General features: G+C 43.0%; 1 protein-coding gene and 1 long non-coding RNA gene across 6 annotated transcripts; one reads left to right on the top strand and one right to left on the bottom strand.

Moving 5' to 3' along the window:
• Nucleotides 1-84,175: 84,175 nt before the first annotated feature.
• Nucleotides 84,176-499,231, bottom strand: kank1a (KN motif and ankyrin repeat domains 1a). 5 transcript variants are annotated; one of them, XM_068030198.1, is made up of 14 exons: nt 499,108-499,231; nt 358,729-358,869; nt 295,287-295,362; nt 191,333-191,446; nt 152,323-154,998; nt 130,699-130,866; nt 116,515-116,629; nt 111,262-111,495; nt 108,511-108,598; nt 107,217-107,436; nt 104,053-104,195; nt 92,144-92,344; nt 88,830-88,928; nt 84,176-85,153 (listed from the first exon to the last, which is right to left on the bottom strand). In XM_068030198.1, exons 4-14 carry the CDS (start codon nt 191,364-191,366, stop codon nt 85,091-85,093), a joined length of 4,041 nt encoding a protein of 1,346 aa, XP_067886299.1. In that variant the 5' UTR covers nt 191,367-191,446; nt 295,287-295,362; nt 358,729-358,869; nt 499,108-499,231; the 3' UTR covers nt 84,176-85,090. The 5 variants fall into 5 exon arrangements, with proteins under 5 accessions (XP_067886299.1, XP_067886298.1, XP_067886301.1 ...); XM_068030197.1 differs by lacking the exon at nt 295,287-295,362; XM_068030200.1 differs by lacking the exons at nt 295,287-295,362; nt 358,729-358,869.
• LOC137369259 (uncharacterized) lies at nt 330,046-356,505 on the top strand. Its single transcript, XR_010974908.1, has 3 exons — nt 330,046-330,259; nt 335,194-335,355; nt 356,318-356,505. It is a non-coding gene; the product is annotated as an uncharacterized lncRNA (long non-coding RNA).
• Nucleotides 499,232-538,783: the final 39,552 nt, after the last annotated feature.

Genomic DNA, 538,783 nt, shown 5'->3' with positions numbered 1-538,783 from the left:
GCTCAGTGGTAGCACCCTTACCTTTGAGTTGGAACTTTTTGGGTTCCAATTTCACACCAGGGAATGTGACACTATCAGAAGTACTGTCTTTTGGATAAAATATTAAACTTGAGGCCCTGTCTGTGCTGTCAGGTGGACATGAAAAATCCACTGCCAGATTTGAAGAAGATCAGGGGACTTCTCCCAGTGTCCTGGCCAACATTTGTCCTTCAACAACACCACTAAAGAAACAGATTCTAACCATCATTACATTGCTGTTTGAGGGAGCTTGCTGTGCACAAACTGACTGCCATGTTTCCTACATTACAACAGTAACTACACTTCAAAAGTACTTCATTGGCTGTAAAGCACTTTGAGACATCCTGAAGTCATGTAAAGTGTTATATAAATGCAAGTCTTTCTGAATATCATGTTAATTTCCCTGCAGGTGACATGAGCCGTGTTGCATAGAATATGCAAGAGCTTTATTTCAAATTCAAAAAATGCAAATCAGTTGTTATGGATGGGGGAGGCAGTGAAATTCCTGTGTTCTTGCACTCAGCAGGCTGGATTTTATGGGACCCCCGAGGCAGGATCGGGGGCGGGGACGCACGGAATAATGTGACAGACGGCGGGTTGGAGGGCCCTTTGCCTCCCGATCACCCAGCAATCTACCCGGGAGCGGGATAGGCTGATGACAGCCTTCCTGCCCAGAGGCCAATTGACACCTTTAAGTGGCCTATTAATGGCCATTTAAGGGCCTCTTCCTGCCACCCGCTGGGGTAGTACCAGTGGTGAGGTGCCTCCACCGCACGGAGAGGACGCCTTGTAAAATGAGGTGCTGTCCCTGTGGGCTTGTGGAGGGGGGGCGGGTCCCTCGTCCATGGACAATTTGTGACCCATGGAGGACCCCTACCGGGAATCAATTCACTCCCATGACCCCCCTCCCACTGGGCTGAATGGCCATCCCCCAGCCCCCCTCGCCAGGGCCTTCTGGACTGGTTCCAGCGACCCTGCCCCACCTACCTCTTCTCCGGGATTCTAGCGCTGGGCCTGGGTCCGAGGCCTCTGCAGTACCGGCAGTGGCCACCATTTGCTGCCAATACTGCTGAGCTGCAGGCCCTCTGATTGGCTGGCAGCTCTTGGAGGCGGGATCCCTGTCCCTTTAAAGAATTTATAGAGACGAGATCCCACCTCCTAAAATTTTGAATTAAAAAGACTGGAGGATTGCTCCTGGATGGCATGAAAAGGCAGAGGTGGGGTTCCCCCAGCCTTTTCAGCCCAGTGCCGGGAGTACCGCCTCCAGCACAAAATCCAGCCCAGCTTGTCTCTTTAAAATGAGCAGGTTCTTGCCTGTCAGGAATGGATCCCATTTAGCTGCAGTGCATTCATTTTTGTTTGCCGTCAATTAATTGTGAGCTTTAAAAACTGCTTTGAATGATTTACTTTCACTGGACTTAATGCAAGAAGTCAAAGAAGAACAAAGAAAGGATGCCAGGGATATCAGATGGCATTACAGGTAGGCAGCTGAACCTGCCATTTTGCCAACAATTATATCTGCAGGTCCATGCGCGTCTATTTGGTAATGAAAGAGGAGAACTACTTTTCTAAGTTCTAGTTCATCAGGAAAGGACATACAGAGCTTTGTCATCGGCTACAAGGAAACCTGCAGGTTAACCTTACCAAAGGGACAGGATTGCACTGGCAGATGCAGTCAATGTGACCACAGCTCTCAAAATATATCTCTGTGGAAGGAGCTGGATGCATAAACATCATCTACTGTGTCCCACATCACTAATCTGCATTGGAGAAAAGCTAAAGGCAGCATGCACATTCACAAGAGATACAGACTGGGATTTTAATCAGTCCCACCAAGGTCACCACTCCAGTTGCCCCTGGAGTTGTCAAGAGCTCCATGGTAGACTGCAGTGCAAAGAAGATTTCCTGAACAAATACAGGTTATGGCGGGTGGACTCATCCACACTTCAAGCTAGATTTTGCAGGGTATTTTTGTTCAGGCCCAAGTAAATCTTGTCAGTGAAACAACTCAAATAGCAATCTCCTTTTATAAGCAAGTCCTTGAGTTCTGAATCTATAGGGGCTGTAGCTAAGAAAGAAACTGAGCTAGACCATTGGCCAATGTGTTTTCTGCTCCTCCACTGCCACTGCCACTTGATCCCCTTCATGAGTGCATCATGACACATCTGGTGCTAGGCTGTCAAGCTCACTATGTAGCTCCTCCAGGATTTATGTAACTGTGTTGACGTTTGCAACAGTAGGTGTAAATAACACAAGGTGCCGTGAGGTGATGCCCACCAGTGTACCGGAAGGCTATTCTTTCAAGCGTACAAAGAACAGAAAAAAGAACATATAATGCTGGATGATGGAAAGTGGTAATAATCCAATTTATACGGATTATATCCCATTAGACAGCAGCCTGCTGACAATTAACTAAGTCAAAAAGTTATGCGTTGAAGCAAATATTCTAGGCTGCTACATCAGTGCAATACCAAGGGAGTGCTGCACTCAAAGAACCACCTTTTGGATATGGTTAAACTGAGGTCCTGACTACTGGTTCAGATGGGCATAAAAGATACATAGCACTATTCAAAGAAGAGCAGGAGAATTCTCCTAGTGTCCTGGTCAGCATTTACCACTCAACAAACACAACCAAAATCATGTTAACTGGTCACTATCTCATTGATGTTTTTGGAGCTTTTCTGTGAGCAAAATGGCTGGCACACTTGCCTACAATACAACAGTGTAATAATTGATTGGCTTTGAAATACTTTGAACCATCGAACCATAGAAAAATTACAGCACAGAAGGAAGCCATTCAGGCCATTGTGTCTGCGCCGGCCAAAAATATTAGCCGCCTAATCTAATCCCATCTTCCAGCACCTGGTTCATAGCCTTGCAGGTTACAACACTTCAGGTGCAGGTCCAGGTAACTATTAAGTGAGTTGAGGGTTTCTGCCTCCACCACCATTCCTGGCTGTGAATTCCAGACACCCACCACCCTTTGGGTGAAAATGTTTTTCCTCATGTCCCCTCTAGTCCTTCTACCAATCACATTAAATCTGTGCCCCCTGTAATTGACCTCTCCGCTAGGGGAAACATGTCCTTCCTGTCTACTCTATCTCGGTCCCTCATAATTTTGTACACCTCAATTAAGTCACCCCTCAGCCTCCTCTGTTCTAAGGAAAACAACCCTAGTCGATCCAATCTTTCCTCATAGCTGCAACTTTCAAGCCCTGGCAACATTCTTGTAAATCACCTCTGTACTCTCTCCAGAGCAATTAACCAGCATTTTATATAGTTCCAGCATCACAGCCATGCTTTTGTATTCTATATCTCGGCCAATAAAGGAAAGCATTCCATATTCCTTCTTCACCACTCTATCTACCTGTCTTCCCACCTTCAGGGACCTGTGGACACGCACTCTAAGGTCTCTCACTTCTTCTACCCCTCTCAATATCCTCCCGTTCATTGTGTATTCCTTCGCTTTGTATGCCTCCTCAAATGCATTACCTCACACTTAGAGTCGTACAGCATAGAAACAGGCCCTTTAGCCCACCGCGTCCATGCCAAAAATAATGCCTATCTATACTAATCCCACCTGCCTGCATTAATTCCATATCCCTCTATGCCTTGCTCATTCAAGTACCTGTCCAGATGCCTCTTAAATGTCGCTACTGTTCCTGCCTCCACCACCTCCTCAGGCAGCTCATTCCAGATACCCACTATTCTTTTTGTGAAAAATTTACCCCTTTGATCCCCTTTAAACCTCCTCCCTCTCACCTTAAATCTATGCCCTCTAGTATTAGTCACCCCTACCGTGAGGAAACAGACTCTGGCTATCTACCCTATCTATGCCTCTCATAATTTTATATACCTCTATCATGTCCCCTCTCAGCCTCCTTTGCTCCAGGGAAAACAGACCCAGCCTATCCAATCTCTCTTTATAACTCAAGCCCTCCAAACCAGGCAACATCCATGTGAATCTTTTCTGCACCCTCTCTAGCTTAATCACATCTTTCCTGTAGTGCGGCAACCAGAACTGCACACAGTACTCCAAATGCGGCCTAACCAACATTATGTACAACTGTAACATGACGTCCCAACTCTTGTACTCAATGCCTCGGCCACTGAAGGCTAGCATGCCATATGCCTTCTTCACCACCCTGTCTACCTGTGTTGCCACTTTCAGGGAACACTTCTCTGGATTAAATTCCGTTTGCCACTTTTCCACCCACTCAACCAAACCATTGATATCATTCTGGAGTCTACAGCTATCCTCTTTACTATCAACTACATGGCCAATTTTGTGTCATCAGCAAATTTCCCAATCATGCCGCCCACATTTAAGTCCAAATCATTAATATATACCATAAACAGCAAGGGACCCAACACTGAGCCCTCTGGTACACCACTGGAAACTGCTTTCCATTCACAAAAACATCCATCAGTTACTAGCCTTTGTTTCCTGTCACTGAGCCAATTTTGGATCCAACCTGTCACATTCTCCTTTATCCTATGGGCTTTCATTTTACTGACCAGTCTTCCATGTGGGATCTTGTCAAATGCCTTACTAAAATCCATGCAGACCACATCCACTGCACTATCCTCATCAATCCTCCTTGTTACTTCCTCAAAAAACTCAATCAAGTTAGTAAGACATGACCTTCCCTTAACAAATCCATGCTGACTATCCCTGCTTAATCCATGCCTTTCTAAGTGGCAGTTTATCCTGTCTCTCAGAATTGATTCTCATAATTTACCCACCACTGAGGTCAGATTGACTGGCCTATAATTATTTGGCCTATCCATCACACCCTGTTTAAATAATGGTATAATGTTCACAGATCTACAGTTCTCCTTAAGGACTTCTCAAAAATGTGAAAGGCAATATATAAATATAAGTTCTTTATTTTTATTGAGCAGAAAAATGTTTATTGCTATAATTAAAATAAACAGATCGCTAATGATGATATCATAAGCTGCTAGTTACACTTAATTATAAAAGAGCCCTAAAGGAAGTAATGACACCAAAATTATATATCAATATATCTAAATACTTTTGAAACATCCATAAAAATCACAAGATTGTGGATTCAAGCCCCATTCTAGGACTTAAGCACAAAAATCAAACTGTCACTCCAGTGAAGTATTGAGGGAGTGCTGCACTGTCAGAAGTGCTGTCTTTCATATGAGATGTTAGATTGAGTTCCCATCTGCCCTCTCAGGTGGATGTAAATGATCCCATGGCACTATTTTGAAGAAGAGTAGGGAAGTTATCCCGGATATCCTGGCCAATATTTATCTCTAAATCAACATAACAAAAACAGATAATCTGGTTATTATCTCATTACTGTTTGTGAGAGCTTGTCTTGCACAAATTGGCTACCGTGTTTCCTACATTACAGCAGTTCCTACGCTTCAAATGTATGTCATTGGCTGTAAAGCATTTTGGGATGTCCTGTGGTCATGAAAGTCACTATATAAATGCAAGTCTTCCCTTTTCTTTTATTACTTCAAAGAAAAGGCATATGATAGCGAAAAAAACTCATACAGTTCCTAAAATAATTGAATACCACTGAAATTACAAAAAGAATGAATGTTTCAAAGATGGTTGAGAACAGAGAAGAATTTCACTGTTCAAAGATTTAAAGAACATCATAAAGGTGCATTGTTGCAAAAAAAAAAAAGACTTGGCGTAAAGGCAAGGTCGAAAGGATCTTGAAAATAACTCTAGAGGCAAAACACTTACCCAATATCCCTGCTGTTATCAAACAGATGGCCGGGTGTTGTGCCCCCTCCATTACTTGCTCAAACATTCTGCGCATGCCTCCACAATGGCTTTGCCTCATTTTATTACCTATTAATTCTCATCTTGGAAAAACCTCAAGACCATTTTAAGCCTGTGCAAATAATTTTTGTCTCTATTTGTGGCCACTTATCTTTGAATCTTGACATTGCAATATTCACAGGGAGGCTATCCTATCTAGTACTAGCTGTGAAAGCACAATTATTTCCTACAGATAAATGTATGTTTGAAAGATATTCATTCTCTGGATGTGGGCATCACTGACAAAGCTGGTATTTATTGCCCATCACTAGTTGTCGTGACAAGGTAGTGGTGGACTGTCTTCTTGAACCAAAGCAGTTTTATTCAACTGAGTGGCTTGCTAGGCCATCTCAGAGGGCAGTTAAGAGTCAACTACGTTAGTGAACCAATTGGATTTTTATAACAATCTGACAGGTTCTTGACAACACCATTGCTTTTACTGATACCAGTTTTTTATTTCCATTTTTTTATTTGTTCATTGGATGTGACGTCACTGGCAAGGACAGGATATGTTGCCCATCCTTAATTACCCTTGAAAAGTTGGTGGTAAGCCGCTGATTTGAATCACTGCAGTCCGTGTAGTGTTAGTACATCCACAGAGCTGTTAGGGAGGGAGTTCCGGGATTTTGACCCAGCGACAGTGAAGGAACGGAGGTAGAGTTCCAAGTCAGGATGGTGTGTGGCATGATGTGTAGTATGGTGTTGTCATGCATCTGCTGCACTTATTCTTCTAGGTGGTAGAGGTTGCGGGTTTGGAAGGTGCTGTTGAAAGAGCCTTGGTGAGTTGTTGCAGTGCATCTTGTAGATGGTACACACAGCTGCCACTGTGTGCTAGTGACGGGGACAGTAAATATTTAAGGTGGTGAATTGGGTGGTGATCAAGCAGGCTGCTTTGTCCTGAATTGTGTCAAGCTGCTTGAGTGTTTCTGGAGCTGCACTCATCCAGGCAAGTGGAGAGTATTCCATCACATTCCTGACTTATGCCATGTAGATAATGGACAGGCTTTGGGTAATCAGGAGGTGAGTTACTCACCACAGAATTCCAAGCATGTGACCTGTTCTTGTAGCCACAGTATTTATATGGCTGGTCCAGTTAAGATTATGGTCAATGGTAGCCCCTGCCCCCAGGATATTGATGGTGGAGAATTCAATGATGGTAATGCCATTGAATGTCAAGGGGAGACAGTTAGATTCTCTCTTCCTGGAGATTTGCATTGCCTGCATGAATGCTACTTGCCACTTATCAGCCCAAACCTCAATGTTGCTGCACGTGGGCATGGACTGCTTCAGTATCTGAGGAGTTCTGAATGGTGCTGAACACTGCGCAATCATCAGCGAACAACTTCACTTCTGACCTTATGTTGGAGGGAAGGTCATTAATGATGCAGTTGAAAATGATTGGACCTAGGGCACTACTCTGAAGAAGACCTGCAGTGATGTCCTGGGGATGAGATGATTGGCCTCCAACAACCACAACCATCTTCCTTTGTGCTAGGTATAATTCCAACCAGCAGAGAGTTTTGTCTCTGATTCCCATTGACATCAGTTTTGTTAGGGTTCCTTGTTCCAACAGTCTGTCAAATGCTGCCTTAATGTCAAGGGCAGTCACTCTTACCTCACCTCTTGAATTCAGCTCTTTTGTCCATATTTGGACCAAGGCTGAGGTCTGAAGCTGAGTGGCCTTAGTGGAACCCAAACTGAGCAACGGTGAGCAGGTTATTGCTGAGTAAATGCTGCTTGTTACGAAAGTGCTTCCATTTTTTAATATTTTATTTTTTGGAGAACTTGAGTCAAACTGAAAAGATTCCATGGATGTGTTTTTTTTTACCAAGTTTACTGAAATGACACTTGAGATGTTGCTTGTAAACAACCTGTGCTGGAAATCAGGTGTTTTAAGCTTAATAAACAACAGAAACCTTGGTGACCTGGGGAAGATGTTTACAGAGAAGCCACAAGTCAAGGTTTATGGCGGTCAGGAGGTTGACTTTCTGTTTTGAAGACAGTTGGAGATCAGCTTGCCTAGGCAAAACCATCCAGCTCACCTCTTTCTCTACCTATTTGAAGTTACCCTGCAACGATCCAGTGTGGGAGAGCTAAAATCTCTGGTGCCGCATCTCTCCTGAGAAGCTGGAAAAAACTGCCAGATTAATTCTGAACAGTACCTGAAAGGAACTGCTTTAGAGTAGAGTATATGATTGACCGAATCAGTAACTGGGTATTAAAATAGGCATTGTTACCTGCAGAGAAGTGGGATTAGAAAAGGCAGTGCACTCCTCCCACCTCAGTCATAACATATAATTGGGGACTTTGTGCGGGACGTGCAATTGTAACTGGGGGAATAATAATCAAAAAGAGGAAAAGTAAACAAACAGGTTTCTTGTGCTTTGGAGTAAAGTTTACACTACCGGAAGGTCTTTGACAGTTGTTACGACCTTTCTGGGGAAGGCGGATGTATCCCTGGTGATTTGAGAAATTTAACCAAGGTGAGACTAAAGGATTTGGCAGAAAACTTGGTGTTACAGTTAAAACCAGGAGCTAAGTAAGCAGATATAATTGAGGCAATAGCACACCATTTGAAATTGGAAGAAGAGAAAGGCAAAGCAGATGGTAGTGCAGTTGAATTAGCTTGGACTCAGTTGGAATTGGAAATAGAAAAACTTAAGCTTGAAAAAGAAAAAGAAATGGAATCAACTTAAGCTTGAACAGGAAAGAGAATTGCCAATGAAAAAACTTGAACATGACTGCGAGGAAAGGGCAAAAGAGAGAGCATTTCAAAGAGAAAGAAAAGAAATGTAATTCAATGTTAAAAAGCTGGAACTAAGTCAAAAGAGTAGCCTTGGCTCAAAGGAAAATTCTGGTGAGGAAAGATCTGACTCCAGCCAAGGACACAATGGAGAGCTACTTAAATTTGTACAAGCCCTCCCGAAGTTTAAGAAAAAGGACATAGAAGCAGTTTTAATTTCTTTTGAAAGGATAACCAGACAGATGAAGTGGCCTAAATAAAGCCTGACACTGCTTAGGCAAAGCAGGTTGATGGGCAGAGCTCATGACATTTATGCCATGCTTTCAGAGGAGACTTCTGCAGATTATGAGATGGCAAAAAAGGCTATTCTTGTTCCTTATGAGTTGGTCCCTGAGGTGTACAGGCAGAAATTTTAGAACCTCCAGAGACAGCCTGAGCAGACATATATAGAATTTGAGAGGGTAAAGCAAATTAATTTTGATTGTTGGATGTGGGCACTAAAGGTAGAGGCCACGTATGAGAACTTTAGGGAAATAATTCTCCTGAAAGAATTAAAAAATTTCTTCCCTCCATTAGTAAGAACCCATGTAGAGAACCAGAAGGTTTCAACAGCTAGACAGGCAACGGAAATAGCTGGTGATTACGAGCTTGTTTGCAAGCCCAAACCCTTTGTCCATCACACCCACAAACCCGAGAAAGATAGAATGTGGGATGGTCAAAGGAAGGCAAGTAGCCGGGGGCAAAAAAGGCCAGCTGGGAATGCCCTGGAATCTCCTCCACTGGCCAGAAAGGAAGATGCTGAGGGTGGAAGTGAGCTCCGCAAGGCTAAGTGTTACCTTTGTCACAAGGCGGGACACCTTCGTGCAGAATGCTGGAAGTTGCAGGGGAAAACCATGGGACTTATTGGGGTACACAAGACCAATGCAGAAAAGGGGCCCTGACCAAGAGTATGACAGATCAGGCTATAGCTCGGACTGCAGCTGTAAGGCCAAGTACAAAAACCGCTGTGAGTGCAGTGGACATGAATAAGATACCTGAGAGTGATAGGGACTTCTTGTCAAAAAAAAAGTAACTCTTTATCCCTCAAGTGAGGCAGGTAATCCTATACTTAGGGATACAGGAGGCACACAAACTCTTATGCTGGGGAAAGGCATGACATTTCCACCAGAGAGCAGACTGAATGCCAAGGTTTTAATGAATAGTTTTGGCAGGGAGTATATACCCATATCTTTGTATTGGGTGCACGTAGAGTGTGACCTAATGTTTGGAAAGTAACTGTAGGAGTTGTTCACAGGTTCCCTGTAGATGGAGTTGACCTACTCTTGGGGAATGATTTGGCCGGAGCGAAGGTAGTAGATAGTAGGAAAAGGTTCTATGAATTTTTCCTTCATGGCTACTGACCTGAGAAATGGCTAAACAAGTTCTATTGTCGAAGGTCAGATTGGCGCCACAGACAGATAGCAGAATATCTGACACTTTCTTTGGGGATTTGGATAATCTGAAGAAAATGTTCAGTAAGTCTTCTCTGATCAAGGCTCAGCAAGCTGATCCAGAGGTAAATAAAGTGGCACAATCAGCTCTAAAGGAAGCTGAGGCAAAGGGAGTTCCAGAAGGCTACTATATTAAAAATGGGATTCTGATGAGAAAGTGGAGACCTCCTCACAGACCTGCAGATGAAGAATGGACGGTTGTTCACCAGATAGTGGTACCATCGCCAGGAAATATTAAGCATAGCGCATGAAATTCCTTTGTGGGGATTTGGAGGACCCAATCACGTATAGGTCGACATTTTTACTGGCCAGGTACGTGGTGCAGTTTTGTAAAACATGCCATACATGCCAGATTATGGGGAAACTGCAACCTGCCATAAAACATGCACCTCTAATTCCCATACCATATTTTGGGGAACCATTAGTAGGGTGTTGGTAGACTGTGTAGGACCTTTACCGAAAACAAAAGCAGAACACCAATATATACTCACTATCATGGATATGGCTACTCAGTTCCCAGAGGCCATTCCCTTGAGAACAATTTCTGCTAAGGTAATGGTAGTGAAGTTAACCCAGTTCTTCACTAGATATGGATTACCGATTGAAATTCAGTCGGATCAAGGTTCCAATTTTATGTCTAAAGTTTTCCAGGAAGTTATGACTAATTTGGGTATAACACAGTTAAAATCTTCAGCATCCCACCCACAGACACAAGGGGCTTTAGAAAGGTACCATCAGACCCTCAAAACAATGATCAGGGCATACTGTCATGAATATCCCCATGATTGGGATAAAGGGCTGGAATTTCTCTTGTTTGCCGCTAGGGATTCACCTAATGAGTCTACCAGTTTTAGTCCTTTTGAATTAGTTTATGGACATGAGATAAAAGCACCTCTAAAACTAATCAAAGAAAAGTTTTTAGAACAGAGGGATGAATCTTCTGTGCTAGATTATGCATCCGTGTTCCGGGAATGGCTCACTAGAGCCTGCAAAGTGACTCAGGAACACCTAAAAGCTTCCCAAACATCCATGAAGAAATGAGTAAACAAGCATGCCTAGACCTGACAATTTCAACCAGGGGATAAGTTGTTAGTATTACTGCCTGTATAGGGTGAACCAGGTAGTAGGGATAGCGAAGGATGAAAGGGATAGTGAGGATGAGACAGAAGGAGGCCTAGACAATTCTCAAATTGAACCTTCTACTATCCAGTTAGCTAATACCGAATTGCTCGGGAGATTGGACATTATGCTTTCATATTTAGATGCAGAACAACAAGAAGATCTAACAAGGCTATTCATGGCATTTAAAAGAGTCTGTAGGGACAAGCCAGGATGTACAACCTTAGCCGCACATGATGTGGATGTAGGAGAATCTTTTCCTATAAAATAGCATTTTTATCGCTTAAGTCCAGAGAAACCGGCCCAGGTAAAAGCAGAAATCCAATATGTGCTGGAAAATCACCTAATTGAACTCAGTCAAAGCAGCTGGAGTTCCCCAGTTGTGTTAGTGCCTAAACCTAACTGTTCAACTAGATTCTGCATAGACTACAGAAAGGTTAATACAGTAACAAAGGCAGACTCCTACCCAATTCCTCGCTTAGAAGACTGTATTGACAGAGTGGGCAGTGTCAAATTTCTTACAAAAATAGATTTGTGAAAGGGATACTGGCAGGTTCCTTTAACATACCAGCTAAAGAAATATTGGCATTTGTCACACCAGACGGTCTTTTCCAATGCTGGGTATTGCCATTTGGGTGAAAAAATACCCTAGCTGCTTTTCAGAGACCAATGAACCAAGTGGTAGCCAGTGTTCCTAACTGTGTGATTTATCTTGATGATGTGCTGGTAAACAGTGACGCTTGGAATGACCACTTGGAACAACTAGAAACTCTGTTTAGAAAGTTACAATTGGCTGATTTAGTGATAAACCTTGCCAAAAGTGAATTTGCAAAAGCGAGATTAACCTACCTCAGGCAAGGACAAGTGTTGCCAAGAACAGCAAAAGTACAAACATTGGTAGAGTTCCCTACCCCAAGACTAAGTGAGAAATCATGAGGTTTTTGGGGATGTGTGGTTTCTAATGCAAGTTTGTATCAAATTTTAGTACAATAGCTGCTCCTCTGACAGATTTGCTACAAAGGAAGAAAACCAAGGTGGTGTGGTCAGGGGAGTGCCAAGCATCTTTTGAGAGGCTGAAAGCCATTTTGATTAATGAACCAGTGTTGGCTGCTCCAAATTTCACTAAGCCCTTCAGGGTAGCAATTGATGCTAGTGATCTTGGGGTTGGTACAGTCCTGTTACAAGACAATGAATCAGGCAGAGAAAGGCCAGTAGGATACTTTTCCAAAAAGCTAAATCAACACCAAAAAAAGCTATTCAACAGTGGAAAAAGAAACCCTGGGCCTATTACTAGCTCTTAAGCATTTTGAAGTCGATGTCCGCCACGACTACAGAGAGAGTCTGGTATATACTGATCATAACCCCCTAGCCTTTGTGGAAAAATTCAAAAACCAGAATGCCAGACTATTCCGATAGAGTTTACTATTGCAGCCTTATCACTTAAAGATTATCAACATTGTGGGAAAAAAAATGTAATTGTGGATGCTTTGTCTAGAATCTAACTTTGCTTTGAGTTATCTGCATGCAAAGGTGGTACAAAGCAGAACTGTATTAGCTACAGATATAGAGTGAATGAGAATGAGTGTGTAAATGTGTTTTAATATTTTTAATCTTCTGTTTTTTTCACTCTTTGTAATAAATGCATTTTAAAATGGTGTTTCATTCCTCCAAGGATGGAGGTGCTATGAAAGTGCTTCCATTTTTTAATATTTTATTTTTTGGAGAACTTGTGTTAAAACTGAAAAGATTCCATGGATGTGTTTTTTTACCATGTTCACTGAAAGGACATTTGAGATGTTGTTTGAAAACAACCTGTGCTGAAAATCAGGTGCTTTAAGCTCAATAAACAACAGAATCCTTGCCTACCTGGGAAAGATGTTTACAGAGAAGCCACATGTCAAGGTTGATGGAGGTCAAGAGGTTGACTTTCTGTTGGGGTATGAGCTGTTTTGAAGACAGGTGGAGATCAACTTGACAAGGAAAAAACACCCAGCTCAACTCTTTACTTCTTTCAAGAAACCCTGCAAAGAGTCAGTGTGGGAGAGCTAAAATCCCTGGTGCTGCATCTCTCCTGCCAGATTAACTCTCAACGCCACCTGAAAGGAACTGCGTTAGAAACAATCCCAGTGACCCATCTCCGTATACCTGGACGCCAGACCGAAAGGGACAACTGGTGAACCAAACAGGAAGATCTCAGTCAAAGATCACTCCTAAGTGACCAACAGTCATTCTAGATTGACCACCTTGAGGGGTAACTGTAGGATTTAATTGTAGCTGTTTTGTTTAACAATTTCGATAAAGGTGTTGGATTTAGTGTCAGGTTGTGTCAATTGTAATTCTCGGTCTCCGAATTTAAGAGGTAAAATCATCTACAGTTTTCGTGAACCAGGTAGGAGACTGAGTAATTGACACAATGGCTAAATTCAATAAGCATATGGAAGAGTTATTAACTAAATATATCACTGAAAAAATAAAGGTGTGAGAATCTTGGGTTACGGAGATAACTGGGGGTGAGAACCCAGTGGAAAAGGCTGGCAAATAGATGCAGAGTTCTCTTGACAAGGCACAATTAATGAAAGTCGTATGGCTTCTGGTATATAAGGTGCAAGTCCAAAAACAAGAGGAGACAATCAGGCAACTGGAGTTAGAGAAGACGGAACTCCAGAGGAAAGCAAGTGACAAAGAATTGGTGGTGAATAGGTTAATGAATAATCTCACGGAGGACGCGAGAAATCAAAATGCGAAAGGGAAAATCGGGAGTGGTGGGATCATTGTATCAATGTCAGTTGACAGAATGTAAGCGGGGTTGTAATGAATGGGAGGAGGAGAATAGGTTTAACGTAGAGAGGGTGGAGAAAGCAGAAAAGGAAGTGGAAGATCTAAAAGCTGCTTTTAGGGTGCTGTGAAATGAGTCACACAGTAAAGTAAAACATCAGCAGTGTGAAGCCCAAATTCGGGAATTGAGGCAGCAGTTGAGAACAGCACAGGGGACCTTGTGTTTAATGAGTCCAGGGGATAGGGAGCCCGATGATGGACCCCAACATGGTGGCTGCAGGCCCCTTCTGCACACCCCTGGCGTCCCCCCAGATCAAAATGGGCCGAGACCATGGCCCCAGTGAAACAACAAAAGTTTACTGTAGATGAACAAGGGACCCGAACATGACATAGTGATTACGAGGTCCCTTAAACTAATGCAGAATTGACAGAATTAGTAAGGGACTTGCCTCTGTTGAGGACAGGAGATGGTCCCACCATCATTTTCGTGGCCGTAGAGCAGGTAGTTGGCCTCAATGAATGCAGTGATGCAGAACATATTAAGTTACTGCTGTTGTCTTTGAAGCCGGAGGTTTATAATGGTCTACACAGGGCAGCAACAAAGGGTGAGAGTACCCCGGCAGCTACAAAAGATCAAATCCTTGAGGCTCTGGGATACGGGGCCGGGGATCCTTATGAGCAGGTAATGAATACCAAACAGAAGCTAGGTATGCCCCCGGAGGCGTTCGCTGATTGCCTCTGGCCGGTTTATGCCAAGGCCAACAGTGGAGACCTGGTCAGAAATAACCTTGATGGGGAACTCCATTGTCATTGGTTAAGGGTCCTGATAAAAAGAAGTCTCCCATTCATTAAAGCCCAAGCTAGTGCGTGGTTTGACCCACAAGGAGATCAGACAAAGGAGGTAGTTTGAGGAAAATGACCCTCGCCTTCAACACTCACAGAGCAGAGGAAAAGGAAAGAGAACCAGTGGTTCAGAAAAAGAGAAGGGAGATGGGGGGGGGTCAGGAAAAGCAAAAGGCAAATTGCATGAGGCCAAAGCACCCTCAAAGGGTGACCCTGGCAGTAGGCGGTGGAAACAGAAGGGAAAGGAGGCTAAGTTCTCCCAAGATAGCAGATGCTATAATTGTGCCGGAGAGGGATGCTTCACTCGAGAATGTTAAAGGCCCTAGAAGGGAACACAGGGAAAATTGGGGAAGAGTCAGGAGGAAAGGCTAACCCTGAACAGTCCCACAGAACAGGAAATTTTGGGGGTGCTGGTAAAGGCACTCCAGCAGGTGGGCAAAGGATCAATAAATGTAGCCACTGAAGGAGGAGAAATAGCAGGGCAACAGAGACCCAGCCTGAGTATTTGTGCCCACTTGAATATGATGATTGGGGGATACCGTCTATAGAGATTTGGGTAGAGGGAAAGAAGGGGAGGTATCCGGTGGATACTGGAGCCTCTAGTACGGTAGTGGACACCCTGGATCCCACATGGTCACCCTGGTCAATTGGGACTCTCTTTGTTTTAAAAGTATTTACAGAGCATGAACAGGCTGGGGCGGTATCAAAGCCCCTAAAATTTTGGGTAGGAGGCCTAGAAACTAAATGAAAATGCATACTTCTAAGCTGGGATCAGCCCAGCATGGGCGTATTGGGATCAGATTGGATGTTGGCCTATAATGTGATATTAGGCATGGGAAATAACTGCCTGTAGGGCGCAGTGGAGAAAACAAGTATGGGGGAAGTCTGGATAGTTTCAGCAAAACAGGAGGGAATCATGTGTTCCGTCCAAGCAACAGGTCCGTACAATCTGACCACACTATGGGATAAGGCTTCGCCAGAATTTCGGGAAATACTTTGGCAGAACAAGGGAGCGTTCACCACCTATAAGCATGACTGTGGGAGAATAACCACAACAGAGGAGGAGTTCAAGGGTGAGCCCATGACCGGACCTCAGAAACAATATACTTACCCCCGAGAAACCAAGAAAGATCTAGAAAAGGAGGTTGACATCCTTAGTAGAACGGGGACTCTTGTGTTCCATAGCAACTCATCAAATTCCCCAATATGGCTGGTAAAGAAACCAGATGGATACTGGAGAATGACCATTGATTACTGGTTTTTAAATCGGAATATACAGTGGCAGCAGTGGCTGATCTGATTGCTGCAATCCCTAGTGGTGCCCAGGTTTTCACTGTATTAGATATCTATAATGGATTTTGGTCCATACCAGTCTAAAGGAGGACCAGTACAAATTTGTGTTCACCTTCAAAGAACGACGGTATATGTGGACCTGCCTACCACAAGGCTTCCACAATATTCCCTCAGTCTTCCACCAGCCAAATGCCTGAAGGAGTTTAGTCAGCCTGACTGTCTCATTCAGTACTGCGACAACCATACTGAGGATGGGGGAAAAACATAAAATCCTTCTTTATGAAGTGCTATAACTTTTGGAGGCAGCCGGGTTAAAAGTGAACCCAAGAAAAGCTCAAGTAGGACAGAGGGAAGTATAGTTTTTGGGCTTAGTGATCTGGTCCGGAAAGCTTCCCATCAATGGAGCAAGATGGAAAGCAGTTCAGGAATTACCACGACCCAACTCCATAACCTCTCTGCGCTTGTTCTTAGGTCTAACGGACTATTGTAGGGAGTTGTAGAGGACTATGTCACCATGGCAAATCCTCTATTCTGGTCATTGAAAAGGGATGGACTGGGACTGGAGTGAAGACTGTAAGGGAACTTTCATTAAGTTAAAGCAAGACCTCCAAACAGCGCCCGCATTGGGGCCGTGGACTTGAATAAGGAGTTCTATTTAGAGACAGCAGCCACAGACGCGAGGTTTAGCGCAATACTGTTACAAGTGCATGGGAAATTGTGAATGGTTATGTACGTGCTTAAGGTACTCAGCGAAGTTGAGAAAGGGTATTCGGCATGCGATAGACACCTTTTGGCAACCTTCTGGGCAGTGAAGCATTTTAGGATATTCACTGGAACCCAACCGATGACCTTTTTAACTCACCATACCCCCATCAGACTATTAGTAGATGGGCAGTTGAAGGATGCCAAGGTATCAAATTAGAGAATCTCTATCTGGACCCTCCTCCTGAAGGAGGAACATATTAAAGTGCAATGGTTAAAGGAACCTTAGTTGGCGGCAAGTATGGCCTCTGAAGGAGATGAGCACGTGTACTCAGTTGATGGGGCTTGGGAGACTGATGTGGGACTGAAGTCTGGAATTCATTGCGAAGGGAAGAATGTCTATGTGGATGGGTCCAGCTCAGTAACAGAGGGGAAAAGGCAAACTGGGTACGGTATCTATGAGCCCAGGAGGGGAGTGGAATTTGTCTTGAAATTGCCGACCCATCTGAGTGCCCAACAGACCGAGTTGACAGCCATAAACTATGTAGTGACCCACTGAATTCCCAGCACCTTACACCATTTGTTTGGATTCCATGTTGACCTGTAATTCTTGTACACAGTACCGAGCCATTTGGGAACGCCAAGGGCTTAAATCAGCAAATGGGAAACCCTTGGTTACAGCTCTGTTGTTAGCATCAATTCTTGAGGTAGTCCAGAAAAAGCCAGATCAATATTACATCCACAAGGTTAAGGCCCACACAAAAACAAAAACTCAGATGGAAGTTTATAAGAGGGCTGATGAGTTGGCCAAGCAAGGGGCAGCTGGGTGCACCCTCTGGGACCCTTTTGTTATGTTTATGTCAGGTTGCTGGATATATTATATATATCTGATTTATCTCAAAGCAATGCGGATATCACACTTGTATTAAATCATCAACTGGTTTATTTACAGCATTTTGAAGTATCTCAGCTCTTATGAGATCTCAGTACAATGTCATCTTCAGAACAGTCTGTGTTTAGTAAAATCTTCTAGCTATGTCTCTTCTGGTTTCAGTTACAAACTCTTGAGCTCCACCCGTAGGCTTAAGCAATCAAACACAGTGAACACAGATAAGTGGACACACTAATACAATCAAACCCAGGTCAATCAAACACTACACCTTTCAGACAGGACTGGTGATGGCAGTCACCCATAGGATGCTGCCAGCAAAAACAATCCCCTTACCCCAGACCTAAAGGACATTCAGAACCAGAGTACAATGTTACAATCAGTCTTGAAGGCCAAACAGAAAGGGACACCCATTAAGGGACCCTTTGGAGCAAGTGATGTGACAGTAAAGGAAGAGATGTTGTTCAAAGGAGAGAAGTGGGTGTTACCCGAGAGATATCAGGAAGAGTTCTTCTAATTGGCACATGGAGGGCTGGGGACAGGGCACCCGGGGCCCACAGTAACTCAGAGCAGAGTTGAGGAAGTGGACTGGTGGCCCCATGTGGGAGAAGATGTGATAGATCACTGTGAAAACTGTCTCGTGTGCGCTGCCAATAACCCAGACCTGCACAAGTGAAAATCTCCATTAGGCCACCAGAAAGCAGAAGGCCCATGGCAGTGTGTACAAATTAATTTTATTGGACCGCTGCCCACCACATGCTGGGGTAATAAGTACTGTTTGGTATTGTATTCTCTAAATGTGTAGAGGTATTTCCGCTTAAATCCAACACTGCCCCAGCGAAGATGTTGGTGAAATAAGTGCTCTCCAGGTGGGGGCTAGATCAAGAGAGGACCAGGATCAGGGAACCCACTTCACTGGACTGGTCATGCAGGCTACCTTGACGCTGTTGGGAGTTAAGGGGAAAATTACCTATTTCCCACAATCATCAGTCCTCGGGAATTGTAGAAAGGATGAACAGAACTATGAAGTAAAAACTGAGGAAAGAGTTGGGGGACAATCCTAAGAACTGGGATGTGGTACTGCCACTGATTCTGATGAACATTTGAGCCACTCCTTCAAAGAGGACAGGCTATTCACCCATGAACTGATGACAGGGCAACAAATAAGAGCCCCATGCATCTGCGGGTCCCCACTCTTACTGAGACTCTGTTGAGTCACGTGACCAAGGACCAGTATGTAGAAGACCTAAGGGAAATCTTGAAGGGGATGTATTTGGCTGCTGCTAGGAAAATTGGGAAACAACAGGGAACAAGATGCTTTGTATTGCCTTCACTTCCCCCTTTCCCTGGTACAATTTACATTGTTTGATTTGATCCAATTCACTCGTTTGGGCAATTGGACTGCATACACCATGGGACCCCAGAAACCCCAGGAGTGGGACATTAGGGATCAGTCATGGTAAGGAACTATGCCCAAGTAGGGGCTTTTGAACCCTTGTACAAGGGACCATATCCTATTGTAGATAAAACCAGCCCCATGGTGTATGCAGTCCAATTGCCCAAACGAGTATGCAGTACAAAGCCAGAGAACAGTCCTCCCTGTGGCCTACCATCAGTATCCCATGTTCTGGGGGACGGGGATCCAGGAGACCAGCCTGACAGAGAGCCATAGGCCAATCTGATCAAAGGCCATAGCCCAAGCTAAAATGCGAGTCATCACCATCGCAAGGGCCGACAATGGTCATGATTAGTGACTGGATCAAGAGGCCAACAGACAGATACACTCCCCCGCACACTCCACTACCCAGATACCAGAAGAAAGGGAAGCTGTGGTATTGGAATTCCTTCCTCCACAAAACTGAACTTTAAAACTGGACTTTATGAAATATGGGGGGAAACCCCAACCCCCACATGCACTAGTATTGTGAATAAAAGCCAAACCTCGTGACAAAATACACAGAGGCAGGCTGCATTCCAAGGGGTCAATTTCAAACATTCCAACATCACAACAGAACTGATACTGTCAAAGGACTGGAATTTGGGACATTATCATAACAGTGACACAGGATAACTGCATCATGTAACCCAATTAAGTAATTGGGGAGACCCTTGTTACAACTAACCTGCCCCAGACCATAGCATTCACTCCCGTCAATACAGAAGAGAAACCTTTTCATGTGTATCAGCTCTGGAGCCTGGAATACCTCATCCTGGTGGAGTTCATTGTTCTCAATCATGGAAATAACATCAGCACTGAGTGAATCTGTCTGGTCCAGGCAGGTAACAGACGAAAAGGATTAAAAGGTGCTAAGCGCTGACCATCCGGCAGGATGGCTTCAGGAGATGTGTTTATGATATTTCAATAAGAATCATCATAAAAAGATCGAAGGGTTTGGCACTGCAGTCAAGAAGGAGGGTCAGGAATGGCCAACCTGGCTCGTGACCTACAAATTCTCATCGGAAGGACCAACCACATGGAGGATTTTAAGTTATCAGCCAAATCCAAGGGGTATTTGGGGCTAAGCGTTTAAAGCAATTTTAAGTGTAACAACCAAATCCTGGGAAGGTTTGGGTTTTGAATTGAGTGAGTTTGGGACAGAAATGTGGGGTTTTGCCTGTGGTTTTTCAAAAAAGGTTTCTCTTATAAGTCGTGGTGACTTGTGTGTTTGGGTGGGAGCTGAGGTTAAATCGTGGAGGAATTTAAATAGGACTAACCAATCAAGGTGTCATGCAGTGTCCTTTAAATTAGTTTAGAGATCTTTGTATCAGGGTGTTAGGAGGGTTTTAATAAAAACATTTGTGGTTCAGCCCAACCCTGTGTCTGTGCAATTTGTCCTTTATAAAAATCCTAAAGTCAAGAACCATCAGTTAGGGGGAACCTCTTACAAAGCGATGGAAACTCAATAATTAATCAGGTCTGTGTTACCCTGCCACTGAACTATTATTGCTTTTGTCTCCAACTAGTGCTGAGATGCAGAGGCGGCTGTGGTGGATGGCCTTTATCTTGATGGTAGTGGAGGCTACAGGAGGCCCTGAGGTGGAAGGGGGGCCAACTGACTAAGAATATTCAGTATAGAATTATGCAAGGGGGCTGAGGAGGGTATGGAAACTTTGAAGTATTTTGGGAAAGAGGGCATAAATCAGTGAAGATAATCACTGCGTTATGACTGGGTGAGGAAGGGGTCTCAGGCTCCCTTCTGACCCCTTTCTTGGTTTGGCGTAACAGGGTTTAACTTTTAAAAACATAGTTTTTTAGCTTCACCTCAATGAGTCCTTACTCAATGCTCTTTAATTGTAATTGTAAATGAACCAATCAGACAGGCTTTCTTAGGTTTAAACAAGAAAGGTGTAAGTTTATTAACCTTATCACTCTAACTCAGTAAAAATTACTAAAAATACACAACACAACCATGCTAGCATGCATACAAGATAAATATACACAGAAATAGATACGGAGGAGGACAAAGAATTAAAGCGGGAGTAGTAGATGGAATTCAGTAACTGTCTTTAGTTTTGCTGTAAAGTCTTTGATTACAATTAGAGAGCAGTGAGTAAGGACTTTGGTTGGAATTGTGGTCTTGCAGTTCTCGCTGGGGCCCAATGCACACTTTCAAATTTGCTTCTCTGGTACCAGAAGGCAGAGGAGGTCCTCGGTCTTGAGGCTTAAGCTGCTTATGTGGGTCCCTGGAACTTTGCTTGAAAGAGAGACAGGGAGAGAGAGTGAGGTAACTTCCTTCTTTTTGGTCTTCAAGTTGCAGTCTGCCCCAAACCTTTCTGTGAGGCACAATTCAATCAATTCAATCAATTCCCAGTCTGGCGAGCAGGTAAAAACAGCATCATCTGCGAGGATTGTCGATTTCTAAAGTTCTTCAGTCACACTCAGTGGAGGGGGAGGTTTGTCTCTTACAAAGTCAGTGGCTTTCAATGTCTTTTGATCACCACTATTGACAAAACCCATCTCGTTAATTGAATCAGTGAGCACTCCCATTGTCTCTCTATGCAACTGTCTCTCAGAATGCAAATGTGCAACCATGTTTTAGCTGTTCAGCTCTGTGGTCCTTTTAAACATAGTTATGTTCAATGTCCAGTAAGAAGGGTTAATATGTTTCCATTTGGCCAGTGTGGTTTCCGTCACAACTGCATCGCTAATGGGCAACGTGATACTGAACGCTAGCATATATCAGGTGAAGGAAGGACGTAGAGAGTGTGTGTGGTATGTGCCCCAGGCAAGGAGAGACCCAAGTTAGCCACCTTTATCCACAGAGCCGGAGATGAGGTCCAGTTATGGTGAAGGAAATAAAACATGTGGGTATAAGTTATGCCTGAGGAATTTTCGGAAATGAAATGAGGGTCTTTACCAATGCACAGATGATTTAGATCAGCCTAAGGGCAAGGTGCAGGGGGTACAAGTTGAAATTCAGGACAAAAGACCAAGAAAATCTTAGAATCACATAGTCACCTCTCAGATAAACCCTGATTGTCCAACACATTGACCCGGACCAAGGAATGGGCTGATTCTAATCCCAATAGGGAAGGCTTTGTACCATGGGGTGCACTATGAAGTCGTCCCAGTCATTCTGAACTTGACTGATGTAAAACTGCCAGATTAGTGCCTGGTAAAAACTAAACAGTTGTGTGTGGAGATAATGCATACCTTAGTAAAATAACAGGGATGAATAAATCAAGAGCACCCTCAGTTGCAGGAGATCTATGGGAACTGGATGAGAAATCAATCAACTCAATCAATTAACGGGGTAAGATGAAGGAAACAAAGCTTTGTTACTGATGGATTGTCAATTTTTAATACTGGCACGTCAGCGAGCAATCACCTCGACCTGATTGAACTGTCCATCAAGATAGAGCAGATCCAGTGACAAATCTCCAAGAGATTCTGCAACGAACAAAAGGAGTGGAGTCAAAATTGGCTGAAGAGGGTGGGGCCATGACCATACATGTGCAAGCTATAAATATGGCAATAGAACCCCATGCAAGTATCGTTAATAAGTTAATTAAGGAAGATTGTAACGTCTCGGATGAGGCAACCCAAAATGATGTATGTGTGAAGTGTGGGTCATGGATAATTGAACAAGCCAAGGGTAACTTGGAAAAGATTTCTAGGGGAGAGGCTCCCTCATGGTTAACAGATGAACATTTGGAAGCCTTAGTCTCATATGAGAATAACCTGACTACTTGCCAGTTGTGAGGGCTGATTGAAGTTCACCCTGTTGGACCTGATAGTACCCTCTCCAACCTGATCCTCTTGGTTTTGGATTGTAAGAGTCCCTGTGTTATTAGGGCAAGAAAATCCACCTCCAATTTCCCAAGTGGAAAATATTGGGGTAATTAAGAACAGAATGTACGTGCAGTATCATCAGGCTCCACTTTACATGGTGCCTATAGAAAGGAAGTTATGGAAGCATGTTGGTGTGTCCCTACCAAGTGAAATCTAATCTGGCACTTACCTGTGGATTTGAGTCAAAGGATGATGAGGGAGAAGTTAAATGTCCCAATGGAAGACAACTTGGGAATACACTAACCAACTAACAGCTGATCACATACTCCACTAACTGCTCCGCATCCAGAAGAGGATCGTGCATGAGCTTTTTCAAAAACTGTATTCTGTATATAAACCCCTGAAAAAGCCTCCACGGCAGCGCTCAAGAAAGAAGACAGAAGATATGTATCAATGGGAAGAGTCCCGGTGAACCAAATAGGAAGATCTCAGTCAAAGATCACTCCTAAATGACCTACAGCCATCTCAGATTGACCACCTGAGGGGTAACTGTAGGATGTAATTGTAACTGTTTTGTTTAAAAATCTCAATACAGGTGCTGGATTTAATGTCAGATTGTGTCAATTGTAATTCTCAGTCTCCAAATTTAAGAAAGAGGTCAAATCACCGACAGGCATCTGTGATGCTGGGGACTTCAGGAGGAGGCCAAGATGGATCATCTACTCGGCACTTCTGGCTGAAGATGGTTGCAAATTCTTCAGCCTTGTCTTTCGCACTGATGGGTTGGGCTCCCTCATCATTGAGGATGGGGACGTTCATGGAGCCTCCTCCTCCAGTTAGTTGTTTAATTGTCCACTACCATTCATGACTGAATGTGACAGGACTGCAGAGCTTTGATCTGATCCGTTGGTTGTGGGATCACTTTGCTCTGTCTATCATATGCTGCTTCCACTGTTTACCATGCATGTAGTCCTGTGCTGTAGCTTCACCAGATTGGCACCTCATCTTTAGGTGCCTGGTGTTGCACCTGACATGCTTTCCTGCACTCCTCATTGAACCAGGGTTGATCCCCTGGCTTGATGGTAATGGTAGAATGGGGGATATGCCAGGTCTTGACGTTACAGATTGTGGTGGAATGCAATTCTGTTGCTCTTGATGGCTCACAGCGCTTCATAGATGCCCAGTTTTGAGCTGGTTGATCTGTTCTGAATCTATCCTATTTGGCACTTTGGTAGTGCCACACAACAAGATGGAGGGTATCCTCGGTGTGAAGACGGGACTTCGTTGTCGCCACAAGAACTGTGTAGTTTTCACTCCTGCCAATACAGTCATGGACAGATGCATCTGCGGCAGGTAGATTGGTGAGGATGAGGTCAAGTAGATTTTTCCCTCTTGTTGGTTCCCTCACCACCTGCTACAGACCCAGTGTCGCAGCTATGTCCTTTAGGACTCAGCCACCCAGAGTACATTCTGTGCCCTTGCTACCCTCAGTGCTTCTTCCAAGTGGTGTTCAACGTGGAGGAGCACTGATTCATTAGTTGAGGGGGTGGGGGTGGGTGTGGGGTGCAGTGGGTGCTAATCAGCAGGAGATTTCCTTGCCTATATTTGATCTGATGCCATGAAACGTCAAGGGGTCTGGATTCAATGTTGAGGCTCCCGACTCCCTTGCCACTACCTCCTGACTGCATACCACTGTGCCACCACCTCTGATGGTACAGGACATACCCAGGGATGATGATGGAGGAGTCTGGGATATTATCTGTAAGATATGATTATGTTACTTGACTAGTCTGTGGAACAGCTCTCCTAATTTTGGCACAAGTCCCCAGATGGTCATGAGGAGGACTTTGTCGGGTCGACCAGCCAGAGCGTGCTTTTATTGTTTCCAGTGCCTAGGTCAATAGAAGATGATCCATCCGGTTTTATTCTTATTTGAGTTTTCTGTAGCGATTTGATACAACTGAGTGGCTCTCTTGGCCATTTCAGAGGGCACTTGAGAGTCAACCACATTGCTGTGGGTCTGGAGTCATATGTAGGTCAAACCTGGTAAGGACTGCAATTTCCTTCCCTCAAGGACCAGATAGGTTTCATGGTCAACATTACTGAGACTAGTTTTCTTATTCCCAATTTATGAATAAATTAAATTTAATTCCATCAGCTGCTGTGGTAGGATTTGAACGTGTGTCTCCAAATCATTAGTATTGGGCCTCTGGATTACTAGTCAAGTAATATTACCACTATACTACTGTTCTGTTTTTAAACTAAATTCAAATTCTCACATTGTCATGGTGGGATTTGAACTTTTATTATCTGGATTATTAACCAAGGCCTCATAGCCTACTAGTAACATAACTACTACACTACTGTCCCCATATTTATCAATTTAGTAAATACATTTTAAGTATTATGCATCAATGCATGATATCCATGATGCAATTCAAAGCACTTTGAGCAAATGTTTGACAATATGTTCACCATTGTGTATTGCTGCATGATTACCACTTTTACGGACAGCATAGTTACTCACTTTCACTGATACATTTTGGATCAGAATAAAATTCTACCTTCTCATACTGACAATTTAATGGCAGCGTAAAATTAAGCCCCACTATAAGCATAACTTATAAGGGTAAAATTCTCCACCCTCCAAATGCAGACTCTCACTGCTGGGATTGCATGTTGGAAAATTGCATGATGCAGTCCACAATTTTCAACAGGAGGAAAAGCATTGGACCGCACATGCATAATTTCCTGACGTGGTATTCCAAATGGGCAAGGCTCCATATCAGGAGTGCACGAGCAGAAAATATATCCATAATTCCAGACGATTGTTCCATTTTAGAGTTTGGGAATTGAAATCTGACTAAAATTAATTGCATCTGTCCACTCATAATTGAGTATTTTTTTAAAATCCAGCATAATTTAAATATTGCCACAAGTTGGAGTGGCCTTTGGCTTAGTAGTAGGAATTCTTACCTCTGAGCCAGAAGATGCAGGATTCAAAACCTATTGCATACAGTGTTAGTGAGTGGAGAGTGGAGCTCTGGCTCTGAATTCAGTGTTGACTCGTCTCCGGTGGGTGTGGGTTATGCAAACATATAAATCCCTCCTGAAATATAGGACTACCAACCATATTGGCTTGTATAAAAATGATTGGCCATGGAAAGAGTGTTTACATTGTGGTCTGTCAAACTGTTAATCAGTCTGTGACTACTTTACACTATTATCCAAGGGAAGAGTGTGAAGATACAAAATGGCAAACAGATCACATGGCTAGCTTTACTACTGTTATGCTCACAGAACAGTGATGAAATATAAAATGAACTGGAGGAATTATGAAATAAAAGTCAACTGTTGAACTGATATACAAAAAACTGGACACATTTGTGCTAAAGGCAAGAGGAAGTAGAGGTCAGGTGACCCCTCCTGTACTGTCAATAAACATGTTTATCCGCTGTAGACAAAACCCATTATCCATGTCTGAATTAGCTTTGGGGAAAACATATTGAAATGGTAAACAGCCCATTCCATACTAACAACTCCTATCTGCAGGAATCGAGCTAACAAAGACTTTTACAGACAGACTGTTTCTGCAGCCAACCCGAAGAGAATAGGTGTGACATAGCACCACTTTAGCAGAATGGACCATATTCAGACGCCATCATGCATCAGTGGTTCTCATATCTTGGGACATTGTATGAATCAACCCTGGGGAGAGAGCCCTTAGACACCTGACCAGGACCATAACCAGACATATTTCTACCTTAAAAGGAAACTGTTCGGCAATGTAATTTTTACAGATTTTTATGAATAAAGTATATTTTGGAAATAAAAAAAATAAAAAAAATATTTCTACCTTGAAAGGTATTTCTCTGGATAAAGAGAGGCAGAAGAGCCAGAGAAGGTCTTTTCTAGCGATAACAGCTATGAGACAGTTCTAGCTAAGCAGGAACCCTACTGATAACATCTTTTAACAACTGCAGCAGAGAAATTGCAAGGTGACTTTGGAACTCCCCATCTGTCCTGTACACAAAAAACAGGACAAATTCAACCCAGTCAATTACCACCCCATCAGTCTACTCTCGACCATCAGCAAAGTGATGGAAGGGGTAGTCGACAGTGCTATCAAGCGGCACTTGATCAGCAATAACCTGCTCACTGATGCTCAGTTTGGGTTCCGTCAGGGCCACTCAGCTCCGATCTTATTATAGCCTTCGTCCAAACATCGACAAAAGAGCTGAACTCCAGAGGTGAGGTGAGAGTGACTACTCTTGACATCAAGGCAGCAATTGACCGAGTATGACGTTGAGGAGCCCTAGCAAAATTGGAGTCAATGGGAATCGGAGGGGGGGAAACTCTCCGCTGGTTGGAGTCATACCTAGCACAAAGGAAGATGGTTGTGGTTGTTGGAGGTCAATCATCTCAATCCCAGGACATCACTGCAGGAGTTCCTCAGGGCAATGTACTACACCTGACCATCTCCAGCTGCTTCATCAAAGACTTTCCCTCTATCATAAGGTCAGAAGTGGGGTTGTTCACTGATGATTGCATGATGTTCAGCACCATTCGTGACTCCTCAGATACTGAAGCAGCCCACGTCCATATGCAGCAAGACCTGGACAACATCCAGGCTTGGGCTGATAAGTGGCAAGTAACATTCGCGCCACACAAGTGCCAGGCAATGAACATCTCAAACAAGAGAGAATCTAACCATCGCCCCTTAATGTTCAATGGAATTACCATCATTGAATCCCCCCCACTATCAACATACTAGGGGTTACCATTGACCAGAAATTAAACTGGACCAACAACATAAATACTGTGGCTACAAAAGCAGCTCAGAGGCGGGGAATTCTATGGTGAGTAACTCACTTCCGACTCCCCCATGCCTGTCCACCATCTACAAGGCACAAGTCATCAGTGTGATGGAATACTCTCCACTTGCCGGGATGGGTGCAGCTCCAACAACATTCAAGAAGCTCGATACCATCCAGTACCAAGCAACCTGTTTGATGGAACCCCATCCATCACTTTTAACCCCATTCCCAAACATTCACTCCGTCCACCACCAACGCATAGTGGCTGCAGTGTGTACCATATCCAAGATACACTGCAGCAATTCACCAAGGCTCCTTCGACAGCATCTTCTAAACCCACAACCTCTACCACCTAGAAGGATAAGGGCAGCAGATGCATGGGAACACCATCACCTGCAAGTTCCCCTCCAAGCCACACACCATCCTGACTTGGAACTATATCGCCGTTCCTTCACTGCCACTGGGTCAAAATCCTGGAACTCCCTTCCTAACAGCACTGTGAGTGTACCTACACCCCAAAGGCTGTAGCAGTTCAAGAAGGCAGTTCACCCACCACCTTCTCAAGGGCAATTAGGGATGGGCAATAAATGCTGTCCGAGCCAGCAATGCCCACTTCCCATGAACGAATTTAAAAAAAACTGCATCAGAGGCCACAGCAGAACTGATAGTCGGTCCTGGAATCTCTGCAGAAAGTGCTTCATATCACTTGAGGCAGCCACCACCTTCTCAAAGGCAATTGGGTTTGGGCAACAAATGCTAGCCTTATCAGCAATGCTCACATCCCACCAAAGAATTAAAAAAGCAACATTCTGCAGTTGGTTTCCTCCTAATTTGCTGAGCATATTCATAGGATTGCCAACATGCTTCACCAGCTGCACCCAGCCAATTACTTAATACTACACAGGCAACCATATTTTTGCATCTGGAGGTGACCAGACTGACGCCAGCATTGGGATTGCCAATGACCAAAGGAAGCAGGCATATCCCTGCTTCAAAAGATTTCGGGATGCTGGTGAACTGCTAAAATGCCAGAATCTACCTTGTGTGAATCACACTGTTGTCACACTCACAAGAAGTGCAGCAATGAAAATACAGAACCAAACTGTAGGGTTATAAAAAATTGACTTTTCCTTAAAAAGTGGACAATGTGCTGTAAAATGGCCAACAAACATTGGGCTAATTTGGCCTGTATATTCAAACTGTCTCTGTCTGTTAAGAAAAAAAGGATACATTCCAGGCTAGGAGGTGTTAAATACAAGTATCCTGAATTGAATGGGTCTTCTGAAACGGGGAAGCTGTGAAGTAGTCACATCCTGGGCTATTATGTGACCACAATAGGGAGGGGGCCATGCGTCTCCTAACAGGAGCTAATATGAGAGGTTTTTTTTACGTTAAAAGGTATCTCTTTGGAGAGAGAGAGATCATAAAAACATCAAAGAAAGGATGTCTAGTCAGTGCTGTGGAAAAGCCAGGCAAAACAAGAAAGGAGCCCTGCTGTGAATTTTACACTTCAACTTGATGCAGCAGAGAACTGAATGTGACCACTTAACCACCAGAAAACCACAAACACCCAGGCCAGCAACTTTAAAAAGAAACTGTCCATCAAGATTAAACAGATATACCATGATCCCGGAAAAGCTACCTCACTTCAAACCACTTACCCTTTCCCTCTCTATCTATCTATTTTTCAGTGTGTGTGTGTGTGTGAGAGACAGAGAGAGAGTGAATGCATGCATGGGTGTTGTTGTGAGCATTTCGGGAATGAATATTATTCAGTAAATAGTTAATCTTTTGTTTAAAACCTACAAGAAACCTGACACTGTCTGCTTATTTGACAAATAAAACACAAGGGTTAAAACCCTAATAACCAAAACACTTGCTGTGGTCAGTTGGGAGGTGAACTGTGGGAACAAGCCACACCATCACCCACCTAGCCATAACATTATCCTGAATATGATTTTATATAATCTGTGGCTTGCCTGGTTTATCTTAGAGAAGGTCCCAATGGAGATCTAGTGAGTGGGAAAAACTTTCAGCAGCCTAGTTACATTTTTGTTCATACAATCCAGGCACCATATTCCATATTGTTGGTTCCCATTTGCCAGGGATTTTAATATCCTCCTCTGCATTGTACTGACCTCTAAGATGTTGATTGGCTTCAGCAGTCCTGTAAGAAGATGACTTATCTATGGGGAGAAGGATATTGTTGCAGTAATTCCTTTGGACTTCTTACAGTGAACACAAGAACATAAGAAATATGAGCAAGAGCGGACCATTCGGCACCTTGAGCCTGGTGCACCATTCAATAAGATCATGGTTGAAGTTTCTTAATCCCCACATCATGATTAAAATATTTGTAATTAAATCAAATAAGTAAGCAATTAAACAAAAAGAGAACATGCTGAAAATACTCAGCAGGTCAGGCAGCACTGTGGAAAGAAAAACAGAGTTAACGCTTCAGGTCTGTGACCTATCCGGGAGATAGAAAGCAATGAAGGCGAACAAGGTAGAAGAGACAAACAGAAATCCCATCAGACAGAACAGCAGAACTTCTTCAAGGTAGGCATTCCTGTTAGAGAAGTGGCAGTGAATTAAACAATAAAAAACGCAAAATACTGCAAATGCTGGAAATCTGAAACAGAAACAGAAAATGCTGAAAATACTCAGCAGGTCAGGCAGCAGCTGTGGAGTGAGAAACAGAGTTAATGGGCTGAATTTTACCTTAGGCAGACGTAAAAGTTGTTGGTGAACCCACTTCCGCCCAGCCCGGGGATCCAACCCACATTTCACGGGTCCCCGGGCTTTAATTGTCCCGAGGCAGGACTTCCACCTGCTTGAGGGAGGAAGTCCTGCCTCAGAGAGCTGCCGGCCAATCATCACTGGGAGCGGTGGCCACTGCTGGGACTGCAGCCCAGCCGACCAAGGAGGATGCCATGGAGCTGGGACTGCAGGTAAGTTGGGATTGCCTCACTGGGGGGGGTGATGGGTCATGCCAGCAAGGCAAGGGTGGTCATTTGGGGGTGGGGGGGGGGGCATCTTGGGTCCCGGGGAGTGGGTTGAGAGGTGGGGGTGGCCCTCAATTGGGCACCCTGTGCCTGACTGCCATGACACCCCCACCGGGGCGTGGCAAGGCCGGCAGCTATCACTGGGCAGCCTTTCACATCCCCAGCGTGGCAGCTCGCCATGGGTAAAACAGCCATGGAGGCGAGCGAAGTTCCTTAAGTGGCTGTTAAGTGGCCACCTAAGGGCCTTGATTGGCCTGGGGGGGCGGGTGAGCCGTTTTCCCTCCCCACCCCACCCTACCCCGACCGCTGTAAAGTTGGCCGGAGGTGGGAGCAAGACAGGAAGGCCTTCTGGAGCCTCCCACTCAATTTTACACTGCCTCCACGCTACCATCCGGCCCGCCGGGACGGCATAAAATTCAGCCCAATGTTTCAGGTATGTGACCAAGTAAGAAATTAAATTTGCCAGTTCTGGTGGAACATATTCCTGGAGGTGTCATCACAATGTTACATGTCTCCAATTGCCCCACCCCCACTCCTGCCATTGGTCACCCAATATGTCTATACTTGTAGCATCTCACTTCCTATGGCCAATCACAAGCGAATACACTCTTCAATACCAATTTTGATAATTTTTTTGACTGTCAGTCGAACAGCCTTTTTCCCATCTCAGATATTTTATTACTAATAACCAAAGTATTCATAGATTTAAAGAAAAGCATAATATTTTATCACCCTCTCATTTTTCTCCTTAGTTGCTCGAAGCAGTGTCCTGGTGATTAGTCATTCAGTCCTGGAGACACCAGGGCAATCCAGGAGAAATGGATGCATTAGAATTTACCTCACACCTTCCACTCTCCATTTATTTCAGCTCATCCAAAACTCAGCTGCCTATATCCTAACTTGCACCAATGCCCATTCACTCATCGCCCCTGTGCTTGCTGACCTACATAAGGTTCTTGGTCCGTCAACACCTTGAATTTAAAACTCTCATCCTTGTGTCCCTTCATTGTCTCACTCTTCCTTATCTCTAATCTCAGCCAGCCCTACAACCCACTGAGATCTCTGCACTCATCCAATCCTGACATCTTCAACATCCCCTATTTTCATTGCTTCACCATTGGTGGCTGTGCCTTTAGCTGTCTAGGCTCAAAGCTCTGAAATACCCTCCCTGCCTCTCTCTCTTCCTTTAAGGTAAACCTTATAATCTAACTCTTTGGCCAAGCTTTTGGTCACCTGTCCTAATATCTCTCTCTATATGTGGCTTGGTGTCAAATTTTGTATGATAACGCTCCTGTGAAGTGCCTTGGGATGTTTACTGTGTTAAAGACACTAAAAAATCCAAGTTGTTGTTGGAATATTGTCTAATTATCAAATTGTCACATATTATAGCAAGAAAGTTGATGAGGATCCTATTCAATACAACATATTAAAAGAATCAGCTCTCAAGGTTACATCGCAACAAAGTCAACTACCATTACATCATCTGCTGTTCTTTTATATTTTATGTCTCAGTGTGTGATTACTGATGCGCTCAACCTTTCTGTTCTCTCCAATTACCACACGATCTTCAACCTCCCTCTCCTCTCCAAGGTCCTTGAATGTGTCATGGATTCTCAGCTCTGTGCCCATCTCTCCTGTAACTCGCTGTTTGAATTACTCCAGTCCAGCTTCTGCTCTTCTCGGGGCGGTGAAACAGCTCCAAGCAAAGCATGAATGACATTGTCTGTTACTTTGATGCTTTATCCTTCTTCATCCTCCTCAATCTTTCTGTAGCATTCAACCATGGCATTCTCTTCCAATGCATTGCCTCTATAACGCAGCCTCATGGAACTGCTCTCACATAGTTCTATTTCTAAATATCTAAATGTAGCGAGTGCATCTCCAGTAATAGCCTCCCTTGCCTCTCCCGCATCATCAACTCCAGAGTCACCCAAGAATCTATCCTTGGCTCCTTTTTCTCATTCACATGTTTCCCCTTAGTGGAATCATCTACAGGCATTGGGACAATTCCCACATCAGCTCTATCGCTACCACTACCTTTGACCAGTTAACCACCCCTGTACTGTCAGAGTGCTTGTCTGACATCTAGTCTTGCATGAATTACAAGCTCCTCCAGCTCAACATTGGAAAGCCCAAGCTATCATCTTTAGCACCCACCATAAATTCTGCTCCCTTGCCACTGATTTCCTCCCCTCCCTGCACATTGAACCTGAGACAATGAGACAACTGTTATAATCAAGTGAGGAGGGGTTGTAGGGATCCCCTCTTGATCCTTTCCTTGTTTGACCACAACAGATTTATTTATTTTTTTAAAGTGGCTATACTTGCCAATTCAATGAGTATTTACGTGCTATGATTCTAAAAAGAACCAATCAGACAGGTTTTCTTGAGTTTAACAAAGAAAGAGGTTGGCTTTATTGTACTTTGTAAAATAATAATATACTCCAACTTTCACACACACACACACCCATACACACACACTCGAGGTTCTCACACACACACACGCGCACACACGCGCACACACACACAAATAGGTTACAGAGTGGGGAATGATAGATTGGTCAGATTAGAGTCTGGAACAATAAAAAAGGTACACAGTCTATGGAGTTTGGTGGACTCGGCTGGCTTCAGGCTGAGCTCAGTGGTCCTGAGGCTTCCAGTTTGCAGATGTAGACAGCTGATTCAGTGGCTCTTCTGAAGCCAGCGAGGCAGATGATCTCCTTCACAGGGTCTCTGTCTGCAGCAGTGATAGGCCTAGGTGATTATGGCCAGCAGGCAGGGTTCGAAGCTTGCAAGGTGGACTGGAGAGAGAGAGGGAGGAGGGATCCCACATGTGCTTTCTCTTATCCGTGTCTAGCTGCTTGTCTCGGTGGCTGCAGAGGGAACACCAGCTTAAGCACACAGATGGTAGGCCTGTCACATGATTGTCACCCAGTGATTCAACATGATGGCTATCAGTGTCTATTCCCTCTTGCAACTTAATCAGTTCATGTCTAGGAATTCCCTTCTCTCAACCAGGGTCCCATTGTTCAAGTGATTAGGTTTGAGTGGTTCATCTCCACCAGTTTAATGTCCCAAGTGATTGCCTTAATGTCTCGTTAATGGGAGTGGGACAGGTCGTTCACTCAAATTCCCCAGATTATTGTTCTTGAGGGGATTGGGCAGATAACTCGTCTCCACCTCGATGCATTGGAGTGTAGGGTATAGTGATGCAAATTGCGGTGGCCATTTTGGCTGCTCGCAAAGTCATCTTTTATCTGTTTCTTTTTCTTTTTTAAAAATTTAATTCATGTTTCCAGCTGGTGGATTAAAAAATAAGCATTCGGCATAGCATGTTTTCATGACACCATTCTCCAACTTGATATCCTGTTTGGCTCTGAGTTTAGTTTTAGATCCTATTTCCTCCTAACCACAAAGACTGCTCATTTCCAGCCCTGCAACTCGACACAGCTCTGCTCTTGTTTCTGCTACTTCTCTGCTGAAGCCTCATACTTGGCTCCAGATTGAACTATTCCAATGCTCTTCTTGCTAGTCACCCATCCTGCTCCCTCCAAAATCTCCAATTTCTTCCACATGCACCTGTCTGGCACTAATTCCAGCTTGTCTATCATCCCTGTCCTCATTGACTTATATTGGTTCTCCATCTACCAAATATTAATTTTAAAATCTGGTTCTCATTTTAAGCCCTTCTTTGTTTCACCTCTTTGCAATCTCCTTCAACATGTATCGTTACTCACTGGCCTGTTGTGCATCTGCCCTTTTATCATTGGTGTCAATGCCTTGAGCCTGGGTTCTATTCTGCAATTCACCAGCTAATACACTTTGCTCTTCAGCTCCCTTTACTCCTTTAAAAACCTTTTCAAAACCCATCTCTTCGATCAAGGTTTTGGTCTCTCTCCTAACCGTTCCTTTCCTCGCTGGACACCCATTTCTTTACACCTTTTTCTGAAGTCCCTTGGGACATTATTTAGTTTTAGTTTTTAGTTTTAGAGATACAGCACTGCAACAGGCCCTTCGGCCCACCGAGTCTGTGCCGACCATCAACCACCCGTTTATACTAATCCTATACTAATTCCATATTCCAACCACATCCCCACCTGTCCCTATATTATCCCTACCACCTACCTATACTAGGGGCAATTTCTAATGTCCAATTTACCTATCAACCTGCAAGTCTTTGGCATGTGGGAGGAAACCGGAGCACCCGGAGGAAACCCACGCAGACACAGGGAGAACTTGCAAACTCCACACAGGCAGTACGCGGAATTTACCTTAAAGATGCTACTTAAATGTTGTTACTGCTGTCACCATAATAATAGAGTTAGTATTAGAAAATTGCTGAAAACTAAATTATTCAAGATACCATTCGATTATAAACAAAATGTCTCCATCTTCCCCTGATGGAATAGTGGACAAAAGTAACACCAAGAGAACCATACAAATGAGGGTGTTTCCCCAGATTTAATTCACAGTCTGTCTTGAGTTAACTAATCTTAGCTGGGGCAGCTGCTGCAGAGTTTAATTGACCTCAGCCACCTTCGGGTTAGAGAGGGGAGAAATAGTATCCAAGATTTCTATCCAGGGTCATGACCCAGTGACCCTGCTAAAAGGTGTCTTTGACAAAAGTCAATGATAAAGAATATTGGGCATATTGTAAAACAGGTTGTCAATTCACTATCACTTGCTTTGCACTATCTCTGAACACCATTATTATCCCCCTTGTGTGTGAAGCTTGGGTGAAAACAGGACCAGGTTTGGAAATGATGCCCAACATGGTTAAATAACCTATTAATAGTCACTCTGTACGCTGACACTTGTGCTTGGAATTTCCTTAGAGTTGCTCCAGCTCCATCACCATAATTTCACTGAAGTGCATGGAAACTCTGTGGTAGTGCCCTTGCAAACATTCCCGAGCAAGACTCAGAGCCTTGTCGAGCATAGGGAAGAAAAGTGGGAGAAAAATACCGTCATAAAAAAAAATAAACCGGGGTAGCCATCAAACTCCCACCAACGCTACAGTGGTTGAGTGGGAGCGAAGAAAATTCACCCCATAGTATCATATCATTAAGGTGCGATAACCCTTTCACATTTTAATCTGTACTGACTTTTTCTCATAATATTGTTTAAAAATGTATAACGTAAAATAATATTCCATCAAGTACTGCAGGAACCAAATAAGCATGGAAACCCATCACATTTTTATACAGTCCAGCAGAGCAAAGGAACCTGTGGGAGTTATCACTGGTGTTCCCGAGAACATTTCAAAACTGATGACTCTGGCATTCCTAGATAACTTATGTCAAAAAATGACATCACTGATAATAAGCTCAGTAGATGCTTGCCTTTTTATTCTGTTTATTATTCCCTCTGATTTATTTTTAAAATCTATCATTTCAAATTTTTCAGTCGAGTACAGAATTTCAAAACTTTACCTCCCAATGTACCATTTAGAAACTTGTTTTTGCTTGTATAAATATGAACGAAGATACTTTTGTTAAGAATAAAAATTCTAACAGGGCATATTTAATAACAACAGTTCTAAAGGATTCTTTTTTTATTTACCTGATCATGCAACAGTATATACCAAAGGATACCTACTATTTAAGTCGGTCTGGTGGTGCAAGTTACCACAGATTATACTATGTCGTTAAGGGCCAATTTTATCCCAGACCACTCAGCAGAAGCTGGGAGGGTAGGCAGTTAAAATCCCTGGCGTGAGTTAACTGTATCGATCTTGCTAGCTTCAAATGGGTTGCAATCTTGACCTACTCTTCTGACCAGGTAAGAGGGACACCAGTGGTAAGGCAGTGGGATTCTTCTTTTAATATGTATATTGGGTTCCAATGATGTCAGTTAGCTGTTATTTTAACCAGAATCTGTTGTGGAGAAGCATTGTGGTCGGGGGAGGTGGTGGGAATCCTGCAAGCAGAAGAGGCCCAGGAAGGTAAGTGTTTTTTCTCCAAGTTCCTTGTGCAGCAGGAGTCCTCTGGGCCTTCCCACTCTGGGATTCGCTCCCCCTGCCCTGATATCCCTTGCAATCACTTACCTGAGTACCAGGAAGCATTTCTTCAAGTTCCTGGCAGTGAGCTTCTGCTGCCTGAAATTTTGCTTCCACCCACAGTCCAGTTACTGCTTCCTGCCAGCTTCAGGCAGTAGACGGATGAGGCCTAAGCAGATAAGGCCCAGGAATTAAAATCTCCCTGGCCTCATGCCATGGAGGGCTGGATGGTTTATCATTACCTCAGTCCTGTGGCTGGGAGTTAAAGTTGGGTCTGCGCAATTCCAAAGCGCATATTCACTCCTAATTTTCCATGTAAGAAGATAGTAATCGCAGCCTGGTCATTAGACTGGTGCCCGGTCACTTCCCACGGGTAGGGAGAAAATTGATGGATTTTGGGCACATCTTAGTGATTGCTAAACAGTACCATATGAAGAAATCTGGGAAATGGGATCCAGCTTTAAGAAATGTCAGTAAATTCATTTTTTAATAACGCAGTTGACCAGATTAACATATTAACAGATAAACACCAAAGAAGCACAGAAATAGCAGAAAATAAATACAGCAACTACTGTCAGCAAGTCACTCCCATTAAGGCTAAATAACCCTTGATATGGGAAGGGGCATTTCATGCAGTTCATATTCCATGAGCCTGCTGATTATGTAGGAAACTGTTCAGAAACTCTATTGCATTATGGGATGATTTCCCCCAATTACATAAAGTTCATGCCAAATGAGTCCAGAACATAGTTGGTACACAGGCAGTTAGTACCTCAAATGCTTCGGGACTGCATTTAGCATTTATTAGGCCTCAAGACTCGCTGCCCTATAATACTTGAAGTGGATATAAATTTTGAAGGCACAAAATTTACTATCTAAAGGGGCTGAGGTGCCTACTCTCAGAAAAGGTAGATTTTTATCTCTTTGATTCAATGATCCCTCTTGCAGTAGGAAGTCCCTCTTGATGAGACCATGGGCCAGAAAATCAGCCCTACCTCTGAATCCTGCTTCCTTCGAGAGTAGCTTCTTGCTGGGAGTAGAGGATCACGGAATAAGCTCTTTCATTTGATAAATTTGCCAGTACATTGGAATCTACAAAAAGATTGGACCTTTTTTTTCATCTAAAAAGGGCCATTTGCACAATTTAATTCAACACTACTCTATTTTCCATTTGAAAATTAATATTTTTCCTTTGTATTTCTGTCAGTATCAGTAAATCATTTATTACAGGGAGATTTTTAAAAAACTTTTAATTTTCTTTTGTCTTATAAAATAGGGCATTCAAGTTCAATCTTATTGACCATAGGATCATTCCAGTAAAGACTGAAGGCAGCAAATTTAGAATTGTACACATTCCACCCACAGGCACTCTCCTTTCCCCCTCTGCACCTCCATGAGTGCTAACGCTGTTTTTTCCCACACGCCAAGTAGATGCTGGTATCAACTTTTTCTTCCCTTTACCCAAGTAAGTACTGGCTCTCTCCTCTCTCCCTTCAGTTAACTTCACGCTGTCTCCCTCAATCCCCTCCTTAATCAATGCTCCTTTCCCCTCCCTCAGTTAATGCTGGTAGCCTTCTTCCCCACATCCCTTCATTGATGCTAGCGCTTTCCTTCCTCTTCCCCTTCCCTCCTGCCATTCAGAGAATCATACCATTTTTTGCTGATGTAAGTGATTGAATGTAACTGCACAAGATTTACACTCTAAAGGGGCTGAGGTGCTCCCTTAGAAAATATAGATTTTTGACTCTTTTAGCAGGATTCTGGAAAAATCCCTCACATCAGTGAGCAGTATTGGTAGAAGGATTCCTGCTTCTTGCAAGGATCTCCACCCACTGCAGAGTTCAGTAGCTTATAGCAGTAAGGGAGGTGGAACTCTAATATTGTCACACTGAGAGGAGCCCGGCTCATTCTGATTTTTGACATTAAGTGGATATGCAAGCAGTGACCTGAAGTCAGTGAGTTGTGTTTCTATGTTCACAAGCCAAGAGGTGAGCCGATGGCAAACAATTCCTGCTGAGTACCTGGGCTCAAAGACTTCCCAACAAAATGGATGTGAGGGTTTTGGCAAAAACTGGAATAGGCTAATAAATTGGGCATTGTTTAGAGTCTTTGGGGAAAATCTATCTCATTATAATTTTAGTTACCTTTCATCCAATGCTTTTTTGAAAAGAAATTTGTGTGAATACACTTGGCTTTAATTCTTTTTCTCCAAATTCTTTCAGTGCAAAAGTGGTGAACAAAACCTAAAACACAACAGTAATGTTGAAAGTGTTTTTCTAGCACTCTAATCAAGATTCTATTTTACAAATATCTGATCTCATGAACTCTGATAATGTTATACTTCTACTTAACTATATTTATTGTATTTATCCCTTCAACCTATTGGTGACTCCATAGGCTATTCTCACTGCTGAACTCACTTCAAGTCTTCAATTTGCCTGCTCCTTTAAAAAAATTAACTCCAAGGTTTTTAAGGTTAGAATCAGGAGAGAGTTAGTTTTTACTAATCAACTAATCTGAAAGAAAATCTCTGCTTGTGTGTGCTGACAGAGTTTATTCTTCCCAATGCAGAGAGCAAAATGAAGCCGACAGCAGGATCAGGCCTGCCAGCTCCAGACTGTTCATAAACTGATAATAAAACTGCTGTAAAACTGCATTGAAAAGGAGGGGAGAATTAAGTATTGCCATTAAAAATAAAATGTGTTAGTAAACAAGCATTTGTTTTGATAGATTTGAACTTGAAACTTGAACAGGAAAATATCAGGCAGGAAGATATTCTCATATCTATGGAGGATGTCCTTCAGGAAATGTTCCAAAATGATTCAGATAGTGACCTATCCAGTGATTCTGATGAGGATAGGGTATCCTGTAAGATCGAGGAGGAGTCAAACATTGGCAATTGTATGCAGGGCTTGGCACGGGGTTCGGAGATTAAATTAATTTGGATAGGGGAGCCCTTGCTCATATGTAAAATGGTCTACAAATGGGTGATTGCAAGGTAGTGACCTATAGAATACTTTCCACAACTAGTGTGGAGCAACTGGGATTAAACATGACTTGGGAAACAAAAACTTTTTGATATTTTTTACATTGTTTTTTGGTTCTGCTGGAGATTAACATAGCACCAGATAATGTATTGCAGAGAGGTTGAACAAAAATATAATATTGGTTGTTCTGATTCAGACCATCTCCCAACTTTCTACTCATGCTGACCAAAAAAGGCAGCTCCTGCAAGCAGGCCTGCATGTCAGATGAACTGAAAATTGACTTTATGCCCTGAACCAATTGCATATAGCGTGCCTCAAGACAAATCTACATGCCCGTTTCCTACCACTTTATACAGGAAACCAGTCAGGGTTTCTGCAAATAATGGAAAAAGACCATGGTGACAGACCCTATAGCTCAGGCTAAAACTACCAATTTAAATCTATTGCAAGACAAAAATATTTGCAGATGTAGAACAAAAAACAACTTAGTGGGGAGCTGCCATAATTCCTCCCTCCACCCTCAATATCCATAACTAACACCAGACAAAATCGCTATACTGCTTTTGCTTTGCTACCCATTACTTAAAGACAAAGCAATTCTTTCCAAAACATTGTTAAATACAATGGATTAAATTTGCCATTCATATGCATTTCTCTAAACAGAGGTGTATATTTACTAATATCCATTATAAGCCCACCGACTCCCACAGCTACCTCGACGACACTTCTTCACACCCTACCTCCTGTAAGGACTCCATTCCATTCTCCCAGTTTCTCCGTCTCCGACGCATCTGCTCTGATGATGCTACCTTCCATGACGGTGCTTCTGATATGACCTCCTTTTTCCTCAACTGAGGATTTCCCTCCACTGTGGTTGACAGGGCCCTCAACCGTGTCCGACCCATTCCCCGCACCTCTACCCTCACCCCTTCCCCTCCCTCCCAGAACCGTGACAGGGTTCCCCTTGTCCTCACTTTTCACCCCACCAGCCTCCATATCCAAAGGATCATCCTCCGCCATTTCCGCCACCTCCAGCGTGATGCCACTACCAGTCGCATCTTCCCCTCCCTTCCCCTGTCAGCATTCCGAAGGGATCGTTCCCTCCACGACACCCTGGTCCACTCCTCCATTACCCTCACCACATCGTCCCCTTCCCATGGCATCTTCCCCTGCAATCGCAGGAGGTGTAATACCTGCCCATTTACCTCCTCTCTCCTCACTATCCCAGGCCCCAAACACTCCTTTCAGGTGAAGCAGCGATTTACTTGTACTTCTTTCAATGTAGTATACTGTATTCGCTGCTCACAGTGTGGTCTCCTCTACATTGGGGAGACCAAGCGCAGACTGGGTGACCGCTTTGCGGAGCATCTCTGCTCAGTTCGCAAGCAGGACCCTGAGCTTCCGGTTGCTTGCCATTTCAACACTCCCCCCTGCTCTCATGCTCACATCTCTGTCCTGGGATTGCTGCAGTGTTCCAGTGAACATCAATGCAAGCTCGAGGAACAGCATCTCATCTACCGATTAGGCACACTACAGCCTGCCGGACTGAACATTGAGTTCAATAATTTCAGAGCATGACAGCCCCCCATTTTACTTTTATTTTTAGTGATTTTTTTTTTCTTTCTTTTTACATTCTTTTTTACATTTTTTACAATCTTTTTGTTTGCATTTATTTCATTTCATCTTAGTTTGTTCAGTTTGCTTACTCACTGTTTTTTTCAGGATGGCACTTGCTGCTGTTCAATATTCAGTGTATTAACACCTAATTTGTACTAATGCTTTGTCTTTCAACACACCATTAACATATTGTTTGCCTTTGCTCCGTGACCTTTTGGTCAGCTGTCCAATCTAGACCTCCTTTGTTACCTCTTGCCCCACCCCCACCTCACTTGCTTATAACCTGTGACTTTTCTAATATTTGTCAGTTCCGATGAAGGGTCACTGACCTGAAACGTTAACTCTGCTTCTCTTTCCACAGATGCTGCCAGACCTGCTGAGTGGTTCCAGCATTTCTTGTTTTTATTTTATTATATATTGTATATTTACTTTCCTTACCAGTTTTCAGCCCAAATGGACAAAATGAAATTTAACAGAAATGCGACCATGTCTTCCAGTTTAAAAAATCCCCAAACCCTGACCTCACTACAATTTAAAGGATAGAACAGAAACATTATCACTTGAAACAAGATGGATTCTTATTAATTATGCAAGGTAAATTGGTATCATTGAATAAACCCAGACTGTTTATTTAACAATAGTTTTTCAAAAAGGGTAATCAAATCATTATAAATGGTGACTAATCTCTGCACTCAGGTTTGCATTCCATCCTTTTAACAAATTTGAAGCACTGGAATTGTTTGAATTACAGTTTGATGATGCTACATAATAACGGTCAGGGGTGGACTGGCCATATGGGAAATCGGGAGATTTCCTGAATGCCCCTGTGAATGGCCCTGTGAATGGCCCTGTGAATGGCTCTATTATTGGTGCCCCCCGCCCCCGCACCACATTCCATGAAATTCCTGAACAATCCCATATCCTATGGGGACCCAGTCTGCCCTGACAGCGATCACAGCAAATAGGACAAATTCTAAATAATTTCCTCTATTTAAAATACATTTTCTTTTTGATCACTTGCTTCAACATTTTAAAATAGTGCATTCCAGTGTGGAATAAGCACTGAGTCAGACATGTGAGCCTAGGAAAAATAATTCACTTTAGGGTGATTCAAATAAGCTCCAGAACTGAGAGGCAGTGAAATCAGTAAGGTATCTGAATCATCTAGTGCCTGGATCTGGAATATGCAACACAAAATGAACAGTATTCCAACCAGTCAGTCTCTCCAGTCAGTGGAATCAGGACTTGACCAAGAGTCTATGTGAACAATAAAAATGTTTTGAAAGTTTCAGGAACTTTGCTGTATGGATACCATGGCCATGAGGACATTATTTAGTACCATTATTTAGTAAAATTGTGGAGAAGGTGTTGGTGGTTTGTTGTAGGGAACGCTGATGTCTTGTGTAAAAAGACATGCAGGAGATACACATTCTCCTCTCAATTAATAGACCAGATGTCCAAAAGGTTCTACTTTAGATGTGAGGAAAAGGAAATCCAAACAACTGTGAGTGACTGAAATAAAAAATGAGTCAGGTAGTGATTAAAATAATCAGCTTTTGTTCATATTGCACTGGAACAACAAACCATGAAAAGATCTGTGGTAAGAGACAAGGGGATTTGGATGTCCACCTATACAAATCACGAGTGCTCAGGTACAAAAAGCAATCAAAAAGCTGAATAAAATTTTGACCTTTCTCTCAAGGGGATTTGGATTCAAAATTTTGAAGTAATCCTTCAGTTGCATAAATGTTAGGTGCCGACAGGAGTATTGTGTTCAGTTTTGTGCACCAAACTTCGGGAAAGATAACATGAACAGGGAATGCTGGAAACACAAGCAGATCAAGCTGCATTTGTGAAAGAGAAAAAAAGGTATCTTGACCTTGGAGTAGAGATAACACAGTTTCACCAGAATGATACCAAGGCTTAACGGGCTAAATTATAAGGACAGGCTACATAAAATTGATTTGTATTCCCTTGTGTCTCCTATATGTGACTCCAGTCTCACATCAACATATGCATATTTATTCTTTCAGCAGTGAATGTGGAAAGTCCCTTACGACAAAAGATTCTTTCTGGTGCAAACTTTTGAAACATAAAGCCAGTCCAAATGCCAATAATCAAAGGACATCTCTGGTTGTCAAACAAACTGATGCCAATCAACAACCTTAAAGCTGAACTTAAATTTTACTAATTTATACAAAGAATAATATGAGCCATATTTTCAAAGACTCAATGCAGCTGGCAGGGCCTTGCATACTGCTATCAACCAATGGAAAATTGAGCCTTGGATTCAGTGTATGCTACTATCGTGCACTAATGTGTGTATTTCTCTTGTGGTGTTGCACACAGTGCGGTCAATATTAACCTTCATCATCTCGTTATCTGGGTGGTAATGGGCTTAAAATGGGCTTGGTAGCTTTTCTGCCCTGTTAACATTGGCAAACAGGCTGACAACATTTTGAAAGGATCCTACTGCTGGGTGCGCGACCATCCACCTGTCTCAGGTACGAAACCCAGATTAATATACATGTTGTGCCCATGTTTCTTAAAACAGGAAAATCCTGATCTCAAATAAATGTTTCTTTATTTGTTCATGGGCTGTGGGCATTGCTGGCAAAGTCAGCATTTATTGCCCATCCCTAATTGCCCTTGAGAAAGGGGTGGTGAGCCACGTTCTTAACTGTGGCAGTTCTTGTGATGTAGATAATTTCATTGTGCTGTTAGGAAGGGAGTTCCAGGATTTTGACCCATTGATAATGAAGGAATGGTGATATATTTCCAAGTCAGGATGGTGCATGACTTGGAGGGGAACTTGCAGGTGGTGGTGTTCCCATATGCTTGCTGCGGATTGGGAAGTTGCTGCAGTGCATCTTGTAGATGGTACACATTGAAGCCACAGTGCGCTGGTGGTGGAAGGAGTGAATGCTTGAGGTGGTGGATGGTGTGCCAATCAAACGGGCTGCGTTGTCCTGAATGCTGTCAAGTTTCCTGAGTATTGTTGGAGTTGCACTCATCCAGGCAAGCACAGGGTATTCCTTCACACTCCTGACCTGTGCCTTGTAGATGGTGGAAAATCTTTAGTGAGTCAGGAGGTGAGTCACTCATTGCAGAATACCCAGGTTCTGACTTGCTCTTGTATTCACAGTATTTATATGGCTTGTCCAGTTAAGTTTCTGGTCAGTGGTGACTCCCAGGATGTTGGTGGAGGATTCAATCCCATTGAAAGTCAAGTTCTCTCTTATTGGAGAAAACCATTACCTGGCACTTATGTGGTACAAATATCACCTACCACTTATTAGCCCAAGTCTGAATGTCATCCACGTTTTAGCTGCATGTAGGCACAGACTGCTTCATTATCTGAGGAGTTGTGAATGAACACTGAACATTGTGCAATCATAGTGAACATACCCACTTCTGACCTTCTGATTAAAGAAAGGTCATTGATGAAGCAGCTGATGATGGTTGGGCCTAGGACACTACCTGAGAAACTCCTGCACTGATGAACTGGAGCTGAAATGATTGGCCTTCAACAACAACAATCACCTTCCTATATGTGAGGTATGACTAGATATGATGTTCAAAACATGGCAAACTCTCACACAGATGGGGACAGAAATGAGACTTTCTCACTCTGAGCAACTTTCATTAAGCTACTGGAAGTTGAGTACGGAATTACACCATCAGAAGTCTGCAAACAGATGCACGTCTTCTTCATCATCCAACAGTGCGTAACAGACTGGAACATCTTTTTTGACAGCAATGCATGGAAACCTAATTTAAAAAATTAGAAGTGCTAAAAATATGAGTGGGAGGAAATGTAAAAACAAAAATTAGTTATAAAGTGAGGTCGGGCTGGTGCAATGGCACAGAGCATTTCTTCCCAGTTATGAATGGTAACAAGAAATTTCTTTCTATAATTCTGGGTATAAGCCCAGTTCGAATAATTCCCTATTTCAGATTACTTCAGATTGTAACCTGTTGAAGGGAGCTATGCAAAGGCACTACTGCTTTAGCTCATTGCTAAGTTGATTAACAGAATTCCATGATTGTTGAACAGACACTGCATTCCTCAATTCAGTGTATACCCAGTGTCCAGACAGGGCATAATGTCTTTAGATCCTAACTGAAGTGTCATGGACGAAAGGCTATAGACACAACATTAAATATGATATCTTTTTTATTATTAATTCATGGGATGTGGGCATCGCTGGCTAGGCCAGCATTTATTGCCCATCCCTACTTGCCATTGAGAAGGTGGTGGTGAGCTGCCTTCTTGAACCGCTGTTGTCCATGTGAGTTAGGCACACCTACAGTGCTGTTAGGAAGGGAGTTCCAGGATTTTGACCCAGCGACAGTGAAGGAACAATGATATAGTTCCAAGTCAGGATGGTGTGTGGTTTGGAGGGGAACTTGCAGGTGGTGGTGATCCCATGCATCTGTTGCCCTTGTCCTTCTAGGTGGTATAGGTCATGAGTTTAGAAGGTGCTGTCTAAGGAGCCTTGGTGCGTTGCTGCAGTGCATCTTGTAGACGGTACACACTGCTGCCACTGTGCATCGGTGGTGGAGGGAGTGAATGTTTGTGAATGGGGTGCCAAACAAGCAGGCTGCTTTGTTCTGGATGGTGTCGAGCTTCTTGAGTGTTGTTAGAGCTGCACCCATCACACTGCTGACTTGTGCCTTGTAGATGGTGGACAGGCTTCGTGGAGTCAGAAGGCGAGTTACTTGCGGCAGGATTCCTAGCCTCTGACCTGCTCTTGTAGCCACGGTATTTATATGACTACTCCAGTACACTTTCTGGTCAATGGTAACCCCCACGATGTTGATAGTGGGGGATTCAGCGATTGTAATGCCGTTGAATGTCAAGAGGAGCTGGTTCTCTCCTGATGGATATGTTCATTGCCTGGCACTTGTGTGGCGCAAATGTTACTTGCCACTTATCAGCCCAAGCCTGCATATTGTCCAGGTCTTGCTGCATTTCTACACGGACTGCTTCAGTATCTGAGGAGTCACGAATGATGCTGAACATTGTGCAATCATCAGCGAACAATCCCACTTCTGACCTTATGATTGAAGGAAGGTCATTGATGAAGCAGCTGAAGATGGTTGGGCCTAGGACACTACCCGGAGGAACTCCTGCAGTGATGTCCTGGAGCTCAGATGATTGACCTCCAACAACCACAACCATCTTCCTTTGTGCTAGGTATGACTCCAACCAGTGGAGAGTTTTCCCCCTGATTCCCATTGACTCCAGTTTTGCTCGGGCTCCTTGATGCCATACTTAGTTAAATTCTGCCTTGATGTCAAGGGCAGTCACTTTCACCTCACCTCTGGAGTTCAGCACTTTTGTCCATGTTTGAACCAAGGCTGTAATGAGGTCGGAGCTGAGTGGCCCTAGCAGAACCCAAACTGAGCATCAGTGAGCAGGTTATTGCTAAGCAAGTTTCTCTTGATAGCACTGTCATTGACACCTTCCATCACTTCACTGATGATTGAGAGTAGGCTGATGGGGCGGTAATTGGCCGGATTGGACTTGTCCTGCTTTTTGTGTACAGGACCGACCTCGACAATTTTCCACATTGCCAGGTAGATGTCAGTGTTGTAGCTGTACTAAAACAACTTGGCTAGGGGCGCACAGGTTCTGGAGCACAGGTCTTCAGTACTATTGCCGGAATATTGTCAGGGCCCATAACATTTGAGGTATGCCAGGTGCTGCTCCTGACATGCCCTCCTGCACTCTTCATTGAACCAGGTTTGGTCCCCCAGCTTGATGGTAATGGTAGAGTGGGAGATATGCCGGGCCATGAAGTCACAGGTTGTGCTTGAATACAATTCTGCTGCTGCTGATGGTCCACAGCGCCTCATGGATGCCCAGTTTTGCATTGCTAGAACCGAGGGCAGGAAAAACTTCATCACACAGAGTTGTGAGGCTGTGGAATTCACTTCGATGGTTGTAGATTGAAGCAGGAACTACGTCAACATTCAAGATTAGATTGGATAGATAGATAAATATACAGGGGTTGAAGAGGTGTGGGAACAAGGTAGGTAAATAGGTAAGAACTCTTCGCGCACATGGACTTTACACACTGACTTGGACTGATTGAGCCAAGCTTCGTGTATTTCTGAAAAAAGATAACTTACCACTTAAGTCAGCATCTCAGGGTCTGGAGTAAAGAACGTCTGGACTCAGTTCATGTATCTGCTTTCTTAGATTAACTTTGCCAAACTGGATTGTACATTTGATTTTGGCTGAGCAGAAAGATTTCTAAATCCATACCACTGACCCTGTCAGACTGATGTGTGATTCTAGGCATGTGACCAGTCATTTTCATGAAACTTTCTTTCTTTCCTTGTGTTACAGAGTGCAGCCTTAATGCAGAAGTATCCAGCAGCCGATCGTACAGCATTACATAACAATGCACTTCATGCCATCTACTGGGAGAGAAGTATACTTAGTGTTTAGAGTATTAGTGAACAAAGGAAATTAAACGAATGAAGGTAAATTAATAAAGGCAAAAAAAAACTAGTTAAGGAAATGAAAAATGAAAAATGTCAGGCATAATGAACATAAATTAAAAAGAAAGACTGTGATTAAGAAAAAGCTTGAGCAAATTAAATCAATGTACTAATACAGAAGCACATGAGGTGAGGTGATGGAGTCCATTGAGTTTGGTGGAGCGTGGATTTAAGACCATGATTTAAGACCAGGATTGATTCCCATTCTCAGATATTGGGAAGATAGAGTAGCAACCCTGCACTTCCTTACAGGGAAAGAAAGGAAAATCATAAACCAATCATTCTCCTGAACCTTCAAATAGCAGCTCAAACATGGTATTTTCATGACTCCACTGCTGACTCAGCAAACATATCCAGTGAGTGGTTCAAGTCATACATCAGTCTTCAGGAATAGGTGGGTAGCTCTGATAATTAACAATGAGATAAAAGCGGTAGGGAGACAGGATCTTAGCCCAGAAAATCAGAATGTGGAATCATTATGGAGGAAGCTAAGAAATAACAAAGAGGAGAAAATGGCCTTCATTGCAAGGGGATTTGAGTACAGAAGTAAAGATCGTATTGTTTCAATTGGATAAAGCATTGGTGAGGCTACACCTGGAGTATTGTGTACAGTTTTGGTGTCCTTATCTAAGGAAGGATACACTTGCCATAGCGGGAGTGCAATGGAAGTTCACCAGACTAATCCCCAAGATGGCGGGATTGTCTTATGAGGAGAGATTGCAGAAACTGGGCCTGTATTCTCTCGGGTTTCGAACAATGAGAGATGATCTCATTGAAACTTACAGAATTCTTACTGGACATAACAGGGTGGATGTGGATAGTGTTATGAAAGTGATCTTGTTTTTTATTTAAAATATTTTTAAAGGAATTTAAAGTTAAGCTAAATAAATGTTGGATCAATTTTTAAAGCAAGAGGACAGTGAGGGAGCTGGATTAGTAAAATGTTGCTGGTTGTCACATAGTTCAGGTTAGGCTTTGAGCAGAAACCCGGGCAACAGGGGCAGAAAAGTGACAAGAACTCCTTTGATTGGACAAGCCCAGTAGTAACAGAGCACACCTGGGATGGGCAGAAAAAAACTCACCAAGCTTCTTGTTTGTTCGTCAGTGTGTGTGTGAGTTACCTTCTGGAAGGAGATAAAAGTCAAGTGCTGAGGAAATGTCAAAAAAAGGACAGAAGAAGAGAGAATTCCAAGGAAGAACAGAAGACTACAACCCAGCTCGCTTTCTCGCAATTCCCTGAAAAATTCTGTGAAGTTCACTGTGTCGATGTGTCTTGTTTCCTGTATTTCCTGCTAAAAATAATTCTCAACACCGCCTGAAGAGAATTGTTCTAAAGATCCTGCCTGCGTGAGCTCAGAGGTTGGATTGTGTGCCGGTTTGGTGCAGTGTGTCTCATCTGCTATTTTTTCAGGGATGGGCAAGTGATCTGCCCAGGTGTGTTTTATTTGTCTGTAATAGAGCTGTGATCTAAAAATCCTTTTTAACTTTTCCGGTTAACCAGTGTATATGTGTGCGTGAATGTAAAGGGATTAAGGTAAAAAAAGACTTTAAAATTTGGTTACGGTAGAAAGGGGACTTTTTAAAATTTGGTGTTGGATTTTTTTTAATTGATCTATGTGAAATTGTTTTACTTCATTACTAGTTAAGACTTGTTTTATAATAAACTGTTAATTTTGTTGTTCAGTAAAGAAACCTGATTAGTGTGTTTTATTCTGGGAAAAATGGTGTAACTGACTAACCATATTGATAAGTGGGAAAACAAATAGTTGTTTGAAAATACAGAACTTGAGTATTGCTGAAAATAGAGGCATGTTGTCAAAGCTTTTCGTCTTGCACTCATCAGGACAATCTACAAGAATAACTAATGTAAGGGAAAACAACAACTTATATGATATAAGAAGAGAGTGCTGATTGGTTAGCAAGTGGACTCTGATTGGTAGAGGCATTGCCATGGAGAATGCACCAGTTTATGGTGACTGACAGTTAATTGCCAAGCTTTGTTTGAAATTTAAACCAGGCAGCTCGACTCTGATTGGTCAAGGCATTGTCCTGAGGAATAAACCAGCGAATGGCTATCACTTATTTTATTTAGCTGAAACATGCGCAATATTTGTACATATTCTTTCTCTTTGCAAAGAACAGGGCCCTGTGTATTAATATATGTAGCTTCCAGTATGCGCAAATGCACCATACTGTGAGCCCTACTGACATCTTAAATTGGTTGTCAGCGTAATCCTTAGCACACTGAGGATTATTTAGTAAATGCTGTCCAATCGCGGAATCACATCTAATGTTGGACACTGTGTTTTGAGTTTTGCAAGCACGGGCTGGTTGGATACAGCCTGTACTTTACCTGTTGTGAACAGCAGAAGGGGCATGTTGTTTGATACGATCCTCCAGTCTTTGGGACATACGGCCTATATACCTAGCATCACACTGGCATTGAAATTTACATATCACATTATTCATTTGTGCGATAGGCAGGACATCTTTTTGGCTTGACAGCAGCATCCTGTTAGTGGTGAACACCACACCAATTTAAGATTGTCAGTAGGGCTTGCAATGTGGCGCATTTGCATGAACTGGAAGCTACATATATTAATACACACGGCCCTGTTTTTTGAAGACAGAAAAAATATGTACAAATATTGTGCCTATTTCAGCTGAACAAAATAAGTGACAGCTATGCGCTGGTTCATTGCTCAGGGCAATGCCTTGCCCGATCAGAGTCATGCTACCTGATTTAAATTTCAAATAAAGCTTGGCAATTAACTGTCAGTAACCATAAACTGGTGCATTCTCCAGGCAACACCTCTAACAATCAGAGTCCGCTTGCCAACCAATCGGCACTCTCTTCTCATACAGTACAAGTTGTTTTCCTTTACATTGTTTATTCTTGTGGATTGTCCTGATGAGTGCAAGATGAAAAGCTTCGACAACATGTCTCTATTTTTAGCATTACTCAAGTGAGAAAACTTTAATAAATACGTTGTGACCTGTCGAGAAGTGGGACTGAATTAACAGTACACGCCTCCTGCCTCGGTCGTAACATATTTAATTGGGGGCTCATCTGGGGTAAGCCCAATGCCGATGACATACAATTTTAAGTGGAGTAGTAATAATTGAAAAAGGAAAAATAAAAAAAGAACTAGGTTTCTTATGCAATCGAGTAAAGTTTACACCACCAGAATGTCTTTAACAGTTGCTGTGACTTTTCTGGAGAAGGAGAATGTACCCCTGAGTGACTAGAGATACTTAACCAAGGTTAAACTAAAGGATTTGGCAGGCCTGTTGGCATTAGAGTTACAATCAGGCACTAATAAAGCAGGCATAATTGAAGTAATAGCACACCACTTGAAATTGGAAGAAGAAGAAAGCAAACCGGGGGTAGCGTAGTTGAATTAGCTAAAATTCGGTTACAGATGAGGCAGCTTGAACTTGACAAGGAAAAAGAAAAAGAAGTAGCAATAAGAAAACTTGAACAGGAAAAAGAAATAGATAAACTTAAATTTGAGTTTGAAAAAGAAGTGACAATGAAAAAACTTGAGTTTGAGAAAAAGAAAAGGGACAAAAAAAGAGAAAGGGAATACCAGATTAGAAAGCTGGAACTAAGTCAAAGGAGTGATCTTGATTCCAGAGAAAGTTCTAGTGGGGAAAGATCTGTCTCCAGCTTAGGATCCAGTGGAGAGCTGTTTAAATTTGTTCAAGCACTCCTGAAATTTCAGAAAAGGGTCTTAGAGGCATTTTTCATTGCTTTTAAAAAGATAGCCAAACAGATGAAGTGGCCAAAGGAAAGCTGGACACTGCTTATGAAAAGCAGGTTGATGGGCAGAGTTCATGAATGTTATGCCATGCTTTCTGAGGAGGCTTCTGCAGACTGAGATGGCAAAAAAGGCTATTCTCTCTGCGTATGAGTTAGTTCCTGAAGCTTACCGACAAAAATTTTGGGATCTCCAGAGATTATCTGGGCAGACTTAGACAGAATTTGCGAGAGTAAAACAAATTAATTTTGATCATTGGATATGGGCACTAAGGATAGAGGCCATATATGAAAACCTAAGGGAACTAATTCTCCTGGAAGAATTTAAAAATTCACTCCCTCCGTTAGTAAGAACCCATGTAGAGAACAAGAAGGTTTCAAAGGCCAGACAGGCAGGAGAAATTGCTGATGATTATGAGCTTGTGTATAAGCCCAAACACGTTGTCTGTCACCTCCACAAAGCCAAGAAGTATAGAAGGTGGGAGAGTGAAAGGAAGGCACGTAGCTGGAGAGAAGAAGGGATAGCTAGGAACACCCCAGGATCTCCTCCTCAGGCCAGAAAGGAAGGTGCTGAGGGTGGAAGTGAAGTCCGCAAGCCTAAATGTTACTATTGTCACAAGGTGGGACATGTGGAGGCGGTGGAGTAGTGGTATTGTCACTGGACTAGTAACCCAGAGACCCAGGGTATTGCGCTGAGGACATGGGTTCGAATCCCACCACAGCAGAAGGTGGAATTTGAATTCAATCAATAAATTTGGAATTAAAAGCTAATCTAATGATGGCCATGAAACCATTGTCGATTGTTGTAAAAATCCATCTGGTTCACTAATGTCCTTTAGAGAAGGAAATCTGCTGTCCTTACCTGGTCTGGCCTAGGTGTGACTCCAGACCCACAGCAATGTGGTTGACTCTGATATGCCCTCTGAAATGGCCTAACAAGCCAGTCAGTTGTATCTAACTGCTATGCAGTCAATAAAAAGGAAAGAAACCGGACGGAGCACCTGGCATCGACCTAGGCACCAACAATGGCAAACCCAGCCTTGTCGACCCTGCAAAGTCCTCCTTACTAACATCTGGGGGCTTGTGCCAAAGTTGGGAGTGCTGTCCCACAGACTAGACAAGCAACAGTCTGACATAGTCATATTCACGGAATCATACCTTACAGACAATGTCCCAGAAACTGCCATCACTATCCCCGGGTATGTCCTGTCCCACCAGCAGGACAGACCCAGCAGAGGTGGTGGCACAGTGGTATACAGTAGGGAGGGAGTTGCCCTGGGAGTCCTCAACATCGACTCTGGACCCCATGAAGTCTCATGGCATCAGATCAAACAGGGGCAAGGAAACCTCCTGATTACCACCGACCGCCCTCCCTCAGCAGATGTCAGTACTCCTCCATGTGGAACACCACTTGGAGGAAGCACTGAAGGTGGCAAGGGCGCAGAATGTACTCTGGGTGGGGGACTTCAATGTCCATCACTAAGAGTGGCTCAGTAGCACCACTACTGACCGAGCTGGCAGAGTCCTAAAGGACATAGCTGCTTGACGGGCCTGCGGCGGATGGTGAGGGAACCAACAAGAGGGAAAAACATACTTGAGCTCATCCTCACCAATCTGCCTGCCGCAGATACATCTGTCCATGATAGTATTGGTCGGAGTGACCACCGCACAGTCCTTGTGGAGACTAAGTCCCGCCTTCACATTGAGGATACCGTCCATCGTGTTGTGTGGCACTACCACTGTGCTAAATGGGATAGATTTCAAACAGATCTAGCAATGCAAAACTGGACATCCATGAGGCGCTGTAGGCCATCAGCAGCAGTAGAATTGTACTCAACCACAATCTGTAACCTCATGTCCTGGCATATTCTCCACTCTACCATTACCATCAAGCCAGGAGACCAACCCTGGTTCAATGAAGAGTGCAGGAGGGCATGTCAGGAGCAGCACCTGGCATACCTCCAAATGAGATGCTAACCTGGTGAAGCTACAACAGAGCACTACTTGTGTGCCAAACAGCATAAGCAGCATGCGATAGACAGAGCTAAGTGATCCCATAACCAACGGATCTGATCTAAGCTCTGCAGTACTGCCACATCCAGCCGTGAATGGTGGTGGACAATTAAACAACTAACTGGAGGACGTGGCTCCACAAATATCCCTATCCTCAATGATGGGGGAGCCCAGCACATCAGTGCGAAAGAAAAGGCTGAAGCATTTGCAACAATCTTCAGCCAGAAGTGCCGGTTTGATGATCCATCTCGGCCTCCTCCTGAAGTCCCCAACATCACAAATGCCAAACTTCAGCCAATTGGATTCACTCCGCATGATATCACAAAACGACTGAAGGCACTGGATACTGCAAAGGCTATGGGCCCTGACAATATTCCGGCAATAGGAGTGAAGACCTGTGCTCCAGAACTTGCCACACTCCTAGCCAAGCTGTTCCAGTACAGCTACAACACTGGCATCTACCCTGCAATGTGGAAAATTGCCCAGGTAAAAGCAGGACAAGTCCAACCCAGCCAATTACCGCCCCATCAGTCTACTCTCAATCATCAGTAAAGTGATGGAAGGTGTCATCGACAGTGCTATCAAGCGAAACTTGCTTAGTAATAACCTGCTCAGTGACGCTCAGTTTGGGTTCCGCCAGGGCCACTCAGCTACTGACCTCATTACAGCCTTGGTTCAAACATGGACAAAAGTGCTGAACCCAAGAGGTGAGGTGAGAGTGACTGCCCTTGACATCAAGGCAGCATTTGACCAAGTATGGCATCAAGGAGCCCTAGCAAAACCAAGGTCAATAGGAATCAGGGGGAAAACCCTCCACTGGCTGGAGTCATACCTAGCGCAAAGGAAGATGTTTGTGGTTGTTGGAGGTCAATCATCTGAGCTCCAGGACATCACTGCAGGAGTTCCTCAGGGTAGTGTCCTAGGCCCAACCATCTTCAGCTGCTTCATCAATGACCTTCCTTCAATCATAAGGTCAGAAGTGGGGATGTTCACTGATGATTGCATGATGTTCAGCATCATTCGTGACTCCTCAGATACTGAAGCAGTCCGTGTAGAAATGCAGCAAGACCTGGACAATATCCAGGCTTGGACTGATAAGTGGCAAGTAACATTCATGCCACACAAGTGTCAGGCAATGACCATCTCCAAGACAAGAGAACCTAACCATCTCCCCATGACATTCAATGGCATTACCATTGATGAACCCCCACTATCAACAACCTAGGTGCTATCATTGACCAGAAACTGAACTGGAGTAGCCATATAATTACTGTGGCTACAAGAGCAGGTCAGCGGCTAAGAATCCTGTGGCGAGTAACTCACCTCCTGACTCCCCAAAGCCTGTCCATCATCTACAAGGCACATGTCAGGAGTATAATGGAATACTCTCCACTTGCCTGGATGGGTGCAGCTCCAACAACACTCAAGAAGCTCAACACCATCCAGAACAAAGCAGCTCACTTGATTGGCACCCCATCCACAAACATTCACTCCCTCCACCACCAACGCACAGTGGCAGCAGTGTGTACCATCTGCAAGATGCACTGCTGCGATGCACCAAGGCTCCTTAGACAGCACCTTCCAAACCCATGACCTCTACCAACTAGAAGGACAAGGGCAGCAAATGCATGGGAACACCACCACCTGCAAGTTCCCCTGCAAGTCACACACCATCCTGACTTGGAACTATATCGCCGTTCCTTCACTGTCGCTGGGTCAAAATCCTGGAACTCCCTTCCTAACATCACTGTGGGTGTACCTACCTCACATGGACAACAGCGGTTCAAGAAGGCAGCTCACCACCCTCTCAACGGCAATTAAGGATGGGCAATAAATGCTGGCCTAGCCAGCGACTCCCACATCCCATGAATGAAAAAAAAAATGTTCAAGCAGAATGCTGGAAGTTGCGGGGAAAACCCATGGGACTTATTGGGTGCACAAGCCAATGCAGTGAAAGGGGCCCTGAGTGAGAGTACAGCAGATCAGGCTGTAGCTTTGACTGCACCTGTAAGGCCAAGTCAAAACTCACTATGTGTGAAGGGATTGTGAATAAGATACCTGAGCGTTATAGGGAATTCTTGTCGAAAGGAAATGTAACTGCTTATCCCTCAGGTGAGGAAGGCAAACCTATAGTTCTACTTAAGGATACAGGACCCACCCAAACTCTTTTGCTGGGGAAAGGAATAACATTTCCACCAGAGAGCACACTGAACGCTAAAGGTTTAGTGAATGGTATTGGCGGGGAGCATATGCCCATACCTTCGTATCGGGTGCACCTAGAGTATGACCTCATGTCTGGAATGGTAACTGTATGAGTTGTCCGTAGCTTGCCAGTAGACGGAGTTGACCTACTCCCAGGGAATGATTTGGCCAGATCAAAAGTAATAGCTTTGCCAGTCGCCATGGAAAAACCAAGTGAAGTTAAAGAGACAGAACAGTTACAGAAAAAGGTTTCAGGAATTTTTCCTTCATATGTCGTAACCCGAGCAATGGCTAAACAAGTTCCATTGTTGGAGATAAAATTGGCACCACAGTCAGATAGCCGAATATCTGAAACTTTCTTTGGGGATTTGGAGAATCCAAAGGAAATATTTAGTGAATCTTCTCTGAACACGGCTCAGCAAGCTGATCCAGAGTTGAAGGAGGTGACACAATCAGCTCTCACAGAAGCTGAGGAAAAAAAGAGTTCCAGAAGGCTATTATATTGAAAATAGGGTTCTGATGTAGAAGTGGAGACCTCCTTATAGACCTGTGGACGAAGACTGGATGGCTGTTCATCAGATAGTGGTATCGCCAAAGTATCACCGGGCACTATTAAGGTTAGCACATGGGATTCCTCTAGCAGGACATATGGGGATCCGGAAGACCAAACCACATATAAGTCAACATTATTACTGGCCAGGTGTTTCCAAGGATGTGGTGCAATTTTGTAAAACATGCCATACATGCTAGATTGTGGGAAAACAGCAATCTTCCATAAAACCGGCACCTCTAATACCAGTTATTGGGGAACCATTTGGTAGGGTGTTGGTAGACTATGTAGGAACTTTACCAAAAACAAAAGCGGGGCACCAATATATACTTACTATCATGGATATGGCTACTTGTTTCCCTGAGGCCATTCGCTTGAGAACAATTTCTGTTTGGGTAGTGGTAGAGAAGTTAACCCAGTTCTTCACTAGATATGGATTACCGATGGAGGTTCAGTCGGATCAAGGTTCTAATTTCATGTCTAAAAATTTTCAGGAAGTTATGGGTAACACAGTTAAAGTCCTCAGCATACTACCCACAGCCACAGGGAGTTTTAGAATGGTACCATCAGACCCTCAAAACAATGATTAGGGCATACCGTCATGAATATCCCCATGATTGTGATAAAGGGCTAGAATTTCTTTTGTTTGCCACTAGGGATTCACCTAATGAATCGACAGGTTTTAGTCCTTTTGAGTTAGTTTATGGACATGACATAAGATGTCCTCTAAAACTAATTAAAGAAAGATTTTTGGGACAGAGGGAAGAATCTTCTGTTCTAGGTTATGTATCCGTATTCCGGGAACGGCTCACAAGAGCCTGAAAAGTGACGCAGGAACACCTTAAAGCTTGCCAAACAACTATGAGAAATTGGGCAGACAAGCATGCTAAGAGCCAAACGTTTTGGCCAGAGAATGAAGTGTTGGTATTGATGCCTTTACAGGATGAACCGTTGAAGGCGCGGTTCAGTGGTCCATATGAAGTGGTCAAAAGAATTGGTGATGTAAATTATTTGTTTGACACCACAAATTGCCGGAAAAGGAATTGTCTGTGTCATATCAATATGTTGAAACAATATTATAGCCGGAAGGAGGATAAGCAAGCACAGGTATGTCAGGTAGTAAGGACAGTGAAGGATGAAAGGGATAGTGAGGATGAGGCAGAAGGAGGCCTAGACAATTCTCAAATTGAACCTCCTACTATCAGGTGAATTAATACTTAATTGCTAGGGAAATTAGACACTATGCTTTCATGTTTAGATGCAAACCAACGAGAAGACCTAACAGGGCTACTCATAGCATTTAAAAGAGTCTGTAGGGATAAGCCAGGATATACAACTTTAGCCACACATGATGTGGATGTAGGGGAATCTGTTCCTATTAAACACAGGGCGACACAGTGGCGCAGTGGTTAGCACCGCAGCCTCACAGCTCCAGGGACCCGGGTTCGATTCCGGGTACTGCCTGTGTGGAGTTTGCAAGTTCTCCCTGTGTCTGCGTGGGTTTTCTCCGGGTGCTCCGGTTTCCTCCCACAAGCCAAAAGACTTGCAGGTTGATAGGTAAATTGGCCATTATAAAATTGTCACTAGTATAGGTAGGTGGTAGGGAAATATAGGGACAGGTGGGGATGTTTGGTAGGAATATGGGATTAGTGTAGGATTAGTATAAATGGGTGGTTGATGTTCGGCACAGACTCGGTGGGCCGAAGGGACTGTTTCAGTGCTGTATCTCTCTCTCTCTCTAAACAACATCCTTACAGCTTAAGTCCAGAGAAACCGGCCCAGGTAAAAGCAGAAATCCAATACATGCTGGAGAACCACCTTATAGAACCCAATCAAAGCAGCTGGAGTTCACCAGCAGTATTAGTGCCGAAACCTGACTGTTCAACTAAACTCTGTGTAGATTATAGAAAAGTTAATGCAATAACAAGGCAGACTCCTGCCCAATTCTTTGCTTGGAACAACTGGGGGCTTCTGTTTGGAAGGTTGCAATTGGCTGATTTGGTGATAATCTTTGTGAAAGAATTTAAGATTGGAGTGTCAGACTATCCTGATGGAGTTTACTGTTACAACCTTATCACTTAAAGATTATCCACATTGCAGGTAAAAATAATGTTATTGCAGATGCTTTATCGAGAATCCAATTTTATTAAGATATTTGAATGAAAAGAGTGAATAAGTATGAGTGTGAAAATGTGTTTTCTATTTTTCCCACCTTCATAATGCAACACATTTTAAAAATGGTGTTTCGTTCCTCTGAGGGTAGAGGTGTTATGAAAGTGGTTGTTTTTTGTTAAAATATTTTTGAAAGGAATTTATAATTAAGCTGAATAAATGTTGGATCATTTTTTAAATCAAGAGGACAATGAAGGAGCCAGATTGGCCACTGTGTTGTTGGTTTTCATATGGCTCGGGTTAGGCTTCAGAAATCAGCAAATGGTGTCCAAGAAATTGATAAAGAGGAAGAGAACAAAATACGAGAATAAACTAGCAAAAATTATAAAAACACATAAGATCTTCTACAAGTATGAGAAAAGGAAGAGATTAGTAGAATTAAATGGGATATAATGTGGAAAAATGTGAAATTATCCACTCTTGTAGGAAGAATAGAAAAGCAGAATGTTTTTGTCAAGGGTAAGAGACGAGTAAGTATTGGTATTCAGAGAGATTTGAAGTCCTTGTACATGAAACACAGGAATTAACACACAAGTATATCAATCAATTAGGAAAGCAAATGAAGTGTTATCCTTTAGTATAAGAGGGTTGGAGTATCTTTTTATTCAGTCACGAGATGTGGGCATCGCTGGCAAGGTCAGCATTTATTGCCCATCCCTAATTGCCTTTAAGAAGGTGGAAGTGAACTGAGGCCTTGAACTGCTGCAGTCCATATCGTGTAGGTACACCCACAGTGCTGTTAAGTAGGGAGTTCAAGGATTTCCATCCAGTGATACTAAAGGAATGGTGACATACTTTCATGTCAGGATGGTGTGTGTTTAGGAGGGGAATTTGGAGGTCCAGGTCTTGCTGCATGTAAGCATGGACTGCTTCAGTACCTGAGGTGTTGTGAATGGATCAGAGCATTATGCAATCATCAGGAAACATCCCCACTTCCAAACTTATGATGGCGGGCAAGTCATTAATGAAGCAGCTGAATATGGCTGGAGATCAGACACTGCCTGTGATACTCCTGCAGTGATGTCCTGGGGCTGAGATGATTGGCTTCCAACCAACAAAACCATCTTTCTTTGTTTTAGGTACCTTGCCAACAAGTGGAGAGGTTCCCCCGATCTCCATTGATTTCATTTTCACTCGGACTCCTTAATACCACACTCAGTCAAATGCTGCCTTGATGTCAAGGGCAGTCACTCTCACCTCACCTTTGGAATTCAGCTGTTTTTTCCATGTTTCAACCAAGGCTGCAATGAGGTCTGGCGTCAAGTTGTCTTGGCGGATCCCAGACTGAGCATCGGTGAGCAGATTATTGGTGAGTAAATGTCACTTAATAGCACCATCGACAACACCTTCACTTTACTGATGGGGCGGTTATTGGCTGGATTAGATTTGTTCTGCTTTTTGTGGACAGGACACACTTGGGCAATTTTTGCCTTTGTCAGGTAGATGCTAGGGTTGTAGCTGTACTGGAACACTTTGGCAGGAGGACTGACTAGTTCTGGAGCACAAGACTTCAACACTACAACCAGGATGTCTTTAGGGCTTTTACTATATCCAGTGTGCTCAGTTGTTTCTTGATATCACATGGAGTGAATCGAATTAGCTGAAAAATGGCTTCTGGGATGCTGGGGACCACAGGAGGAGGCTGAGATGGGTCATCCACTCGGCATTTCTGGCTGAAAATGGTTACAAATGCTTCAGCCTTGTCTTGTGCCCTCACGTGTTGGTGTCTGCCGTCGTTGAGAATGGGAATGCACATGGAGCCACCTCCTTCCAATAGTTGTTTAATTGTCCACCACCATTCACAACTGGATGTGACAGGACTGCAGAGCTTTCATCTGATCGACTGGTTGTGCGATTTCTTAGCTCTGTCTATAGCATGCTGCTTCCACTGTTTAGCATGCATGTAGTCTTGTGTTGTCGTTTCACCGGTTAGGGAAGGCTGTTCCTGGCATGCTCTTCTACACTCCTCACTGAACCAGAGTTGATCACCTGGGTTGATGGTAATGATAGAGTGAGGGATATGCTGGGCCATGAGTTTGCAGATTGTGATGGAATACAATTCTGCTGCTGCTGATGGTCCATAGCGCTGCATGGATGCCCAATTTTGATTATGTCTGATTATATTAGACCACCCCTGGAGTACTGTATGCAAGGATATATTTGCCTTAAAGGGAGTGCAACAAAGGTTCACTAGATTGATTCTTGGGATGAGAGGGTTGCCCTATGAGGAGAGATTGAGTAGAATGCAGCTATATTCTCTGGAGTTTAGAAGAATGAGAGGTAAACTGATTGCAAAGTATAAAATTCTTAGAGGGCTTGACAGGGTAAATGTTAACAGCCTGTTTCCCCTGGCTTTAGAGTCTATAACTAGGAGTCACTATCTCAGGATAAGGTGTTGGCCATTTAGGATTGAGATGAGGAGAAATTTCTTCACTCAGAGAGTTGTGGACATTTGGAATTCTCTACCGCAGAGGTCTATGCGTTGTTACGACTGAGGTGGGAGGAGTGTACTGTCTTTTCTAGTCCCACTTCTCCGCAGGTCACAACATATATTTAAAAATGTTTACCCAGTTACTGATTTGGTCAATCATATATTCTACTCTTTATCCCAGAATAAATACACCAACCAGGTTTCTTTAATAAACAACAAAATTCTCAGTTTATTATCAAACAAGGCTTATCCAGTAATGAAGCAAAACATTAGCACACAGATTGAAATATGGAAGTTCCCTTTTTAAACTCCCCACACACACTCACACACACACGGAAAAAAATACAGAAATTCTCTCTGCAGAGCTCTGTTACAAAAAAAGACAAAAAAAACTTGCTAATTCTTGAAGAAAAAAAGAGAAGATATGGAAGTGAGTTAGTTGTCCCTTTTGGTCTGGCATCTGGGTATATGGAGACGGGTCACTGAGATCTTTTCTAAAGCAGTTCTTTTCAGCAGGTTTTTCCACCTTCTCAGGAGAGATGCAGCACCAGGGATTTTAGCTGTTCTACACTGGATCTTTGCAGGGTCTCTTCAAAGAGGTAGTATTTTCTTTGGAAAAAACATCAACTGTCTTCAAAACAGCTCACACCCCAACTGAACCAAAACAATATCTCAGAAGCAAAACCACAAACAGGATGTCAACCTCTTGACCGCCATAAACCTTGACATGTGACTTCTCTGTAAACATCTTCCCCAGGTCACCAAGGTTTCTGTTGTTTATTGAGCTTAAAGCACATGATTTCCAGCAAAGGTTGTTTTCAAACAACATCTCAGAGAACTGTCAACAACAAAACAAAGTCCAGCATTTATAAAATCTTCAGCCTTCCAATGAATCCATCTCCACAATTTAAATATGCATCCTAAAATAAAATTTAACAAAAAATATAGAAGCATCTTCATAACAGAGTGCTCAGTTTTTGATTATATACTAGACAGAAACCATAGACTTTTTGACACTAAGGGAATCAAGGGATATGAGGATCGGGTGGGAAAGTGGAGTGGAGGTAGATCAGCCATGATCTCATTGAACAGTAGAGCAGATTGGAGATGCCACATGTCCTATTCCTGCTGCTTTTTCCTATGTTCTTGGGAGTAGGTTATCTGCCTTTCCACTTGCTAAATACATACTGTAACTTTCATTTACAGTTTTTGAGCTGGTTGTTTGAAGGTTCAGAACATTGGTTGGTGCTCTATTTTCCTTTCCCTCCCTGTGATGAAGTGCTGGGTCTCTACTGACTATCTTTTCTCAATATCTGGGAATGGGAACAGACCCTGTGGGAAATCATGGACTTAAATCCATGCTCCACCACACTTTATATTTCAATATCAATAGTCTCCGTCTCCTCACCACAACTCCTTATGCAGTAACATTAGACAGAAAAGATAATATTTTTAACCTCCATCCCAGTTGTTCTACTTCCAAAAAATGAGGTTACCCAGCACATCTGTCTGGGCTTGCCTGATGTTAATACTGCATACAGCATCAATAATTAGGAAAACTCATATTGGGTGGTTGACCCTTATTAACAACACCAGCTTTCTCAGTGTCTTTATCATCACCATTACCTCTTAATTTAGTAAAACACAAGAAGGACGTATGGTTAAATAAGTCCTTAACTCAAAATGAAAATGATTAATTATAGTTTCTGAAAAGAATAAGCATCACAAGGCAGTTTGACAATCAGTCCTGATTGCCATAGGCAAGTGAACTTGGCCATATGACTGGTCTAATGAGTGATGGGGCAGCAAGAATGATGTCAGTTTTTAAAATTCATGCTTAAAACTTGAAATCAGCAGCTTCAGCTGTAAATGAAATCTGGTGTCGGTGGGGGGGGGGGGGGGGGCGGCTGGTTGGGTGGGGGGAGTGCGGTATGGAGAGGGTTCTATTTAAATATCACAGAGCTAGGGGAGCAAAGCTGGTGCTTTGCTGCATTCCTCCAGTGCTGTAATATTTAACTAGTAACTCTTGGTCCTGAAGGCCTAACTCTGGTTGCTGATTTTGAACTGTTATACTGTACTTAAATGACAATCTCTCTCTGACTTAAAATGAAAATGGCTGCTCATACAATTCCTTCATTTTCTTTTGGTTAAATTCTGAGCAATTCATTTCCAGTCCAAACAAGTCGCTATTCCGAGCTATGTTTGGTGCTGCCTAGTTGGGATTAGCAGTGTACACCACTCTTAGAGAATGATTCACCCACAGAATTTTACAATTATTATTGATTTTATAAAACATTTTTGTTATTATGTTGTCCACGATGTTTCTCTGATAATTAATTTTCATCAGCATAAGCAGCGCTCAGGCCTAAATTAGAGGGAAGAGCAATCAGATTAATGAGGAACATAGAAACAGAGGGATAGGAGTAGGCCACTCAGCCCCTCAAGCCTATTCCGCCGTTCAGTTAGATAATGGCTGATCTGTATCTTAATTCAACTTGGATTCAGATGTCCTGATCTGAATTCAAAATGAAAAGAAAAGATGAGCTGCAAAAAAGTAAATGTTAGGACGAGTCTTACAGACCAATGTAGAGCTGGTGGTATAGCCTGGTGCTGCTGGTTCAAACTACTCTCAAAGAGAGAACTGAACCACATTAACTGCAGTTTAACAGCTGAATTGGAAACCTTCCCATTTGTTTCAAATGTAACAAACAAAAATGTAATTGTTTGTTCAGTGCAGTTTAAATTGATTCCTGAAAATTCAAGAATTGTCCCAATGAAAGAATCTGTTATAACCATTCCAGTGACTGGACTTTCTGTCGATGAAAGTATCTGTTTGGCTCAGGCTTGGAAGAGTTAATATCTTCATTGGTTTGATCCAGTTAGTACTGGGAAGAATGAGCTTTCTCACTTGTATGGTTAACATGACTACTAATAATCAACATTGTCAATGTAAGAGGGTTAGCTTTATTCAAGCATCTACTGTGCACAATATAAAGTGTCAGCAGTTGGCAACATTTTGTGATGCTCATAAAAATGCTTGAAAATATCACTAGGTGTCACTCTACACCTATTCGTGTTGCATTCCGCTATTCAGAGCATTGCATCACTTCATGCGCAGTGTTTAAGAATGTGTTTCAAAGTTTTTTTTAACTGATCAAATTTATATTCTGTGGTGAAACATTCACAAGTAAATAATGGTACTGGTTCATTTTCTTAGCATCTGTTAAAGGCTAATGCTAGCCAGTGAAGTATAAAATACTCATTTCAAATGTCTTTCTGGGCTGATTCATCTGGTGACCTACTTTTGAAAATCTCATTCACTTTTAGTTTATCAGATTTTGTTACAGCCCTCAACTATATTGTTCCTATGTCCTGGCCTCTTTTATAGCCAAGGGTACAGATGAGCAACTAAAACAATCCAAAACCAGAAGACAATAACTAAATGTTTAAAACTGCACAAAGAAATATCAAGGAATTCAACACTCAACAAAAATATAATGGCTTGGATTTTGCATTAGCAATATTGATGAGGCAATCAGTTCTCACAGTTAATAAAGTGTAAATCAGACAGCAGCTTCTGAAAAGTACACATACACAATTATACACAGAAATCAGAAAGAAAACCCCAAAGTAAAGGCAGTCAACCGTGGCTAACAAAGGAAGCTAAGGATTGGAGAAGAGTAAAAGAAAAGGCCGATAAAAGTTGCCAGAAATAGTAGTAAACCTGAAGATTGGGAGGATTTTTAGAATACAGCAAAGGAGGGCCAAGAAACTGATAAAGAAAGGAAGAATAGAATATGAATGTAAGCTAACAAAAAACATAAAAACAGACTGTAAAAGCTTCTATAGGTACATAGAAAGGAAATGTTTGGCGAAGACAAATGTGAGTCCATTACAGATAGAATCAGAAGAATTTATAATGGGGAATAGAGAAATGGCAGAGAAGATAAATGATTACTTTGTGTCTGTCTTCACTGAGGAAGATACAAGAAATCTCCCATAATTAGAGATCCAAGGGACTAGGGAGAATGAGGAATTGAAAGAAATTAGTATTAGTAAGAAGGTTCTATTAGATAAATTAATGGGGCTGAAGGTTGATAATTCCCCAGGACCTGATATTCTACATCCCAGAGTGTTGAAAGAGGTAGCTATGGAGATGGTGGATGCGTGATCATCTACCAAAATGCTTTAAATTCTGGAACATTTCCTGAAGATTGGAAGGTAGCAAATGTCACTTCACTATTTAAGAAGGGAGGGAGAGAGAAAACAGGAAACTACAGACCTGTTGGCCTTACATTAATAGGGAAAATGTTAGAATCTATTCTAAAGGATGTGATAAATGGACACTTGGGTCATAATGATCTGATTGGGCATAGTCAACATGGATTTATGAATGGGAAATCATGTTTGATGAACCTGTTGGAGTTTTTTGAGGATGTTACTCACAGAATTGATAAAGGGGAGTTGGTGGACCTAGTATACTTGTATTTTCAGAAGACTTTTGATAAAGTCCCCCACAGGAGTTTGGTTAGCAAAATTTAAGCACATGGGATAGGAGGTAATATACTGGCATGGATTAAGGATTGGTTAACAGGCAGAAAGCAGAGAGTAGGAATAAATGGGTCATTCTCGTGTTGGCAGGCTGTGACTAGTGGGGTACTGCAAGGATCAGTACTTAGGCCCCAGCTGTTCACAATATACATCAATGATTTGGATGTGGGGACCAAATGTAATATTTCCAATTTTGCAGAAGACAAAAACTAGGTGGGAATGTGTGTTGTGACGAAGATGCAAAGCTGCTTCAAGGGGATTTGGACAGATTTAGTGAGTGGGCAAGAACGTGGCAGGTGGCATATAATGTGGAAAAATGTGAGGTTATCCATTTTTGTAGGAGGAATAGATGTGCAGAGTATTTCGTAAATGGTAAGAGATTAGAAAGTGTTGGTGTACAAAGGGACCTGGATGTCCTCGTCAATAGGTCACTGAAAGCTAACATGCAGGTGCAGCAAGCAATTAGGAAGGCTAATGGTATGTTAGCCTTTATCATAAAAGGATTTGAGTACAGGAGTAGTGAAGTCTTGCTTCAATTGTATAGAACCTTGGTTAGACCGCACCTGGAGTACTGTGTGCAATTTTGGTCCCTTTACCTTAGGAAGGATATTACTGCCATAGAGGGAGTGCAATGAAGGTTCACTAGACTTGTTCCCGGGATGGCGGGATTGTCCTTTGAAGAGAGATTGGGGACACTGGGCCTGTATTCTCTGCAGTTTCGAAGAATGAGAGGTGATCTCATTGAAACCTACAAAATACTTAAAGGGATAGTCAGGGTAGATGTTTCCCCTGGTTGGGGAGTCTAGAACAGGGGACACAATTTCAAAATAAGGGGGAAGCCACTTAGAACAGAGATGAGGAAAAATTTCTTTATTCAGAGGGTTGTGAATCTTTGGAATTCTCTACCTCAGAGGGCTGTGGAAACTCAGTCATTAAATATGTTTAAAGTAGAGATTGACAGATTTCTAAATACCAATGACAAAGGGATATGGGGATAGTGTGGGAAAAAGGCATCGACGTGGATGATCAGCCATGATCGTATTGAATGGTGGAGCAGGCTCGATGGGCTGAATGGCCTACTCCTGCTCCTATGCTCCTACGTTCATAGAATGATTACAACACAGAGGAGGCAATTTGGCCAGTCATGTCCATGCCAGCTCTCTGTAAGAGCAACCCAGCCCTATCCCTGTAGCCATGCAATTTTTTTCCCTTCAGGTGCTTTCCAATTCCTTTTTGAAAGCCATAATTGACTCTGTCTCCACCAGGCATTGCATTGTAGATCCTAACCACTCATGGCATAAAAAGGTTTTTTCTCTCTATCTACTCTACCTAGACACCTCCTGATTTTGAGCACCTCTATCAAATCTCCTCTCAACATTCTCTTCTCTGAGAAGAATAATCCCAGCTTCTCCACATAACTGAAGTCCCTCTTCCCTGAAACTATTCTTGTTAATCTTTTCTGCACCCTCTCTAAAGCCTTCACATCTTTCCTAAAGTGCAGTGCCCAGAATTGTACACAATACTCCGGGTGAGATCGAGCCAGTGTTTTATAAAGGCTTATCATAATCTCCCTGTTTTTGTACTCTATGCCTCTGTTTATCAAGTCATGGATCCCATATGAATTTTTAACCAATTTTTCAACTTGCCCTTCAACAATTTGTCCACAAATACCTCCTGGTCCCTCTGCTCCTGCACCCAGTTTAGAATTCTACCTTTTATTTTATATTGCCTCTCCTCATTCTTCCTACCAAAATGTATCACTTCTCTGCAATAAATTTCATCTGCCAAATGTCCATCCATTCCACCAGCTTATTTATGTCCTCTTGAAGTCTATCACTATCCTCCTCACAGTTCACAATACTTCCAAGTTTTGTGTCATTTGCAAAGTTTGGAATTGTGCCCTGTATGTCCAAGTTTAGATCATTAAGATATATCAAGAAAAGTAGTGGTCATAATACCAACCCTTGAGGAACACCACTGTATACCTTACTTCATTCCTAAAAACAACAGTTTACCACTACTCTCTGTTTCCTGTCTTTCAGCCAACTTCGTATCCATGCTGCCACTGCCACTTTTATTCCATGGGCTTCAACATTGTTGGCAAGCCGATTATGTGACACTTTATCAAATGCCTTTTGGAAGTCCACATACACCACAACAACTGCATTACCCTTATCAACCCTCTCTGTTACGTCTTCAAAAAACTCAATCAAGTTAGTTAAACAAGATTTGCCTTTAACATGCTGACTTTCCTTAATTAATCCAATCTTGTCCAAGTGACTGTTAATTTTGTCTCAGATTATGGTTTCTAAAAGTTTTCTCACCACCTTCTTTTGGGCCTCCTTATCTCGAGAGACAATGGATACGCGCCTGGAGGTGGTCAGTGGTTTGTGAAGCAGCGCCTGGAGTGGCTATAAAGGCCAATTCTGGAGTGACAGGCTCTTCCACAGGTGCTGCAGAGAAATTTGTTTGTTGGGGCTGTTGCACAGTTGGCTCTCCCCTTGCGCCTCTGTCTTTTTTCCTGCCAACTACTAAGTCTCTTCGACTCGCCACAATTTAGCCCTGTCTTTATGGCTGCCCGCCAGCTCTGGCGAATGCTGGCAACTGACTCCCACGACTTGTGATCAATGTCACACGATTTCATGTCGCGTTTGCATACGTCTTTATAACGGAGACATGGACGGCCGGTGGGTCTGATACCAGTGGCGAGCTCGCTGTACAATGTGTCTTTGGGGATCCTGCCATCTTCCATGCGGCTCACATGGCCAAGCCATCTCAAGCGCCGCTGACTCAGTAGTGTGTATAAGCTGGGGATGTTGGCCGCTTCAAGGACTTCTGTGTTGGAGATATAGTCCTGCCACCTGATGCCAAGTATTCTCCGAAGGCAGCGAAGATGGAATGAATTGAGACGTCGCTCTTGGCTGGCATACGTTGTCCAGGCCTCGCTGCCGTAGAGCAAGGTACTGAGGACACAGGCCTGATACACTCGGACTTTTGTGTTCCGTGTCAGTGCGCCATTTTCCCACACTCTCTTGGCCAGTCTGAACATAGCAGTGGAAGCCTTACCCATGCGCTTGTTGATTTCTGCATCTAGAGACAGGTTACTGGTGATAGTTGAGCCTAGGTAGGTGAACTCTTGAACCACTTCCAGAGCGTGGTCGCCAATATTGATGGATGGAGCATTTCTGACATCCTGCCCCATGATGTTCGTTTTCTTGAGGCTGATGGTTAGGCCAAATTCATTGCAGGCAGACGCAAACCTGTCGATGAGACTCTGCAGGCATTCTTCAGTGTGAGATGTTAAAGCAGCATCGTCAGCAAAGAGGAGTTCTCTGATGAGGACTTTCCGTACTTTGGACTTCGCTCTTAGACGGGCAAGGTTGAACAACCTGCCCCCTGATCTTGTGTGGAGGAAAATTCCTTCTTCAGAGGATTTGAACGCATGTGAAAGCAGCAGGGAGAAGAAAATCCCAAAAAGTGTGGGTGCGAGAACACAGCCCTGTTTCACACCACTCAGGATAGGAAAGGGCTCTGATGAGGAGCCACCATGTTGAATTGTGCCTTTCATATTGTCATGGAATGAGGTGATGATACTTAGTAGCTTTGGTGGACATCCGATCTTTTCCAGTAGTCTGAAGAGACCACGTCTGCTGACGAGGTCAAAGGCTTTGGTGAGATCAATGAAAGCAATGTAGAGGGGCATCTGTTGTTCACGGCATTTCTCCTGTATCTGACGAAGGGAGAACAGCATGTCAATAGTCGATCTCTCTGCACGAAAGCCACACTGTGCCTCAGGGTAGACGCGCTCGGCCAGCTTCTGGAGCCTGTTCAGAGCGACTCGAGCAAAGACTTTCCCCACTATGCTGAGCAGGGAGATTCCACGGTAGTTGTTGCAGTCACCGCGGTCACCTTTGTTTTTATAGAGGGTGATGATGTTGGCATCGCGCATGTCCTGGGGTACTGCTCCCTCGTCCCAGCACAGGCATAGCAGTTCATGTAGTGCTGAGAGTATAGCAGGCTTGGCACTCTTGATTATTTCAGGGGTAATGCTGTCCTTCCCAGGGGCTTTTCCGCTGGCTAGGGAATCAATGGCATCACTGAGTTCCGATTTGGTTGGCTGTATGTCCAGCTCATCCATGACTGGTAGAGGCTGGGCTGCATTGAGGGCAGTCTCAGTGACAGCATTCTCCCTGGAGTACAGTTCTAGGTAGTGCTCAACCCAGCGGTCCATCTGTTTGCGTTGGTCAGTGATTATGTCCCCCGATTTAGATTTGAGGGGGGCGATCTTCTTGATGGTTGGCCCAAGAGCTCTCTTCATGCCATCATACATTCCTCTGATGTTTCCGGTGTCTGAGGCCAGCTGAATATGACTGCATAGGTGTTGCCAGTAGTCGTTTGCGCAACGCCTAGCTGTTCTTTGTGCAGTACTTCTGGCTGCTTTAAGTGCTGCGGATGTTAAATCGCTGGGGGCTTTCTTGTAGTTCAAAAGTGCAATGCGCTTAGCGGCTATGACAGGTTCCAGCTCTTCATTATGAGATTGAAACCAGTCTGCATTTCTCTTCGCACTTTTGCCGTAGGTGGTCAAAGCTGACTCATAGATGGCGTCTCTGATGTGGGCCCACTTGGTCTCAGCATCCCCTGTGGGAGTGTTTTGAAGGGCTGTTACAAGTGAATTTAGAAATTTTTGTAACAGCTGTGGGTGAGAAATTCTGCTTAGGTTAAACTAACTGGCCTGTAGTTGCTAGGTTTATCATTACACCCCTTTTTGAACAAGGGTGTAACATTTGCAATTCTCCAGTTATCTGGCATCACACCTGTGCCTACGGAAAATTGGAAGATTGTGGCCAATGCCTCTGCAATTTCCACCCTTCCTTCCCTCAGTATCATCAGAGGCATCAGATCTGGTCCTGGTTACTTATCAACTTTAAGTACAGTCAGCCTTTCTAATACCTCTTCTTTATCAATTTTTAGCCTGTCCAGTGTTTCAACTACCTCCTCTTTCAATATGACCTCTATCTCTTTACTGGGTACAATTGATTGTGTAGCAGGAGCTTCACTAACAATGCCACAACATAAGCATTGCAACTTTGCTAGTTGCAGTTTTATATGTAGGTGGGCCAAGGATGCTGTGTCAGCACAATCCAGCTCATGTTTCCCAGATGCCTGCCATATAGGTCACTCCAGAACAACCAGACAAGATAGTGGGCAAGTTGTATGAGTAGACATAGCAGATCATCAATTAGGAAAGTTTTTATTTAGCAATTTTCACTTCTCCTCACACCTTCCACCCTTTACTTGTGGTATTCCATGGGAATCAGGTGACTTTCGTTCTTCACATATGACACCAGGTAGTGTCAGCAATCTGTTCAAGAATGGGGAAAACACAACCAAATCTGATCTTGTCCTCACCTGTATCCAAATGCTTACCTTAGCAGAGGTTGTTGCATAATAAATAGCGGGAATCCTGACTGACTTCTTCGCCTTAAACTGGAGTTCTCAGGATAATCAGAACACCCCAGCTCAGCTAACTATGGAGACCAAGAATTAAAGCAGTAAATGTGTGTGAAGTTATGGAAGATGAACAAGGGCACAGCCATTTAATTTGGTTTTGAGGAGACTTTTGAAGGTGGGAGACAGGTGACAAGGCTGATCAGTTTAAGAAGAGAATTTCAGAAAGTAGAGTTGGGGTGGCTGAAGGTTCTGCTATCAATGGTGGAGTAAAGGCGGTGGGGGGAGTAGGATGTGTTGGAGTGAAGAGAAGATACTGTAGATCAGGGTGGAAAAACAAAGGCGAACTGCTGGGATTTAGGGCTGGAAAAGATTGTAGAGGTAGGATGGTGTCAGGCTATGGAGGGATTTCAAAATGAGAGAAGGATTTTAAAATCAATTCACTGAAGAATTGGAAAGCAGGCAAAAGCAGAGGTGATGGGAATGACTTGGGATAGAACGGGAGGAGCAGGGTTCTGGATGAGTTTATGTAGGGGAACGGTGGCGTAGTGGTATTGTCATTGGACTAGTAACCCAGAGACCCAGGGTATTACTCTGGGACATGGGTTTGAATCCCACCACGGTAGAAGGTAGAATTTGAACTCAGTGAATAAAATCTGGAATTAGATTAGTCTAATGATGGCCATGAAACCATTGTCATAAAAACCCATCTGGTTCACTAGTTTCCTTCACTTTAGGGAAGGAAATCTGCTGTGCTTACCTGGTCTGGCCTACATGTGACTCCAGACCCAAAGCAACGTGGTTGACTCTTTAAATGCCCTCTGAATTGGCCTAGCAAACCACTCAGTTGTATCAAACTGCAACAAAGTTGATAAGGAATGAAACTGGACAGATCACTTGGCATCGACCCAGGCACCGGAAATAACAACGGCAAACCCAGCCCTGTCAACCCTGCAAAGTTCTCCTTACTAACATCTGGGGACTTGTGCCAAAATTGGGAGAGCTGTCCCAGAGACTAGTCAAGCAGTAGCCTGACATAGTCATACTTAACGAATCATACCTTGCAAACAATGTCTCAGACACCACCATCACCATCCCCATCACCAGGTATGTCCTGTCCCACCGGCAGGACAGACCCACCAGAGGTGGCGGCGGCACAGTGGTATACAGTCAGGAGGGAGTTGCCCTGGGAGTCCTCAACATCGACTCAGACCTGCATGAAGTCTCGTGAGGTCAAACATGGGCAAGGAAATCTCCTGCTGATTACGACCTACCGCTGTCCCCGGCACCCACCACCCCGCCCCCCGGCCCCCCCCCCCACCCAGCTCCTGCTCAGCTAATGAATCAGTACTCCATGTTGAACACCACTTGGAGGAAGCACTGAGGGTGGCAAGGGTGCAAAATGTACTCTGGGTGGGAGACTTCAATTTCCATCGCCAAGAGTGGCTCGGTAGCACCACTACTGACCGAGTTGGCCGAGTCTTAAAGGACATAGCTGCTAGACTGGGTCTACAGCTGGTGGTGAGGGAACCAACAAGAGGGAAAAACATACTTGACCTCATCCTCACCAATCTGCCTGCTGCAGAAGCATCTGTCCATGACAGTACTGGTAGGAGTGACCACCGCACAGTCCTTGTGGAGTCAAAGTCCCACCTTCACACTGAGGATATCCTCTATCGTGTTGTGTGGCACTACCACGGTGCTAAATGGGATAGATTTCGAACAGATCTAGCAACTCAAAACTGGGCATCCATGAGGCACTGTGGGCCATCAGCAGCAGCAGAATTGTATTCAAACACAATCTTTAACCTCAAGGCCCGGCATATCCCCCACTCTACCATTACCATTAAGCCAGGGGATCAAACCAGGTTCAATGAAGAGTGGAGGAGGGCGTGCCAGAAGCAGCACCAGGCATACCTCAAAATGAGGTGTCAACCTGGTGAAGCTACAATTCAGGACTATCTGCATGCCAAGCAGCATGCAATAGACAGAGTTCGATCCTACCACCAACGGATCTGATCTAAGCTCTGCAGTCCTGTCACATCCAGTCATAAATGGTGGTGGACAATTAAACAACTAACTGGAGTAGGGGGCTCCACAAATATCCCCATCCTCAATGATAGGGGAGCCCAGCACATCAGTGCAAAAGACAATGCTGAAGCATTTGCAACAATCTTCAGCCAGAAGTGCTGATGTCTGATCCATTTCGACCTCCTCCTGAAGTCCCCAACATCACAGATGCCAGTCTTCAGCCAATTCGACTCACTCCGCATGATATCAAGAAACGAAAGAAGGTACTGGATACTGCAAAGGCTATAAGCCCTGACAACATTCCGGCAATTGTACTGAAGACCTGTGCTCCAGAAGTTGTCACGCCCCTAGCCAAGCTGTTCCAGTACAGCTACAACACTGGCATCTACCCAGCAATGTGGAAAATTGCCCAGGTAGGTCATGTACACATAAAGCAGGACAAATCCAACCCAGCCACTTACCACCCCATCAGTCTACTCTCAATCATCAGTAAAGTGATGGAAGGTGTCGTCGACGTTGCTATCAAGCGAAACTTGCTTAGCAATAAACTGCTCAGTGATGCTTGAGTTCTGCTAGGGCCACTCAGCTCCTGACCTCATTACAGCCTTGGTTCAAACATGGACAAAAGAGCTGAACTCCAGAGGTGAGATGAGAGTGACCACCCTTGACATCAAGGCAGCATTTAACCAAGTATGGCATCAAGGAGCCCTAGCAAAACTGGATTCAATGGGAATCAGGGGGAAAACCCTCCGCTGGCTGAAGTCGTACAAGCACAAAGGAAGATGGTTGTGGTTGTTGGAGGTCAATCATCTCAGCTCCAGGACATCACTTCAGGAGTTCCTCAGGGTAGTGTCCTAGGCCCAACCATCTTCAGCTGCTTCATCAATGATCTTCCTTCAGTCATAAAGTCAGAAGTGGGGATGTTTGCTGATGATTGCACAATGTTCCGTACCATTCGCGACTCCTCAGATACTGAAACAGTCCGCGTAGAAATGCAACAAGACCTGGACAATATCCAAGCTTGGGCTGATAAGTGGCAAGTAACATTCGCACCATACAAGTGCCAGGCAATGATCATCTCCAACAAGAGAGAATCTAACCATCTCCCCTTGACATTGAATGGCGTTATGATCGCTGAATCCCCCACTATCAACATCCTGGGGGTTTCCATTGACCAGAAACTGAAAGGGATTAGCCATATAGATACTGTGGCTATGAGAGCAGGTCAGAGCCTAGGAATCCTGTGGTGAGTAACTCACCTCCTGACTTCCCAAATCCTGTCCACCATCTACAAGGCACAAGTCAGGAGTGTGATGGAATACTCTCCACTTGCCTGGATGGGTGCAGCTCCAACAACACTCAAGAAGCTCAACACCATCCAGGACAAAGCAGCCACTTGATTGGTTCCCCATCCACAAACATTCACTCCCTCCACCACTGACGCACAGTGGCAGTAGTGTACCGTCTACAGGATGCACTGCAGCTACGCACCAAGGCTCCTTAGACAGTACCTTCCAAACCCACGACCTCTACCAAATAGAAGGAAAAGGGCAGCAGATGCACGGGAACACCACCACCTGCAAGTTCCCCTCCAAACCACACACCATCCTGAATTGGAACTATACCGCCATTCCTTCACTGTCGCTGGATCAAAATCCTGGAACTCCCTTCCTAACAGCACTGTGGGTGTACCTACCTCACATGGACTGTGGCAGTTCAAGAAGGCAGCTCACCACCACGTTCGCAAGGGCTACTAGGGATGGGCAATAAACACTAGCCGAGCCAGTGACGTCTACATCCCATAAACGAATAAATAAAAAAGAGTAGGAGCAGAGTGTTTGAGAAATCAAGAATGGGAACTTCAGTAATGGTGAGAGTAAATTAGGAAAAAAGGTCATATTACAAAGGTGGACTTGGCTAAGTGACAGACCAGAGGTGGGTTTTGAAGTTCAGCTCCTGATCAAATAAGACATAGACTGCCACCATCACATCCAGCCTACATAGAAAATAATGTCTTAAAGACATCTGTGTCCCAAAATTTCTGCAATAAAACTTTAAAAATTAATCTTATTGAATTAGTCCAATACTGTTCGTTAAGCAATGGACTAAAGTTATGTACATGAGATTCCGTGCAAGTTTAAATTCAGTGCTGTGAGTTAATTACAAAAGGGACGAAGGAAGAAAAGTCAATTCGTCACCCTGAGCTGTTCTCCAACAGAATACTATGGGCGGCATAATTATAAATGTGCTTTAAATTCAATTCTCAGCGGCACACTGTTGACAAATTCAGTGACCTTATTAAAAATATCACTGCAATAAGGTGAAAGATAAGCCCAGCAACTACAGGCCAGTTAGTTTAACCTTGGTATGTAAGCTTCTTGAGACAATAATTTGGGACAAAATTAATAGTCACTTGGAGGAAGGCGGGTTAATTAAGGAAAGCCAGCATGGACTGGTTAAGGGCAAATTATGTTGAACTAATTTGCTGGAGTTTTTTGAAGAGGTAACAGAGAGGGTTGATGAAGGTAATGATGTTGATGTGGTGTACATGGACTTCCAAAAGGCATTTGATAAGGTGCTGCACAACAGACTTGTGGAATAAAAAGGACAGTAGCAACATGGATACAAAATTGGCTGAGTGACAGGAAACAGTGAGTAGTGGTTAATGGTTGTTTTTCGAATGGAGGAAGATTGTAGTGGAGTTCCCCAGGAGTCAGTGTTTGGACCTTTACTCTTCCTAATATATATTAATGACCTAGACTTTGGTGTACAGGGCACAATTTCAAAATTTATGGATGATACGAAACTTGGAAACATTGTGAACTGTGAGGAGGATAGCGTAGAGCTTCAAAAGGACATAGGTTGGTGGAATGGGCAGACAAGTGGGTAAAATAAAGGGTACAATTCTAAAGGGGTGCAGGAGCAGAGGGACCTGGGTGTTAATGTGCATAAGTCATTGAAGGTGGCAACGCAGATTGAGACAGCAGTTAATAAGAGCATACAACATTCAAAGCTTTATTAATAGGGACATAGAGTACAAAAGGAAGGAATTTATGTTAAACTTGTATAGAACACTGGTTCAGCCTCAACTGGAGTATTGTGTCCAGTTCTGAGTGCCACACTTTAGAAAAGATGTGAAAGCATTAGAGAAAATGCAGAAAAGGTTCACGAGAATGTGTCCAGGGATGAGGAATTTCAGTTATGTGGATGGATTGGAGAAGTTGGGACTGTTTTCCTTGGAGAAGTTTGAGAGGAGATTTGATTGAGGAATACAAAGTCATGAGGGGTCTGGACAGAGTAGATAGGGAAAAACTCTTCCCATTTGTGGAAGGATCGAGAACAAGAGGGCACAGATTTAAGGTAATTGGCAAATGAAGTAATGGAGATATGAGGAGAAACTTTTTCATGCAGCAAGTGGTTATGTTGTGGAATGCACTACCTGAGAGTGTGGTGGAGGCAGGTTCAATCGAGGCATTCAATGGGGAATTGGGTTGTTATCTGAATAGGAAGAATGTGCAGGGCTATGGGGAGGTGGGGGAATGGCACTAGGTAAATTGCTCCTTCGGAGAGCCAGCGCAGATACGACAAGCCAAATGGCCTTTTTCTGAGCTGTAACAATTCTGTGATTCAGCTGATAGATTAATCAGAGCATAAACCAACTCAAAGATTTGTGACAGCAATGGAAATTAAGAATTCAAAGTTATGTGCCTTCTTTCCCTTAAATATACCAGATACCTTACCTTAATGCAACAATTGGTAAACTGCAAGTGTGGACAAGGCATATTTTTGGCTTTCTATAGAACCACATGTAACATTGCTCCACAATAAACCAACCCCCTCGTAACATGGTGCATGATGAATTGAACAGTGACAGTATTTTAAATTCCAAGACAAAATGGCTTGAGAACCAACTGCAGAAGCTTGAAGAGTGGAACAAGATTTAATTTGAATATAAATATCCCAATACACCTGCAACTGAAACCGTGGCCAGCTGGTTGAGAAGCCAGCACTATAACATTATGGCACTGGACTGCTTTGACTTTTCTTTTCACATGATCTAACCATCTCAGAGATGAGGAGGAGGGATTTCCTGCACTATTTATTGCAGTGCCTGCCAATTTGACCAAGAGGTGGTGCCACAGGCAGCATTTGCCACATGTGCCTATACCAGACTGAGCAAGGGCAGTAAAAGGAAAGGGAAGTTGTAACTTAGTAAAAAAGAAAACATTTATGTTTTATGTTTGGTTAGTCTGGCTTGCAGGGATTTCTGAGTCTTTGGTAAGGTTGAACCATAACTGTTTATTACATTTAAGAAACTATATACACTTTACTTAAAGATGTCTAACTCCTCTGATGGTCATGATACTTCTTCTTCTCTTCAAGTCTCTTTGACATGTGACATCTTACATCATCACAGTGGCAGGTGTTACTCACATTGTCCCAGACATTAACCCTTTCAAATGCTTATACTACAGTTTAGGTCAAAAATTATAAGATACTAGTGAAACAAATAGTTAATGTGCTTGTCTGAAATTTTTCTCCCTGCTATTTTGGAAGAAGCAATGACCCTAGCAGAGATTGGAATTTAGGATTAATGCATTAAGTGTTCAGCCACTAGTATCCCACAGTAATTTTAGCACAGTGTTTCCAAGTTATGTATATTTTGCACCGTATGCTTTCTGCAAGTTGTTCATAATTAGTGCACAGATCCAAAAGTTAAAGTATACCAAGGTTTCCACAGAAACAATTAAATTATGATATTTTAGTCCTTTTCATGTGTCCCAAACATAAACCTAACCTACAATTTTGTTTAAGAGGTAAACACAACTCACTACATTATATCACATTCTTAAAACTGAAGGCAAAATAAAGCAAGAGCCCAAATTAAATTGGTATTTTTGTCATTTTGGCAAGTGTGTCCAACTCATTTTTTATCCCGTAAATTTTAGGAATCCTAACATATGGGAAAACTGAAGCAAGGAGGGCTAGAGAGAAGGGAGAGACGCAAGGTTCTATATTTTCCTTCATGGCAGTTTTACTGCCAAAAGTTTGCCGGGACGACAGTTTTATGTACTGGTGTGAGCCTCTCCTTTTTCCTGAGTCAAATTCATTTTAATATTATTGTTCAGTGCTATTTATACCCTCTATTCAGAGGAGGAAAACAGGTGCTGTCTGCAGCCGCTTAAAAGGACATGACAGCTATTTTGTGTGCGAAATAATTTGGATCACATTAACATACTGAGATTCATGGTTCTTCAGGAAACTGAACCCAAGATTTGCAAATTCTTCAGTTGAGCGGTTAGTGGGGCAAAAGAGGACCCAGCATTTCGGCTCCAGGAAAAGGAAGCCCAGTAGAGCATAATGCAGCCCCAGTGAAAGGAAGTGGCCATGGCAGACAACACCACCAGCACCCCTGCAGCTCTACTTAATGCTAGGGGAAGTTTGGCAGATTAGGCAAGGTAAGAGACGACAGGCACAACTTGAAAGAATGCAGTTTTGGAAACATGTTTCATATTTCCACATACTTTACCTTCATCGTCTTGAATACCATGTGCTACTTCCCTAAAATGTGCCGAAGATACCACGAGACACTACACATCTCCTTCATTCTCCAAATATTCTTTTGCTCACAACCTAACATGAAGGGAAGTAGGAAAAGTCCATATAGTAGCACATATCCTTTACCTGGTATCTGTTAATTGTATATTAATTGAGTTTTATTATATTCAGGGGGTGGGGAGTCACTTGTGCTCTTACATATATGACCATACTGAAACTGTGATTGTTGGCTTAGGAGGTGCATGTTTGTAATGTGTGTCTTTGTAAATAAGAGCTTATAAGTGTGTAAAGATTAGGCTCCACTTCTATACTTCACCACTTGGCTATCTGGAATAGAACAGTATCACTCTGTTAAGGCAGGATTACTGAAGCTCAAGTTTATATTTATCATTATCTGTTTGGCAAAGTGGGGAATGTTTTGGAGATTGCTTTGCATAAAGGTCCAAGCATGATGCATACGTTGTGGAGAGGCTAACGAATTGTTTCTTTAAATGGGGCAACAAGGAAAATGGTCACAGGTGAAACCTAGAAAAGGTCTGCAGGATGATCCCCTGCTGTAAATGGAGATATGGGAACAGTTTTTCCTCCTGCAGCAGGTCCTCAACTGCCTGTTAACTCAGCTGAGCTTTTGCTGATTCCTCTTCCTTCTCCGGAGTCTTTGAAATGTTATATCCTTCATAATTTAGCATATCATTACAATAAGAGACAGATTGGCAGCACTGTAGTGAAGAGCTCCTGTGAACTTAATGAGGCACCTGTAGCATTATAGCATCATATAATAGTACAACGCAGAAGAAAGCTATTTGACCTATTGAGTCTGCAGCAAGTTCTTTTTAAGAACAACTCAGTTAGTCTCACTGTCCCTCTCTTCCCCATATCCCTGCAGTGATTTTTTCCCCCCTTCAAGTATTTATCCAATTCCCTTTTGCAGTCTACTACTAAATCTATATCCACCACCTATTCAGACAATGCATTCCCGATCCTAACCACCTTTATCTCATCTCTGGTTCTTTTGCCAATCACCCTAAATCTGTGCCCTCTCACTAATGATCCTTTAGCCATTAGAAATAGTTTCTCTTTATCTACTCTTATATAAATCCTTCATGATTTTGAACACCTCAATCAAATCTCCTCTTGGCCTTCTCTGCTCTAAGGAGTACACCCCCAGCTTCTCCAGTCTATCCATGTAACTGTAGTCCCTCATTCCTGGAACCATTCTAGTAAATCTCTTCTGTACCAGCTCCAAAGCCTTCATGTCTTTCCTAAAGTGTGGTGCCCAAATTGGACACAATACTCCAGCTGGGGCTGAACTAGTGCTTTATTCAGGTTAGGCATAACTTCCTGGCTTTTGTACTCTATGCCTCTATTTATAAAGCCCAGGATTCCATATGCTTTATTAACTGCTTTGTTAACCTGCCTTGCCACCTTCAAAGGTTTGTGCACAACTTCCTCCCACCCCAGGTCTCCCTCTGTTCTTGTACCCCCCACCCCACTTAAAATTGTCACATTTAGCTTGTATTGTGTCTCCTCATTCTTCCTACCAAAATGTATCATCTCACACTTTTCTGCATCCCACCAGCCTGACCTTCTCCTCTTGAAGTCTACTACTACCTTCCTCACTGTTGACTACATTTCCAAGTTTTGCTCCAGCTGCAAATTTTGAAATTGTGCTCTGCACTGAAAAACAAATTCTTTCACAGTGCTAATTATCTGTTCTGACAATTCTGATGACAACCACAACAACTTGCATTTATTTAATGCCTTTAACATAACAAAATATCCCAAGGCACTTCAAAGTTTGACACCAAACCACGTAAGGAGATATTAGGACAGGTGACCAAAACTTTGGTCAAAGAAGTTGATTTTAAAGGAGAATATTAAAGGAGGAAAAGTAGAGAGTTTTGGGGGGGAAATTCCAGAGCTTAGGGCTAAGGCAGCTTAAGGCACTGCCAGCAGTGGTGGGGTGATGGAAATTGGGGCTAGCAGAGATCCCGGAGGGAGATTATAGAGATAGGGAGCGACGACGACATGGAAGGATTTGGAAACAAGAAAGAAAATTTTAAAATCGAGGCGCTGCTGGACCAGGAACCAATGTAGGCCAGTGAGCAAAGGAGCGATGGGTGAAGGGGCTTAATACCAGTTAGGATATGGGTATCATGGGCCTTGTTATTTTAGTGCCCATCTGGGATAAGATGGATCGGGTCTGGGGACATCAGATACTGCTGCAGAGGGTAGCCTCAGTTTCCATGAGCTATTCAGTCATTTGCCTTTCAGCAGTAAAAGGTAGCAACATGATGCACTGCTTCATGATGAAGGGATCATGACAGCCACCTGAGTACCAGGTATTAATAGGCAACATGATGTGTTTACGATCACTTACCGATTGAACATTGAACAAGAGAAACTCATGTTCAGAAAGTTTTAGTATTCTGGAAATGGGAGACCTAAACTGACATTTGTAATCGCTGAAAATAGAGACATGTTGTCGAAGCTTTTCATTTGGCACTCATCAGGACAATCACAAGAATAACCAATGTAAGGGAAAACAACTTATACTGCATGAGAAGAGAGTGCCGATTGGTTGGCAAGTGAACGCTGATTGGTAGAGGCGTTGCCATGGTGAATGCATCAGTTTACAGTGATTGACAGTTAACTGCCAAGCTTTGTTTAAAATTTAAACCAGGCAACTTGACTCTGATTGGTCAATGCATTGCCCTGAGGAATGAACCAGCAAATGGCTGTCACTTATTTTGTTCAGCTGAAACAGGCGCAATGTTTGTACATATTCTTTCTCTCTGCAAAAAACAGGGTCCTGTGTATTAATATATGTAGCTTCCAGTACGTGCAAATGCGCCACACCGCAAGCACTACTGACAATCTTAAATTGGTTGTCAATGTAATTCTTAGCACACCGAGGATTATTTAGCAAATGTGTCCAATCACGGAAACAACAAATACAAAAAATGTTGTCCAATTGTGCAGTGCATCCATCAGTGGCTTTTTAACCCAGTCACTTCATTAACAGCTGATGTCTGGGTTTCTCATCCAATTAGCATCAGCAAGGAGCATAATAACATAATTAAAGGGACACTCCAAACATGCAAGTTGTAACAGTTGGAGTTGTCATGCAGAGACAAAGCAATATTTCAATGGCGCCAAGGCAGATAAAGGCTGCACCTTGCTTCATTGACGCCTCCCTGGGTGAGATACTGGGGCCTATAACACCAGAGGGAGACAATGTTCCCAGTAACAGGAGGAAGAAGCCTACTGCTGACACAAAAGACATGGTTGGACATTGCTCAGGAGGGTCAGCAACACAAGCGTGGTACAATGCTTCTGGTTCCAATGCAGGAAGTGCTTCAATGACCTGAGCAGTGCAGGAAAGGTGAGAGCAATGGCACATTGCCCTACATTCTGATGTGCATATTACCCTAACCTCCTGTCTTCTCAAGTCTACTCTAGCACATTACTCCTAACACCAAATTACCTCTCAGGTACACTCATCCCTCTCTATGCATTTACTCACATCCCCCTTTGTCCATCCACCACGGTCACCCTCAACCTTATGCAATGTCATGCCCATTGCTCATAGTCACCCTCATAAAATGCTCTCCATTCATTGGTGAACATGTTATTACACTCATTCATAGGTCCTTCCTTTCACTCCTTGCAGGAGAGAGCACAGAACATCAGGTAGTGGAAACAACTGTGGGTGGCTCTCCAGTCATCTCGCTACTAACACCTGCAGAGGAGGAGGAGGAGGGGGGGGGCACTGAAGTTCAGTGTAGTCTTGGCATTCTTGGCCATCAGAGATGAGGGCCTTCCCCCTACCTAATGACAGAATATCAGACAACCACATGGCATACAACACTCGCTCATGTTGATGATGTCAACAGAAATACGATTGCGACAATGATGATCACAAGACATGCTTGACAGTTCTCATTCATATCTTTCATCTCACCTAGGGCCTTCAAGCGTCCATCAGGAAGTGTTGAGGTTGCCCATGATAACACGGACTCCTCAAAGAAAGTCACTGCCTCTGAGGGTGCACTGTGACAGGACTCATGCAGACCATACACCAGCTCAGATGTGCACACGTCAATGGTAGAGAGTTAGGTTTTCACATGATGAATTGCACTTCACAAGTAAGCATGATAAGATGGTGCAGACAGCAGTGGAGACCCTGTGTTGGAGGGTGCAGAATATTCCAAGCTCTGTTTAGCTGAACACAGATGCTGTACACTGGGGGCCATCGATGAACTCGATACTTCTTGAGCAGCGGCAGCAGAGAGCATGAGATGTACTGGCAAGCGTTCCAACCACACGATGCATAGTGTGCAGTCGATGGTGCCTTGCACCTGTGGGAAGCCAGCCAGAGCCACAAACATAAGTGTCCATTCATTCTGACTGGCATCACAGGCAAACAAGTCTTGGTGGGCTGCCGACAAATCTTGCTAGTGTCTCCAACAGATCTGTGGAAGGATCCACAGGCAAAAAGTCAAGGGCAGTCGTAACCTTGACAGGCACTGGTAAAGCGTGGCCACCAGGTCCAGTTGGTAGGAGGTCTTGTTCTAGCAGGCTGTAAATGTCTGCCAACACCTTATGCAACACGCTGAACCTCCTGAGACACTGGTCAGACATGTTGAGGAAGCTTATCTTCTGCCTTTAGAACCTGTATGCCAGATATGGCCTCCTGCAAGCTGCTCCTCTCTCTTCTGAACAGTTACAGATCTGTGAGCAGCTTCCTGTTGCTCATTGTGTTCTCAGCTGAGGTCCTATATAAGGCAGCATAACTGGCACCTATACTGAACAGATAGATCACCCCTCCAAATCTTCAAAGTGCAGATGACACCTCCAAAGTCTGTAAAGTCACCTCCCAGCACAAGTTCTGAGAACAAACTCTTTCCCACAAGCAGGAAAGAAAACAGCTGTCAGTACTGAGCACTTATTGGCATATTTCCCGAACACAGCTTCAGCCCCCTTAATTGCCGATGTGTTTTTGCCTTGCTTTCACTGGAGAATTCCAGGAAGTCCAGGAAACCCATGGACCCAAAGTTAATTTAGAAATACCATGTCAATATAACTCTAATTGAGCAATTGACATTAATTAGCAATCCATCTCTCCCAAGTGTGCTTTTTTTCTTTAAGCATAGCCTTGTGTGCTGCAGTGAAATACAAAGTTGACAGGTTGCAGCCAGCTTCCAGACCTGTTGTTAAATGCACTGATTTTCACCCTCACCAGCTCTGAAACCCATGCACTCCTGTAGACTAAAATTCAGCCCGATGGTACTAAACTCAAATGTTGGTTTTTACTTCTGCCCAGAGGATATTAATGGAGATAGACCACAGGTACTGGTGGTAGGAAATCCAATATTGTGCACTGCTGCCTGAGTCACGCCAGATTTACATGTGACACGTGCTCCAGACTGTCTGCATTGCAGGTGAAGGAAAATCTGAATGGGGTTTTTGACTAACAGAATTACTATTAGGCTTCCTCTCCATTTCAATCCAAACAGGCAAAAAATCCAGGCCAATATCTAAACAGATTTGTAGTATGAATTTTAAGATGGCATTAATAGTAGAAGCAAACAGTGAATTAGCATCATGTAGCTTTTATTCTGAAAATATGGCAAGGATCTAAGGCACTTCAAACATTTAAATACACACGTGACAAAATTTAAATGTGACAAGATTGCAGTTTTTATAAATATGCACAGAAAACCATGTACAGGGCTTTAATTGAAGAACAGGTTGATATACAAATAATATCTCAAGTATCACTAAAACCAAATTAGATACAATGATGTAAACAATTTCTAAAAGAATTAAAAAGCTATATTCAATAGTAAATTATGCTATTCTTCATGTAAATTCATTTTTATTAGGGTATGTATAAAATAGTTTGAAAATACTGTATGACTCAATTTTTAACAGATACAATGATTTTGTTTGATATATAAAAGTTACAACAGTCTGGAGATAGCTTTCTGCAACTAAGGGAAACCCAAACAAGGGCCATCCCTCACGTCACCTAAATTTTAATGTAACCAACTCAATTGTATATTTTTGCCAAATATTATAAATACAATGTGATTTAAAATAATGCCATTAATATCATGACACTTGTTTTGATGCAAGTTTATACAGACAACTAGATTATAACTAACAATGAATGCAATAAAATGAGAAAGCTGAACTGCCACATGTGTTCACTGTGGACTAAAACAAAGACACAAGACAGCTTTTTAAAAGAAACACTAATAAATTATGCTCTTGAAGCAAGCTTTGAGGCAATAACGATGCTGAGAGTAAAATGAAGACTTTATAATGCCAGTCCCCATAACGTTTTCCAGTTTAGTTGCTGGTCAGTAGATTGGCAAAGCTACCTTTTTGTATTATTGCTAAAGAAAAAAACTTTTTGCTGGTGAGCTCAGGCACGCATTTACATTCAGTATCTGTCAATATTAACAGGAATACATAGCAGCTTGATAAAAGGACTGGGTCAATGGCAGGTAGGAATCAATCAAATTTGCTTCGCCGGGTTGGGCTTGGAGAGGTTTTTCTTCCTAGCCTGGGTGTACCCTAAAAAGAAAAACACAAACTGAGGAGATTGAAAACTACACTGTTTCAATTTTAAAAAAGATGCATTGAACAATTGTGTAACTTATTCAGTGATCAGTCTATTTTTGTTATTCCAGGGTTCAAACATTAATGTTCCATGAAATTAACTATATAGTTTTGTAACAATATCAACCATTTAAATACACGTATAAATTTCATTTAATCCTCAGTTAATAAAGTGCTCTGAAATTTTAACCCCATTTAAAAATATTTAGCATAAAGTTCTTCTTTGGCCTCCTTATCTCGAGAGACAATCGGTAAGCGCCTGGAGGCGGTCAGTGGTTTGTGGAGCAGCGCCTGGAGTGGCTATAAAGGCCAATTCTAGAGTGACAGACTCTTCCACAGCTGCTGCATAAAAATTTGTTTGTCGGGACTGTTACACAGTTGGCTCTCCCCTTGCGCTTCTGTCTTTTTTCCTGCCAACTGCTAAGTCTCTTCGACTCGCCACACTTTAGCCCCGCCTTTATGGCTGCCCGCCAGCTCTGGCGAACGCTGGCAACCGACTCCCACGACTTGTGATCAATGTCACAGGACTTCATGTCACGTTTGCAGACGTCTTTAAAGCGGAGACATGGACGGCCGGTGGGTCTGATACCAGTGGCGAGCTCGCTGTACAATGTGTCTTTGGGGATCCTGCCATCTTCCATGCGGCTCACATGGCCAAGCCATCTCAAGCGCCGCTGACTCAGTAGCGTGTATAAGCTGGGGATGTTGGCCGTCTCAAGGGCTTCTGTGTTGGAGATATGGTCCTGCCATCTGATGCCAAGTATTCTCCGGAGGCAGCGAAGACGGAATGAATTGAGACATCGCTCTTGGCGGACATACGTTGTCCAGGCCTCGCTGCCATAGAGCAAGGTAGTGAAGACACAGGCTTGATACACTCAGACTTTTGTGTTCCGTGTCAGTGCGCCATTTTCCCACACTCTCTTGGCCAGTCTGGACATAGCAGCGGAAGCCTTTCCCATGCACTTGTTGATTTCTGCATCTAGAGACAGGTTACTGGTGATAGTTGAGCCTAGGTAGGTGAACTCTTGAACCACTTCCAGAGCGTGGTCGCCAATATTGATGGATGGAGCATTTCTGACATCCTGTCCCATGATGTTTGTTTTTTTGAGGTTGATGGTTAGGCCAAATTCGTTGCAGGCAGCCGCAAACCTATTGATGAGACTCTGCAGACACTCTTCAGTGTGGGATGTTAAAGCAGCATCGTCAGCAAAGAGGAGTTCCCTGATGAGGACTTTCCGTACTTTGGACTTCGCTCTTAGACGGGCAAGGTTGAGCAACCTGCCCCCTGATCTTGTGTGGAGGAAAATTCATTCTTCTGAGGACTTGAACGCATGTGAGAGCAGCAGGGAGAAAAAAATCCCAAAAAGTGTGGGTGCGAAAACACAGCCCTGTTTCACGCCACTCAGGATAGGAAAGGGGTCTGATGAGGTGCCGCTATGTTGAATTGTGCCTTTCATATTGTCATGGAATGAGGTGATGATACTTAGTAGCTTCGGTGGACATCCAATCTTTTCTAGTAGTCTGAAGAGACCACGTCTGCTGACGAGGTCAAAGGCTTTGGTGAGATCAATGAAAGCAATGTAGAGGGGCATCTGTTGTTCGCGGCATTTCTCCTGTATCTGACGAAGGGAGAACAGCATGTCAATGGTCGATCTCTCTGCTCGAAAGCCACACTGTGCCTCAGGGTAGACGCGCTCAGCCAGCTTCTGGAGCCTGTTTAAAGTGACTCGAGCAAAGACTTTCCCCACTATGCTGAGCAGGGAGATTCCACGGTAGTTGTTGCAGTCACCGCGGTCACCTTTGTTTTTATACAGGGTGATGATATTGGCATCGCGCATGTCCTGAGGTACTGCTCCCTCGTATAGCTGAGTATAGCAGGCTTGGCACTCTTGATTATTTCAGGGGTAATGCTGTCCTTCCCAGGGGTTGTTCCGCTGGCTAGAGAATCAATGGCATCACTGAGTTCCGATTTTGTTGGCTGTATGTCCAGCTCATCCATGACTGGTAGAGGCTGGGCTGCATTGAGGGCAGTCTCAGTGACAACATTCTCCCTGGAGTACAGTTCTAGGTAGTGCTCAACTCAGCGGTCCATTTGCTTGCTTTGGTCAGTGATTATGTCCCCTGATTTAGATTTGAGGGGGGCGATCTTCTTGATGGTTGGCCCAAAAGCTCTCTTAATGCCATCATACATTCCTCTGATGTTTCCGGTGTCTGAGGCCAGCTGAATATGACTGCATAGGTGTTGCCAGTAGTCATTTGCGCAGCGCCTGGCTGTTCTTTGTGCAGTGCTTCTGGCTGCTTTAAGTGCTACGGATGTTAACTCGCTGGGGGCTTTCTTGTAGTTCAACAGTGCAATGCGCTTAGCGGCTATGACAGGTTCCAGCTCTTCAATATGAGATTGAAACCAGTCTGCATTCCTCTTTGCACGTTTGCCGTAGGTGGTCAAAGCTGACTCATAGATGGCGTCTCTGATGTGGGCCCACTTGGTCTCAGCATCCCCTGTGGGAGTGTTTTGAAGGGCTGTTACAAGTGAGTTTAGAAATCTTTGTAACAGCTGTGGATGAGAAATTCTGCTCGTGTTGATGCGCGGGTGGCCCTTCTGCTTGGAATGATGCAACTTCTTTGGTCTGAGTCTAACCTTGCTGCACACCAGGGAGTGGTCGGTGTCGCAGTCCGCGCTGTGGAAGCTGCGTGTGATTTGAACACTGTTTAAGGAGGCTCGCCTTGTGACGATGAGGTCTAGCTGGTGCCAACGACGCGATCTTGGGTGCCTCCATGAAACCTAGTGACAGGGTTTAGTGTGAAAGAACGAGTTGGTGATGCAGAGGTTATGATAGGTACACAACTCAAGCAGTCTCTGCCCATTCTCATTCATCCTTCCAACGCCATGGCGCCCAAGGCAGGAGGGCCATGAGTCATGGTCGGCCCCAACCCTGGCATTAAAGTCCCCCAGCAGGAACAGGTGGTCGGTGTTGGGGATGCTACTAATGATATTATGGAGTTCCTCATAGAACTGGTCTTTAGCTTCAGGTGGGGAGCAGAGTGTTGGAGCATAGATGCTGAGTAGGTGTACGGGACCAGAGAATAGAGAACTACTACTTTAGCATAAAGTAGTTCTCTATTAAGTACAGTATTAGATGCAGAATATACTCTGAAATGCATCAGACTGGCTAGAGTTATCTGCAATGAAATAACTAATAAAGCTGTGCATTTGTACAAGATGTTGCAACGACAACTAACTGACAAGGGGCATGCCCAGAATTCCACAGATGCTGGGTGAAAAGTCTCACCTATCTAGTTATAGAAAACACAGAGTTCAGGGTTGCCATTTTCATCACAGGGCAGATGGAATAAAAGGTCGTTAGTCAGGCTGAGCTGCTCACAGACTGAGTAGCATTGCCCTCGAACATGGCTGGGGTGTGTTGTAGAGATCAAAGGAAGGAAGGAAAAGTCTAAAAACTCGGCTGCAGTTAAAACCAAGGGACATACATATTCAAGCTTTTCATTGTGACGTAACAGTGAATCCAGGCATCATCTTTAACCGAAGGATATTTATTCACAGATCATTTAAGCTCTAGATGAAATAAATCACCATTAATTTACAAGGAAAATGATCTAAACATGTACTTACTGGTGATGGAGCTTTGGAGAAGTTTACATGAGCATAAAGCAAGACTCCTATATCTTTATGACCAGCCTCTAGAGCAATAGACAATGCTGTGCTTCCATCCTGAATATAAAAGACAGAATTTAGTTAATGAATCCAGAATGGTCATACTGTTCCATAATTAAAAAACAAGAAGAAAATTGTTTTGAAAGTAGCTCTTGACAATTGCCAGCAGTTCTTTTAAAAAAAAAACCTTTGTTTTACCAGAATGCTGTTATGACCAGTAAAACCAAAGTGCATGGAAATTTGGGTAAATTATCTGAGAGAACTGACCAGAAGTAAAACACACATATTTTTTTTTTTTTTTTTTAACATCCCCAGATTGTCCTAAGTTTCCTTTATAAATATAAAACTGAAGTGTTCAGAGGTTTTTTGACCAGTACAAGTATTTGTTACTCATTTTTGAGCAGCCATTGGCTGTTAAGGTTATGTTATTGTTAATAGGGTGCAAATTGCCCAAATGTCTGATAAACAGCGAGTTTGAAATCTCCAAAAACACTGGCCAAGAACAGCAATTTATATAGCTAAATCCTCTTCCATTTATATCATGAAAACAGGTCTCCCATAACTGATAATATGAAATAAGTGAGGGTTACTTGAAACTCTGCTACATCAACTAGAAATGAGGTGTGTTACGGGACCTTGCCTTTGTCAGGAATTGCACCACCTCCATGGGTGAATATCTACATTAAATGAACCAGTGTTGTGTGCACTCAGCCATAAACTCCTCTATCAATTACACTAACCACACACAACATACTTATTAAAATTCCACAAGTACAAAGTAGCCACCTCAGAACAGTGCAAAAATCACACACTAGTTCTAAATATTTCTTAAAGAATTTAATGGTGTCTGAATGTGGCAGAGGAAAAGCTTGATGATGTTATCCCTCACCAGGAAATTAAGTTTATGTTTGGAAGGGCTGTGGAAAGCTTAATAATGAGAGGCAGAAACTTACACGTCTTCACAGAACTAGCCTCACTCAGGTAGCAGGTTTGAAAGAACTTGGGTCTTCACACAGATAATTGGTGTGCTTACAGCATGAATCCTTTATGTTATACTGAGTTCACATAGAAGCATTTAATATGATTTGTTTTTTTTTATAATTACTGTGGTACTTTTAATCTTTCAACCAGGAAAGGAAGCCTTTGAGGAATCATATACAAGCTCGTAAACAGCATGGAAAAAAGTTAACCCAGCGTACCACTATAAAATAAACAATGGGAATAGGGCTAATGGACACAGTTTCAAATACACTAATTATCAGGAGGTGGTTCTTCATACACAGAGCCATTAGTATTTGGAATGGACTTCTAGGAAGAGGCAAAAACCCTGAAATCATTTAAGAAACAGATGCAGCAATTGCCCGGGGTGCCGGGGGGGGGGTGGGTGGTGCAGAAACGTTAGGTCGTGCTGGATGGATCAATTAAAATGCACTGAATGATCTTCCTTCCTCATTCATGTGTATCTTGTGACTAATTTAACATTTTTATGTTATTAATTTTAGTAAACAATGTTTCCCAATATTTTGTTGGCAAGATATTTTATTCACTCCTTTCTTTCCCTCTTCCCAACTCGTACCCCACTCTCCACCAGAACTTTTCACACCATGGAAATTTCTATGCTTTTTTAACTGGCTTCTCGGCTTAGAAATTGGTTTGCAGGTTGGCTCTCGAGCCTCTGTTCAAGCCACTCTCCGGAGATGTTCACTCACTCCTTCTGGGGAAGAATCTGGCCTCGCATAACGTCATGAATGAGATAGTCAATTTACCAGATGATGATTAATAATGATGGCCCTGTTTTAGTTATTATTACCTGTTATTATTGACTTCATACCATTCTTCTAGTGAGAGTGGTGAGAAGACCAATTGACTTTCAATGTCTGCCTATGCTTCCCAAGTGATCTGGTGCAATTGATTTCACTTCCTCTAATCTCAGACAGCACAAAGTCTTCATTCATGTGGCAAGCTCAAGAACAAATACTAAATACAGGGTACATAAAGCTAGGGAGCGGTAAAAAGACAGTTTTTAAATTAAGAGCTTTCAGACCATTTTTATTTAGCATTGTAAATTTGGCAGTATCCAAGTTTTTCAAGTCAGTCATGAGGATTATTTTTGTAGATTTTGGTAAAAATGATGTTGCTATTTTCTGTTAATTTTCAGAATATATCCAACTCACATCGTCTTACTTACCTTCACCCTCAAATTTCTCCCCTCAACCCAAAAGCAATGACTTGCATATAGTTGCAGTTTCATGGTGGTGAACGCTTTATAGTATCTCTCACCCAAGTGACTATTCTTTGAGAGCTTATCCAGTGACTGCCAAACTATTCCCCTATGGAGGGTATCACAGCTGATCCTATTCTCGCCCAAAGTCCATAAGCACACTTTCCAGTCACAGGATAGTAAGTAGCTGCAGGAATCCTAGCAGATTTCCCCCAACCTCCCCAGGTCCAGTGGTGCAGATGCCAACAGCACCACCTCAACTACAGTCTCAGCCGTGTTCTGCTAATCTAACACATTAATTTCTGATGAAAGGTCATCAAACTGAAATGTATCTGTTTCTTTCTCCACAGATGCTGCCTGACCTGAGTATTTTCAGCATTTTCTGTTTTTATTTCAGATTTCCAGCATCCATAATACTTTTCTTTTACATTATTTTATCTCTTGGCTTGCGAATTCAAGATTACTCCTTAAATCTTCTAATTCAATGTAAATACATCACAAACACCAATTCCTCAGACATGAATCTTTTGCGGAAAGTACGAGCAAGGAGATGTGTTCTGTAACTGTGATGGATTTGTTCATTTTATTTGGTGCGCAGATGGACTGATTCACCAAGTAACTGAAACCCTCTAGCTACTGCAGGTCTGAGTGGACTCAATGATGGAGGAGAGATTAATGTGGTTATTTTTCCAGAGACAGGATTAAAATACATTGAAAATGCTGATAATTACTCAGTGCTTTTCCTATGCAAATAGCACGGTTGATAGCAACAACAATAATCTGATGTTCCAAAATTCAAACACTCATGGCCTTTTCAAATGTTAATCATCAGTGACTGGCTGTGAAATGCTGCATCAGATTCACCAGCTATTGTCTACATCTCAGCTGGCACATGTTAAACTATTCTGTGCAATCTTATTTAGTATTAATGAAAAAAATGTTTCCACACAGAAAGGAAGACGGCACATGTAACAGACAGACAGTTCAATATAAACAACCGGAACAAGACAAACATTTAGACCCTGCAGTAAAATGTTGTAAAGCAACTTACACTGTCAGCTAAAGTGGAATCACATCCAGGTTGGGCCAGGAGAAGCTTAACTATCTCCACATGCCCGTGCTCACTTGCACACATCAGCGCTGTAGAGCCCTCGTCATCCTGGATATTGACATCAGCACCACATAGAAGAAGAGCTTTTACCATGTCCATCCGACCATGGCTCACAGCAAGCATCAGCGCCGTCTGACCAGCCTATACCATAAGATACACAACCAATTTAATATAAAGCTTATATAATAGAATGAATTATACATTGCAAGAACTATTTTCATGCCAGAAAATATATACAAAAAAATGCAAGAAAATGAAACTAACAGCAAACTTGAGTTCCAACACACTTCAGCATTGCATGGCAGAACAATAATTCAAGTGATTTTCATCTTGCTCACACCTCCCTGGGGAATTATGTTGGGCTAAATGCTTCACAATAGTGAGGCACAGAAAACCAGAGAGTCAGTTAATATGGTGCATGTCACACTGAGAATATGAAGAACATAATTCAAAAGATACCTAAATAAGAAATGACAATACCACGCAATCACTCAAGGCTGTTCTTTCCAACAGACCATGTACCATGTGAATAGGAGTAGGCCATTCTCTCACGTCTATTTTGCCATTCCATTGGATCATGGCTGATCTGTACCTCAACTCTATTTGCTCATCTTTGATGCATATCCCTTAAAACCCCTACCTAATAAATATGTCAATCTAAGTCATGAAAATTTCAATTAACTCAAGTTACGCAGTCTTTTGGGGGAGAGAATTATAGATTTTTACTGCCCTTTATGTGAAAAAGTGCTTCCTGATTTCACTCCTGAATAGTAAACCTATAATTTTAAGACGAAGCCCCCTTGCTCATGGTTCTCCCACCAGAGGAAATAGTTTTTTCGCATCTACTTGAGTGAATCATTTTATCTTTTAAACACCTCAATTAAATCACTCCTCAATCTACTAAAGAAATAAAGCAACTAATCTTAGGGTTCCAAAACAGGTGGTTGCAGAGATAGTTGATGCATTGGCTGTGATCTTGAAAAGTTCCCTAGTGGATTTGAAGGTAGCCAATGCAACATCACTATTCAAGAAGAGGGAAGAGAGAAAATGGGGAACCACAGGCCAGTAGTCATTGCAATCAATAATCACATGGACAAATGCGAGTTACTTAAGGAAAGCCAGCATGGATTTCTTAAGGGAAAGTTATGTTTAACTAACTTGGAGTTTTTTTTGAGGAGGTAATAGAGAGGGTTGATGAGGGCAATGCTGTTGATGTGGTGTACATGGACTTTCAAAAGGCATTTGATACAGTGCCACATAACAGACTTGTGAGCAAACTTGTAGCTCATGGAATAAAAGGGACAGTAGCAACATGGATACGAAATTGGCTGAGTGACAGGAAACAAAGGGTTGAATTTTATCAGCGCACCGTGCTCTGTGGCGGTGCGCCATGAAGCCAGCGGCCTTCTGACACGGAAGTGCCACCACAGAGCCCCCGCAATATTATGCGTGGGGCCTCATTTAAATGGAGAAGCGGAGCAGCTGCCCCAATGATAAAGGGGGCAACCGCCGCCTCCCTGGCAACGGCGTCCGGGACCACTGCACAGGCGCCGGCATCATTTTTAAAGGACTTCAAACCCTTCAGAACATATTAACATATTTAAAGGTGCCGGTGTGAGTAACAAATTTAATAAACTTTTAATTTAATAATGAATCCCATCTCCCAACCCCCCAACTGAGTCCTAAACACATAAATTGACCTATCCCGCCAAAAATACACCATGGAATTCTGAACTTCCCCCCCGAACTTCAGTATCTTTGACCCTCAACCCCTTCCCACCATCCCCACAACCAAGAGGAATAGTTTTCCCCGCTCCCCCACTAATAATTTTATTCCTTCCCCCCTCCCCACTAGGGTCTTGCCTCAGAACTCCAATGGAGTTCCGAAGGCGTGCAAGCTGCGGCCAGTTGGCTTTAAAATCAGCGTAGGACAGCCGGCAGTGGCAGATAGGTTAATTTTCATTTTAATTTAACTCATTTCAATGTTTTAAGGAACGCCCTACCGCACGGCAGCAGGGGGTGGGGGGGGGGGGGGGGGGTGCGCACCATGCCTTGCCACCACCGCTATCCGGTGGGGCCTTCTCGGCGTTGTGGGTCGAGGCTGGCCACTCACGCTAACATTTTACGGGCCTCCCTGCCGCGACCCACGGTGTCGTGGGGCTGGTAAAATTCAGCCCAATGAGTAGTGGTTAATGGATGTTTTTCAGGCTGCAGGAAGGTTTGCAGTGGAGTTCCCCAGGGATCAGTGTTGGGACCCTTGCTTTTCCTGATATATATTAATGACCTAGACCTTGGTGTACAGGGCACAATTTCAAAGTTTGCAGATGATACGAAACCTGGAAGCATTGTGAACTGTGAGGAGGATAGTGTAGAACTTCAAAAGGGCATAGAGAAGTTAGTGGAATGGGCAGACAGGTGGCAGATATAGTTCAATGCAGAGAAATGTGAAGTGACTCAATTTGGTATGAAGAACATGGAGAGACAATATGGAATGAAGGGTACAATTCGAAAGGGGGTGCAGGAGCAGAAGGACCTGGGTGTATATGTGCATAAGTCATTGAAGGTGACAGGACAGGTTGACAGAGCGGTTAATAAAGCAGACAGTATCCTTAGCTTTATTAACAGGGGCACAGAGTACAAGAGCAAGGAAGTTATGTTGAACTTGTATAAGACATTAGTTCGGCTTCAGCTGGAGTATTGCATTCAATTCTGGGCACCGCACTATTGGAAAGACTTGAAGGCATTGGAGAGTACAGAAAAGATTCACGAGAATGGTTCCAGGGATGAGGAATTTCAGTTATGAAGATAGATTGGAGAAGTTGGGACTGGTTTCCTTGGAGAAGAGAAGGCTGAGAGGTGATTTGATAGAGATACTCAAAATCATGAGGGGTTCGGACAGAGTAGAGAGAGAGAAACTGTTCCCACTCATGAAAGGATCGTGAATGAGAGGGCACAGATTTAAAGTATTTGGTAAGAGAAGCAAAAGTGAATGAGGAAAAACTTTTTCACGTAGCGAGTGGTTAAGGTCTGGAATGTGCTGTCTGAGAACATGGTGGAGGCAGGTTCAATTGAAGTATTCAAAAGGGAATTAGACAGTTATATGAAAAGGAAGAATGTGCAAGGTTGTGGGGAAAAGGCGGAGGAATGGAACTGAGAACTGCTCTTTGGAGAGCATATGCAGACACGATGGGCTGAATGGCCTCTTTCTGCACTGTAACGATTCTGTATTAGCCTGACAGTCATCAGGAAAATGCTGCAACCCATTATTATGGAAGTGGTAAGAGGGCACATAGAAAATCATAATATGATTTGGCAGAGTCAACATGGTTTTATGAAAGAAAAGGCGCATTTGACAAATCTTTGAGTTCTTTAAGGGTGCAACTAGCGGGGTAGATAAAGGAAAATCAGTGGAGGCAGTACTTGTATTTTCAAAAGGCATTTGATAAGGTGCCACGTGAAATGTTGTTGCACAAGATAAGGGCTCATGGGGTTGGGGTAATACATTAGCATGGATATAGGATTGGTTAAAGGACAGAAAACAGAGTAGGAATAAATAGGCCATTTGTAGGTTGGCAGGCTGTTACTAGTGGCGTGTCGCAATGATTAGTGCTGGGGCTTCGGCAATAAACAATCTATAGTAATGACCCAGATGAAGGGACTGAATGCAATATGAAAATGGGTTGAAATTTATACCCAATGAATCTCAACATTCGGAGAACACTAGACTAATTAAAGGGACTAACTAAGTAATCTAAAGGTAAGTCATGGCAGGAAAGCTTGCACCTGTGATATGCTCCTCCTGCACTATGTGGGAAATCAGGGACGCTTCCAGTGTCCCTGACGACCATGTGTGCAGCAAGTGTATCCATCTGCAGCTATTAGCTACCCGCATTATGGTGCTGGAGCTGTGGGTGGATTCACTGTGGAACGTCCGCAATGCTGAGACAGTAGTGGATAGCACGTTTAGCGAGGTGGTCCCACCACAGGCAAATGCTGCAAAGGCAGGAAGGGAATGGGTGACCACCAGGCAGAGAAGGCGGTGGCAGGTACTGCAGGAGTCCCCTGTGGCCATCCCCCTCTCAAACAGATATACTGCTTTGGATACTGTTGGGGGAAATGGCTCAGGGGAAAGCAGCAAGAGCCAAGTTCATGGCACCATGGGTGGCTCAGCTGCAAAGAAGGGGAGGAAGAAGAGTGGCAGGGCTATAGTGATAGGGGATTCAATCATAAGGGGAACAAACAAGCGTTTCTGCGGCCACAAACGTGACTCCAGGATGGTATGTTGCCTCCCTGGTGCTAGGGTCAAGGATGTCACGGAGTGGCTGCAAGACATTCTGAAGGGGGAGGTTGAACAGTCAGAGGTCGTAGTACACATTGGTACCAACGACATAGGTAGAAAGAGGGATGAGGTCCTGCAACAAGAATTTAGGAAGCTAGGTAGGTCTGGAAGGCAGAGCAAATATAGACCTGTTAAGGCACAAGTAAATAATGCAAGGCCCGACTGCATCTATTTTAATGCAAGGAGTCTTACTAGTAAGGCAGATGAATTGAGGGCATTGATTACCACATGGGAATGTGATATTATTGCTATCACAGAGACATGGTTGAGGGAAGGGCAGGACTGGCAGCTCAATATTCCAGGGTATAGAATCTCAGGGGAGGGTGTAAAAGAGGGGGTGGCATTGCACTGTTGATCAAGGAGGCAATTACTGCAGTAAGGAGGGATGATATCATAGAAGATTCCTCAAATGAGGCCGTATGGGTAGAACTTAAAAACAACAAGGGGGCAATCACTTTGCTAGGAGTGTACTACAGGCCTCCAAACAGTCAGGGAGAGATAGAGGAGCAGATATGTAGACAAATCTCAGAGAGGTATAAAAATAATAGGGTAATAATAGTAGGGATTTCAACTTCCCTAATATCAACTGGGATAGTCTTGGTGCAAAAGGTTTAAAGGGGGCGGAATTTTTAAAATGCATACAGGAGAGCTTTTTGAGCCAGTACATAGAAAGTCCTACAAGAGAAGGGGCGGTACTGGACCTAATCCTGGGGAATGAAGCCAGACAAGTGGTAGAAGTGTCAGTGGGGGAGCATTTCGGTAATAGTCTGTAAGATTTAAGGTAATTATGGGAAAGGACAAAGCGGGACTGGGAATAAAAGTCCTGAATTGGGGGAAGGCCGATTTCAAGATGATAAAACAGGATCTGGCCAAAGTGGACTGGGAGCAGCTACTTGTAGCAAAGTGTACATCAGACCAGTGAGAGTCATTCAAAAAGGAAATAGTGAGAGTTCAGGGCCAACATGTTCCCGTAAATGTGAAGGGTAGGACCAACAAGTCCAGGGAACCCTGGATGTCAAGGGATAAGGAAAAAAGTAGGCTTATGGCAGATTGCTGAAAACAGAGGAGGCCCTAGCGGAATATAGAAAGTGTAGGGGGGGGGGGGGTTACTTAAAAAAGTAATTAGGAGAGCGAAGAGGAGATGTGAAAAAACACTGGCGGGCAAGATAAAGAAAAATCCCAAGGCATTTTTAAGTATATTAAGGGCAAGAGGATAACCAGGGCAAGAGGATAACCAGGGAAAGAGTAGGGTCCACTAGGGACCAGAGTGGCAGTGTGTGTGGTACCGGAGGATGCAGGTGAGATTTTAAATGATTACTTTTCATCTGTGTTCACTATGGAGAAGGATGACATAGGTGTAGAGATCAGGGAGGGGTATTGTGATATACTTGAACAAATTAGCATTGAAAGGGAGGACGTATTAGCTGTTTTAGTGGGCTTAAAAGTGGATAAATCCCCAGGCCTGGATGAGATGTATCCCAGGCTGTTATGTGAGGCAAGGGAGGAGATAGCAGGGGCGCTGACACAAATTTTCAAATCCTCTCTGGCCAGAGGACTGGAGGTCAGCGAATGTGGTACCATTATTCAAGAAAGGTAGCAGGGATAAACCAAGTAATTATAGGCCAGTGAGTCTAACATCAGTGGTAGGGAAACTATTGGAAAAAATTCTGAGTGACAGGATTAATCTCCACTTGGAGATGCAGGAATTAATCAGGGATAGTCAGCATGGCTTTGTCAGGGGTGATCGTGAACTTGACTGAACTTTTCGAGGAGGTGACTAGATGTGTAGATGAGGGTAAAGCAGTTGATGTAGTCTACATGGACTTCCGTAAGGCTTTTGATAAGGTCCCGCATGGGAGATTGGTTAAGATGGTAAGAGCCCATGGGATCCAGGGCAATTTGACAAATTGGATCCAAAATTGGCTTAGTAGCAGGAGGCAGAGGGTGATGGTCGAGGGTTGTTTTTGCGAGTGGAAGCCTGCGACCAGTAGTGTAACGCAGGGATCGGTGCTGGGACCCTTGCTGTTTGTAGTGTACATTAATGATTTAGACGTGAATCTAGGAGGTATGATCAGTAAGTGCGCAGATGGCACGAACATTGGTGATGTCGTAAATAGTGAGGAGGAAAGCCTTAGATTACAGCAAGATATAGATGGGCTGGTAAGATGGGCGGAGCAGTGGCAAATGGAATTTAATCCTGAGAAGCGTGAGGTGATGCATTTTGGGAGGACTAACAAGGAAAGGGAATATACAATAGATGGTAGGACCCTAGGAAGTACAGAGAGTCAGAGGGACCTTGGTGTACTTGTACCTAGATCACTGAAGGCAGCAGCACAAGTAGTTATAAAAACAAGAAATGCTGGAATCACTCAGCAGGTCTGGCAGCATCTGTGAAAAGAGAAGCAGAGTTAACGTTTCGGGTCAGTGACCCTTCTTCGGAACTGACAAATATTAGAAAAGTCACAGGTTATAAGCAATCGTAGGGCGTCAGAAGAGTCACGGATGTAGGTGGGAAGAGACTGGACCAGCGGAGAAAAGATAGAGTCTAGATAGGAAGAAATAAGTTCAGTGGGGCAGGAGCAGGCTGACACAATGGGTCTGCCGGGACAGTCCCTTTTGTGGATTTTGGGAAGGAGGTACAAGCGGGCTGTCCGGGGTTGTGGGACTATGAGGTTGGAAGCTGTAGAGGGAAGATCTCCAGAGGATATGAGGTCAGTGACAGTCCTTTGGACGGTGGCTTGATGTTCGGTGGTGGGGTCATGGTCCAGAGGGAGGTAGGAAGAAGTGTCCGTGAGTTGGCGTTGAGCTTCTGCAAGGTAGAGGTCGGTACGCTATACAACAACAGCACCACCCTTGTCTGCAGGTTTGATGACCATATCGGGGTTAGACCTGAGAGAACGGAGTGCCTCAATTTCAGAGGGGGACAGGTTAGAGTGAGTGAGGGGGGCAGAGAAATTGAGATGACCAATGTCTCGCCGACAGTTTTCAATGAAGAGATCAAGAGCGGGTAAGAGGCCAGGGGGAGGGGTCCAGGTAGAGGGAGAATGCTGGAGGCGGGTGAATGGGTCTGCTGGTCGGGGGGAGGACTCCTGGTCAAAGAAGTGAGCCCGGAGGCGGAGGCGACGGAAGAAGAGCTCAACGTCATGCCGAGCGCGAAATTCATTGAGGTGGGAGCGTAAGGGGAGTGATTCCAGCATTTCTTGTTTTTATTTCAGATTTCCAGCATCCGCAGTATTTTGCTTTTATTGCACAAATAGTTATGGTGGTTAGGAAGGCCTCTGGGATACTTGCCTTTATTAGCCGAGGCATAGAATATAAGAGAAGGGAGGTTATGATGGAGCTGTATAAAAACGCTAGTTAGGCCACAGCTGGAGTACTGTGTACAGTTCTGGGCACCACACTATGGGAAGAATGTGATTGCACTGCAGAGGGGGCAGAGGAGATTCACCAGGATGTTGCCTGGGCTGGAGCATTTCAGCTATGAAGAGAGACTGGATAGGCTAAGGTTGTTTTCCTTTGACCAGAGAAGGCTGAGGGGGGACCTGATTGAGCTATACAAAATTATGAGGGGCATTAATAGGTTAGATAGGAAGAAACTTTTTCCCTTAGTGGAGGTGTCAATAACTAGGGGGCATAGATTTAAGGTAAGGGGCAGGATGTTTAGAGGGGATTTGAGGAAAACTTTGTTCACACGGAGGATGGTTGAAACCTGGAATACACCATCTGTAGGGGTGGTAGAGGCAGGAACCCTCACAACATTTAAGAAGTATTTAGATGTGCACTTGAAACACTATAGCATACAAGGCTATGGGCCAAGTGTTGGAAAATGGGATTAGAATAGATAGGTACTTGATGGCCGGCACAAACACGATGGGCCGAAGGGCCTGTTTCTGTGCTGTATAACTCTATGACTCTATATCCAAGTTTGGAGATGATACAAAGCTCAGTGGAAAAGTACCTGTGAGGACACAAAGGGTGGAATCTTACCAGACCTGCAGAGGCAGCTTTGGAGGCGAGGGAGCTAGCGTAAATTTGGAAAGGCGCACATCAAGATTCCCACCTCTGTACGCTTTTGCCAGAGGCGGACTGAAAGTGACAGCTAGACAATTCGGGTAAATTAAACGTCAATTAGAAAGGTTGAACTGAGTGGCATAAAATCTTGTGAACAGTGCACAGGCCCCCCAATGCATCAGCCCCCTGGCAAGTGAGAGGAGGTGTCCTCACAGTGGGAGGTCAGACTCTCGTAACTTTTCAGGCTGTGGAGGAGCTCAGTGGCAGCAAATGGAAAGGATGCTGTCTGCCCACGTTGCAGCCTTGCCAATGAATTGTAAAATAGCGGATATGGATGTCTCTGATGGCCATATGCATTAAATGTTTCAGCCATTCCATGGACACTAATGGGGGCTGCAGTGCATCCCTGCCACTCCATTAATCTGCCCCTCAACAACATTCCCACTGGTCTCATAATGAGGCTGCCAGCCTCCAGTAGAATGGATCACGATGTCCAGCATTCCCACTTTGCGAACATGCCCACCCTCCTTAATTGGATGGCGAATGTGGAGGCAGCCTTTTAATTGGCTGTCTCCCGTAAGATTGCCCCTGTCGCCCCACCTCTGGCCTGTGCAGGGCCAGGACCTGGAATAGTACCGACGTCGGAAAATTTTTAGAGCTGGTAAGATTCTGCCCAAGAGTCTGCAAAGGGATCTAAATTGGTTAAGGAGTGGGCAAGATGGAGTATAATATGGGGAAATACTTTGGAATGAAGAATAGAGAAAACAATTTTTTTTAAGTGGCGAGAAACTATTAAATGTTGGAGGTCAGCGGGATTTAACATGCAAGTACAGCAAACAATTAGGAAGGCAAATTGTATGTAAGGTTGGAATACAAGAGTGTCTTGCTGCAATTGTACAAAGCTTTGCCAAAACCTGATGGGATCTGATCAAGGTTCTGTACAACTGTCTTTTGTACAGTGTACAATTTTGGTCTCTGTACTTAAGAAATGATATACTTGTTTTAAAGGGGGTCAACAAAGGTTCACTAGATTGATTCCTGGAATGAGAGAGGGTTGTCCTATGAGAAGAGATCAAGTAGAATGACTATTTTCTCCAATGTTTAGAAGAATGAGAGATGATCGCATTGAAACATTTAAGATTCTGAAGGGACTTGACAGGGCAGATGCTTAGAGCCCATTTCCCCTTGGCTGCAGTGTCTAGAACTAGAGGGCACGGTCTCAGGATAAACGGTCGGCCATTTAGGACCGAGATGAGGAGAAATTTCTTCACTCAGAGGGTTGTGAACCTTTGGAATTCTCTATCCCAGTGAGCTGTGGGTGCTCAGTCATTGAGTATATTCAAGGCTGAGATCGATAGCTTTTTAAACTCTAAGGGAATCAAGTGATATGGGGATTGGGCAAGAAAGCAGAGTTGAGGTCTAAGATCGGCCTCTTACTGAATGGTGGAGCAGGTTCGAGGGGCCGTATGGCCTACTGTTGCTCCTCTTTCATATGTTCTTACTAAACTGAAAGGAATGCAAACCAAGTTTATGCAAGCTGTCCCCATAATTTGGCCCTTTAAGCTCTGGTATTATTCTGGTGATTCTGAACTGTACTCCCTCCAAGGCCACTATTTCCTTCCTGAGGTGCACTGCCCAAAACTGAATTCAGCACTCCTGATGGGATCTGACCAAGGCTCTGTATAACTGTCCTTTGTATTCCAGCTCCATTCAGGTAAGGGCCAGCATTTCATTATTCTTTTTGATTACTTTTTGTATTGGTATACTAGCTTTTAGTGATTTGTGTACATGGACACCCAAATCCCTTTGCTCCTCCACACCTCCCAGTCTCTCACCATTAACAAATGTTCCAATTTGTCTTTTTGGGATTCATACTGGCTGATCTCGCATTTCCTCACATTAAACTGCCACAATTTGTAACTCAAAATCTACTCAGCTTACTGTCCCCTCCTACCTTAGTGCCATCTGCAAACTCAAATCTACAACCCTCTATTCCCTCATCCAAATCATTGGTATATACGGTGAAAAGCTGAAGCTCAGGTGGAGATCTCTGGTGAACAATACTAGTCACAATCCAGCCAGTCTAAGAACTTTCCCTTTATCCCTAATCTCCAATCTCAATACCTCCCAATTATTTTTGCTAATAACCTTTTGTATGGAACCTTGTCAAATGCCCTCTAGAAATTCGTGTAGACAACATTCATAGAGACTTCCCTGTCCAAGGTAGTGAGTGACCTCTTCAAAATCTTGGACTGCTGTAAACTTTTGATTGTGGGGTTTTCTGATATAATTATCCTGATAATTTATTCATCTTTCTAATTGATAACTCAAAATAAATGTACCCTGAGGATTGAATTTGCAATAAATAAAACATAACATTTACAAGAAAGTTCAGGGAAATTGTAACAATGCAGGATTAGGAAGTCAGTAGTGACAGACCTAAAATCAGGTATTCGCAAGGAGCGAGGTGTGGAGTAAATTAGAGAGAAGTACAAGGAAAAGAAATCTACGGCAGAAGATGAACATAAAAAGAGTTGAAAAGTGAAGATAGGTGTCAAAGAAGGTCTGAATGTCTTAGTTGGACAGTGTTTTAAAATTCATTTCATGGGATGTGGGCATCACCGGCAAGGATAGCATTTGTTGCCCTTACCAAGTAAATTCAGAGGGCAGTTAAGAGTCAACCACATTGCTGTGAGTCTGGAGTCACGTGTAGTCCAGACCAGGTAAGGATGGCAGATTTCCTTCCCTAAAGGACATTAGTGAACCAGATGGGTTTTTACGACAATCAATGGTAGCTTCACGGTCACCATTACTGAGATTAGCTTTCAATTCCAGATTTTTTTTTTAGAATTAATTAATTGAATTTAAATTCCACCAGCTGCCATGGTGGGATTTCAACCCGTGTCCCCAGAGTATTATCTTTGGTTTCTGGATTATTAGTCCAGTGACATTACCACTATGCCACCATCTTCGACTTTTTTTTGTTTTGAGGAAGGAAGGGAAAGAAGCAGCTAAGAAATAAAGATAAGATTGCACAAGAAAATTAGCTGCTGTAAAATGGTCAGCTGTGTCTGGCTATGATTTTATTACGACTTTACTGCGAACAAATACAACTCCTTTTTGAAAAATATAAAACCATTTTCCCCAACTTTAGAAGCTGATATACGGAGCTGAATTCATAGATACCTTCACTATTACTAAACAGAAAAGAGTTTTTTTTTTAAAGGAGGGGACTAAATTCAAACCTAAATATATTAATTAGAGTGCTCAAAGACAAGATGCACACTACCAAAGTGAAAGAACAAATTACAGGAAAAACAAGAATAAAAGAGCACAAAACCGAGTGACTGTTGCAATCTAAACGTCTGATATAAAACTTAGAGTGCAGCATTAAATAGAGGCAAGATATTAAGAATGGTTTCATGTTGAAATGAAAGGTTAAAATTAAGACTTGCAGAGTGATTTTTCAAAACAACTGTTACAATATAATTTTATGAACCTGACTGGCTTTGGCATTCACATCTCCTTGACTAAATAGTTCATCCACAATTTTCATGTCTTTCTCATTTTCCACTGCAGCAAGAGCAGCAAGCATGATGGGAGTATAGCCAGCTTTGTTCTGCTGATTAACGTTGCAAACATCTGCAATAAAAAAATTGTAATTCCTCAAACATCATTATCAAAATAATCCAGAAAAAGCTTTGTTAAACCAAATAATTTTTTTCCAATACCAGCTATCTAATGGCATTGGAATAAAATGGAACATACATTTCGATTAATCTTCCAAAAAAAGAATAAAAGACTCTTGTACTATTACATCCTCCAATTGAGCAAACAGTGGACCAGAATTTACTGTCAAAATAATGGTGAGGCTAACAGCACTCACTGTTATTTATTTGCAAATCAGACAGCAACTTCAGGGGAGGACAGATGTGGAGTTAAATACAAAAATCCAGATTCGCTGCCTCATGAAAATGGTAATTTATCATCTAGCTCTTCATCCAAATAAATTAAACGGCATGAAATTCCTGTATTTGGATGGTAGATACAAACTAAACTCACCACAGAGAGTTAGGGATTGTCCCTTTCAGTCTAAATGCCTTTTAAACAGCATGATAAGTCTAAATTGCTGCCAAACAACCTATCTGACGCTGAAAATTAACTTCTGTAAGCGTAGATTTTTAAAAAATTATTCTTTCATGGGATGTGGGCGTCGCTGGCAAGACCAGCATTTGTTGCCCATCCCCAATTGCCCTTGACAACAGAGTAGCTTGCTAGGCCATTTTAGAGGGCAGTTAAGTGTCAACCACATTGCTGTGGGTCTGAAGTCACATGTAGGCCAAACCAGGTAACGACAGGAGATTTCTTTCTCCAAAGGACATTAGTGAACCAGATGGGTTTTTTATGACAATTGACGATAATTTTATGGCACCATTACTGAGACTAGTTTTCAATTCCAGATTTTTAAAAATTAATTTATGAATTGAATTTAAATTCCACCTGCTGCCATGGTGGGATTTGAACCCGTGTCCCCGTGGCATTAGCCTGGGGCTCTGGATTACTAGTCCAGTGACATTACCACTTTCTTATCATCTCCCCATACTTCTACACCCTATTCTAAGTCTAACTCCCACAACTTTTAATTGTTGCTGGATATTGAAAAAAAAAGAGTTAATTTTTTACAAACCATTTTTGCCTTTTTTCCTCTCAATCCGATCTTTCCATCTCTCTTTATTTTGCTTTCTATATCCGATCTCATTTCGAATTCATTATTCTAACTTGTAGCTTCTGCTTCAAACTGTACTATTCATTAATGGTTTTTCAATTTGAATGGTTAAGGAAATCCACAGTTGTAGCTGTAGAGGGCGCAAAGCTGTTAACTTACAGCAACTTGGGGTGCAAAAGCTCATGGAAAACAAGGGCAAGTCGAATGAACAGTGGCGTCATTCGTTTGCAGCTTATGGTAAATTCCGGCCCAATATCTTTGGCACTTAGAAAAACAAGACATTTCATCCAGGTACATTCTAAATGTTAAACACCAAAAGCAAAGCTAGCATTTCAATAGTATAAGAATACTTAATAATGATCTTTAAGATATATTTGTCAATGATCCAATAATTTGCACCAAAAGTACTTTTACAATGCATCAGAGATGCATATAATAGCTCTAGCTTCTCTGTATTCAGGTCAGGTAGAAATACGCCAACAACATTCTCTCTGTTCCATCAACATTGATTTCCCTTCCTTTTTTCTTTCTCTCCCCCCATGTCTGACCCAACAGCAACAACAACTTATATTTATATACCACCTTTAACACAATAAAGCACTTCACAGCAGCATTATAAAACAAAGTATGACACCGAGCCACAAATGATGATATTAGGTCAGATGGCCAAAAGCTTGGTCAAAGAGTTGGATTTAAGGAGTGTCTTAAAAGGAGGAAAGAGAGTTGGAGAGGTATAGGAAGGGTATTCCAGAGGTTGGGGCCATGGCAACTGAAGACGCAGCCACCAATGGTGGGGTGATTAAAATCAGGGATGCACAAGAAGCCAGAATTAGAGGAGTGTGGATTTCTTAAAGGGCTGTGGGGCTGAAGGAGATTACAGAGATAGGGAGGGGCGAGGTCATGGAGGGATTTGAAAACAAGGATAAGAATTTTAAAATCAAGATGTTGCTTGACTGGGAGCCAACGTAGGTCAACAAGCACAGAGGTAATAGGGGAACAGGACTTGGTGCGAGTTAAGACATGGGCAACAGAGTTTTGGATGTCCTGAAGTTTACGGAGAGTAGAATGAGACCGACCAGCCAGGAGTGCATTGGAACGGTCAAGTCTAGAGGTAACGAAGGCATGAATGAGAGTTTCACAGCAGCAGATGAGCTGAGACAGGGCAAAGTTGGGTGATGTTATGGAGGTGGAAATAGTGATGGCATAGATATGAGGCTGGAAGCACATCTCAGAGGCAAATGTGACACCAAGGTTGTGAACAGACTGGCTTAATCTCAGCCTGTTGTCAGGGACAGGGATGGAGTCAGTAGCAGGGACCGAAAACAATGGTTTCAGTCTTCCCAATATTTAACTCACTCAGTGAAATAGGCATATAGACTTATGCCTATTCTTTAATCTGTTTAAAAACCTTTTATCAATGCACGTATTATTTGCTCAAATAAAACAACTCGCTTCATGGTATTTAAATAGTTTCTTTTCTCAACACCGGATGCCATTTGTGCAAGTATACTCTGGTAGGTAGGCATGAAGAAACATTCAATCCAGTAAGGTCACTTCTGTTGCAAGGTATCATGACAATCAACTAAACAATGCACTTGAGACAAATAAAATAAATCGTGACTTTTAAAATACCAAACATTTGATAAATTTTGTCTCACAAATATTTGAAACTTTAGCTCCCTTTTGTAATTTAAAATATTCAGTCGAAGTAAAACAGCATTTCTTTAAACTGCATCTTTCAAATTTGCTGCTAAATATTTTTTAAAAATGCACAGCTTACAGGTTTGAAAGAGATCCTCCTAATTATTTACATTCCAGGATCGATTGCATAAAGAATGCTCAACACAAAGGAAATCAAGCAAACTTCAACAGGATCATCTAACTTAATAAAGGTAGTGTTCACAGAAATATGCAAATAATTAAAACATACAACATACTTGCATCCAGAAGCAACTTCACAATTTCAAAATTTGAGTGAGACACACTGTAGTGAAGGGCTGTGTTTCCATTTCCATCAGCCATGTTGACTACATGTTTCAAGACTTCTGGTGAAATCTCCCTGAATCCAGTCAAGTAATCATCTACCATGGTGGGAACTGCTGACTTCTGACTAGATACACGGAACCATTCATGCTGGATATTGTTCAGACAAAGTCTCTGTGAAATTCATATAAAATTCTATATTAGGAAACATAGCACTCTAATTGGGATAAAAAGCTGCTGAGCCAAACATAGTGGAAGTTTCTTAAAGAACGCTCCCTAACAGCACTGTAGGTGTACCTACACCACAAGGACAGCAGCAGCTCACAAAGGCAGCACACTACCAACTTCTCAAGAGCAATTAGGATGGGCAATAAATGCCAGTGATGCCCACATCCTGTGAATGACTATAAAAAAAGAGCTTGAAGATAGTGAGTGAAATATTTAGTCATTTTGGTCACCATACAATTGGAATGGAGCACAAGCCCTGTTACAATTCAATGAATACCTAACTATAATTAAAATCCAAGCATCAATAACTAAACTGTTTAGCTCATTATGTGCAATAAAATATACTTCACAAATGAATGAAAATGGATGTCTCCAAAGCTTTAATGAGTTTTCACATGGATGGATTCTCTCAATTACTCATTAAAAAAAACACATCAATTCAAATTAAACTAAGGGAATCTGTTCCAAAGTGTACATGTTTTGTAGGCTTACTGATTTACTCACAATTTGTTGCAACAGATAAGCCACTATGTTTGAAATGAACTACAATTCATTCACTCGTTCGAAACACTATCCATCAATCTACCCCAACAATTTAATCTCTGAAAGTTCTGGATAAATAGTTCCTGATCTCCAAATGTAACCTAATAAAATGTTGGATAATTCACCAACTCTTACTAATCACCCTTGGCCTGCTGGTCTCTATAGAAAAGACCATCTTAAAAGGGCTCTAATGTGTAATCAAATCTGATTTCTTTTAAGGCACCATATTATTTTGTTAATATATTCTAAATAAATACAGTATTCAATGAAAACATCTTCTGGAATCATTTATTTTGTTACATTGTTATTTTATTGTAGAGACATCACCAATAAAAGATTCAGAAGTGTATTTGCTCTTAAATACATCGACTTCTGTCCTCAATGTCTCTTCATTCTCTTGAAATACATTTATACTTGGCACCTCTGTGCAATTTCTGAACCATCCTGAAAATATATTGATGCTTAATTCAACCTTACCACTTCTTTGCTTGCCATTGCTTTTGGATCATTGAGCTGGTTTTTCAGTACATTGCATGCCGACAACACCTTCTCACTTAATTCATACCTAATGTTTAAAAAAAAATACGTTAATCCAAACATATTATAGAGGGTAAAAAATTTGTATCCCCATTTCTGTTTAGAACTGAATTTTCAAACTTGACTCATCTACCATTCGCTAGTTAAACAGCATTCAGGCAATTTGGTTGCAAGTTTCCGGCAATAATAGGCTACCATGGTAAGAATGGCCATTGACAACTTGCCAATGGATTTCTTCCCCTTCTGTGGAGGAAAATACCTAATTTCCACTTAGCATCTCCCCATTAAAGCCAGGCTCAGATTAAGAACTCACTGGAAATGCACTGACTACTAATGCAACAGATGTCTTAGCAAAGGATCAAAAAGAACTGAGTGTAAGAGTTTTAGTTTTATATATAATATAAAAACAGAAAGTGCTGGAAATACTCAGCAGGTATGCAGCATGTGAAGAGAGAAGCAGAGTTAATGTTTCAGGTCGGTGACCTTCCATCAGAACTTGACATCAAAGCAGCATTTGACCGAGTATGGCATTAAGCAGCCCTAGCAAAACTGGAGTCAATGGGAATCAGGGGGAAAACGCTCCGCTGGTTGGAGTCATGCCTAGTGCAAAGGAAGATGGCTGTGGTTGTTGGAGGTCAATCTTCTCAGCTCCAGGAGATCACTGCAGGAATTCCTCAGGGTTGTGTCCTAGGCCCAACCATCTTCAGCTGCTTCATCAATGAACTTCCTTCATTCATAAGGTCAGAAGTGGGGATGTTCGCACAATGTTCAGCACCATTCACGACTCCTCAGATACTGAAGCAATCAGTGTACAAATACAGCAAGACCAGGACAATATCCAGGCTTGGGCTGATAAGTGGCAAGTAACATTCGCACCACACAAGTGCCGGGCAATGACCATCTCCAACAAGAGAGAATCTAACCCTCTCCCCTTGGCATTCAATGGCATTACGATTGCTGAATCCCCCACTATCAACATCCTACAAGCTACTATTGACCAGAAAATGAACTGGAGTAGCCATATAAATACCATGGCTACAAGAGGTCAGAGGCTAGGAATCCTGCAGCGAGTAACTTACCTCCTGACTCCCCAAAGCCTGTCCACCATCTACAAGGCACAAGGCAGGAGATGGAATACTTTTCACTTGCTTGGATGGGTGCAGCTCCAACAACACTCAAGAAGCTCAACACCATCCAGGCAAGTGAAAAGTATCCCATGACAAATGACAAGCAACAGGAAGCTCAGGATCATGTTTTCGGACTGAGCGAAGGTGTTCCACAAAGCGGTAACCTAATCTGTGTTTGGCTTCCCCAATGTAGAGGAGACTGCATTCTGAGCAGCGAATACAGTATACTAAATTGAAAGTAGTACAAGTAAATCGCTGTTTCACCTGAAAGGAGTGTTTGGGGCCTTGGATAGTGAGGAGAGGTGGTAAAGGAGCAGGTATTACACCTCCTGCGACTGCATGGGAAGATGCCATGGGAAGGGGACGAGTTGTCGGGGATAATGGAGGAGTGAACCAGGGTGCTGTGGAGAAAATGTTTGATAGTGGCATCATGCTGGAGGTGGCAGAAATGGCAGAGGATGATCCTTTGGATGTGGAGGCTGGTGGGGTAGAAAGTGAGGACAAGGGGAACTCTGTCACGGATCTGGGAGGGAGGGGAAGGGGTGTGGGAAAATGGGCTGGACATGGTTGAGGGCCCTGTCAACCACAGTGGGGGGGAATCCTCAGTTGAGGAAAAAGGAAGACGTATCAGAAGCACAACTTGTACTTCTTTCAATGTAGCATACTGTATTCGCTGCTCACAATGCGGTCTCCTCTACATTGGGGAGACTAACTGTAGATTGTGTGACCGCTTTGCGGAACCCCTCCGCTCAGTTCAAAAACATGACCCCAAGCTTCCTGTCGCTTGCCATTTCAACACACCTCCCTGCTCTCATCTCTGTCCTGGGCTTGCTGCAGTGTTTCAGTGAACATCAACGCAAGCTCGAGGAACAGCATCTCATGTACCGATTAGGCACACTACAGGCTACCAGACTGAACATGGAGTTCAATAATTTCAGAGCATGACTGGCCCCCCCTTTTTTATTTATTTTAAAAAATTTTTATTTTAGTTTGTTTCATCATTCATTTTTTTAACCATGTGCCTGCCGGCTTTTTTTTCATGTTTGCGCTTTTGGCCAGGGCTGTTCATTATTCCATCATTTAACACCCTCTCTGCACTAACGCTTTGTCTTTCACCACGCCATTAACACACCCTTTGCCTTTGCTCCATGACCTTCTGGTCAGTTATTGTCTGTGTCCCTCTGTCCTGTCAACACCTTCCCTTGTGTTATCTTTTGCCCCACCCCCACTTTATTTGCTTAAAACCTATTAAACTTCTAACCTTTGCCAGTTCTGATGAAAGGTCACTGACCTAAAATGTTAACTTTGCTTCTCTCTCTTCACAGATGCTGCCTGACCTGCTGAGTATTTCCAGCATTTTGTTTTTATTTCAGATTTCCAGCATCTGCAGTATTTTGCTTTTAATTTAGCTTTAGTTTTATGTTATCTACAATTAAAAGTGGTTGGAATTACAACCTGATGTACACCTGCATTACTTTGGGTTTTGGATCATCTTGCCAAAGGATTATTACGACCCCTTATATGTTGTATACAAATTATATATTTCTCATAAAAATGGTTATACTTCTCCCTTATTTCCGCTTTGCCAGCTTCTTTTTCACTTCCTTCGAACTCTGCAACCTCTTTCTCATTTGATACGTTTGCAATCTCAGTCCTGCACACATCAGGTCCCGCTGGCAGCACTTCATGATTAATCTCAACTTGATCCTTAGAATACTCTTGATCATCAATTTCATCATCGGATTCAGAAGATGAGCTTTCATCTGAACTGGAATCATCGCTGGATGTGGTTTCGTATCTAAGAGAAGAAAATCACTTGATAAATTTTGGATAATTACAGCAGACTTTAACCATAACAGCACATTTGGCAGGCAGCCAAATAGCATGCTATAATAAAGTGCCTGGTACAGAGGCAGCACAAATTATTTTCGAACATTGTGCTGACTACACAAGCAGCCAACTGTTTTCAAATGAAAGTTCTATCAGATGAGCATAACACATCAGAACTTTAAAAAACTACAATATTTTCACACATCTGTGATATGCTATGCATCAAACACTGGAATATTATCTGCAATTATGGTAGAGGTGTTAATTTCACATGCCCAGCAAGCAAATTGAAATACATAAACTAGTGCATTTGCACATCAGTCACTCTTGAGGAACCCCTTTTAAGAAATATGCTGTCCGTTTGTGCAACATCCCCATCCACTGCAAACAGACTTTCCTGTCCTCAATGTTCCTTACCTCTCTTCATTCTTCTATTCCCTGTTGCCACCTCATTGCTTCCATCCACCCCACACTTTTCCCTGCAGTATACCAGCTCCCAAGCAAACCCCCATCGTGGCATCTTTGCCTGCAACACCACACATCCGCTCGCACTACTCCCATCCCCAGATCACCCTCCCTTGCCCCTACCACCATCCCAGTGCTGATACATCCCTAGTTCACTTCCCCACCACTGCCACACCCAGTAATCCTCTCCTACACCAGGATCCCTCTCCCATTCCTCACATCTCACAATTCCCTCCCCCCCTTTTCAGTCTTACCCCAGCGTCCTTAACACTCCTATGAGCCCTGGTACCCCCTTGCCCAACACTAGAACTAAGATTTTCCAATGCTCCCACATCTTGCAGTTGCCACAGAATGGCAAAGCTGTCCCACATCACCCCACATTTTGATGATAAAATGTATATATTTTTTGCCTCCTGGACATCACCAGCTCTGCCATCTCTGCTTCACAGATTATGCTGCTCTGTGCTTCCCAGTAGCGGTGCTTCTCTGGGCTCTTGGCTATATTTTCGTTCCAATGCAGGGAAGATGGGAAAAGAGTGAAAGGCAGGGAGGAGAACACGAGCACGAGAATAGAGGAGATAGATATCATGGAAGACAGATTCAGGGAAAAAAGTGCTCGAGAAAAGGCAGCCAAGGTCACGGTGAAAAAATGAGGAATACACAAGGATTAGGCAAACTACATTGCCAATAATGCATCCTCCCTTCAGGAGCACATTTGAGGTGATGTTTACAGTAGCTTTGGCTTATTTATATAGACCACACATGATTAATAATTGATTATCCCATTACTTTTATACAAGCAAGAAATGCTGGAACCACTCAGCAGGTCTGGCAGCATCTGTGGAAAGAGAAGTCTCTGCTTCTCTTTCCACAGATGCTGCCAGACCTGCTGAGTGGTTCCAGCATTTCTTGTTTTTATTTCAGATTTCCAGCATCCGCAGTATTTTGCTTTTACTTTTATATAAGCATTATCTTCATAAAGTCAAATAATAATGCAATTCAGAATACTTTCACACTAGCCTCATATTGTCTACCTTGAGATCTTACATTGTCTTCTGTGGCATGTCATCTTCATTCCACTCAATGAGACTGATACGTAATAAGAATTTCTATTACCATATTTTCTATATAAGCAAAGATATCAATTACTGTATTTAGTAGGCAGACAGTGCAGGAATCTCCTGTGGCTATTCCCCTGCAAAACAGGTATACTGCTTTGGATACTGTTGGGGGGGAATGGCCTCTTAGGGAAAAGCAGCAACAGCCCAATTCGTTGCACCATGGTTGACTCTGCTGCACAGCGGAGAAGTAAAAAGTGTGGGAATGCAATAGTTATAGGGGATTCAATTGTAAGAGGAATAGATAGGTGTTTCTGTGGCCGCAAAAGACACTCCAGGATGGTATGTTGCCTCCCTGGTGCTAGGGTCAAGGATGTCTGAGTGGTTACAGGACATTCTGAAAGTGAACAGCCAATGGTCGTGGTACACATTGGTACAAACGACATAGGTAAAAAAAAAAGGATGCGGACCTAAAAGCAGAATATAGGGAGTTAGGAAGTAAGTTGAAAAGTAGGACCTCAAAGGTAGTGATCTCAGGATTACTACCAGTGCCATGTGCTAGTCAGAGTAGAAATAGCAGGATATATCAGATGAATACGTGGCTGAAGAGATGGTGTGAGGGGGAAGGTTTTAGATTCCTGGGACATTGGGACCAGTTCTGGGGGAGGTGGGACCAGTACAAACTGGACAGGTTACACCTGGGGGAGTATTTTCTAGAGTGGTTGGGGAAGGTTTAAACTAAAATGGCAAGGGGATGGGAACCTTTGCAAGGAGTCAGAGGAGGGGGGAATCAAAGACAAGAACAAAAGACAGTAAGGGGAATAAGAAAAAAGTAATAGGCAAAGAAATCAAGGGCCAGAATCAAACAGGGCCACAGTGAAAAATAGTGGGAAGGGGCCAAGTAATGTTAAAAAGACAAGCCTCAAGGCTTTGTGCCTTAACGCGCGGAGCATTCACAATAAAGTGGATGAATTAATCACGCAAATAGATATAAACGGGTATGATATAGTCGGGATTACGGAGACATGGCTGCAAGGTGACCAGGGATGCGAAATGAACATCCGGGGTATTCAGTATTTAGGAAGGACAGACAAAAAGCAAAAGGCGGTGGAGTTGCATTGCTGGTTAAAGAGGAAACTAACGCAATAGTGAGGAAAGATATTAGCTCTGACGATGTGGAATCTGTATGGGTAGAGCTGAGAAACACTAAAGGGCAAAAATTGTTAGTGGGGGTTGTATATAGACACCCAAACTGTAGTGATGTTGGGAATGGCATTAACCAGGAAATTAGTGATGCATGCAATAAAAGAACATCTGTAATTAAGGGTGACTTTCATCTGCATATAGATTGGGCAAATCTAATTAGTCACAATACCGTAGAGGAGGAATTCTTGGAGTGTATACGGTATGGTTTTCTGGACCAATACGTTGAGAAACCAACTAGAGAGCAGGCCATCCTAGACTGGGTATTGTATAATGAGAGAGGAATAATTGACAATCTATTTGTGCGAGACCCCTTGGGGATGAGTGACCATAATATGGTAGAATTCTTCATCAAGATGGAGAGTGACATAGTTGATTCTGAGACTAGGGTCCTGAATCTTAGTAAAGGAAACTATGGAGGTACGAGGCGAGAGTTGGTTATGATGGATTGGGAAACATTACTTAAAGGGCCGACGGAAAGGCAATGGCAAACATTCAAAAAGCGCATGGATGAACTGCAACAATTGTTGATTCCTGTCTGGCGCAAAAGTAAAACAGGAAATGTAGCTTACAAGGGAAATTAGAGATAGCATTAGATCCAAGGAAGAGGTATATAAATTCGCCAGAAAAAAACAACAGACCTGAGGACTGGGAGCAGTTTAGAATTCAGCAAAGGAGGACCAAGGGATTGATTAAGAAGGGGAAAATAGAGTACAAGAGCAAGCTTGCGGGGAACATAAAAACTGACTGTAAACGTTTCTATAGGTATGTGAAGAGAAAAAGATTGGTGAAGACAAATGTAGGTCCCTTACAATCAGAAACAGGGGAATTTATTATAGGGAACAAAGAAATGGCTGACCAACTAAATGCATACTTTGGTTCTGTCTTCACAAAGGAGGACACAAATATCATACCAGAAATGTTGGGGAACACAGGGTTTAGTGAGAGAGAAGAACTGAAGGAAATCAGTATTAGTAGAGAAATGGTGTTGGGGAAATTGATGGGATTGAAGGCCGATAAATCCCCAGGGCCTGATGGTCAGCATCCTGGAATACTTAAGGAAGTGGCCCTAGAAATAGTGGATGCATTGGTGGTCATCTTCCAAGATTCTATAGACTCTGGAACAGTTCCTACAGATTGGAGGGTAGCTAATGTAACCCCACTATTTAAAAAGGGAGGTAGAGAGAAAGCAAGAAATTATAGACCAGTCAGCCTGACGTCGGTAGTGGAGAAAATTCTAGAGTCCATTATCAAAGATTTTATAGCAGAGCACTTGGAGAACAGTGGTAGAATCGGACAGAGTCAGCATGGATTTATGAAAGGAAAATCATGCTGGACAAATCTACTAGATTTACTTGGTAGCAAAAACAGGAAGGCAGATTATTATCGGAGAGGGGGGAATATGCAACGAGACCTGGGTGTTCTCGTACACCAGTCACTGAAGGTAAGCATACAAGTCCAACAGGTGGTAAAAAAGGCAAATGGTATGTTGGCCTTCATAGCAAAAGGATTCGAGTACAGGAGCAGGGACATTTGCCACAATTATACAGGGCCTTAGTGAGGCCACACTTGGAATATCATGTGCAGTTTTGGTCTCCTTATCTGAGGAAGGATGTTCTTGCTACAGAGGGAGTGAGGGGGGATCTCAGAGAAACCTATAAAATTCTAACAGGACTTGACAGGGTAGATGCAGGAAGGATGTTCCAGATGGTGGGGGAGTCCGGAACCAGGGGTCATAGCCTAAGGATATGGGGTAAACCTTTCAGGTCTGAGAGGAGGAGAAATGTCTTCTCCCAGAGAGTGGTGAGCCTGTGGAATTTGCTACCACAGAAAGCAGTTGAGGCCAAAACATTGTATGTTTTCAAGAAGGAGTTAGATATAGCTCTTGGGCTTAAAGGGATCAAAGGATATGGGGTGAAAGCAGGAACAGGTTACTGAGTTGGATGATCAGCCATGATCATAATGAATGGTGGAGCAGGCTCGAAGGGCCGAATGGCCTACTCCTGCTCCTATTTTCTATGTTTCCATGAGATTACACAATTTTCTTCTAGTAAAATTCAGCCATCTGAATTTCCTCAAACTTTTCAAGCTTCCAAAATTCTGAAGTAAAATTGCCTTTTCTATTTCTTATGAACAAACCATATACTGTTTATTAGAGAGATCTGCTGTGGAGAATAAAAAGCTCCACTGCTCTTTTGTTGTCAATTGAGATGAATCAGAACCACTTCATTGAATTAGAACAGTGAAGATTTCACACTCACCCTCCATTGACACCAACAAACTGAAGGTTCTTCTTTGTGCCATTTGCTTCATGCTTTCTGGGGCTATCTTTCTTTTTCATTATTGATCTCAGTGTGCCTGTACTGCTAGAAGGTACTGCAAAAAAAAAAGTTTAATGCTGCATTTGTGAAAGATGCGTAACCACATAAATAGCCAATAGCAGAGTACACTGGCACACTCACTCATCTGCTGCACAACAACATGAAGTATTTGGATTCCCCTCAGCCATTTCCACACAGTAGTGGCTGAGAGAAAGGAGAGAGGATGTGATGTATGGAGGGAGGCAGGGAGATGAGAAGGAAAGGTAAAGTAATGGGTTAGGAGACTCCACAAGAAAAGGAGATGAAAATAAAAAAGGGGGACAATTCAACCCAAATACTCTTGAAAAGCAAATGACATAAAAATAACTCTAAGTTATGACAACAAAAAAGGGAGAATGCTTTTTATTGTATTGAGTGAAGCATTCAGAATGTTGTCAACAGATTTCTATGTTATTCCATTTACTAACAACAGGATGTGAAGATGATAAAAAAAAGACCATATTCTTCTCCAGCATAAGACTCTAGGTTTTATGGTGCTGTCCTGGACAAAAATAAGCCAGAGGTTCATGCTTGCAGTTTTACATGGAGGTGGATTCACAGTATCAGCTGTGTAATGGGACAGTATTGCGAACAGAAACAAGACAATTCCCTATAATGAAAAAACCTTGGACTATTCTTGTGCAATTTTTAATCACTGGTTAGAAGAATGGAAGTTGCAGGAGTCTGGGAGTTGGTTGCCTGTCACCTTCTCAGGCAGGATGATGCAAGATACAGAAGACCAAGACAGAGGGCAAAAGTAAAATTATAATATACTAATACAAAAAGTTTTCAAAATGCACAGTGGTTTCCCATAAGTATACATGGAGTCATTAGATTTATGGCATAGGAGACCACCATTCGGCCCATCGGGTCTATGCCAGCTCTCTGTGGAGCAATCCAGTCAGTCACGCTCCCTCACTCAATCCCCATTGTCCGACAAGTTTATTTCCTTCAAGTGCTCATCCAATTTCTGTTTGAAATCATTGATTGTCTCTGCTTTCACCACCCTCATGGTCAGAGAGTTCCAGGTCATTACCACTCACTGGGTAAAAAAGTTCTTCCTCACATTCCCCATGCATTTCATGCCCAAAACATTCAATCTGTGCCCCCTTATCCTTTCCTTGTACCATCAGTTAATGCGAACAGTTTTTCCTTGTCTAACATATCTATGCCTGTCACAATCTTGTACATCTCTATCAAATCACCTCCAATCTCTTTTGCTCCAGGGAGAATAACCTCAGCTTTTCAAACCTATCCTTGTAAGTAAAATCCCCCATCCTTGGAACCATTCTAGTTAATCTCCTCTGCACCCTCTCAAGGACCCTCACATCCTTCCTGAAGTGTAGTGACCAGAACTGGATGCAATACGCAAATTGGGGTCAAACCAGAGCTTTATAAAAGGGGAGGCAAGGTCGTGAGCAAAAACCTACTTTTTTGGGGGGGTGCTAGGACAAATACTGAACAGTTTATTCATGGGTGGGGGGGGGGGGGGGGAGAAAGAGGGGATTGGTAGTGTGAGTATAATTTTATTTTATTCTTTTTCCAAACCTGTCCCTTTAAAAATTACAATCAACTGCCAGGGCTTGAAGACCATTAAAAATGGCGCTGGACGCCGTTGCCGGGGACAAAGTGCCCTCCCCCTCTATGTCATCAGGGACAGGCAGTCAGCCCCCTGCATGTTAATGAGTTGCTGTGTGAAATATTCTTGGCGGAGAGCTGATGTCGCTTGTCTACCCATTCTCTTAGCCTATCTATGTCCTATTGCAGGCGGTTTGTATCATCCTCACCCTTTGTAACTCCAAGTTTGGTATCATTGGCAAATTTTGAATTTCTCCTTGGTATTCCAAGATCCAAGTTACTGATATGTAGCAAAAAAGCAATGGTCCTAGCACTGACCCTTGGGGAACACCATTGTCTACCATATTCCAGTCCGAAAAACCATGATTTGCCGTTTTCTGTCTTTAAGCGAACTTTTTAAAAATCCAATTGGACACTAACCACCCCCTATTCCATGAGCGTCAATATTGTTAACCAGCCTTTCATGTGGTATTTTATGAAATGCTTTCTTAAAATCCAAATGGACAACATCCACCACATTCCCTTTATCAACCTTCTATTTTACTTCATCAAAACCTTCAATTAGGTTAGTAGTCAAGCATGATCTGCCTTTTAAAAATCCAGGCTGGCTATCCTTAATTAACTCAAACCTCTCCAAGTGCCTGTCGATTTTTTTTCCCCTGATTATTGTTTCTAAAACCTTGGCCACCACTGATGTTAAACTAACATGAAGAGAGGTTGAGTAGATTAGGATTATTTTCATTCGAAAGATGGAGGTTGAGGGGGGACCTGATTGAGGTGTACAAAATCATGAGGGGTATAGACAGGGTGGATAGCAAGAAGCTTTTTCCCAGAGTGGAGGATTCATTTACTAGGGGTCACGAGTTCAAAGTGAGAGGGGAAAAGTTGAGGGGGGATATGCGTGGAAAGTTCTTTACGCAGAGGGTGGTGGGTGCCTGGAACACGTTACCAGCGGAGGTGGTAGACGCGGGCATGATAGCATCTTTTAAGATGTATCTAGACAGGTACATGAATGGGCAGGAAGCAAAGAGATACAGACCCTTAGAAAATAGGTGACATGTTTAGATAGAGGATCTGGATCGGCGCAGGCTTGGAGGGCCGAAGGGCCTGTTCCTGTGCTGTAATTTTCTTTGTTCTTTGTTCTTTAACTGGCATCTAGTTGCCAGGACTGTCTTTACACCCTTTCTTGAATATGGCTGTCACATTTGCCACTCTCCAATCCTCTGGCACCTCCTCCAGATCTAGGGAAGATTGGAAGATTATGGCAAGCCTTTCCACTATCTTTATCCCTGCTTCCTTTAGCAACCTGAAATGCAACCATCCGGACCAGGTGAGTTATCTACCCTATGCATACCCAGTCTTTCCAGCACCTCCTCCCTCTCAATTTTTACCCTATTCATTGCCTCTACTCTCTCATATTTTACCGATAATTTGTCAGATTCCTCTTCCTTAGTAAACACCGATACAAAGTTACCAAGTACTCATTAAGTATTTGAGCCTTGCCCCGTGCCTCTAAGATAATATTACCCTCTTAATCCCCACTCCACCTCTTACTACCTGCTTACTATTTACATGCTGGTAGAAGGTTTTGGTGTTCCCTTTTATGTTGACTGCCATTCTATTCTCATATTTGCCAGTCTTATTTTCCTCTTCGTCTCTCAACTTAATGTATTTAGCCTGTTTCTCAATTGAAGATTTCACCTGACATGCACCATATACCCTCTCTTTAGTTTCATCATAATCTCTATCTCCCTCCTCATCCACAGAGCCCTGTTTTTGATTCCCTTACTTTTCACTCTTGTTGGAATGTACCTAGCCTGCACCTGAAGCAAAGAACAAATAATAGAATCTACACAAAAAAATCAAGTGACCTTTTGCTAACTCTATACCACATCTGCTCAAACAAGGTGGTTTCCAGGAAACAGCTTTCCAGGTTAGAGTGAAATAAAATTTTAGATCCTTCAAAGATATTGCGAATCATACACAGTGGCTTTTTGATCCTTGATTCTGTTCATTAGATCAGTTACTGAAGTAGTTAGCATTCAAAAGGGTAAACAACACAAATGAATGTCAACTATACAAAGCCATGTAACACTGTTGCATCAAGCTACTTTTGTCAATAATTTATTAAAATTAAAATAGATTGCAAAGAGGAAGTGCAAGTGATTAACTGATCAATGAAGAGGCTGAACTTTTAAGTTAAGGTGGCATCACCCATGTTCACATGCCTCATCAGTTTAATTTAATTTTCAACGGAAACTTAAAAAGTATTCTTAGGTAAAGTGGAGTCAAAGACTGGCAAGTAGAAATGTAATGGAACAGCAGGTGGCTTTTAAAGAGGAGATAGTCTGGGTAAAATCCAGGTACATTCCCACAAGGGGGACAAGGGAGGGCAACCTAAGCCAGAGCACCCTAAGTTGAAGGAGGAGTTAAGAAATCGTCATGACCAAGACTGCCTATTTCCACCTCTGTATTATTGAATGCGTCCTTGCCTCAGCTCATCTCCTGCAGGAACCCTTTCCTTTGTTACCTCCCACGTTCTACCCTCCATAAACATGAGGTCATCCAAAACTCTGCTGCCTTTGTCCAAACTCGCACTAAGTCCCATTCACCCATCACCCGTGTTTTGTTTTATTCTATTTTATTTAGAGATACAGCACTGAAACAGGCCCTTCGGCCCACCAAGTCTGTGCCGACCAACAACCACCCATTTATACTAATCCTACATTAATCCCATATTCCCTCCCACATCCCTACCATTCTCCTACCACTTACCTACACTAGGGGCAATTTACAATGGCCAATTTACCTATCAACCTGCAAGTCTTTGGCTCTGGGAGGAAACCGGAGCACCAGGCGGAAACCCACACGGTCACAGGGAGAACTTGCAAGCTCCGCACAGGCAGTACCCAGAACTGAACCTGATTGAGGTATACAAATTATGAAGGGCATAGATAGGAGAGGTGGCAATAACCAGGGGGGCATAGATTTAAGGTAAGGGGCAGGAGGTTTAGAGGGGATTTGAGGAAAAAAATTTCACCCAGAGCCTGAAGGGGTTGTAGAGGCAGGAACCCTCACAACACTTAAGAAGTATTTAGATGAGCACTTGAAACACCATAGCATACAAGGCTACGGGCTAAGTGCTGCAAAATGGGATTAGAATAGATAGGTGCTTGATGGCTGGGACGGACACAATGGGCTGAAGGGCCTGTTTCTGTGCTGACTCTATATATGTGCTCCTCGAATTCCGGCCTCTGTCTTGAGCATCCCTGTTTTTAATCACTCCATTATTGGCAGCCATGCTATCAGCTGCCAAAGCCCTAACCTCTAGAATTCCCTCTAAACCTTTTCACCTCTCTTCCTCTCCTTAAAGCCTATCTCTGACCAAGTGTTCGGTCATCTCCCCTAATATTACCTTATGTGGCTTGGTATCAAACTTTGTTTGAGAACACTTCGGTGAAGTGGTTTGGGACAGTTTACTATGTTACAGGCACTACATAAAGACAAGTTGTTGTTGGTAATAGAGTGTAGAATGAAGCAGAAAAAGGGGGCTTATGAAAGATGTCAGCTTGATAATACAAGGGAGAATTAGGTTGAATATAAAAAGTGCTGAAAAGTGAAGGAGAAAATAAGAGGAGCAAAGACAGTATGAGAATAGATTGGTAAATAATATAAAAGGGAATCCAAAGCTCTTCTACAGGCATTTTAACAATAAAAGGGTTGCCAGAGGATCGGTGGGCTGATCAGGAAACAAAATGGAGATTGATTGGTGGAGGCAGAAGACATGGCTGAGGTAATAAATCAGTAAGCTGTATTGGTGTTTACTGAGGAAGAAGAATTTGCCAAAGCTGTGGCAAACAAAGTTACCAGGATACTGGATGAGATAAAAATGGAGGAGTTACTAGAAAGCTGGCTATACTTCAAAGTGGTTAAGTCACCAGATCCAGTTGGTATGCAACCTAGGTTGCTGAGGGAAGTAAGGGTAGAAATTGCAGAGGTGCTGGTCACAATCTTCCAATCCTCCTTAGATAAAGGGGTGGTATTAAAGGACTAGAGGATTACATATATTACACCCTTATTCAAGAAGAGAGATGATAAACCTGGTAATTACAGACAGTTTAATGTTGGTGGTAGGGAAGTTTTTAAAGAGAAATCAAGAGCCACTCGGACTAGTGAAAGATAACCAAACATACAAATCTTGTTTAGTTAACTTGAATCAGCTTTTTGATGAGGTAATAGGGACAGTGGATGAGGACAGTGCAGTTGATTTTACGTACATAGATTTTCAAAGGGTATTTGATCTGTTAGGCCCATTAGCAAAACTGAATCCAATGGGATAAAAAGGGGCAGGAGCAGCATAAATGCAAAATTGGCTAAGGGATAGAAAAGAATTGTACTGAATGGTTGTTTTCTAGAAGGAAGGGGGCATACAGTGGAGTTCCCCAAGATTCAGTATTATGACCACTGCTATTTTTGATATATATTTCAACAAAGTGATTGATGACAACGCTATGTCATCAGGATGCGCCGCGGTGCGCACATGGTCTCAGGCCCTCTGCGCATGCGCTGCGGTCCGGATTGCCAGGACCAGTTTGCGCATGCGCAGATGACGTCATCGCGTAACGTCATCTTCCTCGGGGAACACACCAGGTTGGCCTCTGCGCATGCGCAAACTGGTCCTGGCAATCCGGACCGCAGCGCATGCGCAGAGGGCCTGAGACCGTGTGCGCATGTGCATCAATCTTCCGAAAGCTTCGGCGCGAGTTTTTGAAAATGGAAGGAGGAGAGGTTTCGTCGGGCATTTTATCTCAATTATTTAGTCATTTTGGACATTTGCTTCATTTTTATTAGACAGAGGAGATTGTTCCAAGGTAAGTTGCTCTGAAAATATTTACATTGTCTGGGGCACCGCATGTGCTCCAGTCCCTGTTGTTAAGTTGGTCTGAAAACATTTCAAGGGAGGGAAGGGAGGGAAAGGAGGGAAGGGAGGGAGAGAAGGGAGGGAGGGAAGGGAGGGAAAGGAGGGAAAGGAGGGAAAGGAGGGAAGGGAGGGAAAGGAGGGACGGGGGGGGGAAGGGAGGGGGGGAAGGGGGAAGGGAGGTCGGGGGGGAGGGGGGAAGGGAGGTCGGGGGGGAGGGGGGAAGGGAGGTCGGGGGGGAGGGGGGAAGGGAGGTCGGGGGGGAGGGGGGAAGGGAGGTCGGGGGGGAGGGGGGAAGGGAGGTCGGGGGGGAGGGGGGAAGGGAGGTCGGGGGGGAGGGGGGAAGGGAGGTCGGGGGGGAGGGGGGAAGGGAGGTCGGGGGGGAGGGGGGAAGGGAGGTCGGGGGGGGAGGGGGGAAGGGAGGTCGGGGGGGGAGGGGGGAAGGGAGGTCGGGGGGGGAGGGGGGAAGGGAGGTCGGGGGGGGAGGGGGGAAGGGAGGTCGGGGGGGAGGGGGGAAGGGAGGTCAGGGGGGAAGGGAGGTCGGGGGTGAGGGGGGAGCAGCGGAGCGGAAGGGGAGTGCCTTTTTCTGTGCATGCGCCATAAACACAAGCTGATGAGATGGAGCCAATTAATTTGCCCAACAATTGCCCGGAAGCACCTTCGGATGGAGGTGGCCACGTGCTGGACATCAGTCGCGTGCCACAATCCATGGATCCTGAGCGTTTCACCCCCTGGCCTAATGATCTGATGGACCATACATACGCCTGCCTGTTCAAAGCTCCACTGCCCCCACCTGCAGTACCCTCTCCTTGCTGTTCAGTTACACAGTCACCTGTTCCTGCACCCATCCAAGCAGTGCACATGGACACACAGCCACATGTTTCCCCATCCGCCCTTGAAACAACCATGCAGAGCCTTGTGAGACTCCGCAATTGCCAGCTGCTGCCTGTCAAGCAGAGAAGGCGTCCAAAGGGATCAAGCACTTGGGGAACATTCAGCAAGAAGAGACTGAGCACTAAAAGAAACAAGCATGCCGTGTCCAGTGGTAGCACAAATGTGAATGCTCTTGCTGCGTACACAACTGGTGAGGTGGGAGTGCAGCCACACCATTCTCCATCCTCAGTGTTGCTTTAAGGCAAAGGTAGATAAGAGTGAAAGAAATGGAAGATGATGCTGATAGTAGTAGGCAGGATTGGATGGGAAGACGCACGAGTAGCATAACCACTAGCAGGGAACAGCTGGGCTAAATGGCCTGCTTTATGTTCATAGTCCAAAAGAAATGTGCTTCTTTTTCCAGCACCCTCACATCATTCATGTTTTCCCTGAGAGCAGCATTGAACCATCACGAGATAGGGGCAGTTACATCATCCTGACTCCTACAGCTGAGGTGGGTACTAAGTGATTCATTGGCCTATACTGCAGAGCATAAAGCATGCGCAACAGTAATTTCATTGGAGGGAGGGAAGCTCTGACACTGATGTTCTTTCATTATTTCCTTTCATGTAAAATGTGCCCTTGAGAAAACAATCCTTGACACTTAAGGACGGCATTCCAGCAAAGGAGGCAGTGCAGGAGATGACGCAAGGATGTGATGATTCCTGCATCTGAGGTGGGTAATAAGTGCTTCATTGGCGACGTTATCAATTGGTGCCTTCACTGCAGAACTTAAAAAGGTGTGCGCAACAGTAATTTCAGTGGATAGAGGGAGGCAAGCTCTGACTCTGATTTGATTTTCTTCTTTTCATGTAAAACATGCCGTCGAGAAAACAATCCTCGAGACTTACGGTCAGCATTCAAGCAACGAAGGCAACTGGATCATGCTGCGGAGCTCATCATGATGTGGAAAGGAACATTGCATTTGTGGATGAATTGGGAATGCACATTGGGATGCGCTTGGGGAACATTCACCAAGAATAGACTGAGCTCAGACTCTTGTGACTTTGCCTTCTTCACATGGACAATACAGTAGTGGAATAGAGAGCCACGCGTTCATTCACCACAAGGCTCTCCAGGAACAATCTCTTTAGCTGTGCATAGCAGAGACTCGGCCGGTCTGTCTGGACACAACACTCATGTATCCATGCACAGCAGTTCCTTGGATACTTAATGAACTTAATAAAACTTTTCAATAATTAAACCAGAATTGTTGAGGTTTTGTTTTGCATGCTATTTCCCCGACTTTGCAACTGCACTTCAGATATTCAACTATGGTGGAGGGGTGGAGGTAGGGGGGTAAAGGGGGGGTGGGTGAAGAGGGGGAGGGGTGGGGAGAGCGGGGGAGGGGTGGGGAGAGCGGGGGAGGGGTGGGGAGAGCGGGGGAGGGGTGGGGAGAGCGGGGGAGGGGTGGGGAGAGCGGGGGAGGGGTGGGGAGAGCGGGGGAGGGGTGGGGAGAGCGGGGGAGGGGTGGGGAGAGCGGGGGAGGGGTGGGGAGAGCGGGGGAGGGGTGGGGAGAGCGGGGGAGGGGTGGGGAGAGCGGGGGAGGGGTGGGGAGAGCGGGGGAGGGGTGGGGAGAGCGGGGGAGAGCGGGGAGGGGTGGAGAGAGGGAGCATGCAAAATGCAGGGACCAGACAGTTGCAATGCCTGAAGTACTGTGGAGAAGTAGAGAAAGCAACTGGATTGGGCATCCGCAGCTGGAGGGAACGGCTGAATGGAGAGGGCCGGAAGCGAGAGGCCGTAGAGCGCCGCGGGGAGCGAGCGTGCGAAGACCTTGGTGTCACCGGGTCCAGGGAATGGCCAGTAAGTCTTTTGCTGTTGTGTTTATGGCGCATGCACAGAAAAAGGCACTCCTCTTCCGCTCCGCTGCTCCCCCCCCCCACTCTCTCCCCTTCCTCCCTCTCCCCCTCCCCCCCCACTTCCCCCAGCTCTCCCCCTCCCCCCTTCTTTACCCCTCCCTCTCCCTCCCCCCCTCCCTCTCTTTCCCCCTCCCCCTCCCTCTTTCCCCCTCCCTCTCCCTCCCCCTCCCCCCCTCTCCCTCCCTCCCCCCTCCCTCTCCCCTCCCCCCTCTCCCTCCCTCCCTCCCCCCTCCCCCCTCCCCACGGCACTGCTACCGCTGGTCTCCCCGCGCTGCTCTCCCCGGCCCGCTCCACTCTCTCACTCCGACCATTGTATTCTGCCACGTGTTTGTTAGGTTTCATCTCTGTGATTCTTAGAGCAGCGCCATCTTTAGTCCTGGCAGCTGCTACAGTCGCAAACTATGACTTTTTCGTGGCACCTGCTGTATTTGCGCATGTGCCAAAACAGCGCCACCTACCGATCGCGTTGTCAACAATTGCGGTCATACTTCAATTACTTGGACTTGGGGGTAGAGGGCACAATTTCAAAATTTGCAGGTGACACAGAACTTGGAAGTGGAATAAACAGCGAGGAAGATAGTAAAAAAAAAAACTTCAAGAGGACAGAGACAGTCTGGTGGAATGGGTGAACACATGCAGATGAAATTCAAACCAAAAAAGCATGAGGTGATAGATTTGGGTAGGACGATTGAGGAAACACAATACAAACTAAATGGTACCGTTTTAAAGGGGGTGAAAGAACAGTGGGCTGGATTTTACCAAGCCCTCGACTACATGATATGTGGCGGGGGCCTGAAGATGGTTCCAATGAGGCCTGCCATGGACCAAGATGCTGGCGGGCCTGGCCCGATCCTTCCGGCAGTGGCGAGGATCCATGGCAGCCCCCCCACCACTAGGCGACGGGACCACAATTTAAGTATGCGAATCAATAAAATTAATAAATTTAAGCACACTTGCTTCAGTCTCGAGGGCCCGCCGTGATCTTCGGTGTGCCTTCAGATCCCCGTCCGGGGAAACGCGGCACCACACTGGTGGGGAGGGGCGAGGGGGTAGGGTTGTCAGTGCAAGTCGGGGGGGGGAAATAGGGTCACAGAATTATATAGCACAGAAACAGGCCCTTCGGCCCATCGTATTTGTGCCGGAATACATGTAATGGGTGTAGGGGATGGTGGGAAGGGTTGAACCTTAGACTTTGTGCAGTGTTTTTTTTTTGGGGGGGGGGGGGGCGGTGGAAGAGAAGGGCAAATTGTTATTGTAATTGCTATTGTGGGGTGAAGAAGGGGAGTTTATAAATTTATTTATTTAATTTTGGGGATCTTTCTGTAAAAATTTAAATATGCTGGCAAGGCTAGCTGCCCTTTAAAATGGCACCAGTGCCTGCACACAGGCAGCTGACGCCATTGCTGTGGACAGACAGCCCGCACCCTCCCCATGATTTTTTTTTGGGGGGGGGAATGGCGGGTCGTCCTGATTATTTAAATGAGCCGCCACGCTTAAGATCGCAGCGACTCTTTGGCGCGTGCAGGCTGCCTTTTTTTGAGCTCGCCGCAAAGTCTGCAGGCGGGCTCTTAAAATCCAGCCCAGTGTGTTTGGGGGTGTTTGTGCACAAATCTTTGAAGGTGGCAGGACAGTTAATAAAGCAGTTAATAAAAGCATATGGGATCCTGGGTTTTATAATTAGAGGCATAGAGTACAAAAGCCAGCAAGTTAGGCTAAACCAATATAAAAGACTAGGTCAGCCCGGCTGAAGTATTGTGTCCAACTCTGGCAATTTGGAATGATTTGAAGAGGGTGCAGAAAAAATTTACTGGAATGGTTGTAGGGATCAGAGATTACAGTTACGCAGACAGACTGGAGGAACTGGGGTTGTCGTTCTTGGAGCAGATAAGGCCAAGAGGTGATTTGATCAAGGTATTTAAAATAATGAAGGTTTAGAGAAGAGTAAAGGAAGAGCAATTGTGTACATATGGCTGAAAAGGCGATAAGGGGACACAGATTTAAGGGTGTTTGTGAAAGAACAAGAGGTGACATGAGGAAAAACATTTTTATGCAACAAGTGGTTAGGATTTGGAATGCATTAACTGCTAGGGTGATGGATACAGATTCAGTGGGCAGGAAAGTGGAGTTGAGGCAGAGGATCAGCCATGATTGTACTGAATGGTGGAGCAGGCTCAAGGGGCCATATGGCCTACTCTTGCTCCTATTTCTTTTGTTCATATGTAGTAGTAGCCTTCAATATGGAACTGGATAAATACTTGAAGGAGAAAAAATTCCACAGAAATGGGGAAAGAGCAATACTAACTGGATTCCTCTTAGAATGAGCCGGTGCTGTCTCAACTGGCTAAGTTGTCTCCTTTGTGCTGTAACGATTCTATGAAGAGATTCTACAGTAACAAAGTGCTGAAATAGTTTCTTGAATAATACTGTTCCCTATTCCAATTATTGAAACTTAAACAAAATGCCCTTATATGCAAAATATTAATTTTCAGCATTTCAATGATCAGGATTATATCCTATCTCAATAATCTTTTGTCAATGAGAACCTCAAACTTTCAGCATTTCCTTACAATTAGCAGAGTCCTACACCATCCTCAACCCTCCGTGAATTTTTTCCAATACAAAAGAGAAAGACTACAAAATTGTTTTCAATAATACAAATGTAGCTATGTCAATTTGTCATAAATGGTCAAATACCATGGTTGACAACAGCTTTGAACTTAACATGACTTTGATTGAATACGTGACAATTGCTGCCAAGTCCTTTTCCGATTCCTCTTTCACCAATGGACACTCACTCATTTGTGTAGAGGTTTCAGTATTCCTGTAATAATGGGCATTATTTACATTTACTGAACTCAAATTTCATTTGACATTACTTAGCAGATCTATTCAATTTAATTGTAAACCCTTGAATGCTGTCAAACTCTTTTCCAATAATCAGATTATCAATATCTATAAGGAATATCTTTTAAAAGTTCAGTAGATATGCAAGGCATGACTTGGCATTTTTAACACTGGATGCTTTGAAGGCCCATGTACAGCATTGGATAATAGGATTGTTTGTTTTGGAAAAATTTCACACATGGTATATATGGAACAGCATGTGCTCAATAATAAATGACAACTGTGGTACAAATCAGCATCATATAGTCTTTGACACCTTTATCTCAGAACTTTCCATGATTCCTGTATGACTAAACACACTTCTTCCATTGCCCAGAGGAGGGAGGTGGAAGCAGCCAGAACTCCACTTTCCCACAGCCAAGCTCCTCAGAACTGTTATAATATTCATTGCCACTTTCTACCAATGGCAAATGCTTGTGCTCGGCATGCGGGAAAATCTGGTAAGGCCACTTATATTGTCCATTCCTAGATGTCGAGGTGGTCGTGGGCCTAGTCCTTGAAATATTGCAACCCTTGTAGTGACAGTCGCCAGTGTTGACTTAAGGTAGGGAATTCCAAGATTTTGGCCCAGTGACTATGAAGAAACTGCCGTGAGCGGTGGCGGCCGTAAACAATGGCAGCCCGCACGTACAGGCCAAGCTTCGCGGAGCCACTTCATCATTGGGGGGGCGGACAGCTGCGGTCTGCCCTGGCCATTTATATGAGCCACCACGTGGAGGGGGCAGGCGGTCCATCCCCAGCAACAGTGTCAGGCACTAACGGAATTTAAAGGGTTTCAAGCCTTACAGTACAATTTACATTTTTTTTTAAGGACTACTTTTTTTTTTAAAGTGATCCGACCTCTCCCACTCACCCCAATAAGCATACAAATAATGATCTGCCCTCAAACCCCCCAAAAATACTTACTTTTGCTGCCGATCTTTCCCCCTCAAAGTTAATCAACTTTAAACTTTACCCCTTCCCACCACCCCTTAGATCTGCTCCTGCCACTCCCGCACTGGAAAACTTACCTGCTCCCCACTCCCCACCAGTGTTCCGCCTTGGATACCCAGACGGGCATCCAAAGCTGCGGGAGTGACGGCATCAATCTGGCACCGGAGCAGACGGCAGGACTCGCTAAGTACTTAATTCCTGTATTTAAATAAATTTGTCTATGTAAATTTGTCTCCCCTCGCCGAGCAGCAATATCGGGCCATGCCTTCCCAGCGTCGAGGCCCATGGCGGGCCTCTGCCGGAGGCATTTTCCGGCCTCCACAACCACCGATGTTGGAGGGACGTAAAATCCAGACCATAGTAAACACGAAGCAGAATTTTAGACAAGTTCCAGGTTATGAATGGTGCAAGGTGGGAAGCCAGCAAAGAGAGCACTGAAACAGTTGAATGTGCAAGTGACAGACACATATATAAGGAATTAGTGGCAGAGGGACTGAGGTTGGTGTGGAGGAAGATGATGTCACAAAGGTGGAAAAAAGTGGTCTTTGTGGTGCAGAAAAGGCAGCCCCAAGGTGTGGTAAAAAGGAGAGTTCTTGTGTTCCTAATCCGTGCAATATTCAGCTTTGGGATTTTTCCCCACTAGTGAATTAAATTACCGAATTAAGTCACCACAGGCTGCTCTCACTTCTAAAGCTAGTTAGACCAGTGCTGCAAGAGGTCAAAGCGAGGAATGGAAATCTGCAAAGAAAAAAATGTTATAATTTGAAATTTTTAATTTCAATTGTGGAATAAAGGATTATAAAAATAAAAAAAAAAAGAGGCCCAAGAACAGGTCTCCTGCCTATTCTCTCCTGAAGGAGACGCATGTTGCAGTTATTTTTTTTGGGGGGGTTGGTGTGGTGGTAGAGGGGTAGGGCCGTATGGTTAGGTTTTTAAAATGTAATTTATCACCATACATACCATGAGGTGCAGAGGCTGGTTGTAGGTTGGCTAAAACATTCTGAACAGTTGTGTTTTCCTGTTGTGGTAAAGTCCCACAGGAGTCGATGATCTTTAAAGCTGATAAATCTGTAGATGCCACAAGACTGCTGGCAGTTTGGATACACGAGCCATGCTCAGTACTTGCACCTGTTGAATGGAACAAGGCAAATTCTCAACATTAAACAACACTACTGCAGCAGAATGCTTAACATTTCTAAATCTGCAGTTGCTTACCTGGAAATTCTACGCCTGGGCGGATAGCTATGAGTACATTGAAAGGATGTAAACACGGAGGAGTCTAGCAGTATTACAGACGAGGTGCATTATTGTATTCAAACACTACTACATCTTATATATCCTCAAAACTAACTGTAGATCATGATGGAATATCCTCAAAAAGGTTTATCACAATACTACTGAAGGCCATTAAGAGATACAGATAGGTTAAGTGGACAACAATTTGGCAGATGGAGTATAATGGGAGAAAATGTGAGGTTGTCTACTTTGGCAGGAAGAATAGAAAAGCAGATTGTTATTTAAATGGAGAGAGACTGCAGAATGCTGTGGTACAGAGGGATGTAGATTTCATAGGAACACAAGAGCAGGAGTAGGCCATTCAGCCCATCGAGCCTGCTCCGTAATTCAATATGATAATGGCTGATCATCCACTTCAATGCCTTTTCCCCACACTATCCCCATATCCCTTTATGTCATTGGTATTTAGAAATCAGTCAATCTTTACTTTAAACATATTCAATGATTGAGCTTCCACAGCCCTCTGGGGTAGAGAATTCCAAAAATTCACAACCTTCTGAGTAAAGAAATTTCTCCTCATCTCTGTCCTAAGTGGCTTCCCCCTTATTTTGAAACTGTGTCCCCTGATTTGAGACTCCCCAACCAGGGGAAACATCTAACCTGCATCTACCCTGTCTATCCCTTTAGTATTTTGTAGGTTTCAATGAGATCACTTCTCATTCTTCGAAGGAAGCCTGGCTTGGGCATAAAATTAAAACCTGACCCAACAGCAAACAGAACCCGGCCCCGGCCCGGGCCCGAGTCCTTTAATTTTTTTTTAAATGTCTGACCCGACCCGACAATAACAAACATATTTTTGAAACAGAAGATCATAGACTAAAACAAAACAATACAAAACAAAACAGTACAGTCTAGCCCGACCTGAGCCCGAATGCCGAATACAGACCTGACCCAAACCCAACACATGGGCCGGAATTTTAAACCACCCCAGCGAGCAGGATGGTGACGGGGTTGTGGCATAAAATTGAGTGGGAGGTGCTGGGTGGCCTTCCCAACCTGCTCCCACCTCCACCCCATTTTACATGGGCCTGCAGGGGGGTGGGGGGTGCGAGAAATGGGTCGCCCGCCCTCGGCCAATCAAGGCCCTTAAGTGACCACTTAACAGCCACTTAAGGGCCTTCGCCTGCCTCCACGGGGATTTTACCCATGGCAAGCTAGGGTCTGACAGACGTGAAAGGCCGCCCAGTGAAAGCTGGCAGTCTCGCAGCGCCCCGGGACTAAGCCTGTCCAAATCCCCTTGAAGTCGTTTTGTATTTTCCTCATAACACACATTTCCACCTAGTTTTGTGTCATCTGCAATCTTAGAAATATTACATTTGGTCCCCACATCCAAATCATTGATATATATTGTGAACAGCTGGGACCCAAGTACTGATCCTTGCGGTACCCCACTAGTCACAGCCTGCCAATGCCAGAATGACCCATTTATTCCTACTCTCTGTTTGCTGCCTATTAACCAATCCTTAATCTATGCCAGTATATTACCTCCTATCCCATGTGCTTAAATTTTGCTAACCAAACTCCTGTGGGGGACTTTATCAGAAGCCTTCTGAAATTCCAAGTATACTACATCCACCAACTCCCCTTTACCCGTTAGTAACATCCTTAAAAAACTCCAATAAGTTCGTCAAACATGATTTCCCACTCATAAATTCATGATGACTATGCCCAATCAGATCATTATTATCCAACTGCCCATTTATCCCATCCTTTAGAATAGATTCTAACATTTTCCCTACAATTGATGTAAGGCCAACAGGTTCTGTAGTTCCCGGTTTTCTCTCTCCCTCCCTTCTTAAATAGTGGGGTGACATTTGCTACCTTCCAATCTGCAGGAACCGTTCCAGAATGCATAGAATTTTGGATGATTATCACCAATGCATCCACTATCTCCATAGCTACCTCTTTCAACACTCTGGGATGTAGAGTATCAGGTCCTGGGGACTTATCAACTTTCAGCCCCACTAATTTTTCCAATACAACCTTCTTACTAATACTAATTTCCTTCAATTCCTCATTCTCCCTAGTCCCTAGGATCTCTAATTTTGGGATTTTTCTTGTATCTTCCTCAGTGAAGATAAACACAAAGTAATCATTTAGCTTCTCTGCCATTTCTCTACTCCCCATTATAAATTCTCCTGATTCTGCCTGTAATGGACCCACATTTGTCTTAGTCAAACGTTTCTTTTTTAACGTACCTATAGAAACTTCTACAGTCCGTTTTTATGGGTTTTTTTTGCTAGTTTACATTCATATTCTATTCTCCCTTTCTTTACCAGTTTCTTGGTCCTCCTTTGCTGTATTCTAAAATCCTCCCAATCCTCAGGTTTACTACTATTTCTGGTAACTTTATAGGCCTTTTCTTTTAATCTTATACAATCCTTAACTTCCTTTGTTAGCCACAGTTGACTGCCTTTACATTTGGGGTTTTTGTGTCTTGAAGGAAGTATAGTTGCTGTAAACTATGTAATAATTCTTTGAAGACTATCCATTGTCTATGCACTGTCATACGTTTTAATGTTTTTTCCCAATCCACCTCAGCCAATTTGCTCCTCATATCTTCATAATTTCCTTTGTTTAAATTTAACACCCTGGCTTCAGATTGAACTACCTCACTTTCAAATTTATTGTAAAATTCTATCATATTATGGTCACTCATCCCTAATGGTTCTTTTACAAGACGATTATTAATTAGCCCTTTCTTCATTACATAATACTAGAGTGCTGCTGGAGGGCACAGAGTGTGAAGAAGGGAGTTTAGTAAGTGGTAAGTGAGTGGATTTTAATGGTTAATCTCTCAAGTCTAGTTTTTGTTTACGTATAGCAATTAAGTGAAATTACTGTTTAAGTTAAGAGGAAAGTTAGCTTTCTTACAGTTGCTCTGCCTGCAGGCTCCTAACCTGCAGTGTGACCACCTCCACAAACATGCTATCCACGTACATGAATCACAAAGTTAGCATGCAGGTACAGCTAGTAAGTAGGAAGGGAAATGGAATGTTGATATTTATTGCAAGGGGATGGAGAATAAAAGCAGGGAAGTCTTGGTGAGACCACACCTAGAGTACTGCGTGCAGTTTTGGTCCCCTTACATTTAAGGAGGGATATGCTTGCATTGGAAGCAGTTCACTAGGCGGATTCCTGGGATGAAGGGGCTTTCTTATGAGGAAAGGTTGAGCAGATTGGGCCTATACTCTGGAGTTTGGAAGAATGAGAGGTGAACTTATTGAAACATAAGATTCCGAGGGGCTTGACCGGATTGATGCTGAGAGGATGCTTCCCCTTATGGGGGAATCTAGACCTAGGGGACACAGTTTCAAAATAAAGAGTCTCCCATTTAAGATGGAGATGAGGAGGAATTTCTTCTCTCACAGGATTGTTAATCTTTGGAATTCTCTTCCCCAGAGAGCAGTGGAGGCCGGGTCATTGAACATATTCAAGGCTCAGTGAGACAGATTTTTGTTGTACAAGGGAGTCAAGGGCTATGGGGTGGGGTGGGGTGGGTGTGCAGGCAGGAAAGTGGAGTTAAAGCCACAATCAGATCAGCTGTGATCTTATTGAATGGCAGTGCAGGCTCGAGGGGCCGAATGGCCTACTCCTGCTGCTATTTTTTTTTTTTTTTAAAAGGATCTCATGAATTTTCAAGTGGATGAAATGGAGGACCAGGAATTAAGACAGGAGTGATGGGCAAGCAGCATATGGTGTGGGATGGGATATGGGCAGTAGAGTTTTAGATGAGCTAAAGGTTAGAGTATGGAGGATGGGAGGATAAACAGCATTGGAGTAGTCCAGTCTCTAGCAAGTTCTCCCTGTGACCACGTGGGTTTTTGCCGGGTGCTCCGGTTTCCTCCCACAGCCAAAGACTTGCAGGTGATAGGTAAATTGGCCATTGTAAATTACCCCTAGTGTAGGTAGGTGGTAGGGAATATGGGATTACTGTAGGGTTAGTATAAATGGCTGGTTGTTAGTCGGCACAGTCACGGTGGGCCGAAGGGCCTGTTTCAGTGCTGTATCTCTAAATAAATAAATAAACTAGGGAGGACACAGTTTCAGAGCTTGGGTAAGCCTGGTAGGTAAGTAGAAGCAATGAACAGATGGTCTCAGACTTAGTCACAAAGAAGTCCATGAGCTCCCTTTTTCTTGAAACATAGGAACAGAAGTAGCCCCTCAAGCCTGTTCCATCATGCAATGAGATCATGGTTGATCTGTGATCTAATTCCATATACTTTAATACCTCAGGTTAACATAAATCTATCAATCTCAGATTTATAATTAACAATTGACCTAGCACCAATTGCCATTTGCAGAAGAGCTCTGAACTTCGACCATCCTTTGTATGTAGAAGTGTATCCTAACGTCACTCTTGAAAGGCCTGGCTCAAACTTGTAGACTATGCCTCCTAGTCAGAGACTTCCAAACCAGCAGAAATAGTTTTTCTGTATCGATCCTATTAATTGTTCTTAATATCTTGAAAACTTTGATGAGATCACCCCTTAACCTTCTAAATTCCAGGGAATACAACCCAAGTTTGTGTAATCTCGCCTTGTAATTTAACCTCTGGAGTCCAGGCTTCATTCTCAAAGCTATGCTGCAATCCCTCCAAGGCCAATATCCATCCTAAGGTGTTGTGCCCACAGCTGTTCACAGTGATCCAGGTGTGGTCTAATCAGGGCTTTGGACAGCAGTAGTATAACTTCTAACCCCTCATCTTAAGAACAAAGAAGAACAAAGAACAGTACAGCACAGGAACAGGCTATTTGGCCCTCCAAGCCTGCGCCGATCTTGATGCCTGCCTAAACTAAAACCTTCTGCACTTCCGGGGACCATATCCCTCTATTCCCATCCTATTCATGTATTTGTCAAGATGCCTCTTAAACGTCGCTATCGTACCTGCTTCCACCATCTCCCCCGGCAGCAAGTTCCAGGCACTCACCACCCTCCGTGTAAAGAACTTGCCTCGCACATCCCCTCTAAACTTTGCCCCTTGCACCTTAAACCTATGCCCCCTAGTAACTGACTCTTCCACCCTGGGAAAAAGCTTCTGACTATCCACTCTGTCCATGCCGCTCATAACTTTGTAAACCTCTATCATGTCACCCCTCCACCTCCGTCGTTCCAGTGAAAACAATCCGAGTTTATCCAACCTCTCCTCATAGCTAATGCCCTCCAGACCAGGCAACATCCTGGTAAACCTCTTCTGTACCCTCTCCAAAGCCTTCACGCCCTTCTGGTAGTGTGGCGACCAGAATTGCACGAAATATTCTAAGTGTGGCCTAACTAAAGTTCTGTACAGCTGCAGCATGACTTGCCAATTTTTATACTCTATGCCCTGACTGATGAAGGCAAGCATGCCGTATGCCTTCTTGACTACCTTATCCACCAGCGTTGCCACTTTCAGTGACCTGTGGACCTGTACGCCCAGATCTCTCTGCCCGTCAATACTCCGAAGCGTTCTGCCATTTACTGTATACTTCCCACCTGCATTAGACCTTCCGAAATGCATTACCTCACATTTGTCCGGATTAAACTCCATCTGCCATGTCTCCGCCCAAGTCTCCAACCGATCTATATCCTGCTGTATCCTCTGACAATCCTCATCACTATCCGCAACTCCACCAACCTTTGTGTCGTCCGCAAACTTACTAATCAGACCAGCTACATTTTCCTCCAAATCATTTATATATACTACAAAGAGCAAAGGTCCCAGCACTGATCCCTACGGAACACCACTAGTCACAGCCCTCCATTCAGAAAAGCACCCTTCCACTGCTACCCTCTGTTTTCTATGACTGAGCCAGTTCTGTATCCATCTTGCCAGCTCACCTCTGATCCCGTGTGATCAGATATAAATTGTATTGTATACATTCTTCAAGATATAAAGCCCAGCATTCCATTACCCTACTCGATTATTTTCTGACATTGACATTTTAATAATCTACGGACCCCCAAGTCTCTTGGACCTCCACTTTTTCTAGTTTCATCAATCAGAAATAACTTGGTTCTATCCCTTTCAGGTTCAAAGTGGATGACCTCAATTTCCCTACACTGAACTCCATTTGCCACAGTTTTGCCCATTTGCTTAATTTGGAAATATCTCTTTGTAATTATATGTTTCCTACTATACTGATATCTATCTTTTTATCATCAGCAAACTTGGATATGTGGTGAATAGTTGAGGCCTCAACACATGTCCTTGCGGGACACTGCTAAACACATCCTGCAGTGCCTGCCCATTATCCCAACTCCCCAATTCTTGCAACTCAACTAATTTCCTAACCAGGTCAATAATTTGCCGTCAATTCCATGAACTTCAACTTTAGCTATCAGTCTCTTATGAGACACTTCTGGAAATCCATAAACACAGCATCCATAAGACAGTCCCCTGTCTACTATTTTGGTCACATCTTCAAAAAGCTTAATCAGGTTCGTCAGGCATGAACTGCCTTTAACAAGTCTATGCTAGCTCTCTCTGATCAGTCAGATGGCAGATATGTTGAATAATTACTTTGTGTCAGTATTTACAGTCGAGGAAGAGGATAGCATACCAGGAATTCCAAGGAAGACTTTCAAGTCGGGGGCGGTGGAGAACAAGGTCAAACACACGTAATGGTTGTAGGGGATGGTGGGAAGGGTTGAACTGGAAACTTTGTGCATGTTGTGAGGGGGGGGGGGGGTAAAAGGTCAGATGTTAAAGGCAAGTGTTTTTTGGGGGGTGGGGGGTGTAAGGGCTAATAGTTAATGTAACTGTTATTGGGGGGTGCTGGGAAAAAGGCATTAGAAACGGATTTATTTTTGCGGGGGGTGGGGGGGGGGGTGAAGAAGGGGGAACGGACGGGCCACCCCAGCTATTTAAATGAGCTGCCACACTTAAGATCACGGCAGCTCTTTGTGGGCCATCATGTTTTGAGCTCGCCGCCGAAATCGGCAGTGGGCTCTTAAAATTTAGTCCACTATATCCTCTCATCACTGAAGTGACTTCATCCTTAAACACCTTATCTTTCCTGAAGACTTAAAACTTGGTATATTTGCTGCAAAGTCCTGACCGTCTTGTAGTATGTCTCAGTTAGGCCTACCATGCCATACCCCAGTCCCCAACCACCTCAAAGTTAAATATGTGCTTACAATTTATTCATTTTGTTCATTATACTCTATGTATTTGTATAAGCAATTCTTATTTGGGCCACACACCTTAACCTGTCCTACTATAATGTTTTACTCACATTTCTGTTTCTCTCTCCTGGTTTAAATTACTTTACATCTTTTAGTTTTACCTTTAACTGTAGTGCCCAATGCACAATTTCTGACTACTGCTCTACTTTCTTCCCTTTTTGTTTGCAAACTATCATTGATACTAATCTTTTCCACCGGAGTCCTCCAATACCCTCCCCCACCATTTACTAGTTTGAAGTCCTCATGACCATCCCATTTATCCTTTCTGCTTGGACCCATTTCCGGGCCAGATTCAGGTGGAACCCGTCCTAATAGTACAATTCCTTCCTGTCCCAGTACTGGTGCCAGTTTCCTATGAAATGGAACTCTGCTTTCCCACACCACTCCTTCAGCCACATATTCATCTCCCCAATTTGATTATCCCTATGCCAATTTGCACATGGCTCATGTAATAATCCAGGGATTATAACCATTGAGGTCCTGTTCTTAAATTTAGCTCCTAGCTCCTGGTATTCAGCCAGAACCTCTTGCCTATGCTTTCCTATGGTAGTGGTCCCCACCTGGATCCTCACCCACCCTCTCCAATATCCTTTCAAGCTAGTTCGATAAGTCCCTCATCCTGGCACCTGGTAGGCAACATAACACATGGGGCACCCAATCCTTCCTACAAAGGATGTTATCTGTCCCTCTTATTATTGAATCCCCTACAACATTATGCTTCCACTCCTCCTCCTCGCCATTCTGACAGACTTTATCCTTAACCTTATGGATAGCAATAACCTTGTGCCTGTTGAATGGGATCAGTTTCCACTGATTGCCATTTTCTCTCACCTGGGTTCCTCTTACTCTGCATGCTATTGATCATATCAATCTCATTCCGATCCTGCACCCCTCTGAGGTGTAACGAACATCCCCTTTAAATGGATTCCGTTGTGCGTGGCCTGTTCATTTCAGCGTGTGGTACCTTCAGTTTGTGAACAGCCTGCACAATACCTTCCGAGTTGCTGTGCTGCAGCGCATGTGCACAGCTTGTAGGGAACACCGGGTGTGACCGAGGTCTGGAGCAAACTATCCAGATACTCCTCCCCCTTCAGTGTCAGTGTCTCCACTCACACTCCACCTCAAATGACTGAACTGGAGAGATTAGAGAAGGCAATATCTACTTATAGATGTAATTGTCTCGCTGTCAACTGACTTCCACATACTGTAGTCCAGACACAACCTGCTCTGCCATTTCTTGTCCAGATTATTTATATCTACTCTTTAGTCTGTAGCAAGTTTTTTTTTAAAACAGTAATTTGCACTTTGCGCTAAAACACTGGACAAAATCTCAAATACTGCCTCAAGCTTACATGATCTATTGGAGGCAAATAGCAACACCGCTTTTCCCCTCTGCACCGAATTCCCAGAGGGGGAAAATGGAAGTGGTGTTTAGTGAGGAAAAATGTTGAGAGTACCTATTGTTCTACAGGATGATCGTGGAGTAGCAGACATAGTTTTGGCATAGAACAGTAAGGCCCGATTATGTGTTCCAGGCAGATCTGGTGAAGTATAGCAGTTGAGAGTAATTTCCTCTGCAGGATCAAAGCTATTATTTTCAACCCTCACCACTCCCTTTACCATTCCCAGTCACTGTCTTGACCTGAAGTAGACTGTTGGAATGCTAACCAAGCGGAGTTTCCAACCTCAGGTGTGAGCCCTTTTATATAGGCTCTTGGAGACTATTGGAGACTCTTGTCTTCAAGTCAGAAGGCCTTGGGTCAATTCCCACTCCAGAGGTTTGAGCTGAGTATAATGCTATCTGGGTTTGTATTGATATACTTTTTAGATGCTTAAGTTGGGAAATCAATTTAAATAGATTCACAATTTTGCTATTAGTTGGCACCACAATTTAGCCAATATAAATTAGAGGCATTAGCTGAGCTCAACCACTATCATTTGGTAGGGGTGATACAATTGTTCAAAGTTCCCTTGCTTTAGGGAGGGTGAAAATTAGTCAGGGTTTTTGCTTCTGTTTGCTGTACAGTTACCCAAGCAGTGCACTTTTGTGGACATAAAGACAACAGGAGTGGGTTCAGTTGTGACAATTAAATAGTTTTACACTGTCTCAAAGCTCGCACTAGGGTGTGGTATTAGGTGTCCAATGCTGGCGGAACTAAACCCTAGCAACGATTCAGTTCAAGAAGAACAAAACAGAGCATACAATCATAAAACTTGGAAACTACTTTAAATGTCAATCTGTGCAGAATTAAAATCAGGTAAATGTTGGAAATACAGATCAGTGAGTATCTGTAAAGTGAAACAACAATACTACACCATCACTAGAACTGATGAGTTCTGAAGAAGGGTATACACACAAAAAAAAACTTACTTTTCTCTTTAGAAATCCTCACTGTGTACTTCCAGCATATATTTTTATTTCAGACTTCCAGCCTTTGCAGTCTTTTTTCTTATAATATTGAGAACTAAGTTCAGTTTTCCACTTTAAAAATAGATGTTTCCAAAATTAAAAAGCCACCTAAAACTCAGCACTGTTTAGGTTAACTGGTCAGTCTTGCTGCCCTCCAAGTCAAAAATATTTGTACTTTGTAGCAGGAGGTTTACTTAGATGACAAGAGGATTAGCAATCTAGTATTGATGAGTTCAAGCTACCCAAATTCATTTAACCATCATGGTCTGCTTATTGCACAACAAATTAAAGGGGATGCAAAATATAGGAGGCAAAAGTAATGTCATTGCTCAGATTAACTGAAATGTATTGGCTGCATTTCGTGCAGAGAACAGAAATTAACAAGGCAGAGAAGCATTTGAGTACCCAGAAAGAAAAATTTCCTGTTTACACCAGTTTGCCACGTTAATCATTGCCAGTATCCGCAGTTTCCTCCCATCAAAACAACCTCATACTTTAACCATCTCTGATTATATTTTCCTCAAGCAATGTGAGGTTGAATCTAACAAAATAATTTTCTGAAAATATTTCATGTACAATACATGGATTATTTTATCTAAAGCTACCTAAATGTGGCAGGAGCTGCACATGACTTTTAGTTTTCCTTTACTCCAAGTGTGTAACTGCAGTGAGGTGCTAAAGTCCATTTGAGGAGTCAGACGAAAGACCTTTCACTGCAATAAAACTAAGCGCCATCGGCTGAATGACAGAGGAAGTATTTTTCAAAAGGCAAAATATATTTTGATAGCACTCCCCCCACCCCCATGACTTTAGTCAGTACGTACACTGTCCAATGTGGATTTCATCCCACAGACTGGGAAAGTCCCAGGTTCAAAATCTAGCTTGTGTTAAGTTAGTTGAACCTTGCAAGAAGTGGGAGCAAGGTTGCTATCATTAGCCTCAGCAGCCACGGGGTAGGACAAGAAAAAGATATTGTTCACTTCTTAAATGCTCGCCAGTGGCTTCCAGTAAAAAAAAATGCTTGACATGTTGAGCAAGGCCGGGACTGAGCTATGATGCCAGCCTACAACTGAATGGCTTGCCAAAACTTACTGTCCAGGCTTGCATATGAACAACCACGTGACTAAAGTACTGAAAGCAGGCTATTGGAACACAGATCAAGTCAGCGTCTTCAGCAGAGAAAGGGAGGAAATTGGAGAGAAAGGGAGGAAATTGGAGAGAAGGGGAGGAATTTGGAGAACAAACATTTTTGCCATTTATGCATTATATAGATAGAAGCTGAAAGGTGCAACTGGCTTGCAAATTGATTGTCTGCGTTATGGATTACTAACTCTCACAGAATAACTTCATCTGCATGTCTGCTGGGTGGTGGTGAGAAACCATCGAATAAAGCCAACATTTCCCTATACTGTGGGAGGGAAAATGCCTGGGTCACTCATTTCAGATCAATACAGTCAACAAACTGGATTCCAGGCCAATTCTTTGACAACCCCATAAGGGAATGGGATACAGCATGGGGGAGGAGGAAAAAAGGGAAGAAATATGAACATTAAATACATGATGTCAGCCTGTCCCCTTGCCAGAAACAGAGACTTCCAGCTCGTAAGTGTTATGTTTGTTCAGAACATGGAAAATGGCAAGTTTCCAAATTAAAAACTATCAAATCAAGTCTTTTGAAATGTTGCTCCCGATTGCTCAGAAAATAGATATGTAATGATCTGCAAATTTAATCGAAATACACTGGTGAAAGTGATCAAAACTATAAAAATACACCCTTTATCAAGTCCCAAACTTCAAAACTATCTTCAGGAAGCAACCAATAAGGTTAAACTATCCCATTTGCTATTGATATCAGTCTCACACACATGCAGATTATATGCATCTATAGTTCATAAAATAATTAAAATGTGTATTGACGGCATGCATTTCTGCATACTACATGACTAATCACAAAAATGTGAAGTATTTCCACAAACACAAGCCTATAATTATTCAACTGAACAGACTGGCTCTACATTCCTACTTCGCCCTTAGTCTCCACTACTAATGTTATTCTCAAGTTTCACTTACCACTTCTAACCCCAGACTCTCATGGTAGCAATCAGACATGGACTTGTGTGCACCCCTCAGCAGTTATTCAGCATTTAGTCACTACGCTAGTAGGAGCTATTGTTAAAACATTTTTAAGCTTAAAATTTACTTTCACCCACCCCCCTGCCCCCGACATGTCTCAGTCCACTATGTGGAAGGGAATAAAATAGTAAATGGAGATCTCATTTCAACAAGGTGACCATTGAATACTGTTATGAAGGTGCATCCATTTTTCAATATTTTTTTGAAGAATTGTGTTTTAGAATTGTGGAGATGGATTCATTGGATTTTGATTCATTTTTTTTTTAAAGGGTTACTGGAAGAACTCTGTTTAAAAACAAAATTTACACAATGTCACACGTCTTCAGGTAAGTAAACAGGTGCCTTCTGATTATGGGAAGTGACATGTTGAAAACAAAGTTGGGCACCAATATGCACTCCCTATCATGGATATGGCTACTCGGTTCCCAGAGGTCATTCTCTTGAGAACTATTTCTGCTAAGGTAGTGGTAGAAAAGTTAACTCGGTTCTTCACTAGATATGGATTACCGATTGAGATCCAATCGGATCAAGGTTCCAAATTCATATCCAAAACTTTTCAGGAGGTTATGACTAATCTGGGTATAACATAGTTAAAGACTTCAGCATACCACCCACAGACACAAGGGGCTTTAGAAAGGTCCCATCAGACCCTCAAAACGATGATCAGGGCATACGGTCATGAATATCCCTATGATTGGGATAAAGGGTCAGAATTTCTTTTGTTTGCCACCCAGGATTCATCTAAGGAGTCTACTGGTTTTAGTCCTTTTGAATTAGTTTATGGACATGAGGTAAGAGGTCCTCTAAAATTAATCAAAGAATAGATTATGTATCCATGTTCTGGGAACAGCTCACAAGAGCCTGCAAAGTGGCTCAGGAACACCTCAAAGCTTCCCAAACAACCATGAAGAAATGGGTAGACAAGCATGCCAAGACTTGAACATTTCAACCAGGGGATGAGGTGTTAATATTGCTGCCTTTACAGGGTAAACTGCTGAAAGTGCGGTTCAGTGGACCATATAGAGCAGTCAAAAGGATTGGTAAACTATTTGACTGACATCCCAGATCACCAGAAAATGAACTGGCTGTGTCACATCAATACACTGAAGCAATATCACAGCCAGGAGGAGGATAAGCAAGCACAGGTATGTCAGGTAGTAAGGAAAGTGAAGGATGAAAGGAATAATGAGGAGGAGGCAGAAGGAGGCTTAGACATTTCTGAAATTGAATCTCCTACTATCCAGTTAGCTAATACTGAATTGTTAGCGAGATTAGACACTATGCTTTCATATTGAGATGCAGAACAATGAGAAGACCTAACAAGGCTACTCACAGCATTTAAAGGAGTCTGTAGGGACAAACCAGGAAGTACAGCCTTAGCCATACATGATGTGGATGTAGGAGAATCCTCTCCAATAAAACAGCATCCTCATCACTTAAGTCCAGAGAAACTGGCCCAGGCGAAAGCAGAAATCCAACACACGTTGGAAAACCACCGAACTGAACCCAGTCAAAGCAGCTGGAGTTCCCCAGTCATATTTTTGCCTAAATCTGATGGTTCAACTAGATTTTGTATAGATTACAGAAAGGTTAATGCAGTAACAAATGCAGACTCTGACCCAATTCCTCGCTTGGAAGTCTGTATTGGCAGAGTTGGCAGTGCCACGTTTCTTACCAAAATAGATGTATTAAAAGGATACTGGCAGATTTCTTTAGCTCGGGGTGTTAAAGAAACATCAGCTTTTGTCACACCAGATGGTCTTTTCCAATGCCGGGTGATGCCATTTGTGCGAAAAAAAAATGCCGCAGCCACTTTTCAGAGACTAATGAACCAAGTGGTAGCCAGTGTGCCTAATTGTGTGGTTTACCTTGGTGATGTGCTGATATAATGACACTTGGAAGGACTATTTGGAGCAACTAAAAGCTCCATTTAGAAAATTACAGTTGGCTGATTTGGTGATAAACCTTGCCAAAAGTGAATTTGCAAAAGCATGGGGTGGCACAGTGGCGCAGTGGTTAGCACCGCAGCCTCACAGCTCCAGGGACCCGGGTTCGATTCCGGGTACTGCCTGTGTGGAGTTTGCAAGTTCTCCCTGTGTCTGCGTGGGTTTTCTCCGGGTGCTCCGGTTTCCTCCCACAAGCCAAAAGACTTGCAGGTTGATAGGTAAATTGGCCATTATAAATTGTCACTAGTATAGGTAGGTGGTAGGGAAATATAGGGACAGGTGGGGATGTTTGGTAGGAATATGGGATTAGTGTAGGATTAGTATAAATGGGTGGCTGATGTTCGGCACAGACTCGGTGGGCCGAAGGGCCTGTTTCAGTGTTGTATCTCTAATCTAATCTAATCTACCTCGGGCATATATTAGGATAAGGACAAATGTAGCCAAGAACAGCAAAAGTACAAGCATTGATGGAGTTCCCTAAGACTAAATGAGAAATCAAGAAGTATTTGGGGTTGTGTGGCTTCTACTGCAAGTTTGTACCAAATTTTAGAACCATAGCCGCTCCACTGACGGATTTGCTACAATAAAAGAAAGCCAAGATAGTCTGGCCAGGACAGTGCCAAGCATCTTTTGAAAGGCTGAAAGCCATTTTAATCAATGAACCAGTGTTGGCTGCCCCAAATTTCACTAAGCTCTTCAAGGTAGAAATTGATGCTAGTGACCTGGGGGTCAGTACAATCCTATTACAAGATGATGAGTCGGACATAGAAAGAACAGTGGGATACTTTTCCAAAAAGCTAAATTGACACCAAGAGATACCCAGTAGTGGAAAAAGAAACCCTGGGCTTACTACAAGCTCTGAAGCATTTTGAAATCTATGTACGCCATGACTACAGAGAGACAGTGGCATATATTGATCATAATCCCAAAGCCTTTGTGGAAAAATTTAAAAACCAGAACGCCAGACTATTTTCAAGGGGTTTACTATTACAGCCCATCACTTAAAGATTATCCACATTGCGGGGAAAAACAATGTAATTGCTGATGCGCTGGCTAGAATTTCACTTTGCTTTGAGTTATCCGAGCACAAAGATGGTACAAAGCAGAAGTGTGTTAGTTACAGGTAAACAATGAATGAGAAGGAGTGTGCAAATGTGTTTTAATATTTTTCTTTCCACACTTTGTAATGAGACGCAGTTAAAAATGATGCTTCATTCCTCCAAGGATGGAGGTGTATGAAGGTGCTGCCATTTTTCAATATTTTTGAGGACTTCTTTTAGAATTGTGGAGATGGATTCATTTGAGACTGAAGGGATTCCATGGATGTATTTTTTTTTTATATAAAAATATTTGTCAGCTCTGAAGAAGGGTCACTGAGCTGAAAGATTAACTCTGCTTCTCTCTCCACAGATGCTGCCAGACCTGCTGAGTATCTCCAGCATTTCTTGTTTTTATTTCAGATTTCCAGCATCTGCATTTGGCTTTTATCTGAAATGCACTGCCTGAAAATGATAATGGAAGCAGATTCAATAACAACTTTCAAGAGGGACTTACGCACACACACATGAAAGGGGAAATTTGCAGGGCTATGGGACTAATTTCAAGGAGGCAGCAAAGACACAATGGATGAATGACCTTCTACTATGCTGTATCATTCTACGTTTCTATTAAATAATATATTGGGAAGTATTACAGCTGTCAGGCAAACCCCACTTGCCAAGACTGAGGCACACATTATTTCGCCACGTGAACATTAAAACTTTAAAAATTGCAATCTCTGACTGGAAGGATATTTGCGTAGTACCAGATAATGTGGAAACAAAGGGAGCCAGTCCCTGTTCCTCCAATACAAATCAGACCAGTTTTAGTCACATGACTGATTGGCTATTGCAGAGTTTTTTGAACTCCCGACAAAGGAATTGCCAGAGAATGCAGTGTGCTCATGGACTGAGAAATCTCCTCTGCCTGCCTATGGAACTGAGTCTTGCGAAGACACGTGAAACTAAACGAGAGAAAGATTTCCTAGGTGTACAAGGTTTAAGACTAATACTAGGCCCCCAATGAACCACAAGACCATATCGTCAATCAAGGACTACAGCAAGTTCGAGAAACAGTAACAAGATATTCCCTCAAACTGTTCTACTTATCTTTTCTTCTGTTCTTTTCTATTCTTATCTGCATGTTTATATCGCATGTGCATGCTAGTGTGAGTGCATCGTATATCGGTAGGCGTGAACCATATTAGAGTTTAAGTTGTAAGGTCTATAAATTTCCTTTTTCTGCTTTAAACCAAAGAAAGCCAGTTTCTGCTCAGCTATTTGCCCGATAATTGGAAACTGCGAACAAGGATTCACAAAGGAGGAGCTCAAAACACTGTTTGTTTAAAATTAAACCCTGTTACAATAAGATCAGGTGAAGACAGCAAGAGACCCCTTGACACATTGCTCATCTGGTCGTGACACAGCATTGTCCAAAATCGTAAAAAAAAAATCTTGAAAATTTGTACGTCCACACACAGAATTTAAACTTACAACAAAATGACACTGAAAATTCATTTTATGTTTAAACTAGTAGAGTTCCATTGCTCACCCCTTGCTAGAGGTGACTGCAAGTTACAGAATCAGGCCTGTAGTGTTATAAGGCTATGTCCAACTTCTGCTTGCATGCATGCTGAGAGTTGGACCATGAAAAATTAGCCCTTATAAAGTGGTGGAACAATATTAAGCAAGACAATAAGCTATTGTAACTCTGAACGAGATTTTTAAAACTGGCAAATATGAAACAGATCTAACCACAAAGATTATATTCTATAACTTTTAATTCATGCTGCTTTGTTGATGACCAATCACCAGCCTCCTGGCAGTCGCACAATGATGTAATCGACGAAGAATTTGCCAAGTACTGGTGCATTCTTTCAGGTCACAGAATAAAATTACCCATCAAATGCTATCATACATCTTGTCGCAGAGTGCAATGTCAGCATAAAGCAATCATTTAGTTTCAAATTAACAACCAATGTACTGAGAAAATCAAAATGTTTTGTAAAATGCATCAACTGAGTTGTACCAGTATCCACTTGAGATAGTGTAGTTCCATGTTAATAAAAGTTGGAAGGCTATGGCTTTCTACGTTGAAAGATATGGAGAGAAGATAGAAGTTGAAGTTAAAGAATCATCATGTTTAGTAGCAAAAAGAATGTTACAGGCATCACTGAAATAGTGTGCAATAGTGTGCAATAGTGTGGAAAATAATAGCACTCAGTTCCTGCTTTTGCAGTTCAAACTCCTGAGTGGGAAAAGAATCAAATCTATTGGCAATGTGTGGAATCAAGTTGGCTTATTCAGGTTTCATGGAAAGGCTTCTGACACCCTGATGTCTGTTGGCAAACCCCCAAAAATAATCAGCTCCAAAAGCAAAATGAACAATTTCTTGATAATTCTTGTAAAAGTTGCAAATGCAGCTGACAATAAATGTAAAGTGAGAGGGGGCCATTTACATCAGCTTTTATAGAAAAACAAACTCACATTCACACAGCACCTTCCACATCCTTAGGACATCCAAAAGTTCTTCAGAAACCAAGTGTAATTACTATGGCAGCTAATTTGCACACAATGTCTCAGACAGCAGAGAGAAAAATGGACAATTAATCTGTTTTGTTAAATGATGATTGAGGAATAAAGAACTTGCTGTATTTGTTTCCTGAAGACGGGGGAAGTTTTATCCATTCTCAATAATCATGCCGTTGAATTTTACAGTGGGTGTGGGGTTGGGGGTGTCATGAAAATGATTAGTCCACTCACCATAAATAAAAACAGAAAGTGCTGGAAATACTCAGCAGGTCTGGCAGCATCTGTAGAGAGAGAAGTAAAGTTAACGAGAGACTGACGAAAGGTCGCAGATCCGAAACGTTAACTCTGCTTCGCTCTCCACAGATGCTGCCAGACCTGCTGAGTATTTCTAGCACTTTCTGTTTTTATTTCAGATTTCCAGTACCTGCAGTATTTTGCTTTTATTTTAGTCCACTCACCATATTCAAATCAAGGCTTGCACTGACTGTTCACTGAGTGGAACCAAACATAGCTTTGGGAAAGTTTAATAAATAGTCTCACTCATCAGTCAGGTGCATAATGTTATGTGGCACTATTTTGGAAAATGAAAAGAAAGTCATTAAAGCCAACAATTTAAATTTAAAATCTACATCAGTCAGGCAAGAGAGTGGCATGGATGCTAGCACATTATTGTTTAGTGCCACAGAACAGACTCAAACTCATGTCTGGCTCTTCTCAGTCCAGATTTGATCCATGTCAAAAGGTGTCTAGCTGAGGAGGCAATAGTACTGAGTCTCTAGTTTCTTAGCTGCAGAGGTAGAAGCAGGACAAAGCTACAGGGATACAATTTAAATGAGAGAGAATATCCCCAAAAATGCTCCTGAATCAAAAATAAAAAACATAACATTCCCTTTTAATATGCCAGTTTTCAGCTCGACTCAATTAGTAGCACTCTCACTCATGTCAGAAAGTTGTGGGCTCAAGCCCCAGTCCAGGATCTCAGCATATTCATATTTCAGCACTGCAGTTGAGTATTCAAGGAGTGCTGCATTGTCAGTGGAGCTGTCTTTTGGATAAAATGCTAAACAGAGATCTCACTAACCTGCTCAAGTGGATCATAAACTATCACGTGGCATTTTTTCAGGGAGTTCTAATGTTCTGACCAGTATTCCTCCCTCAATAAACTGTTCAAAATATCAGAATAAAATGGCAGTTAACATAAAAAGGAACCCAAAAATCTTCTATGGGCATGTAAATAGTAAGTGGATAGTAAGAGGAGGAGTGGAGCCTATTAGGGACAAAGAAGGTAATATATGCTTAGAGGTACAGGGCAAGGCTAATGAGTACTTTGTATTGGTGTTTACTGAGGAAGAGGAATCTAACAAAATATCAGTAGAAGCAGAGACAATAGAGGTAATGGATGCAGTGAAAATTGATAGGCAGGATGTACCGAATCGGCTGGCTGTGCCTAGAGAGGATATGTCACCTGGTCCGGATGGCTTGCATCCCAGGTTCTGAAGTGAAGTGGGGTGGCGATAGCAGAAGAGCTTACCATAATCTTCCAATCTTCTCTAGATACAGGGGAGGTGTCAGAGGATTAGAGAGTGTCAAATGTGACACCCTTATTCAAGAAAAGGTATAAAGGACATTCCTCGGAACTACAGGCCAGTCAGTTTATCAATGGCGGATAAGGTTTTAAAAACAATAATCAGAGGGAAATAAAAGGATATCAACAGGCACTTGGAAAGGTTTGAGTTAATTAAGGTGAGCCAGCACAAATTTGTAAAAGGCAGGTCGTGCTTGAGTAATCTAATTGAATTTTTGATGAAGTAACAGAGAAGGTTGATGAATGGAATGCAATAGATGTGGTCTATACATCAAATGTTTTCTTAAAAACCAAAGTGCCACATAAAAGGCTGGCTAACAAAATTGAGGCTCATGGAATAGGAGGGTCAGTGTCAGCTTGGATAGAAAATTGACTCAAGGACAGAAAACAACAAGTCGTGGTAAATGATTGTTTTTCAGGCTGGTGGATGGTTGATAGTGGTGTTCCCCCAGTCCCCTACAGTTGGGACTACTGCTTTTTGTGTGTGTATGTGTGTATATATTATATGGCTTGGATATTGGAATAGAGTAAAATCTCAAAATCTGCCAACAATACCAAACTTGAAGGAGTGGCAAACAGTGAGCATGATACCAATCGACTGCAACAGGACATAGACAGGTGAGCGAAATGGGCAGAAAAGTGGCAGATGGAACTTAATACAGTATGAGGTGATGCATTTTGGTAGAAGGGATAGCGAGCTGCAATATAAACTTAATGGCACAGTTCTAAAGAGTGTGCAGGGACAGAGGAACCGGGGGATTGGTGGCAGAGTGACGGTGGTGGAATTCATGTGCATGGATCTTCGAAGGTGGCAAGACATGTTGAGACAGTAATCAGCAAAGCACCTGGGGTTTGGGTGTCATAAATGGAGGTATTGAGTACAAAAGCAGGGAAGTTATGCTGAACCTTTATAAAAGCTCCTGATAGGCCACAACTAGAGTATTGCACCCAGTTCTGGTCACTGCACAGGAAGGATGCCAGTGCCCTTGAGAGGGTGCAGAGGAGATTTACCAGAATGGTTCCAGGGATGGGGGAATTTAGCTACAATGTTAGGTTGGAGAAGTTGGAGTATTTCTCCTTGGATAGGTTTAGATAACGTAGACAAAGAAAAGTTATTCCAATTAGCTGGTGGTACAAGGACTAAAGGATGCAGATTGAAGGTTTTGGGCAAAAGATGCAGAAGGGATGTGAGGAAGAACTTTATTTCTTTTTTACCCAGGTAGTAAAGATCTGGAATTCGCTGCCAACAAAGGGTGATGGAAGTGGAGACGATCAATGATTTCAAAAGGAAAGTGGATGGGCACTTAAGGGAAATAAACTTGCAGGGCTATGGTGATACAGCAGGGGAAATGGGGCTCACTGGATTACTCTAGAAAAACCTGGCATGTTCATAATGGGTTGAATGACCTCCTTCTGTGCCATAATGACGCTATGATTTTTTTTATAATTTAATTGCTGCTTTCAGCACCTCCTGTGTGGAAATTGACTGCTGTGTTTGCCTGCATTACAGTGGCTGGCCATCAAAATTAACTCTCTGGTTGTAAAGTACTCTGGGATGTCCGAAGGGTGTAAAGAGTGAGTTATATAAATCCAAGTCAAATTGAGCACAATTAATCTGCAAAATTGTATGCAGTGAAGTGGATAACATCCTGCATATTGACCAAAGCACAACAATCATAACTTAAATTATTGTGGCAACTCCTTGCAATTATCAGTTCACTGTTCGTCTCTGTAATGAGTTTATAGAAGCATGGTAATTGGAAAGGCATTTAAAGAAATAAGCTTATTCTTTGCTACTTTTGCTCTAAATGGAATATTTTACTGCAATGATGAAAATGCCACATAGACTTTGAGATCTTATCAATTTCGACAAACACAGCACAATGAACTCTTGTAAGTTAACTATAAGACTCCAATCACAACCAGATCCACAAAAAACAGAGCTGAGTTCCAACTTTTCACCTGAATCCAGAGACTGTATTACTGACAAATTTTCATCTATACTTTAAAATGTATAGCAGTCAAACTGAATTTATTTTCTTACTGCTGTGGCAATCTCTTTCTCTGATTCAGATGTTTTCCAATGTTACATGAATTTGATAGAATTGTAACTCAAATCAGAACAAAGATTACCATTTTTTGACATAGGATTTTAAGGCACACTGGATCACACAATTATTATAAAATTTATTATCTAGCACGTGTGATTGGGTAGTCTCACTTGACATTTCGAATTTTGTCATCACTGAACAAAAAGAAGGAAGATCGAACTATGATGAAAATTCCATTTAGTCAAGGGCATAAACAAAATTGTTTAATTGAACCGAATGTTACTTTCAAAATGCGATGGCAAAGCTTTTAAACTAAAGGTAGTCCAATTTAAAAGTTTCATAATTAGTCGGAGTGAGGAAACCCATCAAAACACTGTTCTCAGTTACAAAGGAGTATATCCATGATTATCTTAGACTTGCAACTAACCTGTAATCACAGAGTCTCCACAAGATTCGACAACGTCACTGTTCTTTATTTCCTCAGTGCTCCCATATTTCATAACAGAATTTATAGAAGTCAGTGTATTGATAAGCTGGGAGTTGAGGGATCCAATCTGTGACTGAGGCTGTCCAAAGGCATCAGCTAGTTCAGTATAATTTTCAGCTAGTAGCATCTGCTGCTCCTGTAACAACTTCTGCACACGCTCAACATAGTGGTTCAGTGTAGATTCTGCCTCTGGATTCGACACTGGATCAGATTCTTGGTTTATTGCTGCAAACACAGACGCATCACCGACACCGATGCTTTTTGTGCTCGCAGTCACAAGTTGATGATTAATTGTGCCACATCCAATATTTCTCGTTTTCAAACCAACAAGATAGTTCTCATTTATGCTTAACTGCCCAACTCCAAAATCTTTCATTTTAACAGATGACTTCTCCAAATCAATATAAGTGGCTGGCGTACCTACACCAGTGGAGCGGGTTTTAACAGTTGCATTGACATCTTTCACTCTACCATCTCCCACGGCTACAGTTCGCGTTTCAATGACTGCAGTGTTGGTCTCTTTATTGTAATTGCTCACAAGGGTATTGGTAGTGGAGTCTGTAAGTGTTACTAGCTCAGTATTTGTGAATTGATTCAATCTATCTATGTCTGTATGTGTTTGTTGGTTTGCTGTTTGGGGTACTGCCATTACAGCTGAATCAATTGTATTAACCTTTATAGTGTTAGTACTAGAGGACATCAGTTCTTTTGGTTGACAAACAATAACATCCACTGAACAATCACCACACCCTACTGATTTAAATTCCTTGGTTTGAAGAACTTTTTCTCTCATCTTGATAAGATCTTGATCCTGTATCGACCCTTCTGTGTTTATGGCCACATCTGAGAAATTTATCTCCATCCCACAATTCATAGCTTTATCACACATTACAACATGATGACCTACACCCATATCCTGCAATTCCACCTTCTCATGTACAACCCAGCAGTTCAAAGGTATATCTGGACCCACAGCAATATCTTGAAGATCAGGCCTACATGTGACTCCAATGCTGTGTGTTTGCTGTTGAGTGCCTACACAAGCATCACAATAGCTCACATGGTCACCAACCATTTGATTTTTCATTTGTACTATTGCTTGCGTTGATGCACTGGAGACCAGTGGTTGTGCCATTACATATTTATCTGTCTTCTTCCTAGATCCAGCAACCTGCAGCTCTAATTTTAATTTGCTCATCTCCACTTCATGTGTGGTTTCCTTTAACTGCACCTCAAGCCTGTAAATTTTCTCTTTTAGTGCATCTATGGTCTGCTGCTGCAGCTCAATTTCCATTTCTGCCTCAGTGGTTACACCTAACAGAGTCTCAGTGACCCCAACACTGGCATCTGTCTGTTCAACAACTGCCTTAACTGCTACATCTTTGAATAATCTTGCAGATCTATGGTAAACCACAATTTCATTCATGTTCACATCTGATCCTACACCTATGGACCTGTACTCTTTTGTTTTCACCAATGGTTGTGTGCAGATCCTACTGCTGCTCTGCTTCTCATCACTACTGTCCTGTATCTTTTTTTCAAGAGCCTGCATTTCTGCTGTCAGTTGCCTGAACTCTTGCATTCTCAATGAACTCTGCTCTAAACTTTCCATTTCATCCTCTGAGTCAATGTGCAGTTCTCCTCCCTGCTTAGTCTGTAGTAATTGTTCAAAATGATCTGCATTTCCTGCACTGTAAGATCGCTTTCGAAACCCACATGTGGCATTCTGATTTGAAATCTTTTGGCTTTTCAGCTGTGCCGTTAATTGCCTTCTTTCTTCCTGTAACACTGAAATTTTTACCTGTAGAATTGGAATTGTTTTCACTTGCTCTTCAAGCTCTTTGAGTCGTCGAAGTGCAACTACCATTTGCTCCCTGATGTGCTGAAGATGCATTGGGGTGACATTTGTGACAGGCGTTGTGATACCTGAACTTAAAGGACTATGACGAATGGAACTTCCCATTGATGAAGTGAAATAAGGATTGTAATCTCCATTTGCTTGGAAACCATTATGAATTTGCTGAGAATTTGGGGACGCTTGATTCAGTCCAGTGGATCCTGTAAATGAAGCCAAAGAGTTGGTAGAGCCCATGCCTCCAAAACTTGCAAACCTTGGTCGCCGTGCATCGCCAACAGTTGACTGCATGATCAATCGCTCTTGCTCCAACCTTCTACGAGTTTCCATCAGAGTTTTTTCAACATGGAAATTGTGTGCAGCTGGTCTTGGTGATGGTGGTGGCAACAGTTTATTTTCTTGAACAGTTAGAAATGCTGGTGATGCCTCAATACCACCACCTCTTATTTGAGGAGTATGTTGACTTCTTGCACCAATAAATAAGGATGGTGACGATTTGTTGTCTTCACTGTTGGAGGAGGACAGTGATTCCGTTGAGGTCCATCCACTGACCTGATCTCCAGTGTTCCTAAGGTTTGCACGAGTCTTAGCCACTTTCGCCTTTCTTTGAATATTCAGTTTCTTTATAGTGTTTCCTCTTTGTATATCATCTACATATTTAAGAAAATCCAGGTCTATTTGAAAACCATAAGGAGTTTCCACAGAATATGGAGACTGTGGATCCTTTTCATCTTCTCCATTTAAAGAATCCTCTCCTTTTTCTGTTGGGGAAAATAAAAATAAAATCAATTTTCTTATTAACTGTCTGTCTATAGACATAGCTTCAGAACGTTGGTGAAAATTTAAGAGTTTCCTTTTAAACATCACTTAAACTTTTTCAATTAGGATTGCTTAGTTAAACACAATGCACAGACAAGAAAGCCAGCAGCATGCAGTTTTGTTTTTAAGAGTTTGTGACTGTTTTGTAAGCACAATAATAATTTACTGTGAAATGCCACATTAAGTGGATAAAGATCCACATCCACAGATGCCTTCATTAGCAGCAAGCTATGGCATTCTGTTAAAACTGAACTTGATATAACTTCAGAAGCACAAATCTTTTGGAGCCTAATGGTTGTGCATTCATCAGGTGACCACATGCACTGTAGCGAACCAAATGGCGAAAGATTCCTCTGGGGGACAGAAAGGGTAAATACACAAACTGTTCCTACCAAAACCAGAACACTGCTGCCTTCAGTCTTTTCTTTCCCTCTCTGTCTGTTGTAAAGGAGAGTTAAAATTTTACTAACTTAAGGGAGTTTAAAAGAAATTATCTACCTCCTTGTGTTTAAGCAACAGCTATTTTTGTTGGTCACAGTACAGTCCCAATCAGATTTTGCTCTGCTGAGCACACTCACTAAAAATATGCAGTCAGACCGGTTTCCGACATGGTCTGAAATTCCACAGCTAGAAGAGGAACTGCCTAATCAAACATCAGGGTACAACCATTGTAATAAACTCTGGCATAAAGCTATCCACCCAAACTAATTGTTGCACATTATTGAGCAGTTTTGAAACAGCTATACATCATAAAAGAACGGCTGCCGCTTCAGACTCATTAACTGTGCTAGTTTTGGCCTAAGCACAGCATATAAACAGGAAAGGAGAATTCCATTACTTACAACTGCAGACATGCAACTGTGAAGGAACAAGATCCAACTTCTGAAATGGTGGTCAAGTCTATATAGCATATACATTCAAGCTTTTCTCTCTTCCCTCCCCCAACCCAGAAGAAACAAATTTCCCTTGTAGACTGTGAGACAGCGCTTCAGACACTTCCAGCAAACTTCAGCTCAGCTGAAAGAGCTGTCAACTGAAGCCCTGCCTTCTCTAACTCCTGCTGTGCCCTATAAGGGAAAATTCCAGTATTAGTGTAAACTTAGCCAAGTACAGCACACCGTAGCATAGGCTGGACTAACACCAATGAAATCTCTGCTTTGCAGAATATGCCCCTGTTCTCCCACCTGCTGTTGAACACTGTCTTTTTGAATTGAAACAGAGCTTCTTCTGTTCAGTCAAATCAAAATGTAAAAAGCCAGCACACATTCTGCTACAATATAACACTGCTTGAATGGGGAAAAAACATACAATTAAACTTAGATTTAAAAAGAAAATGCAGGAACTGTTGCAGTAGTATTAAACTATAAACATCAGTTACAATTTTAGGTCCCAAAACTCAATATCTCAAAATGCTTCACTGAAGAAAATAAAGACACGTAAAATTTGAAGTGCTTTAAACAGATGTAAAGGTTTCTTTTGAAAGTATAGCCCTGATTTTAACTCGGGATAGGAATTGACAGAATGGGGCCGAAGATGGTTGGCATTGCTGCTGCAGCCACTGGATGTCGTGGTTGTGTATGCCAGTCCACAGGATGTGTTGCTATTTCCCTCTTTCACCAGCTCGTGACATCTAGGTGTGATCGCCGAAGTTTAGCGCTTCATGTCACGCTTGCAAGCATCCTTGAAGTGGAGCTTTGGATGCCCCACTGGTCGCCTGGCCTCGGCTACCTCACCATACAGAAGGTCCTTGGGCATGCGACCATCTTCCATCTTGCGGACGTATCCGATCCACCGAAGCTGCCTCTGTTTGATTAGTACCAGCACACTTGGGAGCTCTGCCTTTGAGAGGACTGCAGCATTTGTGATTTGGTTCTGTCAGGAATATACCCATAATGCGCCACAGACAGCGAAGATGGAAATTATTGAAGTTCTTTTCCTGGTAGCTGTAAATTGCCCATGTTTCACAGCCATACAGCAAGGTACTGAGAACACTGGCCTTATAAACTGCAGCGGTTCAAGAAGGTGGCTCACCACTACCTTCTCACGGGCAATTAGGGATGGTCAATAAATGCTGGTCTAGCCAGCGACCCCCACATCTCATGAGTGAATAACAAAAGTTTGATGAGGTGGGTGACATGTTGGGCAGAGCAGGAGATCCCAGCATAGTCTTAATCTGCCTTTAATTCCAACTGGGCAGGGAGTGAAAATCAAGGCTTATATACAAAAAACAAACAGTAGCAACGAACAAACTATTCATTTTTATAAATGTAGTTGGAATGGTAACAAATGCAATTGCCATCACAGTAACAAAATGTTAGTCATCAATGGTGAGAATAGGTTATGGTGGGCTGTAAATCTGAAGAATTGAGGGGAGGAATCTCTCTAATTACAAAATATTATTTTGTACTTTTGCCAATTCACAATGATTGCAGATCCACAAATACTTAATATAAAAATACTAATCTAAAGAAACCACCTTCTATATGGGCCATTTATTTAACATGCAATTTGGATCATCTACATCACTGACACAAACCTTCTAATCAATTTTTAATAAAACTAAAGAAAACATTTTAAAAGTGCATCTATATATATATTTCTTGGGACATCCCAAAGCACACTTCAACCAATAAATTACATTTGAAGAATAGCACAGTAGAGCAACAAATGTGCACACAAGGTCCAAAAAAGAGCAATGAGATGATTGACAGTTAATCTGTTGGAATTAATTGGTGGATAAATGTCAGCCAGGAACTGGGAGAGCTCAAAACAATGAATAGGTCTCAGTAACTGATTAAACAGAGTTTTAAATGATTAAAAATAATTCATGTCACAGGATGATATCATTTATATTAATGCAGAAACCTTGGTATTACATGTTAATATGATACAAGGATTCCATGCTAAAACTAGAACAATGGTGTTCTAAAAATACATGTATGCTGCCTTGTACTGGCCAGCACTACTGTGTGGGACAACGTTCCAATGGCACATTGTGTCCAGATGTGTGCACAATAACTGGTTTTCATGCTAACATTGGTTTGAAATGCAATCGTACTCATGTGCCTGCAACCCATTTACTGCTCAAACAGAGGCATTGAACAGTGCTTTCCCTCTCTAATCCACGTCAATGGACGCAAATGCTTTCTACTTGACATACTTAGTGGGACACTACACTCCCAGGCTGGAGAAGCTGGACTCACTGGTATAGGTCAGGTACAAATGGCAAGGTCACCTTGTTAGATTTTATCAAACATTACTTTGAGTTTCCTTTATGAACAAAATTTCCTGTAATTTCCAACTTCATCTAAACTACTGGATACAATTATAGTAAATCAACTGCAAAATTAAACATCCATTTGGGAGTGGAACTGCCGCAAGATACTAACATTCTTGTAAGACGGTCAGGCTTCAAGAAAAAAAACAATGCAGATCATATTAAAGTAACATTCATTATTTATCAATATTTTCATAGGATAATCTAGGTGTAGGAATCACCTCCTCTTCCCAGTTTGAGGCGAGAGCTCGTTTTACTAATTGTCACCTATAGTGCTTTTAAAATGTTCCCATGATAGCGAGTTAGCGAGTGAGATCTGTGTGCCGCTCTCCTTTTACTTTCAGCGAAATGTTACTTGCATGGTGCTCCCCTACATAATGTAGAAATCTGTTATATACAATGCTAACATGGGAAACCAGTTCCCCTTAGCCGGACGACTCATGCAGAGCCTCACATTTTCACAGGTCTACAAAGCTCCAAATATCAGACCATCTGTACTATGGAACTCAACTGACACTATCTGCTATTAGCTGTATTCCTGTAATGTAAATAGCATCTTGAATGGAGCAGCTTCTATGAAAAATAGACATAATAAACCCACATAAAATTTGTAAACGAAATAAATGAAGAAATTAGGTTTTCAAATGCCTTGAATTTCACTCTTACTCTTGAGAACATGATATACCATGATCAGATTACAATTTAGCCATACAGACCAAAGTTGATTTCTGGGTCTGGAATGAGTTAACTGATCTCTGTGCAGTAGCACAGTGCGTCACAATTGCCTCAGTGTCAACAAAGTGTTGAGGGTGCCGAGTGACCCACCCCACCCCCCCAAACTTCTGATTGCTATCTAGTTATGTCTGCAATTATGTGCGCTGCTTGGGAAGTCAGGTGCAGACAAAACAGGGTTCAATCAGAATCCTTTTCGTGGGTGAATAGCCCGTCAGCACTCTCAGATGAGCAATGCTACTTGCTTAATCTTTTGAGTACAATAATTTGATGTGTGAAAACTCAAGTGGGATGTCAGGCAAGTTTTCACATATGTTGAAGTAAACATCAATATCCAGCCTTGGTTTAGTGGAACAGAAGCTTGCTTCAGACACGTTTACCCCAAATAAATGTGTTGGAAATCCACGTAACACGAAGTACAAACTGATCCACAAATCATCTTTGGGCTCCACAGCGTGATTTTGCAATTTCTTTAGTCACCAAATCTTAAGATTCATTAATGAGGGAATGGCAATGCCAAGATCCTGCAAGATCCCACAGGCTAGACAAGAGCACAGCGGCTGCACTTTTCTAGTTTTTCATAAATGCCACGCTTGGTTCCGTGCCACGAGGTTACAATAAGTCAAATTCTGCTTTTATTGCATGAGATTCTGAGATCGCACTTTGCAATTCTATCCATTTTCCTGTGAACATTTCACATAATAGCCATGACTCTGTTCAGTAATAACGGGCTGGATATTATGAGCCCGCTGTTGCCCCTGGCGGCAAGCTTAAAAAAAATGGCGGCCTGCACGCCATGTAGCCACCGTGCTCTCCTGCAGTGGTTCATTTAAATGGCCGGTGCGGCCCGTCCCCCCAATCACGAGAAGGGGGTGGGCTGTCCAATACTAGCAATGGCGTCAGCTGCCTGTGCGCAGGCACTGGCGCCATTTTAAAGGGCAGACAGCCCTGCCAGCACATTTAAACTTTTAAAGATACACCACCCCCCAAAATTTACCACATTAAATTCTAATGCCCCTTTCCCACCCCCAATAACAATTACATTAACTATTTTCTCCACCCCCCCGCCATAAAACCCTTACCTTTTAAATCTGACCTACCCCCCAACCCCAAGACTGCATAAAGTTTAAGGTTCACCCCTTCCCACCATCCCCTACACTCATTACGTTAATTTGACCTCTTCTTCCCCCAACCCCCGCACTGGAAATCTGAACTCCTCCCCCATCCCCACCAGCGTCATGCCGGCTTTCTCCAGATGGGGAATTGAAGGCCGGCCGCTGCACTGAGGATCGCGGTGGGCCCGGAAGATTCAAGATAAGTTCATTTAAATTTATTCATCTTATTAATTTAATTATTGAAATTGAGGTCTCGTTGCCCAGCGGAGGGGGGGGGGGGGGGGGGCGCGGCGCCGGGGAGAGGATCGAGCTGGGCCCTCCCAGCGTTGAGCTCTGTGGAGGCCTCTGCCACAACCACCCTCCAGCACACCCCGCTGCCCCCGCCCCCTGACGTCATGGACTTGGCAAAATCCAGCCCAACATCTCAGAAATGGTTTAAAAAAAAAATGACCTTGAATGAATATTTAAAATGGATTATATGTCACCTTGCAACACATGCATACAACTGAGGTCACTAATTTTGCAAGATCATGAGGCTTTAGTAATTCTGGTAGAAGCTCTTTGGGTAAAGAACATACTGAAGAGGGTTATGAAATATTGCCCCAGATGCAATTATGACTTTTCCAGTGAACACTGCTCTAGACTATTTCAGGAAAAGTGTTCACTGATGAAATTAACTCAATACCAGTTCCTTTAAATACAATGAAGGTCTGTTTAGTTAGTGATGTGCAAACAGATTTAGACAGGATGCTACGTCCTTCCAAATATTTGTTTTGAAATGCTGTTTGGTAGGTTTTAAAATTTGTAGCCATATACACATACATATGCAATCAATGTGTATGCAAGTAAATGCACTATTTTGATTGCTTAACAACATTTTACTGCAGTACTACAAAATCATAAAATACCTGAAGCTCTAACATCGCAGAGAACCTCATGAGTTTTTTACTGCTGGTCATCATATTCAAAAATAGGAACAGAGGGTTAGATTTTCCAAGGTAAGTAACACACACTATGTAATGCATTGAAAATCTTGAGACTGCACACACTTCATTTCTGATATAATGCATGCGTTACAACTGCTTATATTACTTTAATTGTGAATGCCTGTTTATCCATATCCTAGAACTGTACTCCAGGGAGAATGCTGTCACTGAGACTGCCCTCAATGCAGCCCAGCCTCTACCAGTCATGGATGAGCTGGACATACAGCCAACCAAATCGGAACTCAGTGATGCCATTGATTCCCTAGCCAGCGGAAAAGCCCCTGGGAAGGACAGCATTACCCCTGAAATAATCAAGAGTGCCAAGCCTGCTATACTCTCAGCACTACATGAACTGCTATGCCTGTGCTGGGACGAGGGAGCAGTACCCCAGGACATGCGCGATGCCAACATCATCACCCTCTATAAAAACAAAGGTGACCGCGGTGACTGCAACAACTACCGTGGAATCTCCCTGCTCAGCATAGTGGGGAAAGTCTTTGCTCGAGTCGCTCTGAACAGGCTCCAGAAGCTGGCCGAGCGCGTCTACCCTGAGGCACAGTGTGGCTTTCGTGCAGAGAGATCGACTATTGACATGCTGTTCTCCCTTCGTCAGATACAGGAGAAATGCCGTGAACAGCAGATGCCCCTCTACATTGCTTTCATTGATCTCACCAAAGCCTTTGACCTCGTCAGCAGACGTGGTCTCTTCAGACTACTAGAAAAGATCGGATGTCCACCAAAGCTACTAAGTATCATCACCTCATTCCATGACAATATGAAAGGCACAATTCAACATGGTGGCTCCTCATCAGAGCCCTTTCCTATCCTGAGTGGTGTGAAACAGGGCTGTGTTCTCGCACCCACACTTTTTGGGATTTTCTTCTCCCTGCTGCTTTCACATGCGTTCAAATCCTCTGAAGAAGGAATTTTCCTCCACACAAGATCAGGGGGCAGGTTGTTCAACCTTGCCCGTCTAAGAGCGAAGTCCAAAGTACGGAAAGTCCTCATCAGAGAACTCCTCTTTGCTGACGATGCTGCTTTAACATCTCACACTGAAGAATGCCTGCAGAGTCTCATCGACAGGTTTGCGTCTGCCTGCAATGAATTTGGCCTAACCATCAGCCTCAAGAAAACGAACATCATGGGGCAGGATGTCAGAAATGCTCCATCCATCAATATTGGCGACCACGCTCTGGAAGTGGTTCAAGAGTTCACCTACCTAGGCTCAACTATCACCAGTAACCTGTCTCTAGATGCAGAAATCAACAAGCGCATGGGTAAGGCTTCCACTGCTATGTTCAGACTGGCCAAGAGAGTGTGGGAAAATGGCGCACTGACACGGAACACAAAAGTCCGAGTGTATCAGGCCTGTGTCCTCAGTACCTTGCTCTACGGCAGCGAGGCCTGGACAACGTATGCCAGCCAAGAGCGACGTCTCAATTCATTCCATCTTCGCTGCCTTCGGAGAATACTTGGCATCAGGTGGCAGGACTATATCTCCAACACAGAAGTCCTTGAAGCGGCCAACATCCCCAGCTTATACACACTACTGAGTCAGCGGCGCTTGAGATGGCTTGGCCATGTGAGCCGCATGGAAGATGGCAGGATCCCCAAAGACACATTGTACAGCGAGCTCGCCACTGGTATCAGACCCACCGGCCGTCCATGTCTCCGTTATAAAGACGTCTGCAAACGCGACATGAAATCGTGTGACATTGATCACAAGTCGTGGGAGTCAGTTGCCAGCATTCGCCAGAGCTGGCGGGCAGCCATAAAGACAGGGCTAAATTGTGGCGAGTCGAAGAGACTTAGTAGTTGGCAGGAAAAAAGACAGAGGCGCAAGGGGAGAGCCAACTGTGCAACAGCCCCAACAAACAAATTTCTCTGCAGCACCTGTGGAAGAGCCTGTTACTCCAGAATTGGCCTTTATAGCCACTCCAGGCGCTGCTTCACAAACCACTGACCACCTCCAGGCGCGTATCCATTGTCTCTCGAGATAAGGAGGCCCAAAAGAGGACAACTGCTTATATTACTTTAATTGTGAATGCCTGTTTATCCATACCTAACCATAATGCTCACCTTTCAGCCTTCTAAGAGTAAGGTAGCTGGCCAGTTCCTCCTGCCATTTTTGTTAGCCCTTTCCCTGCTTCCGGAGTACTGCCAGTCATGAAGATTTTGCAGGATTTGCTGCCCTGGTTCCAGTGACATTTTAATTTTTTTTTAAACTTCCTGCTGCCAATTTAATACCTTTCCCCCTCTTCTGTTATCTTTGCAGCACGACTCCTACTGGTACCAGCATGCATGTCCTCACTACCACCATGGGACCCTCCCACTGCTTTTGCTTCATCTTTGTCACAGGTCTCTTATGCATTGGGCCCAGCCTGTGACTCTTCACTGCTGCCATGCTATCTCCCCACTCCTGCTTCTCTTCCTGAATCTGCCCCATTCTCCCATCTGCTGTTGAACACTGTCTTTATGAATTTGAAGTGTTTCTTTTGTTTATTCAAACTGAAAAGTAAAACACTTGGACACATTCTGCTATAAGTTTTTTTAAAAATAGATAATGATTTTTATAAAAAAATATTACAGAACTATTGCATTTATAATGTCACTAAGTGCTAACTTAAAACTAAACGGCAGACTTAGCAGAACTGTAGGGCTAAGGGGATTGAGTGGGGGAGTGGATCTGACTGGATTGCTCCGCGGAGAGCTGGCATGGACTTGATAGACCGAATGGTCTTCTTCTATGCTGTAAATGACTATGACTCTAAGGTATCACAAACAGTAATGGGAACAGTGGAGTAGGGAGGAAGGAGAGAGCCTGGCAGTGGCTAAGGGCAGACTGGGGCCAATGCATAAGATGCTCATGACGAAGGTGAGGCACCAGATGCAGGAGGCATGTCTTTGTCATTCTTCCTTTGCAATAAGGCTGCATGGAGCGGGGTCGGAAGAGGAGCTATTAATTTAGGCACAGTGAGTTGGGAGGGGAATAAAGGAACAGTGATGACAATAAGCAAAATGGCAAGGAGAGAAAAAAAAGCACTGGAGGAAGCATGAGGCTGGATCAGGGAAGGCCGAAGAGGTCAGCGGGTGAGGGCAAATAAGGGAAAGGGGCAGTGAAGAGGACACAAGTGATGCAGTAAGCACAAGGCACTGATGGCAATTGGAAGAAAGATAGATAAGTGGGGGGGGGGGGGGGGGTGGGGAGGGTAAAGTGATTTAGCAGAAGAGTAGGAAGGGATGAAGAAGGGTTCAATCTGCAAGCATGAACCCACACTTCCAGTGGCCTGCTATTTTAATTCTCCGCCTTGCTCTCACGCTGACATCTCTGTCCTCGACTTACTGTAGTGTTTCAATGAAGCTCAATGCAAGCTCGAGGAACAGCCTTCGGCCGAGCGATGAACAGTGTTTGAGGATCAGAATCTCAAACCTGAGACTAAGATCGTGGTTTACTGGGCAGCTGTGATTGCTGCGCTCCAATATGATTCGGAGACTTGGACAACCTACAGAAGGCACCTCAAAGCACTAGAGAAGTACCACCTGAGGTGCCTCCGCAAGATCCTCCAAATCAGGTGGCAAGAGGGCAGTCCAACAGAAGCGTCCTCTCCCAAGCCAACCTGCCCAGCATCGGGGCACTAATCATAAAATCAGCTCTGCCAGCAGGACATGTCATTTGCATGCCGGACACCAGATTCCCGAAGCAGCTGTTTGACTCGGAACTTGGTTGTGGCAGGAGACTCCCAACAGGACAGTGGAAATGCTTTAGAGATGTCCTCAAAGCCTCCCTGAAGAGAGCAGAAGGGATAAAGAAGGGTTCAGTCCACAAGCATGACCCCACGCTTCCAGTGGCCTGCCATTTTAATTCTCCACCTTGCTCTCATGCTGACATCTCAGTCCTCACCTACTGCAGTGTTCCAATGAAGCTCAATGCAAGCTTGAGGAATAGCACCTCATCTCTTGATTCAGCACTTTACAGCCTTCTGGATTCAACACAGAGTTCAACAATTTCAGACTGTAATCTCTGCCCCGCACCCCCCTCCACCCCCCCACTTTGTTTTGTTTTCTTTTCTTTTGACGTTTTGGTCTTTATCCTGTTTTGCTTTCAGATGGCAGCTGTTCATTATTCTGCCATTCACACCTCCTCAGACACATCTTTTGTCGCTTTATTTGTCCCATTATTACCCCCTTTGGCTCTGCCCCACCAACTCTTTGGTCATTTAATGTCTTATGATTTCTGCCCCCTCATAGATGTTCCCTTTTGTTCTTTTTCCACCCTCCCCTGTTTGACCTACTTAAAACCTATTACAGTTCTAACTTTTCCCAGTTCTGATGAAGGGTCATCAACATGAAATGCTAACTCTCTTTTGCTCTCCAGTGATGCTGCCAGACCTGCTGAGTATTTCTAGCATTTTCTGTTTTTATTTATGAAGGGCAAGTTGGTAAAAGAGGAGCATGTAGGTAAGATGTCACAAAAGTGAGACAAAGAACAGGAAAAACAGTAAGACAAGAAAAACAAGAACATTAGACATGTCAATCAGGAATGAGAGGCAGAATGCTGGCAGAACACAGACTTCAGAAGTAGTAAACTGGACATGATAAGTGATAGTAAAAGAACAAGTATGAAAATCCCTACCACGATAATGAAAAAGTTAGAGAACAATATCACAGACAAGGTGACCACAAAACAAAGAGAAAAAATGAGGACATTGCAACACCACCTACAACCACCAAGACAACAGAGAGACGTATAACAGAATACATTCTATCATTTGTCATGAGCAAAGTCATGAAAATGCACTAGTATTGCAAATTACTGGTACAATCTCACACCTACTTCCAACCTCATACTATTTGGTGGTATTATCTTACTCTTACTTCCAACCTCATATTATTGGTGGCATAATTTCGCGCCCACTTCCAACCTCATATTGTTTGTGGCATGATTTCTCGCCCACTTCCAACCTCATATTATTGGTGATATAATCTCACACTTACTTCCAACCTCACATTGTTGGTGGTATAACCTCACCATCACCAAAAAGTGTGTTTAACAACTACTTTCACCTCTGTAAACATTGCCCACCTCCATCTATCTGCCTCCTTCATGCCCTTGTCCTTCCAGATTCAATGATTTGCATGGCCTGCTTTCCACCCTACCTTCAGAAAATTTTAGCTGATCCAAAACTCTGTTGCCTATATCCTTTCCTGCATTCCCATCATCTCTGCCCTCACTGGCCTCAACTGTCTCAGGGTCCCTCATTTATAATTTGCATTATGATGTTTAAATCCATTCATGACCTTGCCCCTCTAATCCACACGCCAGCCTCCCCTCCATCCTTCCCACTCCCTCTCCACCAACTCTTGGCCTGACTCTCCTCTCTTCACCTTGGCAGACATACCTCCCAGAGTCCTCAACCTCATAATCTAGAATTCCCTCGTTAAAAGGAGGAAAGAAACGTGCAGGATCTTAAGACCCTTCTTCGAACCCAGCTCTTTAACCAAGCTTTCCTAATATCATATTCTTCTGGCTTCACATTCAGTTTATTTTCATTATTCTTCTGTGAAAGACATTGGAATTATTTTCCTATATTAGAGTCATAGAGAGATACAGCACTGAAACAGGCCCTATGGCCCACCGAGTCTGTGCCGACCATCAACCACCCATTTATACGAATCCTACATTAATCCCATATTCTCTACCACATCCCCACCTTCCCTCATTCTCCTACCACCTACCTACACTAGGGGCAATTTATAATGGCCAATTTACCTATCAACCTGCAAGTCTTTGGCTATGGGAGGAAACCGGAGCACCCAGCGGAAACCCACGCGGTCACAGGGAGAACTTGCAAACTACGCACAGGCAGTACCCAGAACTGAACCCCGGGTCGCTGGAGCTGTGAGGCTGCGGTGCTAACCACTGTGCCACCCTATACTGCGCTATATTAAATGCGAGTTGTTTTACTGTCATAGTAATGCTGCAATAGCAAAGAAGGGGTGCGAGCGGGAGCAGAAATTGTGGTTCAAGTCGTGATTCTTTCTTTGCTCATGAAAATACATTTGAAACAACTGTCTTTACCAGTTAGTGTAAAAAAAGCTTTTAAAAATAAAACCAATTAGGAGGCAAAGTTAGTCTGAATAGCAAATTGTCTATTTTCTCAGAAATAACCAGCTAGGGAGCTACTGCTGGACTGTGAAGGTAGTGGGTGGACCCACACTGGTCAGGATGGTGGCGACAGCCTACCACTAGAGAAGGAAACTGATCTGATTTCTTTCCAGTTCTTTGCCTTCCCTTACCTCCTCAAGGCATTAATCATTTACTGGTGTTGAATTAACACTTAACATCTTTTATAGACTGGAAGCCATTTTAAACATACACTGTTCAGTACAGCTGTTTTGCTATCTTCTACCATTATGGTACCAGTAGGTTAACTGCATTAAGAAAAACATTACTACTCAAGCACATGTTTGGCAGACTTCATAAAATGACAAGAGACAAAAAACAATCTTTGAGAAGTAAATAAGAGGGACGACAACAAGCCAACAAAATCAGCTGTGATTGAATGTAAGCAAGGGATAGAGCAAGTGATGGAGGGGTAGGCACTCATATACAGATTGGTACATTAAGAATTATATGGGTTGCAAGGACTCGAGTAACACAACTAATCATATCCCACTGAGAACAATGAAAATTGAAGGGGTGAAATTAGTCTTGGGTGGTTGTGCAAAATGGGCATTAGCAATTTAGCTGCCCATTTTATACCCAGCCCATTTCTGTTTTTCCTCATTGGCTTCAATAGGAAAGAAAATCAGGTGAGTGTAAATTGGGCTGCCAATTGGCTATTTTGTGCTACTACCGTACCACCACAAGGTGCCACATGAAATAAAAAGCATCCAAATGAAATTTAAATTTAAAAGAAGAAACAGGGACACTTTCCCAAGAATAAAACACATCCATGGTTTGCACCCAAGACAGGAGACCTCAAAACAACTTGAAAGGGCACAAAAAACAAAAATGTATTTTTAGCATCACAAGTGCTTTACAGCCTATTAAGTACTTTTTGAAGTACACTGGGGAGAATTCCCCTCCTCCTCTTCAAAATACTGTCATGGAGTTTTTTTACATCCACCTACGAAGGCAGATGGGGCCTCAGTTTAATACCTCATCTGAAAGACAGCACCACTGACAGTACGCCACTTCCTTTGTATTGGACTGCAGTGTTAGCTTGCATTTTGAGCGTAAGCCTCTTGGGTGGTCCTTGAACCCACAGCCTTATGACTTTGGAGGTGAGGAGGTGAAAGTACTGCCAACTGAGCCACAGTTTAGTCTTGAGAACCTGTACAACAGCTTCCTCAGCGCCAAATCTAGAACCAGTAACGCTTCAGTTCTTTTATAAAAAATCAAATCAGATTATTTGAAAGCACCGTTTTTGAAGTAAACAATTTACCACTGAGTAATTCTAGTGCAAAGTAGGAGACCAGATATGTGAGCCCAAAAGTTTCAACAAAGCCCACAAGTGCTGAGACATACTCAAATGCTGCATGGCGTGATAATTCTAAGGCACTTAATGCAATTTTACATTTGGTGTGTCTACAGATGGATTGCAGGAGGGTAACATCCATGCACTGGCCATCTCTCATGCTGATGACATATACATAGCCCCTTTGATTCTATGTGTCTATGATTCTGTCACCAAGTTAAAGAAGCCAAACTGTAAGACGTTAAGGAAGTGAGTTAATAAGCAGAGAAAACCATTGCTAACATTTAAGCTTAACTTACATAGTTGGTCGACTGCATGTGTGATTTCAAATATTTTACCTAGGCAAGATACTTCCAGATCAATAATGTGCTGAAATAATCACATTTTTGCAAACAAAGATTATCTTGAAAGTCAGAGAATACTCAATTATATAGGCAGTTGTGTTTTCAAATGTTGTGTACAAACAACACTTTTATGCTTCGGTCAAGATTTTAAAAAAAGATTAGTTTTAAGACAAATTTATTCAGTTATATACGATGGGGCACTGAAACAATTCTATAAACACTTTATACAAAATTGAGTAGATTTCAAAAATAGGAACATAGGAGCAGGAGTAGGCCATTCAGCCCATCAAGCCTGCTCCACCATTCAATATGATCATGGCTGACCATGACTTCAATGCCTTTTTCCCACACTATCCTCCTATCCCTTTATGCCATTGGTATTTAGAAATCTGTCAGTCTCTGCTTCAAACATATTCAATGACTGAGCTTCCACAGCCCTCTGGGGTAGAGAATTCCAAAGATTCCCATTCCTCTGAGTAAAGAAATTTCGCCTCATCTCAGTCCTAAGAGGCTTCCCCCTTATTTTGAAATTGTGTCCCCTGGTTCTAGACTCCCCAACCAGGGGAAATATCTTAGCTACATCTACCCTGTCTATCCCTTTCAATGTAGGTTTCAATTAGATCACCGCTCTTTCTTCGAAACTCTGGAGAATACAGGCCCTGTTTCCCCAATCTTGCTTCATAGGACAGTCCCACCATCCTGGGAACAAATCTGGTGAACCTTTGTTGCACTCCCTTTAAGGTAAGGGTACCAAAACTTCACACATTACTCCAGGTACAGCTAACCAAGGTTCTATACAATTGAAGTAAGACTTCACTACTCCTGTACTCAAATCCTCTTGCGATAAAGGCCAGCATACCACTAGCCTTCCTAATTGCTTGCTGCACCTGCATGTTAGCTTTCAGTGACTTATTGACAAGGACACCCAAGTCCCTTTGTACATCTACACATTCTAATCTCTTACCATTTAAGAAATACTCTGCACATCTATTCCTCCAACAAAAATGGATAACCTCACATTTTTTCCACATTATATTCCACCTGTCACGTTCTTGCCCACTCACTAAGTCTGTCACTAAATCCCCTTGAAGCCACTTTGCATCTTCCTCACAACACAAATTTCCATCTAGTTTTGTGTCATATGCTAAATTGGAATTACAACATTTGGTCCCCACATCCAAATCATTGATATATATTGTGAACAGCTGGGGCCCAAGTACTGATCCTTGCGGTACTCCACTAGTCACAGCCTGCCAACGCGAGAATGATCCATTTATTCCTACTCTCTCTTCTGTCTGTTAACCAATCCTTAATCCATGTAAGTATATACACCCCCTATCCCATGTGCTTTAATTTTGCTAACCAACCTCCTGAAGACTTTAGCAAAAGTCTTCTTAAAATCCAAGTATACTACATCCCTTTATCAATTCTGTCAGTAACATGCTCAAAAAACTCCAACAGGTTCGTCAAACATGATTTCCCATTCAAAAGTCCATGACGAATATGCCCAATCAGATCATTATTATCCAACTGCCCATTTATCACATCCTTTAGAATAGATTCTAACATTTTCCCAACGATTGATGCAAGGCGAACAGGTGTGCAGTACCACGGTTTTCCCTCTCCCTCGCTTCTTAAATAGTGGGTGACATTTGCTACCTTCCAATCTGCAGGAACTGTTCCAGAATCTATAGAATTTTGGAAGATGATCACCAATCCATCCACTATCTCCATAGCTACCTCTTTCAACACTCTGGGATGTAGAATATCAGGTCCTGGGGACTTATCAACCTTCAGCCTCATTAATTTCAATTCAACCTTCTTACTAATACTAATTTCCTTCAATTCCCCTTTCTCTCTAGTCCCTTGGATCTCTAATTCTGGGAGATTTTTTGTATCTTTCTCAGTGAAGACAGACACAAAGTAACCATTTAGCTTCTCTGCCATTTCTCTATTCCCCATTATAAATTCTGCTGACTCTGCATGTAATGAACCCACATTTGTCTTAGCCAAACATTTCCTTTTCACGGACCTATTGAAGCTTTTACAGTCCGTTTTTATGTTTACATTCATATTCTATTCTCCCTTTATCAGTTTATTGGTCCTCCTTTGCTGTATTCTAAAATCCTCAGGTTTACTACTATTTCTGGTAACTTTATAGGCCTTTTCTTTTAATCTTATACAATCCTTAACTTCTTTTGTTAGCCACAGCCTTCTCTTTTGGGGTTTTTGTGCCTTGAATGAATGTATAGTTGCTGTAAACTATGTAATATTTCTTTAAAGACTATCCATTGTCTATGCACTGTCATACCTTTTAATGTATTTTCCCAATCCACCTCAGCCAATTAGCCCCTCATACCTTCATAATTTCCTTTGTTCAAATTTAATACTTTGGCTTCAGATTGAACTACCTCACTTTCAAACCTAATGTAAAATTCTATCATTTTATGGTCACTCATCCCTAAAGGTTCTTTTACAAGAAGATTATTAATTAGCCCTTTCTCATTTTATAATACTAGATCTAAATAGTCTGTTCTCTAGTCAGTTCCTCAACATACAGCTCTAGAAAACCATTCCTAACACACTCCAGAAACTTGTCCTCCACAGCATTAGTGCTCATTAGGTTTACCCAGTCTATGTGCAGATTGAAGTCAGCCATAATTACTGTATTACCCATGCCACATGCTTCTCTAATCTCCTGGTTACTACCATGCTCCACACTATCACTACAGTTTGGTGGCCTATAAACAACTCCCACCAATGTTTGCTGCCCCTTGCTGTTTCTTAGCTCCACCCAAACAGATTCCACATTTTGTTCTTCCGATCTGAGATCCTCCCTTATTCATGTACGGATCTTATCTCTTATCAGTGCAACACCACCTCCTTTTCCTTTTTGCCCGTCCTTCATGAATGTCGAATATCCTTGAATATTCAGTTCCCAGTCTTGGCCACCCTGTAGTCACGTTTCCGCAATGGCAATTAGATCATACCCATTTACCTCTATCTGTGCCTTTAAATCATCTACCTTGTTGCGAATGTTGCGTGCATTCAGGTAGAGTGCCCTTAACCTTGTCTTCTTGACATTATGCATTCTAAACCTTGTTGATGCTCGCCTTTGTTTCGCCTGCCTTCTAATGTCGCTTGCTACTTTTTGACCTCCTATTACCAGCTTTACTTACTTCCAATTTGAGCTAGCCCTCAGGTTCCCGTCCCCCTGACAAGCTAGTTTAAACCTTCCTTAACAGCACTAGCAAATCTCCCTGTGAGGATATTAGTTCTGGTCCTGATAGGTGTAGCCTGTCCATCTTGTACAGGTCCCAACTGCCCCAGAACCGGTCCCAATGCATCAGAAATCAGATGCCCTCCCACCTACACCAGTTCTCCAGCCACATGTTTAATTGATCAATCCTCCTATTCCTATGCTCACTAGCACGTGGTACTGGGAGTAATCCTGAGATTACTGCTCTTGAGGTCCTGCTCTTTAATTTCCTTCCTAATCCCTAAAATCTGCTTTCAGGACTTCATCCCTCTTCCTACTCATGTCATTGATATCAATGTGGACCATGGCCTCTGGCTGTTCACCCTCCGCAAGAAGAAAGACGCCCTGCAGCCGCTCAGTGACATCCTTGACCCTGGCACCAGGGCGGCAACATACCATCCTGGAAGCACGTTTACTGCCGCAGAAACGCCCGTCTGATCCCCTGACTATCGAATCCCCTATCACTATTGCGCTTCCACTCTTCTTCCTCCCCTCCTGTGCAGCTCAGCCACCAGTAGTGCCATGGACTTTGCTCTGGCTACACTCCCCTGAGGAACCATCACCCTCACCAGTATCCAAAATGAAAAACCGATCAACAAGTAAGATAGATTCAGGGGACTGCTGCACGGCCTGCCTGGTTCTCCATGACTGTCTTTGCTTGCATTTGGCAATGGGCTTGACCATACAAAAAAATCAAACTTGAGTTAAAAGAAATTGGTAACTGGAACATTGCCTGTAGATAATCTGAATTTTCTTTCAACGTGCATTATGCATGCCAAACAACAGGAACAAACTGAAGCATTGCATCAGGTACAGGTTTGTGATTATTTTATTAGCATCTTTAATGTATTTTGTGTACACCGGTGAAAACTAATTCTGTGGGGTAGACAAATTATAGGAAGTGGGCAAATATTCACTGTCAAAATAACTTCAGGCAAGGGCATATGCGCTGTTAAAGGCAGAAATTTAAAAGCTGTTGTCTGAGATGCGCTACACCACCATTAGCTTCCCAAAAGCGGCATCTTGCTGCCTGGCTTACCATTGAAATGCATTGAACAGTGAAGTTACTCATTTGCTTGGTAGATATGAAGTAGCCGCACTACAGAAAGTTAAGTTTTGTCCACACCAACCCAAGTATCCACCACCCCATTAACAATATAAATGTAAATCACTGCCAAACAACCTCTTTGCCATTGAAAATTAACTATTGCAAGTGTGGAGTCACATTCCTTCAGGTATTAATTGATGGAATGTTGAAAAACAATTTATTTTAAAATTTTCCTTTGTCTCTGCTTTCTCTCTATTAATCCAATTTTATTTTTCCTCTATTTCTCTTCTTTGGCCAACTCTAATTTACACTTCCTTCTCAGTCCATGCACTGTTAATTTCACAATCTAATTGCTCAAAAGGAGTTACACAGTTGCTTGTCCTACACGCACAGGTCCCAGATGCCCAGTTTCCCTCGTTGCGACGTGATCAGTTTGCATTTTCAGCAACTTGCCATGTAAAAAAATTTAAACTAAACATGGCAGGGCAAGTCTAAATAACGACAGAGGCGGTTAGATGCCCTGTCACATCAAATTATTGCCCACTGTCAAAGAGGAAGCTTTGAGGTGGCTTTTGAAAATGGAGAGAAAAGTGCCAAATTCACGGAGTTCTCCAGAGTGTGGGTCAAAACAGCCAAAGGCTCCGTCACCAAAAGGGTGAATGGGAGGCAGAGGAATGGAAAGGACTCAGTCAGAAGGGTGAAGGACGCACGCGGACACTGGTCTGGAGATGGTGGCAACAAAAAGGAGGGAGCAAGGCCATGGTCAGGTGGGGGAGAGGGCAGGGAAAGGGAGAGGGTGGTGGGGGGGGTGCATGTGGGGGTGAGGGGGTGCCTAAGGTTGGGGATGCTCTTTTAAGCAAGGATTTTGAATTCGAAGTGTTAGGAAACAAAATGCCACTGGAAGATGGGGCTGAGAGAAACAAGAGCGACTTAGCGAACAGGCGAATGCAAATACTGGCATCTTGGAACCTAATCATGATCAGTACAAATCCAAAATTATTTTTTTTTTAGCAATTTGTCTTATTGTATAAGCCTATTCATTCTAATTTACCACAATGGAGGATTTCATTGTAAATAACAAGGTAACATTGTTAGCATTACAGAAAATTTGGTTCGTTAAATTTTGTTTAAAAACATAAAGGAACATGTCTGAAATAAAGACGTAGCTAGTCTACTTACCTCACAGTAATAATCCTCTTTCGCCCACACAGAGCAAAATGCAAGTCTGTAACACACTTCAGTTAGCCTGGCCCATTTATTCCAGACACATCAGCAGGCAAATAACTAGTATTGCTAGGACCCGCTTGCTCAGTTCTTTTGGAATTTCCTTGTAAATGTTGTAGTAGCTGCCAAACCAAAGGTCTCAATTCTACCATTATGCTTAATACCAGTTAGCAATGTGTCTATCACCCAGAGTTTCAGAGGGCTGTCCTTCAGGTTCTATTGCAAGCAAAAATAAAGTAAAACCGTACTGTCAACAATGTTTAATTATTATATGGCCTGTACTGGAAACTGACTCATGCTTTGAGTTACAGTAGTTAAAGATTAAACAAAGGCTACAGGTTGAAAGGAACCCACAGGAAACGTTTTTTTTTGTTTTCAACCAGAGCATTGACATCATAGCTCACTTTCTCTCAGAATAAAATGGCTAAGTCTGTGGGGCTACATCACATTTATATGGTTTACTTTCTGATATTTATAATGGTTTATATGGTTTACTTTCTTAAAGGCACCATGGAATTAAAGAATTGAAAATAAGCAAGCTTTAATTAAAATGCTTTCAATGCATTACTCAAGAAATGGATTTGGGAGGTATATGTGTTGCGCTTTTTTTATTCCCTGAAACATGAAACCTGCATTCATATAGTTCTTTTAACATAATAAAATTGGAATATTGCTGAAAATAGAGATGTTGTTGAAGCTTTTCGTCTTGCACTCATCAGGGCAATCCACAAGAATACCAATGTAAGGCAAAACGACAACTTTATACTGTATGAGAAGAGAGTGCTGATTGATTGGCAAGTGAACTCTGATTGGTAGAGGCATTGCCATGGAGAATGCACCAGTTTATTGTGACTGACAGTTAACGACCAAGCTTTGTTTGAAATTTAAAATCGGTAGCTTGACTGGTCAAGGCATTGTCCTGAGGAATGAACCAGTGAATGGCTGTCACTTATTTTGTTTAGCTGAAACAGGTACAATGTATGTGCATGTTCTTTCTGTCTGCAAAGAATAGGGCCCTGTGTATTAATATATGCAGCTTCCAGAAGGCGCAAATGTGCCACACTGTGAGCCCGATTGACAATATTAAATTGGTTGTCAGCATAATTCTTAGCACACCGAGGACTATTTAACAAATGTTGTCCAATCGCAGAATCACATCTATTGTTGGACACTCCGTTTTGAGTTTTGTGAGCATGGGCTGGTTGGGTACAGCCTGTACCTTGCCTGTTGTGAACAGCGGAAGAGACATGTTGTTTGATACGATCCGCCAGTCTTTGGGACGTATGGACTATATACCCAGCATCACACTGGCATTGAAATTCATATATCACATGACTCATTTGTGTGATAGACAGGACGTCTTTTTGGCTTGACGGCAGCATCCTGTTAGTGGCGAATACCTGTTTAAGCAACAGGTGAAGATAGCCGTTTCACACTGTGATTATGCAGCAGCAACACTGATACCCTTTGCCCCAGAAGGTTCAAGGGCCTTAAAGAGGAGAGAGAGTTTGGAGATGGGGCGATAGTTTGCAAAGATGAAGGGGTCGAGCGAGGCATGGGGGACCCTTGGTAGGAAATTGTTGGCTGAGGGGAAGGGATGGATGCAGTACAGGAGCAAGGATGTCTTGCTGCAATTATGCAAGGCCTTGGTGAGACCACACCTTGAGTATTGTGTGCAGTATTGGTCTTAATATCTGAGGAAGAATGCTCTTGCTATGGAGGGAGTGCAGCAAAGATTCACCAGACTGATTCCTGGGATGGCAGGACTGACGTATGAAAAGAGATTGGGTCGATTAGGCTTGTATTCGCTAGAGTTTAGAAGAATGAGAGGGGATCTCATAGAAACCTACAAAATTCTAACAGGACTGAACAGACTAGATGCAGGAAGGATGTTCCCGATGGCGGGGGAGTCCAGGACCAGGGGTCACAGTCTAAGGATAAGGGGTAAGCCATTTAGGACTGAGATGAGGAGGGATTTCTTCACCCAGAGAGTGGTGAACCTGTGGAATTCTCTACCACCAAAAGCAGTTGAGGCCAAATCATTACATATATTCAAGAAAGAGTTAGATATAGTTCTTAGGGCTAATGGGATCAAGGGATACGGGGAGAAAGCGGGAACAGGTTACTGAGTTCAGATGATCAGCCATGATCATATTGAATGGTGGAGTAGGTTCGAAGGGCTGAATGGCCTACTCCTGCTCCTATTTGTCTATGTTTTAAGAGGGAGCTGAATGAATCATTTTAATATTATTGACAAAGAAGCCCATGAACTTTTCGCACTTGCTGTTGAAGGTCAGGGTGGAAGGAGCAGGGGAGAGGGTTAAGAAGAAAAGACGCCAGGGGTTAGCTATCTTTGCAGTCCTGGTTGATACTGTAATAGTCAACACCTTTGGCAGAGGTGAGCAGGGACAGATCGTGCATGATGTGACCGAACAGTTCTGGCGATGAATGCCTAAATCATTTATGTGTCATAAATGATAGAAATCTGCAAGGCTTATTTTGCGCATAATTAGTCTACTGACTTTTTTAATAAAAAGGCCATTTTTAAACTTCTCATTCAACTCAATTAGCTCCTTTAGATTAGTATTCTAAAGAAGCACAGATGCAAGAAATATGCAATACTGAATGTCAAGCCCCAGTGTAGTTTACCCTGCTTCAGATATCTCGAGTGGAAGGGTTCCACGTCTCTAATTCCATGCCACAGCTCCCTCAAATTTATTAATCCTGCACGAGCCCCAGCATTTTTTGGTTGGCAGTTCACCTGATCTGGGTTAAAAAGAATACTGTATTAAATAAATTGGTATGGATTGGGATAAATAGATAAAACATGAAGGCCCATGAAATAATATATGTCTCATGAATGGCTGGCATGGTAACTCATGAGTGACAAAGACATGGGCCAGTAGTTACAGCCAGTACTATGAGCCTGATATAAATCAATATGCAAGGCTCCTTATACATTTTGCTACTACTATTACCTTAATAATTAATCTGGTATGGATTTTTATAAAACCTCGCCTAGTCGATAATGGCAGTAAGAAATCAAAACCAAAAATGTTCCAGGTTTGGTTCAGAGTTAGTTACAGCGCAACTTTTAGTGAGGGAAAGAGAAAGATCAAAGTTCCTACTCCTGATTGTAATCCAATAAACCTACTGAAAGTGTGTGGATATTAGGTGATAACTGGATAAGGTTCAGGTATGGTGCGATCAAATATAACACTGCTAATCAAGAAAGGAGGGAGAGAAAATAGGGAAATACAGGCCAGTTAGCCTGGCATCAGTTGTCGGGAAAGTGTTAGATTCTGTTATTAAGGAAGTCTTAACATTGCACTTACAAAATAGTAATAGTAAAAACAAGAGACAAAGTCAACATGGTTTTACGAAAGGGAAATAGTGCTTGACAAGAGCTTTTTGAGGATGTAGGTAGTAGAGTAGATATTGGGGAGCAAGCAGATGTTGTATACTTGGATTTTCAAAAGGCATTTGATAAGTTGCCACACAAAAGGTTAAAACACAAGATAAGGAAGGGCTCATGGAGTTTGGGTAATATATTAGCATGGATAGAGGATTGGTTAATGGACAGGAAGCAAAGAGTAGGGATAATAGAGCATTTTCAAGTTGGCAGGCTGTGATTGGTGCAGTGCTGCAAGCATCAGTGCTGGGGTCTCAGCTATTTACAATCTATATTGACAGATGAGATAGAGAGTAATGTATCTTAAGTTATGATACAAAGCTAGGTGGTAATGCAAGCTGCGAGGACAAAAAGAGGCTGCAAAAAGTTATAGACAGGTTAAGTGAGTGGGTAACAAGGTGGCAGATGGAGCATAATGTGGGGAAGCGTGAAGTTATTCACTATGGTAGGAAGAGGAGCAAAGCAGAACATTTTTAAAAGGCAAGACACTATTAAATGTTGATGTTCAGAGAGACTCAGGTGCACGAATACAAGGAACACAAAGTTAGCATGCAGGTACAGCAAGCAATTAGAAAGGCAAATGCCGTGTTGGCCTTTATTGCAAGGGTATTGGAATACAAGAATAAAGTAGTCCTACTACAAAGGGCGGTGCAGTGGTTAGCACCGCAGCCTCACAGCTCCAGCGACCCGGGTTCAATTCTGGGTACTGCCTGTGTGGAGTTTGCAAGTTCTCCCTGTGTCTGCGTGGGTTTTCTCCGGGTGCTCCGGTTTCCTCCCACAAGCCAAAAGACTTGCAGGTTGGTAGGTAAATTGGCCATTCTAAATTGCCCCTAGTATAGGTAGGTGGTAGGGAAATAGAGGGACAGGTGGGGATGTGGTAGGAATATGGGATTAGTGTAGAGTTTGTATATATGGGTGGTTAATGGTCGGCACAGACTCAGTGGGCCGAAGGGCCTGTTTCAGTGCTGTATCTCTAAACTAAACTAAACAGGGCTTTGGTGAGACCACACCTGGAGTAGTGTGTGCAGTTTTAGTCTCCATCTCTAAGGAATGACATACTTATATTGGAGGCAATACAGTGAAGGTTCACTGGATTGGTCCCTGGGATGAGAGAATTGTCCTATGATGAGAGGTTGAGTAAATTAGGTCTATATTCTCTGGAGTTTAGAAGAATAAGAGATGATCTCATTGAAACATACATGATTCTGAAGGGGCTTGTCAGGGTAGACACTAAGAGGCTGTTTCTCCTGGCTGGGGAATCTAGGACATTGGGGCACAGTCTCAGGATAAGGGGACGATCATTTAGGACTGAGATGAGGAGAAATTTCTTTACTCAGAGTTGCGAATCTTTGGAATTCTCTACCCCAGAGGGTTGTGGATGCTCCGTAAATTGAACATATTTAAGGCAAAGATAGACAGAATTTTGGTCTCTCAGGGATTCAAGGGATATGGGGAGCAGGCGGCTAAGTGGAGTTGAAGCCCAAGATCAGCCATGATTGTATTGAATGGTGGAGCAGGCTCGATGGGCCATATGGTCTACTCCTGCTCCTATTTCTAATATCCTTATGTGGTCCAAAAGCCTGCAAATAAATACTTATCTGGACTCACAATGAAGAATCGCAACTGGGCAAGGTACCAGAATGCTGCTGGAACTGTACCTTGGCAAAGCTCAACATCCTTAAGATGGAAGAGGAGAAATTTAGAATTGAGTTTTTTTAATTAAGATTCAAGCGAAGAGTTAGGTTTAATGGTGCACCACATTCCTTTGTGGTTTGGTTCCAGTGTAACCAGAGATGGTGAAAATACAAATTACCACTGCACGATGCCAGTTTGCAATGTTTATATTTTGACCATTCTCACCAAGTGAATGTTCAAATGGTCCGGAATCCTAGGCATATACCGGAAGGACCTCCATTGGCCAATAAATTTAGCAATTTTCATTAAAATAAAAAAATGGGCAAATGGATGGAATATGATCCCAAAACAATAAATCCCAGAAAATCCCATAATCCTAGATAATAAAAACTAAACTCGACTTATTCAGGTATCAGTTGGTTTCGATTATAAACTGAAAAATTGTGAACTACAATCATCAAACCTCCAACGGGAATCACAAAATCCCACATAATGAAAGCATCTTTTCTTATTAGAGTCATAGAGTCATAGCTATACAGCACAGAAACAGGCCCTTTGGCCCATTGTGTCCATGCCGGCCATCAAGCAACTCTCTATTCTGATCCCATTTTCAGCACTTGGCCCATGACCGGAGTTTCAAGTGCTCATCTAGATACTTCTCAAATGTTGTGGGGGTTCCTGCCTCTACCACCCCTTCAGGCAGTGTGTTCCAGATTCCAACCACCCTCTGGGTGAAAATTTCTTTCCTCAAATCCCCTCGAAACATCCTGCCCCTTACCTTAAATCTATGCCCCTGGATATTGACACCTCCGCGAAGGGAATACGTTTCTTCCTATCTACCCTATCTATACTATCAATGCCCCACATAATTTTGTATACTGCAATCAGGTCCCCCTCTCAGCCTTCTCTGCTCGAAGGAAAACAATCCGAGCCTATCCAGTCTCTCTTCACAGCTGAGATGCTCCAGCCTGGGCAACATCCTCGTGAATCTCCTCTGCACCCTCTCCAGTGCAATCACATCCTTCCTATAGTGTGGCGACCAAAACTGTACACAGTACTCCAGCTGTGGCCTAACTAGCATTTTATACAGCTCCATCATAACCTCCCTTCTCTTATATTCTATGCCTCGGCAAATAAAGGCAAGTATTCCATATACCTTCCTAACCACCTGGTGCCTTCAGTAATCTATGAACAAGTACACCAAGGTCCCTCTGACCATCTGTACTTCCTAGGGTCCTACCATCCATTGTATATTCCCTTGCCTCGTTAGTCTTCCCAAAATGCATCACCTCACACTTCTCAGGATTAAATTCCATTAGCCACTGCTCTGTCCAACTTGCCAGCCCATCTATATCGTCCTGTAATCTAAGGCTTTCTTCCTCACTATTTACACCACCACCAATTTTCGTGCCATCTGCGAACTTACTGATCATACCACCTACATTCACGTCTACAGCAAGTCACACTACAAACAGCAAGGGTCTCAGCACCGATCCCTGTAGTACATCACTGGTCACAGGCTTCCAATAGCAAAAACAACTCTCAACCATCACCCTCTGCCTCCTGCCACTAAGCCAAATTTGGATCCAATTTGCCAAATTGCCCTGGGTCCCATGGGCTCTTACCTTCTTAACCAATCTCCCATGCAGGACCTTATCAAAAACGTTACTGAAGTCCATGTAGACTACATCAACTGCTTTACCCTCATCGACATATCTAGTCACCTCCTCGAAAAATTCAATCAAGTTTGTTAGACATGATCTCCCCCTGACAAAGCCATGTTGACTATCCTTGATTAATCCCTGCCTCTCCAAGTGGAGATTAATCCTGTCCCTCAAAATTTTTTTCCAATAGTTTCCCTACCACTGCTGTTAGACTCGGCCTGTAATTACCTGGTTTATCCCTGCGACTCTTCTTGAATAATGGTACAACGTTCACTGTCCTCCAATCCTCTGGTACCTCTCCTGTGGCCAGAGAGGATTTGAAAATTTGTGTCAGAGCCCCTGCTATCTCCTCCCTTGCCTCACCTAACAGCCTGGGATACATCTCACCTTGGCCTGGGGATTTATCCACTTTTAAGCCCGCTAAATCCACTAATACCTCCTCCCTTTCAATGCTATATGTTCAAGTATATCACAATCCCCCTCCCTGATCTCTACACCTACATCGTCCTTCTCCATAGTGAACACAGATGAAAAGCAATCATTTAAAACCTCACCTATAGCCTCTGGCTCCACACAGATTGCCATTTTGGTCCCTAATGGGCCCAACTCTTTCCCTGCTTATCCTCTTGCCCTTAATATAATTATAAAACGCCATGGGATTGTACTTTATCTTGCCTGTCAGTGTTTTTTCATGCCCCCTCTTTGCTCTCCTAATTACTTTTTTTTTTAAGTACCCCCCTACACTTTCTATACTCCTCTAGGGCCTCTGCTATTTCCAGCCCCCTGAATCTGCCATAAGCTTCCTTTTTTTCCCTCATCAAATCCTCTATCTCTCTTGACATCCCCAGGGGTCCCAGGACTTGTTGGTCCTACCCTTCACCTTAATGGGAACATGTTGGCCCTGAACTCTCACTATTTCCTTTTTGAATGTCTCCCACTGGTCTGGTGTAGACTTTCCTACAAGTAGCTGCTCCCAGTCCACTTTGGCCAGATCCTGTTTTATCATATTGAAATCGGCCTTCCCCCAATTAAGTATCTTTATTTCTGGTCCATCTTTGTCCTTTTCCACAACTACCTTAAATATTACAGAGTTATGGTCACTATCCCCGAAATGCTCCCCCACTGACACTTCGACCACTTGTCTGGCTTCATTCCCTAGGATTAGGTCCAGAACTGCCCCTTCTCTTGTATGACTTTCTATGTGCTGGCTCAAAAAGCTCTCCTGTGTGCACTTCAAGAATTCCACCCCCATTAAGCCTTTTGCACTAAGACTATCCTGGTTAATATTGGGGAAGTTGAAATCCCCTACTATTACCCGATTATTTTTACACCTCTCAGATTTGCCGACATATCTGCTCCTCCATCTCTCCCTGACTGTTTGGAGGTCTGTAGTACACTCTCAGCCAAGTGATTGCCCCTTTTTGTTTTTAAGTTCTACCCATATGGCCTCATTTGAGGAACCATCTAAGATATCATCCCTCCTTACTGCAATAATTTGCATTAGCATTTGGATTAGATTTTAAATTCTTTGTTCTAATCCACAATTGTTGGGTCAGTTTTAAACCAATTCAACTAGTTTAACTAACATGCTCTTATCAGGTCTCCATAAGTTCATCCTTCATTTTATTGAACATACTTTTCTTGAGGTTCCTTTAGTTTGACGTGTGCAAGCACTCACTTGCAGCCGAAGACCAACCCTTGCTACCATACAGTCATGCAGTTAAAGAGATCTCCTAGGTGGTATAAATAAGTACTTCAGGTCTCCCAGAAAAAAATACAGATTGTTAAGCAATTATTTATTATTTGAAAATGCATTATATATATTTTAAAGTCTCTATTTCTTGTTTAAAAAAAGCACCAGATATTCAGATCCTGACTGAACAAACTTTTTTTTCCAAAACATATATACATACTACTTTGAAAACATTGATCTGATTTTGTGAATACCTTTCAGCTTTGCCAGGATCACCAGTTTTGAACAAGCACTCAAAAGTATTTCAAATATTAGTTTCAGCATCATTTTAAGAAAGTATACATGATTACTGAAGCTGCAACCTACTGCTAAGAAAGGAGTGCATGTATTCTCTAGCCTCTTGATTTGTACTGTGAAGGCAAATCCAATGGTTGCAATTTTCCAGCTACAGTTACTCAGTATGACAACCAAGATGAAGTAACTTCCTTGGCATCCTTAAGCTGACCGCTCCCTCTCGGAAGGTGGGTGATTCAACGAAAATCAAATTCCATTTTGGATTTGGATTCTGATTTGGACATAGTGTTCTACAATTGCAGCCATTCACATTTGGAGACATTGGTTTATAATTACTGAATATGTGAAATTGTTTTAATTACACAGGCTTCCTTGATTTTTACTGGTATTTTGGAGATTGAATTCCACAGTTATAAATATTTTTCCATCAGAACGATACATCATTAGCCCAGCCTATCATTCTACTTATGATTTATCAGTTCCACTTCTGCTTGCTTATTTGCTGTCTTATTTCTAAGTCAGTTTCTCCAATTGGCCCCGATTGTCCAAATTTATTTTTGTGATGTCACAGATTTGCACTCTGGTCGATTACACGTGCAGCATTAGAAAGATTGCATCACTATTACGCTCCTAACTGTACTATAACCTACTTTTCCTCAGAGACCAGAGAAACTGGAGCTCATATCATTACAGAAAAATTAAAAGGAGACCTGATAGAGACATTTGAAATTATGAGTAGCTTTAAAAAGTTAAATTGGTAAAAATTATTTTCACTGGTGAGTGAAACAATAAATAGAGGACAAAAATTTAAGATAGTCACCAAAAGAACAAAGAGAGAAGCTGGGAGATTTTGGAAAACAGAGGGTTGTTGCAACTTGGCACGACCTACCAGAAAACAGAATCCATAATAGCTTACAAATAAGCGAAAAAGATTTGAAAAAGAAAAATTTAAAAAGGGTGAAGGTGCTAAATTGGGGGAAGGCTAATTATAACAATATTAGGCAGGAACTGAAGAATTTAGATTGGGGGCGGCTGTTTGAGGGTAAATCAACATCTGACATGTGGGAGTCTTTCAAATGTCATTTGATTAGAATCCAGGACCGGCATGTTCCTGTGAGGAAGAAGGATAAGTTTGGCAAGTTTCGGGAACCTTGGATAATGAGGGATATTGTGAGCCGAGTCAAAGAGAAAAAGGAAGCATTCGTAAGGGCTAGAAGGCTGGGAACAGACGAAGCCCTTGAGGAATATAAAGAAAGTAGGAAGGAACTTAAGCAAGGAGTCAGGAGGGCTAAAAGGGTTCATGAAAAGTCATTGGCAAACAGGATTAAGGAGAATCCCAAGGCTTTTTATACGTATATAAAGAGCAAGAGGGTAACTCGGGAAAGGGTTGGCCTGCTCAAGGACAGAGAAGGGAATCTATGCGTGGAGCCAGAGGAAATGGGCGAGGTACTAAATGAGTACTTTGCATCAGTATTCACCAAAGAGAAGGACTTGGTGGATGATGAGTCTAGGGAAGGGAGTGTAGATAGTCTGGGACAAGTCCTTATCAAAAAGGAGGTGGTGTTGGGCGTCTTGCAAAGCGTTAAGGTAGATAAGTCCCCAGGGCCTGATGGGATCTACCCCAAAATACTGAGGGAGGCAAAGGAAGAAATTGCTGGGGCCTTGACAGAAATATTTGTATCCTCATTGACTACAGGCAAGGTCTCAGAGGACTGGAGAATAGCCATCGCTGTTCCTTTGTTTAAGAAGGGTAGCAAGGATAATCCAGGAAATTATAGGCCGGTGAGCCTTACGTCAGTGGTAAGAAAGTTATTTGAGAGGATTCTTCGGGACAGGATTTACTCCCATTTAGAAACAAATGAACTTATTAGCGAGAGGCAGCATGGTTTTGTGAAGGGGAGGTCGTGTCTCACTAACTTGATTGAGTTTTTTGAGGAAGTGACGAAAATGATTGATGAAGGAAGGGCAGTGAATGTTGTCTATATGGACTTCAGTAAAGCCTTTGACAAGGTCCCTCATGGCAGACTGGTACAAAAGGTGAAGTCACACGGGATCAGAGGTGAGCTGGCAAGATGGATACAGAACTGGCGCGGTCATAGAAGACAGAGGGTAGCAGTGGAAGGGTGCTTTTCTGAATGGAGGGCAGTGACTAGTGGTGTTCCGCAGGGATCAGTTCTAGGACCTTTGCTGCTGGTCGTATATGTAAATGATGTGGAGGAAAATGTAGCTGGTCTGATTGGGGGGGGGGGGGGGGGGGGGGTGTTTGGAGGAGGAGGTGGTGAGGGCCCGGGGGAGGGGGAAGAGGAGGATGAGGATGTGAGGGCCCGGGGGAGGGGGAAGAGGAGGATGAGGAGGTGAGGGCCCGGGGGAGGGGGAAGAGGAGGATGAGGATGAGGAGGTGGTGAGGGCCCGGGGGAGGGGGAAGAGGAGGATGAGGAGGTGAGGGCCCGGGGGAGGGGGATGAGGAGGAGATGAGGGCCCGGGGGAGGGGGAAGAGGAGGCGGTGGTGAGGGCCCAGGGGAGGGGGAAGAGGAGGATGAGGAGGTGGTGAGGGCCAGGGGGAGGGGGAAGAGGAGGAGGAGGTGGTGAGGGCCGGGGGAGGGGGAAGAGGAGGAGGAGGTGAGGGTCCGGGGCAGGGGGAAGAGGAGGAGGAGGAGGAGGAGGTGGTGAGGGCCCGGGGGAGGGGGAAGAGGAGGAGGAGGAGGAGAGGGGAGGAGGAGGTGTTGAGGGCCCCGGGGGGAGGAGGAGGAGGTGGTGAGGGCCCCGGGAGGAGGAGGAGATGAGGGCCCCGGGAGGAGGAGGAGATGAGGGCCCCGGGAGGAGGAGGAGTAGGAGGAGGTGAGGGCCCCGGGAGGAGGGGGAAGAGGAGGAGGAGGAGGAGGTGGTGAGGGCCCGGGGAAGGGGGAAGAGGAGGTGAGGGTCCGGGGGAGGGGGAAGAGGGGGAAGAGGAGGAGGAGGAGGAGGAGGAGGAGGAGGTGGTGAGGGCCCGGGGGAGGGGGAAGAGGAGGAGGAGGAGGAGGAGAGGGGAGGAGGAGGAGGTGTTGAGGGCCCCGGGGGGAGGAGGAGATGAGGGCCCCGGGAGGAGGAGGAGATGAGGGCCCCGGGAGGAGGAGGAGGAGTAGGAGGAGGTGAGGGCCCCGGGAGGAGGAGGAGATGAGGGCCCCGGGAGGAGGAGGAGATGAGGGCCCCGGGAGGAGGAGGAGGTGGTGAGGGCCTCGGGAGGAGGAGGTGGTGAGGGCCCAAGGGGGAGGAGGAGGAGGTGGTGAGAGCCCAGGGGGGAGGAGGAGGAGGTGGTGAGAGCCCAGGGAGGAACAGGAGGAGGTGAGGGCCCAGGGGGGAGGAGGAGGTGGTGAGTGCCCAGGGAGGAGGAGGAGGTGGTGAGGACCCAGGGGGGAGGAGGTGGTGAGGGCCCAGGGGGGGGAGGAGGAGGTGAGGGCCCAGGGGGGTACGTTTGCGGACGACACAAAGGTTGGTGGAGTTGCGGATAGTGATGAGGATTGTCAGAGGATACAGCAGGATATAGATCGGTTGGAGACTTGGGCGGAGAAATGGCAGATGGAGTTCAATCCGGACAAATGTGAGATAATGCATTTTGGAAGATCTAATACAAGTGGGAAATATACAGTAAATGGCAGAACCCTTAGGAGTATTGACAGGCAGAGAGATCTGGGCGTACAGGTCCACAGGTCACTGAAAGTGGCAACGCAGGTGGATAAGGCAGTCAAGAAGGCATACGGCATGCTTGCCTTCATCAGTTGGGGCATAGAGTATAAAAATTGGCAAGTCATGCTGCAGCTGTACAGAACCTTAGTTAGGCCACACTTGGAATATTGCGTGCAATTCTGGTCACCACATGACCAGAAGGACGTGGAGGCTTTGGAGAGGGTACAGAAGAGGTTTACCAGGATGTTGCCTGGTCTGGAGGGCATTAGCTATGAGGAGAGGTTGGATAAACTCGGATTGTTTTCACTCGAACGACGGAGGTGGAGGGGTGACATGATAGAGGTTTACAAAGTTATGAGCGGCATGGACAGAGTGGATAGTCAGAAGCTTTTTCCCAGGGTGGAAGAGTCAGTTACTAGGGGACATAGGTTTAAGGTGAGAGGGGCAAAATTTAGAGGGGATGTGTGAGGCAAGTTCTTTACACAGAAGTTGGTGAGTGCCTGGTACTTGCTGCCGGGGGAGGTGGTGGAAGCAGGTATGATAGCGACGTTTAAGAGGCATCTTGACAAATACATGAATAGGATGGGAATAGAGGGATAAGAACCTCGGAAGTGCAGAAGGTTTTAGTTTAGACAAGCATCATGATCGGCGCAGGCTTGGAGGGTCGAATGGACTGTTCCTGTGCTGTACTGTTCTTTGCTCTTGTTCTTTGTATGTGGAAATGGCCGGGAATGTTACTGAATGAAAGCTCTTTCTGAGAGTTGGCACAGGTGAAATAGGCCACGTGACTGCCTTGTGCGCTGGAAGCTTGCAGAGTGGGCAGATTGTCTCACTGACTTGGCACCCAATCTGTCATTTTGGACCATACAAGTCCTGCTAATGCCCTATTAAAACACTCTCAGGTGAAGGGTCGCAGACCTGAAACATTAACTCTGTTGCTCTCGCCACAGATGCTAACAGACCTGCTGAGTACTTCCAGCACTTTCTGTTCTCATCTCAGGTGAACATTTGTTCAGCTGCACAACAGACTCCTCCCTCATTAAAAGGACCAGCTTTGGACTTTCAAGTGAGGTGCTTTTCACTTTCTTTTGGTGCTACAGAGTTAGAAGTACTGTGTACTACGATGTTGCAGAAGCTCTGAAAAGTTGCTGGAGTCAGAAGGGAACGGTGCTGGACATTTCCAAGGAGCTCAGTGGAGTTTAAAGGCCTGTGAGGAGAAAAGCCTATCACTCATGGAGGCTATAATTGCGGTCTCTCTAGGGCTGCAGCATAATAGGGAGAGGGAGAACAGGCAGCAGAGAAGGGAAGCTTTGCGCAGAGGAAAGAGGAAGGGGAAGTCTCAACAGAAGGCCATACACACCTAGAGTCTTCAGGGAGCACTTTCCCACCTCCACAACAGCCAGGAGCAGTGTCTGAGGTGGCTATGATTCACCAAGGAGGTTCTCACTGAACTGTGCCACCTCCTCAAACCAGAACTGCAGCCCCAGAGAAGGGTGAGGAAAGCGCTGCCAATGGCCATGAACATAACCACAGTTCTCAACTCCTATTCCTCAAGATCATTCAGGACTTGAATCAGTGGCATCACCAACATTTCGCAATTGGCTGTACATTAGGGCACTGTACACAAGGAGAGAGGATTTCATATTCTCCTCCAGGAGAAGCAGGAAGGGCTATTACATTGCTTTACTAGGGTAGTGGGATTTCCAAAATGCAGGGAGACACTGACTGCACACATGTGGCTCTGTAGGCGCCACATCACAATGGAGATGTGTATCGGAACTGCAAGAGATAGGACTCCCTTAATGTTCAGTTGATGTGTGACAGAGCATCATGTTGGTGGACGCCCACTATCCTGGCAGCAGCAGCCATAATGCTTTTATCCTGTGCCAGCCATTCCAACTATATTTGAGCCACCATGGAAAATCAGAAGGTGACTGCTTGACTCCCCTCTGCCACGCGACCGCACGAGGACAACAGGCCTGTAACAGCTATGCTGCCACCAGTGATGTTGTGGAACAAGCCATCAGCATTCCAAAGCAATGGATCCGCTGCCTCGACTGTTCAGGTTGGGTGCTTGTAGGGATCCCGAAAATACTCGCTGTACTGTGTCTCCAAATTTGTGGTGGCTCTCACAAGGGCCTTTGGCAAGCACCTTGGGATGGGCGGGGGAAGTAGACAAGAAAGAGGAAGAGGAGGAGATATCTGGGACACCATCGCTCCAGACGGATGTTCGTGAGTGGCTAATCAGACTCCAATTCCCTGAAAAACATCCCCACAGTTCTACAATTGCCCGCCTTTCCATTCCTCTGCTATAGACTATCACAGCGTCCTCTTGGCCAAAAGCCTGATTATTTCTCAATATTAAAACTAGCTTTTTTCTTCCATGCTTTGCTTCATTCATCACTACTTACCCTGCAGCTAAATTTCTTATATCGAGTATTTTACATAGAATAGAGCAAGGAAATCCACATGGAAATTGAAGTGTCTTTCATTAAGAAAAAGATGCATTCAGTTAAATTTGAGAACTCAAGTGAATAACTCGTCACAAAACCAATAAATTATCTGCTTTTAAGTATGAACAGTTAACTTTTTCCCACTTCATCAATCACATTTTTATAACATTTAAAATATGACAAATATTAGCAGAAACACTGATATGGAGTATGCTTATGCACATGGGCATGTGTGTAGGGAAGAGAGAGCAATTGCATTAAATCTAAATGTTTAAAATGGCACAGGAGACTCTCAATTTATCAATCTCTCTACACCAAATGAGACATTTAAAGTCACTATTATGTAGCTCAAGATCCAGAGACAGTTTGAAAAGATTTATTTAAAAAAATTAATGGTACTTCTGAATATTTCAACAATTTATGTGGTCACAGAATGAGAATATCACATTCAAAATTACACTTAACTAAAATCCTACAGATAGCATAACATTGAAGGACTGTTAAAATGCATCTGCCAAGACTACTTTTCAGGGTCTTGATGGTGGTAGCAAAGCAACAACTCCAATCCATATAGTAGAGCGGTGATGGCAACAGCTTGGTACCTAGTGACTTTTGTTGGCAGATTATGATGGGCGGCACAGTGGCGCAGTGGTTAGCACCGCAGCCTCACAGCTCCAGGGACCCGGGTTCGATTCCGGGTACTGTCTGTGTGGAGTTTGCAAGTTCTCCCTGTGTCTGCGTGGGTTTTCTCCGGGTGCTCCGGTTTCCTCCCACAAGCCAAAAGACTTGCAGGTTGATAGGTAAATTGGCCATTATAAATTGTCACTAGTATAGGTAGGTGGTAGGGAAATATAGGGACAGGTGGGGATGTTTGGTAGGAATATGGGATTAGTGTAGGATTAGTACAAATGGGTGGTTGATGTTCGGCACAGACTCGGTGGGCTGAAGGGCCTGTTTCAGTGCTGTATCTCTAATCTAATCTATTAGCCTCTCAACCTCCGCTTGAGTTTGTCAATGCCAGAGCAGGCCCAGCCAATACAATGTATGGCATCAATTATAGCGTCCTGAGAGAACGCTACTGAGGTAACAGAAAATACCCTGTGACCGTGATCATGGCCACTAAGGTTGTGACTGGATAACCAGTCTTTTTTAAAGTTGACTTTAAGACCAGAAAGCTGAGTGACTTGAGTAAAGCAGTTGGACAGTGAGCTACAGTCAGATATCGAAACAGGTGGGCAGCTAAAACAGACACACGAAAGACCACCTTGAAATTTTGCAACATTAACCCCAATATCTGGGAAGAATGAATCAGCAAGCCATATGATGTACTATATAGTGAAAACTGATTCTTCTATTGAATAAATCAGACATTTAGAAACACTAAATACATTCATTGTTACACATATCTTGAAGAACACAAGTGTAAGACTATGCATTTCAGGGGGACTGAGACTATCATTTAGCTCAGCAGTGCTGAGGAAATGGTAGAGGCCAGGGGACTGCTACACCTGCTACCAAATAAGGAACTTTAAAAAATAAATGTACAAGTTTGTGACACTTAAATATGTTTGTGCAATGATTTTTGTGAAGTGATGCTCCTTTATGACTTGATGCTTTCAAACCTTTGAGCAAACTCTTAATGGCACTTTCCAAAGACAATTTTCATTAAACAATGCATTAATTTTTATATATTAGTTGCATGCTCATACAAATAAAGTACCCAATAAATATAATGTACATTCATTCTGTAGCATTAATTTTGTTGAGTTATTACCTTGATGAAATCACTTGCATTTTCTATTGTTTCATTATTCTATTTGTAGAACAGTAAATATAGTAATTTCAGTAGATGGAATAGGATGTCAATGCAAGCCTTTTAGTATCACGTGGAAGTGAAACCTTGTTGGACCTAGAAGTAATCTAGTTATGCTATAGCTTTAATTTCATCCAAGGGCAAATTTCTACAGTACGGTATTGCAATAATATAATTGGTTACCTGGAACATTCCCATTAATCACAGTGTGAGCCATATCTGCATCTGTTTATTGATAAATCCACAAAGACATTAGTCATGCAACCACCATGCATCAAGTCCAGCCAGTCATGCAATCTGGAAAGGAAAAAGAAAACATTTGTGTCAAGTACATGATCACCAATACTGAGTTGGTCCAAGTTAACTCCAATTGTGTAATTTAGAAATGAGCACAGCTTGCGCTTTATGTGCGCACATACACATTTTCGTGGTACACAGCAACAGTCTTTGAAACAAAAATGAATCACTGAACAATTTTGTAGAGTATCAGAGATTTTCAAAAGATCAAAGGTATCAGGATTCAACTGGAAACTCAACAACAATTTTGAACAAGTCTTCCCAATTGCTCGGAGGATAAAGGCATCACCCAGTAAGACATACAAATAGAACAGATGCTATGTTTGATCCCTGGTCTGTGCGCTATTAGCTGATTTCGGCCAGGGTGCCAACTGAGTGCAACTGGCTGTAGTGCGCCTGAACAGGGTCCTGATCGCTACTGAGTGACCATACTGTAAAACATTTGTGGATTGGAGCAGGCTCATCAGAGATGCCTATGGCCCAGCCCAAACCAATCGGACAGTCTGCCTAGGATCACAAGGGTGTCAATGCCAGGGCTCAGGGAAACATATCCCAATCTGAGTAGACATAGTTGAGAAGGAAATTTAAAAAGGGGGAAAAATATCTTGAAAAAAAATTAAATACTCGGTAGTTTTTCTGAAGATGCTTTATTCCCCAATGATGCTTCATATCATGTATTTTTGTATCGAATTAGGTGATGAGACAGAGTGCAAAAGATGTACCAACAAAATTTTATCTATTGAAAGATGTATGAAAAATCATCAAATCCAGGCTAAGAAGCCAGCTTTCCTGCCTTTTCAAAAGATCAAATGTAGAATCTGCCAAAAGAAAATGATTGATCAAATGGATATGCAACTTCAGAAAAATATTTTCAAATCTATTTGATATTAAAAAATTAACAAAAACACATCTAAAACAACCTTTAAAACTTTAAAATGAAGAATTGTTTAAATCCTGAATATTTTCAAAGTATAAGATTTATGCATTTATTACAACACAAACAGATATTAATATACTTATACTTCACAATAGCAAACTCCAACACCATGCAGTGACATTAGACTGTGGTGGAGGCAGATTCAATGGAAGTATTCAAAATCAAATTAGACTGTTACATGAAAAGGAAGAATGTGCAGGGTTACGAGGAGAAGGCGGGGAAATGGAACTGAGTGAATTGCTCTTTTGGTGCAGACAAGATGGGCTGAATGGCCTCCTTCTGCACTGTAACAATTCTGTGATTCTGTGAGTACAAGCTTTACAGGCTACCCTATTGAACGACATATCACAAGCTATACAAACAGAATTTCTTGATAGTTACACTTCTCAAATATTTCAGTGCCATATTTGCAGAAATAAAAAAACTCTACACGCACACAAAATACTGGAGATGGAATGTCTGTGATGTCATCATGTTTACGCAGAATCACAGAATTGTTACGGTGCAGAAGGAGGCCATTCAGCCCATCGTGTCCGCACTGGCTCTCCAAAAGATCAATTCAAGATCAGTTTCATTTCCCCCGTCTTCTCCCTGTGACACTGCATATTCTTCCTTTTCATGTAACTGTCAGATTCCCTTTTGAATTCTTCAATTGAACTTGCCTCCACCACACTCTCAGGCAGTGCATTCCAGATCTGACACACTGCGTGAAAAAGTTTTTCCTCATGTCACTTTTGCTTCTCTTACCAAATACTCTAAATCTGTGCCCTCCCATTCTTGATCCTTTCCGGGAACAGTTTCTCTCCATCTACTTTGTCCAAACCCCTCATGATTTTGAATACTTCTATCAAATCACCTCTCAGCCTTTTCTTCTCCAAAGAAAACAGTCCTAACTTCTCCAATCTATCTTCATAACTGAAGTTCCTCATCCCTGGAACCTTTCTCGTAAATCTTTTCTGTACTCTCCCCAATGCAATCACGTCTTTCCTAAAGTGCGGTGCCCAGAACTGGACGCAATACTCCAGCTGAGGCCAAAGTAGTGTCTTATACAAGTTCAACATAACTTTCTTGCTCTTACACTCTATGCCCCTAAAAACAAAGCCCAGGATACTGTCTGCTTTATTAACTGCTCTTTCAACCTGTCCTGCCACCTTCAATGACTTATGCACATATACACCCAGATCCCTCTGCTCCTGCACCCCCGTTAGAATTGTGCCCTTTAGTTTATATTCTTCATACCAAAATGAATCACTTCACATTTCTTTGCATTGAACTTCATCTGTCACCTGTCTGCCCATTCCATCAACTTGTCTATGTCCTTTTGAAGTTCTACACTATCCTCCTCACAGTTCACAATACTTCCAGGTTTCGTATCATCTGCAAACTTTGAAATTGTGCCCTCTATACCAAGGTCTAGATCATTAATATATATCAGGAAAAGCAAGGGTCCCAAGACTGACCTTTGGGGAACTCCACTACAAACCTTTTTCCAACCCAAAAAACATCCATCAACAACTACTCTTTGTTTCAGCCAATTCCGTATCCACGTTGCTACTGTATCTTTTATTCCATGAGCTATAACCTTGCTCACAAGTCTGTTGTGTGGCACTGTATCAAACGCCTTTTGAAAGTCCATGTACACCACATCAACAGCATTGCCCTCATCAACGCTGTTACCTCCTCAAAAAGCCCCAGCAAGTTAGTTAAACATGATTTCCCCTTAAGAAATCTATGCTGGCTTTCCCTAATTAACCCGCATTTGTCTATGTGACTATTAATTTTGTTGCAAATTGTTTTTTCTAGAAGTGACCCCACCATCAAAGTTAAACTGACTAGCCGGTAGTTGCTGGGCTTATCTTTACACCCTTTTTGAACAAGGGTGTAACGTTTGTAATTCTCCAATCCTCTGGCACCACCAGAGTCTAAGGAAGACTGAAAAATTATAGCTAGTGTCTCTGCAATTTCCACCGTCACTTCCCTCAGTATCCTTGGATGCATCTTATCCAGTCTTGGTGCCTTAACCACTTGAAATACAGACAGACAGCCTATCTAATACATAATAAAAACAAGAAATGCTGGAAATACTCAGCAGGTCTGGCAGCATCTGTGGAGAGAGAAGCAGAGTTAACGTTTCAGGTCAGTGACCCTTCTTCAGAACTCACTGACCTGAAACGTTAACTCTGCTTCTCTCTCCACAGATGCTGCCAGACCTGCTGAGTATTTCCAGCATTTCTTGTTTTTATTTCAGATTTCCAGCATCCGCAGTATTTTGCTTTTATTTTAGCCTATCTAATACATCCTCTATCAATTTTAAACCCCTCTAGTGTCTGAATTACCTCCTCTTTCACCATTGCCTGGGTTGCATCTGCTTCCTTGGTAAAGACAGATGCAAATATTCATTTAATACCTCAGCTATGCCTTCTTCCTCCATGTGTAAATCCCTTTTCTGGTCCTTAGTCAGCCCCACTCCTCCTTTTCCCACCGTTTACTATTTCTATGTCTATAGAAAATTTTGGGATTCCCTTTAATGTTAGCTGCCACTCACTTTTCATGGTCTCTCTTTGCTTCTCTTATTTACTTTTTCACTTTCCCTCTGGACCTTCTATAGTCAGCCTGAATCTCAACAGTATTTTCTACCTGGCTTCGGTCATAAGCACACTTTTTCTTCTTTATCTTAATCTCTCCCTCTTTTGTCATCCAGGGAGCTCTGGATTTGTTTTCCCTGCCTTTCCTCTTCGAGGGAACATACCTTGACTGTGCCTGAACACTCTCTCCTTTGAAGGTAGCCCATTGTTACTGTTGTTCCTGCTAACCTTCAATTCCAATTTATTCGTCCCAGCTCCATTCTTACCCCACTGAAGTTGGCTTTCCCCCAGTTAATTATTCTTACCCTGGACTGTTCTTTGTATTAGAAGGTTTAGGCTGACTATGAAAAATGACAATGATCACTGTCCCCTAAATGCTCTACTACTGATACTTGATCCACTTGGCCCACCTCATCCCCAAGAACCAGGTCTAGAAGTGCCTCCTTTCTCATTGGACTAGCAACATACTGCTGCAGAAAATTTTTCCTGAACACGCTCTAGGAACTCTTGCCCTTTACACTATGATTATCCCAGTCTATGTTTGGATAATTAAAGTCCCCCATTATAACTACCCTTATAATCTTTGCACCTCTCTAATTTCCTCGCAAATTTGTTCCTCCACGTCCTTCTCACTAGCTGGTGGTCTATAGACAACACCGAACAATGTAACTGCACCTTTTTGTTCCTTAGCTCTAGCCAAATGGATTCTGTCCTCGACCCCACTGGGGGATCCTTTTTCTCCAGCACTGCAATGTTCTCCTTAATCAATACCACTGCCACTCCCCCTTTTTTTCCCTTTCCTGAACACCTTGCATCCAGGAATATTTAACACTCACTCCTGCCCTTCTTTGAACCAGGTCTCTGTTATAGCCACAACATCATATTACCACAGGGCAATCTATGCCTGTACCTCACCAATCTTATTAACCACACCCCATGCATTCACTTACATGCACATGAACCCCGATTTAGACTTTATTATTTTCTCCCTTACTCTGACCCCACCTAATAACTTACTATTCCCTACTGTAGTGCCATCTATCTCTCTCAGTATTCTGCGTACCTTGGTAATCCTCTCTGATATTTCCTCCTGGTTCCCACACCCCTGACAAGTTACCAGTTTTGATTCCCTCCAATCTGACCTCTCTCAGGTTCCCATCCCCCTACCAATCTAGTTTAAACCCTCCCCAACAGCACGAGCAAATCTCCCTGTGAGGATATTAGTCCCAGTCCTGCTAAGATGCAACCTGTCCATCTTGTACAGGTCCGACCTGCCCCAGACTGGTCCCAATGCAGTACAAATCTGATGCCCTCCCTCCAACACCAGTTCTCCAGCCACGTATTCAATCGCTCAATTCTCCATGCACTCGCATGTGGGACTGGGAGTAATCCCGAGATTACTGCTTTTGAGGTCCTGCTTTTTAATCTCCTTCCTAGATCCCTAAAATCTGCTTTCAGGATCTCATCCCTCTTCCTACCAAAGTCATTTGTGCCAACGTGGACCACGACTTCTGCTGTGCACCCTCCCCCAGAAGTACGTCCTGTAGCCGCTCAATGACATCCTTGGCCCTGGCACCAAGGAGGCAACACACCATCCTGGAGTCATGTCTACGGCTGCAGAAACGCCTGTCTGTTCCCCTAACAAATCCTCCATCACTACTGCTCTTCCACTCTTCTTCTTCCCCCACTGCGCAGTTCAGCCACCTATCGTGCCACAAACTTGGCTCTGGCTGCACTCGTCTGAAGAACAATCACCCTCACCTGTATCCAAAATGGAAAACCAATTAGCGAGCGAGATCATCTCAGGGGAGTCCTGCACTACCTGCCTGGTTCTCTTAGACTGCTTGGTGGTCACCCATTCCCTATCTGCCTGCGTGCTCCTAACCTGTGGTGTGACCACCTCCCTAAATGTGCTATCCACATAGTTCTCTGCCTCACAGATGCACCAGTGACTCCAGCCGCCGTTCGAGCTCTGAAACCCGAAGCTCAAGCTTGTGCAGGCGGTGACACTTGCTGCAGATGTGTTTGTCTAGGAGACATGTTGAGTCCATGACTTCCCATGTGCCACAGGCTGTACATTCCACTCAGCCGGCCTGCCCTGCCATACCTTAACTTTATGGACTATATATCATAAGTGAAATAGCTTACCAGTTACAAACCAACCAACTCCTTCCACTGCACCAAAGAAAGACCCATAAGAGGGTTGAAGAGGTAGAAAAAAGGAGCACCTCCTCCCCCTTCACCAAACTCTGCTTACAATCTGCATGCATAGAGGAAGAAATTATGAACTATACAAATGAACTTAACAAACCCAAAAACAGACACTTTTCCTGAAAAGCAAAATGGAATCGAGAGATCAGGTGACCTCATCCTGTACAGCCAATACACATGGAAACTACAACAATCCTGAGTCAATCTTCATGACTGGACCAGCCTTGCAGAATGCATTAAGATGTAAATGGCCCATTCTGTGTTCATGGATACCTCTCCAACGAATTGGGTTAACAAAGGCATGGCAGACATGGTGTCTCCAAATTCAAACTCAAATGGAAGGGTGTGAATAAACTCCACTTTACCAAAATGGAATGATAATGGGTGACACCCAAGACCCCCCATTGTCTAACAATGGCCCCACCATCAGACACCATTTATGAGGACAATGGTAAAGAGAAACCATGATCACATGACAGAAAACAGGGGTCTGATCAGGGGCTTAACTGAAGTATATGCGGGACATATAAAGGCACAGCACGAGAGGTTCCATCTACTTCAGCAAAAGGACTCTGCCTAATTACACCTTTTTAAAAAAACTACCAAGTAGACAGTGACTAGAAGTGGATTTGAACTCCATACCTGAGAAACTGTACCAGCATTTTCAACACTTGTTACTACCAAGGCAGGAGGAATGCATTGTTAATTCAGTCCCACTACTCCACAGGGCATAGTATATCAAATTAAGTTTCCCACCTACCGAAGAATAACCAAATTAAACACTATTTGTCCCCCAGAATAACGCACAACAAACCACGTTTCTTTAAACAACGATATTAACTATTTATTTGAAAATAAATTGTAAGTCTTAACTACTAATGAGATAGATCTATATGAAAAACTCCCTATTTCCTTAACCCTCATGCACATACATTCAAAAAAACTGGTTAACTGGAGAAAAAGGATTTTGCTTTACAGCTATTTCTTAGGAATAGGACGAATAATAAAAATGACTGAGTTTATCACGTTCTGGTAGGATGCTTTCAGTACTGTGAGGTGTCCCGGAGGCGAATAGTTGGATGCCACTCGAAGTCTCTCCAAGCGAGGTTTTTGCACAGTCATTGATGGGTAGGCATTCAAGGCAATCTGCCTGCAGCAGGCGTCACACAGGCCTTTCAGCAAAGGTGTAACAACAGGTCTGCTTGGGTTTTGAAGCAGCAGTCTAGCAGTTGAAGCTTTCTTGAGAGTTCAGGATCTCCCAAAACACAGGAGGCAACAGGAACCACTCGAGGCAGGGATTCTTCAAAGACTGGAGGCAATAGGAATCTGCTACCTCTGCCATACAGGGGTTTCTTCTCTGAAAAGCAGTCTTCCTCTACAGAGAGAAGTAATTCTCTTTTCTCCTGGGTCTTTTTTCTCTCTCCAGGCAGATCACAGCCCCAGTTCAAATGCAAGATTTCATTTCAAAGGATGCAAGCCTTCCTTTACAGTCTCCAGGCAGGTCACAGCCAGATTTCAACTGCCTGCTCCTTGTCCAGCTCACTGGTCTTTTCATAATCCAAAAGTGAAACTAACTGCAACATTCAAGTCACATGACAATCATAAATCTTGACCATTATTTCACTGCTGAGTTGTCTGGAAACTAGTGCCTTGCAGTCTCAGTTCAAACCCACCAAATTTCAGGAATCAACGTCCACAAAGATAAATCCTTTCCTCAGTTTTTAAAAACACACAGAATTCTAAGCTTTCTTGTCACTGAACTGTGACTGAGATACAAATGCATTCGCCCTCCTGAAATTTTTCAAGTTTTGTATTCAGTGAATCTGGAAGAAACAAAGAACAGGCTTGCACGTTTTTTTAAATCCTATCTCTATCTTCTCGTGTGTATCTCTTGAGTGCGTGACAGTGGGTGAAGTTGCAAATATTTTGAGGTGTTTAATAAACATTTATCTTTCTTTAAACCTATGAGAAAACCGGTTATTTGTATGTCTGTTTACCACTAAACCGCTGAGGGGATAAAATACACTTCCAATGGAAACACATTCTGCATTTAGTTGGAAGGTGAAAAAGGGTAAACCGTCCCTATTGTTTCCCACCTGACTGTAACAGTGGGCTCTAGGTGACCCCTGTATGATGTCCTGCAGGCCCCCACCTGCCAAGAATGAAGCACATTAATTTTGCCATATGGACATTAAATTTCAAATTGTTGCTTGGAAGAAGAGAAGGCCTGTTACAAGGGGTTGCCAGGCCCCTGGCTGGAAAGTCAATTTTTGCATATTAACAGACAGTGCTTGTAGACAAAGGAACTATTCCCTGCTCCAATTTAATCCACAAACAGACGTGGTCAGACCAGTTAGTCACATGACTAACTGGCTACTGTACAGTTTTGAACTGAGTTTGGGAAAAGAAAGCAGAATGTTCCTGGACTGAAGCAGACCTCCTCTCCCGTCCGCTCCCATCACTTTCTCACGGAACTCCAAAAACCCACTGAAGACACATGAACCCCAAGAGAGAAATGTCTCCTACAGTGAACAAGGTTTAAGAAGAATACTGGGCCCCAACGAAAAGCAAGGTCTACCTACAATCAAGGATTCGACAGTGGGCTCGAAGACCCGTAACAATAACTCTTCAGATATTGCCTCAAACATTTCCACTCTATTTCTTCTGCGCTTTTCTGTCTCTATTTGCATGTGTGCATCGCGCATGCATGCTAGCGTGGGCAGGTCGTATATCCGTAGACGTCTAACGAGTTTAAGTTTAAAATTTAATGAAATTTCACCTTTCTTCTCTAAACCTAAGAAAGCCTGTTTGTGCTGTTTTCTTTGCCTTATAATTGGAAAGTGGTGAACAAGGATTTTTTTTTTTAAATTCATTCATGGGATGTGGGCGTCGCTGGCCAGGCCAGCATTTATTGCCCATCCCTAATTGCCCTCGAGAAGGTGGTAGTGAGCTGCCTTCTTGAACCGCTGCAGTCCATTTGGGGTAGGTATACCCACAGTGCTGTTAGGAAGGGAGTTCCAGGATTTTGACCCAGCAACAGTGAAGGAAATGCAATATTAGTTCCAAGTCAGGATGGTGTGTGACTTGGAGGGGAACTTGCAGGTGGTGGCGCTCCCATGTATTTGTTGCCCTTGTCCTTCTAGTTGGTAGAGGTCGCGGGTTTGGAAGGTGCTGTCTAAGGAGCCTTAGTGCATCTTGTAGATGGTACACACTGCTGCCACTGTGCGTCGGTGGTGGAGGGAGTGAATGTTTGTAGATGGGGTGCCAATCAAGCGGGCTGCTTAGTCTTGGATGGTGTCGAGCTTCTCGAGTGTTGTTGGAGCTGCACCCATCCAGGCAAGTGGAGAGTATTCCATCACACTCCTGAATTGTGCCTTGTAGATGGTGGACAGGCTTTGGGGGAGTCAGGAGGTGAGTTACTCGCTGCAGGATTCCTAGCCTCTGACCTGCTTTTGTAGCCACGGTATTTATAAGGCTACTCCAGTCCAGTTTCTGGTCAATGGTTGCCCCTAGGATGTTGATAATGGGGGATTCAGCGATGGCAATGCCATTGAATGTCAAGGGGAGATTCTCTCTTGTTGGAGATGGTCATTGCCTGGCACTTGTGTGGTACGAATGTTACTTGCCACTTATCAGCCCAAGCCTGGATATTGTCCAGGTCTTGCTGCATTTCTACACGGACTGCTTCAGTATCTGAGGAGTCACGAATGGTGCTGAACATTGTGCAATCATCAGCGAACATCGCCACTTCTGACCTTATGATTGAAGGAAGGTCATTGATGAAGCAGCTGAAGATGGTTGGGCCTGGGATGCTACCCTGAGGAACTCCTGCAGTGATGTCCTGGAGCTCAGATGATTGACCTCCAACAACCACAACCAAGGGAGATTTCACCAAGGGGGGAGCTAAAAACACTGTTTAAAAATAAAACCCTGTTAAAGTAAGGCCAGATGAAGGCTGAAAGGGAACCCCTAGACCTCTTTCTCACCGGGTCGTAACAATGATCTCAGTGCTTTCTCAATGCCGTAGCCTTAAGTCAAAGTTGAAAACCTGCATGCTGGTGGGAGTGCACAAGGGCCACAAATTGGGCTGGGACTTATTGTGGGTGGAGCTCCCACTCACCTCAAACGAGGCAATCAACCTATGATGGGACTGTGCTGTGGACTCCCAATACCAGGAGTTCCTGTGCACCTAGACTGGCAGAGCACTTGTGACTGGTACACCAGATGAGATTCGACTGGCTAGTGACAGTTACAAGCCTCACCTGCGTAAATTTGCCCAGGATGCAGCCTGGAACCTAAAGATCTCAAAAGTTTGATTTTTTTTGTGCCACCCCTCCCCCCATCTCTGGCGGGCAACTTGGGGTGAAGCCGCCCCGTCGCTGGTGGATTTTTCAACCCCAATGTTTTAAATCCCAATGATCACAGTGAGCAGGGAATGGAAAATTTGTGTACTAAAAATATGAAAACTACTTACTTGAAATTCAGAGTAGGTACTGACAAAGTCTTTAATTCTAAAACTAGGGGCGGCACAGTGGCGCAGTGGTTAGCACCGCAGCCTCACAGCTCCAGGGACCCGGGTTTGATTCCGGGTACTGCCTGTGTGGAGTTTGCAAGTTCTCCCTGTGTCTGCGTGGGTTTTCTCCGGGTGCTCCGGTTTCCTCCCACAAGCCAAAAAGACTTGCAGGTTGATAGGTAAATTGGCCATTATAAATTGTCACTAGTATAGGTAGGTGGTAGGGAAATATAGGGACTGGTGGGGATGTTTGGTAGGAATATGGGATTAGTGTAGGATTAGTATAAATGGGTGGTTGATGTTCGGCACAGACTCGGTGGGCCGAAGGGCCTGTTTCAGTGCTGTATCTCTAATCTAAAATCTAAATCTAAAATTCAGCAGGTCAGCAAGCCAGGCTGACTGGATACATATGTGCCAGATAATTCTGCAAGATGCTGAATGTTTGTATCAGCTTAATTTTGGTTTCCAAATATGTATTTTCCTATTGTCCATTCTTTTTTAAAAAAACAATTACCAAGTGATTTAGAAGAGTTGTGCTTTAGAGATTACTTTTTTTTTGCAACATTTTAAAAAATTCAGCATGTTCACAAAGCAGTTTGAAAAAAAATGGACTTCAAATTTTCACTCCAGTCGAATTTGTTTACTGCAGTTATTTTGCCTAATGAAAATGATGTCCAGCAATAACTGCTCTTCTAAAATGAGTACCAGCATGAATTCTCAATTATCTGCCAGTAAAGGTATTTTACAGAAGGCAAAGCCTGTGGTATGAACATTCAATGAATGTACTGCATGCTAACTGCATTTTTGGAATTACCAACAGAAATATTTTACTGCTTTCACAAAATTAGAATCAAGAGATAATCTCTGCATTTTTTATGTTTACTGTTCAGGCTAGTAATTTACAGATTGCATACGTAGTTACCAAAATTCACATTTTTTGTTCAGACTCTGCCACTGCTTTCACAGTCTTAATCCTGCTGGAAGTACTCAAACCTCAACATAACATTTCAAAGCAAGGGTCAGCAAGGTTATATAATGAAATGTTCTAATACTGACACTTCAATGTAACTGCTGCTATCAATAAAAGAAAGTATTTACAGGGTGTACATAATAGACACTAAAAAGACACAACCATTATACTTTTAACAAAACAACTTTTGTGTAAATTACATTTAGATGATAACCTCAGGATTAGATGATTTGGAGTCCAAGCACCACCTTTATAGGTAAAACCAACAAAGCACAAAATTCTGCACTTAGCCAGGACGAAAATTACTTGCGTGGAAGTTAAGAATCACATGACCTTTCAATTCTGCATTCCAATGGGTAACATCACAGACTCCTCAAGATAGGGCAAATTCCACTTAACTGATAATCGAATGGAATTCGTTCTATTGTGATTTTTCACAGGCTTCTGGGTCTGCAAGAGATTGAAGTCATCCTTAACTAATGTACTATTTTCTAAAGCGATTAAAAAAAAAAATCAAAAGTCTTCGCTCCATTCAGCTTTCTCTTCTGTTTCATAAATTCAGACGAATCTACATCAAGTTTCAACAGTGACGACACAAACTCAATATATTTTGGTCTGTGGACGACATCATCTTCAGTTCAAGTTTAAACAGACAAAGCTAGAGCAGCCACGCACTTTCTAACTTTCATTCCTTCTTTGGGCAAACACTTGACCTCTGCTTTATACTTCCCTATGGTGACACAACAGAAAAAAAACTCAAAGCAGTTCAGATCGCAGTTTTGTAAAACTAAACTTGTTCTCGCACTTGCACCTCATCAGATTTTTTTTTTATAAATCATATTAGACACAGTGAGATGGAAGGAAGAAAAGTTCACAGGCGTAGCTGGTTACATATAGAGGAGTAACTGAAGGACAGCTTGGAGCGAGAAATAAAAACTAAATCAATGCACAAAAACAAAGCTGAGTTGGTTTATAATCATAATCTGACTGATCAGATTACAACCTTGAAAGCATTTCATTTCGTGTATGCTTTTTAAAAAATATACATGAGAGTTAATGAATGGGGCCGGGGAAGAGAAAGAGTTCGATTTTACATCAGTCTCCATCGACAGTATCATGGACAGTGGTGGTCAGAACACTACTTGTAGTGATCCATGCTAACTAACTGTAGGATAATTTGGAAGCTGACATAATTGTGACATTTTATAATAGCTGCAAAAGTGCAACACCAAGTGCTGGTATGACCTCTGCTGTTGTGACTAGTAAAACCTCCTCCAGGACATAATAAAAGCAAAATACTGCAGATGCTGGAAATCTGAAATAAAAACAAGAAATGCTGGAAATACTCAGCAGGTCTGGCAGCGAGAGAGAAGCAGAGTTAAGCAGAGTTTCAGTTCTGAGTTAATGTTCTGAAACATTAACTCTGCTTCTCTCTCCACAGATGCTGCCAGACCTGCTGAGTATTTCCAGCATTTCTTGTTTTTACTCCTCCAGGACATGATTGGTTTAACTTTGTGCTGGATATTTTGTTCATTTTAGAGAGAGGGTATGTTGCCTCCCGCTCAATGTTGCACCGATTGAACAGACAGCTCTTTTTAAAAATCAGCAGAAAACACAGTGGTACAGGAAGCTGGGTTATACTGTGTTTGAGCCTACACTCAAACCATTTAACATCCCTTCTGCCCTACGCACTTGTGTTTTTGAACACCAGCACATTTTACTTGTGCTTACTACAAAAGACACATTTCAAAGGCATTGCCATACTACTTAAGCAGAACTTGTGTACCTCAGGCCCAATACCATTTTACCACTGTACTATATCAGAAACAGCCGCCACAAACTCCTGATCTAAGTGGCAGAAAATACACACTGAAATTATACATCACCAGCTAAAGCTACTAATTCATTTCTACTGAAAGCTATATATGACACAGGTGTAAAAATAAATCAACTTCTAAAAATATTACCAGATTGAATTCCTATAATGAACTTAACACTATAATGCCTTAGAGTTTTTTTCTGAGACTAACGCAACCACTTTTTGGTAATCCTGTAGAATCCATTTTTAGCATCCCAGTAATCATATCTTTGAAATCAATAACATATGTGCTTCTATTTCTATGGATTCAGATCTTGACTTCATAACTTTGACATTTTATTCAAACAAGTGTACTGCCTAACTAGTTATCACAGCCTAAGAGGCCTTTATGCACAATTGTCAATTAAGCCTATTTCAAAAAACACATGCACTGACTGCACCTTGAAAATAACATCTTCTGAAGTATGGTTCGCACCTTTTCCAGCATAGCTCTCTCAGAAACTTCTAAAAATGCACTGTAACTAAAAGGTAAAACATTAAATGGTCAAATAGTGTGGGATGCCTTTGTGGAGATACCCTGATACTATTCTCATTTGGGGTCTCAAGGAAACACTTCCTCCTGTCAGTTTAAAAGAAATCACATTTCGCCAGATATCAGGTTTAAAAAAAAAGTTTAACTAAAAGAAAATTAATAAGTTGAAGCAGGATCTTTCTTACTACAAGCACCAATACAGGCACAGTACTGTATAGCCAATGTAACAAATGCAAAAATCTCAAGTGAAATGCTATTTTCTACCTTGCAGCTCAGCCAATGGCCATAGACATTCAACTTCTGTTGTGTTATCGGTTCTTAACACAAACATACCAAACATCATGAGAATGATTGTTAAGTTAAATGAAGGGTTACTTATTACAGAATAACAGAGTTACAGGAGAACCCAGATACACATGCTACCTGTTAACACTGCTCCAATTATTGTATCACGTTAGCTTGCATCACTTCCTGTGATGCATACTAAACTATTGACACATTCAATAGTATGTTAATTAGAATTAAAGCAGTTAAAGCAATATCAACCTCCCCTTTCCTTAAATAGAAATGACATAAATCATAAGCTATGCAGATATTGAAATAGGATAATTGTGAACAGTATTTACACATGTATGGACTCTCACATTCATTATTCAAGTGTTTCTGAAATGTACAGGTGGTCTACTGACTGAACCTGATCTGATAACAGTGAAATAAAAGCAAAATATTGCAGATGCCGGAAATCTGAAATAAAAACTAAAAATGCTAGAAATACTCAGTAGGTCTGGCAGCATCTGTGGAGAGAGAAGCAGAGTTCACATTTCAGGTCAGTGACCCTTCATCAGAGTTTTGTCGCTGATAACAGTGAAACTCTACTGAGATTTGGAAGTGTCAATTCTTTTGTCTTGACCAGGGATAGGCACCGACATGGTGCACCATGGAAATTTGACAAAATTATTGACTTAGCCCTGGACATGGGGGCAATTAAGCTTCATATAAAGTCTATAGCCAACCTAATGCCATCAAAACACAGTCCGATTTAAAACACATTTCTCCCTATAAAGTAGCTAAGCATCAATGGAGAGCAGCATAACTGTATTAGCTAGCTAGCAAGCAAAAATGTATGCAATGCCATTGTGAATTACTTTTGTTGTCAGAAGAAAGCTAGCTACATCTCATGTCATGGGTGGTAGATGGAACATATCGGATGACCTCTGTGGATTCACATTGTGTCAGGAGTGCAAATTCATCCAATAAACCAAGAAACTCAAGGAAAGGATTGTTATTTTGGTCATTGTGGTGAGGCAGTAGAAAAATCAGCAACAGGAATACAGACTATTTCTCACACTGCTGTTGTAACAAGACAATTTAACCCATGATCGTCTCTGGGCAGCGATCTCCAAATCAGGAGAATTTTATAGGGTGAAGCAGATAGTACTTCAGAAGAGTCATGTAAAACAGAAAAGCAGAGTGCGACAGGAAGAGACAGAGAGATCAACAGTAGGTAGCCAAGACATCTTGAGAGACTGTTAAACCAGATCCTGGATTCTAAAACACATTAACAGAATCTCTCATGGACAAAATACCATTTGCTCACCAAAGCTAGTAACAAAATTAGATAAACACAATTCCAAATAACGAGCACCCTCACGTTCCTCCAAAAGAGCAATTCTCTTAAATTCACTTATGTCTATATCTCAGTCTATTATGGTCGATTCCGATTCAGCTCTGACGAGATAAATATTAACAAAAAGCTTTTCTGCAAAAAGTTAAGCAGTTATTACTGCATGCATTGTTCAGTTACAAAATGTTTAATCACTATCTGTAAGATTATACTCCAGACCAACCAATTTATGTCCAAGCCAAATCTATTACCTGTTAGCAAAGGTGCACTTTTAACGTAATGTAATTATGTGATACACATAACTTTCAAATGACATTGGCCACTCAGGTTATCTGCGCTCAAACTGGATAGTGAATCATGTACATTGCAGTTACTGATCTTGGACATACTTGTAAAACTTGTCCTTTAATCCAGTTCACAGCAAAAAAAAAAAGTTAATAAAAGCAAAATACTGCAGATGCTAGAAATCTGAAATAAAAATAAGAAATGCTGGAAATACTTAGCAGGTCTGGCAGCATCTGTGGAGAGAGAAGCAGAGTTAACGTTTCAGGTCAGTGACCCTTCATCAGAACTGACAAATTGTATTTCCAGCATTTCTTGTTTTTATATTATACAAAAAAAAGTTAATGACTGTTTCGAACATGGTCATTGAAACATAACAAAATTTTACTATGTCTTCCCTGATAGTTTTTAAAACTGCAAATGCAGCATGGATTTTGTTAAGAAATCATAGACAGTGCATCATTGATTAAGGTTTATTAAAGCTATCTGTTACATTGTATTTACTATTATAAATGGTTCAGCAGCATCCTGTTTTTGCCAATATCACTCAGCTGCATTACATCATACTGTTGCATTCATGAGAAACTTAAGCGTACTGACCTCTGGAGATTCCTTGGATGTTCTTGCCCGTTTCCCCCTCAATACAAGTTCTGGAACAATGCAGCAGAATTGCGACATTTATACAGAAGTAAAAGTCCAATAACTTTCAACATGTCACTGAGCCTGTGTTCCAGGTGAAAGTAATATGTGCCAAAGTGCAGGATATCGAGACATTCCCCAAGTGACGTTTGCCATTTTAAGATGAGTTTATATAAGACAAACCTTTGAACTTGCGTTTTAAAATAATCCAGCTGCTTGGTTGTTTGAAAACACAATGTTAAAGGCGTGAAGCAGGGGTGTCCAACCTTTTCACTTTGTTGGAGGGAGGGGGGGCCACATTACAATTTTTGTCTTATAGGGGACCGGTGAGTTAATTTTGGAAAGATAAAGGTATTTAAAATTTATCTTACCATTAATTAAAACAACAAATGTGCATTTTTATGAAGAAGCTTTAAATGAGAAGACCAATTTATTGACTTACTTTCTCATTCCTATGTTGGAAACTGATTTAGTGAAATAGCTGGCATTTTTTTGATTGTACAAGTAGTCAGTATTTCCCCCGCACACTTGTAGCGATGCGCAGTATTCCGGATAGATGTCCATCTGTCAGGAGTGATCGTGATAGCTCTCACTCCCGTGTGTGTGTGTGTGCGTGTGCGTGTGTGTTCCTCCGTGTCACCATCTGTGTCCCCCCTCTCTGCCTCCTCTCTCTCTCTGTCCCCCCCTCCATGCCCTCCCCTTCTCCACCCTCTGCCTCCTTCTCCCCCGTGTTACTCTCTCTCTCTCTCTCCCTGTCCCCCTCTCTCTCTCGGTCTCTCCCTGTCCCCCCTTGCTCTCTGCCTCTCTCTCTCTGTCTCTCCCCCTCCCCCCACCCTCTCTCTCTCTGACAGTTGCAAAGAGTGGGAACTCACAGAACAGCAGCATCGTGGTTGGTTCGTTTACTTTCAAAAAATCACAGCCGTCAGTTTCACAGCTAACAGATGCTTAGAATGGGAACAGCACTTCCAAACTCTGGACAAGTTTGGGGTTTTCCGGCAGGATCCGATTTTTTTTTTTTTTTTTTTTAAAAGCCTGTGGTAAACCCTGAACTTGCCCGGAGTTCAGAAGCGCTGTAAGTACCAGTCAGCTGTGAAACTGAAGGCTGCATGTTTTTTAAAGCCAGCCCGGGTAAAGAAGAAGTCAATACGAAATTTCTCATCCCTGAAATTACCAGTCACAATTGGTCTACCTTCCTGTAACAGACATGTTCAGAGACCCTTTTGTCAAGCATCTATTTCGAATGTAGTTTCTTTCCTTGGGTCGTAATATTGCAAACATGCCTCTACAGAAAGTGACTGTTCTAACAAATCGAATGAGTGTTGATGATCTTTTTGCCACAGGAATGGTGTATCTTTCTTGAGAAGTTCATGCAGTGATGATGCTTTCTCAAAGATATTCAAGACATATGGTGCTAAAAAGTTAAACAGGCCCAAGCATAGTTGTAAATCTTCGTCTTGAGCAATGGATATTGATTGTACATTCTCAACTGTACCAGGATCTGGCATATTCCAGTGTCAGAATAGATTGAACCAGAAAAACTAATATGGTTCACATTGATAGCACATATTTTTGCGATTAAACAGGAGATCTTTTCTTCTAACCGTCCATTAGAATGTGAAAATTCTTGCCATGCTCTTCCTTGGTACTTCCCATGTTTGCTATGTCATCTGCAATGCAAACACGGTCAGGAACACTCTCAGTAATGTGATCCATATGCTGTTGGAACAGGTCTTGACTCACTGACAGGCGGCACAATGGCGCAGTGGTTAGCACCGCAGCCACACAGCTCCAGCGACCAGGGTTCAGTTCTGGGTACTGCCTCTGCGGAGTTTGCAAGTTCTCCCTGTGACCACGTGGTTTTCCGCCGGGTGCTCCGGTTTCCTCCCACACCCAAAGACTTGCAGGTTGATAGGTAAATTGGCCATTATAAATTGCCCCTAGTGTAGGTAGGTGGTAGGAGAATGTTGGGGATGTGATAGGGAATATGGGCTTAATGTAGGATTAGTATAAATGGGTGGTTGTTGGTCGGCACACTTGGTGGGCCGAAGGGCCTGTTTCAGTGCTGTATCTCTAAATAAAAATAAAAAAAAAATAAAATGATAACAGTAGAAAGCAATACCTCCCAAATGGTGTTCTGAAAGTTGTTAGCTCCTGGGTATCTTCAGGAAAGTGGACTGACCAGTAACCATGTTTTGAATCCAAGTGAGAAAAACTTGGCTCTAGCAAAGCTTGGGTTGAGCTCTTCTATGGTAAGAATCTTGTGAGGACATCTTTTGAGTACTTGATTTAACCTCTGGAATCTAAGCATACTCCAATGGTACAATCTTTCTTAATTACATTGGTTATAGAGCTACACCAGTCAGTATGTTACTGAATACAGCGAATAATCCCTTGCTGTTCCATCATGCCAAGTTCAGTCTTTAGTTTGTCCTTTATGTGGAAACTGCACTTCCGCGGTGGATCTATGGAGGGAACTGGGTTGTCTTTCAGATGAAGTATAGCATCTCCTATAATATTGCCCCTGGTGTTAAATCTATCCGGGTATTTCTGTTGCAGATCTTGAATAGACTCAATGGGGTCACACTTGCCTTGATTGTCTAGCATTGGCACTGTACTGATCCCGTGAATTGACATGATCTGGAGTTCACAACATGTTGGGCATCCTGCTATCGCTGAACCACAGGCATCAACAATGTAGAAGACTTGTGGTGACCATGCAGAACTTCCATTTCTGCACTTCAACATCAATGCTCCCATGCAGCAGATTAGTGAACCATTATATGCAGTGTGTCTAAATCTTGTTGGCTGTAACATAGACTCCCACTTCACTAGGTGGATGTCTTTGAGTATCCGTGGTGGTAAAACTTTGGTATTGCCCCAGTATCTATCTTCAGTCGTAGCTTGTGCTAGGACATATCATTTCAACAGTGGTGAAGGCTTCCAGTTGTGTGAATGCATCCATGTGCTGTGTGACCATCACCGTGTGGCAAGCTTGTTCAACCTCAGTGTCTTCTTTGCTGTCCAGGTCTTTGCCTACCTTGTGGACATGCTTCTGCTGAGATTGGTACTTGAACTCTTTGTTCTTGCCATTGGCGGTGTCTTTTTTTTTTTAAATTGAGCTGTGACTTGCTTCTTCGCTGCCAGAATTTCTACACACAGTCTTTCCCAGTGTCCCTTTAGACCACACACCTTGCAGGTATCTCAATGCAGGACAATTACGTGGCTGTTGCATTAGACAGCACTTGCTGCACATCTTGCTTGCCCTGTTGAGATGCCTTGGTTACTTCGCCTATGGTTGTTGCTGCTCCAAGCACTTGTATATATTGCCCACTTGCAGCTATAGCTTCATATTTTCCTGCTTTGAGGAGATGGTCAATGTCATATCCTTTTTTCTTAACAAGTGGAGCCTTTAGGAAAGAGTGACCATAATATGATAGAATTTTACATTAAGTTTGAAAGTGATGTAGTTCAATCAGAAACTAGGGTCTTAAATCTGCGCAAAGGAAACCATGAAGGTATGAGGGGCAAATTGGCTATGGTGGATTGGGAAACTATGTTAAAAGGTATGATGGTAGACAGGCAATGGCTAACATCTCAAGAACTAATACATAGTTTACAACAAAAATACAGTCCTTTAATGCACAAAAAAACAGTAAGGAAAGTGTTCCAACCATGGCTATCAAAAAAAATCAAGGATTGTATTAGAGCAAAGGACAAGGCATATAAAGTTGCCAAAAAAAGGTAAGCCTGAGGATTGGGAACATTTCAGAATTCTGTAAAGGAGGACCAAGAAAAAGATTAAGAGAGGGAAAACAGAATATGAGAGTAAACTAGTGAGAAACATAAAAACGGACTGTAAAAACTTCCATAGGGATGTAAAAAGGAAAAGATTAGCAAAGACAAATGTGGGTTCATTACAAGTGGAGTCAAGAGAATTTATAGTGGAGAATAAAGAAATGGCAGAGTAACTAAACCAATACTTTGTATCTGTCTTCACGGAGGAAAATACTAAAAACCTTCCACAAATAATGGAGAACCAAGGACTAGTGTAAACAAGGAACTGCAAGATATTAGTAAAAAAAAAGTACAAGAGAAATTAATGGGACTTAAAGGAAATAAATCCTCGGGACCTCATGATCTACATCCTAGAGTATTGAAAGAGGTGGCATTAGAGATAGTAGATGCATTAGTGGTCAGCTTTCAAAATTCAATAGACTCTGGAATGATTCCTGCAGATTGGAAGGTGGCAAATGGAACCCAACTATTTAAGAAAGGAGAGTGAGAGAAAACATGGAACTACAGACCTGTTAGCCGAACATCAGTCGTAGGGAAAATGCTAGAATCTATAATAAAGGATGTGATAACAGGACACTTAAATAACTGTAGGATTGGGCAGAGTTAACATGAATTTATGAATGGGAAATCATGTTTAACAAACGTGTTGGAGTTTTTTGAGAATGCAACTAGCGGAATAGATAAAGGAGAACTGGTGGATGTGGTATATTTAGATTTTCAGAAAGCTTTTTATAAGGTTCCAGTAAACAAAATTAGAGCACATGGGATTGGGGGGAATATATTGACATGGATTGACAACTGGTTAACAGGCATAAAACAGAGGAGGAATAAGTGGATCATTTTCAGATTAGCAGGCTGTGACTGGTGAGGTACCACAAGGATCAGTGCTTGGGCTCCAGCTATTCACAATCAATGATTTGAATGTGGGGATTAAATGTAATATTTCCAAGTTTGCTGATGACACAAAACTGGAAGGAAGTGTGAATTGTGAGGAGGATGCAAAGACGCTTCAAGGTGATTTCGAGAGGCTATGCAAGTGGCAAAAATTTGGCAGATGGAATATAATGTGGAGAAATGTGAGGTTATCCTCTTTGGTAGGAAAAACAGAGTATTTCTTAAATGGTGAGAGGCTGGGAAGTGTTGAATTTCAAAGGGACTTGGGTGCCCTTGTTCATGAGTCACTGAAAGCCAAATAGAGCAAGTAATTAAGGCAGCAAATGGTACGTTGGCCTTTATTACAACAGGATAAGAGTATAGGAGTAGAAATGTCTTACTGCAATTATATAGAGCCTTGGTGAGACCGCACCTGGAGTTTTATGTGCAATTTTGGTCTCCTTACCTAAGGAAAGATATACTTGCCATAGAAGGAGTGCAACAAAAGGTTCACCAAACTAATTCCTGGGATGGAGGGATTGCCCCATGAGGAAAAGATTAAATAGACTGCACTTTTATTGTCTGGAGTTTAGAAGAATGAGAGTGATCTCATTCAAAAATACAACATTCTTACAGGGTTCGACGGGGTTGATGCAGGAAGGATGTTTCCCCCGGTAGGGGAGTCCAGAACCAGGGGACAGTCTCAGAATAAAGGGCCCCATTTAGGACTGAGATGAGGAGAAATTTCTTCACTCAGAGGGTGTGAATCTTTGGAATTCTCTGCCCCAGAGTGCTGTAGAGGCTCAGGTCATTGAGTATGTTGATTGAGTCATTCAAGACGGAGATAGTTTAGTTTAGTTTAGAGATACAGCACTGAAACAGGCCCTTCGGCCCACCGAGTCTGTGCCGACCATCAACCACCCATTTATACTAATGCTACACTAATCCCATATTCCTACCACATCCCCACCTGTCCCTATATTTCCCTACCACCTACCTACACTAGGGGCAATTGCTAATGGCCAATTTACCTATCAACCTGCAAGTCTTTGGCATGTGGGAGGAAACCGGAGCACCCGGAGGAAACCCACGCAAACACAGGGAGAACTTGCAAACTCCACATAGGCTGTACCCAGAATTGAACCCGGGTCACTGGAGCTGTGAGGCTGCGGTGCTAACCACTGCACCACTGTGCCGCCCTTGATTTCTATATAATAAAATCAAGGGTTATGGGGATAGTGCAGGAAAATGGTGCTGAAGTAGATGATCAGCCATGATCTCAATGAATGGTGGAGCGGGCTTGAAGGGCTGAATGGCCTACTCTTACTTCTTATGTTATGAAATACCTCTATTGGAGTTGATGCGATTACCAGCTCCATTATTCTCCAAGTTCTGTATCTGAGAAATCATAATCTTTGCCTTTTTCCCCCGACATCTACTGACAAAGTGGTCAATAGTTTCTTTGAGCTCTTCTCTGTAGGCCATCAGTTCGAGTCAATGGATCCTGAAGTTGACCTTGACTTTCAATTAGTCTAGCAGCGTTTTAGAGTTTTTTTGGGTCTTTCTGGTCTGCTTCCAACAGCCCAGAAGTGTTGGTGTGCTGGAGACCTTCATTGCCAATCGCTATCTTTATTTTATTTGCTTGCTTGTTGAGTTCTGCAACTGCAAGATCTAAAAAGTATAACTCCAAACACTTTCAAACAGTTGAAATTTATGAAGGACATATGGAACCTTCCAATTCATCACTGGGTATTTTCTGATTATGGCGTCAAAACTGCTTGCTCACAGGAATTATTTTGCCAGAGCTTTCCCCTTATTTTCTTTTTAATTGCTTTCCTCCAAGGAAAAAAAAATGCTGATCTCCTATGCCTGCAGCACTGAACCTCTGCCACGCCCCAAGCTCTGTGGCTGCGGTGCAGCCTTTCAGCCTCTGCACAGGAGACACCGCCCACGAAGCTCTCTTTGGCAGGAATATCACGTCGCTTAACGGCAGTGCAGTCGCACAGCCCCGATCCAGATTGACTCTTTTTTCCTCTTTTGAGCCCAATCTCACCAGAACACTGCCTTTCTCGCCGACTACTGCTCGACAAAACTCCCCCTTTTGATTACTCACACTCTCGGAGTACTGATTGTCAAGGGTGGTCCTATGTTGTGCTGCTGCTACTTCTTCCAGCTACTCTCAGTGTTGTCCTAGGCTTTTATGGCTTTATATGGGAGAGGCTGTTGTCCACGATGTTGTGCTTAAGATCACCAACAGCGTGTCAAACACCACTTCTAACAACACCTGTTGTTCCACTGCCACCATATTGTGTTGTTGGTTCTTAACACAAACATACCAAAACACTGAGAATGATTTGCAAATGAAGGGTTCTTTATTAGAGTAACAGAATTACAGGAGAGCTTTGAAATGCACGTGCTACCTGTTGACTAACACTGCTCTAACTACTATCATATGTTAACTTGCATCACTTCCTGTGATGTACACTAAACTATTTACATATTCAATAGTATCTTAACCAGTATTAAAGCAGTTAAAGCAATATCCAAAAACTTCCACCCAATAACTTCAGAAGTTCAACCTGCAGTTAGCCTCAAATCTGTGGCAAAAGCAATATAAATTAAGTACTATGACTGCGATGTTACCAGGTTCTGCTAATCAGTTTTACCGCCGTCGTAGGGCTGAGGTGAGAAAATTAAATCTTAATTTTGCAATGTGCCAAAAGAAATTCAGTTTTTGATTTTTCAGTAGTAATCATATCAAATTTCAGTATGTTGTATGTTGATATGAATACACAGATAACTTGACTTTGATCATATTCCAGCTCCTGGAAAGACATATGAAATTAAATATGCTTCATGATTTAATAGGGGAAAACGTTCTGTATATGCCAGAAATTGGCCGTGCTGAGTTACTTCCTGAAATTGGGGAAAGTTACTATGTACTTTAAAGCCAATTAACAGATGGAAAACAAAATCCGTTTTGTGGAAACCTTTTAAAATTTATTCTGTGTGTATGGTAATGCTATCAGAATGTAACATACCTAGATTAGCTTAAATAAAGCAACAGTGCTAAGTTGTTTACGTTTACTTGACAGTTACCAACATCATTAAAAACAGTTCATTTGCTCATTTATTTACTTGTTATTTTTGGGGCCTTCCTGTGTGCAAATTGGCTGCACAGTGACTGCAATTCATTGGCTGTGAAGTAATGAAAAAGTGCCATATAAATGCAAGTTCTTCCTTCCATCTTACTACACAAACATTAATGCCTGGCAAAACTCAAATACAGTATCACAATTGTCAATGGTCATGTGCTGCACATAGCAACAAAAAGAAACATAATACTCCATGAACTGTGGGGAAAAAATGAGGGTGAATCCGAAAGAAATCTAGAAGGCTCAGAAGATTCTCAACATGCCTAGCCAATGTGGGACAACAATTAATATATCAAAAAGAACAATTTCATGACTATCAATGATTTTATCGTCTGTAGATTGACTATATCTGTCAATTCTGACTCAGAATAAATAAAGTTACATATTTGTAAACATGGTCACAATTTTTCCTATCAAAGTAGTTTGGATCTGTGTCTGGTGTACAGTAACAACTTAAATTACTTGTCAAATAGTGCCGAGATTTTATAAGACAATTCCTCCCATTAATTTAGTCAAAATGTAATTTAGAAACATTTGCACAGACCTACTTAGTATTCAAAACAAACTGCTTTTTTATCTTGCCAATTTCTGACCTGGCTTGGACTCCTTGCTGGGAAAAGAAAAAAAATCAAACTATCGTGTCTCCGGCACCTTATTGTGATTTAGTTGGGAAGCCTGACAGTGAATACCAGCAGTCAATTTAACAATAGTGAGCACCTCACCTGATGTTTACACATATGCACTGGATAGCGAGCAGGAATCCTGCCAGTTCTCTTTCTAACTCAGTGGCATTGAGACCGATTGTTAATCTAAATTACAAAAGTGAATATGCTTCAAAAGTACTCGATTGGATGTGATTGCACTTTAGGATGTCAGGATTCTGACAGGTGCTATATAAATGCAAGCTCTCTCCTTTTAGCAACTCTAGTGTTATTCCAACTGATATTAACAGACAGAACATAAGTTAAGCATTCTACCTTGGAGCTTGCTGGGTAACTCTCAGCCATTTTCAAAACATCGGTGATTGTTTTTTTTTAAATATCTCTCCAATCCTTGCAGAAATATTAATTTGAAATCATTATGTGAATGCCGTTGGTGCATATCATTTGTTAAGTATGACGGCTAGCTGACAAGCATAAAGGAGGCTCAAAGGGTATATAGATTAAATTCAGTGGAGAAAAGACAGTAGTTTCTGTACTTGAAAAAAAAGTGTCCTTCTGCATTCATCAGCAATGTGGTGGATTAAGAAGTGATCACCAAGCAGGAGGCTCCCCAATCTTTATCATGTGATACATTTTTGGCAACAGACAAGAAGCTCCTTGCTGGTGCATATCCAACAGGAGCCAGAAATAATGCACAATTGCAAGGACGGTTTATGGGAACTAGAAAACAACCCTACAACCGCCCTGGGACATCAAAGATTAGCATGGCTTCTTACTCTGCCCCTAGCGTTCTTCTTGGCCACTCCTAAACATAACAAATGACTGAAGTTTAAAACAAAGCTCCATTTATGTGATACATTTGCTTATGTAATTTAGTAGCAATATATTAATACTTGGCCATGTGAGCCGCATGGAAGATGGCAGGATCCCCAAAGACACATTGTACAGCGAGCTCGCCACTGGTATCAGACCCACCGGCCGTCCATGTCTCCGCTATAAAGACGTCTGCAAACGCAACATGAAATCGTGTGACATTGATCACAAGTCGTGGCAGTCAGTTGCCAGCATTCGCCAGAGCTGGCGGGCAGCCATAAAGACAGGGCTAAATTGTGGCGAGTCGAAGAGACTTAGTAGTTGGCAGGAAAAAAGACAGAGGCGCAAGGGGAGAGCCAACTGTGCAACAGCCCCGACAAACAAATTTCTCTGCAGCACCTGTGGAAGAGCCTGTCACTCTAGAATTGGCCTTTATAGCCACTCCAGGCGCTGCTTCACAAACCACTGACCACTTCCAGGCGCGTATCCATTGCCTCTCGAGATAAGGAGGCCCAAAAGAAAGAAAGAATATTAATACTCACAAGCTACCACTACAACATGGAGAAAGTATTTTTATTTGATAAATACAGGTCTTCAAATTAATTGGGAGTCTAGGCTCAACTATGGAGGGAAAGGAATTCAAACTGCTTTCAGTGGATTTCTTTTTATAAAGAATTTTAAGGTCAACTTCAAGTCCACGATTAGGAATGCACAAATTAATGATCTGGTGTTTGGAATATATAACTGCACTAATATTTTGTAGATGATTACTATACAATGACAATGAAAAATAAGGTGCGTGTATATTCAGGGTGGTGATGGGGGTAAGGTAGAAACTGAAGGCCAGATAATGCTATAACTTGAATAACCAGTTTACAATTCAGGATTTACTGGAGAGACAGAATTCATGACACTGGTCTACAAAACATGTACAACTGGCATATTTGTAAGTGATCTGGTGCAATTAAGATAGAGATCAGCCATGATTCTAATTGAATAGCAAAACAGGCTTGAGGGGTTGAATGCCTTACTCCTGTTCCTCTGTTACTCAGTGGTTATGTATCCATAAATCTACTGCTCATAATTATTCATCCCCTTGCAGAATTTATGGTTTGGCATTTAAATTGAAGGGCAAGATTCGACGTACACAGTGGCATACTTTATTTTGAGGGTGGATGTCACTTCAAGTTGGATCTATCAACCTTTTACAATTATTGGGTGGAAACATTGCTATTGGCAGGATGGGAGGTTCCATGGCTCAGTTCCAGGCTTCCAGCACAAAAGTAAACACACCCCTGAAAACCTCAGAGAAGCTTTTCATTTAACAAGACACACCCTACGATCAACATGACTCAAAGTACACAGTGAAGAAATACAGGAATGTGTTTTGCTGCCTATGCATCTCCATTCTTTTCGGCGACACAAATATTATTTTAGCATTGGCTCTTAACAGTACATGCTGGATAGGCCAATTCCATGCCCCTCCAAAGAACCAATGCATTTTAAATCATGTACTATTAACACAAAATACATTTTACAATAAACAGTTGCAACTTAAGTGTTAAACATTATTGAAAGCTTGCTCTTACTTTTAGTCTTGACTGCATTTCAATATAAGGCAATCGGATTCTCATTGCTTTGGAAAGAAAGAACATGCATTTATTTAGCCCCTTTCACAACTTCACAATGTCGAGAAGTGCTTCACAGCCAGTGAAGTACTTTAAGTAGAGTCACTGTTGTTATAGAGGGAAACAGAGTGGCCAATTTGCACACAGCAAGGTCACAGAAATAGCAATTGAGGGACAACTATCGGCCTCAACACCAGGAGAATTTCCCTGCTCTTCTTTGAACATGGCTTTGGGTCTTGACTGTCCGAAAGGGCAGAAAGCGGCTCAGCTTAACATCTCATCCAAAAGATGGTGCCTTCTCATGGTGCAGCACTCACTCAGTACTGCATTTAGTTTAAGAACCAGCCTACACCATGCGATAATGTCTCGAGAGTAGGACTTGAACTCTGGACTGCCTGACTCAAAGCCATCATTGCAGCAAGACTGATGCCTAATCTATATGGATTTTTGACCTTAATTTTCTGTTGTTTTCTGAGCAGCAGTCCCTAGGGCTATTAAATATACTTGCATCTCTTTAACCAATGCTACTTTTGTGGATAAGCATTGGGAAATACAATGCCAGAAACACCAGCATTCTTTTGATCCCAGCAGTACCAAGCACCTCAACTTTGTGTTGGTAATGTAGGAGACAGCTCAACAGAGATCATTAACTATTTTTGAAGAAATTCAGTCATTTCTCTTCCAGGTATGCCTACCTTGGAAGACATTCTGTTCCTCTCTTGGATGTGATTTCCATTTGTCTCTTGTTCCCTATTCACCTTCTTGCTACCTCCTTTTCATTTTCTTTCCTGTATTTGCCAAAACCACTTTCACAGCTCTCTCTCTTACTTCAGCACCCATCTCCAGTTCCAATTCATTCGATGTGGTTCACAGCTCAAATTTCACTTTTCCTCTTAGATTTGCCTATGATTACCAATATTGCCATTTCTCTAACTACTAAGCAGCTATTGCCTATTTACAAAATCTACCCCTTCACCATGCGCCACTGCAAACATACTTCCAACCACACCAGCACTGACTCACATTATTCCATTGTTGTCTTGGTGCTCTGTTCCAATTCATCCTTCGTTTCATCCTTGATGTAACAAAAAATGATGCCTCCTTTCAGGTGGCAAGAACTGTAAGCTTCAACTTTTGGATGTCAACCCTTCTCCTGTTTTTCTTTAGTTGCTTCAGAACCTAATGCTCCTTAAAATCTCAGCTCGTGTGTTTTCACAATCTCACGCAACCCCAACCCCACAACCTCGACTTTGACCGATCCGTCCTCAGCAGGATCTCAGCTTCATTTCCCTCTGTCCCATCTTTAAACTAAACACAATATTGAACTCTAAATCAGCCAGCTTCTGTGTACCTACCTTTTAAACCCTGTCAATCCATTTGATCCCTCACTCTTACCTCCAATCCTCTTGATCTTTTTACTGAGGACTACCAGTATGATATCAGCTGTGTCCGGTTCTCCACTCCCCTCACTCATTCCAATCTCACTCTGAACTTGCAACCCTTTGTCACTGCTCCCAATCCCAACATTATTGAACCTGCTGACAAATGCTATTGGTTGTAGAGCAAAAGGACCTCTATCTCGCTGTGGCTAAATACTGAATATTCCGACAACTCCTCTGGGGTTGGGGTTTATATTGACATCTATCAGAAACCCACGATGACGCCACAATTACCTGGATTATACTTCTATCAACTCACTTCCTGCAAGAGCTCCATTCCCTTCTCTTAGTTTCTCAGATTTCCATAGCATCTTTTCATATCTAAGTATTCCTCTCCACCGTGATAGACTAGAACAGTGAACACCCTGATGCATCTTCAATGCTTGCATGAGAAAGTAAAACCTGCCCATTCAACACCTCCCACATCACATCATTCCTTTTGGATGAGACAGCAATTTAGGTATACTTCCTCCAATCTATTATATTGTATGAGCTGTTCACGCTGCAGTGTGCCATACAATGGGAAACCAAACACCGATTAATTGACAATTTTGCTGAGCATCCATTTTGTCTGCAAGTGCAACCCCATGCTCCCTGCATCAATTCAATTGACTGTCCAATTTGCAGTCTGAGCTCTCAGTCTTTGGTCTTGTATACTGTTACACTGAAGCGCAACACAAGCTTGAAGAACAACACAGTATATTAGATATTCTGCAGCCCTCAGGCCTTAATGGAAACTTTAACAATCTTAGAATTTAACTATAGCTCCCATTATTTCTTCAGCAGGATAACCTGGGATGGCTGTGGCATCATTGCTAAGGATGGGGAGGAAGAAGCGGCTTAGGGTTAGGGCCATCAGGACATTTGGCTGGTTAGGTGGTCTGCACTGTTTTTTTTCTTCTACCAAGTTCTTTGGCACATCAACCTGCTCCACTTTGCTAGTTTTCTTGTTTCCTTTCTACTTCCTTATTCCTCACTTCTTTGATTGCATTCATTATGTATCCAATTGTCTCATGCTAATATCACTTCTGCCATTTCTCATTTCAGAGTTCCAGCATCTGCAGTATTTTGCTCTTTATAATCATGTTCTGTATTCCACTCATGAACTTTACAAGTCATTTCAATTCTTTTCCTGTGTTTTCCCCACTTCTGCTCTGTTCCTTCTTCAATGCTGTTCATCTGTAATACCTTTCAGTTTTGACAAAGAGTCCAAAACAAAAATATTAACTGGTCTGTTCTCTCCATAAATGCAGCTTGACTTGAGTGTTTCCAGCTTTTTCTATTTTTATTTAAGGAAATTCAGCCTGAACCTGGGAAACTTCTTATTTCCTCTCCTTTCCTGGATGTGCTCTATATTGTGTTGTGGTAGCGTTACGTGACATCAGTAATGCCCTGCTACCTCATCTGAATGACCATTTTTCACGTGTGACTCTTGAAGGTTTTTAAAACAAAACAAAAAAGCAAAAAACACAAAGTGTTTACCTGTAATCTATTAAGGATTACAATCAAAGTGGTGATATGGATACAAAATTGGCTAAGTGACAGGAAGCAAAAGGGGTGGATGTTTTTAAGACTGGGAGGTGGGTTGAAGTTCTGTTCCCCAAGGGTTAGTTTTGGGTCCATTACAGTGCAGTGATTGTCTCACAATTTAATCTCTCTCAAAACTGGAGCAGGGGCAGGGGGAGGGGTCAAGAATACCCTTTCCAATGCCTCTACATCTTTCCTAAAGTGTAGTGCCAAGAATTGTCCACAATATTTCAGCTGAGGCCTAACCAGTGATTTATAAAGTACTACCATGATCTCTCTGCTTTTATACAAGTAACCAGTCTGCTTTTTTAAACCACCTCACAAACTTGTCCTGCCACCTTCAAGGATGTATGTATACAGAGAGTAATGGACGCAGAACTGACCCTACATCCACATGTTCTGCTGAAAGATCACTGACCTGAAACGTTAACTTTGCCTCTCTCTCCACAGATGCTGCCAGACCTGCTGAGTATTTTCCAGCACTTTCTGTTTTTTTGTGATGTTGATTGAGGGATAATTATTAGTCAAGACATTGGGGATAACTCCCAGCTCTTTTTTGAAATAGTGCCATAGGACCTTTTATATCCACCCGAGGAAGCAAATAGAGCCTTGGTTTCACATCTCATCCGAGAAAACGGCAGCTCCGACAATGCATCTCTCCCTCGATACTGCACTGGAGTGTCAGCCTTGGTTTTCGTGCTCAAGCCCTGGAGTGGGACTTTAACCTGGAACCTGGTGACTCAGAGGTGAGAGTCCTACTAATTGAGATGCAGCCGACACTCTATTAGTATTTTGCACCAACAGCCAGCACTTCTGAAGTGTTGGCTGTGCATTTACATTTCAACATGTATGCTGACACCTCCCAAATTTAGCTCTTTGCCAGCTCTTTTGTCCCATCCATTGCCTCTTCGCACTAGGTGAGCGAAGAGGGGGCATGAAAAAACACTGGCAGGCAAGATAAAGGGAAATCCACCAAGGACTTTTATAAGTATAGTAAGGGCAAGAGAATAACCAGGGAAAGAGTAGGGCCCATTAAGGACCAAAGTGGCAATGTGTGTGTGGAGCCGGAGGATATAGGTGAGGTTTTAAATGATTACTTTTCACCTATGTTCACAATGGAGAAGGACGATGTAGGTGTAGAGATCAGGGAGGGGGATTGTGATATACTTGAACAAATTAGCATTGAAAGGGAGGAGGTATTAGGGGTTTTAGGGGGCTTAAAAGTGGATAAATCCCCAGGCCCAGATGAGATGTATCCCGGGCTGCTATGTGAGGTAAGGGAGGAGATTGCAGGGGCTCTGACACAAATTTGCAAATCATCTCCAGCCACAGGAGAAATGCCAGAGGACTGGAGGACAGCAAATGTGGTATCATTATTCAAGAAGGGTAGTAGGGATAAATCAGGTAATTACAGGTCAGTGAGTCTAACATCAGTGGTAGGGAAACTATTGGAAAAAACTCTGAAGGACAGGATTAATCTCCACTTGGAGAGGCAGGGATTAATCAGGGATAGTCAGCATGGCTTTGTCAGGGGGAGATCATGTCTAACAAACCTTGATTATATTTTTCGAGGAGGTGATTAGGTGTGTAGATGTGGGTAAAGCAGTTAATGTAGTCTACATGAACTTCAGTAAGGCTTTTGATAAGGTCCCACTTGGGAGATTGGTCAAGAAGGTAAGAGCTCATGCGATCCAGGGAAATTTGGCAAACTGGATCCAAAATTAACTTAGTGGCAGAAGACAGACAGTGATGGTCGAGGGTTGTTTTTGTGATTGGGAGCCTGTGATCAGTCGTGTACTGCAGATATCGGTGCTGGGACCCTTGCTGTTTGTTGCACCCATTAATGATTTAGATGTGAACATAGGAGGTAGGATCAGCAAGTTCGCAGATGGCATGAAAATTGGTGGTGTTGTAAACAGTGAAGAGGAAAGCCTTAGATTGCAGGACGATATAGATGGGTTGGTAAGATGGGCAGAGCAGTGGCGAATGGAATTTAATCCTGAGAAGTGTGAGGTGATGCATTTTGGGAGGACTAACAAGGCATGAGAATATATAATGGATGGTAGGACCCTAGGAAGTACAGAGGGTCAGAGGGATCTTGGTGTACTTGTCCATAGATCACTGAAGGCAAGCAGCACAGGTAGATAAGGAGGTTAGGAAGGCATTTGGGATACTTGCCTTTATTAGCCGAGGCATAGAATAAGAGTAGGGAGGTTATGATGGAACTGTATAAAAAGCTAGTTAGGAGTACTGTGTACAGTTCTGGTCGCCATATTATAGGAAGGAAGTGATTCCACCGGGGAGGATGCAGAGGAGATTCACCAGGGTGTTGCCTGGGCTGGAGCATTTCAGCTATGAAGAGAGACTGGATAGGCTGGGGTTGTTTTCCTTAGAGCAGAGAAGGATGAGGGGGGAACCGGATTGAGGTATACAAAATTATGAGGGCAAAGATAGGGTAGATAGGAAGAAACCTTTTCCCTTAGCGGAAGTGTCCATAACCAGGGGACATAGATTTAAGGCAAGGGGCAGGAGGTTTAGAGGGGATTTGAAGAGAAATTTTTCCGCCCGTAGGGTGGTTGGAATCTGGAACACACTGCCTGAAGGGGTGGTGGAGGCAGGAACCCTCACAACATTTAAGAAGTATTTAGATGAGCACTTTAAATGCCATAGCATACAAAACTACAGGCCAAGTGCTGGAAAATGGGATTAGAATAGATAGGCTTGATGGCCGGCGCAGACATGGTGGGCCGAAGGGCCTGTTTCTGTGCTGTATAACTCTATGACTCTAAGACTGCCTCTCTATATCCAGCCTTGGATGAGCTTTACTTTACTCAGGCTAAACTTTCAAATTCCCTCCCAAAACGTCTCCCTCTTTCTACCTCCCTCTACTCCAAGATCCTCTTTAAATCCCAGTTCTGTAACTAAGCCCAACATCCCATCCTTTGGATCAACATCCAATTTTTTTCCCTTACACTTCTCTGAACCATCTTGCAATGCTTTTAATATGTTAAGGTGGTTTACAGATGCAGTTACATAGGAAGATAGGAACAGGAGTAGGCCATTCAGCCCCTCGAGTCTGTCCCGCAATTCAATGAGATCATGGCTGATCCACGGCTTAACTCCATATACCTGCCTTTGGCCCAAATCCCTTAATATCTTTGCTTAACAAAAATCTATCCATCTCAGGTTTAAAATTAACAACTGTTCGAGCTTCAACTGCTGTTTGTGGGAGTGAGTTCCAAATCTCTACCCGCCTCCTTGCCTGAAGAAGTGCTTCCAAACATCTCTCCTGAACGGTCTGGCCCTAATTTTTAGACTATGCCCCGAGTTTTAGAATCCCCAATCAGTGGAAATAGTTTATCTTTATCTAGCCTGTCTTTTCCTTAGATCAGATCACCCCTTAATCTTCTAAATTCTAGTGAAAACAGGCCTAATTTGTGTAATCTCTCCTCGTAACCCTGTAGTCCAGGTATCATTCTTGTAAACCTACATTGCACTCCCTCCAAGGCCAATATATCCTTCGTAAGGTGTGGTGCCCAGAACTGCTCACAGTACTCCAAGTGGGGTCTAACCAGGGTTTTGTACATCTGCAGCATAACCTCTGTGTCTTTATACTCCAATCCTCTAGATATTAAGGCAAGCATTCCATTAGCCTTTTTGATTATTTTCTGCACTTGCTCGTGGCATTTTAAAGATCTATGCACCTGAACCCCCAAGTCTCTTTGGACATCCACTGTACTTAACCTCTTCCCATTTAGAAAGTACCCTGCTCTATCCTTTTTTTAGTCCAAAATGGACTAAAATTGAAATAGTGAAGTAGCACAGTGACTAGATAGAGAATAGCTGATTGATTACATGATAACATCACACAAGACCGCTTGAGAGTAGACGACTGGAGAGCCACATAAAAGCAGCTTTAGTCAGCTCAATGTGGAAATCGACATTTTGGTTAAATTATGCGGACCCAATCTGTTTGGAATTGCCATTTTACTGCCAAGAGGGTGGGGAGTAAAAGCGATGACTCAGCTGGAGAGTGACACTAATAAATAAACGAAGCTGTAGAAGAACACTGAAGCAGGTTCCGTGCACACAGAAAGAAAGAGTGATGAATTTAATTAGCCCTAAGCTAAGTTATAGTGGTCTGCTTGAAAAGGCAAAAGAGAGTTAATTTCTTGTCCAAACACACTGTAAAACAAACTCCTGCATGTTAGTTGCTGGAAGAATGTAATTCACAAAGACACACATCTCTTACTAAAAACAATCTGAATTCACTACAATAAAGGTTGATCTCAGCACCAACAGGAATTTCCACCACCAGACAGAGCCCCAGCCAGGTGTTATTTTCAGCAGGAAGTTTAATCCAATTAGCATGCAGCCAAGCTCTGTGCGAGTCTAAACGTGTGCATATTGCAAAGTTGCATCGTCTAACTGCACATGGTAAATGTTCCACAGCCCAGTCAAAACCACCTTTCAGTAGTTTGCTTTCTTCATGCTTAGTGAGCACCTATCCTAAAAGTTGTGCTATTAAAATGGAAAAGCTAATTAACACCATGCCATGTTCACTTTTAGCTTATGAAATAAACTTAAATTTAAGATCAAAACTCTTCACAAAATTCTTCTAGACCAGAATAATCATGAAATCAGCACCAGAATGAAAATTTCCCTGTACGACAATTAGACATTTTTTGAAGGGATGGAGGAGGAGGAAGAAACAAATTAAATTGTTGAAGGAAAAAAAGTCATTAAATTACTGCAGCTGTGAAAAAATTTCAACTTGATACCTTCTGGATTACTCCAAATTCATATCTTCCTGTTATCTCAGATCTGAAATCGTAGGTATGTTGAATCCCATAGAAGCACAGGACTGTGAAATAAAAACAAAGTGCTGGAAAGGTCACAGACCTGAAACGTTAACTGTTTCTCTCTCCACAGATGCTACCAGATCTGCTGAATATTTCCAGCATGCTCTTTTTATTTCACATATCCAGCATCCGCAGTATTTTGCTTTTATTTTAATGCTCAAGTGTGAATTTGATTTGCTCAAATGCAGCTTTACACATTATAAACTAGTGTGGATAACATTTACATTACAACTATGAACGTTTTAACTACCACATCACCCAACTCTTCTCCTCCCTCAAGATGATGGGTGACATGCTGGTAACTCAGTCTGGTGGAAAGTCACAATCAAGTTCGATCTCAACCTCACCCAACAGCTAGACACATATAGCTTGCATCAGGGATCGCTGGATAGTGACCAGGAGCGCTAATTCTTGGCCATTTTTTCTTCTCTCTAGCTAGGGAACGTGATACAACCCTACTTCTATTCTAGTGGTGTGCAGTGAATTCAGCAGAAATCAGGAACCATGCCCTGACCTTCACAGTCTGAATGGCTTAGTTCCACAACATATGTGATGCATTTGTCCTTGATGGTCAACAACCAATCTATTTTCTTATGCCACGTTCTCCATATATATTTCTGCAATAGGTCCACAAGTTAACAAAAGTTGTTCCAAAGTAATTCATATTTGTTTCAATTTTAAATTGAGCACTATACTAGACTGCATCAGAAGTGCTGTCTTACGGATGGGACATTGAGCCAAGCCCCCATTTGTCCTCTTGTGTGGATAAACACATCTGATGGCCCATTTCATAGAGGGAGCAGGAGCTCTCCCCAGCACAGTGAAAAATATTCATCCATTAATTATCACTAAAATAGATTAACTGGTCTCATTGCTGTTTGTGGGATCTTTCTGTGCACAAATTGGCTGCTATGTTTGCCACATTACAACAGTGACTGAACTTCAAAAGCACTATTCCAATGCTATCCAGGTCAACCTCATATCTTTCATAAACCTAAACTCATCTAACTACCTAACTCGTTCCAAGACCCATTCATTCATCACTCTTGCTTGCTGACCGACACAACGTAATTTTAACATTTCCATCCTTGTGTGCATATCGCTCCATGTCTTGGTCCCTTTCCCATCTGTAACCTCCTCCAGCCCTAAAACCCTCCTAAAATTCTGTTCTCTCAACTCTGGCCTTTCGTTCATCTCAGACTTCCTTTGCCACACCACTGATGACTGTACGACCATTTGCAGTCATGCAAATGCCTGTGCCCCAAGATTTGGAATTCCCTCCTTAAACCTCTTCATTTCTCCACCGCTCTCTTCTCCTTTAAGACCCTCCTTAAAACCTACCTCTTCGAGCAAGCTTTTGGTTTCCTGCCCTAATGTCACCTTCTTTGGGTCAGTGTCAATTTTTGTCTGTTAGCATTCCTGTGATGCACATTAGAATTAGAACATTACAGCACAGTACAGGCCCTTCGGCCCTCGATGTTGCGCCGACCTGTGAAACCATCTGACCTACACTATTCCATTTTCATCCATATGTCTATCCAATGACCACTTAAATGCCCTTAAAGTTGGCGAGTCTACTACTGTTGCAGGCAGGGCGTTCCACATTGGGACTTTGACAGTTGTTTTATTGGCTGTGAAGTGCTTTGAGACATTCTGAAGTCATGAAAGACATTATATAAATACAAGTTCTTTTTTTCTTTCTTTGCTTTGTTTCTCAGTAGGTAAAACAAACAGAACATGGGTATGGTAAAAGTCATTTTGTGCAATCAGTTCAACTTCTATATGTGAACCGCTATAAAAATAAAATACAAGTCTGTGAGCCGGTTAGTGGAACCCTGAACACAGAAATATAGAAAACTGAGAATGTTGGGAAACGGCTGGTCCCAATGTCAGCAGCTGCCAGCATTGAAACGGAGAGCACGATTTTTAAAAAAAAACTGACCAACCATCTGCTGAGTGGTCCACTGTCTGGGAGAGAAAGAGAGAGAGAGAGGGGGGGGAAAAGAGAGAGAGAGAGGGAGGGAGAGAGAGAGAGAGAGAGAGGGAGGGAGAGAGAGAGAGAGAGAGAGGGAGGGAGAGAGAGAGAGAGAGAGAGGGAGGGAGAGAGAGAGAGAGAGGGAGAGAGAGAGAGAGAGGGAGGGAGAGAGAGAGAGGGAGGGAGGGAGGGAGGGAGGGAGGGAGAGAGGGAGGGAGGGAGGGAGAGAGGGAGGGAGGGAGAGAGGGAGGGAGGGAGGGAGGGAGGGAGGGAGGGAGGGAGGGAGGGAGGGAGGGAGAGAGGGAGGGAGAGAGGGGGAGAGGGAGAGGGAGGGAGCGAGAGAGGGAGGGAGCGAGAGAGAGAGGGAGCGAGAGAGAGAGGGAGCGAGAGAGAGAGGGAGCGAGAGAGAGAGGGAGCGAGAGAGAGAGGGAGCGAGAGAGAGAGGGAGCGAGAGAGAGAGGGAGCGAGAGAGAGAGGGAGCGAGAGAGAGAGGGAGCGAGAGCGAGAGAGAGAGAGAGAGAGAGGGAGCGAGAGCGAGAGAGAGAGGGAGCGAGAGAGAGAGGGAGCGAGAGAGAGGTGCAAGCGGAGTTTGGGAGGAAAGAGTGAGTCAAAATGTCAGAGAGCATGACAGGCCCCCCTTTTAATTTTTTAGTTATTTTCTTTTTTTTTAAAGTTTGTTTCATCATTCTTTTTTTTTTAAAACCATGTGCCTGCCCACCGTTTTTTTTGCTCGTTTGTGCTTTGAGCCAGGACTGTTCATTTTTCTGTCAATTAACCCCATCTCTGCACTAACACTTTGTCTTTCAGCAGACCATAAACATACTGTTTGCCTTTGCTCCATGACCTTCTTGTCAATTATTCTCTGTGACCTTGTCCTATCAACACCTTCCCTTTTGTAACCTACTGCTCCACCCCCACTTTATTTGCTTAAAACCTATTATATTTCTAACCTTTGCTGCCAGACCTGCTGAGTATTTCCAGCATTTCTCGTTTTTATTTCAAAAATTCATTTACATACGGCACAGAAGGAGGCCATTTTGTCCATTGAGCCCATGGGAGGTCTCCACGGCGCTAGTCAGTAAGTTGCACTCCCTGGCTCGATCTCTGTAGTCCTGCAAGTCCATTGCTGTCAGGTAGCCATCCGACTTCCTCTTGGCATCGTTGATCATTTCCACTTCTACCATCCTTGTGAGTAGCAAGCTCCAGCTGATTACCAGCCAGTGCGTAAAAAAAATGCTTCCTCATATTCCCCCTGCATGTTTTGCACAAAACTTTCAATCTGTGTCCCCTAGTCCTAGTTGGGAGGGGGGCGAGAAGAGAGAATGACACACATGCACGCACAGGTCTTTCCTGAAAGATGGACATCTATCCAGAATACTCTGCATTGTTGCATCAAGTGTGCAGGCAGAGATTGATTACTTATGCAAGCAGAAACAATGCCAGGTTTGTCACTGAATCATTTTTCAATGTAGTGACGAGAAAGTAAGTCTATAAATTAGACTTCTCGTTTAAAGCTTCTTCACAAGAATGCTAATAAAAACAACAAATGTGCAAAATAAATTTTTAATGCCTTTATCTTTCGAAATTTGCTCACCGGCCCACCCTGGGCCAAGGAAAAATCATAATATGGCCCTCTGCCCGAAAAGGTTGGACAACCTGCTTTATACCTTTTGCAACCTTTTTTCTTGGCCGACTTTTAGTGTTAGTATTGATTCATAAAAAGCCTCCCTTCAAAGACTGAAATCACTAGGGTTGAGAACACTAAGAAAATAGGCAACTTCCTGAATGGCTACAGAATGCTAATGAACGGGCCATCATTTATAAACTGTGCAAAACAACTGTCCATTGATCCTTTAAATTACCTCTCATCTACCTACAGGTGTCTAACTCAGCATGTGGCTGTCTGAGTGAACTATTCCTTTCCAAGTAAGCTCCTGTCCAAAACACAAAAAAATTGCTTATGCCCAAGTCATATGAGGAAAACACTTCAGAATCTGAAACAATGACACCAGGAGGGTGTGGGGGGGTGGAATAATCAGAGGAGATAAAACATAATAAAGTGTACTATTCGATCAGCGTAATTATTTTGCAGCCTCCCCCTCAATGCTCCTTCACAAACAAAAACAAAGTGATGTTATTCATCAAATGGTCGGCATCCTTCCATCTACGAAAGATGATGGACATGCAGCAAACAATCTATTTAAGTGGGGTGTTTTCTCTTGGTGCACCTCTGTTGATGGTTGTGAAGGCCAATCCTTGAGAGGCAGGGTCTGCCACAAGTGCTGTACGCCAAGCTGCCAAGTGACGATGAGATGTTGTTTTTGGCATTGGCGCCTGTTGCCAAGCTGCTGTAGCAACTTGTCGTGGTGGTAATGCACACCAGTCCACAGGATGTGTCGCCATTTCCCTCCTTCACTAGTTAGTGACTTCCAGGCGCAATGGTCGACATTTAGGGTCTGCATGGCACACTTGCAAGCATCCTTGAAGCGGAGCTTTTGACGACCCACTGGTCGTCTGGCCTCGGCTACCTCACCATACAGAACGTCCATGGGTATGCAACCGCCTTCCATCCTGCAGATGTGTCCAATCCATCGAAGCTGCCTCTGTTTGATTAGTGCCAACACACCTGGGAGCTCTGCCTTTGAGAGGACTGCTGCATTTGTGATTTTGTCCTGCTAAGATATACCCATAATGATATTAAAATTATTGAGCTTCTTTTCCTGGTAATTGTAAATCACTCATGTTTCACAGCCATACAGCAAGGTGCTGAGAACACAGGACCAAGCTTATGGTTTATAAGGACCAAGGGTCAGCTTGCGTTATCCCATGTGCGTTTCACAAATTAGCCAAATTAGGTGGTAGCTGCTTTCCCTATGCATGTATCAAGTTCTGCATCAAGGGACAGATTGTCTATCACCGTGGACCCAAGGTAGCAGAATTTGCTAACTACTTCTAGTGAGGGGTTATTTAGCGTGATCGGGGCAGAGATGCAAAACATTGTCCCATGACCACAACTTTCTTGGCCCTTATAGTCAAGGAGAACACGTTACAGACACGGGAAAGACAGTCCAGGAGTCTTTGTAGCGGAGTTTCATATGAGCGACTAGCAAAGCATTAGTCTACAGGAATTCTCTGATCAGGATGTGATGTGTTTTTGTCTTCGCTTTCAGCCTTAGATTGTAGAGCTTGCCGTCTGACCTAGTGTGCACGTAGACTCCTTCCATATCTGCAGGGAAGGCGAAGGTCTAAAGTATGGAGAAGAAGATGCCAAACAGAGTGGGGGCTAGGATACAACCCTGTTTCACTCCATTCTTTACTCTGAAACTGTCGGAAGTGGAGCCATCAAACTGTGCAGTGCAATGCATGTTGTCCTGGAAAGAGTGGATGAGACTGAGAAGCTTCAGTGGACAGCCAATTTTTCCCAAAATCTTATACAGCCCTGCTCTGTTGACAGTGTTGAATGCCTTAGTGAGATCTACAAAATTAAGGTAAAGGAGTATGATCAGTTCCCTGCACTTGACCAGATCATATCCACAGTGGATCTGCTGACACAGAAACCGCACTGCGCTTCTGGGTACACTCGGTCTGCAAGTAAATGGAAACTTTTTTTCGGCCTCTAGCAAAGGCCTTCCCTGTGACGCTAAGGAATGAGATGCCCCTGTAGTTGTTGCAGTCTCCTCTGTCGCCTTTGTTTTTGAATAGGGTGATGATTTTAGCATCACCCATCTCCTGTGGAACAGAGCCTACTTTCCAGCAGAGAAGGAGATGGTCATAAAGGTGTGGCAATAGATGGGACTTTCCGCGTTTGAGCGGCTCAGCTGGGATTCTGTTCTTGCTCAGTGCCCTCACCATCTGCCAACTTCAGGGGAGCAACTTTGGTGATGGCAGGGTCAAGCGTCCTCTTGATCCCTTCGTACATAGCTTGTAGATTTACTTTGTCACATGCAGCTTGGATTTCTTGACATAAGCTGATCCAGTGTTTGTTTGCGCAGTGTTTCCCTCCCCTTTGCACGGCTGTCTTGGCTACTTTCAGGTCATGCAGTGTCTTAGCTGTAGAGTTTATGTTGTGCATCATGTAGGCCTTGTTTTTTGCAATGAGATATTTCATCTCACCTGAGGAGGTCTCAAACCAGTCCTTGGAGTGGGTTCCGCCTTTACAAAATGATGCTTCTGCTGCTTCATAGATGATTGAGCTTAGTGACTTCCAAGTTTCATCAATGCTGGCATTGATGCTTCTCACTAAGGCTTTCGTGGGTAGCAAGTGTTCTAGCAACAGTATAAAGTGCTGGTTTTTGGCATCATTGCTTAGGCAAGGGATGTTGATCCGTGGTGGACCGGCATGTTTGGAGCTGTGGAACTTTCGGGGCTACACCTTCACTCTGCAGCTGATAAGAGAGTAATCAGTGTCGCAATCTGCACTATGGTAGGTGCGGGTGTGAAGAACACTGGGCAGATCGCGTCTCCCCATGACCAGACCTTGGGTGGTGTCATGATACCTTGGGTGATGTCTGCCCTGGAAGGAGGTGTTGGTGATGCAGAGTTCATTCAGGGCACAAAGCTCAAGAAGGCGTTATCCGTCATCATTGATCTTATCCACCCCTTGACAACCGAGGCATGTTCGCCATGAATCACTATCTGCCCCAACACATGTGTTGAAGGCATCCAGGATGAATCACCTCTCACTATTTGGGATGCTCCTCAGAATATCGCCTAAGGAGTTATTGAAATGCTCGTCATCTGAGATGCTGGTGCTCAGAGTTGGTGCGTAGATGCATACGATGTTGACTGCACCTCCATTGCATGATAACAGCAGGGAAATGAGGCAGAAGTTGCTACTGGTGGCTCAACTAACTGTGTACAGCCGTTGCTCACTGCAAAGCCTACACCATGCTCACAGTGGTCTTCAGTGCTCTTTCCATGCCAGTAGAGCCTGTGTCAGATAATCTGGTTTCTTGTTGAACTGCAATGTCAATACCAAGCTTGTGTAGCTCACAGTCAATCAGGGCTGTCTTGCCTACACTTGCTGTGGAATGTGGGTCACTGTTCATTCCAGGACATAATCCTCACATTCCAGTTTACAAGCCAAAAGGTTACCTGTCGTTGTTTGCTGCATCACCGAGGCATGATTTTAGGAGGTGCAGACTTGCCTAGCATCTGCTCCCCCCTCTCGACCTCATAGGCTGGTGTCCAGAAGAAAGTCGAAAGCCAATACGTATGGGACGTATTCGGTTGCAGGAGTTGCCAGAAAGTGCTAACCTGAGGGTCACACCAACCGCCTAATGGGACTCCAGTCCAGATTTTGTCAGGTTTACTCCCTGAACCATTAGCTCTTGATGTTGCTGATGTTGAAGGCCCCATGCGACAGGGCCCCAGATTGGCACAAAAGTAGGTGTGATCTTGTCCTCCAGGTGTGCGAAGGGAGCAGCTACAGGTCACTACTTCCTGCCTCCGAACCCTCTGGCTACAAAGCCCTCATGCAGTTAATCTGAGAAGACTGTAGGTCACTTAGGTGTAAACTGCAGGCAAGTGATTTTCTGGCCAGGAATAGGCTGAAGAGGAAAAACGAGTATAACCAGTGGCCAGTCACAGGCTCAGCAGGAGAATGACATATCTCAATCACGACAGTGGTGGAGGAAGGGCAGTAAACATCGAAGTTATGATAAATATCACAAAAGAGCAGCAATTCAGAGACAAAGATGGGTCTTCAGTTATAACCAGCGTAGTCCAGAGCAAAGGTGTCTTCTTGATGTTGAGATCAATCCCAAAATTGAAGCCAAGTTTCAAAGAAAATCTAGCTCTGGATTTTTGCAGATCTTTTCCACAGCTCAGAAAAACAAAGAAATGGCAGATTATAGATAGAAGCAGAATCTTACATTTTTTCCAATCTAGTCCAGTGCAGAAATATGATCTTGATGTCCAGTGAAGTCAGGAATGTGAAGTCAGATTAGAGAGAAAAACCACATCCCAGGCCTTATCCAGATCTTAACCAGAGCGCACAAGGTAAGATCAGGGGTTGTGTTTGTACCATCAGACAAGAGGCTGTTTCAACTAACAATTAACTTGAAGTTTGGGCTAAAAATTCACCCACTGTTAGAATCAGAGGAACTTATACAGCAGAAGAAAGGATTTAGTGAAGGGAAAGAGCAACGGATGGCAGCAGATGGTCACGGATAGGCGTGAACAGTGAGGACTGCCCAGGAGCCATCTTCAGGACTTAATCAAATAATCCAGCATTATTACACCGGCCAGTTGTGACTCAGTTGGTAGCACTTTCACCTGAGTTAGAAGGTTGTGGGTTCAAGTCCCACTCCAGAGACTTGAGCACAACAATCTAAGCTGACATTCCAGTATCATTTTGATGAGCCTTTAAACAAAGGCTTTATCTGCCCTCTCAGCTGGACGTAAAAAAGTCTGCAGCTCTATTTCAAGCTACAGGGGAATGATCCTCAGTATCCTGGCCAATATTGATCCCTCAATCAACATCACCAAAAGCAGATTACTTGGTCATTATCACATTGCTGTTTGTGGGAACTTGCCATGATACGCACATTATAACAGTGACTACACATCAAAAATACTTAATTAGCTGTCAAGCACTTTGGAACATCCAGTGGACGTGAAAGGTACTATATAAATACAAGTCTTTCTATCTTTTCTACATTAAAAAAAAACTACAGTTGTTGAAAGTTTTAAAGTCCACAAATTTGATAACTGGAAATTATTTGATCAATAATAGCAAATCGTCAGAGCACTGCAAAAGGAAACCAAGAAGAAAAAAATCAGAGCGATGTCAAAGGAAAAGGCATAAGTGACTGGTTGGTGAGTATTTCTCTTTCCCTCTCTAAACTAGGGAATTCTTTCAAATTAGGGAGCGGGAAAATTAACAACTTCAATCAGGGTGACAATAACAATGAGCGAATAGTAGTAGTAGCATTGTCAAGAAAACCCAAATGCTAAATGGGAAATATTAATTTCATCGGTTTTAAACTTACATTAGACTTTTAATGGGGAAAAAATCCTACAGTAACTTTTAAAAATAACTAACAGCCAAGATGGCCACTGCAATTTACATCTGAAATACCAAGAGATTGAACTGGAGACAAAAAAGTCTAACAAGAAGCCCAGCCAGGTCAAAGGCTCACTCTAAGTGATTGAATTACCTAAAATGGCTTCAATAGCATGACAGTCAAGGCCATCCTCACACACTGACTTTGAAACAGCCAACCCCCTCCAAGTGTGAATGGGCATCCTGGGGCATGCAGAACCTTGAATTTCATTAGAAAGTTCCAGAAAGCAGTCTTTGAAACAAAGGGGACTGAGATGTGACCCTCTGTTCATTTCTGCGACTTGTTACACAGATAGGATGAGCAGCATAGTGTGCAGCAGCAGAAAGCTGCGTGCTTCCCTTTCTCTCTCTCCAGAAAACATCAAGTGAAAACCGTCTGCGACTGGGGGACCCGGTCTACATACTGCTACAGCCAACGACAAGGGGAAGAGAGCAAACTGCAATTCTGCCTTCAAACAACCCTAAGCAAAGTAGGCCAACAAGAGTGCACTTTGACCAGTGAGGACTTCAAGAATACAGCTTCAGCCGAGAACTACTGGATCATCCACTTTACAGACTGTATTTAAGTAAGTTGGGCGGCACAGTGGCGCAGTGGTTAGCACTGCAGCCTCACAGCTCCAGCGACCCGGGTTCAATTCTGGGTACTGCCTGTGTGGAGTTTGCAAGTTCTCCGTGTCTGCGTGGGTTTCCTCCGGGTGCTCCGGTTTCCTCCCACATGCCAAAGACTTGCAGGTTGATAGGTAAATTGGCCATTATAAATTGCCCCTAGTGTAGGTAGGTGGTAGGGAAATATAGGGACAGGTGGGGATGTGGTAGGAATATGGAATTATGTCGGATTAGGATAAATGGGTGGTTGATGGTAGGCACAGACTCGGTGGGCCGAAGAGCCTGTTTCAGTGCTGTATCTCTAAATAAATAAATAAGTTCCATTTATTCTGGACTTTAATCCAACCACCAAATCTATTTTCTCTCCTGTAATCTATATTTTTGTGTGTGTGCGTGTGCGTGTGCGAGAGAGATTCCCATGGTGCGTGTGAACGTGTAGCTTTTAAAAAATAATTTTAAGCTAGTTTAGAGTGTAAAGTACAATAAACTTACCTCTTTCTTTTGTTTAAATTCAAGATAACCTGTTCGATTGTTTTTTTCACAATCACAGTAAAGGAAAAAGGCAAAACACGCACAGAGGTGGCAAGCACAACCACTATTTATAAGGAATAAACCCTGTTGTAGTCAAATAAGAGGAAAGGCAACAGGGAGCTTGAGACCCCCTCCTCATCTAGCCGTAACAGCATTAATTAAAATTAATAGTTTGAACAAGGTACCAACTAGATTCGAAAAGAGGGAAGAGAGTTTTGTTTTAAGATTGTGAATGGGCAGCTGTGATCTGTTGCTTGCAATTCCTGTGCCATGTGGAAACTCCTGGACACTTGACATGTCCCGGGTGATCACGTGTGTAGGGAGTGTGAAAAAAAATCACATCTGTGGAGAGAAGAACCGAATTAATGTTTCAGGTTCTAAATGTTCTAATGTTCTAAAGGTCCGTGACCTTTCACCAAACGTCAGACCTGAAATGTGAATTCTGTCTCTTTCTCAACAGATGCTGCCAGACCTGCTGAGTACTTCCAGCACTTTGTTTTTATTTCAGATTTCCAGCATCTGCAGTATTTTGCTTTTCTTTTCCTGTGTAAGAAGTGTCTCCAGCTGCTTCAGCTCAAGGTCGGTATTTTTGAGCATGAGGGGCAGCTGGAATCACTGCGGCGTATCTGGAAGCAGGAGGGTTTCCTGGATTGCACGTTCCAGGAGGTGGTCACCCCACAGGCATCAAGCATTCAGGATAGTAGGTGGGTGGCTATCCGGAAGTTGCAGGAAGAGGCAGGAGGTGCAGGAGCCTTTGGGGTATGTGCCACTTTCAAACCGGTACTCAGCATTGGAGACTGCTGGGAGTGACAATACCCTGAAGGAGTGCAGTTCAGACCATGGCACCAATAGGCAAGGGACTGTACAGGAGGAAGCAGCGAAGTGTAGAAATGCATTTCTTATGGGAGATTCCACAAACAGGGGGACAGGCAGTTCTGAAACCGTCATTGCAAGAACCAAGTCGTACATTGCCCCCCTGGTGCCATGGTAAAGGTCATGGAGAGGGTGCAAGGTATACTACAGGGGGAAGGGAGTGAGCCAGAAGTTGTGATACACATTGGTACCGACATAGCAAGGGCAGGTATTGGAGGTCCTGTGGTCAGATTTTCAGTAAGTTAAAGAGTGGCACCTTGAAGGTACTAATCTTTGGGTTACTCCCAGTGCCATGTGCTAGCGAGAGTAGAAATAGGAAGATGGGAGGATCAATGTGTGGCTTGAAGCGTGCTGCAGGAGGGCGGGCTTCAGATTCTTGGGCCAGTTCTGGGGCAGAAGGCACCTATTCAAAAGGGACAGGTTGCAGCTCAACAGGACTGGGACCAATGTCCCCACGGGGAAATTTACTAGTGTTGTTTGGGAGGGTTTAAACTAAATTGGCAAGGGGATGGTCACCAGCATATAGAAGCAGAAAAGAGGAATAAGGTGCATAATGTGAGAGTGTTGGACGGTATGACAGAAGGGAGTAGCCCCATATTAGATAGCAGCAGACTGAGAAGGGCTATGAGGAATGCCAGGACAGGATTATAATGCATGTCTGTAAACATACAAAGTGTGATGAATAAGGTTGATGAGCTACAAACACAAATAGCAGTGTGGGATTATGATGTTGTGGCAACAGAAACATGGCTTAAAAACGGGGAGAGAGAGAGAGAGAGAGAGAACGAGAGAACAAGCAAGAGTGAGCGCGAGACAGCAAAGCAAACCTTTAAGGAAATCACAAAGATGTGCAAAAGCTATGGAGTGGTGAGACTGGAGGGGCTTTAATTACCCAAATATCGATTGGGATAATTTTAGAGTAAAGGGAAAGGAGGGGGTGGAATTTCTGGATTGTGTTGAGACGAACTTTCTCGATCAGTATGTTCTCAGCCCCACTCAAAATGAGGCATTGTTGGATCTGGTGCGAGGAAATGAGGTGGGCCAAGTGGACTAAGTGCGGGGAAGCACTTGGGTAAGAGTGATCATTGTATCATAAGGTTTGGACTCAATGCAGAAAGCAAGGAATGATACAAGGTAGAACAGCTAGATTGAAAGAAGGCTAACTTCAATGGAATGAGAAAGGACCTAATCAGGATAAAATGGAACCAAAGGCAGATAGCAAAAACATTAACAGAACAATGGGTTATCTTTAAGGAAGAGATGTTTCAAGTGCAGGCAAGGTTCATTTTAACAAGGGCGAAAGGTAGGGGCAGATTTGGCTTAAGGGCAGAAAACAAGTCATGGTAAATGGCTATTTTTCAGATTGGAGGATGGTAGACAGTGGTGTTCCCCAAGGGTCAGTGCTGGGAACAATTTTTTTTCTGCTGCATATAAATGATTTGGCTCTTGTAATAGAGTAGAATCTCAAAATTTTCCAATTATACAAACTTGAAGGAATGGCAAACAGTGGGGATGATACAAACTGCCTGCAACAGGACATAGACAGGCTAGCAGAATGGGCAGACAACTGGCAGATGGAATTTAATACAGACAAATGTGAGCTAATGCATTTTGGCAGAAAAGGATAGTGTGAGGCAATACAGACTTAATGGCACATTTCTAAAAGGTGTGCAGGAACAAAGGGACCTTTGAAGGTGGCAGGACTTAGAGGCTGTGGTTAGCAAAGCAGATGGGATCTTGGGCTTCATAAATAGAGGAATTGAGTACAAAAGCAGGGAAGTTACGTTGAACCTTTATAAAGCTCTGGTTGGGCCCCAACTCGAGTATTGTGTCCAGTTCTGGAAGGATGTGAGGCTCCTTGAGAGGGTGCAGAGGAGATTTAACGTAATGGTTCCAGGGATGGGAGGTTTTAGTTAAAGGTTAGGTTGGAAAAGCTGGTGTTGTTCTCCCTGGAGCAAAGGAGATTGAGGGGAAATTTGATAGAGGTGTACAAGATTATGACAGGCTTGGATAAGGTAGGCAAGGAAAAACAGTTCCCATTAACTGATGGTACAAGGGCTAGGGGACACAGATTTGAAAGCTTTGGGCAAGAGATGCATTGGGAATGTTAGGAAGAACTTTTTTTTTTTGCGCAAGTGGTAATGACCTGGAACACTCCGCCCACGAGGGTGGTGGAAGTGGAGACAAGCAATGATTTCAAAAGGAAATTGGATGAGCACTTGAAGGAAATAAACTTGCAGGGCTACAGGGATCCAGCGGGTGAGTAAGACTGACTGGATTGCTCTGTGGAGAGCCAGCATGGACTCGATAGGCTGAATGCCCTCCTTCAACGCCGTAAATGACTAATTTCCAATATGTATGGAAATATACATCTTCATTAGATTTTATGTTTCAGAACCAGATGGAACTAAACTGCAGGAGGCAAGTTATGAAGCTGCAGCATGTTACACAATGAAATTAGCTCTGGCATTTATTTTTTCTCTCGCTGGGTAGATTTTATAACATTGCTTTATGTTATATGACTTAATAATTGGCTAAAATAAGGCTGTATAGTCCAATGATTATATGTACAATTATACTGCAACTTGTATTTATATAGTGCCTTTAACATAATAAAACATTCCAAGGCGCTTCACTGAGGCATTATAAAACAAAATATGACCTAGCCAAATTAGGAAATAAATGGACAGATGACCAAAAGCTAAGTACTGACATTTAAGCAAGCTTTAAAACTAAATTTGCTATTCATAGAATGTGTAGCTTGGAAGAACACAAGGCTGAAACTGAAGTTCTGGTATTTAGAAGTAGAATCTGATCTTCCCCCTTCTCTTTCTGCCACCTTCAAGAAGTGGCAAGAGAAATGGAAGATGACACAGACACGTCATGGTTACTGACTGTGCAGTTGTTTTCTAACAGTGGATAAATCATAAAAGCGCAACTGCTTTTCAAAGTTGATTACAAAATGCCAGTGAATTAAACAAATAGTTGCGCACTGAACAGTGGAGCCACAGACCAGGGTAGTTCACACATAAATATCAATCAACTGGAATTTGAATCCAGGTCTTCCCAGTCCAGAACATAGTGACAAGTTTCTCAAGTGCCAAATAAGGATAGGTCACAGTTTACAAAATAAGATCGATCTGTGCCTCGCAAGAATGAGTCTTTTACAAACACAATGCCCAGAACCAGACAGCAAAAAGCAGCTGGCTCAATAGGTACTTACTGTTAACCACAAAAGACAAATATAAGTCGAAGGAAACTAGTAGAGAATTAGACTGTCTATATGGTCAAAAAAAAAGCTTTAGGTTGATAATAAGTATGAGCCTCAAAGATAGAAAAATTGCAAAGAAATGGAGAATGGAGAACTATTGTAATATGGGTCTATATCTGACATATCAAAATAACTGCTAAACATAGGATACTATGTACATACATTTTAAAATTACAATTGAACATGCATATAGAAGATCACAGAATCGTTACAGCACAGAAGGAGGCCATTCGGCCCATTGTGTCTGCACTGGCTGTCCAAAAGAGCAGTTCACTCAGTTCCATTCCCCCGCCTTCTCCCCGTAACCCTGCACATTCTTCCTTTTCATAAAACTCCTTTTTGAATGCTTCAATTGAACCTGCCTCCACTACACTCTCAGGCAGTGCATTCCAGACCTTAACCACTCTCTGCGTGAAAATGTTTTTCCTCATGTCACTTTTGCTTCTTTTACCAAATACTTTGAATCTGTGCCTTCTCGTTCTCGATCCTTTCACGAGTGGGAACAGTTTCTCTCTATCTACTCTGTCCAGAAAAGGCGGTGGAAGCAGAGTCTTTTAATTTCTTTTAAGGCAGAGGTAAATAGATTCTTGATAAGCAAGGGAGTGAAAGGTTTTTGGGGAAGGCAGGAATGTGGATTCGAGGTTACAATCATTGAATGGTGGAGCAGGCTGAAGAGGCCGAGTGGCCTATTCCTGCTCCTAGTTGGTATGTTCGTATGTATGTTTGTATGGACTGGAGTCACAGGTAAGCCAGAGCAGGTAAGGACAGCAGATTTCCTTCCCTAAAGGACACTTGTGAACCAGATGGGTTTTTATGACAATCGATGATAGCTTCATGGCACGATTTCTGAGACTAGCTTTCAATTCCAGATTTTATTAATTAATTGAACTTGTTAATTAATTGAATTTAAATTCCACCAGCTGCCATGGTGGGAATTGAACCAGTTTCCCTAAGGCATTGGCCTGGGCCTCTGGATTACTAGTTTAGTGACATTACCACTACACCACCGTCTCCCCTTAGGCATGGTGGGTACTTGAGGCCAAGAAGAAAATAGTGATAAAGCATCAGACTCAAAGTGAAGTTGGAGTTCACCTGTAGAATCATATACAGATCAACCCTTCCTCAAACACTTGACACAGCATGGCATAGTATGCAAATGGTACTACAGTGCCAGGTAATTTTTTTTTTAAAATAAGACAGAACCTGAAGTCACTCCTCAAGGTTACTTTGACCTCAGCATTGTTTAATTTACACAAGATAATTAATTTTTCTAAATTAACTAAGTATAAAACATGAAAATTAAGCTGTTAAAGTTTCAAGTTCAAAAGCTACAGCTGAACCATATCAACAGCCCAGTATTATATGCAACCAAATACGTCTGTCAGCAGTTTCATGATGCTTTTTTTGTACAGCTCGCTCCTTAAGACTTCTAATATTAAAAATCTAGTTCAAGCCAAAGGTCACGTGTTGCACTGTTAGAAAAGCTGAAATCTATTCAAACCGATGCAGCTGGGTTTATCAAAACGCATCAGCCAATATTTTATTCTAACAGAATATATACTTATTGGGAGTGGGGACAGAAGAAGCTTTCATTTCAGATGTTGTACAAAGGTAAGGAACTCAAAATACAATGGTCAATGGACACAATTCACTCGACTGCAATGAATAATTTGAATTTATATAGTGTCTTTAACGTAAAAATGCTCCCAAGGGACCTCATAAATGCAAACAGATGGATGAATGAATGCTGAACCTTTCAGGTGAGATGAGAAGCAGTGACCAAAAGCTTGAAGAGAAGTGAAGGAATTTAAGGAGGGTGCTCCAGCAAAGCCAAATGAAGTGACTGAAGCATACCACCAATGGTGGGATGGAGAAAAGAGAAGAGGGGAGATTGGTTGGGGTTGGGGGGGGGGGGGCAGGGGGGAAGGTGAGAGGAGGATGGTAAATGAGGATAAACACAAGGCCAGAGTCAAAGAGGTACAGCGGAATTTTGATTCTGAATATCTAATTAATGACAATTTCCATAAAGCCGTTTGTTGGTTGTGAGACAGAATGTTCATAATTTGAATATAACTTTCACTCCTCCTCTCCCAGTTTTCAGGAATAGCAGATGCACCAAAATTATTTTAATCTGAGACAAATATGCTCTTGTGCTGTCCTTGTATTTCAAAAACTCTTCAATGAAAGCGAAATAAAAACAGTAAATGCTAAAAATACTCAGGTCACGCAGCACTTGTGGAGAGAAACACCTGAAACGTTAACTTTCTCTCTCCACAGATGCTGCCTGACCCACTGAGTATTTCCAGCATTTTCTGTTCTTATTTCAGATTTCCAGCAACTGCAGTATTTTGCTTTTGTGCAATGCAAGTGGTTCCATAATGTGTGCCATTTATTTTTTGAGCAAGTGTATATACGTCATCCTGCACTATTTATATTGACCAATAATGTAACCATACATTTGCAAGATTTGCATATATTTTGTTGCTCAAAAGTCTAAACACAACTTTATAGCACCTATGCAATCTTGGCCAAAAGCAGTTACCAGAAAGTCAAGTACATGATTTTCCCAGTTTAGCTGTGGAACTTAGCAGATAGAGGGGTGGTCTGTACAGGCCAATACGATAAAGCATTGCTGAATTGTACAGTTAACAATTCAACCTGTATGTGGCCAGAATCAGAATGACAGAACCAAAACAAATGCTACAGCTGGCAGCCATTTAACTTTGTTACCTGTGAAATTTTACCATTGGCAGGACCAGATAAATTAGCACCAGAGGATAATTTTACTGGCTGCAATTGCACAGGCAACAAATTGTTTTTGCGTTTGCAAGTATTGCAACAGCATGTTTGCTGTTGGAAACAAATCTGTAGGGTAAGGAGTTTGGAATAAAGAACCTAAGATCTGGAATATTTGAGGAGGTGTGCAATATTGAGGCATCTAGTTAGATTTATGGCAAATCAGTCATCAAATGTCTGGCTGTTTTCAGTAGAGTGTGAGCTTGGAGGCACAAGAGCAGATTGCCACATACAGTATCTTGTTTTTCAGCAAAACCACGTTAGCTTTCAATGGCTTTAAGAAAGAGCATCGAATTTATATAGCCCCTATCATGAGTTCAGGGCGTTATAAATTGCTTTACAGCCAATGAAGTATTTCTAAAGTGTAGTCACAGTTGTAATGTAGGAAACATAGCAGCCATTTTGTGCACAGCAAGCTTCCACAACCAACAATGTGATAATGACCAGACAATCTATTTTAGTGATGCTGGTTGAGGGATACATATTGGCTTGGACACTGCGGAGAACTCCCTGCTCTTCAAAATAGTGCCATGGGATCTTTTACGTCCACTTGAGGGAACAGACAGGACCTCTGTTTAGTATCTCATCTGCAAGGTGTTACTCAGAGTAACTCCCAGCACATGATTCCAATCAATTTCATACAATCAGATTGACTAAACAGAGTTCAGGTGCTTTTCTACAGGAAAAGTAAACAAAATTAGGAGGTTTTCTCTCGTGCAAACAAATAGCCAGTTTAAGAACAGCCCTGTTTAACAGAATAAGCCACCTGCCTCCTTTATCACAGAATTGTGGGTATTACAGTTACACAGAAAATTAAAAAAAAATTATTAATTTTGCAATGCCCATGTGCAACTTGAACTCTGGAAAGTTACACTTGCCAGAGTAAGCTCATTCAAACTAAAACACCTTGATACTTTTTATAAAGAGTAAAAAGACAGATACTCAGTGTATGATGTTAACATAAACAAAGAAATGCATAATATTACCACCCCATATACTTTCAATATGCATTTTACATTTACACACTGGTGGTAACAAGCCGTATGTCAAAAGAGAAAAAGTGAAAAGCCTTCTCCTGCAGTATTTTGTTCGTAATGCAGACACTGTATAAAACAAGTGCAGACTAGTCAGTTTGGTAGCAACAGGCTTCTGAAATGAGAACAGTAGGAATTTATTAAAGCTTACGCCTGGCAATGTACACCTGAAGGAGATATGTGTATTTAAGTATCTTAACATTCTTTTTAAAAGGGTCATGAGAGCTTCCTTGAGTAAATCTTCTCATTTCTTAATTTAACACACAGGACTGGACACTGCAGATGAAGAATTCTGCATCAAATATTTGCCATTCACATTCCACAATCTATTGATTGGAATTGATTTGAAAGTAATATTTCTTACCTGTTGGTGTCATGTTCAAGTCCCTGAACAGTGGAAAACAGGTAGCGGACAAGACAGGATTACTGACCGATCAAAAGTCAGTGAAAACTGAGATCAGGGTATCACCTCCTATCCAAATTAACTGCTGTGATCATATGACTGTAAAGTGACACCTCAACCACAAGCTGGTGGGTACACATCCACATAAAAGCACAAGTGGTAACTTCAGACGTTCAAAATGTCAGCATCACAGGAAAATATTTAGCTATTATATTCCAAGGAATTACAAGCATAATGCATCAGACCTGACCCCATATGCAAGTCTTTTTTTTAAACCGAGATTGATCCTTCTAAAGATAGAACAAACTTCCAGCAAGTCACTGATATTTGGGCCTGCGGACATAGCTACGCAGGTTAGGTCACGTGCGCCTTACACACACTAAAGCTTGCAGACTCACATGTCTCAGATTGAAAATTAACTGGCTCAAACAGAATATCTGTTAAATCAATGTGAAGTATCTGCAAGCCTGTGAGAAAGGGCACGCCTCCTTTGATTCAAAGTCACACATTGTTGTATGCTTAACATACACCTCAGGTGGGAACAAAGATTTTTTCAACGGACAAAAGTAAGGCACTGCAAAATAATTGGAGTTGTGTTTCATGAAAAGAACAGCTTTGAAGTACCTCAATGACCCACTAATTCACATTTAGCTTTGTGCCATTTGAATTTACACTTAATTGGTGCACCGCACTCAAGTTCAGTACTTTCCAAGCAAGTCAAATTTGTTAAATAGTAAATCACATTTGAGAGGATTGTGCATCATTACAGAAACAGGATACATGTCAGAAATAAATAGCAGATTAGCGCTCAGACTTGAATAATTGGCCTGAAGAAGCTATTTCCTTAAAACTCTGAAAATGATTCCCTGTAAGACACTTGTTAAGATCTCCAAACCCAATGTACACTACCAAACGGAGGGAAAAAACCTCAGTAGCCTAGTGAGGCATTGGTGGTGGTCTGCGAGTTTGCCCACTGCTTGTTTGGCTAAAGATATAGGTGCCCTACAAAACCGAAGGGGATTACATATGAGATGAATACAAGATAAAAATAGATATTTTAAAAAGTTCTAAACTAAGAACTTTAAATACAAAAACTAGTTAATATCTTACTATTGGCATATCCCAGATAATGTGCTTCTGGTGTACATTTGCAATACTAAGAAAAATTGTTTTCTGGTAATGTCTAGTTCCACCTAAATATGAATTCTGCTTAAATTAGCATATAATCTTCTATCCTGCCAAACCTTGTTTGACTGCTTTTTAACTTCCTTCCTAGTATTAGTTTAATCCTTAAATACATTTTGTTTACCTTTCAACTTTCAAAGCCTCACTTACCAGAAACACTGGCGTGAAACTGGTCTTGGACAGTAGCACAAAGCAGGCGATAGTGAATTGGCAGCCTTTCTTGCACCTTGTCCAACTTCAATGGGAAAGAAAATCGAGTGGGGTGTAAACAGACTGCCACTTCATTCTTGCCTGTTTTGCTCTCTCAACAGAATCATTCTTTCCTCTGGTACTTTACAAAATGGTGTATCCAATCTCTTAAGTCTGGAGCATTTTCCATCAATGTGCTAACTGATTGAGTTCTTGGAAACAGGGCATGTTTGGTTCATATAAACGGCTAGTGTGTAGGGGGGGTTAAAGAAGGACAAAAGTGAATTGGCTCTGAGATGCAGAATTAGAGAAATTAAAATATTCTAGCTAGATCACAGACAAGCATAGATGGAAGGTGAGTGCCAACAACAAAATATTGAGAGTGCTCTTCTCAATTCAGTTAATCTTTAGGCATAGGAAGTAGGAAGAGAAAAATAATTCTGATCAACATAAAATCAAAGAATTATACATTTAACGTCAAAATATGTTAAGTTTCTTACTCATGAAAAATAGGATGCTGGGAAATGCAAGAGCTAATCATCAATATCACTTCGAGATCAATCATAGGAAATAAGAGGGCTAAACTAAGCCATTAGGTTTTGTTAAATTGTTTAGTTCGACTCACGAAAAATCTAGTGCTTCGTTAGGTCTATTTTAATTTTGATTTGTTTTCTGTTGAATAAATTCAATACATATATTTTATTATATATACAAATTATGCATTCTACCAGAGACACTTAGCAATATGCCAAATATTTGGTTTGAAAACGCTGAAATTACATCTTGCGGCTCTCAATAGTATTTTTATTTTTGGAATTTTTTTTAAACAAAGGCTGTTCAGGTAAAAAAAAGTTTGCCGACCACGACACTCCAGCGTACTACTGAGGGAGTGCTGCACTTCCAGAGACGTCGCCTTTTGGGTGAGGCGTTAAACCAAGGTCCCGTTTACTTTGTAAGGTGGACTAAAAGAGCCATGGTTCTATTTTGAAGAGGAGCAGGGTGTTATCCCCGGTGTCCTGGCCAATATTTGGCCCTCAATCAATATCACAAGAACAGATTATCTGGTCATTATCACATTGGAACAGTGATCACACATCAAAAGCACTTCACTGGCTGTAAAGCAGTTTGGGATGTGCTGAGTTTCTGAAAGGTGCAATATATAAGTGCAAGCCTTTCTTTTTTCATTTAAGACATAGCAAGAATGGGGGGAAAATAGCCAGGGTGCTTACTTGATTGACAGTAAATGATCCTGCAGAGAAAATATTTTAATGGATAGGACTGAGCTTGCTTTTTAAAAATTTGTCCTTGGATGTGGGCAACAGAAGCAAGGCTGCATGTATTATCCATCCCTAGTTGCCCTGAGAACAGGGACTAGATTTGAACTAGTCCTTATGGCAAAGGTACTCTCATGATGACATTGCGTACGGAATGTCCACCAGTACCAATGAAGGAATGGCAATGTCCAAAAAGGATAATGCAAGATTTGGAGATAATTTTCCAATGATATTCTTGCCCATTTTTCTTGGGGTAGCTCAAAGAGAGGAATGAATGTGGGGAGCACAGTTTGCTATATTGGATATTTAGTTCAATCAAATAAACTGCTCAGTCATGGACAGCTTAAATGTTATTGCAGCTGCAGTCCTTCAGGCTCGTGGTGAGTATTCCATCATGCTCCTGACTTAAGCAGAAAAGCTTTGAGGGGTCAGACCACTCATTGCAGAATGCCCAGCCTCTATTCTGCTCTTGTAACCACAGTGGTGAAGAGGCTAGTGCAGTTAGTCTTTGGTCAATGCTGACTCCTAGCATGGTGATCGTGGCAGACTTGACAAAGATAGCATCACAGAAGGTCAAGCAGATTGCTGGGCTTTCACTCTTTGAAACAGTCTTTACCCAGCATTAATGTTACCTGCCATTTGTCAACCCAAACTCAAATATTATCTATGACCTGCCATGGGCTATTTAATTATCTGAATGGAGTTAAAACACTGGAATCAGCAGGGAACAGACCCAAGCCTGACCTTATTGTCTCTGATAACCTCAAAACACTTCTTTGTGGCAGATCTGCCTCCAACTATAAGCAGGCTTTCTTTCCCCTCGACTCCTACTGACTTCAGTTTTGCTCGGGCTCACTATTGCCATACTTTGTTAAATGCTGGCTTAACGTCAAAATGAACTACTCTCACCCTTTCCTGACATTTAGCTAATGGCCACGCCTAGATTGAGGTTGTCCTGAGGTCTGGAGAAAAGTTGTTCTGGTCGTATCCAAACTGATTGTCAGTGGGCAGATTATTGGTGAGCAGGTGTCAATTGATTTCTTCTATCACTTCACTGAAAATAGGAAGGAGCCAGATAAAGCATTAGTTGGCCAGGTTAGATTTATCTTGTCTTTGTAGATGAAGTATACCTGCGCAATATGCCACAATATCAGGTAGATGGCAGTGTTAAATCTGTACTGGAGGTGCTAACAAGAGGAACAACAGGTCTTCAGCACTACAGCCTGGACGTAGTCAGGTCCTGAGGCTTCGCTGAGTTCAGCCCTTTAATATCATGGAGTGAACTGAATTGCAGGACACTGGCATCTATCACAGGGACCTTGGGAGGAGGGCAAATGGGATTATCCAGCCAGCTTTTTTGACTGAAGACACTCACAAATCATCAACCCGATTTCCTACACATTTTAGAATGCAGATGTTCATCAAGTCTCCTCCCCTTATTAACCTCCATGACCATTCTCGACATCTACAGTAAGTCTAGAGCTTTACTCAGATCTGCTGGCAGAGAGACCGTTCAGCTGTGTTTACAGCCTGTTTTCTTTTGGTGTTTAACATGCAGGTAGTTGCGTGCAGTAGCTTCAATACATTGGCACTTTAGGCACATCCTTCTATACTCCCCAAAGTAGGAACAGTGACCTGTAAAATTGAAGGGTTTCCTTTAAGATTCTTATGGGAAATACCCTATAAACTGACTGTGACATTCAACTGTTGAACTGATTGCTGGGAAGTAAGTAGTTAATACAGGCTTTTAAGCAATTAAGTTGTACAGTCATTGTTCCTGGTTCAGGTCCGGGTAAGAAGCATTTAGTGAGTCATAAACAGGTCATGACTCCTCACATTATTTGTGTGGATCCTTTTGTTAAAAAGTGGTGGGGTGGGGTGAAAGAGTTCGAAAAGTGGAGCCTACCTGTCTGTAATTCCATGCTTCAGTTTGAGCTTGTTGAGGACGACTGACAACAAGGGACAATCTCTTCTTACACATGAGTCACTCAGAAGCAGAGCTTTTCTTTTCCTTGGTAAAAGTAGCAGTCTTTCTCAGTATCTCGATTAATCAGAGGATGACTTCTATTTCCCATTTTCTGTTCTTGCAAGTGCTTTTTCCCAGCAAAAATTCCCATCTTTAAAAGGAGCTTACCAGAAGTTAGAAGTTCAAGTGTGGCTATGCTAGCCCATTACAGGCAGAGTTCAGAGCAGTACTTAATTGAGTCTGGTCTTGATATTGCGAAAGGCTAGTAGGGAAGCCAGGTCAGATATTATCACTCGTAACATGGTTCTGTCAGAACTAAAGATCAAAGTGAGACAAATAATCCTGTTGTAAAGGAGTTAAATCGACTCAACACTCCAAAAGCCAACAGTGGTGTCCCATGGAATGAAGGGCTTGTGAGGACAAGGTTGTGTAAACTCTGAACGTTAATCACACAAACTTGAGCCATTTAATAGATTGGCTATTCAAAGCTGTTAACTTGTCTAAGAAATCACACTTGAAGTAATCTCAACAATTTACAACCTGACTCTGGTCACCGCTATAGTTAAAGTCAGCATCTATTAGTGCTAACTCACAATAATACACTGAATTGCCTGTGTAACCTTTGCTATTCATTTTAATTAGGAACTCTGCCCTTTAATGATTTACTACAGATGCCCCTCTACATTGCTTTCATTGATCTCACCAAAGCCTTTGACCTCGTCAGCAGACGTGGTCTCTTCAGACTACTAGAAAAGATCGGATGTCCACCAAAGCTACTAAGTATCATCACCTCATTCCATGACAATATGAAAGGCACAATTCAACATGGTGGCTCCTCATCAGAGCCCTTTCCTATCCTGAGTGGTGTGAAACAGGGCTGTGTTCTCGCACCCACACTTTTTGGGATTTTCTTCTCCCTGCTGCTTTCACATGCGTTCAAATCCTCTGAAGAAGGAATTTTCCTCCACACAAGATCAGGGGGCAGGTTGTTCAACCTTGCCCGCCTAAGAGCGAAGTCCAAAGTACGGAAAGTCCTCATCAGAGAACTCCTCTTTGCTGACGATGCTGCTTTAACATCTCACACTGAAGAATGCCTGCAGAGTCTCATCGACAGGTTTGCGTCTGCCTGCAATGAATTTGGCCTAACCATCAGCCTCAAGAAAACGAACATCATGGGGCAGGATGTCAGAAATGCTCCATCCATCAATATTGGCGACCACGCTCTGGAAGTGGTTCAAGAGTTCACCTACCTAGGCTCAACTATCACCAGTAACCTGTCTCTAGATGCAGAAATCAACAAGCGCATGGGTAAGGCTTCCACTGCTATGTTCAGACTGGCCAAGAGAGTGTGGGAAAATGGCGCACTGACACGGAACACAAAAGTCCGAGTGTATCAGGCCTGTGTCCTCAATACCTTGCTCTACGGCAGCGAGGCCTGGACAACGTATGCCAGCCAAGAGCGACGTCTCAATTCATTCCATCTTCGCTGCCTTCGGAGAATACTTGGCATCAGGTGGCAGGACTATATCTCCAACACAGAAGTCCTTGAAGCGGCCAACATCCCCAGCTTATACACACTACTGAGTCAGCGGCGCTTGAGATGGCTTGGCCATGTGAGCCGCATGGAAGATGGCAGGATCCCCAAAGACACATTGTACAGCGAGCTCGCCACTGGTATCAGACCCACCGGCCGTCCATGTCTCCGTTATAAAGACGTCTGCAAACGCGACATGAAATCGTGTGACATTGATCACAAGTCGTGGGAGTCAGTTGCCAGCATTCGCCAGAGCTGGCGGGCAGCCATAAAGACAGGGCTAAATTGTGGCGAGTCGAAGAGACTTAGTAGTTGGCAGGAAAAAAGACAGAGGCGCAAGGGGAGAGCCAACTGTGCAACAGCCCCAACAAACAAATTTCTCTGCAGCACCTGTGGAAGAGCCTGTCACTCCAGAATTGGCCTTTATAGCCACTCCAGGCGCTGCTTCACAAACCACTGACCACCTCCAGGCGCGTATCCATTGTCTCTCGAGATAAGGAGGCCCAAAAGAACTCAACTGCTAGATAATTCTGATTACATTTATGCATTGCTATTAAGCATTCATGTATTCAACTTTTAAATTTAAGATATGATGAATAAATTGCATGACTTAAGAGTTTGATTCCTTCCTTCATGATTCGGCAAGAAAGAGTTAATTCACTCACTCATTGACTTGAGGGTAACTTAATCAAGTAAGTTAGCTTCATTTTGATCTGAACCAGGCACTACTCACCCCTGGACTTACAATAAAAATAAAACCCCAGATGGTCCCTTTAATAAGGAGTTTTTTTTTTAAAAAGGGAATTGACAATTTGTCTAGTTCCTCAGAAAATATTTGTCAGAATACATACACCATTGAACCAGGGTTGGTCTCCTAATTTGATGGTGATTACAGAGTGAGAGATGTACCAGGTAGTCAGATTACAGATTGTGGTGGTATACAACTCCTTTGCTGCTGATGGTCCAAAATACTCATGGATGCCCAGTTTCTGGTTGCTAGATCTCCTACCTAGCACAATGGTAGTGCCATTACACAACATAATGGAGGACGTGCTCACTGTGGAGACAAATTTGTTTTCACATGGACTGTGGAGAAGTCATTCCTATCAATGCGATTGTGGACAGAAGCAACTACTACGGACAGGTAAATAAGGATGAAGTCAAGGAGCTTACTTTCTCAAATCCTTCTGCAGTATTAACTGTTACCCCAAATATGTCACTGCGTAACATCTCGAGCGGTAAAAGCCGGTGTCAATAAAGGAAACTTGAGGCAAAAAACAAACAAGCCGAAGTGCCAGATGGGGAAAAAAGGGCATTAATAAATTGCAAGTTGGAGCAGGCCCTAAAATCAATGGGAATCAGACGGAAGTGAATGCTGACAGATTTTCCAGCCTCATCACACAGCAAGTGCTCCAAATTGCAGTGCTAGGATGACAATCATCTCTGGTAAAATGTTAACACATGACATCTTCACGACTGAGTGCATCAGGGAGGCCAACCGAGACAGTCCTCATCTTGACCAGGTATTTCTAAATAACCCAAACAACATAAAGAAAATAGAACTAGTTAGTGGCACCCATTGGTCACAGCAAACTCAGAACAAATTGAGGTCAACATGTTCTGAGATTCAGAAAAACGAAAAACCTGGAATCAGGTATATAATTTTAAAGAGCTTAACCTTTAAGGAAATGAAGGAACAATTTGAACTAGTTGACTGCGGGAGGTTGTTCAACACTTCAGACAGGAACAAGTAGAAGACCTGTAAAGACGTGTACACACACTCAGTAGCTCAGACTAAACAAGCACAATGCTAAATCGAGCAAACAAACCAAAAATCAAACAACCGAAACACATCTTGTAGGGTCAAAGGGAATAGAGTACACTGGGGTGAATGAAAGAACGTGCAGAAATGAGTTAAAAGTGTGTTCAGAGGGGCCCAGAGAGCTATACAGGGTGGTCAGAAGTTTAGTGGGAATAGGGTCAAGAGAGCAGGAGATGGGTCTCATGGACAAGATGTGCTCAGAGAGGACATTAGGGGAGATAGGGGAGCAACTAGAGAAAGATTACAGTTCAGGGCGAGAGCAGAGGATAAACTTTAGAGGAAGTATGTCCCGATGGATAGGAGAATGGAGGAGAGCGGCAGGGGCAGCTGAACAGATGGTGTCGATCTTAGTGACAAAATAGTGAATGAGCTTCATGCAACTGTTGTTGGAGATGAGGATGGAGGAGAAGCTTGCAGAGAAAAAAAAACTCCAAGAGTCATCTTTGCATTGTGGGATAACCCTAAAATAGCAAGCAGATTTGGCAGGAGAGCAGGATCCAATTGTGTGTTATGTGGTCCAACCAGATCTGGCAGTGAGTTGCTAAACCAGTTGTTCATTATAAACATTCAAGTCTGTGTCCCTTGGACTTAAGGGAGTGGAGAGGAGGGCTGTACCAGGGGAAAGGATCAAGGTGTGAGTGAGTAATGGCTTTAATGGAGACGTGCAAAGATGGAGGTGAGGGTGTGGTTGAGCAGAAATGTCATGGTGAATGGAGGGTCAAAGGCTAGACAGTTGGAATTTTGAAAGTGTGGTTCTAAGTGAATTTTTGCAGCGGCGACAGGGAGAGCGAGGTGGCAGCTGGGTAAGTAAGTCCTATATATTTGGGCAGCGGCTGAACCCGAGACACTACACCTGTAGTGTCTCCCACCCGCCCTCCTCCTCTAACCAAAAAAAAAGGACTCGGTGGTGTGCAGATAAGGTAAGGCTTTTTCTATTTTTTTTTTGTGTGATTGGTAAAAATTTTTTGTTCCTTTTTCATTTATCTAAGTTAAGACCAAGTTAAGCTTAAGATTAAAAATGGCAGGAGATCTCAGATCCGTGTTATGCTCCTCTTGCTCAATGTGGGAGCTCAGGGACACGGCTCATGTCCCTGACTCCTTCACGTGCTGGAAGTGTGTCCAGCTGCAGCTCTTGTTAGACCGCATGACGGCTCTGGAGCTGCGGATGGACTCACTTTGGAGCATCCGCGATGCTGAAGAGGTCGTGGATAGCACGTTTAGCGAATTGGTCACACCGCAGATTAGGATTGCTGAGGGAGAAAGGGAATGGGTGACCAAAAGGCAGAGAAAGAGCAGAAAGGCAGCGCAGGTGTCCCCTGCGGTCATCTCCATCCAAAACAGGTATACCGTTTTGGATACTGTTGAGGGAGATGGCTCACCAGGGGAAGGCAGCAGTAGCCAGGTTCATGGCACCGTGGCTGGCTCTGCTGTTCAGAAGGGCGGGAAAAAGAGTGGAAGGGCTATAGTCATAGGGGATTCGATTGTAAGGGGAGTAGATAGGCGGTTCTGTGGTTGAAAACGAGACACCCGAATGGTATGTTGCCTACCAGGTGCACGGGTCAGGGATGTCTCAGATCGACTGCAGAACATTCTGAAAGGGGAGGGTGAACAGCCAGTTGTCGTTGTGCACATAGGCACCAATGATATAGGTAAAAAACGGGATGAGGTCCTACAAGCAGAATTTAGGGAGTTAGGAGCCAAGTTAAAAAGTAGGACCTCAGAGGTAGTAATCTCAGGATTGCTACCAGTGCCACGTGATAGTCAGAGTAGAAATGAAAGAATAGTCAGGATGAATGCGTGGCTTGAGAGATGGTGCAGGAGGGAGGGGTTCAGATTTTTGGGACATTGGGACCGGTTCTGGGGGAGGTGGGACTATTACAAATTGGACGGTCTACACCTGGGCCGGACTGGAACCAATGTCCTTGGGGGTGCTTTTGCTAACGCTGTTGGGGAGGGTTTAAACTAATGTGGCAGGGGGATGGGAACCAAATGAGGAGGTCAGTGGACAGTAAGGAGGTAGTAACTAAAGCCTGTAAGGAACTAGATAATGAAGTCAGTGTGACTAAGGGAAAGAGTAGACAGGGAACAGATGATGAACGCAAAGGGACTGGTGGTCTGAGGTGCATTTGTTTTAATGCAAGAAGTGTAGTAGGTAAGGCAGATGAACTTAGGGTTTGGATTAGTACCTGGGAGTATGATGTTATTGCTATTACTGAGACTTGGTTGAGGGAAGGGCATGATTGGCAACTAAATATCCCAGGATATCGATGCTTCAGGCGGGATAGAGAGGGAGGTAAAAGGGGTGGAGGAGTTGCATTACTGGTCAAAGAGAATATCACAGCTGTGCTGAAGGAGGGCACTATGGAGGACTCGAGCAGTGAGGCAATATGGGCAGAACTCAGAAATAGGAAGGGTGCGGTAACAATGTTGGGGCTGTACTACAGGCCTCCCAACAGCGAGCGTGAGATAGAGGTACAAATATGTAAACAGATTATGGAAAGATGTAGGAGCAACAGGATGGTGGTGATAGGAGATTTTAATTTTCCCAACATTGACTGGGATTCACTTAGTGTTAGAGGTCTAGATGGAGCAGAATTTGTAAGGAGCATCCAGGAGGGTTTTCTAGAGCAGTACGTAAATAGTCCAACTCGGGAAGGGGCCATACTGGACCTGGTGTTAGGGATTGAGCCCGGCCAGGTGGTTGAAGTTTCAGTAGGGGACTACTTTGGGAATAGTGATCACAATTCCGTAAGTTTTAGAATACTCATGGACAAAGACGAGAGTGGTCCTAAAGGAAGAGTGCTAAATTGGGGGAAGGCCAACTATACCAAAATTCGGCAGGAGCTGGGGAATGTAGATTGCGAGCAGCTGTTTGAAGGTAAATCCACATTTGATATGTGGGAGGCTTTTAAAGAGAGGTTGATTAGCGTGCAGGAGAGACATGTTCCTGTGAAAATGAGGGATAGAAATGGCAAGATTAGGGAACCATGGATGACAGGTGAAATTGTGAGACTAGCTAAAAGGAAAAAGGAAGCATACATAAGGTCTAGGAGGCTGAAGAAAGACGAAGCTTTGAAACAATATCGGGAATGTAGGACCAATCTGAAACGAGGAATTAAGAGGGCTAAAAGGGGTCATGAAATATCTTTAGCAAACAGGGTTAAGGAAAATCCCAAAGCCTTTTATTCATATATAAGCAGCAAGAGGGTAACTAGTGAAAGGATTAGCCCACTCAAGGACAAAGGAGGAAAGTTATGCGTGGAGTCAGAGAAAATGGGTGAGATTCTAAACGAGTACTTTGCATCGGTATTCACCGAGGAGAGGGACATGACGGATGTTGAGGTTAGGGACAGATGTTTGATTACTCTAGGTCAAATCGGCATAAGGAGGGAGGAAGTGTTGGGTATTCTAAAAGGCATTAAGGTGGACAAGTCCCCAGGTCCGGATGGGATCTATCCCAGGTTACTGTGGGAAGCGAGAGAGGAAATAGCTGGGGCCTTAACAGATATCTTTGCAGCATCCTTAAACACGGGTGAGGTCCCGGAGGACTGGAGAATTGCTAATGTTGTCCCCTTGTTTAAGAAGGGTAGCAGGGATAATCCAGGTAATTATAGACCGGTGAGCCTGACATCAGTGGTAGGGAAGCTGCTGGAGAAGATACTGAGGGATAGGATCTATTCCCATTTGGAAGAAAATGGGCTTATCAGTGATAGGCAACATGGTTTTGTGCAGGGAAGGTCATGTCTTACCAAATTAATAGAATTCTTTGAGGAAGTGACAAAGTTGATTGATGAGGGAAGGGCTGTAGATGTCATATACATGGACTTCAGTAAGGCGTTTGATAAGGTTCCCCATGGTAGGCTGATGGAGAAAGTGAAGTCGCATGGGGTCCAGGGTGTACTAGCTAGATGGATAAAGAACTGGCTGGGCAACAGGAGACAGAGAGTAGCAGTGGAAGGGAGTTTCTCAAAATGGAGACGTGTGACCAGTGGTGTTCCACAGGGATCCGTGCTGGGACCACTGCTGTTTGTGATATACATAAATGATTTGGAGGAAAGTATAGGTGGTCTGATTAGCAAGTTTGCAGACGACACTAAGATTGGTGGAGTAGCAGATAGTGAAGGGGACTGTCAGAGAATACAGCAGAATATAGATAGATTGGAGAGTTGGGCAGAGAAATGGCAGATGGAGTTCAATTCAGGGCAAATGCAAGGTGATGCATTTTGGAAGATCCAATTCAAGAGTGAACTATACAGTAAATGGAAAAGTCCTGGGGAAAATTGATGTACAGAGAGATTTGGGTGTTCAGGTCCATTGTTCCCTGAAGGTGGCAACGCAGGTCAATAGAGTGGTCAAGAAGGCATACGGCATGCTTTCCTTCATCGGACAGGGTATTGAGTACAAGGGTTGGCAGGTCATGTTACAGTTGTATAGGACTTTGGTTCGGCCACATTTGGAATACTGCGTGCAGTTCTGGTCGCCATATTACCAAAAGGATGTAGATGCTTTGGAGAGGGTGCAGAGGAGGTCCACCAGGATGTTGCCTGGTATGGAGGGCGCTAGCTATGAAGAGAGGTTGAGTAGATTAGGATTATTTTCATTAGAAAGACGGAGGTTGAGGGGGGACCTGATTGAGGTGTGCAAAATCATGAGAGGTACAGACAGAGTGGATAGCAAGAAGCTTTTTCCCCAGAGTGGGGGATTCAATTACTAGGGGTCACGAGTTCAAAGTGAGAGGGGAAAAGTTTAGGGGGGATATGCGTGGAAAGTTCTTTACGCAGAAGGTAGTGGGTGCCTGGAACGCGTTACCAGCGGAGGTGGTAGACGCGGGCATGATAGCGTCTTTTAAGATGTATCTAGACAGATACATGAATGGGCAGGAAGCAAAGAGATACAGACCCTTAGAAAATAGGCGACATGTTTAGATAGAGGATCTGGATCGGCGCAGGCTTGGAGGGCTGAAGGGCCTGTTACTGTGCTGTAATTTTCTTTGTTCTTTGTTTGTGGGAGAGTTTACCCCCCTGCCACCACCTCCTTCCCCCCTCCCCCACCCCCAGAAGTCACAGAAGGCAGTAAAATTGGGATTGTGGATGGAGAACAGTCCAAGTGAATGATTAGAGATGATCTCTTTGCAGGGCTATGAACCAAATGCTGGAAGGTAGGATTAGAATAGGTAGATCGTTTTTCGGCTGGCACAGAAACGGTGGGCCAAGTGGCCTCTTCTGTGCTTTAAACTTTCTATGATTCTGTGGCATTATCTGTGCTTGACACAATGGGAGTAACGAGGCCATGTGACATGGCAAGGTCAAGCGGGTGGCCATGAATATATGGGTCAATATGGAGGGAGAAATTAACAAAGGGTAGGAGGGCAGTGAACTCAGAGGAGAGCACGTGTGATGACAAAGGTTGAAATCACAGGAGGATGAGAAGTCACGCAGTGCAGTGGGAGGAAAGCAATGAAGATAACAGAGAAAATTGTTATGGCACTGGGCGAGTAGTAGAGAACAAGAATTTTAAATTAAAGATGAGAAAAGAAAGACATGAGCACCAGGTTCCTCCCAAGGAGTGATAACCTGCACAAAATTTAACTGCTGCACTTCCATCAGAGGAACTTAGTGACATTTTAGTGACAATTCTCCACAGCAGCCATTTATGCCTGTCCACTTTTACCAAAATTGGTGTTAGTCGCAGCTTTGTGCCGTGGCCCTATACCCACTATGCACGGATGGAAATTTCTCAAAACTAATTTAAGGAAGTACCCATATTCTTAATGGAAAGAAATTGATTACTTCCACAATGGAGACCTTAGCACTTCTCAGAAAAGGAGCGTGACACAGGAAATCAGGAACATGGCCCAAGAGCTGTTAGCATGGAACTGCCACTTCTGTGGAAAAACCACATTTCAGAAGGCAGGTTTCATTAGACATTACAAAATTATGTAAATTATCACAAATTCATCCCACTCAGAACCAGTGTCTTTTGATAATGCAGTCCCATATTTGCTCGCATCTGTATAAAACAATGAAAACCCTGTAAGTTTTGTTCATGAATTCCACTAAGTGGAACACATTCTGACTGCGGCGTTGAACTTAACTACTGAAACTTGGTGCATCACAGCCTTTGTTTCTTCTAACCTACTGCCATTGTTATTTCCAACACAATGGCAATCTGCCGCTACCAGATTGTCACTGCAAGTGGTACTGGCCAGGCACAGCTATCTGGATATATTGGATAGCCTTTGCTATCTCGACTTTGGGAGTGAGGGAGTCAATTACCACCTTGTGCAGTGTAATGGAGCCAGACAGCATCCAGCACTGTGGCAACCCTACCTGTTGCAGCCAAAGTCACACTGAATTGAACTGCAATGCTGCCACTTTAATTCAAGGCAATGACTAGTAACATTTGCCAGATCAATCAGTCGTACATACACCGATGCATCAATTAGGTGACTCTATGGCCAATGGATAGCATAACATGAGGGTGCATCACTTCTACCAGGTAGCTGGAGACCTAACAGTGCAGATTCTCACTGACAGACATACTGATTGCAAATGAGAGCTAAGCATTACCCTGTGACATATTAAGAAGATTTCATTCGATCAACATCCATCCATCAGACCACCAAATCCTTTAATGCATTTGGCAAGAGCGATGAGACAGCTACGAGACAAATTTTTGTTTCTAGCTTAAGGGCGTGGAGACAAAGGGAATGGATGACTGCCAGACTCAAGCAGGTAGTGCAGAACTCCCCTAAATGCATCTCCTTCGCCAAATGATATTCAGTTCTGAACACTGGTTAGAGTGATGGTTCCTCGGATTGGGGGGGTGGGGGTGGGGGCAGGTGTTGGAGGAGTGGTTGCAGCCAGAACCAACTTCATGGCATCACAGGTGGCTCAGCTGTATCGGGGGGCAGTAGGAAGATTGGTAAAGCAATAGTGACAGGCCATTCTCTCGCTAGGGCAACAGACTGATGTTTCTGCAGCTACAGATGTGATTCCAGGATGGTAAGTTGTCTCCCTGGTGCCAGGGTCTAGGATGTCACTGAGCAGCTGCAGAGCACTCTGGGGGAGGAGAGTGAACAGCTGGAGGTCATGGTCCATATTGGTATCAACGACATAGGCAGAAAGAGGGATAAGGTCCTGCAGGCAGATTTTGGGGGAGCGTGTAAATTGCCAGGACTTGAAAAGGTTGTAACCTCCGGATTGCCGCCAGTGCAACATGTGTCATGAAAACCCTAAATGTTAAATGGGAAATATTAATTTTATCGGTTGGAACCTTACGTTAGACATTTAATGGAAAAATCCTACAAGTTAACTATTTAAAAACTGGGGGCAAAGATGGTCACTGTAATTTACATTTAAAATACCAGGAGATTAAACTAGAGACAAAAAGTCCAACAAAACCCAGCCAAAGCAATGGCTTGCTCTCAGTGATTGAATTACCTACAATGGCTTTATCAACACGATTGTCAAGGCCATCTACACCCAATGACTTTGAAAGAGCCAACCCCTTCCAAGTGTGACTGGACCTCCCGAGACATGTAGCACCTTGAATCTCAGAAGATTCCAGAAAAACCCTCATTAAAACAAAGGGGTTTGATAGAGCCATGTGACTGCCTGCACAGCTCTGAAGAAACTGTAAGCTTTGTCAAACAGACAGCAAGGGCAGTAACGGAAATCCATCAACAAAGCAGTGTCTCTCTCTCTCACCCCCGCCCCCCAGAAAATATCAGAAGATCTGGCTGTGACTGGGAACCCCCCAAGCCTACAGACCACTACAGCCAGCTACCAGGGGACGGGAATCAACCACCACCCTTCTGCCTCAAGGAGCCCTGAGCAAAACAAGCCAACCACCGTTCAAGTAGCCCAGCAAAGACATCAAGACTAAAACTTCAGCTGAGGACTATTGGACTCACATATTGTATTTAAATTCCATTTATTCCAGACTTGAATCCAACCACTAAATCGGTTTCCCTCTGTAATCCATTTGTGTGTGCTATTACTATTTTTAGTATTTTAAATTGGGTTAAAGTGTAATAAAATTACCCCTTTCTTGTTTAAACTCAAGAAAACCTGTCTGATTGTTTCTTTTGCAATCACGTTAGAGGAACAGAAGAAAATGCTCACTGAGGTGGTAAGCTCAACCATTGTTTAAAAAAAAAGGATAAACCCTGTAGCGATCAAACAAGAGAAGGGGTGAAAGGGGAGCCTGAGACCCCCTCCTCACCTGGCCATAACACATTACAGCCTTGGTTCAAACATGGACAAAAGAGCTGAACTCAAGAGGTGAGGTGAGAGTGACTGCCCTTGACATCAAGGCAGCATTTGACAGAGTATGGCATCAAGGAGCCCTAGCAAAACTGAGGTCAATGGGAATCAGGGAGAAAACCCTCCGCTGGTTGGAGTCATACCTAACGCAAAGGAAGATGGTTGTGGTTGTTGGAGGTCAATCATTTGAGCTCCAGAACATCACTGCAGGAGTTCCTCAGGGTAGTGTCTTAGGCCCAACCATCTTCAGCTGCTTCATCAATGACCTTCCTTTAATCATAAGGTCGGAAGTGGGGATGTTCGCTGATGATTGCACAATGTTCAGCACCATTCGTGACTCCTCAGATACTGAAGCAGTCTGTGTAGAAATGCAGCAAGACTTGGACAATATCCAGGCTTGGGCTGATAAGTGGCAAGTAACATTTGTGCCACACAGGTGCCAGGCAATGACCATCTCCAACAAGAGAGAATCTAACCATCTCCCCTTGACATTCAATGTCATTACCATCGCTCAGTCCCCCACTGTCAACATCCTAGGGGCTACCATTGACCAGAAACTGAACTGGAGTAGCCATATAAATACCGTGGCTACAAGAGCAGGTCAGAGGCTAGGAATCCTGAGGCGAGTAACTCACCTCCTGACTCCCCAAAGCCTGTCCACCATCTACAAGGCACAAGTCAGGAGTGTGATGGAATACTCTCCACTTGCCTGGATGGGTGCAGCTCCAACAACACTCAAGCAGCTCGACACCATCCAGAACAAAGCAGCCTGCTTGATTGGCACCCCATCTACAAACATTCACTCCCTCCACCACCGACACACAGTAGCAGCAGTGTGTACCATCTACAAGATGCACTGCTGCAATGCAAGATGGCTCCTTAGACAGCACCTTCCAAACCCCCGACCACTACCAACTAGAAGGACAAGCGCAGCAAATGCATGGGAACACCACCACCTGCAATTTTCCCTCCAAGCCACATAGCATTTTGACTTGGAACTATATCGCCGTTCCTTCACTGTTGCTGGGTCAAAATCCTGGAACTCCCTTCCTAACAGCACTGTGGGTGTACCGACCCCACATGGATTGCAGCAGTTCAAGAAGGGAGCTCACCACCACCTTCTCAAGGGCAATTAGGGATGGGCAATAAATGCTGGCCTGGTCAGCAATGCCCACATCCCAGGAATGAATAAAAAAAAATGCTAGTGAGTATAGAAATAGGAGGTTATAGCAGATGAATGTGTGGCTGGAGAGATGGTGCAGGAGGAATGGCTTTAGGTTCCTGGGACATTGGGACCAGTTCTGGGGGAGGTAGCTCCTCACTCAAACCCTTTCACCACTCTCAGTAGGTGCCTGCTTATATGTGCTCAATAAGACCCCAATTAATACCCTCCACTTGCATATAATTAAACAATTGACACACCATGAACAGATTAACAGGTGAAACCAATATAGACCAGAAGAGTTGCACTTCAAAAGAGCTTGGACCAACATCCTCACGAATGGTTTGTCAGCGCTGTTGGCGAGGGTTTAAACTAACTTGACAGGTAGATGGGAACCAGGATATAGCATTAAAAAGAAGAAACAAGGTACACAAAGGGTTGGGAATGACAGATAGCACTATAGTACTGAATGGTGGTGGACATTTAAACAACTGATAGGAGGAGGAGGTTCCACAGATATCCCCACCCTCAACGATGGGGAAGCCCAGCACATCAGTGCAAAAGACAAGGCATCCATCTTCAGCTGGAACTCCTGAGTGGATGATCCATCTAGGTCTCCTCCTGAAGTCCCCAGCATCACAGATGCCAGTCGTCAGCCAATCCAATTCACTCCACATGATCAAGAAACGGCTGAAGATGCTGGATACTGCAGACTATGGGCCCTGAAAACATTCCTGAAATAGTACTGCAGACTTGTGCTCAAGAAATAGCCACAACCCAAGCCAAGCTAAAACATGGCATCTACCCAGCAATGTGGAAAATTGCCCAGATATGTTCTGTGCACAAAAAGCAGGACAAATCCAACTGGCCAATTACCACACCCCCCTCAGTCTACTCCCGATCATCAGCAAAGTGATGGAAGGGGTCGTCGATACTGCTATCAAGTGGCACTTGCTCAGCAATAACTTGCTCACTGATGCTCAGTTTGGCTTCCGCCATGGTCATTCAGCTCCTAAACTCATTACAGCCTTGGTTCAAACATGGACAAAAGAGCTAAACTCCAGAGGTGAGGCGAGTGACTACCCTTGACATCAATGCAGCATCAATGCGGCACAGTGGTTAGCACCGCAGCCTCACAGCTCTAGCGACCCGGGTTCAATTCTGGGTACTGCCTGTGTGGAGTTTGCAAGTTCTCCCTGTGTCTGCGTGGGTTTTCTCTGGGTGCTCCGGTTTCCTCCCACAAGCCAAAAGACTTGCAGGTTGGGAGGTAAATTGGCCATTATAAATTGCCGCTAGTATAGGTAGGTGGTAGAGAAATATAGGGACAGGTGGGGATGTGGTAGGAATATGGGATTAGTGTAGGATTAGTATAGATGGGTGGTTGATGGTCGGCACAGACTCGGTGGGCCGAAGGGCCTGTTTCAGTGCTGTATCTCTTTAAAAAAAAAATTTGAACGAGTATGGCATCAAGGAGCCTATGCTAAACTGGAATCAATGGGAATCAGGGGGCAAACATTCCTTTGGTTGGAGTCATACCCAGCTCAAAGGAAGATGGATGCGGTTGCTGGAGGTCCATCATCTCAGTCCCAGGACATCACTGCAGGAGTTCCTCAGGGTAGTGTTCTCGGCCCAACTATCTTCAGCTGTTTCATCAATGACCTTCCTTCAATCATAAGGTCAGAAGTGGGGATGTTCGCTGATGATTGCACAATGTTCAGCACCATCCGTGACTCCTCAGGTACCGGAGCAGCCTGTGTCCAGTTGCAGCAAGACCTGGACAGGCTTGAGCTGATAAGTGGCATCAACGTTTATGCCACACAAGTGCCGGGCAACGACTATCTCAAACAAGAGAGTATCTAAGCATCTCCCCTTGACGTTCAATGGCATTGCCCTCGCTGAGTCCCCCACTATCAACATCCTGGTGGACTGACCAGAAACTGAACCGATGCGGAGATCGTCGTGGGTAGCACATTTAGCGAGGTGGTCACACCGCAGGCAAATGCTGCAAAGGAAGGAAGGGAATGGGTGACCACCAGGCAGAGTAGAGGAAGGCAGGATTTCCCTCTGACCATCTCCCTCTCAAACAGATATACCGCTTTGGATATTGTTGGGGGAGATGGCTCAGGGTAAAGCAGCAAGAGCCAAGTTCATGGCACCATGGGTGGCTCAGCTGCACAGCAGGGAAGAGGGTGGCAGGGCTACAGTGATAGGAGATTCTATCGTAAGGGGTACAGATAGGGGTTTCTGTGGCCACAAACGAGACTCCAGGATGGTATGTTGCCTCCCTGGGGCGAGGGTCAAGGATGTCATGGAGCGGCTGCAGAACATTCTGAAGGGGAAGGGCGAACAGTCAGAGGTCCTGGTACACATTGGTACCAACGACATAGATAGAAAGAGGGATGAGGTCCTGCAACAAAAATTTAGGGAGCTGTATAGCAGATTAAAAAGCAAGACCTCAAAGGTTGTAATCTCTGGTTTGCTCCCGGTGCCACGTGCTCGTGAGTATAGGAATAGGAGGATAGAGCAGATGAATCTGTGGCTGAAGAGATGGTGCAGGAGGGAGGACTTTAGTTTCCTGGATCACTGGGTTTGTTTCTGGCGAAGTTGGGACCTGTACAAGTTGGACGGGTTGCACCTGAACCGGAATGGGACCAACATCCTTGCTGGGAGGTTTGCTCGTGCTGTTTGGGGTGGGGTGGGGTGGGGTGGGGGTTAAACTAATTTGGCAGGGGGATGGGATACAGAATGGAGGTACAGTAAGGGCTGATGCACAGTCAAATATAGAAGAGAAACCGAGTCTGTCTGGAAGGCAGAGCAAATATAGACAAGGCACAAGTGAACAATGCAAGGCTAGATTGCATCTATTTTAATGCAAGGAGTCTTACTCGTAAGGCAGATGAATTGAGGGCTTTGATTAACACATGGGAGTTACTATCACAAAGACATGGTTGAGGGAAGGGCAGGACTGGCAGCTCAATATTCCAGGATATAGAATATTCAGGCAAGACAGGGGAGGGGGTAAAAGAGGAGGTGGCATTACACTGTTGATCAAGGAGTCAATTACAGCAGTAAGGAGGGATGACATCTTAGAAGGTTCCGCAAATTAGGCCAAATGGGTAGAACTTAAAAACAAAAAGGGGGCAATCACTTGGCTTGGAGTATACTACAGGTGTCCAAACAGTCGGGGAGAGATAGAGGAGCAGATATGTAGGCAAATCTCAGAGAGGTGTAAAAAGAACAGGGTAATAATAGTAGGGGATTTCAACTTCCCCAATATCAACTGGGATAGTCTTAGTGCAAAAGGCTTTAAGGGGGCGGAATTCTTCAAGTGCATACAGGAGAGCTTTTTGAGCCAGCGCGTAGAAAGTCCTACAAGAGAAGGGGCAGTACTGGACCTAATCCTAGGGAATGAAGCCGGTCAAGTGGTAGAAGTGTCAGTGGGGGAGCATTTCGGGGATAGTCACCATAACTCTGTAAGGTTTAAGGTAGTTATGAAAAAGGACAAAGATGGACCAGAAATAAAGGTACTAAATTGGGGGTGGGCCGATTTCAATATGGCACAGTGGTTAGCACCGCAGCCTCACAGCTCCAGCGACCCGGGTTCAATTCTGGGTACTGCCCGTGTGGAGTTTGCAAGTTCTCCCTGTGTCTGCGTGGGTTTCCTCCGGGTGCTCCGGTTTCCTCCCACATGCCAAAAGACTTGCAGGTTGATAGGTAAATTGGCCATTATAAATTGCCCCTAGTATAGGTAGGTGGTAGGGAAATATAGGGACAGGTGGGGATGTGGTAGGAATATGGGATTAGTGTAGGATTAGTATAAATGGGTGGTTGATGGTCGGCACAGATTCGGTGGGCCGAAGGGCCTGTTTCAGTGCTGTATCTCTAACTAACTGACTAACTAACAAAACAGGATCTGGCCAAAGTGGACTGGAAGCAGCTAGTTTGTAGGAAAATCTACATCAGACCAGTGGGAGTCATTCAAAAAGGAAAGAGAGAGAGTTCAGGGCCAACATATTCCCGTATAGGTGAAGGGAACCCTGGATGTCAAGGGATATAGGGTATTGGATAAGGGAAGAAAAAAGGAGGCTTATGGCAGATTCAAAGCACTGAAAACAGCAGAGACCCTAGAGGAGTAGCGAAAGTGTAGCAGGGGTACTTAAAAAAGTAATTAGGAAAGTGAAGAGGGGATAGGAAAAAACACTGGCAGGCAAGATAAAGGAAAATCCCAAGGCGTTTTATAAGTACATTAACGGCAAGAGGATAACCAGGGAAAGAGTAGGGCCCATTAGGGACCAAAGTGGCAATGTGCGTGTGGAGCTGGAGGACGTAGGTGAAGTTTTAAATTATTACTTTTCATCGGTTTTCACTGTGGAGAACAACGATGCAGGTGTAGAGATCAGGGAGTGGGATTGTGATATACTCGAACAAATTAGCATTGAAAGGGAGGAAGTATTCGCTGTTTTAGCAGGCTTAAAAGTGGATAAATCCCCAGAACCAGATGAGATTTATCCCAGTCTGTTATGTGAGGCAAAGGAGGAGATAACAGGGGCTCTGACACAAATTTTCAAATCCTCTCTGGCCACAGCAGATATGCCAGAGGACTGGAGGTCAGCGAATGTGGTGCCAGTATTCAAGAAAGGTAGCAGGGATAAACCAGGTAATTACAGGCCAGTGAGTCTAACATCAGTGGTTGGGAAACTATTGGAAAAATTCTGAGGGACAGGATTAATCTCCACTCAGAGGCAGGGATTAATCAGGGATAGTCAGCATTGCTTTATCAGGGGGAGATCATGTCTAACAAACTTGATTGAATTTTTCGAAGAGGTGACTAGATGTGTAGGTGAGGGCAAGGCAGTTGACGTAGTCTATATGGACTTCTGTAAGGCTTTTGATAAGGTCCCACATGGAAGATTGGTTAAGGTGGTAAGAGCCCATGGGATCCAGGGCAAATTGGATCCAAAATTGGCTTAGTGGCAGGAGGCAGAGGGTGATGGTCGAGGGTTGTTTTTGCAAGTGGAAGCCTGTGACCAGTGGTGTACTGCAGGTATCGGTGCTGGGACCCTTGCTGTTTGTAGTGTACATTAATGATTTAGATGTGAATATAGGAGGTATGATCAGCAAGTTCGCAGATGACATGAAAACTGGTGGTGTCGTAAATAGTGAGGAGGGAAGCCTTAGATTACAGGATGATATAGATGGGCTGGTAAGATGGGTAGAGCAGTGGCAAATGGAATCTAATCCTGAGAAGTGTGAGGTGATGCATTTTGGGAGGACTTAACAAGGCAAGGGAACATACAATGGATGGTAGGACCCTAGGAAGTACAGAAGGTCAGAGGGACCTTGGTGTACTTGTCCATAGATCACTGAAGGCAGCAGCACAGGTAGATAAGGTGTTAGGAAGACATATGGGATACTTGCCTTTATTAGCCGAGGCATAGAATATAAAAGCAGGGAGGTTTTGACGGAACTGTATAAAACGCTAGTTAGGCCACAGCTGGAGTACTGTGTACCATTCTGGTCACTGCGCTATAGGAAGGTATGTCTGTACTGGAGAGGATGCAGAGGAGATTCACCCGGATGTTGCCTGGGCTGGAGCATTTCAGCTAAGAGGAGAGACTGGATAGGCTAGGGCTATTTCCCTTAGAGCAAAGAAGGCTGAGGGGGATCTTGATTGAGGTATACAAAATTATGAGGGGCATTGATAGATAGATAGGAAGAAACGTTTTCCTTAGCGAAGGGATCAATAACCAGGGAGCATAGATTTAAGGTAAGGGGCAGGGGATTTAGAGGGAATTTGAGGAAACATTTTTCCAAACCAGAGTGTGATTGGAATCTGCAACACACTGCCTGAAGGGGTGGTAGAGGCAGGAACCCTCACAACATTTAAGAAGTATTTAGATGAGCACTTGAAACGCCGTAACATACAAGGCCAAGTGCTGGAAAAACTGGATTAGGATAGTTGCTTGATGGCCAGCACAGACACAATGGGCCAAATGGCCTGTTTCTACGCTGTACAACTCTATGACTCTATGAACTGGACCAGCCACATAAATGCTGTAGCTACAACAGCAGGTCAGAGGCTGGGAATTCTGCAGCGAGAAACTCACCTCCTGTCCACCATCTACAAGGCACAAGTCAGGAATGTGATGGAATATTCTCCACTTGGCTGGATGGGTGCAGCTCCAACAACTCTCAAGAAGCTCGACAACATCCAGGACAAAGCAGCCCCTTTGTTTGGCACCTCATCCACCACCTTCAACATCTACTCAGTGGCAGCAGTGTGTACTGTACACAAGATACACTACATCAACTCACCAAGGCTCCTTCAACAGCACCTTCCAAACCCACAACCTCTACCACCTAGAAGGACAAGGGCAGCAGATGCATGGGAACACCACCTGCAAGTTCCCCTCCAGGTCACACACCATCCTGACTCGGAACTATATCGCCACTTCTTCACTGTCGCTGGGTTAAAATCCTGGAACTCCCTTCCTAACAGCACTGTTGGTGTACCTGCACCCGAAGGACTGTAGCTGTTCAAGGCAGCTCACCACCACCTTCTCAAGAGTAATTAGGGGTGGACAATAAATGCTGGCCTGCCTGTGACGCCCACATCCCCCGAACGAATAAAAAAAGCAAGCTATTAAGTGGTGTCAGATTAAGAAGAAATTCAATAAGATCTAAATTAGGTTTATCGGTGGATGCATATAAATGCACGAAGCATGGTAAATGAGGTTAGTGAGTTACAGGCGCAAATAGCCACATGAGAAGTATGGCATTGTGATGATAACGGAGACCTAGCTTGAAAAAGGGAAGTTCTAGGTACTAAAAATTCCTAGATACATGATGTTTAAAGATAGGGAAGGGAAGAAAGGAGAGGTGGGGGGCAACATTGATTGAAAATATTACAGTGCTGGAGACAAATGATGTCCTGGAGGGGTCAAAGACAAAATCTATTTGGTTAGAGTTTAGAAACAATAGAAGGTACCATTACACTACTGGCTGTTTTCTATAGGCCATCAATGAGTGAGAAAGATATAGTTGAGCAAATCTGCAGGGAAATTACAGAGAGGTGGAAAAACTGAGTAGTGACAATGGGGGACTTCAATTATTCTAATATAGAGTGGGATAGTAATAGTGTAAAGTGCAGAGAGGGGGGAAAGTTTCTGAAGTGTGTTTGAGAGAATTTTCTAGATCAGTATGTTTCCAGCCCAATGAAGGAGGAGGCATTGCTGGATCTGGTTCTGGGGAATGAGGTGAATCAAGCATCAGTAGGGAGCAATAATCATATTATCAGAAGGTTTAGGTTACCTATGGGAAAGGACAAGGAGCAGAACACGGCCAATTTGTTTGGGGTGAAAATGGATCTAACCCAGGTAAATTTAAATCAAAGTTTGGCAGGCAAAACTGTCATGGATCAATGGACTGCCTTTAAAGAGGATATAGTTTGGGTACAGTTGAGGTGCATTCCCACAAGGGGGAAAGGTAGGGCAAACAAAGCCAGAGCTCCCTGGGTGATGAAAAAGAGACAGTAAGATGAAGCAGAAAAAGGGTGCATATGACAGATGTTAGTTTGTTAATACAAGTGAGAATCAGGCTGAAGATTGCAAGTTCAGAGGGGAAGTGAAAAAGGAAATGAGAGGCAAACAAAGAGTATGAGGTATGAGAAGAGACTGGCAGCAAACATAAAAGGGAATCCAAAGGTCTTCTATATGCATATAAATAGCAAAAAGGCAGCAAGAGGAGGGGTGGGGCTAACTGGGGCCAAAAGGGGACCATACAGCCTGGGGACATGGCTCAGGTACTATATGAGTCCTTAGCATCTGTCCTTACCAAGGAAGATGATGCTGCCAAAGTTATAGTGAAAAAAGAAGTAGCTGAGACACTGGACGGGCTAAAAACTGATATAAAGAGGAGGTATGGAAAGGTTGCCTTTGTTTAAGGATTATAAGTCACCAGGACCGGATGGATGCATTCGAGGTTGCTGAGGGAAGTAAGGTTGGAAATTACGGAGGTACTGACCATAAAGCGCCACATAATAGGCTTGCCAGAAAAGCTGAAGCCCATGGAATAAAATGGAAAGTGGTAGCATGGATACAAAGTTGACTGAGTGATAGGAAAAAATAGTGATGAACGTTTTTTCTCAGATGAAGGTATACATTGGGGTTCCCCAGGGTTCGGTACTAGGACCGCTGCTTTACTTGGTATATATTTGTGACTTAGACTTGGGTGTACAGGGCACAAGTTCAAAATTTGGAGATGACACAAAACTTGGAAGTATTGTGAACTGTGAGGAGGATAGTGATAGACTTCAAGAGGACACAGACAGGCTGGTGGAATGGGCAGACACGTGGCAGATGAAATTTAATACAGAGAAGTGTGAAGTGATATATTTTGGTAGGAAGAACAAGAAGACACAAATAAAGGGTAGAATGCTAAAGGGGGTGCAAGACCAGAGAGAGTTGGGGATATATGTGCACAAATCATTGAAGATGACAGGCAGGTTGAGAAAGTGGTTAAAAAGACATACAGTATCCTGGGCTTTATAAACAGAGGCATAGAGTATAAAAGCAAATAGATTATGATGAACCTAACTTTATAAAACACTGGTTCAGCCTCAACTGGAGTATAGTGTCCAATTCTGGGCACTGAACTTTAGGAAGGATATGGAAGCTTTAGAGACGGTGCAGAAAAAAGATTTGAGAATGGTTCCCAAGGATGAGGGACTTCAGTTACATGGATAGACTGGAGAAGCTGGGGTTGTGCTCCTTGAAGAAAAGAAGATTAAGAGGAGATTTGATAGGTGTTCAAAATCATGAAGGATTGAGATTGAGTAGATAAAGAGAAACTGTTCCCACTGGCAGAAGGCTCAAGAACCAGAGGAGACTGATTGAAGATGATTGGCAAAAGAACCAACGGCGACATGAAGAAAATGTTTTTTACATAGCGAGTGGTTAAGATCTACAATGCAATGCCTGAGTGTGTGGTGGAGGGAGATTCAACTGGCTTTCAAGGGGAAATTGGATAAGCATCTGAAGAGAAAAAAATTGCAGGGCTATGGGTAAATGGTGGGGGAGTGGGGCCAGCTAAGCTGCTCACAGAGAGCCAGTCCAGGCATAAAGGGGCTGATAGGCCTCCTTCTGTGCTGTAACCATTCTGCGATTCTATAGTTTGGAACAGTCGAATGTGCCACAACTCTGAAAAAGCAAGGAGAATGAAGTGATGGCTTCTGGGTGATTAGGGATAAACCCTTTCTGGTTTGGCTCCTGATTGCAGATTGGAATCCTTACACTGACACAAATTGAAAATACAAAGGCTCATGCCTCCCCCAGAACAGAAAAGCAGCTTCCAATGTATAAATATAAGCAGTTCTCAGAATTTTTCTGGACTGCACTCACTCCTTTTCAAACATGGGAGGTGAAAGCTCCTTACATTTGATCACCCTGGTGGAAAAAACCCTCAAATTATCCAAGGAGGTTGCAATCAGTTTATTTCTTTACGCCATATGTGCTTTGCGTCAAAGGTTATTTTGCCACAGCCTGTCCTTCGTCGGAGCGTTCTATATGTATTGCCTATTTTCTAATCTTGTGCTTCTAAGTGCCACTTCAATGAGAGGACTGAGTACCGTGGCATGCTGTCACTTCTCAATGGGGAGACTGGTATTAGCAAATGTCCATGTTTGCAAGATCATGAGATGTCTTTGCCAGCACCTCACTCTCTGCACTACTATCTCGTATCTGAGGGGAACAACTGGTAAGGATGGAAAGATCCGCACCTTGAGCATTGAAGTCCTCATCCATCTCTCTTCCTGCCACACCACAGGTGTTGACTATCCCTTACAAATCACCAGGGAACAGGCCATTAGTTAGTACAGAGTGCATGAATTCTGATATTGAGATGGCCTTAAGCCAATGCCTGAGCCTCTGCATTACATGAGTATGCACCTCCTGTAAATTAGATCCCAAGGTCTGACAGTAGTCGGCACAGAATTGTTAAGTAAAAGATCATCAGCATTTGGGCCGCCTCCTGCCCTTGATGCCTCCTTGCAAGATTCCCTGGTGTTGCCACGAATTCTATATTGTTCTGCAGGTTCCAGAATAAAAACACCTCCACAGATATTGGACCAACACTACTTTACTTTCTTTGCCTTTCCACTCAGGAAGCTTTGAACATTCTTAGAACAGTATGAAGAGGTTTTGCTGATTAAGGAATGCAGCTCAGTGTGCACCTTCTGTAATGCATGAATCCAGGGGTCCTTTAGCAGCTGTATATATAACAATGACTCACCCTTCCATCTATTGCTATTTGTTTGTTGCCACCTCCACTTGCTCTTCCTCACAGGCGCACAGTGGCATCTCCTAACTCTCCCTACCTAATTCCCTTTAAGTAAAATGTATCTGGGCTGGTGCCTGTGGGGTCGGAAGTGCTGACAGGTACCAATGTGGAGGTGGTGATACCTTCACCTCCTTTCTGTTGCCAACTTCTTCTTGGGAGACACCTAGACAAAGAGAACTGGGACCATAAAAGCAAAATACTGCGGATGCTATAAATCTGAAAGAACAGAAAATGCTGGAAATACTTAACAGGTCTGCCAGCATCTGTGGAGAGAGAACAGAGTGAACATTTCAGGTTGATGACCTTTTATCAGAACTAAGGTCATCGACCTGGAGAGAGAAATAAATAGATGATGTATCGGCACATGGTATGCCACAAATGGCATACATTAGCACAGCCAATACAGCGTTTTGCAGCAGAGGCTAATGTGACTACCCATTAATCACTGAGTATTTGTGGCAGTCAGACAACGAAGTTGATAGCGAGCCCTTACCTGGTTTGAATGGCATAAAGCTATTGAGCTATCACTGCCAACTCCCCTCCATGACCTTTACATGTAATGGCTGAGGCATTGCAAGTTGGTTGGTCTGCTATTGGCTCTCTGCTGAAGGTTATCATAAAATCATTGAATGGTTACAGCACAGGAGGCGGTCATTCGGCCACTCGTGTCTGTGCCGGCTCTCTGCAAGAGCAACTCAGCTAATCGCATTCCCCTGCCTTTTCCCTGTAGCCCTGCAATTTTTTTTCTTTCAAATAATCCAATTCCCTTTTGAAAGCCACGATTGAATTTGCCGCCACCACCACTCTCAGGTAGTGCATTCGAGATTCTAACCACTCGCTGCGTAAAAAAGTTTTTTCTCATATCACCTTTGGTTCTTTTGCCAATCACCTTAAATCTCTGTCCTTTGGTTCTTGACCCCTCCGCCAATGGGAACAGTTTATCTCTATCTACTCTGTCCAGACACCTCATGATTTTCAACACCTCTATCAAATCTCTCAACCTTCTCTTCTCGAAGGAGAACAGTCCCAGCTTCACCAATCTATCCACGTAACTGAAGTCCCTCATCACCGGAACCATTCTTTCAAATGTTTTCTGCACCCTCTCCAATGCCTGAACATCCTTCCTAAAGAGTGGTGCCCAGAACTGGACATTATATTCCAGTTGAGGCCGGACTAGTGTTTTATAAAGGTTCATTATAATCTACTTGCTTTGGTACTCTGTACCATTACTCAAAGTCCAGGACCCCTGCTTATTAACCGCTTTCTCAACATGCTCTGCTATCTCCAATATTTGTGCACATATGCCCCCAGATCCCTCTACTCCTGCACCCATTTTAGAATTGTATCCTTTATTTTATATTGCCTCTCCTCGTTCTTCCAACCAAAATGGATCACTTCACATTTTGCTGCATTAAATTTCAACTGCCACATGTCTGCCCATTCCACCTGCCTGTCTAAGTCTTCTCGAAGTCTACCACCATCCTCCTCACAGTTCACAGTACTTCTGAGTTTTGTGTCGTCTGCAAATTTTGAAATTGCGCCCTGCACACGCAAGTCTAGGTTATTAATATATATCAAGTAAAACAGTGGTCCTCGTACCAACCCTGGGGTAACCCCATTATTTACCTTCTTCCAATCCAAAAAATAACTGTCCACCACTAGTCTCTATTGTTATGAAAACCCCATGCCAATTGGGAACTATTTATTTCATCGATTGGAACTTTGCCTGAGACTTTTACTGGAAATTGTTACAAATAACTTATTTTAAAAAGAGTAACCTGGCAGCGAAAATGGCCACTATTAATGATTCATGTACAAATTGCAGAGTGGACTGGAAACAAACATGATTGACTCAACCTAACCACAACAATGGGGTGCTCTCTGATTCAATTACCTGAGATAGCCTCATCAATGTGGTCGTCAAGAGCCATTGACACCCATTGACTTTGAAAGAGCCAACCCCCCCGCACCCCCACCAAGTATGTCTGGACAGCCTGAGGAAAGAGCCTTGAATCTCCACGAAAATTCCAGAAGAACCTCATCAAAACACAAAGAGGTGGTCATGTCATGTGACTGCCTGTACCACTCTGGGAGATTGAGAGTTGTGACTCAGAAAGCAGACAGTAACTGAAAGCCATCAAGGGAACAGCTCTCTCTCCCTCCAGTAAAGATCTAGAGAAACCTCAACGGCAGCTGGTAAAGCCAAACCTACAGATCAACACAACCAACAACTAGGATACAAGGGTCAAAACCCCCTCTTCTGCCTTCCAGAGAGCAAGAAGCAAGCCCAAACTGTGCACATGGCCCAGCGAGGACTTCAGGACTACAATTTCAACTGAAGACTCTGGGACTGAGATTCAGTATTTAAATTCCATTTATTTCAGACTCTACTCCAACCACCCAACTTTGTTTTCCCTCTGTAATCTATGTGTGTGTGTTTCTCATGTGAATGCAAGCGTGGTGCGTAGTGTGTTTTAGTAATTTTAACCGGATTAGAGTGATGAGGATAATAAATTTACATCTTTCTTGTTTAAACTCAAGAAAACCTGTCTGATTGGTTCTTTGGTAATTATATTAGAGGAACAGGAGCAAGCGCTCACAGATGTACTAAGTTCAATCACGGTGTTTATAAAAAAACGGATAAACCCAGTTGCAGTCAAACCAGAAAAGGAGTGAAAGGTGAACCTGAGACCCTCCTCCTCACCTGGTCATAACTCTATGTTTAGCCTTCTTTGAAAAGAGAGCCAAGGGATCCTTTGAGCGTTCGAAGGGTTTAAGTAGACCACATTGTACCGAGTGTGGAAGGATGAACAAAGAGCATGCAAGTAGATTTTGTAAGCCATATAGTCAGTGGGAAAACTTGCCCAAGTTTTTAAAAAAGTGCTTAACCCTTTTACAGCCACAAAGTTGGAGAGTTTGCTGATAGTTATTTTTCAGTATGGAATAGAACAGATAAATAAGTTGCTTCTATATTTGTGTAACAAGACTGTATCTAGTACTAAGTGAGGAGCATATAGTAAAAATAGTAGTAATAGGCATTTGCTTAAATCAGATCTGCATGTGGATATGATTAGTTGTCCTATTTATCCAAAGCAGAATGTAATGTGCACAAGTCTTTTTTTAGCCAATATTTTCCTAGTGGTCTGCAGATAGTCATAGATTCATAGGCTATTTACGGCTTTGGATGAGGCTATTCAGCCCATCGAGTCCATGCTGGCTCTCCGCACAGCAATCCAGTCAGTCCCACTCCCTTGCTCAATCCCCGCAGCCCTGCAAGTTTATTTCCTTCAAGTGCTCATCCAATTTCCTTTTGAAATCATTGATTGCCTCCGGTTCTACCACCCTGGTGGGCAACACGTTCCAGGTCTTAACACTTGCTCCATAAAAAAGTCGTTCCCAACATTCCCACTGCATCTCTTGCCCAAAACCTTCAATCTGTGTTCCCTAGTCCTTGTGCCATCAGTTAACGAGAACAGTTTTTCCTTATCTAACTTATCTAAGACTTGTCATAATTTTGTACACCTTTATCAAATCTCCCCCACCACCATCACCACCCCCCGCCACCCCCCCCCCCCCAATCTCCTTTGCTCCAGGGAGACCGCCAGCTTTTCCAACCTAATCTTGTAACAAAAACAACCCCCCCATCCCTGGAGCCATTCTGGTAAGCCCCCTCTGCACCCTCTCAAGGACCCTCACATTCTTCCATAAGTGTGACCAGAATTGGATGCAATACTCGAGTTGGGGCCTAACCAGAGCTTGATACAAGTTCAGCAGAACTTCAATGCTTTTGTACTCTATGCCTCTATTTATGAAGCACAAGATCCCATTTGCTTTGCTAATCACTCTCTCAATACGTCCTGCCACCTTCAAAGATCGATGTGCGCGCACTCCCAGATCCCTCTGTTCCTGCACACTCTTTAGAACTGTGCCATTAAGTCTATATTGTCTCACCTATTCCTTCTGCCAAAATGCAACATCTCACACTTGTCTGTATTAAATTCCATCTGCCAATGTCTGCCCATTCTGCTAGCCTGACTATGTCCTGTTGCCAGCGGTTTCGATCATCCTCACTGTTTGTCATTCATCCAAGTTTGGTATCATTGGCAATTTTGAACTTCTACTCTGTATTCCAAGATCCAAATCATTTATATATAGCATAAAAAAAGCAGCACTGATCCTTGGGGAACACCACTGTCTACCATCCTCCAGTCTGAAATAAAACCAATTACCATGACTCGCTGTTTTCTGCCCTTAAGCCATTTTTTTTTATCCAATTGAACACTGACCTTCCTATTCAATAAGCCTCATATTTGTTAACCAGTCTTTTAGGTGTTACCTTATCAAACATTTCCTTAAAATCCATATGGACAACATCACCGTATTCCCTTCAACCTTATTTATTGCTTCATCGCAAAATTCAATCAGGTTGGTCAAGCATGTTCTGCCTTTTAGAAATCTTTGCTGGCTATCCTTAATTAACTCAAACCTCTCCAAGTGCCTGTTGACTTTTTTTCCCTGATTATTGTTTCTAAAATCCTACCCAGCAATGATGTTAAACTAACTGGCCTGTGGTTGGTAGGACTGTCCTTATACCCTTTCTTAATAAGGGTGTCGACATTTGCCTCACTCCGGTCCTATGGCACCTCCCCCATATCTAGGGAAGATTGAAAGATTATGGCAAGCCCTTCCATTTTCTCCAGCCCCACCTCCTTTTGCAACCTGGGATGCAAGCCATCTGGACCAGGTGACTTATCTACTCTAAGCATAGCCAACCTTTCCAGTGCCTCCTCCTTCTCAATTTTTACCTCCCGGGGAGTATGATCCAGGAAACCTTCCTACTCCCTGAAGCTCCATAGTGACTCCAGCTGCCCCTCAAGTTCGGAAATCCTGACCTCAAGCTGAAGCAGCTGGAAACACTTCCTACAAATGTGGTCGCACAAGACACGTGGTGTCCTGGAGTTTCCACATGGTGCAGGAATTGCAAGCAACGCGTGCCCATCTGTGAACTAACAAAAATTTCTATCCCCTCTTTTAGAATGTAGTTGGTACCTTGTTTAAATTATTACAGTTAATTAATGCCTCTCGACCTGCTATGTGCTACTACTTTTATTAATTCACTCATTGTTATACTCATCCTGATTGAGGTTATTAATTTCTTGGCTCCTAATTTGAAAGAATGCCCTAGTTTAGAGAGAGAAAAAGAAAAATACTCACCAACCCATCACTTACCTGCTTTCCTGTGATGTTACACTTCGATTTGTTTTTCTTTGTTTCCTCTCGCAGTGCTCTCTCTCTCCACCACTGGTTTATTCTTGCTGTGCTCTCAGACCTTCTGCTGTTCGCGCAGTGCTTTCTCTCTCTTTCTGCTGCTGTTTTCTCCCTGCTATGTTCTGGGACCTTCCACTTTTTTCATAGTGCTAATTACCTGCACTTGCAGAGGAACATACACATGCAGATTTTCTTAATTCAAATTTTGAGATATAGACAGTGGAGTCAGAAACTGACAAATTAAATTTTCAATACTCTGAATCTCCAACAATAATAAAGTCTTATACTGAACAACTTGTCACTAAATGCCAAAATTAAAATGTGTTAATCCAGAAATAATGCTGCATGCTTTGTACAGAATTTTGTACTAGTTATACACTTCAGTGCCATCTTCCCTTTGCTGTAATCAGAAATTCAACTACCTACAATATTTTAGGAGTCTTGCATTTCCTGTATACATTAACCTTGCTTCCCATGTCATGATTTTTGAGTTTTCCTGTGCCATGACTTGTGAGTAACATTTTCTACAACATTTGTAAGTGGAAAATCGTATGTCTATGTTTTCAAAGACAAAATCCTGTGAAGGCATTTGTTTGCAGTCTCGCACTGCAGTAGAATGCCTGTAACATTTCAAAACTGTTACTTATTGTACATAAGTGCTTCAAGTAACATACTTTCTGTCACAATTTGTCAATAATACCCCTATTGTTACAAAATAGTGCATCTTCGAACTCATTGTGAGCAATGCCATGGAAAATCTGCACGTAATATATTAAGAATCTTGTTAATGGTCTGTACTTCCTGTACAGCTCAACTTCCCATGTCACATTTCATATGTTCCTATGCCTCTGCACTACCATTGGCCGGCACTCTTTTGACCACTATGATTTTAATACTTGTGAAATCCCTCCACTTTGCCAACTCAATCCTCACTGGAAAAAAATCCTCAAAATCCCATCACGCTTCCACCAACTGCACCCCCTCACCCATGCATGTTTTACTCTTCAAGTTCTTTATACAAAAGTTGACATCAAGATATTGTTCTTTACATAAAAGACAGAAATGCAATGCTTCTTGAAATATAACAAAAGTTTCATTTAGCAAGCAAATAGCCAATAACAGAAATAAATTTGTCCTTTTGGGTAGATGGTCATTTTGTGTCCTTTTATTTATTAAGATTTTCATCTGAATTTTTCCACCAGCACAATGGAAGATCATTGGTTACCAAAACCATCCCCAATTTATGATGCATCAGCAGGCCTTCAAATGCGCTGTCTCACCAGAAGTTGAAGCAGCATGTGTGATGCTCCCAAATAAATCATGATATCATGCCTACTAATACAACTCATGTGTCACACAACAGAACTGATTTAGCTCTAATTAAAATTTCAACCCGAAGTGAATGTATTTAAAATTTAACAGGTCACACACTTATAGATTTTACACACAGATCCTGTCGCTACATATTATTAAAGTTTGAATGTCTTTCCTGAAGGGAGTGCAAATTCATAAGTGAGCAACATTATGCACATTTTCTGCACATCTACACTCAGTTTTGAGCTTAGCTGCAGTGCATTTCTGTTAACCAAATTACAGCAAGTTAATTATCACATAAACAAGCAATTGAAGTAAGATGGTTATGGTTAAGTAAGAGAACATACAACCATATTCTTGTCATTAAGACAATCCATGATGCCAAATTACTCTCCAATGCTTCTTAGCTTCTGACATTGTTTAAATCTATAAAATGTTACAACCATTAAGAAAGGGGGCCAGTAAATGGTAATAGAAGACTGTACATATATAATGTATTGCATAATGGAGTAGGAAATGGGAAGAACATGCACATGCTGCAGTGCTATTAAGTTACAGAGATTCGAGTGAAATTGTTGACGGACTGTTCATTTAACAATTTCCAATGCACCAGTGCCAAACTAGTCAAATAACCAAAACTAACCAAATACTAAATACATTTCAACAGTGCTTGACACAGATCACTGGTAAGGTCACAGTTTTAACATGCAGTTGCAAAATTTTGGCCATCCCACTTTGAAGAAATACTGATATATTAGAGAGTTCAAAAAAAGACAAAGCAGAATCATCTGGTGATTTCAGTTAATTCTCATACACTTATTTTTAACTAGAGAAAGGGCTGAAGTGGAGAATGATCCAAGTCTTCAAAATGCTGAGAGGCAATGAAGATGTAAATATAAATATAAATAATCTATTTGGTCCTGCACTCAGTTCAAATTAGAGGAAACAAGTTCAAAATTAACATATCTGAAATGAGAATTGATATTTGTTCCTCCAGAGTAGGAAGGAACCCAGCAGTTACGGCCCAGAACAGGCTGCAAGGAAGACAACCAGAGAACACCCGATACAGCAAAAGGCTGCAAAGACTTGAACCTGTGTTTGGAAAGTTGAAGCTTGCGAAGAAGTAGAATCAGCAAGAAATGCCTTCTGCACAATGTTCAGGTTGGCAGTGCTCAGAGAAGTGAGCGAAGAGGACATTGATTTTTGAAAAAGTCTGGGAGATTTTAACCGCATAGGATTTTACCATCAAAAAGGACTGTATAAAGTATAAACGTGGTGTGAGGTTTTCAAGTATTGTAATAAGTAAAGAAAACACCTTCCTTTGTAATCTGGGGTATCAGCTGCTTACAAAGTAGTATTTAGTTAATGGGAGTTTCTTTTAGTTTAGTTGCAATAAAAGTCTTAAAACATAAAATCCTGTCATGTAATTCTTTAAATTGGTCTGGGGGTTCATATCTCATATTTTTCACTTTAACGATGTCACTGAGGTCGTCACTGATATGAACCCACAACATTCTGACTCAAGCAGTGAGAGTGCTACCAACTGAGCCACTGCTGACACCTGAAAGTTACAAGTATAGCCTGAATCGAGTCATTTTAGGCCAAGCTCCTGCAGCTTGGTATAATTTGTGGAAGGTAACCAACCTAAGTTAAACAGAGGGCAGATCTTGAAGTATTTATTGATTGGGCATATTGAACACTGAAATCGAATAAAAACCTTAAATTCCCTCCAACTTTACATTTAGCTATTTCGACAAGTCCATGAATGCTTTTCAACCATTTCTTTTTAAATTCCAAAGTTTCCAAATGAATTCAAACCTTACATTTATTCATAATTTTTATCTTCCCTTGTTCCATACACTTAAATATTTTGTCTAACAGCCGTCTCCTCAAATTCAGCTGTCCGTACGTGGCATCTATTTTTTAAGTGGTGGTTTTTCACCCCTTTTGCAAAAGATAGCAGCAGCACGGCTGGTAGAAGATAAACTCAGTTGCAACCCAGCATGGCCAAGGGGATAAATCGTGACGGTGCAGTGCGAAATAGCAGACAAAGCAGTTTAAGGATGAAATAGCTGAAGACTTTGCCATTAGTGGTGCAGCAGAGGGAAGGGAGATTGCGCGAGAGGCTGGAGTCAGAAAACCAAAGGACATAGGCTGGGATATGTAGCTGGAAGTAGGGAGGGGCATGGAGAGGTTTGTAAACTAGGATAAGGATTTTAAATTAGTCTAAAATCAGGTTTGCTATGGTCATGAATAACTGTAGGTGCCAATCTATAGATATTGCTTTGAAACCAGCATCTACACTACAAGATATGCAGTTACACAACCAGTAATTCCTGTGAGCCATTGTGAGCACAGCACATGCTTGAACAAAGAACCCTGTTCTTGATGGCTGTTTAAAAAAAATGTTGAGAACATAATTAAGTACGTCACCTCTCTCAGTGTTAAACAGAGATACACTAATTTTCCTGAAGTGCCCAGGCTGCCCAATGAATTCAGACTTCCTGTTGTCAGGAGTCACTACTGTACTTCTCATGTTGATGCCCATCGCAAACCACTTATACAGCTCCTTTTGCATTGCTGCAAACAGCAGCTGACAATTATAACCTGTTCATAAATTAAAATAGGTGGGTGTAGCATAGCCTATAAATATGGTATAGATATCCAGCAGACGAAGGGTAACATGAACAGGACATCAAAGTAAATGTCAAGCTATTTCAAGATCAAAAAGTTGAAAAAGTATATGAAAACAAGTGTACATTATCAGAAGGATAACGTAAACCACATACAGCTTCTGGATCCTAGACTTTATCTCACTGTTGCCAGCAGGTAAATCTTACACTCTGGAAATCAACCACTATTTTTCCACATTAGAAACTCAGATAAAAGTGAGGAATTCCTCAGGGAAGGCCACACCATAAAACTGAATTCTTCCTCCAATCCCGACCCACTCAGAATTTATTTTGTTCTTTCTCCCCCAGGAAGGATAAGCCATCCTGATTAAAGGTTTTTCCTCATTTTCTTTCAACTTTAACTTACCAGCAGCAGTAACTGGAAGAGGCCTAATGTTAGAATGCATACGACTGTTTTACCCATCAAGCCAAGACCACAGTTCCACCAAAATCAAAATGTCCCCCATGCATTTCTTCCTCAAATTAGGAGATATCGGACAAGCATCATTTTGTCCAGCATAGCATGAACTGTGCAGTTGAAAAGTTTTGCACTCGACCAAATCTGATCCTCTTTTTTACTAACTTAAAAATAAACCATCTGATACTCTGTTACTCTTAGTTATTTTTAACATGTGTTTCAGCTGCAGGATGCAATGCCACAAATACTGGTCGCAAGAAAAACTTCAATAAATCTAATGCACACAACAGTTAAATCCACACTATGCTCCTTCATTCTTTCAAAGTTACTTGTTCACTACCGACCAAGTGAGATTACATCACCTTAGATCTTCAGGTTAATTTTTTCTACAGGTAATCGACTAATAGACTGTCAAACCAAATGAACACAAAGAAGATTAAATGTAGCAGTTTGAAAAACATTCTGTTCTTTACCTCATTAAAATCCCACAAGGCTTGCAAAATTGGGCACAATGTTCAGAACTCAGGGGAGAAGCGGTAAACACTATGTAGCCTTTACTCTTCCCTAATTTTCCCTTTCACTGATTCTCAGGAATGTTCATGTTCTAAAAGAAAACATGCAAAACATTCTCAGTAGGCTATACCCATTTTGACTTTCCATTATTACAATGGATGTACAGTTTTGTCCATGCAAAGTACATGTAAATGCCCCAGTAGTCTCTAATCTAACCCTGAAATAAACACTCTTGTATAACTGCTAAAGCAGTTATTCACTACTATACCTAAAGGCGCCACTTTTAAAAAGAAAATTGTTATCGCTTACAAGAAATTCCTGAATTAAAACAATTCCACAGAAAGCCTGAACTGAAAAGAGGCAAAAATATGCTTACCTAGCAGTGCTTGATAAGAGTTTCATTTTCTGTATATTAATTTACAGAACTATAATTTTTGATTCTAGATTTGTGAACAACAATTACCTTTCACATACCTCTCATCTGGTCTAATGAGAGTCAGTAACTGAAAGAGGATCACTATGACAACAGACACAGATCTAGTTACAATTAGAGCAGTTCAAAATTGTATTTTTATTTTACAAGCAATAGCCATGATCATAAGCATGGAAAATTACATGCATACCAAAAGTACTCCTCAAAATTTCTTTGGAAAAAAACAAGTTGCTTCCTCAAGTCTAAGATAGGTATGACAACAATGCATAGGGTAATGAGAGTACTTGCACAAAAAGAACCCACTCTGCATGCTTGACTAGATTACAACAGCTATCAAGAAAGTCAGGGGAAAACACATGGTCAAGAGCTCTAATGAGATGGCAGGTTGCATTTTTAAGCTGCAACATACTGATGGCTAAAGTCAGGTTAATAAAAACACTTACACTCTGCAATTAGATTTGCTGTATATGCAGAAGCCCAACAGTCAATTCAATCAGGGAAAACAGGTACTGTAAAAATATTTTAAATAACTTGTCATGGAATTGAACAGGCAAGTTACTGCAGTAGCTGCCTTTTTTGAACTGCTCTTCTTTAAAAGGTGGGTAAATAGGAGGGACAATTTTTCCTTTTTAGTATAACAGCCACAGCTTGCAGAGATGAGGAAGGGTGAGGCCATAAAAGGATTTGAAAACAAGGATGAGAATTTTTTTAAATCAAGGCATTGTCCAATCAGCAGCCAATGTAGGTAAGTGATCCAAAAGGTGGTGGGTGAAAGGGCCTTGATGCAATTTACACAGGAAGCAGAATGGTGAATGAGCTCAAGTTTCCAAAAGGTGCAACATGTCTGGCCAGCCAGAAAGATTTTGGAATAGTCATGTTTAGGTACGAATGAGTGTTTCAGCAGCAGATGAGCTCAGACAGGGGTGGAGACAGGCCATATAACTGAGGTAGAAATAGGCAGTTTGGTGAGGCAGCATATGAGGTCAGAAGCTCATCGCAAGGTTAATAGGATGCCAGTGTTATGAATGGTCTAGCTCAACCTCAGACAGTTGCCAAGAAGAGGGATGGAGTCAGTGGCTAGGGAATAGAGTTTGTGGCTGGAACTGAAGACAAAAGCTTCCGTCTTCCTAATATTTAGTTGAAGAAAATGTCTCCTCATCTAATACTGGATGTCTGACAAAGCAGAAGCAGTGGAATGGTTGAGAGAGGTGGTAGTGAGGTAGAGTTAGATGTCATCAGCATAGAGCATGGCTACCCGACCCGAACCCAACCGGGCCTGACGACATGCGTCGGGTCGCTCTTTTGGGTCCGGCATTCGGGCTCGGGCCAGGTCGGACACAGTGACAGCCAGGATGTCAAGGTGGGAAACGTGAGCAATGAGCGATTCCATCCAAGGTAAAGCACAACCTCTTTAATATAATCAACTTTATTCTGGTGGTCGGGTCAGGTGGGGCAAAAAAAAAAATCAAAGGACTCAGGTCGGATGAGGTCCTGTCGGGCTCGGGTCAGGTTTCATTTGCAGACCCGAGCAGGCCTTTATGTCAGCATACATGTGGAAATTGACATTGTGTTTTTGAATGATGTTGCTAAGGCCCAACATGTTGTTGAGAAATAAGAGGAAGACAAGGATAGATAGTTGGTGGACTCCAGAAGTAACTCTGCAGGAGCGAAGACAAGCCATCGGAGGTGATTCTCCGGCTATGACCGGATAGAAAGGAATGCAGCCAGGTGAGGGTAGCCCCAGCATTATTCCAATAATCCATCATAAACTTTCCCATTTCTTACATATTGTTTACATAGTAATGCTGGAGCTACCAGCAAAAATATTTTTTCCATAACCTCTGCACCCACATTTTGTTTCCTTTTTCTTTGCATGTTTCAGTCTTAATCTTGTTTTGCTTTCAGACAGCAGCTGTTCATTATTTTACCATTCACACATCCTCTGGACACAGCTTTTGTCTTTTTCATTTGTCCCATTATTACTCCCTTTGGCTCTTCCCCACCAACTGGAGATGGTGGTGTAGTGGTCATGTCACTGGATTAGTAATCCAGAAGCCTGGGGACACAGGTTCAAATCCCACCATAGCAGCTGGTGGAATTTAAATTCAATTAATTAATAAAAAAATCTGGAATTAAAAGCTAGTCTCAGTATTGGTGCCATGAAACTATCAATTGTCATAAAAACCCATCTGGTTCACAAATGTCCTTTAGGGAAGGAAATCTGCCTGTCCTCACCTGGTCTGGCCTACAGATGACTCCTGACCCACAGCAATGTGGTTGACTCTTCACTGCCCTCTGAAATGGCCTAGCAAATCACTCAAGTTTCAAGGGCAATTAGGGATGGACAAAAAATGCTGGCCTTACCAGTGACGCCCTCATCCCATGAAAGAATAAAAAATACTCTTGTCATGTAACATCTTCCGCCCTTCCTTTTGTTCTTTTCCAACCCTCCCACATTTGATTAACTTAAAACCTATTGCATTTCTAAATTTTCCCAGGTCTGTTGAAAGGTCACTTACCTGAAACATTAACTCTGCTTCTCTCTCCACAGATGCAGCCTGACCTGCTGAGTATTTCCAGAATTTTCTGTCTTTATCTCAGATGTCCAGCATCTGCAGTATTTTACTTTTATTCCCCTTCAATTGCAACATAACTAATACCCCACGGTTAATCTGACTGCAACCAAAGTACGTCTACTTTCCAGGATATGTGCTTAAATTTATATGGCCTTGAAAATTAAGCTCCATGCTGCATTTAGAGGTTTATGAATGTTCCCCATCACCCCAACGCAATTTTTAAAAAAAAGTATGTTAGAGTCAATTAATACCTCCATCTTCTGCCTAGTCTTGCTGTTAAAGTTATCCTTCAACTGTAGCATTGGAAAGAAGTTGTTTTGTTTTGCATTAACACTGCAGCTAGAGTAAATGGAGCTTCAATTTGGAGTCATGGCAAACCCAATACTAGTAAAGAGCACAAAGCTGCTTGGAGCCAAGGTACAGCTGCAGAAGAGGAGCAGCTCTGGGGAAATTCCCAATCCAGGTTTTGATTTATTTCCTAAAATAGATCTTGGATGCTTCGCCTCTATTACTCAGCAGCCAGTTTCAGCTAGATACAATTTCTGTTGCTTTATCCACACGTGTATCTGACTCTCTCGAGAAGTTAGCAGCTAATAAAAAATATATAGTGTAGTCCTTAAGGAACAATTGAGATTATCTTGGTTCACAGTCTACAGTATCAGAGAATAAATATAAATGCTGAGAGTTTGAATCTGTTGATCGGCCACTTGTTTGTCTTGAGCAATCAAATTACTTGCTCCTATAAGCTCAAAAGGTTATTCACTCTGCACAACCATCACAAGTGACAAAGGTGACTGCCAAGGTTGTAACCAGACAAGATCCTTGTCTTTTCACTAGTTTAAGGGGTGAGCAGTTGCTAAGTCAATTCAAACATTTGATGCAAAGAAGTGTGAAGTGATTCATTTTGGTAGGAAGAACTGTGAGAGGCAACGGAAAATAAAGGGTACAATCCTAAGTGGGGGGGGGGGGGGGGGGTGCAGGAGCAGAGGGACCGGGGTACAAATTATTAAAAGGTGGCAGGGCAGGTTGAAAAAGCAGTTAATAAAGCATATGGTATCCTGGACTGTATAAATTGGGTACACAAACAAGTTATGATAAACCCGTATATTACCCTGGTTTGGCTACAACTGGGGTACTGTGTCCCATTCTGGCATCACACTTTAGGAAGGATGTCAAGACATTAGAGAGGGTGTAGAAAGATTCACAAGAATGGTTCCAGGGATGAGGAACTTCAGTTACATGGTGAAGCTGGGGCTGTTCCCCTTGGAGAAGGGAAGATTAAGAAGTGATTTGATTGAGGTGTTTAAAATCATGAGGGGTCTGGACAGAGTGGATAAGGAGAAACTGTTCCTGTTGAAAGAAGGGTCGAGAACCAGAGGACACAGATTTAAGGTGATTAACAAAAGCAGCAATGGTGACCTGAGGAAAAACTATTCAACGTAACATGTGCTTAGTATCTGGAATGCACTGCCTGAGAGTGTGGTTGAGGCTGATTCATTCATGCCTTTCAAAAGAGAATTGGATAATTATCTGAAGTGAAAAAAATTTGGAGGGCTACAGGGAAAAGGCGGGGGGCGGGTTTGCTCTTCCACAGAATCAGCATGGACACAACGGTCCAAATGGCCTCATTCCGTGCGGTAACCATTCTATGATGTGCCTATCAAAGACTTTTAGGATATGTTAGCTGCCAGTCTCTATACTCTCTCTACTTGTCATTTGTCTTTTCACTTTCCCTCTGAAGCTCCTATATTCATTCTGGTTGTCAATTGCATCCTTTTTCTGCTTCATCTTACTCTCTATTTTTTCGTCATCCATGGAGCTTTTCTGTTAGTTGCGCTTGATGATCTTTGATCCCAATTTATCAGAGCCAGAACCGTTCTCACGCCATTTAAGTTGGCCCTTCCCCAATTAATTACTTTTACTCTGGTTTGCTCCTTGTCCTTTTCCATAGCCAACCTAAACCTTATGAAAGCACGATCACTGTCCCCTAAATGTTCCCCTACTGGTATTTGATCCACTTATCTGACCTCATTCCTCTGAAGCAGAACCAGCAATGCCTTCTTTCTTGTTGAATTGGAAACATACTGATGTAGAAAAATCTCCTGAACACTCTTTCCCTCTCTGCCCTATACACTAATATGATCCCAGTCTATATTAGGATAAAGTCCCCCATTATAACTACTCGATAATTCTTGCACCTCTAATTTCCTTGCAAATTTGTTCCTCTATATCTTTCCCAGTTGGCAGCCTATAGAATACACCCAGCAATGTAATGGTACCTCTAACGTTTCTTAGTTCTAACCAGATTCTGTTCTTGACCCTGTAGGACATCCTCTCTCTCCAGCACTGCAATGTTCTCCTTAATCAATACTGCTACCCCTCTTCCTTTCTTTCCTTCACTATATTTTCTGAACATCTTGTATCCAGGAATATTTAGTGGCTAGTCCAGCCTTTTCTTTGAGCTATCACAGAAACGTGGCTGAGGGAGGGGCAGGACTGGCAACTCAATATTACAGGGTACAGAATCTTCAGGCGTGATAGGGGAGGGGACAAAAGAGGAGGTGGTATTGCACTGTTGATCAAGAAGTCAATTACTGCAGTAAGGAGGGATGATAGCTTAGAAGGTTCCTCAAATGAGGCCATATGGGTAGAACTTAAAAACAAAAGGGGGGCAATCACTTGGCAGGGCGTGTACTACAGGCCTCCAAACAGTCAGGGAGAGATGGAGGAAGAGATATGTAGGCAAATCTAAGAGAGGTGTAAAAATAATAGGGTAATAATAGTAGGGGATTTCAACTTCCCCAATATCAACTGGGATAGTCTTAGTGCAAAAGGCTTAAAGGGGGAGGAATTCTTAAAATGCATACAGGAGAGGTTTTTGAGTAAGTACGTAGAAAGTCCTACAAGAGAAGGGGCAGTACTGGACCTAATCCTAGGGAATGAAGCTGGACAAGTGGTAGAAGTATCAGTGGGGGAGTATTTCGGGGATAGTGACCATAACTCTAAGGTTTAAGGTAGATGTGGAAAAGGAAAAAGACGGGCCAGAAAAAAAGCTACTGAATTGGGGGAAGGCAGATTTCAATTTGATAAAACATGATCTGGCCAAAGTGGACTGGGAGCAGCTACTTGTAGGAAAGTCTACATAAGACCAGTGGGAGTCAAAGAGGAAACAGTGAGGGTTCAAAGCCAATATGTACCCGTTAAGGTGAAGGGTAGGACCATCAAGTCCAGGGAACCCTGGATATCAAGGGATTATATATATATATAGGCGTTTTATAAGTATATTAAGGACAAGAGGATAACCAGGGAAAGAGTCGGGCCCATTAGGGAACAAAGTGGCAATGTGTGTGTGGAGCCGGCGGACATAGATGAAGTTTTAAATGATTACTTTTTAATCGGTTTTCACTGTAGAGAACAACGATGTAGAGATCAGGGAGAGGGATTGTGATATACTAGAAAATATTAACATTGAAAGGGAGGAAGTATTAGATGTTTTAGCGGACTTAAAAGTGGATAAATCCCCAGGACCAGATGAGATGTATCCCAGGCTGTTATGCGAGGCAAGGGAGGTTATCACCTAACACAAATTTTCAGATCCTCTCTGGCCACGGGAGACGTGCCAGAGGACTGGAGGACAGCGAATGTTGTACCATTATTCAAGAAGGGTTGCAGGGACAGACCAGGTAATCACAGGCCGGTGAGTCTAACATCAGTGGTTGGGAAACTACTGGAAAAAATTCTGAGGGACAAAATTAATCTCCACTTGGAGAGGCAGGGAATAATCAGGGGTAGTCAGCACGGCTTTGTCGGGGGAGATAGTGTCTAACTAACTTGATTGAATTTTGAGGCGGTGACTAGATGTGTAGATGAGGGTAAAGCAATTGATGTAGTCTACATGGACTTCAGTAAGGCTTCTGATAAGGTCCCGCATGGGAGATTGGTTAAGAAGGTAAGAGCCCATGGGATCCAGGGCAATTTGGCAAATTGGATCAAAATTGGCTTAGTGGCAGGTAACAGAGGATTGTTTTTGCAAGTGGAAGCCTGTGACCAGTGGTGTACCACAGGGATCAGTGCTGGGACCCTTGCTGTTTGTAGTGTACATTAATGATTTAGACGTGAATAAAGGAGGTATGATCAGTAAGTTCGCAGATGACATGAAAATTGGTGGTGTCGTAAATAGTGAGGAAGAAAGCCTTAGATTACAGGACGATATAGATGGGTTGGTAAGATGGGCGGAGCTGTGGCAAATGGAATTTAATCCTGAGAAGTGTGAGGTGATGCATCTTGGGAGGACTAACAAGGCAAGGGAATATACAATGGATGGTAGGACCCTAGCAAGTACAGAAGGTCAGAGGGACCTTGGTGTACTTGTCCATAGATTACTGAAGACAGCAGCACAGGTAGATAAGGTGGTTAGGAAGGCATATGAGATACTTACCTTTATTCGCCGAGGCATAGAATATAAGAGCAGGGAGGTTATGATGGAGCTGTATAAGATGCTAGTTAGGCCACAGCTGGAGTACTGTGTACAGTTCTGGGCACCATACCATAGCAAGGATGTGATTGCACAGGAGAGGGTGCAGAGTAGATTCACCAGGATGTTACCTGGGCTGGAACATTTCAGCTATGGAGAGACTGAAAAGACTAGGGTTGTTTTCCTTAGAACAGAGAAGGATGAGGAGGGGGGGGGGGGGGGGGCGGGGACATGATTGAGGTATACAAAATTATGAGGGGTATTGATAGGCTGGAAAGGAAGAGACCATTTCCCTTAGCGGAGGGGCCAATAGCCAGGGGGCATAGATTTAAGGTAAGGGGCAGGAGGTTTAGAGGGGATTTGAGGAAAAAAAATTTCACCCAGAGGGTGGTTGGAATCTGGAACACACTGCCTGAAGTGGTGGTAGAGGCAGGAACCTTCACAACATTTAATATTTAGATGAGCACTTGAAACGCCATAGCATACAAGGCTACAGGCCAAGTGCTTGAAAATGGGACTAGAATAGTTAGGTGCTTGATGGCCAGCACAGACACGATGGGCCAAAGAGCCTGTTTCTGTGCTGTATAACTATGACTTTACCTTACCTTCCCTCCATCAGCTTGACAACACAAAAACAGATGTCACCACAAAACTAAACATTCCAATCCAAATTTATAAATCATACCTGCCAAATTGCATACAAATGTCAATTATTCATCCTTGTGCATTCCCTTAATGTCTGCCTTCCTTGAACTTTAGTCTGTTCTAACACTCCTACGCAGTGCTCACCCAGTGGCTGCAGCATGGCTGGTGGAACACTGCTGACATTCAGCACAGGAGACTGCAGATGGCCTTGGATGCCTTAGAGCAGCTCTGGGACAAGCAGGCCTGGCTTCGGTCTGCACCGTCGCGGTAAGGGCAGCAGCAGTCTGGGCTGCTGGTTAGCTGGCAGCAGCAAGGGCAGTGAAGAGTTGCAGGGGTGGAAAAAGGAATGAGAGAGGACAGTAGGTTCGTGCTCCAAGGAGCCACTGTCACTCCTCCGGGCCAGCACCTCAGCAATTCTAGCTATCTGTTGAAGAATAGAGTGCTGTGACATCCTGCAAGCACCTAAGAGCACCATTATTCACAGCCATGATGGCAGCAAGCTGGGACTCCACTTCAGCACTCAGACATTGGCTTCTGTTTGTGCTGTAAGGGAAGCCGAAACACCAGCCATCAAACACTGCAGCATGGTTGTGTCCACAAGTTTCCATCATTTCTGTGCTGGAAAGGATGGACTTAAAGTTCTGCACAAAGTCCTGAGTAAAGTGGATGCCAGGCTCCTCCATAGTGCTGCACATTGACCAAAGGCTTCTGGCAGGCTTTGCACAAAGCATTTGATTGTGAATACTCATCAGCCTTTTTCTGCACACTGCCCCATCAAAGTCCTCATCTGAGTCCTCTGCAGCAGAACTTGTGTGTGACCTTGCCCTCTGGGGAGCTGGCACCTGCATTACCCTTGCCAACTGCCCTGGTTTCTGACCACTTGTGCCTGGTGACTTCCTGTATATATGCCACCTCTAAGCTATCCTCTAAAGTACTCAGTGTCAGTATCTGAGCTAAAAACAAGAAATGCTGGAAATACTCAGCAGGTCTGGCAGCATCTGTGGAGAGAGAAGCTGAGCCAATGTTTCAGGTCAGTGACCCTTCTTCAGAGCTAATGGCCGAGAGAGTGAGATCAAGTGACAGTATTTCTTCATCACTACTGTCATCTTGCTCTTCCACCACTGATTGGCCAAGTTGTAGCACTTGGGTATCTGAAAGCAGAAAGACGCCAGGGTAGGTTGTGGTGAGGGGAGGGGGGAGTAAGAGGTGCATGCTTACACATCGGCAGCTTCTAAAATAGAACAGATGGGATGAGGGGCAAGTGGAATGTGCAAAGGAAAAGTAGGTAGGAAGATACAGTTAACTTCCATGGTTTCAGCCCCGCTGCTGGCCATGGCCTCTTCAATGAGGACCAGTACCATCGCTTCCATAGGGATTAGGACAGGCAACTGTGCCCGTTTCCCTCTGGTTAGTTCCTGATGCCATCGTTATACATTATTTTGTCCTGCAAAAGAGAAAGTGAATTGTGTTAGTCAGTGAGATGAAATCTATTTGGCTAATGTGACTCTCATGGTTAATTAGCCAGCTGGCAGTGCGTGCAACCTGTAAGATATAAGTACAGGCTTGCAGCAGCACTGTGTGTGTTGGTGTGGTGGAGCATATGAATGTTAGGTATCAGCCCTGATTAAGAGAGATTACTGGTAGATGCAAGATGAACCTGTAGTGCATTGAGCTGCATCTGAGGCTAGTGGTGTAGATGATGGAATGGATATGGCATTTGAAGGTGCATTCACTCGCCTTGACCACTCAGGAGATCATTGAACTTCTTACGGTACTGCATCTAGGTCCTCTGAGCTCGACTCCTGGCCACTGACTGTCACAGCTATCTGTTCCTGCTGCCTTCTCAGATTTGTCTGGAGGGCCTCATGGTCACCTGGGATACAGCACTTCTCTCCTCCTCTGCACCACCTCGGCCAAAGGCCTCCAGTGCACTGTCAGAAATCTTGCAGCTCGCTCTCTCATGTTGTGCCAATCTTCGGTCTTTCCCAGGTTAGAATCAGTTGTGGAATGACTTCTCGCACCTGCTCCAGTCACAATACACCTCCACTTTAAGTAGTGCAGGCTGGGTTTCAGTTCAAGCTAGCTTTAACTGGTGCTAACCTCTCAACTTTGGGGCCCCTGCTGAGGAGTGCAGCCAACCAACAGCATGGTAGCATTGTCTGCCCACTACAATCATGGTAACGAGCAGACAGCACGAAGTTGGCTACTGCTGGCATCAGAGGCAATGGGTGTGACTTAAACACACATCTTTCCAGTGCCTGTTTTCAAGGGTTACTGAATGTTGTGGCCCGACTCCTCTTTATTCAGATTTCTTGGATCCCATGAAACAAAGTGATTGGGATTAATTATTTTATCCCTCCCAAATATCCTGAATTCACATGATTATCCTCATTTCATTTAAACTACCATCCACTTGCCTGACAGGATGGAAACGTGAACTTCCAGTGAATTGTCAGGGAACCGGCAGTACTGTCAAGATAAAGCTTATTTAGACAAGCTTGTTTGAAAAGAAACAAATCCACCACTTCAACCAGAAGTGAAGGGTTTGTTTGCTTAAAAAAAAAAGTACCAGATTTAGCTTCATGGTATTTCCACACAAATCATCCCCTTTAGGAAGCTTCCAAGCCTCAGTGCCCTTGTCGCAGATTCAAACTCCAAACACAAAAGGTGAGTTTCTTGCAATTTTGCAATACATGCACAGAAAAGATAAAAACAGGAATAAAGCAACTATCTATGACTCTCTATGACTTATTTTCTCATGGAAGAAAGAAATGACATATGCAATCAAAGATTCTACTCACTGAAGTCAGAGCTGGAGAAAAATAGAAATTCTCCAGTGCTATTTCGCCCCCCCCCCCCCTCCACCCACTCTTCTAATACCATGTTTATAAGGCTTGAAACAAAATGTAGTCTCACTGCAAGACACACTCAATTTGTTTCTGGAAGTCCCCATTTTTGGTTAATAAAACTAGATTAAGTTAATTAAGGCACCATCTTCTGGACAGACATGCAACTGCATCACCTTTTGTCAACTAACTGAGGCCCACTCGCACACAAAATAAAAAATGCAGATTAGTTACCATTTTGTGCCAAGCACCTCTTCATTTCAACTCTACACAGATCAAGGGGTAGATTTTAAATTATATGCAACCATTTCAAGTACCAGGTCTCTGACATATACGTGGCGGGATAGGCATCCCAATGCAGCTCCCCAGCCCTTGGCTGGAACAACATCGGAGGCTCAGAGATCAACCTAATGCAGGAAAAGCTGAGTCCAGGCAGAGTCTCATCAAAGACAGGGGGTAGTCTGGGGCAATGTTCCCTCTAATTTCCTTTCGCTGTGCGAAGCTCATTTTATGCATTGCATGGTCCCTTTAATATGCTTTCACACAGCCTAATCGCGATTGTTGCATGGCTAGCAGCCACGCAGCTTAAAAGGAACATTGGTCTGGGGTGACAGCAGCCTATATTATTTCTGTGCAGCCCAAAAGTGCAGTCGTGCTCCTCCTGGGGCATAGAGGAAATTTTAAAACTTAGCTTTTCAAGCCTCTTCTGCTATACCACCAGTTTTTAGTGAGAAAAGTGTCCACAGTGCTGCTCCGCAGACTATAGTATTAAGTTGGCATTGACATCCTACAGAACCCTGATTTGTATAGGTTAAGGAGGCTTCCACTTGGTGCGGTGGGCACATCTGATACCCAGAAAGGCCTGGGATATAAGCAGCCAAATATGAATGGGACTATTAAGTCTAGCACCGTAACAAATTTATAACGGCTACCATCCCATTTCCACCAGATCCTTAAAATCTAACCCCAATCCAGTCCAAGACTTGAAAACGGTTCTCATGTATGAGAGGCTCTGCAAGTACAGGTTGTACTCTTGGAGAGAAATAAAGAAAAGACTTATTCTGTGGAAGTCAAGCCATCTTTTCACTTCTAGCCTCCAACTATGCACACTTTCTATCACAACCACTCATCTTTCCTTATGTTAACCATAGCCAATGCTCTCTCGAGTTTTCTGTTCATTCTTGTTCTGCAGCTCAAAAACACTCTTCCATCGTCCTATATCCTAAGTTGAAATCATGACTCATTCTCCTGCACATACTTTCCCAAGGCCTCAAAACTGTGGACATACATCCTAAACTTCTTCAGCCTTCCTTCTACATCTTCAGGATTTTAAATAGACATGATGAAAGGCCATCGACCTGAAACTTGAACTTTGGTTCTCTCTCCACTGATGCTGCCTGACCTGTTGACTGTTTTCCAGGAATTTGCTGTTTTTATTTCAGATTTCCAGCATCCACACAATTTTTGTTTTTGTCTTAAAATATATACATGGCATCACCGAATCACTACTTCCTGATTTACCTCACCATTTCATTTACTCATTTCAACCTTGGTGATGTCGTTCCGCATTGTGTCTTGATCCTTAACCTTTATTTTTCAATTCTAAACAAAGGAAAGGGGACAGCAAGAATCAGTAACACAACCTACACTCGAGAACTTAACCCTGCAAAAGGGACAGAAAATGGCAAGAAGTGTGTAAATTATGCTTTGAAAACGTTGGAATTCCAAATTTAATCCAGGCTGACATCAACCCTTGCTTTCAGACTGAACTAAATTGAGGATTCCGAGCAGAAAAATGTGATGCAAAATAGCCCTTCATTTGAGAAATTAATTTGCACATTATTCATCATGGCACCCGTGGTAAAGAAAGACTTACACTTACTTATATCAAACATTTCACAACATTATAATGCTCTAAAAGCACTTCACAGCCAGTGAGGTTCATTTTAAGAACATTTTTATTAATGGTGCTTTTGATATAGATCCATTGGCACCCCAGCGTGCATACATTTCAAAGTGCCCCAGTTTTGTGTACACATTCTTTATATGATGCTGACGAAATGCACATGCAGCCTTCTGTGATAAATTGTTATTTTCGCACTAAAAAAATGAATGATCCAGAAATTTGAATTAAACTGAAATCTAGGAAAATAGCAATTTATAGTGGAAACTAATTTGAGCCATTAATTCAATGAAATGACCTTGAATTGAGAAGACTGTAGTCATGAAAAATCTTTTGACTATTAAACTGCTTGTAAAGTGCGTGAAGAGACAAAACTCTCAACCCAAATCCTTGTCACTCTGATAATAGTTGGAAAAGGTTTGATTACATCAGTGAGTGACAAATCACATTGGTGACTTATACAGGCAGCTTGAGAAAATTTGATTACCATTCCATTCACTGACAGTGTTTCATTGCTACTGGGTAAGTGCTGCCTGTGGGAGGTTATGGGAAAATTCATTTCTGGAAATGGCAGTGGTGCCTAATTTACTTTGCTGCCCAAGTCAGCACTTTAAAGTAAATGGGCAGCACACCATGTTGCTGGCTATCAATAAGTATTGCCACTAGAAAGGTAACCATATAAGCACAAGAAAGGGGCATGTACCAGTCTGGAGATATAGATTAAGTGCTATCAACTGCTTGATTATATGTGCATCACTGAAAAGGTTATAAGCCAGCAACCATTTGGCAGGCATAATTTGGGACAAATCTCAAGTGGATCAGGCACTTGGATATATTTTCAGGCCTGCTCGTACAGCAGAAAAATGAAACTGTTCAACTATCTTACCATGGCATTTCAGCATGCATATATTTTGAACTGCCCCAGCTTTTAGCTTTCATGACATTATATTTATAGGCCCTGGTTTTGGACTTCCCCAGATGTGGGAGCATCTTCTCTACATCTACCCTACCAAACCCTTTCATAATTTTGAAGACTTCTATCAGGTCACTCCTCAGTCTTCTCCTTTCTAGAAAAAAAAGAGCCCCAGTTTGGTCAGTCTTTCCAGATAGTTCTCCACTCAGTTCTGCATTATTCTTGTAAATCATCTTTGCACCTTCTTCAGTGTCTCTATATCCTTTTTAATATGGAGACCTGAATTGTACACAGTACTGTGTTGTCTAACCAAGGTTCTGCATAAGTTTAGTAACTGCAGGAGTTCCTCAGGGCAATTTCCTAGGCCCAACCATCTTCAGCTGCTTCATTAATGACCTCCCCTTCATATGGTCAGATGTGGAGATGTTCACTAATGATTTCACAATGTTCAATTACATTCATAATTCCTCAGGTACAGAAGTAGCCCATGCCCATAAGCAGCAAGACATGGACATCATCCAGAATTAGGCTGATAAGTGGCAAGTAACATTCACACTACACAAGTGCCAAACAATGTTCAAATGTTCATCTCCAAAAAGACAGTGTCTAACCACCTCCCCTTGGCATTCAAAGGCAATACCATCACTTAACCCCCCACTATCAACATCCTGAGGATCACCACTGACCAGAAAGTTAACTGGACCAGCCATATCAATTCAGTGATTACAAGGGTAGGTAAGAAGTTGAGAATTCTACAGCGAGTGACTCACCTCCTACCTCTCCAAAGCCTTTCCACAACCTACAAAGGCACAAGTCAGGAGTGTGATGGTAATACTCCACTTGACTGGATGAGTGCAGATCCAAGACCACTCAAGAAACTCAACATCATCCAGGACAAAGCAGCCCGCTTGATCAGTATGCCATCCACCCAACACTAGTGACTTTTTTTATTCTTTCATGATGTGGGTGTTGCTTGCAAGGCCAGCATATGTCGCCCATCCCTAATTGCCCTCGAGAAGGTGATGGTGAGCTGCCTTCTTGAACCGTTGCAGTCCATCTGGTGCGGGTATACCCTCAGTGCTGTTATGAAGGGAGTTCCAGGATTTTGATCCAATGAAAGTGAAGGAACGGCAATATAATTCCAAGTCAGGATGGCGTGCGACTTGGAGGGGAACTTGCAGGTGGTGGTGTTCCCATGCGTCTGTTATCCTTGTTCTTCGAGGTAGAAGAGGTCGTGGGTTTGAAAGGTGCTGTCGAAGGAGGCATGGTGAGTCGCTGCAGTGCATCTTGTAGATGGTACTCACTGTTGCCACTGTGCATCAGTGGTGGAGGGAGTGAATGTTGATGGTGGTGGACGGGGTGCCGATCAAACAGGATGCTTTGTCCTGAATGGTGCCGAGTTTCCTGAGTGTTGATGGAGCTGCACCCATCCAGGCAAGTGAAAAGTATTCCATCACACTCCTGACTTGTGCCTTGTGGATAGTGGACAGGCTTTGGGGGAAGTCAGGAGGTGGGCTACTCGCCACAGAATTCCCAGCCTCTGACCTGCTCTTGTAGCCACGGTATTTATATGGTTGGTCCAATTCATTTTCTAGTCCATGGTAACACCCAGGATGTTGATAGTGGGAGATTCAGCGATAGCATTGTCATTGAATGTCAAGGGGACATGGTTAGATTCTCTTTTCAGGGATCATCATGGCTTGGCACTTGTGTGGCACGATTTTAATTTAACAGCCCAAGGCTGAATGTTGTCCAGCTCTTGCTGTATATGGGCACAAACTGTTTCAGTATCTGGAGGAGTCATGAATGATACTGAACATTGTACAATCAGTAAACATCCCCAATTCTGACCTTATAACAGAGTGTTTATTTTTTGACAGGGTGCCCCATATCATAACCTTCATCTCCCCTGAAGGACAAGAACAGCATGTGTAACAGAACACCATCACCTCCAAATTCTCGTCTCAGTCACACATAATCCTAACTTGGAAATATATTGCTGTTCCTTCATCATTGCTGGGTCAAAATCCTGGAACATCCTGTTTAACAGCACAGAACTGTGGGAGAGGCATTACTGAGAGAGACTGCAGTAGATTTAGCACATAGATTTTCTAATACTTTTGACAAAGTAACAGACAAGCTGGTTGTTAGAAAACTTCAGGCCGATAGTCGAAGAGGAAATATAACAACATGGATAGAAAGTTGATGGAGCATCAGGAACATCACTTAAGATAAATGGACTGGCAAAAGGTTGGAAGTGGCATATGCCAAGGATCAGTGCTTTTGTTTTATTTTCTGAGTATACAGATTATTTGACTTGGGCATAGGTAGCATAATCATGAAATTTTCTCATGTCACAAAACAAGGGCATGTTCTCACTGGAAAGGAGAAGGTTGAGAGCAATGCTCCTTCTAAGCTGTACGCAACACATAGTCCTCATGCAGGTGGTGCACAAGGCAGCCCCCTTAAGTTACCATGCAGCTGTGCAAAATAATTTTAAAAGGCCATGCACTTACATAAATCATCTGCGTACTTCAAAAAAAAAATTAGAGGAAACATTGGTTGAGAGGTGATATGATTGTCGTGTATAGGATTTTAAAAGGGACTAGATAATGTAGACCATGACAAGCTATTTCACTTTATTTTAAATCATAGAACCAGCGGTCATGGCCTGTGCTCTAAGGGAGCCAAATTCAGAACTAATCTGCGGAATCGATGTTTCAGTGAGCAAGTTGCCAATCTGTGGAATAGACCCCATTGGGAGATGATAGAAAAATTTTGTATGGATTAGTTTAAATGCAAAGACTGCTTTCCGAAAATATCATGGGTACAGCATACAAATCATTTGACACATGTGGTAAGCATAGCATGCTTGGAGGAAGAAGTGACTTTGAGCTTATGATTCCCTCACTGGGGTTTTCCTCACTACATGAGAGAGTTTGCTGCAGACTAATTGATAGAAATTGATTGCGATGATTTGTCAACTCCTCCATTATCATTGTATCTTGGTAGAAGGTGAACTAGGGGCGGCACAGTGGCGCAGTGGTTAGCACTGCAGCCTCACAGCTCCAGGGACCCGGGTTCGATTCTGGGTACTGCCTGTGTGGAGTTTGCAAGTTCTCCCTGTGTCTGCGTGGGTTTTCTCCGGGTGCTCCGGTTTCCTCCCACAAGCCAAAAGACTTGCAGGTTGGTAGGTAAATTGGCCGTTATAAATTGTCACTAGTGTAGGTAGGTGGTAGGGAAATATAGGGACAGGTGGGGATGTTTGGTAGGAATATGGGATTAGTGTAGGATTAGTATAAATGGGTGGTTGATGGTCGGCACAGACTCGGTGGGCCGAAGGGCCTGTTTCAGTGCTGTATCTCTAATCTAATCTAGATGAACCTTAGTCTTTTCTCATCGAGCAATTCTTAACTTATGTTTCAAGGGTAAGGGACTTGACAAACAGCAAGATAGGCTACAAAGGACGTGGTAAAACGGAGACATTTTATAAAACATAAGTCAGCTGCCGTACATTCCATTATAGAAAAGGACATTAAAACTGTAGAGAGCATACGGTGTATAGCGAGCTTACGCTGTAGATTCACCGGGATGATGCCAGGGATGGGAAACTAATTAAGAGCAATGTTCCCTCGAGGCTGCACGGGTGCGTAGCCGTGCAGCAATCCAGGGAACAAACAGGCCACACACGCACAAGCAACACTCCCTTTAAGATGTGCACATGCGCAGCAATCTTAAAGGGATCTCACAGTGCAACAAGCAGACTGCGTACTTTAAACAGAAATTAGAGGGACCATGACTCCACAGAAGGCTCAGAGATTTAACAGAGATTTTTAAAATTTGAAGAATTTTGGTAGTCAACAGGGAAAAACTGTTCCCTCCAGTTGGGAAGCCAGTAGTTCATCAAATTAAAATGGTCACCGAAAATGCGAGGACAGGGGATCGGAGAAATGTCCTTATGCTAAGGATTTTTCAGAGCAATGAGTGAGTGAGACAGTGATCACAGCAGGTTTGACAGAAAAAGCATATTTAAAGAAGAGAAAAGGCACAGTGTTATCTCAGAGAGCTCAATGTGCTGAGATTCATTTCGGATTACACTAAAGAACTAGAAGAAAATGGTAGGCAGAGTGGTCTCTTCCCGTACTGTAAACTTTTATGTTTCTAGATTGTGGGGAATAAGGAAATGAGGAATTGTAAACTCACTGAAGATACAGAATTTCTTTTGAGCTTCGGAATACACAACTGAAAATAAATAGAAATGGTAAAAGTCAATGAATCAATGTTAATAACTATTTAAGCTTTGGACAGCTCCCCCAGTTACTTAATGGATAAATGCACTGCCCACTCTGGTACAGTGAAGGCAGTTTAAGGGTGAACAACTTTTAAGGAATTAGCCCAGTTGTAAGATTCAATGAAAAGCCGAAATCATGCCTTTAGCCTATACAGTTCTGTAACCTCATGGCCCGGCATATCTCCCACTCTACCATTACCATCAAGCCAGGAGATCAACCCTGGTTCAATGAAGAGTGCAGGAGGGCATGCCAGGAGTAGCACCAGGCATACCTCAAAATTAGGTGTCAACCTGGTGAAGCTACAACACAGGACTATCTGCGTGCCGAACTGCGTAAGCAGCATACGATAGACAGAGCTAAGCGATCCCATAACCAACGGATCAGATCTAAGCTCTGCAGTCCTGCCACATCCAGCCGTGAATGGTGGTGGACAATTAAACAACTAACTGGAGGAGGTGGCTCCACAAATATTCCCATTCTCAATGATGTGGGAGCCCAGCACATCAGTGCGCAAGAAACGCTGAAGCATTTGCAACAATCTTCAGCCAGAAGTGCTGAGTTGATGATCCATCTCGGCCTCCTCCTGAAGTCCCCAGCATTACAGATGCCAGACTTCAGCCAATTCGATTCACTCCACGTGATATCAAGAAACGATTGAAGGCACTGGATACTGCAAAAGCTATGGGCCCTGACAATATTCCGGCAATAGTACTGAGGGCCTGTGCTCCAGAACATGCCGCGCCCCTAGCCAAGCTGTTCCAGTACAGCTACAACACTAGCATCTACCCTGCAATGTGGAAAATTGCCCAGGTCCTGTACACAAAAAGCAGGACAAATCCAACCAGGCCAATTACCGCCCCATCAGCCGACTCTCTAACATCAGTAAAGTGATGGAAAGTGTCATCAACAGTGCCATCAAGCAGCACTTGCTTAGCAATAACCTGCTCAGTGATGCTCAGGTTGGGTTCCGCCAGGGCCACTCAGCTCCTGACCTCATTACAGCCTTGGTTCAAACATGGACAAAAGGGCTGAACTCAAGAGGTGAGGTGAGAGTGACTGCCCTTGACGTCAAGGCAGCATTTGACCGAGTATGGCATCAAGGAGCCCTAGCAAATCTAAGGTCAATGGGAATCAGGGGGAAAACCCTCCGCTGGCTGGAGTCATACCTAGCGCAAAGGAAGATGGTTGTGGTTGTTGGAGGTCAATCATCTGAGCTCCAGCACATCACTGCAGGAGTTCCTCAGGGTAGTGTCCTAGGCCCAACCATCCTCAGCTGCTTCATCAATGACATTCCTTCAATCATAAGGTCAGAAGTGGGGATGTTCGCGGATGATTGTACAATGTTCACCATTCGTGACTCCTCAGATACTGAAGCAGTCAGTGTAGAAATGCAGCAAGACCTGGACAATATCCAGGCTTGGGCTGATAAGTGGCAAGTAACATTCATGCCACACAAGTGCCAGGCAATGACCATCTCCAACAAGAGAGAATCTAACCATCTCCCCTTGACATTCAACAGCATTACCACCGCTGAATCTCCCACTATCAACATCCTAGGGGTTACCATTGACTAGAAACTGAACTGGAGTAGCCATATAAATAAAGTGGCTACAAGAGCAGGTCAGAGGCTAGGAATCCTGAGGCGAATAACTCACCTCCTGACTCCCCAAAGCCTGTCCACCATCTACAAGGCACAAGTCAGGAGTGAGATGGAATACTCTCCACTTGCCTGGATGGGTGCAGCTCCATAACACTCAAGAAGCTCGACACCATGCAGGACAAAGCAGCCTGCTTGATTGGCACCCCATCTACAAACATTCACTCCCTCCACCACTGACGCACAGTGGCAGCAGTGTGTACCATCTACAAGATGCACTGCAGCAATGCACCAAGGCTCCTTAGACAGCACCTTCCAAACCCGTGACCTCTACCAACTAGAAGGACAAGGGCAGCAAATACATGGGAACACCACCACCTGCAAGTTCCCCTCCAAGTCACACACCATCCTGACTTGGAACTATATCGCCGTTCCTTCACTGTCGCTGGGTCAAAATCCTGGAACTCCCTTCCTAACAGCACTGTGGGTATACCTACCCCAAACGGACTGCAGCGGTTCAAGAAGGCAGCTCACCACCACCTTCTCAAGGGCAATTAGGGATGGGCAATAAATGCTGGACTGGCCAGCGTCGCCCACATCCCATGCATGAATTTTTTAAAAAAGTTATGAGTGAAATGCATTAATACCAACAGATAAACACAGAACTTTGTTTCATCTTTTAAAGTCTGAAATATAATTTCTCTGCTTTATTCTCCCCCAACGGGAGCAGGAATGGTGCCTAAGAGGCTAAGCTTAGATGTCCTCTAACATCTGTATACAAGAAGGGACTTGAAGATATATGATGCTCTGGCCTCAAGGTAAAATCAGGACTCAAGTCAGCACCCCTCTGCCTCACTGCTATGATACGAAGCAGGTACCTCAGTTAAGACCATGGACTTTCAAAGCAAATTCTAAAGAGGCACCTGTTCTAATTAGAGACAAGTACTCACCCTGGATTATGGTTGGAAATGTGTGTTCAACAAATGAATTTGCTTTCAGCCAACTCTTCACTTCCTGCTGCTTGCTGAAACCTGGCAGAAAAGTCTGCTGCTGTTGTGGCAGGCCTGGAAAGTGTTGTTGCAATAATATTTGGCTGCTAAGCACTTTGGTTTGTTTTTATCAGCACTGACTGCTCCTGACAGTGTAGATCCTTCAGAATGTTGATATAGCTTCAGAACCAGATTGCATTGCAATTTTTTCTTTAGTAAATACATCAATCAACTTAATAGAATAATTTAGATAAGGAATCAAAACATCCTGAATAAAAGTGATTCAGTTGAGCATACTGCACCATACTGAGTATGAAAGTCCCAAGTTCAATTTACATTACCCGATCTCACTCTCAGCCACAGTTGGGGCAGTGCAATTAACTGAAAGCGCATTTGACCAGTAAAAAGAAATTGATCAATTTCCTGATCTCGTCATAACACTGAGTTCCCAACAAAGTGAAAAACAAAAAAGGTAGCCAAAAATGAGTAGATACAAAATCAAAAATTTGTTAAAATTAACCTCCCATTTGGACCATAATACAACTAATAAAGATTAAAAATACTCTGCACATATCAACATAAAATAGCTCTGCAAACTTCTTATAACCATCCCAGTATCAAGACGGAAGATGGGGGGCAAGAGGGTGAGAAAGAGAAAATAGGTACTAAGAATACTGTTTGACTTCAGCGTGTAATGCAAAAATAACCTCTGGCTTCTTTTCTCCACTACCTTAAACCCCTCTCCTCTCATTTCCAGCAACAAATGTGAGAAGCTCAGACTTGGCCACTAAAATGGAGTCCATTCACTCTGCTACCTTTGTCATATCCCTCCCTCCCCCAGACCACCAAGTCAACTTCCCCAATCTTCCCCATGTCCTAGCCCTGAACCACATCTTTCTTGCATTTTCCTCCTATTGCCCCTCATGCCCTTTTTGATGAGACGCACCTCCTGCTCTCTGCTTATTTCTACTAAACTGTTAAATATTTCTATTAAATATTTCTATTAAACTAAACGCCTGTCCTAGCTGCAATGCTAACTGATATTGTATCAATTCTCTTTCCTCATGTACTGTCCCCATCTCTCAAATGTGTAGTCAGCAACCCCTCCCCAAAAATGCCACCATTAAACCCTTCTGTCCTTGCAAACTACCACCACATCTTCAAACTCACTTTCCGCTCAATAGGCCCTCAACGTATTGTAACCAACCAAATCAGTGACCGTATTTCCACAACTCAATGCTTGAAGCTCTCCAATCAGGTTTCCATCCGTGTTCCAGCAAAAGGCCCTCATCCCAGTCACAAATGGCATCCTGTTTGTGACCGTGGTGTGTTATCTATCCTCATCCTTTGTCATGGTTGAGCACAGCATCCTCCTCCAATGCCTCTCCTACACTGCCCGCTTGAATGGAACTGTCCTCACCAGGTTTCACACTTGTCTATCCAGTTGTAGCTAAAGAATCTCCTACAATGGCATCTCTTCCTGGCCTGGCACCATTGGGATCCCCCAAAGATCTATCCTTGCCCCCTATTTCTCATCTATCCCTCATCATCCAAAAATACAGCCTCATTTTTGACACGTATGCTGGAGACAGCCAGTTCAACCTTACACCACCTCTCTCAACCGCTCCACTGCCTCAGTGTTGTCAGACTTTTTGTACAACATGCAATACTGGTGGAGCAGATATTTCTGCCAATTAAACATTGGAAAGACTGCAGCACGACACATACTCTGTTCCCTAGCCGTGATTCCCTCCACCTCCCTGGCCACTTTCTTAGTATGAACCAAACTTCTCGCAACCTCAGCATCCTACTTGATTGCAGCCTGAGCTTCCAACTTCACATCCTCCCAATCACCAAGACTTTGTACTGCAACACCTGTAAAAACATCTCTCCCTGCAACTGCCTCAGCCTATCTCTGTAACCTCCTCCAGCCCTAAACCCATGAAACTCTGTTCCTCCAGCACTTATCCATTCCCCCACTTCTGGCAGCAGTCCCTTCAGCTACCTAGGTCCTAAGTTCTGGAATAACAGAAAATGCTGCAAATACTCAGCAGTTCTGGCAGCATCTGCGAAGAGAGAAACAGAGTTAATATTTCAGGTCTGTGACTTTTCTATGAGAACTGGGAAAAGTTAGAAGTGTAAGAGGTTTTGAACACATGAAAGGGGGAGGGTGGGAAGATCAAAAGGGAAGGTCTGTGATAGGGTGGAGGGCAGGAGAGATTAAATGTCAAAAGGTTTCCTGGTGCAATGTCGAAATGAGTGTTAATTGGGCAAGTAAAGAAACAAAAGATGTGTCCAGAGGAGTTGTGAATGGCAGGATGCTGAATAGCTGCCATCTGAAAGCAATAGGAAACGAGAGAGCGAGAGAGAAACCAGAGAGAAAAAGGAACCAGCCAGCAAAGAAAGTGCTGGAATTGCCTCCTTAAACTTCTCTGCTTCTTCAAAGAATCGATACAGTGCGGAAGGAGGCCATTCGGCCCATTGTGTCCGCACTGGCTGTCCAAAAGAACAATTCACTCAGTTCCATTCCCCCGCCTTCTCCTCGTAACCCTACACATTCTTCCTTTTCATATAACTGTCTAATTCCCTATTGAATGCTCCAATTGAACCTGCCTCCACCACATTCTCAGGGAGTGCATTCCAGACCTTAAACACTCACTGTGTGAAAAAGTTTTTCCTCATGTCACTTTTGCTTTTCTTACCAAAGACTTTAAATCTGTGCCCTCTCGTTCTTCATCCTTTCACGGATGAGAACAGTTTCTCTCTATCTACTCTGTCCAGAACCCTCATGATTTTGAATACTTCTATCAAATCACCTCTCAGCCTTCTCTTCAAGGAAAACAGTCCTAACTTCCCCATCTATCTTCATAACTGAAATTCCTCATCCCTGGAACCATTCTCGTGAATCTTTACTGCACTCTCTCCAATGCCCTCACTTCTTTCCTAAAGTGCAGCATCCAGAACTGGACCCCTCGCTTCCTTTAAGACCCCCCTTAAAACCTACCTCTGACTCAGCTATCCAAATGTTAAACTGAAGGAAAAGAATTTTGGCTGTTTAATTATTATCTCTCAAAATTCTAAAAAAAAAGTCAAGCCAAAACAGAGATCTGTGGTAATTTAAGCTGAAGGAAGAGAAGTTAGACTGTGACAATCTTTTATCCCTCAAAAACTCTAAAGTCAGATTGATTCTATTGAAAGTGTTTGCAAGTTGTTAATTATTGAAATCCATTGCTGAAGGAAGGAAAGCATCACTTACTGCTTCAATTAGACTACGGACTATTCCACTATGGAAGAACCTTTTTTCCCCATCAGACGGCTGTGAGGACTTCAAGCAACATTGGACTGTAAATTTGCAAGGGCTCTATTTTTTTCTATTTTAAATGTTGTTTATATCTTCATCGTGTTTAAGAATTTAGTTTTTCTAATTAAACAGTTAATTTGTTGATTTAAAGACACCTAGTTTGGTTAGTCTCATTCAGGGGTTAATAGATGGTACAATTTGGCTGGATCTTTCTTTAATTTGGAAATTTTAAAATGATAGGTTAGGTGATCTGCGGAGGGATGGGATTGAACAAACAATGCGTTTCTCCCACCACAATCAGAATCGTATATTTTGATTGGGGGGCTTTGACTGGAGCAGTCGGTCGTAACATAAGGTACCTCAGAATAGAATCTTGGAGAATTGGTGGGAAGTTATTACAATGGATTAAGAATTGACCACATTCCCACGAGCAGAAGGCGGTCATTAATGGTTGGGGATCTGCTTGGAAAACAGTGCTGTCCCTCAGGGATTGGTGTTAAGGCCATTGCTTTTTACGATCTTAATTAATGACCTGGATATGGGTATGCAGACAATAGTCTGCAGGTTTGCATAATAGATCTGTAACAAGCGCTGGTAGTGTGGACAAACAAAAACTACTCAAGCGGAAACATTAATTATACCCTCCTGGGTATAGAAAGAAAATTATCTTGGTGTTATAGTACATGATTCACGTAAGGTTCATGATGAGTGCCATAAAGCAAAGAAAACAGAAAGTATTCGGTTGCATTGCCAGGATAACTCAACATAAAACAAAACACACTTTTTAGTCCTTGTACAAGACTTCAGTTAGGTCACTTCGAATACTTCTTATAATAGTTCTAGTCCTCTTAGGTGCTGGGTGATAAAGTAGCTTTGGAAAAGGGTCAAGAAAGGGTCACAAGAATGATACCCAGTTTAAAACACCTCAGTTACCCAAATAGACTTTAAAAAGCTGGGTCTATTTACTTTAGACATGTGCAGACTTAAGGGCAATCTGATAGAGGTGTTTAAGATAATGAAAGATGAGGTCATGCATTTGGGGATGGCAAACAAGGCAAGGGAACACACATAAATCGTAAGATTCTGAAAGGTGCAGAGGAACAGAGACCCCCTGTCTATGGATCCCTGAAGGTAGCAGGATGGGTAGATAAGGTGGTCAAGGCAGCATACAGGGTACCTTTTTGGGCAAGGCCTTGAATAGAAGAGCAGGGAGGCTGTGCTAGAACTGTATAAAACACTAGTTAGGTCACAGCTAGAGTACTATGTACAATTCTGGTCACTGCATTGCAGGAGGGATGGCATCACACTAAAGAAGTGTGAAGAAATTTATAAGTTGTGTGGAGCTCGATTGACCATCATTTTCTTTTATGTTCAGGCTTCCAGGAATGGAGAATTTTAGCTATGAGCAAAGATTAGATAGGCTGGGGTCGTTTTCTTTGGAATAGAGGGGAATCTGAGGGGAGATTTAATTGTGCTGCATAAAATTATGAGGGGGCCTAAATTGAGTGAAGAAGAACCTATCTCCATTAACAGTAATTGGTAGAAGGATTAAAGGGGAGTTGAGTAGTAGTTTTTCACCCAGAGGCTGGTGGGGTTCTCTGCCTGAAAGGGTGATACAGGCAGAAACCCTCATCACATTTAAAAAAAAACTTGGATATGCAATTGAGGTGCCATGACCTAGAGGGCTACGGACCAAGAGCTGGAAGCTGGGATTAGCTGGCATGGATGCGACAGACTGAATGGCCTCCTTCTGCGCCGTAAGTCTTTCCATGCTTCTATTGGACTGTGATCATACAGATGGATTGTTTCAATTAGACAAGTTAGAGAGGACCAGGGGTCATGCAAGGGTAGAACTGGGTTAGATGTCAGTTGGTGATTCTTTTTACAGAGGCCTGTACATCTCATCGAACAAATTACTGCCTTGTACAATGTGAGGGCCGATTTGCTGCATGCCTTTAAAAGAGAGCTGGGCCAGCTTCTGGCTGGGACAAAGATGACGACAAACAAAATATAATACAAATAATACATAATCATTGTCACTGTGGATTAGGCTTGATCGCCTGAGAGGAGAATTTTCTAGACGTTTTTCCTCCCTAAATTGGCCTTTCTTAAAAAAAAATCTGTTTTTTGTCTCTCCCAGAAAAATACATGGCTGCTGTTGAGTGGGGCTGTTCTGAATCGTAATGTTAAAAGTTGTGTGGAGCTCGAATGACCAGTTGGTCTCTTCTTGTCCATCATTTTCTTTTATGTTCAGGCGTTATTTCTCAGTGCCTTCAGCACTCAGCCTATACCATTTAGTTATACTGGTCCCGAAATTCCACAGGCGTTCATCCTGGTCAACCATCATAACGTCAGGAGGGAGACGAGCAGAATGCTCGTAGAAACAGCATGATTTAAGTGGGAAATTAGGAAGTCCAGCCCCACCCCAAGAATCTCAGGTCCATAATTTCTCATTTTTAAACCAAAAGGTGAAAGAAATTATGCAACAGAAAGAATGCATTTAGTGATCAAGTTTCACTGTCAAATTAAGTCTCAAATTAATCCTGTGTTGATGTATTAGGGAGACAACTGACATCATATAATAGTCATCGTGATGAGCAAGAACCTAATCTTTTCATCTATTGTGCCTGCCTTGGCTGGAAATAAAAATATGGCTTCTGGAGGAAGCCACTGAATTCAGCAAACTTGCCGATGGGACTTTGATGCACAAATGGCTAAATTGCTAAATTGCTGGGCCCGGCCGAACAATGACTAATTGCGTGTTACTGGATCAGGCAGCGATCAATAGTGTTACCGGGTTCTCTGACAATTGATTGTGTTACTGTGGTCTTGAGAAGCCCCTACCTATGTGTAGGCACTTGAAAAAACAATAAACTGCTGGGATGACAAAAAGCAAGATCAAAAAACAATGATGTGACGATGCAACAAAGACCCTATATAAGCTGGCCTCCTCACAAGCAAAAACGCTTGGAGAAGAAACCAATGAGAAGATGACATCAAGACGATGTCAGGTCTGCGCACAAGCAGGAAGCAACAGCAGGCTGCTCACCTACTGTCACGATTCTACTCCATCGCCAGAAGACCGACTGAGTGGGTCGTAGTAAGTATACAAGATGACATTGGATCGGCAGACAAGCAGGAAGCGACAACAGACTGGTTATCTATTCTCACGGACCTTCTTAGGCAGTCCCTCAGGAACGAGGATAACTTTCTTCCACTCCAGGGTTGTGGGTCCTTAGGTGACTAAATAGTCCAATTCTGGAACCGCACACTCTGCCACAGGTGGGGCAACTGGTGTTTGGTGAGGTGAGTGAATAGGATGCTGCAGTTTTTGAACGCTCCTTCTGCTGTTTGCACTTGGTCGCTGCCTGGGCATGTCGATGTTGTTCGAACTAGCTGGCACCTTCGGGGACGCTGCTTCTCCATTTTGGGCAGTCTCGGGCAAGAGATTCCCACGAATCTGTGGAGATGTCACATTTTTTCACGGAGGCTTTAAGGACATCCTTGTAGTGTTTCCTCTGCCCTCCTGGCAGCCTCTTGCCATGACTGAGCTCAGAGTAGAAAGCTTGTTTTGGAAGTCTTGTGTCAGGCATGTGGACGATGTGGCCCACCAAGCATAACTGACTAGCCAGCAGTGGTGTCTCGATACTGGGGCTGTTGGCCTGAGAGGGGACACGGATATTGGAGCGCCTGTCCTGCCACTGAATTTACAGGACTGCACAGAGACACCACTGGTGATCTCTCTCCAGGGCTTTGAAATGTCTGCTGTACAGTGTCCATGTTTCCGACGCATACAGGAGGGCAAGTAACACTATGGCCCTGTAGACCATGAGCTTGGTGCCAGGTTTGAGGTCTTTGTCATCAAACACTCTTTTCCTCAAACGACCGAAGGCTGCGCTGGCACACTGGAGGAGATGCTGAGTTTCATCGACAATGTCTGCCCTTGCTGAGAGGAGACTGGGCAGTACAGTGGTTAGCACCGCAGCCTCACAGCTCCAGGGACCAGGGTTCAATTCTGGGTACTGACTGTGCGGAGTTTGCAAGTTCTCCCTGTGACCGCGTGGGTTTTCGCCGGGTGCTCCGGTTTCCTCCCACAGCCAAAGACTTGCAGGTGATAGGTAAATTGGCCATTATAAATTGCCCCTAGTGTAGGGAGGTGGTAGGGAATATGGGATTACTGTAGGGTTAGTATAAATGGGTGGTTGTTGGCCGGCGCAGACTCGGTGGGCCGAAGGGCCTGTTTCAGTGCTGTATCTCTAAATAAAATAAAGTATGGGTAATAATCCATATTGCCCAGTGGTTTGCCATGGATCTTGATAGTCAGGGGAGCAGAGTTGTGCCACGGGAGCAGGCTGGTAGAGGACCTTTGTCTTCTAGATGCTTAGCTTAAGGCCCATTCTTTCATATGCCTCCGTGAATGCATCGACGGGGGTTTGAAGCTCAGTCTCAGTGTGCGCATACGCAAGTGTCTTCAGCGTACTGGAGCTCAATGACAGAGGTTGGAGTGGTCTTGGTTCTGGACTGAAGGAGACATAAGTTAAATAGTTTGCCGCTCGTCCTGTACAGAATATCTACTCTGGCAGGGAGCTTCGAGGAGGAGAGGAGGTGGAGCGTTGGGGTGAGGAAGATGGAAAAGAGCCTTGGTGCAATGACAGCCTTGCTTGACCCCAGTTTGCACTCGGATTGGGTCAGTGGCAGATCCATTGGCAAGGATTACAGCTTGCATGTTGCCGTGCAGCAAGCAGAGGACAGTGACGAATTTCTCTGGGCAGCCAAATTTGAGGATGATCCCTCCCGGTTGATAGTCGAAGGCCTTTGTGAGATCAAAGGTGGCCATGTATAAAGCTGGTGCTCCCTACATTTTTCTTGGAGCTGTCTTGCTATGAACATCATATTCACTGTGCCTCTTGATGGACGGAATCCACATTGTGATTCCTGTAGGAGCTCTTCAACCAAGAGGAGGAGGCGGTTGAGAAGGACTCTTGCAATGACCTTCCTTGTAGCAGACAGCAGGGATACCCTCTGTAGTTACCACAATCGGTCTTGTCGCCTTTTTTGAAGATGGTCACAATTACGGCATCTCGAAGATTTCCTGGCATGCTCTCCACTTTCCAGATGAAGGCGATGAGAACATGTATTTGTGTCAAGAGTGCCCCTCTGCCATATTTTAGAATTTCGGCGGGAATCCCATCTACGTCGGAGGCCTTATTTTGTTTTTAAACTGTCAGATGGCCTTTCTGATCTCATGTCGGGCTGGGGTTGTGCTGAGGTCGTGGCGGGTAGCATGCTGTGGAATGTGGTCGAGGGTGCACGCATCAAGGACTGAGTCGTGATTGAGAAGATTTTTGAAGTGCTCCTTCCAACGAGCGTGGACTGCCTCTCTATCCTTGATCAGGGTCACTCCATTCTTTGCTCTCAGTGGGGTATGTCCTTGGGTACTTGGGCCATAAATGGTCTTGACTGCACTGAAGAATCCACGCAGATCATGGCTGTCAGTGAGCTGCTGTACTTCCTGCGCTCTTTCAGCCCACCAGCTTTTTTAAGGTCACAAGCTTTTTGTTGAACCTCAGCCTTCAATTGTCCGTACACCTGATTTTTTTCCCTTGAATTTTTGGTGAAGCTTCCAGTTCAGGAACACTTTGCGCTTGTGATTTAGTAGCTCCTGGATCTCCTGGTTGTTCTCGTCAAACCAGTCTTGAAGTTTCCTGGTCGAGAAACCAAGAATATCTTCACAAGTGCTCATTATGGTAGCTTTGAGGGCAGACCAGGCATTTTGGATATTCTGTGGTTCCTGCTCGTTGAGCATCGCCAAGTTGCTTGCAAGATGCTGCCTGAGTAGGTCTTTCTTTGCAGAGTCCGTGATATCATTGACATTGATTTTCCTGTGGCAGTGCTTCTGCTGCCACTGCTGTTTTTGCACTGGGTATGGAGATAGTAGCTCGGATTAGGCGATGGTCAATCCCACAGTCATCGGCTCCTATCATGGCACAGGTGATGCGAACATCCTTGTGGTCCTTCACTCGGACGATGATACAGTCGAGCAAATGCCAATGCCTGGAGCGAGGATGTTGCCATGAGGTCTTGTATTTGTTGCTCTGCTAAAATAGGGTGTTCGTTATGTTCAGGCCATGTCCAAGGCATTTCGTCAGAAGAATGACTCCATTGGTGTTAGCCCTGCCAACACCTTCCTTGCCAATCACACCTTTCCAAAGGTTTGTGTCCCTCCCAACTCTGTCATTGAAGTCTCCAAGGAGGAACAGCTTGCCTTCCTTGGGAACACGGAACAGCAAGCGATCAAGGCTGGAGCAGAATTCCGCTTTGGCTTCATCTGTTGATTCTAGGGTTGGGCGTATGGGCTGACGACTGTGGCATGCTGTTTCTGGGTTAGGTTGAGCCAGTGGGTCATGAAACGATCGTTTAATCCACAAGGGGGCTCGCTGAGGCGGTTGGCTAGTTCATTTTTTATGAGGACGCCAACTCTGTGATGTCGGGGCTCTTCTTCTGGTTTACCTTTCCAGAAGGATGTGTATCCACCACCTTGTTCCTGGAGCTGGCCTTCTCCTGCCCGTGTCTCACTCAGGGCAGTGATATCAATGTTGCAGTGGCTGAATTCTCGGGCTATGATACTGGTGCAACGTTCAGGTCTGTCACTGCTGGGGTTGTCCATGAGAGTCCTGACATTCCAGGTCCCGAAGTTCATTTTGAGAGAGATGCCTGTGTGTGGGTTCTTTTAATGTGGCATGGCCGTTGCACACCGACTACTACCACATGGTCTGAGTGAAGCAAGGTCTTTATCCAATGACAGGGATAGCCAAGACGATTGGAGACCAGGCTCCGCTACACGATTTTGGTAGTAATTCTCGTGTCCAAGAACACATGAGGCATGTTAGCCTACACGTCACCTTGTCCATGTGAACTTGAGTGTAATAATTCACTAGTACGTTTACATAATTCCTAAATTACTTCATTCGTTGGTGTCATCTTCTTCCCACAAGGTTGACTGCCATGGATCTCCACCTCTGTCAGTCCTGTGCTGTCCTTACACATTCTGCATAGGTCAACTGCATCCAGTCCATTAGATCTGTCATCCATTTTTTTCTCTGCATCCCTCTCCTACATTTTCCATTGATTTTTCCTTCCAATAATTGTCTCCGTCTACCTTCTGCTCTACTGACGTGACCAAAGTATTGTATCTTTCTTTATTATGCATTATTTTCCTCTTTTCTCCAGCACTTCATCAGTCTTTCTGCCTGTGTAAGATATGTGGAACATCCTCATATGTCCACATCTTGAATGCATCCAACTTATCAATAGTCTCTTTATTTGTTGTCCATGTCTCTGAGGCATATAACATAGATGACAAAACGTAGCACCTCAGCATTCTTTCCCTAAGATTCAGGTTAAGTTTCTTGGATGCTAACAAGTCCTTCGTTCTGACAAAGCTGGTCTTGGTATTCCTGAAAATTTGTATCTAATGATACAAGAATCCTACCTGCATTTACATGCTGTTCAAATTAGTCACAGAAGTTAAATGCTATTCATTTTCTGCATGCGGGAATAGATTTCCATGACAGATTATTCCTGTCAAAGCAAAACTTCACCATCATCCTGGGGGTTACCATGGACCAGAAACTGAACTGGAGCAGCCACATAAATACTGTGGCTACAAGGTCAGAGGCTGGGAATTCTGTGGCAAGTAGTTCACCTCCTGACTCCCCAAAGCCTGTCCTCCATCTACAAGGCTCCAGTCAGGAGCATGATGGAATACTTTTCACTTACCTGGATGAGCACAGCTCCAACACCACTCAGGAAACTCGACAACATCCCAAACAAAGCAGCTCACTTGATTGGCACCCCATCCACCATCTTCAAATTCACTCCCTCCACCACTGACGCACAGTGGCAGCAGTGTGTACCATATACAAGATGCAGTACAGCAACTCACCATGCCTCCTTTGATAGCATTTTCCAAACCCATGACCTCTTTCACCTAGAAGGACAAGAGCAACTGGAACATCACCACCTCAAGTTTCCCTCCAAGCCACACACCATCCTGACTTGAAAATTTATCACTGTTCCTTCACTGTCGCTGGGTCAAAAGCCTGGAACTCCCTTCCTAACAGCACTGTGGGTGAACCCGCACCAGATGGACTGCAGCTCACCACCAGCTTCGAGAGCAATTAGGGATGGGCAGCAAATGCTGGCCTAGCCAGTGACATCCACGTTCCATGAAACAAATTGCAGCTTGCAAATTGGATGTTCTCATTAATTAGGCACAATTTTCAAGCTTTGTTATTTGTTCACAGACTGGTACTGAATTTAAAGGCTCCCCACTTTATTTTTTTGCTCAGATTTAGATTTTTTTTAAAAATGTCAACTGCAGTTACTCAAACCTTCAAACAACTAATAGTTACTAAACCATTTGTCCATTATAAATTTAATGCCATTTCAGATCACTGGAATTTTCACATTGCCACAGCTTATATTTAAGTCCTCAGGAAAGGAATACAAACCGAGAATAAGTTTCAGCAATACATCAACAAGGCAGCATCTCCATTTGCATCCTGGAACCCAAAGTGTTTCATTAAAAAGGTTCATAGGGCTGGATTTGTGGGATGGAGGAGAGGGGATTAACTTTGTATTTAGCATGGCAAAGGTTAAAAAAACTGGTTATGCATCATCCACTTGTGAAGCAGGGCACAACACTCAACAATGTGCCACACCACAATTTCAGACCTCCACTCATTTCTTCCCATTTTCTATATTGATCATGTTCAATCAAAATGACAAATGCATGCCATGACTATGTTCCACATTCACATCAAGAACTAGAATGAAACATTTCTAAACCCACTTAAGATCTCTACAGCTGGCAGAGAGAGGAGACTTTTTAATCCCATTTGTCTGAGCTGGACTGGAATCAACTTTCAAAAGCGCAGAAACAACAATTTGCATTTAAACAATGTCAATAAAAAGTCACAAGGCACTTCACAGGGGCGTCATCCACAGTGTGACACTCAGCCACATAAGGCTATATTGGGACGTGACCAAAAGCTTGGCAAAAAAGGTAGGTTTTAAAAGTGTCTTAAAGGAGGAGAGAAGGATATGGAGAAATGGAGAAGTTTGGGGAGGGAATTTCAGAGCTTAGGGCTGAGGCAGCTTAAAGCACAGCCAACGACAGTGCAATGATGGAGACCTAGGATGTGTAAAAAGACAGAATAGGATGAGCAGAGAAATCTTGAAAGATTGTAGGGCTGGCAGAGATTAAAGAGATCACAAGTGGCAAGGCCATGGGAGGATTTTGAAAAAAAGGATGAGAACTTTAAAAAAAAAGATGTTGCCAGACAGAGAACCAATATAGATGAGCAAGCACAGGAGTGATGAGTAAATAGGACTTGCTGGGAGCTGGGATGCAAGCAAGAGGTTTAGATGAGCTAAGGTTTGTAGAGGGCAGAAGATGGAAGTCAGCCAGGAGAGTGTTAATTGTGATCAGTTGTTTAATTATATGCAGGTGGGGGATGTTAATTGGGGTCTTACTTGAGCACTCATAAGCAGACACTTACCGAATCTGGTGGAGGGTTTGAGTGAGGAGCTACATGTTTGTAATCCTTTTACTCTGCACAATACATGTGAAACTGAGTAAAGATGAGCTTTATCATCCTGCCACAAGAAGCTTTCTGGAGTTTAACAGAGAGCACTGGAATAGTCAAGTGTAGCTGTAAAGGCACGGATGAGGATTTCAGCAGCAAATGAGCTGAGGCAAGGATGGATACAGGCGATGTTAGGGAGGTGGAAGAAGGCTGTCTTGGTGATGCAGAGGGGATGGCATGGAGGCTCAGCTCAGCGCCAAACGGTATTCTAAGCAACCACAGCGCTAAATCTTTTTCACAAAAGGAAAATGCTGCAGATGCTGGAAATACTCAGGTTATGCAGCATTTGTGGGGGGAAACATTAAAGTAAACTGACCCAAAACATTAACTCGGTTTCTCTCTCCACAGAAGCTTCTTGACCAGTCACATCTTTTTTGTTGACTTTACGATTTATCCTGACATTCTATATGGAAGGCACTGCTTTCCTTTTCTAATTTTACTTTTGAGGAGACTCACCAGATATGCTCCATTTTGCTCTTTGACCAACCTAACCATCTTTGGATGTTGGAAATGAGAGAACAATGATAGCTATAAAGACCAATGCTGTTAGTGTTGAGTTAGCTGATCTGACTCAGGATAGTTGAGGTGCTACAATTCACCTCTGCAGCGTGGACGGAAAGAAAAAGATACAAAAATCAACAAGGTTTCCTACTTCTCATTGCTTTTCAGAGACTCCTGCTAGAACATTAATGTTTGTGGATGTTGAGTGAGGGCAAGATCTAATCGTCTTCTGAAAGTCAGCACACAAGTATGGTCACTAGATTGAAATGCCAGAGGGTATATTTGCACAGAAGAACTGTATGCTGGGAAATGGAGAAATGAATTGGAAATCAATAATTGTGGTGAGTTCTCAAGCTGCCACATCATCTTGTGTATATTCTGAAATAGTTTTATCTGGTGATGGAACTTGAGCTGGGGGAGAAAGAGGAAATTAGGTTCCTATTATTACTTTTAAAGGCTTCGATTCAAATCCAGTCTTGACGCAGTTCCAAGTGAGTGAGCCCGCAAAATTAAAAACGCCCATCTTACTCAGAGCCCACAGGAATAATTCATGAAAGAAATGGTTACATTCATGTTGAGACATTAGGAATAATTTTCTGAAGTCAGGGTTAACCCAAGTTCTTGGACATAGTAATAGGAGCTTTGGTATTGGATAGAATATCAATGCTTACTGGGGTGATAAAGTTGGAGAAATATTTGAAGGTACTGTAGCATAGTGGGTAGGTAACTGGACTAGTAATCTAGAGGCCTGGACTAAATCTGGAGGCCGGTGTTCAAATCCCACCATGGCAACTGGGGAATTTAAATTCAATTAAATAAAATCTGAAATAGAAAGTCAATATAATGGTGACCATGAAATTACTGATGGTCATAAAAACCCACCTGGTTCACTGATGTCCTTTTCGGGAACAAAATTTGCTATTCCTACCCAGTCTGGTGATGTGACTCCAGACTCACAGCAATGTGGTTGACTCTTAACTGCCCTCTGAAATGACCTGGCAAGCCACTTAGTTGCATTAACATGGTTGCTCACCATCTCCTTTTCAAGGACAATTAGGGATGGGCAATAAAGGCTGGCCTTGCCAGCAATGACCCCATACCATGAATGAATTTAGAAAAAATAAAATCTGCCAACACTGACATCCCACACATCGATGAGCACAAAATTCATCCCTATTTTTGGGGGGCAGGAATAAACCTCCTGGGTGCATTCAAATTGTTCACCGCACTTTTTTTAGTTCGTTCTATTGGATTTGCCGTTCCGTTTTTCCCCAGACTTTAATCATTGTTTTCCCTGCTTCTCCCCTCAAAACATCATTTCACAGCGAGCAGGCACTCTCTCATACCTCTCAAAAATGGTCACATGTAAACAAGCTACATAACTACAAACATTATTACAGCAAAACCCAATGCTGTCCTCAATCAATGTCCATTCTTTTGCACCTCCAGCAGTGCCTTATTGTCTGGCAATCAGGAATAGGAACCCTGAGCAATTATCCCTTCACTGGCCTAGGGTTATTTATGCTAATTTGTAGTATACATCCCAGTTGCACAAACTAACTCCACAACAAACTGGGAACCAAACCTGAGACTATCCTACTCTATACTGCTCAAATAATCACTACCTTAACCAGCTGAACCACAGGGAACATTGCTTACGTTTTCGCACAATTATTCCCAGGTTACATTGTCAGAGAGTGGTTAAGGAAAGAATACATCAATCTCCAACAGCAGGGTTGCTGGAGGGGGAGCACAGCCGACCCTGATCTTGCCACGATGCCACACAAACATCGAACAAGCAATTTCTCTAGCTAATCTATTCCAGTGCAGCTATGACACTGGTGCTTACCCAATAACATGAAAAATTGCTCTGGTATATCCTGTGCACAAAACAACAGGTTAAATCTAACCCAGCTGATGAGCACCCTATCAGCCTCCATCCAATCATCAACAAAGGGATGGAAGGAGTCAAGAATAATGCCATTGAGTGTTACCTACACATCAATAACCAGTTTACTGATTAGGTTCTGCTGGAATTAAACTGAACAATCAGCATCAAACCTCATCATAGCAATGATCCAGGCATGAGCATGACCTGAATGCAGAATAGAAGTGAGTAACTGCCTTTAGCATCAAGGCAGCAGATGCCCGAGTGCAGCATAAAAGAAACCTTAGGAGAATTAAGGTCAATGGGGGTCAAAGGAAAATATGTCCAATGACTGGAGTCATACCTGACACAAAGGAAGATGGTTAAGGTTGCTGGAGGCCATGTCATTGCAGCCCCAGTATATCACTTGTTGCGACGAATGTGGAAATAATGCACTGTTAATTCAGTTCCACTACTCCACAGGTCATAGCGTATTAGTAAAGTTTCCCACCTACTGGAAAATAGCCAAATTAAACACTATTTGTCCCCCAGAATAAAACACACCAAACCAGGTTTCTTTAAACAATAACAAAATTAACTATTTATTAATAAACTAAGTCTTAAACAATAATGAGATAACTCTATATGAGAAAGGATTCTTTTCAAACTTCTTATTCTTCCTAGCCCTCATGCACACACATACATTTTTTTTTAAACTGTTTTAAAAGGATGTTTTGGATTACAACTGTTTCTCAGGAATAAATAGATTGTCACGTTCTGGTTAGATATTTCCAGGTCGGTGAGGTGTCCCAGAGTCGAATAGTCGGATGCCACTCGAAAACTCTCCAGGCGAGGTTGATGAACAATCTGTGATGGGTAGGCATTCACGGCACTTCATCTGTAGCAGGCATCACACACATCTTTCAACAAAGCATGTAGCAACAGGTCTACTTGGGCTTTGAAATAGCAGTCTAGCAATAGAAGCTTTCTTGAGCTTTCAGGATCTCCTAAAACATAAGGGACAACAGGAATCACTCCTGAGGCAGAGATTTTTCAGAGACTGGAGGCAATGGAATCTGCTACTTTTAAAATGCAGGGCTTCCTTTCAGCAAAGAGAAAGCAGCAACTCCTCTTTCCCTAGGTCTTTTCCTCTCCAAGGGTCTTTTTCTCCAGACAAACCACAGCCACCACCTCAAATGTATAAATTTCTTTTTATGAGAGAGACAAGCCTTCTAATTCGAGGGAAGAGGTCTTTTTCTCTGGTCTGCAAAAAACAGGTGCCAACCAGTTTGTTCTGCCTCCTGCCTGGCCAGTTCACTGGTCTTTTACAATGCATAAGTGAAACTGAAACTCTATCAAGTTATGTGACCTGCCATTTCCCTTGCTGTTGTTTGGAACAGATATCTTGCAGTCTCTGTCCCACTCAGTTCAAACACCAAGTTTCAGCATTCAATGTTCACAGAAAATCCTCTTCCTCAGTCTTTTTGAAAACACAGAATTCTAAGCTTTCAAATAAAAAAAAAAGCTCTTGTGAAACGCTACAGAAGTTCCTCGGGGCAGTGTCTGGAACCAAACCACCTACAGGTACTTCATCAATCACCTTCCCTCCATTATAACATTAGGAATTGGGCTGTTTGCTGACCATTCCAGTGCTCACTTCCACATCTCACACAAGAAAAAAAAATTGGAAATGGTCCTTATCTTGCATCATGGAATTCCACAATCAATATCCTGGGGATCACTGCGAATCAGAAGCTCAATGGGACCAGCCATACCAACAAAGTGGTGCATCAGAGCCAGAGAGAGGATGGGTTCTAAAGAATAGTTCACCTTCTGATCCCTTCAGCATCATCTACAAGGCTCAAGTCAGGAGCATAATGGAATACTTAACACCTGGATAGGGAAAGTTGCAGCAACTCCAAAGAATTTCCGCAGCCTTAAAGACATTCACACCATCTAGGCAAGCGCAGTCTGCTTGATTAGTGCACTAAGACTCAATATCCATCCTCTCCACCCTGGCTGCAGTACTGACCATATAGAGAAAAAACAGCAGCAGGTATCAAGGTTACTTTGGCAGTATCTCCCAGCTCTACCGCTGCTTCCATCAAGAGCAGCAAAAGAATCATAAATACACCAACACCACCAAGTTCCACTTCAAGTTACACACCATCCTTACTTGGGACATGTATTGCAGTTCCTTCATCACTGGGTCAAGATAGTGGCAATCCATACTTAACACATTGTGGAAGCTCCATCGGCACATGGTTTGCAGCAGTTTAACGAGGTCCATCACACTTTCTTAGGCAGATGAGAGGCGGACAAAAATGCAGCATTGTTACTGTTGCCCACATTACACAAACTTTAAAAAATTAGAGCAGCCATATTTTTTGAAATAAATGCTTGTGAATTGATGGTAAATGATGTATTTGGCTGGGAATCAAACACAGGTTTCCATCATGGCAGGTGAGAATTCTTCAGTGGTTGGTGATGAGTCCAGGTACTGTGGCCAATTATAGTGCTCTTACCAATACCCCACAAAAGATAGCCACTTGGGCAAATACTGGGATCGCAATAGAGTATAGTTTCCTTGTGTTATGAATGCTGGACCTTGTAACATGATTATGTATTAAAAATTGAGAGTTTTAAAAGTTCAAGATGGAGTCAGGAAGGTCCAGTGACCTCACATTCACTGTGAAAGGACAAGACAGAAGTCTTGGTTACCAGGACAACAGAGAACACAGATCAAATAATTTCTTTCGAAAAGCAGACTGCAGACCTGAACAACAATGGGTTTCACACTCCCAGACTTTTGGGTGGTAAAATAAGGAGTCAGTAATTGCGAAGATGCAAATGTTCAAGGCAACTGTTAACACTTGTGAACCATAGAAGGCCCAAGTGGCTCTGTGAAACCAGACTTCTGGACTATGAATAATGGATCAGTACAATAAGCTACTGACTTGAGTCCATATAAATATAACAGACTTTCTGAAGGCAAACAGGCAGCAAGGGAAGAAACCAGCAGTTGTCGCCTCAGAGCAGGCTGCAAGAAAAGACGACAACCAGTGGGAGCAACTTGAAAGAGAGACAGGGAACACTTGCTCTCGGAAGTCGGATACAGCATAGACAGATCAGACTTGAACCGGTTTGGAAAGTTGAAGCTTGCGGAGAAGTAGAAGACCAGCAATATCAGCTGGAAATGTCTTATTCACAGACATCCGGGTTGAAAGTGCTGGGAGAAGTGAGCGAAGAGGACATTGACTATGAGGAAGGCCTGGGAGATCCAAACCACTAATTGGGAGGAGTTTGTGACTTTTAACCGCAAAGGATTTTGCCATCAAAAAGGACTGTTTCATATAAGTGTGATGTGAGGTTTTCAAGTATTGTAATAAGTAAAGAAACCTTTCTTTGTAATTTGGGATATTAGCTACTTACAAAGTGCTATTCAGTTAACTGGGGATTGCTTTTAGTTTAGTTATTATAATGAAAGTCTTAAAACATGACATCTTGTTGAGTAGTTCTTGAAATTGATCTGGGAATTCATATCTCGCAATCTACATGTTAATGATCTCACTGAGGTCATAACACCTTGGTAGCTTGAAAGTAAACCTGTTGAGATTTATTATATATTAAACATGTGTCAGATGCACAGAATTTAAGTATAGAAGCTGTCAATTTTAAATTGGCTGCAGTGATACCATCTCCATTACTACTCACTCAAGGTGTTTCACTGGTGCCAATACATCACTGTTTGGCCAGATTTACAGCAGTGAACACAATGTTCACAGATCTAAACTGTATCAATGCATATTGAAGCTTTCATTTATGAAAGCCAGCAAATCACAATCCTCCAGTCAGTGAACAGTATTGAAAGGTAAGTACGATGTGTACGAGGCAGGCTACTCTGGCCAAGTGCACTGCTCATTTCAGCTTCTTCTAAATTTCAACCATATATACATAGCAGGACAGAGGCACGCAACATAGTATTCATCAGTTTCCATATATACACTGTTCCATGTGGCAGGCAACAGGATTTCCCTATTTTATAAAGTCACTATAACCTGTTCGGTACCTCATTTGCACTGGTGTGTTTAATGCCTTAGTACCAAACCTATGTACACTGGAGTCAATTTGCGTAGGGGAGGGGCATGGAAAATTAGAGACATTTTGTGGTCTGTTTATATTGTAGAATTGCTACTGTCTAATTTTCCCGGTTTGTCATGTGGGAAAGATTCCATATTAGTAAAACAGAAAGAACTGTCGACTTTGCTTTCTGCCAGATCACCCAAGGAAAATAAAACAAACATTCTCGGCCTGTACATGATGGGTCACCTATTCAGCCTCACTGGGGACAGAAATCTTGGCATCTCTAATAGAAATGTTTATACTTGCCACCAGTTACAGTAACGAAAAAAAAAAGCAAATTGATCTTTAGATAGCCTGAATACAGATTGATGACCTTCACTGCTTAGTGAAAGGGCTCCACATTCCTCTTAACTGATTTCAAAAGGGGTAAGAAAAAAGTGAAAGACAAGGCATCGGAGAAAAATTAATGGAAATATATACACCTTATATCAAATTATTTTTGGAAGAAATGTAAAACATTGCCCTATGTGAATTTCTGAATAAGCTTGGAAAGTGCGCAATTTACCTAAAGTTCTCATTTATTTTTGGGCTAGTGGCATCATCCCAGAACTAGATGCCATATGTCTTGCACCTTACTACAGCAAACTTACTGGCTGCATTGTAAACCTGTTACAATTGTGGAACAGTTTCCACATCAGCAAGTTCCACTTTAAAACCACAGTGGTTATTCAAGACTAATTGTCCAACCCACCCACCTCCCCATTGATGAATAGAGGCCACTGATCAAAACACACTTCTGTTCATTCACTGGATGTGGGCATCGCCAGCATTTATATATTTTTTTATTCATTCATGGGATGTGGGTGTCGCTGGTCAGGCCAGCATTTATTGCCCATCCTTAATTGCCCTTGAGAAGGGGGTGATGAGCTGCCTTCTTGAACTGCTGTTGTCCATTTGGGGTAGGTACACCCACAGTGCTGTTCGGAAGGGAGTTCCAGGATTTTGACCCAGCGACAGTGAAGGAACGGCAATATAGTTCCAAGTCCGGATGGTGTGTGACTTGGAGGGGAACTTGCAGGTGCTGTGTTCCCATGCATTTGCTGCCCTTGTCCTTCCAGTTGGTAGAGCTCGCGGGTTTGGAAGGTGCTGTCTAAGGAGCCTTGGTGCGTTGCTGCAGTGCATCTTGTAGATGGTACACACTGCTGCCACTGTGCGTCGGTGGTGGAGGGAATGAACGTTTACAGATGAGGTACCAATCAAGCGGCTACTTTGTCCTGGATGCTGTCGAGCTTCTTGAGTGTTGTTGGAGCTGCACCCATACAGGCAAGTGGAGAGTATTCCATCACACTCCTGCCTTGTGCCTTGTAGATGGTGGACAGGCTTTGGGAAGTCAGGAGGTGAGTTACTCACCTCAGGATTCCTAGCCTCTGACCTGCTCTTGTAGCCACTTTATCTATATGGCTACTCCAGTTCAGTTTCTGGTAAATGGTTGCCCCTAGGATGTTGATAGTGGGGGATTCAGCGATGGTAATGCCGTTGAATGTCAAGGGGAGATGGTTAGATTCTCTCTTGTTGGAGATGGTCATTGCCCGGCACTTGTGTGGCACAAATGTTACTTGCCATTTATCAGCCCAAACCTGGATATGGTCCAAGTCTTGCTGCATTTCTACACGGACTGCTTCAGTATCTGACAAGTCACGAATGATGCTGAACATTGTGCAATCAGCGAACATCCCCACTTCTGACCTTATGATTGAAGGAAGGTCATTGATGAAGCATCTGAAGATGGTTGGGCCTGGGACACTACCCTGAGGAACTCCTGCAGTGATATCCTGGAGCTCAGAAGGTTGACCAACAACCACAACCATCTTCCTTTGCGCCAGGTATGACTCCAGCCAGCAGAGGGTTTTCCCCGATTCCCATTGACTCCAGTTTTGCTAGGGCTCCTTGATGCCATACTCGGTCAAATGCTGCCTTGAAGTCAAGGGCAGTCACTCTCACCTCACCTTTTGAGTTCAGCTCTTTTGTCCATGTTTGAACCAAGGCTGTAATGAGGGCAGGAGCTGAGTGGCCCTGGCGGAACCCAAACTGAGCACCACTGAGCAGGTTATTGCTAAGCAAGTGCTGCTTGATGGCACTGTTGATGACACTTTCCATCACTTTACTGATTGAGAGTAGGCTGATGGGGCGGTAGTTGGCCGTGTTGGACCTGTCCTGCTTTTTGTGTACAGGACATACCTGAGCAATTTTCCACATTGCAGGGTAGATGCCAGTATTGTAGTTGTACTGGAACAGCTTGGCTAGGGGCGCGGCATGTTCTGGAGCACAGGTCTTCAGTACTATTGCCGGAATATTATCAGGGCCCATAGCCTTTGCAGTATCCAGTGCCTTCAGTCGTTTCTTGATATCACGTGGAGTGAATCGAATTGGCTGAAGTCTGGCATCTGTGATGCTGGGGACTTCAGGAGGAGGCCGAGATGGATCGTCAACTCGGCACTTCTGGCTGAAGATTGTTGCAAATGCTTCAGCCTTATCTTTCGCACTGACGTGCTGGGCTCCCCCAACATTGAGGATGGGGATATTTGTGGAGCCACCTCCTCCAGTTAGTTATTTAATTGTCCACCACCATTCACGGCTGGATGTGGCAGGACTGTAGAGCTTAGATCTGATCCGTTGGTTATGGGATCGCTTAGCTCTGTCTATCGCATGCTGCTTACGCAGTTTGGCATGCAAGTAGTCCTGTGTTGTAGCTTCACCAGGTTGACACCTCATTTTGAGGTATGCCTGGTGCTGCTCCTGACATGCCCACCTGCACTCTTCATTGAACCAGGGTTGGTCTCCTGGCTTGATGGTAATGGTAGAGTGGGGGATATGCCGGGCCATGAGGTTACAGATTGTGGTTGAGTACAATTCTGCTGCTGCTGATGGCGCACAGCGCCTCATGGATGCCCAGTTTTGCATTGCTAGATCTAAGAACATAGAACAGTACAGCACAGTACAGGCCCTTTGGCCCACGATGTTGTGCCGAACCTTTAACCTACTCTAAGATCAAAGTAACTACCTACCCTTCATTCTACTATCATCCATGTACCTATCCAAGAGTTGCTTAAATTTCCCTAATGTATCTGCTTCTACTACCACCGCTGGCAGCGCATTCCACGCACCCACCACTCTCTGTGTAAAGAACCTACCTCTGACATTTCCCCGAAACCTTCTTCCAATCACCTTAAAATTATGCCCCTTGGTGATAGCCCTTTCCACCCTGGGAAAAAGTCTCTGGCTATCCACTCTATCTGTGCCTCTCATCATCTTGTACCCTTCTATCAAGTCACCTCTCATCCTTCTTCGCTCCAATGAGAAAAGCCCTAGCTCCCTCAATCTTTCTTCGTAAGACATGCCCTCTAGTCCAGGCAGCATCATGGTAAATCTCCTCTGCACCCTCTCTAAAGCTTCCACATCCTTCCTATAATGAGGCGACCAGAACTGAACACAACATTCCAAGCGTGGTCGAACCAGGGCCTTACAGAGCTGCAGCATAACCTCGCGGCTCTTAAACTCAATCCCCGTTAATGAAAGCCAACACACCATACACCTTCTTAACAACCCTATCAACTTGGGTGGCAACTTTGAGCGATCTATGGACATGGACCCCAAGATCCCTCTGTTCCTCCACACTACCAAGAATCCTGTCTTTAAGCCTGTATTCTGCATTCAAATTCGACCTTCCAAAATGAATCACTTTACACTTTTCCAGGTTGAACTCCATCTGCCACTTCTCAGCCCAGCTCTGCATCTTGTCACTGTCCCGTTGCAACCTACAACAGCCTTCCACACTATCCACAACTCCAGCAACCTTCGTGTCATTGGCAAACTTGCTAACTCAGCCTTCCACTTCCTCATCCAAGTCATTTATAAAAATCACAAAGAGCAGAGGTCCCAGAACAGATCCCTGCGGAACACCACTGGTCACCGAGCTCCATGCTGAATACTTTCCATCTACTACCACCCTCTGTCTTCTATGGGCCAGCCAATTTTGTATCCAGACAGTCATCTTCCCCTCTATCCCATGCCTCCTCACTTTCTGAATGAGCCTACCATGGGGAACCTTATCAAACGCCTTGCTAAAATCCATATACACCACATCCACTGCTCTTCCTTCATCAATGTGTTTTGTCACATCTTCAAAGAATTCAATAAGGCTTGTGAGGCATGACCTGTCCCTCACAAAGCCATGCTGACTGTCTCTAATCAAACCATGCTTTTCCAAATAATCATAAATCCTGTCTCTCAGAATCCTCTCCAATAATTTGCCCACTACCGACGCAAGACTGACTGGTCTATAATTCCCAGGGTTATCCCTATTCCCTTTCTTGAACAAGGGAACAACATTTGCCACCCTCCAATCATCCAGCACTACTCCAGTGGACAGTGAGGACGCAAAGATCATCGCCAAAGGGGCAGCAATCTCTTCCCTCACTTTCCGTAATATGCTTGGGTATATCCCGTCTGGCCCCGGGGACTTATCTGTCCTCATATCATTCAATATTTCCAGCACATCCTCCCTCTTAACCTCAACCTGTTCGAGCATATCAGCCTGTTCCACGCTGTCCTCACAAATGACCAGGTCCCTCTCACTCGTGAATACTGAAGCAAAGTATTCATTTAGGACCTCCCCTACCTCCTCCGACTCCAGGCACAAGTTCCCTCCACTATCGCTGATCGGCCCTACCCTCACTCTGGCCATCCTCCTGTTCCTCACATAAGTGTAGAACGCCTTGGGATTTTCCTTAATCCTACCCGCCAAGACCATTTCATGTCCCCTTGTAGCTCTCCTAAGTCCATTCTTCAGTTCCTTCCTGGCTACCTTGTAACCCTCTAGAGCCCTGTCTGATCCTTGCTTCCTCAACCTTAAGTAAGCTTCCTTGTTCCTATGTTCAAAATCTATCCCATTTAGCACGGTGGTAGTGCCACACAACACGAAGGAGGGTATCAATGTGAAAGCGGGACTTCGTCTCCACAAAGACTGTGCGGTGGTCACTCCTACCAATACAGTCATGGACAGATGCATCTACAGCAGGCAGATTGGTGAGGATGAGGTCAAATATGTTTTCCCCTCTTGTTGGTTCCCTCACTACCTGCCGCATTCCCATTTTATTGCCCATCACTAATTTCCCTCGAGAAGGTGGTGGTGAGCCACCTTCTTGAACTGCTGAGTGTATATGGTGTAGGTATACCAACAGTGCGACTAGGAGGTAGTTCCAGGATTTTGCCTCAGTAACAGTGAAGGAAAGGCAACATAGTTCCAAGTCAGGATAATGTGTGACTATGGACAGGTACTTGCAGGTGGTGGTGTTACCCTGCATCGGCTGCCCTTGTTCTTCTAGGTGGTAAATGTCACAGGTTAAGTAGGTATTGTCCAAAGAACCCTTGGTGAGTTGCTGCAGTGCATCTTGTAGATGGTACACAATGCTGTCGCTATGCAACAACAGTGGAGGGAATAAATGTTGAAGGTGGATAGGGTGCCAATCAAGCGGGCTGCTTTGTTTTGGATGGTGTGGAACCTCGATTGTTGCTGGAGCTGCACCCATCCAGGCAAGTGGAGAGTATTCCATCACACTCCTGACCTGTGCCTTGGAGATGGTGGACAGGCTTTGGGAAGTGAAGTGGTGAGTTACTCACCACAGAATTCCCAGCCTCTGACTTGTTCTTATAGCCACTGTATTTGTTTGGCTGGTCCAGTTAAGTTTCTAGTCAATGGTTGATAATGTTGAAAATGCTGGTCCCTTTAATTAACCAGGACTTACTTCAGAGTTGAGAGAGAGGTGATGCTCATTGCAGCTTGCATTTAAAGGCTGGGTTTTTTCCCAGTCAGAGTATTACCTCTGGACAGGGAGTTAGTTCAGAAGGGAAGAGTGGCAATTGGTATTTGTACTGAACTGTGGATTGAGAATAAAACAGTTGTGGATCAGAGACCGTCTCCTGCTTCCTGATTTTGGTGAATGAATATCTGCCGTTTGATCAATGGTAACCCCCATTTAGCTGCTTCAGGTAGGCAGGAGTGTTTCAGTTGTTCCCTCGAACTGGAGAAAGAAAAATATTGCTCTGTCTAATAGCAAACCCCCCCCCCGCTGTGTTCATGTCGCCAAAGGCAATAGTCACAAATACCTTAGCTGGCAGTGAGCATCCCACTCCATTACCACCTTATTTACATGACAAATTTGCTAATGTTACAACTGACACTTTTTGACTCGTCGCCTCAGCCACGTGTCAATTTTTCATACGTGCACTTAACGAGCAAATATGGAGAGCATCACAAACAAGCCAATTCTGCCCCTGCCCATCATCCAAATATACACACTGTTAGTAGGGCAAGTGGCTCATACTAGGTTTACAGAACCCAATTATATTGCTGTACCTCAAACACCATTTTCAGTTAATTCAACAGAGGCCAGTATCAAAAGTGGGACCTCCCATCCCTCCCTATCTAACAGCACTATTGGTGCACCTGCACCACACAGACTTGTAACGGTTCAATAAGGCAGCTCACCACCACCTACTCAAGGACAATTAGGGATGAGCAATAAATTCTGGCCTTGCCAGTGACACCTCCATCCCATGAGCAAATAAAAAAAGGTTTAAGAGCACCTCATATATGAACGTTCTTTTTTGTTCTAGGTGTATAAATGTTTTCTACACTACTTCCCATTGTGCATTTTCCACAGTACTTTTTTGGGAATGAAGTGAGAGGGAAAAAAAAAAGAGGTCCTCAGCTTTGCAGATAGGATGGAAATGTACAAAATCCAGATATTAGATGTGTCATTGGGCGTGCATGTATGGTCACGGAACTGTATTTTTTTCTCCTCTGTTTGAGCAGTGTGTCACAGCTGCACGTTACCTAGGCAACAGGAGAATGAAGAGGTCACATGGTATAATGTTTCAATTTAACTGTAAAATAACAGCTGAAACCAGTTTTTGAGACACACCAGCGAAGCGTGCTTACTGGATTAAGGAGCTGTCTATTTCTCAGCAGAATTTCTACCATGAGCTACAGGCCATGTTAACTGCCCAAGGAGGAAAAAACCCTTTGAAGAGACCATTTGTATTGCTGGAGGTAGCAAAATTCCTTTTCTTTTCTTTCAATCCAAGAAGTCTTTGCTTTAAGATTGAATCTTTCTTGACTGATTGTGTTTTCTGGAATTTGCAGCAAAGTTTCGACTGACAGATTGTCTGTTTTAAAAATCAGAGTGGACCTGTTGATATACTCCCTGTTTGAAGAACTGTTGACGTCTGCTGCAGCCAAAGTGCTTTGAATGCCTATCCATTGAAGGACTGTTTCATCAAATCCGCGTGGAAACTTGGAGTGGCATTTGATTATTTTTACACTTGGATACCTTACCCATTGAGTACGTAACCCACAAAGACTTTATAACCCAGTTATTTATTTACCCTTAAGAAACAGCTAATTTTTTAAAACATCATTCTTTTAAAAAAAAACACAACCTTTGATTTTTGAGAGAGAGAGAATGGGGGAGTTAGGTTAAAAGAAGTTATCAGGTCTTTAGACATGGGTTTATCTCAATAGTGTTTAAGATATAGGTTTAATAAATAATTTGTTGTTGTCTAAAGATACCTGGTTTGGTCGGTTTTATTCTGGGGCTTACTGGAGTGTTTAATTTGGCTGTTTTCCGGTTGGGTGGGAAAATTTTAATAATATGCTGTGACCTGTGGAGTAATGAGACTGAATGTCAATTCAGTGCTTTGCTCCCACCTCGGACATAACAGTCCATAACATATCAGAAAATTTGAATCATGCAATAAAGTGAATTAGGAAATATAAAATGAAAATTTTATGCTCAGAACATTTCAAATTATCATCGGTTAATTCGAATGAAGCTACTTTAAATTATTGGCTGCAGTCAATTCCTTTTAGTGTAATTTAGTTTAGTTTAGAGATACAGCACTGAAACAGGCCCTTCGGCCCACCGAGTCTGTGCCGACCATCAACCACCAATTTATACTAATCCTACACGAATCCCATATTCCAATAACATCCCCACCGGTCCCTATATATTTCTTTACCACCTACCTATACTAGGGGCAATTTATAATGGCCAATTAACCTATCAACCTGCAAGTCTTTGGCATGTGGGAGGAAACCGGAGCACCCGGAGGAAACCCACGCAGACACAGGGAGAACTTGCAAACTCCGCACAGGCAGTACCCAGAATCGAACCCGGGTCCCTGGAGCTGTGAGACTGCAGTGCTAACCACTGCGCCACTGTGCCGTAATCTTTAACAGGAGCTCACAACAGGATATGTCACCAGAGAAAATTATGCACTCAGTAGATACATTTGATCATTTATCAGGACTTTAATCACTGCAAAGTCAAAATTTTTGTTTAAACATTCTGGCATAGCATGGACAATGTAAGGATATCACACGGTTACCGATTTGCACTCCCTTTTTGCCAAACTATCAATAATGGAGAATACAATCCGTTCTCTTTTATAAAAAAAAACAGACATACGAACAGACCAACTAGGAGCAGGAGTAGGCTATTCGTCCCCTCGAGCCTGCTCCGCCATTCTATAAGATCATGGCTGATCTGTTTGTGGTTCAACTCCACTTTCCTGCCTACCTCAGATACCCTTTGACTCCCTTGTTTCTCAAGAATCTGTCTACCTCTGCCTTAAAAACAAACCATGACCCTGCCTCCACCGCTGTTCGAGGAAGACAGCGCCACAGATTCACGACCCTCAAAACATTTCTCCTCATCTGCATCTTAAATGAGACATCCCTTATTTTTAAAACTGTGTCCCCTAGTTTTAGTCTCTCCCACAAAGGGAAACATCCACACAGTCAAGTACCCTCAGGATCTTAGATATTTCAGTAAGATCACCTCTCACCCTACTAAACTCCAATGAATACAGACCCAACCTCTCCAACCTTTCCTCATAGTATAACCCTCTCATCCCAGGAATCAGTGAAGTTAACCTTCACTGAACTGCTTTCAATGTAATTATATCCTTTTAAGTAAAGAGACCAAAACTGTTCACAATTCTCCAGATGTGGTCTCACCAATGCCCTGTACAATTGTAGCGAAACATCTCTACTTTTATATTCCATTCCCCTTGCAATAAACATTGTATTTATCTTCTTAATCACTTGCTGTACCTGCATACTAACTGATTGTGTTTTGTGTACTAGGATACCCAGATCCCGCTGCATCTCGGAGTTCTGTAATATCTCTCCATTTAAATAATATGTTGCTTTTCTACTTTTCCAGCCAAAGTAGATAAGTTCACACTTTCCCACATTATACTTCATCTGCCAAATCTTTGCCCACTCACTTAACCTATCTATAACACTTTGCAGACTCATGTCCTCTTCACAACTTAATTTCCTAGCTATTCAATCTCTTCATCCAAGTCATTGATGTAGATGATACGAACTCTCACCAAAACAAGCATGTAGCCAAGAAGGCACTCTTCTCCCAGAATTCTACAAAACCCATTTTTTTTTAACCTTGACTTTCAACATTTAAAGTAATTTCATCAATGCTCCATAATCCCGCAATCATTAGTTCAAAAAAAAAATCACCAATGAAGTCCTAAAAATATATCCAACAAAAAAAAGAAGTAGGTTTCATCAGATTTTCCCGAGCCAAAAAAGTCTACTTGCATTGGTAACTTCACATAGATGATCAATGGGAAAAAAAGCATTGTGAAATACTTCACCTGCATAATCAACAATTCTTTTTTCTTTGTTTGACCACAACCATCATGTTTAATCCATAAACAATACAGAATTGCATTGTTTATAAATCTTTTGCAAAATTTTGAAGGAAATGTAGTTTTTTTTCTATTTAAATTTAAAAAAAATTTAATTGGTGAGAAGTTCATGGACACAAAAAAAGGCACATTCATAAAAATCCACCATATTCCATAGCACTAAAAGTGTTTTGTTACTTCGACTTTGAACAAGGTGAATACTACATTTTTGTTAAGTGCATTAGTCACAACCAAGGTCACACGTGACTAATGGTAGGAAGCCAGAAAAAAAAACACTTCTCTGTGAAGGTGATATTTAAATGCCAGATTTTAGTTTTCATGACCTCCACTGCAGGATCTGAGAGTGTACTATTTCCAACACCGTCATATTAAGGATCACAGAGCTCTATGAAATTTATGCACAAGAGTAGATTGACCTTCACATACTTAAGCTGCATTTATAGCGTTGTCTGGCCATCAGCTCCTATATCCCTCGGGCTCCAGCAATTACCAGCTACATCAACATAAACCTGTTAAATTATTTAATTAGCTGGCAAGGAAAACCTGCTTCTCACCGTCTCTGTAGCTGCTGCCCTCTTACTGGGGTGAATAAAAATATTGCTGTCAATGCAGCAACACATTTCCGTGGTGTTGTCGTGACTATGGGTCATGACATCATCATGCACAAACAACTCCATTATCTCTGTAGTGACATCAAACATCATGACATCACAGCTCCATGCATGCTTGCTGGCCAAAATATTTTGTAGAACAAAAAGTTATGAGGAGCAGCATCACCCCACTGTCTCAAGTTCACTATCTGGAATATTATTCCATAAGGCAGTTTTCAATCCTTTCTGCATCATAATGTCAGCCTCTTCCCAACTTGCATCCTTGCCCGGATATTTTCTACTCTATTCCATATTTCGCATAATTACCATTCTATATAATATGAAGCTGGAATAACTTTACAACTTGTAGGATGTTATTGAGTCACTGCTTGACAAAAATTCTATCCAGGTCACTGTTCAAGCTAATTTTTACTCCCGTGAAAAGTGGAAGCCAGACATTACATCTCAATACTCAAAAGAGCAGCTTCATACACAACTAAATGCAACAGATTGAACAATTAAATGCTGCCTCAGACCCAAGTTTTTACAAACTAAATCAGAATTTTGGTTTCTAGAAGCTTACAGATTCCATGAATGCTCATTTGACTATGATCATATATTGAAAGTTACTCTGGTCTTAAAAGAAACCCACATGATTCAAAAAAATATTTTTGACTGTTCAGAACATGACCTTTGCACCTCATCACTCACTGGAAGAGATTTATTCACTAGCAACACTATGTGCACTGTCCATTACTTTTGATCCATGAGGCTTTAAGCTCTGAACAATGTTCTTTCAATTCAACGTTACATAAACTAGCTTAGTACTAAATATGCATGCAACAAATGGAGCCCTCATCAGTTCAGCACACAGTTCATGTCATATGTTGCTGCTAACCTCAGTTTCAGTTCATACCATGAGAAGTAAATGTTATTTTCCAAATTATGATAGAAGCCAGCAAAACACTCGATTGAAGAAAACAGACTGAAAATGCAAGACAAGGATGAAATAGTTATCACTGGAGTGAAGAGCAGCACGAAACAATTCAAGCTGTTTATTGGCCTTACTATCATTCAAATTCCAGGAAATCCTCCAAAATTTTGGCTCCAAGTTTGCTTCTGGAATAAGCAGGTTGGAGTTAGCAATGTAAGTGTCAGGAGTACACCACTGGAAGCCACTCCCCCAGAATCGGAAGGCAGCAATTCATAACTCAAGAAGTGGATCACACGCTTCAGTGCCAAAGCCTAATGGCAACACAAAGTTAGTTATGATCTGTTTAAAAAGAGTCAATTTTAAAAAAAACTACCCCCCCCCCCATGAAATTCTCAGACCACTCAGTTCCATTTGCAGATTTTATTTTACATTTACTTATTGATGAGGAAATTTTACCAATATCACAACTTTTCTCTCCCTCTCCAAAATAACTAGTAGCAATCTCGAAAACCCCTGAAAAATTAAACATAACCCACAAAACTTAAATATTGACAGCTTCAAAAAGGCCAAGAACTCAATTAACAAATGTACAACTGAAAAAGAACCCTGAATAAATATCACTTTTAAAAAAACTGAACCAAGCCTCCATACTCTAAATAAAAAAAAACCTTGAAATAACAGTGAACTGTGAAAAGTAAATGTAAAGCAGTTATTTGATTGAGATAGCTCACTGAATAAATCAGAATATGGCCACGGCTGCTTTAAAAAGTGACTCAGCAATTTTCATTAAATCGCAGGTCAGAATTATTTTTAGTGTTTTGTAACAATTTTACACAATTTTTATTTTGTGAAAACAAAATCAACGGCCTCTCATTTGTCAACTGTCACTTTTAGAACAAACACTCTACCTTTGCAGCCCTCGTTCTTGCACGAGTACAGAAACCAAGAGGATTCAGGGATTGCTTCAATCTTTGATGGATTACTCACTTTTGCTTTGTTGCTACTTTGTTTTTGATTCTAGCCGGGCTGTCACCCACGTTGAGAGAGAACACAGGACGGGCTCGCATTTCTTTCCCTTGCATTATGCCCCGCTGAGGCTTTGTGTCAGAAAACAAGCACAGTGCTGCCCTGGTACTGTGAAGTTGTGGAAAATACCCTGAGATGATGTTAGAAGAAAATACAGGTACTAAGCTTTCTGAACAGCATTTGGCAACTATGATCAAATTCACAGGATATCTTCGATCCGAACAGTTTATTTTAATCAGTCAAATTTTTTTTAAACTGCTTTGATGTTTTAGTAGGAATACACCTTAATTTTGAATTGTCTATTGTATGAACAAGTGAGGGGGGGAGGGGGGAAGGTTGAAGGAAAAGGAATGAAAAAAAAGGTGCCATTGTAATCCTACATTGTAGGGCGTTAGCATAATACAATATAGTCAAGTGCCAGAATACACGCACAAAAGCAGTGGTGTGGATTATTGGTTAGCTAACTGATTATACGGTGGGAAAATGCCAGTAATTTGTGGCTGCAACTCCCAAAAATTTTATTTTCAGTGCACACATCATATCAGAGTCACAGACAGAGGAAGTGGGCAGTTAAAGGAAATTGCCCATCAACCAAAATAAGCAGCATACCTCACACAACATTGTACAGGCCAGTGAGCTATTTCAGTCAAATAACAACTGCTTTACTTTTCACAGTTTACGGTTATTCCAAGGGTTTAAAAAAATTTATTTTGAGTATTGAGGCTTAGTCCAGTTTCTTTTTCAACTGGCTTTTTGCATCAACCTGTGAACAGGGTGGCAATTGATACATTAAGTTTTGCAATACTGGCATTGTATTTATTATAGGTTGCCACTGGAAACACCAAGTTCTTGTTAACATGATCTAGCTTTCACAAATGCATTTAAAAATACAATTCTTCACCATTTCCATCATGTTGCCCTGTAGAAGTGACTTGACTTAGAATGCATTTTACACAGGCTCCAGTATTTCACCACAATGGCCAGACACCAGTGCAAAAGGGGACAATGGGAGATATTGCTGCTGATCCAGCTCAGTCTGCATCACACATTGTACATATGAATTCCAGCAGCAGTTACATCCTATTAATCAGAAATGGGAATTTCACATACTTTCCCATCACCAAACCAGAGCTATCAAGACCAACTGCACTGTTCCACTGCTTCCCCAACCAAAATCACCCAACTGAGCATGGGCCTGGGACTGAATAGACCTTCACCTGTATGATTCAGTGCCATCACAGTTACAAACAGAGGACACTTTATAGAAGTAAAAATGTAATAAAATAATTCTTCAGAATGAAAATGCTTACTGATTTTCTGTGTTGTTTCAACTGTTTTAACTAATTTACCAGAAAGCAATGCATAACTCTTCTGATAGCTAACTTAGCATTACCTGGTGCACAACCAAACTGTACAGATTAGAAAAGATCACAGATTCCAATCCCAGTCTCAGCTAAATTAGCTGATTTCAACCAGGCAATGCAATTGGCTGCAGCATATCTGGGCTAGAAAGCAGCCAGGATTCCCATCCTTGGCTACGGTCAGTTATTTCAATTGGAAAATGCTTATATGTGGACACCAGTTAAGAGGATCAGGTTGGCCAAGATGTCCTATAAAGTTATGAGGGCAGTAAAATTTGGAAACACAATTATTTATATAATCCCATGAGGGCTCAACAGCTGGAAGGTAGCACCCCCTCTCCCCCTTTATTTTGGGAACTCACATAGTGAATGCTGGCAGGCTATTTAACGCATATTTGTATGTACATGTGTGGGGGGTTGGTGGTGGGGGGCGCGTGGTGGGAATAAAAATCTTATTTTCTGTGGCCAAATTGTAGCTGAGCACTGACTCAGATGGGGGTCATGGTGGGCATAGGTTACACCATACTGTCTGGGGCAAGCTTGATGGAACAGCTGTTTTTTTCGTTCTTGCTTGTCATTTTCATATGTTTCTAAGTACTGACTGTCAGTTTGCCAGTTCTTCCGGAAGTCTAACCGAAAGTCTGACCTTGCTATGTGCATGATGAAACGTTGGAAAATAACTACGATCCAGAAGGACAACGCCAAAGCAACTACAAACGTGAAAGCTCCTGAATATTTCCTTAAATCAACATGTGGAAGCAAGATAACACCAACAAGTCTTATCAGTACTTTATTAGTCTAGGATTTATATTACATGAAGTAGAAAATGCAAGTCCGTTTACTTGGAGCTGCATGTGACTCAACACATCAGGCATGTCTTTCAAGATTTTCATTACAATGAGATAAAAGAACAGCAGCATGTTGACAACAGTTGGAAACTGTTCAAACGTGGTGCAAATGATCAAAGGTGACATTTCTTGTGCATTTGATAATACAGTGGCTAGTTGTTGAAATTCAGAGGCTGCATTTATATAAAAAAATGTGCAGGGCTTCACTTGTCTATTGACTCAAGACTGTCCATTATGCAATTTACTTCCACTAATAACAAAGTAGTCTGGAATACCTTTTCCCCTAGCAAGACAGATGTTCAAAGAGGCAAGCAAGAAATCATGAGAGTAATAGCAAGATAAAAAGACTTCCACTAAATGTTGTAACAAATATTGAATTTTGCAGCTAATTGGCTCAACTGTTTCTTTTGTTGACAGAAAATGACAAATGAGAGGAGAAAATGGTGTGCTCTGTTTAATATTGAATGGTCCTGTTATTACAACTTTTTGTTTGCAAGAATATTGTCAATTAAAGGCCTGCCACCCGACCCAAACCCGACGGGACCTGACGACATGTGTCGGGTTGCACTTCCAGGTCCAGCATTCCGGCTTGGGTCGGGCCGGACACGTTCCATCACAGGCAAATGGCTCCACTGTCAATTTAATTTTTGGACTAGAAAGGTGGTTTTGTTAATTTTTTAAGCTTGTGCAGATCAGCAAGAAAGTGAAAAAGGAAGATAAGTTAACTGATGGTCGGGTTGGGCACAAAAAACAATGGAAGGACTTGGGCTTGGGTCAGATGTGGTCCTGCCAGGCTCGTGTCAGGTTTTTTTTTTTGCAGACCCGAGCAGGCCTTTATTGTCAATTTTTCAACCGTTACAGCAACTTCTCATTGATTCCACAAGATTCTGTCTTGTAACCTGCTTTGCAGTCACTTATCAAAGGCTTTCTGAAAATACAAGTCGAAGTATACTAGGATGCCGCATCCACTAAATGAGGGAAAAGCTGATGCCCAAGTTATGCCCCTAGCAGCATGGTTGCCTAACAGTACTTTGCAAAACTTAATCCAACCCTAAACATCTTCTAAAGTCAGTCAAGTTTGTTGTATCCCAATTCTCATGCAAGAACCTGTAGGTTTCTGGCCCTAAAATATTTTTACATAAAAACCATAAGAACATAAGTAGTCAGAGCAGGACTAGACTAGGATTATATCCACTGGAGTTCAGAAGAGTGAGGGGGGGAATCTCAGAAACCTATAAAATTCTAACAGGACTTGACAGGGTAGATGCAGGAAGGATGTTCCCGATGGTGGGGGAGTCCAGAAACATAGAAAATAGGAGCAGGAGTAGGCCATTCGGCCCTTCAAGCCTGCTCTGCCATTCATTATGATCATGGCTGATCATGCAACTCAGTAACCTGTTCCCGCTTTCGCCCCATATCCTTTGATCCCTTTAAACCCAAGAGCTATATCTAACTCCTTCTTGAAAACATACAATGTTTTGGCCTCAACTGCTTCCTGTGGTAGCAAATTCCACAGGTTCACCACTCTGTGGGTGAAGAAATTTATCCTCATCTCAGTTCTGAAAGGTTTATCCCGTGTATGGTTTCAAGGAGGAGTCAAATATAGCTCTTGGGTCTAAAGGGATCAAAGGGAATGGGGCGAAAGCGGGAACAGGCTACTGAGTTGGATGATCAGCCATGATCATAATGAATGGCGCAGCAGGTTTGAAGGGCCGAATGGCCTACTCCTGCTTCTATTTTCCATGTTTCTCTGTCTATGTAGACCATACAGCCCCTCAAGTCTGCTCTGCCATTCAATAAGATCATGACTGATCTGATTGTGACCTCAACTCCACTTTCCTGCTTGCCCCATATAACCCTTCACTCCCTTGTAGATCAAAAATCTGAATATATTCGTGGCTGAGTTAGACAATGACCCAGCCTCAACTGCTCTCAGGGCAGGAGAATTCCAAAGATAAAACGACGCACATAATAAATTCCTCCTCTCCATCTTAAATGGGTGACACCCCGCCTCTCCACCCCACCCCACCCCCCAATTCTGGAGCTGTACCCCCTAGTTCTAGATTCCCCCACAAGGGGAAACATCTTCGCAGCACCTACCCCTCAAAATTCTTTATGTTTCAATAAGATCACCTCTCTTTCTTCTAAACTCCAATAAGTATATGCCCAACCTGATGAACCTTTCGTCATAAGACTATCCCTTCATAACAGGAATCAGCCAAGTGAACCTTCTCTGAACTGCTTCTGAAGCAAGTATATCCCTCAAATAAGGAGAGGCCAGAACTATGCGGTCACACCAATGCCCCGTACAGTTGTAGCAAGCCTTCTCTGCTTTTATACTCCATTCCCCTTGCAACATTCCATTTGCCTTCCTAATTACTTTCTGTACCTGCATGCTAACTTTTTGTGATTCATGTTTGAGAACACCCTTAACTGAGTCACAGAATCATAGAAAATTCATGGCACAGAAACAGGCCACTTGGCCCATTGTGTCTGCACGGCAGAAAAATGAGCCACCCAGCCTAATCCCACTTACCAGAATTTGGTCTATACCCCTACGGTTACAGCACTTGAAGTGCATATCCAGACACCGTTTAAATGAGATGATTTTTTCTGCCTCTACTACCCTTTCAGGCAGTGAGTTCCAGACCCTCACCACCCTCTGGGTGAAAAAGATATTCCTCATCTCCCCTCTAATTTTTCTTGAAATCACTACCAGTCACTGACCTCTCTGCAAAGGTAAATAGGCCCTTCACATCCACTCTATCCATGCTCCTCACAATTTTGTACATTTCAATCAAATCTCTCCTCAGCCTCCTCTGTTCCAAGGAGAACGCCAGACTATCCAATCTTTCCTCAGGGCTGCATTTTTCCTATTCTGGCAACATCCTCGTAAATCTCCTTTGTACCCTCTCCAGCTCAATTACATCCTTTCTGTAATGAGGTGACCAGAACTGCACACAGTACTCAAGTTGTGACCTAACTAATGATTTATACAGTTCCAGCATAACCTTCTTACTCGCATATTGTACACCTCCGCTAATAAAGGAAAGGATTCCATATGTCTTCTTAACCACCTTGTCATCCAGTCTTGCTACCTTCAGGGATCTGTGGACGTTCACTCCAAGGTCCCTCACTTGCTCTATACTGCTCAATATTCTCTCACTAGTTGTGTATTGCTTTGCCTTGTTTGACCTCCCCAAATGCATCACTTCACACTTGTCTGGCTAAATTCCAATTCCCACTTTTCTGCCCACCTTTCTAGTCCATCACTATCTTCTTGTAGTCTACAGCTATCCTCCTCGCTATCAACCACTCGACCAATCTTTGTGTCGTCAGCAAACTTCTTGATCATGCCCCCTACATTTACGTCCATATCATTAATAAATACCACAAAAAAGCAGGGACCTAGGGGAGGACTGGAAAATGGACAGACCCTCTGCTATTTTCTCCCTGGCTTCTTTTAACAGCCTGGGGTACATTTCATCTGGCCCTGGTGATTTATCCACTTTCAAGGATGCTAATCTCATTAATACTTCCTCTCTCCCTATGTTTATCACATCCAATACTTCACACCCCTCTTCTTTAACTACAATATCTGCATCGTCCCCCTCTTTTGTGAGGACAGATGCAAAGTATTCATTAAGAACCATACCAACATCTTTCGCCCCTACACATACCTTTGTGCTTTATGGGCCCTATTCTTTCCTTAGTTACCCGCTTACTCTTAATGGATTGAAAAAACATCTTTGGGTTCCACTTGATTTCGATTGCCAATATTCTTCATGCCCTTGCTGCGTTCCTAATTTTCTTTTTGATTTCACCCCTTCACTTTCTATACTGCTCTCGGCTTTCTGCAGTATTGAGTTCTGTGTCGGACATAAACTTTTTTTTTCTGCCTCATCTAAGCTCCTTGACATCCATGGGGCTATAGATTTGGCCGTCCCACCCTTTTACTTTTCGGGAACAGGTTTACTCTGAACCCCGCGAATCTCCCCTTTGAATGCCTCCCACTGCTCTGACACTGGTTTATCTGCAAGTAGCTGTTCCTCGTCCACTTTTGCTAGATCACTCCTCAGCTTAGTAAAATTCGCCTTGCCCCAATTAAGAATACTAACTCTTGTACTATCCTTGCTTATACCTCAAAATTTAGGTCACAAGCAAACTAAAGCAAGCAGGCAGGTATTAAATAAAAACGCAGAATTTAAATAAAGCTGGACAAGCAATTTATATTGTATCATTAAATGAGAAGCAATAGAAGCTGAACTACAAGAGCCGTTACAGTTGGATTTGCTGAGGCCTAAGTGAATCGTGCCATGCATGCGCAACTTGCTGGCACCCGTATTACAAATAGTTAACCCAACTTTGAAATCAAATATTCTGGTGTTACCCTCCGAAAATCATTTATAAATTTTACAAAACATTTACACATACAGCTCAGAAAATTGCACAAATACCAAGAAGTCAATTCAGCTCAACACAATTTTGAATTGAGCAAGAATCTTTGAATGTTGTTCTTGTCATAATGGATCTATAGCTGCCACTCATCGAGGTCAATGCACTATAAAACCACTATTGTATTCGGTCTTTCTCTATGACTCAGTAATTCAAATGCAAGACATCTGCATTCTGTGATGGTGGGGCAGCTTAAATCCTGATCAAGCAGGTGCAGGCAGCAAATACATTCCATGTTGAAAGGACAAAGAAAAAGACAACCATGTACCTTGCTCCCGAATTCTGAAACCTAATAAGCTGCAAATCATAGTCACACATTTCACTTATGGAGTTCAGACCAATTCACATTCTTGAAGTTCCAATTAAGTTTTCTTCCTGTGGTCTTTAGGAAGTTATTTTTTTTCTAAAAGATCTAATTTTGTCTCGCATATATCTCCATTGCAATCTTACATAAAGCATGCTGACCTTGTCAGGAATTTGCCTTTTCTTTTGAAAACACAGCACTTCAGCTTTAATTACTTCCTGTCATTTTAAAATTCTGGTAGTTTTTTTTTGTTTAATTATAAAAGGAGATGCATTAAACTGAAGGGAAAGAACGCACATTTCAATTCAGGATAAACTAGAATAAGAGTAAAGCTTCAGTTTCTCACAGGTTTAATGAAACTGTCCACTATTTTTAAATACATATCACTTTGAAGAGAGTACGTACAAGTGAACATGGAAAGCAAATGAAAGCTGACCTACAGCGTCAAAAAAGCTGACAACCCTAAAATGGCCTCGAATACAAACCTATGGCAAGTCAAAATAAAGAATTACTCTGAAATGACAATGGGACACAGGCTTCTAGCTTTATTAAAATAAAAGCAAAACACTGCAGACGCTGGAAATCTGAAATAAAAACAAAAAGTGCAGGAAATACACAGCAGATCTGGCAGCATCTGTGGAGAGAGAAACAGAGTTAACATTTCAGGTCTATTATCTTTCATTCGAACTGGCAAAGGTTGCTTACCATTTTAATTCACCACCCTGCTCTCACCCACATTTCTGTCCTGGGCCTGCTGCAATGTTCCAGGTGAAGGTCAACACAAGCTCGAGGAACAGAACCTCATCTTCTGATTAGGCACTCTAGAACCCTCTGGACTCAACCTTGAGTTCAACAACTTCAGACCATGACTGTCATTTTGATAGTTTTTTTTTTAAACCATGTGCCAGTCTTCAACATCTTTTTCATGTTTTTGCTTTTGGACAGAGCTGTTCATTATTCTGCCATTAACACGCTCTCTAGAAAAATGCTACAGCTATTACTACTCCCTTTGCCTTTTATTCATGACATCTTTGTCATTTAATCTCTCCTGCCTTCCGCCCTATCACAATCCTTTTCTTTTGTTCTCCTTCCTCCTCTCCCTACTTTCACTTGCTCAAAGCCTTTTCTAACTTTTGCCAGTTCTGATGAAATGTCATAGACCTGAAATATTAACCCTGTTTCTCTCTCCACAGATGCTGCCAGACCTGCTGTGTATTTCCAGCACTTTATTTTTATTACTAGTAACTTTACTTGTTGGTATTCCCTTGTAATGGAGGAGCAAGGGTACAGAGAGGAAACAGAAGTACATAAAAGCCGGAAGAGTAACAAATGCTGAAGGCACAAGTTTTATTTCCTATTGGGTTCTAGGAAGGGTCAGTCCTCCCTCCAGAAAGTTTTGATTTTATTTTGTCCAGCATTTTAAATTCTACAATAAAAAAGAATTGCATTTCAGTAGCACCTTTCACGACAGTCGGATGTCCCAATGCGCTTTACAGTGAATGAAGTAATTAAGTGCAATCATTGTTATAATGTAGGACATGCAACAACCAATTTACGCAGAGCAAGATAAAACTAACAGCAATACAATAATGATCAGTTAATCTGTTTTTGTGATGTTCATTGAGGAATAAATATTGACCATGGCATTGGGGATAACTCCCATACTCTTCTTTGCAAAGGTGCCATGAAATAGTTTACGTCCACCTTAGCGAACAGACAGGGCCTGGGTTTAACATCTCATTCAAAAGACAGCACCTCCGATAGATTGCTGCACTTTGCCAGTACTACACTGGAGCATTGATTTTCATGCTCAAGCCCTGTAATGGGACTTGAACCCACAATCTTCTGACTCAGGCAAGGGTACTACCAACAGAGCCATGGCTGACACATGAATATTGCCCTTTAAAAATCTTGAAGTAAAATTTCTTCAATTTTATTGAAACCCACAATTAACCATTTAGGAAGGCATAATGTTTGCGTAAAAATATAGTTTCTCCCAGATAATCTACTCATAGAATCATAGTCATCTACCTGTGCTGCTGCACAGGTAGTGATCTATGGACAAGTACACCAAAGTCCCTCGGTACTTCCTAGGGTCCTACCATCCATAGTTATACAGCACAGAAACAGGCCCTTCGGCCCATCACGTTTGTGCCGGCCATCGAGCACCTAACTATTTTAATCCCATTTTCCAGCACTTGGCCCGTAGCCTTGTATGCTGCGGCATTTCAAGTGCTCACCTAAATATTGCTTAAATGTTGTGAGGGATCCTGCCTCTACCACCTCTTCAGGCAGTGCATTCCAGATTCCAACCACCCTCTGGGTGAAAACGTTTTTTCCTTAAATCCCCTCTTAACCTCCTGCCCCTTACCTTAAATCTATGCCCCCTGGTTATTGACCCCTCCGCTAAGGGAAAAAGTTTCCTCCTATCTAACCTATCAATGCCCCTCAATTTTGTATACCTCAATCATATCTCCCCTCAGCCTTCTCTGCTCTAAGGAAAACAACTTTAGCCTTTTCAGTCTCTCTTCATAGCTGAAATGCTCCAGCCCAGGCAACATTCTGAATAAGGGTCACGGACCTGAAAACTCTGCTTCTCTCTCCACAGATGCTGCCAGACCTGCTGAGCATTTCCAGAATTTCTTGTTTTTATTTCAGATTTCCAGCATCTGCAGTATTTTGCTTTTATTTTATTAACATCCTGGTGAATCTCCTCTGCACCCTCTCCAGTGCAATCACATCCCTCCTATAGTGTGATGCCCAGAACTGTACACAGTACTCCAGCTGTGGCCTAACTAGCGTTTTATACAGCTCCATCATAACCTCCGTGCTCTCACGTTCTATGCCTCGGCGAATAAAGGCAATTATCCCATATGCCTTCCTAACCACCTTATCTACCTGTGCTGCTGCCTTCAGTGCTCTATGGACAAGTACACCAAGGTCCCTCTGACCTTCTGTACTTCCTAGGGTCCTACCATTCATTGTATATTCCCTTGCCTTGTTAGTCCTCCCAAAATGCATCACCTCACACTTCTCAGGATTAAATTCCATTTGCCACTGCTCCGCCCATTTTATCAGCCCATCTATAATCGCCCTGTAATCTAAGGCTTTCCTCCTCACTATTTACGACACCACCAATTTACGTTCCATCTGCGAACTTACTGTTCATGCCTCCTTTATCAGGTCTAAATCATTCATGTACACTACAAACAGCAAGGGACCCAGCACCGATCCTTGTGGTACACCACTGGTCACAGGCTTCCACTCGCAAAAACAACCCTCAACCATCACTCTCTGCCTCCTGCCACTAAGCCAATTTTGGATCTGATTTGCCAAATTGCCCTGGATCCCATGGGCTCTTGCCTTCTTAACCAATCTCCCATGCGGGACCTTATTAAAAGCCTGAGTGAAGTCCATGTAGACAACATCAACTGTTTTACCCTCAGCTACACAATAGTCACCTCAAAAAATTCAATCAAGTTAGTTAGACACGAACGCCCCCTAACAAAGCCATGCTGACTATCCCTGATTAATCCCTGCCTGTCCAAGTGGAGATTAATCCTGTCCCTCAGAATTTTTTCCAATAGTTTCCCAACCACTGATGTTAGACTCACCGGCCTGTAATTACCTGGTTTATCCCTGCTACCCTTCTTGAATAATGGTACAACGTTCGCTGTCCTCCAATCCTCTGGTACCTCTCCATGTGGCCAGAGAGGATTTGAAAATTTGTGTCAGAGCCCCTGCTATCTCCTCCCTTGCCTCACATAACAGCCTGGGATACATCTCATCTGGGCCTGGGATTTATCCACTTTTAAGTCTGCCAAAACAGCTAATAGTTCCTCCCTTTCAAGGCTAATTTGTTCCAGTATATCACAATCCCCCTCCCTGATCTCTACTTTTCATCTGTGTTCACTATGGAGAAGGACAATGTAGGTGTAATCATTTAAAACCTCACCGAAACCTCACCTATGTCCTCCGGCTCCACACACAGATTGCCACTTTGGTCCTTACTGGGCCCTACTCTTTCCCTGATTATCCTCTTGCCCTCAATATACTTCGAAAATGCCTTAGCATTCTCCTTTATCTTGCCCACCAGTGTTTTTTCATGTCCCTCTTCACTCTAATTACTTTTTTTTTTAAAAAGTACTCTCCCTACACTTTCTATACTCCTCTAGGGCCTCCACGGTTTTCAGCGCTTTGAATCTACCATAAGCCTCCTTTTTTTTTCTCCCTAATCCAATCCTCCATATCCCTTGACATCCCCAAGGTTCCCTGGACCTGTTGGTCCTACCCTTCACCTTAACGTGTACATGTTGGCTCTGAACTCTCACTATTTCCTCTTTGACTCCCACTGGTCTGATGTAGACTTTGCTACAAGTAGCTGCTCCCAGTCCACTTTGGCCAGATCCTGTTTTATGATATTAAAATCGGCCTTCCCCCAATTCAGGGCCTTTATTTCCGGTCCATCTTTGTTCCTTTCCATAACCACTTTAAATCTTACAGAATTATGGTCACTATCCCCGAAATGCTCCCCCACTAACACTTCTACCACTTGTCCAGCTTCATTCCCTCGGATTAGGTCCAGTACCGCCCCTTCTCTTGTCGGACTTTCTACGCGCTGGCTCAAAAAGCTCTCCTGTGTGCACTTCAAGAATTCCACCCCTATTAAGCCTATCCCAGTTGATATTGGGGAAGTTAAAATCCCCTATTACCATAGTATTTTTACACCTCTGAGATTTGCCAACATATCTGTTCCTCTATCTCTCCCTGACTATTTGGAGGTCTGTAGTACACTCCCAGCCAAGTGATTGCCCCCTTGTTGTTTTTAAGTTCTACCCATACTGCCTCATTTGAGGAGCCTTCTAAGATATCATCCCTTCTTACTGCAGTAACTGACTCCTTGATCAACAGTGCAATACCACCTCCTCTTTTACCCCCTCCCCTGTCATGCCTGAAGATTCTATATCCTGGAATATGGAGCTGCCAGTCCTGCCTTTCCCTCAACCATATCTGTGATAGCAATAATATCATAATGCCATGTGCTAATCACTGCCCTCAATTCATCTGCCTTACTAGTAAGACTCCTTACATTAAAATAGATGCAATCCAGCCTTCTATTTTTCACTTGTGCTTTAAAAGGTCTATATTTGCTCTGCATTCCAGACTGACTCAGTTTCTCTTCTATATTTGACTGTGCATCAGCCCCTACTGTACCTCCACTCTGTATCCCATCCCCCTGCCAAATTAGTTTAAAAAAACCCCCAACAGCACTAGCAAAGGGGAGGCGGTGGCGTACTGGTATTGTCACTGGATTAGTAACCCAGAGACCCAGGGTATTGCTCTGGGGACATGGGTTCGAATCCCACCACAGCAGAAGGTGGAATTTGAATTCAATTAATAAATCTGGAATTTAAAGCTAGTCTAATGATGGCCATGAAACCATTGTTGATTGTTGTAAAAAACCCATCTGGTTCACTAATGTCCTTTAAGGAAGGAAATCTGCTGTCCTTACCTGGCCTGGCCTACATGTGACTCCAGATCCACAGCAATGTGGTTGACTCTTACATGCCCTCGAAATGGCCTAGCAAGTCACTCAGTTCAAGGGCAATTAGGGATGGGCAATAAATGCTGGCCTGGTCTGCGACGCCCACATCCCATGAAAGAATGAAAAAAAAAATCTCCCAGCAAGGATGTTGGTCCCGTTCTGGTTCAGGTGCAACCTGTCCAACTTGTACAGGTCCCACCTTTGCCAGAAACAGACCCAGTGATCCAGGAAACTAAAGCCCTCCCTCCTGCACCACCTCCTCAGCCATGCATTCATCTGCTCTATTCTCCTATTCCTATACTCACCGGGAGTAATAGAGATTGCAACCTCTGAGGTCCTGCTTTTTAATCTGCTACCTAGCTCCCTAAATTCTTGTTGCAGGACCTCATCACTCTTTCTACCTATGTCCTTGGTACCAATGTGTACCACAACCTCTGATTGTTCACCCTCCCCTTTCAGAATGTCCTGCAGCCACTCAGAGACATCCTTGACATTAGCCCCAGGGAGGCAACATACCATCCTGGAGTCTCGTTTGCGGCCACAAAAACGCCTCTCTGTTCCCCTTACAATTGAATCTCCTAGAAGTATGGCTCTCCCACTTTTTTGCACTCCCTCCTGTGCAGCAGAGCCATCAGTGGTGCCACAAACGTGGCTGTTGCTGCTTTGCCCTGGGAGGTCATATCCCCCAACAGTATTCAAACTGATATATCTGTTTGAGAACAGGATGGCCACAGGGGACTCCTGCACTACCTGCCTGCTCCTGGTGGTCACCCATCCCTTTTTTGCCTCTACAGCCATTACCTGCGGTGTGACCACCTCATTAAATGTGCTATCCACAATGTAGTCAGCATCGCGGATGCTCCACAGTGAATCCATCCGCAGCTCCAGCTGTGCAATGCTGTCTGCCAGTAGCTGCAGCTGGACACACTTCCTGCACACATGGTAGCCAGGGAGTAGTCACTTATTTTGTTTAGATGGAACAGGTGCAATGTTTGTACAGGGCCAGCTGAACAAAATAAGTGACAGCCATTCACTGGTTCATTCCTCAGGGCAATGCCTTGACCACCTAGAGTCAAGCTGCCTGGTTTAAATTTCAAACAAAGCTTGGTAGTTAACCGTCAGTCACCGTAAACTGGTGCATTCTCCATGGCAATGCCTCTACCAGAGTTCACTTGCCAACCAATCAGCACTCTCTTCTCATACAGTATAAAGTTGTGGTTTTCCCTTACATTGGTATTCTTTCAGATTGTCCTGATGCGTGCAAGACGAAAATCTTCAACATGTCTCTATTTTCAGCAATACTCAAACTGATCCTGTTTGATTTAAAAGGAAACCAGTGATTTGGATTTTTCTCCTAGGGTGACATCAAGTCACTCCCCTTTAGCTATTCCCGCTCCAAATCTTTGCCCCCAACACTTAACACCCTTAAATTTACTCCCTCAACATTCAACCACCTTCCCCGCCAAGCACTTTTCTGATACTGTCACTGACCAACCCCTGCAGCTCATAAAAGCACTATTCGCTGCCAGATATCCCTGACCACCCACCTAGTTCAAAGGCACTCTGTCCCTTCAACCTCATCAGCACAATCACACTTTTCTTCTTTTTTTCTCCCTTATGCGTGCACTCTTCTCTCTCTCTCCTTCTCCAATTCATACTAGTATTCTCCTAATCCCAACACAGCATGTGATAGATTACCTGAATGAAATCAAGATTTTATCAATGATGCTCTGTTGAATTCTACATAAATTGTTCAGTGAAGTTTGAAAACGTAAAAAAAAAAAATCAGTCAAAGTGACATATTTAGCATGCATTTTTTTTATTTTAGTATAGAACATCCAGGCCTCAAATCTCAATTTAAGCCCATTCGTAGCTCAACTCTTTGGCCAAGTGGATTTTCAGTCACCTCTTGATAGAGGCAGCATGCATTATAATATTTTTAAAAAGAAATTGGTCCTATCCCTCTAATAGTGCAGTAATAGCCAACTTATAATAAAGGTACAAACTAATCTGGTTTCAAAACAGTAACAGGTGATAAAAATATCAGGTAGGTTAGTTGAGAGCTGCGTATCTTCACTTCTGAAGACATTGCAATGGGTTACCATGCCACATTGCTAAAAGAATATTAAACAGCTAAAAAAAGCCAATCTGATGTAAAAGCTACTGTCGTACACAAAACACAAAGCATTTTCTTTAAATCTAAAACTAAATAAAAATGGCAAGAGAATCTTTAACCTAAAACACTTCAAAGAAGTAATGCAAGCACTGCCATTTCTGCCACACTAAAAAGAAATGCTGAATCTTTAAGAAAATGTGTGATCAGCAAGCTCTCCAGCATCATGAATCCCTCCATTCACCAAATAAATCATTTTTGGCAGTCCTGCTCACGCGTGAAGAGAAGTCAGTGCATAGCTAATGTTGAACATATGACGCTGTTTTAAAATCAACAAAATCATCACCAATGTTGCACAGTAACACAACTTCTCCTGGTACAATGTTGAAATTGACCGAACTAGCACCATCTATTTGTCTTCATAGGAAACTGCATTGGATTCCTTGCTTTATATTCAGAATGACATTCATAATTATTCACTTTATGTTTATTGGGAATTGAAATTAAATAGGTCAAATAAAAAATATATAGAAGACCCCAGCCTTTTAGCAAAGACCATTTTAAAAAGTTATAAATGTGTCACCAACTTCATTAAAACAATAACACAATTTCTACCCTTCAGAAGGGAAGACTTTTAAAATACCTTGTAATATTCAACTGCTCGATTCTCATTCTCTAAACACAGTACCTGAATGACCAATGACATGTATGTAGCACATTTGTGTTGATTGCCGACAAACAAAAAAATCACATTTTAAACCCAGGGTCCCTTAAGCAGAATTCCCATATATAAATGGGTTTAAACAAGTCTTTTCCTGCTATTCATGAACTCGCGATTCACTTCAACAGCAGGCCACTACTGTATCTTGTGTAAGAGGCATTCTTTGTGAATTAGCTAGATTGTATTGCAAGCGAAAAATCACAGACAAAACAATAATGCAACATCCACATGCATGCATGCTTCCATAGGGATCATCAGGTAATCATCAGTAGTCTTATTCCTGGCTGAAACTCCCCACATCCTGACCCAGGGATATCAAAACAAATTGCATTTCAGTCCCAGCCAAGCCTAACTAACTCATCAAGATCAAACTTGGGGCCACATTAATCTATATGGGTTAAAGTCAATTCTATCTTCTGTTTCGACAGAGAATGAAATCCATGCATTTTGGATGTAGTCAAAGAACAAAGCACACTGGCCTGGAGTTTCCTCCACATTTATGCCCAGATACACGTAATCTTTAATCACCAAATAAAATCTGCTGACATGCAAGTTAAAGGGTTTTTAATTAAACAATATCAGGTTTGGATAACAAGTTGGGGAATTGGTTAACAGAACGTTGATATAAAAAAAAAATCACTACTTCTAATCCAACTTTTAGTGTATTATTAAGTTTGGAGATCAAAATACGCAACTGTTAAGTAATTTGGATGTTGTAAAACCAATCTTAACCATTTACAGGCTACACAGACATATCATTACACCTTATTTGTTTCAATTGAAGATAATTTTTGGGCCAGAGCGCTGCTGTATAATTAGTGTTTCATTTTACCACAACTTTATTTTTTTTTTAAAATAGAGATTTTAGGAGCATTGCTATATAATTCCAAGAACAAAATTCACATTTCACACATATTAGTAATTGATGCTTTAGTCTCAAATGATTTACACAGTAAAAAGGGAAGCTGAAAGATAAAAGCAAACCAAGAAACAAAGGTAACACCAGTAGCCACACTGCAACTATTACGAAGGCAGCAGAAGTGGTTATGGCTAATTACTAGTAGGCATAATGACAACTCTATCCAACAGAAAATCTTGAGTGTTTATGACGAAAGTGGTACATTTTCAAGGTTAGCACTGTAGCACTGTTAGCATTAAGCCATAGAAAAAGCCATAAAAATCTATCCCAGATTAAAGATCATTTTGTACACAAGCTTTTTTTGTTTATTCGTTCTGTGGATATGGGTGTTGCTGGCGAGGCTAGCATTTATTGCCCATCCCCAATTGCCCTTGAGAAGGCGGTGGTGAGCTGCCTTCTTGAACCACTGCAGTCCTTGGGGTGTAGGTATACTTACAGTGCTGTTAGGAAGGGAGTTCTAGTATTTTGACCGTCAAGGAAACACTATATGCCAAATGAGAAATATTAATTAAATTGGCTGGAAACTTACATTAGACTTTTAATGGGGAAAATCCCACAGTTAACTTTTTAAAAAGCTGGCAGCCAAGAAGGCACCCCAATTTACATCTGATACACCTTTGCACATTCCAAGGCCCAACCAGAGCCAGAAGTTTAAGAAGCCCAGCCAGGACAATGCTTAGGCTAACTGAGTAGATTATCCAGATCACCCTCATTAGCGGGACATTCAAAGCCATCTTGAGGCATTCATGAATGGACTTGTCCCTCCAGGGGAACAACACTGACAATACCACCTGAGAGGGGTTTGGGGTTTTGGACCTCATTAAAAACAAAGGAGATTGAGAACACCATGTGAAAGTCTCCCAGGCTGTGGAAAACTGGGAGTTTTGTTACACAAAAAGAGACAAGCAGTAACTAAGTGTGCAGCAGCAGAAGGCTGTGTGCTTTCCTTTCTCTCTCTCTAGAGATCAAGTTTGAAAACCACCTGCAAATGTGGACCCTCCAAGCCTACAGACTGCTACAGCCAGAGACCAGAGGAAGAGAGCCACCTATGATTCTGCCTCCAAGAAAGCCCTGAGCAAAGCAGGCCAACCACCCAGTGCAGCCAAAGACTTCAAGAATATAACTCCAACCGGAAGACCACCAATCATCCAATCTCAGACTGTGTATTTAAGTTTTATTTATTCTGGACTTTAATCCAACCAAAAAATGTACTTTCCACTTTGGTGTGTGCCTGTGTGTGTCCAGCTTTTTTAAAAATTGTTTTTAGATTGGGTTTAGCTTGTTGAGTATAATACAAATTTCTTTCTTGTTTAAACTCAAGAAAACCCGTCCAATTGGATGTTTCATGATCACATTGAAGGCAAAAGGTAAAACACTCACTGAGGTGTTAAGCACAACCACTGTTTAAAAAGGGATAAACCCTGTTGCAGTCAAATAACAGAAAGGGCAAGAGGGGCGCCAGTGACCCCCCTCCTCACTTGGCCGTAACATGACCCAGCAACAGTGAACGAATGGTGATAGAGTTCCAAGCCAGGACGGTGTGGCTTGGATGTTAACTTGCAGGTGGTGGTGTCACCATAAATCTGCTGCCCTTGTCCTTCTAGATGGTAGAGGTCACGAAGGTGCTGTCCAAGAAGCCTTGGTGAGTTGCTGCAGTGCATCTTGCTGCCACTGTGCGCTCACTGAATGTTGAAGGTGGTGGATGGGGTGCCAATCAAGCAGGCTGCTTTGTCCTGGATGGTGCCAAGCTTCTTGAGTGCTGTTGGAGCTGCAACCATCCACACAAGTGGAGAGTATTGCATCACACTCCTGAATTGTGTCTTGTAGATGGTGGACAGGCATTGGGGAGTCAGCAGGTGAGTTACTCTCCACAGAATTCCCAGCCTTTGACCTGCTCTTGCAGCCACAGTAGTTATGTGGCTGGTCCTGTCAGTTTCTGATCAATGATGTTGAAAATGGGGACTTCAGCAATGCTAATATCATTGAACATCTAGGGGAGATGGTTGGAGTCTCTCTTGTTTGAGATAGTCATTGCCTGGCACGTGTGGTACCAATGTTACTTGCCACTTTCAGCCCAAGCCTGGACATTGTCCAGGTCGTGCTGCATCTGCACACGGGCTGCTTCAGTATCTGAGCAGTCGTGAATGATGCTGAACATTGTGCAATCATCAGCGAACATCCCCACTTCTGACCTTATGATTGAAGGACGGTCATTGATGAAGCAGCTGAAGATGGTTGGGTCTAGGACAATACCCTGAGGAATTCCTACAGTGATGTCCTGGAGCGGAGAAGATTGACCTCCAACAACCACAACCATCTTCCTTTGTGCTCGGTACAACTCTAACCAGCGGAGTGTTTCCGCCCAATACCCATTGACTCCAGTTTTGCTGGGGTCCTTGATGCCATACTCGGTCAAATGCTGCTTTGATGTCAAGGGCAGTCACTCTCACCTCACCTCTGGAGTTCAGCTCTTTTGTCCATGGGCTGTAATGAGGTCAGGAGTTTGTGGCTTTGGTGGAACCCAAACTGAGTGTCATTGAGCAGGTTATTGCTGAGGAAGGGCCGCTTGATAGCACGATTAACAACCCCTTCCATCACTTTGCTGATGATCGAGAGTAGACAGACAGGGCGGTAATTGGCCGGGTTGGATTTGTCCTGCTTTTTGTGTATAGGACATACCTGGGCAATTTTCTACATTGCTGGGTAGATACCAGTGTTGCAGCTGTACCGGAACAGCTTGGCTAGGGGCATAGCTAGTTCTGAAGCATAAGTCTTCAGCTCTATTGCCAGAATGTTGTCAGGGCCCATAGCCTTTGCAGTATCCAGTGTCATAAGCCATTTCTTGATATCACGTGGAGTGAATCAGATTGGCTGAAGACTGGCATCTGTGATGCTAGGAACCTCAGGAGGAGGCAGAATTGTATCATCCACCCGGCACTTCTAGCTGAAGATGGATGCAAATGATACAGCCTGGTCTTTTGTACTGTTGTGCTGGGCTCCCCCATTGTTGAGGATGGGGATGTTTGTGGAGCCTCCTCCTGTCAGTTGTTTCATTGTCCACCACCATTCACAACTGGATGTGGCAGGACTGCAGAGTTTAGATCTGATCTAATGGTTTTGGGATCGCTTAGCTCTGTCTATCGCATGGTTTCTGCTGTTTGGCATGCAAGTAGTCCTGTGTTGTAGCTTCACCAGGGTGACATCTCATTTTGAGGTATGACTGGTGCTGATCCTGGCATGCCCTCCTGCACTCTTCACAGAACTGGTTCTGAGAAGGTCAAAATTTATTTCTTGAAGGATCATTACACCTATCAAAAGGAGAAGAGAATTCTATCCCAGTCAGACTTGGATTCAAAGTCAGGTCTCAGAAGTTTTTTTTCCCCAAAAAACGGCACCCTTAATTCTGTTTCATTTTATTGCAAGAATTAAAAAGGTGAATAATACAGTATGAAATAGCACCATTATCCAATTTCCAATAAACAGGTGGGAATGAAATAAAAAGATCTGTTGAAAACAGATATTTCAGGAAATAAGCAACCATAAAGGCACATCACCACCTGCTTGGGGCAACTATGGATGGGCAATAAATGCTGGTCTTTCCAGTGACTCCCACATCCCAAGAATTGTTTTTAAAACCAGGAAGTAGCACTACAAGCCACAACGTGTGGAACCCAGTAAACGGTCATGATTATTATGTAAAGGATTCAGTAACAATTTCAGTTTTAAATGACATGTTCTTGCCACCATAAAAGATTTAGGGGCAGTGTTTCCGCTTTGGATGCAAAAGTCAATATGGGCGCAAATGGAACATAAGTTCTGGCATGAACCAGGGCAACTGGCAGTATTTGAGAACAATTTATTTTAAACTTTTGCTTTATAAAAATTACTTGATATATTTAAAGTCTTGGTGTAGTCTGATTAATACAGCAAAAAACAGGGTTTATCACAACTTTAAATAACTAAATATTACTTTTAAAACTGTATAGAACATCTGCTAGTTACATTGGGCTACAATAGTCAATTCTTAGTAAATTAATATATTCAAAAGTTTTTAAAATGTGCCGACTCGTTTCCTTGCACCTACAAGAATCAGCTTAATTTTAAAAGTCTCCTTGGAGGTCCACAAATGGATGCCATTCGCAGAAATTCACTATGGTGATTAATTCAATCTGGAGGCATGACCTGCTACCAGTGCTTTTTATTTTTAAAACTAACAGAAGTTCACAGAAACTCAGGTTTGCGCTGAACGTAATTGCCACTTGGAATTCCACAGTATTTTGTGCTGGCTTTACAGATTTTGGGCAAACTACGCTAAAAACAGCACGGCCTGTTGGAAACTCGAGGGCTTAATATATTAAGAGATTAAACAGCAGCATGAGTTGCTTTGATCATTTAAGATCAAGGCTAAAAATGCAAAAGACTAGACAACAGAACATCTGTCAACAGTTAATATAGCGCACATACAATGCATAAAACAAAACAATGAATAATTAAACCAAACACAGCCCATGAATCTTGAGGAATTGAAGTCCTTAACAAATTGAACACAGCTCATCAATAATTCAAGGTTGCGGCTTAAAAAAAAACAGCATTTATTCAATTTCCAAGTCAGCCTTTTGACCAGCTTGAAAGCTGAAAAACCTCTTCTGTGCAATTCCCAAAGTGACAATGCCTGGAGTGGGTTTCAACATATTCTGCTGTAATACATACATACACATATTCATGATATAGCTTTATTTGCCCATCAGATTACCTCAAATGAACAGTATTCACTCATATTTGAAATAGGTGCCACTTGTCTTGAAACTATTATTTTAGTTGCACAATGCTTTACATCTTCTAATTTTTTTCAGCAACAAGTGTCCTCAAGAACAGCAACCAGCTTAGAGAAATTGATGTTTTATTCCTCAATCAAGACAAAAAAAAAAACGCACACAGAAAAAGGAGTCAAGACAATGGGAGAATTTGCATATAGCTGAGATTTGAATACCAGTTGCTTGACTGACTATGAACCATTTTTTGTGAAGATGCAAGGCATGATGTTGGGTAGAATTGCTTGTTAAGATCAAATGATGGTTGAACATATAAGTAAATAAAGTATCCTGAAACACTGATTTAGTTGCCAATCCTTTGCGACTTGCCCTTTTTCTCCCTCCACACCACTAGGTGCCTTAATATACTTCAATAGCTGCCACAAATTTTAAAAATTACTTTTTCAATACAGGCATCATTGAAGGGTCATTTAACTTTAACCACCCAATAAAATCCCCCCCCACCACCACCCCCGAGTGATTTTACGTGAAAATCAAGATTTGGCAGAAAATAACACCGAAATGTAATTGATTCTTCCAAAATTAAGTTCAGCAATCAATGTGCAATAACGTCCATTACAAAATTAACACAGAAATTGCTGGAGATACTCAGCAGGAACGGCAGCGCCTGTGGAGTGAACATTTATGGTCCAAAGGCAAAATACTGCAGACATTGGAAATCTGAAATAAAAATAGAAAATATCATAAATACTCAGCAGGTCAGGCAGAATCTGTGGAGAGAGAAACAGAGTTAACATTTCAGGTCACTGACCTTGCATCAAAACTGATGAAGGGTCACAAACTGAAACATTAACTCTGTTTCTCTCTCCACAGATTCTGCCTGACCTGCTGAGTATTTCCAGCATTTCTTGTTTTTATTTCATATTTCCAGTCTTTTGATCTTTCAGCAAAAGCTTAAAGATGTACCAGATCTTAAACAAGTACAGAAGCAGAGAAACAGGGGAGGAGAGGAAAGAACAAAAGGGAGGGTCTGAGATAGGTCAGGAGGGCTGGAGAGATTAAATGATAAAAGGAATAATGGGGCAAGCCAAAAAGGAGTAGTAATGGGACAAGTGGAGAAACAAAAGATGGGTTTCGAAGAACTATAAATGGCAATCGCAGAATACCAGCAGCTGCTGTCTGAAAAGAAAAGTGAACAGTGCTTATGATCTGAAATTGTTGAACTCAACGTTGAATGCAGAAGGCTGCAAAGTGCCTAAATCAAAAGATGAGGTACTGTTCCTTGAACTTTGTTATAACAGTCCAGGCCGATAAGGACAGAGAGGTCAGAGTGGGAGTAGGATGGAGAATTAAATGATGCTAATTGGCTTGTTGAGTATTTCCAGCACTTAGTCTTATTTCAGATTTCCAGCAGCTGCAATATTTTGCTTTTGTTTTAAAGTCCTAGAAAGTGCATAATGCAAGAGTAATAGAAGACTGTAAAACTGATTAAAAGCACATCTGATTTTAAGAATTGCTATTCCTCCTGTCTGCATATTTTACAAAGGCCATCACCTTCTAACCTCTTCTTGCACTGTCCAGCATACAGTAAAAGTTAAGCATTCAGTTTTTAAAAAATCTAACTGTGCTGCAGATATCAATAAACAATAAAAAGGACAGAATGAAGTGACCATTTATATTCCTCGATAATTTTGGCCACTTTAAGGCCTTGCAACTTGTGTCAACAAGAACGTAAAACTAACCACAAAAAAGTCTTAATGCAATGCCACAAAATGTGCTAGGTCGAATGATTATTTTTTTTAATCCACCAGCTGGAAACCTGAATATTAAACTGGTGGAGATGAACCACTCAAACCTTGCAAGCTCCGAACTCTGCCTGCTGACCTTGAGCACTGTAGGTGTTCATTGGTTTAATTGATCTGTGCTTGATTGTGTTAGTCTGTTTACTGATCGATGCTCACTAAGCTTAATGACTTAAGCCTGAGGGGGAGCTCTTAAGAGTTTAGAGAGCTTTGCAGAAAGAACAGAGATCTCCCTCAAAGAAATTCAGCTGCATTGTCACCTGCAGGTTTAGTGAATCAGCATCCACCTCTTCAAACCAGAAGCTTCAGGACCAAAGGATCACTGAAATCAGCCTGAAGCCAGCTGAGTCGCCAACCTCCACAGACTGTATACCCCTTTTATTTCTTTGGACTCTAATTTGACTAATCTTCCCCACTCTGTAACCTTTGTGTGTGGGATGTGTGTGTGTCTGTGTGTTTGAACGTTGGAGCATATTTTATTAATTTTACTCCGATTGGTTTAAGTACAATAAAGTTAACCACAGGAACACCTGTCTGATTGGCTCTTGTTATGATCATGGCGCATAAACAGTTAAACACTCACTGAATTGGCAAGTATATCCACTTAAAAAAAGAAAGCAGTATGTTGTGGTCAAACAAAGACGCCTCCTCACTGGATCATAACAGTAATGAATAAGACTTAAAACTTACCTCACAGGAGTTACAGCCCACAAGGATCTGCTGCACAAATGTTTTTTCACTGCAGATCTTTCCAGAGGAAACCCCCGAATGGACTGAAAGCTTTTTTATTGCAATAAATGCAAACAAAGATATTGTAAAGCTCCCAAATGCCTTTAAAAAAGAAAAAAAAAGACATTGTTAGAAGTTATGAGACTCTAATCGAATCCAGTCACAAAAATTCTTTGAGCCCTATGGGTTAAATGTTGTGGACGATGACAACAAAAAATTTCCAAAGACTTCGATCAGTTCACTGCATGAGTTTGGAGAAGGTGGCCAAGTGTCCAGATCATAAACTGGACAATAATCCAACATTATCAAGTGGCCCAAGGTGTTTAAAATCTTGCATATACACCTCTTGTGAGCTATTCTTATTCAGGTGGGGTGAAGTGGGCGAAGCGGCGAGGGGTAAGGGGAAGAGGAGTCCCCAAAGTCAGATCAAAATGTTCACAAGTACATTGTTGTTTCTAAATAATGAATTTGTTTTACACAAATCTGGAATGGTGCTATTGTAGATTAGATCACACCACTAGTTTAGCAGGAAATGTGAAATGTTTTCTTTTCTAAACCTTTTCTCTGGTAATTAATTTTGGTCTGGCTAGTACAAAAAATGACTGGATTGGTATAAAATCAGTATCATGCATTTATTCAACGTCTAACTTTACTTCAAATAGGCACGTTAAAAGGCGTCACCCAGTAGCAGAACACAAAATGTCCACGGTTCCAAGAGTTTGCTGACCCAATATACAAGCTATGCCAGTTTTTACCTGGGTTGCAAGTACATTTTGTCGAGCGCAAGAATTATGCAGGCAGAGAGCTAGCCGCCTTAAAGTGGCGGCTTCTGCAAACGCAGGGTTAAAATTTTCAGATAATTAATTTGAAGTCATTAACTTTAGATATGAGGTCTTCAGAGCTTCATGCATTTTAAATATATATTTCAGCACCCCTTTTGGCCCCTACTCATTACTTAAGTTAATACTAAGTCAGTTGCTAACCCAGCAGGATTAGCATAGATAGAACTACTCTATTGTTTTGGTTAAGCTTCCGGTGTACAGTGCTCATGGCCAAGAGTTAGATATTCACACTGCTTGGAGTGGTTGTAAGCAGAGTGCATCGCTAACTGTGTGTACAGTTCGGACGTTAGTATAGGTCAGAATTCAGGGGTGCGGAGTGAGAGGGTGCCGCTCTGTGCCTCCAATAGTCTGAGAGACAGACAGACAGAGAGAGAGAGAGAGAGAGAGAGAGAGATAGAGACAGAGAGAGAGAGAGAGAGTGATAGATAGATAAGAGATAAGTTCAATCTAGCTATAATTTAAACTCGATCAAGTAATTAGATAAAAGGCTAAAACTCTGCAAGCTAAGTTGATAAAATAAGTAGACTAAAGAAAACAAGGTTAGATAGGGATGGCTGTGCATGTGGTGTGGCACAATTACAACACATTGGAGTTTGTAGTCAGCATTGTGATCCCAAACAACTGTATCCTCAGTAACTGTTTCAATCTCAAGGAACTTCAGCTCACAGTCATTGCAGACATGGTAAAAAGACAGAATTAAAAGCTCTTTATCTGAATGAATGCAGCATTCGGAACAAAATGAATGAATCAATAGCACACACAGAAATAAATGAATATATGATAGGATAGTCATTAGAGATGCAGCTGCAAGGTGAGCAAGGTTGGGAACTGAATATTCAAGGGCATTTGACATTTCAGAAGGATCGGAAGAAAGGAAAAGAAGCGGTTAATAAAGGATGAGATCAGCAGTGAGAAATGATCTTCGCTTGGAATGTCAAGATGTAGAATCAATTTGGGTCAAGATAAGAAATAGCAAAGAAGTCACTGCTGGGTGTAGCTTATAGATCCTCTAATAAGAGCTGCACTGTAGGACAGAGTATAAATGAAAAAATAGTCGGGGCTTGTAAGAAAAGTACTGCAATAATTGCAGACAATCTTAATCTTCATATCGTTTGGACGAATCAAATTGGTAGCCTGGAGGATAAATTCACAGTGTATTCAGGGCAGTTTCTAAGAAAAATATGTGCTGGAACCAACCAGGGAGCAGGCCAGTTTTGACTTGTTAATGTGTAATGAGACAGGATTAATTAATGATCTCATAGCAAAGGATCCTCTAGGCAAGACTGATCATAACATGAAGAATTTCACATTCAGTTTGAGGTTGAGAAATTTAGGTCTGAAACTAGTGTTTTAAACTTAAATTAAGGCAATTACAAGGGTATGAGGACAGAGAAAAAAAAGTTAAAAGGCAAGACAGTAGAGAAGCAGTGGCAGATATTTAAAAGGAGATATTTCTAACTTTCAACTAAAATGTATTCCATTGAGAAAGAAAAAGACTTCAAGAAGGATGCACCATCCATGGCTAACTAAGGAAGTTAAGGATGGTATCAAATTGATAGAAAATTGATAGAGTATAAAAATTGACAACTCATGCTGCAGCTGTACAGAACTTTAGTTAGGCCACACTTAGAATATTGCGTGCAATTCTGGTCACCACACTACCAGAAGGACGTGGAGGCTTTGGAGAGGGTACAGAAAAGGTTTGCCAGGATGTTGCCTGGTCTGGAGGGCGTTAGCTATGAGGAGAGGTTGGAAAAACTCGGATTGTTTTCACTGGAACGACGGAGGTGGAGGGGCGACATGATAGAGGTTTACAAAGTTATAAGCGGCATGGACAGAGTGGATAGTCAGAAGCTTTCTCCCAGGGTGGAAGAGTCAGTTACTAGGGGACATAGGTTTAAGGTGCGAGGGGCAAAGTTTAGAGGGGATGTGCGAGGCAAGTTCTTTACACAGAGTGTGGTGAGTGCCTGGAACTTGTTGCCGGGGGAGGTGGTGGAACCAGGTACCATAGAGACGTTTAAGAGGCATCTTGACAAATACATGAATAGGATGGGAATAGAGGGATACGGACCCCGGAAGTGCAGAAGGTTTTAGTTTAGGCAGGCATCAAGATCGGCGCAGGCTTGGAGGGCCAAATGGCCTGTTCCTGTGCTGTACTGTTCTTTGTTCTTGTTTTGTTGAAAACATGTACAATGCTGCAAAGATTAGTGGTAGGCCAGAAGATTGGGAAAATTTTAGAAACCAAATGATGGCTAAAAAAAAAAAAAGCAAGAAATTAGAGTATGAGTGTAAACTAGCAAGAAATATAACAGACTGCAAAATCTTCTGCAAGTATATAAAAAAGTAGCTAAAGTAATCATTGGTCCCTTAGAGGATGAGACTGGGGAATTAAGAATGGGAAACAAGGAAATGGCAGAGACTTTGAACAAGTATTTTTTTAAATCAGTCTTCAAGACACAAAAAGCATCCCAAGAAGAGTAAAAAACCAAGAGGCAAAAGGAAGGGAGGAACATATATCAATTACTATTAGGAACATAAAACAATTACTATTCGAGAAAAAAGTACTAGGAAAACTAATGGGACTAAAGGCTGACAAATCCCCTGCATCCAAGTGTCTTAAAAGAAGTAGCTGTAGAGATACTGGAAGCAATGGTTGTAATCTTCCACAATTTCCTGGATTCTGGAAAGGTTCCAGCAGATTGGAAAACTGCAAAATGTCACACCACTATTCAAGAGAGGGAACTATAGGTCAGTTAGCCTAACATCTGTCATTGGGAAAATGCTAGAATCCATTAAGGATGTAGTAGCAAGACATTCAGAAAATCATAAAACCATGTTGACTCTGCCTGATTATGAAAGGGAAATAGTGTTTGACAAATTTATTCAAGATCTTTCAGGATGTAACAAGCAGGGTGGGCACAGGGAAACCAGTAGATGTAGCGTGCTTGGATTTCCAAAAGGCATTCGATAAGATGCCACATAAATGGTTATTACACGAGATAAAAAATCATGGTGTTGGGGCTAATATATGAGCACGGATAGAGGATTGACTAACTAACAGGAAACAGAGTCGGGATAAATGGGGTATTTTCAGGTTGGAAAACTGTAGCTAATGGAATGCCAGAGGGATCAGTGCTGGGACTTCAACTACTTACAATCTATATTAATGACTTTGACTGGAGTGTAGAATAGCCAAATTTGCTGATGACAAAGATAGGTAGGAAAGTAACTTGTGAAGAGGACATAGGGGACTACAAAGGGATATAGATAGGTTAAGTGAGTGAGCAAAGACCTGGCAGGAAGAATAAAAAAAGCAGCATTTTATCCAAATGGTGAGAGATTGCAGAGCTCTGAGATAGAGAGATCTGGGTGTCCTAGTGCATGAATCGCAAAAGGTTAGTATGCAGGTACAGCACATAATTAGGAAAGCTAATAGAACGTCATCATGTATCGCGAGCGGAATTGAATACAAAAGTAGGGAGATTGTGCTTCAGCTATACAGGGCATTGGTGAGACTACATCTGGAGTACTGTGTACAGTACTAGTCTCCTTATTTAAGGAAGGATGTAAATGCATTAGAGGCAGTAGAGAGAAGGTTTACTAGCCTAATACGCAGAGTGGGCGGGCTGTCTTACGAGGAAAGATTGGACAGGCTAGGCTTGTATCCGCTGGAATTCAGAAGAGTAAGAGGCGACTTGATTGAAACACAAGATCCTGAGGAGTTTTGACGGGGTGGATGTGGAAAGAATGTTTCCCCTTGTGGGAGAATCTAGAACTAGGGGTCGCCCATTTACAACAAAGACAAGGAGAAATGTTTTCTCTGAGGGTCGTGAGTCTTTGGAATTCTCTTCCTCAAAAGGCGGTGGAAGCAGAGTCTTTGACTATTTTTAAGGCAGAGGTAGGTAGATTCTTGATAAGCAAGGGGATGGAAGGTTATTGGGGGTAGGTGGAAATGTGGAGTGAACATATTGAATGGCGGAACAGGCTCGAAGTGCCCAGTGGCCTACTCCTGCTCCTAATTCGCATGTTCATAGAATGAAAGCCAGCTCACCAGCAGGTACTAGATTCACAAATGATATGGCAAGTAGCTGCAATGCAGCCTGATCCTGTTCATGTTTAATTAGCTGAACTTTCAAAACTAAAATGTATGGCTTCAAAGGAGGTTCAGGCCTGACCCTCTGCATTGTCTGTATTTGAATAAAGCAAAAAACTGTCAATTTTATGTAGTTATGAAAGATCTAGATTTTACTGGACTTTGTTCAGATATACAAAGATCAAGATGGGTTCCTGCTTGGTTGACTTGATTTCATTTGGCAGCTAGTCAGAGGCTAGCAGAGATTCAACTACATCTTCGACTCAGTGGTTAACATTTTGACACTGAATTGAACAACTATTTTGAAGATCAAATTGATGTTGAGCAGTTGCTCACATGATGCATCGCTATTGACATTTATAATGTTATGAATGCTGGACATTTTAACATGATTATGTATTAAAAATTGAGATTTTTAAAAGTTCAAGATGGAGTGAGGAAGGTCATGTGACTTCACATCCAATCTCCAAAAGGACAAGACTTGATTACCAATACAACAGAGAACACAGATCAAAGACTTTCCATTGAAAACAGACAATGCAGCATTAACATATTGTTTGCCTTTGCTCCGTGACCTTTTGGTCAGCTATGTGGCCTGGTCCAATCTGCACCTTCTCCTTTGTTATCTCTTGCCCAACCCCCACCTCACTTGTTTACAATCTGTGACTTTTCTAATATTTGTCAGTTCCGAAGAAGGGTCACTGACCCGAAACGTTAACTCTGCTTCTCTTTCCACAGATGCTGCCAGACCTGCTGAGTGAATCCAGCATTTCTTGTTTTTGTTTCAGATTTCCAGCATCCGCAGTATTTTGCTTTTATTATAATGCAGGGTTACCACCTGAAGAACAATGGGTTTTGCCCTCCCAGACTTTTGGGTTGTAAAACCAAGAGTCAGTAATTTGGAAGATGTAACTGGCCTCAATGCAGCCCAGCCTCTACCAGTCATGGATGAGCTGGACATACAGCCAACCAAATCGGAACTCAGTGATGCCATTGATTCTCTAGCCAGCAGAAAAGCCCCTGGGAAGGACAGCATTACCCCTGAAATAATCAAGAGTGCCAAGCCTGCTATACTCTCAGCACTACATGAACTGCTATGCCTGTGCTGGGACAAGGGAGCAGTACCTCAGGACATGCGCGATGCCAATATCATCACCCTCTATAAAAACAAAGGTGACCACGGTGACTGCAACAACTACCGTGGAATCTCCCTGCTCAGCATAGTGGGGAAAGTCTTTGCTCGAGTCGCTCTGAACAGGCTCCAGAAGCTGGCCGAGCGCGTCTACCCTGAGGCACAGTGTGGCTTTCGTGCAGAGAGATCGACCGTTGACATGCTGTTCTCCCTTCGTCAGATACAGGAGAAATGCCGTGAACAACAGATGCCCCTCTACATTGCTTTCATTGACCTCACCGAAGCCTTTGACCTCGTCAGCAGGCGTGGTCTCTTCAGACTACTAGAAAAGATTGGATGTCCACCAAAGCTACGAAGTATCATCACCTCATTCCATGACAATATGAAAGGCACAATTCAACATGGTGGCTCCTCATCAGAGCCCTTTCCTATCCTGAGTGGCGTGAAACAGGGCTGTGTTCTCGCACCTACACTTTTTGGGATTTTCTTCTCCCTGCTGCTTTCACATGCGTTCAAGTCCTCTGAAGAAGGAATTTTCCTCCACACAAGATCAGGGGGCAGGTTGTTCAACCTTGCCCGTCTAAGAGCGAAGTCCAAAGTACAGAAAGTCCTCATCAGGGAACTCCTCTTTGCTGACGATGCTGCTTTAACATCTCACACTGAAGAGTGTCTGCAGAGTCTCATCGACAGGTTTGCGGCTGCCTGCAACGAATTTGGCCTAACCATCAGCCTCAAGAAAACGAACATCATTGGGCAGGACGTCAGAAATGCTCCATTCATCAATATTGGCGACCACGCTCTGGAAGTGGTTCAAGAGTTCACCTACCTAGGCTCAACTATCACCAGTAACCTGTCTCTCAATGCAGAAATCAACAAGCGCATGGGAAAGGCTTCCACTGCTATGTCCAGACTGGCCAAGAGAGTGTGGGAAAATGGCGCACTGACACGGAACAGAAAAGTCAGAGTGTATCAGGCCTGTGTCCTCAGTACCTTGCTCTATGGCAGCGAGGCCTGGACAACGTATGTCAGCCAAGAGCGATGTCTCAATTCATTCCATCTTCGCTGCCTCCGGAGAATACTTGGCATCAGGTGGCAGGACAGTATCTCCAACACAGAAGTCCTCGAGGCGACCAACATCCCCAGCTTACACACACTACTGAGTCAGCTGCGCTTGAGATGGCTTAGCCATGTGAGCCGCATGGAAGATGGCAGGATCCCCAAAGACACATTGTACAGTGAGCTCGCCACTGGTATCAGACCCACCGGCCGTCCATGTCTCCGCTTTAAAGACGTTTGCAAATGCGACATGAAATCCTGTGACATTGATTACAAGTCGTGGGAGTCAGCTGCCAGCGTTCGCCAGAGCTGGTGGACAGCCATAAAGGCGGGGCTAAAGCGTGACGAGTCGAAGAGACTTAGTAGTTGGCAGGAAAAAAGACAGAGGCGCAAGGGGAGAGCCAACTGTGTAACAGCCCCGACAAAACAAATTTCTCTGTAGCACCTGTGGAAGAGCCTGTCACTCTAGAATTGGCCTTTATAGCCACTCCAGGCGCTGCTTCACAAACCACTGACCACCTCCAGGCGCTTATCCATTGTCTCTCAAGATAAGGAGGCCAAAGAAGAAAAATGTACCAGACAACTATTAATACCTGGGAATAATGGAAGGGCCAAGTGGCTCTGTGCAACCAGACTTCTGGACTCTGCATACTGGAATAGAGCAATAAGCTATTGACTTTTGAGCCCAGATAAATTTAACAGATTTTCTGAAGGCAGGCAGGCTATAAGAAAGGAAGACAACCAGTGGTGACGGAGTGAGACGCAGAGAGAGAACACCTGTCAGAATCCGGATACAGCTAAAAGGTTGCAAAGACTTGAACCCGTTTTTTGAAAGTTGAAGCTTGCGGAGACGACGACCAGCAGGATCACCAAGAAACACCGCCGGAGTTTTGAAAAAAAAGTCAACAGTGACATAACAGGAAAGCTGCAAGGTGATTGGTTGTTGACTAACAGCTGTTAGGGAATAACTCAAAATAGCTCGGTAAGTAAGTAAAGTAAAGAGAAAGGTCTACAGTTCTTTAAGTAGTGTTTTTTTCAGGGAATCTAGGTTCCTAGTGTAAATAATTTAATTTTTGGGTAATTTAAGGGAGTAAAAAGAGTGAAAAAAAAACAGTGACATCACAGGAAAACCGCAAGTTCATTGGTTGGTAAGTAACTGCTAATTTGAATTACCTATTGTAAATTGATTTCAGATTAAAGGTGAATAGGCGAAATATTTACAGATTAAAAACAAAAGACCAGCCAGAAATTTAAATAAACAAATTAAAATCTAATTAAATAAAATAGAGATGCAGGGCCAGGCGACGTGTTGTACCTGCATGATGTGGGAGCTGGTGGTCCCCATTGTGGTTCCTAGTGACCACATCTGTAGCAAGTGTTGGCTGCTGGAGGAACTCCGGCTCACAGCTGATGAGCTGGAGTCTGAGCTACAAACACTGCGACACATCAGGGAGGGGGAGTGTTACCTGGACGCTGTGTTTCAGGAAACAGTCACACCCCTTAGATTAACTACCTTGAATTCGGCCAGTGGTCAGGGACAGGAGGGTGTGACTATGAGTGAGGCAGGTAGAGGGATCCAGGAAGTAGTGGTGCAGGAGCCTCAGCCCTTGTCCAACAGGTTTCAGATTCTTGCTCCCTGTGTGGACGAGAGCAGGGACTGTAGGGAGGATGAGCAAACTGACCACAGCACCGTGGTACAGGGAGCCATTCAAGTGAGGGGAGAAAAGAGAAATGTAGTCGTAATCGGGGATGGTATAGTTAGGGGCATAGACACTGTTCTATGGCCAGGATGGAGAGTTCCGAAGGCTGCGTTGCCTACCTGGTGACAGGGTTCAGGATATCTCATCTGGGCTGCAGAGGAACTTGGAGTGGGACAGGAACGATCCAGTTGTCATGGTTCACGAAGGTACCAACGATATAGGTAGAACGAGAATAGAGGTTCTGCTGAGGGAACATGAGCAACTAGGGGCTAAATTAAAAAGCAGAACCAAAAAGGTAATAATCTCCGGATTACTACTTGAGCCACGAGCTAACTGGCATAGGGTCAATAAGATTAAAGAGGTAAATGCATGGCTCAAAGATTGGTGTTGGAAAAATGGGTTCGAATTCATGGGACATTGGCACCAGTATTGGGGAAGGAGGGAGCTGTTCCGATGGGACGGTCTCCACCTGAAATCAAGCTGGGACCAGAGTCCTGGCGAATCGCATAACTAGGGCTGTAGATAGGGCTTTAAACTAAATAGTGGGGGGAGGGTTCAGATGCATGGGAAATTAGGAAGTCAAATTTAGAGGAGAAGGTAGGAGTGCAGGTTCGTGATGAGGCTGATTGTTACTAGAAAATAAAAGGTAGGGACAGAATGTGTGAACATCATATTGCACAAAGGAATTGTACAAGAGTAGGGAAGTTTGATAATGGAACAAACTTAAAGGCTTTCTTTCTGAATACACGAAGCATTCAGAATAAAATTAATGAGTTAACAGCGCAAATAGAGACGAATGGGTATGATTAAGTGGCTATTACTGAGACATGGTTGCTGGAAAACCAGGTTTGGGAATTGAATATCCAAGGGTACTCAATATTTCGGAAGGACAGGCAGGTCCCCAAACAGTAGTTCCGCAGTGGGGCACAGTATAAACCAGGAAATACTGGGGGCTGGTAAGAAAGGTACGGCAATAATCATGGGTGATTTTAATATGCATATAGACTGGATTAGTCAAATTTGGCAAGGGTAGCTTTGAGGGAGAGTTCATTGAATGTATTAGAGATGGTTTTTTTGGAGCAATATGTTGTGGAACCAACCAGGAAGCAGGCTATTCTAGATTTGGTAATATGTAATGAGGTGGGATTAATTAATGATCTCATAGTTAAGGATCCACTAGGGAAGAGTGATCATAGCATGCGAGAATTTCAAATTCAGTTTGAGGACAAGAAACTGGAGTCCCACACTAGCCTTCTGGAGTTAAACAAAGGTAATTACATAGACATGAGGACAGATTTGGCCCCAGTGGACTGGGTAGGAAGACTAAAAGGTAGGACAGTTGATGAGCAGTGGCAAATGTTTAAGGAGATATTCAATTCCTCCAAACTAAAATATATTCCAGAGAGGAAGAAAGATTGTAAGAGGGGGGGAAAAATCCATGACTAGCAAGGAAGTTAAGGATAACAAAAACAAAAACTAAGGCATACCATATTGCAAAGGCCAGTGGCAGGCTGGAAGATTGGGAAACTTTTAAAGATCAACAAAGGGTTACTAAAATAGTAAGAGAGCAAAAGGTAAATTATGAAAGAAAACTAGCGCAAAATTTCAAAACGGATAGCAAAAGCTTCTGTAAATAGATAAAAGAGAGTATCTAAAGTGAATGTTGGTCCCTTGGAGGATGTAACTGGGGAGTTAATAGTGGGGAACACAGTAATGGCGGAGACACTAAATCAGTATTTTGCCTTATTTTTTTTTTTTTATCAGTGGAGGACACTAGCACCACCCCAATAGCACCAGCTAATGCAGAGGTTATAGAAAGGGAGGAATTTAGAACAATCACCACCACTAGGGAAAAAGTACTGAGCAAACTATTGGAATTGAAGGCAGACAAGTTCCCAGGGCCTGACGGCCTACCTCGTAGGGTCTTAAAGCAAGTGGCAGTGGAGATAGTGGATTCATTGGTTATAATATTCCAAAATTCCATGGATGCGGGAATTCCAGTGGTTTGGAAAAATGCTAATATAACGCCTTTATTCAAAAAGGGAGGGAGGCAGAAAGTAGGAAACTATAGACCAGTTAGTTTAACATCGCTCATTGGGAAATTGGTAGAATCCATTATTAAGGAAGTAATAACAGGACATTTAGAAAGTCAAAACGCAATCCATCAGAGTCAGCATGGTTTTATGAAGGGTAAATCATGTTTGACTAATTTGCTAGAGTTCTTCAAAGCTGCAACAAGCAAAGTGGATAATGGTGATCCTGTAGATGTAGTATATCTGGACTTCCAGAAGGCTTTTGATAAGGTGCCGCACAAAAGGTTAATACACAAGGTAAGATCACATGGGGTTAGGGGCAATTTATTAGCTTGGATAAATGATTGGCGAACCAACAGAAAACAGAGAGTCAGGATATATGGGTCCTTTTCTGGTTGGCAAGATGTACCTAGTGGGGTGCCACAGGTTTCAGTCCTCGGGCCCCAACTAGGTACAATCTATATTAATGACTTGGATGCAGGGATAGAAGGTATTATAGCCAAATTTGCAGATGACACTAAAATTGGTGGGATAGTAAGTTGTAATGAAGAAATTTACAAATGGATATGGATAGGTTAGGTGAACGGGCCAAAATTTGGCAGATGGACCTTAACGTGGATAAGTGTGAGGTTATCCATTTTGGTCGAAAGAATAGAAAGGCAAATTATCTAAATGGAGAGAAACTTCAGAGTACTTTGGCGCAGAGGGATCTGGGTGTCCTTGTGCATGAATTACAGAAAACTAGTATGCAGGTACAGCAGGTAATAAGGAAGGCAAATGGAATGTTGGAATTTATTGCTAAAGGAATAGAACATAAAAGTAGGGAAGTATTGCTGCAACTGTACAAGGCATTAGTGAGACCACACCTGGAGTATTGCATAAGTTTTGGTCCCCTTACTTGAGGAGGGATGTAGTTGCATTGGAGGCAGTTCAGAGGAGGTTCACTAGATTGATTCCAGAGATGAGAGGTTTGTCTTATTAAGAGAGATTGAGCAATTTAGGCCTTTACTCTCTAGAGTTTAGAAGAATGCGAGGAGATCTAATTGAGGTATACAAGATAATTAAGAGGATTGACAAAGTAGACAGAGAGGATGTTTCCTCTTGTGGGGGCAATCTAGAACGAGAGGTCATAGTTTTAGGATAAGGGATAGCAGATTTTAAACAGAGATGAGGTGAAATTACTTCTCTCAAAGGGTCGAGAGTCTGTGGAATTCACTACCCCAGAGTGCGGTCGATGCCGGGATATTGAGTAAATCTGCTGAGATAGACAGATTTTTAATTAGCAATGGGTTGAAGTGTTATAGAGAACGGACAGGAAAGTGGAGTTGAGGCCGAGATGAGATCAGCCATGATTGTATTGAATGGCGGAGCAGGCTCGAGGGGCTGAATTGCCACTCCTGCTCCTAGTTCCTTTGTTCTTCAAGTCAAGTGCTCGGAGAAGTGAGAGAAGACGACATTTTTGAAAAGGACTGGGAGATCCAACCCATTACAACTGGGAAGAGTTTAGGACTTTTAAGTGCAAAGAATTTTGCCATCAAAAAAAGGACTGTGTAACCCAAGTGTGGTGTGAGGTTTTCAAATATTTTAATAATTAAAGAAAATACCTTTGTAATTTGGGTTATCAGCAACTTAATGTGCTATTCGGTTAATTGGGGATATCTCTATATAATAAAAGCTTTAAAATGTGAAATCATCTTGTGTAATCCTTGAAATTGGTCTGGGGTTCATATCTCATTTTTCATGTTAACAATCTCAGATTGTAACATGTAGTAACATTTATAGAAAACAATAAATATACAGTTTGTATTCAATACTGTTTATTTATTCATTTAGTCTATGTATAATTATTAAAACTCAAATTTGAGTACATTTCTTTTCAACTTATATTCCATTAAAAATTCATTATCAAGTTTATATACAGTGGACGTAGAAATTTATAATACAAATGTAAAAGAACTTCAAAATGGCAACTGACTTGTATCTGAGAACCCTGGTCTAATTATGCTCTGCGCCCCAACCTCACTTTACCAATGAATACACTTGGTCTTGTGTGTAATGCAACAGAAACTTGACCTGGGTTGGAGGCAGTTCAGGGGAGGTTTACTAGATTGATACCTGGAATGAGCGGGTTGTCTTATGAGGAAAGGTTGCACAGACTGGCTTGTTTTCACTGGAGTTTAGAAGAGTGAGGGGAGACTTGATTGAAGTATACAAGATCCTGAACAGTCTTGACAAGGTGGATGTGGCGAGGATGCTTCCTCTTGTGGGTAAGTTCAGAATGAGGGAGCACTGTTTTAAAATTAGGGGACACCCTTTTAGGACAGAGATGAGGAGAAATATTTTCTCTGAGGGTTGAGAGACTCTGGAACTCTCTGCCTCAGAAGGTGGTGGAGGCAGGAACGTTGAATATTTTTAAAGGTGCAGGTAGATAGATTCTTGCCAGGCAAGGGAATCAAGGGAGTGTGGAATTCGAAACACAAACAACTCAGCCATGATCTTATTGAATGGCGGAGCAGGCTCATGGGGCCGAATGGCCTACTACTGCTCTTAATGCATATGTTTGTAATTTGTGTGTTGATTTTTCAAAACACGGGTCAGGTAAAGTGTCCATTCATTTGACTACCGAAAACAAGGAGGACATATGACAGCATGTGATGCATTTCAGTTCGTCATTCAGAATTCAACAGCTCTTGCATTTCATCCTGGCATCCTGTTACACTTGCTATATATTGGCAGTTAAAAAGGACTCAGTTAGAGTCAATGACACTTTCATGAGCAATTTACTTATTGGGCTTCCCATCTGTAGCTCTTTCCCCTACCTTGCATAACAGAGCACCCAAGAAAGCAGAAATCCTCCCTTTTTACACAATCACTCAAGTCACATGTTTAATAAGCTTCTTCTTATCTGACTTACTGGATGCAATAAGTCTGGCTCAGTTGGTAGCACTCTTGCTTCTTAATCAGAGCTTGTGGGTTTAAGTCCCACTCCAGGACTGGAGCACAAAAATTTAGGCTGAGACTCCAGCACAGTACTGAGTGAGAATGCTGCACTGTCAGAGGTGCCATCTTCTGGCTGAGACATTAAACCAAGGCCTTGCCAACGCTGTCAGGTAAGATCCCATGGTACTATTTCGAAGAGAAGGGAATCATCCCCAGTGCCAATATTTAATCCTCAATCAACATCACACAGACAGATTATCTGGTCAATATTAAATTGCTGTTTGTGGGAGCTTGCTGTGCAAACAGTGGCTGCCGTGGTTCCTAGATTACAACAATGACTATATTTCAAAAGTACTTCAATGCCTGTGAAGTGCTTTGAGTTGTCTGGTGGTTCTTAAAGGCGCTACATAAATGCAAATATTTTTACTCCTGAGATAACCATTTGCGGGGTCCTTTTTTTGACGAAAAAAAACTAACTTCACAAACTCTTTGTAATGCTTTTTACATTAAGTTGTTTTCTAACGAGATCATTTGGTCATTCATACCTTAAATCAATCTACGTTCCATCTCCCAGTGCCTTAAATGTCCATTAGTGTCTTGAGATCCAGGTCCCTTGGCAATTCTTTGCGGACGAAGATTTTGGGAAGATTGTAGTCATCGGTTGCAGGCCCGCTGGTGGCTAGTCAGGCCTATCTGTGACTGCAGATTCTCCCACTGCGGGTAGAAGTGAAGGTGTAGACAATGCTGGGGGAAATTGGATCTATCTTTCTCCTCCTATTCTCTTTCATACTGGTTTTTCGCTCAAAGGTGTCTGTAGACCTCCTGATGTAGCATCTCCAAGCATCACGATCTATGGCCAGTGCTTTTCACTAGCCATCGTCGATGTGGCACACAGAGAGGGACTTCTTCAGGGAGTCCTTGAAACGTTCACATGGTTCCCATCTATTCCTTTTACCCGTGGTCAGCTCTCCATACAACACGACCTTGGGCAGGCGACTGTCGTCTATCCGGGCAATGTAGCCCGCCCAACACAGTCGGCTTTGCAGGAGGATGGCCTCGATGCTGGTGATGTTGGCGGTTTCCAGGACTTGATTGATCGTGATGCGGTCCTGCCAGCGGATCTTGAGAATGCTGCGGAGGCAGCGCTGATGGAAGCACTCTAGAAGGCAAACATGACGGCGGTGTAGGACCCATGACTCGGCGCCATACAGAAGGCTGGTGAGGATTATGGCTTTGTACACTTTGAGTTTGGTCTGTGCTCTGAGGCTGTGGTTGCTCCACACACATTTGTACAGTCTGCTGAATGTTCTGTTTGCTTTTGAAAGCCTATTGTCCACTTCCTTGTCTGTGGTGGCATCAAAACGAGATGCGCTCCCCAAATAAGTATATTGCTTGACGGCATTCAGCTCAGTTCCCTCGATAACAATGCTCGGTGGCCTATATTCTTCTTGGGGTGCAGGCTGATGCAGGACTTCAGTTTTCTTTAAACTGACTTTTAGTCTGAAGAGTTTTGCCACCTGGGAAAAATATGTTGTTATACATTGCAGGTCTAATTGACTGTGGGCCAGGAGAGCACAGTCAGTCATCGGCAAAAAGCAGCTACGGATGAGTTTTCTGGTGTCTTTGTGTGAGCCTGAAGAAGCCTGTGGTTGGAAAGGCCATCAGTCCGGAAGAGTATGTAAACTCCCTCAAGGTCCTCCGTTGCCTGCTGCAGCATCATGCTGAAAAAGATGGTGAATAGGGTGGGGACCAGCACACATCCCTGCTTCACGCCATTGGAGATACAGAAGAGACTCGAGAGGTCGCTGTTTTGCATGACTTGTCCATACTGATTTTTATGAAACTGCTTCACCGTGGCCAGGAACCTGGGTGGGCTTCCAAGTTTTTCAAGGATTTTTCAAAGTACATCTCTGCTCAGTGTTGAATGTTTACGAAAGTGATGTACAGGCCTTGGTATTTGCATTCAGACAATTACAAGAAAAGTACAATGTCTGTGGTGCCTCTGGTCTGAAACCACACTGGCTCTCTGGGATGTTTTATTCTGCAATGGTAGGCACAAGTCAGTTCAGAGGTATTCTAGCCAGGATCTTCCCAGCAATAGAAAGGAGGGTGATCCTACGGTAGTTGGAGCAATCTGATTTTTCGCCTTTGTTTTTGTACAAGGTGATAAGTGCATCACAAAAGATCCCGTGGAATCCTCCCCTGTTCCCAGCAGGCAGTGAAAAACTCTTGGAGCTTGGTATATAGGGCCACTGTGCATCAAGGCTGCGGGTGGAATTCCATTGGCTCCGGGGGCTTTGTTGTTCTTCATCAGGTTGATGGCAGTCAGTTTCCTCCAGAGTTGGGCTCTCATCCAGTTCCTCTTTGACAGGCTGTTGTTGGCAGTATCATGCACTGTGCACTTGGCGCTGAAGAGAGTTTCAAAGTGCTTTGACCAGCGATCCAGGACCGACTCCTTGTCGGTGTGTAGGATCTTGCCATCGGTGCTCCTCAGGGGGTTTTGGGTTTAGCGTGCTGGTCCATAGAAACTTATGTCGCCAGTATCAGCGTACAGTTGAGTTTTTTTTCCACAAATGAGATCCACCAGTCACTTTGGATATCCCTCGGTTTACACTGAAGGGTGCTGCATGCTCGATGGTAGGCTGTCTTTTTCTCTTGGCTGGCCAGCTGAGCTGACCTTTTTATTTTTTAAGCAGATCTTGAATTTTCTTGCCATTTTCATCAAACCAGTCCCTATTTTTCTTGGTGCTGGCTCCAACGACCTCGTTGGAAGTATTCAGTACTGCAGTTTTGTGTTCCCAGAGTTCTTCTGGAGTGGAATCAGCAGTGAGATCAGGAATGTTCCAGTCTAGTCTGTAAGGTTGCTTGATATCTACCTCTGCAAGATGAGTATTGCAGGTTGCTGACTCGAAATTTCATCGATGGGTTGTCTCTAGGCCTGTTTTTGGACTTAGGCTTGAAGTGGAAGTTCAGCTTTCAGCAAACGCGCTAGTGGTCTGTATGACAGTCAGCACTGGTCACGACTCTAGTATGCAGGACGTCCTTTAGGTCACACTGGCGCACCAAGATGTAATCCATCAGGTGCCAGTGTTTAGAGCGGAGATGCATCCATGTGATCTTGAAGCGATCTGTTGTTGAAAGGTGTTGGCTACGGACAGCTGCTTTTCTGCAGAATTCCAAGAGTAAACATCCGTTTTCATTAGTTTCAAACTCCATGGTTTCCAAGTATTCCATTCCGTGCCAAGTTGTCACGGCCCACTCTGGCGTTGAAATTGCCATGGACGACAATTTTGTCCTTGGGAGGGGCATTCTGGAGGAGTTCACGGAGATCTTTGTCAGCGAGGTTAGCAGTCAGGGTTAGAGAATAAACGATGAGGGCTGCATGCTGCTGGTCATGGCGGGGGAGGGGCAGGCACAGGGACATGATGCGTTTGAGGTGGCCGATTGGCAGGCTTGAATGTTTAGTGGCGATAGTCTTCCTCACACAAAGCCGACACTGAAGAGGCATTGTTCACCTTGAGGTCTACCCGACCAATAGCAGGTGTAGCCAGCGTTGTGTTCTGTTAGGCTGCCTTGCTCCGAGAAGCGGGCCTCACTCAGGGCCGCTGTATCAATGTCTAGTCTGGCCATCTCATAGGCCATCTGGAGCTGAGCGTTGTTGGGGCGACTGTTGTCACCAGAGGCGAGCATTGTTCTCATGTTCCAGCAGGCGAGTTTCAGAACTTTTCTTCTTTTCCCATCTTTTGAAGCGAGGTTAGGAGTCCACGTTTCCTTCTCTGTCGTAGTTTGACCGCATTAAGAGATGCCCATCGACCGCAGCAAGGCAACTAGGTGGTAGGGAGACGGGCATTTGTTGAGGCCACCTTTTCGAGGCCTCTCTCTAATTTCGCAGCAAGTAGTGCTGTCCTTCAAAAAGGCTGCTTGGTCACTCAGGGTGCTACCAGGTGATGCCGTCTCTAAGTCATCAAAACAAACAATGTCCTGAACTGCCTGCATGCCGGATTGGAACTGTGGCTGCCAGTGCCATCTTGCACCTGCCATTTTCGCCCCTTGCCCGTCGCTACATGACTTACTTGTTGAGTTATTGTTTGGGTGGATGGATTTCCTTCCTGCCTGCGCAGTGGTGCTTTAAGGTGGAATGCAGTTTGCGCTGACTGACCCTACCCTTTAAGCCTGGAGCTCATCTGTCGTGGCCCAGTGAACTAGGATGGCGGCAGTGAGGTCTCCAAGCCGCTGGTTTGGATTCAGAGTTTCCCTCTCCCAGGTGGGTTGCTGACTAAGGCTTGAACGGACCCTCCTTCCCTTGCTATTTATAGCTGGTATACCAACAACCGTAGTCCGCGCAATATGGTGTGGTACACCTTTGGTCCAGAACATGGTCACTTGAGCCGCTTGGAATCCTGCCACCCGAGCCCTTACCTTAAATCAAGAAAGACATCTGCCCAGGTGGTGACATGTTCATCATTTCTCCCCCCACTACATTTCACCCGTCAGCTGAGACAGTGTACCGGGGTGTGGCGTTTGGAGCCAGCAGTGAGAGCTGGGTATAGATGAGGACTAATGATTCCAGTCCATTCTACAAATTGGATGCAGCTGACTGAAAATACAAGGGTATTACCTCTATCTGAACACCCCATACACCCCAGATCCAGGTAAGCTTTTGCTAATGTGCCCAGAAAATGAAAAGCAAACCCTGTCTCAAGCAACTGCTTTTAGTTACTGGATTTATGCCTTTGTAAAGCCTCACTCCAATTTTAGATAGCGATGGACACACAACAAGCACATAAGAAACATTGTCTCTCCACAGATGCTGCCTGAAAGAATCGTTAGAGTGCAGAAGCCTGCTGAACGTTGCCAGCATTTTCTGATTTTATTTCAGCTTTCCAGCATTTTGCTGGTTTATCAAACCCAAGCTTCTCCTGTCTTCCCTCATAACTAGGGATCAGCCAGGTCACTTTCCTGTGAATTGTCTGCAGTGCCTGAAAGCTGCCCCTATGGCTCAGCCTAGAGCTAGAGTGTAGCTTTGTGCATTCAGTATCTGGTAATGTAGCAAGGTCAGAGGTCAATCAGAAACCCTCCTCATTGTATTTAGTTTAATGGATATACCACAAGCCCAAGTTTCCTGGCCTTGAGAAAGTGGTAGAACAATTGGACATCAGATGGTGGCTTAACTTTAAGCTAGGGAACAAGGTAATTAAAAAATAATTTAGTATAGTCGAGACTATCTAATGTTTGTCCAGTTTGATACGGTATCCCATTACACATACTGTAACCGTAGGGAAATTTTCTTCAAGACTTCCAGAATGTTAATGTACATACAATGCCAAGGGTAAGAGAAAAAGAAAAAAAATCCAATACTTTTCTTAATTTCACTTGAATGAGTGCTTTCATTTCCAATTCAATTTTGGATAGTTTTATCTTCAACATTGAATCATGAATGATTGCTTCTTCAATTTTTGTCAGACTAGCCAATTTTTTTTGGTGAAACAAGTCATGAGATGAGCTTTTCACATAATATTGAACATCAGAATCACAAGACAGTCAGGGATCAAGAGTAACATCGTCTTCAAAATTCTTGTTACCCTCATTAATTCAATTATTTAATTCTAATTCTGGCCAGCTCAAAGCTTCAAGTGAAGGTTCGAGTAATTCAAGTCATCAAGTGCACTATAGTCAGAATGAAGATCAACGTTATCAGTTATCAGAAGTCACTCCCATGTGCTCTGCAGCTTAATCCTCACACAATTCCTCTCTCCTATATGGCAAAAGCAGTTTGCAATGTTGCCGAGAGTCACAAGATCCCAACTTTTGGCAACAAAATTCATGGCAGCCAGTAAACTGCTCAAGAATGCAGTCATGGTTTCAGAAACAACTAGCCTTATTCTAGCCATAAACTTCAGACAGACTTGGCAAAGTTTGCTAACTCAACCATTAATTGGCTGACACTTGAAGCGGTATTCTTTGGAAGACCAACAAGTTCTTCATTTATTAGGCCAAAAATTTCTGGATGCACAGGGGAGTTTTCTTAACAATTAACAGGCTTTTATGCGGAGCTTGAAATTTTCTGCCCAGTGATCGAATGCACTTCTCAAAAATCGTGGGTCATCGAATGTTCAGTACTTTAAACATCTTGGCCACTCATGTTTACTAATGGACAGAAGAGCAACATTTTCAGAACTGTCCATACTGGCAGTAAGAGTCAGATGCTCCTTGCTCAGTTTCCTGCCATTGCACTTCTTGTTATGAAAAGGTGCAAGCTCCCTTTCAAGAAGCTTCTAGAAATGTCTTGTTTCATTGAGGGTAAACACAATTTGAGTTATGGCATGAACCTTTTTTTCTAATCCCATTTCTTGATCCATCCCAATTTGACTTCAGAGAGATTGCTCATTCTGATTTTGTCTGTAATTTTGATGGTTTTCAATGAAATTTGTTCTGAAAGTCTAGGGAGATATTTAATCATAAAACTGAGATGAATGTTCAGTTAATTTGCACATTAGTTAGTTGAAGTGGTTTCATAAATAATGATAAACTGTCATTTGACAGTAAATTCCTTCCATCTTAAAAGCCATCTGCAGTACAGCATACATCAGGTGATATGAATCCAAGAGGCCTTGCAATTAACCAACATCAATACAAATGCCAACTGCAGTCATCCAGCTGTTTGGGGTATGTGTCTTTTTTTTTTAAAGAGATACAGCACTGAAACAGGCCCTTCGGCCCACCGAGTCTGTGCCGACCAACAACCACCCATTTATACTAACCCTGCAGAAATCCCATATCACCTACCTACACTAGGGGCACTTTACAATGGCCAATTTACCTATCAGCCTGCAAGTCTTTGGCTGTGGGAGGAAACCAGAGGGCCCGGCGAAAACCCACGCGGTCACAGGGAGAACTTGCAAACTCCGCACAGGCAGTACCCAGAATCGAACTTGAGTCCCTGGAGCTGTGAGGCTGCAGTGCTAACCACTGCGCCACTGTGCCGTCTTTGGCATACTGAAAAGCACAGCTTCCACACCAAGTTATTTCTTTCAGCAAACATAGTTTGATCCATTCAAAATATTCTTCCTGCAAACCATGTTTTTGTTAAGAATGCATAATGATCTGTATTTCCAAAGCAAGAAAATAAACCATTTTGACAGGGTCAAAAGACAAGTGTGTTTTACAGGTTTCAGTGTCAGTTTCCCTCAGATAGTACTCTCATCATTCAGTCTCAAGACTGTGGGCTCAAGCCCCACACCAAGAGACTTATTTATGCACATATGACGACATCAGTGCGGTACTGAGGGGGTGCTGCATTTACAGAGATGCTGTCTTTCAGATGAGCTATTAAGCCGAGGCTCCCTTCATCGATGAATATAAAAGATTATACAGTATTTTTCCCCAAGAGGAACTGGGAGTTCTCCCAATGCACTGGTTAACATTTCTCCCTCAACTAACAAATTAAAATAAACTGAAATGATCATTCATCTCATGGCTGTGCAGGACCTCATTTCTGCAAACTGGCTGCTGTGTTTATCTACAAAACAGATGTGACTGATCAGAAATAACTAATTGGTTATAAACCACTTTGGAATGTCCCATGGACATGAAAAACACTCTATAAAATGAGTGCCGCCATCTTTCTGTAATAGAAAAGGTTTGAAATCAATAACAAATCATTTTTTTCCTCTTAGATGCGGAAAAAATGCTAATATTCTGGTGAAATCCTTTATTAGAACTCAAAAATCATCTGAGAATCAATTGCTTTTATTCCTACTGAGGCTATTTAAAAAGTTAAAACAAAAATGAAAGAGTTAAATCAGCATGACTTGAATTCAGATAACTTCAGGTGGTCTTCTGGGCTACAATGGATTTGATAGAGGAAAAGATGCAATCTTGAACAAATTTTGACATACGATAGAGAATACATTACCAACTGAGTACATTTTAGGTACATGCTGTAAAAGCTTCAGTCCTAAAGCAGACATTTCGCATCTCTGGCTAAATACCTAATGAAGCTGGATCCAGTAACATTTTGTTGCTATCTGCACCAAAAATAACATATCCTAGAAGGATTAGATATTTTGAATATGAAAGACAGAATAGTAGATTTGAAAATATCAGAAGATACACCAAAATAAATGAAGCGTTCAAACTTAAAATTTTCTAAACATGATCTGCACCACTACACTCCATTCTCAGATTATAAAATCTAGCACCTTTGTGGCTCACGTTGTCCTTCAGCAAATTGATTTCTTTTGTACAAACAAATTTAAGGTAATTTTTCCTTGCAATAGAAATAGAATATTGAGTATGCCTACCATTTAAAATTGTAAAAGGCTACATCCCACTACATTCTCAGTAATACCGCTGGTCTTCTGGGGGAAATCAAGTCCACTGCGATTCTCCCATACATCCATGAGAAACCTCATGTGTCACAACGTTTACATTCAAACTGCTTTTTGAGCTGTTGCAAATCTTGCTGGTTAGTGTGCATGGCATGTTCTCCAAATATTTTACGTCTCAGACTTCAAACTAGCTCCATCATGTAACCAACATACAGAACCTGCCACTAACAGAGACCCAAGGGCGGACAGCTCCCCTGACAAGAGTGCAGGACTCTCATGGAAAAAGGAAAGCACTGATAATATAGCACAATGGAGCTAATCATGGGGGTATTCAGAAAATCTCCCAATTTCCAACAGGGCTAAGTCACTTCTGGAGGCCACAAACTCAACGTTTCACAGTAGCAACTTTACCCAATTTAAGTGAACACTCTTTAAACCATAACTCCCAATCAGTGGCAATGGGACAAGAATGGGAATAAATTCTAAAATATTTATCCTGGTTCATTCAAGTGGAGAAAAGAGTGTGGAAAATTGTCCAATCTGAGACAGTGCCTAACTCCACACTGACTTGACTTTGAGGGATAACTGAAAAGCTTGTCCACTTTGGGTCAATCGAGAACACATAGGGTCGGATTTTGATCTCAGCCTAACATTGGGTTTCATGGCGGAGGCGGGGGCACGGGAGAATTGGAGCAGCAGCAGCTGCTACGGAACCAGACGCTGGGATTGTCGGGCCCAATCTTCCCGGCGGCGGGGCAGCTCGGTGGCAGCCCCTTCACCGCTCTGCGACGGGACCTTGGTTAAATATTTAAAATACCTCTCTGCATACATTACCTTGTCATTTGCCACAATCTCGCCGTCTGTTCCGCATCTTCAGGATGATGTGAAACACACATGCGCCTTTGCTTTCGTTTCCAGGAGAAGCTGGTGCAACGGAGGGGAAGGAGTCACCGCTGCATTTTGAGTACAGATGGGAAGGGGGTCAACCCTGCATAATTTTATGGATGGAGGGGGGAAAAAAGAGTCAACTCTGTATTGTTTATACATGGATGGAGGGCAGGGAAGAACGCTGGCAACTCCATTATTTTATGCATGGGGAGGACAGACGCAACTCTGCATTTTGTTTGCAGGGCTGGTGGTCTTTTAAAAATGGTGCCAGAGTCTGCTCACGAATCAGGTGACACCATTCATGGTGTCACCAAGGCCACTCCTGCCATATGATTTTGGGGGGCGGGGCAGCAGCCATCAATATGTAAAGTGGCCGCCCACCGCCTAATCACGGCAGCACAGGTCCAGTGGGGGACAGCTGCCATGTTCTGTGCCCGCTGTTGCTCCTGGTGGTGGGACTACAAAATGCAGCCGATAAAGTTGTATTCATATTTGGTTCAACTGCATCTTGGTAATTTTTTTCTTATATGCTGGGTAGCAAGGATAGATCTTAATATCCCATTTTTTTTAAAAAATTCATTCATGAGATGTGGGCATTGCTGGCTAGATCAGCATTTATTGCCCATCCCTAATTACCCTCGAGAAGGTGGTGGTAAGCTGCCTTCTTCAACCGCTGCAGTCCATGTGGGGTAGGTACATCTACAGTGCTGTTAGAAAGGGAGTTCCAGGATTTTGACCCAGAGCCAGTGAAGGAATGACGATATAGTTCCAAGTCAGTATGGTGTGTGGCTTGGAGGGGAACTTGCAGGTGGTGGTGTTCCCATACATCTTCTGCCCTTGTCCTTCTAGGTGGTAGAGGTAGCAGGTTTGGAAGGTGCTGTCTAAAGGAGCCTTGGTGCGTTGCTGCAGTGCATCTTGTAGATGGTACATACTGCTGCCACTGTGCGTCGGTGGTGAGGGGAGTGAATGTTTATAGATGGGGTGCCAACCAAGTGGGCTGCTTTGTCCTGGACAGTGTCGAACTTGAGTGTTGTTGGAACTGCACCCATCCAGTCAAGTGGAGAGTATTCCATCACACTCCTGACTTGTGCCTTGTAGATGGTGGACAGTCTTTGGGGAGTCATGAGGCGCGTTACGTGCCGCAGGATTCCTAGCCTCTGACCTGCTCTTGTAGCCACGGTACTTATATTGCTACTCCAGTTCAGTTGATAGTGGGGGATTCAGTGATCATAATGCCATTGGGAGATGGTTAGATTCTCTCTTGTTTGAGATAGTCATTGTCTGGCACCTGTGTGGCGTGAATGTTACTTGCCATATTCAGTCCAAGCCTGGATATAGTCCAGGTCTTGCTGCATTTCTACACGGACTGCTTCAGTATCTGAGGAGTCGCGAATGGTGAACATTATGCAATCATCAGCGAACATTCCAACTTCTGACCTTATGATTGAAGGAAGGTCATTGATGAAGCAACTGAAGATGGTTGGGTCTAGCACACTAACCTGAGGAACTCCTGCAGTGATGTCCTAGAGCTCAGATGATTGACCTCCAACAACCACAAACATCTTCCTTTATGATGTTATGCAAAATTATGCCTTTCCAGCACACAACCATGTTGGGGCTATTCCACCTCCCCAAACGTGTGGAGGCAACATGAAATAAATGTCATTTCTACCCATCAAATCATCTGTATGGCAAAAGCTGAGCATTTAGCCCAGATTGTTTGGGGATGGGAGGAGAAAATATAAACATGGGAGGGAGAATTTTTAAAAAGTTCATGCTTTCATTGGTAGGTAATTTATCTTTTAAAGTCTCTCTCTGTCAACTCAGATTCAACAGGAAAGAATACTAGAATCAGCACTTTAGCATTACCTTTGGATATGCAATTGGATCCTATCTGATACAGTGGAATTATACACTGAATATTAGGAGGAGTCACATTTCCCCCGCCTCACCACCCCCAAGTGCTTAAATAATGCGCATCAGCGGAGTATTGACTGTTGACCCCAAGGTTGATTTAAAAAGGTATTTAATAGGCCCCGAGTCAATGTCGCCATTTCTATAAATACGAAAGCTTGGTTGCTTGACTTCCAATATTTTGATTTTTTTTTTTAAACTTTGGCTTTGATAACGAACAACTACCATTACAAGGTAAAGCAACAATGAATTCACAATCAAATAAAAAACTGAATAATAATTCTCTGTGGGTCTATGGTTTACTTTCCAACAGAGCAACATATATGGCAATGCAAATGTTGTTTCTAATAAACAGCAGAACTCAGGTATCGGAAGCACCACCAAAAATTGTAAACAGAAACTGATGATCCTATTTGTCTTTAGGAGAACATAATTTTGGTGACTGGACAGAGATGTCAGATAAAATTTCAGGTCAAGAAAAGTAAAATGGCATTTTGAGGGAAAATAAAGATAGGAAATATACTCTAAATGGCAAAACTTTAAAATAAGTAGAAAAGTAGACTCGTGTTCAGCTGCAAAAATCTATTGAAGCGAGAATGCTGACAAAGGTGATTTTTCAAAAAAGGCATCAGATTCTAAGCTTTATACATAGGGTCATTGAGTACAATAGAAAAGAGGTAATATTATATCTATTGTCATGATCCTTTTTTTTTCCTCTGGGTAATATACAGTGTGCCTTTAAGGCTGGAAAAGAGCTGTACTGCTTTAAGGCAGCAAGCTCTAAAGACTGAGTCAAAGAGTGCATTCTCACTGCCTTGGACACTGCCATTCGGAGACTGCAATTCAAAGGGTGCATTCTCGTTGCCTACATACATACATTTGTTACAATTCAATTTTGAACTCGCTTTTTAAGTTGAAGATAGTCTGTTCTAACAAAACACAGACAGCTAATGTTAGCACCTGAAAGAAGAGCTCTCAGCCATTTAAACTGAAGGAAGAGAATTTAGTCTGTTTAATTATCTCGAAATTCTAAAAAAGTCAAGCCAAAACAGAGATCTCTGATAATTTAAACTGAAGGAAGGGAAGTTAGACTGATGATATTTTATCCCTCAAAAATTCTAAAGTCAGATTGATTCTACTGAAAGTGTTTGCAAATTGTTAATTTGTTGAAATTTATTGCTGGTGAAGGAAAGCATCACCTACTGCTGGAATTAGACTATGGACTGTTCTACTGTGGAAGAACCTTTTTTCTCCATCGGATGGCTGTGAGGACTTCAAGCAACATTGGACTGTAAATATGCAGGGACTCTAATTTTTTCTATTTTAAATGTTGTTTATATCTTCATAGTGTTTAAGAATTTAGTGTTTCTAATTAAACAGTTAATTTGATTTAAAGACACCTGGTTTGGTTAGCCTCATTTAGGGGTTAATAGATGGTACAATTTGGCTGGATCTTTCTTTAATTCGGAAAGTTTAAAATAATATGCAGGCGATCTGTGGAGGGACGGGATTGAATTAATAGTGCGCTGCTCCCACCACAATCAGAATCGTATGTTTTGATTGGGGGCTTTGGCTACAGCAGTCAGCCGTAACACTATACAATCATTGGTAGGTAGCAATTAGAATATTGTGTACAACATGGATATCCTTCGTTAGAAAGGACGTCAAGGCCACAGAGGGTCTCCATAACTGGCACCACTCTAGTAAATGTATCAAAGAAGTTTAGTTGCCGTGCAACAGGAGGCAAAGGAAGTACAATATAGATTTAAAAGCTTTATATATTGACCAACCTTTCAGATTAAAATAATTTTCAAAATAATTTCAGTAATGAGAACTTTAGTCTCTCGTGAACTCCTAGAAAACCATATTGTGTATTACAAGTATAAGCATCTGGTTTATTCCAAAACTCCAAGTATACTCTCATCTGCTGGCTAAGTTAAAATAATCTTCTTGGTGTCCTTCATACATCACCCAGGGCAAAAAAGATCCCAGCTACTGCATTCAATATCCATGCCATCCACCAGAAGTATACGGTGGTTGTATTACATAGTATGTACAGGATGCACTGCACCAAGCTTACTTTGGCAACACTGTCCAGTGAACCGGAAGGACAAAAACAGTAAGGTCACGTTAAGGAGGTGGTGGGCGGTCGCCTCCTCATAGCAGATGTAATGTACAACAACGCTCCGCTCTGGTTGATCAACGTGTACGCCCCGGTTCAATGCAGCGAGCGGCTGACCGTCTTCCGGCAGATCCCACTGCTGCTGGCGACGTCCAGGCCGGTCATCCTAGGCAGTGACATCAACTGCATCATCGATGCGGCTGGACGATCCGGCAGAGACGACAGCAAACTGGACGCTACGTCCAGATTCCTAATAGAAACAGTTAAAGATGCCAAACTGCACGACGTCGTCAGCAAACCTGTAGACGGAGCGCAGCGTAGATGCACCTGGTCAAGATCGAACGGGTCTGCCCGTTCCAGGATTGACTTCCTGTTTGTGTCCCGTGCTGTCACGGTCAGATCCACCGACGTCAAGCCGGTGTTCTTCTCCGAACAATGCCTCTTACTGGCCGACTGTCACTTACAGGACGACCAGCGGGTTGGCAGAGGGACGTGGAAGCTCAATGCTACACTGCTGACCCCAGAGAACATTGAGGAATTCAAAAAGGGATTACAAAAGGTTGGAGGACCGTGAAACCCCTCTGAGTCTCCAGTTCACTGGTGGGAAGCGATCAAGGAGAACATCAAGAGGTTCTTTATCCACAAAGGTGTTCAGAGGGCGAGAGAGAGACAGAGTGAAATGTCCCGACTCCAGAAAAGTATGCAAAATCTGCTCTGGCTGCAGTCGATGGGGGTCGAGGTCAAGGAGGACCTCCAAGAGGTGAAGAGCCAGCAGGCCTCGCTCTTTGCCACGGAGGCCTCTAAGATCATCTTCCGGTCCAGAGTCCGCTCCATTGAGCAGGATGAGACGTGTTCGCGTTACTTCTTCCAAAAGGTACAGAGAGAGAGCTCGGTTATCAGCAGCCTGAAGGAAGAGGATGGCTCGGTAACGTCCGACATACTAAGGATCAGCAAATCCTTTTATGCTGGGCTGTATGACGCGAAGCCCACAGACAGCAGAGCCTCCCAATCCTTCCTGTCATCGATCACAGAGGTCTTAGATGACAGCACGAGGGAGAGACTGGACAAGCCGCTAACTCTGGACGAGCTGACAAAGGCCGTCGAGTCCTTCGAGACGAGTAAAACTCCCGGAAGCGACGGCTTACCGGTTGAGTTGCATTCGGCCCAGTGGGACTGGGTCAGCCCGGACCTGCTGGAAGTATACGGGAGTATGCTCCTGGCCAGCAGCATGTCAGAATCCATGAGGAAAGGCATCATCACCCTCATCTACAAGCGGAAGGGGGAGAGGGCAGAAATCAGAAATTGGGGGCCCATCTCACTGCTTAATGTTGACTACAAGATTCTGTCCAAAGTCATAGCCAGTCGAGTCAAGTCTGCTCTGGAGTTGGTGATCCACCCTGATCAGACCTGTACTGTACCCGGCAGGAAGATCGCCGATAGCCTCGCGCTACTCAGGGATACGATCGCCTATGTACGGGACAGGAGGGTGGACACCTGCCTCATCAGCAGAAGGCTTTTGACAGGATATCGCACACTTACACGATGGACGTGCTTTCCAAAATGGGGTTTGGGGAGGGAATCTGCAATTGGATCAAACTGCTCTACAAAAACATCAGTAGCACAGTCTCAATCAATGGGTGGGAATCAGAAGGTTTCCCGATCCAATCTGGAGTCAGACAGGGCTGTCCTCTCTCCCCGGTCTTGTTTGTTTGCTGTTTTGAACCCTTTGCTGAGTCTATTAGGAAGGATGCGAGCATAAGAGGGGTGACAATCCCAGGCAGCGGAGGCACCCAGGTTAAAACCTCCCTGTACATGGATGACGTCGCCGTTTTCTGCTCGGATCCGCTGTCCGTGCGCAGACTGATGAGCATCTGCGACCAGTTCGAACTGGCCTCGGGAGCCAAAGTTAACCTTGGCAAGAGCGAGGCCATGTTCTTTGGGAACTGGGTTGACCGATCCTTTATCCCCTTCACCGTCAGGTCAGACTACCTGAAGGTGCTGGGGATATGGTTCGGAAGGGCCGGGGCGTGCACCAAAACCTGGGAGGAGCGAGTAGCCAAGGTACAACACAAGTTGATCATGTGGGGGTAGCGATCTCTCTCCATTGTGGGCAAGAACCTGGTCATCAGGTGCGAGGCGCACACGTTGTTGCTGTACGTGGCGCAGGTCTGGCCCATACCCCACTCCTGCGCTGTGACGGTCACCCGAGCCATTTTCCGCTTCATTTGGGGATCTAAAATGGGCCGGGTCCGGAGGGACACGATGTTCAAACCTCTGGATAAGGGCGGGAAAAATGTACCCCACGTGGCCCTAATCCTGATGACCACCTTCGTGTGCGGCTGCATCAAGCTGTGTGTAGACCTCCAGTATGCAAACTCCAAGTGTCACTACGTGCTGAGGTTCTATCTGTCCCCGGTGTTGCGAAGGATGGGCCTGGTCACATTGCCGTGGAATGCTCCATGAAGTTGGACCGTGCCGTAGCACCTATCCTTCGTGGAGTAGTTTCTGCGGGAAAACACCTTTGACCACCGATCCATCAGGCAGTGGTCTGCACGGAATGTCCTCAAGGCCCTACGGGAAAAGGAGACGGTGGATCCTGTCGGATGGTTCCCCGAACAGACCGCCAAAGTGATTTGGCAGAATGCCTCATCACCAGAACTTTCAAACAAGCACCAAGATGTAGCTTGGCTGGTGGTGAGAAGAGCCCTCCCAGTCAGATCCTTCCTGCACACCTGAAGTCTCGCCCCCTCCGCGCAATGCCCCCGCGGTGGCTGTGGTGGGGAAGAGACGGTTGCCCACCTCCTCCTGGAATGTGTCTTTGCAAAGCAGATGTGGAAAGAGATGCAGTCGTTTTTGTCGAGGTTCATCCCAAGCATCTCTAACACAGGAGTCTGTGCTCTACGGGCTGTTCCCAGGGATGCACACCGAGACAAACATCAACTGCTGCTGGAGGACTATCAATTCGGTGAAAGACGCCCTTTGGTCTGCCCGAAACTTGCTGGTCTTCCAGCGCAAAGAGCTGTCCATGACTGAATGTTGCAGCCTTGCCAGTATTACATATATCCTTAAAAGAAAATCATTTCTGAAACAGGCCTGAACTCTCAGACTGACTTGGTTTGCCTGAGGTTGTCAGAGAGGAATTTTACAGTGTTTTTTTTTTTCATTATTAGCCAGCACATTTCTGTTTTTTTGCCTCTCCCAGGAGATTACATGGCTTCTGGGGTTGGGGGTGGGGGGGGGGGGCTGTGAAGAAGTGTCTAGTCATGATTCTCTAGCCATCCTGAGGTATGGGACAAGCTTGAAGCTAGTCTTTTCTTGCTGATCAATTTAATATGTTCACAAAAATGCAACTGTACCAAAACAAAGAGTAGAAAAATGGGAAAAAGAGAAAGGAGATAACAAAAAAGGCAGGGCTTAAATCTTAAGAATGAATGCTTCAACTCAGACATTTAAGTAATTGCACTTGTTTTATAAATCCTAGTCAGAAGCTGTTGCAAAGATTTAACGTTGCCTATACATGATCTACTTATCAGGTGCTTGTATTGCTCCACCCCCAAAAATAGAAGCTCTTTCCAAATTTGAAAGAGAAAATAAATATAAAACTAAATTACAATTACAGTAGCTCATTTAAAGTCTAGCAAAATGTTGCCAGAACTTCAGTGCTTCTTCTGTGTGCATTAGCTACCCTGGCTGATAACAATAGTGTTAACAATTAAAACTCTTAGGAAAATATGATCTAATGTAGCCTGACAAATCTACAACAGCTGAACTTGCCCTTTTCAAAGATTTCATGCTTGATTACTTGATATAGCTAGCGGAAAAGAGAATTGTAACTATTTAACTGTGAAACCCTTCTACATACATGTGCATACTCCAAATATCAAAACTGTAACTACTATTTTCATTCTAAGAGCAAAGAACAAAACTGGACAAAGCAAAAATAAGGGAACTTTCTTCCAGTTAACAAATCAGCACCTTCATTCACTTCAATTGTTATATTCTTCACATAAATCCAAAGCCTTTTAAAAATATTACCAGAACCTGTTTCTCCTCCTTCACCATTCAACAACTTGGTCAGAGGAAAAGAAGTGAAAACATAACACTTTTCTGTTCTGCATTCTCAGCTTTAGAAAGTCCACTTTGCGATCAGTATTAAACAACTGGAAAATTCATTTTCAGCACAAATGTAAAATGTTGCAGGGTACATTAAAAATGGAGTCAGGCTTACAAAATGATGTAGCTCTAATGGAATGCATGGGAATTTGTCTCTAGCTTCAACATGTTTCACAAATCAATGAACAGATTAAAATCAAAATTCAGCCAAAAATGAAGTGTAAAGCAAATCTACTTTACCCTCCTGTCCCCATCCATGGCTTTTTTTTGGCACTGGTCATTTAAGCAAAGAACAAACCTGCATATTATATAGAGAGCTATTTTTGACCTCAGACTGTCTATGAAGTACTTTTCGATTGTAGTCACAGTTGCAAAGCAGGTGTAGGTGAAAACAAAAACAAATTAATTGTTGCTGTGCTTGCATTTTTGTGGCAAGTATTTTAGAGAAGTTAGAGTACATTTGAAAAGGTGCAGAACAGATACAGTAAAGACACCGTACACTGTCAGCTCTGGCCAGCTCCAGCCTTCGGAGTGCCATATTACGAACAGAATTAAGAGTCCCACATTAACAATTTTCTGTCTAATACCACAATGGTTATCTGTCAAAAAAAGTTTTAGACTTAAAAGCAAACTTTTGATCTCATCATTGTTGCTCTAATAACATTTCCTTAATAGATCACGAGCACGTTCCCTGCTTTGAGTAAAGTCTTCAAATTTAATATAGCCACAGCTATAGTGGACTCTTGCCCGTGAATCTGGCCTGTTGTAGTCCCACCATCACTTGTTCTGAAGTTCCATTTCTTCACCTGCTGGTGGGCCTGTTGTGCACATATTCACATGAGTAATACATCTTGGCCATGCATTTATTTGGGTCAGGAGGAGTGTACAAGTTACTGGTCTAGGAAACTGTAACTAAACTCGCAAGAATCTGCAACACAAATGGAGAAATAAGCATGTTTTGGGGAACTGGAAATGCAGTGAACACTTTGTCCCATAAATGTGTAGACATAGAACTGATGCAGCGAGAGTATATTATAAAGTCAGGGTGTGTGCATGCCCAGTCAGACTAGTGTTTCCCAAGTTTCATGTCAAGTAAAAAGATTTCTCTATCAAGCATCATCCTCCTCCTCTGCTGAGCCCCGCCATGAGAATTCAAGTCTTCACCCAATGGCCAAGCCTGGAAACTTTCAGCAAGAGCTGCTGAATACTGATGAGGAATGGAAACTCCTGTCAATTTTTCTTTTCCTAACCTGGGTAGTTGATACTAACTTTAATCTGTCTACAGTTGTCCCATCTAACTCAACATTGACTGGGATATGCCTGCTCTGTGTGGCTCTGTGACTCAATTGGCCATGAGAGCCAGACAATCTTACGCACATTTCTAAATACCATTCTTTTTGGCACTAGAACAGTTCCTAAGTGCAGATTGAATAAATTTTAAACTTATTTTATTTTTTATTACAAAAAAATTGGAACCATAAATTATATGCAGACAGAAATTTCTCTACTGTACTTTTTTCACACAAACATTAATAGGCATTGCATTTGTTCTCCAACTTCGAATTCTAGAAACTAGACATTGCTCGATACTTTCAAAGCACATTTTATTTAGTTGATCAAGACTGGTACTTGAATAACTCAATGCCAGCCAGTGAACTGCAATCTGTAGTCAATACTGAAATGGTTTAGCAGTGTTTATCCTCAACATTGAACAGTACTTTCCAGTTAAAACTCGTAATTGGCCTCAAAGATCCTTGAAATAGCTGCTTTACTTGAACGGAATTTTGCTGCAGGCTTGCATCACCAAATATACTGACTGAACTCAGAGAAACATTCCAGTTCAGTGGTCTAACTAAGAAAGCAGCAGTGCAAATGTAAAAACAACCTTTACTCTCGGTAGATTGAGGCAAGACCAAACACGAAGGGTTATCTTCCAAACAGAAAACCTTTTAATACAAATGCAGAGCTCTTCAATTCAAGATCAAGCTTTTTCCAATTTCTCAGACACTTCATCTCCCCACTCATTTTAAAATGGCAATTCCTGGTTCAGACAGACATTTGGCACATTCTGATAGATCAGTGGGAAAATACATCACAGCTAGCTCGTTCCTACACACTATGTTCCACAATCCATCCCTGGTCCTGCTTTCGACTGAGCTAAATTTACACACTTGAATATACGAACATACGAATTAGGAGCAAAAGTAGGCCATTTGGCCCATCGAGCCTGCTCCGTTATTCAATATGATCATGGCTGGTCCATTTGTCTCGAACTCCAAACCCCCAGCTACCCCCGATAATCTTTGATTCCCTTGCATAACAAGAATCTATCTACCTCCGCCTTAAAAATATTCAATGACCCCGCCTCCACCACCTTCTGAGGCGGAGAATCCCAAAGTCTCACAACCCAAGAAAAAATTTCTCATCTCTGTCCTAAAAGAGCAACCCCTATTTTTAAAACAGTGCCCCCTCGTTCTGGACTCACCCACAAGAGGAAACATCCTTTCCACATCCACTTTGTCAAGACCGTTCAGGATCTCAACTTCAATCAAGTCTCCTCTCACTCTTCTAAACGCCAGTGAAAACAAGCCCAGTCTGCCCAACCTTGCCTCATAAGACAACCCGCTCATTCCAGGTATCAAACTAGTAAACCTGCTCTAAACCACTTCCAATGCATTCACATCCTTCCTTAAATAAGGAGACCAAAACTGCGCACACTATTCCACATGTGGTCTCATCAATGCCCTGTCTAAGTGAAGCATAACATCCTTACTTTTATTTTCAATTCCCTTGTAATAAAGGATTGCATTCCATTAGCCTTCTTTATTACTTGCTGTACCTGCATACTAACTTTTTGTGCCTCATGCACTAGAACACCTAGATCCTTCTGCACACCGGAATTCTGCAGTAGTTCCCTGTTTAAAGAAAAACTCTGCTTTTTTTATTCTTCCTGCCAAAGTGCACAACTTCACATTTTCCCCACATTATACTCCATCTGCCAGATTTTTGTCCACTCACTCAACCTATTTAAATCTGTCTGCAACCTCATGTCCCCTTCACAACATGCTTTCATACCTATCTTTGTGCCATCTGCAAATTTAGCTACCATGGCATCGCTTCCCTCATCTAAGTCATTGATATAAATTGTAAAAAGTGGAGACCCCAACGCAGACCCCTGCGGGACTCCACTCGTCACTGCCAATCAGAAAAGGACCCATTTATGCATACTCTGTTTTCTGCCAGCCAGCCAATTTTCTATCCATGCTAATATGTTACCCCTACACCATGAGCTCCTACATTGCGCAATAACCTTTTATGTGGCAGCTTGTCAAATGCCTTCTGGAAATCCAATTACAGCATGAAGTTATTCAAAACTATTCCAACAATAATCAGACAGATGTTAAAGTTCAGAACGAGTCCTTTTTTGTCACCACAAAACTAGAACAGTACAGCAGTTCATGGTAGAAAATTACTCATTTGAAGATTGTGGGAATTGTGTACACTTTTCATATAAAAGGTGATGGCAGTGAATAATATTACATCCAAGATTAATAAGAAATCACATACTAAACCCAATAATTGAATATACATTAGTTAGGAGTATGAATTTTCTCCTCAAAGATTCAACTTTGGAAATTTTCATGGCACCACAATGAAAATTAATCTATGCCATTCTTTCCCCTCCTTCCCAATCCCAACATACACCCAAATGATGCCCTGAATAATTTTATAAATTCACAATTTTGTTGGTGGTACAATAAAGTAGTGTGGGAACACTGTACAATAAATTCCACAAGCAACTGCACCAACTGTTTTGCTTTTCACATAACTTAATTCGTGGTGTTTCATCTTTAAAGGCATCCCCCCACCCCCAACCCTCCAGTATATTTTAAACCATACCTCACCACTATATCTGTAAACTCTTAAGCAGCTTAACTTGCAAGGCAGATTTTTGAGACAAATAATCATCGTTGCAACACAACTGTAGAATTGTGGGCTCCTCCAGTAATCTAACCATGTATTTAAATGCTAGTTTAAATCTTGGGCATTTCAATTTATGAAGGTGCCACTTCACAAAAGCCTCAGTTGAAAAGGGCAGCAAGCAAAAATATCAACTCCATTGCAAGATGCTGACTTAATGCATAGAAACGTAAATCATTTCATTGAAAAGTTGCTTTTAGGAACTTGAACCCAAGCATTTTCTCTGGTTTGACTCATTATGTGCAACAATGCAGGTGCAACTTCTGCACATCATTTGAAACCCCAAAAGGCAATGGTTTTCTCTTTCCAGACTGTACGTGACACTAAGTCTATTATTCCAAGAAAATAGGCAGCCTGCGGCTTTTCATTCAGTGGATGAAAAAGTCGAGCCCTTTTCGCTGCAAGGAAATCATTTAGTCCTCAGTTGCTAACCTAAAGGTTACAGTGCAAACTGTGACCATGAAATGAAATGGGATCATGAGTTTAATTAATATTGTGGAGTGTAACTACGTGCTGCACATCAGTACTTGAAGCATTTGATAACTATTCAGACATGCCAACATATTTCTAAGCTTCATATTTTCTGGCTTGCAAATTACATATGAAACTACATGGAGACAGTAATCACTTAATTTTTGCTTCAACCTTTAAACAATCAAGGAAGTTTCAATGGAGCATATGAACAAAATTAAATACAAGAAGCAATCTCAGTTCTTGCGTAAATAAAAACCTAGTTAAGAAGAACTTTTAATTTCGCTAAAAAGAGGTGGTGTTGGGAAAGTTTTTGTTTTATGTGTTATGACCGACCACTCAAGACAAAGCCCCCAATCAAAATATATGATTCTGATTGCGGTGGGAGCAACGCACTGTTAAATCAGTCCCGCCACTCGTTAGTTCGCCTAACATATCACTTTAAACTTTGCAAATTAAAGAAAACCACAGCCAAATTGACAATCTATTAACCCCCAAATGGAGGCCAACTAAACCAGGTGCCTTTAGAACAACAAATTAATTGTTTAATTAGAAAAACTAAATTCTTAAACACTAAGATATAAACAACATCTAAAATAGAAAAAATTAGTGTCCTTGCAGATATACGCTCCTGCCGAAGTGGAATCATCCAATGTGGAACTGTCCAAGGTTGCTTGAAGTCCTCACAGTCATCCGATGGGGGGAAAAATAGGTTCAACAGTAGGACAGTCAGTAGTTTATTTCATAAGCTGAAGTGATGCTCTTCTTCTCCAGTGATGAATCACAGCTGATCAACAACTTGTAAACACTTCAATGAATCAATGTGGCTTTAGAATTTTGAGGGGTGAAAAAGTAATCAGTCGAAAATTCACCTTCCTTCAGTTTAAACTAGCAGAGAACTCTGTTAGGTTCATGCTGGTCCAGCTGTCTGTCTGTCTGTGTCTGTGTCAAAAGCCAGTTTTTCTTTAATTTTCAATAAGCAATTGGCAACATTGTATCTTTGTCCTTGTTCTCCGAATAGCTGTATACCAGGGCAACCAGAATGCACTCTTTGAATCACAGTCCCTGGAGCTTGCTGCCTTAAAGCAGTACTGATCCTTTTACAGCCTTAAAGGCACACCACAGACTTCCCGGAAAAGAAAAAAACTACCGGATCATAACATATGGCATTGGCACCAGTTCTAGTGAAGATGGGTTCTATTCTGCAAGGATGAGTTATATCCTTCTTTAATATCCTGCCACCTAAAGCTATGTTTGAAAAAAAAAGAGGGGTAGGAGGGGAAGGAGGCGCCACCCATCCCAACTCCATAGTACTGGCAATCACCTGCTCAGCACCATCCTTTTACCAATACAACAACCCCCTCCCCCAACCCCGATTCATCTTTGTTGTGGGGTCAGCTGCTGAAGGAGGCACAGCAGGTGCTGGCAGCTTGCCCCAAAGATGTAAGTGAAACCTCAGGCCCAACTTCAGATAGCCTCAGGCCTCTGTGACTGCAGTGCCAGGTCAAACAGGCCCAGTCGAATTTCCACCCTTTTGTCTACAAATTGGTGGCTGAGTTTACCTATTGTTACGACCGACCGCTCCAGTCAAAGCCCCCAATCAAAACATATGATTCTGATTGTGGTGGGAGAAATGTACTGTTAATTCAATCCCATCCCTCCACAGATCCCCTAACTTATCATTTTAAACTTGCCAAATTAACGAAAGATCCAGCCAAATTGTACCATCTATTAACCCCCGAATGAGGCTAACTAAACCAGGTGTCTTTAAATTAAATTAACTGTTTAATTAGAAACACTAAATTCTTAAACACTACGAAGATATAAACAACATTTAAAATAGAAAAAATTAAAAGTCCTTGAACATTTACACTTCCGATGGAACAATCCTCTGATTAAAGTCCACGTGCAATCTTCCAGGGACCAAAGAGGAAAGGAAAACAGTCACACACCCAAAGTTTCAAACTTCTCTTTCTTCCAGTGATGACCACAGTAGATCAACAACTCGCAACCACTTCCAATAGAATCAATATGTCTTTAGAATTTTTGAGGGATAAAAGATTGTCAAAGTATAACTTCCCTTCCTTCAGTTTAAATTATCAGAGGTGTGTGTTTTGGCTGGACTTTTTTTCAGAATTTTGAGAGAATAATAAATAAGCAGACTAAATTCTCTTCCTTCAGTTTAAATAGTCTGAGAGCACTTCTTTCAGGTGCTAACACACAGCTGTCTGTCTGTCTGTGTCCTCTGTTTGAACAGGCTGTTTATACCATAAGACAGTTCAAAATTAAATTGCAACAAATGTATCTCTCGAAGCTCAGTCCAAGTGGCAGTATCTAAGGCAACGAGAATGCACCCTTTGAATTGCAGTCTCTGAATGGCTGTATCCAAGACAATGAGAATGCTTTCTTTGAGTCAGTCTTTAGAGCTTGCTGCCTTAAAGCTGTACAGCAATTTTTCTAGCCTTAAAGGCACACCGCATTCTAGCCAGAAAAAAAAACTACAGGATCATAACACTATGTAACAATAACTATACTTCAACATCAATTAAATGGTACTCAAGTGTTTTGGGACATCCTGAGGAAGTGAAAACCTCTACGTAAACGCAAATACCATCTTTCTATTTCAGGAAATTTACTGTTTTGTTGTGTAAAAAAGGGTTACAATTTTTAATGAAGCACATCTCTATTGCAAAAATCACACCCCACTGGCCCCTTCCTTCCTGCCCACCAATAACTTCATGTAACTGAGAAGGAGGTACAGGTTGTTCTACAGCCATTGGTAATATTTCCACTCAACACTCAGATTTTCTCCCCCTACTTGTAGGGAAGGCACTTGGCTTCTGTTCAGTGCCTTTCCACTGAAGTGCAACCAATGTCACACCTGCAACGCGCCACGCTGTGGCAGTGCTCAATGGGGCTCCAATGTGCAGTGCCAATTTTAGGTAATAAGTTACCTGCATTATAAAGCTACCTGAAAAGAAAGACTGCTTTTTGAAAGTGAACTTGAAACTGAACCATACCGCTTCCCTCTTCCGATCCCAGAAGAGCAAACAGTCTGGGTATTAAGGTCAGTCACGTTCACTCAGCTCCTGACCTCATTACAGCCTTGGTTCAAACATGGACAAAAGAGCTGAACCCAAGAGGTGAGGAGAGAGTGACTGCCATTGACATCAAGGCAGCATTTGACCGAGTATGGCATCAAGGAGCCTGAGCAAAACTGGAGTCAATGGGAATCAGGGGGAAAACTCTCTGCTGGCTGGAGTCATACCTAGTGCAAAGGAAGATGGCTGTGGTTGTTGGAAGTCAAATCATCTCAGCTCCAGAACATCATTGCAGGAGTTCCTCAGGGTAGTGTCCTAGGCCCAACCATCTTCAGCTGCTTCATCAATGACCTTCCTTCAATCATAAGGTCAGAATTGGGGATGTTCGCTGATGATTGCGCAATGTTCAGCACCATTTGCGACTCCTCAAATACTGAAGCAGTCCGTGTAGAAATGCAGCAAGACCTGGACAATATCCAGACTTGGGCTGACGAGTGGCAAGTAACATTTGCACCACACAAGTGCCAGGCAATGACCATCTCCAACAAGAGAGAGAATCTAACCATCTCCCCTTGACATTCGATGGCATTACCATTGCTGAATCCACCACTATCAACATCCTAGGGGCTACCATTAACCAGAAACTGAACTGGAGTAGCCATATAGGTACCGTGGCTACAAGAGCAGGTCAGAGGCTAGGAATCCTGCAGCGAGTAACTCACCTCCTGACTCCCCAAAGCCTGTCCACCATCTACAAGCCACAAGTCAGGAGTGTGATGGAATACTCTCCACTTGCCTGGATGGGTGCAGCTCCAACAACACTCAAGAAGCTCGACACTCTCCAGAACAAAGCAGCCCGCTTGATTGGCACACCATCTACAAACATTCACTCCCTCCACCACCGACACACAGTGACAGCAGTGTATACCATCTACAAGATGCACTGCAGCAACGCACCAAGGCTCCTTAGACAGCACCTTCCAAACTCGCAACCTCTACCACCTCAAAGGACAAGAGCAACAGATGCATGGGATCACCAGCACCTGCAAGTTCCCTTCCAGGTCACACACCATCCAGACTTGGAACTATATCGCCGTTCCTTCACTGTCACTGGGTCAAAATCCTGGAACTCCCTTCCTAACAGCACTGTGAGTATACCTACCTCACATGGACTGCAGCGGTTCAAGAAGGCAGCTCACCACCACCTTCTCAAGGGCAATTAGGGATGGGAAATAAATGCTGGCCTGGCCAGTGACGCCCACATCCCATGAATGAATTTAAAAAAAATTCGGCATCTGAATAAATAGGATAAATAGGTGAAGGAAAGGATATGAGGGTACTCTTAAAAGATTAGATCTGAAATCCAGTAGGCAGCAATTACATTACTGGATTTGAAAAAAAAACTTCATCTGCCACTGTTATGCTCAGTAACACATTTTGGTTATCTGATAAATTATAGCCATAATTCCCAGAGTTACATTTCTTTTACTGCAGAAAAAGACTTCCCCCACTTCAAAATATTAAAATAAAGCAAAATGCTGCAGATGCTGGAAATCTGAAATAAAAACAAGACATGCTGGAACCACTCAGCAGGTCTGGCAGCATCTGTGGAAAGAGAAGCAGAGTTCACGTTTCAGGTCAGTGACCTTCGGAACTCTGCTTCTCTTTCCACAGATGCTGTCAGACCTGCCGAGTGGTTCCAGCATTTCTTGTTTTTATCACCAAAATCTTGCTCTGCTGCAAGTATCCAGTATGCAGGCCTAATCAATCTGGGCTGCTATTTCTCATCGAGCAAAGCAGACATAGAAAGATAGATGGAAGGAAGGCTTCAGTTCTTTTACTCAGTACGAGAAAATGGATGGTGCAGGGAGACTGCACAAGAGGAAAACAGGCAAAAATAAAAAACTTTGAAATATGCCAATGTGACTGTGGTAGCTGAGCTTGTTCTGGGAAGTTATATTCATTATTAGATACACACTCACCTAAATCTCTTCTATAATGATTCGACTCATCTAAGCTACTTTTATGCTATGCCAAACCCCTAGTACCATCAGTTCTGAAGCTCGAGTCTTCCCAATTGCTAGCCTTAAGTCAGGCATGGTAGCATAATGCTACTGGGCTAGTAATCTAGAGGCCTGAACATGAGTTCAAATTGTATTAGTAATAATGGCCATGAAACTAATAAATTGTTATAAAAACCCAACTGGTTCACTAATGTCCCTTAGGGAAGGAAACCTGCCGTCCTTACCTGGTATGGCCGATATGTGACTCCAGACCCACAGCAATGTGGTTGACTCTGAACTGCCCTCTGAAATGGCCTAGCAAGCCACTCAGTTGAATTAAAACTGCTACAACAGGCTGCAGCAGTGCAAGAAGGTGACCCATCACCATCATTTCAAGGGCAATTAGGGATGGGCAATAAATGCTAGCCTTGACAGTGATGCCCACATTCCATGAATGAATACATTTTTAAAAAGCTTGGCCAATTATCTTTAGATTGTAGCAAGCTGCAAGATTGGGAATGTACTATACTAGCACAGGTACTGCATTGTACAAAAAAAAATTAACATTGTATATACAAGGGACCCTGAGGCTAATAGAGAATGGCCATTAATGCCTTGTGATTTTCTAAATTAGTTTCGGAATCTGAAATCTTCCTGGTCTATTACATTTCAGTGCAATTCCACACCAACTTACTTAATATGGCATCTAAATCACAGAGACCAAATTACTTCTGGAGATAGCAATACTCAATTCTCAGAAGGGAGATAGAAAACAAAGACCGCTTTATCTTCTGCTCACTCTGCTGCTTTTCCACTGTGTACTCAGGAACTCTGACCATATTAAATCACAAATGTGGGCAGCTTGATTGTTTGCCAAAATACAAAACAACCTCTTCTTGGTAAGAGAATGCACTGCCACTATTTAATTTCCCAGCACAGCAAATACATTGCATTTTCAGCAGAATTCAGCTTTGAAACACATCCTTCCCCCTCCCCCTTATGGGCCACCTATAGAATTTAAGCATTTTAAAATGAATGCAAGGCATTCTCCTTTTTTCTAGCTTCCTCTTTCTTCCCACATTCCCCTCAACAAAAATGTACATCTAAATATAAACCCATATTTTTGCTTTGCAAAAGTTTATGGATACCATCCCTTCTATTCCTTAAACAGAACAGTCCTTCGAGTTTTCAATGGCAAATTTGAACCATTTGCAGCTCTTAGAATTCAACATCAAGCACTATCTCAGAATCCTAGTAACAGTCTTCTGATAATGTACACTGGCTTTAGGGAAGGTGAGGGTAAAAGGTTAAAGAATCTTATTTTCTTTATTTGAGAGTTTTTACTGATTTATATATTCATTAAAAATATTCCAGGACAAAAACCTATAATGTCCTTCCCAGATGTCACAAGGTGACTGACTACACATAGCTAATTCCTGGTGTATTTCTTTAATCATTTAATGGGGCACAGTCAATTGTATTTGCTCCATTAAAGATTTCATAAAGTCACGTGGTTTGGAATGAAGAAAGAAACCAGGGTTCACAATGACTAGTGATGTCTTAATGAGAGAAAACTCTTTTTAAAAGAAAAGCAAGCATGAAGTATTGTTTAGATTCCAAAACAGAACTCCTGAGTTACGTGTCACATTGCTGGTCATATGGCAGCCTGCAAAAAGTAACTGCACTCCTGGGTACCTACTTTGTTTTAGAAGCTTTGACTGACTGCACTCTTGCATGTTCCCCTGATTTAGCACAATATCAAAAGTCACAATGTCTCAAGACAGCTTTTCATCTTCAACTTGAAAGCTACTTTGGTGCATAAATGTTCAGGACGTGAATGGTTGAAGACAAACTAGATTAGTCAAAATTTATTATTTTAACATGTCAAGCAAACTAGTTCCAAAGCAGGTTTTGTCAATTCAAGTTTAGTTATCTTTTGCTCCACGAGAAATAAACAGAACAGAGATGTGATTTTCTCCACAAGTTTTTTAGAATTGCCATATTTTAGTCTGTTCAAGTAACAAAATATACATTTTCAAACTGGAATCAAAGTAAGTCACTAAGAAATATTCCTTAATTTCAAAAATTTCCTAGTAGTTGCCATTCTAATAGGTTTTACTTTTAGAATCAATTTCTATAGTATCGGTGACTCTTATGGTACTTATAATATTTTGCTATGATTTTTATTTAAACTGTCTAGTGCCCGAATGCTCCTGTGATTTCATAAAGGGCACTTGCAAGCTGACTACTATTTTCAACATCTTTCAGGGATTTGATATTAAATCCCCACAGCATCTAAAGGCAGAAAGCATGTCTTGGCACTGATGCTCTAAGTGGCAGATCTTATCCAAATCCCCAAAAGGAGAGAAAAAATTAAGTGGGTCATGCCACAAGGGATATGCTAACTTTTCTGGCACCAAGTACTCCCCAGCCAGACAACAACGGCTCTTTACTACAGTGTAATTTGCTCTTGTATCCACAAGCTATTCAAATGAAACCATACAATTAATAAATGGCATCACACACTGATACTAATTCACAATATACTTTGCCGAACAAGCGACGCATAAAAGCACAAGAGTAAAGATTTAACTTCTTTTAAAGAATTTATAGGTTACACCGAAATAGCACTTGTAGCTTTATTTTACCTTTTAATGACGAAAGTTATTTGGTGCAACATCAATGTGCAAGCATTTTTCCCCACACTGTGCCCCCCACATACATGCTGCCCACTAACAACTGGTGAGAAGCTTGTCGTACTGCTATACACAAGGACAGCCTGAAGTTATCCCTATTACACCTAAATTCTAAAAAGTTTCCACTCAAAAATATTCCAAATCTAGAAGTGCAAGGTGCTCAAACCCTGTGCCTCATTACATAATTTTGACTAGTGCTAACATTTGCTTTAGCGAAAGGAATTTACTGGTATGGAATCAAAAAGGCTGTAGCTGCCTTTGGAGGATCAAGTGCCCGACCATAAACAGCCCTCATCAGTTCAGTCTTCAAAGCTATATGCTGTAATTGCATTCCAAAATCCCCGAGTCTCTCTCTGGGATGCTGATCTATTGCCAGATTTTGCGGCCTCTAAACAATTCCAAACCCTAGAGTACAAAATGTCCACCATCACAGCTATTCAAATTCAAATGACTTAGCCATTAAATGCACCAGTCTAACAGTACCTCCATAGATAAATGCACCATGTGGCACAGGAACCACATGCAGTCTCTGGTTTATGCAGTCAGATTTTGGCTAAGTCAATATACTAAGCATGCTGCAATTGCTTTAGTGTCCTTGGGTTAAGCATGGAATACTTTTTGAAAAAAAAATTCCCCATACCAGAAGCTCCATTGGTGGGATTTATTTTGTACATTGAAGCTTCAGCATAGGCTGAACTACTCCAACATGAAATATCAATTCTTGAATTGGCAGAGTATACCCAAATAAAATCCCAAGGGCAAGCATGGGTCTTTAAAACAGTTTTCAATAGTTAATTTCATGTCCCACTTGTAGGCTTTCAAAGCAGAAATTTTTTTATTCGTTCATTGGATATAGGCATCGCTGGCTAGACCAGTATTTACTGCCCATCCCTAATAGCCCTAGAGAAAGTGGGGTGAGCTGCCTTCTTGAAACACTGCAGTCCTTGGGGTGTAGGTACACCAACAGTGCTGTTAGGAAGGGAGTTCCAGGATTTTGACCCAGCGACAGTGAAGGAACAGTGATATAGCTCCAAGTCAGGATGGTGTGTGGCATGGAGGGGAACTTGCAGGTGGTGGTGTACCCATGCATCTGCTGCCCTTGTCCCCCTAGGTGATAGAGGTCACAGGTTTGAAAGATGCTGTCAAAGGAGGCTTGGTGATTTGATGCAGTGCATCTTGCATATGGTACACACTGCTGCCACTGTGCATCAGTGGTGGAGGGATTGAATGTTGAAGGTGGTGGATGGGGTGCCAATCAAGTGGACTGCTTTGTCTTGGATGGTGTCGAGATTCCTGTGTGCTTTTGGAGTTGCAACCATCCAGGAAAGTGGAGACAATTCCATCACACTCTTGTCTTGTGCCTTGTAGATAGAGGAGAGGAATTGGGGAGATAGGAACAGAGTTATTCGTTGCAGAATTCCCAACCTCTGACCTGCTCGTATAGCTACAGTATTCATATAGCTGGTCCAGTTCATTTTCTGGTCAATGGTAACCCCCAGGAAGTTGATAGTGGGGGATTCAGCGATGGTAATGCCATTGAACATCATGGGGAGATGGTCAGATTCACTCTTGTTTGAGATGGTCACTGTCTGGCACTTGTGTGGTACAAATATAACTTGCCACTTATCAGCCCAAGCCCGGATGTGGCCCAGATCTTGCAGAAGCTGGACACAATCTGCTTCAGTACCTGAAGAGTTGTTAATGGTGAACATTGTGCAATCATCAGCAAATATCCCCACTTCTGACCTTATGATTGAAGGAAGGTCATTGATGAAGCAGCTGAAGATGGTTGGGCCTAGGACACTATCCTGAGGAACTCCTGCAGTGATGTCCTGGGACCGAGATGATTGACCTCCGACAACCACAACTATCTTCCTTTACGCTAGGTACGACTCCAACCAGCAAAGAGTTTTCCCCAATTCCCATTGACTACAGTTTTGCTCCTTGATGCCATACTCAGTCAAATGCTGCCTTGATGTCAAGGGCAGTGACTCTCACCTCTGGGGTTCAGCTCTTTTGTTCATGTTTGGGCCAAGGCTGGAATGAGGCCAGGAGTTAAGTGGCCACAGTGGATCACAAACTGAGCATCAGTGAGCAGGTTATTGCTGAGCAAGTGTCGTTTGATAGCACTGTTGACGACCCCTTCCATCACTTTGCTGATGATTGAGAGTAGACTGATGGGGCGGTAATTGGCCGGGTTGGATTTGTCCTGCTTTTTGTGCACAGGACAATTTTCCACATTGCCGGGTAGATGCCAGTGTTGTAGCTGTACTGGGACAGCTTGGCTCAGGCGCAGCTAGTTCTGGAGCACAAGTCTTCAGTACTATTGGTAGAATGTTGTCAGGGGCCCATAGCATTTGCAGTATCCAGTGCCTTCAGCCGCTTATTAGAATTAGAACATTACAGCGCAGTACAGGCCCTTCGGCCCTCGATGTTGCGCCGACCATCTGACCTACACTATTCCATTTTCATCCATATGTCTATCCAATGACCACTTAAATGCCCTTAAAGTTGGCGAGTCTACTACTGTTGCAGGCAGGGCGTTCCACGCCCCTACTACTCTCTACGTAAAGAAACTACCTCTGACATCTGTCCTATATCTTTCACCCCTCAACTTAAAGCTATGTCCCCTCGTGTTTGCCATCACCATCCGAGGAAAAAGACTCTCACTATCCACCCTATCCAACCCTCTGATTATCTTATATGTCTCTATTAAGTCACCTCTCCTCCTCCTTCTCTCCAACGAAAACAACCTCAAGTCCCTCAGCCTTTCCGCGTAAGACCTTCCTTCCATACCAGGCAACATCCTAGTAAATCTCCTCTGCACCCTTTCCAAAGCTTCCACATCCTTCCTATAATGCGGTGACCAGAACTGCACGCAATACTCCAGGTGCGGCCTCACCAGAGTTTTGTACAGCTGCATCATGACCTCGTGGCTCCGAAACTCAATCCCCCTACTAATAAAAGCTAACACACCATATGCCTTCTTAACAGCCCTATTAACCTGGGTAGCAACCTTCAGGGATTTATGTACCTGGACACCAAGATCTCTCTGCTCATCTACACTACCAAGAATCTTCCCATTAGCCCAGTACTCTGCATTGCTGCTACTCCTTCCAAAGTGAATCACCTCACACTTCTCCGCATTAAACTCCATTTGCCATCTCTCAGCCCAGCTCCGCAGCCTATCTATGTCCCTCTGTACCCTACAACACCCTTCGACACTATCCACAACTCCACCGACCTTCGTGTCATCCGCAAATTTACTAACCCACCCTTCTACACCCTCATCCAGGTCATTTATAAAAATGACAAACAGAAGTGGCCCCAAAACAGAACCTTGCGGTACACCACTAGTAACTATACTCCAGGATGAACATTTGCGATCAACCACCACCCTCTGTCTTCTTTCAGCTAGCCAATTTCTGATCCAAAGCTCTAAATCACCTTCAACCCCATACTTCCGTATTTTCTGCAATAGCCTACTGTGGGGAACCTTATCAAACGCCTTACTGAAATCCATATACACCACATCCACGGCTTTACCCTCATCCACCTGTTTGGTCACCTTCTCGAAAAACTCTAAGGTTTGTGAGGCACGACCTACCTTTCACAAAACCGTGCTGACTATCGCAAATGAACTTATTCTTTTCAAGATGATTATCACATGGAGTGAATCAGATTGGCTGCAGACTGGCATGTGAGATGCTGGGGACCTCAGGAGAAGGCCGATATGGATCGGCCACTCAGCACTTCTACTGAAGATGGATGCAAATGGTTCAGCCTTGTCTTTTGCACTAATGTGCTGGGCTCCCCCATCATTGTGGATGGGGACATTTGTGCAGCCTCCTCCTCCTGTTAGTTGTTCCATTGTCCACCACTATTCACAACTAGATGTGGCAGGACTGCAGAGTTTAGATCTGATCTAATGGTTGTGGGATCACTTCGCCCTGTTTATTGCATGCTGCTTTTGCTGTGATGCATTCTAGGTATATTTCTGGCAGGACAAAAACACAAATGTGGCAGTCCTCTCAAAGACAGAGCTCCCGAGTGTGTTGGCACTAATCAAAACAGAGGCGACTTCGGTGGATTGGATACATCTGCAGGATGGAAGACAGTCGCATACCCAAGGACCTTCTGTATGCTGGGGCCAGACAACTAGTGGGGCGCCCAAAGCCCCACTTCAACGGTGCTTGCAAGCGTGACATGTAGGCCCTAATGTCGACTATCACACCTGGGAGTCACTGGCTGGCGAAAGAGGGAAATGGTGACACAGCCTGTGGACTTGTGTGCACTACCACAACAATTAGTGAAGACAGCGGCTTGGCAACAGGCGCCAATGCCGAAAACAACTCAGTCACTTGGCAACTTCACGTGCAGTACTTATGGCAGAACCTGACTCTCAAGGATTGTGTTTCACATCCATCAGCAAAGGTGCACCAAGAGAAGCCGCCCCACCCACATGGATTGTTTGCTGCGTGTCCGTCATCTTTCTTCGATGGAGGGATGCCAATCAAGCTGTGGTTTCATATGGCCTCTTGTATATTTTACCATCCAAGTTATTTGGATCACTCAATGAGTATCTTTTTTTTAATACAAGTGTCCACTTATACAGGTTTCACTGTATTGCATAACTGCTTTGCCACAATCAATTATCTTCGCAGGGTGCATGATCAAAAGATATGGTTTCCTTGACCCTCACTAAGAGCGAAATTTAGAATTTGGTGGTGGGAAACCAGTTTTTTTTTAAGCCATGATGGGCTGAGGGGCATGCTGATCGGTACAGACCAGTGAAGCAATTTTCTTATTTGCTTAAATGAACCTTCCCAATCAAGATAGTCATAAACTGTTACATAAAAACAGAAACCATATAGCAGCCATCTCCTAGAGTAATTTCTACTTTTTCAACAGTACAATGAAATGCAGTACCTATTCACTGAAAAACTTCTGACAAAGCATTGTTCCATTTATGAATGTCATTTATTTTGGCTTGTATTTGTTTACAATCCCAATATATTAAGTAGTTCCCATTTTTCTCCAATCCCCATAAACTTAGATTCCCCAATCCAGAGCTTGTTTCTTCAACTGGAAAAAGTGGTCATCTCCCAAATCTGTGCCCATATTCCCTGCAACTCCATATTTTAATCTCTTGAATTAGTTTTTCTCCCCTACCACAGCACAGAAACAGCCTCAATTAAAATCACAAATAAACACTTGCCATGACTAAGAACACTGCTCACTAGATCATACGATATCAGGAGTAGGCCATTCGGCCCTTCGAGCCTGCCCTGCCTTTCAGCAAGATCATGGCTGATCTGATTGTAGCCTTAACTTGACTTTTCTGCCTGCCGCCCCCCTCTCCACATAATTCAATAATTTTATATGCCATCCCCCTTGCAATAAACAACATTTCATTGGCCTTCTGATTTACTTGCTGTACCTGCTGTAACTTTGTGAAGTACAAGAACATCCAGACCCGACTGCACCATTCTGCAGTCTCTTTAAATAATATTCTGTTTTTCTATTCTTCCTGCCAAAGTGGACAACCTGACATTCTCCCACATTATACTCCACCGGCCAAATTGTTGCCCATTCTCTTAACCACCATCTCTTTGCAGACTCTGTCCTCCTCACAACTTGCTTCCCTGCCTATCTTTGTATCATCCATAAATTTGGCTACAATACACTTGGTCCCTTCAAAGTCATTAATATGAATCGTAAATAATTGAGGCCCAGCACTAATCCCTGTGGCACCCTACTAGTTTACCAACCTGAAAATGACCCATTTATCCCAACTGTCTTTCCGGTCAGTTGTCCAATCCTCTGCCCATGCTAATATATTACCGCCAACACCATAAGCTCTTAATTTACGTTGTAACCTTTTATGTGGCACCTTGTCAAATGCCTTCTGTAAATCCAAATGCTGATTCCCCTTTATCCACTCTGCTTGTTACATCCTGAAAGAACTCTTAAAAAAAAATTGTCTTGATTCACCGTTAGACATCAACTTTGAAATGGTTATCTCTTTACATGAAACCTAGTATTCCATACGCATTTTCATGGCCTATTCACTGGAACCTTGATTGCAAGGATTCAAACAAGCATTTGCAGATCTGGAAGGTAACAAAACATTCAAAAACTTGAGTGGATTTCATTCTTAGCTTGTATCTTCAACCTGTAGAGCCTATCTGCCTCTATACTATGCATTGATTTTCTGGGGGAACAGGGAAAAGGAAGGGAGGACAGAGGTGGGTTCAGTAAGCTTTTTTCATCACCGAATTTTCATCACCGAATTTTCAGCAATGGAATAGGATCAAACTTCAAGAGTCCAACTTCACAGAAAATTATGTTAATTTTAAATACAGCACGTACATATTTTTTCCTCTGTTAATCAACAGTGAAGGTGGAGGGGCAACCTGATAGAGGTTTACAAAGTTATGAGTGGCATGGACAGAGTGGATAGCCAGAAGCTTTTTCCCAGGGTGGAAGAGTCAGTTACTAGGGGACATAGGTTTAAGGTGCGAGGGGCAAAGTTTAGAGGGGATGTGCGAGGCAAGTTTTTTTTTTGTAGAGGGTGGCGAGTGCCTGAAACTTGCTGCCGGGGGAGGTGGTGGAAGCAGATACGATAGCGACGTTTAAGAGGCATCTTGACAAATACATGAATAGGATGGGAATAGAGGGATACGGACTCCGGAAATGTAGAAAGTTTTAGTTTAGACAGGCATCGTGAGCAGCGCTTGTTCCTGTGCTGTACTGTTCTTTGTACGACGCAAATCTGAAGGATTAATGATAGACACTGAAGCGATTGCAGGCCAATGACATTATGTATCAACTGAACGCACTTGCCTGCCTGGTTACCTGCCACCTATCCCTCCAGGTGGCAGGTAACCAGGCAGGCAAGTGCGTTCAGTTGATACATAATGTCATCGACCCTGCAGCGATTGCAGGCCAATTAAGGGAAAATGTAAATAATATCCTCATGAGCTCGAGTATCCAATAAGTGATGAATACGTGAATATAATTTCAATATTGTAGACATGTCATCTGATTTCAGACAAAAAAATTTATGTTGTCATCCAAGATAAATGCATCATCATTCCTGTATATCTATTAGTTTTCGGTTAAAACCTAGAACATCCTATAATTGACTAATTAGTACCTTAAAATGAACTTAGCTACTACCAAATGTATCTTAAACTTTGTTTGAGATTGATAAAGTGTAGAAATTGAACACTATCCCAACTACCTTTGATTATATTGTTGATTTTGTGATTGACTTAAAAACAAGAGCTTGCGTTAGATTTTTAATTGTCGCAGACAACAGTGCTCATGTGTAACATACAAGATGATAATGCTATTTATTTTGCACAGTATAACTAATACCTTGAAAGTAAACTAGAAGTTAAAGTGGTAAAGTCTAGAGACAATAGTTATTTTGAGTACTCCCCAGTCTAAAAAAAAAATTGGCTCACTATCAGTTTAGCATTTTTGTTGAAGTTAATGTCACTGTCAGCAAGGTGTCCTTGGTGACACCTTGGTGTCAGATTTCAATCACTACTTGAGCAATCTAGGGGCTGTCACTAATGGAGGAATATTTCTGTCTTTCACAGAGTACGTCCATCAAAAACATTTTTTGTCATCTACATGACAGATAGAAAACCAACCACCATGTAATGCAAGTGCATTGTCAACATCCTTCTAATCACAGCATCCGCATACACGACACCACTATTTGCAAGTGCAGAGCTTCAGCTTCTGTAGTCTCTCTGTAATCAAAGTAAGCCATAATCCTGGATCTATGAGCCTTGTTTAACTATTCAAAGGTTCAGGCAGCACCTTTCACCCCCAGTCTCAAAGTTTCCTCATGGTCATCTGTCTGCAGTATAATGGAAAGACCTAAGCAGGACAGCTGAAACAACAAAACCCACAATATCACACGTCTCCGAGATCCACTGAACCACAGGAAACATGGCAGCTGGAGATGCAGATTTCAAAGCCAGCTGCTTGGCTTCAGGAGTTCTACTTCAGGGATGTCAGCACAAATTCTAGACTGACATTCCAGAGCAGTACTGAGAAAATGTCTCTTGAAGGTACCAACTTTTGGATAAAAAATTAAATTGACGGCCCACCTTCACCTTTGAATGGATTTAAAAGATCTCAGAATGCTATTTTGAAGAACAGCAGGGAAGTTGGACAATGTTTATTTCCCAAGCAGCAACACACACATGCATTATTTGGCCATTATCACATTGCTACTTGTGGGATCTTGCTGTGCACAAATTGGCTGCCATGTTTCCTATATTACAACAGTGACTACACTTCTAATGTACTTCATTGGCTTTAGAGCAATTTGGGAACATGGAGGTGATGAAAGACGCTCGATACAAGTGCAATTCTTACTTTCATTCCTTTTCAGTTATGTCATGCAAGTGGCCCGGGACCAAGAGAGAACAGACTGAAGGCATCTATACCATCAATTTAATTCATTCTTTATTGAATCTTTCATTTTTAAAAATTTAGAATTGGTGAGTACTTCGAACAAAAATGACTGGGCTTTTCTGCCTCAAACAAAAATACAACTTTTTAATCCAGTTGTTCGCTTAAATGCTCAACTTTAACACTACCACTAGAGATTTTAGCACATACCACTTTCAAAAGACTAAAATCTTCTGGACTAAGCGTTTTATAATTAAGATAAAATTAATGGATCAACTGGGTTCAAATGTGTTTTCTTTAGCCCAGGAACTACATAGAATAAAGTTTTGTGTCACTGCACAGCTCCATCCAGCCAAACCAAGTAGATTTTTGAAACTGTTCAATACAAATCACATTAAGAGAATTAAAGAAAGAAATAGTTACATTGTTGCACGAAACAAGTCAGAGGGATATTTTAAAAATGGGAAAGAAAGAGAGAGCGTGAATTTAAATACCATTTATATCCAGAGCATTCAGAATACTATAGCTGCATAATTTAGCTGCTTAGTGCCTATAGTTTTGGCACCACAGGTGCAGATTTGGTACCAAGATTGTGCCCATGCCAAATGCCATCTTAGTGAAGGCATTAGTACAGGCTTTAGGAGCATATGCTCAAAGTATGTAGAATTGGCAGATCATGACGTCAGTCAGCGTGTAACACTGATTTGACACCAATGCTGCCATTTTTAACTTCACTGCTCCAGCTAACGCGCTCTCAAACTCGCACAGCTGAACGTGCATGCAGCAGCAGGAAGGACCCCCTACCAGAAAGAATCGTCAACCACTTTCGGGTTAGTTGATTACTTTCTACTGACTCTGTCTGAGTTCAGGGAGTACTTGGTGGCTTCCAGATTTGCTTAACGTTGGTAAAGTCGACAGGGTGTGGTGCTGCACTTCATGGTCTTGGTTCTGACTTCAAGGGTTCTGGTCAGACCAATTGTTCTCAGTCATGGGTGCTATAGTTGCCAACCTCCTTGGCCTGCAGCATAAGTCGATGCAGCAGAGGCAGCATAGAAGAGGATAATCTGCTCACAGAGGGCAGAAGAGAAGGGCTCTCAGCAGGAGACCTTAACCACCTGGTGTCTTCTAGAAACATTTCTCTTCCCGGAACCCAAGCCAAGAGGTGTAGTGTGTGCATCATCTGCATTTTTCAAAGGAAGCGCTCAAAGAACTTGGTCACTCTTGAAACCAGACCTGCAACCTCGCAGCAGAGCAAGGACGGTTCTGCCAGTGGCTGTGAAGGGGACAGTCGCCATGAACTCCATGCCAGGATCCTTCCAGGCTGGAGCATGTGGCGTCTGCAACAGCTCCTAGTTTGTTGTTCACTGCTGCATAAGAGGTGACAGATATCTTTACACCAGTAGAGGAGAGTTTTAGTTTAGTTTAGTTTAGAGATACAGCACTGAAACAGGCCCTTCGGCCCACCGAGTCTGTGCTGACCATCAACCACCCATTTATACTAATCCTACACTAATTCCATATTCCTACCACATCCCCACCTGTCCCTATATTTCCCTACCACCTACCTACACTAGGGGCAATTGCTAATGGTCAATTAACCTATCAACCAGCAAGTCTTTGGCATGTGGGAGGGAACCGGAGCACCCGGAGGAAACCCACGCAGACACAGGGAGAACCTACAAACTCCACACAGGCAGTACCCAGAATTGAACCCGGGTCTCTGGAGCTGTGAGGCTGCGGTGCTAACCACTGCACCACTGTGGGTCTCTCTGACCAAAGAGAAGGCATAGCATGCATGTGGCTTTGCTAGGATAATGGCTTCTCCATGGTGCAGGGTGCCAGTGACTGAATTCACGTTGCTTTGTGGGTGCAGCATCCAAATGCCAAGGTGTACTGCATCCACAAAGGATGCCACACACTGAATGTGCAGTTGATGTGTGACCATGCTCGGCACATCAGCTGGTGAATGCCTGCTATCCTGGCAGCAGTCATGACACTTCTATTCTGCACCACTCCACTGTTTCCTCAGTATTTGAGTCACCACAGGGTAGCAGCTGGGCAACAGGGGCTCTCTGTTGACCATCTGGCTGGTGAGTCCATCTGTGACTTCAGTGCCCATCTCGCAGGTGCCTTTGCTTGGTTTAACGCTTCTATGCAGTACTTCCCCAGTAGCTGCAACATGGCTGGTGGAAGGCTGCAGACTTTCAGCGAGGGTGATTGCAGATAGCCTTGCAGGACACTCTCAAGCAACTTTAGGCCCTGAAGGCTGGGCTTCGGACAGCACCACCTCAGCATGGGAAGCAGCAATCTGAGCTGACTGGCAACACCAACAGCACTGGTGCAGTAGCAGTGGTGGGAGCACAATGCTGCCATCCTGAGCGAGGACAACGGATTCATGCTTCACACAGTCATTGCCACTCCCCAGGGCGGCAGCTCAACAATTCTACTAATCTGCTGGAGCACAGATTTGCTGGACTGCTGAGAGACCATGAAAGCCCCATTGAGCAGTAGCCATGATGGCAGCAGGCTGAGCCTGCATGGTACCGTGGAGATTTTATAATCTGAGCCTAAGCTTCCACTGCAGTCGTCAGTCAGACATTGGGTGGCTTCTACTTGTGCTGCAATGGAAGTGGAGACATCAGCCATCAAATGCTGCATCATGGTCAGGTCTGCAAAGTGATATCATGGAGTTGGCCATCATTCCACACTGGAAAGGATGGGCTCCAAACTCTGCATGAAACCTGTGCCAAGTTGGAGCTGGAACCCTCCATGCTCCTCGACATTACACACAGGCTTTCTGACAATCCAGTTAATGCACCAAGCATTTGCGTGCATGTCAATAAGCCTTTCACTGTATGCCGCACCAAAGTTCTGAATGCTCAGCAGAACTCGCGTGCGACCACCCTCTGAGAAACTGCCACCTACCTACCTACACTAGGGGCAATTGCTAATGGTCAATTAACCTATCAACCAGCAAGTCTTTGGCATGTGGGAGGAAACCGGAGCACCCGGAGGAAACCCACGCAGACACAGGGAGAACTTACAAACTCCACTCCTTTCCCCCTGCCCTGATTGTAGGCCATGCATGCCCAGTGACTCACCAGGTGCAGATTCTGCCTCTATGGTACCCTTTAAAGCCTTAGTCGTGACCACTCCAATGATGGCCAGTACTGTCTCCTTACCAAGATAGGGCATGCAGTCCTGCCTGTCCCACTAGTTAGGTGCTGCTGCCTCTGGTTATGGGCCACCTTGTCCTGTAAGAGAGAGAGGGGAGTGTGTGTCAGTGAGTGTTTGAGTGATGTGCCTGTCACAGCTGAATAGCTGGCAGTGTGTGCAAGCTGAGAGATGTGCATACAAGGTTTGCAGCAGCACCAAATGTGTGGGTGAAGTGAGGCTATGAATGCGAGGTATGAGTCGTACTTTGTAGAGACTGTTGGCAGGCGAGTAATGGGGATGGTCAACAGTGTGTGAAGCTACTGGTTTATTTACAAGAGTATAGCCTGTGAAAATGCATTCACTGACCTTGACTACTCGTGAGGTCATTCAACTTCTTCCTGCACTGCATCCAGGTCTTTGGGGCTAGACTGCTAGCATCAACCATGACAGTCACCTTCTTTGTGGCTGGCTGAAGGACCTCCTGTGAAGAGAGGACCTCACTCCTCCTGTCCACCTCCTGCACCAAGGCCTCCAGTGCTGCATCAAAGAACCTTGGAGCAAGCTCTCTGGTCTGTTGCGCCATTTCCATTCTTCTTTCTGCTCACACTTTTGTGCAACTACTTCCAGCAGTTGGCCTTTAAGGGCAGCAGGATGGTTTTTAGTAGTGCAAATGGTGCTCGCCTTGCACGAACTTGGGCTCCCTGCTGAGACATACAGTGGCATGAAGCCCTGTGCTATCACTTAAATTAACAACAAAAGGTTTGTATGCTGCCTACATTGCTATGAACAGGCACAGGTTATGCACACATAGCGATGCCGCATCCAGCCTAATCCAATTTTTCCCCCTGTATTATCAATTGATTATTTCTGAAGTGCAGTTATGGAACCAAATTGTCGCACATACAAAAGTCAGACACAAGGAAATCAGTAATTCACCAGATAGTCTGATATTGGTACTGTTGGCCAAGGGAGGAAAGTTGCTTTATAACTGGGGTTAATGTTTCACCTAACAAAGCAGTAGAATTCTGCAGTGAAATGTCTGCTTAAACTGTGTCCTCAAGTCTGTAGCAGGGCCTGAACCTATAACCTCCTGACTAGGATGTATATGCAACCAACTGAGCCAAGTCAATACTTACTGAAACAAAATGGCAAAGCAATCAATTCAACAAATATTTCCCTGAACAGTGCATACCAAATTAACAATCTCCCAAGTGGGACAGTGAATTTGGCTGTGGCTTTTAACTTCTGGAACCTAGATTCAAGTCCAGTCAGAGATGGGAGGGAAGTCTCCTCCATCTGCAAACTGTAAGAGTTCTATTTGAAATTAATGTGGGCAGTCTAAATCCAGTTCCAAGTGGGCACCAGTGAACACCTATAAACTATCCCTGATGAAACAGAAATAATTGGCGATCTGAGGTCACATGATGTGGGAAGTAGAAAATTGTTACATTGGTGCAATGGTCAAATTCTTCAGAGGTTGGCTGGATCTGCAGCATGCTATTGTGGCCTAGTGCAGGGAGCTTTAAGATGCATCTAGCTATGTTATACCTGACATTGGAGTGGCTGATGCCAACACTGGCTGCCTGAAATAGGACAAATTCCACTACCCACCATTGGCATCCCTCACCTTGTTCAGCATAGACATTTCATATAAATTTGAATGGACTTCATACACCACAGCTGCCATTTTTTTCATCTTTTCATCTGCGACTAAACCACAGCAAGTAATTCGACCTATGAATCTTCCCCCATCAATGGCTCAGCACCTTCATTGGCTCAGACCAAGGATAACATGTGTTATTGTTCCATTGATCTTAGATAAATTTTTTAAAAAGACTTGCATTTATATAGCACCTTTCACAACCACCAGATGTCCCAAAGTGCTTTGCAGCCGATTAAGTACTTTTGAAGTGTAGTCACTGTTATGTCGGAAACGCGACAGCCAATTTCCACACAGCAAACTCCAACAAATTGCAATGTGATAATATTTGTTTTGTGATGTTGATTGAGGAATAAATATTGGGCAGGACACTGGGGATAACAACCCTGCTCTTTGAAATAGTGCCATGGGGTAAGTTTACATCTGCCTAAGAGGGCAGATGGGGTCTCAGTTTAACATCTCATCTGAAGGACAGCAGATCCAACACTGCAGCACTCTGTTACTACTGCCCTGTTATCAGCCTACATTTTGTGCTCAAATCCGAGAGCGGCACTTGAACCCAAAACCTTCTGACTCAGATGCATAAGTGCTACCAACGAGCCCCAGCTGACACTCAAATGTACAGTAGTTCTCTGTTGCCTTCTTACAGCCATCCAATCATTTACATCTACACTATGAAACTTTGACTTTATTCTCATAAAAACCTATAAAATTCTAACAGGACTTGACAGGGTAGATGCAGGAAGGATGTTCCCGATGGTGGGGGAGTCCAGAACCAGGGGTCATAGTCTAAGGATACGGGGTAAACTTTTCAGGACTGAGATGAGGAGAAATTTCTTCACCCAGAGAGTGGTGAGCCTGTGGAATTCGCTACCACAGAAAGCAGTTGAGGCCAAAACATTGTATGTTTTCAAAGAGGAGTTAGATATAGCTCTTGGGTCTAAAGCGATCAAAGGGTATGGGGCAAAAGCCGGAACATGCTACTGAGTTGGATGATCAGCCATGATCATAATGAATGACGGAGCAGGCTCGAAGGGCTGAATGGCCTACTCCTGCTCCTATTTTCTATGCTACTATGTTTACACCATCACTATGGCTTTAGAAACCAATGATTCTTTATAATCTACATAATATTGAATCTCGTCTGTTTCGGTCTCATACTAACCAGATAGATATTCAGTTGCAGTTTTGAATAAGACAGCCGTTTATTAAAATACATCAGGTTAGCAAAACATCTGAGCACCTCCAGTCTGTGTGAAGCAGAAGAAAGCTTTGCAGCTGAAGAAAAAACATCTCCTGTAAGGTTTACAGCAAGTACTGAAATGACTACACAATTTCAGTTGCATCGACACTGCAGTATCCAAAGATTACTGTATAAATCATCTGACTACATTGGCTAGAGGCAAGTACATGGAAGACAAATCCTAGGAATACAGCATGGATACTGGTATCTTTCATCTGAAAGCCTGAGAAGGGGAGGGTGGGAAAGGATAGGACTTTCTGTACCAGAAAGGCACTGGTTATCAGGGATTTACATAACCAAGTTTTTTCTCTAATTCCCCCTGCTGCATTCAGTCCAGTGCAAATTAGTCAGTGGAAACGAAGGAAGAGATGCACTTTTTTGAAACAGAGATTCAAGTAGCTTTTGCTTTATAACTGGGTATGTGATCAAACTATCACAAATCACATTCAGCATAGAAAAATAATTTGAAAAACTAACAGATAAAAGAAAAGCAGGATTCTGGCTACACTCAAATTGCTGGGAAAGGAGACTTATCATCAAGGACAGCGTCCGAGATACTCCTACAGTTTATCAGTGCAGTTACTAAAAAAAAAGTTCCAGAACAGCCCATCTGGCACTGAGAGTATTTCATTTATCTGCCTTTGGATAAAAACGTGTGAACCACAATAAATTCCAGTCGCACATGGTTAACTCAAAAACCAGTCACTGTGGAAAGACCAGATGTGTCAATCCTCTTGAATACAGTTCAATGAGAAAAGCATCACAACCCCATGATATAGAAAAGCACATCTGAATGATCTTAAAAAGGACACTAGAAATCCCTGAAACTTAATTTAAGTTTAATCCAAGACAACAATGGAATTTCTATGGAAAATACCTTCACATGCATGTGGCATTACATTCATCAATTATTTTCTCAAGCAGCAGCAGTAATCCCCAATTTAAAGTACCTTTTCACATGCAAGTCAGATATAATATTTATACTTATACCAGTAGTAACTCCCCTGTAGTTTTATTCAGGGTCAAAACACTTGCATTGTCTACACTGCAGCAGACAGGCACCAACGAGAGATAACACTGCAGCAAGAGAGTGATGTAACACCATCAAACTGACCTCTCCTGTTGGCTGGAAACAAATGGCAGAGATCAAAGGCAACCTTTAGAGTGACTTAGACAACAAGTCTATACTGAACAAACAGATTTACTGAAATCAGCTGGAATAGAGCTTGAGACACAAAATCCACAGAGCAGATTCTTTTGCAGGTTCTTCTGCCAATAACAGCTGATCTTTGAGTAGATACTGGAAGTCAAGTTGCGCTCGAGGGTAACTGCTAAATACGCTATTATAGCGAAACATTTTGCAAATAATTGGGAAGGTTCGAAAATGTTCTTTTTTAAAAAAAAACGCTATTCTAAAACAAGCCATCACCGTTAAAAAGCAAAAAGTTAAAATGTCATCGTTATGTTAATCCAAAAAGCTAAAATACTGCATTTTGCCAAACATTTAAACTACCTCATTAACAAGAGTTTATTGAACTAAACAGTTCTATTGTCAAAACAATTAAGACTAGTAAAATCCACTTACACATACAAGTCTTAAGTAAACCAGTGAGTTAAGATGATGTAGAAGAACTACTATTTCTTGACCATGTCTAAAACAAATTCACGAGACCCCTGCTAGCCAATGTCTCAACAAGCAGGATGGCCCTGGTTGAACATACAGGGAAAGTCCTATGCTTGTAGGGTGATGTGTGTTTTTTTTAAATTCATTCATGGGATGTAGGCGTCACAGGCTAGGCCACCATTTATTGCCCATCCCCAATTACCACCTTCTTGAACCGCTGCAGTCCTAATGGGGTAGGTACACCCACAGCACTCTGAGAAAGGGAGTTACAGGATTTGGCTGCTTAAAACTACAGTGGTACTGCTATACGTTTGGAGGCTCTTAAGCTTTTGCTCCTAAACATGCAAATGATTTTCTGCATATGTCAGACGCCCGGCTAACAAAGAAATTTCAGGCATATTTGCAGAATGCCAGAAACCTCTCAAATGTATCTTTAAAATATGTAATTAGCCAGCTTTTACAACAGATTCAGTTAGGAACAAGTAAATTGGTTACTCTTGCATATTGTCCTGATGAGTGCAAGACAAAAAGCTTCGACAACATGTCTCTATTTTCAGCAATTCTCAAGTTCTGTACTACCAAACAACTATTTGTAAACTCCACACTCTTGCCACTGGCTCCCAATCCTTTCCCGATCACTCAGGCTCCAGCAAACAGAGTACAAATTTGTGTGTTCTATTTGTCCTTGAGCTGTTCTTCAAATCTCCTCCTCCGCCACTACCCAAGCTCCATTGCCAAAATGCTTACCCATGCTTTAGTCACTTCCAGACTCAATTTCTCTCATATCTTCTTTTGCCTCCCATCCCCCCTCCCTATAAACTGGAATTGGTGCAAAACATAGCTGCTCATATCTTCTCAATGAATCCCTCTTACCCATCAATGCTGACCTTCATAGCTCACAAAACTCCTTACATTAAAATTACTACTTTAATCCTCATCTTATATACGAAGATACAAATTTGGATGAGGCGGCCATTCAGGCCCTCAAGTCTGCTCCGCCTTTTGATAAGATCATGACTGAGAGAGTTGAGGCCTCAACTCTACTTTCCTGTCGACCCCCTATACCCTTTTGACTCTGTTGTTAATCAAGAATCTAACTCAGCCTTGAATATATTCAAAGACCCTGCCTCCACTGCTCTCTGGGGAAGAGAATTCCACAGACTAACAACCCTCAGAAAAAATTTCTCATCTCTATCTTAAACCCCTTTGCTCTTAAACTGTGTCCCCTAGTTCTAGTCTCTCCCATAAGGGAGAAAGATCCTCTCAGCAGCCACCCTGTCAAGTTGCCCCTTCCAATCCCTCCATGGCTTCAGCCGTCTCTGCAGCCTCCTCCAGCCTTTACCCCACTACCATTGTTTGGGGTGGAGGGAGGCCCTTAAAGCTACCTTGGCCCTACTCTTTGCAACACTCTCCCTACCCCTGCCCCCCACCCCACTCTCACTCTCTTCAATTTTAAAAAACACCTTACAAAGCATCTTCTTGGTCAAGATTTCAGTCATCTTCCTCATCTGTCCCTACATGGCTCGCATCCATTCCCTTTGCCTTTCCTTTCCCCTCCCCCCATTCTCCCCTGCCACAAGATATCTTGGGTGTTTTCTACATTTAAGGCATGAGAAAATGTTATTTTTAATTAAAGGCCAGAGGCTACAAACCAAGATTGGTAATAACTAGAAAGAAGAATATGCCAAATAAGCTATGTTTAAATAAAAGAAAGTAGGTAGTCTCTCCAACTTTTCCTCATTTGCCCTCCACAAAAGATTTTATAATTGCAATGCCAAAAAACAATAATTACAAAGCAGTAACTACAAAGTGCTCCCTTACAAATACACTTCAAGTCATTCAGAGCAACTCCACAACTGCATGCAAATCTTAATTATTCTGTGAGCTGTCAGTGTAACAATTTAGAACAATTACACATTTTACAATCTATCCAGTAATGATATTTGGGAACGAAATTACCTTTGTTTTGTTTCCTTTTTTTTTTGAATTGCACAAATCAAGCAAACTGTTCTGGAAGGCGTCATGCTTCTTAGATGTAGTTGTGGTCACACCAATTAAAGCACATCTGGCTTGCGCCTTGCTGATGGTGGAGAGGCTTTAAGGAGTCAGGATGTGAGCCACTCGCCAGAGTTCTCAGCCTCTGCTTTGCTCTCGTAGGCAGTGTTGATATCAATGATCCCAGTTTCTGGTCAATAAAGACCCCCAAGTCTTTATGGGGTTTGGTGGTGGGGATGGGTGGTACTGGTGTGGATCTGTTCAAGGTTTTGGGAACATGACTTGGCTTCATAGAAACATAGAAAAATAGGAACAGGAGTAGGCCATTCGGCCCTTCGAGCCTGCTCCGCCATTCAGTACGATCATGGCTGATCATCTGAACTCAGTAACCTGTTCCCACTTTCTCCCTGTATCCCTTGATCCCATTAGCCCCAAGAACTATATCTAACTCTTTCTTGAATATATTTAATGATTTGGCCTCAATTTCTTTCTGTGGTAGAGAATTCCACAGGTTCACCACTCTCTGGGTGAAGAAATCCCTCCTCATCTCAGTCTTAAATGGCTTACCACTTATCCTTAGACTGTGACCCCTGGTTCTGGACTCCCCCACCATCGGGAACATCCTTCCTGCATCTAGTCTGTCCAGTCCTGTTAGAATTCTGTAGGTTTCTATGAGATCCCCTCTCATTCTTCTAAACTCAAGCAAATACAAGCCTAATTGACCCAATCTCTTTTCATACGTCAGTCCTGCCATCCCAGGAATCAGTCTGGTGAACCTTCACTGCACTCCCTCCATAGCAAGAACATCCTTCCTCAGATAAGGAGACCAAAACTGCACACAATACTCAAGGTGTGGTCTCACCAAGGCCTTGTATAATTGCAGCAAGACATCCTTGCTCCTGTACTTGAATCCTCTCGCTATGAAGGCCAACATACCATTTGCCTTCTTAACTGCCTGCTGCATCTGCATGCTTACTTTTAGCAACTGATGTACACCACCACCCAGGTCTCGCTGCACCTCCCCCTTTCCCAATCGCCATTCAGATAATAATCTGCCTTTCTGTCTTTGCCACCAAAGTGGATAACCTCACATTTATCCACATTATACTGCATCTGCCATGTAGTTGCCCACTCACTCAACCTGTCCAATTCACACTGAAGCTTCTTTGCATCCTCCTCACAGCTCACACTCCCACCCAGCTTTGTGTCATCTGAAAACATGGATATATTACATTTAATTCCTTCATCTATATCATTAATATATATTGTGAATAGCTGGGGACCTAGCACTGATCCCTGCGGTACGCCACTAGTCACTGCCTGCCACAGGGAAAAGACCCGTTTATTCCTACTCTTTGTTTCCTGTCTGCCAACTAGTTCTCTATCTACCTTACCCCCAATCCCATGTGCTTTAATTTTGCACGCTAATCTCTTACGTGGGACCTCATCTTGGTCATTTGCCTAAAACGTTATCTGCCAGGGCTGAATGTAATCCAACTCCTGCTGTAGGCTAACCAAAGGCCAGTTCCTGATCAGAGGAATTCTCAATCGAACTGAACACAGTAGAATGCTCAAGTAGTCCCTCTGACTTCATGATGGAGGCAAAAATCAATGACAAAAACAGCAAAGCCCGGTTGTGCCAAAGACACTTTGACCAACCCCTGCAGGCATGTTTTGGCTCTCCGATGAGTGCCCGCAGACAGCCACCATCATTTTCTTTTGTGTCAAGAATGATTCCAGCCATGGGCAGGTTTCTCCTTGATATTAGTTTTGCAAGGACTCCTTGGAGCCATTCGTAGTCAAATGCTACCTTGATGTTAAAAGGTAGCTATGCTCACCTCTCAGAATCTTCCAATGATACAGCACAGAAGGTGGTCATTCAGCGAGGACGGTTTGTTTATGCTTCTGGGGAGGGTTTAATTTAGCAGGTGGATGGGAACCAGGATGTAGCATTAGAAAGGAGAAACAAGGTGCACAAATGATTCAGAGAGACAGATAGCATTAGAAACAGTCAGGTATTAGTTAGGGACAGACCCAGAGGGCATTGCAAGATCATCTAAATTAGGTTTTCTGTGCACAAAGCGTGGTAAACAAAGGCTGGTAAGTTGCAGGCACAAATAGCCACATGGCAATATGTTGTTAGAGTCACAGGCATAGAGTTATACAGCACAGAAACAGGCCCTTCAGCCCATCGTGTCTGTGCTGGCCATCAAGCACCTATCTATTCTAATCCCATTTTCCAGCTCTTGGCCCATAGCCTTGTATGCTATGGCGTTTCAAGTGCTCATCTAAATACTACTTAAATGTTGTGACGGCTCCTGCCTCTACCATCCCTTCAGGCAGTGTGTTCCAGATTCCAACCACCCTCTGGGTGAAAACATTTTTCTTCAAATCCCCTCTAAATCTCCTGCCCCTTACCTTAAATCTATTGACGCCTCCGCTAAGGGAAAAAGTTTCTTCGTATCCATGCCCTTCATAACATAGTATACCTCAAATCAGGCCTTCCCTCAGCCTTCTCTGCTCTAAGGAAAACAATCCAAACCTTTCCAGTCTTCATAGCTGAAATGCTCCAGCCCAGGCAACATCCTGGTGAATCTCCTCTGCACCCTCTCCAGTGCAGTCACATCCTTCCTATAGTGTGGTGCCAGAACTGTACACAGTACTCCAGCTGTGGCCTAACTAGCATTTTATACAGCTCCTACTCTTATATTCTATGCCTCGGCTAATAAATCCCATATGCCTTCCTAACCATCTTATCTACCTGTGCTGCTGCCTTCAGTGATCGATGGTCCCTCTGACCTTCTGTACTTCCTAGGGTCCTACCACCCATTGTACATTCTCTTGCCTTGTTCGTCCTCCCAAAATGCATTAGCTCACACTTCTCAGGATTAAATTCCATTTGCCACTGCTCTGCCCATCGTACCAGCCCATTGAGATTGTCCTGTGAGGCTTTACTCCTCACTATTTACAACACCACCAATTTTCATGTTATCTGCGAACTTACTGATCATACCTCCTATACTCACGTCTAAATCATTAATGTACACTACAAACAGCAAGGGTCCCAGCACCGATACCTGCAGTACACCACTGGTCACAGGCTTCCAATCGCAGAAACAACCCTCGACCATCACCCTCTGCCGCCTGCCACTAAGCCAATTGTGGATCCACTTTGCCAAATTGCCCTGGATCCCATGGGCTCTTACCTCCTGAACCAATCTCCCATGCAGAACCTTATCAAACGCCTTATGGAAGTCCATGTAGACTACATCAACTGCCTCACCCTCATCTACACATCTAGTCACCTCCTCAAAAAATTCAATCAAGGTTTGTTAGACATGATCTCCCCCTGACAAAGCCATGCTGACTATCCCTGATTAATCCCTGCCTCTCCAAGTGGAGATTAATCCTGTCCCTCAGAATTTTTTCCAATAGTTTCCCTACCACTGATGTTAGACTCACTGGCCTGTTTATCCCTGCTACCCTTCTTGAATAATGGTACCACATTCGCTGCCCTCCAGTCCTCTGGTACCTCGCCTGTGGATAGAGAGGATTTGAAAATTTGTGTCAGAGCCCCTGCTATCTCCTCCCTTACCTCACATAACAGCCTGGGATACATCTCATCTGGGCCTGGGGATTTATCCACTTTTAAGCCTGCTAAAACCTCCTCCCTTTCAATGCTAATTTGTTCGAGTATATCATAACCCCCCTCCCCGAACTCTACACCTGTTGTGGTGATAATGGAGATGTGGCTCAAAAAAGGGCAGTTCTGGATAATAAATATTCCTGGATACAAAGGTGTTCAGGAAAGATCAGAAAGGAAAGAGAAAAAAAAAGAGAGGATGTGTGGCAGTACTGCTTAAGGAAATTATTACAATGGTGAAGAGAAAGGATGTCTTGGAGGAAATCAAGGACAGAATCTATTTGGTTCGAGTTAAGAAACAGAGGTACAATTTCTGAGTATATTCTATAGGCCACACGCTAGTGGGAAATTGGCAGGAAAATTAGAGTGTTACAAAAAACTACCGAGTAGTGATAATGGGGGGTTTTGATTATCCAAATACAGACTGGGATAGCAATAGTGTCAAGGGCAGAGGGGGGAAAAAAGTTTCCAAAGTCTGATCAGGAGAATTTTAAGATCAGTATGTTTCCAGCCCAATGAGGAAGGAGACATTGCTGGATCTGGTCCTGGGAACTGAGGTGGGTCAAGTGGTCAAGTAGGGGAATATTTACAGGATGGTGATCACAGTATCATAAGGTTTAGGTTAGCCATGAAAAAAAAGGACAGGAGCATTATAAAGTAAAAAATACTTAATTGGAGGAGGGCCAATTTCAGTGGGTTGAGAACAGATCTGTCCCAGGTAAATTGGAATTTAAGACTGGCTGGCAAAACTGTAATGGAACAATGGGCTGCCTTTAAGAAAGAAATAGTTTCTTAGGGAAAACAAAGCCAGGGCTCCCTGGATGATGAAAGAGATAGTGCATGATGGAGCATCTAAAGGGTGCATATGACAAATGTCAGGTTGATAATACAAATGAGAACCAGGCTGAACACACAAAGTTCAGAGGGAAAGTGAAAAAGGAAATGCGAGGCAAAGAGCGAGTTTGAGAAGAGACTAGCATCTCATAGGAAATCCAAATGTCTTCCATCGGCATATAAATAGTAAAAAGGTAGTAAATAGAGGGTTGGGGCAGATTAGGAACCAAAAAGGGTATCTACACGTGCAGGCAGAGGGCATGGCTCAGGTACTAAATCAGTACTTTGCATCTGTCCTTACTGAGGAAGATGCTGCCAAAGTCAGTGAAAGAGGAAGTAGCTGAGACACTGGATGGGCTAAAAATTGATAAAAGAAGAAAGGATGGCTGTACTGAAAGTTGCAAAATCACACAGACCAGATGGGATGCATCCAAGAGTGCTGAGGGAAGTAAGCGTGGAAATTGTAGTTACTTGGCATAATCTTCCAATTCTCCTTAGATATGGGAGTGTGGGGTGGTTGCAGAAAATTCCAAATGTTACAAGCTTGTTCAAAAAAAAGTCTAAGGATAAACCCAGCAACTACAGACCAGTTAGTTTAACCTCAATGGTGGGAAAGCCTTCAGAAATGCTAACCCAAGACAAAATGGTCACTTGGAGAAGTGTGGATTAATTACGGAAAGCCAGCATGGATTTGTTTCAAAGCAAATAGTGTTAAAGATTATTTTTCAGACCGGAGGATGGTATATACTGGGATTCCCTAAGGTTTGGTATGAGGACCATTGCTTTTTTTAAAAAAATCTATATTCATGACCTAGACTTGGGTGTACAGGGCACAATTTCAAAATTTGCTAATGAAACAAAACTTGGAAGTATTGTGAACTGTGAGGATAGTGATGGACTTTAACAGGACACAGACAGGCTGATGGAATGGGCTGACACACAGATAAAATTTAATGCAGAGAATTGTGAAATGATACATTTTGATAGGAAGAATGAGGAGAGGCAATATAAAATAAAGGGTGTCTGGTCCTGCAAGAGAGAGCGCAGAACGTCAACGATTGTGTAATGTTCCTGTCATAGGTAAAGGTACGTTGAGGCATTGAGAGGTGGGCGTGAGGCTGGCAGTATTGATAGTGAGGGTGAGGTGGAGTATCTGAATGGTTGGCAGGAGTCATAATGTCCGGGAGTGCTGATGGGCGAGCGCATTGAGCAGAGTGGTTTGTATGGTGGGTAGAAGATGTCATGTGTAGATGCATTAATTGACCTTGACCACCCACGTGATGTTGTTAAACTTCTTGTCACACTGCTGCCAGGTGCTCATGTGCAGATGCTGGGAATTGACCTCCTTGGCCATTTTCTCCCACTCCCTTCTGAGGGAGGTACTTGAAGACCTTCTGCCACCGCACCGACTCATTCCCCCAGCTCCCCCCACTTCATGTATAACCATGGCATCGTTTCTCCTGCCTAGTTCCACCACTAATGCCTCCAGCGCCGCATCAGTCATCCTGGAACCCCTAGTCTGCTCTGGCGATCAATTTTCCATCATTTAAATTCCACCAATATTATTCAGTGCAGCTTCCCTTTAAGACAGCTTCCCTTCAAAAAGGAGCAGGCTGGCTGCAGTATGTTTCAGCATAACACTGCTCGGTCCCTGCTATGTGCAGAGGCAGCTAGCAACACAAAAAAGGGGGAAGCAGCACGGGATCCTCTTGACCACAAGCTACAATCATACAGAGGAGGTGGGTGTACCAAATTCATGCCGCCTGCCCATCTCGATCAGAACTAGCAGCCCCGGTGTTCAAAAACCAGGGCACACAAATTGAGCCCAAAGATTACAAAGAAAATAAATTTAAGGAACCAACCCAAAATTATCTTCAGGGGAAAGAGAGAAGCTGATTTAACAAACAGGCACAGCTACTTCTAACAAAAGCGATACACATCTCATTTACAGTATGTGATCAACAAACTCTATAAACTTGCGATAAAAAACATCCTCTCCCCCTCCCAAAAATGGACAATAGCAAGAACTTTGTCTTTTGCAAAGAAAGACAACCTTATTTTACATCACAAAAACATTCCTCCACAGGAAAAATGTCAGCAGGAAAAGTATCTGGCATCCTCCTAGTCATCAGGGCTGCAGAACATTTGTCCATCATAGGGTGAAAATGGAAATCCCATTATTAGTAAAATTTAGAAAACTATTAGTGGATTCCAAATAACTCACCCAAATAATTTAATCCCAAGTAGGTGTGGACTTGGGACCAGAACATTTAAAAAGTAGATTAACTCAATCTGAAAGGACTATTTTAAAACATACATCATGCTTTTGATTATGATGCAATACTAATGAAACACAACTGTTTAGCATGTGACTACAACATTCCGAACTGTGGATTCTCGACCTTCATCAATAGTTCAAGGCCCTAACAAATAGGCTTTCCTCAATTCTCAGGCAATAATGGGCAATCTAAGAATACTTGGGCACAAATGGTCTTAGATTTATTCACCAGTCTATATTCTATAGAACAAGCATTTCATTTTTGCGCCATCTTTCAAAATGATGCATGTTTAGTCTCAGATTGCACTATTCCACGGAAAGTGGAGTGGCCAGGGATTCAATACTTTATCTCGAGAAAGTGAGCTACAGTTCAGCTGACTCATCCAAAATGTTCCCTCCCTTTCTCTACAATAACACCTGCCTTGAGCTTCCCCACTGAGCCGAAAGCCACTATGTCGGTTCTCATAATTCAAACTTCATATACATCATCAATTTCTAAGTTCCTCACATCAATCCCAAATTAAAAATGTAACTTCATTTTTAATCAATTGCTTTTAAATTCTTAAGCAACTTTGTGGTCCAAGCGAGCTACAGGAGTTTTGAAAATCATCTCTCCCAAGAGATTCCATGACTGGGTGTGTGGCTGTGAGGAGGGGGTCAGCAGTCAAAGGAGGAAGAGGAAAGGAGTGTTTAGCCGTAACAATCTAGCCTTCGTGGTGCTTGACAGATAGATAAAGACCAGCTGGTCTGTCATTTTCATATATTGGTATGTAAATCAAAACCTCTCTCATTTTGGCACCCAGTGCCAATATCATCAAGTTATACAGACTCCCACTACACATTCAATTCATTTAAATGATCCAAATGCAATAAACTGGAAGAATTATCTGTACACTCAGCCACAAGCCAATGCTGCCATTCATTAGACGACTAGGACCAAATGTCATGATGTCACAGCAGAGGTGGTTCTACACAAATGCTGCAGGTTGCAGCTCAAATGAAGCTTGCAACTTGTGCCAGATGAAGGAACTTGAATGACAAAACTCCTACACATTTTGACATTCCGGCATGTGCTTTCAGCTATCAGGCAAGCACTACTACGTAACCAGTAAAATGTTAGAAATACACATGATGTTCCTTCTTTAAGGGCAGCAAATCAAATGAAAATAAAAGAGACAAATTAAGGTAACAAATATGGAACAGAAATATTACACAAAGGTTTCAAGATTTAACCACAAAGCTAGCATTTGCTGCTTACATAGCCATCTATAAAGTTGCAAATGCCTTTGAATTAAATGCATTTCAACAGCAATGATTTTCACTTAATGGCTATAAGTTACTGTTTGCACAAAGTAAAATGGCGGTAATTCAATACAAGTATTACCTGGTAATATTCTAGGTGAGGTGCTTGGGAGTAGAATTTCAGTCTTTGCTCACATACAGATTAAGACTAGGGTTGATTTTAATTATCACACCCGATGAGAATGGGGTGGGTGGGGAATTAAACTAGAGGCAGTGACCCCTCCTGCGGATTTGCACCATGCTCGCATCTGCCACCAGTTTAACTGTCGTGTTCGGGCATGTATGCTAAAGTTGAGGTCTTATGGCTTAAATAGGAACCAGGCACGATTTTAATGCAGTCGCACAAGACAAAGCCAACAGGCAGGAGCAGACCCCAATTTAAAAAAAAATCTTTGCGGATCAGAAGGAGCAGAAGTGCTCCTCCAAGAAATCTCAGGTCTCCCTGACCCCAGGTTTTCCCCCACTCCCTCAACTGCAACTGTCACCAGTGCCACACCCAACCACCCAACGCACTTAGAGCCATGGTGTCAATTACAGCACAGGACGACGACATTCGGCCCATCGAGTCTATGGCAGCGCTCCATACAGCAACCAAGTCAGTCCCAATTCCCCCCCCCCGCCACTCAATCCCTGTAGCCCTGCAAGTTTATTTCCATCACATGCCCATCCAATTCATTCATTGTCTCGGCTTCCAGCATCCTCACAGGAAGCAAGTTCAAAGTCATTCCCACTTACTGCGTAAAAAAGTTCTTCCTCACACCCCCCTGCATACCTCGCCCAAAACCTTCAATCTCCATCCCCTAGTCCTTGCACTATCACCTAATGGGGACAGTTTTTCCATGTCTACCATATCTAAACCTGCCATAATCTCGTACACCTCCAAAATCTCCCCTCAATCTCTTGTGCTCCAACGAGAACAAACCCAGCTTCTCCAACCTAAACATGTAACTAAAAAGAGCGCATCCATGGAACCATTCTGGTAAATCTCCTCTGCACCTTCCCAAGGATCCTCACATCCTTCCTAAAGTGTGGTGACCAGAACTGGGCGTGATACTCTAGTTGTAGCCTAACAAGAGCTTTATAAAGGTTCAGCATAGCTTCCCTGCTTTTGTACTCAATATCTCTATTTATGAAACTCAAAATCCCATATGTTTGGTTAACCACTCAATATATCCTGCCACTTTCAAAGATCAATATACATGCACCCCCAGGTCCCTCTGTCCCTGCACATTCTTTAGAACTGTGCCATTAAGTATATATTGCCTCTCCCTATCCCTTCTGCTAAAATGTATCCTCTCTTACTTCTCTACTAAATTTCGTCTGGCTATTGTCTGCCCATTCTGCTTACCTATGTCCCGTTGCAGTCAATTTGTATCATCCTCACAGTTTGCCACTCCTCCAAGTTTGGTATCATTGGCAAATTTTGAAATTTTACTCTGTTTTCTAAGATTTAAGTTATATATATATATATATAAAAGCAGTGATCCTTGGGAACACCTCTGTCTACCATCCCCTAGTCTACCATCCCCTAGTGTGAAAAATAACCATTTACCACAACTTGCTGTTTTCTGTCCTTCAGCAATTTTATCCAAGCTGACACTGACTAGCCAATTCCATGAGCCTCAATTTTGTTAACCAGTTTTTATGTGATACTTTATCAAACACTTTCTTAAAATCCATATAGACAACATCCACTGCATTCCTTTGATCAACCTTCTCTCTTACTTTATCAAAAAAATTCAATCAGATTAGGCAAGCACAATCTGCCTTTTACAAATCGGTGTTGGCTATCCTCATTTAACTCAAACCTCCCCAAATGCCTGTTGATTTTTTTCCCTGATTGTTTTAAAACCTTACCCACCACTGATGTTAAACTAACTGGCCTGTGGTTGGTAGGACTGTCCTTACACTCTTTCTTGAATAAGGGTATCACATTTGCCACTCTCCAATCCTTTGGCACCTATCCTGCATCAAGCAAAGATTGGATGATTATGGCAAGCCCTTCTCCCATCTCCCAACCCCCACTCCCTTTAGCAACCTGGGATGCTAGTCACCCGGACCAAGTGGCTTACCCTCTCTCAGTATAGCCAGCCTCCTCAATACATCCTGCCTATCAATTTTTGCCCCATCCATTGCTTCTACTGACATTTTGTCAGCATCTCTTCCTTAATAAATACCAACACATAGTACTCAAGTATTCTAGCCTTGCCCTGCACCTCTAAGCATATATCATCCTCTTTGTCCCTAATAGGATCCACTCCATGTCTTACTGCCTGCTTACTATTTACATGCCGGTAGAAGATTTTTGGGTACCCTTTTACGTTGATTGACATTCGATTCTCATATTCTCTCTTTACCAGTCTTAATTTCCTCTTCACCTCCCATCTCAACTTACTGTATTTGGCCTGGTTCTCGCTTGAAGAGTTCACCTGACATGCATCATACACACTCTTTTTTGTTTCATCATAATGTTACGCCAATATGTTTTGTTGAACGATAATTTTCTTTAATCCATTGAACGGAGATCTGAATTTATATATACATATATATATTTTTTTTAAAAGACATTTCTATAAGACAAGCTGCCAGCAAAGTCATCCTTTCAGCTTAAGTTGAATACCTAGTTTGCTACACTGCAAAGGACTGTTAGGAGACAGACAAAATGTCTGCTACTATCCCAGCAAGAACCAAGACCCAGGAAGTTTAAAAGAACTACCTGTTCTCTCAGCAAGCAGAGAAATGCGGCTAACTGCTATGTTTGAATGACTGGGTGACTATCATGTGACAAGCTGCTCCCATCTGTGGTTTTAAGTGGGTTTTTTTCTCTACAGCAGAGGAGAAGCAACTGGACTCTGACATGAGCAGACCCTAAGTGGGTCTCTCTCCTCCTTGAAGATTGCCCATCGTTCCGTGAGATTTTCCTGTCAGTTTTTGGTTCTATTTTACCCTCGCTGATCCCATCCCACTGAAATTAGCCTCCTTCTAATTTAGTCATTCTACTTTAGATTGTTCATTACTCTTACCCATTGCTAACCTAAACCTTATGGTGCAATGGATCACTCTTAGCCAAATGTTCTTCCATAGATACTGGGTCCACTAGGCCCATCAATTCCCCAGCACCAGATCCAGCAATGCCTCCTCCTTACTTGGATGGAGACCACACAGGTTCAGGAAACACACTTCAGAAATTCCTCCCCCTCATTCCCTTTACATTACCATTATCCCGCTCGATATTTGGGGAATTAAAGTCCCCACTATCACCACTCTATAGTTCTTGCACATCTTTGATTTTCCTGCACATTTGCTCCTCTTATCTCGATTTGAAGGTCTATAGAATACCCCTAGTAGCGTGATCAGACTCGTTTTGCTTCTCAAGTCTAACCAAATAGATTCCGTCTTTGCCCCAAGGGCATCCACTTTCCAACACTACAATGTCTTCCCTAATCAGTACTGCCACCTTACCTCCCTATCTTTTCTCAAGACTTTGTATCCTTGAATATTAAGCACCCAGTCCTCACCATTTTAAGCCACATTTCAGTTATCACCACTAAATCATATTCCCCACATGGCTCTTTGTGCTTGTAGCTCACCAACCTTATTCACCATACTTTCTGCATTTACATATGCACATTGTAAACCTTTCTTTATATTCCTCGTAGTCCTTCTTAGCTCATTCTCATCTAATACTACTGCACCCTTCTTTAGTACTATCCAGCACTCACTTTATGCACCTTATTCCTCTTTTCTATTTCTATATGCTGGTGCTCACCCCCTACCAATTTAGTTTAAACCCTCCTCAATCACACTAGCGAATCTCCCTGCGAGGACATTGGTCCCAGCTCTGCTGAGGTGCAACTAGTCACTTTTGAACAGATGCCTCTTGCCCCAGAACTGGTCCCAAATCCCCAAGAATCTGAAGCCCTCCCTCCTGCACCATGCCTCAAGTCACTAATTGCTCCTGCCTATCTTCCTATTTTTACTCTTGCTTGTGTGCTAGGAGTAATCCATGGGTCCGTTCCTGCAGGTGCCTAGTGGAAGTCTCTTCCCACCCAAAATCCCACTCCCATCCACTGGCCAAGTGCCATTTCCTGCAAAACTCATTCATTCAGACAACACTCACCTGGGAGCTGGAAATGAGGCCCGGCAGTTAAAATGTCCCAGGCCTCACTCCACTATGGCCAGGAGCTGGCGCATAAGCAAATAAGGAGTAGTTACTAGCTCTTGAAGACCCTCTGGCAGCCACATAAGTCAAGAGAACACATTTGTTCATGCGACATTCACTAAGTAAAGATCAGGTAATACTTGGGTATTTATAAATCATGAAGAATGGACACCTGCAAATAAAAACTTGAAATTTTAGGAAGTTGTACAGTGCAGTTAAATACAATCACAAGGCTTGCTCACATTATTTTAAGCAATTATATATTTCCAGAAGTTTTTACCCCTCATTTCTTTTGATGTTTTTAAAAGGCATAGTTTCTTCATGCCAATTGTCAGCCCAAGCCATTAGCTTTATAAAAAATGATTGAATGGAACTAATCTACATTCTTGGTCTCACAATCTCCTCTGAACACAAATGGAGCCTCAATCCATTGCTGAAGCCTCCACAAAGCTTGGCTGCTCATTTATTTTCCAGCTCCTTATCAAGTTCAAATCTTTCGATACTGTTCCCATATCGGTGTGGTAATATCTTTCATATTCCTGGGAAGAATGCAAGGACAAGTTTTTCAGTACTATTAAGTTCCAAGGGCTCAAAACTGTCCACCTGGCCATTGCCTTAAGTTGAACATCTCATCTCCTACAGCTTTGCTCCTAAAACTTAAGCTTAGCATCATCTCACCGTTGTTTTTAAACTATCTTCTATTCCTAATCTTAAAGGATTCTGCATGGCTTTGGCTCTTCACCTGGATTCCTCAATTAAAAAACACATTTACTTTTTGAAAACTGTAGCACAGATCTGAAGAGTAATCCGATATCAAACTTAGATTTCTCACAAATCATATTTTTCTACACTGCTACATTTTTCATCTTCATGCTTTCTTGAACCTTCCTTGCTGTTCAAATATAAAAACATTGGCATACATTACATGGCATTTTGGGAGGGGCGAAACAAACTTTAAAAAGTATATCACTGGTTTTCATTCATAGCAGCTGGGAGTAAACAAAAGGCAGAGACTCGGGCAAAGCAACGCAGTAAATATTAGAATCAGGTGTACAAAACAAGATGTACTACTAAGCAGAATTGATGATTTAAGGGACATGAACTACTCTAATCGAACTAGGTCTGCTTTAATGAGTACTTCTCAAACAACTGAAACTGTAGATCTGTTCAGTTTTTGATTCAACGCATAGCAAGGTCCCAAAACAGCAAATGAATAAACAGGGTGAATCTCTCCTGTTGCTGAAGAAATTGACCAGTACACAAAGATGATTTTCTCATTCAAAACAGGAGTTTTAGGTCCACTTGAGAATGGTAGATGGGACTTTATTTTTAAGCATCTTATCGGTAAGATTGCACACGCAACCATGCTGCCCTTTGTTAGTAATGTAGAAGTGTAAACATGGATTATATGCCCAAGATAATAGCGAGGCTTGCGCTCAACATCTTGACTCGGAGACTAGTACTACCAATTAAGCCAACATGTTTATATCCATGAAATTTATTTACAAAGCTGCTTTCTTAAAAATATAAGAAAAAGTATTGTCAAGAAAACCACATATGCCAAATGAGAAATATTAATTTCATCAGTTGGAAACTTACATTGGAATTTTAATGGAAAAAATCCTACAGTAACTTTTTTTAAAAACTAGCAGCCAAGATGGCCACTGCAATTTGCAACTAGAATACCAGGAGACTGAACTGCAGACAGAAGTCGAAGAAGCCCTGGACCCAGAGCGATGGCTTGCTCTAAGTAATTGAATAACCTTGGACTGCTTCATTAGCACCAAGTCAAGGCCATCCTGACACACTGAGTTTGAAAGAGCAAACCCCTCCAAGTGTAAATATTGGCATCCCGGAACCTGCGGAGCCCATTCTAAACCTTGTATCTCATTAAAAACAAGAGGTGATTGAGAGACCATGTGACCAACTGTCCATCTCCACAAAAACAGGAGTTTTTGATACACTCACAGAAGACAAGGAGTGACTGAGACTGCAGCAGCAGAGAAAGCGGTGTGCTTCCCTTTCTCTCTCCCCCAGAAAAAAATCAAGTCAGAATACCATCTGCAACTGTGGACCCTCCAAGCCTACAAACTGCTACAGCCAGCAACCAGGGGAAAAGAGCCAACTACAATTCTACCTTCAGAAAAAACTTGAGCAATGCAGGCCAACCACAAAGTGCACTTTGACCAGCTTCAGCCGAGGACTATGGACGTCCAATATCTCTACACCTCCATCCTTCACCACGACGGTTTGAGGGCTCTCTGCTTCTTCCTTGAACAGAGGCCCAACCAGTCCCCATCCACCACCACCCTCCTCCGCCTGGCTGAACTTGTTCTCACATTGAACAACTTCTCCTTCAACTCCACTCACTTCCTTCAAGTAAAAGGTGTTGCTATGGTATGCCCGTCTTTTTGTGGGATATGTCGAAGATTTCTTGTTCCAGTCCTACTCAGGCCCCTTCCCCCAACTCTTTCCAGTACATTGATGACTATCGGTGCCATTTCCTGCTCCCGCCCCGAACTGGAAAACTTTGCTTCTAATTTCCACCCTTCTCTCACCTTTACATGGTCCATCTCTGACACTTCCCTTCCCTGACTTCTCTGTCTCCATCTCCGGGGATAGGCTGTCTACTAACATACATTATAAGCCCACCAACTCCCACAGCTATCTCGACTACACTTCTTCACACCCTGCCTCCTGTAAGGACTCCATTCCATTCTCCCAGTTTTTCCGTCTCCGATGCATCTGCTCTGATGATGCTACCTTCCACGACAGTGCTTCTGATATGTCTTCCTTTTTCCTCAACCAAGTATTCCCCCCCACTGTGGTTGACAGGACCCTCAAGCGTGTCCGGCCCATTTCCCGCACCTCTACCCTCACCCCTTCCCCTCCCTCCCAGAACCGCGACAGGGTTCCCCTTGCCCTCACTTTCCATCCCATCAGCTTCCATATCCAAAGGATCATCCTCCGCCATTTCCGCCACCTCCAGCATGATGCCACTACCAAACGCATCTTCTCCTCCCTTCCCCTGTCAGCATTCCAAAGGGATCGTTCCCTCCGCAACACCCTGGCCATTACCCCCACCACCTCGTCCCCTTCCCACAGCACCTTCCCCTGCAACCGCAGGAGGTATAATACCTGCCCATTTACCTCCTCTCTCCTCACTATCCCAGGCCCCAAACATTCCTTTCAGGTGAAGCAGCGATTTACTTGTACTTCTTTCAATGTAGTATACTGTATTCGCTGCTCACAATGGGGCCTCCTCCACATTGGGGAGACCAAGCGCAGACTGGGTGACCGTTTTACAGAACACATCTGCTCAGTCCGAAAGCATGACCCGGAGCTTCCGGTTGCTTGCCATCTCAACACTCCCCCCTGCTCTCATGCTCACATCTCTGTCCTGGGATTGCTGCAGTGTTCCAGTGAACATCAACGCAAGCTTGAGGAACAGCATCTCATTTACCGATTAGGCACACTACAGCCTGCCAGACTGAACATTGAGTTCAATCATTTCAGAGCATGACGGCCAACCCCCCCCCCCCCCCCACCTCCATTTTACTTTTATTTTTAGTTATTTTTTTCTTTGTGTTTATTTTATTTCATCTTAGTTTGTTCAGTTTGCTTACCTACTTTTTTTCATGTTTGTACTTGCGGCTGTTCAATCTTCAGTCCGTTAACACCCTATCTATACTAATGCTTTGTCTTTCAACACACCATTAACATATTGTTCGCCTTTGCTCCATGACCTTCTGGTCAGCTATTCTGTGACCTTGCCCTATCTACACCTTCTCCTTTGTTATCACTTGCCCCACCCCCGCTTTACTTGCTTATAACCTTTCACATTTCTAATATTTGCCAGTTCTGAAGGGTCACTGACCTGAAACGTTAACTCTGCTTCTCTCTCCACAGATGCTGCCAGACCTGCTGAGTATTTCCAGCATTTCTTGTTTTTATTTCAGCCGAGGACTACCGGATCATCCACTTCACAGACTGTGTATTTAAGTTCCATTTATTCTGGACTTTAATCCGACCACCACTTACTTTCCCCACCGTAATCTATTTGTGTATGATTTTTGTGTGAATGTGTGCGTGAACATGTAGTGTATTTTTAAATCGGGGTTAGAGTGTTAAGTATAGTAAACTTACCTCTATGTTTAAACTCAAGAAAACCTGTCCGATTGGTTCTTTCAAGATCACAGCAAAAAGAACACAGGTAAAAACACTCAGAGGTGGTAAGCACAGCCACTGTTTTAAAAAAAAATAATAAACCCTGTTGCGGTCAAATAAGAGGAAAGGCGAGGGGGAGCTGGAGACCCCCACTCACCTGGCCGTAACAGCATAAGTAACTTGTCTAACCTACAACATCAATTTGTAAAAGGATTTCTTGTCATTTAGTAACTGATGCTGTGGATGTTTCAATAGTTGGCTTATATTTGCAGAATGTCAACTTTTCACCACAATGCAGCATTAATTGTACACTCTGGATTTGTATACAAAGTTCTGCCATCACAGATCTCCACTAAACCTGCTCCAGATGCTCAATGTCACACTACATCGAAAGCCACTCAATATGCTGTTCCCAATATTTCACCATTAACTCCTGGCACCAAGCACTCCTATTTGCTGGTGTTTAACTTAAATTCAAGGCCCTGACTGCAAAGCCCACAGGAAAGATCAGCAGCAAGAGAACTGTATTCAAACACAATCTGTAATCTGATGGTGTGGCATATCCCTCACACTACCATTACCATCAAGCCAGGTTCAATGAGAGTTCAGGAACAGCACCAGGTATACCCCAAAATGAGGTGCTAACCTGGTGGAGCTACAACCACAGGACTGCATGAATACTGCTAAACAGCAGAACCAGCACGCAACAGACGGAACAAAAACAAACAGATCAGATCAAGAATCTGCAGTCCTGCCATACCCAGTCATGAATGGTGGTGGACAATTAAATAACTAACCAGAGGAGGAGGCTCCACAAACATCCTCATCCTCAAATGATGGGGGAACCCATCACGTCAGTGCAAAAAAGCAGGCTGAAACATTTGCAACCATCGTCAGCCTTAAGTGCCAAGAGGATGATCCATCACGGCCTCCTGCTGAGGTTCCCAGCATCACAGATGCCATCTTCAGCCAATTTGATTCACTCCACGTGATATCATGGAATGGCTGAAGGCGCTAGATACCCTAAAGGCTCTGACAACATCCCGGCTGTAGGACTAAAGACTTGTGCTCCGGAAATAGCCACATCCTGAGCCTATCTGTCCCAGTACAGCTACAACATTGGCATCTACCTGACAATGTGGAAAATTACTCAGATATGTCCTGTGCACAAAAAGCAGGACAAATCCAATCCAGCCAATTACTACCCCAATCTACTCTCAAACATTAACAATGTGATGGCAGGTGGCATCAACAGTACTATCAAGCAGCACTTACTCAGTAGGACCTGCTCACCGAGGCTCAGTTTGGGTTCCACCAGGGCCACTCAGCTCAAGATCATACTACAGCTGTGGTCATACGAACATACAAGCATACGAACACATGAATTAGGACAGGAGAACATGGACAAGAGAACTGAATTCCAGAGGTGAAGTGGGAATGGCTGCTCTTGACATCAAGGCACTAGAAAAATTGAACTCAATGGGAATCAGGGGCAATAATTCTCCTCTGCTTGGAGTCATAACAAAACAAAGGAAAATGGCTGTAGTTGTTGAAAATGGAGCCAATGTGGTAAATGTGGAGATGTGGTAAATTAAAGAGAAAAGGACAAGGCAATAGAGCAGGGTAACCATATGGGTAATGATAACCTCAGTGTGGCAGGAAGAGACAGAGCAAATATACTGAACAGTGCACCAGCAGATAAGGCCAGAGTTTGCAAAAATTGTAAAAAGACAGAATGAGACTCTATCTGAATGAGCTAACAAAACAGATGAGCTGATAGCACAAATAGAAATAAAATGTATGACTCGACAGCCATTTCAGAGACATGGTTGCACATGACCAAGGATGGGACCTAAATATTCAAAGAGTATTTGACATTTCGGAAGGACAGGAAGCTAGGAAAAGGTAGTAAGGTACCTCTGTTAATTAAATATGGCATTAGCACAGTAGTGAAGGATGTCCTTAGTTCAGAAGATCAAAAGATGTAGAATCAGTTTGGGTATAGATAAGAAATTGCCAAGTTCAGTCACTTATGAAAGTAGATTATAGGCCCCCTAATAGTAGCTACACTGTAGGACACAGTATACAAGAAGAAATAATAGGGGCTTGTAAGAAAGGTATTAAGGAAGTAGTAGCAGGACATTTAGAAAATCATAATACTATCAGGCAGAGTCAACATGGTTTTGTGAAAGGGAAATCATGTTTGACGGAGAGTTCTTTGAGGAAGTAACAAGCAAGGTGGTGAAAGGGGAACCTGTAGACGTGGTGTAGTTGGATTTCCAAAAGGAATTCAATAAGGCTACTACACAAATAAAAGAGCTCATGGTGTTCCTTTTTCCTTTTTGGCCTCCTTGTCTCGAGGGACAATGAGTAAGCACCTAGAGGTGGTCAGTGGTTTGTGGAGCAGTGCCTGGAGTGGCTATAAAGGCCAATTCTAGACTGACAGACTCTTCCACAGGCGCTGCAGGTGAAGTTGGTTGTCGGGGCTGTTACACAGTTGGCTCTCTCCTTACACTTCTGTCTCTTTTCCTGCCAACTGCTGAGTCTCTTGGACTCGCTTCTCTTCAGCCCCGCCTCTATAGCTGTCCGCCAGCTCTGGCGATCACTGGCAACTGGCTCCCATGACTTGTGGTCAATGTTGCAGGACTTCATGTCGCATTTGCAAACGTCTTTAAAGTGGAGACATGGTCTAGTACCAGTGACGAGCTCGCTGTACAATATGTCCTTGGGGATCCTGCCATCTTCCATTGCTGCTCACATGGTCAAGCCATCTCAAGCGCCACTGACTCAGTAAGGCATACATGTTGGGGATGTTGGCTGCCTCGAGGACTTCTGCGTTGGATATACGGTCCTGCCACCCGATGTTAAGGATTCTCCGAGACAGCCAAGTTGGAATGCTTTGAGACGTCACTCTTGGCTGACATACGTTGTCCAGGCCTCGCTGCCATACAGCAAGGTACTGAGGACACAGGCTTGAAACACTCAGACTTTTGTGTTCCGTGTCAGTGCGTCATTTTCCCACACTCTCTTGGCCAGTCTGGACACAGCAGCTGACACCTTTCCCATGTGCTTGTTGATTTCTGCATTGAAACACAAGTTACTGGTGACAGTTGAGCCTAGGTAGGTGAATTCTTGAACCACTTCCAGAGCCTGGTCGCCAATATTGATGGATGGAGCATTTCTGATGTCCTGTCCCATGATGTTCATTTTCTTGAAACTGACGGTTAAGCCAAATTCATTGCAGGCAACCGCAATCCTGTCAATGAGTCTCTGCAGACACTCTTCCGTGTGGGATGTTAATGCAGCATCGTCAGCAAAGAGGAGTTCCCTTTCCGTACTTTGGTCTTCGCTCTAAGACGGGCAAGGTTGAACAATCTGTCATCTGATCTTGTGTGTAGGAAAATTCCTTCTTCTGAAGACTTAAACGCGAAAGAGAGCAGAAGTGAGAAGATCCCAAACAGTGTAGGTGCGAGAACACAGCCATGTTTCATACCAGTCAGGAAAATTAAGAACTCATGGTGTAGGGGTCAACATATTAGCGTGGATAGAGGATTGGTTACCTAACAGGAAACAGAGTAGGGGTAAATGGGTCATTTTCAGGTTGGCAAGCTGTTATGAGTGGAGTGCCACAGGGATCAGTGCTGGAGCCTCAACTATTTACAATTTATGTCAATGACTTGGATGAAGGGATCAAATGTATGGTAGCTAAATTCGCTGATGGCACAAAGATAGGTAGGAAAGTAAGCTGTCAACAGGGGAAGATAAGAGTCTACAAAGGGATTTAGATAGGTTAAATGAGTGGGCAAAAATTTGGCAGATGGAGTATAATGTGGGAAAATGTGAGCTTGTCCACTTTGGCAGGAAGAATAGAAAAACAGTATATTATTTGAATGGAGAGAGACTGCAGAACTCTACAGTGCTGAGGGATCTGAGTGCCCTGGTACATGAATCACAAAAGGTTAGTATGCAGGTACAGCAAGGTGATTAGGAAGGCAAATGGAATGTTGGCATTTATTGCAAGGGGAATTAGAGTATAAAAATAGGCAAGTGTTGCTACAGTTGACCACATCTGGGGAGTACGGTGTACAGTTTTGGTCTCCTTACTTAAGAAAGGATATAACTGCATTAGAAGAAGTTCATACAGGAAAGTGGAGTTGAAGCCACAATCTGATCAGCCATGATCTTATCGAATGGGGGAGCAGGCTCAAGGGGCTGGATGGCCTACTCTTTCTCCTAATTCTCGTGTTCAATCATCTCAGCCCCAGGACACCCTTCACTCCATCATAAAAGGTCAGATTTGGGGATGCTTGCTGATGATCAGTGTTCACATTCACAACTGGTCAGAAACTTAAGCTGTCTATGCCCGCATGTAGCACAACCTGGACGACATTCAGGCTTCGGTTGTTAAGTGGCAAGTGGCACGCAAGTGCTCAGCAATAGCCATCTCCAACAAAGAGAGAATCTAACCATTTTCCCTGGACATCCAACGGCATTACCATCCCTGAATATCCCACCATCAACATCCTGGGGGTTGCCATTGACCAGAAACATAACTGGGCCAGCCATATGAATATTGTGGCTACAAGAGCAGGTCAGAGACTAGGAATTGTGCAGCAAGTAACTCACCCCCCTGGCTCCCCAAAGCCTGTCCACCATCGACAAGACAACTCAGGAGCATGATGGAATACTCTCCACTTTCCTGGATGAGTGCAGCTCGACACCAGCCAGTACAAAGCAGCATGCTTGATCGACACCCCATCCACCACCTTCAACATTCATTCCCTTGACCACCAGTGCACAGTGGCAGCAGTGTGTACCATCTACAAGACACACTGCAACATCTTGCCAAGGCTCCTTTGACAGCACCTTCCAAACCCACAACCTCTACTACCTCGAAGGACAAGGGTAGCATACCCATGGGAACACCATCACCTGCAAGTTCCCCTCCAAGACACACACCATTCTGACTTGGAACTATATCACTGTGACAAAACCTGGAACTCCCTACCCAACACTGAGGGCGTACCTACACCAAATGGAATGCAGCAGTTCACCACCTTCTCAAGGGCAATTAGGGATGGGCAACAAACGCTGGCCTTGCCAGCGATGTTCACATTCCATTAAAGAATATTACAAAAAACCTCAAAAGAGCAAAATTTTTGACTTTTGTTAACGAGTTTAAAACGGACAGCCTGTTTCAAAATAGAAATCTAAAACTAAAATTAAAAAAGACTTTTTTGTGTGCTCTTGTGAATATCACAATAGCGTGGTTTAGTGTTGGAATTTTTTGGTCTGTTCTATCAGTTAATTTGGACCAAACAACAACATTACAAGCTTCGTACGAATATTAGAGACAGGCAAGTTTTTTTTGTGATACTTGTAAAATGAAATGTTAACAACCATAATATAGACCTTCTATTGTACACAACTGAAATCACTAGGAAAACTCAGTTTCAAGACAAGCATTATTCATGTTGTAAGTGACACTTCTGTTGTTGACTTAATACAGTTCCAACTCCAACCTACAAAAAAGGTGGAGAAACAAAAAAAAAATCAAGTTTAAAAATCCTCATCGATTTAAAAGAAAGCTAAACTAAAAATGTTAAATGCCACTAACAAATAATGTACTCACTCCTGTGCATCTCAATAGTTATGATGCCTTCTTTAAAAGAACGGTAATTGTAAATTACAGCTGGTGCACGTTTCCCTTCATCCCAGAATAGGTTATTAACCTAATTTGGCTTTAGCATTTCGGCATTAGAAACTAGTCCTTTTTTTTTGTTCAATAACCAATTTGGAAAAAAGTTACATCTGAATTACAAAAACAGCTCATACTTATAGAAATGAATCTGAAGTAACCAAACCTTCTTGAAGCATTCATTGCTTTTCTCAGATTTGCACAGCTCTGGTTCCCAATATCCAACACTCACTCTCAATCAGCTATTTATATAGCACCTTTAACCTAATAAAATGTCCAAAGGGGCTTCACAGGAGAATTAGCAAACACTCGACACCAAACCACATAAGGAGATATTAGGGCAGATGACCAAAAGCTTGGGCAAAGAGGTATGTTTTAAGGAGCACCTTACAGGAGGAAAAAGAGGTAGAGGGCCAGAGAGATTTAAAGAGTGAACTTGAGCTTAGGGTCTTGGCAGCTGAAAGCATAGCCGCTAATGGTGAAGTGCTTAAAATCAGGGATGCTCAAGGAGGTTAGAATCGGAGGAACGCAGAAATCTTGGTGGATTGCATGGCTGGAGGAGATTCCAGAGATAAGGAGGGGCAAGGCCATGGAGGGATTTGAAATCGAGCATAGTGGTAATGGGCGAACGAGAATTGGTGCGAGTTAGGAGTTGGGCAGAGTTTTGGATGACAAGTTTAGAGACAAGAAAATGGCAGCCCAGCCAGGAGTGTTTTCAAATAGTCAAGTCTGGAGGTAACAAAGACAAGAATGAGGGTTTCAGCAGCTGAGGCAGAGTCGGACGATCTAAGAGGTGCAAACAGGCAGTCTTCGGTGATGGCACAGATACGTAATCAGAGGTCTATTTTCGGGTCAAATATGACAGCAAGATTGCAAACAGTCTGGTTCAGCCTCAAATAGTTGCTGGGTAAAGGGATGGAGTCAAGGACTAGAGAACAGAGCTTGTGGCAAGGACCAAAGACAATGGCTTCAGTCTTCCCAATATTTATTTGGAGGAATTTACTGCTCATCCAACACAATGTCAGACAAGCAGTCTGGCAATTTAGAGAAAGCTAACGGGTTTAATAGGGGAGGCGGTGGCATACTGGTATTGTCACTGGACTAGTAACCCAGAGACCCAGGTATTGTTCTGGGGACGTGGGTTCGAATCCCACCACAGCAGAAGGTGGAATTTGAATTCAAATATTAAATCTGGAATTTAAAGCTAGTCTAATGACTGCCATGAAACCATTGCCGATTGTTGTAAAAACCCATCTGGCTCACTAATGTCCTTTAGGGAAGGACCTTACCTGGTCTGGCCTAGATGTGACTCTAGATCCACAGCAATGTGGTTGACTCTTACATGCCCTTGAAATGGCCTAGAAATCCACTCAGTACAAGGGCAATTACGGACGGGCAATAAATGCTGGCCTGGCCTGCGACGCCCACATCCCATGAAAGAATTTTTAAAAAAATAGAACTGGGGGTCATCAGCGAACATGTGGAAACTGACAGTGTTTCTGGATGTCACTGCCGCGCAGCAGCATGTAGATGAGAAATAGGAGGGGGCTAAAAGATAGATCTTCAGGGGACTCCAAAGGCAACAGTGTGGGAATAGAAAGAGAAGCTACTGCAGGGGACTCTCTGGCTACGACTAGATAGATAAGAATGGAATCAGGCAAGTGCAGTTGCACCCAAATGGACGACAGTAGAGATATTGGAAAATGCGTGGTCACCCGTGTCAAAGGCTGTAGACAGGTCGAGAAGGAGGAGGATGGATAGTTTACTTCTGATTCCAGCATTTTCTGTTTTGATCAAGTTCAAGTTAGCTATTAAATTATTCCCTCCCACCCCCACCCTTCACTGCTGTCCAAAAGCTCTGCACAATTGGCAACTTGTCACCTCGAAGTCAGAATTCCAAGTAATCCTTCCACCTTTAAATTAAGCAGTTCGTGTGAATAGACAGACATACACATTGGGCTTGGATTTGTAATTGTCCTTCACATTATTTGGTTGTAGTGTGTTACGGCCAAGGTGGGAGCAATGTACTGTCAATTCAGTCCAATCATTCCACAGAACACAGCATATTAAAATTTTCCCACACAACCGGAAAACAACCAAATTATACACTCTAGTAACACAATAAAACTGACCAAACCAGGTATCTTTAGACAACAAATTATTTATTAAAAACTAGATTTTAAACACTATTAAAGATAAACCTATGTCTAAAGGCCTTATAACTTCTTATTTTAACTTAACTCCCCCATTCACACACTCAAAAATCAAAGGTTAACCATATTTCTTTTTAAATGTTTTAAAAATTAACTGTTTAAGAATAAATAACTGGGTTATAAGTCTTTGTGGTTTACATTCCTGATGGGTGAGGTATCCTAGTGTAAAAATGATCAAATGTCACTCAAAGTCTCCACACGAATTTGATGAAACAGTCTTTCTTTGATAGGCATGCAAATCACTTCGGCTGCAACAGGTGTCAAACAGTTCTTTCAATGCAGGGTATAACGACAGGACTATGTTTGGATTTTAAAATTGGTAGGATTTCAGTCGAAGCTTTACTGCGAATTCCAGAAAACAAATAAACAAACAAAGTCAGTCAGTCAAGAGAGATTCAATCTTGAAGCAAAGACTCCTTAGATTGGAAGTAAAGAAAAAAGGAATTTTGCTACCTCCAGCAACACGAATGTTCTCTTCAAATGGGACTTTTCTCCTAAGGCAACTAACACAGCCTGTGGTTCATTGTAGAATTTCTGCTGAGAGAATTCTCTTCTTTCAAGGCAAGCACGCTTCGCTGTTGTCTCTCAAAAATGGTTTCAGCCAATCTCTGCACACAGTCAAATTGAAACATTACAGCATGTGACTCTTCACTCTCTTGCTGTTGCCTAGGTAACAGGTGCAACTGGCACACTGTTCCTCTTCGTTTTTAGAGAGGCACTGTTTTTAAATAGTCTTAAAAGGCACAACGTTTTAATCAGAGGAGAAAATAAATAGTTCTGTGACAAGTGTAAAAGTAATATTTTCTTGTTGATAGTTACCTTTGCTATGCCGGTGACATTAATCCATTACTGTAAACATAAGCTGTTCTGTAACTTGTAATTTCATGTTGCTTTTATAGTTACCAAAAGGACACTGCATATAGTTCAGCCAACTGCAAGCAATTCCTCACACCAGAAACATAATATTTGGAAATGCTTCTTTAATAATGCAGTTCTTCATTCACGATCCAAATCAATACAGCAAACACAGAAGGATCATAGCTTTTCTACACAAGTATGACTCCTCAATTTCTCTAATAGTCAAAGCTAGGACAATAGTGAGGATGCATAAAACAACCAAGTGGACAAGTACTTCACTTGGTGTCTTTTTACAATTTTACTTGCCATCTCACATTTGATTAAAAAAAGTTTTACATTGATTGAGTCATGTGCATTTGCTCCATAATATCTCCAGAAAGAGATCTTTGCACCAATTGTATGCACACAGTATTGTATATCTTAATCATCATAATTGCTTGGTTGTGTAAGTACTCTGCAATGCCCAACCTTGTTTACGGGGTGGATATAATCAAGAGCAAACTTGCATTTATACAGAACTTCACATGTTCATAGGATATCCCGCAGAGCTTTCCATCCAATTGATTACTTTTAAAATGCAGTTACTATTAAGTAGGCAAATTTAGCAACCAAGTTACACTTGGTGAGTTCCCTCAAATAGCAAATTAATATATGATCAGCTAATCTGTTTTGGCAATGTTCACTGAGTGAGGAATGTTTGCTATGGAACTGGGAGGACTCCCTGCTGTTTTTCCAATAATGCCATGGTATATTTTTACACCAATTTGAGCAGACAGACAATCCACGGATTATCATCAGTTCCAAAAGAGGGCACCCTTAACATGTGTTCTCAGTACTATAACTGAACTGTCAGCCTTAGATTATGCACAGAAAACTGCAGTTGGGTTTGCCCCACAATATTCTCACTCAGCCACATAGGCCCCAAGTGTTTCATTTCCCTTCCTAAACCTCTCCCTCCTCCTTTAAGGCCCTCATTAAAGCCAAGAGTTTGGTCAGAGAGAGGTCAGCTGTCCTAATATCGCCATCAGTTCTTGTTCAATTATGCTCATGTACAGCACATTGGAACATTTTTCTACATTAAAACACTATAAAAATGAAAATTGTGACACTTCAGGATGCATGTATGCTTACCAACAGAAGTTAGCATATTTAAAATCCATATAATTCTCTGAATAAATTATAAAATGATGTAAAGAGGGGAATGCTCAATAAGTTTGCTGCAGAAAGGTTACAATGTTTGAGAAGTATGTGCCAATATTAGCTTGACCGATGTTTATTTGATTTTAAGAATCACCTTAGGCAACGGTGTAATCTCATTCAACATTATAGTATTCAGTTCCCTCCCTAATGTATATGACTGTTTTGACATTTGTATACCCAATTGATCAAAACAAATGGTGCTTGTTTCTTTGAAGAAAGAGATTAAGGGTTGGATTTTCTTCCATCAAAAGCAGAACACAAGGCGGGGGGGGGTGGAAAAAAACAACAGAGACCTATTGCTCAGTTCCCAACCTTCCCCTACTCATCCTCTTCACTGCCCTTCCCATTAAATGCAGTGGGGAGGTGGGGGAAAGCAAGCTGTCAAAGGCAGAGTGCTACTGGCGGTAAGCCCCCTAATGGCCAGATGTAAAAAGGGGGCCCCGTAGTGGCCTCTTTTCCCTGTACATATGCCCCAACCACTATTCTTCTTAGATCTCAGGCACAGCCAAGGACTAAACAAAATGCCCATTGCTCCTTTCGGAGCTCATTGGCAGCACTCTCATTCCTAAGTCAGAAGATTGGAGTGGACCTGAACGCACAGAGATCAAAATCCAAACTGACACACTAGTACAACATAGTCAGGGGGTGCCACCCTTCAGATGAGTTTTAATCTAAGACCTCATCTATCATCTTGTTCGTTGGTGTCATCTTCTTCCCAGAAGGTTGACGGTCATGTATCTCCATCTCTGTCTGTCCTGTGCTGCCCTTACACATTCTGCATAGGTCAACTGCATCTATATCTGTCATCCGTTTTCTTCTCTGCTTCCCACCCCAATGTTTTCTGTCGATCTTCCTTCCAATAATGGCCTCTGTCTACCGTCTGCTCTAATGATGTGACCGAAGTATTGTATCTTTCTTTTTAATGTCCTCAGGTGGACATAAAAGAAGATCCCATGGTACTATTTTGAAGAAAAATTGAGATAGTTGTTGTTAAAAAGGCATACAAGATCCTTGGTTTTATAAACAGAGGTGCAGAGTACAATAGTTGGAGTATTATGGCCATTCTAAGCACATTTTAGGAAGAATGTCAAAGCCTTAGGGAGGATGCAGAGGAGATCTAATAGCTCTGTGCCAGGAACGAAAGACTAGCAAAACTGGGGTTGCTCTCTTTAGAGAAGAGAAGGTCAAGGGGAAATTTGATAAGAGTTGCTCAAAATTATGAACAGTTTTTAGTGAATAAAGGAGAAGAAAGAGTTTCCAGTTGCAAAAGGGCCAATAACCAGAGGACACAGATTTAAGGTAATTGACGAGAAAAAAAACATTCGCGCCCAAGTTCTGACGATCTGGGATGCAGTGTCATGGAGTCATAGATCACAGAAACAGGCCCTTCGGTCCATCGTGTCCATGCTGGCCATCAAGCACCTATCTATTCTAATCCCATTTTCCAGCACTTGGCCCATAGCCTTGCATGCTATGGCATTTCAAGTGCTCATCTAAATACTGTTTAAATGTTGTGAGGGTCCCTGCCTCTACCACCTCTTCAGGCAGTGTATTCCAGATTCCAACCACCCCCTGGGTGAAAACAAATTCTCCTCAAATCCCCTCTAAGCCTCCTGCCCCTTACTTTACAAATCTATGCCCCCTGGATATTCTCACCTCCGCTAAGGGAAAAAGTTTCTTCCTATCTACGCCCCTCATAATTTTGTATACCTCAATCATATCTCCCCTCAGGCTTTGCTGCTTTAAGGAAAACAACCCGAGCCTATCCAGTCTCTCTTCATAGCTGAAATGCTCCAGCCCAGGCAACATCCTGGTGAATCTCCTCTGCTACCTCTCCAGTGCAATCACATCCTTCCTATACTGTGGCAACCAGAACTGTACACAGTACTCCAGCTGTGGCCTAACTAGCATCTTATACAGCTCTATCATAACCTCCCTGCTTTTATATTCTATGCCTCGGCTAATAAAGGCAAGTATCCCATATGCCTTCCTAACCACCTTATCTACCTGTGCTGCTGCCTTCAGTGATCTATGGACAAGTACACCAAGGTCCCTCTGTACTTCCTAGGATCCTACCATCTATTGTGTATTCCCTTGCCTTGTTAGTCCTCCCAAAATACATCACCTCACTTCCAGGATTAAATTCCACTTGCCACTGCTCTGCTCATCTTACCAGACCATCTATATCATCCTGTAACCTAAGGCTTTCCTCCTCACTATTTACAACACCAATTTCCGGGTCATCTGCGAACTTACTAATCATACCTCCTTTATTCATGTCTAAATCATTAATGTACACTACAAACAGCAAGGGTCCCAGCACCGATCCCTGCATTACACCACTGATCACAGGCTTCCACTCGCAAAAACCCTCGACCATCACCCTCTGCCTCCTGCCACTAAGCCAATTTTGGATCCAATTTGTCAAATTGCCCTGGATCCCATGGGCTCTTACCTTCTTAACCAATCTCCCATGCGGGACCTTATCAAAAGCCTTACTGAAGTCCATGTAGACTACATCAACTGCTTTACCCTCATCTATACATCCAGTCACCTCCTCGAAAAATTGAATCAAGTTTGTTAGACACGATCTCCCCCTGACAAAGCCAAGCTGACTATCCTTGACTAATCCCCGCCTCTCCAAGTGGAGATTAATCCTGTCCCTCAGAATTTTTTCCAAAAGTTTCCCAACCACTGATGTTAGACCCACTGGCCTGTAATTACCTGGTTTATCCCTGCTACCCTTCTTGAATAATGGTACCACATTTGCTGTCCTCCAGTCCTCTAGCACCTCTGCTGTGGCCAGAGAGGATCTGAAAATTTGTGTCAGAGCTCCTGCTATTTACCCCCCCTTGCCTCACATAACAGCTTGGGATACATCTCATCTGGGCCTGGGGATTTATCCACTTTTAAGTCCGCTAAAACCTCCTCCCTTTCAATGCTAATATGTTATAGTATATCACAATCCCCCTCCCTGATCTCGACAACTACATTATTTTTCATCTGCCGTCACTATGGAGAAGGACAATCATTTAAAACCTCACCTATATCCTCCGGCTCCACACAGATTGCCACTTTGGTGCCTAATGGGCCCTACTCTTCCTCTGGTTATCCCCCTGCCCTTAACCTAACAGCACTGTGGGTATACCTACCCCAAATGGACTGCAGCGGTTCAAGAAGGCAGCTCACCACCACCTTCTCAAGGGCAATTAGGGATGGGCAATAAATGCTGGCCTGGCCAGCGACACCCACATCCCACTAATGAATAAAAAAACAAATATATACTTCTAAAACACCTTGGGATCTTCCTTTATCTTGCCCAGTGTTTGTTCATGCCCCCTCTTCACTCTCCCAATTACTTTTTGTTTTTTTAAAGTACTCCCCTACACTTTCTGTACTGCTCTAGGGCTTCCACTGTTTTCAGCCGCCTGAATCTGCCATAAGCCTCCTTTTTTTTCCCCCCTTATCCAATCCTCTATATCCCTTGACATCCAGGGTTGCCTGGACTGGTCGGTCCTACCCTTCACCTTTACGGGAACATATTGGCCCTGAACTCTCACTATTTCCTCTTTGAATGACTCCCACTGGTCTGGTGCAGACTTTCCTACAAGTAGCTGCTCCCAGTCCACTTTGTCCAGATCCTGTTTTATCATATTGAAATCAGCCTTCCCCAAATTCAGTACCTTTATTTCCAGTCCATCTTTGTCCTTTTCCATAACTACCTTAAATCTTACAGAGTTATGGTCACTATCCCCGAAATGCTCCCCCACTGACACTTCTACCACTTGTCTGGCTTCATTCTCCAGGAAATAGGTCCAGAACTGCCGCTTCTCTTGTAGGGCAGTCTACGTGCTGGCTCAAAAAGCTCTCCTGTATGCATTTTCAGAATTCCGCCCCTTTCAAGCCTTTTGCACTAAGACTATCCCAGTTAATATTGAGGATGTTGAAACTCCCTATTACCCTATTATTTTTACACCTCTCAGATTTGCCTACATATCTGCTCCTCTATCTCTCCCTGACTATTTGGGGGCCTGTAGTACACTCCCAGCCAAGCGATTGCCCCCTTTTTGTTTTTAAGTTCTACCTATATGGCCTCATTTGAGGAACCTTCTAAGATATCATCCCTCCTTTCTGCAGTAATTAACTCCTCAAATCAACAGTGTAATGCCACCTCCTCTTTTACACCACCCCTCCGACCCACCGTCACGCCTGAAGATTCTATATCCTGGAATATTGAGCTGCCTGTCTGGCCCTTCCCTCTGTGATAGCAATAATATCATATTCCCATGTGTTAATCAACAACCTCAATTTATCTCACCTTTACATGGTCCATCTCTGACACTTCCCTTCCCCGACTTCTCTGTCTCCATCTCTGGGGATAGGTTGTCTACTAATAGCCATTATAAGCCCACCGACTCCCACAGCTACCTCGACTGCACTTCTTCACACCCTACCTCCTGTAAGGACTCCATTCCATTCTCCCAGTTTCTCCGTCTTCGACGCATCTGCTCTGATGATGCTACCTTCCATGACGGTGCTTCTGGTATGACCTCCTTTTTCCTCAACCAAGGATTCCCCCCCACTGTTGTTGACAGGGCCCTCAAACGTGTCCAGCCCATTTCCCACACCTCTACCCTCACCCCTTCCCCTCCCAGAACCGTGACAGGGTTTCCCTTGTCCTCACTTTCCACCCCATCGGCTTCCATATCCAAAGGATAATCCTCCGCCATTTCCGCCACCTCCAGCGTGATGCCACTACCAAACGCATCTTCCTCTCCCTTCCCCGGTCAGCATTCCGAAGGGATCGTTCCCTCCACGACACCCTGGTCCACTCCTCCATTACCCCCACCACCTCGTCCCCTGCAATCGCAGGAGGTGCAATACCTGCCCATTTACCTCCTCTCTCCTCACTATCCCAGGCCCCAAACACTCCTTTCAGGTGAAGCAGCGATTTACTTGTACTTCTTTCAATGTAGTATACTGTATTCGCTGCTCACAATGTGGCCTCCTCCACATTGGGGAGACCAAGCGCAGACTGGGTGACCGCTTTGTGGAACACCTCCGCTCAGTCCGCAAGCAGGATCCTGAGCTTCCGGTTGCTTGCCATTTCAACACGCCCCCCTACTCACATCTCTGTCCTGGGATTGCTGCAGTGTTCCAGTGAACATCAACGCAAGCTCGAGGAACAGCATATCATCTACCGATTAGGAACACTACAGCCTGCCGGACTGAACATTGAGTTCAATAATTTCAGAGCATGACAGCCCCCCATTTTACTTGTTTTTTAGTTGTTTTATCTTTTTTACATTTTTTACAACCTTTTTTTGCATTTATTTAATTGCATCTCAGTTTGTTCAGTTTGCTTACCCACTTTTTTTTCATGTTTGCATTTGCTGCTGTTCAATATTCAGTCCATTAACACCTTTTCTGTACTAATGCTTTGTCTTTCAACACTATTAACATATTGTTTGCCTTTGCTCCATGACCTTTTGGTCAGCTATGTGGCCTTGTCCAATCTACACCTTCTCCTTTGTTATCTCTTGCCCCATCCCCACCTCACTTGCTTAGAACCTGTGGCATTTTTAATATTTGTCAGTTCCGAAGAAGGGTCACTGACCCGAAACGTTAACTCTGCTTCTCTTTCCACAGATGCTGCCAGACCTGCTGAGTGGTTCCAGCATTTCTTGTTTTTATTTCAGATTTCCAACATCCGCAGTATTTTGCTTTTATTCCCTCAATTTATCTGCCTTCCTTGTCAGACTCCTTGCGTTAAAATAGATGCAATCCAGCCTTGCATTATTCACTTGCACCTTAACAGGTCTATATTTGCTCTGCCTTCCAGACTGATTTAATTTCTCTTCTATATTTGGTTGTGTATCACCCCCTTCTATACCTTCGCTCTGTATCCCCTCCCCCAACTTGTACAGATCCCACCTTCGCAGAAACAGACCCAGTGATCCAGGAAACTAAAGCCCTCCCTCCTGCACCATGTCTTCAGCCATGCATTCATCTGGTCTATCCTCCTATACCTATACTCACGAGCACGTGGCACCGGGAGTAATCCAGAGATTACTACCATCTGAGGCCCTGCTTTTTAATCTTGAAAGGGTTGTGGAAGCAGATTCAACAATAACTTTAAAAAGAAAAATACTTGGAGAAAAATTTACAGGAAGTGGGACTAACTGGAGAATTCTTTTAAAGCGCTAGCACAGTCAAGAATAGCCTCCTTCCGTGCTGTATTATTCTATGATTCTTTGAGAGTAGGGGAGTTCTCTCTGGAGTCCTGGCCAATGTTCTCTGCTCAGCCAACATCAGTAAAACAGATTGTTATTTTCACTTTGCAGTTTGTGGGAGCTTCCAGTCAATAAATGGGCTGCCACATTTCCTACATTACAATGTGGTTACACTTCAAAACGTACTTCATTGGCTGCATCCTGAGCTCAAGAAAAGCACTATATAAACACAAGTATTTCTTTGTTCTGTCACTTCAGATGCTGCAATGGATGTCTCACCTGCAGCAGCACCAGAGTTTGCACCTATCCTGCGGCACGTATCCAGCTGGTGATAGGGATCCCAGCTGCAACCTGCCTGGCATATCTAATGATGCCCAAGAAAAGGGCTACAATTACATTGGGACAGCAAGTGGAAATTGCAACCCATTGGCCACAGGAATATCCAGCCCTGTGATACAACTTTGCAAGAGGTTTATTTAGCATAAATGCTCTGAAACAAAAAGAGGTTTATATGCACAATTCAAAATGTGTCTGTGCAGATATGGAAATAATTTGGATAACTTATGTATTAATGCAGCATTGCATCAATTCAGGGCACAGAAAAAAATGCCAGATGGCTTGACAATTATTTAGGCAAACCACACTGGGAGCCCCAGCCAGTAACCAGTTTGGATAAGTGATGGTCAGATAAGCCACGTCCCAGGTGGCCTGATCTCTCCCCAGGACTCCACGACCATCTGCTTAAAAGTATATACAACAGCAGCCTGGGATACTTTTCCAAACTCCCTTCTATTTGGCAAAGTCTGTATCTCAGTGCTTCCCCACAACAGACAGGAAATGCATTACTTGGAGAAGTATTAAAAGAATGTATGTAATTAAAACAGCCTTGCGTGAAGTGTATGTTCATAGCATTACTTCCAATGGTGGCAGAGCTCAAAGTTCAGGGATGTCATACACTCAAAACATCATAAGGGCAAAAGAAAAATGATTATCTGAATTAAAATAACCAATTGAGAAACTGTACAGAAATTAAACGTGGGATGAAGTTCCAATGAGCAATGAATGAGCCAGCAGAAATCAAAAACCTAATCTCTCCCCCACCTCCCCCCCCAAAGCTACTGTTCACTAACCAGTTACATGAAACTAGCTCAATTGCTCAAACAATTTTTGCTTGTAGTTCGCATTGCTAATTTGCTTCTTCCCATTGTTCAGTGCAAAAACTGACATGACAAAAAAACTCAACTTTGGAACAAAAATCTTCAGCTTGCTTACACAACAGGACAATTAATGCTAGAAATGCCAAGTTTACATAGTAATTACATCACAGCAGCAAGCCATTTGCCCAGTTAATGTACTACACAAGCTTCCTTCCACCCATCTTCACCCAAAACAAGTAACTATTCCTTTTCTTCCTCATCAGTTTATCGAACATCCCCTTAAAAGAACCCCAGCCTATTCAATCTTTCCTGATAGGATGATACCAGAATGGGAATTTATCTCCACTAAATTTTTTTTGCATCTTCTCCAGTGTCTCTGACAGTTCTCCAAGTGTGGTTTAACCAAGGTTTCAAACAGGTTTAACGTAACTTCTCTGCTTTTCAACTCTATCCTTCTGGAAATGAAACCCATTACTCAAGTTTGGGCTTGCTCTTTGCTTGCCAAATCATTTTGGTTTGGCTTCTTTTCCGACAACCCAATATTCCTCTTTGTAGTTATCTCCTTTGTTGGACCTTCTCCCACTATTTGGGGCCTCGGGCTTGATTTTGAAATTTTATCTCGAACTTTGTGCTGGAGATTTCCAGCTGCTGTAGAAAAAAAAAATCTGTGCCTGGGATTTTCCAGCTTTGTGTAATCCCAGCCTAATAGCCACCCAGAACCTTGGATAAATAGCATTTTAGATGTACTCTCCAGGAGGTGGCTGAGGAACCTATCAGAAGATAGGCAGGAACCTGCTGCATTATATGCCTGCCTGTCCTCTGCTGCTGGCCCCAAGTTTTTATTTAAATTGTTCCCCACCAACCACATTAGGTGATCAATTGCAAAGTTTTTAAATTTTAAAAGGACTCTTGCTTCGGCTCTAGCAACCCTGGACACCAGGATGTTGGTTCGTCCTTTGAGGCGAATATGACCATGTCCATCATCTGGGGTGTTTGGTCTGGTTCGGGCAGGTACATGGGTGACTGCTAAAGCCGATCTGAGCCCAAAAGGTTCTGCTGCAAATAGGGCAGGATACCACAGCGATCTACTGGATGAGCTACTGGCTCGGGATTTCCTCTACTTACGTTTTCTCAATGTCTCTGATGTGCGCTTGCTTTTGAAGGAGGCTGCACCAGGTGCAGCGATCCTGGGCAGGCTTCTCACAGGACCTGGGGTCGATATCAAAACTCCTAAGCAAAGCCTTCTGACAGTGTCCTTGTAGCACTTCCTTTGACTGCCATGAGAGCCCACCACCCTGCCCCAGCCCAGACTAAAGCTCTCCAAAGATTTACTTTGGTTAGCAAATGTCAGGCATTCTGGCTACATGATCAGCCCAACTTAGATGCGACTGTCTCAATATGGAGTGGATGCTTGGCATGCAGCTTCAGTAAGCATCTCGGTTTGGTATTTTGTCCTGCCATCTGATCTTCAGAAGCTCCTGAAGGCAGCTCAAGTGAAAGTACACAGTCCCAAGTCTCGCATGCATAGAGAAGAGTGGACAGGACTATTGCTCCATAGACTCAGTTTGGTAGGCAAACTTATTCCTCTTCATTCCCAGAGTGATGTTTGAAGTCTGCCGAAGGCTACCCTTGCTTCGACAATTCTTGCATGTATTGAGTCATCCATATAGACGGCTTGAGAGAGTGTGTGCTGCCGAGATAAGTGGACTTATCTGCTGTTGACAGGTTCTGGTCATGAACTGAAATCTTGGGCTCGAGATAGGACTTTCATGGAGCAAGCTGGTATATTACAATTAGCACCAAGAAAATTGAAGTAAGGTCAAAGTTCCCACTACATTGCACATCCAGCTCTGAACTGGCAACTAGTGCACAGTTAACCAGCAAAAAGGAAATCGCAAATTATATCCTTGGTGACCTCAGATTTTACCCCGGAGTCATCTCATATTGGAGCAGCTTCCTATTGATGTGGTATCTGATTTCGATGCCAGGATCACATCATGGAAGGCATTGTAGAGCATGACAGAAAAAAAAACCCGAAGGAGGGTTGGTGCTGGCACACAGCCCTGTTTAACTCCATTAGTGACTGGAAATGAGCCAGAAGACTAACCATCATGTAGGACATGCGCGAGCCTGTCAAACCATTGTGATAAATTTCTCAAAGCACCCAAATTTCTACATTACCTTCCAGACGCCCTCACGATGGACTGTGTTGAAGGGCTTGGTCAGGTCAACAAATGTGATGTAGAGGTCCATGTTCTGTTCTTGACATTTCTCCCGGAGCTGTCTAAATGCAAACACTATCAGTGGTTCACTCCAGTGTTCCGAGCACCATGTGCACTGTACCAACACTGGGTAAGTATATTAGATGCTGCATTCTCATCATTCCTATGTTATTAGCATCCAGTGGAGCAGTTTCAAAATAAATCTCATCTACTTCTACTGGAGTTAAACTGGGAGCATGCATAAATGTCCTCCCCAAGATGCATCATACGAGTTGCAGTTTTCACCCTGTTCATTAGCAATCACAACATTAAGACTGTGTTGCAACAACTCACTTCACTGTAAGCAGGAACAGGACTGGAGTTTTATAGCATTTGTTGACAAAGTGTGCGCAGGTGTGAAAGAGAAATGCAATTTCCCTTCCACATCCACAGATTTTATAGAATCATACATTCTACACAGTGCAGGAGGCAGTCATTCGGCCCATCATATCTATGACGACTCTTTTGAAGAGCTGTGCAATTAGTCCCACACCCCTGCAAATTTTCCCCCTCAGAAAAGAATTTATCCAATTCCCTTTCGCAAAAATATGGTTTTGCTTCCACCACCCTTTCAGGTAGTGCCTTCAGACCATAACTTGTGCGTAAACAGTTTCCTCACATCACCACTGGTTCTTGCGCCAATCACCTTACATCTGTGCCCTCTGACTACAGTTTTGTCTGCCACTGGAAACAGTTTCTCCTTATTTGCTTTATCAAAACCATAATTTTGAACATATCTAATAAATCACCTCTTAATTCCAGTTTCACTAGTCTCTCCACATAACTGAAGCTTTTCATCCCTGGCACCATTCTAATAAATTTCCTCTGCACCCTCTCCAAAGCCTTGAAATCCTTGCTTAAGTGTGGTGGCCATAATACTCCAGTTGGGGCTGACCAGTGTTTTACAAAGCTTTAGCATTCTATTCCCCCATTAATAAAACCAAGGATCCCATATTAAAGGCCTGCTACCCGATCCGAACCCGACAGGACCCAGCGACATGTGTCAGGTTCGGGTTGGGTCGCTCTTCCGGGTCCGGCTTTCGGGCTCAGGTTGGGTCAGGCTGGACACACCGTAAATATTGCATTTTGCTCTGCTGGCAAGAGTCAGAAGTTGAAAAGCCTACCTGAGCTGGGAGTCTGGGACATCAAGGAGGGAAACTCTGAGTCTGTGCAGTGAGCGTCTCTATGATGTCATCACGCTCACTCTGCAGCTTCCTGCAGATTCGGAGTCAGAAGGTAGGTAAGTGAACATTCCAGTGGTGGGGTCAGGCTGGGGAAAATAAATGGAGGGACTTAGGCCAGGTCGGGCCCGAGTCCAATGTGGTTCTGTCGGGTTTGGGTCGGATTTTTTTTCCCCCCTGACTGGGGGAATATCCCATATGTCGTTTTTAAAAACCGTCTCAACTTGTCCTGCCACTTCCAAAGAATTACATTACAATTATGCAAATAGAGAAAAAAAAGAAAGCTTTTGAAGAGTGAGTAAGGATAAACAAAAAAGGACAGGGTCATAAGTAAATAAGTGTATTTTGTCTCCGGTAAACATACAATAAAGTGAAATAAAAAGGTAAAAGACGAATTTACTTGCATTATAAACAAGTAGCAGGTAAATATTCCAAAAAGTATCTGTACCCTTCAGTAACAGCAGGATACAAGACAGAGGAACCGGGGAGTGCTTATGCATAGATCTTTGAAGGTGGCAGCATATATTGCGAGAGAGCAGTTAGCAAAACATAGGAGATCTTGGGCTTCACAAATCGAGGTATGGAGTCCAAAAGCAGGGAAGTTATGCTGAACCTTTATAAAGCTCTAGTTAGGCCCCAGCTTTACTACTGCATCCAGTCTTGGTCACCACACTTTAGGAAGGATGTGAAGTCTTTGAGAGTGCAGAAGAGATTTATAAGAATGGTTCCAGGAACAATGGATTCTGGCTACAAGGTTAGGTTGGAGAAGCTGGGGTTGTTCTCTTTGGAGCAAAGAAGGTTGAGGGGAGATCTAATAGAGGTGTACAGGATTATGGCAGGTTTAGATAAGGCAGACAAAGAAAAGCTGCTCCCATTAGCTGATGGTACAACGACAATGGGACACAGATTTAAAAAGGTTTTGGGCAAGAGACGCGAGGAAGAATTTTTTTTCAATGCAAGTGGTAATGTACTGGAACTCACTGCCTACACAATGGCAGAAGTGGAGATGAAAGATTTCAAAAGGAAATTGGATGGGCACTTGAGGGAAATAGCCCTGCAGGGCTATCGGGTTGGAGCAGGGAATGGGACTGAGTGAATTGCTCTAGAGTGTTGGCATGGACCCAATGGCCTCCATTTGTGCCATAATGACTTTATGACTCTAACATTTTTGTTCATGTCATGACAGCCATCGACATCAAGGCAGTATTTGACAGTGTTTGATATCAAGGAGCCCTAACAAACTTGAAATCAATGGGAGTCAGGGATTCTGACATTTAGCCATTCACTGCCCGATCTGGTTGGACCACATAAAAGGACTTTTGGGTCCTGCTCTCATCTCCTAAAACTGCTCATTATTCCAGGATCATCTGGAATCAAAGATGATCACTGGCTTCTTTTCTTTACTGCAAACCATCTTTTTTAAACACCTAACCTACAAAAATAAGTGCGAAGAGCTCACGGACTTCGCTATGAAGATGGAGACCATCTGATCAGCTGCTTCTGCTGCACCCTTCCCTTTCACTAGTCCACTGGGAAAAACGTCCTTTGAAGCTCCCCCTTGCTCTAACCTGGAACTCTGACTTTTCTCCAGTTTCCCTTCTGTCTCCCCTCATGCCCTCTCCAGGCTCATCTCGTCATTAGGACCCACCTCCTGCTCCCTCCACCCTATTCCCACTAAACTGATCACCCAAATTCTCCAATTCTCTCTTCAGGTGCTGTCCCTGTATCCTTTAAACCTGCCACCATCACCCCTCCTCCTCAAAAAAAAACCATGACCCCACCAACCATGCAAAATGCCGCCTCATCTCCAACGCCCCTTTCCACTCAAGTCCTTCAACATGTTGTCGCCTCCTACAGCCGTGCCCATCTTTACCATAACTCCACATTTGAATCCCTCTGACCAGGTTTCTGACCCTGCCATAGTACTGTAACAGTCACAAATGGCATCCTATATGACTGACAAAAGGTAAACTACCCCTCCTCAGTCTTCACCAACTGTCTGTGCCTTTGACACAGTTGACCACACCATCCTCCTCCAATGCCTCTTAAATGATCGTCCAACTGGGTGGGACTGCTCTCGCCCAGATCCGTTATCTACCGAATCATATCCAGAAAGCATCACTTGCAATGGCTTCTGTTCCTGATCCATTACCTCTAGTGTCACCCAAGGATCGATCCTCAACAGTCTCCTGTTTCTCATCTACCTACTGCCCCTCAACGACGCGATCTGAAAGCACAGCATTCTTTTTCACACGTACGATGACAACTCTACCTCACCGCTACCTCTCTCCATTGTTACTAAATTATCAGACTGCTTCTCTAACATGCAGTACTCCTCGAGCAGAAATTTCCTCCAATTAACTATTGGGAAAACTCAAGCCATTGTCTTCAGTCCGCGCTCCAAATTCAGTTCCCCAGCTACCAGATCCATCCTCTCCCCAGCAACATGACCACCTATTTCCACCTCCATAACATTGCCAAACTACACACCTACCTAATCTGTTGCTCTAACCATCTTTTGTTACCTCTGGACTTGACTACTCAAATGCACTCTTGCCCTGCTTCCCATATTCTATCCTCCGTAAACTTGAACATACAAAAACGTAAGAAATAGGAGCAAGAGTAGGCCATATGGCCCTTCGAGCCGTCTCTGCCATTTAATATCATGGCTGATCTGATTGTGGCCTTAACTTGACTTTCCTGCCTGTCCCCATAACTCTCGACTCCCGAATAGATCAAGAATCTGAATATATTCAAGGCTGAGTTAGACAATGACCCATCCTCCACTGCTCTCTGGGGCAGAGAATTCCAAAGATTAACGACCCTCCGAGAAGAAATTCCTCAATCTTCATCTTAAAAAGGAGACCCTTATTCTGAAACTGTGCCCTCTTATTCCAGATTCCCCCACGAGGGGAAAGATCCTCTCAGCATCTACCTAAAAATAACCCTCAAATAGCTACCTTGCAAGTGGTAAGTTTGGTACTAAGGTTTTAGCTAGTGTAATTTATTAGTAATTATGAATTAGAAAGTGCTGTCTGGACAGAGTGTGAGGCTGTGAGTTGGTGCGTGATGGATTTTACTGACAAGGGGAAGGAGGTGCTCTTTTGTCTCTTCTCTTTTCTGCCTTTTCACCCTCAACAGTAAATGGGGAAGAAGCTGACTGGCAAATAACTGGTCAGTTATTCTACTTATTACATTCCCAATAATTTTTTTTGTAAAGTGACGTAATGGGAGGGCAGCTCAGCCGATTGGAACGTGCCTCCTGTGGCATGTGGGAAGTTGTGAGCGCACCATGTGTCCTTGACAAACACATCTGCGGCAAGGGTCACTGACTACAGAAGCCTGAGCTCCGGGTTTCAGAGCAGCAGCTGGAGTTACTGTGGTGCATCTGCAAGGCAGAGAACTACGTGGATAGTACTTTTCAGGAGATAGTCACCCCAGAGCATAAGAGGGCACAGGCAGAAAGGGACTGGGTGGCTGCCAGACAGACAAGGTCGTCAAGGCAGATAGTGCAGGAGTCCCGGGAGGGCATCCCACTTTCTAACTGGTATTCAGTTCTGAGTACCGATGGGAGATGGGGTTCCTCTGGAGAGTGCAGCGAGAGTCATGACCAGAGCACCATGGGTGGCTCATCTGTGCAGGAAGGGAGCAGAAAAGACGAGAGCAATAATGGTAGGGGATTCTGTAGTTAGGGGAACAGATAGGCATTTCTGTGGTCACAGAAGTGATTCCAGGATGGTATGTTGCCTGCCTGGTGCAAGGGTCATGAATATCACCATGCGGCTACAGGGCATTCTGGAGGGCGAGGGTGCACAGCCAGAGGTTGTGGTCCACATTGGAAGAAAGAGAAACGAGGTCCTGCAGGCCAAGTTTAGGGAGTTAGGAAAGAGATTAGCAAGCAGGACCTCAAAAGGTAGTAATGTCCAGATTACTCCCAAGGCCACATGCTAGTGAGTACAGAAATAGGAAAATACACCAGATGAATGCGTGGCCCGAGAGATGGTGCAGGAGGGAGGGCTTCAGATTTATGGGGCACTGGGACCAGTTCTGGGGAAGGTGGGACGCGTTCAAGCTGGACGGTCTACACCTGAACAGGACTGAGACAAATATCCTTGCAGGAAAGTTTGCTAGTGCTGCTGGGAATGGTTTGAAATAGTCTGGCAGGGGGATGGGAACCTGAGCGCAGTCTCAGATAGGACAATTTCAAGGCAGGGAATAGGAGGCAGAAAAATAGCGAGTGACTCGGAAAGACAGAAGAAGCAAAAGGTTAACAAGTATGCAGCACAGGAATTTGGCAGTGTTAAAGGTTATTTATTTAAATGCAAGGAGCATAGTAAATAAGGCTGATGAACTGAGGGCACAGATAGACACATGACAACAGTGGAAACTTGGCTTAAAGAGGGGCAAGAATGGCAACTCAACATCCCTGGATTTCGAGTTTTCAGGCGGGATAGAGAGGGGGATAAAAAAGGAATGGGTGCAGTATTAGTTAAGGAATCAATAACAGCTTTGAGGAGGGATGATATGCTAAATGAATCATCAAATGAGGCCATATGGGTGGAGATCAGAAATAAAAAAGGGGCAGCCACACTACCAGGAGTGTGCTATACACCCCCAAATAGTGAGGGAGATAGAAGAACAAATATGTAGGCAAATTTCTGAGTGCAAAAACTATAGGACAATAATAGTTGGGGATTTCAACTGCCCCAATATCAACTGGATACAAACAGTGTGAAGGGCAGGGGGCACAAAATTCTTAAAAACTGCATTCAAGAGAACTTTTTTAGTCAACACATAACAAGCCCAACAAGAAGGGGTGCAATTCTAGATTTAGTCTTAGGAAATGAAGCTGGGCAAGTGGATGAAGTAACAGTGGGTGACCATTTTGGAGATAGTGACCATAATACAGTTAGATTTAGTATAATCATGAAAAAGGACAAAGATAGAACAGGAATAAAAGGTCTAAATTGGGGGAAGGCAAATTTTATGAAGCTGAGGGGTGACCTGGCGATAGTGGACTAGATACAGCTACTTGAAGGAAAATCAGTGGCAAACTAGTGGGAGGCATTCAAAAGCAAGATAAGACAGGCACAGTGTAGGCATGTCCCCACAAAGATAAAGAGTGGTACTGCTAAATCTAGAGCTCCCTGGTTATCTAGAAACTTACAGGGTAAGTTAAAGCAGAAAAAGAAAGCTTATGACAATCACAAATATCTTAATACTTTAGAAAGCCTATAAAGCCTAGAGGAATATAGAAAATGCAGGGGTGAAGTAAAAAAGTAAATTAGAAAAGCAAAGACAGGACATGAAAAATATTGGCAGGTAAAATCAAGGAAAACCCAAAGATGTTTTTATCAGTACATGAAGAGCAAGAGGATAACTAAGGAAAGAGTACGGCCTATCAGGGATGTACAAGGGATCTTGTGTGTGGATGCAGACGATGTGGGCAGGGTTCTTAATGAGTTTGTCTCTGTCTTCACAAAGGAGAGGGTTGATGCAGACTCTGTAGTTAAAGAGGAGTGTGAAATATTAGAATATGATAAGCATAATGAGAGAGGAAGTACTCAAGGGTCTGACATCCTTGAAAGTGGATAAATCACCAGGGCCAGATGGATTGCATCCCAGGTTGTTAAAGGAAGCCAGGGAGGAAATAGTGGATGCGCTGAGGATCATCTTCAAATCCTCACTAGATACAGGCGAGGTGCCAGACGATTGGTGGTCTGTGAACGTTGCACCATTGTTTAAAAAGGATGCGAGGAATAAGCCAGGTAATTATAGGCCAGTCAGTCCAATCTCGGCAGTGGATAAATTATTACAATCTGAGGGACAGGATAAACTGCCACTTAGAAAGGCACAGATCAAGAATAGTCAGCATGCATTTGTTAAGAGAAGTTCACGTCTTACAAACTTGATTGAGTTTTTTGAGGAAGTAACAAGGAGGATTGATGAGGGTCGTGCAGTGGATGTGGTATACATGGATTTTAGTAAGGCATTTGACAAGGTCCCACATGGCAGACAGGCCAGAAAAATGAAAGCCCATGGGATACAGGGGAATGTGGCAGGTTGGTCCAAAATTGGCTCAGGTGACAGGAAACAAAGGGTAGTAGTCGACGGATGTTTTTGCTAATGGAAAGCAGTTTCCAGTGGCATTCTACAGGGCTCAGTGTTGGGTCCCTTGCTGTTTGTGGTATATAATAATGATTTTGACTTAAATGTGGGAAGCATGATTGGACAATTTGCTGATGACACTAAAATTGGCCATGTCGTTGAGAGTGAAGACGATGGCTGTAGATTCCAGAATTATATCAATGGTTTGGTTGAGTGAGTGGAAAAGTGACAAATGGAATTCAAGCCGGAAAAGCATGAGGTAATGCATTTGGGGAGAGCAAACAAAGTGAGGGACTACACAGTAAAAATGGGAGGATATTGAGAGGGGTAGAAGTAGTGAGAGACCTTGGAGTGCATACCCACAGGTCCCTGAAGGTAGCAGGACAGGTAGATAGAGTGAAGAAGGCATATGGAATGCTTTCCTTTAATGGCTGAGGTATAGAACACAAAAGCAGGGATGTAATGCTGGAACTGTATAAAACGCTGGTTACGCCGCAGCTGGAGTATTGTGTACAGTTCTGGTCACATTACAGGAAGGACATAATTGCTCTGGATAGAGTACACAGGAGATTTACAAGAATGTTGCCAGGGCTTGAAAGTTGCAGCTATGGGGAAAGATTGAATAGGCTAGGGTTGTTTTCCTTAGAACGGAGGAGGCTGAGGGGTAACTTAATTGAGGTGTACAAAATTATGAGGGGCCTAGATAGAGTAGACAGGAAGGACCCGTTTCCCCAAGCGTAGAGGTGATTCGTAGAAGGATTAGAGGGGACATGAGGAAAAACTTTTACACCCAAAGGGTGATTGGTGTCTGGAATTCACTGCCAGGAATAGTAGCGGAGGCAGAAACCCTCAACTCATTTAAAAAAGGTATCTGGACATGCACCTGAAGTGCTGTAACCTGCGAAGCTATGGACAAGGTGCTGGAAGGTGGGATTAGATTAGGCAGCTAGTTTTTGCAGCCGGCATGGACACGATGGGCTGAATGGCCTCCTTCTGTGCCGTAATTTTTCTATGGTTCTACCTCATCAAACCCCCCCAGAATCTTATATATTTCAATAAAATCACCTCTTATTCTTCTAAACTCCAATGAGTATAGGCCCAACCCGTCCAATCTATCCTCATGAGACAACCCCTTCATCCCAAGAATCAACCTAGTGAACCTTCGCTGAACTGATTCCAACACAAGTATATCCCTCCTTAAATAAGGAGACCAAAACTGTACACAGAACTCTACGTGCAGTCCCGCCAATGTCCTGTACAGTTGTTTCAAGACTTGCCAGTTTTTACACTCCATCCCCTTGCAATAAATGTCAACACTCCATTTGCCTTCCTAATTACTTGTACCTGGATGCTAACTTTGTGCTTCATGTGCAAGGGCACCCAGATCCCTTTGTACCGCAGCATTCTGCAGTCTCTCTCCATGGAAATAATATTCTGCTTTTCTATTCTTCCTGCCAAAGTGGACAACCTCACATTTTCCCACATTATACTCCATCCACCAATTTTTTTTCCCCCACTCACTTAACTGATCTCTCTCTCTTTGCAGACACTGTATCCTCCTCATAACTTGCTTTCCCATCTATCTTTGTATTATCCACAAATCTGGCTACAATACACTCAGTCCCTTTGGCCAAGTTATTAGTGTAGATTGTTAATAGTCGAGGCCCGGCACTAATCCCTGTGGCACCCCACTAGTTACAGTTTGCTAACTTGAAAATGCCCCATTTATTCCAACTGTTTTCAGTTAGCCAACCCTGTATCCATGCTGTACCCCAAAAACCAGAAGCTCTTACCTGATTTAGTAATCTTTTATCTGGTATCTTATTGAATGCCTTTTGGAAATTCAAATACACTACATTCACTGGTTCCCCTTTATGCACGTTGCTCGTTATATCCTAAAAAGAACACTAAATTTGTCAAACACTATTTCCCTTTCATAAAACCATGTTGACTCTGCCTGATTGCATTATGATTTTCTAAATGTCCTGCTACTACTTAATAATGCATTCTAGCATTTGGCCAATGGCATATTAGGCTAACTGGCCTTTAGTTTCCCGCTTTCTGCCTCCCTCCTTTCTTGAATAGAGGAGCTACATTTGTGGTTTTCTAATCCACTGGGACCTTTCCAGAATCTAGGGAATTTTGGAAGATTGCAACCAATGCATTCATTATCTGTGCAGCCACCTCTTTCAAGACCCTAGGATACAGGCAATCAGGTCCAGAGGACTTATCAGCCTTTAGGCCCATTAATTTTCCTGGTACTTTTTCTCTCGTGACAACTGTTTCAAGTTCCTCCCTCCCTTTTGCCTCTTGGTTTTCTACTATTCTTGGGACGCATTGTGTGTCTTCTACTGTGAAGACAGATACAAAATACTTGTTCAATGTCTTTGCCATTTCCTGGTTTCCCATTAATTCCCTGGTCTTATCCTCTAAGGGACCAACAATTACTTTAGCTACTCTCTTCCTTTTTATATATATATTTGTAGAACCTTTTACTGTCTGTTTTTAGATTTCTTGCTACTTTACTCTAGGTATTCTCTGTTGGTTTCTATAATTTTCCAAATCTTCCGGCCTAACATTACTCTTCACAGCATTGTACGCCTTTGCTTTCAATTTGATACCATCCTTAATTTCCTTAGTTAGCCACGGATGATGCATCACTTTCAAAGTCTTTCCTTCCTCAATGGAATAAATCTTGGTTGAGAGTTATGAAATATCACAGTGGCGCAGTGGTTAGCACCGCAGCCTCACAGCTCCAGGGACCCGGGTTCGATTCCTGGTACTGCCTGTGTGGAGTTTGCAAGTTCTCCCTGTGTCTGCGTGGGTTTTCTCCGGGTGCTCCGGTTTCCTCCCACAAGCCAAAAGACTTGCAGGTTGATAGGTAAATTGGCCATTATAAATTGTCACCAGTATAGGTAGGTAGGTGGTAGGGAAATATAGGAACAGGTGGGGATGTTTGGTAGGAATATGGGATTAGTGTAGGATTAGTATCAATGGGTGGCTGATGTTCGGCACAGACTCGGTGGGCCGAAGGGCCTGTTTCAGTGCTGTATCTCTAATCTAATCTCCTTAAATGTCTGCCATCGCTTCTCTACTGTCTTACCTTTTAACTTATTTTCCCAGTCCACTTGAGCCTGTCTCTTCATATCCTTGTAATTGTCTTTATTTAAGTTTAAGGCACTAGTTTCAGACCCAACTTTTTCACCCTTAAACAATGTGAGATTCATCATGTTATGATCACTCTTCCCTAGAGGATCCTTTATTAATCCGGTCTCATTACACATCACCAGGTTTAAAATTAGTCTGCTCCCTGGTTGGTTCCATAATGTATTATTCTAAGAAACGGTCACTAATACACTTTATGAACTCATCCTCCAAGCTACCTTTGCCAATATGATGGATCCAATCTATCAGAAGATTAAAATCGTCCATTATTGCAGTACCTTTCTTACAAGCCTGTAGTATATTTTTTAAACCTATATTCTATTCTACAGTATAGCTACTGTTAGGGGGGCCTGTAAACGACTCCCACCAGTGACTTCTTTCCTTTGCCATTTCTTATCTCCATCCAAACTGATTGAGGTCATCCAAAACTCTGCTGACTGTGCCCTTACTTACACCAAGTCCAATTCACCTATCATCCCAGTGCTTACTGACCTATATCAGCTCTCGGTCAAGCAGCATCTTGATCTTAAATCCATTTTGGGTAATTGGATCAGGGATCCCTTCTGTTGTCTCCAGGCACTGTCTCTTAGTATGCAAATGTTTTCCAGCCACTGCTGATTTCTTTAAACAAGTAATTTCTTCATTCCAGCAATGGTTTAAAATTAATGTTCATATGATGAAATTAATATGCCTCATTCTTGGCAGGAGGGGTCTTCATGACAAGTTGGTGAAAAGGCTTTGGGGAGTTGGGAGGTGAGTTACCTTCTGCAGAATTCCTAGCCTCTAATCTTCTTTTAGCCACAGTGGTTAGTCCAGGTACTGATCACCAGCCAGCAGTCCAAGTCTGCTAAGACGGAGAATCCACAAACTCAAGAGTTTGTAACAAAAAAGCTAGTCACATGATGAACCTGCTGGCCCAGGATTTTGGTTTTGAACTGCTCACAGGACAGTTTGGGTCAGACTGCAACTGAACGTGGAAGAAAAGAGCCTCTCTCCTGCCTGTCTCTCTCTCGCTCATGAATCTCCAGATCCACTGAAGTCACTTAAACCTCAAGAGAGAAAAGACTCCTACATCACCATCCTGGTCAAAGCAGCCCGCCCACATCCCATGAATGAAGTAAAAAATAACAATCGAAACAAGCTTTAAAGCGTGCACTGGGCCCCAATGAAATGGTAAGACTTACCGCCAAAGACTCTACATCGAACTCAAAAAGACCATAAATAAATCCCAGCTGTTGCCTCAAACTTTTCCCCTTTATTCTTTCTACTTTTCTGTCTCTATCTGCGTGTTTATCACGTTTTTACAGCCGTTAACCAAATTAGAGTTTAAGTTTAATAAACTTCCACCTTTCTTGTTTAAATCTAAGTAAACCTGTCTGGTTGATTTCTCTGCCTTACAATTGGACAGCAGTGAACAAAGATTCACTGAGAGGGAGCTAAAAACAGCGTTTTTAAAATTAAACCAGGCAAAGACTGAGAGGGAACCCCTAGATCCCTTTCTCACCTGGTCATAATCTGCAGGGCACAAGGTCAGGACTGGGATGGAATACTCTCCACTTGCCTGGATGAGTACAATTCCAACACGCAAGAAGTTCGATAACATCTATGACAAAATAGCCCATTTGACTGGCAACCCACTCACAAACTTCAATATTGACTCCCTCCACCACTAATGCACAGTGGCTACAATGTGTACCATCTACAAGATGCACTGCAGCAACTCACCAAGGCTTCTTTGACAGCACCTTCCAAATTCACAACCTCTACCACCTAGAAGGACAATGGCAGCAGGTGCAGGGACCACCACCACCACCTGCAAGACATGCACTATCCTGACCTGGAAATATGCTGTCATTCCTTCACGGTCACTGGGTCAAAATCCTGGAACACCTAAACCACACAAACTGCAACAGTTCAAGAAGGCAGCTCACCATCACCTTTTCAAGGGCAATTAGGGATGGACAATAAATGCTGGCCTTGCCAGCAATGCCTGTATCTCATGGATGAATAAAAACAAAAATCAGCCATATGGTGCATTTCCATATAATTATTTAGAGCAGGTGTAGCAACTGTTATGTCAGCAAATATGCTGTACCAGCATCTTTCCATAAAGTCTTTTTTTTGGTAGAGAGAGAAATGTTGGATAGGAAGTGAAAGAACTCCTTTATCCTTCATATAATCGTGTGATTTGGCCATGTGAGCCGCATGGAAGATGGCAGGATCCCCAAAGACACATTGTACAGCGAGCTCGCCACTGGTATCAGACCCACCGGCCGTCCATGTCTCCGCTATAAAGACGTCTGCAAACGCGACATGAAATCGTGTGACAGTGATCACAAGTCGTAGGAGTCAGTTGCCAGCATTCGCCAGAGCTGGCGGGCAGCCATAAAGACAGGGCTAAATTGTGGCGAGTCGAAGAGACTTAGTAGTTGGCAGGAAAAAAGACAGAGGCGCAAGGTGAGAGCCAACTGTGCAACAGCCCCGACAAACAAATTTCTCTGCAGCACCTGTGGAAGAGCCTGTCACTCCAGAATTGGCCTTTATAGCCACTCCAGGCGCTGCTTCACAAACCACTGATCACCTCCAGGCGCTTACCCATTGTCTCTCGAGATAAGGAGGCCCAAAAGAAAAGAAAGAATGCCATGGGATCTTAAATATTCACCTGAATGACAAACAGACAGAGCTTCTGTTAACATCTCATCTGAAGGACCTTACCTAATCTCCCACCACTCTATGATGCACTACAATGAAACTCTGATGTGTTACTCCACAATGTTGCTCAAGTCCAATACTTAATCAGCAACATATAGTAAAACAAAACAAATTGTTCCGCTAATGATTAGATTAGGAGATCTTAATATCCTCAACCACATGCTGAGTTTGACATTAACAGAGCTCGAAGGCATTCTTCAAAAAAAGTCAACGTACATCAGCGAGAGATGTTGCCAGTCAATACTCGTGCATGGTCACTGAAGCGAATGGAAATGTTGATGGGTGCCAAGTTGGAGGCAGTTTCAATCCAAGTACCAATGACTACATCACAGGTGGTGCCAACTTAAATTTATGTTGGAAAACTGACACTTTGTTTGCCCTGAAAACTGTGTCAACAACTTTCTTGTAAAACCTTCTGAAGATTACAATCTTTTACTGCACTCGAAAGTACTGAATATTAAACTAAAGGCTTATTTTCTTGTTGAGCATGGAAAACAGATAAGGCTGCTTATGATTGGAGGTGAGTGGAACGCATGAGCCAATAAGAATGAACCTTATAGAAAGAGTGGGTTAGGAGGATCACACGATCTTAAATGGCTGCACAAGGGTATTAATGTCAAAGGAACAGTGTCTTTGGCTGATTTTTTTTTTATGCACGGTGCACAACATAATGGAATGAAAGACAAGTTATGGTCATAGATAAATGTTAATGCTGAATACATCAAAGGTAGGCTTTCATGAGCATATAAGCTTATAGGTTTACACTGTCCATAGCAGATCTAAAGCATGACCTGGAAAAGTTCTCAATATACTCGCACACCAAATGCAATACCTAAAATTGTCTGAAAATGGTTCTGTCTAGTATCAATTAGTACTGCAAACATCCTAACTATATTCATCTTGATAAAAGGAAGATTATCTTCACATTACAGGCTGAAATGCATTCCTCGTTCAAATCAGGGCTTCCGTTCCCTGAGCCGATGGGGATTGAATGAGTGTAAATAGAGTTTACAAATGAACAAGCAAATAGTAAAACTTTTGACTTAAAGCTTATGCATATGTTCTATATTCACACTTGCATCTCCACCCCCTTCTCCCTTTTTTTGAGACAATTATCCATGGTTTCATGATTTCAGGTTGACTTATAAAACATCTTCCTCAGCAGAATTCCAAATTTCCTCTTTAAACTCCAACTTGTCCAAAACTATAACTACATCCTGACCTGCACAAGTCCTGCATGCCAATACCTCCGTTCACACCAGCCTCCAATGGTTCTCCAGCTTTGAAATGCACCAAAATTTACAATCCTTATCCTGTCAAATCCAGCTTCAGCCTCACTCTACTTAATCAACCATTCCCAGTCCTACACCCAATTCTGCATCCTGAAGTCCTCCAACACTCGGCTCCTCAGAATCACAAAATTATTACAGCACAGAAGGAGGCCCATTCGTCCCATCATGTCTGCAACCACTCTCCGACAGAGCAATTCACTTAGTGCCATTCCCCTGTCTTCTCCCCTTAACCCTGCACATTCTTCCTTTTCAGGTAACTTATATAATTCCCTTTTGAATGCCTTGATTGAACCTGCCTCCACCACTCTCTGGCAGTACATTCCAGATCCTAATCACTCACTGCGTGAAAGTTTTTCCTCATGTTGCCATTGCTTCTTTTGCCAATTACCTTAAATCTGCGCCCGCTCGATCTTGGTCCTTTTACGAGTGGGAACAGCTTCTCCCCATCTAATTTGTCCAGATCCCTCATGATTTTAAATACCTCTACCAAATCTCCTCTCAGCCTTCTCTTCAAGGAAAACAGTCCCAACTTCTCCAATCTAGCTTTACAAATGAAGTTCCTCATCCCTGGAACCATTCTCGTGAATCTTTTCTGCACTCTCTCCAGTGTCTTCACATCTTTTGCTAAATGCGACACCCAGAACTGGACACAATACTCCAGCAGATGCCGAACTAGTGTCTTATAGAAGTTTGACATAACTTCCTTGCTCTTGTACTCTATGCCTCCATTAATAAATCCCAGGATACTGTATGCTTTATTTACTGCTCTCCCAACCTGTCCTGCCACCTTCAATGACTTATGCACATACACAACTAGGTCCCTCTGCTCCTGCCCCTCCCCCCCCCCACTTTAGAACTGTACCCTTTATGTTATATTGTCTCTCCATGTTCTTCCTACCAAAAGGAATCACTTCACATTCCTCTGCATTGAACTTCATCTGCCACCTGTCCACCCATTCCACCAGCTTGTCTATGTACTTTTGAAGTCTATCACTAGCCTCCTCACAGTTCACAATGCTTCCAAGTTTCACATCATCTGCAAACTTTGAAATTGTACCCTGTATACCAAGGTCTAAGTCATTAGTATATATCAGAAAGAGCAAGGGTTCCAACATTGACCCCTGGGGAACTCCACTACATACTGTCCTCCAGTCCGAAAAACATCCATTAACCACTTCTGTTTCCTGTAACTGAGCCAATTTCATATCCATGTCGCTACTGTCCCTTTTATTCCATGAGCTAGACTTGTGAGCAAAGTTATGTCATGTGGCACTGTATCAAATGCCGTTTGGAAGTCCATGTGCACCACATCAACAGCATTGCCCTCATCGAAACTCAGTTACCCCTTCAAAAAACTCAGGCAAGTTCATTGAACGCAATTTTCCCTTAATAAATCCATCCTGGCTTTCCTTAATTAACCCACATTTGTCCAAGTGACTATTAATTTTGTCCCGAATTACTGTTCCTGGGCATCACATGGTGTCAAACCTTTGGTCTTTACCTGACCCTCTGGCACAGCCTTCCGAAACTTTGCCTTGCCACTTCATCCATCTTTTTGATAGTGACTTCAACCAAGTATCCAAAATTCTCTTATAGGTCAGCCTGTCTCTTTCTTGTGTAAAGCACCTTACGACCTTTTATGTTAAAGTTCCAAATCCAAGTTGTTGTTGTAAACCATTTCCATAATCCTTCACCATATTTAATATGTTGAAATAAAAAAAGATCAAGGAAGAAGCAGTCCTTTACAAAATACTCTAGATAAACTAACATTTGATTAAAAAAAAGGCATATGGCATCATGACCAATGGAGATCCAAGGAAACATGCCCCTCACTAGAATGTACTAGTTGAATGATTACTAAAAGCAGCATTAGAGGTTTTTAAGTACTGTCCACCCACAGATTTGGACCAATTTGAACATAGTGTAATTATTTTAGTCACTGTACTAAATTTCTGTCCAATAATCCCCCCCAAGTATGTACTAAAATGACCAACCTTTTCCAAAACCACACCATTGGTCTCTATTTGCTGTTTAGAATGATCAAGCAGGTTCAGAGTTTAAAGCACTTGTATTAATAACCCCCAACTCACATGCTTCATTGAGAATATCCAAGATTACATTGAAAGCCCACCGACTCCCACAGCTACCTGGACTACACTTATTCACACCCTACCTCCTGTAAGAACTCCATTCCATTCTCCCAGTTTCACCGCCTCTGACGCATCTGCTCTGATGATGCCACCTTCCATGACAGTGCTTCTGATATGACCTCCTTTTTCCTCAACCAAGGATTCCCCCCCACTGTTGTTGACAGGGCCCTCAAACGTGTCCAGCCCATTTCCCACACCTCTACCCTCACCCCTTCCCCTCCCAGAACCGTGACAGGGTTTCCCTTGTCCTCACTTTCCACCCCATCAGCTTCCATATCTAAAAGGATAATCCTCCGCCATTTCCGCCACCTCCAGCGTGATGCCACTACCAAACGCATCTTCCCCTTCCTTCCCCCGTCAGCATTCCGAAGGGATCGTTACCTCCGCGACACCCTGGTCCACTCCTCCATTACCTCCACCACCTCGTCCCCGTCCCATGGCACCTTCCCCTGCAACCGCAGGAGGTGTAATGCCTGCCCATTTACCTCCTCCCTCCTCACTATCCCAGGCCCCAAACACTCCTTTCAGGTGAAGCAGCGATTTACTTGTACTTCTTTCAATGTGGTATACTGTATTCGCTGCTCACAATGTGGTCTCCTCTACATTGGGGGAGACCAAACGCAGACTGGGTGACCGCTTTGCGGAACAATTCCGCTCAGTCCGCAAGCAGGACCCTGAGCTTCCGGTTGCTTGCCATTTCAACACTCCCCCCGCTCTCATGCTCACATCTCTATCCTGGGCTTGCTGCAGTGTTCCACTGAACATCAACGCAAGCTCGAGGAACAGCATCTCATCCTCCAATTAGGCACACTACAGCCTGCCGGACTGAACATTGAGTTCAATAATTTCAGAGCATGACGGGCCCCCCATTTTACTTTTATTTTTAGTTATTTTTTCTTTTTTTTTTTAAACAGTTTTTACAATTTTTTTTCTTTTGTTCATTTCAGTTTGTTCAGTTTGCTTACCCACTGTTTTTTTTTCATGTTTGTACTTGCTGCTGCTCAATCTTCAGTTCGTTAACACCCTATCTGTACTAATGCTTTGTCTTTCAACACACCATTAACATATTGTTTGCCTTTGCTCCATGACCTTTTGGTCAGCTATGTGGCCTTGTCCAATCTACACCTTCTCCTTTGTTATCTCTTGCCCCACCCCCGGCTCACTTGCTTCTAACCTTTGACATTTCTTACATTTGCTAGTTCCGAAGAAGGGTCACTGACCCGAAACTTTAACTCTGCTTCTCTTTCCACAGATGCTGCCAGACCTGCTGAATGGTTCCGGCATTTCTTGTTTTTATTTCAGATTTCCAGCATCTGCAGTATTTTGCTTTTATTTTAGATAATGCTCTGATTTTGTTTCAGTTTATTGGCTTTATTGTGTGCCCTCAACTGATACGGGAGAACAACACTGTGCTGTGACCAGGAATTATAACTACCAACCGTATTAAACAGTAAAAGAAGTGAACTATAGCAGTAACATGTTGATTATTAAGTAGTCTCTTTCAGCTTCAAACTTGCACCACAATTTCAATCAGGCAGGCTGAGAAACAATTTTCAAAAAATTACCAGGAACAAGCAAATTTGAGTAACTTTTCACTAAACATCAAGTGAACTGCCAATATGAACATTCAAACCAATTCCATTAGATCTTTGAATTTGAACTCAATAGCTTCATCTCTCCTTCAGACACCCTAAACATTTGTGAAGCTACTTTCAACCTCTTAAGTACCATGACAGAATTTAAGAAACCAATACCATCTTAAATGAAAATGCTTAATTGTGTCACAAATATCATAGTCATGATCATTAATTCTTTAAGTTGTAGCCAGAAAGCATTATACAGTGCAAAACTATTGCAGTTTCAGAGAAAACTGAACACTAACTGTTTCAGATGACTTATGATAAGATAGGAAGAAAGGCGACCTATTGAATGAAGGATATGGTATAAAGATGCTAAACACTATTACAGTTATATCACATTATACAAATAGAAAGCAATATTTGATGTTGCTTGCATTATTCCAACTGAATTAATTAATTGAACAGTTAGAAATGAGCTTCCTGTAGGCATACCATAATTACAACGTGATTATCTCATTATAAATCAAGGGAAACCAAATAAGATTATTTGTACTTGATTTTCGAAAACTGCATGAAAAACTATTTTCCCACTTTTGCCCTTCCTCTCCTGAACATTGTGACTCCTACTTGGATACAGTTCATAAAATAGAAACAGAAAGTTTACAGCACAGCAAGAGGCCACTTGGCCCATTGTGTCTGTGCAGCCGAAAAATGAGCCACACAGCCTAATCCCACCTATCAGAATTTAGTCCGTAGCCCTGCAGGTTACGGCACTCAAGGTGCATATCCAGACATATTTTTTTTAATGAGTTGAAGGTTTCTGCCTCCACTACCCTTTCAGGCAGCATGCCCCTACCACCCTCTGGGTGAAAACATTTTTCATCATCTCCCCTCTAATCTTTCTACCAATCACTTTAAATCTATGCCCCCCCTAGTCACTGACCTCTCTGCTAAGGTAAATAGGCCTTTCATATCCACTCTATCCAGGCCCCTCACAATTTTGTAAATTTCAATCAAATCTCTCCTCGGCTTCCTCTGTTCCAAGGAGAACAACCCCAGCCTATCCAATCCTTCCTCATAGCAACATTTTTCCAGTCCACGCAACATCCTTGTAAATCTCCTCCATACCCTCTCTCGTGCAATTACATTCTTTCTGTAATGAGGTGACCAGAACTGCACACAGTACTCAAGTTGAGGCCTAACTAACGATTTATACAATTCCAGCCTAAACCGCACCCCCCACCCCCCACGCTCTTATTATACCTTGGCTAATAAAGGAAAGGATTCCATATGCCTTCTTAACCACCTTACTGATCTCTCCTGCTACCTTCAGGAATCTGTAGACATTCACTCAAAGGTCCCCAACTTCCTCTACACCACTTGTATTTTCCCATTCATCGTATATTCCTTTGCCTCGTTTGACCTCCCCAAATGCATCACCTCACATTTCTCTGGGTTGAATTCCATTTGTCACTTTTCTGCCCAATTGACCAGTCCATCGATATCTTCCTGCAGTCTACAGCTATCCTCCTCGCTATCAACCACACGACCAACCTTTGTGTCATCTGCAAGCTTCTTGATCATGCCCCCTACAATTACATCTAAATCGTTAATATATACCACAAAAAGCAGGTGATCGAGTACTGAGCCCTGCGGAATGCCACTGGAAGCAGCCCTCCAGTCGCAAAAATGCCAATCAACTATTACCCTTTATTTCCTGCCACTGAGCCAATTTTGTATCCAACTTGCTGCATTTCCCTGGATCCCATGGGATTTTATTTTTCTAACCATTCTGCTATGTGGGACCTTGTCAAAAGCCTTGCGAAAATCCACGTAGACCACATTAACTGCACTACCCTCATCAATCTTCCTTGTTACTTCTTCAAAAAAAAAATTCCATCAAGTTAGTCAGATAAGATCTTCCCTTAACAAATCCATGCTGACTATCCTTGATTAATCTGTGCCCCAAGTGACAGTTTATCCTGTCTCAGAATTGATTCCATTACTTGCCTACTACGGAGGTTAGACTGACTGGCCTGTAATTATTTGGTCTATCCCTTGCTCCCTTTTTAAACAGAGGTACAATGTTAGCAGTTCTCCAATTTTCTGGCACCACACCTGTATCTAGTCAGGACTGAAAAATGATGGACAAACCCTGTGCTATTTCCTCCCTGGCTTCTTTTAAACAGCCTGGGGTACATTTCATCCAGCCATGGTGACTTATCCACTTTCAAGGATGCTAATCCCATTCATTATTCTTCTCTCTCCCTATGTTTATTATATCCAAAACTTCACACCCCTCTTCCTTAACTACAATATCTGCATCGTCCCCCTCTTTTGTGAAGATAGATGCAAAGTAGTCATTAAGAACCATACCAACATCTTCCGCCCCTATACATAGGTTATCTTTTTGGTCTTTTATGGGCCCTCCTCTTTCCTTAGTTATCCTCTTACTCAAAGTATTGATAAAACATCTTTGGTTCACCTTGATTTTGATTGCCAATATTCTTTCATGCCCTCTCTTAGCTTTCCCAATTTCCTTTTTGATTTCACCCCTCCACTTTCTATATTCCTCTTGACTTTCTGTCGTATTGAGTTCTCAGCGTTAGACATAAGCTTTCCTTTTCTGCCTCATCTTACCCTGTAAGCTCCTTGACATCCAGGGGGCTCTAGATTTGGTCATCTCACCCTTTCTCTTTGTGGGAACAGGTTTACTCTGAACCCCTTGAATCTCCCCTTTGAATGCCTCCACTGCTCTGACACTGTAGCTGTTTCCAGTCCACTTTCGCTAAATCACTCCTCAGTTTAGTAAAATTGGCCTTGCCCCAATTGAGAACTCACACTCCTGTTCTATCCTTCTCCCATTTCCATACTTATATTAAAATTGACTGAATTATGGTCACTACCATGCCTTCCTCCTGCCCATCTTCATTTCCTAAAAATAAGTATAAAACTGCACCCTCTCTTGTTGGACCTGCCACATGATAGCCAAAAAAAGTTCGCCTGAATGCATCTCAAGAATTCTGCTCCCTCAATTCCTTTCACACTAAAACTATCCCAGTTAATATTGGGGTAGTTAAAATCTAGTATTACAGCCCTATTGTTTTTGCACTTCTGAGATTTGCCTACATATCTGCTCGTCTATTTGGGGGTCTATAGTACACTCCCTGTAGTGTGATTGCCCCTTCTTTGTTCCTTGGCTCAATCCATGTGGCCTCATTTGTTGAGCCTTCCAACACATCATCCTTCCTCACAGCTTTAATTGTTTTGACCAAAATTACCCCTCCCTATCGTATCTGAAAACCCTGTAACCAGGAATGTTGAGCTGCCATTCCTGTCCCTCCTCAAGCCATGTTTCTGTAACAGCTATGATATCATAACTGCCACATGTCTATCTGTACCCTCAGCTCATCTGCTTTATTTGCTATACTCCTTGCACTGAAGTAGATACCCTTAAGCAGTGCCAAACTCCTTACTTTCTATTCTTTGAGCCTGGAAGGCAGAGGAAACATTCACTAATTTTCTGCCTTCCATTTTCATTTCTGATTTTGTCCCAACAGACTCCATCCTAAGATCCCCATCCCCCTACCAAACTAGTTTAAACCCTCCCTAACAGCACGAGCAAAACGTCCCACAAGGAACTCAGTCTGGCTATTTTCAGGGGCAACCCCTCTGGCCTGTACAGGTCCCAACTCCCTCAGGAATCCAAACCCCCCCCCTCCTGCACCAACTTTCCAGCCATGCATTGATCAGTCTTATCCTTCTATTCCTTTGCAATGGCACTGGGAGTAATCTGGAAATTACTACTTTTGAGGTCTGCTTGCTAATTTCTCACCTAGCTCAGTAAACTCTTTCTACAGGACCTGCTGAGAATTGCCAGCATTTTCAGTTTTTATTTCACTTATCCAGCATCCACAGTATTTTGCTTCTGTACAAGTGACTATTCTTTGTTTGACTCTAGACATTTCAGGAGCAATCTTACTTATGACCAGGCCTCAGGCTCTTTTGAGAGTCCCCTGCCCATTTCAGATAGATAGGCTGCTTGCCCATTTACAAACCCACTTTAAAATTACATCAGGCAGGAATGGGCATCAATAGGGCATCTGAGGAGCCCTCCCAATTGCCACTCAACCATTTCTCAAGCAAGAAATTGACAGCCAGCATTTGAAATTCATCCACTTAGTCAATGAGCTATTCAACTGTGAAGACAAAGCTCAGCCAGGTGCATCCTCACCTGATATCTGTACGTGTGCACTTTCCAGGAGGGACCATGGGTTAAAATCAGAATTGGAGAATCAAAGATGATTCACTCCACTCAAAAGTCTGAATACGGAGGCCAATCTGTGTACCTTCACCACTGAATTGGTTAAAATGGACCACTGTGCAGAACAGATTGAACTGCTTTTGTTTAAAGCAGATGTGGATCAAACTGATTTAGTGCAGTTTTAACGTTTCTTTCTTTTAAAACCTAATTTTTCACTTTGATTCTGAAAACCACTCATTACAAACCAATTAGTTTTGTTGAAGACATTTCTGTTGACAATAGCGCTCTTAGGCCACTTGATTGGTTACATTAACACCTGTTTTGCACAATGTCCAATCTTGAATTTGGCATGGGGATTAATCAGTTCTGTTCTGTTTCGATTACAGCAAAATTAAGCAAACAGTCCTGAAGGCAGCAACCAGGAAGCAATTTTCACTGAACAAGCACAGATTTCATTAGTCATTTTAAGCCAGCCGAGATTTTTTTAAAAAGTCAAAAATTTAAATGTTTGTTTTTGACAATATCTGGCACAGAAGGCACAAGAGGTTCTCTAAAATCAAGTATATAAACTAGTTAATGTCTGTAGTTTATTATTGTAATGCAATTGCATAATGATTTTAGCAAATTAATTCTTAACACAGGTGCCCAAAAAATTGAATTGTCTGCCATTTTAAAAAGGAGCTATCAATCTTATGAACACCACCCTTAAAACAGTTAAGCTAAAATAATTCACATCGTGCATTATGCATTCAATCGCTAATATACCATTTCAATCAGCACAATTCATATTCTTCCTTTTCAAATACATACAGGTGGCCAAACATATTTTCTGCAGTTAGAGTGCTAGGAAGGTTTTGCTCTGAACATCAAATAGATCTATACACTGAATCATTTGAAACCCACAGCAAAACCTTTCCTCACCTTCATTTTAATTGCAGAATACATATTTTGACAAGACTGTTAAAAAATGAAAGGAGAGTTCATATAATTATATCCATAATGCATTATGCACTGATGTAAAATTCTTCAAGATACGGCGAATATTTATTTTTTCCCCTATTCCACAAGTTGACAGCTGCACGGAGGAATGTAATACTCTATTTCAGCACTGAGTAACTGCATCAAGCACTCAAGTAGCCACAGCATAACCAGTTGCAAAGAAGAAAGCACACTATTCTGACTCAACCATATGCTTTATTCCCAAACTCATAACAGCAACCACCTTCTGACTGCAACATGTCTAAGTCCTATACCAGCCAACTGTATAGTTAGGAGACTGCAAATTTAGTATCACAATCAGGAGCCGCTTTATACTCTGCATCCATACCCCAATAGAACTGGGTTAAGAATATATTTTCTGTGAATTCCAAATAGATAGATTTGAATATCTAGTGGACCTGCTTAATGGGAAGGCAACTACAATTGCTGCATGTTAACCTTCAGATATCAACAGTTGCCCTTTCAAAAAGTACCCAAAATGGGTCCAAGTATGGATAAATGAATTTGCTCATTTCCCTCCCTTGTAAATTTGCAGCTATTAACAGCTGAAAGCAATCTGATGCAATTAATTTTCAAATGCATCAACTGAGGCAAATGAGCTTGTCCAGATAACATCCATGGTAATACACATCTCTCTCACAGTTTCATAGAATTTACAACACAAGTCCATTCAATCCTTTGTACCAATGTTAACCCTGCAAATGGTGCTACCTACTCACAAGAACATAAGAAGAAATAGGAGGAATAGGCCATTCAGCCCCTCAAGCCTGCCCCGCCATTCAATAAGATCATGGCTGATCTGTCCCAGGCCTCAACTCCTCTTTCGGGCCTGCTCCGCCTAACCCTCGATTCCCCGAGATTTCAAAAATTTATCTACCTCCTCTTTAAATACATTTAGTGACCTAGCCTCCACAACTCTGAGGTAGAGAATTCCAGAGATTCACCACCCAAAGAGAAGAAATTCCTTTGCATCTCAGTTTTTAAATGTGTGCCCCCTTCTTCTGTAACTATGTCCCCTAGTTCGAGATTCCTCCACTCGTGGAAACACATTCTCAACACCTACCCTGTCAAGCCCCCTTAAAATCTTATATGTTTCTATAAGGTCACCCTCATTGTTCTAAACGCCAATGAATAAAGGCCTAACTTGTTTTGCTGTTCTTGATAAGACAACCCCTTCATCCCAGGAATCAGCCTAGTGAAGCTTTTCTGAATTGCCTTCAGTGCTAGTATATCCTTCTTTAAATACGGGGACCAAAACTGTACGCTGTACTCCAGGTGTGGCCTCACCAACACCCTGTACAGTTGTAACAAGACTTCCCTATTTTTAAACTCTAACCCCCTAGCAATAAAGGCCAAAATTCAATTTACCTTCCTAATTACTTGCTGCACCTGCATGGTAACCTTTTGTGTTTCATGCACAAGAACACCCAGATCCCTCTGTACTGCAGTATTTTCTAGTCATTCTCCATCAAATAATAAACTGCCATTTTATTCTTCCTACCAAAGTGGATGACCTCACACTTTGCCACATTGAACACCATCTGCCAAGTTTTTGCCCACTCACTTAACCTATCTATATCCCTTTGCAGATTCTTTGTCATCACATGTCTTCCCACCTATTTTTGTATCGGCAGCAAATTTGGATACATTACACTTTGTCCCTTCCTCAAAGTCATTGATATAGATAGTAAATAGTTGAGGTCCTAGGGCCGATCCTTGTGGCACGCCACTAGTTACAGCTTTCCAACCTGAAAAAGACCCATTGATCCCGACTCTCTGCCTTCTGTGTGTTAGCCAGTCCTCAATCCGTGCCAACACATTACCCCCCAATATCCTGAGCTCTTATTTTGTGCAATAACCTTTTATGTGGCACCTTATCAAACGCCTTCTGAAAATCCAAATACACTACATCTACCGGTTCCCCTTTATCCACTCTGCTTGTTATATCCTCAAAGAACTCCAACACATTTGTCAAACATGATTGCCTTTTCATAAAACCATGTTAACTCTGTTCGATTGAGTTATGTTTTTCTAAAGGTCCTGCTATTTCTTCCTCAATAATGGACTCCAGCATTTTCCCAATGACAGATGTTAAGCTAACTGGTCTGTAGTTTCCGGCTTTCTGTCTCCCTCCTTTCTTGAATAGGGGTGTCACATTAGCCGTTTTCCAATCCGCAGGTACCCTACCGGAATCCAGTGACTTTTGGTATATTATGACCAATGCCTTCACTATCTCTGCAGCCACTTTTAAAACCCTTGGATGCAGGCCATCAGGTCCTGGTGACTTGTCTGCCTTTAGAATTAGAACATTACAGCGCAGTACAGGCCCTTCGGCCCTCGACGTTGCGCCGACCTGTGAAACCATCTGACCTACACTATTCCATTTTCATCCATATGTCTATCCAATGACCACTTACATGCCCTTAAAGTTGGCGAGTCTACTACTGCTGCAGGCAGGGCGTTCCACGCCCCTACTACTCCCTGAGTAAAGAAACTACCTCTGACATCTGTCCTATATCTATCACCCCTCAACTTAAAGCTATGTCCCCTCGTGTTTGCCATCACCATCTGAGGAAAAAGACTCTCACTATCCACCCTATCTAACCCTCTGATTATCTTGTATGTCTCTATTAAGTCACCTCTCCTCCTCCTTCTCTCCAACGAAAACAACCTCAAGTCCCTCAGCTTTTCCTCGTAAGACCTTCCCTCCATACCAGGCAACATCCTAGTAAATCTCCTCTGCACCCTTTCCAAAGCTTCCACATCCTTCCTATAATGCGGTGACCAGAACTGCACGCAATACTCCAGGTGCGGTCTCACCAGAGTTTTGTACAGCTGCAGCATGACCTCGTGGCTCCGAAACTCGATCCTCCTACTAATAAAAGCTAACACACCATATGCCTTCTTAACAGCCCTATTAACCTGGGTAGCAACCTTCAGGAATTTATGTACCTTTAGTCCCAGTTTGTCCAGCACCTTTTCCCTCATGATAGAGATTGTTACAAGTTCCTCCCTCCCAATTACATCTTGCTCATCTATTATTGTTGGGATGTTTATAGTGTCCTCCTCTGTGAAGACCGATACAAAATATTGGTTTATAATTATCTGCCGTTCCCCAGTTATTAATTCCCCAGTCTCATCCTCTAAGGGTCCCACACTTACTTTAGCTACTCTCTTCCTTTTAATATACCCGTAGAAGCTCTTACCTTTTGTTTTTATATTTCTTGCCAATTTACTCTCAAATCAATTTTCTCCCTCTATTAGTTTTTAAGTCATCTGCTGCTGCTTTCTAAAAAATTCCCAATCCTCTGGCCTACCACTCGTTTTCGCCGCATTGTACGCTTTTGTTTTTGATTTGATACTTTCCTTAAACTTCCTTTGTTATCCACGGGTGGTTCCTCATTTTCATCGAGTCCTTCCTTTGGACTGGAATAAATGGTTGCTGAGTGTTATAAAATATCTGCTTAAAAGTCTGCCACTACTCATCTTCTGACTTCCCCTGTAGTCTATCTTCCCAGCCTGCTTTAGACAACACTTTCTTCATACCTCTGTAAATCGCCCTTGTTTAAGTTGAAGTCACTGGTTTCAGACCAGAGTTGCTCACCCTCAAAATGAATTTGAAATTCTACCATGTTATGATCGCTTCTCCCTAAAGGATCCTTAACTACGAGATCTCTTATTAATCCTACCTCATTACACAATACCAAATCTAAACCCATTTCATTGCTCTTTCCACGTTTCTTTTCATAGTCCTCCTTTTTAAATACTTATCCAATTCATTTTTTTTTTTAAGTTCTACCTCAATTGCTACTTGTGGTAAAACATTTATTCTGTGAGAAAGAAAATTACAACACCCCTGCTTTATTCTTGTCGTGATAAAGCTGCATCACAGCATGGATTCTGGAATACTAAGATCTGTCTCACTAACCTGAGTTTTTTTTTTAAAAAGAGAAAAATCAGAGATGAAGTTCCTGGATGATAAAAGCCTGGTTTAGATAGACAATATCAAAGATACCTTGGATAAAATCCCACAAAGGCTGCTAAACAAGGTTGTATCTTGTAACACCCAAGTATTAAGTTAGATTTTTTTAAAAGGTTGCATTTGTGTAGATAGTGGACAGTTATTAATGGCAAAGTTTCTCAGTGATGGGGGCGGAGGGGGTTCACTCGTGGAGTTTTTCAGGGATGAGTGTTGGGCCATTGCATTTTATCATCTTTATTAAGAATCTGGATGAAAGCATCAGCAGAATGATTCACAAGTTTGCAAATGACAAAGATACGTGCAGATGCAAGAACTTTCAATGAAAAAAGGTTGGAGGCAGATCTAAATGCAATAGGGAAAAATCAAATATATCTGCCAGACATGGGTTTAATAGTCATGTGCAGTCAATTCAAGTGAGTATATAGACCTTGCAGGTTTGGGCATTCAAGGCTGCCAAGTAGGAGAAGTCTTGGGAGCTCAATAGGTCTTGAGTCAAAGGTCAGTGACTGACATCACAAATTCAAATAAGTTGTTAGAATACAAAGCTTAACACAATTTAAATTTGAAGAAAAATCCTTTTGAAGGCCTATTTCAACTCAGACTGGAATTTCCAATCCGCCATCTTCATCACTAAAACTGCCAACTACCATAACATTGCCCATCTCCACCCCATTCAGCCCATCTTCCACTGAAATACTTGCCTATGTTTTAGTACCTCCAGGCTTAAATATCACAATGCTTTCCTGCATGATCGCCCATCCCCAAAAATTTAAGCTCGAACAAAAACCTTACTGCCTATGTTCTATCCCACACCAAGTCATACTTGCTCATCATTCCTGCCCTTGCTAACCTACACTGATTCCTGGTCTCCTAGCACTGCAATTTAAAATTCTCATCCTTTTATTTAAACCACTCATGATCTTCCCACTATGGATTTCTGTAGTCTCCTCCAAACCCATAATCTTCCTTCTGGATCTCTGCTTTCCTCGGACTCTGATCTTGTGTACGTCTCCCACCACCAGCACTGGTCTTTGTGCCTTGGACACCTAGGCCACATGCTATGGAATTCACTCCCTAAACACCTCTGCTTTCTTTCCCTCCTTTAAAAGACTCTCCTTTAAAAGACTCTCCTTAAAACCCACTTATTTGACCAAGGTTTGAAGAACCTCTAATATTTTCTTCTTTGCTTATGCGTCCATTTTTCTGGTAATGCCTCCAAAGTGCTTTTGGATATTTTCCCCCTACGTCAAAAGGCACTATATAAATGAAAATAATCACTGCCATTTCCATGGCTCATTATTCCATTGTGTTTTGGATCTTCTACTCAAATTATTTATCTCATGCAGAGAGGCAAAGACCACTTGTGCTCCCATGAGCAAACCCCACCACTTCCCCCACCCCTATCCCAGAATCCAGCTTTGGCTCTATATTCTTAATATATGATGAGTCAAATAGAATTACATCAATGAATAGGTCACAATCCCTCCCACAATCTTTCAACCTTTGGAAGGGAGTAGAATAAAAACATGATCAGACCAAGGTTTAGGGTGTAAACTACAGATCAGGTTTATAACGAAATGATGAGTAATGGCATCTACAGCACAGCCAATCACAGTAATTTATAAAATTAGCCATTCCCCCACAAAGTAATAAACAGACACAATGTTGATACTCTTATTAATAAAGATATCATCCCTAAATTGTAATTCAGAATGATGGAATGTTACAGCATTTGACATATGCCCGCATCAGTTTTTTTATCCACATGAGCCAGCTAATTTAATCCCACTCTCCTCCTCATTTACATTAACCTTTAACATCAATCTTCTGCAAAAACAACTGTTGATAACGCTGATCTGTTGCAGCTACCTTCTCCCGCTCAGTGACATCAGATGCTTCCATGGTGGTCAGAGTGTCTTTTCAAAACGGAATTCTAATTCTAATTGATTCATATAATAAACGTGATCTGGACTGGATATTCAAGTCCCTTACAAAAATTCTTCCTTAATCTCTCTGAAAGCAGTCCAGAGACAATACAGAACATGAAACAATACAACAGAGGTGGTGGGGGGTAGGTATCTTACTCAATTTAAGCAAAATGCCCTCCAACTATACTCCAGTTACCTCTTGCCTCAAAGGCCCTCATAGTTCTCCCTTTAAAGAAACTTAACTGCTCTCAATACCTTGTTGTTTCATGACCACAGATAGGGATAGAAGGTTCATCCAGTTGCTCCGATCTCCTGTGGTAACTTCAGTAGATCAGTAAAACCATTGGAGAAACAGGGCAAAAATTTTAAACTCACTCAAACCCAATTACACAGAATTTAAAAAAATATCAGGGCCACAGTTTTTAAAACCACATGACATTTCTCCAGAAGGTCCACTGAAGTTACAGCAGGAGATTTTTTTTTTTAAATTCTTTCACAGGATATGAGCATCCCTGGCAAGGCTAGCAATTAGGGCTGGGCAACAAATGCTCGAGAAGGTGGAGAGCTGCCTTCTTGAACCGCTGCGGTCTGCCTGGCACGGGTACACCCACAGGTGCTATTAGGGACGGAGTTCCAGGATTTTGATCCAACAACAGTGAAGGAACAGTGATATATTTCCAAGTCAGGATGGTGAGAGACTTGGAAGGGAACTTGCAGGTGGTGGTGTCCCCATGCGTCTGCATCCCTTGTCCTTTGAGGTGGAAGAGGTCACAGTGAGTTGCTGCCATGCATCTTGTCTATAGTACACACTCCAGCCACTGTTAGTCAATGGTGGATAGAGTGAATGTTGAAGGTGATGGATGAGGTGCCAATCAAGGGGGTTGCTTTGTCCTGGAGGTTGTTGAGCTTCCTGAATGTTGTTGGAGCCACACTCATCCAGGCAAGTGAAGAATATTCCATCATGCTCCTACTTGTGCCTTGTAGATGGTGAACAGGTTTTGGGGAGTCAGGAAATGGGTTACTCGTTGCAGAATTCCCAGTCTCTGACCTGCTCTTGTATTCAGTTTATGTGGCTGCTCCACTTCAGTTTCTGGTCAATGGTATCCCCCAAAATGTTGATGGTAGGGGAAAAAAAAAAAAAATCAGCGATGGTAATGCCAAATGTCAAGGGGAGATGATTAGATTTTCTCTTGGAGATGGCCATTGCCTGGCAGTTCAGTGGCAAACATTTGCACCACACATCAGATCAAGCCTGAATGTTGTCCTGGTCTTACTGCATATGGACTGCTTCAGTATCTGTACAATGTTCATTACCAATAGCAACTCCTCAATCAGCAGCAAACATCCCCACTTCTGACGTTATGATGGGGGGACAAAAAAAAAAAAAAAGTGGTCATCGATGAAGCAGTTGAAGATAGTTGGGCCTAGGACATGACCTTGAGGAATTCCTGTTGTGATATCCTGAGGCTGAAACGATTGACCAATAACCACAGCCATCTTCCTTTGCACTAGGTATGACTCCAACTAGCGCTGACTATTCCCCTCGATTCCCATTGACTTCAGCCTTGATGTCAAAGACAATCACTCCCACCTCACCTCTGGAATTCAGCTCTTTTGTCCATGTTGGGGCCAAGACTGTAACGAAGCCAGGAGCCGAGTGGCGCTGGCGGAACCCAAACTGAGCATCAGTGAGCAGGTTATTGCTGAACAAGTGGCATTTTATACACTGTCAACGACATCTTCCATCACTTTGCTGATGACCAAGAGTAGACTGATCGGTCAGTTGCCGCCCTGATTGGACTTGTCCTGCTTTTTGTGGATAGGACATACCCGGGCAATTTTCCACATTGTCGGGTAGATGCCAGTGTTGTAGTTGTAGAAGAACAGTCTGGCTAGAGACGTAGATAATTCTGGAGCACAAGTCTTCAGTAGTACAGCTGGGATGCTGTCAGGGCCCATAGCCTTTGCAGTATCCAGTACCTTCAGCCATTCCTTCATATCATGTGGAGTGAATCGGACTGGCTGAAAAGTGGTATCTGCGATGCTGGGGACCTCAGGAGGAGGCCGAGATGGATCATTCACTCGGCAATTCTGGCTGAAAATGGATGCAAATGCCTGGTCTTTTGCACTGAAGTGCTGGGCTCCCCCATCATTGAGGATGGGGATATCTGTGCAGCCCCCCTCCTCGAGTTAGTTGTTCAATTGTCCACCACCATTCATGACTGGATGTGGCAGGACTGCAGAGCTTAGATCTGATCCATTGGTTCTGGGATTGCATTAGCTCTGTTGATCACATGCTGCTTCCACTGTTGGCATGCAAGTAATCCTGTGTTGTAGCTTCACCAGGCTGACACCTCATTTCTACGTATGCCTGGTGCTGCTCCTGGCACGCTCTCCTGCACTTCTCACTAAACCAGGGTTAACGCCCTGGCTTGACGGTAATGGTAGAGCGAGGGATATGCCGGGCCACGAGGTTGCAGGTTGTGTTTGAATAATTCTGCTGCCGCTGATAGTTTTTTTTTTTTATAGAGATACAGCACTGAAACAGGCCCTTCGGCCCACCGAGTCTGCGCCGACCATCAACCACCCACTTATACTAATCCTACATTAATCCCATATTCCCTCCACATCCCCACCTGTTCCTATATTTCCCTACCACCTACCTATACTAGGGGCAATTTATAATGGCCAATTAACCCATCACCCTGCAAGTCTTTGGCATGTGGGAGGAAACCGGAGCACCCGGAGGAAACCCACGCAGACACAGGGAGAACTTGCAAACTCCACACAGGCAGTACCCAGATTTGAATCCGGGTCGCTGGAGCTGTGAGGCTGCGGTGCTAACCACTGCGCCCACAGTGCCTCATGGATGCCCAGTTTTGAGCTGCCAGATCTGTTCTGAATCTATCCCATTTAGGACAGTGCCACACAACACGAGCGAGGGTAACCTCCGTGTGAAAACAGACTTTGTTTTCACAAGGATTGTGCGCTGGTCACTCCTACCAATACCGACATGGACAGATGCATCTGCAATAGGTAAATTGGTGTGAACAAGGTCTGGTCGTTTTTTCCCCTCTTGTTGGTTCCTTCACTACCTGCTGCAGGCCCAGTCTGGCAGATACATCCTTCAGGACTCGATCCACTCGCTCAGTAGTGGTGCTGCCAAGACACTAGGTGATGGGCATTGAAGTCCCCCACCCAGAGTACATTCTGCACCCTTGCCACTCAGTGCTTCTTCCAAGTGGTATTCAACATGGAGTACTGATTTAACAGCTGGCAGGGGGGTGGGGGGGGGGGGGGCGGTAGGTGGTAATCAGCAGGAGGTTTCCTTGCCCATGTTTGACCTGACGCCACAAGACATCATGGGGTCCAGAGTCAATGTTGAGGACTCGCAGGGCAACTCCCTCTCAACTGTACACCACAATGCTGCCACCTCTGGTGGGTCTATCCTGCCAGTGGGACAAAACATACCCAGGAGTGGTGATGGTGGTGTCTAGGACAATGGATGCAAGGTATACTTCTGCAAGTATAACTACCAACCTGTTGCTTGACTAGTCTGTTGGACAGCTCTCCCAATTTTGCACAAGCCCCTTGATGTTAGGAAGGATGACTTTGCAGGGTCGACAGGGCTGGGTTTGCTGTTGTCATTTCTAATGACTAGGTCGATGCCGGGTATTCCGCCCAGTTTTATTCCTTTTCAACTTTTGTGCAGTGGTTTTGTACAACTGAGTGGCTTGCTAGGCCATTTCAGAGAGCAGTTAAGAGTCAACCACATTGCTGTGAGTATGGAGTCACAAGTAGGCCAGACCAGGAAAGGATGGCAAATTTCCTCCCCAAAAAAGGGCATTAAGTAAACCAGATGGGTTTTTACAATTGATGACCGTTTTATGGTCAATATTGCTGACTCGCTTTCAATTCCAGGTTTTCATGAATTGAATTGAATTTAAATTGCACCAGCTGTCATGGTGGCATTTGAACCAGTGTCCCCAGAGCATGAGCCTGGGTCTCTGATTACTAGTCCAATGACATTAACACTACACCACCATCTTCTCCACAAAAGTTCCAGGCGTACATTTTGTCCCATAATCTTCCTCTAATGGAGCGCCCAGACTGCACACCACACTCGAAACAGTGGTATATCAAACATCTACAAATTCAACAACACTTGCTTTCTTTTGAATTCATTAACCCTCTATATAAAACAATTCAGTTGTGCTTTTTTTTTCCCCAATCTTAATGTGCTTGCATCCCTAAATCTGTTTTCCTCCACTCAGTTAAAAAGTCTTACACTGTCTTTCAACATTTCTACCCCCCCCCCTCCCCACTTAAAATGCATTACTTCTTTCCTTTCCTTCAAACTTGTACTTTTATTGTCAATCTTATTACACTACTTCCAGGGCCTTTTAGTCATGTTTGCAGCCTCTACAGCTAGATGAGATTATTTAACCTAGAATGCTTTGAGGTCCTTTCCAATCAAATTCCTTAATTCTTGTTGTTAAAAGAAAGCACATTACTAAATCAAACTGTCTCAGAAGCAAATATGAATGTGTATCATAAAATCTGAAAGTAATTATACAACATCTACAAAGTGCACACAAAGGGGGAGGAGGAAGGAGAAGCAAATTTAGTTTGAGGCATTACAGAGCTGTCTCTTTAACAAAGCTCCCCCCCTCAAATCTTGTCTTTGTCCTTCACCCAGGCCACTGGTCATTGCCAAGGCATAACATGGGTAATGGCTACTCTCCCCTCTACTTTACCCAAGCAGCCATTCTTCATTCAAGAACTTTTGACAGTAAAAGTGCGCATGCGCTTTGACTACTGGGAAATAATAGTTGGTCATACGTGCATGTATGCAAACCCAAGTTGTCAAGTCTCCTAGCAATTGACCAAGAATGCCATTGGAAAATGTCTTAAAACGAGCCAGTTACACATCTGTACAGTCGCATGTCTCTTTGCCTACAGATTTACAATGGCATACATGCCCGTACAAACAAAACAATCACTACCTTTGAAATCCAGTGGGAAGTCAAATTTTGCACACACTAAGAACATTTTCACTGCTGAAATTTTCATTAGTCACAGTTAAGATTTTTTTAATACATCATGCAACCTAAACTGTGCGGTATTTTCTGAATGCAAGTAAATAATACTGCTATTGCTCCTCAGTATCCATGAATCTATATGCATCATGGACACAAGAATACACAGAGTTGACAGTTGCAGAAGCTTTTAGATAGTATCCCTAATGCTCAAGCTATTGCACATAACCAACTCCCCATTTTGAAAAGAAAATCTTATATTAAAGCGCAAATGCTACATATGTGCTTCTGGACAGTAAGGTCTTAAAATAATCTGCCATGGATCCCACCCTACACATTGATTAAATTTATGCTGGGTACAATATTTTCAAGCTGTTGACTAATTTGTCTCAAACTTAGTGATTCTGTTGCCTCAACTGCATGCAGAATGAACTACTTATCACAGTAATTCTCATTAACTGAAGGACTGTCCTCCATATTTACACACCAATTCTTTTATGAAAAAACAAACAACTTGAAAAATAATCCCTCAAATCAGCTCAAGCCTGGAAACATGGTAGGTGTATACCGCTTAAATATGGTTAAATATTACAGGTAGGCAGAAATGGTGGTATGACTGCAATATAAATGAAATGGAAATAATAGACAAAGATCCCCAAAGATAGATGGATACAATTATGTCGGAGTACCGAGTGGAGAGTGGGGCTGGGGGGGATTCATAAGGCACTGGTGATCATTATTATCATCATCATGAGGAAGTCACTGGATAGTGGGGTGGTACTAGTAGACTGAAAATAGACTAATGTGAGGCCAACATAAACACAGGCAAGTAGCGTTATTAGTTTCACATTATGTAAAATAATAGTTGAGCCTAGGTAGGTGAACTCTTGAACCACTTCCAGAGCGTGGTCGCCAATATTGATGGATGGAGCATTTCTGACGTCCTGCCCAATGATGTTCGTTTTCTTGAGGCTGATGGTTAGGCCAAATTCATTGCAGGCAGCCGCAAACCTGTCGATGAGACTCTGCAGGCACTCTTCAGTGTGAGATGTTAAAGCAGCATCGTCAGCAAAGAGGAGTTCCCTGATGAGGACTTTCCATACTTTGGACTTCGCTCTTAGACGGGCAAGGTTGAACAACCTGCCCCCGATCTTGTGTGGAGGAAAATTCCTTCTTCCGAGGACTTGAACGCATGTGAAAGCAGCAGGGAGAAGAAAATCCCAAAAAGTGTGGGTGCGAGAACACAGCCCTGTTTCACGCCACTCAGGATAGGAAAGGAGCCACCATGTTGAATTGTGCCTTTCATATTGTCATGGAATGAGGTGATGATACTTAGTAGCTACCTCCGGAGAATACTTGGCATCAGGTGGCAGGACCGTATCTCCAACACAGAAGTCCTCGAGGCGGCCAACATCCCCAGCTTATACACACTACTGAGTCAGCGGCGCTTGAGATGGCTTGGCCATGTGAGCCGCATGGAAGATGGCAGGATCCCCAAAGACACATTGTACAGCGAGCTCGCCACTGGTATCAGACCCATCGGCCGTCCATGTCTCCGCTTTAAAGATGTCTGCAAACGCGACATGAAATCCTGTGACATTGATCACAAGTCATGGGAGTCAGTTGCCAGCATTCGCCAGAATTGGCGGACAGCCATAAAGGCGGGGCTAAAGTGTGGCACGTCGATGAGACTTAGCAGTTGGCAGGAAAAAAGACAGAGGCGCAAGGGAAGAGCCAACTGTGTAACAGCCCCAACAATCAAATTTTTCTGCAGCACCTGTGGAAGAGCCTGTCACTCTAGAATTGGCCTTTATAGCCACGCCAGGCGCTGCTTCACAAACCACTGACCACCTCCAGGCGCTTAACCATTGTCTCTCGAGGTCAGGAGGCCAAAGAAAAAAGAATGTAAAATAATAGAAGCATAAATGTTACTAAATTTAATTTTCTGCAGCTACTAGTCAACAGCAATCAATGTAGATTCAAAAGAAGGAGAAAGTCTTCCATGACTAAATTCAACTCTTCTTGTTAAGGAAAGTGAACTATAGGTACCCTATGGTATGGTGCATCTAGACTTCCATTTAACAAAATTCCACATGAAAAGGCTACAACTTTAAAAGTTTAACGAAGAAAGATTCAGGCTAAATGCTGGAAATGATTAGAAACTGGATAAAGATGGGAAACAACAGAGTACTCATTAGAAAGAGTCACATGGAAGTTTTGGGGCCGGGGGGGGGGGGGGGGGGGGTGTTGCTGGTGGTGAAGTACTGAGTGGGATGCCCCAGGATGCAATGTTCTATCAATTCCATTTACATAAAAGTTACTTGTACTAAAAGAAACTCAAGTGATCAAATTTGCACAGTGTAGTAGACCAAATTAGGAGGACTGGTGGAAAAATCAAAGGGAGGTCAGAAGTTACAGAATGAACTGGATAAAGTAAATAAATGGCAGAGCAATAACAGATGAAATTTAGTGCAAAGTACAGGACACAAGGAAATTTTTTTTAAAACGTAACGATCAGTGAACGGTGGTGAAACGGAGGATGAAGCAAAGAGACTAGGGTACAAGTGAGAAGAAATAATTTTTTTTTACATTCTGGCCACATGGAATCTTGAGTAGTGTGGCCAGCTGATTACAGAGACAACAGAATCATTCAAAACATTGGACAGAGGGGATAGAAGAGCCACAGGCTGACCTCTTGTGCTAAGAGTCGGAGTTATGAAAAGATTGGAGAAACTTGGGTTTTTAAGCCTTGAGAAAAGGCATCTCAGGTGATTATATAGAGGTAGCTGAGGGACTGGAAAAAAAAAAGTTAATCCAGAATCTTACCTTCAGTTAAATTGCAACAGTAGAACAAAAGAACATAGATTCACACTATTAAGATAAAGATAAATCGGAGACAGAGGCTAGGAAATTTTGTGTCACACAAAAAGAACCAACGAAACCTGGAAGAGACTTACAAAAATTGTAGTGAAGGTGAAAAGTTGAATCTTTTAGCATGTGGCTGCTGAAGATTTTAGGATCTTTCCAGATAGAAAGATTAAGACAGGCCAAATAGCCTTCTGAATCTCATTACTGTTTTATCTTTTTCCGAGATAAAGTAGGAAGGGCAACGTAGAAAAGTATGAAGAAGGGACTCTGAAAATAGTTAATGCTTCAGAGTTCAGCTCAATTCAACAAAACTCTCCCTCACTTACCCATTATAAATCATACCCTCAAAATTAACCCATCAGCAAGTAATATTTATTTTTAAGAATGGCCAGAACTACAATTGTAACTCAGTCATTCTTCTCGTATACCATAAACAAATATCACAAGAAAATAAACATGACTGTGTGTGACCTACAAAACATGAATACACCTAATTCTAACATTTTATACACACCAAAGCATAGTTTTTCAAATATTCCTCAGTTCAGTAAAACAAATCTTCTTTGGCCTCCTTGTCTCGAGACAATGGATAAGCGCCTAAAGGTGGTCAGTGGTTTGTGAAGCAGCGCCTGGAGTGGCTATAAAGGCCAATTCTAGAGTGACAGACTCTTACACAAGCACTGCAGATAAAATTGGTGGTCAGGGCTGTTACACAGTTGGCTCTCCCCTTACGCTTCTGTCTCTTTTCCTGCCAACAGCTAAGTCTCTTCGACTTGCCACCCCACCTTTATGGCTGCCTGCCAGCTCTGGCGATCACTGGCAACTCACTCCCACGACTTGTGATCAATGTCACAGGAATTCATGTCGCGTTTGCAGACGTCTTTAAAGCGGAGACATGGACGGCCGGTGGGTCTGATACGAGCTCGCTGTACTTGGGGATCCTGCCATCTTCCACGCGGCTCACATGGCCAAGCCATCTCAAGCGCCGCTGGCTCATTAGGGTGTATATGCTGGGGATGTTGGCCGCCTCGAGGACTTCTGCGTTGGAGATATGGTCCTGCCACCTGATGCCAAGGATTCTCCGGAGGCAGCGAAGATGGAATGAATTGAGACGTCGCTCTTGGCTGACATACGTTGTCCAGGTCTTGCTGCCATAGAGCAAGGTACTGAGGACACAGGCTTGATACACTCGGACTTTTGTGTTCCGTGTCAGTGCGCCATTTTCCCACACTCTCTTGGCCAGTCTGGACATAGCAGCAGATGTCTTTCCCATCTGCTTGTTGATTTCTGCATCGAGAGACAGGTTACTGGTGATAGTTGAGCCTAGGTAGGTGAACTCTTGAACCACTTCCAGAGCGTGGTCGCCGATATTGATGGATGGAGCATTTCTGACGTCCTGTCCCACGATGTTCGTTTTCTTGAGGCTGATGGTTAGGCCAAATTCATTGCAGCCAGCCGCAATCCTGTCGATGAGTCTTTGCAGACACTCTTCTGTGTGGGATGTTACTGCAGCAGCGTCAGCAAAGAGGATTTTAGTAAGGCATTTGACAAGGTCCCAGATGGCAGACTGGTCAGTAAAATGGAAGCCCATATGATACAGGGAAATGTGGCAGGTTGGATTCAGAATTGGCTCAGGGACAGGAAACAAAGGGTCGTGGTCGATGGATGTTTTTGTGAATGGAAAGCTGTTTCCAGTGGCGTTCCACCGGGCTCAGTGTTGGGTCCCTTGCTGTTTGTGGTATATATTAATGATTTGGACTTAATCATGCCTCCCACATTTGGGAAATTTGCTGATGACACAAAAATTGGCTGTGAAGTTAATAGTGAGGAAGAAAGCCGTGGACCCCAGAATTATATCAATGTTTTGGTTGAGTGGGCGGAAAAGTGGCAAATGGAATTCAATCCGGAGAAGTGTGAGGTATCGCATTTTTGGAGGGCAAAAAAAAGGGAGGGTATACACAATAAACGGGAGGATATCGAGAGTGGTAGAAGTGAGAGACCTTGGAGTGCATGTTCACAGGTTCCTGAAGGTAGTAGGAGAGGTGGATAGAGTGGTGAAGATGGCAAATGGAATGCTTTCCTTTATTGGCCGAGGTATATAGTACAAAAAGCAGGGATGTGGTGCTGGAACTGTATAAAACGCTGGTTAGGCCACAGCTGGAGTATTGCGTGGAGTTCTGGTCACCACATTACAGAAAGGACATAATTGCTCTGGAGAGTGTACAGAGGAGATTTACAAGAAAGTTGCCAGGGCTTGAAAGTAGCAGCTATGAGGAAAGATTGGATAGGCTAGGGTTGTTTTCTCTGGAACCGAGGAGGCTGAGGGGTGACTTGATTGAGGTGTACAAAATTATGGCGGGCCTAGATAGAGTGGACAGGAAGGACCTGTTTCCCCTGGCGGGGAGGTCAGTTAGCAGAGGACAGAGATTTAAGGTGATTGGTAGAAGGATTAGAGGGGACATGAGGGGAAACTTTTTCACCTAGAGGGTGGTGGGTTTCTCGAATTCAGTGCCAGGAATGGTGGTGGAGGCAGAGACCCTCAATTCTTTTAAAAAGATACCTAGACATGTACCTGAAGTGCTGTAACCTACAGGGCTATGGACTAGAAGCTGGAATTTGGTTGGGAGGCTAGTTTATTAGGCCGGCGCAGATACAATGGGCTGAATGGTACAATGTCTTGACATTCAAATTCTCATCCTCATGATCAAATTCCTCCAAGGCCTTGGCCTCCGTATCTCTAACATCCGCCAAATCTTATAAGCCTTGAAAACACTGCATTCCTCCAACACTGGCTTCTTGCGCCTTCTCCACTTCCTTCACCCCCAACATTGGCGGCTGTGCCTTCAACTGTCTGGGCCCCAAGGCCTTGAATTTCATCCGGAAACCCCTCTTTCTCTCCATCTCATCTCCCCTCCCTCAAATCTGAGCTCTTTGACCAAGGTTTTGGTCAAGTGCCCTAATAACTCCTTCTTTGAAATCAGTCAATTTTTGTCCAATCATTAACCTGTGAAGCACTTTGCTGTTTTATTACTTTAAAGTCAAGCTGCTAGTATTTGTGAAATAGCAAATAAACCTTCATTAATTCAGATACATGAAGCTCAGCTAAAATATTTTCTGAAACAAGAGATCTACTCAGAGATCTGCCAAGCAGGAAAATATAAATCCGAAGTATGATGTTCAGTAATTCTAGAAATTAGTGCTAAAGGGGGCAAGCAGGAGAGAAACAAATCTACAAAAGCATGGAATCTATCAGTTCTACTGTCAAGCTGGTTAAAAAGGTTAAAATCCCAGTTTAAGTGTCACAATTACCTTCCATGACCCTAGTAACCACAGCATATTCTCGAAGTGACTGCCATCCAGAAGCTGACAACAGCTTTAAGGTTATGTGAATTAACAGCATCTAAGAGGACAAGACAATTTCAATATTAAATAACACAAGGGTACAACTGTTAATTCAGGACTAACAGGCATTCCCTCGAGTTCAGAAGTTTGAGAGGTGATCTAATTTGAAGTCTTTAAAATGTCTAATTCATTAAGTAGATACAAAAACTATTTCCACTGTGGAGGAATTCCAAAAAAGGGGGCATAATCAAAGTTAGAATGAAACCAGGAAGCATTCTGCTACCCTACACAAAGGGTAGCAGAAATCTAGAGAGGGAACTCCATCAAAAGGCTGTGGATTGATGAAGAAACAGTATTCCACTGTTCACTATATCGATTCCATCATAGCCAGGGATGGAATCTAATAAATATCTACAGCAGGAAGACAATCGAAGCTCACTGGTGACTACATCAATCGCGATATTCTGTGGCAGCATGATTAGGTAACACTGATCATGAATTTTGAAATAGTAAATGATAGATTATAATATTAATCCAGACTCTGATTTCTGCCTCAACTATTGTATGCATAAATAAGATACCCAATGGGTGCAGATTACAAGGCAACAATGCAATAAAGGAATTCAGACAATGTCAACTTTAACAGCAGATGTTGAGCAATTTGCTAATCATCTGGACTCTGAAACGGGAGTTACTTAATTGTCTACCATTTTATTGCTTTGCTTCTCTTACAACATAAAACTTCCCAGCACACAAAATTACTTTACATTTCTACAAAGGATTCACCACTTTCCATGCAATATACAAAACACACATTTGGGGGGGGGGGGGGGGGGGGGGGGGAGGGAGGAGGGGGGTTAGTGGTTTGCAGTCCCTTACCATCACATGTTTATGCCTGTGCTTTTCAAAAGTTACACAGATGACCCCAGTTTATTCTTTGTGAATTACTGCTCCTCAACATGCAATTTGCTGCCTAAACAGTTAGCTGGTATTGTGAAAGTTATTTCCCTTTCAATCTGTTGTAGGTGACTAGAATATCCATACCAAACACCTGCAGTGATCATTTCAAAAATATAGCTTACATAATCTGTGAACCATCACCATAATTTAGCTAAAATTAAAGGGTTTATAACATTGCAACAACAAAAAAAACTTGGTTAAAAAAGGACAAATAATTTTACAATAACAAAACCCCTCATTAAGAAGGAAAAGTTAAAAATGACCAGTTAAACATTTGCCTTTAACTAGAAATGACACGGTCAATCAAGTCCTATTACAACTGGTATGTTAACATGTGAAATACAACACATATTGTGGACTTTTATCTACTCAAAAGGAAAGGAAGTACAATCAAAACCAAAACAAAGATTTAAGGAAAAAAAATGTCACCAGACTCCTGCCAAAACCCTGTAAAACTTCAGTTTTTTTGAAAAAAAAATTTAAAATTGCTTGGATATTTTTCCAACGCATATCCTTTAGTGTCGTTTTAGTTGACTATAATTGACAGTTTCATTTTTGCTCCTGTTACAAAATGTGAATTATGAAGGAAACGCGTTATTCCATGTGTTCCTTGATAAGAAGAAACACGAGCAATTGGAAAATAAGTACTGGGGAATTAACAGAAAGAGAAACATCCGTACCTATGAGAACAACTTTAAATATTGCAATTTCTCGTCTGGCTACAAGTGAAACATTTCCCTTGTAACAGGACACTCTTGGGGATAAGAGCAGCACGTTAGCAGGTTCACTGCTATTGCTTTGTCACAGGGACGTGTTACCGTCCACATCCAACTGGCTTCTTCCACTCGGGTCAAACACTTGTTTCCACTACATGAATATTCATGACTCGCTCCGTCCCAAATCACCCACTTCTAAGGGTCGAACACGAAGCAAAACGGATGAAGGTATCATTTGAACATAATACACACACATACTTAAAAATATATATATTTTTTAAAGCTACCCTGTGGATCCCTCCCTCAACATTTAACTTTCAAGACTTGTGCAAATTGCTTCACTTTTGAGCAACTAAATGATCAAAACGGTACTGCAAACATACACAAGCGTAACACAAATACAAGTTATACTTTAACAATGCTACCCAGATAGATTTAAATATCTCCTTCACCCCTCACCAAAGTCCTTGCAAGCCTCACTGATCGCCACTGAAAAGCAGCAGCAAATCACCAAGTCCTGCAACTGTTTCCAGTTTGTAGTTTACAAAGATTTCTCAAAACTCTCCGAAACAGACTGACCTCTTTCCCCACAAAGAGCGAAGAGAAACCGGCCTTATCCGAAAGAACAGTAACTTTAGCTTTTTTTTTTAATAGCCGAAGCCACAGTGAAGATCCCCGTCTCGCCGCTTTGTACACACAGGTCTCCGGGCTGGCACTGCGCATGAACACTGCCCTGACTTGCGGAACTGTGGGACATGAAGTACTCAACCTGAGAAAGTAAATCAAATCTCACCCAGTATGAAATTAACTTGGGATATCGTAACCACACTTGTCTTGGCGAACTTTATATGTATGCTAATGTTCATTTTTAAGAGTAAGAGGGGGACAGCGGAGCAAATTTGCATGCAAATTACAGAAAGATGCAAGAAGGGACTTCAATTATCCTAATATAGTAACAGTGTGAAAGGCAAAGAGCAGGAGAAATTCCTTAAATGTGTACAAGAGAGCTCTCTGGATCGGTATGTTTCCAGCCCAACGACGAAGGAAGCAACTCTGGATCTCGTTCTGGGGAATGAAATGAGGCATGTGGAGCATATTACAGTGGGAGGGTATTTGGGAACACTGATCATTATATTATTAGGATTAAAATTGTTATAGAAAAGGATAAGGTAGAATCAAGTGTAAAAATACTTAACTAAAAGAGGGCTAACTTTCGTGAGTTGAAAGGGGATCTGGCCCAGTTGGATCAGAATCTAAAATTGATAAGTGAAACAATAATTGAACAATGGGAGATCACCTTCAAAGAGGAGATGGTTTGGGGACAAAGTAGACACATTCCCAAGAGAGAGAAAGAAAGCTAAAGATCTCTGGATGACGAAAGATATAGAAATTAAAATGAGACAGAAAATAGAGGCTTATCCCAAATAAAAAGTTCATAAAAAGATTCACATTTATATAGTATCTTTCACAATTACAGGACAAACCAAAGCACTATATAACCAAGTGTAGGCACTGTAGGAAATAATACTGTAGAGATCCAAGCTGAATGTAGAAAGTACAGAGGAGAGCTAAAAAGGGAATAAGAGGGGCAAAGACAGATTATGAGAACAGATTAGTGGCTAACAAAAGTCACTTATAAACACATAAATAGTAAAAGGATAGTCAAAGGAGGGTGGGCTGATTAGGAACCAAAAAGGAATTTTCTGGAGGTAGCTGGGATGGCTGAGGTACTAAATGATTCATTAGAGAAAAGGATGCTGCCTATGCAGCAGTAAAGGAGGTGACAGTAGCAATATTGGATAGGATAGTAATAAATAGGAGGTACTTAAAAGATTGACAGTCATCAAAGTAGTAAAATCACCCAGTGCAGCTGGATGCATTCTAGGCTACTGAAGGAGGTCTGGACACAATTGTCCAAGCCTCCTTGGATATGACGGGGGTGGGGGTGGGAAGGGGGGAAGTTCGAGAGGACTTGGACGATTGCACATGTTGCATCCCTTTTTAATGAAGGAGAGAGGGATAAACCCAGCAACTACAGGCCAGTCAGCATAATGTCAGTGGTGAGGAAACTTTTACAAACAATAATCCAGGACAAAATTAATTGGGTAAATATGGGCTAATAACTGAAAATCAGCACAAATTTATTAAAGGTAAATCATGTTTGACTGACTTCATCAGTTCTTTGATGAAGTAAAGGTAATGATTGATGAGGGTAGTGCAGTTGATGTATATATGAACTTTCAAAAGGCATACAATTCTATGAAGATTAGTGGTAGGTCAGAAGATTGGGAAGATTTTAGAAATCAGCAAAGGATGATGTAAAAAAAAGAGGGAGAAATTAGAATATGAGAGTAACCTAGCAGCAATATCAATACAGACAGTAAGAGCTTCTACAAATATATAAAAAAGAAGAGAGTAGCTAAAGTTAACATTAGTCCCTTAGAGGATGAGACTGGGGAATTAGTAATGGGAAACTAGGAAATGGCAGAGACTTTGAACAAATGTTTTGTCTTTGTCTTCATGGTAGAAGACACGAAATGCATCACAATAATAGTAAAAAATCACGGAGCAAAAGAGATGGAGGAACTTGAAACAATCACTATCACGCAAGAAAAAGTACTAGGTAAACTAATAAGACTAAAGGCTGACAAGTCCCCTGGATTTGATGGCCTGCATCCTCGGGTCTTAAAAGAAGTGGCTGCATAGATAGTGAATGCATTGGTTGTAATCTTCCAAAATTCCCTAGGTTCTGGAATGGTCCCAGCCAATTGGAAAACCACAAAAGTAAAGGCCCATTCAAGAAATGAGGGAGACTAAAAAGTAAGAAATTATAGGCCAGTTAACCTAACATCTATCATTGGGAAATTACTGGAATCCATTATTAAGGAAGAAGTAGCAGGACATTTAGAAAATCATAATACAAACAAGCAGAGTCAGGTTTTATGAAATGGAAATTGTGTTTGACAAATTTATTAGAGTTCTTTGAAGATTTAACAAGCAGGGTGGATAAAGGGGTACCAGCAGATGCAGTGTATTTGGATTTCCAAAGGCAGTTGATAAGGTGCCACATGAAAGGTAAGAGCTCATGGTGTTGGGGGTAATATATTAGCATGAGTAGAGGAAACAAAAAGTCAGGATAAATGGGACATTTTCAGGTTGGCAACTGTAACCAGTGGGGTGCCACAGGGATCGGTGTTGGGGCCTGAACTATTTACAATCTATATTAATGACTTGGAGGAAGGGACAGAGTGTATTGTAGCCAAATTTGCTGACAATACGATAGGTGGGAAAGCAAGCTGTGAGAAGGACAAAGAGACTGCAAAGGGATATAGATAGGTTAAGTGAGTGGGCAAAAATTTCTCAGATGGAGTATTATGTGGGAAAATGTGTCGTTATCCACTTTGGTAAGGAGAATAGAAAAACAAAATATTATTTAAATGGAGAGAGACTGCAGAATGCTTCAATACAAAAGGATCTGGGTGTCCTTGTACATGGAAGACAAAACGTTAGCATGCAGGTACAGCAAGTAATTAGAAAGGCCAATGGAATGTTGACCTTTATTGCAAGGGGGGTGGAGTATAAAAGTAGGGAAGGCTTGCTACAACAGTACAGGGCATTGGTGAGACCACACCTAGGGTGGAATTTTGTGCTGGCAAAGGGGGTCGCGACATTAGAGGAATTCAACACTGAGGTCCCGGCGCTGACTCTTGTATGGAAGGCCCGCCAAATTTAGCGTTAGTCAGGCACTTAACTGGACAGCGGCAGGCCTTCCGTACGATTCAGGACCCCGCCATTGGATGTCCCAACCTCTTAGAGCTGCCAGCCAACCAGAGGCCGGCAGCTGCAGGCCCACCACACAGATGGTGGCTGCTGCTGTAGTTGCAGCCACCAGAATGAGGAGCAGCGCTGGAACCAGGTTCAAGGTAGGTCAGCGTGGGAGAGGTGGGGTTGGCGGAGGAAGGTGTGGGGGGGTCGACAGCAAGGGCAGGAGGATGGCCATCAGCGGCCCTCCCCTTCCTGATGCCAGGTCCCTCATTCAGGCACTAAGTGCACCCCCAGCCGGGAAGCAGCCCACATGGTTTCTCGTGCCATGCTTCCCATGCGGCAACAGGGCTGCATGCCGCACAGGTAATTGCAGCTGCGGCAGGAAGAGGACCTTAATTACGAGTTAATTACCCAGTTAAGGTCCTCAATTGGCAGTGGGGAGGGAAGGCAGGATTCACCCTCACCACCATTCCATGTGATTTCATGCTCTGCCCGCCTCCAAACCCACAATGGGAAAGAGCATAATTCCACCCCCAAAGTACTGCATACAGTTTTTGTCTGCTTATTTAAGGAAGGATATACTTGCATTGGAGACAGTTCAGAGAAGGTTCACTAGGTTGATTCTTCGGATGAAATGGTTGTCTTATGAGGAAAGGTTGAGCAGGTTGGGCCTATACTCATTGGACTTTAGAAGAATGAGAGGCAAACTTACTGAAATATAAGATTTGGAAGGGGCTGGACAGGGTAGATGGTAAGATGATTTTACCCCTTGTGGGGGAATCTAGAAGTATGGGGAACAGTTTCAGAATTAGGGTTCTCTCATTTAAGAAGGAAATGAGGAGCATTTTCTGCTTTCAAAGGGTTGTTAATCTTTGGAATTCTGTATCCCGAATTCCAGTGTGCAGAGGGATCTAGGTGTTCTAGTACATGAGTCACAGAAAATTTGTATGCAGGTACAAGACGTAATAAAGAAGGCTAATGGAATGCTATCCTTTATTCCAAGGGAATTGAATATAAAAGTAAGGATGTTATGCTTCAGTTGTACAGGGCATTGATGAGACCACATTTCGAATACCCCAGAGAGCAGTGGAGACTGAGTCATTGAATATCTTGAAGGCTGAGTCAGACAGATTTTTGATCTACAAGGGAATCAAGGTTTAATGGGGGCAGGCAGGAAAGTGGAGTTGAGGCCACGATCAGATCAGCGATGATCTTATTGAATGGTGGAGCAGGCTTGAGGGGCCAAATGGCCTACTCCTGCTCCTATTTCCTTTGTTCTTATGTTTGACTAAGTACCACATAATAGACTTATTAGCAAAATTAAAGCCCTTAGGATTAAAGGGTCAGTGGCAGCATGTATACAAAATTGACTAAGGGACAGAAAGCAGAGAGTAGCGGTGAACAGTTGTTTTTCAGACCGAAGAGAGCTATATGTATAGTGGTGTCCTCCAGGGGTCGATATTAGAACCACTGCTCTTTTTGATGTGTATTAATGACCTGGGCTTGGCTATACAGAGCATAATTTCAAAGTTTGCTAATGAGATGAAACTCAGGAATGTGGGAAACAAGGAGAAGGACAGTAAGTCTTCAGGAGGATATAGACAGTCTAATGGAATGGGCAGACACATGGCAGATGCAATTTAAAGCAGAGAAGTGTGAAGTGATACATTCTAGCAGGAAGAATGAAGAGAGGCAATAGAAACAAAATGGTGCAATTTTAAAGGGGATTGTTATGGTCAAGTAAGGAGGGGTTGAAGGCTTCCCTCTTTTCCCTCTCCTTGTTTGACCACAACAGGTTTAATTCTTTCTTAAAGTGGATGTACTGGCCAGTTCAGTAGGTGTTTGATTACTTACTTGCTATGATCATAACAAGAACCAATCAAACAGGTTTTCTTGAGTATAACAAAGAAAGAGGTTAACTTTATTGTACCTAAACCAAACTAAAAAATAATAAGCAATGCGACAACTTTCACTCACACACACACACTAGAGGTTTACATACACACAAATAGGTTACAGAGTGGGGAAAGGTTATACAGTCTGTGACGTTTGGTGATTCGGCTGGCTTCTAGCTGGATTCCGTGGTCCTGAGGCTTAAGCTGCCAGCAAAGTCATCCTTGTAGCTTTTCTTTTTTAAATGTCTTTTTAAAAAATATATAAATTCAGATCTCCAGTCAGTGGATTGAAGAAAATTATCATTTAACAAAGCACATTGGCGTAACAGGGTGCAGGTCAGAGTGATGTGGGATGTATGTACAAATCTTTAAAGGTGCCAGCACAAGTTCAAAAGGCTGCTAAAAAGGTACATGAGATCCTTGGCTTTATTAATAGAGGAATACAGTAAAAAAGCAAGGAAATTATGCTAAAGCTTTATAAAACACTGGCTAAGCCATGGCTTAATTATTGTGTTCAATTCTGAGTATTACACTTTAGGGAGAATGTTAAGGCCTTGCAGAGGATGCATGAGATTTACTAGAATGGTATCATGGATGAGGGGCTTCAGCTAATTGGGTAGACTAGAATAGCTAGGCTGTTCTCCTCAGAGCAGAGAATGTTAAAAGGACATTTGAAAAAGGTGTTTTAAAACTTGAATGGTTTTGATAAAGTAAGTAAGGAGAAACTATTTCTAGTGGCAGAAGTGTTGGTAACCAGGGGATATAGGTTTAAGGTAATTAGCAAAAGAACCAGAGACGACACGAGGAAACATTTTTTATACATAGTGAGTTGTTGTGATCTGGACTGTACTGCCTGAAATGATGGTGGAACCAGAATCAATAGTAACATTCAAAAGTGAATTGGATAATTCAGAGGCTGGGAGGTAAGGGGAGAAAAGGAGGGTCAGGGGAAAGAAGGGGAGATTGGAACACTTGGGATGGATATCAGAAGTGGGGGAAGATTGGAAAGGTCATATGGGAGATTGGAAAGGTTGGGAGGGAGATTGAAAGGGTTGGTAGAGATCAGAAAGATCAGGGGGAGATTAGAAGGAATGGGAGGAAATCAGCGGCCTCAGCCAGGAAATGCAGAATTGGAAGAAAGTGATCGGAAAAAGCATGGGAGGTGAGGTAGATCAGAAAGGCTGGGCCAGAGGGAGATTGTGGCTTGTGGTGGGGGGGATGGAGGTGGGAGATTGGATCACGGGGAATGTCCGATCAAGTTGCAGGGAGGGGAACGATCAATCTCGAATGGGGGATGCAACTTAGCTTGGTGGGCTGTAGGGGAAGCACTCCTGTTCCTACTAGCCCACAAGCAGTGCTGGAAACACACTTTCCTGAATGATCCAGCAATCCTCCTGCTGCAGGATTTCCCAATGCCGAGGTTAAATTTAAAATGGAGTCAAAAGCCTCATTAAAATATTTAAATGTGTGACTGGCTTTCTGGAAATTCACCACCTTCCCCCACCCTCCATCCCACCTCTGTTAAAACCAGAAGTGGGCAAGTTCAAAGCAGGTTGATATTGGGTTTAAAATTTTTTACATTTTAAAATCTCACTTAACCCAAACCCACCCATTTTTGGAGATTAAAATTCCTCCCTATTATTTAGTTGGGGTTAAGAAACCTGAGAAAGGCATTTATAACAAACATAATTTAAAAAAAATAATCATTCACATTAAAAACATGTTACAGCAAGCTTCATTTTAAGTTAAATTTTGCTAAGTGCGAGCAGATACTGTCATGGATGTTAAACTGGTGCATTTCATAAAAGTCACATTAAACAAAGTTAATGAGTCTTCAGAAATATAAATATATATTCAGACAAATTAATGAGTTCTTAAGACTATAAAAGTTTATAACTTTCTAAGCATTTGTGTTGTTATTTTTTTACATTTCCAGTTTGCATTTATGTAGCATTTATGCACCATCACACCCTTATACTTTATATTACAATCTTATTGACCACAATTTACGTTCAAAATGATGGTGAGGCTAATGACACTCGCCGATGTTTACGCAAAAATGATACAGCAACATCAGGTGATGGCAAATGTACAGTTAATCGTGGAAATCCGAAGGTTGCTGTGGGAGATTTGTCGCTCCACCATTGGCTTTTCTAGAAAGGTATCTCGCTGTCTACCTCACCATTGAAATGCATTGAATGGCGTGAAGCTGCTGTATTTGGATTCGGAATCAAAGTACAATTTCAAAATATTTGGGATGATACGAAATTGGTGATGGGGGGGGGGGGGGGGTGGTGGGTGTATAATCTAGAGGAGGGCAAAAATACTGAAGGGATATCTGATAAAAAATTATGCCTGTATTTTCACCACGGAGACGGGAAACAGGAACCGGTTCTGTTTTTGGGCCAGAAAGCCGCCTCCGGTGGGAAAGTGATTAAAGTTCAGATTTTCACAGGAGTGAGCCCTTAATTGATATGGAGATGGGTCTCCTGTCCACTTAGAGCCAGTGGGAGCACAAATGGAGGTAGATCAGATGAAGTATGGGACTTATTTAGACTCCCCACGACAGCCATCACTGAGCTGCTGGTTCTCTTGAGGGAGAGATCTGCTGTTTGTGCCAAAGCCTTCCTCAGCACCAGAGGGAAGCAAGATGTCACAGGGGAGCTGAAGGCCTGGCACCCTGGGCAGGGCAGCCCCTTGCTTCATCGATGCTGACCTAGAACTAATGCCATGAGGAGAGGATGGAGGTCCTCTTCTCAGAGGATGGCAGCAGGGGCACCTCTCTGTTCAATGCCATCTCCATCCGCCTCTGATTTGTCTTCTTCTCTTACTTCCTGCTCCTGCTCCTCCCTCGATAAGTTGTCTCCTTTCGGGCCTCACCATCCTCAAGGTTGACACCTCTGGACAGCCATGTTATGTACAGTGCAGCAGACCAGCACAATGATCGAGACCTTTGCAGGAGGGTATTGGAGGACACCACCTGACCTGTCCAGGCACTGGAATTGCAACTTCAGAGGCCCAATGTGCTCCCACTGGCTCTAACTCAATGGTTGGCCTGCTGAGCAGGTTGCATTGGTGGTATTGCCTCTGTGCCTCTGTCTGGGGCTGTGGTAAAGGGGTCAGTAGCCATCTCTTCAAGGGATATCCATTGTTCTCTAGGATCCATCTATGCACTTTGGGGGTTAGAGTGAAGATCTGAGGCAGCCTGGAATGCTGGAGAATGTAGGAGTCATGGCAGCTGCCAGGAAAACGAGCACAATTATGGAGGAAACTCTTGTTGTGATTGCAGACCATTTGGATGTTGAGGGAGTGGAAGCCCTTTCTGTTGATGGATCTTACTGGCCCGTCGCTGGGTGCCTTGATGGCCCTATGGTGCAATCAATGATGCCCTGCACATTGGGGGAATCCAGTGACAGAGGCAAAACCCAATGCCCTCTTTCCTTGCAAGGCTGCGTTGGTTGTGCAATGAATGTGCTATTGAGCTCTGGCAAAGAGGGCATCAGCAAACGCCAAGGTGCAGTGGTGTGCAGCCATTTTTGGGATCCCACTAAAGTCCATAGCTGATCCTTGGAATGAGCCAGAAGTGAAGAAGTTCAAGACCACAGTGACTTTGATGGCCACTGTCAGATCATGGCAACCAGTGCTACGAGGTGTGAGGTCTTCGGTGACAAGGGCACAGATGTCTGTGAATATCTGCCTGGAGAGTTGTAGTCGCCTGTGGCATTGATTCTCAGTCATGTCCAGGTAGCTCTGTTCTTCGGCAGTTGATCCTGTGTTGAGGATTTGGCCTCTGTTGCCTTCCTGCCCTTATTTCCTCTCCTGTGCCCTCCTGATGCCCAGGGCTCCACCCTTCCTGCTGAGGGTGCTGCCCCTCAACACCAGTGGGCCCTAAATCTGATAGTCGTGCTCCCATTGCCAGTTGGAACATTCCTTCTGGGCAGATGGCCACCCAATTGTCCTTCACAGACTTGCCCCCTGCTCTTCTGCCCCCACCCTGCCAGGGAATGCTGATCCTTTTCAATGCCTAGGCACTGAATGCCCACTCTCCCCGGCACCTGCACAGTGCCAAGAGCACCCCTTCCCATGTGCCCAGTCCCCCTTTGCCCCACTGAACCACTTATGGGATTGGGGTGGTGCCCTGGGGCAGCCATGGCTGGCTCCCCACTCTTTAACCACCTGCCTTCAGATAAACTATTTTTGGAGGTGTAGGTAACCTTCAAAAATTTGAACTCGAACCTCTTGAGTCTTTTTTCCCCCCTGACAATCTCTTAACAAGAATTTCAACAGTGTTAATTATCCTTAATTTGGAGGAGAGCAGAATTCCTGTCCTGCCCTTCCCCCCTTCCCTCCTGCTGGTGATTATTGCTGGAACAGGGATTGGCGGTTTGAAATTGATATGCCACTCGGTGCCGGTATTTTTGGGAGCCCCCCACCCCCCCAGCCCGGCTTCTATTCCTGAATTCGGCCTCTAGAAATTCAACTCTATGAAAGGGTTTGATAGGGTATACGTGGAGATATGGAGGTTTTAATTTTTGCTGGAGATTTAATTTAAAACATTTTTTTTAAATTTTTAACATTTCCTTCCTCTTATTTCTCTCACTTGCTTAATCAAATTTTTGTTTCCCACTTTTTATTTCTGTCTGTACCTGATTTGATATTGAATTCACCATTCTAACTTATACTCCCTCTCAGACCTTGCACTAGTAATTTCACAACCCTTCAATCTGATTGGTTAAAGAGATACACAGTTGCTTGCCCTGTTGCTGCATTACAAAGTCATTAGCTTGGATTTTTAGCAAATTACCATGCAAAATTTAAAAACCTAAACGTGCAAAGGCAAGTCTAACTAATGGCAGAGACAGTTAGATGCCCTGTCACAGCAACTTATGGCCCAATGTCTAATTTTGCACAATAGTCCTTATATCATTGGTATAAGATGATAGGACACATTTTTAGACATGTCCAAATTCCTCATAAAAGTTGATAGTATCTTGGGATGAAAAGCAGCCAGCCAGCTGCATTGAATTTACAGAGAGATTCCTTGGTCAGCAAATTGCTGTAATCATTGCTGTACAACTAGCCCATTCAAAAGTTATTGGCAGTATTTAGATGGGCCCAGGGTTCAACGAGCTTTACTGTAATCACTCAGAGACAATGGAAGTTATTATTGAGAAGAGAATTGCATATATCATTATTGTATGATTGATCAGAATGTGCCATCATTTCTACTGTGGCATCTGGTTTTGATTTCACTCCAGACTAATCACAATGATACAACTGAATTTTCGGGCCCTGCCATGCCAGCCAGTGTCCTGATTTCTCGATGCCATTCCTGGCGCCAGCCATTTTGAGGAGGCAATTTCAGGACTGGCAGGGCTACCCGCCCCCATGAGGCAGGTAGCTGATTAGACTCATTTAGAACCCTATTAACAGCAATTAAAGAAGGCTGACTGGAATTTTCCAGCCAGCCTCCAGTTTCTCAAACTGGCAGGGTGGCAATTTAACTGCCAGGAGGCGGGTACCCAGCGGGTGGCCAGGGAGCCAGTGCTCCAGGCAAGCCTGAAGGCCCCCCAGGCCTGCCTTGGTGCAGGTGCAGCCAAAGGCCGCCCTGAAGAGAGATTCCAACCACACCTCCCCCCCCCAAACCCTGTCAACAGAGGTGTCCTTGCTGCTGTATGTTTTTTAAACTTTAAAAAAGTTGATGATAGGGCATATCCATATTGAAGCACCCTCTCAGTTACTTACCACCAATGCAGGCTGCCGTTCCTCTCAAGCTGGAAGGCCTCTTATTGGCCTTCTAGCTTCGAGAGCCCGCCTGCCATCCTTAATCGGACAGGGAACCTGCCTCCATGAAAATCGCAAAGAGTGATTGTTTCCCCCGGGGGCAGGTTCAGGGCCCAGAAACAGTCCCCACTCCTGTTTCCCGCCTCCAGAGGGAAAACCTGATAAGTAAAATATGAAATGAGTTTGGATGGACACAACTGAGTTCATAATGGTCCCTTATGAATGGGTTTGGACAGATTCAACGCAGTTCTTAATATTCATTGGGCCATCGCAGAAATCTGTCCAAATAATTACTATAAACTTGTAATCCCTCACAGAAAAGTTATATGGATGGATAGGTATCGGAAAATTCACACTGGTGCATTGGAGGATGCTGCCATTAATACAGTTGGAATAAAGTATTTTGTACCTGGCTGTGCAATACATGATTAGACAGTGATAGCTCTAACACCTGGTGACCCGAATGAAACAGTAGATAATTGCCTAGCACTGACAAGCACAGAAGCATTCACCAAGAACATAAAGCTTTACAAAAAAAATGATTAATCAGAGGCATCAGCAGAGCAGTCTTTTTGTACAGAAAATAATGGTAACCAAGAGTGATGATAATGATGATAATCTCACTGAAGAGTTCAGATGATATCTATCTACATAGAAGTCTTGCATCTAACATACAGCTGTCACATTTAATCTCATACTTTGCTACAAATTCAGAATAATCTTAAAATATACACGAAAAAGAAAAACAGAGGCATGATGACTGTTCTATCCTTGGCAAAAGAAGATATTTACAGGGCACTGCCAATCCATAACAAACAGTCTATTCTATAACTTACTGTGTGCAGCATCATTGGAGATCCACTAATATATAAAAAGACCCATTGGATCAATTTCATGACCAGTTTTATTTCATAGTTCAGGTGACAGTTCAAAATCACTCAGTATTCTCTCTTTTGGTTTATGATAGCATCTGAATAGCCTGCAAAATTTCAAGGTTTAAGTTCACTGGAACATTGAAGGAAACATGTTAAAAACAGCATTCTTATAAATCATGATTATGTAATGTCTTCAGGTTTGTGTGTTTTCACAAAGAAAATAATAGGTAAATTCTGATGCATTCTGAATGTCAATTATATTAACATATGAAAATGTATACTGCATTATTATTTGCCACATACTTGTCAGCATCTATCAAAGATTTTATAAGATTATCACATGTAGCTCATTTCTAATTGGTCACAAGTCATATACTAATTTAATAAAATACAGAAAGTTGTGAATATTGACTCTCTGATAAAGGGAAGATATTCTGACAACAAACTACAAAGTTTATCATAATTTTTTGCAATACAGAAGAGAATATTGATATATAAAATCCTCAAAAATATCTATTTATTGATGTTGCTAACGATAAAGCAATCAATTGCTGTCCTCCTCTTCCACTCCTATAATCAATGGATTTTTCCAAGACAACATTGTGTTTCAGATGAGCAACAATACAGTGATTCAGAGACTCCTGGCATCTGCAAGTGATTTGGCAACCTGTTCTTGTGTAAGTAAACATCATTCCCAATTGATTAGAAAGTGATGTATCTTTCAAAGCCTGCTGTTCCACACAAAATTTCAGTAGGTTCCATAGTTACCATAGTTACTGTTACTGATTGCTCCCACTTAACGACCAGTACTCACTCCCAGTTGCTAAGCTGATTCTGATGTCTGTAATAATGAGTTAATGAAACTGCTGGAACAATTAGATTGCAAACTTTGAAGTACATACAAAATGTTCTGAACAAGCTTCACACAAAGACTGAATCAGTTCTTAACTTGTGAGCATGACAGCAAGAGTGTTTGTTGTAGTGAACAAGCCTTGTTAGATGGTCAATATCAGTTGGAAACACTAAAATAAAAGCAAAATGCTGCAGATGCTGGAAATACTCAGCAGGTCTGGCAGCATCTGTGGAGAGAGGAGCAAAGTTAAGGTTTAAGGTGTGACCTTTCATCAGAACTGGCAAAGGTTAGAAAAGAATTAGGTTTTAAGCAAATGAAGGGGAGGGGGTGGGGAAGAAAACAAAGAGGAAGGTGTTTGATAGGGCAGAGGGTGATTAAATAACTAAACTGTCCTGGGACAAAGGCAAAGCTTGTGTTGATGCTTGTGGTGAAAGACAAAGCATTAGTCCAGAGAGAGTGCAAATAGCAGAATAAAGAGCAGCTCTGACTACATAAATAACAGGCACATGGTGAAAAAATAAAATATTAAAAAAAGGCCAGAGTCTCTGAAGTTATTGAACTCAATGTTCAGTCCACAAGGCTGTAGAGTGTCTAATCGAAAGATCAGGTGCTGCACCTCGAGCTTGCATTGATGTTCAGTTAGAAGCACAGTTTTTTTCTAATATTTATGTTATTGAAAGTCACAAATAGGCACTTATTTCACAATACAGTAATTTGAAATTTGCAATTTGAAACACCTATCTGTTAAATTCAATGTGTTTTCACAAAACTATAAAACGCTGTATGTGTTTATGACAGCATGTAAAAGAAATTATATTGTTTGTTTTCTTTGCAGTAAGGGATACAAAAAATGATGCACAGTTTGGAGCAGATATTGATTGGAAGCAAATGTTTCAGTTTTTGACTCCATGGTTATTAACTAATTGTTTTGGTATTTCGATGCTGTATCATAAAGTTAACTGCTCAATAATAGTAATCTCAATCATCTCCCATAGTCATAATTCTAGTTCAATGGATTTGAATCCTTCCAGGAGCACAATATGCACTTTATAATTATGAAATGACGTAAAAGGCTCCAATGTAGTTTCATAAATCAGGCTCTGGGGTTCTTTGTTCTTAAATTTTTACACTTAATTTTCCAGTTTTTTTAATAAATGGTCTTTTCTCCCTTCTCTCAGTCATGAAGGCATAGACTGTTGAGTACTTACCTTCCAGTACTTTGTTTAAATAAGCCTTATCTGATTTGAACTTTCAATAATGTGTGCTGGCAGGCCATCTGAGGCTGATTTTGTCCCGATCTGACATTCACACATATAAGGCTGGATTTTATTCTCAGCCCGATATTGGGTTCCATGGTGGGTGGTGGGGTGGGCGGGGGGGGGGGGGGGGGGGGGTGCCTCCACCGTGCGAGGAGGATGCCTTGGAAAACAAGGTGCCCTCCCTGTGGGCTTGGGGGTGTGTCCGTCCTTCGTGGGAAATTTTTGGTCCACGGAGGCCCCCCACCCCGCCCCGGGAACCACTGCACCCCTTAGGATCATCCTCTCCCTGGACCGAACACCCACCCCCCCCTCATCGGGGCCTTCTGGACCAGGCCCGGCGACCCTGCCTCACCTACCTTGGGTCCGGGCTTACGACACTGCACCGAGCCCGAGGCCTCTGCAGTACTGGCTCTAGCCACTGCTCCTTGTGGCCGGTACTGCTGATCTGCCGACCCTCTGATTGGCCGGCAGCTCTCAGTAGATGGGACTTCTGTCGCTGAAGTTCTTAATCCCTGGGAAGGTCTGCCGCTGTCCACTTAAGTGCCTAATTGGCACGTGACACAGTGGGCCTTCCCCAGAGGAAGTGACGAGTGGCTCTCATTGGTGCTTCAGCCATTGGCCGAGACCTCTTTCGTCCACATAAAATCCTCCCCATACACTTCCAATTGAAATAGTATAAGATAAATTTCACACAGGAGGCTTGTTAAGAAGATGGATGCCCAGGGAACGGGGAAAGTAGCAGAATGGATACAATATTGGCTCAGTGACCGGAAGCAGAGGGTGGTGGTGGATGGATGTCTTTCAGACCGGGAGTGTTCCCCAAGGGTCCATTTTGGGTTCATTAAGAATTTTTATAAGTGACCTAGTTTGTAGTGTAGAGACCAGCAATATAAAGCTTGCAGATGATATGAAACTTGGCAACAAAATAGACAGTGATGAGGATAGTTACAGACTTCAGGATGACAGACGGGTTTGTAAAATGAACTGAAGCATAGTTGATGGAATTCAATGCAGAGCAGTATAAAGTGATGCACTTTGGGAGGACTAGTATAGAAAGACACTATACTACAAAAGGAATGAATTTGAAAAGTGTAGATGAGCAGAGAGACCTTGGTAACATACACAAAAAGCCTTAAAAGTGTCAGGGCAAATTGATCAGGTGCTTAAAAAAGCATATGAGTTACTTGGATTTATAAACAGAGGTATAGAATAAAAAAGCAAATAGATCATGCTAGAACTTTATAAAGTTCTACAGAAAGGTTACAGAGGAGCTTTACCAATCAAGATCTCCCAGTCAGAGAAGTAAATTGATTAAATGTTCTTCAGACTACTTGTATAAGACTGTTAGATGATGTAAAAGGTCCTCGGTGAGGAAGGACAAAAAATATGTTAATAATGGAGAGTGTAAAGACATAGAAGAGGCCCACATAAATGAGGGACTGAAGTTATGAGGAGAGGGACTGAAGTTATGAAGAGGGGTTTGGAAAAGTTAGGACTGTTCTGCTTTGTCATTTAAGGGTGACCTAATAGAGGTTTTCAAGATGATGAGAGGTTTTGAAGGGGTAGATAGAGAAAAGCTATTCCCTTGATAAATGGGCCAATACTAGAGGTTGTGTAGATTTAAAGTCATTGGCATAAGATTGAGAAGGAAAATGAGACAAAGAGTTGTTGGCATCTGAAATGCTGCCCTGAAAGGGTGGTGAAACCTCTTTGTATAAATAATTTTATTAGGGAGTTGGGCCGGTACTTGAGGATGAGGAACTTACAGGGTTATGGACAAAAAGCGACAGTGTGGGACTAAGCGTAACAGCTCTCTCAAAGAGCCAGCATAGGCATGATAGATAAATGGCCTCCTTCCGTGCTGTAAGTTTCTATGATTTCATTAATGCTTGTGATTTGTGCCTGAATTGTCCCTTGCTTCTTCCATAGAGAACTTACCCTCTGACATTGAGATGCACAGATCAATGAGGCAAAGTGCATGGTAAGTACATAGTTTCTTATGTATGTGAGACTTAAGTCTTTATTAAGTTTTAAGTAAAAAGAGCGAAGTCCAAAGTACGGAAAGTCCTCATCAGAGAACTCCTCTTTGCTGACGATGCTGCTTTAACATCTCACACTGAAGAATGCCTGCAGAGTCTCATCGACAGGTTTGCGTCTGCCTGCAATGAATTTGGCCTAACCATCAGCCTCAAGAAAACGAACATCATGGGGCAGGATGTCAGAAATGCTCCATCCATCAATATTGGCGACCACGCTCTGGAAGTGGTTCAAGAGTTCACCTACCTAGGCTCAACTATCACCAGTAACCTGTCTCTAGATGCAGAAATCAACAAGCGCATGGGTAAGGCTTCCACTGCTATGTCCAGACTGGCCAAGAGAGTGTGGGAAAATGGCGCACTGACACGGAACACAAAAGTCCGAGTGTATCAGGCCTGTGTCCTCAGTACCTTGCTCTACGGCAGCGAGGCCTGGACAACGTATGCCAGCCAAGAGCGACGTCTCAATTCATTCCATCTTCGCTGCCTTCGGAGAATACTTGGCATCAGGTGGCAGGACTATATCTCCAACACAGAAGTCCTTGAAGCGGCCAACACCCCCAGCTTATACACACTACTGAGTCAGCGGCGCTTGAGATGGCTTGGCCATGTGAGCCGCATGGAAGATGGCAGGATCCCCAAAGACACATTGTACAGCGAGCTCGCCACTGGTATCAGACCCACCGGCCGTCCATGTCTCCGTTATAAAGACGTCTGCAAACGTGACATGAAATCGTGTGACATTGATCACAAGTCGTGGGAGTCAGTTGCCAGCATTCGCCAGAGCTGGCGGGCAGCCATAAAGACAGGGCTAAATTGTGGCGAGTCGAAGAGACTTAGTAGTTGGCAGGAAAAAAGACAGAGGCGCAAGGGGAGAGCCAACTGTGCAACAGCCCCGACAAACAAATTTCTCTGCAGCACCTGTGGAAGAGCCTGTCACTCCAGAATTGGCCTTTATAGCCACTCCAGGCGCTGCTTCACAAACCACTGACCACCTCCAGGCGCGTATCCATTGTCTCTCGAGATAAGGAGGCCCAAAAGAAGAAAGAAAGAAAGAAGTAAAAAGAAATACATCATCAGATTCTAATATGAGCATTTGTTCCTCCAGATGGATTAATCAAAGATCAAAAACAAAGACATGAATGGTACACACAGCTTGAGCCTTGGATTTTTCTTTTGATGTGTTTAGTCGGCTAAAGGGAGGATTTGTTTCTTGTTTTCACAGGGCTTCAGGCTTTGCAGCTCACTTGTGCATAGAAAATAAATTACTTCTGATCTGATTTGCTCCCCCAAGTTTTATAGAAAACATAATCTATCCAAAGGGACAGAGCAGAAATGTTCATAAAAAGATATAAAAACTCTGAACCTTAATCTAAGTCAAGAAATCTGGTTGCTGATGCAATTATAATAGCTGTCTTCATATAAAGTCATGCATTAGACAAGCTTTTTGCTTTCATTTATGTGGGCCTCTTCTATGTCTTTACACTCTCCACTATTTACATATTTTTTGTCCTTCCTCACCAAGGACCTTTTACATCATCTAACAGTCTTATACAAGTAGTTTGAATAACATTTAATCAATTTACTTCTCTGACTGGTAGATTCATGCTTTTTTTTTCCTGTTCTTTTTCAACCTGTTTACCTGCTATTCTTGAGTTCTGGTGAAAGGTTAATCCAATATATATGTAGCCTGTTTTTTCTCTTTACAGATGCTGACTGATCTACTGTGTATTTACAGAAAATTACCTTTAATAATAATAATAATAATCTGTTGAAAATCAACCCCACCCCTACTCTGATGGTCTAGGCAACAGTGTCATGCAGACCAGAATTTCTCAGGTTTAAGCCCTGGTCAATGCTGATCCCACTGATCTGAGCAGAAGCAGCAGTTGGGGCACTGCAATTGGCCTAGGTATCCTTTTCTAAAATAACCCAAAGAGAGGGATTGGGTTACTCCAGTGTCACCAACCAAAAATCAAACAAAACTATCCCAATTTTAAAGGGACACAACTAATAAAGAAATTAACCACAAAACCAAAGGAAGCTTATTAAATTAAATGATAAAATTATTACTGTTATGCATTATACACTCCAGTGCCTTGACCTTGGTATCACTGAGCTAGGGAGAGGGAGAATCAGCCATGGTTCCCATGGCTGACTGCTATCCAGTGACCCCTGCTGGAATGTGCTTGTCAGTGCATGCTGGCAAAGAATCAGATTGGACTCAGTCAAATAACCTACACTCAAAATGGAGGCTCACACACTAAGAATGGCCATTCTGGCAAGTAATATAGAGCAACTGTGGAACTGTATTCCAGCAAAAATTAATGCTTCCAAAAGAATTAAGAACATTAGGAAAAGGTTTTACAGTGATGATTTATTACTTAGAATGAATTTATATTGTCCAATCTAAAGCATAAATTTCAATTCAGTTTGCCTTCATTGTTCTCTGTAAGCATTTCCATTTCCATATACATGTGGCTTGTATTCAATAGTTAATAAACAACCTAAGCCTAGTAAAGCAGAAAGGAGATATTTTTATTTCCACTCAATTCACAGCATTACACATAACTCCATAAATCGTTACTATGACATGTCTCAAGTATTGTAACACTTGATAATTGCTAAGGTTCAAGTATCTTCTATCCAGATGCAAGTATGAGCATTTGATGTACACAAAAGGCTCTGAAAATTCCTAGTAACACATGCCAGCTTACCAGGACTGGTTGGGGGTTGGGGGTGGGGGGTGCAAAAACTACTATCAGTTGATCACATTTTGTTTACCAGTGGATTCAATCCTATGCCCATTTGGGTTCCTATCACTTAGCCAAGTGTGAATTTTGGGTAACATTGTAGGTGAGAGGGGGGCCATTAAATCCACAAATTAGTTTTCATTTGATGAATGAGTTCCAGTTTTTCCTCTAAGTCTGCTGTTACCCATTCACTTGATATGGTTCTGCAGTCGGTCAGGTTAACACCAACATTTCAGATGGTTGAAACTACTCCATTATTTAGTCCTGCAGATTACTGATCCATTTCCTGATACAGCAATCACTGGCTATATATCTACAACTTTAATGTCTTGTGCATCCAAAATAAATTGAACCATATAACAATCCTGAATTAAATTCCCCGAAAATATGATATTATTGCTATCACAGAGACATGGTTGAGGGAGGGGCAGAACTGGCTGCTCAATATTCCAAGGTATAGAATCTTCATGCAAGACCGGAGTGGAGGGGGGTGTAAAAGAGGGGGTGGCATTGCACTGTTGATCAAGGAGTCAATTACTGCAGTAAGGAGGGATGATATCTTAGAAGGTTCCTCAAATGAGGCCATATGGGTAGAACTTAAAAACAAAAAGGGGGCAATCACTTGGCTGGGAGTGTACTACAGGCCTCCAAACAGTCAGGGAAAGATAGAGGAGCAGATATGCAGGCAAATCTCAGAGAAGTGTAAAAATAATAGGGTAATAATAGTAGCGGATTTCAACTTCCCCAATATCAACTGGGATAGTTTTAATGCAAAAGGCTTAAAGGGGGCAGAATTCTTAAAATGCATACAGGAGAGCTTTATGAGGTAGTACGTAGAAAGTCTGAAAAGAGAAGGGGCGGTACTGGATCTAATCCTAGGGAATTAAGCTGGACAAGTGGTAGAATTGTCAGTGGGGGAGCATTTCAGGGATAGTGGCCATAACTCTGCAAGATTTAAGGTAGTTATGGAAAAGGACAAAGATGGACTGGAAATAAAGGTACTGAATTGGGGGAAGGCCGATTTCAAGATGATAAAACAGGATCTGGTCAAAGTGGACTGGGAGCAGCTACTTGTAGGAAAGTCTACATAAGACCAGTGGGAGTCATTCAAAGAGGAAATAGTGAGAGTTCAGGGCCGATTTGTACCCGTTAAAGTGAAGGGTAGGACCAACAGGTCCAGGGAACCCTGGATGTCGAGGGATATAGAGGATTGGATCAGGAAAAAAAAGAGGCTTATGGCAGATACAGAGCGCTGAAAACAGCAGAGGCACTAGAGGAGTATAGAAAGTGTAGTGGGGGGTGGGGGGGTGGTTACTTAAAAAAGTAATTAGGAGAGCGAAGAGGAGACATGAAAAAACACTGGCAGGCAAGATAAAGGAAAATCCTAAGGTATTTTATAAATATATTAAGGGCAAGAGGAGAACCAGGGAAAGAGTAGGGCCCATTAGGGAACAAAGTGGCAATTTGTGTGTGGAGCCGGAGGATATAGGTGAGGTATTAAATGATTACTTTTCATCTGTATTCACTAGGGAGAAGGACAATGCAGGTGTCGAGATCAGGGAGGGGGATTGTGATATACTTGAACATATTAGCAATGAAAGGAAAGAAGTATTAGCTGTTTTAGCAGGCTTAAAAGTAGATAAATCCCCAGGCCCAGATGAGATGTATCCCAGGCTGTTATGTGAGGCAAGGGATGAGATTGCAGGGGCTCTGACACAAATTTTCAAATCCTCTCTGGCCACATGGAGAGGTACCAGAGGATTGGAGGACAGCAAATGTGGTACCATTATTCAAGAAGGGTAGCAGGGATAAACCAGGTAATTACAGGCCAGTGGGTCTAACATCAGTGGTTGGGAAACTATTGGAAAAAAATTCTGAGGGACAGGATTAATCTCCACTTGGAGAGGCGGGGATTAATCAGGGATAGTCAGCGTGGCTTTGTCAGGGGGAGATCGTGTCTGACTGATTGAATTTTTCAAGGTGGTGACTAGATGTGTAGATGAGGGTAAAGCAGTTAATGTAGTCTACATGGACTTCAGTAAGGCTTTTGATAAGGTCCCGCATGGGAGATTGGTTAAGAAGGTAAGAGCCCATGAGATCCAGAACAATTTGGCAAATTGGATCCAAAATTGGCTTAGTGGCAGGAGACAGACGGTGATGGTTGAGGGTTGTTTTTGCGAGTGGAAGCCTGTGACCAGAGGTGTACCACAGGGATCGGTGCTGGGACCCTTGCTGTTAGTAATGTACATTAATGATTTAGATGTGAATACAGGAGGTATGATCAGTAAGTTTGCAGAAGACACAAAAATTGGTGGTGTTGTAAATAGTGAGGAGGAAAGCCTTAGGTTACAGGATGATATAGATGGGCTGGTGAGATGGGCAGAGGAATGGCAAATGGAATTTAATCCTGAGAAGTGTGAGGTGATGCATTTTGGGAGGACTAACAAGGCAAGGGAATATACAATAGATGGTAGGACCCTAGGAAGTACAGAGGGTCAGAGGGTCCTTGGTGTACTTGTCCATAGATCATTATGCAGGTCGATAAGGTGGTTAGGAAGGCATATGGGATATGTCCTCCAATCCTCTGGTACCTCTCCATGTGGCCAGAGAGGATTTGAAAATTTGCCTTTATTAGCTGAGGCATAGAATCTAAGAGCAGGGAGGTTATGATGTAGCTGTATAAGATGCTAGTTAGGCCACAGCTGGAGTACTGTGTACAGTTCTGGGCACCACATTATAGGAAGGATGTGATTGCACTGGAGAGGTTGCAGAGGAGGTTCACCAGGATGTTGCCTGGGCTGGAGCATTTTAGCTATGGAAGAGAGACTGGATAGGCTAGGGATGTTTTCCTTAGAGCAGCAAAGGCTGAGGGGGGACATGATTGAGGTATACAAAATTATAAGAAACTTTTTCCCTTAGTGGAGGGGTCAATAACCAGGGGACATAGATTTAAGGTAAGGGGCAGGAGGTTTCGAGGGGATTTGAGGAGAATTCTTTTTCACTCAGAGGATGGTTGGAATGTGGAATGCACTGCCTGAAGAGGTGGTAGAGGCAGGAACCCTCACAACATTTAAGAAGTATTTAGATGAGCACTTGAAACGCCATAGCATACAAGGCTATGGGCCAAGTGCTGGAAAATGGTATTAGAATAGTTAGGTGCTTGATGGCCGGCACAGATACGATGGGCCAAAGGGCCTGTTTCTGTGCTGTATAACTATTTGACTCCCCAAATCTCCCACTATAGCTCCCTGTCTCCACCATGTGTTTGAGAGGTGAATTTGCTAGGAGTATTGCATACTGTATTCATAATTTTGGTTTTACTTAAGGCTAGCATTTAGAAGACATTTTGATTCCTTTGTGGATACCAAATTAACTGCAAATGCTGGAAATTTGAAATAAGAACAGAAAATGCAAAGAATGCACAGCAGGTCCTTCAGCACCAGTAAACAGCAAAGGCAGAATAATATATTTTGGATTCTAATGAATGGTCAACACCTGAAACGTTTACCTCTCTTTTCTCTTTTTTGACCTACAAAGTATTTCCAGTATCCTCTAGTTAAATTTCAGTTTGATTGAGGTTTCTCAGCAGTGATTTGAATCCAAGACAGAGTGAAACCATCAACTGAGATGAACCTGGTTCACAAAAGAATTACTTATAATTTTACTCGGTTGCACTGACATTCAAATATTGATTTGGGGTTAGTTTGGAGCTGCTTCAACCTATGATGTGCTATGTATGCAGGAAGATACCAGTGAATACCATTGATAGTCTCCCCTCCTGGTCTGTTCTTTCACTATTGCGTGCTTGCCTGCACAGATAATTGGTTGCCCATTGGTTTCAAGGCGACAGTTACTCAGTTTTCCATTGCTTCAAGGCAGTGGAGAGTGTCTGCCAAAAGAGCATTCCTCTTGTATAACACGTTGTACAGAAGATAAGGTTTATACAATTCTTCTTTAAGTAAGAACCAGCTGGATTTCAAATATGGAGGAGCAGAGTATAAACAGTGGATCAGAGACTGAAACTGAATTGCTATATTGTGCCTTTCAGGATTAGAAACCTCAACATTCCACCTGCCCAGCTAAAACAGGAATATGAAGAAGTAGGACTCTTGATCATTCCAAATGAAAATTTTAAATATGTTTTTCAAACTAGGGCAGAAATTACAGGCAGTATTTTATGAGGCCTATAAGAGTGGGAAACATGGCGGGCGGGGTGACTTACTCAGGCGGGAGTCAAAATGTTGTTTTCCTGATGGTGGGTTGAGAATAAGAGATTAAGTTAGCAGCGTTTTTGTGGCAGGTCGGTCTTCACGCCGTCCCATGCAGGGTTCCAACTTTTAATACATTTGCATTCCATGAATACTCGTTAGCTTACAGATTACCTTCCAGATTGACTGACCGGTGTACGGGAATCTCGTGGCACCTGCTTCACAGTCGTTTAAAGGTGGCGTGTGACGGTCGTCTTTGTGCAGTTGTGCCTGAGGTCAGTGGTTTACTTTATTGAACTCAGCGGCACAAGGAAGGGCAACAGGAGAATGGCAGTTTGGCTGGAGGTTCAGGAACAGCAAGGGTGAAAAGGGGGGTGGATGAACGAGTGGCAAAGGGATCCAAGGGAGGAGAAAGTGGGGAGTTGGGTGAACAGAGGAGTGAAGTGGGAGGGTCTGGCGTCCCGTTCAGTCAATCAAGCTGAGGAAAATGAGGGGCCTAATTGGAGGGGTCAGTAGTGTCCACATTGGGGTCCTGTGGGTCAAACTCAGGCTGCTGGCTGGCAGAGAGAACAACCACAGTCACAGGGGGGAGTTTGATTCACTCGGAGGACAGGTCCAGTCTCAGGTTGGGGTAAGGAAAGGTCTCGTAGGGCGGGTCAGGGGATCTATCAAGAACTGTAAATATAATGCGGGGAGGGTCTAGGATCCAAGGGGACATGTAAATGGGGATGGGTGTAGGCTCGGGGGGAGAGAGAGCATGTCCAATAGGACGGTGACAGGATCCAGGGTAATGGGATTGGCTGAAGGGTTAAAGAGGGAAGGCAGAAGGTGATGTTGAGAGGGTCAAGGGTGATGGGGAAAAGCATGAGGGTGACAGAAGAGTGGAGGGTCACAGCCTTAAGTTGGAAGCTTGCATGCACTATATTCTCACAGTATCTCAAGATGCATGTGGGGCTGCAAGGATTACAGAAGGATCAGAAGGAGGCCAGAGTGGGGAGGGTGGAGTTGTGTGTGTGGACAATAGGAGGAGTTTAGCAACTCACTGCTCATCAATTCTATGGATAAAAGCAACGGACAAGGATGTTTTCATTTCCCTGTCTGCCTTATGAACACAGTTATATTGTTGGAATAACGTGGGTCTCATATACCCAATATTCTTGGAACCTCGGGAGCAGGAGGAGAGTGTTAAATTCCAGAAAGCTTGTTATGGAAGGATAATGCTGGAGCCTATCTTTACTCAGTTTCACATTTAATGTACAGAATAAAAGGATTACAAACATGTAGCTCCTCACTCAAACACTCCACCAGTCTCAGTAAGTATCTGCTTGTCAGTGCTCAAAAAAGACCCCAATTAACACCCTCCACATGCATATAATTAAACAATTGACACACAATTAACAGATTAACAGAGATGCTCTTGCCGCTTAGCAACTGAGGCCACAACGCCAGCAGCAGGCAGTACCAGAGACGGAGGCTGGTCAGTACGAAGCCAGCCAGGGCAGGCATTGGGAAAGACGGGCACTGGTGCGTCATTGTGTACTCAGGACAAGAACTCACTACCTGCAGATGTTGGAGAGGCAATGGCAGAGACGATTGAGGCTGTCCCTAGAAGTGGTCACTGCAAGATATGAGATTGGACAATAAGACCTACAGCTATGTGGATCTTGCGGCAAACCACATGCCAGTGTCCCTCAAGGTGACTGCAGTGCTCAATTTATTCGCCAACACTGCTTTCCAGGGTGACATTTGGGGCATTTCACTGGCTGCCACATAGATGTGCGTACAACAGGTGACCAATACCCTTGTCTGTCATCCGAATTATTTAATAAATTACTCCACAGATGATGACAATTAGTGCATTATGCATTAGTGGAGTACAGAAAGTGTAGGATGGAGCTTAAGAAAGCAATTAGGAGAGCAAAGAGGGGATATGAGAAAGCTCTGGCTGGTAAAAGTAGGGAAAATCCCAAGATATTCTATAAGTATATCAATGGGAAGAGGATAACCAGGGAAAGAGTAGGATCCATTAGGGACCAAGGGGGAAATCTGTGGGTGGAGCCAGAGGACATTGGTAGGGTGTTGAACGAATACTTCACATCTGTCTTCGCCCAAGAGAATGAGGATGTAGATATGGAACTGAGAGAGAGAGACTGTGAGGTTCTTGAGCAAATTGTCATAGGGAGTGACAAGGTATTGGAGGTTTTGGCAGACTTAAAAGTGGACAAATCTCCAGGTCCGGACGATTTGTGTCCCAGGATGCTGTGGGAGGCGAGGGTGGAGATTGCAGGGGCTCTGACCCAAATTTTTAATTCCTCTCTGGCCACGGGGGAGGTGCCAGAGGACTGGAGAACAGCTAATGTGGTCCCACTATTTAAGAAAGGTTGTAGAGATAAGCCAGGGAACTACAGACCAGTGAGTCTCACGTCAGTGGTAGGGAAACTATTGGAGAAAATTCTGAAGGAGAGAATCTATCTCCACTTTGAGAGGCAAAATTTATTAGGAACAGTCAGCATGGCTTTGTTAGAGGGAGGTCATGCCTAACAAATTTGATTGAATTTTTGAGCATGTGACCAGGTGTGTAGTAGATAAGGGTAGTGCAGTTGATGTAGTTGACATGGATTTCAGCAAAGCCTTTGACATGGTCCCATATGGGAGACTTATCAAGAAAGCAAATGCACATGGGATACAGGGTAACTTGATAAGGTTGATTCAAAATTGGCTTAGCTGTAGGAGATAGAGAGTGATGACAGACGGCTGTTTTAGTGACTGGAAGCCAGTGTCCAGTGGCGTACCACAGGGATCTGTGCTGGGTCCCCTATTGTTTGTCATTTATATAAATGACATAGATGACTATGTGGGGGGTAGGATCAGTAAGTACGCGGATGACACAAAGATTGTCTGAGTGGTTAACAGTGAGGTTGAGTGTCTTGGGTTACAGGAAGATATAGAAGGGATGGTCAAATGGGCAGAAAAGTGGCAGATGGAATTTAACCCTGAAAATTGTGAGGTGATACACTTTGGAAGGAGAAATGTGACAGGGAAGTATTCAATGAATGGCCTGACACTGGGAAGTTCCGAGGAACAAAGGGACCTTGGCGCGTTTGTCCATAGATCTCTGAAGGCAGAAGGGCAGGTTAATAGGGTGGTGAAAAAGGCATATGGGACACTTGCCTTTATCAATCGAGGCATAGATTACAAAAGCAGGGAGGTCATGTTGGAGTTATATAGAACTTTGGTAAGGCCACAGCTGGAGTACTGTGTGCAATTCTGGTCGCCACATTATAGGAAGGATGTGATTGCACTGGAGGGGGTGCAGAGACGATTCACCAGGATGTTGCCTAGGATGGACATTTAAGCTATGAAGAGAGGTTGGATAGGCTTGGGTTGTTTTCGCTGGAGCAGAGAAGACCGAGGGGTGACCTGATTAAGGTGTACAAGATTATAAGGGGCATGGACAGGGTGGATAGGGAGCAGCTGTTCTCCTTAGTTGAAGGGTCAGTTACGAGAGGACACAAGTTTAAGTTGAGAGGCAGGAGGTTTAAGGGGGATTTGAGGAAGAACTTTTTTACCCAGAGGGTGGTGACAGTCTGGAATGCACTGCCTGGGAGGGTGGTAGAGGCGGGTTGCCTCACATCCTTTAAAAAGTACCTAGATGAGAACTTGGCACGTCATAATATTCAAGGCTATGGGCCAAGTGCTGGCAAATGGGATTAGGTAGACAGGTCAGGTGTCTTTAATGCATTGGTGCAGACTCGATGGGCTGAAGGGCCTCTTCTGCACTGTATTATTCTGTGATTCTGTGACAACTAGGCGGCCATGAAATTGGGTTTTGGGGCCATCGCTCTTTCCCCTAGAGTGAAAGGGGTAATTGACTGCATTCATGTGGCCATTAGTGCTCCCTGGGACCAGCCAGCGGCATTTGTGAATTGTAAGGGATTTCACTCTTTGAACAGGCAACTGGACTGTGACCACAGGCAATGAATCATATCGATCTGTGCAAGTTTCCTGGGGAGCTTGTATGACGCTTTCCTTCTACACCAGTCGATGCACCTAGAGCTCTTTGCGGCACCAGTCCAGGTTGATGGCTGGATCATGGGTGACAATGGCTAGCCTGTGTGGATATGGTTCATGACACCAATGAGGCATCCCCAGAGTGTAGTGGGATAGCGGTGCAATGCAGCTTACGCCTCCAACAGAGCCATCATAGAACACACCATCGGCTTGCTAAAAAAGCACTTCCGCTGCCTTGACCGCTCTGGAGAGGCTCTGCATTATGCGGCACAGAGGGGATGACGACTAGTAATGGCCTGATGTGCACACTACACGGCCCATGCAACATGAGGAACTGTAGCAACCAGACCAGTGGGAGGAGCAGCAAATATCGTTAGGTGAGTTTGATTAGGATCAGCCTGAGGAGACCAAAATTGTGCATCATGCTTTACTGGAGAGACATTCACAGGATACCAGGGCCAACCTCAATTGCAACTGATTCACCCAAGAGTAAGGCAATTAAATGACCATTGTCCTCTCACCAGAACTCCATTGACTGCCTGGTATGTAGACCAACCCCTGCCAGCCACCCTGGCACAGGGAGTGGAGCTTTGTCACACACAGTCACTGTTAAATACTAGTACCGAGGACATCTGTGTCACATTTGGACATACATCAATCAGCCTAGCATGATCGAGAAATCAGATCCTGCACCATTCATTATAGGTCTTTCAGTGCAACTGCACCATTTTAATTATCCCTGTTGAAATTACTCTTGGACAGTCTCTTCAACAATACACAAAAGGGAGGGCCAGCTGAACCTAAATATTCAGCCATGTCCCACAGACTGGCTGGTAAAAACTTAGACACGAACATGAACATTCATTAATGATCGAACGCAAACACAGAATATCTTACTTCCACATTAAAGGCTATATCCTTACCTCCTCTGTAATTATCAAAGTGTGCCAGCCATGAGACGTGCCGGTACACATAGCTCTCTGACTAAGCCAGTCCAAACTAATGAAGATGATGCATGCATGAATAATTTGAAACAGATATATTGGACACTTAGAAAATAATGATAGGATTGGGCAGAATCAACATGGATGTATGAAAGGGAAATCATGTTTAACCATAGAACCATAGAAAAGTTACAGCACAGAAAGAGGCCATTCAGCCCATCGTGTCTGCACCGGCTGAAAAAAGTAGCCTCTCATTCTAATTCCACCTTCCAGCACCTGATCCGTAGCCTATAGAACCACAGAAAACTTTTTGGAGTTTTTTGAGGATGTAACTAGCAGAATAGATAAGGGGGAACCAGTGGATGTGGTATATTTAGATTTTCAGAAAGCTTTTGATAAGGTTCCACACAAAAGGTTAGTAAACAAAATTACAGCACATGGGACTGGGGGGAATATACTGGCATGGATTGAGAACTGGTTACCGGACAGAAAACAGCAAGTAGGAATAAATGGGTCACTTTCAGGTTGGCAGGCTGTGACCAGTGGGGTACCGCAAGGATCAGTGCTTGGGCCCCAGCTATCCACAATCTATCTCAATGATTTGGATGTGGGGATTAAATGTAATATTTCCAAGTTTGCTGATGACACAAAACTATGTGGAAGTGTGAGGAGGATGCAAAGACGCTTCAAGGGGATTTGGAGAGGCTAAGTGAGTGGACAATAATTTGACAGATGGAATACAATATAGAGAAATGTGAGGTTATTCACTTTGGTGGGAAAAACAGAAATATAGAGCATTTCTTAAATGGTGAGAGGCTGGGAAGTGTTGAACTTCAAAGGGACTTGGGTGTCCTTTGTTCATGAGTAACTGAAAGCTAACATGCAGGTACAGCAAGCAATTAAGAAGGCAAAAAGTATGTTGGCCTTTATTACAACAGGATTTGAGCATAGGAGTAAAGATATCTTACTGCAATTATATTGAGCCTTGGTGAGACTGCACCTGTCGTATTGTGTGCAGTTTTGGTCTCCTTACATAAGGAAAGATATACTTGCCATCGAGGGAGTGCAATGAAGGTTTGCCAAACTAATTCCTGGGATGGAGGGATTGTCTTATGAGGAAAGATTAAATAGACTGAGCCTTTATTCTCTGGAGTTTAGAAGAATGAGAGGTGATCTCATTCAAACATACAAAATTCTTACAGGGCTTGACAGAGTAGATGCAGGAAGAATGTTTCCCCTGGCTGGGAGTCTAGAACCAGGGGACCGAGTCTCAGAATAAGGGGTAGCCATTTAGAACTTAGATGAGGAGGAATTTCTTCACTCAGAGGGTGGTGAATCTTTGAAATTCTCTGCCCCAGAGGGCTGTGGAGGCTCAATCATTGAGTATATTCAAGACTGAGATTGATAGATTTCTACACATTAAAAACATTAAGGATATGGGGATAGTGCAGGAAAATGGTGTTGAAGTAGGAGATCATCCACAATCTCATTGGCGGAGCGGGCTCAAAGGGCTGAATGGCCTACTCCTGCTCCTATTTCCTATGGCCTTATGCATTTCAGTGCAATTTATATTCACAAATAAATGTGTCAATATTCACAAATAAAATAAAAAAAAGACATCCTGACATTCTTAAGATTAGAGGAACCAAGATCCAGGGGTGTTCTGAAGGGTAGAAGTTCAGGCAAAAAAAGTCATAAAAAAGCAAACTGAATCCTGCATTGTATATATGTGGCATTAAATAAAAGGGAAGTAATGTTGAATTTGTGAAAAGACATTGCATGTGTCAAAAGACATACAGTACTGCATAAAGTTCTGGGCACCCCGTTGAAGGAAGAACTAATAGACTTCAAAATTAAAAGATAAAACGTGAAAGTTTGTTTCAATTGCAAATCGGTTGCAATATGGCATAACTCAGGATTATCACCAGAAAAATGAAAGGAGAAGTTAGAATTTTTTTTCCTACAGTGGGTCATTAGAACATGGAATTCTTAAATCAACATCAACAACATTATATATATATATATATATATATATATATATATCATATATATACCACCTTTAATGTAATAAAGCATCCCAAGGCGCTTCATAGGAGCAATATAAAAAAAAAACACCAAGACACATAAGGTGCTATTAGATCAAATGACTTTTATGAAATTGCTTCAAATATTTTTAATATTTTTATTTTTTTGAGAATTTATGTTAAAACTGAAAAGATTCCATGGATGTGTTTTTTTTAAAACCAGGACAAGATGTTGTTTGAAAGCCATTGGTGCTGGAGGCCACCTATGATTTGGGCTCAGAAAACAGCAGAACCTTTGGTAACCTGAAAAAAAAAACTGGTTACAGAGAAGCCGCATGTCAAGGTTTATGGAGGTCAGGAGGTCGACTCACTGTTTGGGGTTTGAACATTGTTTTCAGTTTTAGTTGTGGTGTGAACTGTTAAAAGACAGTTGGGGTTTTCCTGCCAAGGAGAAAAGAAGCCACCCAGCTCACCTCCTGCTCTATCTTTTTGAAGAAATCCTACCAAGATCCAATGTGGAAAAAAAAAAATCCCTGGTGCCATATAGCTCCTGGGGAGCTGAAAAAAAAATCCTGTTATTCAAGTGTGTGCTGGCGGAAAAACCTTGATGCCACTTTTCTCCTAGAAAGCCTATTAGAATAATTCTGGACATCTCCAGAATGGGCATCTTCTGAAACGATCTTAGTGAGCGGTCTCTGTATACCCAGATTCCAGACCAAAAAAGGGACAACTGACTTCCAACCATATCTTTCTTTTTTTGTCAAGAATCAGCAAATATTTGATCAAGTAGGTTATTTTGTTTTTTTTTGTAACAGACCTCTGCAGAGTGAATTTCTGTATTTTTTCCAATGTGTGTGTGAGTGCAATTGGGGAATTTTTTAAAAAGGGAACTTTCTTTTTTTTTAATGCTTTGCATTACATTGCATTGTTACTGGTTAAGTCTTGTTTTATAATAAACTGATAATTTTGTTGTTTATTAAAGAAACCTGGTTGGTGTATTTTGTTCTGGGATAAAAAATAAAGTACATGATTGACTATCGGTAACTGGGTAAACATTTAAATAGATCTTTTGACCTGTGGAGATGTGGAACTAGAAATGACAGTGCACTCCTCCCACCTCAGTTGTAACATGAACAAAGCTTGGTCGAACAGTGGGTTAAAGGAGGAAAGCAAGGTAGAGAGGTGGAGGTGTAGGGAGGGAATTCCAGAGCTTCGGGCCTAGGCAGCTGAAGGCATGACCATGGTGAAATAATTAAAATTGGGAATGTGCAAGAGGCCAGAATTAGGTGAATGCAGATATCTCAGAGGGTTTCAGGGCTGCCAGAGATTAGAGAGATATAGAGACGGAGGGTCAAGGTCACCTGGAGGGATTTGAAAACAAGGATGAGAATTTTAAAATCAAGTCATTGCTTGATCAGGAGCTAATATAAATCAGTGAGCACAGGAGTGCTAGGTGAATAGGACTTGGTGAGAGTTAAGACATGGGCAGCAGAGTTTTGAATGGCGTCGAATATGCAGAGAGTAGAATGCAGGAGACCAGCCAGGAGTGCATTGGAATAGTCAGGTTTAAGAGGTAACAAAGGCATGAAAGAGGCTTTCAGCAGCAGATGAGTTGAGGCAGGGGCAAAGTCGGGCAATGTCATGGAGGTGGAAATAGGCAGTTTTGGTGATGGCGCAGATATGTGGTTGGAAATCATCTCTGGTCAAACATGACACCAAGATTGTGAACAGTCTGGTTTATTGTCATGCAGTTGCCAGGGAGAGGGGTGGAGTCGGTAGCTTGGGAATGGAGCTTGGAGTGGGGACCAAAGACAATGGCTTCAGTCTTCCCAATGTTTAATTGGAGGATATTTCTGCTCATCCAGTACTGGATGTTGAGTAAGCAGTCTTCAAATTTAGCAATGGTGGAGGAGTCAAGAGAAATAGCGGTGAGATAGCGCTGGGGGTCATCAGCATACATCAACTTTTGATGATGTTGCCAAGGGGCAGCATGTAGTTGAGAAACAGGAGAGAGTTAAGGACAGATCCTTTGGGGACATCAGTGGTAATGGTGCAGGAGTGGAAAGAGAAGCCATTGCAAATAATGTCCTGGTTATGATGATATAGATAAGAATGGAACCAGGTGAGTACAGACCCACCCAGCTGGATGACAGTGGAGAGGTGTTGGAGGAGGGTGGTGTGGTTAACCGTGTCAAAGGCTGCAGACAGGCCAAAAAGTTCAAGGAGAGATAGTTTACCTTTGTCAGAGTCATCGATGACAGGGGCGGAAACCTGATTGGAGGGAGTCAAATATGGAGTTCTGGGAAAGATGGGCATGTATTTGGGAGGCGACAACACGTTCAAGGCCTTTGGAGAGGAAAGGTAGTTTGCAAGGATGGTGGAGTCAAGGAATGGTTTTTTGAAGAGAGGGACAAGACCTGATGGGAGAGAATCATTAACAGTATCAGCTAACATGGGGACTAGGAGGGGAAGTTGGGTGCTCAGCAGGTTAGTGGGGATAGGGTTGAGGGATCAGGAGGTGGGTCTCATGGACAAGATGAGATTGGAAAGAGCATGAGGGGAGATGGGAGAAAAACTAGAGGAAGATACGAGTTCAGGGCTAGAGCAGGGGGGATATTTAGTGGAAGTTTGGCCCCTTAGCGTGGTAGAAGGGTGGGAAGCAGTAGAGGCAGCTGATTGGATGGTCTTGCTCTTTAGTGACAAAGAAATCCATGAGTTCCTTGCACTTACTGTTGGAGGTGAAGCTGGAGGAGACAGGGGAGAGGGCTTAAAGAAGATGGTTTGCAGTAAAGAGGTCAGCGGTTATCTTTGCATTCCAGGATGATCCTGGAATAATGAATAGTTTTAGCAGATGAGAGCAGGACCTGCTGATGCTTTGTATGGTCCGGCCAGGTCTGGCGGTGAGTGGCTAAACCAGTTGTCCGCCATAACCTTTCAAGTTTGCGCCCCTTGGACTTAAGGGAGCAGAGATGACAACTGTCCCTGGGGAATGGCCAGGGTGAGAGAGAGTAATGGTTTTATTGGGGACTAGAGAATCAAAGTTGGAGGTGAGGGTGTGTTTGAGCAAATCAGTAGCTGCAGAGATGTTGTGGCGAACAAGGACCAAAGGCTAGACAGTTAGATTTTGAAAGTACAGTTTTAAGTGAATTGGGGGATAGTTTTCTGTGGGGGATGGTGGTGGGGGTACGGATACATAAGGATATACGGTTGGGGCATGGAAGGGGTTGTGGGTGAAGTGTGATACAAGGAAGTGATCAGAAATGGCCTTATCTGTGATTGATATGATGGGATTAGCAAGGCCACGCTATTATATATATTGTAGCATGCGACTATTGAGGTAGATACTGTATCATTAAAAGTGAATTAGATAATAGTTAAGAATAATATGAAAATATATGGGGAAAGGACAAGGAAGGAGGTTTAGAACTAGCTAGCTCCAGTTGAAGGGCTAGCACCTGCACAGCCAAAAAGGATGAATGGCCTCCTACAGTGCCATAATTTCTGTGATTCTAGGACGCCATGTGCAACTAATGCCATAAGACATTTACATCATTTAGATGCTGTCTTCATAAGCAAATTTTTAAAAAGCTTCCTGGTACTTCTTCAAAGAGAAACTTCTAACTATGTTGTCAGTACCTCGAAATGAGGATGGTGTCTGCCAGGTTTCATGATGTGTGTGTCCTCAGGTAACTCAGCTGGCCAATTCCGGAGCCACAGGTCTTTGGGCAGAGAAGACAGGAGTTGCCCTGAGGAAGTGGTGGGGGGAGGAGGTTCCCAAACCTGGGTTCTGCTCTTTCTCCTTCTGCTTTTGTTGCTTTTCCGCAGCAGAGTTTATGTGGTTACTTTCCTACTGTGTTGCGGCTTTTTGGATGAGGCACAGCCACATGGTACAGTTTGTGGCAAGTTCCTCCCATGCACTGATGTCAATTTGACCCCTTTTCAATGCGGCCTTCAGCGTGTTCTTAAAGCTTTTTCTCTGTCCTCATTAGGATCGGGTGCCATCCTTAAGTTGTGAAAAGAGGATCTGCTTCGGAAGCCGATTATTTGGCATGTGGATACAATGTGCAGACCAGTGGAGCTGATTTCGCATAATCATGGTTGCGATGCTGAAGGAATTGGCTTCAGTGAGGATGCTGGAACTTGTTCCCCTAACTTCCCACTTGACTTCTGTAGACATACTGCTGGTGGAAATTCTCCAGCGCCTGGTGGTGCCTTTGATAGGTGACCCAGTCTCATTGCCAAATAGAAGGATGGTGGCAACAACAGCGTTGTAGACTAAAGCCTTTGTCCTTTTATGGAGATCTCTGTTGTTGAAGACTCAGTTGCGCAATTTTTGGAAGGTTGCATTGGCACAGCTGATTCTGTGCTGGATCTCCACTTCGATGGTGACCTTTTGAGAAAGGTAGTTGCCGAGATATGAGAAGTGTTCAATGACTTCTAATATCAATATCAATAGCTGGAGATGTAAGTGCTTGTCCGGGGGAGGGCTGGTGGAGGATTTTTGTCTTGCTGATGTTGAGTGAAGAGGTTAAGGGTGGTCAGAATATCACTTGCAGTGTGGGCCACACCTGCACAGTCGTCAGCATATTGTAAGTTGTGGATATGCTGGAGGGTCATCTTAGTCTTGGCTCTCAGCCTGTTAAAGCTGAAAAGCTTCTAATCAAGTTGAAACTCAATCATGACCCCTTGTGGAAGTTGGTCATGAATAAGTTCCATGACCAGGCTGCGGTAAATAGTGAAGAGAGTTGGCACACCCACACAGCCTTGCTTGATGCCCGTCTGGTTATGAAAGGGCTCAGTCTTCAATCCACTGCAAAGGACGGTTGCTGTCATACCGTCATGCCGAAGTCACAGAATAGTAAAATTTGTTGGACATCCAAGTCTCTGATAAATTTTCCAAAAGGGCTTTGTGATTGATAGAGTCAAATGCCTTTTGCAGATCAATAAAGGCCATGTTGCGCTATTTGCTTGAATTTGTCGAGTGACAAAGATCATGTCTGTGGTTCCCCTGGATGGCCGGAAACCACATTGGGTCTCTGGAAGGACGTCATCGCTGATGGGTAGGAGGCGGTTCAGTAGGATTCGTGTGAGAATCTTCCCCACTGTGGACAGAATGGATATGTCTCTATAGTTCCAACAAATAGATTTATCACCCTTCTTAAAAAGAGATGACATGATGGCATTGCAGAAGTCAGGAGGTAGTACCTCTTTTCCCAGATTTTTTTTAAAAAGGTCTGAGAGTTTGAGTAAGAGCTCATGACCACCAGCTTGAGAGATCCCTTCAGGAATGTTGTCCGGACCACATGCCTTGTTGTTCTTCATCTGTTGGATGACCTTTTGTATCTCTGCAAGTGTTGGCAGCATACCCAAATATGATCTCTTAAGCTGTTGAGAGGTTATTTTGATGGTTTTATCTGATACTACAGACACCCAAGGTTCTGGTAGTGCTCTTTCCAATGGTGTCATAGCTGCATCGTCTTAGAGAAGAGCATTGCTGTCTTCAGCTTGGAAGGGGGATGGACTCTTTGTTTTTGTCTGTAGATGGTCTAGGTGGCCTGGAAGAAACTATGCATTTGTGCTGGTTTCCATAGTGTTGCATTTCATTGGCCTTTTCTACCATGATGACCTTTGAGCTTCAGATTTGAGTAGTAAATATTCTCATTTCTGCGATGATGTAGGCTGATTTTGACACAGTTAAGGTTTGGCATTTCCAATTGAGAAGTTTGCATATTTTTTTTTATTCATTCATGGGATGTAGGCGTCGCTGGCCAGGTCAGCATTTATTGCCCATCCCTAATTGCCCTTGAGAAGGTGGTGGTGAACTGCCTTCTTGAATCGCTGCAGTCCATGTGAGGTAGGTATACCCACAGTGCTGTTAGGAAGGGAGTTCCAGGATTTTGACCCAGCGACAATGAAGGAACGGCGATATAGTTCCAAGTCAGGATAGTGTGACTTGGAGGGGAAGTTGCAGGTGGTGGTGTTCCCATGTATTTGCTGCCTTGTCCTTCTAGTTGGCAGAGGTCGCGGGTTTGGAAGGTGCTGTCCAAGGAGCCTTGGTGCATTGCTGCAGTGCATCTTGCAGATGGTACACACTGCTGCCACTGTGTGTCAGTGGTGGAGGAAGTGAATGTTTGTAGATGGGGTGCCAATCAAGCGGGCTGCTTTGTCCTGGATGGTGTCGAGCTTCTTGAGTGTTGTTGGAGCTGCACCCATCCAGGCAAGTGGAGAGTATTCTATCACACTCCTGACTTGTGCCTCGTGGACAGGCTTTGGGGAGTCAGGAGGTGAGTTACTCGCCTCAGGATTCCTAGCCTCTGACCTGCTCTTGTAGCCACGGTATTTATATGGCTACTCCAGTTCAGTTTCTGGTCAATGGTAGCCCTAAGATGTTGATAGTGGGGGATTCAGCGATGGCAATGCCGTTGAATGTCAAGGGGAAATGGTTAGATTCTCTCTTGTTGGAGATGGTCATTGTCTGGCACTTGTGTGGCGCGAATGTTACTTGCCACTTATCAGCCCAAGCCTGGATATTGTCCAGGTCTTGCTGCATTTCTACACGGACTGCTTCAGTATCTGAGGAGTCGCGAATGGTGCTGAACATTGTGCAATCATCAGCCAACATCCCCACTTCTGACCTTATGATTGAAGGAAGGTCATTGATGAAGCAGTTGAAGATGGTTGGGCCTAGGACACTACCCTGAGGAACTCCTGCAGTGATGTCCTGGAGCTCAGATGATTGACCTCCAACAACCACAGCCATCTTCCTTTGCACTAGGTATGACTCCAACCAGCGGAGGGTTTTTCCCCTGATTCCCATTGACCTCAGTTTTGCTAGGGCTCCTTGATGCCATATTCAGTCAAATGCTGCCTTGATGTCAAGGGCAGTCACTCTCACCTCACCTCTTGAGTTCAGCTCTTTTGTCCATCTTTGAACCAAGGCTGTAATGAGGTCAGGTGCTGAGTGGCCCTGGTGGAACCCAAACTGAGTGTCACTGAGCAGGTTTGTTGCAAAGCAAGTGCTGCTTGATGGCACTGTTGATGACACCTTCCATCACTTTACTGATGATTGAGAGTAGGCTGATGGGGCGGTAATTGGCCGGGTTGGACTTGTCCTGCTTTTTGTGAACAGGACATACCTGGGCAATTTTCCACATTGCAGGGTAGATGCCAGTGTTGTAGCTGTACTGTAACAGCTTGGCTAGGAGCGCGGCAAGTTCTGGAGCACAGGTTTTCAGTACTATTGCCGGAATATTGTCAGGGCCCATAGCTTTTGCAGTATCCAGTGCTTTCAGTCGTTTCTTGATATCACGCAGAGTGAATCGAATTGGCTGAAGTCTGGCATCTGTGATGCTGGGGACTTCAGGAGGAGGCCGAGATGGATCATCAACCCGGCACTTCCGGCTAAAGATTGTTGCAAATGCTTCAGCCTCATCTTTTGCACTGATGTGCTGGGCTCCCCTATCGTTGAGGATGGGGATATTTGTGGAGACACCTCCTCCAGTTAGTTGTTTAATTGTCCACCACCATTCACAGCTGGTTGTGGCAGTACTGCAGAGCTTAGATCTGATCCGTTGGTTATGGGATCACTGAGCTCTGTCTATCGCATGCTGCTTACGCAGTTTGGCATGCAAGTAGTCCTGGGTTGTAGCTTTACCAGGTTGACACCTCATTTTGAGGTATGCCTGGTGCTGCTCCTGGCATGCCCACCTGCACTCTTCATTGAACCAGGGTTGGTCTCCTGGTTTGATGGTAATGGTAGAGTGGGGGATATGCCGGGCCATGAGGTTACAGATTGTGGTTGAGTACAATTCTGCTGCTGCTGATGGCCCACAGCGCCTCATGGATGCCCAGTTTTGCATTGCTAGATCTGTTCGAAATCTATCCCATTTAGCACGGTGATAGTGCCACACAACACGATGGACGATATCCTCAATGTGAAGGCGGGACTTCGTCTCCACAAGGACTGTGCGGTGGTCACTCCTACCAATATGGTCATGGACAGAAGCATCTGCGGCAGGCAGATTGGTGAGGACGAGGTCAAGTATGTTCTTCCCTCTTGTTGGTTCCCCCACCACCTGCCGCAGACCCAGTCTAGCAGCTATGTCCTATAGGACTCGGCCAGCTCGGTCAGTAGTGGTGCTACCGAGCCACTCTTGGTGATGGACATTGAAGTCCCCCACCCAGAGTACATTTTGTGCCCTTGCCACCCTCAGTGCTTCCTCCAAGTGGTGTTCAACATGGAGGAGTACTGACTCATCAGCTGTGGGAGGGCGGTAGGTGGTAATCAGTAGGAGGTTACCTTGCCCATGTTTGACCTGATGCCATGAGACTTCATGGGGTCTGGAGTCAATGTTGAGGACTCCCAGGGCAACTCCCTCCCTACTGTATACCACTGTGCCACCACCTCTGGTGGGTCTGTCCTGCCGGTGGGATGGGACATACCCGGGATTGGTGATGGCAGTGTCTGGGACATTGTCTGTAAGGTATGATTCCGTGAGTATGACTATGTCAGGCTGTTGCTTGACTAGTCTGTGGGACAGCTCTCCCAACTTTGGCACAAGCCCCCAGATGTTAGTAAGGAGGACTTTGCAGGGTCGACAGGGCTGGGTTTGCCATTGTCGTTTCCGGTGCCTAGGTCGATGCCGGATGGTCCGTCCGGTTTCATTCCTTTTTATTGACTTTGTAGCAGTTAGGTCCAACTGAGTGGCTTGCTCGGCTATTTCAGAGGGCATGTAAGAGTTAACCACATTGCTGTGGGTCTGGAGTCACATATAGGCCAGACCAGGTAAGGACAGGAGATTTCCTTCCCTCAAGGACATTAGTGAACCAGATGAGATTTTACAACAATCGACAATGGTTTCATGGCCATCATTAGACTAGCTTTTAATTCCAGATTTATTAATTAAATTCAAATTCCACCTTCTGCTGTGTGGGTTTCGAACTCATGTCCCCAGAGAAATACCCCAGGTCTCTGGGTTACTAATCCAGTGATAACACTACGCCACAGCCTACCCCATTTCTTTATCATTCTCATCGAATCTGCCTGCGAGATTCAAACCCGATGATCTGGGTACATATCGGAAATGTGATCTTGTCCCAAAGCCCTTCCACAATGGCATCATTGCAGCATGTTAGAGCAAGACGGGAAGAAAGTTGCACTTGGAATTTTTCTCTGGTTTTTATATCCTGGAGAGTATGGATCTTAAATCTTCTGGATTGCTTTGAGGGTCTTTGGTGTCTGGCTGCCAGGTGTATGCTCATGGTGGAGCGTACAAGTCTGTGGTCTGTCCAGCAATCGTTTGCACCATGCATGGCTCGGGTATTGGACACATCCTTCCTATCCCAGGCTCAAACAACGACGTAGTCCAGGAGATGCCAATGCTTGGATTGGGAATATTTCCGCATTGTCTTATATTTTTCTTTCTGATGAAAGACTATGTTTGTGATGGTGAACCCATGTTCAGTGCATTTGGTGAGGAGGTGGAGACCATTGGCATTTGAATTTCCCATTCCTTCTTTCCTGATGGTGCCCTCCAGACGGTGTAGTTGCATCTGACTCTGGCATTAAAATCTCCTCGTAGAATCAAGTTGTCTTGTTTTGGGACAGCTGTCAATAGAGAATCCAATTATGCATTAACGAGCGCTTTGGTTTTGTCAGTAGAATCGTGTGTGGGAGCATAAGCACTGATGTATGTGGTCCATTGGTTGCCACTAAGCTGAAGGCTTAGGATCATGAGCCATTCATTAATGCCAATTGGAAGTTCCCTAAGTATATCTGTGATTCTGTTTCTCATGGTGAACCCAACTCTGTGGATACGATGATCCTCCTCTCGTTTCCCCTTCCAGAA

This window comes from Heterodontus francisci, chromosome 4 (genome assembly GCF_036365525.1).
Source record: "Heterodontus francisci isolate sHetFra1 chromosome 4, sHetFra1.hap1, whole genome shotgun sequence".
NCBI classification, from domain to species: domain Eukaryota; kingdom Metazoa; phylum Chordata; class Chondrichthyes; order Heterodontiformes; family Heterodontidae; genus Heterodontus; species Heterodontus francisci.
The sequence above is the reverse complement of the archived record's forward strand: the minus strand, read 5'-3'. Positions and strand labels throughout refer to the sequence as shown.

What these genes read in the sequence shown, in the direction of transcription:
- kank1a (XM_068030198.1), bottom strand. Translation starts at nt 191,366, where the DNA reads ATGGCTCACACTGTGATTAATGGGAATGTTCCAG. An exon ending in GATTAATGGGAATGTTCCAG is followed by an intron (nt 154,999 to 191,332) that starts GTAACCAATTAT and finishes TTTCCCCAACAG; the next exon opens with AAAAAGGAGAGGATTCTTTA. An exon ending in ACCAGCCTCTGCACCTCATG is followed by an intron (nt 116,630 to 130,698) that starts GTATGTATGGTG and finishes TTTTTTTTGCAG; the next exon opens with TACCTTCTAGCAGTACAGGC.